The 576,716-nt window shown below is 43.1% G+C and overlaps 10 protein-coding genes across 13 annotated transcripts; 6 read left to right on the top strand and 4 right to left on the bottom strand.

The window, feature by feature from the left end:
* Window positions 1-16,507: 16,507 nt before the first annotated feature.
* AVPR1A (arginine vasopressin receptor 1A) lies at window positions 16,508-19,715 on the bottom strand (the record flags this gene model as incomplete). Its single annotated transcript, XM_084267156.1, has 2 exons — window positions 16,508-16,791; window positions 18,698-19,715. The coding sequence occupies 2 exons, from the start codon at window positions 19,713-19,715 to the stop codon at window positions 16,508-16,510; spliced, it is 1,302 nt and encodes a 433-aa protein (XP_084123282.1).
* Window positions 19,716-119,609: 99,894 nt separating this feature from the next.
* RXYLT1 (ribitol xylosyltransferase 1) lies at window positions 119,610-130,410 on the top strand. Its single transcript, XM_084273395.1, has 6 exons — window positions 119,610-119,768; window positions 120,312-120,482; window positions 121,453-121,555; window positions 127,165-127,479; window positions 128,261-128,431; window positions 129,454-130,410. The coding sequence occupies exons 1-6, from the start codon at window positions 119,624-119,626 to the stop codon at window positions 129,869-129,871; spliced, it is 1,323 nt and encodes a 440-aa protein (XP_084129521.1). The 5' UTR covers window positions 119,610-119,623; the 3' UTR covers window positions 129,872-130,410.
* Window positions 130,411-173,951: 43,541 nt separating this feature from the next.
* SRGAP1 (SLIT-ROBO Rho GTPase activating protein 1) lies at window positions 173,952-321,313 on the top strand. Of its 2 annotated transcripts, none has more exons than XM_084260223.1 (22): window positions 173,952-174,468; window positions 248,644-248,839; window positions 252,283-252,445; window positions 260,205-260,267; window positions 269,096-269,278; window positions 269,668-269,796; window positions 276,970-277,191; window positions 277,969-278,070; window positions 279,763-279,960; window positions 280,080-280,164; window positions 284,415-284,442; window positions 287,593-287,626; window positions 290,814-290,874; window positions 291,023-291,100; window positions 292,638-292,772; window positions 304,456-304,561; window positions 307,510-307,734; window positions 308,359-308,438; window positions 316,820-317,000; window positions 317,585-317,719; window positions 317,837-318,182; window positions 320,700-321,313. In XM_084260223.1, exons 1-22 carry the CDS (start codon window positions 174,402-174,404, stop codon window positions 321,075-321,077), a joined length of 3,195 nt encoding a protein of 1,064 aa, XP_084116349.1. In that variant the 5' UTR covers window positions 173,952-174,401; the 3' UTR covers window positions 321,078-321,313. The 2 variants fall into 2 exon arrangements, with proteins under 2 accessions (XP_084116349.1, XP_084116348.1); XM_084260222.1 differs by lacking the exon at window positions 287,593-287,626 and adding an exon at window positions 287,001-287,103.
* Window positions 321,314-345,506: 24,193 nt separating this feature from the next.
* On the bottom strand, window positions 345,507-354,024 carry KICS2 (KICSTOR subunit 2; the record flags this gene model as incomplete). 2 transcript variants are annotated; one of them, XM_084262216.1, is made up of 3 exons in its annotated part: window positions 345,507-346,323; window positions 351,063-351,351; window positions 353,790-354,024. In XM_084262216.1, the coding sequence occupies 3 exons, from the start codon at window positions 354,022-354,024 to the stop codon at window positions 345,507-345,509; spliced, it is 1,341 nt and encodes a 446-aa protein (XP_084118342.1). The 2 variants fall into 2 exon arrangements, with proteins under 2 accessions (XP_084118342.1, XP_084118343.1); XM_084262217.1 differs by having other exon boundaries at window positions 353,949-354,024.
* Window positions 354,025-355,758: 1,734 nt separating this feature from the next.
* Window positions 355,759-358,902, bottom strand: RPL18A (ribosomal protein L18a). Its single transcript, XM_084261938.1, has 5 exons — window positions 358,832-358,902; window positions 358,210-358,389; window positions 357,562-357,691; window positions 356,295-356,404; window positions 355,759-355,907 (listed from the first exon to the last, which is right to left on the bottom strand). Exons 1-5 carry the CDS (start codon window positions 358,847-358,849, stop codon window positions 355,815-355,817), a joined length of 531 nt encoding a protein of 176 aa, XP_084118064.1. The 5' UTR covers window positions 358,850-358,902; the 3' UTR covers window positions 355,759-355,814.
* Window positions 358,903-360,847: 1,945 nt separating this feature from the next.
* On the top strand, window positions 360,848-389,006 carry XPOT (exportin for tRNA). The gene is made up of 25 exons (XM_084264813.1): window positions 360,848-360,884; window positions 365,125-365,258; window positions 366,992-367,074; window positions 368,219-368,275; window positions 369,801-369,870; window positions 371,046-371,264; window positions 371,842-372,026; window positions 372,406-372,574; window positions 373,856-374,092; window positions 374,416-374,454; window positions 376,869-376,931; window positions 377,874-377,998; window positions 378,844-378,988; window positions 379,145-379,264; window positions 379,430-379,524; window positions 380,162-380,231; window positions 380,666-380,904; window positions 381,356-381,641; window positions 383,274-383,463; window positions 384,374-384,490; window positions 384,575-384,690; window positions 385,201-385,248; window positions 386,738-386,809; window positions 387,882-387,938; window positions 388,432-389,006. Exons 2-25 carry the CDS (start codon window positions 365,199-365,201, stop codon window positions 388,456-388,458), a joined length of 2,889 nt encoding a protein of 962 aa, XP_084120939.1. The 5' UTR covers window positions 360,848-360,884; window positions 365,125-365,198; the 3' UTR covers window positions 388,459-389,006.
* Window positions 389,007-401,377: 12,371 nt separating this feature from the next.
* On the top strand, window positions 401,378-426,432 carry TBK1 (TANK binding kinase 1; the record flags this gene model as incomplete). Of its 2 annotated transcripts, none has more annotated exons than XM_084275208.1 (20): window positions 401,378-401,464; window positions 403,909-404,049; window positions 404,302-404,431; window positions 404,968-405,149; window positions 405,913-406,073; window positions 407,963-408,073; window positions 409,822-410,001; window positions 412,346-412,542; window positions 414,324-414,382; window positions 415,560-415,651; window positions 416,624-416,725; window positions 419,290-419,368; window positions 420,208-420,329; window positions 420,461-420,537; window positions 420,864-420,903; window positions 423,731-423,832; window positions 423,924-424,020; window positions 424,984-425,090; window positions 425,437-425,508; window positions 426,305-426,432. In XM_084275208.1, 20 exons carry the CDS (start codon window positions 401,378-401,380, stop codon window positions 426,354-426,356), a joined length of 2,190 nt encoding a protein of 729 aa, XP_084131334.1. In that variant the 3' UTR covers window positions 426,357-426,432. The 2 variants fall into 2 exon arrangements, with proteins under 2 accessions (XP_084131334.1, XP_084131333.1); XM_084275207.1 differs by having other exon boundaries at window positions 423,731-423,859.
* Window positions 426,433-490,083: 63,651 nt separating this feature from the next.
* RASSF3 (Ras association domain family member 3) lies at window positions 490,084-543,227 on the top strand. Its single transcript, XM_084279890.1, has 5 exons — window positions 490,084-490,302; window positions 537,440-537,547; window positions 538,839-539,106; window positions 540,180-540,295; window positions 540,489-543,227. The coding sequence occupies exons 1-5, from the start codon at window positions 490,174-490,176 to the stop codon at window positions 540,636-540,638; spliced, it is 771 nt and encodes a 256-aa protein (XP_084136016.1). The 5' UTR covers window positions 490,084-490,173; the 3' UTR covers window positions 540,639-543,227.
* Window positions 543,228-543,971: 744 nt separating this feature from the next.
* On the top strand, window positions 543,972-554,671 carry LOC311205063 (adipocyte plasma membrane-associated protein-like; the record flags this gene model as incomplete). Its single annotated transcript, XM_084279356.1, has 8 exons — window positions 543,972-544,088; window positions 548,040-548,094; window positions 549,218-549,316; window positions 550,719-550,868; window positions 551,314-551,431; window positions 552,571-552,774; window positions 553,503-553,698; window positions 554,477-554,671. The coding sequence occupies 8 exons, from the start codon at window positions 543,972-543,974 to the stop codon at window positions 554,669-554,671; spliced, it is 1,134 nt and encodes a 377-aa protein (XP_084135482.1).
* Window positions 554,672-558,898: 4,227 nt separating this feature from the next.
* Window positions 558,899-576,064, bottom strand: GNS (glucosamine (N-acetyl)-6-sulfatase; the record flags this gene model as incomplete). Its single annotated transcript, XM_084266714.1, has 14 exons — window positions 558,899-558,974; window positions 559,584-559,744; window positions 561,555-561,665; window positions 562,336-562,443; window positions 563,690-563,791; window positions 564,174-564,277; window positions 564,823-564,941; window positions 566,181-566,263; window positions 569,644-569,811; window positions 572,172-572,270; window positions 572,691-572,756; window positions 574,357-574,563; window positions 575,218-575,277; window positions 575,924-576,064. The coding sequence occupies 14 exons, from the start codon at window positions 576,062-576,064 to the stop codon at window positions 558,899-558,901; spliced, it is 1,605 nt and encodes a 534-aa protein (XP_084122840.1).
* Window positions 576,065-576,716: the final 652 nt, after the last annotated feature.

Below are 576,716 nucleotides of genomic sequence, written 5' to 3'. Positions count from 1 at the left end.
TATTGTTGTATAACTGGGAGTCATAATTTGGCCCAGAGGTAGCAGGACTGAGAGGTTTTATGGAAACAGCGTTCAAGGCAGTCTTTTCTCTCTAATTTACCCCCACTGAAAAGGGGATTGGTTATTAAGCACACACATCCAGATGAGAACAGCCTCTATGCCTTCCACTGGCAGATCCAGGTTATGGGAGGCGCACACGTCATCACAGAAACTGAAAAACTGATTCGTGGCACGTGGGTGCCTGATGTTTATTACAGTCCATGCCAAGAATACAAAATTTGGTACTACATATACTGCAAGGTTTATAGGCCTCTTCTACTGTCTTTGAAGAAAAAAATGTGTTATTTGGATCGCTCTTCTTGTAAAATGTGCAGGATCAGACATGCAAAACTCTGTGTCTTCACCTAAGGAATACTTCAATAAACAGCAAGCAATCAGCTGTACTCTCTGCCATCAAATTGAAAGAGACATTAACCTCTGAATGTGGAGGAATACCCAAGAGCAAGGGTTTGTATTCCAGCAAAGTTTTAACAGAAGAATTGTTTTTAGTGTACTCTTGAGATGAAATTGTCAAAGCAACCAAGAGCATGGTTATTCCTGGGAAGAGAATAATTGTTCGTATCAGGCTGGGGGATGACCTACTGGAGAAGAGCTCTGTGGAGAAAGACCTGAGGGTCCTGGTTGATGACAGGTTGGCCATGAGCCAGCAGTGTGCCCTGGTGGCTAAGAGAGCCAATGGGATCCTGGGGTGCATCAGGAGGAGTGTGGCCAGCAGGCCAAAGGAGGTGATCGCCCCCCTCTGCTCCGCCCTGGTCAGGCCCCACATGGAGTATTGTGTCCAGTTCTGGGCTCCCTGGTATAAAAAGGACAGGGATCTTCTTGAGAAAGTCCAGAGAAGGGCTACGAAGATGATTAAGGGCCTGGAGCATCTCCCCTATGAGGAAAGGCTGAGTGAGCTGGGACTGTTCAGCCTAGAGAAGACTAAGGGGGGACCTTATTAATGTTTATAAATATCTTAAGTATGGGATACAGGGGGAAATGGCCAGCCCCTTTTCAGTGGTCTGTGGGGATAGGACAAGGGGCAATGGCTGCAAGTTGGAGCACAGGAAGTTCCGCACCAACATGCGCAAGAACTTTTTCACAGTGAGGGTGACAGAGCCCTGGGACAGGCTGCCCAGGGAGGTGGTGGAGTCTCCATCTCTGGAGATATTCAAGACCCGTCTGGACGCCTATCTGTGCAATATGAGCTGGGGAGCTGCTCTGGCAGGGGGGTTGGACCCGATGATCTCTCGAGGTCCCTTCAATCCCCTATGATTCTATGATTCTGTGTAGGAAGTAGGCATCTCCAAATCCACTGTCCCAGGATTTCCCAACAGCCCAAACATTAAATGTGATGAATTTAAAAAGATAATCATAATCATAGTAGTACTACAAAGAAATATTACAATGGGGAAAAAAAAAAATCCCTTTAAAAGTAGTATCACATGCATTCGAAAGGATATTTCTCTGGCCTGGTCCATTCACAAGGGTTACTGAGACAGACTGTGCAGGACTGCATTCACAGCCAAGTAACTACAGCTTTGGTGAGCTAACACTGTTTCTTATCACCTTCTCAGAGACCAACAGAATCCCCAGGGCAACTCAGTACTGGGAGAAGACAAGAATAGCCTGTCAGAGTCCAGTTCTCTCTGACCAGATTCTTTTAGATATTTCACATGTGGGGGGGGAAGAGTTTAATATCAGATTTACTTATATAAAGGTAGTTGATGTTCCGTGGGATTTCTGATTTAGCAGTATGATATAAGACACACTGAAATCACAACGCTAATGTAATTTACACCTAGAAAAATATATCTACCAATTGCAAGAAACAATTTAATAACAGTACATATGTGATTCCCTTTATCAGTCTCCATAATACGCTAGCCATCATGATCCTGAGCATCCCCAGTTGCCAGGAAGGAATACATGCTCTGAAGCCAGCTCAAGCCCATTTCTCTCTTTGCAATACTTTTGCTAATTGTCAGATTATCTGCAACAGCTGTGATCAGTCACATCCAACATTATTCCAGTCACATCCAACATTATTCTCCAAGCTTCATAGGTACATCATCCTTGTTCGTCTCCTCTGAGCCTTCTTTCATTGTGGGCGATTATTGGTCAGACACATGGCCCAAAATTTTCCTGCTCCATCTCTTTCTTGTCCCCAGACTTCTCTTTTATTTCAGTAACTTTAATTCTATAGTTAATTTCATTTAAAAAGCACGTCTGCTAATATGTCCGATTTGATTAGAAATTAAGAGAACCTTAAAATTTGAAGCTGAGGGAACAAAATCATTCCAGGTTTCAGCAAAATTAGAATATAACTAGCCAAAATGAGAATGTGGCCTGTGCCTCGGTTGGATTGAATTAAATTTGACAGAGAACAGTTGCAGGTTACTGGAAAGGTCAATGACAATATGTCTTTGTTATTTCTCAAGTCTAAAAGGGTTTATTGGAAGATCAGGTATGTGCTTTGGTTTAACCGCAGCTGGCAACAAGCATCCCCAGCCACTTGCTCACTCCTCTGCTGTGGGATGGGGGGAGAGAATCAAGAGTAAAAGTGAGAAAATTCATGGGCTGACATAAAGGCAGTTTAATAGGTAAAGTAAAATCCACACACACAAGCAAATTAAGACAAGGAATTCATTCATCAATTCCCATGAGCAGGAAGGTGTTCAGCCATCTCCAGGACAGCAGGGCTTTGTCACATGTGGCAGTGAGTTAGGAAGACAAACGCCATCACTCTGAATGACCCCACTTCCACCTTCTTTGCCTCATCTGTATATGCTGAGCATGATATATGGTAGGGAATATCCCGTTGGTCAGTTGGGGTCACCTGTCCCAGTTGTGTCCCCCACCAACTCCTTGTGCACCCCCATCCTCCTCGCTGGGATGGGGAGCAGAGAAGGCCCTGGTTCTGCGTAAGCACTGCTCAGCAGTAACTAAAACATCCCTGTGTTACCAGCACTGTTTCCAGCCCAAATCCAAACCACAGCCACCTACTAGCTACTGCGAAGAAAATGAACTTTCTCACAGCCAAACCAGCTCAGTGGGGTGTATGTTCCTGTTCTGACATTAGTGTGCTTTCACTACCCTTAATATTCAGCGAGCCAGCACAAAATTCAGATAGTGTCCAAAAGCCTTTTAAACAGATTTTTAAAAATATTTCAGAACACAGATGCCAAACTCTGTGGGTTGTAATGTCCAGACCGTTGAGGTGGCACCTATCAACTACCTTCACCTTCACATACGACGAAGTCCCAGACAGAGATGCTTCTGAAAGCAGTATTACTTCACTGAGTCCTTTTTACTCATGCATCTCAGCAAGGCCAATTTGTAGGAAATTGCTGTCACAAAATTCACTGTGAGATCTTATGGAAGGGCAAGGTGATTTTCATTTACAAAATCTCCAGGCTATTTTTTACCCATTCCCATGTTCACCTGCATATTCTCAGAAGCACTAGGGGACACACATTGGGGTGAGCAATTAGGAACTGATGTGAGTTTGCTGTTGTGCCTTTTAGAAGTGGACGTTGTTTGGCTTCTTTTGCCTCAGTATGTCAACTCACCCCTCATAAGTCTTCTTTTCCTTCCGTGGTTATTTTATGGCTCCAGTCCTGTTCTTCATCTTCTTGTCACCTTATCTTTAGGTCAGTTTGTTCCTCCTCTTCCTTTGAATGAAATCACACACATAGAGCTATTAATCTTACCTATCTTACCTCTTTGCACTATTGTTTCATCTGCAGCTTTCATAAAAACATTTCAATCTATAATTAACTCATATCAATCTTTATATTTCCATTACAAGCCTCCACAAATTCACTTGATTGCAGTATTGCAGTAATGCTGCTGTGTCCTGTCCAGGACTGCAGCCAGCTGCTGCTTGCCGTATGTCACTCCATCAGCTCGTGACAATGTGACCTCATGGACCCTGGCTGATGAAGGAACTGTGCAGTGTAGCTCTGCATGGACACGATTTTCACTCCAGAAGAGAATTTCTCAGTGAACATCCAGACACGCATGACTAGGAAGTGAGGAGCATTTCCATGGTCCTTGAATTTCTGATATTATCTCTTTTCTTTAATCCCCAATTGATTTAATATAGAAGACTGTGGGAGACTCATTTGCCGTTTTCGGAACATGCTTCAGGAAGATGTATAGGATATAGGCCTGACACACAGGATTTAGTCAGGGAAATGACTGCCCCCCCATTAAGTGTAAGGTAAACAAAAGGTCATATAAAGCCACACCTGGATTCAGTGAAAAGCACTAAAATTCAGTGATTAATTCTCAGCTAAAAGCTCAGAAAAACGCACTGTGTTGGAATGAGTAAGCGAAATGCAGCATTTGGCCATATACTCTTACTCAGTTCTGGAGCCAAGACAGGCCAAAAGAATAAATGCCAGAAAAAGTAACATACCAAAGACAGCTCTTTGAAGGATTCCTTAAAACAGCTTTAAAAGATAGCACCGATGCAATCAAACTGGGGATGAAGAAGTCCCTGACAGGAAGGCTGTGCTTTGTACCACTGCCACAGCTTTATCACAAGTATCAGGGGTCAGTGGGTAAGCATGAATTTTCATGCTGTCCTCACAGTAGGTACACAACAGGCTGGAAGGCCCTTTGGCGTGCTGGTTATATATTTACCTACTGCATCACTTCAAATGACACTTGTTTGAGAGCAGCTCTGAGAACAAACACAACCAGCACACGTATCACATCCCTTTAATTCTTTGTCAGGTTGTCACCACAGAAGAAAGGTGATTTTGTCCAAAAAGTACCAGCATTTTATAAAAATTAATAACATTACCAACCTCTGGGGAAAAACGTGCTTATTTGTAGCTTCTTGGGCATTTTGTCCCCAAACAATAGGTTAGGTCTCTGGGGAGGAGCCTGTCTGACAGTTCAAAGCACTGTACTGGGAATCAGATGCTTTGGTTTGATTCCCCACACAGCCATGAAGTCTCTGCACATCTCTGCCAAGGAGATATTTTCCCTCCTAGTGCTGCAGCACTCTTTAACATGCCCCAGCTATTCCCACTCAGCACCCCTTCGCATGGTGGGGGCGAGGGGGAAGCCTGCACGGAGAAACACAGAGCACGGACTTGGTGTTTGTTACTCCTCTCCTTCCTGTTTGCTGGTACCCACACATGCTCCCATCACCACCAGCACCCATAGGTACCCCCAGTCTGGTGGGATTCCAGGAGAGGTTGTTCCTGGGAGCTAGAGCTCATCACCCACCTTCCCCCTTTCCCCCCAGCACATCCCTATCTGCTGTGTGTTTTGAAGTACCATATGCTTGCTTTGTGGCCAAAGAAAAAACTCTTCAGAGGCTGCCCAACACAAAACACCTCTGCTCTTTTCACAGAAGCCATGGGTGAGGAGCAGGGCTACCCAACCACCTCACAGAGAGCAGGGAGTGCCTGTGCTTGGGTATCCCAACAGCTTCCCAGTACACCCTGCCTGCAGGTAAAGAGACTGGTTCGGAGGTCCCATCCCAGTGTCAGTACTGTGGCACAGCCCAGGTGTGTCCAAGGAGGATAGGAGGCAAGCGAGGTACTCAGTGGTGTGAGGAGAGGCTGAGGGAGTGGGTTTGTTTCTCTTGGCAAAGAGGAGCCACAGGGTGCTCCAGTAGCTGCCGGCCATCCCTGAAAGGGCAGCTGCAGAGAGGATTAAACCCATCTCCTCTAAGGTTTGCCATACTCCCAGCAGAGGATCAACAGCCACAAACTGCACTGGGACAGTCTGCCCAGAGATGTGGCAGATGCCCATCCTGGGACCCCAAGGGGCTGCTACATAAAGCCATGGCTTTAGTGGGTTAGTATTGCTCTCCAGAGCCACACAACCTGCCTGAAATCAAAACAGTATTGACTGAGAAGCCAGGAAGACTAGGGCTTGCTCCTTGGACACAGGCTGCTGTAAGGAGGAACTGTGTGATGGCCTTCTCTAGCCCTTGGGATCATGCGGAAGTGTCAGAGATGGTGTTATTTCTGTCTTATGTGTTTCCTCTTCTCCCACTATTAAAGTGACAGAATTGCAGTCATTTCCTTTCGAGACAAGGAGTGTTTGTGATTTCTCATCCCTTTGCTGGCATTGCCTCATCACACATAACATTGAGACACATGGTGAAGGCATCCAAAGTTGCCTACATGATATGGCAGGGACAGGTCTGTCTCATGAGTGAGCGTCCTTCTTTGTGCAAAGGTTTTCACTGAAAAGCACTGGAATGAAGACATGAATCCTTTCTGATGACATAGTGACACAAAAGATCAAAGGTAAATTAATTGAAGGCGTGCTTGTATAGTTCGATTCTTATAATTGCTATCTCCGATAAGCACATTTACAAGACAGATGAGCATAAAAATCATTATATTATGCTTGGAAAACATTTCTATGATATGATGGAAGTACTCTGTCGTGCTTAGTACAGGACTGCAAGACAGAAAAGAACTTCAAGTTAAGAAGATTAATAAAAAGACAAATAATGAACATTTTCAAATGCTCTTCGCTTCAGATTAATTCAATTTTGAAAAATGAGTTCCTTCTTTCGGTCGGATTATACCTATAAATCACAGAGTCAGAAGAAAGTACATTATAAAATATTTGTGGTTTATAACTGATTAATCCGACTGTTTGGCAAATGTTATCTCAGTGTTTCTGCTAATTAGCAATGTGTTGGCTTGCTTCAGCCTTTTCACTTAAGTGAAAGCAGGCATCTGAGCCTGAGGATTTGTACCATTTTATTCTGTAGTCCTGTTAGAGGAACATTTCCAAACCTGCTGGAAATTTTATATATATATATATATACATATATATTTTCCCAGATCAACTTGGAGAGATTAAAATTAGGGAAAAAGCAACCAGACCATTAGGGTGTGGTTAGTCATAAACCACTAACATTAGACGACAATATTATTAAATAAATGGTTTGTATTCTTGTCAAATTATTCTACCATAAAGCTCTATCATCAGAATATGATGCTTTAAAATGTTACATTGAAAGTATTGTGATTAGACCTGGGTAAAAAAAAAAAAAAAAGATGTTTAAAGTCAAAATATGACTAGATACTGAATAGATATATTGACCCAATTTTAGTCAGCTCTTAATGTGAGAAATCGGTGATAGTATCACAGTGCCAGGTCAAGCTCAGCATGACTGAGATGTGTTAGTGCTGTGTTTTGAACCAGAATAATTGTTATTCTCCCGTAAAACACCAGACATCAAGAGACAGGCCTACTGCAGCTGTGTTTCCCAGTCCCTGCCAACAAGCTCACTGAATGGAGTCCCAGCTATCACATATGCTATTAAAAAAAAAAACCACAACGCAACAAACCAGAAAGAAACTCCTGTTAGTTCTCATCTCAAAGACATTTTTCTGCTTTATGCACCTATCTCTCCATGATCTAGATTCTCATTGCTGAGGAAACTCAGCCCCTGGTTTGGGAAATGTTCCCACCCCAGCTAGCAGCTTGTGGAAAGGGATTTTAACCACTTGTCTCAAAAGAGAGACCCAGGCAAACAGGCAAGGGTGGATGGGTACCTACATTGGTGGTCCAGAAGACCTTGCTTGAAGGTATTCCAGCTACTGGCAGGCTGGGGAGACGGCACGCCTGGTTTCCCAGAGCCTGCTAGCCTGGAGCTGGAGGAGCGCAGGAAAGTACAGGGCCTATGCCCTGCTGTCTGCCCAGCAGTTCCTGCAGGTACCCCCTGCTTGTACCTTCATTCTGGCTCCATGGAGAAGGATACCAAGTACCTTGCAAGTGTCCCAGTAGGTCTCAGCGCTCTCTTGTATTCTCGCCTTCAGGGTAGTTTAAAAATTGTAGTGGAAAAATGCACGCAGGAACTCAATTGTGTTGGTATGTGCAGAATTAATTCTGTCAAACCAGAATGTCTTCCCAGACATTCTGAGGGGACTCCTGGGGCATCTGGTTTGTGCTCCCCATTTTCCCTATGCTAGAGAAATGCACCCAGGAAGACAGAGACACCCCTGACCTTCCCACACAGCCCACAGGGTACACGGACTCAGAAGCACACACAGTTTGTTTCTCTATCTCACATGAACCAGACATCTTTGGTGGAAAAAGAACACTTTTTTCATCAAAGGGGTCAAATCTGGTTTTTCCATTAAACCATAACATTGCTTTCACTTAAACACTTGGGAGGGAAAGGGGTTGACCGGAATCCTTGTTTCCTTTTTTCTTGCAGTGCTTCTACTCATGTTGAAGAGACTTGTTGCTGGCATCTGGTGCAAATCATTTTGCACTGATTATATTCACACAGTTCCTATAATTGTGCAGTCTTTTAGGAAAGCCAGACTTCATGTGCTGTACATGGCAGAGGCACCTAACGTGCCACTCTCGCTTTCCTTATTATTGCTTTTTTTCCTCCACACAATATTACTGAGAATTTTAGGTAGCATCCTGACTTTTCTCCAGTCCTAATTCTCTATGTAATAAGATATATCTCTCTGTGTTGTACATTGACCGTTAAGATTGTATTAACTGAGTATCTCGAGAGTTCTGCCTAATTAAGGATTTTCTTGCAAATCCACCTTTAAGCACAGAGGAGATGAAACCTGAAAAGGTTCAGCATGCACAGATGGGACACATGGAGAGATTAGATGTAGAGATCATTCCCTCTTTGTAAGGTCAGAGATATCACCTGGGTGTGAGGAGGTAAATTGATCTCTAGGCTCATTTTGGTTTTGGTCTTCCTTGTGACATGACTAACAAAGGCACCAAGCTGGCAGAACCTCTGCAGTATGAGCCACCCTTTCCCAGCTGTAGCTCCATTCAAATTAATATGATGATATTAGATGGTAACAATTCGCAATTGCCCTGAAATAATGTAAATTGCTGAACTATTGATGTGGAGGTGTCTCCTGAGATCTGCCCATACAACCTATAACACCTGTAGACAGCTATCTGCAGTGGAAGTACACTGATTCGAGTTAGGTGTCTGCCTGCCATTGCAATCAATTAATAAATAGTATTCTGGTCCATATAGAAATGGAGATAAGGACAGTGTTCTTCTGATCATGTGCTGCCATCCTCCAGATGATGATACCCTGAACTCCAAAAACTATCTCCACCTTGGCTACAAAAAAAAATCATCGTTCTTGCTCAGATGGACACGCCGATACTGTGTGTCCTGTACATTGGCCATTCACTCTTTGTATCCTCCAGCTTTGAGTGCCTATATTGAGGCCATTGGATCATAAATTTGGGAAGAAATAAGAAATCATTGCCTAATTACACTGGGCTTCACACCATGATCCCTGTGAGACAGAGGAGCAAGTGTTAATTATAAATCTTATGTTGAAAGAGCGAGTCACAACGGGATTCTTCATAGTTCTTTGGATAATCTCATCTCCAGTATGGCATATTTAAAATACATATTTTCTGGGAAATTGCCTTAATAGATACAAAAACCCCCAAAACCAAACACAAACAAACAAGAAAGACCCAAAAAAGAGAAGAAAGGCAGACCTCCCTTCTCATTTCCCCAGCTCCTATTCAGTTAACTGATAAGCTTTAAACCTATAAATTTAATAAAGAATATCTATAACTATGTATCAGAACTTAGGATTCTTGAGCTTCTGAACATCAGCTTCATGGTAAGGTTGGTTATCAGAGATACATAACAATCCCTGCTCACTTATTTTTAACAACTTGGTTTCGGCAATGTGATTGTGTATAGAAACATAAATGTATCTTTTCCTTTTGTTTATTACTTACTGCATGTAATTCTGTATTGCCCTGACTGCCCTCACAGTGCTTGGAGTACTGGAGATAATGGGACTCCAGAAGGAATGAAATTTTCCACACAGATGTCCAAATGTTTTACTGAACTCAATCCTTAGCACTAGTGTCTCATGGAATACATGGAAGCCCTCTTCTGCTCCCATGGAAACACCAAAATGTCTCATGTTTAGAAATATTATGGTGGCTATTTAATAATATTTTCTCTTTCTCTGGAAGAGAATTATTTAGATGAATTGTGAGGCAAATTAGTCTGATGATTTGATTTCCTCGTTTTTCTAATCTCAGCCAACAATACAGTGAATTGTTACCAGGGGTTTCCTTGGAGGTGACCAGCACTTGCACTGTTTCAGAGGATGCATTTATCCATGCCTACCCCAGCTGGCAGATGTCTCTGCTGCAGAACTCTGCCTGCTTTACAGACAGCCAGGGGAGAGCACTTGCTATCCATTTTTTTGTTAGTTTTGCCACTGTTTTGTACAGTTAGTATTCTTAGAAAAAAAAATGACCAGTGCCTAGGAAAGTTTCTCCTTTTGATAAGAATGTTGCAACATTAAATGCCTCCTAATCCTTTGGGTTCTTTATCTGCGGCTTCTTCTTCCACAGCATCTCCAACCAAAAGCTTTCTAAAATACTAGGGAGCCAGTTGCATTTTGTCTTGAAGATTTAGGCATCGATTGTGACATTTAACCTGACTTTATCACCTCTTTCCAAAAAGGGGATTGGTATTTAGGCTTCTTCCTTTCTCCTCCCTGAAATCTCTGCGGCTGCCCGCGTTTCCCACAGGACATATCTGTAGTCTCGGGGCCAAGACCCTACAAGTCACATGTTGAATGTTTAGCTTGAAGAGATCTTTAGTCTTTTTTCAGACACAGCCTGGTAGCTAGCTGCCTCAGCAGAGATACTTATTAGATTTGTAAGGCGTTTCATCTAGTTACAGTTCCAGGAGAAAAGGGGCTCCTTTACAAAATATATATAACATATCTTACAATTGCAAAATGGAAAGCATCTTGATATTTCCAAATCATCTTTGGGCTGAGACATGCTTTTTTTGCTCTCTGAGTCACCAGCTGATCTCTCCCAATATTCACTTTATCTTCTTGTATTTCAGAGGATCACATTTCTCCTTCCAAAAGGAGCTTAAAATGAACACGTTTTAGTGACAATCACGTCTGCTGCTGCTGCTCCTGGCGTCCCTGTACCAGGGATGTCTTGATGTAGTCACTATTACTAGGGACAGGAGAGACTATGGCAGGAGCAATCACAGCATGAGTGGTGGAAGAGGCCAGGGCAACCACTGTGCCACTCTCTGATTACCTGTTCGTTATCATCCAGAATGGGCTTCATGCCCTAAAGAGCCAAGTAGTCTGCAGTGATGGTTTTGTCATGCTTTGCTTCAAAGGTGTAAAAGCTGATGGGTAACCTACAGCCTGAGTTTCCTGTGCTTTTCTTGAAAAGGAGCATTGAACTCATACTTAGCACTGACTGTCCATGTGTCCTGTAAGAACTTACAGAGGAAGATAAACTTCATTACCCTGAACTACAGATGGATAACTCAGTAAATTAACTTGACCACTACTGGATATGTGGCCACTGTCACTTGGAAGTACAATCCAGACCTTCCAGTGGCCTAGCAGCTCCTGAGCCTTTGCAAGAGGGAACAGACAACAGTGAGGATGGATCATCAGTGGCTCCCTGTGCCAGCCAGTCGGGAAAGAAAGGAATGACACAAGTGTGCACTAAGAGCAACAGCAATGGCAGAATGGCTCCTGCAGTAAACTTTTGTCCATATGAGGTCATTGCCCAGCACATTCATGTCCTGTGGGAATAATCTTTCTCAGCCCAGTTCTAAGACTCATCTGTTAAGGATTTTTTATGAGTTAGACTGAAAACTCCTTGGTTAAAGGGACACAGGCTGAAATGTCAAATGGGACAGCACAGAAGAAATATATCCTAACAGGTCATTCATAAGTCAAAATGGGATCCAAATCACGTGGATTCTTCTTCTTCAGTTCTGGTAAGGCTGGTTATTTTTGGCCAGTAGCATAAATAAAGCTCATAAAACTGGTTAGGCAGATCTCACATTTGAGCAGGAAAAATAAAATGTTATAGTCCTAAGTATATAAAATACTGTCATGGAAAGAAGACAGTGATTTCAACAGCACTTCATCCTGTTGTAGAGTAGGACCACCATCAATTTAACAATAGGCAGGCATGAAATGGTAGTCCTTATTTCTGCAATCAGAGAGCATCAAATCTTAATTCCTGCTTATACAATTGTTAATAGTGTTGGCACCTTACAGAAAACTGTAATGAACCTCATAACTTAAAAACTCTTCTTTGGAATGTCTTAATTTAGGATGAAATGAAGGGGAGGCACACTTGCATTTACTTTATCAGTAAAAGGAAAAAAAAATACCCAACAATATCTTGGCCCACCTGGAACTAGAGAGACTTGCTGGTTTTCTCAGGGTACAGCTGGGAAAAGAGCTGTGCACTCTCGATGCTGTCTCACCACCTTGCTTTTCAGAAATGGAGTAACCCAATGGACTGTGTCAGGAATTCAGCTAAAAATGTCCTTATTGAGACCTGGGGCTAATTTGCATGCAAAGTGTTACTCCGAGCAAGTTTATACTAAGACATGGCAAATTACTGAGCAGTTGTACCAAAACAGCGATACAGTCTTCATACATTAACACAGTAACCAAGCCTGGACTCTCTGCAGGACCAGTCCTGGGACAGGCAGACCCATGCTGGCCAGCTCTAACAGAGCTCAGCAGGGACTAGTCGTGACTGTTGCTTGCTTCCTTTTTGCACACACCATTCTGCGTGACTTAAATTACCTCTAGCAGTTCCCTGCCTATTTCAAGACTAGTCAGACCTACTCTTGTGTGAGGGACTGTTACCTGAACCAGCCAGGACTGCTCTCGGTGGAACAGCTCTGATCTATTCTTGGACCTTGAAACCTGTTCATTTATATGCCTGTAATTCCTTTACCCAAGTAGCAAGCGCTGCATTTTCCAGTAAAGCTCATTCCTCAAGAACAACACATACTACTGTCTTGTAACAGTAACTAAAGCCCCAAACCAGTGGTAACCCATGCTACCTCCTTTCTGCCTCCCCAGTCTTCCATGTACAGCAGGGACTTATGCCCATCCTGTATAGAAGGGACTGTACAACCAAAACTCATGCAGACCCTCTTTAGAAGAGGACATTGTATTTAATTAGTCTTCTGTGTAGGTGAGGAACTCAATCTAGGACAACTCTGTAACAGCTTTCCCTACACAGCAAGTGAATTTGTATTTCAGCAGTAGTTTTACTGTGAAACCTGGGTTCTCTTTCCAAATCTGGGTCACCAGTACATGCCCTGGGATGACACCCAGCTCTGCAGCTCCTTTCCTTCTTCTACCCTGGCTTCCATCTGCACGAATTGGAAAGGAGCACACAGCACTTTAACAAGGTCCTTCAATCTGGGCACTTTGGAACTTGCCACAGGATTTGGTGCAGACAAAACCTTTGTCTTCGCAGGATTTGGTACACATGAATTTGTGTCTTCTTGTAGATTTTGGTCGTGATGTGGCAATACAGAAAATAAGCCCCTTTTTTGTAGGCCAATAATATTTATGCCTAGAAATTGAAAAAAAAAAAAAAAGAAGAAATGGAAACCACCCCCTTTTTGGCAACTTCTATTTCTTATTTGTCTTCTGTATCATCCCATGTGCTCTACTTCTACCATCTAATAATCTTTAAAATGCTGCAATTCTATTAACACGTTCAATCGTGTTTGACATTAGAAGCCAAATATTTTCTTCTCCAAAGTTAAAACAAAGAAAAAAAATCTTAAAGCATGCAGAAGTGCTCTGTTACATGTTTTAACAATACTAGTAGCACAAAGCTGACTACACTTCTTTGCACGTGTCCTTCATGCACTATGAGTAAGAGAAAAACACTTCAGTTTTGTTCACCCCTTAAAGCTTTTCATGGAAACAACTTGTCAAAGTTAATGAAGAAATTTTACATTTTATAAAACATGTGGAGCATCACCAAATGTGTTTCTGGCTCTGCAAAATCTAGTCAAGAGAAAGAAACAAAGTGCCACTTATCAAATGAATATTCGTGTTTATTGGAGTCAGTTTCCTTGTTTTTAATGTCCAGTGGTTTCATGATTTCCTGTTTCTTTCTGTTTTCATTAGTTTGCCCTCGTGATAACACAAAGCAGCTGTTAAAAAAAAAAGAATCTCTGTAGTTGAAAAATTAAAAAATAAGGGCAAATCGCTATTTACAAAAAATGCCTGGAATCCACATACTGCTAAATACTGTTATCAATTTAATTACAGAAACTGTAGAACACTCACAGCATTAATTTCTGCCAAGTGCAAGCCTCGATTTTGTAACATATTTGGAAGAAGCTGAAAATTATGAGTCTTTTTTTTAATACATTGGTCATTATCAAGCTTAGTTTTATAATCAACATTGTTCTACATTTCTTTTTCTTGTTGTCTCCTTCATTTGAACATAAAGTGTAACAGAAAAACAATGCAATTCTGCAAACATGAAAACTCCGTTAGTACAGCTAATGGCTCTTTAATACATACTTTGTGTACAAAGAAAGTAGTAACACAAATAGGAAACTGAATTTGTACTTGAAGCATCTGTAATTTCAGTCACTGTGAATCACCTACTTGTGAAATATATGCAGTACATACAATGTGCACGGATAAACACACACCCAACGCCACTGCATGCACTTTTGGGAACTAAAATACAACTTCAGGTTCACAGCCCTTCACCCAGAACTGGTGAGAGCTGCAGTCACGTCTGTGTGCTAGCGGTGGGGGAAAGGTAGTCTGGTAAATACAAGCTGCTCCACCACGCTGTCCTCCAGCTTCTGGTGTTTTGAACTACAACAACGAAACAGGAGACCAGAATGCTCTACTGAAGCGCAGAAAGTGAGAACAAGGTATGTAGAGAGAAGAGAGAAGGTTTTTCTTTAGTGACAACAGTTTGGTTTTCTTAACCCACCTATAATCTTTCCTATTCTGTGCCCAGAAACTCAGTGGTATGTCAGGGAGCTTCTGGAGTGGCCAAAAGGTTGAAGATGATCGTATCCTGCATCAAGCTCTATCAATTCCTACCACCATTACTGCGACAGGCATGGGACCAGCGCCGTCCTCAGTGAAGGCCACAGTTTCCACCCCAATTTTTTTCTCTCCTGAAGCAATTAGAAAAGCAATCTTGTTTGTCTGGGTTTGGTGGGAAAGACAGAAACCTGCTGCTGAGGTTCCTCCTCACAAACTGCATGTGGCACACATATCCCACTGCTCTAGTGATGCAGCTGGGATTGCATCAGCATAATGCCTGGGTTACAGCACCCAGAGAGCTCAGGAAAATGGAGCGAACAGCTGTTCTGTTCAAAGATCCTCAGGACCTTAAAACACCAGCAAAACTTACCCAAAGAGCTTCAAAACCCAATTTCCAGCTCTATGACAGACTCCATGGGAAGGCGTAACAGAATTACTTACAAGCCATAGGAACTGCATTTGACTCAGCATGCATTGTAGTGAAAACAAACACACCTTGAATGCTTTGTAATTAGTGAATGTGATGACTTTTTATTGTAGCGCCAAAAAACCACAAACCAACAACACTGACAAGTCCTACATGTTCCCAGAAGTCCTGTAGGTTTGATTCTCAGATCTGAGACTTGGAATATATTCTTCAGCTCTTACCAAACAGCCACATTCTCTGGAATTTATGGGGCTGTTTGCTTGCCAATCAAATGTGGCTTGATCTTAGCTGTCTTGGTGAAGAAAAAAAGGAAAGATGCAGTTCTTACCCATAAAGCAAGCAGTTCTGGTAGTCATGATGAGTTTTCCTGGTGCCTCTGTTCGTAACGGTGCTGAGCTAGTCAGAAATTATCACATTTATCAATATATTTTTCTTAACTAGTTTAAGAGAGTCGAAGTAGGTGCAAAAACACACACCAAAAAAATGCTGTGTAAGGTCCACTGACATGAAGGGAAGAGGAAACATCCCCCTAAAAATGAAACCCCACAATACTCATACAGACACTGACAGCACCGAAGGACTTGCCTTCACAAGGGCGGCTAAATTTCATTAAGGGAGAGTTGCTAGGCCTTTACGAGATAAAGCAGTATGGTAATTAAATTCCAAACACCTCAGAGCCTGTCTAGCCACATTCCTTATCTGGAGAGTCAGGTCTTTCTCCCAACTCTTTTCTTTTAGTGTTTAAGACTAAATTGTGATCTTCCTCCTGTCATCTTCTTTCCCTGTGACTTCATAGGACAGCCATGAGAAGTTTTAGGCACTAACACTATAGAGAGAGGAGTTACTCCAACACATGCCAGCTCCACTATATTTACTGCTTTGAACAACAAGCAAATAATGCACTTAGTACTTTAGAAACAAAAACAACAAAAAATGAAAATAATAAATTCTATATAGAAAAATAATTGCTTTATTGTTGCCACGCCTTCCTGATCAGTTGCCAAGGTTCTGCATACCTTTCAGAAAATTGATTTACACGCTGCAGAACAGCTCACTGAGCAATGCAGCACGTTTTGTCCTATGGCCATCGCTGCCACCCTTCCTTTCCACCACCGATGCCTTTGACCAGTGGGATGCCATAACCTTCCCAAGCGCTGCTGTGGGGCTCCAAGCCCTGCCTGCCCTGGAGCCTGTCTCAGGTGGGAATGGGGATGAAGCTGGTCGATTTGGAGTGGGGCGACTCTCTCCAGGTGTTCAAGCTGTGGGTTGGGCTTCTGTTGTTGGTAAAAGAAGTCTGTCGCCTGCTGTTGCTGTTTGAATCTTCTTTACTCAGCGTTTGCTTTATTTTTTGGCAACAAGGGAAGCTCTGTATGCAGTCCTGCAGCAGGTGCCCGCTAAAGAACATGTAGATCCAGGGGTTACAGCAACTGTTCAGACTGGCCAGCAGAGCCGTGACGGTAGTAGCAGTGTTTTCCGAATCTGGCAGGAGAGGGAGGGGAAGAAGGAGGTTTAATCATCAGAAGAACATTTGCACCGTTCAGTCAATTGCTTCATTAACTCTTGGATTTACTTCCCTGAATATTTTCCTGAGCAGTGGCATTTGAAATGAATAATGGGGACATAATCAGCAAAGTTCTTATTTGCGTGAGGCTGCCATTGAAGGCAATGGGAATTTGTCTGGACTGAAGTTATGGGGCAATCCATCCAAAATAACACTTTAGTCCCGTTTTCCACTGATGGTTATCCACATGTTGATAATCTCATGCTTTAAATGCTGATTTTTTTTTTAATTCAGGCTTTTGTTTTACAAATTGGTTACCCTGGGAGGCTACGGCAAAATTCCCACTGATTTCCCACTGCTTCCAGTAACGCTGAATTTTGCTGTATGCATTTGCCTGCTGGAAAGTGTTGAATGCTCAAGGAACTACTGGTTCATGAATTAAATCTGGATTTCAGAGATTGAACAGGCTTTACTTAAAGGAAAAATGGAAGTTAGCACTATGCCATACAGCAGTTACGGTCTTCTACCGTCAATAACCAGTTAAATTATCTAATACTCCAAATATCTATTTAGTCTAATCAATTATTAGTAACCTTTCCTTGTAAATAATGTCAATGAATCTCCAAAGAAGTGCAATTGCTGTGTAACACTGTTCTGTAGATTTAAAGAATCTCTTCAAGCCAACCTACCAAATACCCATCTGTTCAATTAGGTTTGCATTTCTTTTGAAGTAAAAAAATTAAAACAATTACCATTTATTTGTCTACTGCAAGCCTCTATTTCTCTGAGCAGACCTGAGTTTTACACTTTGGTCCCATAATTAGGGGCAATTAATGTTCTTGCTATAGTAAGTGATAAATTGGGGGATATTAAAAAACATAACATTGATTTGGGGAAAAAAAAAAGTGGTCTAGTGTGTGTTTCAACATTGACACTAAAACAATACCTGCTTCTGGGACAGGTTAGTGCTCATGGCCAGAGGTGGGATGAGCTGTGGTTTGGGAAGCAGATGGGGCACCAGTGTGAAAAGCGAGCACTATAATAAAGCAGAGTCCGTTCTCAGCCACCCCCCAGGCTGGTGTGGTGCGGATGCTCCGCAGCCGACCAGGTTCCACACAAACGAGCAAAGGGAAAGTTTAGGGGACACAGGTAAAACTAAAGGTCCTTTGGAGGAGCAGGGCATTGGAGCAGTGTCCTCTTAAGTGCTGCTGGGCTATTTCTTTTGGCATCACCTTCCTTACCAGCCAAACAAGCCCCCAACACGCTTGAAGCTGCCCACAAGCCTAACAAGAAATGATGAATTCCCACATTTTGACTTCCACCTTTTCCATTATGAGGAAACAACTGCGTTGCCTCTCATTACCCAGGTAAAAACTCTTAAACTCAATGATTATTTTCAGCAAGATTTAAGAGAGGGACGGGTGATCTCCAAAATACTAAACTGCCGCTGTTGGGTGAGAACTCAGCTCAGCTCCGCTCCGGCTGCTGCCGGGACAGGTGGACACGAGCTCCGGTTGCCTTCGCGGGGCAGCATCCCGGAGTAGCATCCCGGGGCCGCCCCGTCCGGGAGTACGAGAGGTGCGGGGCGGCCCTGAGGAGCTTTGCTCACCTCCCCGCACGGAGATGCCTGCGGAAAGGGGAGTTTTTAGCCACTCTTTTTCCGCCTTGTTCAGGAAGACGGCACGGGGAGTACGCGCCCCGGTCCGCACTTTCGGCTTCCGCACCCGTTCTCCCCCCCAGCGCTCGGCGGGGGCCCCGGGAAAGCCTGCTGCGCCCCCGGAGCACCCCAGCGGTGTGGCCGGGCAGGGGGAAGTGGCGGCGAGCCCCCCCGGTGCGCGCCGGCCCCCCCTCACCCTCCCACCCCTCCATCTCCCGGTCACCTACCGACCCAGGGGAAGCGCTGGTCCCAGACGGACCACATCTGGATGGTGAAGAAGGGCGCCCAGCAGACAACGTACGCCGAGACGATGACGAAGGTCATCTTGACGGTGCGGATCTTGGCGCGGGAGATGGTCTTGACGCTGCTGACACAAGGGGCGAGCAGCAGCCCCCGCCGCGGACCGCCGCCGCTGCCCGCCCGTCGCCCGCCGGCCGCCGCCGCTGCTGCCGCCGCCTCCCCCGGGCGCGTCTTGCCCCGGACGTTGCGCCAGATGTGGTAGCAGATGAAGCCGTAGCAGGTGACGAGGATGAGGACGGGCGCGACGAAGATGCCGCCGGTGATCCAGGTGATGTAGGCGCGGGGCCCCCAGGGCATGATGAAGTGCGCCCAGCAGTCGTAGACCTGCGAGCCGCGCTCCACCTCGCTGAGGGAGAAGATGAAGTACTGCGGGGTGCTGAGCAGCAGGCTGAGCGCCCAGGCGGCCGCGATCATCCCGTAGGAGCGCTTGGTGGGCTGCTGCAGCGTCTTCAGCGGGTGGCAGACGGCGATGTAGCGGTCGGCCGTCATGGCCACCAGCATGTACGCCGAGGCGAACATGCCGAAGACCTGAAGGTGCTTCACGACCCGGCAGAGCCCGTCGGGGCCGTGGAAGCGGTGGGTCACCTCCCAGCAGAGCTGGGGCAGCACCTGGAAGAAGGCCACCACCAGGTCGGCCAGGCTGAGGTGGCGGATGAAGAGGTGCATGCGGGACGCCTTGCGCGGGGTGCGCCGCAGGGCCAGCAGCACGCTGCCGTTGCCCACCACCGCCACGGCGAAAGTGACGGCCAGAACGGCGATCTCCAGCTTCGCCAGCTCCTCGTCCCGCCCGAAGGGGTCCCAGCCGCCCAGGCTGCCGTTGGGCGACCCCGACCACGCCTCGGGGCTGGGGCTGCTGCCCCCGTCGGACTCCGCCGCCCGCCACCGGCTGTCGTTCCCGGGCGAGAGAGCCTCCCGAGGGGAGCCGGCGCCGCCGGCGAGGCGCATGGAGGGGGCTGCGCGGCGGGGCCCGGCCCGGCCAGACCCCCGCACACCCGCTCGGCCGCCGCCGCCCGCCGCCTGCACGCTCCGGCGGCGCGGAGCGCCGGGCCGGGCGCCTTTATTCCCCGCCGCGGGAGGCGAGGCGAGACGCGGGGGGAGCTCCCGTGCCAGTGGCTGCCCAGCGCCTGACGCCAGCCCCCTCCTTCTCCGGCTGCCGCCACCGCCCCGTCCGCGCCCCGCGCCCGCCCGCCCTCGCCGGCCCGGGAGGCTCGTCCAGCCGCACCCCTGCACGGGAACGCCCCGCCGAGGCACTGGGGCCGCTCCGCCCGGCAAGGACCGCTCTGTGGGGGATCGGGGTCGGACACCCCATTTTCTGCCTTGGCGGAGCCCGGCGGGGCGGGGAAGAGAGGAGGGGTGGCGGGAAGAGCTGCTCGGGCCGCACCGGTGCGCCCGGAGAGCTCCCTCGGGGCCACTTAGGAGTTTAATTGAGACTCGAAATGTCGCCGTAACCGTGCGGAGAGGATGGAGGTCTGTCGGTATGAGCTTGTTGCTTCGACCCAAGGCGGGGGGGCAGTCTGTAAGAAGCGCAGCTTTGGCTCCGAGAGGAGTCCCATCTGGGCTCCTGGCATTTCACAGTCCTGGGGTAAACCCCAGGGAGGCGTTACTAGAAAAGGTGCACGGACTTTGAAAGCAGCTCACTCAATTCAACATTTTTAAAGGTTTCAGGATTTTATCTGGGATGATAAATAGCATCCAGACATTTCTATCCAAATCTCTTCGTTTCCTAGAGAATTCCTGGCTGTGGGTCAGTGAAATCTCTGTTTTAAACATGTTCCACCCGAAGAGTTTCCTGACTCTTGGTAGTGGGGACTCGGTGCAAATAAATTCTGGTCCCACTGCCGTGAGTATGGATTTACACCCTGAATGCTCCAGAACCTGAGTTTGACCCTTCATTTAATACCTCTTTCCTTCAATAACACAAAAATGCCTCAGATTGCAACAAAGGAATAGTACATTAGGTGCTGATCCTATTTTGTTTTTAATAAAACTCTCTGGCGCTGCTCATACATGATTGCAGTTCAATTTAGCTACAGAAAGATGTGAGGGTTTTTCCCACTGGTTTTACAGGAAGAAGGGAAAAGGGTGAAGGATTAAAGATTAATTCATACTTCTTGATTAAAACAATGTTTCCAGAAGTTTTGATTCCAGAAGAGCTTGACATAAAAGATGACATTCTTCTGAACATGCTTGAATTGCACAGGGCTTTATCGCCTTTTTCTGGGCACCCGTGCCAGCCTGCCATGACCCCTCCTTTCCTGGTTGGTCAGTGGCAGTAGTTTAAATAACTAATATAGTATATAGACCATAATATATTAACATAGTTTATATATCATAATATATTTGCATTATAATAGTGCAAATAATTGGCACAAGCTTTCCTATAAAAAGCTGAACACCTCCCCAGCCCCCCAAAAAAACCCCTGGAATATGGACCAAACATGGCTGGGATAAGTTTCCGGTAAACTTCTTTATTGAAAAGGTGCCTTTCTTTGTTCCAAAGCCAAATTTTTATGAACAGTTCAGTGCACTAGTGCCTATTCCACCTTGCACTGCGAACAGTACCACAGGTATTGGTAAGAAACTCCATTAGACCTAGGAACATGTATGAACCACACAGCACATGGTTCACACACACATGTCTGTGTGTGACTATAGGTTTCAGGTCAAATACAGGGGGGGAATTAAAGCCTCGTGGCACAAATCTTACTGTACTGCACAGCTGCCAAGGCTTCTTTCCCATCCGAAGCATCATACCCAGCCATGAGAAGAATTCCTTGCCTGTCTCCCTGACATGCTTTACAGGAGCTGAACACTGCATGAATGAATGGGGTTACTCAGGAAACTCTGCTACAAGGTTTTCTGCTGGGCAAACCATGTTAGGATCATGGAACTGTATTCACCACTGGGTATGTCATTCCATTCATGGAAGAGGTGAAAAACTCAGGTGTAAGAAAGTCACATTTGTAACAGCCAAACAATAAGATAAGGGTGATTGTGCTAGGTTAGAGCACTGAGAGTTTGTCAAGCCCACATCATCTCAGATACATCCTTTTCCAAGCCATACAGAGCAGTGTCTGTAAGGAGTGTTTCCAGAGCAAAGGGTTGCAAACTTGCCTCAGCACCATGGTGCAAGGCTGCACCTGGTGATTATGTGCAATCTTCAGCATGAAATTGGATCTGATTTTTGCTGCATTGTACTCTGTCAGACAGAAGTAGCCTAGAGCTAATCTTTATGCTTCTTTTCCCACCCCCGAATTAGTCACTATCTATGTTTTTATAGATAATGTATCTCACCAGACTGTTTCAAATTTCTTTCTTTCAACAGATCTAGGTAATTCAGCAGTGAATTTTATTTATATCTACTATTTTTTTTTAATATTCTCCTGCTCTAGATATTAAGTAAATTCAGGTCTCTTGAGGTTTCCAGCCTGGTCTTGTTTACTCCATTCTAACAGTATCTGTGTGTAGATAGGAAAAGCCTTAGATAAAATGCTGCTGTTCAAATTAATTCTAACTCAAGTAGAGTTTTCAGTTCTCCAGGTAGGTGTCCTTTATCAAGCAAGACAAGTAATGCTCCCCTATCTGACCAGACATGGACATGGAGAGCGTTTCTCTGTTCACAGAAAGCTGTAATGTGGGGGAGCAACTTGGGGGAAAAGCAGTTAATGGAAAACTTGTAGAATACCCTTCACCCTTCTAAAGAGAAAAATCGTCCCTGGGAAGGCTGCTAGAGAAAATGAACACCTTTGCCCCGTGATTCACCTGGAGCTCAGCTTGGAGCTGAAGTCTCAGTAAAGAAAATTGAAGTTGCTGTTACAAGAAGCTTTTATTTATTCTCACTAGACACGCAGCTTTCTAGAGAGCTATCTAAGGATGGTGAGGGTTTCTGGCATGTTCTCTGCTGGCATACAGGTTTCTGTAAAAGTGCTTAAAGGTTGCCAGGTATCTTTCTGTGTGGTGAATTAATTGATGGCTGTTGAATACTCAAAAAACGAATTGGAATATGACCTGACCTGCAGCCAAACGCAGCTGGTTTACATCCATCCCTTGCTGTTGCAGCGGTGACTTTTGCTGTCTTTGGACAGTCTTAAACTCTTTTTCTATGGCTAAATAAATGCTTTGAGCAAGTCACAGGCTGAGCATTTTAATGCTGGGAAATTGATGATGTTTTGTATTCTGCCATATTCTGCCAGATAACTTGCTACCGAAAAGTAGGGGGCTTTCAGCATAATCTTCTGCAGGAAAACTGACAGTTTTGAGTTGTAGCTACTCATAGCCAAAACAGGATTGCCTGCCAGGGTCTGTAAAGAGTTCCTCTAGTCATTAGAGTTGCAAAAAAGCAATATAAGCAAAAAAAAAAAAAAAAAAAAAAGTAAGTCAAGCATTTTTATCAAATAAATTCCTCATGCAGGATGAGGGCTAAAGCACCACTAAAAAAGTGGAGGCCTGTTTGTTTGCAGAGGATTCAGCTGTCTCATTAAACAGCACATAAACCATCTACATAGATACGAACAGTTGTCTCCTGTGATCTGTTTCCAAGTCTGAAGTATCTGTACTGCTCCCTTCCACACACACTATCTAGTAAGTAAGGCTGACTTTGATAAGCCCTTTCCAGAGCCACAAGACATAGATACTGCAGATCCCAATCTTTAAAATCACAGTGATGGGAACTGAGTGCGGGAGAAAGCCTGTGTGCTGAGTGAGGGACTGCTGAAAGCTGGGGACACCAGGGAGGCAAGCAGATGTCCTGCCCATTTCCCTTCCCCAGGAAGGGAATGTCACCTCTTGAAGGCAGGCAGGAGCGCATCTGGGACTCAAAGCAGCCTTCTGAAAGAAATGCATCATTTAAAACCATATTGGTTTATTTTTTTTAGCTACCAGAGCAAAACTAAGAGGGGAATCACCCCCCAAACCACTCCCAAAACAGATTACAAGTCTGAATTCCTGGTTCTGAAAAAGCTGTAGTACAAGACTGAGAAATGAGTAAGACTGAGGACAAACTCTTGCTCTGGAAAAAATGGAACCAAGACACCCAGAATAGGAGACGGGCCTTCAGGATTCGCCCTCAGGACGCAGTTTGCCAAAGTGCGGTCTGTTGCCTGGAAACGTCTAAAAGTGGCCAGAAAACACACAAACCTTAAGGTCTAAGTTTTCCTTTGCCTATTAACTGAAACCATGTCCAGATCCAGATTTGAGTATTTTTATACATAGGGAATTGGATGAGACCACCTCTCTCTTTTACTGTGTTTCTCTCTTTCCACACCGGGGGTTAAGTACTATACCCAAAGGAGTATCCAGAGCAGCCTGTATGGCTGCACATCACCAGAAGCTGCAGCGTGATGCCCTTCTTCTCCCTTTGCCTCCTTCATTGTAGGCTTGCTGACCTGGCTGATAGCAATCAGGGCCTTTGAGAGTCACAGAGTTCAACCACCCCCTCGCAGAGGTGTTAACACAGCAGCTTCCCAGCCTGTCCGGATATGAAGGCAGTGAAGGAAACGGGCATTTGAAGGGACAATGGGCCTTTGCACATTTATGATGTACCAAAAAACAGAGCAAAAGCTTCAGCCTTTCCCCACTGCATCAGGTTGTTCAGACTTTCAGCACGTCCACGGCACAATAAAATCTCTCTGAGACAGTTTAACCACAGGCCCAGCCAGCAGTCTCACATTTAATCTGAAGGATTAAAATCATCGGGGCGTAAATCCACAGGCTCATTCAGCACTGTCATTGGCAGAAAAGGAAGAATTTAGAACTGAGCTTCCACGTGTTGCATCTACCTTGTGAAAGAGCATAAGCTCAGACTTCCCAGACATGAAAGAGACTTAATGTACATTTTGCGCTTCTAGAGATACCACATCAGTGTTTTCGCTGTAAGCACATAATCAGTAGTTTTATCTCTTGGTTCTCTTATTTCAGAGACATTAAAGGCTCTTGTTTATGACCTTTAGTATGCCTTTAGCCAGCTTTTAAATTACTCCTGTGTAGAGCTTCATTCTGTCTATAACCTACCATTTCTATCCCTGTGTTAACACCTGCCTTGTGCTTTCTTATGCCTTTTACAAGTCTTGATTCATCTAGGGGCAGTTTAATAATGCTGTTTGCGTTGTTTCCTGGTTAAGCCAAATTAAAGGAATATATTTTATAAAGTTTGGTGGCAAGAGTAATGGGCAAAACCAAAGTGAAATGGACACTTACGGTTATTCATGTGATTTCTTAAAATAACACTTGACGTAGTGAGATGCGGCTCTTGCAGAAGTACTTAATGCTAGTAAAACCTATCTTCAGGCATTCAGAGTACTCAGAAGGAATACAGACACTGTATGCATGATATAATTTTTCAGGGGGACTTAACTGCAGCTGACAATGACACTATGAACTGATTCTAGGAAACGCTCCAAAATATTTGTGTAAAAGCCAGCTAGTCATTGTGCAAAATTGCCTTATTTATCCCAGAACCATGCCAAGAACCGAAAACACACTGTATTTGAGAACACGCTGGCAGGGTGCTGCTGCCTCATAATTCTAATTGAAAGACAGGGTCACTTAATATTTATGGAATAAAGGAAAGAATGCTTCTGGTTATGACAAAAATATTTTAGTAGCTATCCTTAGGGAACATGTACTAAAGCATTTTAAAATTAACTGGTTTTCAATCTGCCTGTGTCAGTATTCTCCTGGCAATCATTTTGAGGAGTCTGCCAATATGGAATATTGGGGATTGCTGCAGAATACTGGCGCAACCATTAGTATAAAGATAACACCACCCAAATTGTCTGTACTGGAAATACTGTGGTAGTTGTGTTCTCACTGGCATGGTAGGTCAGGGTGCTAACTCCACAGCCATTTTATCACTGCGTTCCTGAGAAATGGAACAGGCTGGAGGAGGTCCACATGCCAGCTAGGCCTATGGATGCTTATGGGACATCCATTGTTCCTGTTTCTATCCTCTGTGAGACTGTCCTCTCAGCCTAAAGCCTGATCTTCTCTGGAACAGAACTAACTAAAAACGTTTTCATCAAAATGCTTTTTCATTAGAATTCCAGTTTGTCAAAATGCAGGTTTTCATGGGCTTTGGGAAAAACCTTCACCTCATTCCAACATATACTGCTGGTCAAAATTTAGAAGGCGAAGTGACATGGAAAGGGGCACTGATATACCCTAAGGGGAATTTTTTATCATTTCCATATTGTTGGGGCAATCTTCTGGTGCTGCTTTACTGGCACGGCGCTTTCCACGGCTGAGGGAGAAGCAAGGTGGGCAGTCAGTCCAACTGTCTCTGCAGAGCTCACACTCGGTGTTATCCAGCCTTTGCTCATGGTGGTCATTGTGCCTCCTAATGGGTCGCCAAAAGAAGAAGACTCCCATCCACAATTGGCACAGCTCTACTCAAAACTTTTGTAACTATATGGACTGGCACAGGCTTCTTCAAATCCAAATATAATGTGTAATGTGTAAGTTGCTTTGGCCATTGGATGGGTGAGTCCTGGCAATACAGACTATATTTCATCCTTGCCTTAGCACACAGCTTTAGGGCCCCAAAGGCTTCAGATCCATTGCCATCTTTCACCTGAGCTGTGGCTTGCAGCACGTTCAATATGAAGAAGCAGCAAAAAGCACGTCCCCTACCTGCTTCCAGTGTGATCTTCTCTTACCAGATCTGCTGTCCCTATCCCAGCCAGCAACAAGCTGACAATGCAGACAGTACAGACTCTCCTCTGCTCAGGCCTCTCCAGAGATGAAACAAAATAAATAGCAGTATTGATGTGGACAGAGAAGGATCAGATGCTAAAAGTCAGAGAGAAGAAGGCTGAAATACAGGGCAGGGTAGTGACAATGATACTATCAACTGATTCTAGGAAATGTTCCAAAATAATTGTGTAAAAGGTAGTCATTGCACAAAATTGCCTTATTTATCCCAGAACCATGCCAAGAACCAAAACTAGACTGTATTTGAGAACACGCTGGCAGGGTGCTACTGCCTCATAATTCTAATTGAAAGACTAGGTGGATCTTGAGGCTGAGTCTACAGAGTAACTCAAGAGAAGGTCTAAGGAGAATCCAAGGAGGATGATGAGATGCAGCCATGTGTCTCAGCACAGGCACAGCAGAGAAGCCCTGATGCCTCAACCTTGGTTTCTCACACCGATAAGGTAGATATGGGGGTTGGAGAAGACTTAGAAGAAGCATTGGTGTCAGTGGTGTCAGTGCCATCTTTTCAAGTGCCATCTTGTCAGTGGTGCATTGAACAGTTTGGCTGCTGGTTTCCTTGTTTGTTTGGGGGGAGGGGGGGGGTGGGGGTGTTAAAATTAATGGTACTTAGCAGGCCTAGGTCAAATACAGACAGACTTTTGTGCAGGTATGCAAATTTCTGGGAGTGAAATTGTAGCATGGCAACTACTTAGACAGGGAGAACTTTCTGATGTTAATTACTGAAGCTTCAGCCCTTTGAGGTATTTTCACTTTACACATTAAACTAGTACAGTTTGTCATTTTCACTCCAATCAAGTAGTCTGCCTGACAGTTTAAAGCAGTCTCTCTTTGTACTTCCTCATCATCACATTTAGGAGCCCTATATCATATAACATTTTACTTCTTCCTTTTATAACCAGAGGAAAATTTGTGTGCTTCTAGGATAGAGAAGGATAATAAAGCAATAAATTTTAGGAGATAGGAGGTAATAATGAACCAATTAGGATGGCCAGAGAGGGAGAGCACTCCTGTGAGATACAGCCAAGCTATAAGCCAAAGTGTACAATTTTATGCCCAGTGAATAAACATTTTTTAATGGTTTCTTGGTAAGTTTTGCCATGACGTTGCTTATGCTAAATTTGCCAATAGCAGGATCAGTAAACCATGTGAAATGGCTTGTTTGGACTACAGAACAGAGGTTTTACAATTTTCCTTTTCTGCCAGCTGCACAGGGAGGAGTAACAGGTGACGGCAGCAGTGCAGCCAGATCCACACCACACACATATACACGGTGTTGGAGTAAAGAGAATTTGAGACAGATTTCAAGTTAGAAGCCAGCACATGAAGGTTTCCTGAAGTCTTGTTAGGCTTCTAGGAGGACTTACATATGAAGGTTTGCAAAAGGAAAGGAGAAAAACCTTTTGAGTTGCATTTGTCCAAAACTGAAAATGAAATCTTCCTAGAACTGCTCCTTACTGAAGGCTTCCATCAGTGTTTGCTCCCAGGGGCCTCTCACAGGCGCCTCTATCACTGACTGAAGGGTAAATGGCACTAATTCATACCAGTGGTGATTTTTTTCTTCATCTTTGCTAACTGTTGAGGTAATCACTGTGATATGTTTTTCATCTAGGGAAGCACTGGGAGTTAGGAGGGTATGTTTGAGGAAGAGGGTAGTTCAGGTGCAAATACAACAGCAATGTCATCCAGAATAAACCTTCGAACGTCACACTGGTTAATTTCAAAGCATTACAACCACAGGAATGGCAGTAAAATACGTGATGCAAAACCACATCTGTGCTCAAGTTCTCAGAGAGGTCAGAGCTTGAATAAATTGGATATCTAATATGAAAGAAAATTCTTTAACATAATGGATTTTATGTTTAAATCAGCTGCTGTGGCTGCATTTCAGTCCTTCCTGTCTTTGGTCTACAACATTGCAATGAGCCTTGCATTTGATTTTTAACACTGATGCCCCTACTTTTGAGAATCTTGATTTTCTCTTCTTCTTTCACCCTGAATAATATGGGTCACCACTATCTTATTATCTCAAGTGAGATCAAGGAGATGCTTGCTCCTGTTTTGAGCAAGTCAGCATCCTTCATCTTTTTCTGCCGTCGTCATCACCAGCTTTATGAGAGGACATTCAGTTAAGGAGAGGTGATCTATCTTCCCCAGGAGGATGTATCTGTTATTTTGGGAGGCAAGTGTACTCCTACAGCTGGCACAGAACACCACTATTCTCTTGCCTAGTGCTGATAAAATAATTAAATTATTACATTAGTCCTTTCAATTAATATTTAGAATGTATTTCTGGTTAAAATGCATGTGGATTTGTACTAATGTTGCTTACCTCCTAACTTCTAGAATTGAAAAGATGAACAGACTGCCATTTTCAGTTCCTGGACGTGGTATGACGTCTTCAGCCCTTGTAAGAATACAGTTCCTGCTGGAGTGTGATTTAGTGTAGTGCATTTTTAGTAGAGTCTCCCTTTTTGTTGCTTCATTATTACCTTGTGCATAATGAACACTGATGAGTTAGGCACTTTACCAAGAGAACTAACAAGCTCAGATAAGAAGTCTTTTCTGGCTTTCTAAACTTTCAGGGTAGATACAGAAGATAACAATATCAACAACCAGAAAGGAAAAGTTGCTTAAAATGAGTTCTCAAGGAATTTAGAACTGTCAAACTGCTGCCTTACTGACTGAAGCAATACAATAATCATGACCCAAATTAATTTGGGGTTAGTATAACCAAAGAACCTAGGTCAAGAAGCGATTAAGTAAGCAAGTTACCTTAATGATTAGTGAAAGGTCTTTAAAATATTTTTTTGTGAATTATTACAGCTTTCAAGCTCTCAGGAGGAAGCCTTGGATAGCTCTTTGAAATTAGCAGAGCTAAATCTGGCAAATTAAAGAACCAAGAGCTGGTAATTGAAAAGTTACACATTATTTTCCCTGGAATTCTACAAAAAGATTTGATCAGCCAACTCAGAATTAATTTTGTATATGCAGCAATAAAAAAAGCCAGAGGACCATTATTCCAAGTTCAGGAAGACTCCCAAGTTATGAGATAGTATAGTGCTGTCTCAGTCACCAATGAGACTCTAAAAAATACAAACTGGTATCCTTGGGAAATAGGTTTTGACCTCTGCCAGCACTTTTGGAATAGTGTCACAATAGAAGTGTAAAAAAACAGATAAAGGAGTGTGATACAGTTGTGAAAGAACTCTGTGATTTCCTGAAACAGTAGGCTGAAGGATGATTCAGGGAGGTGCTGCTAGTCCCATAAACAAACAATCCTTGTGTTGGCAGTGCTTGAAGTCATGTCTTTAAGTGTGAAGATACTGCTACTCTTTAGGCTCAATGGGTTTGGATAGCATCTATAATATTAAACTAGTCCTGGTTAGAAATTATAGGAATAAACATATGTAGCTGTTAGAGGGGGCTAGAGATGTGACTGGCAACTCAAATGTATGAATGATGTAAAGAAATTCAGTTACTTTTGGTCTTGAGGCATATCTTGCTCTTTTTCTGTTTGTTTGGCTTTTTAAAGATAATGTCAGCTTTTTTATCAAGAAAATGTGATAGGGAATAAAAAGACTTTTTAGGAAAATCTTTAGCTTTTTAAAAACAACAGAAAAAAGTTTTTACCAAACTCACAGATGTGAGAGCCAGAGCCACCTTTTCAAAGGCTTTACAAATTTGGAGCAATTACTCGAGTTTAAAAGTCTGAGACCTTGATTGCTAATGAAAGACTATTCTGAAGTCTCTATCATTTCTGCAGAATCTAGAAGTGTTTGAATTTACTTAAACCAGAATTTTGAGTTTTAATGATTTCCAGCAGAACTGTAAAAGACCTGAATAGGGAAAATGCTAACCTTAAAGCATCCTAAGAATTTAATGTTGCAAGAATAAAGGCAGTATAACCATTAACTTGAGGAAAAATTGCAAGTCTGGTGAATATATAGTGACAGACTGCATATTCATGAACTTCCCTCGGAGGTACTGAACTACTGAAAGGACAAGGACAAAAAAGGGATTTTTTTAAAAATAAGCTTTCATTTCCCAAAGCAATGTGAGAAGAAAAGGTACAGAAACTCCAGAACTAAAGAAGTGATTCCTTATTACATCTTCCCCTCTTTATTCAAACTGTTTCTACAAGGAAGGCAGGAAAAGAAAGGACAACTATGGAATGCCTAAATACCTAAGGCGGCGCTACTTCGGCTCAGAGGTATCCGTAAGATACCTCTCAGTTAGACTGCCACCTCCCAGATGACTTTGCCAAAACACCGTACAGCAATTAGATAAAGAACTCCCTTTAATAATTGTGGCATGATGCAAAAGATGCCACTTCAATTTAAGCATGAATAGCAATGCCCATTAACAACATTCCTTTTTGAAGGCTGACATGAAGTAACCTCAGGAGAAATTCTTAGCAACTCTTAATTTGCTGGATAAGCTCTTTGACCATCTCCTTTGGAACAGCTGCCTTCCAGTTCTGTAGATACTTTGGAGAACATTAGTTACAACCATCAAAGTGACAGACGTGTGCCTGAATAGGCATTCAGAGAGGTCATGAAGATTTGGTCTGCTCTTTCTTGCTTCTCTGGATGCTGCTTCTGCATGTGCTTTGAATAGAATTACTCTGCGCTGTATTAACACATCCTCACCTGCCTGGCAGCCTTAATACTATTCCTATTGAAATCAGCAGAGAAGAACTCCAGGTAGATTAAGAATGTGCAGTAAGGACTGGCTTAGTCTTCATAAATTTTAGCTTCTTTGATTGTACTGTAGATGTTCTTTCAAGACGACAGATAGCCAAATTAGTATTGGCTCGTAGATTAATTAAACAGTAGTCCTTCACAGCAGAATTATACACTTTTCTTTTAAGCAGTTCAGTTCATCAATAGGCAAAAAGTTTGATTTTGAAGTGTGTCATACAAAATCATTGCCTGGTTGCTCTGCACAAAGAGGAAAATTCTCTCTTAGGTTCCAGTTACTCAGGTCCACTGAGGAACAAAAGCCTATTTCTGAAAGGACTCGGTTTACCTGCAGAATGAGACTGTTTCTTCTGTGGTAAGAATAAACACAGATAAAAATTGTGTTGGAGCATACAGAACTCTTTAGACTCTCTGGAACCAAATGATAAGCCAATCCCCAAAGAACTGTTGTGCATGCTGCACACTGCAGTGAAACATGCAGATATGCAGGGCAACAGGAAGAATCAGGTTGGGCTTTAATACACATATAAGCCTTGGTGGGTGGTTTTTTTTGCTTCCTAGAATGCAAATTGATTTTTTGGTAAGTGCATTGGGATCTATAGCTACAAAGCCAGGATCTGTGTAACAGGTAACTGCACAAGACACAAAGACAGAAAAGGGAGTCATCCCACGTGTGTGCTATCTAACATTTGGTAAGGAACATTGCAGATATTCACGTGAACAAATGAGCACATCCACATGTTTTGTATGAGAACACTAGAGGAATTCATTTATTTTCTTGAAGAAAATTAATAAATGTGTACAACCACTAAAAAAATATAAATGCATGCAGTGTTTTCCCTTTGCTTCTCTTGAGCAGATTTCCTGTCTTTCTGGTTTTGTAAAGAACATACAAGGACTTGGAACAATCTGTGTGTGCATTGCAGATGCCACAGAACCAGCCACCTTGTGTCCCTGCATCTTGTGCAAGAATGTGTAGAATAGACCAAGGGGTTTGAGTTGTTACCTGCTGGTTGTCATGTGTGCCCTGATTCAAGAAGGCAGCAGGACAGGTGTCTAAATATTCCTGTAGAACGGAGATGCTCTCCCAAGTTAGGAGCGCCGATAACCAATCCCTGCATAAATGCTGTTTATTTTCCAAACCAACACCATGCCACTGATAAGGAGCACTGTAAAGAAGAAGTGCACTTACAGAGATGTGAACTCTTTGCCAGAATGACACATGGCTAGCATTTTGGGGACTGCACCAAATTTAGAAATATAACGTCCTAATTCCTTTCTTGTGCCTAGTACATTAACTCAAGTGCCACTTACATAAGCCAGTGAAATCTGTCCTGCCTGTAATGCAGCATTTGCAGGATTCAAGCTTTGATTTACAAATAAAAAATTAATAGATTTTGTAGGTATGAGAATATATTCTATTCAGGCATGGGCGTTACCTAATAAACCGAGTCTGGAGACAATGTGTAACAGTGAATTTGAGAGAAGAGAGTTTGTCTTTAAAGTCTCCAAATCTGAAGCCAAATTACGACATTAAGGGGCAATGTGCAAGTATTTCACTGCTGATCATTTTAATAAGGGATAACAAGCTGTTTCTGGTGAAATCCATTTTAGGGAAGGAATGAACAGTGCTGCAGGAAATGCAGAAATGACAGGAGAGGAAACAAGAAACAGGCAAGGGGGAGGCAACAAGAAGAGGGGAAATGAGGGAAGATCAAACACAAATAGAGGACATTGCCCATAATGATGAAATTAATACGTTTTTGTAGCTGTAATGGTCAAAGAAGAGAGGCAAGATTTGTTGGTGATATAATCACTAATGATTTATACCAGTTGGTTTAATAAATTATATTACCTTTGCCTACAAATGTGGCCTCTTGTACTGACCACCACCAGAGGTAGCTGACAGTTTTCCATCAGAAAGTGTCACTGGCTTGGATTCTTGTCTGTTTGCTTTTGTTTATTGAGACTTCAGGTTTCAGGTGGCTTCAACAGTGATCAGGACCATGGGGGATTGTCAGGGCACAAAGTAACTCAGCAAGCTGGTGATGACAGTAGGCCAAGTAAATCATGTCTTGCATAGAAGGGACAGGAAATATTTTGTGAGTTTTCTTTTGCTATGTAGTTCAGAGAGTCATCACAAAAAGTGCAGGAAAAGAGCAAATAGTGTGGGGGAGAAATTGCTGGAAGCAGGTAGGGAGTTAAAAGTGAAGGAGTCTGGTGTGAAAGGAGGGACCATGGTGGGCTGCAAGAAACTGCTTGTCAAAAGTACAGAAGAAACAGGATGCAGCAGGGTGAGAAGAGGTTGAAGTTGCACATGTCAGGAATACAGACCAAGGGAGAGAAAAGAGATCAGTTTTCCGTCTGTTCTTAGGGTAAGGCATAAAGGACGTTGTAGCTTCTGCTGTAGAGTTTGCTAGGGCTGTGATGGCAACAAGTGGCTTCTTTAACTTCTTGGTGGTGTCTGTTGCTGAGACAAGGGAGGAAATTGAGGCCAGGGAAGGTGCATGGGGTCTGGAAGGCATTAGTGATGCCTCTTCTATGAAGTGTTTCCACAGGTTGTTCAGGTGTTTGCAGTGACCATAGCATGTCTGTCTTCCAGTGTCTGTGTCCAGCTGACCAAATTTCTATTCCACTGAGACCCAGCAGGATGCAGGGTCCATTTTCCATGCATGAATGGATGGCCTGAGCTCAGGTGTTGGTAGGATTCTTACCAGGGTCGCTGCTAAGTAGATACACAGTTTGGTTGCATCCACCTCTATTTGGGAGCAGCAATTTTCAGTACACAGGCCTGGGTTAAGCTTCACCTCTTGGCCATATGGTCAGAAATCACTCAGAGTCCGTCTGGTTACCAGTGTGGTTACAGGCATGGTCCACTTGCAGGAAACTGTGTTTATTTGGGAGATAAACACCCTCCACTCCACCACCTGCCTGATTTTATCTCCTCTCAGCAGATCACTGTGTTGTTACACCTGTATGTGGACCACCCAGCTCGTCCTGCTGTCTCACATCTTCAGTCATCACCTATGAAAAAGTGTTGCCTTAAACTTCTCATCACCTTTGTCCCTTCTTCAGGGTTAAAATAGCTTTTGGGTAGTTTAGTGACTGTGACCTCTGTTCTGTATCCCGTTTGTGTCCGTGCAGAGCTTGGAGAGAAGGTGACAGCACCACAGCAGCAGCAATTTCAGCAGAAAGTGTTGTCTTCCTCCAGATCCCCCTTTTAAATCCCATGAAAAGCAAGGAAGAAGAGGGTGGAAAACAAGGAGATAATTTTTAAATAGGAGGTGAAGGTCAAGTACATGTGCACACAACACACCCCCACACACTTGCTTCCAAGTTTTTGTCCTCTTCTGCTTGACACATTGATCATGGAAATCTGTGCAGGACTTGGCTCCCAGGGAGAAACTGCGCTGGATCAGAGACGAAATACGCCAATAATGTGATGTTTCATCTCCTTCCTTTGCTGCTCAAGTAGGATTATGATAGCTTTTCAGCATTAAAATAATACTTCAAGTCAGTGCTATTTAAATTAAAATTAATGTTATCCCCCTGCACTGTGGAATAAAACAAGTACTTGTCAGTGCTCTAGGTAGAAAAGAGCTAAGATCAAATATGCCCTTTGTGTGTAGAAACCCCTTTCAACAGCAATAAATACAGCAAAATCAATGTTTGCCATGTCCCAAATTCTTATGCAGATTTCTCCTTCCAGTCCATTTCAGCAGATTCACCAGAGTGCCTTATAACTGCCACAGTAGTAAGAGGTGGATCCATCCTTTATCTAAATAACTTTTCAGACAAGCACAAAGTAATGCTTTAATTCCCTTGTCAGTATGCCCTTCCAGTTCTGCATAAGCATCCCCAACCCAGGTTCTCGGGGGTTTCAGATGCACCTGTGGTTTCTAGACTGGTAACACTTACATGCAGAGCTTAGGAGACGTGAAGTAAAATTTCATACTAATAACACCAGAAACATAATGGTTTGTTACTGAAAGGCAGATCATTTCACACATGAAAATTCCTACATTTTTGTGTCACTAAAGTTGCAGTCTTCCACATGTCTCCTCCCTCACCAGGAAAGAGGTAACCTTTGGTTTTCTGCTGTTAATACTTACTGGGAAAAAAAAAAATGAGGTCTCCCTCCTTGTATTTCCTTGGCCTACTGCTCCTGGCTAATTCACTCATGCCCTGCTTCTGCCTGGCTTGCTGCTGCCAGGTGATGATAAACATTTTCCTGAGCTGTTTGCTGGGATCCAGAAAATAATGATAAAGAGAAGTTTAAATCCATCACTTGTGTACTTGGAGATAGCATGCACAAGGGCTGGCTCTCATACTTGTCGCAAAGAAAAACAGGGACAGGGCTTAAGCTGTGACTAGCACCACTGCTGGAAGAAAGAATCTCCCAGCTTCGAATTTTAGGCACAAGATGTGTTTAAAACACAGAGCACAGAGAATCTGCTGCAGGTCTCAGTAAACAGCATCTCACAAAACATTAGGACTCCTATGCACCTGAAGATGGAGATTTTTGCACCCCCATGACCCCCTTCAAAGGTGGGAAGTCTCTTTGCGGTGCTGAGGGGGAAGAGCTGGGTGATGCTTCTCCCCGATGGTGTTCAGCACCATGAGATGGCTCAGGAAACTGGCTGGAAGGGCAATAGAGAAAAGTAACAGGAGCAATAAACCCACATGTTCTTTCAAATGCTCCTGACTTCCCTCTTGAAGAAACAGTTGTTCCCTGTATGTGATGACACACCCTCATGTCACCTGGGGCTCTGCCTGTGGCCATTCAAGGGTTCAGCAAATGTGTTACTGGTTTGCCAGCTGGGCTGGCATGGAAGAGATTGCAGAATCAGAGAATTGTAGGGGTTGGAAGGGACCTCCAGAGATCACTGAGTCCAACCCCCCTGCCAAAGCAGGCTCCCTAGGACATATCACTCAGATAGGCGTCTAGACGGGTCTTGAATATCTCCAGAGCAGGAGACTCCACCACCTCCCTGGGCAGCCTGTCCCAGGGCTCTGTCACCCTCACTGTGAAAAAGTTCTGCATATTGGTCTGCATCTTCTCATCTGATTTCATTGGATCCCAGGCTTCAGCTCTTGCTCCTGCCACTCATGCTTTTTTCTCACTTCTTTTCATGAAATCAAGGCTTCCCATGCAGAGTTATCACCTGTAGTTTCAGAACCAAACGTTATCCCCTTCCCCCTTGCACAATTCCTCCTTCTCTGCTTTCGGGGGATCTTGCACTGAAGTTTCTCTGTCTGATCAAAGATGAACAAAGCACATTTCCCAGGCTTTAAAAGAATCTCTAGAAATGTCAGACCATTCCTGTCCTCATTCATCCAGGATTTTGTTAAAATATTCAGTTCACACCATGTCCAGTATTGGTGCCTGTCAGACCTGAAGCTTCTGGGTTTTTTTATCCAGATATCAAAAGAGAAAAGAAGGACACCCTGGGCACTTATACTATACTGCTGCCTTGCAATCTGTCTGGTTTCCTTTCAGTTTTGTAGGAAACCTGTTTGAGTTTTACATAATCTTTTCACTTCCTGACACCACAGACTGGCAAAGGTCTCTCCTACCCTTCAGTAAACCTGCACCATTCTCTCAAACCCGGCAGCAGATAACGACTCATTTTCACATTTGCATCAGAATATCTGAAAACAGGGTATTTGTGGCTTCTGATAAATAAATGAGGCACTAAAGCTACTTTGCTTCCATGTGATCTTGAAACCGAAGGACGAGACATATTATCAATATTTTCTTTGCAGGTGGTAAATCTGATACCACACTCCTGGCATGAAGGACAATTTTTGTGTCAAAAGTAGCTGAGTGCTCTAAATTTTGCCAGTGTAGAATGACTCAAGAAAAAAGAATGTTGTTGTTCCAAGGCTGGTGGTGCTGATGTGGGAGTTCAGAAAGGTGGCTAAGAAAATTATGAGACCTGTTTGCTGGAAGAAGAAACAGTTATACCTTACTTCTGACTTTCTTGCTTGAATTTGACCTGGCATTTCAGAGAAATGGACCTGCCCAAATACCTGCCTGCACTGAGCTGGCAGAAACAAAACCAGAACATCAGAGCTGAATTTCCAAGCCACGCGTGTGTTACAGAGTGGTTTAAAATGCCAAGTTCACAAGCCAGCACTTTTATCAATGCAAGTGTGCACAACAGACCACAAATTACAGCATTCAAGGCAGAGTAGGAAGACTGTTTCCCATGATATGCCATAATGTGACCCTAAGGAATACATTAAGTTATTATGCCAGGTTGTACTGCCTTGACTTTGCTGTAGGTGCAATTATACGTGGCCTTCTGTTATCAAAATGAAGAAGGTAAGAGAGCAGGATAATCATGTATATCACTAGTCACTCCTCATACCATCAGCAGTTCTCTGTGGGTTATTTTTCAGCAGGGAAAGAAACCAAAACCAAGCATGATTTAATAACTTGAAGTATTCAAGTTCTGTACTCAGCTCTGGTGAGGCTGCACCTCGAGTACTGTGTACAGTTTTGGACCCCTGACTGCAGGAAGGATGTTGGGATGCTGGAGCACATCCAGATGAGGGCAACAAAGCTGGTGAAGGGTCTTAACCACAAGTCCTATGAGGAATGGCTGAGGGAGCTGGGACTTTTTAGTCTTTAGAAAAGGAGGCTGAAGGGAGACCTTATCGCTTTCTGCAACTACCTGCAAGGTGGTTGCAGAGATGTCGGGATTGGTCTCTTCTCTTGGGTGACAAGCGATTGGACAAGAGGGAATGGCTTAAAATTGCACCAGGGGAGATTTAGGTTAAATATTAGGAAGAATTTCCTTACTGAAACAGTTGTCAAGCATTGGAACAGGCTGACCAGGGAGGTGGTGGAGTAACCATCCCTGGAGGTATTTAAAAGGTGTGTAGATGAAATGCTTAAGGGCATGATCTAGAGGTGGGCTAGGCAGGGTCAGGCTATGGTTGGACTCAGCCATCTAAAGGGTCTCTTCCAATTCAGGTGATTCTGTGATTTCTGGGGGGAAAAACTTCCTACAAAGAATATCATGTGTGTGTGTGTATATATATATGTATGGAATATATATCTATGGAATATATATATATACACACATAAAAATCTCCATACGAATTAATTAATCAAGCTGTTAGGCTCTCTACCTGGCATAAAAACTTGGAGAGCCTTTTCTCCAGACCACCTGTTCCCTGTGCTGCCTACCAGCAGAGCAGCTACCCACTAACTTATTGCAGGAGAAAACACGCCAAAAGCTAAATATAGCTCAGTCATAAGTGTTTATGTTCCAAACACCTGCACAACTGGATGCAAAACAAATGCACCGCAGCAAAACACACACATAACACAGAGAAACTCGTGACAGGGCACCAGGAGCTGCAATCTGTGGGTGTTCTGGATAAAAGAAAACACTTTTTTACAGTGAATGAGGTCAAACAGCTTGTCCAGAGATTTTGTAAAGTCCCCACCCTTGACGTGGTTCACAACCTGACTGGACACAGTCCTGGGCAATCTGCTTTAAGTGATCATGCTTGACCAGGTGGGTTGGACCAGATGATCTCAAAAGGTCTCTTTCAACTAGATGATCTTCGAGGTTCCTTCCAACCCAAACTTAGATGCTTCTAATTCATTTGTGTAAAAGTACTAATACATGCAGCTTGTTTAGAAGGATGGTAGGTTCACATGTCATAACAAGTCTACCCACATATAACTTCCTCTCTCCTGTGTGAAAGCATACCAGGAATTCATACAGATCAACAGTCTATGTAGCCATATGCACAGATGATAAAGCATATCATGAAAAATAGGCTAAACTAGCTTAGCATTCTGCCTTGGCTTGTCTATATATCTATTTCTTTTTCCCCTCTGCTGCTTGTACTAACCGTAAAAATCCTGAGTATTAATGGCCACAGAGCATTATTTCCTTATTGCAGTTTTGTGGGGGATAGGAAGGGCATGCTTATGGATGCTCTGGGTCAAAAAGGAAGCAGAGATAATGTTCAGCTTGCTAAATTCTTCCGTTTGCTGCTGCTATGTTGGGCAAGCCAGTTGCAATTTTTCTTCACTTACAATGAACATGTCACAAGCTTTCTCACCATCTCTCCCCAGATTAGACACAGAATCAGTACACAGATGAAGGCTGGAAGAAACATTAATTACCATACTTAATGTCAGTCTTTTTTTTTTCCAAAAATCTGGGAGCCCCAGCTCTAATAGAATCATAGAATGGTCTGAGTTGAAAGGGGACCCCAAGGATCATATAGTTCCAACCCCCCTGCCACAGGCAGGGCCACCAACCTCCAGGCCTGGATCTACACGAGGTTGCCCAGGGCCCCATCCAACCTGGCCTTGAACACCTCCAGGGATGGGGCATCCATCACCTCTCTGGTCAGCCTGTTCCAGCACCTCACCATTCTCTCTGTAGAAAACTTCCCCCTAATATCTAATTTAAACCTCCCCTTCTTTAGCTTTAATCCATTCCCCCTTGTGCTGACATTATCTACCCTTTTAAAAAGTTGAATCCCCTCCTGTTTATACTCCCCCTTCAGGTACTGGAAGGCTGCAATGAGGTCCCCCCGCAGCCTTCTCTTCTCCAGGCTGAACAAGCCCAGCTCCCTCAGCCTCTCTTCATAGGGGAGATGTTCCAGACTGACAAGAGATTTTCTGCTAGTGGTTTAGTGACATAGAGACCGACTCTTATCCTTCAGATCACCTTCTTTGCTCCTGTTTTCAGGTTCCCTTCACAAGGCTGGGCAGTGTTTGGCTAGAAGCACATTGTGTAATGATTTTTTTCCCCCATAAGTGTTTATCATTTCCATTGTATGTGATTCAGACCTCGAAGAATTTCAAGCAAAGCTTGCAAGCACCTTAAGCAGAAACTGTATGAAATAACTTCCTGTTGCTCTGCAAATACATGTTTTTCTGGATGTTCATTCAGTCCCCACAATTCTGCTCTTCCTTTTCATGATGTTAAAATTCTTAATGATTTGGGGTTTTTTTAAATTCCTCTTCATGGCACTTATGTCCTCATATTCACAAAACACCTTATCCCCTACATGAACAGCTTATGAAGCAGAGACTTCTATTATACTTTAAAAAAAATAGACTACTGCTAGCACTGAAGTATACAGACTTTTTCATATAAGCTCAGAAAGAGAACAAAAGATCATTCAAGTTGGAGGAGATATTTGTGACAGCTTGATTTTTTTTTTTTTTTTTTTTTTTTTAATGCATGATCATTCTGTGGAAAAATGGAAGATATCTTCCCATCTTTATTCCAGATTATTCTCTCCTACACTTGATGTCTAAGAGTCCTTGTGCTGATTCTTCAAAGCAATCATTTTGCTGAGCCAGATGGACCATTTCCTTTTCTGTGGTTTGTCCCCCACCACAACTGAGCAGGTTCTCTCTGCTCCTCTCAGAACCCTATTTTGCAAAATGCTAATGTCAGGGTGACTTTACTGGTCAGAGCAAGAGGCCATTTGGGTCTTTACCCTATCACTCCTAGTTGCCAACAACAAAAGAGCAAAAGTGTGTAATACTCCCCTGGGCATGGGAAGGGACACCCTCCACTTGAACACTGCCAGGGAGGGGGCATCCACAGCTTCTCTGGGCAGCCTGTTCCTGGGCCTTACCACTCTCACAGGGAAGAATTTCTTCCTAATGTCTAATCTAAATCCACTCTCCTTCAGCTTAAAGCCATTAACTCTTGTCCTGTCAGTGCCCGCCCTTGTAAAGGGCACTTTCCTTCCACCTCCACTCACCAAGCAAAGATTTTTGAGGTACTGATGACATCTATGTGTATAAGTGACATATTCTACTTAAAGCTATTCTTGAGAAAAGGTCTATTTTTTATTATATAAAGAGGGCACTTGTGATGGGAAGTGGTAGAGGTGTGAGCTACAGATGCAGTAAGCTTCCAACTGAAGTACTTCAATTATTTCAATGAGTAAAAAGAAGGTTCATACAGTAAGATCACCCTAAAACATGGAGAAATTGGAGGAGGCAGGGGCAAGGCTTTCAGTGGCTTCTGCTGCAAGGGTACTGAATTTTTAAAAAAGCATACAAAAGGCTCAAAGTAGATTGACAGAAACAGCATTAAAAACTGCTACTTAATTTGGGATAATAAAACTTTGGCTAAAATTTGTCTTTTTTCTTAAATTCTAGTCACCAATTATAACTACAGAAGCTTTTCTAACTTTTATGTAAGGCAGTTGTTAGGTTTTAGGGCTGTAAAGTTCAAAAATGTGTGAACCTTTCCCACAGACCTTATTATCATTGAAGAGCCTAGGAAATAGATGAAACTATAGCGGCCACAGGCAGACACACAAATCTGATTTAGGCATATAAAAATAACTTTAACATTCTGGAAGACTGCCTCCTAGAAAGGGACAAGCCCTCAGCTGCATGTGTATAAGATGGAAAGGGCAGTATTAGCCATGTTGGTTGTAACAGCCTTTCAATAACCTCATGATAATGTCCTGTGTCATGAAGTGATGACCACTTGAACTCCACTGTTGGAGGTGATGGTAGTAGGGTCAACGATGGTAATTAAGCCACTCCCAAATCTATACCTTCCCCCATAAATGTGGATCCCCCTACTCCTCTGCTCTGATAGAAACTTGTTAAAGGGAAAGCTTGAGCCACGACGTATCCCCTGAGCAATTTTTCACATGTTCTGGACAGGTCAGGCATGGTCAGGACATGGAATGCCACAGGTCTGTAAAGGACTGAGCTTTGACATCCCCCTGCATCAGCGACCACTAGTGTGAACAGAAAACAGACCACACTGGAGTTAATATATCCCCTTCCCAGCACACTGTACCCATATGCAAGTCAGTTTTCAGAGCTGTATACTTCCCTTGACAGAAAGTAGAACCATGTCAGATATCTTTAAGAGTCCTCTGCGTAAAGATGGAAAGCACAGTGCACTCATGAGTGGTAAGCACAGAGTCAACAAGCACCTTTCACTTTTAATGATGCCTAATGCCCAGAACGTTTACTCCCCTCTCTACGTTTCCCTTTCACCTGTATGTGGCAACAATGTTCAGCTTCAAAACAGATTTACTGGTGAATTCCATAGCTTCTGACAGGCTGGTGAATGGTTATTGTAAGAAGGTATTTAAATCAAACTTTGCCCCCAAATAAGGCACCAGGAAAAATGGTCAATTCTATGGCCCAGTGTTAAAAACACTGCCAGTGCTCTCCTCAGCCAGAGTTGGAATTGCTGTCTGTCTGCTGACCTTGAACAGCCAGACATATTATTCCACTTTACTCTCTGCCTAGCCAGTCTTTCTTTCCTTTTGCATTTCAGCAGCATTTTGTCATATTGAGCATGCAACAACAGCATGAATGTTGAGATCCAGACAAGCCATAAGGCACCACGGAAGTGCTTTCAGTCCCCCAGTACTATATACAGGTATCATCTGTCACTGGAAAGTTAGTATTACTATCTGGAGTTTTGCTTTCACAAATCAGATTCCCTGTAAGGGCTTTGGTATTGCTCTGCTTGTGTATTCTGGAAAAATCTTGTCTTCAAAGTGGAGCATGTTCTCTCACCAATCAATTTTAGAGTATGTGAAACATCCATAGTGATGACCCAGTGTTCAGGAAACCCAGTCCTGGCTGAATCAACCACTATGTCTTCACCCAGGTGGCATTTACTTGGGTTCAGCTCCAGGATCACATATTTGCCTCCAGAGCAGAGAATCAAATAAATCTTAGTCCCATTGGGTTGCTCCATTGCCTATGTTTGTCAGACTTCAATGTGTTATCAGAAAGGATCATCAAGACTAAGTATATTAATGATAAAATGGCAATTATTTAAAAGAGACCAAATCAACCTGAAAAAGAAGTCAAGTTTACAGGTGTTTTCCTTGCTGTTCAAGTGACATACACAAGATCTTCTTTGGCTTCATCTGTCAATGAAGGTATGTGGACCGCTTTGCCTGGCCATGCATTTCCCAGCCTATTTTGGGGAAAATGTGATGCCAGGAAAGATCAAGTTACTCTGGTATCACCTGCAGACATAGTCTGACTGCTGTAGGAGGATATTCATGAAAAACTCTTGGCTCGTTTATGGAGACAAGAGAAGGCTGGGGCAGTGTGCAAGGGATGCTACACCAGGAGGAAGAGTGCCACAAGGATGAAGCCTATTACAAAAGAGTGCAGGGTTTACAAAGTATTTTCCCTTTCCCGCTTTGCTGGAAGCATCTGGTCAAGTGTGGGTTTGGGTGAACTCAGGATATGCTCAAGGAGAGGGAACTAGGAGGATCCAAAGGGAAATGCCTCACTCTCTGAAGGAAGTTCAGCTAGGACTGCTTCAGCAATCTTTCAAAACTCAAATAGCAGCAGGAGCTGAAAAATACATCAGGGTTACCAACAGCACAGAAGGGAGGTTGCTGGTGTGTTAGGCTTCCTTCTAGGAGCCATTTAAAGAAGTTGCTGTGATGCACTGATTTCAGAAAGGAAAAAGGATATTCCTAGCTCATTCAGGTGCATCGAGGGGTCAGGTTCTGGATTATAGAAAGAAAATTGAATGGTGAGTACAAAGATAGCCCTATTCATGGACAGGCAAAAGCATTATAAGAGACCTCTCCCTCTTGGTGAGACTCTGGGAAGTTATTTTTAAAAAGAAGAAAAACTCATTCTTTCTTGCAACAGTTGGGTCAGAAAGTCTACATAACACACAGGCTACAAATATTACATATCTCAGGGCACCCAGGTTAGGGGTTCTCCACATCATAAGCTATGATTTAATATAGTGGCTGGTAGCCTAGTCATAACAAGCTGGGCAAAGCATGGCCATGAGGAATGGGGTACGTCTGGCGGGTACCTACTGTAGACAGCATGGCCAAAAATCACTGTACAAAGTGATATAATCTAGTAACTGTCTGGGAGACCTTGAATTTAGAGACTTGTCCCTTTTGAGAGGAGAATAACGGGGGTCTTTTCCCTTCTTGATCTAATACATCTCCTAATTAAACCAAACGAAGAATGTTTCATAACACTGCAATTCTATGCTGTGTGAATGCACATACCAGCCATATTACTACAAATACATTACTGTGATTTAAAGCTGAGACCTGTCATTTAATCCAGTGGCTCCAGTGTACACTATCTTTCACTTGGGAATCAACATCAGTATAAAGCTGACTGTATATGGGAAAATATTCTCTCAATCAGCATCTTCCATTCCTAAAAAGGGTCCTTTGCTTGTTCTTCCCACCACTGTTGTATTTTTCCATTAGTATTTATTGATAGTTGCCTACCAGTGAATCATTCGATTCTTTCCCTTGATATTCACTCAGGAAAGGAAAGGGATTTAAGTTAAATCAGGCCTAAATGATCCTTGTTGCACCAGGTACTTTGCAGTCTTTGCAGCACTGAAATTCTGTAATAGTTTGTCAAGAGTGCACATCCTACTGTACCAGGTTGGTAGTGGGCTCAGCTTAAGGGCCCCCTGCTTTGTAAAGCCCAAACTAATATAGATGTCCAACTACAGATCATAATAAAAGAGTGTGTTATGTCATTCTGCATGTTATAAAGGCAGGCACACCATGTACTATACATACATATTTACCAGGTCAGAGAAAGTTAAATTAGCAGGATCTCCATGAAAAAACGTTAATGACAATTAAATATCCTTCCTGCTCCCAAACCAAACTTCCTACCAAAATGGGGGATTTATTTATAATTAGCCTTTGCCCTTATAGCAAGGCTTTACCTGGGTTTGGGACAATGCAGGCCCTGTTTAACACAGAAGGTGTTCCGCAGCGGCATGACGGGATAGCTCCAGATGACCAGTATCACATTTGTTTGCAATACTCTTTCATTCAGTGAGGAGGAAGACTGAAAGCATTCAGTCAGGCTTCACATCAGTCTGGTTAAAAAGCTCCAGGCTGAAAATGAGTCACAAGAAATTTAATCATGCCTTATAAAATATAAAAACTTCAAATCAAGTTTTTGTAATACCCAGCATCTAACTTTGCTCTCCTCTTCTGCTTTAGCTGTGGCTCTTGTCAGTTCGTTCAGAAAAACAGGGGGAAAACAACCCAGTTTGGGGAAAAATAAACAGTATACAAACTCAAAATGCAAAATAAATTTACAGTAATAATTTCTGAAAGTAAGTGAGAAAAGGCAATCATATGAGCCTTCATCTGTAGGGGGTGTAGACAAGCATTAAGTAATTTTGCCTCAGTTAATCCAAAAACAGACATTTGCAAACAGAAAGTTTTGGTTGCAACCTTTTGATGCTCATCTACAGTTCCAGTATTTTAAATTAGAAAGTGTAAAATGGTGATTTTTTTAATACTTATTCATGGAATAAATAAAGAAACAAATAAATATTTATGGAATTATAGAATCATAGAAATGTTTAGGTTGGAAAAGACCTTTAAGATCAATTCCAACCTATCACTGCCAAGACCACCATTAAACCATGCCCCTAACAGATCTTTTAAATACCTCCAGGGATGGTGACTCAACCACATCCCTGGGCAGCCTGTTCCAGGGCTTGACAACCCTTTTGGTGAAGAAATGTTCCCCAATATCCAATCTCAACCTCTCCTGGCACAACTTGATGCCATTTCCTCTTGTCCCATCACTTCTTACTTGGGAGAAGAGACTAATGCCCACCTGGTTACAACCTCCTTTCAGGTAGCTGTAGAGATTGATAAGGTCTCTCCCCTCAGCCTCCTCTTCTCCAAGCTAAACAACCCCAGTTCCCTCAGCAGATCCTCAGGTAACAAAGATCTTTGGTTTGTTACACTGATCAAATGTGACAGACTATATGATCATATAGTCTGTTCCCATCACATAGCCATACCACCTAGCATAGGATTTTTCATGCACAAGATAAAAGTAAAAGCTGCTCTCAGAGGGAAAACAGAGAATGGTTAAAGTCTATTAAGTGACATAACTAGTGCACTTAATTAAACAGGAACTCAGTCATGAGTGGTGAGTTGTAGACAGATAAAGGAATACTTGCATCATGAATAATTTGAGCAGACAAGAACCTTGGGACAGAGCTGAAGGCAGAAAATGATCAAGCTTTTATATCCAACAGGTTGATTATAGTGAAATTAAATTCTACCTGAAATCCTGAAAGAGAAAACAAACAGAAAACAATTTTGCACATCCTTTTTCTGTCTATAGAGCACATTGTCAAAGAAATCCTGCCATGCTTTGACCGTGAATGATGGGATAAATAAAGCCACAGAAAGTAAGCCTGCTCTTCTCATCTGTGCAGTTAAGCTCAGGGAAATCACATGAAGCTGAACAGGGGAGGTTTAGGTTGGGTATTAGGAAGAAGTTCTTTACTGAGAGGGTGGTCGGGCACTGGAACAGGCTCCCCAGGGAAGTGGTCACAGCACCGAGCTTGGCTGAGCTCAAGAAGCATCTGGATGATGCTCTCAGTCCCATGCTGGCTGGCCCTGTGGGGAGCCAGGAGTGGGACTTAATGATACTTCCAACTCTAGATATTCTATGATTCTATGATCTTCAGCCAAGATGTAGGTACACAACAAACAACAGACACTCTATGGGGCACCTGGGAAATCCCTCTGTCCATGGGCATACCAAAGGGAGAAGAAAAATGAGAATAGAGACCACTGGGGGACAAGTGGGCTCCTGAGATTAGAACTCTCTGTATCAAAAAAAATCCCTTGTAAGATACCCAGGGTCACAAAACCAAAACTCTGTTCAAACGGAAGAAAAACTATATTTGCTCCTGTCATCTCCCTTGGCCAGAAAACTCTCAAGTGGCTTTTTGGAGATGGCAGACAAGCAGAACATTGAAATCTGAAATGCTGATGAGGGTTCAAAGGAAACGACAGGGACTATTCAATTGCCCCTCTTCATCTTTTCCCCCATTCCTTTAGCAACATTCATTCCTACTAGCTGCACCACAGCAGTTACCAACTCGTAAAGCAGTGCATAGGGAAGAGCTGGTCCCATGGTCCCATCTCCTCCCAGTCATGCTGCACCTCCAGTAGACCCCTGAGCCAGCCTCAGGCCTCTCCTCACCTGCTGCAGGGCCCCAGGACTATTCAGACTCCAAGACTTCCTCAGTATCCCCCAGGCATCTTTCCCAGAACAGAAAAAAAACAGCTAGTCGCCCAGAACCATAAAAAGTGGAAATTAAATGGTTTATGATAAGTAATAAAAAAATCATGATATTTAGCTTACGAGAAGCTATGAAATAAGCAAATAGGGCTGAGTTATGACAGGCTACAATTAGCTTAAAATTAATACTGTATAAGCATCAGATTCCAGTCATTATATGAGAGAAAGTTAATAACAACATAAAAGTTTGTCTAGACATCATCAGATGTCAGACTACAGAGATATATACCTATTTCCTAGAAGTATCACAGAATATTAAGACTAAATCCAACTTCTTTATTAAACCACAAACCATGTTAAAAGCCAAAAATCTTCATATCATTTTGCAGGTAAAACCTACCTCCCATCTCTAAGGGTCTGTATGTTACAAACTTTAGAAAGGTTTTTAAAAAATCTCTTATATGTAGCAAATGATGTTGTTACAGCTCCTTTCTGAATAAGCACAAGTATCACCACCCTTGCATAATACTGGAGTGCTTCAGGGTGCCACCATGTGCTCCTTTTAAAAAAGCACAAGGACCTCTCCCCTCCCTCCTTTCCCTCCATCTGCATGCCAAAAGTATTTCCCTTCCATTCCTCATTACAGCAAATTTAGGTTGCTGTTATCTTTATAATTAAAGATTAAGATAAGACAGCAACAGTAGTATCTCTGATCATAAGCTGTTGTGGGGAAATGGAAAGAAACAACTTTTATAATTTGTACTGAATTTTACAGAAAATTACAGAGCATAAGAAGAGAGAAGATGTCCTAAAAGCAAGCACAGGGAAGACTGTTTTTATTTACGATGGCACTAACAACAGACAATGCCTTTCCACGCCATTGATTACAACTTCCAAATCTCACACACTTCAGCAAGAGATTTCTTAATGTCTAAAGGCTTGTAAATAACTAGTTAGTTTGAGATAAATAAGTAACTAGTGTAGAAGGAGTTACAATTAAGGCATTAAAGTGTGTAATTTCCTACTGGTGTTGGTACCTAACTTGCTGTGGGTTTCAAGAGCATTTCAATTACCACTAGTAATGTTGCAGCTTTATTTAAAATATTTTTATATATTCAATGGAAGACACTTTTCCCATTCCTAGGAGAAGGTTGTGCTGATGTCTGGGCTATTGAACCTATTTTTATTTCTGTTAACTCCTAAGTCATTGTTTTAGCAATTCATTGGGCAAGACATATGATGTAAGTCAACCCCTTCTTCTGTATTTCAGACAAGAAAGGCAAGTGCCAATGGATGATCTACACCAATTTGTCACTTGTTTGAGTGAAGAATAAGAAATTTTATATATGGCATGGTTGATTTCAGGAAAGACTTTGGATCCCTTTCTAATATAGAGAGGAAAATAATGATTTTGTAAGGTGTGATCTGAATTATAAAAGATTTCAGAATCAGCTATAAATATCCTTCCTCTTTCATGAAGCTTCCTATGCTTGAGATGGTCTTAGCTTGAACTTTCCCGTAGGGTACTGATTGAAAGAATGTGCATTGAGGATATGTCTGTTTCTTAAAGCATTTGTTTTGCTTTGCCTTTGGCAGGACTGTGGATTTGTGGGGTTTTGTTCTTCCTTGCACATGCTCACTGGGTAGATTCCTTAGTATTTCCAGAATTTGGGAAGGACAAACAGGAGATTTGGGTGATAAGAGGGAGAGGAGAGCCAAGAGAAGAGCTCAGAGAAGAAGCTGCAGTCTTGAGATATCATATATGTATGAACAAAACACCTAGATGCACATCACACGTACATTCCCCATCTCATCACAAAACCCAGCAACGCCACCATAAAAGTTAACCTTTGGCCAGGCATTCCCACTATGTCTATCCTCACCCTCTTCTCTTTCTTTCATGCCTATAAGGCAGACCCATGAGTTTCCCATGAAAGTCCTCCCCAAACAGTCACACTTGAACCCAGCAGAGTCTGATCTCTCAGACAGGATCCTCAGCATCAGGCAAGAACATGCATAGATGACACAACCAGGCACCTAGTCCACACAACTGGCACATTGTCCACACAATGCTGGCATCTTATTTAGAAGCAGCACATTTCAAAACTCTTGTGATTAGTACAAAGATACCTACACAAGTACAACATGTCTTCTGATACAGCAATGCAAAATGCCTTCCAGCCAACCAGGTATACATGGAGACAAGGGGAAGCCAAAGTAGGGCCATATTGGCAGCCAGGGCATAATGTCTCCTGAGAGGGGCAGTGCCAAGGGAAGGTGTGGGGTGGGAGGAGTATGCAGCAGGAAGAGGAAGAGCAGAAAAGACCACCCTTAGAGAGACAGCAAGAAATCCAGTGAGAAGTTGTTAAATTCAGACATGTGAGCCACCTTTAACAGGCTCCCAACGCATCTTGGGTAACTTTCCACACTGACCTATTCTAATAGCATCTGCTGAGGACCAATCCCATTTAAAAATCTCTTTGAAAAAAATTGTATTAATTCTTTTTCTTTCCACTCCATTAGGCTTCCCATTCAAAAATCCACTTTTCCTGGACCTACACATTTCTATGGTCAATGGCTACATTTCTTAAGTAAAATTTCTATAATCTGGTATGGTAATTCCAGGGTTTTCAACTAAAGGAGCTATAATCATAACTTTTAACATAGAAGTGCTGTCTGCAGAAAGCATCTACACTGTCAAGGTTATACTAAGCAGTCTTGTCTGTATAATTTAATGATTCACAGCTATGTGAAGGATCCTACACAACAAGGATGAGTGTTTTCCTTCCTTTTCAATAACCAATGATTCACCTCACAATTTTCATTGGAAAATTACGTAGCATATTACAGTTGAATTGAAAACTTACAAATGTAAGACTAAGAATTCTTTACATTGTTTACATCATTGTCCCCAGAGTCTACAGCTGGTTGAAAGGTTTGCAGAGCGAAATGTTAGGCCAGCAAAATACAAGAGCAGGAGCTTGCCAGTGACAACCAAAATGCTAAACAGACATCCACTTCACAGCAGTGTCAAGTGAAGTCTCTAGGGAAAAAACCAGAAAGAAAACAGCAAAAAAGGCTCATGTTGGAACATTTGCCTTTACTCCAAAAAACAGATATGGTTCCCAAAGTGTAACTGAACAAACGTGATTCTTTCATCAGCAAATATAAATTAATCCGGCCTAAAATTGTGAAGGTACTAAACCTACATATTGAGGGAAGGGGACTGAAGTATTTTTAACATATGATGTTTCAGTTCAAGCAGATACAGTTCACAAATTCACAGGCTGAATTTTAAATTGTTTTGAACTTTGTGCATTGAATTTTATGCAGTTCCTTAGTAGAGTCCTCTAGCAAAGTAATTTCTACTGACATGAATCCCAGCACTACTGGGATTTTGGATTTAGTAGCTTTCTGTACATAATTGCAGGAAGCTTGACACTTTGACATGAAACTAATTTATAAACATTTTGAGTGCAGATCTTGTGATTGAAATACATTATTAACATATCAACTTTGCAAGTTGATGGAGAAGCCTTATATTACCAGACTAATTGTTGCAAGCAGCAATTTAAACAAAGTAAGGAAATCAATTGATGTCTCCTTGGCCTACGATTGAGGCATAGGAATATATCTTTTGCTCCTTTTACACTGCATGGATGTTTCATAAGTTCAGCCAAAACTGTAAGATGCTTTGAAGAAACTGTGATCTTCCATTTTTAACTTTCAAAACACATTGCTTTAACTGTACCCTTTTCTATATTATTCTCAAAGGATGCAATTAATCTGTAGAGGCAAAGTTTGAAAACCCTTTTTAAAAAACATAGTAGAGAGTATCCACAACATACTCTTTTATAGTGGCCAAAACAGAGCCTATACATTCTGAGCAGAAACTGATTTTAATCCCAGTAAATCCTATTTTAGGTAGAAGGCCATTAACATTATTAAATCAGTATGCCATTAGGGGAAACGGCAACAGTACAGGAGCAGTGGTGACATTATTCACTATTTGGTCCCCAAATGAAAACACAACCACAATGTCTCTATTCCCTGGTCTCCCATATGGCTTAATGGGGTGCCATCAAGCTCCAGGAATCGATTTCCAAGTAGGAGCCATTCCCCTGTGCAGCCCTGAGACAAACAGCAGTGTTTTCCTCAGCAATGTATTTAGGAAAGAGCCGGACAGGTCCCTGGAAAGTCTACCTCAGACTGGGGAAATGGCTGCATGTGGAATACCATCTAAAAGCAGATGACTCACCTTGCCAGTGAGTCCAGGGCAGCACCCAGCTCTCTGCAGAAGCAAAGAAAAACACCTGGCATGCCCACTCCTCTGAGGACCAGGCTCTCAGCATAACTCAGAAGCTCCCCAGCTGCCCTCTTTCAGGCTGATGTCCTCTCATCTCATGTTCCCATGCCCATCATCTATTAGCAGCTAAGAGTGCTTTATCTGGTTTACCATGATCTAGAAGTCTCCAGACAGACCTTGCACAGTTTATACTACAAAAGAGCTTTCTAAGACGTAGGTAATATCCAAGTCAATGTCTGGAAACCAGAGGATCTTTGCCTTCGCACAAGGCAAGCACTGAACACCTCTGTAATCAAGAGCCAGCTATGTCTTCTATGGACATTTCCACTAAATTTGTATGGTGCATGCATGAACTCTCCCACACAGCACCTGGATATGCTGTGGAGGACAAAACCCCAGTGACCTACAGTGCAGAACTGCTGGTTTAGTCTCAGATTTTGCTTCTTGCCTACTCAGGGCATGTCACCAGTGGCTGTGCACCAAAAGTGGGAGCATGTGGCTCCAGCTGGGTCACTAATGGCAACGCAGCTAGCAGCAGCACATATCCAGAATCACAGAGACCTTCCCACCACTTCAATATGGCCAGGCACTTTTAGTCCAGCCCATAGAGAGCTGGAAACTTGGCCAGCAGTCCCCATCGCCACTGCAGCCAAACCAGAGGTGGCCAAGGGCAGCTTGCCTGCAGCTAGTTACCCTCCATGTAGCCTTCAAAGGACACCTTCTTCTCCCTCACTCCATCTCTACTTCCATGTGCCACTTGCATGGTGGCGGCAGCGCGAGGTGGGCTGTTTGCCTGGAGAGGCTCAGCCTAGCTGGCACAAAGCACCGTGGGGCAAACACCTGTCTGGAGGCCCCACATATGTGCCACCATGTCCTGGCCAAGTATCATGGGCATACTGGGAAGAAACATGGCCTGACAGGCTTTCCCACACAGGAAAAGAGAGAGGTAGCAGGGGTTCAAAAGGCAGTTAGTGATATACCTTAGCCAGGGAACAGCAAATGGCTGCAAGGGCACTAGGAGGAGCACAATGCACCTTAAATGCTTTATTATTGTTATTAACAACTTACCAATTCTCCACTTGGCAATCCCAGCAAGTGCTGCAGCCTTTCACATCAGCATCCCTCCCATACACATACTCAAACCATATAGAGCACACTGCATGCACATGTGGTGCCATGCTGTCAAAACAGTGTGTGCCACTGCTTTGAGGGGTGCAAAGCAGCCCTTCTGTTAGGATTTCAGGGCTATCAAAACCTATCCAAAGGACACTGCAGAAATGTGCAGTGCTCCAAAGAGACAGATGCTTTTTTGAGATATAGAGGACATGACACAGAAACAGGACATTCCTCCTGGATGCCCTCTATGGGAAGATCTTGTTCCAGGCAGCAGATACAGGTCATTCCCCAACCACTGTGCAAGAGCTCATTAAAAAAATTTAAGTGTCCTCTGTTGGAGCTGGGGATGCAAAGCACCGTGCAGGTGCAGCTTCTCATAGTTAGTGTGTGTCTGTTGAGCTGCCCTGAACATCTGACTTATACAACGGTATCAGTGCTTCTCTCCCCATGATCTAGGGGCTGCCATACTGCTGGGTCACCTGTAGAAAACCACCACATACCATTCCAGAAGAGAACTCAAGGAGGGAGTTGCAAAACACTGCTGAGGCCATCTTTCAACCGATCTGTGAGCAGAATGGCTGTGCTGTTCCTATTATCTGTCATCCTCCTCAATCCACTTTGTTTTAAGCTCCCTATGTTGCATTTATCACCAGAGTCCTATAACTATTTTCTCCAGAAAGCATGATCCTAAATAGCCATCAGAGACCAAGGAAGTCAGGTCACACTGATCCAGTTGTACACATAACGTCATGCTGTCTCCGTCTTCTCACAGCAAAGCTCACTTCTCTTTGTGAAGCTTGAGAATGTTTTAGCTGTGTGCTGTCTAACCAGATGGAGTGGCAGAGGAGGCTCAGCAGTATGAGGGCAATCCCTTGAGCAAGAAGTTCCTAAGGGTCTCAGGTCCAGCTGATACCATCTTCTTCCAAGTTGTGTAACAGCTCTAACGTCTTTCCTGCACAGTAAGAATATCTGATCCTATGACACTGATCATCTTCAAAGTGGTTTTAATCACTGGGAATGTGTTACAGACAACACAGAGCCGCCACTGTCTCTTTGAAGAGACCATAAAGATTAGAGCAGATGTATGATCCTAGAGGATTTGCTGGCATATATTGTCCATAATACAGAAACAAAAGCTGATTGAGATCATACATCTTAGCTTCTTATGGGTCTCCTGTTGATAACAGCCCCTAGTAAATTAAGTTTGCCATTTTCCATCATCAACAGAGTCCGTTATAGTATCCTCAAAAGAGAAGTATGGAAGGGATTTTGGCTGTTAATCAAATTGCATGGAGAAGGGTTGATTGGGGAATCAACTTCTATTTGAGGACTAGTTTTAAATTTGTTTGATGTTTGATAATGTGCAGATTGCTAATACATAAATAAGTAAAAGACAGAAAGACTTGACCCTGAATGGGGCATGCTTTGTTAATCTTTGGATGTGCAAGAAGAAGTTTTGTCTCACATAGTGAGACAAACAAACATGAGCAGCATTTGGTCTAGAAAAGCAGCATTGTCACTGACTTAGAAATTACAATTTTTTTTTAATTGCTTTTCCCAATCTTCCATCTCCACAATAATTTAAAAGATCATGCAGAAGCATTGGATCTACTGAGACATCCTGAGGGAGAAATGGGTGCAACCTGAGATTTATCAGCTGGAAAACAAAGTTGGAATCCATAGCAGGATGTGATACCACAGGGTATGTCAGCACCATAAAGCATACTTCAGATGTGATGACAAATGTTTGCTCCTGGGTCCTTTCAAAGCAAACAAAACAGTTGTGTCAGGGATGACAAATTTAGGGATCTTTTGGGAACTGTTCTCTATAAACAACACAGTATAACACCAGTTAGACTTCTTTCATCAAATACAGGCCTCCAAAATGATCCTGAGGGGGTCTGCACATTCACATGCTCCATGCCTTCATGACATGCCTCTTGTCACATTACATATACTTTTGTCTGCGAAGTAGGATGAACACTACACATGGAAATGGTTCAGTCTTGCCTGCGGACATTCATCCTGAATCAGCAATTTCTCTTGTTAATCAAGTCTACAATCTTTCATTATTAACATAGTGTCTGTAACACTCTCCATGAACAGCAGTACAGTCCCAGCAGTGTTGTCAAGTGCAGACCTCCGTCCCATAGTGGCTGCAACTGATGGCCTCTCAGGTCTCCATCTCAGCAAGGCTTCTGTGACAGGGCCCTAGAGGGTATGCCAATTCTCTTTCTCCCTTGGCACAGGCCACAGGAAGGACAATGCTACCATAGGACAGCAGGAACACTTTCCAGCTGAGTGCTCTGTAGTGCTATCTGGGCCCAAAATGCCCATTTGTGGATGTGGAGGTGGCTGTAAATGGTGGCCAGGGCTGTCTCTTGGAAACAGAAAATTGTTGTGAGAAACCAGCGCCTACAGGGTGGTGAGATATATCAACCCTATGGCACCAACCCTGTGACAACACACCTGGCCCTGGCACAGGGGCTCAGCGACAGGTTTGAGAAGTTGGTGACGTTTCCTGGGCAGATCAGCGAACAGATTTTTCTCCGATGCAGGCTTGGGCAATGTACGCTGCTCTCAGTGTGACAGGGAGTGACGCCTGGTCCCCAGAGAAAGCATGTTAAAGCCTTTGTGACAATTCCACAGTGCCAATATTTTTATAGTTTTTCAGCAATATCAAAAAAAGAAAATACCCTGTAATGGTGAAGAAATTATGTCCATCCCACTGACTCAAGTTTTGGAAGCCATCAGAATGCTTTGTATTAATTCCTTCTACTTTGGAGAGGCAGATTCAGTCAGCTCAAGAACTGTGCATTTATATGTGAAAGAATGTGTTTCCAGAGCATTCCATAGTTCAATACAAAACGACCAAACCATGAAAACTGAACACCAAAGAGGGAATTAGTGATGCCTACAGCCAGCATCAGGGCCTGTACCGCAGGCTCTTTGGAGTTCTGCAGGAGACATCAGCCATACTCCACAGCTTCAGTACACTGGGTACTTTACAGGGATAAAAGACTGCTCCTTTCTCAGACATCAAAGACAAAATGTATACAACGAATGCTAGAGGGGTTTTAGCGATGTTAATACACTTTATAAAGCATTAGACCTCATTCCTAAATCCTGGCAGGAGATACATAATAATCTTGCTTTCTAAGTTAGAATTTCTAGCATAATTTGGGAACAAAAAAAGTGAAAGAAGGATGACTTGAAAAAAATTATCACAGATAATTTTTTATCCAACAGGCAGTAAAAGCAGTGAACTTTTCACCTCAACATCTAGAAATGGTTATAAAAGATCTCACCGATTCAGGTATTGAAAATTAGGTTAAAGGTTAGTTCTAGTCTCCTCAGAATAGGAAGATAAATTAAATACATTTCTTTTGCTGTACTTGTGTTATACATTTTTCCTCATTAGAAATTAAATTTTAACAGAAGGGCTCTGTCTAGATATGGAACTCCTCTCTACACTCAGCTCCCTGTGCTACAGTCCCAGCCTACCCATAGAGAAAAAAGATTTCCTTCCTGCAACTTGTCATGTGACAAATTCATGAGATTTATTCAGAACACCTGATGGCTCCTCTCCAACACTTAAAAATATCTGGAAATCATAGTACAGAACTCTTAAGCTTATAATAATTATAATAGTTATGTATCTTTTTCGTATAATCTTCATAATAATTTTTAACTGGCTTTAACTGACTTGATGGGATGGCACTGTAGAGGCTGCACCTCTAGTATTGTGTTCAGTTTTGGACCCCTCACTACAACAAGGTCATTGAGGTGTTGGAGCATGTCCAGAGAAGGGCAGTGAAGCTGGTGAAGAAACTAGAGTGCAAGTCTGATGAGGAGTGGCTGAGGGAGGGAGAGAACCGGGGTTGCTTAGCCTAGAGAAGAGGAAGCTGAGAAGAGACCTGTTAACTCTCTGTAGCTAACTGAAAGGTGGTTGTAGCCAGGTGGGCGCTGGTCTCTTCTCCCAAGTAACAAGTAATAGGGCAAGAGAAATGCCCTCAGGTTGCACCAAGGGAGGTTTAGATTGGATATTGGGAAACATTTCTTCACCAAGAGTTGTTAAGCCCTGGAACAGGCAGCCCAGGGAAGTGGTTGAGTCACCGTCCCTTGAGATATTTAAATGACATGTAAATGTGGCACTTAGGAACATGGTTTAGTGGTGGACCGGTGTTAGGCTAATGGTTGAAGCTGATGATCTTAAAACGTCTTTTCCAACCTAATGATTCTATGACGTAACCCATCATTAAAATTTTCAGCAAAGTTTCTATATAAATCATTTTTTTCTAGTGCCTGGTTTCTCTGGAGCCAAGTCCTTGAACGTTTGAACATGGTTTCAGGTTCATGTCAGGCGTAAGCAAGATATTCTAGGGAAATAATTTTTGTGAACAGAAATCACTATAAACACCAATATCTCCCAAAGCCTTATGACTCCAGAAACTTGAAAATATTATTTCCTTGACTAGCGTTTAAGTGCTTAAAGTAGAGGTCATGATCTATCAGATGATTGTCTTAACTTCAGCTGTATGAAACATCACTTCTTTTCTGTCTGAGTCATTTTTCTCTTCCCCTCACATCCTAGAGCACTGCAGGATGTTTGATGTTTGGATGTAATTATGGTTGCCACATTAGAGGACAGTCTTAAAAGCTATTAAACTGAATGAAAGTGTTTTTCTTACAAGACACTTTCAGAAACTCTCAAATGGGACCAGATGAGAGGAGAATGAGGTTATGGGGGGAGGTTCTTGGTCTATTAAAATATATTTGTGTGTGTTTTGACAAGCACAATATTCCCAGATGATACTAGGGAACAAGCCAGACCTCCAGCTACAGAATGGGTTTTACAATACAGAAACATACAATGAAACCTACTTGCCTAACCGCAGGCAAAATCTCTGGCCATACCCCAAACCTGCCAATTAATTTAGTTGAAAAGCTTGTGGCTAAGACACAACGAACTGACATTTTTGAGACTCCAGGGTATCTTGCTCCTGTGTCCCTGTGCTTGCAATTTCTGAGAAAGAAACTGTTGTTTCCCCCAAAGAAGAAAAGAAAAAATCCTAGCTTCTGAGCTGCAGGACATTTCTTTACCAGCTAAATTACCTCCCAGGTTCTACTTCCACCTGCACAAGCGTTAGACACTCCCAGCTGATCTCTGCTGTTCCTTTCTCCATAAATGCTTTCCTCTTTGCTCTCTCTATGCTAAAAAGTAAATGAAAACTCTTTCCTGAATGCCCCTGCTTTCTCTAACTCTAGCTGAATTTTTTTACATGGGTTGTCAGACCTAAATCCAGAACTCCCCTCCATAAGAAAGTCTTCCACCGTAAGTGAAACATCATTCATCAGGAGCCTTTTACTTCTAGTTGTACAATAAGGTTATTTGAAGTGTCCTAGATGGAAGGATTTAGAATTTGAAAAAGAAAAATCTTTCAGAAAGTGGATTGTGTATTGAGTTGGTCACGTTAGAATGAGTTCTGCAGTACACCCACTGCATTACTTACTCTGCAGCTGCAGCAACAGATTGGGTCAATTTTGGGCTAGAGTTACTGATTTAATCAGTCTTCATTTCTCCAGCAGTTTACAGCATAAAACCCAATGAGTGCTCTTAAATGTGAAGCTTGTGCAAATATATTCTTAAGTTCCTTCTTTCCCATCTTGCCTCCATGTCTCTGGTCACTACATGCCTTGCCAAACTGTGGAGCACAGAGAGGTGCTGGGGGGGAAAAGCCAACTGATGCTTGTGGCAGTGTCTGCAGAAATTAAAAAATCCCAAGAGATATTCCCATTAGCTTGTTTCAGAGGAGCAAGAGATTTTCTGAACTCTGAAAAAAATTCCTACAACAGTCCTTGGACAAACATTCTCATTCTCATCCTACTATTTCTGATCAATGAGAGTCTCCACGAGACGAATGGTTCTTTCCATTTGCTACTGTCTTTTCTACGTCATCTACTCATAGCTCTGCTGTGAAGACACGTAGCTATCCCTAAGAGATCCTTGTTTGCTTTTTGCTTTTATAGAAAAGCCATTTCCACTATGTAAATACAAGGCTGCAATTTCCCACCAAAACAACAGCTTTCAAAATGGGAAAAACAGGGCATACCAGGTCAAGTATCTTTCTGCATCAGCACTGCATCTAAATTAGAGCCTCTGGTCTCCACTCCACACCACTTATACCCTGGTGTAAGCATCATGCAGACCTGACAGGAGGCTGTTATACAAGCCTAGGCCTTCCAAATCAGAGAGAACCCTCAGCTACAACTGAATCCACCCCTTGTCACACCTCAGCAGAAAGTGGTTGTGGTATATAATTGTTTGTAAGCTCTACAGTTTACAAGAACGTGCACAGGTCTCTTGGGATTATTAAGGTAAATCCATAGTACCTCACTACATCATTATATGGTCAGGTTAAAAGGAGTAATTCAAGTATTAATAAATAATGTAATTGGAACTATTAAAAAATTAATAAATGTAACTTGTAGTAACATACTACTCTGTCCAAGAAGCCTGTTTATATCATAAAAAAAAATCACCCCTGAAATGCATCCAGGCCTTGTGATCATGCTGAAAGTTTGTTTATTGGCTATTACCATCCTGCTAAAGTTGTATATTTTCCAGAGGCCCAAGCTAAGCATTCTTTTGCATTTCTATTTTTTCCACAGAGCATCAAAGGCACCCTCTCACCCACCTTTCTGGGCCTCTTCTAGCTTCTCAGTGCTCCATACATTGGATTCAGAGCCCTTGCTTTGGAACCTTGCCATGTAGCAGCATATGCCTATGGCAGTGGACTTGCCTTCTGGCATAAACATATTAGAGTGTCTTCACCTCCAGCTCAAAAGATATACTCATGCTGCCTTACTGTTCTAGAATACCTGCCCTAAACCTGTCCTTGCTGTATGGATCTACAGATGTTCCTAATCTTCTGCTGTTTTCTTAAATGAAATAATTAGGTGGGTTTTAGTGCAATCAAAACCTAATAAAACCTTTGTCATGTAACATGTCACCTTCTCCTCTAGTCCTCCAGACACGTCTAGACACAAATCAAATGAAAAATCTTGCTCTTCTATACTGTAAGGGGACCCTTACAGTTGATCCAAAACTTTTACCCTGACAGTAAGGTATGTAGGGTGAACGGCTGTGGTTTCTTTAATTCTTGAAAAGATATTTTAAGGCTTATCTTGATATACCTTGATTAAAGTGGAAGAAGTATCTGAAAGAACAATATATGTAGACTTTATCAAATAAGGTTGAAGAAGCTATAGATGAGACATAGGCACAGACTGTCAGGTTAGTGAAGTTTGTTTCAGAATTACTAAGAAGCCACAGTGAGCTTCCATTTTCTCAATTGGTGTCTGAATACTCTTTTTTTGCCCAGTAAAAAATGGAGAATAGTGCTGTTCTGGATTTCCATCAAACTGTAGTAGCCACAGTATGAGTAACTCATAACAAAGAATACATAATATAAAAATAAATTGCATGCAATATGCATATTATTGTCCATAAATAATGCATATGCAATAGAAATAATGTTTATGCACATAAATAATATGCAGTGAATTACAACGAAACTAAAAAGCACCCACAGATCTCAATGCAATCATTATGCATTCTGGAAAGGTCAAGAGGCCTCTGAAGCCTGGAAAAGTCTACTTCTGTTGCTTTGTCTGGGATACTCCGATGGCTCAGACCTGAAGCGAGCACAAGCGCAAGTGCCCTGACAATTTCAATGTGCCTTGTGTGAGCCTTCAGGTCTTAGAGCTATTTCCACACAGAAGACCTCAATTCTTTTTGGAGGATCCAGGAGAGGATGCCTCCCACGCCAGCTCTCAATCCAGGGTGGACATGCACCTCAAGTGGGCTGATAGTTCAATATGCCGAGGAGGCTTCCTCCATGGGATTCCAAACAGTGTAGCTGGATGTACAGACAGCTCAGGTAGCACACACTGATCACTCAGACTCACTGAAGGGTCAGCAGCCAGGGTTGTTCTTAGGCAGGAATTTGAGGGGAAAAAGATGTCTCAGATTTCACTTCTGAGAAAAAGAATAAAGATGATTTATTTTTACTAGATGGGATGGCACATTCCTTGGTGCAACTGCTCTCTTTAGCACTGATTGCTAAGGGAATGGGGAGTGGAAGGTCATGCTGCATGTATCCCTCTACCTGTTTATTTCCTAAATTAACCCACAGGCAAATTGTTGCAAGTTTGGCAGTGGAATAGAGACCTCAAAGATACTACCTTCCTCTTCATTTCCTGTAAATAGGAAGCTAGACATTTAATGCAGTCTGCATGATAAATAGCTGAGACCATGTCAGAAACAAGCCATTTAGGATGGAGGGACTCTGACCGACCAGGTGCTGAGGAATATACTTTGGGACTCATTTGCTAAGCACATTGGAGAATATGAATGCAACATACACATCAAAAGAAAGCTAAGCTTCCTGCTGTGTAGCTGCTAAATCAACCAGCTGCATACCAAGCATATGATACAGAGTGATCTCTTCAGAGACCTTACCTGACAAGGATGTAAGCAACAAACAAATATCCAGGCCAGGATAACCTGTTGAATAGAGATGATGATCTAGCCATGACCCCTACTGTTTCAGGCAGTTCTCAGGGATGTTGTAAACAAGCACACTTTATCGTCTAGCTATCAACCTCCAGTAACACGACCTGATTTAAGTCTCTCTCCAGCATCTAACTCACATCTCTATTTCATCCTGCATCATTTGGAGGCTAGAGGATGCCAAGTTAAATGCTGTAGGAAGTCTCTTCTGATAATAAGTATCTTCAGTGTCAGCTGTGTACCTAGGACTTTACCCCTGAACAAGAAACCTTCCATGGCCAGTTTTACGTTTGGATGACAAACCTTCATATCAAAGGAGAACATTTCAAAGTCACATTGACTCAGCAATAACAGTCAAGTCCCAGATTTTGCCCAGTTTCACAGAGCACTGCAGAAATTCCAGAGCCAGCTCAAGAAGCATCACATTTTTATGAACCAAGATGCCTGAAGGGAAGGGCACAGGATGGTGTGCATTTCCCTCCTCAGGCTGAAGCTGAACATGGTTGAGAAGAGCACGTAACTCAAATGGATTGAAGTGTAGTGATTACACCTTTCTATTTTTATTGCTCCTTATAATTCATTCCTTTGTTTCCCTGTCTTGAACAACATTAATTAAGGGTACAAAAGCATACAATTTTTGAAAGATCTCTAATTATCTTGTGCTGTTAGGTTAAATAATTCAGGTGATCTGAGTGATGGCTCTAAGCAAGGGTCTTGAGAAATGAGTCTCTGATGAATATTGAGACAGGTTCCCTCAAGTTAACCCAAGCTGGCACCACAAGAAAAACTTCCTTACTTGGTAAGGGAGGGTGAAACATTCCTTTCCACTTAATAAAGGGGACCAAGGAGTAATATCAGTATTTGAAACAGACCAAAACCTGGCTTGCATATCTTATCTTTTAAAGGTGATAAAGGCCATTTTATTCAATGAGTCAAATACCAGTACACTTACAGGTCCCAGTATTCACCAACATATAACCATCCTGGGTGGCTGTGGTGGTTCAGTCCCAGGCAGTGGCTGAGCACCACACATTGCTCACTTAATCCCGGAGGAGAAACAGAGTGTCCATGGATTGGGATAATGACAGTTTACTGACAGAAGCACCATGAAAGAGGAACAATAACAGCCCACCGCAAATTTCACTTGTACCTGGTGATAACACAGAGTACCTTACCAACCAAATGATAACACCAAGCATGGCACCAACACAAGGACTCACCCAATATCCCAGCCACACTCAGACCACCCTGGAGGCACCCAGGATCACCCCTCCCCAAACAGCCACTTTCATCTTGGAATGATGTCAGCTGGGGCTGTTTTCCCATACCACCTATCTCAGCTCACCTGTGCTGGCTGCTTGGGGAAGTTAACTCTGGTCTGGCCAGAACCAGGACAGTGGCTAACAGGAGAGAAGTTTGCACAGAAAGCAGACAGCCTGGTAAAGTCTAATGCAGTGAGACAGCCAACATGCATTTATTTCTATAAAGATTAAAGGACTACGGTACCCTGTCAGAAAGATAGATAAATTAAAAATAATAACAGTAATAAATAATAGCAAAGATAAATACAGCAGTGTCCCATTACAATAAACCAATTTGCAGGCCACTGATAAAAGATTCTTGAAGATGACACATGTGCAGCCCTTACATCAATCCTCAGGACTGTCAGTAAGAAAGGGGCAAGACTTTCTTTATTTTGTCATTTGCCCTTTCTTTTAAAAGATGAGCTGCTAGATACTGAGAGTAGGTGGGTTTGTGTCAAAGGTACCCTGAAGAGAACATTGACCATGACACCTCTATAGGCACCCATACACAAGGACAACCCTCTTAATATTATTTTTTGGTGGATTATAGTAAATTTTGGAAGTGGAAAGAGAACAGGAAAAGAATTTCAATGAGGCCATAGAGGTGGACTTTGATAGCCAGCCCATCATTAGGACAGAGTCTAAAGGTGGCCAGAGAATGAAGGATATCAAGTAGAAGGGACTCTGTTTGCAAGGATACAACTACATGACTCATATTCCAGGATCAATACACCCCATTTCTCCAGCACCTTACAAGATGACTCAACTGCAATCTCCAGAGAGTGAGGTGATCTAATTAATCATCACTGCATCTGGCATTATTCAGCCAGGAGTTAACCTACACATAGGAACTTCTTAGGCTGCTTAAGATATTTATAGGCTTTTAAAAATGTCCAGGAGAAAATTATAAGGACCCAAGAGATAAGAAAAACTAAGGCAATAGTGTGAAGTATTATTACTAAAGCTTTCCATCTCAGTAAGTGAAACAGAGTGAAAAGGAACAGGGCTCCTCCGGATTTGCAATTAAGCATCAAAATACAGAAACTCCCAAACTTTCTGAGAAAATACTGGAAGTTGAAGGAAACGGGATCTCCCATGAAATTGTGCCAATCTAAAGAGGACAGATAAGAGCTTAGGCAGAAAACATTAAGAAAAAAATCTCATAGGATGAGAAGCCCATAGGGAAAAGGGACAGCTGATAACTAACACAGATGGGGCATAGAACACTCTTGGAAAATTTAATAAAAACCTTGGTATCGCAGAGCAATGCCCAAAACAATAATAGAATAGCAAAGAAAATTACTGCCTCAAAGATTTGTCTTTTCTTTATTTAAAAGCAGAAGACATATAATGCCTGTGTCGCTTGTATTGCAGAAAACAAAAGCAAGGCTTTTACAGGCTTTTTAATGTGAGCATTCATTTATTTATTCAACAAAATCAAACATTGAGAAGTAGCTTAAGTCCTCTTTAATAGCAGCTTGGATAGTTCAGATGCCTAAAGAGGGGAGAAACTGGACTAGCTGCTTTCCACGTGAGCCGATTTTATTAACAACTGTTGACTCAGAGATTCTTACCACTATGTTTGGCAAATAAAGAAAAGTGAATAAACCAGGGTTATGTGCAGCCAGACAAACCAGGATTTGTAGTTTGATGACTTTCTATAGAGTGCAGTAAGAAGACCCTTGAATAATACTTAATTTTCAGGGGAAAAATGTTTTCAGGGAATTTTAGGCTCTGTCTGCATGACTACATAGCTTGTTCTTATGCACTGAGAAGAGCTCTCTTTGCAGTGTTTGATCCCAGACATTCAAAAGCATATTAGTGCCTGCATAGTTAACACAAACTCATTCTTGTCTAAAGCAGAAAAACCCCACTTTTGACCAAGCAGAACAGGCAGTGAAGTACATGAGGATTTTAATTCATGCCTTACTTAAGGACTGCAGAACTTCTCTTTGAAAGTGAAATGATCTTAAATAGATTAAGTAATTAAAATAAATAAAATAGGTTAAGTAAATAAAAAGTACCTGGCAGGGTACTCTGTTCTCCTTTGGGGCATGTATCTGAAACAAAAAGTCTTGCCATAGACATACCCTAGACCCTCCAACATGAAAAATAAAGGTTAGATCAGACCCAAATCTGTTTCATGCAACTACTTGCTACTTTTTTGTACAACCTTCTTGTACCACCTTTCTTCTTGAAAGCAACAACATCCTTGTTATATCTTAGTTCTGGTTCCATTCCTATTTCACTGCACATCACTCAGTCATCCACACTACCCACAGTGTTATTTCACTCACATTTGGGGTCAACCAGGCAGTAACCAGCAAGAGAACTCGGTGTTTGAGAATTAGTCATGTTTCATTCCTCCCAGCTGAGACTGTCATCCAGCAGCATCCCAGGATGTCCACTGACCCATTGTTCTCCTTGGCCAGCGTAAAGTCAGTGTTACAGGATCTTTTGAAAGTGAAATAAGAATTGTAACCAGTTCAATTCTGAAAGCTAAATGTGACTATGCTATCAAAATATTTACACCACAGAACACCAGTAAGATGTTCTCTCATAAGTCACGCTAGGTAGTAATCCAAAGAATGCAAAGCCCGTCTATGTTTCTATATAGTTAATGTGTCTGATATTTTAAGAATGAAGGAGTAATATGATGTTTTGGAAATAAACTATTCCAATAACAAATAAGAATGTTCTTTCTGCCTTAGTCCATGCATGAGAAACAGGCAGAGACACTTTTTTTTTTTGCTTTACTACTCCTGAATAATTCTCTATGCCCCTATCAGCAAGGCAATACAAGTACCATCCATTGACTTACTGAATTGTTAGTCAAACTGAATATTGTTGATTTCACTTTTTGTAATAATTTATTCCATGACTCAGATGCTCATTAGTATCTTCTCTGGCAAGTGATGGATACAAACACAATTATTTAATGATCTGATCTTCCCCTGTGAATATTCCAGCTATTACAATTCTAGTCAGAGCTAGCAAGTACTTTTGACAAATTCAGTGTATCCACAAACAGCTTATTAAATTCTGTTAAAATGACATTTGACATTACCAAAATGTGTTGCTTTCCTTTAAACAATTGTACAGGCCAGGTTCTTTGAGAGCAGCACTCTGTTACTGCATATATCATTCAAACATCACCTTAGATGAGCTTGGAGACTCTCTGCTCCTTACTCAACACACAAGAGCCCCCATTAAGCCAAAGGGTAGGGCATGTCTACCCCACTGGGACAGAGAAAGATCATATGACACATTGGGAGCATGACACCAAGATGCCAGAGCAGTGTCCACATGTAGTGCTTGGCTGTGGAAGCAGTACCTCAGTGCTGACAAGGGTGAGACAGCCAAGAAGCACAGCTTAAAAACAGCACTGCATAAGTGCAGAGGACTTACCACCTCAGGTGAGCACAACCCCATTGCATGGCGTGCATGCAACATGCAGTGCTGCTGATTTGCCAAGTCCACACAGGAGGTCAGGGACAGAGCACAACGCTGGACCAGGTAACCTTTGGAAAAGCTTAACCCACCAGCCTGTACTTTTTGTTTCAAAGAAGAATTCCAGATTTAGGGCTTCATAAACACTTCACCATGAAAGTTACCAGGTAGTGCAGGACCTTATAAAGAAAACAATATTGTCTTTCTGGGGCTGGGTGCTTCAGCCCTGAGCAGCGGCTGAGCACCACACAGCACTCACTCCTGAAGGAGAAACAGAGCCCCCAGGGCTTGAGATAAGATCAGTTTACTGACAAAATCACCACAAAAGGGGAACAATAACAGACCATAGCAAATTACACTCACACCTGGTGATAACATAGAGTACTTTACCAAACCAACAAGAACACAGAGCACTGCACCAACAGGAGGCCTGACCCAACACCCCAGCCACACTCAGACTGCCCTGGAGGCACCCAGGAGCACTTCTCCCCATCCAGCCCATTTTAAGGGGAAGTGATGTCAGGTGGTGTGGAAAACAGCCCTGGATAACTCAGCTCACCTGTGATGACTGCTTGGGGAGAGTAACTCTGGCTTGGCCAGAACCAGGACAACAGGTTGTCCAAAGCTGTTTGGAGGGGTTTCCATTCAGTGGGAGAACTCAGCAACTGCAGGAATAAGATTGGGTCAATGCTGAGCATTTACAGAATATTAAATATCAATTTGTTCACAGTCAGGACTGTTCAGAAAATTACAGCCTTTGCAGAGTGAGGCATTTTCTGAAGCTATTTTGGACTGACCCAACCTTCCTGGACTGAGGTTTTGGTCCCATTTGCACAAAGATGCTGTGGCTGCTGTGCTGTTTCACCAGAAGTTTCTATATGCTTCACCTATACTTTACAGTTAAAGTTTTATGTTAACTGGAAATGAAAAGACAGATCTGACAAACAACTGATTAGGTCACTGTACTAAGTGAAGCCAGTTAAGGTTTCTCTGGAGTCTGCTGTCTGTTATAGGCATAAGCAAAGAAATTTCACCGCCGTGTCTGAAGAACATTTAGTTCTTTTATGAGCTACTGGTCTTCCATTTATTTTACCCAGCTCCTTCTACCCTTTTTTACTGCCTTATTACAAATGCCTGGGAAGATGGGACTAACAAAGGTAGTGTCATCTTTAGCAATAGAATAGCAGGTAAAAGTTTCTGTAATTTTAGCTTTTTTTCAGTGAGTAAATGCGTGTGATCCTTTGCTTCTCAGTGAAGATTTCTTCTCTCTCTCATTTCAGAAACGTTCTGTTTTATTTTAAATCATATTCAGACTGCATAAAATACCGCCCTGAAAGCTGCAGCTGATTGTTGTGCTTATCTGAAGCATTTTCTTTGATCATGACCAACAGCAATAATGAAATTAAGGAAAATTCTTTATCAATGGGCGTTGCTTGTAAAATCATGATTCCTACAGTACTAATGCAGAGTGGCAGATCCCCCTGCTTCCCTCCCCAACCCAACAGTATTACACCTAAGGTGGAAGGTGTGAAGCATATTTTTTGACTATTCTTCCCAGTTACATTAAGAGAAGGTAATAAAAAAATAAATGGCACTTTCATGATCACATTATTCTTGCTTCACATTCCAAGAAAGAAACCTAGAAAATTCCTCAGCCTAGGCTATATATGAATAAGTAATACACATAAGATATATGAGAAACACCAGAAACAAGCCAGAGCTGCTTTGTCTCAGAACATTTTTATTATCATGACGTACAAACGTTGCTCTTTCCCATCATGATCTCACATCATTCCAATATTATAAAGCAGCACATAAAAATGACTATCAGAAAGGAACATTTGGGGGGAATAAAACCTTTTTGGGATGACATCTTACATACTCCACCAACCTCCTTTCTCCAGGTTTGGTGTAGTATGTTTGGCATGTGTGCTACCCTTGGAGGGGTGTCAGGCAGTGATAAATCTGTGCAGGGTCAGAGCCAGGGCCTCACCTCTAGTACCTACCATGGGAGGAGGTCCAGGAGTCACCAGGACCTGTTTGTCCAGCTTCTTCCTCCAGACAGGGCTGCATCTGTGCCCTTGCAGCTTCCACTGCTCAGAGTCGGTCAACAAGGGGAAGCAAGACCTCACCCATTTTTATGATGGTGGCTTTTTCATCAGCCTGCAGGACCACCGTGCTTTCCCCCATGAATGTGTACAGATGGGATGACTGGCACCGTTCAGGTGCTACCCTAGAAACATCCCTGCTGTCTACTGAGGACACCACCCCACTGAGTCTGAAAGGTCTCCAATGGCTGAACATGACAACTGAGAAGTCTCTGTGAAGAATTCCATTACCTGTGTGCAAGATCAAAAGATATTTACATCACCCCTCTGCTACAGCTCAAAGCAAAGTAATCATTTGGACCAGTGATGGTTGAGGCTTAGAAGAAAGTAGCTATGCATTTGACTCATTTCATAATCCATCTAGGTTTGTAGGCAGGTGGAAGAACAGAATTAATTCACCGAACATCATATGGACTGTTTTTACCCAAGGGAATTAGATAGTCATCCTTCATAAAAATGCTACGTTCAAGAACGAGCCCAATCCAGGATTTGCAGTGCTGTTCTGTCTGACTGGGGGCACACTGAAATTTGCTGGTGTTTATTTTGGGTTTAATATCCACAATAATCAAGAAAAAAAATTAAATTAATCCACTGGGGAAGAAACAAAGCAATTACATTTCAAAATATTGCAACCTAAGAATATGCTAACAGCATAGAAGACCTCTTCACTGTCTCACACATTTGTCCTTTATATGGCATAGTGACCTGTTCAGACACTGAATAAATTCCACAGGCTCACTACACAGTTTTGTAGAGAATTTTCTAGAGTGCCAGAAATTATTTAGGAGCTGTTTCTCAAGACCAATTCCAATTGTTTCAACAGTGTAGCTGCTTTACGCTGATATTTTGCTGAAAATGTGATCTACCCATGTAATGAATGGGACTACTTGTGTATGGAGAGTAGGATTTGGTTTCAAAAGTTGTCTTGGGATATGAACAAACTGTTCCAGTTACAGTTTTTGTAACAGCAGCTTTGAAACAGAAAAGGAACAGATTATAAAACTAAAGCAAAATCTATAGTACATGTAACACAATATCAAGTTGTGTGCCTGCAGACAAAACATTTATGAAGTTTTTTCTGTAATATTTTTACTGTGATGGTATTACACTAAGGATTTTAAAAAAACCCTTAAGATTTCACCATAAAAGAGTTTATGGAGTCATCCAATTGAAAAGCTGTGCAAGAGCTAGTAATGATCACCATCTGGGAAACAGATGCAAATAATTAGGGAAAATAATTCCTTGAGGTTTATGTTGCCATTCATTAGAAATTAAGTTTACTTGAGATGATTAAAGCACAAAATATTTTCAGCAGTAGAGCATCCTGTAAATTGTAATGATACAGTGATTGCACCTTGTTCTGGACTAGGTCTGGAAGTTTTCCTTGGGAGAAAAATCCCCAACCCTTTCAACAGAGAATAGAGAGGAGAGGGCTGTTCAGCCAAGCATGGGGAAGAAACGTTAAGAGTAGCTCACTTAATGTGGAAAAGAAGGTGGCACTACTAGGTCAGCAAGAAGATAATATAAGGATCAGACTGTCTTTATGTTGCTCAGCCAGACAGTCACCATAAAAGGAATTGATCTAACAAGTACCTAGTGCAACTCTTTTTTGATTCCAGTTCAGCAAAGCACCCAATTCATTCTTATATTTAACCACATGCTTTAATACTTTGCTGTGTTGTGGCTATTCGTATCCATATTTTATCCTGCAGCTTCTAGCTTTGCAAGTTTAAGCACCTGTATGCTGGCACCTATGCCACCATAGTTCCAGACCAGTTCTCAGCTAAATCTGAAACAACCAGCTTTGTTTATATGTGTAATAACCACAGAGGTCGTTTCATAGCCAGCTCCATGTTTGGATATAAACACCGTGAAGAGGAAAAAAACCCACAAAAAAAAAAAAGGTAAAGATAATGAGGAACCAAAGATGGCATAAAAAAAGGGCAGAAAACCAGTGAGAGAGAATGGCAGTGGGGATACCGGTTCAGAAGAGAATGTAAAGAAGTGCTTAGTTGTGTGTGCTTAAGTGGGGAAATGCAAGTGCTTAAATTTAGGCATACTCTCTAATATATTTCTGCATGTGTCAGAATGGGGACTTTTTCTATAGGAAAGTTAAATTTCAGACACTTATATAAAAATATTATCGCCCATAAGCCGCTAGATATTGCGACTTAATGGGTTTTCTTTCTTTGAAATACAGCTAATGGGTCTGATGTCTAGACGCTCTGTGCAGAATCGAGCTCTTTGATAAGGATCCTGTGCTGTAATTCACATGCTTGGTGCTAGCTCTGCTAGCTGGAGTCTCTGTGCAAAGGCACAGCTAAAAAAACCAGATGTTTATTTCAAAATTAAATTTTACAGCACTGGCATTTTCATTGTGATTTATAGCAAAGTAGTTCTTTTTACAATCAAATCAATAATTCACAAGGTAGTACAGATACCACTTTGTTTTATGCCAGGGCTTTCATTGGATTATTCATGGCACTGTTTCAGGGGTTACTCTGAAAAGCCTTCTGTTGCTGGTCCTGCTTATATGGGAAAATATCACTTAAGACTACTTTGACTACCCACTCTAAGGAGCCTCTTTGTGGAAAAGAACAGTAAGATCTCAGTGTAGTTAACAGCAAGGACTAGAAGGTACACTGTAATAATTAACTGAGCCGTGCAATCCATGGAAAAATGACAACTGGAAAAACAAGCATAATATGCAAAAAGTATATTATCTTCATTCATTTTGGCAGGGGATTTTATTAGTTATAATACAGCAGATTTATCTGATTAATGTGTTAGGTATTGCAGAAATAGGCAGGCGATGCTATAGCAACAAAGGGACATATTTAAGTTTCTGGTTTTATGTATATTTAAAATTGAGTCCCAATTAATATGGTTTGCTTAGGGGATAACAAGCAGCAATAGATTCTACTGGAAATCCCACAGGATTCATGAAAAGACTGTCTCAGCCTGGGCAGCATTTGACAGGCAATTCTCAGGTCTAGCATCCATCCTGCTCACTGCTGGAGATCCCCCAGGAAAGGCAGGGACCAGGACTAAAACGCCCATGTTGCTGAGTACCATCCACCTCTCCCCAGTCACCGCCCACCCCCCCACCCCCACCCCCTCCCCAGAGAGCAGCCAGCACAGAAGAAAGCCATATTGCAAAACCCTCTGTCCTGTGGTACCAGCACAGGGCTCAGAGAAGCCCTGTTTCCTGAGAGCCAGGGAGTTCCCCTGTGTGGGGGCCCTGTTCCTGCCACAGAGGGGACTGTAAAAGGGCATGGGGATCTTTTCTGCCACTCAAAAATGTTGATACTTTCCTAACCAAATGCTGGCTACCACAGACCCTGAGCATTTTCCACTGAGGTGTGTAAAACACACTCCTGAAGTTTGTAGGTTGCCATCAACAGTGATTAATCACTGGTTATCTCTCTACAAACCGTTTATAATCTTAATATCCCCTAATCCTACCCCCAAATTCATGCTGCCAAAGGAGAAGAATCTGCTTGGGCTGTAATGCAGAAGAGGAAAAAAAGTGAAGCCCTACCTAGAAGTTGGTAAATTTGGCCATCATCATCATCATCATCACCATCATCACACTACTTGTGCTGGCGCCAGGCTGTCTTTTATATATTTACAAAGTTAATAGGTATACAAGCTATTACCCATTTTATGGTGTTGCTGCAATGCCACAACTCTAGTACAGCTCTTACTTTGGCAGGAGGTAAAACATATAAAAGATTATTTAGGCAAAGGAGACATCTTTTCATTATAAAAGTCACTGTGGATGACCAGCTCTGTGAGATTCCACAGGCTGTTTCATCAAACCATCCTTGCAACAGAATGGTAATAAATAATATAACTACCAGTTAAAATGTTTGAAGACCTTGAAAGGGAGAATGAAGGCAGTTTGAGAGAGATGTCACTAAGATCAACAGCAGACATTTTTTAGAAGCAGACATTTGTAATTTTACTCAATTCTCTTTCAATCAGCCCTGAAACACAGATTTGTTTTTTAAGATTTGCAGTGTCTAAATACAAACATTTCTTATACTGCCTGATGCTTCACTAAAAATAATGGTAGGAAAGACTTTCAATGCTCAACATGAACCATCTCTCATGATACACCTGGTTGATTCTGTTTGTAATAAATAAGCAACTCTTCAAATTCAAACAACCCTGTTTTGTTTTGCATTATGCCCTGTACATTGAGCAGTTCCCGAAAGTAAGAGTAAAGCCATAAAACCTTCCATCTCTCCTCCTTAACTTCTATATATCACCTGCCTAGTTTTCACAGCATTTCTGTCAGAGTACCTTCTATCTAACCACAAAATTAATCTCCTTATTACTAATTTAAACCTCTGGTTCAGTCTCTTACAAAACATCTCATAGTGTTTTGGTTTCCAGCCATGCACGAATAAACCTCTTGAGGTTTTCTGCAACCACTACTTACATTAAAATACACTAAAAAGAAAAATAACAAACTTTTTGGAACCATCATTTGAACCAGTTGTGCAAAATGATGCCCAAAGGAATCAAAAAATCATTACCTTTAAACAACTTTTAGAAGCTCGGTTCATCCAGAAGTTATAAAAGAAATAAGAGTATTGGAGAAGTTGCTGTATATAAGGGTTGTCGTAACCTTTTTTTTCTGGACTGCTGAATTCTATGTTGTGTGGTGGTCAATAAATTTGTTTACTACATTCTGATTGCTTCCGAGTTTGGACAGAATCAATGAGAAATAGCTGTTAATCTTTTGCCTGTGATGCTCTGAAGTGTTTTTCTGAGGGGAGAAAAAAAATCAACAAACAAAGAAGAACTTGGAGACTGCAGCAGCAGCGAGCAAAAATGTGTATCGTGCTGGATATAATTTTGCTGAAAAAGAATCTGCCCTGGGTCACTGCCAGCATGACCCTGCAGGGGTGAGACGGCAAAGGAACATCTCTGCAGCACTGACATTGTACACAGGGTGCTGCGTCCAGCAGCCAGGCACCCCCATGGCCACCCAGCCTCTGTGGCACAGGGAGCAGAGCCCACCACCCAGCAAAGCTGCACCCCAGGGGTACGCACTGATGGCAACAGCGCAGGGCTTTCTGGAGCAAGCGTGCCAGCCTCTGATAAAAGCACGGGGCAGCTCTGGTGAAAACCCTTGCAAAAGGGAACAATCCAAACGGTGTCACAGCAGTGAGTTTGATTCCTTAATCATCAGAAGGGAGAACTTGGCTCTGCTCTTTCCTCACTTGGTTTGCTTTAATCTCTCTGTCGTCTCAGCTGAGTTGGGGAGTGCACTGCCCAGACACAGCTGAAGCAATGCAGCCACAGCAAGAGTAATTACCTATCAGTCTCTGGCCTGCACACAGGGCTGCAACAAAAGGCTACAAAATGCCTGGCAAAGTGTGAGTCCCAACAGAAGTGAAAATGATTGGGAAAACATTGTGAAAAATTAAAATCCAATTATTTTTCTCAGCCTCTGCAGGCTTTTGTCTGGCAGAGCTATGTCTTGTAGCTCCATAACTCAAGTAAGCAGTACAGGTTGTTCACTCGAAAACCAAAGAGCATCTGCTGACCTGAGACAAGGTATTTGAAGGGCGTTCCTGAGCCACGCACACGAGGACTGACCCTGCTTCATTCTCAGATTGCCACCATGGGTTGCAGCTCCCCCAACAGTCCAAACCAGGTTGACTACAGAAAACCTTGATGACAGAAGTTCTTTAAACTTTGTTACTGCCTTGCTCAATCTGTTGCTTTACTACAAAACGCTGCACTTTTCCTTCCCTGGCACAAATGTTATCTCATTTACTGAATGCAAGTCAAAGTGTGATCATGCTTCTAAAGTCCAGGTCAGAACGGATGACTTGGAGAATTAAAACATGGCATGTGTCTCAGGAAGATGTGGTGATGCAACCCCTCCTCCTCTCATGAGCCACTAGTTACTTGGTGCAATCCCTTCCCCATTTTCTGGGCCACATACTTGAGCAGCAGACCAGAGCATTAAGGCACCTCCCTTGATGTACCTTGTTCTTGCTTCCTTGGTAACGCTAATGGCCTGGTACATCATGCTTGAACCATAACATTCCTGTTCCCTCATTGCTTGGGAACAATAGTGATAATCAGTCACCTCCTGACAACCTGGGACACCTGTGCCCAAGCCATGGCCCAACAGGGAGAAATGTCAGGAAAGTTCTGCGTCTGCACAACTGGTGGGAAGTGCCAGTCATCCGAGCGGCCAAAGTAAAAAGGTACCTAACAAAAGTCAATTATCTCAGATCCTATAAAAAGCAATTCTATGTGAGATCCTTTGGAGCTTTCCTGGATTGCAGTGGGATGTGACCAGTATTCCCTCTGCCCCTTCCCAAGCTCAGACATCTCTGAGGCACAAACTTTGTGAGAATCATCTGCCAGGGCGAAGACAGCCTTCTGCAGACTCAACTGCTGCCCACTGAGGAATGCTGATGCATCCTGAGTATTTGCTCTAAACTTAAAGAGGGAAATTTTCACTGTAAACTCCTTCATCCACCTCTCTACTTACATATGTGTTTAAATATATACATTTGATTTTACTAGTGTGGGTGGCATATGGCACTGGGCCCAAACATTCCTGCTTGTTTGTGTCTGTCTTATGGTTTATGTTTATATACATATATATATATCTATACTCTCTGATTTAAGATACCTTATAGTAAGTTAGTGTGAATCTTGTAATCTCTGAACCTGTAATTAAGTTTGTTTTGATCATAATATATTTTACTGAATTACTAGTAAATCTTTAAAATTAGTTAACCATTAAGCACTGCTAAAATTTAACCCATGATTTACCTGATACTATTAATAAATTCTGAACTGACTATATTATAACCATGTTAAACAATTCCATCTGGTGTAGGTTTCTGTACCTCAGCAGAAATCAGAAGAAATCAGTTGAAAGACAACTATGCCAATACTCTTCCCAATACAAATTTGCCATGATCAAACTATGAAAATTATTTTGAAGTCTGAAGTTGAAACTGGTTTTCTTTGACGAAAGTGTTTTGTGTCAATGTCTATAACTGCGACAGATATGTTAGCTTTTTTCATTAGGGTATGGTGGTGGTTTTTTTTTTTGGTGAGGGGGTTGTAAATGGATCTTTTAGGAAACTAATGATGTCATTATGAAGCTCTTAATCTCACAAGTTGATGGCTGTAATGGCGTCAGCCCTGGCATTAGAAGGAAAACACTTGCAAACTCCTAGCTATAAGCCATTTCTCTTTATGTTCAAATTCTATTAAAGCTAAGAAAAGGTTACCCTGTTTGTTTTGGCACTGTTACACCCAAAGCAGCACTTTAAGCAGCAGGTAGAAAACCACAAGGCTGCAACCTAAACAAAGTTATTCTTCAAAGCAGGTGATATATTACTTTGAGCAAAATGTTATGCAATAGTATTTTGTATTTAGGAGTAACTTCATAGGGCAAAAATATCAATCAGACCATGTGAGTCATGAAGTAAACACTGAGCAAACAGGCAACAGGGACTAAATCTAAACTAACTTGGATAAAGCAGATCTTAGAAACCTTTTGTTAAGTTACCCTCCAGAAAACAACAGTAAAAGTGATGTTAAATAAGTGTTTTCTGTTGTTGGTCCCTGGTCATGTACAGAGGCCCAAAGCAAATATTTTCATCAATATGATATGGTATTCCCTAAAGAGATCAAATGCAAATTAAGTGGTGAGGACATAATTTGGGGTCCATTTTTTCACCCTCAGCATCTCATTCTCTTTCCCACTCTAACACATCATCATGCATGCTGCTTTCCAGACCATGGACAGAGGTAAGGCATTCCCACCATGGCCAAAGAGCCTGATATAGCACTTCAGGGAGCAATTGAAAAAAAACTTTTTAATTCCACAAAGCCGTGGTGAGCACATCAAGACCCTCAGTGGCACAGTCGCACCACAGATTTTGGCGGTGAATCAAGGTTCTTCATCATTTAGTCATTGAGACAGTGATGGCTTAAACTCTATGTAAGTTAGTTACTGAACTGTTATAACATTTTACAGCCTACCTACTGCTACCTCCAATATTATTTTGAGATAAACACGTCTTTCAACTGCCTGTGTAGATTACTGATTTCAATTTATTTTATATACTTTAATATTTTTATATAGCTACTTATTAAGAAGAAAGGGGCTTCTTCATATGAATAATGAAATTGGTCAGAATTAATATTTAGAATGGGCTGATTAAACTGAAATAAATCCTCCTGGGACATTCTGTCTTTACTGGGAATTAAGGTGTATTGCATTAACTTGGCTTTTGCTTCAGAAATGGAATATAGCCATTTCATTTCTGTGAGACATACAGATCATAGTGCAGTTTAACTAATCTACTATAAAATCTTGCTGCTACTCAATACAGGGAAATTTTCCTAGGTTTCTCCTCCAGTGACCAAAGTAGCTATTCCTTGTGTCACCAATCACCTAAAAGCTGCAAAGTACTAAAAAGTCAACACACCAGCAGTCTGTCAATGTATCACCTTTTCTTTTTAAAAAGGCAGCAGGTAGTGCTAAAAAGACTAACAGTTTCTTTTCACTCATTGATTTGTCTGAAAAAAAAAAAATGAGACGGATCACCCTGAGCAGCAAGATTATTGTATCTCTCAGCACCGTGCAGCAGAAGGCATTTTAAAGCATATAGTCTTCTCCCCTCTTAACTACACATCCTGTATTCTGCCCAGTTATCCATCCGAAACAAATGGGAACTAGGTAACACTGTTTGCTAGAGACTGTAACTTCTCAGGGTATCATAGCAGTGCTGGGATGGGTGATCTGTGCAGCACCCTTCGCTCGTGATTCAGCTGAGTTTCAATTACAAGCGTTTCCCCTCTCTTTCTTGGTCGTGGAGATAAAGACAGGTGCTGACAGCTGTATTCAGTGTCCTTTTGCCTTCTGTGGTCAGCAAGGTAACTAATTTTCTTTTGTAGAGCCTGAGGCGCTTTTCCTGAACCTCTGATACTGTGTGCAACTCGTTGAAGTCCTTAGAAACTGCTTTTATTTCTCTAGTAGCTGTAGCTGTAGAGGCCATGATTTTCAGTGACTTTCCAAGTCGCCAAATCCTGACTGCCCACAGTTATTCTATGAGATAACTCAAAATTTAAACCTCGCTGATTTTTATAATCAGTAGCCCATTAACTCCATTCAATCTAATTACTTAGCTGTATAAAATTTAAAAAGACCATATTTCCTAATTACTGTTGCCTGTATTGACATGTCAGCCATTATGAGTGTTTTCTTGCCTCATTATAGAGAGAAAGCCTGCCATTGTGAGTAAATATTAATATTGGAGAAATTGATACTCTATATGCAACTGGCTGGTTTCTTAACCTGGGCCAAGCTATTTATAGTAAACACAAATAATGAGGTAGGCACTTTCCCTTCTTTTATTGATTTAACATATTAGCAGGCCCTTGTGGGAAGATAAGCAACCGCCCTTTGAATGTCAGAAATAAATGCAGCAAATAGCCAAATGACACACTGCCTCTCCTCATCAAAGCTTTGACTCACTTGCGTCCATGCTTCGATCAAACCAAACTGCAATTTGTATTCCAAATTTTGTATCCAGTGGGACTGTGCTGGCAGGACAGCCACTTGACCTTTCCATGAATGTCAGAGTGAAATATATCTCCCAAAGGTAAATATGCCCAAGAGCTCTGATAGACACACCAGGCGGTCATGGTAGTACACATAAACCTAAGGCTGTTTCTGCCTTAGCAACTGGTTTAAAATAGCATGGCAGAAACCAATCACGACAGAAGGCTTTTATGGATGTATAGGACCTTCACTTAAAATATCTTCTCCTTTGAGTAAAGTCCAGTGGTAATTGCAGTTGCTCTGTTTTGCAGCTGGGGAGACTGAACTAAATCAGTTGGACAGCCCAAGAGTGGTCCCTCAAAGGTTGGTCCTTCCAGAGGAGACGAAGCCCACAGACAGGGATGTCCAGAGCTTCACCTTGCCTAGAAATAAAAATATTTAGTGGAAGGGTGCTCATTCTCATGGGGCACAGTTTAACAAGTTCTACGCATCAACAATTCACCTGAAACTTCAGCTGCCAGCCCCCACCTTGTGCTTCTCACCAGAAGTAACCACGCATACAGCACTACGCTTGCTGTGGAGGACAGGCTGTTAGCATTCACTTCATGTTTGTAATTGGAAGCTGCTCTAAACCCACAGTACAGCCCAACTAAAGGTTTTTAAGGCAAAGTTTGGTTGATTTGACGCATCAGTTAACAAGCCTCATCTTGAATATTCAGATACAGTTTACTCCCTTTGTCCTCAGATTTCAATAGCTGGAGAAAGAGTATGGAGCAGGCTGGAAAGTCCCAACAGTAAATGAATCGTAGATGATTTTGCACATATCTTGGACTTTCCTGAAATTTCCAGAGTTCTTTTCTAAAGGTAATTTTTGGCAAGCTCAGAAATGATCAGCGAGCTCTTTGTTCGAAAGTAGAGTTGGTCTTTCTGGTTCTTCTTTGACAGTACCTGGCACCATACATCAAAGGGGTAGCTGGGAGATTTGCTGAGGTCAGAGACAGTGGAGAACAGTTACTGTAGGTATTTTCACTTAGGCATAGTTTCTGTCATCATATTTGCACCCAAAATAAAAATTCTCTGCTTTTTTTTTTTTTTCCCTCTCAAGAAACCACTCAGGTCATGGTTTTTTTGAATGGTAGGAATCAAACTAATATTACCATCTACTCAGATTTATCTCACTTTTGAAAGCATGCAAGAACATTCAGCTTAAAAATACAAAGCTTCCATTTTCTTATGAAGAGCCTCTACAGTGAGGAGACAAGCTCTCCTCCTAGAAGTATCAAGCCGCGAGTACAAGGAAAATGGATACTTCATGATCTCAAGATATGTTCAGCTAACGCACTATGAGAAACCTTTTGCTCTCACAAAATGAGGGCCTAGAGAGGGTCAGAGAAAGAGAAATGATGTACAATATCTCTTACTGACTGTTATTTTATTTATGCCTGGAAGAGTTCCAAAGCTGGGAGCATTAAGTACATAGCAGACAGTTGCAGGAAGTAGCACAATGGCACAAAACTTTCTTAATATCTTGAGAAAATTAAAGACAGAAAACCCCTTTCCTCTAAAGCAATTACTCAACATGGAGGAATATATAGCACAGATTGGTTGCAGTCTCTGAAGTTTTTTGAAGCAGAGTTTCTCAGCTACTGTGCAGGTTTGAAAGAGCATGTTCTGTCTTTACTTCTGTCCTGCTGTTCTTGTTTCATTTATCTTGTTCATCCAATGGTTTGTGTCTCCAATTCTGTTTTTCTGAGCCTTTCCTCATAGGGAGGAAAACAGACTGAACTTTCCCAGAGGTATCATTGCAATATAAAAGTAGGGAAACTCCAGAGACAGCAACATCTGTGGTGCAGCTGGCAGTAGGAGGATGAACCTCAACTTAACACCTTTGTTGTATTTTCTGCCTTGGGAAGGACTTTCCAGGGCTTCATGCTCTCCTTCATTTGACTCTCAGATGTTGAACAACTGTTCAGTAAGATGTGGCCACAGTCCTTGGCCTCAGGCATGATGGTCCCAACCCTCTGTTCTCACTTTACCTCCCCTAGGGAAATAGAGCTGCCTGTCCTCAAGCTTTCTCCTGTTGAGTACATAACCCAGATGAATCCATCCTTGCTTATCAAAACTGGTGTCTGCCAGGTTTTCTGGAGAAGAGACACCTGCATAGACAGTGAGCATCTACAGCAGTTGAACTGCCCTCCTTCCATTTGGGATGGCACTGCAAAGCTTTTCCTCTTTTGTCTTAATCCATCATCAACCTGGCTTTCTCCCCCAGAGTTTTTGTGGTCTTTGCCAACATAAGCCCTTCATGGAAAAAAAGCAAAGAGACATCTTGGGGAACAACTTTTAAAAAAAATGTCTGGCAGTTTCAGTATTTCCTTAGCATTAGACAAAATCTTGAACTCAATATGAATCTAAATTAGTACAAATGTTTGGCATGTTCCTTAGAAAGCCTGTATAGCAGTGAAGGTTGCTGAGGCTGGTAGCCACAGTGGAGGCAGAAGGCAACATTTCAGTTACAAAGACTGGAGAGTTTGTTTTTTATCCCAAGCTTCCTATAGGCAGGAATATCCCAAGGGCCTGTGGACCTTAGCACAAAGCTCAATGATAATCTCTCTCAGTCACTAAAATGTTCTTCTTGCCATTTTAATTATCTAGGCTCAAAAATACTTCAAACATTAATTTTCTTTCTGTTCTATTTATGTTGAGTTTTCTTCAAAATCCCATTTAAATTGGTGGGATTATTATTCTTCTGATTTTATGGCCAAGATGTTAACATTCACTCAGAAACTGACAGTGACTTCAAAGAGCTACAAAATGCTGCCTTAAAACCGCAAATTATTGTCTTTAGACACTGTACTTGAGCTGGCAAGAGAACTGTAATTCATCCAAACAGCAATATTTTGAAGACTTTTTCCCACCTTTCTTTTCCTTTTAAATTGTATTTCATTTCAAAACCAGAACAAGCAAACAGAAGAAAATGGTGCAAAAGAAAGATGCCAGAATGGGGGATGAAGGATCTGTCACTTTGAAGTTCAATGCTTTTGAAGCAGTACTAAATAGCAATAGTTCATGCCAGTAACTAAAAATCACAGTTGCTTTACTGTTTCTGTAGAATTCTACTTTTACTAGCAAAAACAAGAATACAGACTGTTGGGAAACATTCCTGCAAACCTATGTTGCTAAATACTCTTTTCTAATTTTCGTCTCATCTCAATTCTCCTTAGTTTTGCTTTCAAAATTTCAAATCATTCTTCCTTTTCCTTGCAGCAGTAAAGTTTTCATGTGGCAAAAATGAACTTTTTTCTTTTGACTTCAAAAGAAGTACATAAATTCCTACTTTACTTATTTCCTGTCTTGTCCATCAGTATTTTGAAGAAAATGTATTTTTTACAACCAGGATTGTCAAAGTAAACTTGGGCTGAGTGTGAGTTCTGATGAATGTCTCTAAAGACTACCAACAATTCTATACTGAGTGACAGAGCAGACCAAACACTGATCATTGGATTTTTGTGGTAAAATAGCAAATATAATTTTGTGATGCGTTGGACTGTTAATTACTGTTAGCATGAGAATAAAAACTACAATGTAATAGCCTGTAAATTACAGGTTTTTATTCCTAGGACAAAAAAGTATAAACATAGAACTAGGCCATACCAGGCCCCATCCAATAACTGTCATGGGTTTTTTTAATTATTATTTTTAAGGACTCATTGCTGGAGGTAGCATCTTTACCCTTTCAATAATATCATATAATATTCATAAAGCCTCAGTTGTGGAATAAGGAGAATGCCTGAGGATCTCAGCTTTCAGAGTATCCAGAAAAGATTATAAGATCTATTTTGTAACGTTCATAGTATTTGAATGGGGTAGTTTGCAAAAAATTCTATAATGTACCCTATTGTTTCAGAAACCCAAGAAAACAAAATGAATCCATCAGTTTTTTGCTGTTTCAGGCTCTTAATTTTTATGTATAAATCAAGATTTAGGATCTTTGTTTATGATTTTTCAACTTCTAGAGTTATAAAAAACCCCTCTAAAACATGACTCTACACCTCACTGTTTAGTCCAGCTTTAAAATTCCCTTCTGCTATCAGGGAAATAAATTACACTTGTTCCAGAACATGGATCTGTATCTGTGTCTTTTGAGCTTAGTAATATACCCTGTTTATTTAATTCCGCACTAAACTAATGGTGTACAGTTCATTCAGCTTCTTAATTTGATTGAAATAAGCATTTAAGAAAAAAAAGAGCAGGCTATAGTTGAAAAATATTATTTAACATTTCTTTGAACATTAAAATGCCTCATTAGCTCTGAAATGTGTTTCTGAGTAATAGCGATTAAACAATAAATCACTGATTGAAGTTAACTAATTAAATACAATCTGTTTTCCCTTGTGAAGAAATCTGTATATATTTGAACATAAACATTACATTAGAAGTTATCCACATCATCTCAGTAGAGTACATAAGACCTAATCCTAAAACTTCATTAAACTTCATGAGTGCAAGACTGTTTTTAAAACACCCTGTAACATTTGATTTTTCTCTTTTTAGTATTTTTTATGCGTGTGACTGGATTTGCTCCATCAAAATATACAGCATGAAGGAAAAGCCATGTCTCATCCCTGTCTAAGGCTCTGTGAAGCAAGGAAAATGTTAATCAAAATGTCCCAAAGCCTATTTCCTACCTTAGCCACAAACTGGCTGCAACTCAGACTCCACAAGAGTTTGACCTCCATGCCACAGGGACACCTCCTTGGCAGCCACCAGTGACTGCTTCTGCCTACTTGACCTTTGGTCAGCTCTTTCCTCCCAGACAAAAACACCTGGAGATGCCATTAACCTGCCCCCCAGAACAATTTGCCAGTGATTCTCAGTGCCACGGAGCTGTGATGATGTGAATGACAACTCCAAAAATAGGACACTGTCTTCAAGCATCCATATGTTCAGTATTTCTTACAAACAGAAGGAAATATGTGACAGCTGTGCACAGTTGCGGGTTTGGAGGTTGCTTTTTATAGTCTATTGGTGCACTTGTTCAGCTTCTTCACTAAAACCCACTGGAGTTGAGGTTGGGGAGATGGGGAAAGTGATTTTGTTTCTGGAAAGAGAGTCTCTAATTGAGAAACATCTCCTGGAGTAATCAGCCAGAACCGGGGGTACTTCGAGGGAATTCATCAAAACAAAGTTGGAAAAATACGTGTGTTGTTACTGAAGAAAGCCCTGGAGACATGAAGAGCCCCTCCAGCTGCTTACCACACAGAGGAGAGAGCTAGTGATGGGGAAATTTCCAGTGTTGCCCAGCCCTTACAAATCCTTCTGACCACCCATGTTCTCTATCCTGCTTTTCTATCAGCTCTTTCCCTTGCAGGCCATATCCCCAGCAGGCAGCCCAGAATGCCACAGCTTCGTCTCTCTTCTTTCCCTTCTCATTACAGCTATTCAGTTATCAGGGAGCCTCTCTTGGCTCCAGCTGCAGGCTGGAGATGAACTCCAGGTTTACAAAAAACTAAGCAAGTTTAGTAAACAGAAGAGATTATTTATATCAGCTGCACCTTAAATGCCAATTTGAGCGTTTTGGGAACACCACTCCAATACCACCTCCATGTATATTTACATGGAATTTCAGTGCATTTAATCATGGGGTGCATAAAATTGACAACATCCTAAATCCTATGTGCAAGACCTTTTTTCACTGTTCTCTATTAGCACAAGACTTTCAGTATTTTAAAAATCTAATTACTTTTACCACTGGCCTCTAGAGTAAATTCTAACCAGTGGATCCTCGAAGCTAGTGAGCTTCCTTATCAACCTATTGCCAATGTTAGCTTTGAGAAAGTCAGATTGTAACTCCAGGGCAAATCCATATATGCAGTTATGTTCTCTCTGGGAGAAGTCAGTTCCAAGATGGGCTTTAAGAGCAGACAGAGCTTTACTGTAAATATTTTTACTCTTTTAAAATGTTTCTATGCTGTCTTACATATATAGAAACCCCAAAATATTAATGTATGCTTGGTCTTCACACTTTGACCCTGTAAACTGTTTCATACTAACTTTCTAAGAATGTTACAGAAAAATGTACAAATCTGAAGAAAAATACTTCATGCTTCATTGTTCAGGTATATTTTTAGAAGATAAAACATGTGGAATGAGGTATTTTTCGGCATAGCATTTTGTGGGCTAATGCTGAAATACGTATGTGTAATCCCTTCTCCATAAAAAGCATACATATAATATCTGGTCTAGTCTACCACTAACCTATGACACTAGATGAGAAGCACAGTGGGAACCAACAAAAACTGTAGGTTGAAATTTTATTTCTCTATTTTCATGTGTGATCCATGGGGATACTTCTTTTTGTGCAGCCTTATTGATCATAATATGATAAAAAGAGGAATTCAACCACAAGAAGATTAAATAGGGCATTCAAATGGAAATGAGAAGCATCATTTTAATTTGTGAAGGACATCATTAGCATATTTTATCAGGCAATAACATGTTTAATTTGTTTCAACCTTAAGCTATTTGTCTCCTGTCATTTTCTTTCACAGCCCAGCAGAATGATTCCAACTGTTGCACATGCTCCTGTTGGAAATGTTGGTGTCCCTCAACACGTACACTTGCTGGATGACTAAATGATCTTCTGGGACTTTGAAATCAATGCATGTAAACTCATCAGTGCCACCCTAATCACTACTGAGACCTTTACGTCTCACCTTAATATAATAAAAATATTTACACAATATATACAGAAAAATATCACTATAAGAAAGGTTTCAAAGAAATATCCAGCAAGGAATGGAAGAAACAATTCCAAACATGAAATCTCTGATTTAATATCTACTGAGCTGGATAAAAAGTAGGGAAAATAAAATGTGTATGAATGGCAGTATGTGTGTGTGCGTCTGTGTCTCTGTGTGTGCATATATATTTATGTATGTATGTATATGAACCACTCTCATCTGTACATGCAGTATTGTGTCTTTATAATTTGCCTGTAGATTTGTGAAACATGACTGACAGAGTTTATTTACGTGTTGTCCCAAAGTCAGAGAGTTAGCATTGCGGGATATGACAAGCAAAGGAAGTAGAGATTTCTTTCCTCTCCTCCATTTTTTAAAGAAAACTTTGCTAAATTTCAATCCTAGGCACATATCACCACTTTGCACATTTTTCTTCCTACTGCAGTCAGTGCCTGAGCAATGTTAAGAAATCGAATGAAAGAAGGAAGAAAATCAACATAAGTAGAGCCAATATATCAACATAATAACTGATAACAATGACACTATGTATACCACATTGGTTATCACCAAAAAACACTGTTCGGCACCATGTCATCTAGAGCACAGCAGATAAATTGTGCTTTTATTCTTATAATTAGGAAAAAAAAAAAGGAGAAAAAACATTTCCAGTAGTTTTCTATTCCAGTAGTTTTACAAAACAGGGTACATTATTCCTCAATGTACACAAGAAATCTGTAGAGAGAGTTGCTAAATATCCCAGGCCTTGTGCAGTATCAGGCCACTGGATACATGTGCTCTTGGGCTTTTAAGCCTGCATGCAGACAAAAGAGTCTGAATCATCTCCCATACGGAGGGGCCAACTTCATCTTGGATGCTCTCTCACAGTAGCCCACAGAATAAAAAATGGCATCCTAGAAATCAGACAAAAAGGGAGGGAAAAGCTGTGTCATTAACCTTAATGGTGAAGGAGTAACAGCCCTTATTGGCAGTCGTGGTATCAGAGTTCTATCTCAAATACATTCAGGCACAGACATGTTGGCAGAAGAAATCAGTGAGATGGCAACAGCAGCTCCTTCTCAGCTGCTGGGTAAGGCAGTCTTACCAGCTTGGAGAGGGATTTTGGTAATGATTGCTGTTCTCTAGAGCCACCCAGGCAACTTGTCTAACCCTGTCTCAGCCCCGAGAATGATCCCCAGGACAAGGCCCTTGGCACCAGCAGCTGCCCACCCAGGGACCTACAGTGGCACCCAGAAATCAGGTGGCGTGTGGGAGGGAGGTTTTTAAGAACAAAGAAGCTGAAGAAAATTTACTAATTTGTTTGGGTTTGGGGATTTGTGGGGTTTTTTATAAATGTTTTCTGCCTGAATTTGTATCAGAGGAAACTTTAGACTGACTTTTGCTGTGAATGGCATAATAAAGGAAAAAAAAATTAATATATTCATAATTAATTCTTATCAACCCCAATAAATTTCCACCCAGCATCAAATAAATGCACTTGTCCTTCTATGATGGGACGACATATATCAACCCGGGGCAACACCTAGGACCATTCATTCTCGATGGGACCTTTCTTCACCCTTCTTCAGCTCCCAGCAGTGTCTTCCCCTACATAATCAATTTCATTGTGCCAAATTAATATTGGTGAGAATAGGCCTTCTTTATTTTCCCTAAAAAAAAAAAAAGGTAACAAAAATGAGCCCCAAGCTGAAAATCCCATATGGTTCAATATTACCCACTCTCACTGTGAACTCAGCTGGAGGCCTGCATCTTCCTTCAGTGTGAAGTGACAGAGTGCTCTGAGAAGTCAGAGAGCTCTGTTGTAAGCATCACATGGTAGCTGCATTAGTTTTCCTCTTGCTTCCTAGCACAATTCTCTCAGAAATACTAAGTAAAAGTAATTATGCTCACTTTTACTTTCAATAATGGCTGTAAATAAAGGTGTTAGCAATTCAGACAGAGGTATGGAGGAATTCAGCCAAGAAAGTTTGAACTAGTAATAGCATTTAAAATCAGTCTAGTTCTGAAAATGTATCTATATACACTAACATGTGTCCATTTTAAATATCATAAATGGAAAATAATTTCAGGGACTGCCATTTTATGAGACTTTCAGAAAGAGGTGGTTCATTCTGAAGATGAAGTGAAACAGCTGCTAATTGATGTCCAGGGACCACCCAGCAAAAGGAGGAGAGAGATGTCCTCAGTAAAACTGGGATAATCCAAAACACCTTATGGCATGACATTATTCACTGCATACATTTGTTTGAACAGAGTTCATTACACCTAAATATATTAAATCCACAACTTTTAGCCCAAAACCATTCACTTAAGTTTAACATGCTCTTACAACAAATACAGCAAGACAAAGGGAAATTTTTAGTTTGGAAGTTATGGGGATTGCAAGGGGTTTAGCAGCTCTTTCTTTTTATCCTCCCAGATAATGATCAAATGAGGGTTAGAGGCACTTTATAAATAGCAACGGAAAAGCATTTGATCATGGTATCAACTAACTAAAATGTCGGTTTATTTGTCTGGGCTGGTGACAAGATCATCCTTTTCAAAGCACAGGTTTTAATTATTCAGTTGCAGAACAGTCAATTTTAGTGAATTTCTCCTGACACTCTCTGAAGAAATCCATACGCTGTGAAGCTGCATTTATGGACCAATTATTTCCAACAGAAACACCCCAAAGTTGACAAGGTTGCTTTAAATCATATGACACAATTCCAGCAAACCAATGGAGGAAGCACCCCTCACTTTCCATAACACCCACGAAATATGTCCAGCAGTGGAGAATGATGCCATGTTCTTTAAAAACATTACAGTACATATTTCATACAATATACATCAAATTTTTTAAGGTTACTTGTTATTTTTTTCTTCAGACTACATCAAAACTTGGGAACAGCCAAGTGAAAAAAGGCTTGCCTGCCAAAAGTTCATCTTCTTTATCCAGCAGCATCAGATGACTTCATAAAAGATATTACTTTTTCTCACAACCCAAACTCCACTAAACATATGATAAACACACTTTTTGAAAGACCCTCCCAACCTCTACCCACAATAAATCTTTACAGTTCATGTAACAGCATATGTTTGGGCTATTTGTGAGGGTACTTCTTCCAACTGGTCTCTGTAACAGCCAAAATAAACAGGGAAGAGCAGGACAAACTTCTGGTTCCTGACAGTCATCTAGGGAACACTGCAAACACCTTGACATTTCTGGATGTCAGTCTGGCACACGCAGCCAGGAGCTGATTACTGAGTTAATTATTCTACAGCCAGACGGTACAGGTTGGTATGTGAAGGTTGTTGTGCTGATTGCTTTTAACCATTATTTTTTGAGACAATTCCCAAATCCCAAATTAATCTGAAGCATCACTTCAAGTATTTAGGGTGTTCTTGACAGCAAGTCTGCAAGGGAAGTGCCCTTTACAGGCTGTAAAGTTAAACAAAATCATCAAATCCAAATGATATATATATTATTAATGGTGGATTAACAACTTCCTTGACCTTTTCCCCCTGCCACGTTTCTCCACTGGATGCATAAGGGGAAAGCAGGGTATGGAGAAGTGCAGCCACTGTTTACATACCCAGCATGGGCACCAGCATCAAGAACATAACATCTTACTGTATTTTGAGTGTTTTCAGGAAAAAATCTCTGCACACCACATACTAGTTCTGTGCCATGCTGATGAGCCTTGGAGGAGCTGGAAACCCCAGTGTAGTTAGGACAGTGGTGAGAGCACTTCTTACTGTGTTAGAAAAGCTTTAGAACATGCTCGTTGCCATCAGGCTCAGGAGGCCCCTGTTGTGGGTCTTGCTAGCATCACAAAGTCAAGCTTCCAGTTTTTAATTTACTTTTCACTGTTTTCTGTTCATACCACAGTGCAAGTTGTCATTAGTGTGGCTGAGAAATTGATTAAAAGGACACCAGTAGCAGTGTAATCTTGAAAGCCTAACTCTAAACAGCTGTGAATTTGGAGGCCTTGCTCAAATACAAGAAATTGCTGGCTGAAATTTTCCAGTTGGTTTTCAGTCTGACACTGGGGTTGTCCTTTGCCTCCTTTGCCCCCAAAATCACCCGGGCAGAATTAGCTGAGGGTCACTGGCACAGTAAATGCTGCTCTGCACGGTTCTGGCAGCCCTGTGCTTGTTTGAACTGGCAGGAGAGCCAGCTAGCATTCAGCTTTTTTCTGTTGCCAAAACAGAGCAAAATAACTGCAGTGAACGGGTCTCCTTGCTTTATGTTTTTCTGTGTGTATATATACATATAGATATATGTATATATTCCATGAAGTGAACTGTTTTGCAAGGTTTGCACTTCCAATGAAGTTTTCCTTGAAATGCTGTGTGTGTGTGTCTCTGTGTGTATGTATATGTGTATATTTGCTGTGAGAAGTCCCTGCTTGCCCCACTTTTCGGGCAGCAAACAGTGCTGAAGTGGCTCACCTGCACTGAAATCAAGTGGCGTAGGTAACGCATGGGACTTGGACACCTATATTCCAGGAAGATCTCAGCTAAAGCTGCTGAATTAAGTTGCTAAGCACTGTCCTTGTTAATAACTGACTAGCAAAGCGAAAAAGGGAAGCAGCAAGTTTTTGCAGACTTTGTCAAGCTGGGTAGATGGAGTGCTGAGTACACAGAGGGCTTTTAGGCCATGCCAGATGCTCATGGCCAGGTCCTCCTGGCCTGATTGCCTTGCTAATGGATTAAACTGCCACAGCATGGCCAAATACAAACACCATGAGAACGGCAGAACCTTAAACCGACGGTGCCCAGGGTTCAGAGACACTGAACCCTGGGGACACACACACCGGGAAGCCACTGGGCCCATCTGCTCCTCCCCCCACCGAGCGCTGGGTGATGCTTCCTCAGGCATCCTATGCTGGAGCCCCCAGAGAGCAGGAATTGGGGGCAGTGAGCCCAGGGCTCCCGTTGCCCAGGTGCTGGGGGATTGTTCTACTTCCCTCTTGTGCAGCGCAGAGCTTCATCTCAGCCCTTTTAACATCACCCATCTGAAGGCACCTATCTAAAACTGAACAGTGTTTGCTACCTTTGCTCATCCAGGTGCTGGCCGCCTTCTGAGGACAGAAACCCATGAGCCCATTTCCTTACCCAGTAGTCACAAATCTGCTCAGCGACATCAAATCTTATCACGGGGAAGTAGAAGCAATGTATGTTCTTCTGAAACACAATTAAAGCGAAGCATTATCTCTTCTGGGTGTAGAGAAGGCAATCGATGGTAGCCTTTGGCTGCAGAGCTCCATCTCCTGGTTATAGGAAGATGCTGTATGCTGAAAGGAAACGGGTGATTTTCAAAATAGCTAAGAAACGAGAACATTATTGGTATACTGGAGAGATACCAATTCATTGGGTTAAAAACCTGCGCTATTGTTTATTTTTGAAGTACTGCAAATATTACCAAAATTTTATGATAATGTATGCTGCTTCTGTGTAGCTTCAGTCTTGCTTCCTTGAGATGAAATGAAAATCCTTTGACCACATAAGATATTCCCGCTGTCGCTGAAGCAGTGGAAAGGACTGCTCTTCTGCCTTAGCCTTTGACTAGTTGCTGTAGCTCCCTGGCTCTCTCTGTATTCAAATAAAGTATTGTTTTTCTCAGCCCTATCATCCTCAAAGAAAGTAGAGAGAGCAAAACGCACACATCAAACCATTTCAAAGAGGTGCTTTGCTATGTTTTTCCTTTTCTAGGACAAGCTTGCTGGAGCCATCACTTCATACATGGGGAATGGAACAGCTCCTCCAAGACATACAACTTTCCAGACCCTCATCATCCTCCCCTGGAAACACCCAGCTCTGCCCAGACATGCTGGAAATACTGACCTTTAGCACAGTTATGTCCTCATTACCACTCACTCACCAAATAATTTTTAAACACATTCTCTTAGGGGTTTTACCGCAATCAAATGGAAAACAAAAAGGGAGAATCCTTTCACTTGTTTATCCCCCACTTGCTGCTCAGAGGCAGACAAAGAGCGATGTGTTCAGGTAACAGGCCCAAAGCTGGCTACCAGAACAGGGACTGGGCCATCTCCCTGCACTGTCACAGTGCAAAGCCTGAGCAACCAAATAAAAACCGTAATCACAGCAGAGCACAGCTTTTGGGCCAGCCATGGTAATGGCAATCCTTGTACAAGAAGTGACACTTTGTTTTACTCACAAGTACCATAGATCAAAAGCAGTTTTACACATACATAAAACATACCTGACAGCGAGGATGAAGGTCAGACCTTGAAGGGATCCACAAAGGCGATGTCAGCGGAGGAAATACAGCATTTGCAGTGAAATGAGGAAGACAACCCGGTATATAAGAAGAAAGGTAAGTTAGTGAGGATCACCCAATTTGAAATTCCTGTCTATTGTTTTTAATTATTGAAGATAAAGGCTTTTTATTTCAAGCTATGTATTATTAATGATGCCTCACAGTGCACTATCAGAGAAGGAATTGAGAGAAGTCAGCATTCATCACAGTCATTATTTACAGTTAATATTTGATCATTAGTCCAAAAGGCAAAGCATGTCAAGGAAATATCAGATCCCTACCTCACCAGCCCTGTGGTGTGAGTTTCTCTCTTCTTATCTGTCGGTCACACAGCCAGAAAAATCCTTTCCGTTCTTCCTGTACATCATTCTAAGGGGCCTCTCCTTATCTTCCCACTCTCTCTGAAGTCAATGGAAATTTCCTGCTTTGCAGTGCTGATACATCTGGTCCCATGTCTTTAAAAATACCACTACCAGTAGGAATTATTCCTCTTCAAAACAGATAATACTCCACGTGGATCTGACATTTTCAAAGGCTGGGGAGGTAGACACGCGGGACTGAAAGACCTTCGATGCAAGTTTCATTTTGTCCTGTCCTTCTTACGGTCTCCTTGAACATCACACACACATTTTTCATACAACAGTGGCTACAGAAAATTTAAATTTTAATTTTCTGTCATGAGGTACTTTGCCCAGCATCTATTTTCCCCAAAGAATATTTTGCCTGTCAGTGGATGACATAAATATAAGTGATGGTGTGACGTTGAAAGGCAATTTCAATGTAAATGAGCTACATGAGAACAAGATGATTTCAAATACAGCAGCTTTCCTGTGTCTGTAATAAATGACAGGTTTCTCTGCCCCATGATCTACGTATACGTTGGGGAGTATCGTGGCAGCTAATTATGTCCAGATATCAGACATTTTGCAATGCAGTAAAGTCACCATTAACAAATACTTCAACAAACCCTTTTGATCAGGCTCTGGTACCTTTGATCAGGCCATGCAACATTTTCTGATGCATCATTCCCATTGAAACATAAAAAAACCACATGGGAATGAGTCACCATATTGTACTTTAATATCTTTTCTACTTTTTTTGTTTTAGGATAGGACTTATGCGCAAAAAGGTTACAAAATGCTATTTCATATCACCGATATTTGAATAAATAATTTGGCCAAAACCATTATTTTCTTGAAATAACTCAGACATAAGGTCAAATGGATGCAAGAGCTTGATAGTATCTTGAAATCAGACCAGCCTTACATTTGCCTGCATTTAAAATGACAAACAAACCACTGGCAACTCACAACTTTACAAAGGCAAACCTTTCACTACCTTCAGCCCCTGCACAGCTTCCAGATATTGCCCATGAGGGTATTGCACACAGCTGTCATGTTCCTCTAACTTAAACTGTTATTTCTTGCCCAGGGAGGTGGGTGGTGGCTCCATCCTTGCGTGACTCTCTGGAAACTGCATCAGGGCTGACTTCAGGGCATAGGGTAGGGCACTGCACTCCCTTGCATGCTGTACAGGCTGTGCCCTGCACAGGTGACAGTCATGGTAAAGTGAAGGAGAAAGGCTCTGCAGGTGTGGGGTGAAATAAGAAATCTAAAAAGATCTTCCTCCCACCTCTCCCTTCTGCCTGGGCTCAACTTTATCCCTGAATTCTCTCCCCTTCCCCCCACCCCAACCTCTCCCCAGTGCCACAGGGTGACAAAGAATGGGGGTTGTGGGTCAGTTCATCACAAGTTGTCTCTGCTGTTCCACCTCAAGTTGAGGGCTCCTCACACTGTTGCCCTGCTCCAGTGTGGGGGTCCTTCCCACGGGAAATGGCCCTCCACCAACTTCTCTGTGAGTCCTTTCCGCAGGCTGCAGTTCTTCATTAACTGCTGCAGCGTGGGTCCCTTCCATGGGGTGCAGACCTTCAGGAACAGACTGCTCCAGTGTGGGTCCCCCACGGAGTCAAGTCCAGCCAGCAAACCTGCTCTGGCATGGGCTACTCTCTCAATGGGGCCACAGGTCCTGCCAGTAGCTTTCTCTCCACCTTCCTCCAGGGCATGTCCGCCCATTCTGGCATGGGGTCCTTCATGGGCTGCAGGTTCAATCTCTGCTCCACCATTAACCCCCATGGGCTGCAGGGGAACAGCCTTCCTCACCGTGGTCTTCTCCACAGGCTGCGGGGGAATCCCTGCTCCGGCTCCTGAAGTGCCTCCCCCCAGGAGGGTCTTTTTTCACTGATCTTGGTGTCTGCAGGGTTGTTGCTCTTACATCTTCTCACTCCTCTCCCTCACAGCTGCTCAGCACTTTTTACCCTTTCTTATACATGCTACTGCAGAGGTGCTACCAACATTACTGACCACAGCAGTAGGTCTGTCTTGGAGCTGGCTGGTGCTGGCTCTGTCCAATACATGGGCAGCTCTTGGTGTCTTCTCACAGAAGCCATCCCTGTAGCCCCACCACTACCAAAGCTTTGTCAGGTAAACCCAACAGGCAACCCTTTCAGTAGTCCGCCCTCATGATGAGTGTCAGACAAGCATAGCTCTATCATGTTTAAAACCTGCATGTGGCAGTCAGCATCAGCTTTTGGACAGTGTTCCCAGTGAAGGGGAGATGCTGCTGTATGAATGTACAGCTGATGTTATGAACAGCACATCCCTAGATATGGTGAAGAAAATGGGAGTCAGCTGAGCTGGAGACTGAATCCTGAGTCTTAGGAGAGCAGGTAGTCCATGCTTCATTCCAGTGGCAATCAAATCTGTTAAGCACCACAAATTCTCCCACTTCATTCCCTGATTATATTCCTGACTCATTCCGAGCTGAATTCTGAAAATGATTGCAGCCGTGTACGATGCTTAGTGCTTTATGTAGCCTGCAGAAAATGCTTCTTCCAGAGCATTTGTTTCTTTGTTTATTTTTTCCCTTTTTTTTGTACACATTTTGTATGCATCCTTTTTCTGTACAGAGTTTTGAAATGCATAATGAGATGTCAAAGTGCAATGAGGTCACAAAATTAGAGTCTCAATTTTCCTGATTTTATTTACTGTTGAATTTCAGAATACACATTTTCTACTGCCCTGGGAATAATGAAAATCAACAGAACTATTAAAAAAAAAAGATGGGGAAATCTATACAGCGTTGTGGTTTGTTCTAAGGAAAGTTGCATCTGTGATTCAATATATTTCCATCATATCCCCAGGCTATCGTTACTTGCCTTTCCTCTCTACCACTTATTATTCTTTGACTTTTTGGGTGTACCATAAAGATCAGTAATTCTTTCCTGGAGGGAGGCAAGAACTTTTCTATCCTCCCATTGAAAGGGGTGGTTCATGCCTCCATTACCTAAACCGGTGCTTCTCAAAGAAGGGACTGGGGTTGATAAGGGCACGTGTGAGGCTCCAGCACACATAGCAGCCCACGGTAGTTGAAACCTTTGATCACTGAAGGTTTTGAGGGAGACACAAGCCTTCTTTTCCAGGCACAATCCCTAAAATCATCTGTGGGTTTCTCAAATATAAAGGTATGGGTCAAGCTCTTCGTGTTTGCTCCCCATTCCCAGCAGCTGCGTTTCTATTAAGAGGAGCAGGGACATGTTGTGCAAATTACCTCCTATTTGTATCTGGTGTTTGCTAAAGGAACAGCCCCATTGCCTACAAGCAGCTATTTCCACATCTAACATGGACCCATTACGGACCCATCACGAGTTTCCCACAAGAGAATTTTCCTTCATTGTCATTATCATGTAGCTATGGACAGTCCCCACCAGGCAGATCTACTTCACCGGGCAGGCAGGAGAAAAGGGTTGTCTCAGGGAAGTGAGGTGAGATGCTGGTGAGGGGTGATGTTGCAGGTGTATGAAGCAGGTCTGGCTGTGAATCCCTGTGCCTCTTCACAAGTGCTTACCAGCATGGGAGAAGCACCGTGGGGGCGTTGGGGAGAACTCACCAGACAGGACCAGGGAGAGAAAGTCAGACTGAGGAAGTGTGTGGCTTTCCTCTGCTCTTGCTGGCACTGACAAAATTGTTGAGCCTGTTTCTGACACATACCTTTGATACAGGAATTATTTTAGAGGGATTTTGGCTGCATTTCGTTGGATACCACTTCTTGCCCGATGCATTTCTTTGTAATTAATTTGCTTTGCTTCCTAGTAAATAAAATCTGCTTAATCAATGAGGACAAATATTCTCAGGCCTCTTCTTGTGGCCAGATCCATGTAAAGTGGGTTTAGTGTAATCAGGGCTCTGGCTCTGAGGTCTGTTCCCTCCTTCAGTCACAGGGTTTATGTAAAGAGCAGGTAGCTCACAGCCTGAAGCCAGACCTTTTTAACATCATCACCTCCTTAAGGGCTCAGTTTGATAGTGGTGAGTAAACATTTACTTCATAACTTACTTTTGGCATAATGCAGAGTTAAAACAAGCCAGAAGTTACTATTTTACTTTTATGAGACCAAAACCATACTGCTTTAACTACAGCTGATTTGGGCTATTTCATTCTAGCACCATAATTTACATAACACAGGTAAGTTCCCATATCCCTCCCAGCAAAGACAAGCAATCACCCCAGAGTGTGCAGAAGGGTAATTTTGCTCAGTTTACTACCAGACTTGTTGGAGCATTAAGGCACAAAGCTGAAAATTGACAAAACCCTTTTTCCTCTCCTGATTCTGCATGACTCCAGAAGCTTCCAACAACATCAATTGCTTTGCTCAGGTAATTTTGCCTCTGGGAGAAAAGAATGAGACCATTGGGAGTGGCTGGTGCAAGACAGATGGGAATCTCTCTCATAAATGCCTATGTATTTCCAGCCTCCTGAGAAGATCTGATTCCAGTCCTCTCTCTCTGTGTCACTCAAATGCCAGAAATGACAGAGGTTATCAGGAGATGCTGGAGACACCAGAAAGACTTTTATGATGTGTGAAGACATCCTCTAAATGCCACAGTTGCTATTATGAAAGCCAGAACATAGCATACACAAACATAATTGAGTTCCAGTTTTACCATGACATGTTTTATTCATGGGGTATACTACGTATTTTTTTCTAAATTGCTTCTTGTCATTTAAGCAGGTTTTTCAGGGAGAGACATGTTTTCTTAAACCAGTTGATATAGTTGGAAAAAGTGGGCAAGTTTCCTTGTTCTGAGTTCTTTCATCAGCCCTGACAAGTTGCAAGTCCCTGTTACTGCTTGTTCAAATGACATACCTTGGCAGTGAGGGGGAGGAGAGAAGAAAGTGGGGAAGAGAAAGGTGGGTCATGGAAAGGTGGCACACAGAAGTGTACAGTCTGCATTTCTTTTGTGAAACATTCCCATCTCCTTATTATCTATCTACCAGAAACTGTCTTTTCCAATTATATATATATATGTTTATTTCAGAAGCTTCGGTGGAGCATTCTCATTTGATTAGAGCTGCAGCCAGAGGAGTTACACCCAAGTGTTACAGCAGCTATAAAAAGTATAAACAGAATGTTATATGATCTCCTGTCAGTTGCAATGAGTTCACCTGGAGTTTTCAGGAAAATGTAGAAAATGCTCTGTTTGGGTTAAACACGGTACATTTATGGGTGTTCAACCCTTCTCAGACTTCAGAGAAATATACTGACCTGGAGCCCTGTGGTGTTGCTGGCAGCCATCTGAGGACTACAGGGTATGTTTGAGTTCATGCCCTGCCATTGAGCTTTGAGAGCGATTGCTTCAGCTTCCTCACCCTGCCACCGGTCTGCAGAGTTCTGGTTATGCTAAAAGTTTTGTTGAATCACCCAGAAAAAAAAGAAATATTGAACTTCATAGTTTTACCCTAAGATCTCTGCTTCTTCTCCAGTCCTTCATGGTACAAAAAGATAGGCATCATAAAGGAGCCCTCGGGGACCATGGCAGTGCCGTGGCATGAGGCAGTGCTGCGTACTGCTGCAAGCTGAACAGCAGGATAACTTGCAGCAGGACCATGTCCAGCTCCAGATGACATCACAGAAGCTAACGGGCTGTGGGTCAGGGCTGCACAGAAACTCACCCAGAGTATTTCAAAATACTAGTGTCCTCTACATCATCCAAATAAAAGTGTTGTGCAGTATACACACGTACTCACTGGAGCTGTATGTGGTTCTCTGGTTGCAGTAGTGCTAGAAGCATTTGGGGGAAGAGGCAAAACAAGCTCATAGCCTCTGGGTGTATTTCCCAGCAATATCGTTAGGACTGGGAGTAACAATTTAATGGTGATGACCAGAACCCTCAATTTTGGGCAAATTTAAGTAGAGGAGAGAATCTATATTATTGTGAAGCTTACTTCAGTGAGGTTTCTTATTTATGTCCATTGCTTTATGGGAACTTGGAAGTGGGATTAGCCTCCAGTTATGGCATACAAATGTAAAGGTTATCTTATAGATCTTAAAATGTCCCATGTACTCCCCAAGAATAAGGTCAGTGGAGGCCAGACAGTGATGCAGCCCTGCCTGGGACTTGACTGCCATGGAGAACCACCTCATGTTCTTTGGAGGTATCTGAGACACATGACAAAGCCTAGAAAATCTAAGGCACAACGTACACGAGACCTATGCTGCTGTGGAGTGTCTGTCTGTGGTCAGCCAGGTGCCCTCACACCTTCTCCGGGGCACTAGAGGCCCATGAGAGGACACTGGTGGCTTCTTATGCCAGTAGCTCACTACCAGCTGTTGACTGTGTTGTCTGGATCCCACGGATTCTGCTGGGGGCTTCGATACCCTCACACCATCTCTTGTGTCTCACACCAAACGCTGCTTTGGTAGTTCCTATGGAGTGTCTGACTCATCTCCCTTTGCATGACTGCAGCTCTCCTTGAAGCTTTGATTATTTAGTTCCTCTTCATTTTAACTGGCTTAACAAGGGTTTCTGAGGTGGTTCAGGCATCCCTGTAAATAACATCTTTTTATGATGGAACAGCATTATAACATTTTCCTATCATGCATCTATCACATACTTCTACATTTTTCATCCAGTGCTGAATTCAAATTGCAAAATGAAATAAAAATATATTGTTGTAGGCCCATGAGGAAGGTAGAATTTTCAGAACTAATCCAACAGCAGGAAAATACAAATGTAGGATGTGTTTTGTCACATGGCAGGTAGCACGTCAGCTGTATCTCCATAACCCCCAACCACAAACTTATACACTGAGAGCTTTTTCTCCTCTCCCACCATCCTGTTCACAAGCGTGAGTAAACAAGAGGAAGTCTGCTCAGAGCCCTTACTTCTGTGATCTGCTAACAGCTACAATGCAGTGGTGGTGGTCCAAATGTGAGCACAGTCCCATGGAACAGCAGGACAGCAGGCAGTATGAGAAGACTTTGCTCTTCTCATCTGGGTGGCCCACAGGCTTTTTCAGTAGGTAGCCCAGAGAAAGGCTGATGGGTAGGAACCAAGGCTGTCTTCACAGGGTTCTCCCACTCCAGCAGAATATTTATAAGTGTGTTCATGGATAAAAGAGCACCAGAGGAGTGGCAGAAGGTGAGACGAGTGCTTGCAGGAGCACCACCCTTCTCTAACACTGTAAGGGCAGCAAGAACGTTCCACTGTTTGGCAGCTGGTGACATTACAAGATCAAATCCGTGCTTATGTTATAGAAGGCCTTGGTTGGGTAATACTTTAAAATTAAATGAATGTTCATAAAATGGATTCACCTCTATCCTTGTTATCTTTAAAGGTACTAAAAAGGATATTTACCATGGAATTGTGGATACCATACTAATTCACATTGCAATTAACATAGGATGCTGTATTTTTGTTTATAAAATTGAAAACACTATTATAGCAGTTATGACTTGCAGAAACTGAGTAAAATAACTTAATAACATACAATTCCATGCTCAAAATCAGCTAATTGCTGCTATAAAATATTGTTAGTGCTTTCTGTTTCACAGAACCACCAATATTTCACTTACAGATGTTTCAGTCATGTTTTTCTCCCCTGTGTCAGCAGTGGCCAGGCGTCTATTAGTTAAAATGGAAATAACCCTTCCCCACAGGCTGTGTTAACTTCTGTGGACGAACCCTGACAAGACCAATGCATTTCTGCCCTGGAGCATATGCTACACATACACTGCATGGTACAGGTTATGTTGCAACACAAACGTCATCTCTGATGGAACATGAGGAGATCTCAGAATTACTGAGAGGCTGAGGTTTGTATCTGAACTTTTCACTTGTTACGATGTTTGCATCCAGGGTTTCAGCTCATTGAGAGAGGGACGAAAGCCAGGCATGTACTGCAACTGCTTGAGCATTCAGGAGTGATGAGTTCTGGTGTTTTGACCTCAAGCCAAGTTTAATCCACAAGTGGCCACTGGGTCTTTTATACAAGATAGGATTTTAGGAGGAGAGCCTCAGAGGTCACAGAGGAGCTACTCATGCCAGTGAGGGCAGGTTGTCCTTATCACGAAGCAGCCTGCAGAGGTAAAGTTTGGTCACTGGTGAAAGTAATATGCAATTCAATTTACTGGGTTAAATTTAATCTAAACCTTTTTCTGTTTGAGCTCGCTCCTCTGAAGTCTGTCCAGTGAATTTTCAAATAGCAAACTCCCAGGCATCCTGACATCATGTAATCCGTATCACTGTAAGCATCTCAAGAGTTGAAATTGAAACAAATGAGCATGATATCAAAGATTTAATGTAACTCCTCAGCATTTCTTGTTATGGCTTGTATCTTGTGTTCTCTTGTGTTTAGGAACAAGAAGTTTGTTGAAAGCAAGTACCCTCACTCCTACCACCTGACTTAAGAATGGAAAAGTCAGAAATACGTCCACAGACCTTCCCACCTTCCATCACACACATGGTTATCTGTCATTTCTAGACTGTGCATGTGAATAGTTTATTATTTCTAAGAATGTGTAAACTAACAAGAGCTAAATTGATGAGATTTTCAAGTGAAAGAAGAAAAAATCCTTGACATTACAAAAAGTCTAGCAAAGTTCTTTCTCACTTCATCTCTGGTCAAGTTTAACCCAAATCTTGATGTATTAAGTGCTATTAGTGTTAATCTCCAGGCACGTGAGACTGATGAGGCCTCATCAGTTTCTATGCCATATCATCTAGCTTTCACATGCAAATGTGCCCAGATCATTTCATCATGTGAGCTATTGTTCCTTAATCAAGCTACTGAAAACAGTATCCCCACTAAAGAAAGGAAATTATCTCCACAAAGGCGGCAGAGATATTTTCAATTTCAACGTTTTTTTTACCTCTCACCCAAGAATTCTTATGAGTTATTTTAGGAAAGTTAGGAAATCACCTATCCTATGGCTTTCAAATTCTTTTTCCTAACTATTCTTTTAATCTGGTCATTCTTTTCTTTGGCTCCAGTTCCCAAATGGTCAAAGAGCTGGAGCTCTACTGGCACACCTCTGTTTGCTGTGGTTCCTGGGGCTATACAGCGTGCAAGGGAGGTTATTAGAAATATTTTAAATATTAAATGAATGCTGGCTAATTAGCTAATGCAGTTGTTAAAGTAAATAGCTGCAGGATTAACAAATAAAATTGTGTTTAGTAAAGCAAAAGATTCAGAATTCTTTTTTGATTTCCATAAAATTTAATTTGTTTGTAGACTCCATTATCATAATCATGGTGGAAGTCCATGGACTTTGTTTGGGATTCATCTCATCTAACCTTGGCTACCTCGCATCAGCATTTACATCTGAGCTGTTTGTGCAGTCTCTCCCTCTAGTGAGCAGCAAATACATGCATTTAGGGAATGCAGCTCATGCAATCTCTTTTATACATTTGCTTTTGAATGAGTGAGTGATTTTCTGGAAATCCCTGTTTTTCTCAATTAGGTAAAGGGGGAGACTGCATAGCTAGCTCATCTGTAAATATTTAAAGCTGATGATAAGCACCTCTGCCTTTTTTGTGTATATCAAAAAACTCTCTCTCACCTACCACTGCCCCCCTCCCCCCAGAAGCCCTTTATATTAGGAAAAATAGGACCTAAAATGAAGCATCCATAAGATTTAGGTATGATGGGTCTGTAATGTCTTGATTTGCCTGTTTTACCTAAAGGATTGTGATAGAGTCTTTAATTACAGCATCACATCCTTTTTTTCCCATCAGATGCCTCCTTCGCTCCGTGCACAACTAATGAGCTCTCATTCAGTGACTGAGGAAGGAAGAGAGGTTATGAGGGATGGTCAGAATCCTTTAAAACTGGCTCTATACAACATTTTGATAATTAAAACAAAGTAATTTGGTACATGGAAAATGAATTTTAAAAAGCCAATGACAGGTCTCCAAATGCATTTGTGAAGAGAGGGGCCTCATTAAGGGCAGGTACTCCTAAGGCCACGCTGAGGTCAGCTCTTGTCCTTTACATTTTTGTTAATGGCATGGAAGAAGTCAGAGGAATCTTTGCCAATTTAAGTGTACGTGTGACACGTGAAGAGGGTACACTGAAACAAATGGGCTGATAAGCTGCTGCAAGCAAATGCCATGTGAATCAATACAGATAATTGTAATTCAACAATATGCAGGAATTACAGACATAATGAGACACTATCTTGGGAACAGTAAGTGAAGTGATTGGGGCATCATGTCAGTCAGCTGGGGATGAGCTCCTTGTGCTGTATGCAAAGGAAATAACAGCAAAACAAAAAAACAGTCCTGGGATAAATGAGCAAAATCATACCAAAAAGGGTCAGAAAGGTTACACAACTTGTCACTAGCAAGTCTTTTTTCTGAGATGCTGTGCACAGTCCCGGCACCCACAACTCAAGAAGGAATAAATTGAATGTCAGGGGTTCAGAGATGAGACAGGATAAATATTAAAGGATTAGAAAACCTGCCTTAGTGGAAAACTGAAGTTCAGTATGTTTACCTTAACAAAAAGGCTAAAGTGTGCCTTGATCACAGTTTCTAATTGCCTCTAGGGGAAACAGAAATTTGGTAATTGAGGGCTCTTCAGTCTCAAAAGCTCAAACATAACAAGATTGAGTGCCTAGAAGTTGAAAGTTAGAGACATTTATAAATTGCATGCATTAGTATTATGAAAATTAATCACTTCAATAATATAACAAAAATAATGATAGATTTTCCATACTGCAAGTATTTAAATTGAGATTTTCAATCTTCTATAAAGGGATGGCCTAGTTAAACAAAACTAATTCAGGGAGGAATTGGTGGGTGCCACACTGGAGGTCAGAGTAAAGTATCATGTCTGAATTTAGAATCTGGAATTATGTTGCTTCATTTCATTGCCTGGGGGTCTGTTTTAGTTACAGCACATTATTCAAAAACGTATATGGTTATAAAATCTTTCTTTCATGGAATTTCTTTTGCTGTATTATCAGGGTGCGGCATCTGCGTTAATCTGTACAACAGGCCAGTTTGAGATGTAGGAGTGGAATTGCTGCTTATTTAAAGAAAGAGCACCAAAGTGAGATTACATATGAAATTGCCTGCTAATCATGGATGCACAGATTGAACGGCTTGTACCTGATCCTTCAAAACACCTTGCACTTCACAACACAGCTCCTGCTGGCATCAGTCATGTCTCTGAAAACTCAATATTTCCACAAATCAAACCCTAGCAATTCACATGGACACTCAGAAATTGAGACCACACAGTTAATGACCACTTCTGGATGAAAAATTATTTCAAATGATTCCTGCCGTAGAGAACTGCGGGGACTCAGTGTCCAAGCCCAGCTCTACAGAGCAATGTTCAGTCATATAGTTGTGAGATTAAGCTTTCCTCTCCTTGGATCAGTGGAGATCTTTTTGCTTCCGTAGTGTAGGAGGCAGAGATAATAAATAACAATCGCCCTTCACTGCACAGTCCATCCTGAGGATGTATCTTGCCACCAGAGTCAGTCTTGTAAAGGTCCTGTGAGAAAATGATGCACAGTAGGGCAATAAAAGTACAGTATGCACATCTGTGATGCTGTAGAGAATTTTTCTGCAATTCTGGTATTTTCTAGTTATTAAGGGTTAATTTCAATCTTGGCACTTGTTCTAACAGTTTAAATGTGTAAATTCCTTGTGTTCTCCTATTGTCTTTCAAGCACAAAAAAGTATCATTGCTGATTTCCCAGCTGGTTCCTTAGTGGAACAAAACTGGGCATGAAGAAATGTGCTGTATGAGCCAGAGCAGAATGAGCTCACACTGGGCACATGCCATCCTTCTCTGTCCTCACATGCTTTCTTACCAGATTTCCTACATGGTCACTGGAGCTGAGGAAGAGGGGTCTTCTACCACAAATCACTCTGCCTCATACCTCAGCATGGCACAATCCCCCCCAGCACATTGCTGGCCCTGACCTTTCCTGGTTTCACCCACGGCTGCTTATCCAGATCTGTGTCTGCACATAGGTAGAGATCTAACCATGAGGTCTTGCAGGTGCAGAAACTGAGACAGATCTTCTTGGCATGCGTGTGTCTGTGTGCAAGAAAGGTTGGAAAACAAGGAGAGGTACTTAAAAAAGACGGAGGAGCAGAGCAGAGAGAGGAATCTAGAAAGACATCTTCTCTGGACACCTCACCTGGTAGAAAAGCAAGCCTGGGAACAAAACCAGGCATGAGCACCCAGAGCTTTGTATCCCAAAAACTTCCCTTGGTTGCTAAGCACTTATGGACACACTAGGAGCACTGATGAGGCTGAAGGCTGAGCAGAGCTGGCAGCCACCTCATGAGGCTGCTGCAAGCTGGGCTCTGCACGGCATCTGGAGGTGAGAAGCAAATGCTTCCCAAAGCAGTCTGCGGACTTCCCTGCTGTATCAGCACAGACAGTCGAACCATCCATCAGCAGCACTGCGACAGGGCTGGAGATGCCATCCCAGCCTGACTCACCAGATACGTTCTAACTTAACTACTTTGCATGGCATGTAATTTTTTTAATAGTTTGGAGATGCCTGGGGGGAAGAAACTTTCTCTAATATGCAGGGAGTATATCGTGCCTGACTAATTTTATGAGTCCCTATTGACAAAAGGCTTTATCTGTGCTTTCTATCCATCTAACTATAAATCTCTCTATTTGTGAGTTTTTGACTCTTGGGGACTCATATAATTTAGTTTGATGAATGATTCTGTGTTTCATGACAGTACAATGAAATCTTTTGGTAAGATGTAGTAATTCATTTCCTTGGAAGTAACGGGTGACAGACAACACAGAAATAACAGGCTGTTGAATCAACTGGTATATTAAGGTAAGCCAAAGCCTACACAAGCTGCCAGTTAGGAATTAGAAAGTGCCTTTGTAACAGTATAAACTCTAATGCAAAACCAAGATGTGAACATATTTACCAAGCAGTCTCAGCCCCAAATATCTACTGTCTGGGGTATTGCTCTGAAACACCTTTCCCTCCTTCAGTGCCTTGTGTACACTGTGGTGCCACACACTGTATGTACACCATTTACTGTTCCCAGACACAATAACATAATCTTTCCACCATAAAATAGTCCTTTTACATCTCCTGGGTATTTAAATATTATGATATTGCACTAAAACGCCACAAGCCTCACAAAAAGCTTTAATTTCCAAGAGTTAACTTCTGAGATGAAGCTCAATAATTGAAACATCATCAGTCGGTATCCATTTACAGGCATTTAAAGCCTTTAAAAGGTCAAAAGGCCCCTTTTTTTTAAATCAGAATTTCTCCACCATCTATCCCAGGACACTTCCCACCAGAAAAGGCAGAGGCTTGAGAGGAATGCACACCATTTGCAACTACAGCAGTAAGCCTACTGCAAACTGTGAGGGATCTGGAGTTGGCAGTTTGTCCCGGCAAATCCATTTTCAACAAGGAACTGTAACCAGCAGTCAGTGCCTGCACAGTCAAGATTAATTAGGAGGCTCTGCATCAGACATTAGCAAAGGTCCTCCTGCAAGGGCCTTCACTACAAGAAGTGTGATCCTAATATTGCCAACAGCATTGCAAGCGTGGTCCTGCAAGACATCTTGTCTTGGGCTGGTATTTTCTCTTTTTGTCCAACGCTGCTGAACATGTGTGGCAGGTTGGAGGAGACAGGATTTGCAGAAGGTGTGGAGACAGGAAATAGGTTGGAAATTTGGTACAAAATCCTCTGTGCTGACCTTGACAAAAGCAAAGGACATGTACCTCCTTGGCAGTGGGTTTTCTCAGAGGGTAGTTATGGAAATGGCAGGCAGCATTTCTGAGGTTGTTGCACTGTCCATGGTTCACCCCTTGGCAGCAGCACGTGTGGCTTCACCTAAGCAGCCAGAGGAACAGCTGCTGGTTACCAGTAATGCTTCTGCTACATCAACACCCAGCCTCGCAGACTGTGGGCCTGGATTTCCTACAACTGCCTTGTCCTTCATCATCACCTCGCATGCAGACATCCCATCTCTACATCCAGCTTCGTGATTTCCAAGGGCCTTTCAAGTGGACAGTATTGACCAGGGAGTTGAGGGGATGGCTTGCATCTGTGGTGTTCGCAATAGCAAAGCAGGCGGTGTTGTGAGGGCAGATGCTCCATCCCAAAAACATTCCCACAACATTTACCATGTAATTAATGTACGATTTGGTCCTTTTGTGTTCAGCATTTCCAGATACTTGTATTTCAAACACTTAATGACTGTGTCATATATGAGTATTGTGATTTATTATCAAAATATTTGTATTTTCTATATAGAGGCTCTAAGTTTCTTCCCCTTATCTGTGGAAAGGTCAAAATGGTATTCCAGAGGACCCTGGTGGTATTCTTTGTATATTCAATATCTATTTAGAAAAACAAACAGATAACAGGCTAGACAGGATAACAGATGTTGCTACCTGTAAATAAAACAAGCCCTCCATAATTACACCTTAAAGTATTCGACTTTAAAAAACACTGATGTTGCCTGTTTCCCGCCCAGTAGGCTACAGTAGTGTTCCTACAGTTTGTTAACAACACAAGTAAAAATAAGTAGCAATTTAGAAGCTTTTCTTTTCTTTCTGCTGGAATATCTCCACAGAGAGACTCCTCGTGACCAGCATAATGAGTTGGAATTTCTACATAGCTTTCATCAGCATCAGACTTTCCTGCCTTGTCATCTATTAACTGATGCCTCCCACTGCAAGTGTTTGGCCCCTGTGCCCTGTCACCTGGGCCAGCTGCCACTTGTCTTCTGAATATAATGAAAGATGGTTGGTTTAACATTTAAACCAGAGTTTGGTGGAATGCAAAGCTTGCATGCGTGGTGGATGGGAAAAACTAAACTCTACATTGCTAAGTTAGACACTAGTAAATTCCCCTTACCTGCATTTATCCTTGCTGAGATGCTGGGACCACACATCTACGTGCCTCCTTGCAGGACGTGCTGGCAGCTGCAGCCACAACTGCTGTAGCCACTTGCCTCTGGTATAGCAATGATGAAGGTGGCATGTGTACATTTTCTGCTGAAAGGCTAATGGGTTTTGCCACCTTGGGTCATGCAGCTACAACCACTGTGGTGTGCAGCATAGCCAGCCCCACACATGCCCTCAGAGCCAATTAGCCACTGCTGTCTGTTGGCTGTTGCAGGATATGTCGTGACACAGCAACAGTAGAGAGGGATTTTGAGAACATGCTCTACAGCACTTCTACAGTTTCCTTACTTGTCCCATGTATGTATCTGGTGCTCAATGCAGTGGCTACTTGTCCTGGAGGCAGCAACATCAGATAGTCCAGTGACACAGGGTCCTTCCACAAAAGTCCCTGTCCACTCCTGCTGGAAAAGATATAATTTATAGGCAGTCTGGGCTGAGGCTGAATTCAGGAAGAACTTGTGTGGGTTTGCACTCAGGGAGAAGCTAAGCTGCGTACTGATCTTCAGGGTGGTCTGTTGAGCACTGCAGACAGCTTGTTAGGGTCTTGCACAGTATGGGGTTTTACTATGTCTCAGCTGGTGACCTTCATCACTGGCAGATTACTTGACAAGGTGAATCTTTTGTCTGATCTGTATGTAGGCAGTCTTGCCTTTGGACATATTAATCTTTACAATGTACTCCAAGAGGGACCTTCCTAAAATTTTATAAAGGAATGGAGGACTCTGAACTAGGTTGTCAGCAACAAGGAGGGGTTGGTGGAGAATGTGAAGCTCAGGGCAGGCTTGGCTGCAGAGATCACGAAATGGTGGAGTTCAAAATCCTCAGGGCAGCGAGGAGGGCACACGGCAAACTCTTTATCTTGGCCTTCATAAAAGAGAATTTTGGCCTCTTCAGGGATCTGCTTGGTAAAGTACTACAGGAGAAAGCCCTGCAGGCAAGAGGGCCCCAAGGGAGCTGGTTAGTATTCAAGGATCACCTCCTCCAAGCTCAGGATCAATGCATTCCAACGAAGCAAAAGTCAAGCAAAGGCTTGACTGAGGCCCAGAAAGCCAACTGTATCCTGGGCTGCATCAAAAGACCAGCAGATCAAGGAAGGTGATTCTCCCTCTCTATTTCACTCTGAGACCCCACCTGGAGTACTGCATTCAGTTCTGCAGCCCCCAGTACAAGAAAGACATGGAGTTGTTGGAGCAAGTCCAGAGAAGGGCCATTAAGGTGATCAGAGGGCTGAAGCATTTCTCCTATGAAGACAGGCTGAGAGAATTGGGCTTGTTCAGCCTGGAGAAGTCTCTGGGGAGATCTTATAGCAGCCTTCCAGCACCTGGAGGGTCTTACAGGAAAGATGGAGAGGGACTGTTTACAAGGGCATGTAGTGCCAAGAGGAGTAATGGCCTTAAACTGAAGGAGGGGAGATTTAGATTAGACGTAAGGAAGAAACTCTTCACTCTCACATTGGTATGGCACTTACCTGAGGCCCAGAGAAGCTGTGGATTCTGCCTCCCTGGAAGTGTTCAAGTGCAATTGGATGGGGCTTTCTTTGGGCAACCTGATCTAGTGGAGGGTGTCCCTGCCCATGACAGGGGGGTTGGGGCTAGATGACCTTTAAGGTCCCTTCCAACCCAAACCATTCTATGATAAATTTGGAAGTAGAGGTCATATATTACTGTAGATGCCATCAGTGTAAGGGCAGGACATATGGTATAAAAGAGATGTTGGGAAGTCAAGTTTTAAATCCAGTTCACTACATTAAATTTGTTTTTGCAACCTGCTTAGAATAGCAGCCAGTAACAATAAAGACTAATTTTAAGCAGAATAAATAAGTGAGCAGTAAAATAACTATTTTGGGGAATTTGCTATAGGACCATTATAAAAGGGAAATGAATGCCTGTGGTAGGGCTTCAGTATCTGGTTAAGAAACCCATCAATTGTCAGTAAGTCTCTATCTTTCTTCCCAAGACTAGAAGCTCCAGCTGCTGCGGACTCTGTCCTCAGCCCTTCTGGGAAGAAGAAAGTCTGAAAAAATAGGTCACCCCTTAGATAAGAATGCCAGAGGGAAACCCCAATGCTTTGGTCTGATTCTGGGGTGCCTTACAAAACAGACTGCCTTTAGACAGTCTCCCCATTATTTTATTTTTTTGAATGAGAAAATCGGGCAGGTTCCAGTCTCAAAGCTACTCTTGTCACAGACAATATTTCAATCAGCAATTTCCTTTAGTAGAAGCACCAACAAGCAAATCTTTAGCTACAGTCCTGTTGGTCTGGCACCATTAACCACAGAAAAATATTCTGCAGAAGCTTGCTGCAAACAGCCTATCTTGAATACTTATGAGCACTACAAATTAATAACAATGTATTTTTGAAGTTCATAATACATTTCAAAATTTACATTGCAGAAAGACACCAACAGCCAAAACAGACAACTTGCAACTCTGAAATTAGTCAGCCAGGCTCCTGTAGCAGTCAGAGGTCGCCAGCATCTATTTGGCTTCTGTGTCTCGACAGAATGGATTCCCTCTTGTGAAACTGTGGAGCTTCCTGCAGCACTTCAAATGCATGCACATTATCCCTGTTGTAATAAGATTCCTGCTGTCACAGCGGAGGGGTGCCACCAAACCAGAGTCTGAAAATGATATGGATAAAAAGGCTTAGCAGATGCCCAGAGAGGAATCATGGAAGCATCCTAGTCCCGTATTTTTTATCATTAGCAGTTCAATTATACAGATTGATTCCTGTGGATGCAGCATTTATTTATTCAGTGGCATAATGATAATACTGGTTTATTTTCTATTTCTTCCCTAATGATATTGAGTGTGAGGCCTTGTTGACATTCCCTGAGTGTTGCATTGATGCCTTTAGAGCACTAGCTGTGATAACTCCGGGATCTTTTCTCCGTGAATCGTAACAATTTATTCAGATATAATCATTATGTAGCCATAGTTAGAGATTCTTTCTTCTTTCAAGCCAAAAGCATTGACTGCCCTTATCGGCACTGAAATTTATCTGCCATGTTGCTGTGCAGTTGCTCAGATGAGGACTTCTCTACCTTAAATAAAGTGTATGGTAACGCATGTGGTGAGAGAGCCAATACTAAGTAACATCACTGTACAGATACCATGTAAAACACAGCAGAACCAACAGTAAGAATTTCCACTCCCAACACACATTACAGTCATTGATGTCATGATGTAAGCCAAAGAAAAAGATTGAGATGTCTCTTTTGCTCTCTCTTCCTCGCTGTTTCTCTCTTATTACCTGGTGGATTTCTCTCTTTCACAGAGTATTCCAGAAGACGATCTCATACTCAAAAACATCATCAAGTCATTCTCAGTATCACAAATCATTTCAGCTTTAATGAGCTGTATTCCTTCATTTACTTCATATGAACAAATATCAAAAAAACCCACTATTTATTTTACTTTTAGAACATATAGATGTAGCATATATATATAAACATATGCTATTCAGTATTTGTTACTGAGCAACACTACAGAGTTCTCAGAACACTGTATCATACTGAATACTAATAAAGTGTTAATCACAATGGAAATATTCCAAAGTGTATTTTATATGTTGTGTGAGCTTTTGTGAGGAACTGCTACCTTGAAAACAGATGTTGCTGTAATCTTCACTGGGAAATGAAGGAACAAGCATTTGAAAGAATCTGTTCCCAGCAGTGGCTGAAGGACACTCACTGACCCCATGCCCGCCCTTCTTCATCAACTTCAAGCTGAAACTTTTTATGTTTATGAGGCCACACTGCTTTCAATCCTACTGAATGAGTATGTACCATATGACTTCCTGCTGCCATGAAAAATTAAAAGAGAAAAAAAAATAGCCAGATACTACCTTCTAGGAGAAAAAATCCACTGATACTCCTGTTGCAGCGCTGCTTAATGCTGCTGGTATCTCTCACGCAGGTCATGGTCCCCCAGCAGGCAGACCAGATATACAGTCAAGACAGTGACTAAGATATGAATTTTTCCATCTTCTTTTATCAAAAAAAAAAGTTAGAATATAAAGTTAGAATATAAAGAAAACAAGATGTTAAACAGGTTAGAATAAATCCCTGATCACCTTCTACATGATGTGCTAGAAGAATCGGTGCTAATACAATCTCTTTCCCTCTGCTTTCTATCTATCTTGGCTGCCAAGCTTGTATATTTGCTCTCAAATTTTCTTGAGCTTTGATCATTTAGTTTCTTATGACAACACTGAGCAGGTCTTTTACCAAACTGGCAACTATACCATTCTCAGAAATCCTAAGGACTTCCAAATCAGGAAGCACTGGAAAATATCCCTAAATATTGTATCAGGCTCATTGGCTTCTCCTTCTGCAGCAGTGCTGGTCCTGGGTCTACTCTCTGGAGAGGCCACAGACTAGAAGCACTGACATCAGGAAACTGACAGCATGTAATCTAATTCTGCTTAAATATTTACTCAAACAAACAAAGGTTATGGATATTCCCACCAAGAGTGACTGGTTGAAATAATCTCTCAGAAAATGACAATTGCCCTTCCTGGATTAGTGTGAGCATCCCCAATGTCAGCCATTCTGACATGGCAACCTCCATACGCAATTGAAATCGAGCTTTGTAACCAATAATTATAAATCTGTATTAAAATGTGATTATTTCAATATGTATTCGGTGCATTAAGTCAACAGGCAATATCCTTGTGTTAACAATCTACTTCCCTGCACAGCGAGCTGTGGACACATCCATCTGAGGACTTTTTAAAATGGAGCAAATATATACAGGTGAATCAAAAATGTAAAATCAAGACCACAAAATTAGTAGATCAAATATATACTAAAGATTGCCACACTGTTGCATAAGCTGATTTCAGTGGATTAGCACACAAACACTTTCCCTCTCATCTTCTTCCTGTTCTGGAGGACACTATGTGCCAGCTGTGTAACTCGCTGCCTGTAAAAAGTGGAACAGCACTGTGGACTGGTCTGAGCTGTCTTCACCTGAGGATGGTATGATCAAAGACTGCCCTTCCTCAGGTCCAGTGTGCTGGGCTGGATTTTACCTTATCATTAGATTGGATATTAGGAAGAACTTCTTCAATATGAGAGTGGTAGATCACTGGAACAGGTTGCCCAAAGAGGTGGTGGAGGCCCCATCCCTGGAGATATTCAAGGTCAGGCTTGATGGGACTCTGAGCGACCTGATCAAGTTAAAGGTGTCCCTGCTTACTGCAGGGGGGTTGGACTGTATGACCTCTAAAGGTCCTTTCCAACCTTACACATTCTGTGATTCTATGATGCCATGATTCTATGACAGTAGGTGGTGGGTTAGAGTCTCACTCTAGTGCAGACACTTAATATTCACAGAGGAACAGAACTGGACTTGAGATTTAGGAAAGCTAAAAAAATTGATGTGTGGACACATGCCATTTAACTGCTTTCTGGAGTCAGAAAGAAGGGTGTCACAGAGATGTAGCAAAAGCTTCAATTTTGAACTGCTACAAATGTGGTAGATGACTTCATTCCATCAGATTTTCTCCATTTCAGTGAAGCCTGAGTTACAAGCCTCACAGAAACACCCATAAGTTCTTGCAGGGAAGAGATACTAGTACCTCTGGCCAGTACAAAAGATGCAGTGTTAAAAAATCTGTACCTTCATCATGCCAGGATACCTACATAGCTTCAACAGGTGAACAGATTTGGCCTAGTCTTAGAGTGCGATCCACCTGATGAACAGAGAAGACAGGCAGAGCCCCCATATTAAAAGATAAATATTTTGTTCTCATATAAATAGTTTCACTTCCCCCATAAATTACTTAATCATGAGTGAACTGTGAGATTGCATGAATAGATGCCATTCAGAATGTAAACACTGGAGTCACTTTGATTTGTTCCCTCCTGGCAGAGTACATCTGAAAGGATGATAAGCAAAGATAACGTATCTTGAAATTCCATCCTAACAAACAATAAATTACCCTCCTGAAAGCAGACTTTCAAAGTACAATTCTCAGTCCAGCACACAACCAGATGCCTTGAGGCCATGTAAACCACTTTACAAGTGATTGTAGATGGCAGGTCATGTAAAAGGGCAATAATGTGAGAATCACACAAATCTCTGAAAATAGGAGCAAATGAATTTCATTACAGATTCACATTCAAGGTTTCAGAAGAGTATGAGTTCTGGAGCTAAAGAACAGTTTTAATAGTTTCCCATTTACTATCTATCTGAGGACTCTGAAAGAATTTGCCATATAATTAAAACCTTTCAGTGGGATGAAAGTGCTTAACAGAAAAAATAAGATACTCAAAAATAAAAAGGTGGCTTCTAAATATAAAATCCTACTACTTACTACAGCTTTCATAATTAGCTGCTTTTTTAGTTCTTCTAACTCACTTCCTACTGGGATATATTCAGAAAGCCTAGGGCTTCCATTATTTCCATATCTAGTAGGAAAAAAAAATTATGAAGATAAAATCAACACAAAGGATTTGATTTAGGCTGCATACATAAAAAGAAGGGCACAGCTGCATTTCCTTAGGTAATTCTGGTATAAATAACTGAGAGCAATGCTCATAATCACAAAAAAAGATGAGTTAGTGTTTCAAAAAACGATCTGTCTTCCGCTGAAAGTTGCTGTTTGTCAGCTAAGAGGCAGTAACTAACAGATTTTTGGTGTCTTTTTAAGATTTATACAGTGGGAAGTAAACAAGTTTCACTTATACCACCACCCTCAGGCTGATTACTAACGTGAAACCCAAACAGAGCTACGACACTAACTCTTCCTGGTAGCTAGCCCAACGAACTACCGCAAGGAGGAGTAAAGCTGCCATGCTTAAGGAACAAGAGAAGTTTATTTTGATTCATCTCAGAGCATTTTATTCTGTGTTATCAGTACAGATTAAAAAATATTATAAAATCACAAACAACTTTTCTTCAAAATTAATTTTTATTGTGCCCAGAGCGTAGCAGTCTCATTCCAGAAGGTAATTTATTTTATTTCTTTAAACTGTTATTTTTAAATTATAAACTTTTCTCAAAATAAGTACTTTGGGTAACTGTATGTGGGCATTACAACAATGCTGACTTATAATGCAATGTACCAGCTACCTGCCTGCCTAACATTAACTTAGTGAAGGAGCAGCTTCTTCTGGTACCATCCTTTCTACTCAGCTAATGAGATGAGGTGTGGACAGCTACCAGGCTGCACCAGGCTGCACTCCTGCCCAGGGAGAGGTTGTGCAGAGAGTAACCTGCTCCAGAGACCAAGGAAAAAGGTGTTTGATTCGCCTTTTTATTTCCCCTCAACCAGCTGCAGGATGCCACCCTTTTGCAAAATACTCAGTAGTGGCAAGGGCAAGTGCTGTGGTTTTGCATGGCTCTGTTCTGGGCGGGGGGGGGGGGGGGGATGTGAGGGGCGGGAGGGCTGCAGGAATGGCTTCTGCAAGAAGCAGCCAACAGCTCTCTGCAGGCCCCAGAGAGCACACACCAGCCGGATCAAGGCCGGAGTCGTCGCTGACCAAGGCCGAGCCCATCAGAGATGGTCACAGCGCCTCTGGGAATCACATTTAGGCGAAAAAAAAACCCCACTAGCAGCTGTTTTATGCTGCCAGAGAAGGGAGTGAGAAGATGTAAGAAACTGTGCAGACACCAAGACGAAGGGCAGAAGGCATCCCAGGTGCCAGCGAGAAAGATGCCCCTGCAGCCCATGGAGAAACCCATTCTGTACGTGCGCTGGTACCAGAATTTCCCTTAAGCTCTGAAGTGACTGGCTAAACTTGTTGCTGTAAATCACATGGGGCCAAGCTGATGCTTGGATGTCTTTTTCATTCCTTGTTGAAACATGAACCAAATCATCACTTTCCCACCCTTACTGATGAAGGAAGTGAAGCTTGACCTCCGCTGCAGAGCCCAAGGTCTCTAAAATGCTCAGTACTCCCAAAAGCCTTTATTCTAATTGCATCTGTTGAAAGGTTCGTTGCACGGTGAACAGGCACTAGTGAAAACACCACTGTTGGGGAATAATCACACTTCATTCCAAGAAAGTGGTCGCATTCAAACAGTAAGCAAGATTGTAAGAAGCCTAAGGAAGATATGGTTCAGATCAGATCTAGTTCGTAAGATTTTGATTTGATTTTGATAAAGACAGCAACTTAAAGAGAATGTTTAAAATAAGGAGGCAGGGAACCCTTGAACACCTAACTATTTCCACTGCATTTTTTCCAGTCAGAGACCAGGGATAACGAAATTGGGATGAGATAAATTAAATCTCCACAACAGAGCCCTGTGTTCAAGCTTGGGACTAGCAAAAACACAACTTGTGCTAGCCTGTCTTCATGTCCCAATAGACTTTCATTCATTTGGCTTTTGGCAATGAAGCTTTGGGTAAGACACAGTGCCATACATGCAATCTTTGTGTCTGTTTGCATGGGAGTGAAATCAGACTCCAGCAACAAAAGACTCAGACCAATTAGCAACAGCTAATTCTTCCCCTTCCCCAAAATGCAAAACTGTCATCACTGATGTCACTAAAGAAATGGTAAATCAGAAGTCACCACATATGAATACCAGGTACTGAGGGACTAGGGGATGCTATCTAGTATTTAAGACGCACTTAATACTTTATTAAGTATTGATGATGACTCGCTATCTCAGAGCCCTCCTCCAAATATCTGTGTCCTCTATCTAATAAATCTTTAAGCGGCCTGCATTTTAAGATAACAGAAACTGAATCTGGGGCATTCCCCACATAAGAAGAATAATAAAAATCTTGATAGGAGAGTAGCTCTAGAGTTCTCTAGTCCTGTCTCCAGTTTACAGCAGAACTATCATCAACATAAAATCAGTCAGGGCTTTGCCCAGTTGAGTCTTGAAAAGTTCCAAGGATGCGTATTTGCTGCTTCTCTGCGTAACCTGCTGCAGTGCTGCACTACCCTTCTAATGAGGTGATTTATCTTAATGTCCAGCCTGGACCTCATACGCTACAGTTTGTAGCTCTCTCACTTTCTCTGAGTAATCTGACAGTACTGAGAACATTTTTGCTCCACCATCTTTGTAAATGCCCTTCAAGTAGTTGTAGGCTTCTATTAAATCTCTCTTTACCCTCCTTTTTGTGTGGCTTCATCAATGTCAAGAAAATGTATGGCTTCCCAAGATCTGCTGGTCACGCTGCCTCTAGAGCTGCCCGGTATACAGTTCATCTTATTTGTAAGGGAAATACTCTGTTGAGTGATAAAGTAAGTTTGGCATCTGCTCTAACACCAGGTTCTCCTAGAAGGGTTGCAGGCTCCCACCCTGCACTGATACATGGTGTGAAACTTTGCACATCTCTCTGTCAAACTTCACAGATTTGTGTTAGTCCACTTTTCTCATGATCTCTCAAAACGTAAAGTTGAGCCTGCCACCCAGCCTCCTGCCCACATTAGTAGCATCTGCAAATTTGCTATCTCATTGTTTGGGTCATTGATCAAGAAATTGAACAATACAGTCTTTGGTATGGATCCCTGGGCACAGAACCATTGATTACTATTTCTGAAGGCTCCTTCTTTGACTTTTAGTTCATTAAGAATTTACTTTTAAGCAGGAAGGCCCTCATCTGAATTTTAACCTTCCAGCAGAAGAAGAGTTTGTTTCTGAGTGCTTAGTACATTTTCCTTAAAAATCAGCCTGCCATGGTGAGGCAAATTTCACAGTAAGGTAGCTTCCCAGGTGATTCTCTTTTGCAATATCCTACACATACAGAAGTCTGCTCTCCTGAAGATCAGAGTCCAAACTCCACAGCTCACCATTCTAGCCTTCTTCCAGCTTTTAAGCAATTCATGGTTCTATCTAATGTTCAAAAGCCATTTTTTAAAAAGAACTTAAGTTTAAGAACAGGCTCAATTCTTCAGCATTGAAGTCACCAACCAAAGAAGCAACTGGGTCCCAAAATCCAATATCACAAATTCATCTATGTCATGAAATATTTCTCCTCTTAGGGCTAACTGAAATTTCCAAACCTAGACTGAACAAAGCCTACTGCAAATCCATGATACCCTGTCCTAAGCAAGGACAACTTTCACACAGACCTGCCCTGTCTCCTGGTAAGACCCCAGATACAGGCAGTGAATAAATTGGGCCCCATGCTGCCTGCCACTCTTTGCCAAGTGCTTTATGCTCCTTATCACCTGTGCAACTGCCATGCAAATGAGGCCCATCACAGGAGATAGTCTGATCAAGTGCCAGAAGCACAACCAGAACTGTTCAAGTGCCAGAGGGAACCACAAACTGCAGCTCTAGAACTCCTCTGTGAGAGATTACATTGCTTGCTCTCTGGAAATTAATTTTTAAATAAATTGCTGTTTCAAGTGATTCTTAAATGATGCTGCAACCACCTTGGGTAACAGTGTAGACTTTAAACGATCCCTTCTTTCCCATGTAAGTCATGTAATATAGAAACTCCTGCAATTTTTTTTCCCTTGGAATCTGTTAGATGAATGTGATATACAAAAATGTGTCTTTGCACTACTCAAAGCAGGAACAGGGGGTGGGGGAAATTATTATCCCATCTATCTACAAAGCCATCATTTATACTATTGAAAAACCTCAACAATTTATGCAAAAGGCCACTGTAATGGTGTGGGATTTATAAATATACTTAACATGTTTATCTGTCTTAGAATTGTACTTAAGATTATAAAATATTGTGAAAATAGTTTTTTAAGAGGCTGTATTTAGCCTATTGAAACAGCAAATGAGCCAAAAAGCTTTTATCTGGGTAGGAACATCCAAAGAAATCTTAAAGGAGCAAGCAACTGACTTTGTGGACATCCTTTATTTAATATCAACTTAACAAAATGCTGAAGATGCAAGTCATGAGAACAAGGGGGAATATGGCTGAAGATAGACATGGCTAACATCAAATCCAGATTTACAAAAAAAGTACAGGTTTAAAAATGTGTAAGATGTGAAACAGTCTTGGAAAAAGCAGGTATAAATCTTTTTTTGGTGTACAGGAGGAAAGCCAGTGTTTTGAATGGCTTTATGATTTGGTGGGATGAGATGGGACAGGTCAGAACAGAACAGAATAGCTATACAAACAGCCTGGAAATGCTCTAAATGTAACCTAACCCATGCCACATGGGAGGCCACATGGTTGGAGAACATCTAAAAATGCTTGTAGATAGCTGTTTTGTATCTCAGAGAAACAGCAGAGCTGAATACAGCAGTTGTCTCTGTCATTTCATTAGGCTGAAAAAACACTTTATTGGATGCTCCTGTAGTGCATTATTGTCTCAAGAAGAGGTTGCTGTCATTTAAACCAAGAAGCTACCTGTCCACAGGTGAACACCCTGATACTGATCCAGTTGTACAAAAAAAGAAAAGAAGTCACTGCCCTAAATTTTTCACCACTACTGTCAGTCCCTTACCATCACCTCTCTGCCTCAAGGCCTCTGGCAATCACCCCGCTGAGGTCACAGTTCAGGGACCATTATTAGTTTCAGGTAAAAGTGAAGTTAACCTAAGCCCGATCCTGCCTGAACGACAATGTCAGGCTGCATAGACTAGAGCCAGCAGAGCGAAGAAGTATTTGCACTAATCAAACAGGGGCCATCACCTCTCTCATAACATGACACCTATCCAGAGGAGAACCTCTGCCAAAGCCCAGGAAGGGTACTGTGATCTGCCACCAGCAGAGAGACTTTTCTCTGTCTGTTTTTCTTTAACTGCCTCCTGCACACCTCTCCTCCTCATTCAGCCTTGTACCTTGCAGCCCAACTGGAGACTTCGGTTTTCCTAGAAAAAAACTTAATTGTAACAACAGCTTCCCACTACATTCTGTAGGTGGCAGTAGGAAACCTTGCAAACTTCTTAATTAACCTTTTCACAGAGATTTTGGCAACAGCTATCAGGTTTCATTGGAGGGGTGTATAGTCAGTCATGAATAGTGAAAAAAAATGCAAAAATTATTGGTTTTATCACATTCTCTACTGAAAAAAATACTTTTCACAGACAAAAAAGATTGCTTTTGTAGCTCAAATTACTTATGTCTATAACATAATGTATTGTGACTTAGGCTTCCAGTCACACTCATAATTTTTATTTTGAAACTCCAGGTTAATTTCCATTTGTTGTAATGAACTTGTGAACAGAATGGGCATTTTTTAAATGTACTTGACACTTCTGTGCTCTTTTGTGTTCTTTTTCCTAATTCTAAGCACAGTTATCGAGCTTGATACAGCTCTTTTCACTGTATCTCCTAATTTATGATGCCCCATAACATAAAGAATTTGTAATGTTTAACTGTTTACTTCTCAAAAGTCTCTGTTATTAAATAGATTCTCCTTTTTCTTAGTATTATATAGGAGATACGAATTATCTTGATTGCACAGAGGTCTAAGGCATCACTGATGCTCTTGATCTCTCCTCCCTTCTCGGCCGTTGGTCTTCCACAATGTATCTGGAGTTTCCCATTGAGTCCTAGGAAAAAGTACTTGCTAGGCCTTTGTGGGTCCCCACAGATGCCGTGTATGAAGTACAAGCATTTTCTAAATTTGGCGTTTTCTGAGTGATTTTCCATGATTTTGGGGAACTCCTTGTTAAGGTGGTTCCTTACAGTTTTATGTTCCTAGAAGCCTTACCTCTGTCATTCCTAAACAAAGCCCCTACTCTAAGATCCAAATTCCTGCAGCATTCTGTTATGTCCATCCCCTCACACCCCTCTTAGTACCTTCTTAACATTAAATATGGTTTTAAGTCCCAATGGCTTCTAGGTGATTTGAGTTCACATTACAGGAAAAAACATTTACTTGAACCTGCCTTGATCTGGCAGGAGATTTTGAACATGACCCAAAGCCCTTTTTATAAAATGAATGCCCATTTTTACATTATGCACAGCTCTTCTCATCCCCTTTTGCCCATGAAATGAGCCAATGCAACTTGCAAAATGTCCAGTGAATGGTGTGGGAAATATAAGACTAAGATGTTATGCTCAGGAAGTATATGCTCTCTCAACTCACACATTTTCACTACATTTTCCCTGTATTTTAATTTCTTTCCAAATGATCAAGCATTATCATCTACTATGAGGCCATAATTACTAAGGTTGTTCTAAGACCTTGATTGATACTTGATCACTACTCTTCCAAATCACATTTGCTTTCTGCTGGTCAGGACCACCCTTCCTCTCATGCTGAGGCACCAAATGGCTGGGCACAGACCACAGGAGCTTCAAGCCCAGGCTGGGACCACATGCTAAAGGTGACATCAACTTATGGACGTTCAACAGCCTGAAGTTGTTCAACACTCCTGAACCGAACCAAGTCTTTCTTTTGGAAAGCCTCTGGAAGCCCTCAAGAGGAGGTCAGCACGCAGTGGAGCCCACTGCTCCAAGCCACCATGGCAGCAGTAGCAACCACGAAGGCACCAGCACCACCAGGACACCCCACACCAGCACGGGGGGTGGAAGAACGAGGCTCGAAGGACCCAGCTCTCGGCTCCAGGCGCCGAGCTGTGCCAAGTGCATTCACCGCCTCCCTGAAGCCCTAACAGCGACGCTCGGGACAGGCTGCTGGGCCAGAGGCAGGTCACGGTGCGGGAGGCTCTAAGCCTCTTCCCCAGGGGACGAAGCCTGGGGCCGCGGGCGGAGGCCCCTCCCGCCCCAGCGGGCGCGGCTCACGGCGCCGCCGCCTCACGGCGCCCCCCGCCGGGGCCTCCGCCCGCGCCGGGCGGGATGCGGGGCGCTCGCAAGCGGCTGTGCTCCGCCTTGATCGTCGCTTACGGCCTCTTCTCTCTCTACGCGGCCTACACCGTTTTCCTCCGGCCCCGCCGCTCGGCCGCCCGCCGCCCTTCGCACCGGGACCGCCGTGGCCCGCGAGGTGAGAGTGGCAGCGAGGCCGCTCCGCGCCGTCCTGCCGCGGCCGGGCCGGGCCGGGCGCTACCGGCTGTGCAGCCCGCGGGGCCGGGGGGAGGCGAGCTTGATGCGGGGCCGACGCGGATTGTTAGTTCCTGCCTTCGCCAGAGAGGCTTCGGCACCGCCGGCGTGGGGGAGCGGCGGCGCCTCCCACAAAGGTTGTCCCCGGCACGGAAAGCCTGGGCCAGGCCGAGGGCAGCGCTTCGTTACCCAGCGCCTCGCCTCGGGAGTACCGTGCCGGGCAGGGCCCAGAGGCGGCCCCTCGGGGACAGCGGGGCCGAAGCCCCCCGCGCCGGGCCTGCGCTGGCGGCCGCCATTTCCTGGGTGCAGTGTGGAGGCAGCGGGCCGGGCCGCCGGTGTGCCAGGCCCGGGCCGGCGGGGGGGTGGTGGGTGAGGGGGTAGGGGGTGTCAGGTGCTGCCCGAAATTCAGAATTAAAGAAAAACCGTCATTTTTCCTAAACTTGCACATCAGTTCTTTTAATGTAAATTACGCTGTGGGGTTTCTTAGATCATGTTGCCTTGGGAAATGAAGAGTGGAACCCATGGGAAGGGGACGAGAAGAGTGAACTGGTTGCTTCTCAGCAGAGATACGAAGCTAATCTTAAGATGATACAAAATGCAAGATCTCACCTAGAACAAACCAGTCTTAGAGTACAAATCTGGGGCAAAGCAGCGATTGGTAAGCAGATGGAATCATAGTCTATCAATCACTGAACCTTTCTGTTAGAGTTCTCTATGGTTTTTAATGACTGAGATTTATGTATATGGCTAAATAATATCAATAATTACATGAAGAGCGTTAAGGAAGTGGTAGGTGTTACTCAAAGTTATGTTAATACCAGTATAAGAGTAATCAGAGTCCAGTTTCTTTGTATCAGTTCTTTTCAAGAAAATGGTTCAAATGCCAGAGAAACACCATTACTTTTAGAATCCAATATAGCTTCCAGTACCACACAAGGACAGGCTTCTTTGTTGGTTACAATAGAGTATTTCTTTTTGTCCCATTTAAACTTTGTGCAATAAAGCACTTTCTGTACTGCAGTACTACTGCCACCAATGCACTTGGAAATCTTACATTGTAGAGGACACCAAGTCTCTGTAAACTGGGGGCCATGGTCATCTCAAGCTCTTTAACTACTGCTGGAAGGCATAATGTTCTTATTTTGGCTTTTCTGAAAAGGTAAAATTTCCAGCTTCAGTTGAGCTTTCATGTGGCAATGTAGAACAAATTGATCTATTACATGGTGATACATTCTATCACAGAAAATTGATGTCTTTCACAAAAGCTTAAGAGAACTGTGCCTGTAGTTAAAATGCTGATTAATATTTGCTCATTTTTAAGCAGTAGGCCTACCAGAGATAGATGTTAACATATGAGGTACTGTGGTATATCTTCATTTGCTGATACTTTGACAGCCAAAGAATCTTTTTAAATGCCTCGACATGTGTGGGAAATTAACTAATTCCTAGTGATACAGAATTTGGGAGACAATGTCCATATTGTATAGGAAGGTCTGACATGTTTTTTTACCCCCAAGTTCTTAAGTTGTTACGCTTTTTAATCTTCCAGAAATACTTCTGTTTGATTTGCAGGGAGTGTAGAGTAGGCAAGATCTGTGCACCCAAATTCTCCATCTTCATTTACATAGGTCTTTACCTTTGGCAACATATTTTTGGAGGGCATCTTCAGCCAGCTGATGTGACTGCACAGTGGAGAGAAGGAAGCCAAAACGCAGGAAAAACACATTTCAGGTACTAGCTGCATGATGTCAACTTCTGTATTAACTTTAACACATGATGCATTGGAAAATTAGCATGATAAGAGGTACAGGTGCATTATTTTGTCTATCTCAGAGTTGCAGTGATTTTAACATCACTTGCAAATATGTCAATTTTGTTATGTTTTGATAACTGAGGAACATGCATACAACTTCTCATTCAAAATTATCACAAGGAGTGGTTACATTTATTCGTGGAAATACATACTTGATAAAGCCCAGCAAATTCTAGCCCAAACATGTCACTATTAAAACCCAGAAAACTAGGGAGCAATTTCATCTCCTGTTTTGTGAAGATTTGTGTATTGAAATAAATGTGGAGTGATTTAGGAATACTGAGAGGGAGGGCAGCAGAGTGACCACAGAAGGGGTGGAAATGCAACCCCGAGAAACAGCTGAGATCTGGAGTTTGGGGCTGACTGTTGACTTGAAGCTTGAGGTTGTGAGGCAAGATGATGCCTCTTGTTATTTGGTTTCTGTTGTATTCAGGGAAAAGGGACTTCACTCATTCATTCATAAATAGGATTGCATCAAAAGATAATTTGGTTCTATTTATAACAAAAACAATTTGTGAGGCTGAGTTAACTACTTGATTTAACTACAAAGCTTTTATGGTAAGCAGGATGACACTTGAAGCATTTGCTTTGAAAACGGATCTTGATCCGTGATCATGCCTGTTGTAAAACTGCTGTTAAACAGTTCATTTTTCATCTGTTTGGCCAGTTTATCAGTCTGTGGTAGTGGCTCTCCTACAACATGCAGTCACTTGCACTAGGACCCATCTGCTAAAAAAGTTTTCTTTAAAAGCAGAAATAGTACACTTAAGTGAATTTAACTTCTGAAAAATGTGTTGCTTCAGAAAGGTGTTTTTTTCCTCAAACAGCAAGATGGGGTTATAGCTGAAATTTGCAGATTATGTCTGAGATAAATATGCGATTGTGAATTGAAAGGGGTTTTTTAAATGATCATAAAAGTTTTTTATCACTTTAATTTGTTTATAAATGTATCTGACTGTGCACGTGGTACAGGACATACATTTTTTTCAGTGATGACTACATCATATTTGTAAGCGATCAAATAGACATTTTTCTAGAAAGATGTGTAGGTTTGATGTAAACATAGCAATTAAAGAGTCTGTCTTACATCTAGGGAAATAGATGAAATTAAATAGCCTTTAAAAAAAAAAACCCAACAGCTGTTTTACTTGTCTGCAAATATAACCTGATAATACAAGATTAGGGAATCAGCTATGAACGATGCTACTGCATCTGGTTATTCTCCTTGACAAGGGCAATAGAGCTCTCCACTCATGGGTTTGGAGAAAGGATCCAATATTTTATTGGAATAGGGAGCAGTGCCTGTAGTGTTACCTTGCTGGGAAGAGACTTCTTTGTTTTCAGAATGACATACTCAGAAGCTGTAGAAATCAATGACACTCTACCTGATAAATTGTCTTCTTGGTGTGGACATGAGGATTTTTTTTTTCAAGCCATGCTTTTCATGTTTATAATATGAAAATAATTTGCTGCACTTAATGAGTCTGTCAGTTGACTGATTATGGTTATTTTCTCTCTGGTGTGCCTGTTTCACATGAATAATAACCTCACATGGTCCCTTGGGGTATTCGTCTCTCAAAGAAAGACTTCTGTACTAGCATTTAAATATCTTCTTGTTATGTTTAAAGGAACCAGTGATAATAGATTCTTTATTTCAACTAACTTGGATTCTAGATCCTATAAAAATATAAAGTTTAAGTTTGATTCCAGCATAACAGAGGTTAAAATTTGACAGGTTAGTGGGAAATCATAGAAAGCATAGAAAACTTGCAAATGTAGCTGTTATTTTAATGATTAGGATTTTGAAATTAAATAGCTGAAATGCGAATTTTTAGTCAAATTGGAAATGTTACATTGGGTTTTTTTGTGGGGAGGAATTAGTACATGATTTTAGCTGCTTACTGGTTGTAAGATTTTCAGGAATTGTTGAATTCTTTATTGCCTCACTGAGGTAAATTATCTCCATTTGATTACTAGATGAGGCTAGAGAGAACTAGCTGAGGTGGCATATTTGGAGAGTAGATGCTGCTGTGCAGTTTCTTGTGGTAAGTCGAATGATTGTTAAAACTTAGAGCCCTCATGAATGTTTTTAAAGAATATACGACACAAAAACACCGAATAATCACTTAAACACAGTTGTATGAATAATCTCATGTCATATATTTGCAATGAAGAATACACACATTTAATACAGATTTGGATTGTTTCAAGTTTTTACCAAAGAAGTTGCCTAAAGACCACTAAAATTAACAACTCCATGAAATGCAGGGATACTTAGTTAAAAACATGGGCAGAGAAGAAACTGCGTAGCAGTGGATTTTCGTGACATTGGCAGGCTCATACAAGAAGCAAGAGAGCAGAGGTTAGCATTTTCCTTGGCCTGAAGCATCCTTCTCTCTTGTCATCTAGGAGGATGTTGTAGAGCAGGGAGTGCCAAACATTTTATCTCTTACCATTATGTAACAGCACTCCCAAATTTCTGTTCTACTGAGAGTCACACCCTGTGTTTCAACATTTGGTGCTGCCTTTCCCCAGTCCCTGCCAGCCCCAGCCACTGAGCAGTTCTTCCCTCCCGTTCCCCTTTTCGCAGTATGCAGATTGCAGCCACCTTGATTCATGCCAGAATGAAAGCATATCAGTCAACAAAGCTGACAAGCAGTGATTTCGTTACCTGCCAGAGGATCCTGCCAAGCATAGCTTGTGGCAATTTGGTTTCCTTAAGAGCCTTTGGTGAAGCTTTTTGAAAATCCAAATACAGTATCTACAGTATAATCCCCTCTATTCTTATTGAAACACTCTCCATCAGATTAGTGAGACAAGATTACTCATTTCCAGCAGTGTTAATCTCATATGGAAGCAGTGATCATACCTTTTGATAAAATCCAGTGATCTTACTATTTATGAAACTCTTGTAGTAGAAAGGGAAGTCATACTTCTCTGCTCCAGAGTCTTCTCAGTTGTTTTTGTAGACGGGAGTGTCATTGGAAGACCCCTTCTCATCAGGCACAGCATCACTTCATAATGACAGCCGCATGCCTTTGCCAGGGATTCTGAATTTCCATCCCTTGAACTCTCAGGTGAATGCCATCCAGGTCCAATCTCCATCTGATTTGAAGGTGTTTCACCTTGTACATCTTGTTGAAGAGAATGAGTTAGGTGTGGGAATCTGCTATGGCTTTGTCATGCCTTTTTAAACCCTTTCTAAGCTGTTGTCAGCAAGTAGTCTCTCCAGTTCAGTGGTCTTTTTGGTTTATTTTTTGGTTTTCATATATTTGAAAAACCTTTACCTATCGGTCAGAACACTCTTTTACAAGGTGCTTTTCTAATTGCTTTTTAGCCTTAATTTTCTGTTTGCATTTCATCAGCTGTATTTTATGAGCTTTGCTGTCCTTGTTTGGGCAAGGTTTTCATTGTTTTCAGTGCCAACCCTTCCCCTTTGGCAGTTGCCCGAAGTTTTCTGTTAAGCTATATGGGTTGGGGTGTTTTCTGTGAAGGAGGGGGTTGTTACCTTTTTGGGTTGAAGCACACAGTGTTCCTAGGCTTTATGCAGTGTTTTTGAACAGCCTACAAGCTGCTTGAAAGCTTCTTTTTTTCAGGCTACTCCTTTCACAGTTCTTTTTTTTTGTCTCATTTTTAAGTGATGCCTTTATTGCAATCGAGTTTTTGTATGCTGGATGTATTTGGTATGTTCTCTCCTGCTGCAGTGTTAAGCTTACTCATATTGCTATTGCAGAGTTTTTTGTGTCTGACTGACACTTCTGAAATTAGGTATGGAAGACAGTCTGGAGTAGCATCTTTCTGTGGGGGTTTTAAAGACTAGTAAGGAAAAACAGGGACTTTACAGGAAACAATTAATTGATTCCAAAAATGTAATCTCCACATATTATCTTGATGAAGCATTGATCTAGCCTGCATGTGAGTAGTGAAAGTCTGTTAGTACAACTGCCTTAATTTTGCATCTTCTGTAATGTCTCACATTTCCCAATCCCTGCTGTATTCAGACTGGGAGTTAATAGTGCAGCCGGGGTACTGTGGGTTTTGTTACTCAACTATGGGATTCCCACAGTGCTTCTGTTTTTCCCCACTGTAGCATTATGCTGTTAAACTTTGCTTCCCCACCTGCACATCCTGCTATTCCTGTAAAGTCCATAGCCTCACAGCACTGTGTCCATAGGGAAAATCCTTTTTCCCCAGGTCACACAGTGATCATTGAATTGGTGACATACCCTGTTCACAATTTAAGGTGTCCTGATGCTCAAGGTGTTCTCTCTTATGAATCCCAGTGATCTTTTTCCTCATTGTTAAACTTTGGATTTAAGTCTTGACCTGACTGACATTCAATTTATTAAAAGTATTGATTCCTTATCATGAGTTTCTTGAATCTTGGCTCCAAACTATGCCACTCCTACTGGGCCAGGAGCATGTCAGCTTAACTCAGCTTTAGAATATGCATGTCAAAGGTTAGTCTGCTTCAGATATCCTGACTGGAGCACTTTTTACAGCAGAATCTGTAAATTTTCTTTTTTTCAGGAGGTACACTTGAACAGAAACTAGTTGTTGATCTCAGCACTTCATGAGTTAAAATTTATGTTCATTCTAAATTAAATTTAGATGGTAGCTGAAAAAAATCCAGTAATGCAGAAGACCTAGAAAACTGTACATTTCACTGACTCCTGAAAAAAATATTGCTAGTTTTTGAGTTCAGTCAGTAGCCTGCTAACACAGAGCAGGAGTTGGCAAACATTGGTTTGCTTCATTGCAGTTCATAAATGGCTGTCATCAGATACTTGTAAATGATCGGTGATGTAATGATTTTGCTGCATGAATGAAATTCCTCTGTTAAATAACTGCATTATATGAAATCTAGAAAAGCATTTTTCTACCTAAAATGTTTCTGCTGATTAACCTGTATCAAAGCATCAAGTTTGACCTGGGTCACACAGACAACTTAAGTTTGCATTTAGATCTGTAGCTCTTGTGTTGTACATTCTACTCAGTATCAGATGAATCCATCTTTTTTTTTTCCTAACCTTGACATAACCCAAATTACATGGGCAATGTAGTCAGCCAATTGTTCCTCGTACTGACACCTGTTTAGTATACTCTGTGCACCTTTGGGAGGGTGTCTCTCTTGTTCTATATACATTGTTTTTTACTGGAATTAAGAAAAAGTTTGACCTTTACTGAACATCAGAGATCCTTCTTTTAAAGTTGATTGATTTACCCACATTTTTATGTTTGAATAGAGTAGTAGTTCTGATTTATTGACAAAATACCTTATTTTCATTTCAGTCTCCTCCTTTTTCCCGAATAGAGATGAAGGCAGCTTTACTCCAATGGTTAGAGCTGTAAATTTTAGCAACAGAAATGGTTACAGGTGCACAGTTACTTTGCAGCATATTGCATTTACTTTATTGAAGGAAAAAAAAAATCCCTGCAGTGCAGACCGTGTAGTAAGGATGTTTGGAGAAGTAAGGTCAGTAATTTGTCTTAAGGGTGTTTACTCTTTGTATTTTAATTTTCACAGCTTCATCACCGGTCCCTCCGTAGTTCCCGGGTACTTCTCAGTGGAAGCCGAAAACGTTGTGCTGGTTCTGAACGGAAGGGAAAAAGCGAAGATCACTTACGCCACTCAGTGGCTGCACTACGCACAAACCTTAGTTCAGACTCGCAAGATCCAGCGTGTGGCGGTTGTGCTGCTTGGAAACGAGCAGTGCAACAATGACTGGGTTCAGCCGTACCTGAAGAGACACGGAGGATTTGTAAATCTGCTCTTTGTTACGTACGACTATGCACTGGTAAATGAAGAAGATATTTTCCAGTGGCCTTTAGGAGTAGCTACGTAAGTGCTGTAGACACAAATTACAGTTGAGACTTTATTGTGCGTGAAGCAAGGAAAATATGTCTGAATGTTACTGCTAATAATGCAAAAAAATTATAGTATGTTGAGAACATGGTCCAATTAATGATTTTCTAAATCAAACATTGGAATCTTTTGGAATTCCATGTTCCAGATGAATGTTAAAAAAAAAAAAAGCCTGATGTGGTGAAAAGGTGTCTAAAGGGATTGCATACATTTACATTGGATCCCAGGACTTTGCATTGGTTTTGTTGAGTCAAAAAAATAATTAAATAGCTTGTATGGCAAGTTGTTCAGTAGCTAAAAGATTACATTAATAAAGTCCATCCAGATGAAAGTGACATTTTCCTCTGAGAGGTTACCAGCGTTGTTTTCAGTCAATAAACTTGCCCATTGTTACCACTAGCCTGGCCGTTTCGGTCAAAAGCACTGGTTGCATCAAGAACAGCTGCTTCTGAAAAAGCCTATTTCTCAGGGACATTTTGGAACATGAACACATAGTATCTCTGATGTTAAAATAAGACATAAGTATTCTGGAATGTCTCTGAAGAGAGTGGTGGAAGCAAAGGGAGTAACGACCAACTTGTAGGACAGGACTTGCACTGATTTGCTTGTGGGTCTGTAGGTGGAGATAGATGTGGTTTGACAGCCAATAGGTGGTTTTAGTCTTAGAATGTGCTGCAGTAAGAATGAAATTGTACAAAATGTATTTTCTTTGACATAAAACTTTATCTGTTATCTAATGTGTACATTTTTTTCACAGCTACAGAAATTTTCCAGTTGTAGAGCCCAGCTGGTCAATGCTACATGATCCAAGATCGTATCTATGTAATTTCTTAGGAACAGTTTATAAGAACTCTTCTAGGGAAATCCTAATGGAAATTCTGAAGCAGAATGAGCTTGATCAACTTTGCTGGATTGCTGCCAGAGATCAGTAAGACTTTGATTTACTTTGTGAAAATATTCACGTGTTTATTTAGTTCATCACAGCCAATCCTTCTCTGTGTGTTAAAAAATAGTACAAATCAAAGTGACCAGTCATCAGAACATTGCCAAGACACTTTGTATAGGTCTTTGTAACATAATGGCCTTTATATTGCTATATTTTACATAAAGCATATTTTTAAATACATAGAAAAATCTCGTATATGTAGTACGTGTAAAGACCATCTCTTTTTTTCTTGCATACATTTGATTATGATGGAAGAAGAAATGTTTGTCTTACACCTCATGCATATTAACATCTTACTAGAAGATAGACAGCTGTGTTTTGTTGTGTTCTATATAGGAGAGTGAATTTAATCTGTACAGTATTGAAATTGTATTTCAAGTAGGCAGAACAGATCTTTTGAGTAACAGGAATAGGGTTCTTGATTTTGCCAAGCCGTAAATGTTTGGTAGCGGGCACAGCAGCAATGCTTAGGAAAACCTCAGCTACCCTGATAAAGAATCTGAGGAGATGGATTCTATCTGTGACCAGAACTTACATCTCACAGATGTTTGGAGGCACTTCAGGCAGGTGGATTGAGGTTACTGGTTTGCTTTACATCCTAACTTTTGAAGAGCAAAACTTTACTGATTGAAACTTGGGGAGGGGGGAGGAAATGTCCATGGAGTGTGTCTCTGTATATCTATTTCTGAACTTGACTGTGAAGTACATTGGCACATGTGTCATGTAAGCCACGCAGAAGATGTAACTCTTACACTCCTAAGTATTAAGAATGTCCTAAAGGGGGCATGTCTAAAAAGTGTTGCAGTCTACTTTTAACAGCGACATAATCTTTAGAAGGCCCTCTAAGAGTAGTTAAGACTAAAAGTAAAAAGATTGTGTGTGTAATATACAGTTTTTACATTGGCAGCATTTTAGCTTTATAAATAATTGAAATTAGAGTGTATCTATTTTTGTCATTACAGTGCCTGTGGGGATGTTTATTTTGGACCTCTTTTCTTTCCTAGGTGGCAGCCTCAAGAAACAAATGAAAGTTTCAAAAACTATCAAGATGCCTTGCTGCAGAGTGATTTGACACTGTGCCCCGTGGGGATAAACACAGAATGCTATAGAATTTATGAAGCTTGTTCCTATGGATCTCTGCCTGTTATAGAAGATGTAATGACACTGGGTGATTGCGGAAATTCATCAATGTACCACAGTGCTCCGTTACAATTATTAAAAACCATGGGGGCTCCATTTATCTTTATTAAAAACTGGAAGGAGCTTCCTGCTGTTTTAGAAAAAGAAAAAAAAATGAGCTTACAAGAAAAGATTCAAAGGAGAAAAAAGCTTATAGAGTGGTATCGAAACTTCAAAGCGTGGATGAAACAGAAATTCATTAATACTTTGGAAAATTCATTTTTGCCCAATGATAAAGGATGAATTTTCCTTTTGGAAAATCTAGAATAGATTGAAAGCTTATTTTCCATTAACCTTCCAAGGAAGCTTTTATACTAAAGAAATCTGACAGGGCCGAAGCATTCCTTTTGAAGTCAACAGAGTTGTGCTAACTTTGCCAAGAGCTACGTTTGGCCATCAGTCCTTAACACGGGGGTGTTGTTGACTTAGCAGGATGGTAGTCTGCAAGGATGACAACAATTTTATTACTGTTTTTACAGTTGTCATGTCGGTGTGTGACCTGATAATTTTTTTTTAGGAGAATATCTTTGAGCATGTGAACTTGTTAAAATCCAACATGAGTACGACGGTTGTATTTGAAGAAAAGAGAAGATTGAAAGCTGTATGGTACAGAGTAATTTATTATGTAGTCTAAAGAAGAAAAATAGGATGATAACAAAACTGCCAGGTTTAGCACAGTGATTAATATTTATCCTGGTGAGTGCTTGTTTGGAAAATGTGAACTGTTTACTTGATTGACATTTCATTTCCCAGAAAGTGGCCATAAAGCTAATTTAAACACTGTGGAATAAAAACATAACTCAAGGTAAAAACAGAGAACTCTTTCTTAGAAATATTTCATAGCAATATATTTCTTCTTTAATTCCAGGTATCAAAATTGCTTTCTTTAACTTCCGTTTAGTCTTGGGTCATACCTTCTGCTGCAGGACCTTTCATTACCTGCAATTACAGCTGCACATCCTGAACATCAGGCCTTGAACATGCATTTGCATGTAGCCTGTCTGATTTCTTAAAATCTGCTGAAATTCATCAACTCCAAAAGATGGCAGGAGTTTAACATTGAATGTTTATGACGCTACACTTCAGCAGCATTTGTTAAGTGTAGCCGAAGGGGATCTGTTACTGTTCTTGTGCATCAGAAATGGGTGTGTGCTGTTACCTTTGGTGTGTTCCACTGTGCAGTGTTACTGCATCTGCAGCACTGGTGTGTGGAAGGTGGTGTAATAGCCAGTTTTCTGTCTTTAAATACCAGCGTGCCATATGGGTTCATTCTCATGCAGGAATTCAAAAGCCAATGCAACTGCATTGCTCAGTAATAATATTTGTGTGATGATGTTACCAGGTAATGTGTGTCATGCAAGAGCACTGCTGTAGGATTTTTTAAGTTTTCTTGCATTTTTTTTCTGGGGAGAAAAACCAAAACAAAAACCTACCCACAAAACAGTGCAAAGCATTTAAAAGCAGTGGGATTGAATTTGCTAACAGTAAATGATATTCAAGGTGGCTGCTCTAGGTATGGAATAAGGTATGTGGCAGAACACTGGGATTTTCAGGAGCTTGCATTCAATTCTGAAGATAAATAATCTTAAATCCAAATAATCTGGAATTATGTGTCTGATGTGAATTTCCTGTGCCTATCCACGCATTTGAACTGAAACAGTATGCTTGCAATGCAAATGCAGTCCATTCACCTGAGGCTGGAAGTACAGCTATGACAATTTTGCACTAGACTGATGAGCCCTGCTTAGAGTTGGACCTTGTTACTCCAAGTTTACCATAGATTTCCATTCTAGGGATCTGAGGTAGCCATGGGCACAGTACTACACTGCACAGGTTAGATGAAGCTTCAGTATCTGCAGTAGTGGTGTTGCTCTAATGTCCATCAAATAGAGTATTTTTTGTTTTGGTTTGGTTTGTTTTACAGAAGCTGGAAAACTGCAGAGCAGTGATCCAGAGCATCATTTTTCAACGTGTAGTCAGCAGATCAGATCCCTCAGCACTCTGCAGGATTTCAAAGAACTGCAGAAGAACAGTTAGAAGAGAGAATTCTTTACCAGTTAGCCTAGATTCTTATAAAAGAGGCTACAGCTCCTAAAAAATTGTAATGGTGTGGAAGTCGAAGCCTGAAGAACAGATGAGTGTGTTACTTGGTCATTGAGCAGAAGCAGCATGCTATTCACGTGTTCATTTTGAACTAAGTGTGTGTGATTATTTCCTAGCTCCTGTGGCAGTGACATCTTAAAGGAGGCCAAGTCGTACACCACAGTTTTATCAGAACTTCACACTGCAGCTGCTTTCCTGCTCTTGGCGTTCAAAGGGAATTCATTTGTGTTTTATCTATATTTAACCAATTCTTGACACTCCCAATTCACCTGCTTCAATCCAACAGGAATTAGTGCTAGATATTTTTTCTTGTGTTCTGTTTCCAGTGCTAATGGAGCACAGAGAGCAAAGCATCTTGAAACCAGGGGAGGGTTCCTAACACATGAGACAGGTTGCTTCTATTTTAATTATTTCCTTATTCCACTGTCCAATGTGTGGGAGAGATTGCACTTCTTATGGTTTTGCTTCCCGATCTTTTCTTATTTGTAAAAATTGTCAACTTTTGTCAATTTGGTTCCACAGCTAAACAAGGTAACAAAAGGGACCTTGGCAAAAAAGAACGAGACTGAGGGAAGGCAGACAGTGAGGAGTGTAAGAAATCACAGAGGAGGTGGTATCAGTGGTAAACTGCTTTAAAAAAAAAGAAGCACTTAAGCCATTAGCTTATTCTCTGCATGATGTGCAGGCAAGAATAGATCGTATTTACTGCCAGTGTGATGAAAGTCGGGTTAGTTGTGTAATACTGAGGAGAAGGGATGCTCTGTGTTTGCAGTTCGCTTTCTGGTTTGGCGAGTACAGCTTGCCAGAGCATGAAACAAGGGCTCGAGGCCTCACAGAATCACAAGGACTGTCTCCCTCAGAGAGGGAGTTCTGCACAAAACCAAGCTTGTCCTGAGTTAAGGCTGCTAATCGTAACATCAGGTGCTAGATAAATCTGTCTGATACAAATACTGTGATTAACAATCTACGTGAGGAATATATAACTCTACCAGTAATTTCATTATCAGGTATTTCCTGCTAATGAAGACTTCACAAATGAAGCTGGATTGCTTTGCTGTAAGAAGAAACGGATCTAGCGTCTCACAATTCAGTGTAACCCTATCTCTCCTGTGTAATTCTGACCCCATTAAGAGTGGCTGTGAACACACGGTGTAATCTGTTTAAAGGTGGACTTCTAGAGAGCAGGATGTTTCCAAAGAAACCTAAGCGGTCTCTGTAACTGTTGGTAGTTGTGTAGACAAGGAGGAGGCTTGCAAAGGATCTGTCTTCCGATTGCTCACCATTCTTGGACATTTCAGTTACGATAGTGTATTTCAGTGGTGAGGTTTCTTAGCTACTGTTGTTCAATGACTGAAGCTTATCCAGGGAGTGATACAACTCAAGTTTTGTAGAAGCCCTTCCCACAGCAACTAACTATGAATTGGGATCGCTGTGTGCTGGAATCACGAGTTTCTCTCTTGGCTTATTGCCCTCACCAAACCACTTGCAAAACCACAGAAATAAAATCCCATTACTGCTTTGCAAATCTGCATGTTAGTAATAACCCAAGAGCTGGGCAAATTCAGAACCAGCTTCCATGTGGTGAAGACTTAAAATACTTCCAGGAAGTCCTACTACTGGGATGGGAGAAATGAATGACAGTTGAACAGGATTGTGCTTATTTTGGCGTGTTCCTAAAGACTGATGGTGGGAGAGGCAAAAGGATTTCAAATGCAATTCCAATCATGCCCTAAAAAAGCTGCTGCTTCCAAGAAAATTGATACTGTAAGGCATGTTGGGACTCCCCTTTTCCAGTAACTAAGGAGGAGTTTAATGTTTATGTAATGCTGTGACTCCTACACAAAGGGTTTGATGAGTCAGCCCCAAAAACATCTAAAGATGCTGACCTGATGAGAAAGTGCCTGAAAGGATGACATACGGTTCACACTGGATCCCAGGGCTTTGTGCTGGATTTAATTTATTTGTTTTGCTTTCTGAGTCCACAAGGATATGCTAAACAGTTTGTACACTGAGCCCTTCTGGGATAACTCTGAAGTGGTGCTATGAAAACCATGCTGTGCAGCAAAAGTGACAGAGGGTCTAAACTCTTCTCATCTCAGCAGCTTACACAGTTACAAAGAATTGCACAGACTTCTGACTAAACCACCTGTCCGTAAATCATAACTGAGAATCCTCCTGATAGGGAAACAGCTTGCAAAAGGTCATGTTATTTGGAGGTTAAAACGTTCTCACAACCCCAAAGGCTCAGTCATGCCCTTGACCTAGAGAAAAAAGTTAGATTTAAACACAGTATTTGAAATCAGCACATGCTGCCACCAAGTGTAGGCTGGACACAATGCAAGGACATACCTTTCTACAATTAACTGAAGTTCCATAAAATTGCATCACCTGTAAGCACCATCCTGGAGCTGTGTCACCACCCTGGGAAAAGTGAGCCAGGAAAATCGAGGTTTAAGCTCTGCAGCCAGAAAGCAACAGCTCCTTCCAGCAGCTGTGGCCCTGCTAAGCTGAGCCACCACACACCCATGCTTATGTTTGATGATTCCCCTTTGCCATCTGGCTTCTCGAACCCAACTCGGCTGCATCTACATCTCTGCACTTTGCTCTGTAGTTCTAGTTTGTGGCTCATGCTGCTCCAGCACTGGTCCCATCCCATAGCACTTGTCTCCAGCCCCCAGGACTACCATCTGCCCTTACCTCACACTTCTCTCAACACACACAGCACTGTTGCATCCCCCAGATCACATGTTCCACCTGGACCCAGCTCATGCTTCTTGCCTGGCTTCCCAGCCCAGAAATGGTCTTCCCTGGTGCCGGGCTTCAGCTTCACAAAATTTTGTATCTGGCTCACATTTCACATTTACTCCTTTTTGTCTCCAAATATGTGATCTAGAATCACACTCCAAGTGGGAACAACTTTCAGCAATTGGTGTGTGCTTCATCTTGTCAAAGTATCAAATGTGACTCCCGATTAGAGGGTAGTTCTGGTGGATCTGGTATTTCAGCAGAAGATGACAAGGCTCATCTCAAGCAGCAAGGAATCACCCATCATAACGAAATATGTGTTTGCACAGCCATCTGCTTAAAAAGAGAGATTGCTGTCTAACAGCAGGTTCTCTTACTGCATTACCCTGGCTGTCAATTTCGTATTGATTTATGAGAAAAGGATCCATCGCTCCAGAACTAAGGGATTCGTGGAGGCACCGGCTGCAGAAGACATGGCCCCATGTGGGTGACACAATCAGTTGCTTGCTTTGCACGATTTGGAAGAAAAGAAACCAGCTATTTGGAGCAAAGAGGTCAACTTTGCTGCTGGTCTGTTGGCACCAGGCAGAGAGGACTTGGAGTGCCTGTCACCAGTACATTACTGCTGTAATTATAAGGAACCCAGAGAGTTTTTGGTGCCGACTTGGGAAGCGTTTCTCACTCTACCTACACGACCTCAGAAATGGCTCTGAGTGACAAGCTAGTTTCCCCCCAACTCCAAGGCCTCCACCTCAAGCCAGCTGTCTGCAGTGCCCCACGTGACCCCAGAGAGTTGCTTGGCTCACCCTTTACCCAGTTGTCCCTCCGACAGCAACAAAAGGATGACGACATGGATTCTTCCCTTGGAGTAGCCATCCATGCAAATCGGACAGCTCACGGTCCCAGAGGGCCTTGTGGGAGAGAACAAAACAAGGGCACGTTAATTTCCCCATGTGTCGAAGGTTACTGGTACATAGAGGTCATGTAGTCAGCCATCTGCACAGGCTGTGCATGATGCACTCCATCTGAAGAGCCCTGCATCCCTGCACCTCTCTCGGTTTGCTCTCCCTTACCTCAAGGAAAGAGCACCTTGGCTGGCAGTGGGGGAAGATGCAGTCGGTCCCCTTGGATCGACTTGTTAATGGAAGTAGCAGCCACCTGCAGCACTCTGCTGTACATGTGTAGCAGTGCTGATCTTCAGCAGGTCATAAGTAAGAGTTTTCTAACAAAAGCATTTAACTGACCTTTCTAGAAGCGAAAGAGGTACGCAGAAATGAAAACTTTCCCTATTCTAATTTAGCAGCATCTCAGCTCAGGAACATGATCATACCAAGAACTCCTTCCTAATACAATGTGGGATTATACAAAGCATATTTTCAGACTCTTTGCCAGTGTCTTTTGGGCATTGCAAAGCATCTCCATGTCTCTCAAGCCAAGGTGTAAGATCTGTATGTTGAGCAACTAAAAAGAAAACCTTGGTGTTGGGGCTTTTTGAGTGTAGGGTTTGTTTGGTGGTTTTTTAACAAATTCTCTTCTAAAATTGAAATGACATTTTAGGTCTGGAGTTTTTGCACCGTAATCAAACTCAGCCAAAATCTAGGAAAAATCAGTTTCTACTGTCTGTCAGAAATCAGCTAAGGCAGCACCAATCCCTGCATGTGATACAGGCCCTTCTCAACTCGTAGAATCATTAAGATTGGAAAAGACCACCAAGATCATCTAGTCCAACTCGCATCCTACCACCTCTATTACTTACTAAATATCTCATCCAACCTTTCCTTAAACACCCTGAGGGACAGTGACTTCACCACCTCCCTGGGCAACATGAAGAAGGCACTGAGAATCTCCACCTTTTCCTTACCCTCAGTAGTCACATTGCCCACCAGATCCAATAAAAGAGGGAGATTCTCCTTGGCCTTTCTCTTACTGTTAATATCTCTTTTACTACAGTTGCCAGGTTGAGCTCATGTTGGGAGTGAGCCTTTCTGATTAGAATAGGAATTGCATCAGAATAGGCTGCTCAGGGAGGAGTCACCATCCCTGGAGGCATTTAAAAGGTGCGCACATGAAGTGCTTAAGGACCTGATCTGGAGGTGGACTAGGCAGGGTTAGGCTGTGGTTGGACTTGATGATCTTAAGAGTCTCTTCCAACCCAGGCGATTCTATGATTGTTCCCCTGCACGTGCTCACAGCTTCCTTGTACTCTCCCCGAGTTGCCTTCGTCCGCTGGACCTACACTCACTTTTGCTCCTGGAGAGGCAGAGAAAGTTCTCTGTTCAGCCACGCCAGTCTTCTTCCCCACCAGTGTGACTTACAGCACACAGGGACAGACGGCTCCTATGCCTTTAAACTTCCCTCCTGAGAAGCGTCCAACCTTCCTGGACCTCTTTGCCCTTCAGGACTGCCTCCCAAGGGACCCTCCCTACCACTATCCTGAATAGTTTCAAGCATGCCCCCTGGAAGTCCAAGAGAGCAGTTTTACTGACACCCCCCCCCCCATCCTGACTTCACCAAGAATGGAGAACTCTACCAGTATTTTGTGCTCACTCTGCCCAAGACAGCTCCTGATCAGCACATCTCCCACCAGTCTTTGTCTGTATGTGAACTGAAGGGCCAGTGGGGCACCCACCCTGACAGGCTTCCTAAATATAGCAATGCATTTTGAGAGGAATGGGGTTTTTGGCCCATCCAGATTTATTACTGACCCCCATATAATCAGGCCTGGGGAAGGCAGCAGAGACATGTCAGTATGCAGTAACAGGAGAGCAGATGTCTGTGAGAACACGAGCTTGCAAGAAAATCCATGAGATAAGAAACTGCAAGAATGTTAACAACTGCCTTAAAAAGGAATGGTGTGACTGTGTAGCCCCAACCAATTATTAGCAATAGTGAGACACATGTAAGGAGGGTGAATGGAGCATCTAACCAACAGCAATGTAATGTAACTCGTGTACTGATAGACAAACCTATGTAAGCTCTGTGTGTGTTTCAATAAACGAGCTCAGCGCTTGACCACATTGATCCGAGTTGAGTCCACAAAACTTCAGCTCCAGCACCTAACCAGCTGTGTCTGGAAGTTACCTATCTGTCACATGTCCCAGGAACCTCCTAGACTGCTTCCTCTGGCCTGTATTCTATTTCCAGGAAATGTCCCCATGAGAAAAAGTGCTGGTGAGACTCTACTCACACCATGAAGACTGCTGTCCCAAGAAAGGCACAGGATGGGGCTGCTGTCAAGGTGTAGACATGGCTGTATGGCCTCAAAGACAAAAGCAAGTAATGCCTAATGCCAGATTTCTGGGGTTGCTAGTTTCCGGGGACCTGCTCTTCTCTAAATGGGAGTTGCAGGGACTTCAGGTGAGGGAAGGCAAGAGCGCCAAGGGACACACAGAGACATCTTCTAAAAACATGAAATAAATCCCTCAGTACTCTGTCTCCTCCCAAACACACAGATCAGGCTGTATCTGAGCACTGCTGAGTTTCCTCTGGCTCCCACAAACTTCACCCTCTGTCCTGAATTCAGAAACACGGCACTTAGGAAAGCTTAGGAGGACATGCAGGAATGTCAGGTTTCAGCTAGCTGTATATGGCCTAAAATAAAAAGTCATCTTACCAAAACCAGCATGACCTTTGCAACCTCCTGTGGTGGTTTGACCCTGACTGGAGGGCAGGTGTCCACCCAAGTGGCTCTGTCACTCCCCTTTTCAGTTGGACAGGGGAGAAAATATGTATCGAGAGGCTGCAGAGTTGAGAGAAGCACAGTGACAGCTCAGGCAGCAATCAGCATCACAAGCAAAACAGGTTTTTTTTAATTCCATGTTGAGTCTGAGTAATTTATTACACTGCACTGTGCACACAGTGAAACCAGAGTGGGAGAACGAGAGGTAAAACCAGATCTTAAAACACTAGGCGGGGGGAGGGCGGCATTCCACCCCCCAGCGTGGGGTCCCAGCCATGGAAGAGTCCTCCACAAACATCTTCAAAATAAATCCTTTTCCACAGGGCTTCAGCTCTTCACCAACTGCCCCAGCGTGGGTAACCTATATGGGGTGCAGTCATAGAATCACAGAATGTCTCCCAGGTCCCGGCTGCTCCAGCCTGGTCCATCACAGAGTCACAACCCGCCCCCACTAGCAAACCTGCTCTGGGGTGGAATTCTCTCTCTCTCTCTCTCTCTCTCTTTCCACATGCTGCAGGTTCTGTCACGAGCTTGCTCCAGCATGGATCACAGCGTCTTCCATTCCCCCAGGGCTCAGTCCTGGGTCCAGTTTTGTTCAACATCTTTATCAATGACCTCGATGAAGGGATTGAATGCTCCCTCAGTGCCTTTGCAGATGACACTAAACTAGGAGGAAGTGTTGATCTGCCTGAGGGTAGGGAGGCTCTTCAGAGGGATCTGAACAGACTGGACCAATGGGCTGAGACCAACGGGATGAAGTTTAGCATGGCCAAGTGTAGAGTGCTGCACATGGGACATAACAACCCCATGCAACACTACAGGTTTGGGGGAGGTTGGCTGGAGAGCTGTCAGGCAAAGAAGGACCCGGGGGTGTTGGTTGACTGCAGGTTGAATATGAGCCAGCAGTGTGCCCGGGCGGCCAGGAAGGCCAATGGCATTGTGGCTTGTATCAAAAATAAGTGTGTCCAGTAGGTCTAGGGAGGTGATTGTGCCCCTGTACTCGGCATTGGTGAGGCCACACCTCGAGTACTGTGTGCAGTTCTGAGCTCCTCCCCATAAGAAGGACATTGAGGTCCTTGAGCAAGTGCAAGGGTAACTATTTTCGTCTTGTCAATATAAACACTTTTCACATCTTAACTATTAATCTGAGCATGGAGGGCTGCTTGGAGCGTTAAAATCTCTCCATGTGACTAGTTTTAAAGAATGTAAAAGCTGAAAAAGCACTAGAGGTGAGATCCAAGGGCCCCAAGGAATGCTAATCAGAACTAGATTAGTGCCTGTGTACATTTCTGACGTATTTTGTTCGAAGTGTTTGGGAGAAAATGCATCTGAGAACTGAAACTGCACAGCACTGAAACGGTGAAGGAAAGGGTTTCAAACCAGGCTACATGACCTTAGTCCCCTAGTGTCAGGTTTCTGAGCGTGGCTACTATTGTGTCTCTGCTTCAAGATCCACTTCGGAGGAGTCCACTACACGTTTCAAAAATCAATTCAGTCCCCAAAAGCCACTGTCCAGTTCTGAGATTCCTGACCACGCAGCCCAGTGTTTGCGACCCGTAGCCTTGCAGCACAGAGTGGTTTTGTCAAGCACACCACAAAATGACATGACTCATTCTCTCAGCCAGTCTCACACCAACCTAATCATAGAAGGATAGCTTTAGGTAAGTATCCTCAAATTACTCCCTAGTTGATATTCTGCACAGACCCATCTGTCAATGTAAAATTTCCTGGGTTTAGGTGACACCAATCCCCGTTCCTATGGTCTTCATTTTTTTCTCATCTTCAGGAATTCGTGGCTTGGGCTGGATTTTTAAAATAAACAGAACTAAAGTATTATACACAGTTTCCATTAAATGTGTGTTGTCAGAAGATATGAGATGCAAAATAAATGCATCAAACAGAAATGAGTCATTCACTAAGATCCAGATGAGGGGACAACCCACTGAAAAACAACAAGTTGTGCAGGTGGCCACAAATAAAGAAAAATGAGTCTCTGAATGACTGAAATTAGCATGATTTTTTCAGATAAGTTATTCAAACACTGTAAATCTGTCACATGTCGCATTTTGAAGTGTTCTGTATCAATGGAGTTTTGTACAGGGCCCAAAACCCAAGGTTTCTACAGAAGCGATTTCTTTTCATGTTTTGCGTTCTGCTAAGGAGTTCCTTTCTGAAGAATAAGGGCCATGAGCGGAGATCCACTTTAGTAATATTTACACAGGAGATGATGAAACATCTTCCTCTGTGGCTGCTTATGTACTACTGTTTGGTACTTGTGACAGCCCTTGCTAGCAATGGGGCTGCCATGGTGCCAGATGCTAACACAAAAAATACTCTGGGGCATGAGATCATAGAATCAAAGAATGGTTTGGGCTCAAAGGTACCTTAAAGATCATCAAATTCCAGCCCAATGCCATGGGCAAGGACACCTCTCACTAGACCAGGCTGCACAAGGCCACATCCAGCCTGGCCTTTAACACCTCCAGGGAAAGGGCAGCCTCCACTTTCCCAGGGCAACCTGTTCCAGTGCCTCACCACTCTCATAGTGAAGAATTTCTTCCCAGTATCCAATATAAATCTACCCCTTTCCAATTTAAAACCATTCCCCCTCATCCTATTGCTACATGCCCTTCTAAAAAGTCCCTCCCCAGCTTTCTTGTGGGCCCCTTCAGGTACTGGAAGGCTGCTATAAGATCTCCCCTGAGCCTTCTCTTCTCCAGGCTGACCAAGACCAACTCTCAGCCTGTCTTCCTAGGAGAGGTGCTCCAGCCCTATAATCATCTTTGTGGCCTCCTCTGGACCTGTTCCAACAGTTCCATGTTCTTCTTATGTTGGGAACTCCAGAACTGGACACAGTACTCCCAAGTGGGGCCTCACAAAAGCAGAGTAGAGGGGCAGAATCACCTCCCTCAGCCTGCTGGCCACTCTCCTTTTGATGCAGCCCAGGATACAATTGACCTTCTGGGCTGCAAGTACACATTGTCGGCTCATGTCAAGCTTCTCATCCACCATCACCCCGAAGTCCTTCTCTGCAGGGCCGCTCTCTATCACATCATCTCCCAGCCTGTATTGATGACAAGGATTGCCCCAACCCAGGTGAAGGGCCGTGCACTTGGATACCGAGGTTCAAGCCTTTGGTCCAGCTCGGGGAGAGCAGGGACTCTGCCATTGCTGCTGCCTAGCTTAGCAGAGGAAAGGTCTGTGGGGAATCTCTTTGTTCCTACTTTTGATAGGAAAAGAAAGAAAAAGGTTTCCTTTGTCATGGTGGAAAGGTGAGAAAAATAAATCCTGAAATTTTGTATGAGACACAGAAACAGTCCTGTGCTATAGGAGTCAGCATCTGTCTGAAGAAACTCAAAAGACCCAAAGAAGTAATTCCTGATGGGCTTTAGCTCAAAACTTAATTCTTTTTCACTATTTGAACAATAAGATCTGCTGTGTAATGGTGGAGCGTGGCAGCAATGTTGGGACCTTGCTTGCTGCTAAGGGGATTTACAGGGGCAGCGATACCCCAAGATTAATAAGATGTTCCATTTTCAGGACAGGATTATTTTGCTATTCAGCAAACTTTTCTTTATTCAAATGTGTGAAACCATTAATATATTAGGAAAGGTGCCTTTTCACTGAAATTTGGACTCCTAAAGAGAGTCCTGAGCAAATTTAGTAACTAAACTAAACCTCAGGATAAAATACTCTGTGAATTTTGATAGCCTTATTACTTTGTTTGCTAGGAACATAAATTAAGCAATTGCTGCTTCAAGTGTAGGACAAATATTTCTTTATAACATTAGACATAAAGAATTGTGTCAGAAAATATATATTAAAAAAATAACAATATTCTGTTGTCTGCTACCATTGGGTACATGGAAAGTAGGTAGTTTGCTCTCAAGAGGGTTACTCTTAATTTCCACAAACACAGCCCAGTGGACTTCAGCTAATGGATTCTCTTTTTTCATACAGATCTCTCTCTACATTCATTCTTTCTGAATATGGAAGTGGAGAATTAAGGACAGCTCTGTCCCCCTAGGGGGAACCAGAACTTACTGATTAATTGCTGGAGGAGTTTAAACAGAGCTCCCTTCAAAAGCTGGCGTAGATTTTGGCCAGTCAGTGACGCACACTATCTGGTATGCAGCCTGTAATTGCATATTCCTTATTGCTGGAGGGTCCAGTTTATTAATTTAATAGTGATTTACCAATCTGTTGATGCAACCCTTTCCTGATGGTTGTAGAGTATCATGATTGTTTTGCAGTGAATAAGTAGTCTTACTAATTCTAAAACTGGAGTCAACGTACCACCCGATGAGTCTACAAGCAGCAATCTGCAAGTTGGGCCACATTGTACCAATTTGCCTTCCTTCCCCTGCCTAATCAGGCTCTGCTTCTTCTCATGTGTCTCTTCTCTTTGCTTTTTTCTCCTTGTGAAATGATTTTACTCAGCTGACCCTCTTTCCACATAGTTATTTCCAGATTATAGCAAATTGCTGTCTCTCTGGTAGGGATATAATTTCCTTCTTCCCGTGGAGAACTTCTACCAGGTACCCAATCTCAGTGTAGCTGTAATTAGGCTTTTGCTGAGCTCCTGCCTTAGCACAGCCCTTGCTGTTACACAGCCTGCTGCCAAAATGTCTCTCTGTAGCTGCCTCTCGGATAGGTCACCCGAGCGCTTGTTTCTTAAACATTTCTAGTCTGTGGTTTAAGATTTTTGACTGTCTGTATGAAAGTTCAGCGAACAGGATTTTGTTCACAGGGGCAGGAAAGGGGACTGAGTTAAAACGTCTCTTTGCTTCCCATTTTACAGCAAAGAAAGATCTTCATTCCCTGCATGAAACTTCACAGGCAACTGCAAGTACCTGAGCACAGTTTATGGTGTCTGGCACCAGAGTCTTAAACACTGGCTCACGCTTCTGAGATTCGAGTTCAGTTCCTCTCCCCGCAAAGTACCAAGGGCCAAATCCCCCACAGGGTATTGACATCCAGTGTAAAGCCCAGGACGGGTCAATTCTGCTTAGATTAACTGCTCAGATTATTGCCTCCATTAGCAGTATGATGTAAAGTGAAGGCTAAACTCTCCCTCCACCACCACCCCCTCCCCCCTCCCCCCTGCTGTTGTGTGATCCCTTCCTTTGCTTCAAATCTTCTTTCACCAGTGGAAACCCCTGCATAGGAATATGGAGGATAAAGTCTCCCATATCCTTAGGGATATGGTTTAGCATAGGACGGGAACGGTTGGACTTGATGATCTTAAAGGTCTTTTCCAACCTTGTGATTCTGTGGTTCTGTGATTTCTTCTCTTCCACCTGTCCCTGAGTTTCCCAGTCTGGTCAGGGTTGAACAACTCCATGATTACCTCCAGCCAAATGTTGCTCCTCAGATGAGTTGTTCTCCTGTTCCTTTCCCTCCAGGCCCATTACACACGCCCACAGCACGCCTAATGCATGCCCCTTGGGTTAGATACTTCAAAAGAAAAGGCGGGGGGGTTGTTCAGAAGGCAGCACCTCAGAAGGAGGGGATTATGCCTGTTCGTTCATGTCACTGTTCAAGGGTGACAGCATTTCCCCAAGAGGTGTGAAAACTGGGCTTGATTCCCTTCTCCACCTGTGAAAACTTGAACCCACATGTTCCAGCTCTCAGAATGAAAAATGCACTGTCAGCATAGGCTGGTGTTTTGGGCTTGCATGGCAAAGTTTTGGTAGCAGGGTGGGCTGCAGGGGTGGCTTCTGTGAGAAGCTTCTAGAAGTTTCCCCTAGGTCCAACAAAGCCAGTGCCAGCCAGCTCCAAGACAGACCCACCGCTGGCCAAGCCCAAGCCAATGAGTAACAGTGGTAGCACCTTGTGAATAACATATTTAAGAAAAAAAAAAAAACCCACCAAGCAGCATATTTGCAGCCAGAGAGAGGTGAGAATATGTGAGAAACCCTGCAGACACCAAAGTCAGTGAAGAAGGAGGTGGATGAGGCTCTCCAGGTGCCAGAGCAGGGATTCCCCTGCAGCCTGTGGAGAAGACCATGTTGAGGCAGGCTATCCCCCTGCAGCCCATGGAGGATGATGGGGAGCAGAGATTATACATGCAGCCCATGGAATACCCCCAGCCCAAACAGGTGGGGACACCTGAAGGAGGCTCTGACCCCATGGGACGCCTGTGCCATAGCAGGGTCCTGGCAGGTCCTGCAGACTGTGGAAGGAGATGCCCACACTGCAGCAGGTTTGCTGGCAGGACTTGTGATCCTGTGGGGGACCCATGCTGGAGCAGTCTGCTCCTGAAAGTCTGCACCCCATGGAAGAGACCTACGCTGGGGAAGTTCATGAAGAACTTCAGTCCCTGGGAAGAACTCATGTTGGAGAAGTTGGTGGGGGACTGTCTCCCATGAGAGGGACCCCATGCTGGAGCAGGGGAAGAGTGGGAGGAGTACTGAGGAGAAAGGAATGGCAGAGACAACCTGATGATCTGACTGCAACCCTCATTTTCTGTCCTCTTGTGCAGCTGTGGGGGGAGGAGGGAGACAATTTGGGAATAAAGTTGGGCCCAAGAAGAAGGGAGGAGTTGGGGAAGGTGTTTTTAAGATTTGGGATTATTTCTCATTATCCTACTCTGTTTTGCTTGGTAATAAATTACACGAAAAATATCTGGCAACTGCCTCAAGATGGAGATGCTTTCCAAATGCTGCTGCAGGCTTCAGCATAACCAGCAAAAATAACAACAAACAATCCTCTTCTGGAAATGCCTTGGATTGCAGTAAGGAAGGATTCATAAATATCTTACAGCTTTGTGATCAATCCTCACAAATAAGTCTGTACTCATTTATAGTTCTCTATACGTGTTTGCTGCATATGCAGTGTGAAGAACTCTTGGGAGTGGTAACCAAGAAGAGACTGAAGAAATTGTGGCAACTAATCCTTACTGCTTCACTAGCCACAGATGAGAAATTACCTGAAATCCACCTGGATGTAAACCATCATTGCTCAGCAAGTCAAAGAAAGGTATCATCAACAGTCCAGGTGGGAAGAGATTCAGCCTGTCAAATACAGATTGATCTCTGACTGCAGACTGTGACGTGGGCATGGACAGACTGCGGTACAAGATGGACCACTGACCAACAGGGTTCTTTTGATCATCCTTGCAGAGGGTGAACAAGCACTGGAACAGGCTCCCCAGGGAAGTGGTCACAGCACCGAGCTTGGCTGAGTGCAAGAAGTGTCTGGACGATGCGCTCAGTCACATGCTCTGACTTGGCTGGCCCTGTGTGGAGCCAGGAGTTGGAGCTGATGATCCTTATGGGCCCCTTCCAACTCAGGATATTCTGGGATTCTATAATTCTAACCTTCCCTGAGCATCTTTTTTCCCTCAAACGGTCAGTCGCGGCTTTTCATGGCTGACTGCTCTTCATGTTATTTCAAGTAGAAAAGTCAAAGAGCTTCAACACATCTATTGTGAACTTCACCTCTGTCAGATCTGATTTCCAGGAGACTCAGGTGAGAAGTCATGCCAGAATCATTCCAATACTGTCTCTCTTCATCATAACAGAAAAAGACTAGTCTTACCAAATTATCCCTCACAGCTCTCCAGGAACTGAGTGCATTATAGAGGCATTTAGAGAAGGCCAGTGATCCGGACAAGGCATCACTAGCTTATCACAATACCCCATCTGCAACTGCTTTCAGCCCAAGTCATGAAGAAGTGCCTCTGCACCACAGGTCCAGTGGTAAGCCTATTACAGTTTAAATGTCCCTGGCAGCCCCAGGAAGGACAAACAACTCTTGGAACAACAAAGCAGGAGTTACAACAGACGTTAACACAGCATGAGGTCTTTGTGGTCTCTGGTTTAGAGTAATTAGTCCAGATAGTCAGTAGGTGCATTGAACAGAGGGACAGTTTGTCACATGGACAGCACTGTAGACACCACATGCTTCTATGTCCTTCACCGCAAGTAGCTGAGAGAGCAATATGAACTCAAAGAAGATGCCAGCTGTGCTCCTGCATCCGTGCCCTGTTTGTCATCCCAGCTTGCCATTCCTGTTGTACTTCTGGCTCATAATTCTGGTTTGTGCTTCTCCTGCTGAAAGCTGAATCAAGAATGAGGGAAAAATCCTCAGAGGCTTCTTCTTCAAAGTCACATTTAATTCCTTTCACTGGAAGTCGATGAGCTCACTGTTTCCATACCTCCTCCAGACCTTTCACAGGCAGTACTGGTTTGCTGGAGGAACCGAATAAACAGAGATTGCAGAGAGCAGGAGCTGTAGCTAGGTTTCACTTAAGCAATAAAAAAGCAATACTGCAATCCTTAATTGTAGTTTGAGGCAATTATGTGGTTAGATAATCTGGTAGAACCTTTTATATTCCAAGGAAAGCTACATTTGTCAAGGAAGGAACAACCAGTTTATCTCACAACAGACCCAGTACCAGCTCCTGAAAACAGCAAGCAGTTCTCAATTCTAGGGAGTACATTTAGAGTCAGCCACCCACTCCCCTCATCGTGCCCCTGAGTAAAGGCCTGTGGGGTCATTTATACAGGGCAGCCCTCAGAGGACATGGAGCTGGCATCACCTGTGTGGTAGCATCTATCCTCCTTCATCACCTCATCCCACTACTTCAACCATGCCAGATCAATCTCAGCCATTGCAATGTTGGCAATTCTGTTCTGCCAGTCTCTGTAGGTACAGAACTCTTGCTCAAACCCTCTTTTGCTTGGCTTCTTCAGCTCCTAATCTCCCAGGTCATACATGTACCATCTGCGCAGCAAGGTGTCTTCTTTCTCCACATTGGTAGCATACTCCCTATCTCAGATCCATGATCTTTCATCAACAGCAACTTGGCTGTGAGGGGGAATGGGAGGGGACAGATTTTCCCCTAGGATGCCCAGAGCAGCTATGACTAGCCAGAGCAGTATTAGGCTCCGTTAAGATCACACACGAACGCGTGGTAACTGTAGCAACAGCTTGTGTTCTCAAAGGTTGTTTTTCCCCAAAAGAGGATTGAATTTGCACCTTACTTTTTGATAAGCATGATGCTTTCCTCAAAGCAGCAGGTGCCTAGACCCATTTCGTCATGTTCCAGTAATTTTCCTCTAGTGATTGCACTTAGTAATGTTTAACTCCTGCAAAGTTAACAAGACCCATGCCCATTTTCCAGTGGTTACAGACTGGTATCAATTAAGAATATTGAAGTGCAGTTTCTTTGGGTTTCTTTGTACCCCCAAATTTGCAAGTAAAGCATTTCCTTTATGACTATTTGGGAAAAATAATAAATTCAAGCTGTTTATTTCCAAAAGCTCTTGCAGATGACGACTCATCTATACAGTAGAATAAAAAGACCTGAGCGGACCAGATGGAGCAGATCTGATAGATGTCCAAGATCAACCTTCACATCTGAAAACCAGTTAGCTCAAACCAGACAACAGTGAAGCTGAATGCTGGCCATAACCTTCACCAGGTAAGATCATGAGATTTAGCACAACCAGCTGTGGTGAGAGGTGGGCAGAGGATCCATATGGAAATACACACAGGATGGCCAGCATGGAAATTGCAGGTAGTAACTTTGGAGATGGGCACCCTGTGTGGTATAACCAAGGGGTATAACCAAGAGCAGCTGCCAGTCAAGCAGGAGAGCTCTCCTAGGGGATGTGTTCTGCTAGAAAGAGAAAAGAAAATCATCCCGTAGTGATGAGCAGGTAGCAGGAGGGTGCTGAGGGGTTCCTGTGGCCAGCTGAGGCAGGGTAAATGCTTTTTGGGCTGAATAAGTGAAGCTGTGCTGGTGGTCATGTGCCATGGCCCCTCTGCACAGCCTGTGCTCTCGGTGGAGCGTGGAAAGCAAAGGAATATTGAGATCACATTGAAGTTTCTTCTGTGCCTCTGTAATCAGAGGAGGATCAAATTCTTCCTTGGTCAGACTCCATGGGATGGAAAGTGTTGGTGCAGATGCTGCCAGTGCGGGGTGACTACCCTGCCCCAGCCCTCATAGAACCCTGGCAAAAGGAGGAAAAAAATGATCACTCATTTAACCTGAAATCAGAATGTCAAGAACAAGAACTGATCTCGATGCCAAGGGTTATAAAGGACAGAAAGGAACTAATAGTCTGCGCACCAATGCTAAGATGCTGGGTAACCAGCAAGAGGAATTAAGTTGTTCCCTTAGGATATAAAATCTGCCAACTTGGTGTTTCTCAAACCTGTGGGATGATTCAGACCATCAGACTATTAAAACCACAGCTCACAGCCTGATGAAGAAATACAGAGAGGGCAAAAAGGAAAAGGGAGTAGGTCTTTGTGTCAAACGTCATCATTTTTCCCTGAGTCACTAACAGCTTGAAAATAAATTGCCATGGTTACATGTGGATCGGTGCTCTGCAAAGGCAGAAAGGGCCTCACAAGCTGGTATTTGCCACAGACCGTCACACCACTTCGGTGCACGCAACCGCCGGCACGTTAACAGCTGTCGGTGACACGCAGGGAGAACAGACAGCCTTCCTGTGAGGGATTTCAGCACACATGATTTAAACACTCCTAAGGCAAAACTGAAATACCCTTGAAGCTCTTTGGAACTCTGAATGATGATTTGGTAACTAGCAGAATACTGCACCCCCATACCAGGGGCTTCTAGGCTTGCAGAAACCTCATCTCGCAAAGGAGAGGGGGAAGGACGGTGCAACCAAAAAGCAAGAGTTGTTTAGGTTACACTGAGTGTTTTGGCCATAAATAGCCTGTTTGCTATGGAGCAGGACCTCAGCCAGCACTGCAGGCTCTGGTCATTGCCCCAGAACCAACTCCATCCGTGTTTGTGGGGGGTTCCAGTGCTGGAAGGGTTTAAACCAGCATTGGGCCTTTTTCTGAAAAACATGTTGTTTCAGTCTGAGCTACTGGGCTTGAAGCAGCCATTAATTCCTGAAATCTCATCCCCTGTGTAATGCAGCAGATCAGCCTAGGAGATCAATGTGTTTTTTTCTTAATATCTTAGCCTTAATAACTCTTAATAACTATGAACATTTGTGTAGGCTAGTGTTATAATTTACTGGCGATGCCATATGCCCAAGCACTTGGTATTCTCAGTGTAAACACTGTAAGATAAACTTCAGAAATTAATGAATCACAATGTTTGAGTTTCTTTACACACTTTTGCCTTCAGTAGGAGACACTTGGGTTACATTTTGCTGTGTATGCTGTATGTTACTTGGAGATTCGTAGTTTTTTCTAAAATCCAGATGATGTGGAATATCATGGCAAATATAATGAGAATTGTTTTCGTGTAAGACTGAAGAAGGTAATTAGCACCCAGAAAGTCAATACTCTATTGACAAGTAACCCCCAGGGATCAGGAGCTGGCCTGTTTACAAAAACAAAGGAGGAGCTGGCACGTTATCAAGCCACTCTGGAACCTCCACTCGTCCCTCACGTGCTTTTGATTGTCGTATTTCACCAACTTTATTTTTTTATTCCTGGTCAAGACAGAATGTCAGGTCCCCAGAGCTGTAGCCAAATATTTAGAAACTATGCACCCTGTTATCATAGTGGAATAATAAGATGTTATTATTAAAAATAATTATGGTTATTAAAATAATAACATCCATTGCACTAAAATAAGACATTGGAAATTACATCTTTATTTTTCCCTAAAAAAAAAGGAAATTATAGCTTGATGTTTTCGATTCAGCATTGTGATAATTAACTAGTTATTGTCCTGGTTTGCTGTGACTCCTAGATTTTATAGACTATCACCAAATCAACAGCATGTGAGCTTTACTGTTACAGATGTATATCAAAAGGAATTCAAAAGGTTAATAGAGTTGTCAGGTTTATTCTGCTGGTAAAACAGGTTCCTGTGTCTATCAGTCCACCTGGTCAAAACCACAACCGTTCTTTTATTTGGCTGTAATTTTCAAAACATTCCTTGATAAGATACTATTACACTAGTCACTTCATCCCTCAGTCTATTTGCCATGAGAAATACTGCCTTGAGTCTCATAAAAATACCATACCCTTTATTTCTCATCAACTGAACCTCCAGAGGTATTTCTGTTTTAATCCAGTCAGAGGAAAAACCCAAAGATTTCTGTAAAACACCCAGGTTGAGCCAGTTTGAAATAACCAGGAGCACATTGATGACAGTATAAAGAAAACGAGCTTTAAGCTAGCACTGAAGTGCATTCAGACTCAATTCTTGCTCAGCAGGGTCTCCTAAATGACATTTGTGGGTGGAAAAGTCAAGTCACCCTGAAGTGGAAGAAAAAGGATTATGTCCTTTCTGTTAGAAACACCGTTCAGAAGCTTTTGTTGTGTCTCAGTGACAGTATAGGTAACAATGCACTGATTTTATTTCATTTTACTTTTTAACCTTGTTTTCTAACCGGTCACTACAGGTCTCTGCTGCTTGCAGCTCCTGTTCTCAATCAGCTAATGAGCCTGGTCCTACCTGTGTGCACCGAAGCCGCTGCCTTAGTGTGCAAATTAAACGTTTTTCTTTCCAACAGCAGAATTCACCCTTTTCCCCCATGAAAGGTTTGTTATTTCAGTAGCAGGGATGAAAAGCAAGCCCTCCTGTGGGTGGATGTAGTGGATGATGGCAGGCTGTGCATAGGCAGCTGGAGGAAGGGGATGCTTCCCTCAGCATCTCTGGCCTGGCAGCAGTGCTTACATCGCTCCTGGCCGCTGAGGAGCCGCTGCAGTACCTCACTGTTCGTCTCTAGAGAGAAGGGCTGGCTGGACCTCAACAGTGAGACAGTTTATCATTACTGTTTGTCAGCTGTATGGAGCTTTTTTTTTTTTTTAATAGTGTATTTACCCGATTTAAACAAACAAACAAAAAAAGAATTCAGCCGATTTCATCGTCTCAGCAACGTTTCCCATGTTACATATTCCTTAGAGATTAATGCCCTAAGCCCACTGCAAAACTATGACAGGGTGTATGTAACCTAACAGCCTTGGGCATACCAAATATGGAGCACAGTGCTCTTAGATAATCCTGTTCCCTCCCTCACAGTTTAGTGCTTGAGGATCCAAACCTGTTCCCACTCAAGCAGGTTTTTTGGCAGAAGTTTAAGCCTTTTGCTGTGGAGGCATTCTCGTTTCACAAGCACAGGGTTAAATTAAACACAAGGAAGAGTCCTTGGTAGCTGTTTGCCAAGGAGAGGAAAGCTGCAATGGTGGAGAGAGCCTCAGCTCAGAAACTGGGAGACCTGGGAGCGGTGTGTGGTTCTGCCACAGGCTTTCCACAACTCAGACTCATCCAGTATGGTTACAGTGCTCATCCGAGCCAGGGCTGCTTTGCTGTAGCTGTTCAGCTTTGCCAGTGCTCTCGCTCTCTCAGCTTCTATTTTCAAGACAGCTAAATTTTCATTCACGCTGTAGACGTTGTTTCACAGCACAACTTTCCACATGGCAGGTGGTTTTCTAGTTAGATGACATTTTGTTCTAGTGAGATGACATTTCGTTCCTAATTAACGTCTGCGGTTCTTTGCTCAGGGTAGGTGATCAAAACAAGCCCTGCCAAGAAGAAAGGAACAAAGCATCCGCAGCTTGAACACTGGGCCAGCTCTCTTAACTGTTTCAGATAATTAGTTCTGAAGACAACGTAAAATGTTTCCCTCTTCCTCCTCTTACTTCTTATTATGATTATGATTATATTGCCTTCTGCAAGATCGTGGACAAGGTGAGACTATTGGAGAGCAAGATGCTCTGGGTGATCTGAAAGGCCATGTCTCTTCCTAAATCAGTTTGTATTGTTGTATAATGAAAATGAATGCTGAGCTGCCTTGCATGATGAGAAAGTTTACAAGTCCATCCATGGAAAGAGGATCTTGGAAGAGGATCAGCTTTGCAAGTTCATGATCCCTTCTGAAGAATGGAAACCAGAAGACAGTAAGTGGTAGTAGATGTGATCTGAATCATCAGAGCTCTGGAAAACCACTGAAACAAGGTTGGGAGTCTGTATCATTTATGGGAAAGAAGAACTGATGGACTAGTCTGTTCAACAAATCCTGGCTTCCAACCCTGGCTTTTAGATGACCACTGCATGGTTAGGAGATGCTCCTACTCGGCACTTGATTCACACCCCCACAGCCCAGTGGAAGCTCCTCATCACGAGCAATATTTTAATTTACTTGCCAGGAGGTGACTTTCCAAAAAAGAAACTAGAAATGGCTGCGTGCAGGCACGAGACGTGTTATGGCATATTTGGAAACGGAAGTGCAGGTTAGCCAAAGCCATGCGTGGAGACAAGGCCACCATTCACATGTCAGCGTACAAGGCTGATACCGCCTGTCTCCGAGTTCTTCCTGAAGGGAAAGCCAACCACAGGCACAGAGCCAAGGCATCCTTCAGCAGTGTGAATGCAGCAGTGCAGGCCAATAAATCAACGGCCCCACACTCAGCTTTTCTTAAGTGTGGCAAAGACAGTACAGCCAGGCTGCCAGGCCCTTGGTCCAAGCAGAAAGCACACAGTGATGGCTTGGTCTCCTCCCAAGGCAAAAGCACTAACCTAAACTGGAGACATGACTTCTGTGCCTCTGAGTGCTGCTCCCAAATGGGGCACCGCGGAACTCGTCTCTCGTCACCAGGCCTCAGTGAGGACTGCCATGCAGAAGGAGCTTTGGACGTTCAGGAGGTGCCGTGGTAGGGGCTGTGTAAGTGCCACAGATATAAAGTACCTGCCTTGCTCCTTGTGTTCAGAGGTTTGTTGCTTACCCTGAACTGTCCCTCAAACGCGGAGTTTGCTTTTGTCACCTGGCTAGTGCCATCTTCTCTTGGTAAATAGAGCTGGCCATGGGCTCCCTGCCCTCCCACAGATTGCACAAAAGGCCACAGGTCTGATGAGCAAAGCCTGTGCCACTGTGCCCTGAGTCTTGTGGTTTGTAGCTAGACACTTAGAGGGCACTTTGGATACATCTGCATGGCCGTGTCAGCTCAGAGAACCATCTTGCAACCAGCCACAGCTGTTCAGTGCTTCATCCCTTGCTTCACATCCCTCTGTGCCCTAGTCTGGAGTGACCAAACTGCTGCAACCCTCCGTGCAACTCGGGTAGCCCAGCAGAAAGTGGCACCAGCCCATGGGTATGTTCAGCTCCCCTGGCAGGATGGATGCACCTGGTTCTGCAGGTTTGTACCCGCTGGGCCCAGCTTAGCCTCTGCCCACTGGACCAGCCAGACCAGTAAAGCAACACAGGGACATTGCCCTGCTCATCACTTGCACCAGCGAGGCAGGAAGGGTGGCTGCTGCAGTGATGTATGCAGCTTGCAGTGCAAGTAGCAGGAGAGCTCATTTGTCCCCAGAAAGTGGAGCATGCCACCTCCCCTCTCAGTGGAGGCCAGTCCTTTGTAATGCCCCGTAAGTGAAGAGGACAGGCTAGAGGTGTGGTGGGACAGATATGAGCCAGAAGGGGTCAGAAGAGGGATTGAACTGACTTTACAGACCTGGAGTGAACCCTTGGTGCCTTGGACTTACCACATACCAGAGTGTGAACAGCAGGTGTGGTCCCACAGAGGTGCAAATGCTCATCACACGGGAAGACACACAGTGGGGAGGGCAGCACAGGAGGAATGTGAAGCCTGCTCTTGGGACAGAGGAACTGCTCTTCATCTCCTCAAAGGGTTTTTTTTCTTTATTCCTCCCACTACAGGAAGTTATTAAAATATGAAAAGATGCTGGGATAAAGTACATACATCACTGTGTGCTCAGTAAAAAAAATCTACACTGCTATCCTAATGAACTGCTCGCCAAGGCACAGCAGTCTCTTCCTCTTACCTGGTACTGTGAGGAAAAATACCTTATTTGTCCTCATGGTATGAGTCATCTACAAAAAAGGAGCTTATTGCCCTGTTTGCCGCAATTAATGACACCCACATTAAATGAGACTTTTGCCCCCTCTGTGAGCTGCAGCTTAACTTGCAGAAGGATCCTTTTGAACACAGTAGCGCTACACTTATCGGCGGCTTGGCACAAAGCGTTTTCATCTTGCTTTGAAGCCGCTTAGGAGGGACTTGTAGCAGCAGAGAATAAAGTTACCTTTCTCCCCTACATGCTCCTTCATTACACGTTCCCCAAGGATCATGGTGAGGGAAGGAAAATAATAAAGATTTGTTTTGGAAAGTTTAGTTAACGCTCGTGCATGAAGATTTTCAGTGGGTTTATGCAAAAGCACTTTGGAAACTTTGCTGTGTTTCTGTACATAGACCCCAGAATGTCACCCACTCAGATACAGTCATAGTTGACTCTTTGAATTGTACTGCAAGACTTTATCCCTCCTCTACTTTGTCTTTTTATGATCAGACAGCTTTAAATAACCATTCATCTTGAGAAAATTACAGCGTACAGTGGACTCAGTATGACGTGCAGTAATCCTTAACAACTTTGTCATAGGACTGTGGGTAAAGCTGCCTATTTTTAATTATTTTTATACCTTGAGGAGTCCCTTCTTTAGAGCATATGTGTTCTTTTCTTCATTATAGTTAGTAACCATGCTGAATCATGTGTCTTGTTCCATTATATATTATGCAAAATAGATTTTTTTAAAATGTGACCTTACCTCCCATTTGATGCCTCATCTGCCTGGGTTCGTACTGCCTGAGCAGTACAACCATCTACTTATTCTTTGCTTTCCCTTCTGGCTTCCTCCTTTTGAGGACCAAAAAAATGTAAAAAAATTATAGGTTCTAGTGCTTTTAGCTTTTTCTTATTCCTTTCAGTCATAAAGGACTTCCAATTTCATCTTCCAAGCCACTTTCCATGGCACTGTAAAAGAGAAAACAGAGCAGTATCTTTACCTGGGCCTGCATGTCATGCCCACCTACCCCACCATCATGACCCCATCCTAACCCATGAGGCAGCTGCTCAGGCAAAACACAGCCTCCTGATGTCCCCAGCTGGAATCCAGCCGTTTGGCACCCAGTGCCAGTGCCAGGAGCGGTGGAAATCCCACTTGTGCCCTCTGCTCCTGAACACAGTGGTGCCAGGGGAAAGACAGGAAATGGATTTGAGCTGGCTCCTGCCTTCTCCTGCTGGTCACCCTGGGAGCTGCAGAGCTTTACCCCCACAGAGCAGTGACCAAGTGTGGTGCTGGTAAGCCAGGATCTTGTGTGGCACTTCCCATGTGGTCTCATCTCACTCACCAGGAATCCCTCTTGAAAAGCAAGAATTAAAAAGGCTCATTTCTTAGTCTGGTATGGAGAAGACACATTTTTGGCCCATGTTTAAGAGTTGTACTTTGAAAACCTTTGAACAATTCCAAAAAGCAACATGAAAATCATAGTGTTGTAGCAGAATACAACAACTGAGAAGGAGATGAAATCTCAGGTAAATGACCCAAAGCTAAAAGGAACAAGAGCCCTGAAACAGCAGAACCACCTCACATGGGCACTGAAACCCCCATGTTCCACTATGACAGATTTAGCTGGAGTGTTGTGGTTACCATTTAAACTCTAGTTTAATATCTTAGTGAACAAGCTACTGACAGAGTAGCTGAAGGAGGGAAATACATTTTTCCCAGCAAAGAGAATGCAGAATATCGACAGGAAGAGAACTGTTCCCACCAGAACATAATTTCCCTTTACCTTTGAGCTTGCTTTCTGTAAAAGGTGTTGGCTTCGTACTCCATTGACAGAGTCCACTGCAACAAACATCCACAGTTTGAGCTGTGCAGTACATGAACTTTGTAATGTTCATTTTCAGAATAATTATTCCACCATGGGTTAAAATTTCAGTTGCCATGCTAAAAAAAAAGAGAGGGAAAAAGCAGCTTAATGAGATTTCTGACAGTGTTTGCCCTTTTTTCCCAGTTCAAGGTAAGTTGTAGCCACTCTTTCAGAGTATTTCTGGGTTGACTCATCTCAAGTTAAGACACAAGCTGTTAAAAAGAAAAGTGACAGAGGGTATTTTCACCCTCTCTGGCTTTTTTTAAGAGCTGGCTGAAATTCTGTTTGCCTGAGGCAACAAGTTTTTTTGATGTGTGAGTAAGGTATTAGGGTTTTTTTCATCATAGTAAACCTAGGACAAGTAGGACTGTGTGCCTAGGCTTGTAAATTTTCATGACAGCTTTGCACACTAGAATGATTCATAGAATGAAATAATGCTGGAAGTTAATAAAAGAAGCGCAGCTTCTCACATCATCCAGATACCCACCAAGATACAGAACCCTACAGCTTCTTAAAGTCAGTAAACTGATGCCAGGTGATTTCATCAGCTTTGGAACATGCACGTAAAGACCAATTCCAATTTTTCTTCCACGTTGGTACCTGCTTTGTGTGGTGATTTATTCAGGGCGTTGTTCTAGCAGAAGGTAAGCCAAGTACTTAACACAAAAGACAGAGGAATCAGTCCAGCTTTTCATTAGCAAAGTAGTGAAAATCAGGGAAAAGAGACGATGTAGCTCTAAATACCAATCTGGACACAGTCCTGTCCTAGAAGAGGACTCGAGCAGACCTCAGATGCCTTTCCCCATAAGTGTGATACAAAGATCAACTAAACAGTTGGCCAGACACCTAATCTTGCTGCATGCACGCTTGTTTGCTCAACCTAACCACCCCTCCATTCCTGCATTTGGGCATGCAGAGGACCACACTCATCAAAGCAGAAAAAATGGCTGTTCTGGACCTGTAATTAAACAGATCCAGAAAACTTAGCCAGGGAAATAAGAAAAGGAAACAAAAATGGTTAAAATTGATACCATGAGATCAAACTTAGGCACTGTGGGGATCAGTGTTGGATGTTGTCCTGGTTTCAGGAGGAACAGAGTGAAGTTTCTTCCCAGAAGCTGGTACAGTGCTGTGGTTTTGATTTAGGATGAGAATAATATTGATAACACACTGATATTTTAGCTGCTGCCAAGCAGTCATGGTCTTTTGAGCTTCTCATGCTGCCTTGCCAATGTGAAGCTTGGGGCTGCCCAAGAAGCTGGGTGGGAACGCAGCCAGGACAGCTGACCCAAACTGTCCAAATGGATATTCTATACTGTATGATGTCATGCTGCATATATAACTGGGGGACTTGGCTGGGAGGCATAGCAGCTCTGGAACTAGATGGGCATTGGTTCTGGGTAATGATCAATTGTGCTGGGCATTACTTGGTTTTTTTTTTTTAAATAATAATAATAATCAGCATCATCATCTTCCTTTTCTGTCATATTAAACCTTCTTTATCTCAACACACAAATTTTACCTTTTTCTTTTCATCCTACTGCAGGTGGCAGAGGGAGCATACAGCTGTGGGGTGGTTCTAACTGCCTGTCAGGTTAAACCACAACAGATGTCTGGCCCCCAAAACAATGTCCAGGACCCTGTGCTACAGCTTCATATTGAAAGTGCAGAGGTAGCCGGGCATCTCAGCTGGGCAGCCAAAAGCGTATGAATCAGCAGGAAGAGCTGAGCATGAACGTGCCTGTGAAAAGCTGTTCCTCTCAGCACCGAGATGCCACCTTGTAGGCAGGACCCAGCTGCTCCCAAGGGCAAGGTGCTGGCACTCAGCTGGGGACTTACAACTGCCCTCAGCGAGAGGGTGGCAGTGGATTCAGATCCCACTGCCATTTTCAGCTTTTAGAATAAGTAGTCACTAGATTACTGAAGGGAAAAACAGACTTTGAAGCTGGGAGCAGTATGCAGGTTTCTGTGGCTCCCACTGACTACCCTGAGCATCAGGATACAGAATTACACTCCTCATGGTCCCTCGCTCCTTCCCTGAACCAGCGAACATTTCATACTTTGCTGGACAGCCGTGCAACCCTGCCAGGAGGAAAACATCTTGCTCTTCCACCACCAAGTTAACCATGGCATCCCTTCTTCCTTCAGCCCAGTTTTAAAACAAATGTGTATGCCGTGGTTAGCCTTTGGGAAGAAGTGATGTAGGAAGAAGAGGGGATTTCACCTTGGATCCTGAACCAACTGATATTGGCACCAGAATTTTGGTGGTAGCAGCTCACCCATCCTCCATATTTCCTACTGGCTACTAGTATGGTGGCCTGATTACGTACTGGTTTTCTAGTACTCTGCCCTGATATAGTTCATTCTCCCCATGTACACAGCTTCATACCTGACTTTGTATAAACTTGGGAGACACCTGACACAAGACACGGGACTCTCTTTTGCTTGCCAAATACCTGAGGGCCACCGCATCATGTGACTCACCAGCACTGGAGTTCTCCGTTGAAGTCAGCCAAAGGAAGTAGCAGTTTCAATCCATCAAACAGAAAATTGGGCCTGGGAAGAAAAGGAAAAGTTTAACTGCATGGATAAAGGTCAATATGCTGTGGGGTGTTTTGGGAAGGTGCAGCTGCAGTTGCTTGTGTTCTTGAGGAGTCAGCAAAAGCTGCAGCCTGCAAAATGAACCTGATTTGACTTGTTCCCCATGACTCCCAGAATTGAGTCATACTGCTTGGTATGTCCAACTTTGGTACGGAATCTGTTCATTACATCACCTCCAGATCAACTATGCAAGTAAAATGGATCTGGCACATGTTTGTAACTTGCACTGACTGTCTTTGCCAACTTTTCCTAATTAGTCCAGATACTCTCCATGACCTATTTTCAGGAACTGAGCAGTTCAGTCAGGCCTGGCTGATAGGAGCCCACTCTTACACTTCCACAAAATAACAAAAAAAACCTCTTCTGCAACTTCAAGTTTCCCTTTAGCTGCTGCAAAAACGTTATAGGTACAAACCGGGTCACTTATTTTCATGGTTAAACTTCTCAAGTCCTTTAAGCCCCAAAAGTCCTTTAAGTCCTCAGCACTGAAGATGTTTTTAATCAGAGAATCTCTTCGCTACTTCATCCCCACATTATCCTGTATCTATGTAGAGCAGATACGACACCCCCCACCATAATTCCTCACCAGACTGCAGAGTAAGATTTGCTCATTTTCTTTCTCTTGTGGTCCTGCCTATTTGTTCTTCTGTGAACCTTACTATTCTATCTGAACAGCCATGCAGGTTAACAGGTGGAGCAGAGACTACTTCCCTGGACATCATTGCCTCAAGTCTAATGGGCAGGACACTTTCCTGGGGAGTACAAGATGCAGCTGTGAATCCCCTGGCTATGGCAGGTGTCCTTTCTAAGGGAGTACTCTAACCCATAGGCAGCAACACAGTGGAAAAGATGGGGCTGTGCCCCATTCTTTAAAAGAGTAACTGTAGGTATCAAGAGCTATCTATCTGCCCATAGGGCCAAGACACCCACTCCCACGAGGCAGAGCTGAGGATGGACTCCAGGCTTTCCCCCAAAGCCCATGTCTCCTGGCTGGCACAACGCAGCTCCCACGCAGCACACGGGATTTTCTGGGCAGTCACTCCTCCTTACACACCGTAAAGGGGAAGTGAGCAGCTAAGATTGCACTTGACATTGGGCACTGCAGTGCTTGATTTGTAGGGACCAAAATCTTGCACTGGGCCAATTTGATGTATCTAACCAACAACAGAATCACAGAATCGCAGAATTGTAGGGGTTGGAAGGGACCTTGAGAGATCATCGGGTCCAACCCCCCTGCCAAAGCAGCTCCCTAGGACATATCACTCAGATAGGTGTCCAGACGGGTCTTGAATATCTCCAGAGAAGGAGACTCCACCACCTCCCTGGGCAGCCTGTCCCAGGGCTCTGTCACCCTCACTGTGTAAAAGTTCTTCTGCACGTTGGTGCGGAACTTCCTGTGCTCCAACTTGCAGCCATTGCCCCTTGTCCTGTCCCCACAGACCACTGAAAAGGGGCTGGCCAATTCCCCCTGCATCCCATATTTAAGATATTTATAAACATTAATTAGGTCCCCCCTCAGTCTTCTCCAGGCTGAACAGTCCCAGCTCACTCAGCCTTTCCTCATAGGGCAGATGTTCCAGGCCCTTAATCATCTTCGTAGCCCTTCTCTGGACTCTCTCAAGGAGGTCCCCTCTGGAGTGTGCTGGTAGCCCTGTACCAATCCTCCACAGTTCTCTTTATGAAAAGAGATAGCAAGTCCTCCCAACCGAAGCAAAAAACTCACCAACAAAAAACAATCTTGTGCTACATGGTTCTGTCCTGCCCTGACCTGACTGCTCAGATGGGACGCAGCAGCTCAAAGTCAAAACAGTTAAACAGGACTTTCCTTTAGTGAACCCACGTTAACTGTGCCTGATGACTGTATTATTCTTTAAATGCTTCTCAACAGTACCCAGTATAATCTTCTCCATATTTTTTTTTCAGGTACTGAAGTTAAATTAACATGTTTGTAGTCCCCTGGGTCTTTGCTCATGCCCCTTTTGTAGACTGGAATAACATTGGCTGGCAGGGCCCTCCCCAGACTCCCAAGACCTTTGTCACATGATTGAGAGGGGTCTTGCCATAACATCCAGTAGCTCCTTCAATAGTCTGGAATGAATCCTATCTACCCCCAAGGACTTGTGAACATTCAGCTGATACAGCTGGTCCCTCACAATTTCAGTGTTCACAAGGGGAAAGACAATGTTCCTACACTCACAGTTTTCCGACTCAGGGGAGCAGTCAGCCCAAGTCTATGTCTATTATTAAAGACTGGGGCAAAAAAAGCATTGAATGGCTCCACTTTTATTCAGCCATTTAAGTCAGATGACCATCTACAACAAGTATCATTCCAATGTTTTCTTTACACCTCCTCTTACTACTAACATACTTTAAAAAGCCCTTCTTGTTATCTGAAACAACACCGGCCGGTTTCAATTCTAACTGAGCTTTGTCCTTTTTTGCCTTCCCCCTGCATATACAAAACATGGCTCTGTACTCTTCCTTTGAAGCCTGACCTTGCTTCTAGAGATCATGCAATTTCTTTTGACTCTTAAGCCTGCTCAGGGCAGCAGGATTGCCTGCTTCTGTGCTTCTGAGAGGCAGCTCTTAAAGACAGACCAGCACTCATGGGCTCCTAAGTTCTCAAATGCAGATTCTCAGGGTACTCTGTTAAATAACTCCCCGGATAGTGTAAAGTTTGTTCTTACAGAGTCACAGAATCATAGGGGTTGGAAGGGACCTCCAGAGATCATCGAGTCCAACCCCCCTGCCAAAGCAGGTTCCCTAGGACAGGTCACACAGGTAGGCATCCAAATGGGTCTCGAATATCTCCAGAGAAGGAGTCTCCACACCCCCCCTGGGCAGCCTGTCCCAGGGCTCTGCATATTGGCACAAAGCTTCCTGTGCTTCAACTTGAGGCCATTGCCCCTTGTCCTGTCCCCACAGACAACTGTGAAGAGGCTGGCCATTTCACTTTGTCTCCCACACTTTAGATATCAGGTCTTCTCTGAGTCTTCTCAAGGCTGAACAGCTGAACAGCCCCAGCTGAAGTCCAGGATAGCAACTCTGCTATTCTTTCATTATGCTGAAAACTCTAAACTTGACCATTTCATCATCACTGTGGCCAAGACAGCCACGTACCATCACATTCCCCCATGAGTCCTTCTCTATTCACAATTAGCAAGTCTAGGAGGGCATCCTTCCTACTTGGGTCACCGAGTACATGTGACAAGAAGTTATTTCCTACAAACTTCAAGAATTTCCAAGACCTTTCTATCACAGCAGTATGATGTTTGGGAAGTTAGAATCTCCCATAAGGTCAAGAGTTATCAATCCAGAAATTTCTCCTAATTGTCTATAGAATAACTCATCAGTGTTTACATCCTGGCTGGGTGATCAGTAGTAGACACTCACTACAACATCTCCTTTGTTTTTCATCCCCCTAATCCTCACTCAGAGGCTTTCAACCACAGCCTCACTAACAGTAAGGATTGTACAGTCAAAATTCTCCCTTACATATAATCTTGACAGCTCCACCTCACGTGCCTCCTGAACAGCCAGTAGCCCTCCATCCCAGCACTCCAACCATGGGACTCATTTCACCATGTCTTACTAATATCAATGATATCTTAGCTCTGGGAGCTGACCAATGCTTCCACTTCATCCTGTTTGTTTTTCATATGGCACGCACTGGTGTGCAAGCATTTTTTATGTGTTCCTGAGTCCTCCGTGCTCCCAAGAACAGTATAAATGTTCCCACTACCATTGCCACCCTCAGGTAATGCCATGACAACCCTTGGCTTGGCTACTGCAATTCTGTTGGTATACCCTTCCCACATGAATTCTAGTCTAAAATTCTCTTGATCAGCCTTGCCAGTTTATGCCCAAATACTTTTTTTCCCCATCAGGACAGGTGGATCCTTCCAGGCCACAGCATACATTGTCTTTCAAAGGGTCTTCTGTGGTTTAAAACCCAAAAGTTTTGGTGCAGGCATCAATCCTGGAGCCAGGCATTGTTATCCTGGCTTGCCAGTTTCTTCCAAAGTCTCCACCTATTACTGACAGAATTGATGTGCCCCCAGAGCTCTGAAGTCTCTTTTGATTGATCTCAGATTTTATTTTGGAAAAACAATGGGAATTCTTAGGTCTCTTAAGAGATCCAGACAAAGAGGTGATCTCAGAGTTTACTTAAGGCACTCAAACAGGCTGGAGTCCATAAAATCAAGAGGTGGTGAAATCATGGCAGCCTTTCTGTCACACGTCTTCTGGTTAGAGTATCTGCTCCGAAAATAGGAGAGCTGTTTCTAACTCGCTCCATCAGAGTGTGCTTGCATAGAGGGCTGAGCCCCACATCGCAGCATGTGCTGGCCACTGTACTGTGGGCAAACGTTGGCTCTGCAGGGTGTTTGTTATATTAACAATTTCCTCTCTCTGTATGTTCTTCACAGAGGCCAGTGCACTGAGGACCATGGATTATAGCCTGCATCAGAGCTGTGATTTTTGAAAGCGTTTTACTGAGCTCTTCCACTCTCAGTCTTTTAAAGATACAGTGCAGTAGTTGCAGTTTCAGAAGAATGGGAAAATCATTTATGTCTGATCTAATTTTTGAGGTGTCCTACACCTTGATAAAGCATAATCAATAACTACTGTTAGTCGCCATAATAGCAACTTTCCTTACACAGGGTAGAGGTCCAAGCCATAGGAGAGCAAAACAGTCGCAGTTTCTAGTCTATGTGGGTACAGAAATGTAAGTACAAATTGACAGAGAAAAAAGAAGGATCAGAATCCTCTGACTATGTGAAGGATGCTTTGTAAATCCTACGAATCCTGGAATATTCAAGGAATATGCAAAGAAGTATTCAAAGAAAAGAGTGTCCATATAATTGTCCTTGAACTGCAATACTGTACTGTGTAATGTGCTTAGTAACAACCTCGGAAGCACAGGGTGCTTGATTAAGATAAGCCATATTGATGATTGGGAGAAGAAGCTTTATTTTTTAATAAATGTCATTTTTAAAGCAATCAGGCGGAGTCGGTGTTCTTAATTCTGTGGTCATGCAGTATAATAAGGACATAATTAAAAACACTTACTTTGCAGAGCTGGGAGACATGCAGTTGCCAGGCAACATCTTATGTACCTTGAGAACATATAACAATACACATGATTTATGTAGTGCTGCTGTTGTGTCTCCAGAAGCAGATACCATTGTGTCTAATGGAGATTCTCATAGGCTGAGCCACCACCTAGCTATACCCAGCACACTGAGCCTATTACTTGGTTTGCCAGCACCATCCATCAGCTGCAAGCCCATTTTTAACCCTATAGCTTGAAGTACTACTTAACAGAGTCAGTAATATTGGTTGGGAGGAAAAATGAACTGCATTAAACTCCATTAATTACTTTTCTTCTAATATCAGTTTATAAATCTAATAATATTAAATTATCAATCTGAAATTATTAATACAGGTGGTGATTTTTGCTGTAGTTGGGAAAATTAAGGTATTTATAAAATGGATGTGTCACAAGGCATCATATTCCCAGAAGCCACAAACATTTCTGGGATATAAAAATCACACAAACCATTACAAACAGAATTAAAAACATTGGAGATCTCCTGAAAATAAATTTCTGTGTTTTCAGGTTCTTTTAAAGGAAGAACCCATTCCTATTCTGAATCTGTTACTTAGTCTGGGCTAGATTTGGTCATTCATAAGGATGTGGCTTCATCCACACTTGAAAACCCACAAAAGGTAGCATCAGGTCCTGCAGAGGTTCAAACCCACCAGTAATCTGTGTTAGGAAAGAAAAACTACATCAATTCACATATGTTCAAATGAATAATATTTAATTTGTGTTGTATTGTAGTTATTTCATGTCAGAGAATGATACCTGCAGGATGTTAATACAGTAGAACTCAGACATCGTGGTTTCATGAGCCAAGCCACCCTACTCAACACGAATAAACATCTGTACACGGTAGTCAACGGGAAATAACTGGCTTGAGGCTGTATTAAAATATCACAGAATCACAGAACATTAGGAGTTGGAAGGGACCTTGAAAGATCATCTTGTCCAACCCCCGTGCCAGAGCAGGATCACCTAGACTCAGTCACACAGGAACGCATCCAGGCGGGTTTTGAATGTCTCCAGAGCAGGAGACTCCACAGCCTCTCTGGGCAGCCTGTTCCAGGGCTCTGTCACCCTCACAGTGAAAAACTTTCTCCTTCTATTCACATGGAACTTCGTATGTTCCAGCTTGCAGCCATTGCCCCTTGTCCTGTCACTGGCCATCACTGAGAAGAGCCTGGCTCCATCCTCCTGACTCTCACCCTTTAAATATTTATAAACATTAATAAGGTCACCCCTCAGTTTCCTCCAAGTTAAAGAGGCCCAGGTCCCTCAGCCTCTCCTCATAAGGAAAGTGTTCCACTCCCTTCATCATCTTGGTGGCCCTGCGCTGGACCCTTTCAAAGAGTTTCATGTCCTTCCTGAACTGAAGGGCCCGAAACTGGATGCAATATTCCAGGTGAAGTTTCACCAGGGTAGAGTAAAGGGGGAGAAGGACCTCTCTTGACCAGGCACCCCAGGATGCCATTGGCCTTCTTAGCCACAAGGGCACATTGCTGGCTTGCGGTCATCCTGCTGTCCGCCTTGACCCCCAGGTCCCTCTCACCTACACTGCTTTCCAACAGGCCAGTCCCCAACCTATACTGGTACCTGGGGTCGTTCTTCCCTAGATGCAAGACCCTACACTTGCTCTTGTTAAATCTCATTGAACTTCTCCCCACCCAGCTCTCCAGCCTGTCTAAGTCCTGCTGAATGGCAGCACAGCCCCTGGTGTGCCAGCCACCCCTCCCAGTTTTGTGTCATCAGCAAACCTGCTGACTCTACACTCTATCCCCTCATCCAGGTCATCAGTGAATACATTGAACAGTACCAATCCCCAGGGACTCCACTAGATACAGGCCTCCAGCTCGACTGTGTCCCATTGATCAGAACTTACTGGCTTCAACCAGCTCTCAATCCACTTCCAGCCATGAGGATGCTGTGGGAGATGGTGTAAAATGCTTTACTGAGGTCAAGGTCCACGCAGGTTAATTTTCTCAGACCTTATACAAATCTATATTCTGAGAAGGGAGAATCAGGTACTGTGTTCAGACACACACCAAAAAATGTGGAATGTTTTCTTACTGAGGTTTGGAAGCTTTGGGTTGGTGCCTGCAGAAATTTCCTCCTGGCAGTAGTCTGCTGACAGCATCTTCCCACTGGAGGGAGCTGTGACATTTGAAATACAAATTGAAATACGACAGCCTGGGCTAGAAACTGCCCCGGAGACCCCCAGGAAGGATTACCTACACATCTTTTGTCTTCTACACGTCTGAAAACTAAGGATCATCTTAAACTAATATTGTCAGTCACATGAAGTCTTCGGTCAAAATCGATTTTTGAAGCAGCTGGTGTTAACAGAAAGCTTTCAGTTACATGTGTGAGTATGAGAAACGGAGATGACTCTACAAAAGCATTGTGCATAGTCCACAGTATTTGCACACCCAGTTATCGTGACATTGAGCTGCTGAACCTAAATAACGAAAGGAATCTAAGACTAAGAAAAATGCAAACAAATGACAAAAATTAAAGGAAAAATTGCTCTTAAACTCCTTACCATTGTTTTCCATGTGGGACACATATTCTCAGACACCAGAACAAAAGCTTAAAAGCTTTAAAGTCACACTTGTGAGGGTCAGATCATTATATTTTACCTTTGAAGTACTGCGTGTCTCCCGTTGATGTGAGCCAGCAGCCCAACAGTGCAGAGAAGGTCAGCTGCAACCTGAGGACATGACAGAGAGCCAGGTCCAATAAAGGACACGGGTACCTACAGCATCTCCTGCCTCCGGGCTCCCACTGAGTCCACTCCTCTACAGCAGGCACTTGGGCACTGCCTAGGGAATCACAGGCACCTCAAAATTCACCCCAAACCCTGCAGGTTATAGGAAGAGACTCTCACAGCCAAGCAATAAAAGGAGGCAAGGACAGAGAAATGTCTGAAGTCTCCCCGCTGCCCCAGGAGAGGTGTTTAACGCAGAGCTTTGACAGGGAGACTGCAGCAAGGAGCGCTTATTTCCCCTTTAGAGAAACATGCACGTATCAAGTCATTAAAAGAACACTGTTTAGGTAAACCCTCGTTTTTTAAAACCCAAAGGCAGCAAAGGACATTGTGATGTCTTTTAAGACAGGAGAGAAGCAGCCCAAGAAGTGGGAGGTCTGGATTCAATTCTTTCTGCAGCCTGAAACCATTCCAGCTGCCACCACCCAGCTCACCCTGCAGAGCTTTGGAGCCACACTAGCAGCTGGATGTTTCAGTCATGCTAAACTGGAATTAAACAAAATGTAGAAACACTGTGTCTCTCCAGGCCCGGCTTGGTGCCCGTATCCTTTTCTACCTCCATTTGCCCAGATGCCCCCACCTTTAGCCATCTGACACCCTTCCCACATGATTCTGTTCATCTCTTTGCAACAGTGAGGCAAAAGTAGCCGAGGGAAAAAAGAACTTGGGGAAAGAGCACGCTGCTGCTATCAATAATCAAAAGAAAAAGTGCTACAGAAATAGCTTTTCTCTGTCTGCTCTTGCATCCCTCCACATATGGCTTGCTTTGGGCAAGGGCTGAGCCAGAGGGTGGGCCAAGGGACTGAATCAGAGCAATGGCAATGTGCTGGGTAGACCATTAATAGCAAGGTACTTTTTTAACCAGATAGGCTGCAGCTATTCCCACCCCTCTAGCCCACACTAATGAATAAGCAGACTAGCTAGATGTTTCTGTAAAAATGAACAAGGCTGACATTTGAAGTGTTATTGCTGGGCCTCAAAATTAATGCCCTTTTGAGATAAATGGGGGTGGTTTGCAACCTTTAAATTACTGGCACGGACTGAAGCAGCCCAGAAAGCTGAGTTTCTTTAAAGTCTGGGTGGCCTGTGAAGGCCATATAAGGATAGAACGACCAGGAGTTGTGTTCCTGTCTCTACGTTCTGAGGGTGCAATCCAGCTGCCTTATTAAAGTCAGATAACAGCAGTATGATGAAGTACCTAGGACAGGTTTTTAAAAATGCAATGTTCTTCATTCCCTGATGCTGCCTCAAGCAGTTTCTTCTCCTGATAGACTTAATCCAACTTTCACTGCTCTCCACTCAAAAACATTAGCATGATAGAGTCGGAAGTAATGAAGTAGCAGAGGTGTTTCGGTTTTAGCTGAGAACTGATGGAACAAACATAAACAAAGCAAAAGGAAGATTTAAAACCAAAAGCTAATTATCAGAGTTGCAGTTATCTGCTCATCAAAGACTTGAATTACCACTAACATGGCCCCTTAGGTTCTCTTGGAAGAGGTCTCTCAAACACACCACCCACCAAGCTTGGAAGGAAAAGCTAAACCAAAAACCACCTTGTAGCTTCTCTGGACAACATAGCTGTTAAATTTAAGAAGATAAAGATCCAGAATAATACCGGCGCATGTAAGCTGGCAGGTGTAGGGCACATGTAGTTACCTAAATGTAGGTGTGTGAAGCTTACAGATTGGATGTTCAGCTCATTATGTTGAGGAGTGGAATACCAGAGTCTCAAAGGCTACCAACAGAACAAAAGTAGCCCCACAGAGAACAGAAACCCTGCAGTGAGAATGCAATTACTTCTATATTTCTTCTCCTTCAAAATAGCAAGGCTGCCTCAGTCTCTTCTCATTAAGTGTGAAAGTTATTACTCAGAATTCATTCCTCCTTGTAATTACTAATTGGGAAGTGAATAGCAACACCATATAAAAAGAAAGGATAATATTCTTAACAACAGTAAAAGGCATGAAGTAGTCTCATCACTTGCTTTATATTAGTTATGTCATTAGTCCTATTCGCACTGCTCAAAATGAACAAGTTAACAAGGAAACATTAAATTGCACTTCATGACTGTAAAGCCCCAGACTGAATATTGGCATGCCAATTCCTGCTTTAAATCTCATTAATTTCTTCAAACAAAACAGCAACAAAACTGATGTGGTGAGGTTTGGGTTTGGTGCTTTGCTTTTTTGCTTGAGAAGAAATGCAGTGCTTGTTCATGTCCCAGACTGTCTCAATCCTCCAGAGTTGAAATCTGACCTTATTGAGACAGAAGGATCTCTTTCATTTCAAGTCAGTGATTTCACCTGGAAGATTTTTTTTTTTTCTGTGATGTGAACAATTCTCCACCGGATTCAGTTGCATCTTGTGCTGAGAGAGCTATTGTATGCACGTGAACGTGGCAAACTGGCTGTCTACACACACACACACACACACACACACACACACACACACGTAGAAGGTTACCTAATGGTATTTTTCCCAAATCCTCCTTCAGACAAGCTGACAGAATTACTTTCCGACGTGACTGCAAATAGTAAATGAGCAACCGCAGTCTGCATACGCTCAGCTGTGCATTTTATTCAGGAGGCAGGAACTATAAATAATAACCATATCCCTAATAGGCTGTTGGTCACATTCAGCGTATTACATTCAGGTTTTATGAAGAGGATGTCATTCCTGTCTTATATGACCCTTGGTTACAACAGTAAGGGAAACTGGAACAAAATCCACACTAAAAAATATGTCTAAAATAAGTTAAGTGTAGGGATCACCACCAAGGACATGCCTACCTCTCTTGATTGACTTTTGAAGGAGGTTAAATGCCTTGGTTAAATTACTCGTTTAGATTGCCTGAATTAACTTTAGCTGCCTAACTTTAGGTGTGTGAAGCTTACAAAATGGACACCTAGATCATTATGTCCAAAGGAAACCCAGCAATTGCTCCACAGACAAAAACAGTTGTCTGAAGAAGTACAGAGTAAATGCCCGGGGCTTGAAAATGGTCATGGACCCAGGAATAGTACGAATTTAAAGCACATCAACAATTCTACATAATCCACTCTAGGCTCCCTTACTGTGAAATAAGAATGTCTTTTCTTCATTGACTGCTTCTGGAAGAGATTGTGCCCACAGGCCCTGACAACCAATACACCTGTGCCAGGGGTCAGAGTACTGTTCCTGGCAATGAAAGGTTAGTGACAGTTTAGGCTCACCTAGAAATTAGGTGAGGGAAACATCTTCCCTGAATTACTGAAGTTTGGGCAGTTTGTGATCCTCATTTCACTGTTCTGAAGGTCCAGGTGAATGCTTTAGAGCCACTCTCAGGTCAGCCAGGGTGAAGTCGTGGCTCTTCTGCAGCCTGGGACAAACCCCGTAAGCCCAGATTGCATCTCCACATCTCAGGAGTTTATAAGCATGGCTGCATTAAGTGCTGCACTAGTTGGGGGCAGGGGAGAGGAAAAAAAAAAAAACCCTTGCTGGTTTTATATCTTAGATAAGCAAATGTATTTACTAAAATAATCTCATTCCCAAGCAAATAGATTTGATTCTATAGAAATGTGCATCTTATCAGTGACAAACATTTGAACAAGCTCTTTGAATGGTGCCTCTTACTGGTTTTTCAATAACAATCAAACGTTTCATTGTTTCAATTAAAGCTTGGTCTTTCATCCAGAGACTTACTGTCCAACTGTAAAATGACTGACTGTAATTATAAAGCAAGATGAATTATTTCTGCCTTCTTTTCAGCCTAAGGAAAATTAGTGTAGGGTTTTGTTGTTTAACGGGGTCGAAGCGTTTCATTATGTGCTCACAGAGAACAGCTCGGTGATATTCCAGCAATCAGTTATATGGTCTATTTTTATTAGCAGCACAAGAAAGCAAATACTGCACAGCTCATCAGGCTGTGTAAATGAAATGCAATAATGAAGTTCTCAAGCAAGCAGAATCCAGCCTGCCCGTGTTATTCCCTTTTTGCACTGAGCGCATGAAGTATTGCAGGAACTGCTCTCTGTACAAACACATCTCTGTTTTATCATACATAATTCAGGATTTCCAATTCCCTGATGGAATAGATTATCTAACTCCATACACTGAGGTACAGTCCGCACACCCTGCACCAGTATTGTACCACTGCAGTGCCCTATTACACTGCATTATTGATACAACTCTGCCCCAACAACATATGTGCTCTCAATCAGCTTTATCCTAATACTTTTTATATGTCCACAGTGGCCTCCTTGCCAAGACCCAAATATGCTCTACATGCAATGATTCAGAGTTCACAGAACACTGTGGATAAACAAGCAATTTCAAGCATCATCCACGGGTGCGCAGGGGTTCATACAACTAGACTGCTCACAGCTCCAACACTTGCTGCTCTTGAAACTGCTGGGAAGTCTGTGGGGACCTCTTTGGGAACAGGTCTCAAAAGACAGGGATTTCTGTACTAATCTTCTGTGTCCAGCAAGTTACCTCAAACCTGGCATTGCAGAGCCCAGGCTGAGTCTCTTCCTGTGCAGTTGCCATCCTTGCAACGGGATTGCAGGCTGTGTAAATCAGTGTGGAATTGAGTCCGGAGACTTGAGCTGCCACGAACATCTTAAAAGAAGATTACACCCATGTAATAATGCACAATCCTTTGCCAATCCCTAAAGAAGGGCGGGGGATGAAATCAGATTTCTCAGGCAGCTCAATCCCAGTTGTCCTGGAGGCCAGCCCTAACTCAGGGATCCAGAATCTGTGCAGCTCTGAGCCTAGGATGTTCAAACCTGCTGTGACACAGGTCTGTCTTTGGTCAGTGGTCCTGCTATGGACATGCACCCCTGAGTTGAGCAACTGAATGTAGGGAGATCAAACTCCAGAGCCAGCAGATGATTTCTGCATCTTCACAGGCAATTTCCTTTGCAGAGAAACAGAAATGTCCCTCTTCAGCCTCCATTTTGGCTCTGTGGAGCCAGGCCTATCTGGCTGCAGTATCTAGCCCAGGGAGAAAGGATGGTGCAGACATCGTTGTTCTGCACCCTTCTCCTGGGGAAAAAGGTCTGGGCTGTATTTCCCAGTGTGGGCTTAGTGGCAAAAGGGGCTGTGTCCTTCTGCCCCTGGGAAAGGAGGAGGCAGGTAACTTCATGTCTACACCTCCAATCACATCCCAGGCATGGTTCTCATGCCCAGCTCCTGGGCAATGGAGATGGGGACTGGACTGGCTGGAGATGCCAAACTGCGCACCCTCACCCAGGACAGGAGGGGACTTGACCACCATTCTTTCTTCTTCCCAGTTGTGAAAACACTCCGCTCTGCATGACCAGGCAAGACCCACAGCTAACCTCCAGCTAGCGCCCTCCATCCCCTGGGAACACAGTCCACTGTCTTGTAAATCAGTCTGTCCCCAGCCTAACAGATGGACTGGAACAGCCAGGAGGCAAGATGTGAGCATCAAAGGCTGAGATGAAAATCAGAGTTGGGTGGGATTACCAATATGACTGCTCTTTTGAGGCAGAGCTTCTTATTCAAGGGCTGTAATTTGACCGTTCGGCTTGGAGCTAAATTGGCTTCAGACAATAACCTCCATTACCAAGGATGCTTTAGCTGGTCTGAATTGGGACCAGCACTGGAAAGAGATTGTCCTGGGAAGGCAAAAGGAAGAGACAAAATAATTTTATAGAGATCAACACATGAAGAGGGAAAGGGGAACAGAAACCTTCTTATCCTGATCCTGTAGCAGGGATATAGGATCACAGTATGCTTATGAGCACAGTACCCAACAAAACTGAAAGATGAACCGTGAAGGACAGATGTACACTGAATGCTGAAATGCAGAGGTGTGAAAGTGAGTGACTGCAATGCCAGGGCAATGTGTTTGTAAGAATTAAACATAAACACAACCAAAAATGTCAGCATGAGTACAGTAATTGTGTCATTTCGCTCCAAGGGTCAGGTCCCCTTAGCACTAAAACTCAAATCCAGCCAAATTACTGAGTAACCAGATTGAACTTTCCCAGAAGCAGAAGATTGCACAGTTCAATCCTGTTTGTCTTCAACTGTCAAGTCTTGGTCCGGGACAGGATCTCCAGGCATTTTCACCACACTAAATCATACAGCAGTCACCTTTGGAAAATCCTTGTGAATTGTTTGCTGCTTTGCCTACTTCTTGACAGACCTGATGCCAGCAGAGCCCTCTGTGCTTCCAGAAAGTCACCTGCCTGTCTTTAATCTTCTCAGAACTGACCTCCCTGCAGCCCAAACTCTGCAGCTGTGGCCTTGAGGTTTGGCTTTTGGCTTTGACCCATGAATGTCAGCTACATTCTTTGCCCATCACAAGGCAGCAGCGTCTGTCACTGTTTTTTAGCAAGCTCTTCTTTGGCAAAGGCTGAGTTTCAGGACAGCCAGGGAAAAGGGCTTGTGCAACCTGAGTCACATCTGACTCCTTTTGCGGGTAACTCTCAAGCTTAGAGCCAAGGACCTGGGAGAGATGTGGCTACTGGGTCTATGAACCGTCGTGCTTGGCTCCTGGCACACACAACCTCATCTCCACCTGCAGAGCTGGCAACCAGCTCATCCTACGCAGCCCTGAAGGGCTGTGCCAGGTGCCAGCTCTGCAGGCAGGAAAGGAAACTGTCCCCATTGCTACTGGAGGAAGCCAGGAGCAAGGGTACACCTGGTCAACTCTCCCCTTGGTGACTTCCCTATGCTCCCAACTCCAGCTCTTCCTGCCTTTCTGGACCACCTTCTTCCCCTCCTCACATTCCCAACTTCATAGGGAGAGCTGTACACTATAACTTGCCAGGCCAGAGCCCATCCTTCTGGCAATGGCATTGAATGTGACTGCATGGCAGGGCCAACTCTCACATGTCCCACCCACAGCACTTCAAGGGAGCAGCGTTTTGGAGGGCCTCCCCCATTTTGTTTCTGCAGGGAGTGGAGGAAGTGCCCCACACAAGGGTGCTGACAGTCTTGTCCTGGGGAACAAGCTGCATCCGAAGGGGAGCACCACAGGGGCAAGGACAGAGGAATCAAGACCTGCAGTGCTGGAGGACACGGCTGCCCCTCAGTGCCACCCTGCCCCTGGCCCCGCTCAGCACAGCCGTGTCCAGCCCCCACAAATACGGGGGAGGGAAACGGCGTCCTCATAGGACAAGTCTCCCCTCCCTGAGCGGCTAGTGGGTGGCAGTAGGTGCCGGGGGTTAACTTTCCCCGCCGGATCAACGGCTTTATGTCGCCATATCGCCGCCCCACACCCTGGTCCCCTGAGGGCACCCGGCCACCATATGCTCGCCGCGGGCCGCAGCCCCTTCCCTCCCACCCCCGCCCGGGCCCGCCGGGCCTGCTAGGCCTCCCAGCGCGGGGCAGCCGGGGGGAGGCGGGCGGCGGGGCCTGCGGGCGGTGGGCGGCGGCCGCCGTCCTACCCCGGCTGCCGGCAGGGGGGAGGCGCAGCGGGCGCCACCGGGGCCGAGGCGAGCGCGGAGCGGAGGCGGGCAGGGTAGGCAGGCAGGAAGGGAGGAGAAAGCGGCGGGAGGGCGGGGAGAAGTTTATTCCCGGAGACACCTCTCCAGGGCGCGGCGGGGGTGTCGCCCCGCGACGGCCGCTGTTCGGGCTGCGGGGCTGGGACATGCGCCTCCGCACTGCTGCCCGGGGTTAGTCACGGCGGGGCGCCGGCCCCGAGTCCCCACCCAGGCGAGCGCGGCGACAGGAGTAACTAGTGCCTCTGGCGTACGGACCGAGCGCGGTCGCCTGCCTCCCGCCCACCGCCCGCACCCTCTCCCTCCTTCCCCTTTCCCGGGTGCGTGAGGAGAGATAACAATGGTGGGGCGCAGCCGCCGGGCCCCCGCCCTCGCCTAGTGGAACCGAGTGCCCCGCGGCCAGCGGCGGATCCTCCGCCGCCCCGCCCTACGGCGGCCCCGGGCCGCGGACCGCGTTGCTGCCGGCGGCGGTGCCTGGAGGCGATGGTGCCCGCGCCGGGGTTAGTCTGATCGCAGCCTCCCCGCTTCGCAGCCTCTGGTGCCGGCGGCGCTCCCGCGGGGCCAGCCGCCCGCCGCCGCCCCGCTCGCTTGGGCTTGTGGCCATCTGATACAACTTGGGAGCCCCTCCAGAAAAATAATAGTAATCGATAATAATCATTTAAAACAAGGAGAAGAAGGGGAGAAGCGGAAGAAGCAAGTGGATAATGTCAACCCCCAGCAGATTCAAAAAGGACAAAGAGATTATAGCGGAGTATGAAAGTCAAGTGAAAGGTAAGCGCGGGGCGCGGGAGGCGCCTCCCCGGCCTCAGGGGCGCCGGGCGGCGGCAGCGAGAGCCCCGCGGCGGGCCACCCGCCCTGCCGGCCCCTTCCCCCGGGCTGCGGGCCGAGGCCGGCCCCGCCGCCGTGTGGGCGGTCGGTCCCTGTTGCCCGAACTTCGGGGCGGCGGTGAGTGGGCGGTGGGCGCTGTCCCCCCTCCCCCCCCAGCCCGCAACACTCCGAGCGGCGCCGGTTTGTGTGAGGGTCTGGCGGGGGCAGGGGCCAGGCGGCAGCTGCGACGGTTGTGCCCTGCCCGGCCCCGGCGGAGCACCTTCCCTTCCTCCACCGAGTTCGGTAACAGTGGGGAAGGTAAATAAAAAGAAAAACAAACAAACAAACAAAAAAAAAGGCAAAAAAAAAAGGGGGGGGGGCGCGCAAAAACCCTCAAGGCTTTGCAGTTAAAGTGAAGTGAGAGACAATAGTGAGCCATACCCCATTCTTAAGGCACATGGCTGGTGTCCCCCACCCTTCCCTCAGGGTTGTAGGTTCTGTGTTGAGCTGTGGAACATGGCTAATAAAGACTTCTCCTTGACTATTGAATGAGCCCTTTCAGCCATCCCAGGAAGTATTTCAGCCTCGCATCGCCCGGCTGTATCGTATCCAACTATTGTGCCAAGGACAGCGCCGGCAGACCCTGGGTTGAGCCACCCACAATTCCAGACACTCGGCTTTCCTCTCCTCGTGTAGTGTTTTCCCCTCTGCCAGTGTCTTGGGTGGAACAGAGGATAGGAAAGTATGGTATGGGCGGTGGGGTGTGGGTCTCTTGGTGCACGTCCTTTTCTTCCTGGTGCTGTCAGGAAATATATTGCATTACACACAAATTGCAATAAATTCAAGCTTTGAGGATGGATGCAAACCTGAAATGCAGCATTTAAAAAGCTGCGTGATACCTGAAGTCTGTTTATTTAAATGATGTGGGTGTGCTCTTTATGTACCTGGGACCTTCTTTGATGCTACCTGCAGTCTGTGATGTGCAGAGATGGAGCCTGTCCCCATGCAGCTCCATGGGGTTTGGGAGCCCTCCTGCCTACACAGGCAAAGGCTGTGGACCTTCAGACCAAAGTGTCTGTAATGGGGTGGGAGGAACCGCTCCTCAGCTGTTCAAAGATTTGTTGACTTTTGTGATTCTACAGTATCATTTCTTCTCACTTGAGCCTGGGAGATCAAATTTTCAAACAATTCTTGGGGTTTCATTGTGTTTTTTTCACTGAAAAAGAGGTGGGTTTTGAGTTTTCTTCTAACTAAGCTTAACTTTTTGTAAAAAATACCTGTCAGCAGTGAATGTCTTTTTGAGTCCGGGAAGGCATTTGGGCTTAAAATAAGAGACCTGCCAGATAGGTGGTCAGTGAGGGGTCTTCTCCAAGCTGGTAGGTAGGCCATGCTTCAAGTGTTTGTTTGAAATGGGCAGGGCTGAGACAGCTCTCATATATCTGGTGGATTCACTGTCATTGAGCCCTCGGAGGATTGGTGCTTCTGCCTCTCTGTGGAGATGTGTCTTGATCGCTGAGCAGAAAAAATGTTCAGGATCTTAAGCTCTTTGCAGAGTGTGCAGGCTGTTCTTTACCTCCTCCTAACGCGATTGTTACGGCTTCAGCCTTTATTAACTACAGCCAGTTGCTATATAAGCTGCTCTTTTATTTTGAATAGTGAAGAAAAAAAATACCATGCCCTTCAGCTACATATATCGGATCGTTTCATAAACAACAAAGATTAAGGTGTCAAGCATCTCCAATAACCTGGCTCCTCAGTGTCATGCCCCCTCCATCACAATTACATAGGGAGGTGGCGTTTGTAAACATAGCTTAGTAGGAATTTTCACTTTCTTTAGCTCCTTTGTGGTGGTCTGTGGTGTGTGTCTAGTCCTGCCTGCCTCGCTTGAATTGTTGATTAGCAGCTGGTTGAAAAAGTGTGCTGGGCTAGAAATCATAGCCAGAGCTGCTTTTTCTGTACCCAGCATCACTGCAATTGTCTTTCAGGTGGCAATAACTGTGTGCTCAGAGACAATTCTGCTCCATGCTAACTCAGTGATGCTATGACAAAGTAGTGATAGCATTGTCTGATGCCTTGAAAATAATTTTGCTATTGGGGGGGTTAAGGGGCTAAGGAATCAGCCCCACTTAGCCAGCAGGGTAACTTTAAGTGAATATAACTGCAGGAAATGCAGGTCTCTCTTTGCTACCTGGAATTTAACGCATTAGGGTAGGAGAAAGGGTGTGGCCAAACCACTTTGCTCTATGTGATTTCTGGTGTTTGCAACCTCTGATTTCTCACTGCTGATGTGTTTAGTTGGGTGAAGGATCCAGATGATTTGGCAACAAACAGAGGTCCTCTGGCCAGGTGTGTGCAAAGGAGCGTAACACCACACCTACCCTGTGCTTGGTGGTGAGATTGCTCTGGGCCCGGCACACTGAACACCGGTGTCAGCGATCCACGAACCACACCCCTGGTGCGTGCACTTGCAAATCCTGTCCTGAGATGTCTGGATATTGATACCAGAGATAGAGGGGCCTCTAATGTACGTGGCCTGTAGGGTATGTATGTGGTGCCATATTTGGAAATGAGGATTTAACAGTGCCATTCTTCACATAGCTTTTCTGCTCTTAACTACTCAAATAGGAAACAGGAACAGATGTTAATTGTTCTGTCTGGTTCCTGGGTGGTGTAAACTGACATCTTCTCCTTGGACTTGTAGCAGTATTGGTAGATTGGCTGTTGCTCTAGTGGAGGGCGTACAGGAACAGTAGAAAGCCTATAAATGTTACCTGCTTGTCAAGCTGAAGTGGGTAAGGTACTTCTGACTTGTTGGGTAGAGCATCTTATTGCACATTTTTGTAACGTCCCTGTTCTTTAGGCTACATTCTGTCAAGAGCTACCTGAATTGTTGCCGTAAAGAAATTGTGTTCACTTTCCAGCACATCATACATGAAAGAAGGAGGATATTCCTTAAGGATATCTTACCACCAAAGTTAGATCTGCCCAGATGGATACCTATACCCATTGTTTGGGGGATGTGAGGATATTATGATGACATTGGTGCCTTAATTTGTAGACATGAAGATGTGTAGGAAATATTGCTTGGTTCTGTAGCTCTTACTTGTTGGAAGTGATACACTTCAGTTCCAGTGTGACCTTGTTACTTGATGATTTTGCTGAAGCACCTACTTCTGAGCAATGTTACACTTTCCAATTCAAAAGCCTTAGGAAAGGCATCAAGAGCTTGTTTATTCAAGGACATTTTGCCAGTTCTGAGGAGCAATTTATATTATTGTTAACATGCTTTGGACAGTGTGCCTTGTAGAATTTCTGTAGACAGTGTTGGATTAATGAGTAAAATCACATACTAAAATACCCCATATCATCCAGACTATCAATTGTATGTGTTTTTATTGAAGTATGTAATAATTTTATAGGCCCTCTGAAGTCATTGGAGGTAGGTTTCCCACCAACCCTGCATCTGGGGTGAGGGATACAACTAGAGCTAGAAAGTGGAGGGAATCCAGTTTAAATGAGCAACAGGCTGGTGGTGTAGTTAGAAGCTGAGTATTAACTTTCTGATACATGACCCTACTTAGATTTATACACAGCATTCCTTAACTCAAAGCTCAGTTGACTGTATCAGTCTATTATTATCCTACCTTTTGTGTTCTGAGGACCAGCTGCTCCTTGATACTGCTGATAATCTAAAGTAGTGTCCGTTGATACAGTCACAGAGCAGTCACAGTAGTGAAGAAATACTGGATGTCCATTTGGGTATCTCAGGTGAGCTAGTGAGACCTGGACTCACTTTAGAAATTTATCCCCCTGGAGAAGAAATGTTTAGTTGTAGCTGAGGGTTGGGGGTGCTGCTCAGGAGCTTGCAGATGAAGCACCGTGCTGTCCCATTATCTAAGCTTGTCTATTCAATGTGATCCTCCATATGGTTTGAACTGTTGAGGATCTTTGGAGTTTAAGTCTATTGGCCTTTCTATGCAACTGTATCTCCAACAAAAAAGGACTGAGGGAAGAGCTACTTAAATGCTTCCTTTTTCCACCTTGATTTTCCAGTTGGAGATGACTGAGTGGAAATATGTTAATTTTAAGGTATAAGTGACTCTGTGAAGAGAGCCGCTTCCCTGAGATCAATATTTGGGTGAACTTTTTCAGAATAAAATACTACTATTTTCTACCACAGACAACTTGTTGGCACTCTGTATTACATTGCCTGATTAATTTTTATGGAACATGAAAACTCTTAATTTGTGAAACTGAATTTACTCCAGATTAAACCAACCAAGAATTAAAACAACAGTACAAGGCCCTCTAAGGAAAAGTTGAGTTCTGAAATACAAATTAGGTTGATGTTTAAGTTATCAGATAACTATTTTGGGAAAATCTTCATAATGAAAAATTTGGTTGGATGATGCCAGAATTCTCAAGTTTTATTTTGCCAAATTCTGATGAAGCTGATGCCAATTTCCAAAGTTCAAGTTTATCAAGTGTGGTTCAGTAGAAATTTTTCTGCTAAAAGAACTTGACCATAATTAATGTTGTCTTGTACAGAAAGGGTATTGTTCTCTGTGCTGTTTTTCAATTGGAGTTGCATGCTGTTTGAGAAACAGGCTAATGAAGGATAGTTCCTTACATGTTCCCCCACTGCTTTCCTCCTGGCTACTGACCCTTCCTTTCAGAGTGCAAACTACAGCTGTCCAGGTAATGCTGACAAGTTCGTAGTTGGCTGTGGAGCTACAAAGTGGCATGTGCAGGTTTAGATAGTTCAGTCATAAACCAAACAACTCTTTCTTTCATTTTTTTATTTCTTGTTTGAGCACACACTGCATCTCCCAGCACTGCAGCTAACTTACATATATTATTTTACTTTAATTTAAAGGTGAATAAAGTCCTAATTGCTATAGCACCCATGAAATGGCAAGTAATAAATGGACTGTCTGATCAGTGGGGTTTTTTTCTGTCAATAAAGCAATCATAATGCATACTTAACGTGCATGTTTTGTGGGTACCTGCACTTTTTTGTTAGTCTTTAAGAAAGCTTCATTTGCTTCTGACTGTGAAACAGCTTAGATCACTTTATGCTTACTTCTTTGGGGCTTTTTTCCTTTCAAAATGCACTTTCTGTGCAGTTTTGGTGTTGCAGAGGAAGGCTCTAAATCATGCTGAGGTTCATTTAATTTCCTGCCATTACCTTTTATTGGTCACTTTTTTATGAACTGAAGTCCTAGTTGCTAATAAAATTAAACGTATAGCCTTTGAAATGGCTGCAGTAAGACAGAATAGCATCCAAATTTCTTCACATTTTCTAGTCAAACTTCACTTGGGATAGGTTTTGCCTTTTGTGAAAATCAGCCTCCTTGTCAGTCAGAAGTGATGGATGGTAGCCCTGGAAAAAAGTGGGTCAGTATTGTTGAGACTGGATAAGAAATCCCCTGCTGACCATTACACAGCCTCCTAGAAATCACTGACCATGACCTGACAGTGCAGCACACCTGATCTCTGTTTTGGACAGGGTTGGATGCAGAGAGCACAAAGGGAGCCAGGCAGGTGTCACTGGTGCTTCTTCTCCCCTTTACCTTTCTTTTTCCAAGCCCCCTGCTACGTCTAGCTGTCGTGCTATCCGACATCTAACCTTTCTGGTCTCCCTAGTGGAAATTAGTGCTGCCTTAACTTGTATTAATCCCTATTAGAGTCTAATCTACTCTTACTGCTCAGCTTTCACAGAGCAAAATAAGCTTTGGAGTGTGAGGGTTTGTTTTCTTGTGATTAGTCTAAATGTGTACCAGGGCTCCTTGTGCCTTGTGTGCTGCCCCCTCTGCTTCCTGCACGTTTTTGTTTTGTCTGATGACAATGTTTCCTCTGTGACTGGCTTCTCCTAACTTGGCAGTTACTGACCTGACTTTCCTTGCACCCCTCACCCCCCCCTTTCTCTGAGCTATCTGAGCTGATCCAATCAAGCGCTGGCCATCTCCAAGGTAAGGCTGGCTGACCTTGTTCTGTGCTGGTCAGTCTGGGAGCTGCACATCATGGATAGCCTGCTCTGCCTGGAGTTATTTTATGTCTTTTCCTTCCCCACTTCTTGTCTCTTGAGCACCATGCCAAACACCTTGAGGTTCAAGAGACTGTGAGTGGTGGTGGTGTACGTCTGTGTGTATATATATGTGTGTGTGTGTGTGTGTGTGCATGCATACTGAGGAAGAGCTAAAAACTGGAAGTACTAATGGAAGGTGCAATGCCTGGCAAGTCACTGCTTGTGTACCACTATCAGGGATGAGGCTGGTGGGCTGTGCAGCAGTAGATACTTGGGATGAAGCACAGAGGGCCATTGCTGAGGCAGTGGGACCATCTCCTGGGTAAGAGGCAGAGCTGTCTGCACAGGAAGACTGCTTGCTGCGTGTGTTTTATGTTACCAAGACTTTATCTGGCACCACAACTGAAGGAGCTGGTTATCACTGCTCTTTTCCCTTTGTTTCCAAGACTTAAACAACTGCAGGCTGTTCAGGCAGTCTGTATGGTGCCTTGGTCCTGTGGGAGTGCTCTAAGACAAACAATTCACTTTGATCTGTTGGAATGGGAGCCGTAATCCTGAGGCACCACTTCCTCAGGAATCCACTGTTTGTCGCAGCTTGTGAAAGTTACCTTTTGGCAGACACAGAAGTGTGTCACAAGTCAGTTGTAGCCACCTGGTAGGCTAAATGTGATGTATTAAGTTTTACCTATGCCTTGCCCACTAACCCATCTTGTCCAGGCAAAATGCTGGTATTGTCAACCCATCTTCTCTTAGCGACACTTTGTAACTGAACAAGGAAAATGTCTTCAGTAGCCCCTTCCCTCTTCTCTATTCACATCACTATTCCTCAGGCATATATACCTGTATGCATTTCAAGGTGCAGTATTCAGTCTTGCCTCATACAACCCACTGGAAACCTGGATTTTTCCCTCAAGGTGACTGGTAAATTCTGAGATTGAGATTCAGTCCTTTTATGGAAAAATGAAGAGTCTTTTGAAAAAAAACCAAGGTAAATCTAATGTTCTGGTTCCAAGAACTGGCTTGTATATGGGAATGGCCATGGCTGCATCTGACTCTTTGCTAGTCAGTGAGTGCAAACATTATAATGAACACTTTGTCTCCTCTGGAAGGAGAAAACACTTGCTTTACTTCATGGTTGGCACAATAAAATAATCCCAGCTCTAGGTGCATGCTAATGAGGCAGGTGTTACAGGTAGGAAGAGAAGGTGCTTTTTGTGGTGTTTCACTTGAAACGTTTGGGCAAGAAGAGGGCCTAGCCTCCTGTGTCACAAAAATCTCTAGGAAACAAACACCAACAAAACCACTCAGCAAATGCTGTGGAGAAGGTGCATGCCTTATGATTTGACTCTGTAATAATCATATCTGTGGAATGAGTTAAGGATAGCATTTGTCAAGAACTTCTAACTCCATTCAGTGAAGGACAGTGCAGTTGCTCTGGTTTTAATGAAGTCCTCTGGAAGCTGTGTGGGTACTTAATCTGCATTTACCTTGATTGCAGCATCTGGGGTGTTGCTTTTAATTACAGAGTGGTAAGAAGGGGAAAAAAACCCAGCTTTTCTTTGCCTATCATTTTTCTAGAAAAAGTTTCATTAAAACTGGCTTTGAAATTTAATCATGGATTCATCAGTTAGAATATCCATATTAACTTTGTTATGTTACTGGTTATTGACTGATAAAAACGGTTTGAGTTGTTGTTGCAACCTCCTGAGACTTCCCATTGCAGATGTAGGAGTGCTGACAAGGAGGCAAGAGAGCTGTATTTCCATATTAACCAACACATTCACAAACTATACCAGACTTCTCTTTTTTTTTTTTTTTTAATTGTGAAATAGAAGTTAAAAAAAAACCCAAAAAACCACTAGAACTACTGGTGTAGTAATTCTTGTTAACTATATTAGGAATAAAAAGCAAATGCAGCTGGCTTAGCAGGCAGTGGCTTCCGGGAAGTAATGATTGTAACTCTTGGCATAATTAGCTGCTGTGGGAAATGTGACTACTGTGGGTTCATGTAAATGGACTGTCCAGAGTCCCTGACTGACTCAGCGCTTACTCATCTGAGTTGCTTGGCGGGCAGGATCTGCTAGTGGTTTGTTGGTGCTGTCTTGTGTCAGGAATCTTCAAGACGCTGCTTTGACTTGTTTCTTCCAAGGTATCAGAAGTGGAGTGGTGCACACTTCTGGCTTTGCTCTGTCTGTATGTTAAACTGAATCAGGAGATGTGCTGATCCCCTTTCATTTTCCAGTGTACATTCTTTCATGTGGTAAAAAACCCCAGTCTTTGCTGTTCTAGCTGGTTTCAGAGTATCTGCTTCCTGAAAATCAGAGGAATCTGCTCATGTTTACGAAGGCCAGAGTACAGCAGAAGTCTAATAAGATGCAGTGATAGCTCTTGTATAGCTCTGTTCTTTCAGCAACCTGTCGTCTTTCAAGCTTTGCTGTTCTCTGCTTTCCCCCTCTTACTCTTGTTTTTTTTTTTTAAGAGAAGAGAGGATAAACAACCTATAGTGTTAGGTCAGAGGCAAGATAAAAGAAAGGTGAACAGGCATCTGAACCAAAACTTTTAAACTCAATAATTAGTTACGCTTTGGAAAGTAATAGAGACATTGAAAGGATTACAAGTAACTTTATTTATATATATGTATATGTTATATATATATATATATAAACAGAACAAGAGGAGATATAATCTTGCTTTTTCTGCTAGGAAAAAAACAACAAACAACTTTAGCCTTTTGCCATTAACTTTTTTTTTCTTTTTTTTTTCTTTTTTGGAAGATGCCAATTGTCCAGTAAATAATCTTTCAAGAAAGATTATAAGATATTATTAGCAAAGATTATAAGATAGGATTGCCTATCGAGCAGTCTGGATTTGATGATCCACACAATCCCTTTCCTTAAAGTTTTATATTGCTGGTATAGTTCAGGGCACAGTGTCAGGCAACTGTCTTGTGCCTCTAGTCATTGTCCTCCTTACTTGCCAGGTTCACTGCCATAGAAGCCTCTGTACCAAACCATGCTGTAACTAAGCTGACAGGCATAAAATTACCCTTACTCCTCTGAGAGTGTTTGTGCAGGCATTCAAAAGGTAGCCTAAAATGAAAAAAGTTCTCATATATATTACAAGATACTTAACACACAGTGTTGTTGTAAGTGTTTAGATGGCACAGTGTGCTCTTCTTGCAAATCACTCATTTGATGATTAGTAGAAATGAAAGTCTGTAAACTCTTGTTCATAGGTGCCTTGTGAATGTGGCAAGTTGGTGTCTCTGCATTCTTGGCATAAATAAAATCAGCTCCATGAAGAACCAGGTAATGAAAAGCTAGCAACGTAGTAGGGTTGTGTGCATTATGTGCCTCTTTTAAGGCTGCCTTTGTGTATTTGTGCCTTCCTGATTTCCAAGTAACAGTGCATAAAGTTAGTGAGATTCTTACTGTCATGACAGAAAATAGAACAAAAGTGTTAATCTCCTCAGATACCCTTCCATGCACAACCAGGTGCAGAGTGGGAGAAGGTCCCCTGTGCAGAAGAGATGAGGGAGCCCGGTGCAGGTAGCAGGTCTGCACTTGCTAGTGCCTCCTTTCCTCCTGGTGTGCAGCAGAGGAGTCTGGTGGCAGCGGGTGTTGTCGAGTACACCCAGCATCGCTTCTTCCCCAGCAGCCTGCTAGGAGCAGCCGGTGTGCGCATCTGCAGCTCAGATCATCGGATTATCGTCAACTGTACTGTAATCTGTTAATTGCCAGCCACTTCTGATGCCATGATGTTGTAGTTGTGGGTGAAATCCTGTGCTGCTTAAGCAGTACTCACGCTGCTGTCTTTGACTTCACCTGTGGGAAGGTAGAATACACAACCCCCCACTAACTGTACTGTATGGTCTTACTGAGAAATAAGCAGCCAGGAGCATCTCAAACCATCCTTTTCCCTGTACCTGACTGAAGTTACTGACCTTCACTGGAGTCTAGACAGACAGCTGTCTGTCAACAGACTTATTTAATCTGGAACCTGTAAATAAAGAATATGGAATAAAATGTTACTTTTTGAGGTTTCTGTTGGGCTTTAGAGGTTATGGTGTTTGAGAGTTTGGGGGTTTATTGTTTTTCCTCCAACACTCCTTTGAGGCTTCCTGCATCAGGTGGTTTCTGCCAAGGCTTTAATGCATTATCATGATAATCATTCAGTATAAAGGCACCTTAGGGAGGTCTTGTGGAGATGTCTGTGGTACTTTAAGTAAAGAAAAATAGGAAAATGTTAATGGCAAAACTGTGGACAAGAAAAATAGCCTGTATTTGAGCAGGGCTCCAGCACTGCTGCTACTTGCTAATATAGGAGAACAGCAGAATCAAATACTGAGTTAGCATAAAATCACAGACTAGTTTGGGTTGGAAGGGACCTTAAAGGTCATCTAGTTCCAACCCCACTGCCATGAGGAGGGACACCCTCCACTAGACCAGGTTGCCCAAAGCCCCATCCGGCCTCACCCTGAACACTGCCAGGGATGAGGTATCCACAGCTTCTCTGGGCAACCTGTGTCAGTGTCTCACCACCTTCATAGTAAAGAATTTCTTCCTAATGTCTAATCTAAATCTCCCCCTCCTTCAGTTTAAGGCCATTACCCCTTCTCCTATCACTACACACCCTTGTAAACAGCGCCTCTCCAGTTTTCTTGTAGGCCACACTCAGGTACTAGAAGGCTGTAGTAAGGTCTCCCTGGAGCTTTCTCTTCTCCAGACTGAACAAACCCAAGTCTCTTAGCCTGCCGTCCCAGGAGAGGTACTCCAGCCCACTTTGTGGCCCTACTCTGGACTCACTCCAACAGATCCACTTTCTTCTTGTACTGCGGATCCCAGAGCTGGACACAGTACTCCAGGTAGAGTCTCATGAGGTGAAGTAGAGGGGGAGAATAACCTGCCTTGACCTACAGGTCATGCTTCTTTTGATGCAACCCAAGATACAGTTTGCCTTCTGGGCTGCAAGTGTGCGTGTCAAGCTTAACATGAGCTGGCAATCAATCAACTGACACTTTCAAGTCCTCTTCCTCAGGGCTGCTCTCAATCTATTCTCTGGCCAGCCTGTGGTTGTGTTTGGGATTGCCCCAGCCCTTGTGCAGGACCTTGCACTTGGCCTCATTGAGCTTCGTGAGGTTTGCATGGGTCCACCAGCATTGTCAACTGTACCTCCACTTGGACATTGAAGTGCAGTCACCTGAGAGATATGGGTGACTGCTCTAACTGCCAGGCAATGGATTCATAATCACCCTGTAAGTAATTGAATTATGTGTGGTTTTGGCTGGCTTAAGCTACATGCAGAAATTGGGCCATCTCTTCCCTATAAGACTATTTTCATGTCTAAAAAGCAATCTGGTGAATTATTATGTTTGTTGCACTGGGCTGCAATGATGGGGTGCTGAGCTACTGATGACAGAGAAAGGGTAACTGACCACCAAAGACCAAAGGTAGCTAGTGTGAATAAAATTTGCTTAGCAGTTTTTGTCTGTCTTTTAGAAAATCTCTGCAAAACCTTCCTGGACAGTCCCTGAGAGCTGGTTTGATAATGATGAGCAAGAATCCCCCTTTTTTTTAGTATCAAAAAGACAAAATCAAGGAAAATAAGAGCCATAGTGTAATTCATTTTAGTATATACCACCCTGACTAGCAAAGTAGTGGGTTACTGGTGAGAGGGGATAGGTTGGCAGGGGGACTGTTCAAGTGTGTGTCTTGCTGATGGTCTGCCAGCTCGATGTCATTCCCTGGTAGATGCAGGATAGCCTCTATGTGAGGGGGGAGGTCTCTCCTCAGGCCGGAGAGAACAGACTTTCAGGCTACAGCAGCAGTTTTCACACGTTTCCACATGGGCTCGAAGAGGCTTAGGGTGGAAAAATATCCCTTGGGATTAAATCCATAAAAGAGCTCCAGCTCCTGTGTTTGCCTTTCAGATGCCATGTTTAGTTCCCCTTTGGCTGCTGTCTTGCTTCAGAGGTGTCTGTGGGGATGTTCGTGCGATGTATATGCTGGCCTTCCTGTTTATTCTGCAGACTGTTTGCAGGAGTTATAATCTGAAACACAGCATCTCACTAATATAGTTCCCTTATTTATAGACCAGAGACTGCCTTGCCTCCAGCTGGCAGAGGCAAGAGATAAGTGCTGGCCCTATCCAGGCTGATGTCATGTGAGGAGACCTAAAAATGTTAGCTTCTCTTGCTGAGCCATGTGGAAATACGTATGAAATGGCAGCGTTAGGAATCTGGTCAGCACGTGCTTCCTAGTGATCAGAGTGCTTGCATGAGAAGTCTGGTTTCACACCTTACTACTTTTATCTTACTCAAAATTCAATCTTGAATCCAGCTCTCCCACCTTGCAAGTGATTGCTCTGAGAACCTGGGAACAGAGTGTTCTGGGACAGGTCTCCCCGTTTTCTTGTTTGTTGAAGCTCTCCTGCTTTTTCCCAGACTTAATGAATATTTAATTATTTACAGGATGATTATGACTCCAGTGCCTGGTAGTTAGAGCAATTACCTGAGAGAGATGGGTCTCCTTATGTATTCCAGCAAGCGTGCCTCCCTGGTTGACTACTTTTTTGAAGAAATTAAAAAAAGGGAGGGCTGTAGAATTGGGGTATTTGTGTGACCATTCTAAATTAAGATTACTTTATTAATCTGGAGGGGGAAGTGCCCAGAGGATGCTTTATTTATTCATTGCTTGTGGTCATACTGTATACAGAGAAAACCCTAACCTCTTCCTTTATATTGATTTTTAATCTTAACACCCTGCCAGCATTTAAGGCGATTTTTGGAAGATTGTCTCAGGTTTTTGCAGACAATACCAAAAAAAAATGTTTGCTCAGAGTTATTTGAAAGGTTCAAGAATGAATGTTTGCTTGCACGAACCTTTGCTCCGATGCCTCTTCCTGCAGCTCTCCCTTCGTACAGCACGTTCAGTCTTCTGTCCCATGGCGATTCTGCTCCCCCGTTGCCTGAGTTGCAGATTCACAAACAATTTCCATTGCAGCAACCAGAAACTTACTCTGCAAATATTCCTGACTTATTTCATATCTGAGAAGAGTAGGGAGCTTTATTTGAGTGTGGAAGAATTACCTCAGTTGATGTTTAAGGAGGAAAGAACAGGAGTGGGTCAGCAAATATTACTGAGGTGAGCCTGCAGTTGTTAGTCAAATAACAGGGAATGCTTTGGGGTTTAGTGACTAGGGGTGAATGATTACAGTGCATGGATAGAGCTGTGAGAAGGAAACATGAAGAACTCTTCATCAGTCATGGCAGTTGATCAGGTTATTTCCTTTGCAGAACTGTTTTGGAGGGCAGCAGACAGTATGTCAAAAAGCCAGTGTACTTACAGATACTGGGCTTTGCTTGGGTGTATTAGCAAGCCTGTTCCTTACTTGTACTACTTCAGCTGCATGTGGTGAAGTCAGGTTGTTTGAACAGCTGTATGCAAAATACCGTAGATCAAAATCGGACAAGAAAATGGAAATGATGGAAATGTCCAAATTCTTTGCAACTTAATTTAAAAAGGGGATTTAAGAAGACCCTTCAGGTATGTTTCTGAATTTGTGTACTGGCATATTTTGTGTTGGAAAGAACAATTTGTTCTTAGCTCTGTCCTGCACTCCGCAGTTACCTGGTAATTTATCTAGCTATTCATTTGACTACTTTTTTTTTCTTAAATTGCAATTAATGGGTTTGTTAACTGAATAGCTAGTATGTCCTGAATTGGTAGCAGTTTCCTCCTGGATAAGAGGATGCTTATAAGCTTATTGAAGACACTGTAAATATGGAGATAGAATATATGTGAAGACTTAGTAGAAACTTCAGTTCTCTAGGTATGTATATGTAATCTGTTGTTTTCTTAGCTGTGACATCTGACTTGCAGAGCACATACTGTTTACCTCTTGTGGCTTTTTTTTTCCCCTTAGCATTCCTTGTGTTAGAATATTTGAAAGTAGAATTAATTCCAAATACTTATTTGTTTAAATATCATCTCTGCTCTTACCTTTTCTACCTTCATAAAATATCATTAGTACGTGAGATCATGGGATTAGCTATGCTAACTACCTCTACTTGAGGAACCTCAACCTTGCTTGTAGGTCTATTTGCAAGATGCTCTGAGAGAGGGATTTTTAAGTTGCCACTTGCACATTGTATATAGTGCTGTGGGGATTCAGACCAGTTATTAGGATCATATGGGTCATTATTCCTATTACAGTGTGTTTACCCCTTGGAATCTCATCTCAAGAGTTTGATTTTGGGAAGACGTACCTTCTCTGTAGCTGTTGTGCAAATAGAACTGACTTCATGGGAAAAAAAACACTTTCTGTCTCTCCCTCTCCAGGTTTGGGACAAGACTCTGCTCTAACTTGTGCAAGAGCACTTAATTTAAAGTGAAGAGAGATCTTAATTTCAGGTGATTGAATGCACTGCCAAGAATCCACCGAAGTGACTGAAGGTAGCCTTTACTCACAGGAAACCCCAAGCACAGAGTTCCTTGTAATTTGATGCAGACTTCACAAAGCCAAATGAGTATTGATGAGCGTGATGTTTCCCTTTGAGAATTTCATTTTTCCTGTAACAGATAAGATTTTTACCAACGTCTGGTAATTTGTCAGGTCTCCTTTACTTTAACTTGTGGCTTCCCGGGCGGTGGTGAGGTAGGCCTTGCAGAAGGCCCCACATGGATGGGGTGGAGTTGGAGCTGGGAAGTGCTGCTGAAACTCCTCAGTTGTGTGCTGACATGAGGGTTCTCTCTAATGAGCCTTGGCTGCAGGAGAAGTTTGAGACCCACTCAGGTAAAATTTCAGACAGTTAAGCACTAAGCTTTGTAATGTATTCAGTGCTCTGAATAGCTAACAAATGCGGGGTGGAGGGATGAATGAAGCGGTACCGCTTTTACAAGCGGTGTAGTAGCTGCCGTGTGTGTTCTGTTATGTACAGCCTTGTTTACTTTACACACATGAATTTGTTGACCTCACCAGAGCTCTTAACCTTCCTAGGGCTACTAATCTCCATAAATGTCTGCAGGATTTGGCTTAATTTTGGCACAGCAAAACGAGTGAATCAAACTGTGAGTCATCGTTTTTTACAGTAAAACATTCTGACCTAGTCCCACAGTCCACGTGCCTGGCTGATGCTTGCCTGAGAGCATATAGGATCTGACCCATGCTTTGGGAATCCTGACTTCTTAAGTATAGCAGAGACTGGTCTGAAAGAAAGAAATGTAATGCACAATATACAGAAGCAAAGGAAAAACTGTCGCCAGATTCAGATGCAACTCTCAAGATAAAATTAATGTAGGTTGCAGAAAGGATTATGCATATGTTACAGAATGTTTCAGTGGTGCTTAAGATGCCTTGTGAAAACTGTAGTGGAGATGTTTCCAATTTACTGAATAATTTTCTCCTTTTTTTTGCATATAGCTTAACTAAAGTATGGTACAATAAAATTAACTGGAGGCACCGAATTGTGGAACTAATTCAGATACATGATGTGAATGTCACTTCCATGTCTGCACTATAAAATGCAAACGCTACAAACGTAGTAACCACAAGGTTCTTTTTGATATTTTAATCTTTTAAACCTTTGAAATGTCGGTATGCTTGAAAGGGCTTCTAAATCCATTGGTTAGTCTGTGCTGTCTCGTATTGTGTTCAAAATCACAGCAGATAAAGGAAGAGTGATCAGAAAGCTTAATGCAGTCAGAGCATCACGACCTGTTATGTAAAGCAACATTTGGCCAGGCCTTCCCAGCTGCTGTAAATGAATGTTAACAGCATTTTATCAGTTGCTTTCACTGTCTTTATTACATAATCTGAATATTTATGACCCTATTAATATGTTTAGCTGTGAAATTGCAATATTGGTGGAAGGACGGTTCTATAGAAGAGTGAACAAGGGGAAAGATTTTTGCCTCATGAACAAAAGTTGTGTTAATATTAAAAAGCTTTGAGTTCATATTTCAAAGAGGTTTGGTGAATTGCTTTACAGATGTGGCATGCTATTTCTCTAAATATTGTCATAGAAAAAGTACATTGGTGACAGGGTAGTGTTGCTGAACATGGTGTATGTCTGTGTGTATAAAATACAGAGCACTTACCTGGAAGAGGTGACTTCTTTTTTTTTACTTTTAATGCAAGTCCCTGAATCCATAATGAGGATACTCTGTTGCCTTGAAAAAATATAGCCAACCTGTGGACCACAGACCAGACCCAATTTATCAGAATTACTTCCATCCAGGGAAGTACTCCAGGTAGGATTTCAGGGCAAACTGTGCACCAATTTACTATTGGAGTGATTTTTTTTTTTTTTTTTTTTTTTTTTTGGTGACCAAGACCTTGCTTTTTGCCCTGCTGCCTCGAGACCCCACATGCCTTCTTTCTGTTCTGGCTAGGTATACTGTTGTCTTGTGACCTAAAACGCGTGTCACATGATTAGGGTGTGTGTGTACCATGTTACCTGACTAGGGACAGTTAGCAGATGCTGTCCTGTTACTGAATGCACATGTGCTCTGACTCAGCCGGTCCTGCATGGAGCCAGGAGTTGGAGTTGATGTTCCATATGGGTCCCTTCCAACTCAGTGTATTCTATGATTCAATGGTTGTGCTTGGAATGTGTGGGAAGGTAATATGCTTGATCGAGAGATGAATGAGGAGCTGTAAGGTATTTCCCTTGGGAGCCTCTTAGATTATATTATATCATATCCTTAAACAGAACCAAACACCACCCCTTCAACACCTGCAAATTTCTAAGGAGATGATGATGTTCAGAGGCTTGACACTGCCATGGAATTTACAAGCAACATTGATGTCATACTCTATCATTCAGTTAGCTGCAGGCTACTTGTCTGCAGGTTGCCTACAAAAAGCTGACCTGGAAAAGTTTTGCTTTCATTATGAGTGGGATGACATTGTTGGTCAGTTTTATCTTTGAGTACAAAATCTATAGCCTGTGTGAAAGCTGCCATCCTACATGTTTTGCCACTGATTACAAGGGTAAGAGTTTCTGAGAAATGTAGCTGTTTGTGGAGGTTCTTTTTGTTTGCAGGTCTCATGGGTGGTAGTGCAAATCCTGTGGTGTGTTCTGACACTATATCTAATTCTTAGTAACTCTGTCTTTTAATGGTCTCTACTTCCACCCTCTCCACAGTCCAGACCTGATGGGCTGGTACAGGAGGCAGCTGCACATGACTGAAAATATGTTAGAAATGTAAAGATAAGTGGGTACAGGGTGTGCAGTGTTAGTCAGGAAGAACATTTAGATGAATACATATTTTTTAATAGTACTTTGTCCTCAAGCCAGTTAGTTATGGTTACTGCAGAGCTCCAAATGGACTCTCTTCCCTTGAGGGGATTAGAGATTTAAATATGTATTGTTCTTCTGGGCAGTAGTATTGAGCAGTCAAGTAAGGTTCACAGTAGAACAAAGAAACCTTTAATTAGGACAGGGGTTTCAATTGCATTCTTTTTTTGCTTTGTGTAAAAGAAACTTGTATTGAATCAGATAAATAAGACAATGGATGGGGTGGAGGAAGTTTGGAAGAAGCACATCTGTTTACAAAGTTAAGTGCTGAGCCTACAATAAACCAGTAATTTTCACTTGAGAAGCTCTTAAAAAGTATTCTTCTTTGCATCTCTGAGCATCTGAGTCAAGATATTTTAAAGAAATATTTTGTATCTTATTCAGTGGTTTGGTTTTGATTTGTCTTGCTCATTTTAATTTTCATCACAGGAAATACCTTTATTGCAATGTGAAATTAATAGCAATATTTATACTATTATCGTGTTGTGGTTTTAGTTCTGGCCATGCATTGTAATTGCATTTGTCCCTTATTCATCTTTATACTTAGTTTGTGTGATCTAAATACAATGAAGTATTCCCTTTAAACATGAAGAATGACAATAAATCTCTTCTGGTCTGTTCTGGGGTGTACCTGGCTCTGTGTTGCTCAGGTCTTGAAGTCGGTAACATTCTGCGCAGTCTCAGCAAATTGCCAGTGTGCAATAAATTATAAACCTGAGACCTTTAAGGAATAATAGGTAGTAGCTTCAAGGGTTTCTTAATTTGTGACTGAAATTACCTTTGGCAGAAATACAAACTATAGTCTTCTCTCCCCAACAGACACTGCTAAAAGGGAACCTAGCAGAATTGAAGCTGGTTCTCTCTTGCCCTGGGTTGTCTAATGTTTACTGTGTATTACGTGTGATGAGACAATGGAATAATCTGCTGTCTTGCATGAGTTTTTTTAAAGAACACTGTAAAAGATGTTTGTAATGAAGCTTTGGCCATCTGTCTTATGCCTGTCCTTTGCCGTTTAGGTGCCAAATCCAATGACAAAAGACCACTGTTGTCTGGGAAACGATTGATTCTACTCCTTGTTTGGGTAGAAGAGCTCTCGACATGGCTCAAGATAGTCCATTTCCCTAATTGCCTATCTCTCTGGATATTTTACAGCCTCCTGTTCTTTCCTACCAAGAAAGTGCTTTCCAGAGCAAAATCCATAATGCTTCTCTGAAGGACCTAATCAAAACTTGCTAAGTTCAGAAGAAAGGTACTATTTACTTCAGTGGACTTCTGATCATGCTTTTGGAGAAGAAGAGCATAGCCCTTTGCATTAAATAACTGATGGGATCTTCATTGGTCAGAATTTTGTTTTATGGGCTAGAAATACAAGTTTCCAGTTTTATTGGGTGAAGAGTAAACTCCATTTCAAGTACAGAAAACAGTGCATCTTATTTGTGGAGGTGCAAAGGATACCTGGCAGTAACAATATACTTGGAACTGTACTTGGCCCCTGTACTCGGCATTGGTGAGGCCGCACATCAAATACTGTGCCCAGTTCTGGGCCCCTCACTACAAGAAGGACATTGAGGTCCTCGAGCGAGTCCAGAGCAATGAGGCTGGTGAAAGGGCTGGTGGGCAAATCCTATGAGGAGCAGTTGAGGGAGCTGGGGATGTTTAGCCTGAAGAAGAGGAGGCTGAGGGGAGACCTTATCACCACCTACAACTACCAGAAGGGAGGTTGTAGAGAGGTGGGTGATGGTCTCTTCAGCCAGGTGACAGGAGATAGGACAAAGGAAATGGCACAAAGCTGCACCAGGGCAGGTTCAGAGTAGATGTTAGGAAAAAATTTTCACTGAAAGAGTTGTCTGGGCCTGGAACAGGGTGCCTAGGGAAGGGGTTGAGTCACCGTCCCTGGATGTGTTTCAAAAGAGGGTAGATGAGGTACTTAGGGATATGGTTTAGCATAGGACAGGAACGGTTGGACTCGATGATCTTAAAGGTCTTTTCCAACCTTTTCCAACCCTGTAATTCTGTGATTCTGTAAAGTTGTTTAAATCTCCTGCCCTGACCAACATCTCACATCCCCTTTATTGCATCCCATATGAGTAATTAATTTGCAGAATAAAGCTATTGTCCTCCCTCTCCTTGGAACAACCTCAGCTGGCATGTGGGATCCTTTGCCAGGAAGAAGAGGCAGGGTCATTGTGTTGCATTTATAGAATGTGCTACTAAGTGAGTTTTCCTGTTGCCTGATTTGATCATGGCTGGTTCTTGTTTGCCACAAGGATCAGTACAGTAACCTCGTTTAAGGAACATATTAGTAATCTGACAGTGGAAACTTCTTTTTCAGGTGTTTTTTTTCCTGAATATCAATTAGTGCAAATTGCCTCTCATCCTTTCCCTGGGCATCACTCAGGTCCGTCTTCTCTCTTCCTCTCCCCTGTCCCCCATCAGGTATTTTTACGCCTTGTTAAGATCCTCAGTGAGCCCTCTCTTCTTCAGAATGAACCATCCCAGCTCTCTCAGCTTCACCCTGTATGTCAGATGTTCCAGTGCTTTGATCATCTTTGTGGCCCTTTGCTGGGCTCACTCTAGTATGCCCATTGTACTGGGGAGTCCAGAACTGGACACGGCGCTGCAGATAAGATCTCACCAGTGCTGAGTAGAGACCAAAAATATCACATCCCTTGACCTGCTGCCAATGCCTTCCTAGTGCAAGCCAGGAGGCTGTTGGCCTCCTTTGCCACTCAGGTGCATTGCAAACTTATGTTCCTCTTGCTGTTTGTCAAGACTTTTTGTTCCGAGCTGCTTCTCAGCCACTACTTTGTAGTGGTGCCTGGGGTTACTCCCTTGTAGGTATAGGACTTTGCATTTCCCTTTGGTAAACTTCATGATGTTCCCATCTGTCCGTTTCACCAAACTGCTGAGGTTCCTTTGAATGGAAGCACAACCGTATGGTGTATCAACTGCTCTGCCTGGTTTTGTATTATCCATAGACTTGCTGAGGATGCACTCTTACCTGCATATACAGGTTATTAATGAAGATGTGAAATACTGCTGGCCCCAGTATCAGCCCCTGGGTACACCACTAGTGACTGGCTTCCAGTTGGACTTCAGACTAGTGATCACAGGCCTTTGAAATTGACAGTTCAACCAGTTTTCAGTCCACTTCAGTGCTCGTTCATCTAGCCCACGCTTCTATCAGTTTTTCCATGAGGATACTGTATGGGACAGTCCTGAAAGCCTTACTAAAGTCAAGATGGATAACATCCTTCCCTCAATCTGCCAAGTGAATCATCTCATTTTAGAAGGCTATTAGTCAAACCTTAGTTGTCCTTCATTAATGCATACTGAATATTTGAATTCACCTTCTTGTCCTTCATAAGTTTGGAAATTATTTTCAGAATTGCTTACTCCTTCCCCTTCCCTGGGATCCAGGTGAAATTGGTGAACTGTTCCTGGACTTTCATCCTTTTTTTTTCTTCTTGAGGAAGGGTGTTCAGATTAGATGTTAGAAAAAAAGTTTTCACTGAAAGAGTTGTCGGGTCCTGGAACAGGCTGCCCAGGGAGGGGATTGAGTCGGCAACCCTGGATGTGTTTAAAAAAAAGGGTAGATGAGGTACTTAGGGATTTGGTTTAGCATAGGACAGGAATGGTTGGACATGATGATTCAGTGTTTGCATTTGGTTGGTTGGTTGGGTTTTTGGGTTTTTGTCCTCAGGAATATCTCCCAATACCTATGACCTTTTGAAGCTAACCAATAGTGGCCTTACAATGGCATTAAGCAGCTCTCAGCATTTCTAAATGCATCCCATGAGGTCTAGTGGATGTCCGGTATGCCCAGTTGCATAAATGTTCCCTAGACTAATCCTCTTGTATCAAGAGTAAGTTTTGCTTGTTCCTGACTTTCCCACTGGTCTTGGGAACCTGAGATTGCTGAAGGCAAGTCTTGCCACTGAAGGCCAAAGTGAAGATGGCACTGAGTACACTGGACCCTTTGCTTGTCATCCTGTTCAAGTACTTCCTCACTAGACTAGTTGTCTTCTTTCCCCCATCATTCCAATTTGAAAGCTCTCCTCAACATGTTGTCCAGAGATCCTTTTGCCACTGGTTTACATGGGGTTTGGATTATGTTATGGTGGCATTATGTGCTTAATGAGGTGCAAATACATTTTAGGAACACATTCAAGGGCTCTACTGTAAAATTACTTGGTATATACTTTAACCTTAGTTACTAAAACTTTCCTAGCCATCTCATAGAGATTTCTACTTCCTCCACCCCCATGCTTTCTGGAAAGCAGTGGGAAAAAAAAAAAAAAAAAGAAGGATAGCTTTTTCTTGAAAGTGTGTTTTTGTTTTTAAGAAGTATTTTCTTTGGATATGAAATGCAAATACGTTTCCATGACCTCAACCAGTTAAAGACTGCCTGAGTCTTCTAACAGCTGTCTTGAAGCTTGCCTTCAGCCTGGAAGAGCGTTCCATGCAAAACAGCACTGCTTACTCTACCTACAGGAGAAAGAGGAAGACCCAGGAAGGTTTCCTGATGTCCTTCTGTATCTATTTTAAGGTCTGCCAACTTTTCCCCTGCTCACTTAGACACACAAGGGAGTACAGAGAAAAGGTGTGGCCTACAAATTCAGGGGAACTTAGGAACTGACTGCTGTCATGTCTTGATGGCTGGCTTTGTTGCTCTTCTGGAGGCATTATGTCATACGAAGGCTGCTCTAACACAAGCTGGCTTTGCTGCCTTTGGGTAATTCCCAAATCTGCTCTGTCTAGGAAGAAAAGAGAAAAATGTGCTGCTTTTATGACTCCCTGTGATTGCTCTTCAAGTCATCTGTGTAGATTAGGAGATTTTGTTTGTTTGTTTGTTTGTTTGTTTTTCCCTTGCTCAAATTTAAAATCAATTCCTCAACTTGATCCAAATAGGACAGAACACGTGGTGAGGATGTACCGGCAGCGAACATGTGCTTATGATGGATGGATTTATGGAGCTAATTAACTAAATACAACTTAGATTACATAATTAGAGCAATCAGGAAAATAACTAGTATGTAGCTACTAAAGTCTGGACTGATGCTAAAGATTTTGTGAGTTAACCTCTCTGGTTAAGCTGCGCTGTTCCTCTGTAAATTTTTTAAACCTGTCTTGTACTGAATAATTCTAGAATCAGTTCTGCAGGGCGGATTTAGGACAAGAATGTCCCCAGGTCAGTGACACATGCTGACTATAGTCTTTGCAAGAATTTTCTCTGTGAACAACAACAACAAAGTGCATCTTCCATCTTAATTGAGTCCTTGAAATTCGTGCCCACAAACCAAACGCAAATGGAAACTGTATACGTCTTGTCAGCAAATTGCAAGCTATCAGTCACAGCTACAGATGAAAGCTAGCACGACCTACATCTGTCGTGCTGCTACAATGGTGCTGGCATTACAGTTCCATTGTTTAGGTTTAGGGTCAAGCCTGTTGAGACCTCTTTTTATTCAGCTTTGAATGTATCCATTTTCATTAAGTTTTTCAAAGCCATATGAAAGACTCAGCAGGGCAAGATGTGGCGATGTTGAACCTAAGTTAGTCTTGCAGTTATCGAACTGTCTTGTAGTCACAGATGGTCGCTGCGATTGTCCACACCAGTCTACCACCGGAGCTGCTATTGAAAGGGCACAAAACTGATGGTACAAAGGGAAGCCTTTTTTCCCACCAATAAATGAGGCTACTGTTGCTTTGAGCTGGCATTGTCGGAGGTTTTGTGCAGGCAAAGAATGGCTGTTGACAAACCAGTTTCCATGCCGAAAAATGCTACTCTTATTCCTAAACTTAGAGATCTTTCCTTGGGTGAATAACATTGTCTGACTAATATCAGAGTGGCATTTTGCAAACTATTTTCATTGATTATGTGGATGACGGCTGTGCTGGGAGGTCTATTGCTGACAGCAGTAAATGCAAGCTTGTTAATGTGCTAAACAAGGCATGCTTCTGTTTCGTAATTCCATTAGAGGAAAATCTCTTTGGCTGTACACTGTTAAAAACATCGGGGGCATTGATTGCCATGTTTCTGTGTTTAATCCTCAAATTTTAAATTGTCCTTACATAGACAGAAGGAGCTCAGTCAGTTGTCTCCCTGAGTTATGTAACTTGGTTAACCAAGTGCCAAATATCTTAGTCTTCACACTATAAAAATGTAAGGTTTTAGAGCTAGGCATCTTCCAAATCCTCCTTACTGACAATGCAAACGTGTGTTTTGTTTGGTCTTTAAACACAACTGCTTCTTCCAAGATTAACTACCATTTTCCTCCTTTTCTGGGACAGTGGGGTGAAAGCCTCCCCACAAACCTGCTGGTTTGTTAGCAGCTTGGCGAAGGTTCTGGTGAGATTAAATAGTTCTTGCCTGAAAGAACAATAAAAAGCAATAAAGCTGATTCCTGTTGTACAGGATCCTTTATGGCCTCTGACAGATCACTTTACCGCTGGCGAGGGAACCCTTAAAGTTCAAGTGACCACAGTGATGAAATGGATGCTTGTTCCTAGGCAGGAAATATCAAGCCTCTACGGAGACCAGTTGAATGATTCACCTCATAACATTTAGAATTCATAAGGTAATAAGAAGGGGGAAGGTGTGTGTGTGTGTTTTGTTTTGGTTGGGGTTTTTTGCCACCCCTATCCCACTGCAGCTGGCTGTTGGTTAGCCTCCTGTGCTGGAATTCCTCAGCCCCCTGAGGCCCACCATAATTTCTGAGTGGCCTGTTGCCCCAGGAATGTCATAGCTCTCCAAGTATGTGAATATTATGTTGTTTATTTTGTCCCTTCCTCTGGCCGGGAGTCTCTTGCTACATGAAATGTCTTATCCAGGCAGGTATAAGTTACAGAAAGTATATTTCTACATGTGGGAGGTAATGAACCTGGTAATGTACTTCAGCTTGCAGTCACTAGAATTGAATACTTTTGTGCTGGAGGTGGGACTGAAAAATCGTTTGCAGAGGGATGGATCTGACTGTTCCAGAGAGAAACTTCCAAATTTCTTCTGCCTGGATTATTCTGTTAACAACGGAATCTAAAGAATGAGACTTCTTGCCAGGAAAGAGATGAATATTGATGATTTTCATGATTCTGAAAGTACTGAAAGGAATCTGACACTGACCTAAAGCCGGGTCGCTTGAGCGACTAGTCCTTCTTAATGACTCCAATCAATGTTCCCTTGCTTTTATGATCATGCTTTCTGCTGCTGCCTTGCTTGGGCTCAGTTCTAGTATTGTTTCTCTCCTCTCTGCTTTACAGTATACTACATGCAAACAATCCCTAAACAAACGTATTGTAAATTACTAGAATGTTTCAATAGTGACTTTCTGAAAGTTGTGTCCTGCTTGGTGGGCAGTTTTTAGGCTGGTGTCTATTCTCAAAGCCTGCTTTTATGGTGATGTCAGCATAGCTCAGGCTGTATATGATATGTATATGAAGCTTTTCCCTATGGTTTCTGATGTAACAAATGCTGGTGGTCTAAGAAATAAATGTACTTGAGCCAAGCAGTACAAATTTCACAAATTCAAAGCCTTGTGTAGAACCCATGAGCTTCTGCAGGCTGTGGACTGCAGCGCTCTGAGGTCTGAGAGCAGGGAGAACCTGGGATGACACTTGGGTAACATTACCCAGAGCCTGGTCTGTCCTCAGTGAAGTGGAGAAGCAGCCATAAACTGCTTCTGCAGTCTCTGTGCCAGACAGTCCTGGCACCTCCTGCACCTACCTACCTTATATGTGGAAGTACTCTTCTGATTCCTTCAGTTCTGTGTTCTGGGACCCTACCACCCACAGATAAACAACCCATCACTGAACCGGTCAAGTTTAATTACTAGGTTGAGTAATACTGATAAAGAACTCCTTCAGATTTTTCATAGTCCCTGTCAGATCATAAATACCACTTCATCCCCCTTTTCAGCTTCAGTTTAACTTCATGTCCAGAAAGAAATTAAGGTCTTGCCCTGTCAAATGTACAAGAGTCAAACAGAGGATCTTACTGGCATGTCCACGAGTTGTACTAACACAAGCACTTCCTGAGTTTCATTTTGGATGAAAGAGGATGTTTTCTGGCTTTGCACATGGACTCAAAATTCTAAGGATAAATAAATCTAATGGAAAAAACTTTGGGGTACACAGTGTGCTCTGCTGAGGGAGTAATTCCTGGTACATTTTGACTGGTTGTACCTCCTTTGTCTGGTTCCAGATATGACTGTAAGTTGGATGGAACAGCAAATCAAAAAACAGTTAAAAGACCTTAGGGGAGGTGAGGTTTGTGTGGTGGTGCTTTGCTTTCCGTCTGTTTAGCTTTACATCACCATTAAAGGAAAATCTATCAGTTGTATTAAATAAAATGTGCTGGCTGCATAAATTGTACTGAGGTTTAAGTAACAGCAGCATCCTGAAAAAAAGGGGCAGGCTTATCCTATGGATGCTTGAAGACCTTCCTCTTTTGTGAGAACTTACTACTCTGCACATTAGGGTAAAGCCAATGTATTTGTGTTCACACTGCAAAATTAACCTCATTTACGTTGCCTCAGTAGTGTCAGGGAATATTCCTGCCAATCACCTACTCAAATGTCCAAAGTGATTCTGTGTGCCTTTATTATATTGTTTTAAAATGTTGCTTACTTATCCTGTGCCACTTCTTTAGATGATACTTGGGAAATCAAGTTTGCAGTTACACACACTGCAGACTCTATTGTAGATTGTAAAATGGCCTTTTGGATGGTCTCAAAACTCAGAAGAGTATAGGATTATTTTTACCTTACCTCCATCACCTTTAGAGAGGCATCACGTTCTATGACGGAATTGAAACGTGTGGGAAGTGTTCTGCTTGCTGATTATTGTCATTTCCTTCAAGACACCTATTTCCAATGACTATGCTGTGCTATGGCTTTTCTTCAGGAGAAAAGGAGACATTCTACCCCAGGTAGCTGCATTCACCCAGACCATTTTCATACTGTCTGGGAGGCTGAGGGATGTTTTAGCACTCCAGCCTGGCAGGAGAATACAAAATGCTAGAATGCATCAGCTTGGGGCTGAGGGTGTTTTCAGTGTGAGGACACCTGGAAGCTTGTGAACTCCTTCCAAGGGGGTCTGCAGCCATAAAACTAGGAAGACAAACCTGTTGGTAATAGGCTTATATTTGCTGTGTATATACCTCTTCCTGAAAATGCTTGTGCCCAACTCAAATGGGATTGAAATGCAGTGCAGCCAGGGTGCTGGATATCGCTGTATGCCTCAGCCTACAGTTCATTTTAAATTCTAGGTCCATTTTTCAGTGCTCTTTGATGCTTCCCTCCTTTTGTGTTCACTCCTTCTGCATCCGAAGTCTCAAAGGTGGCTGCTGTTACCCTTTTGCCTGAGGAACACTGGCAGTCTCACCTCTGAGCTCTTCCATCTAAATCCTTAATCAGTCTGTGCCGTGAGAGCAAACGTGCTGCCTCCACGTCTTACTGCCAAGAGCACTGAGCTGATGTGTTTGTTTTTCTGGGGTGGATGGACCTTGCCCACTCCGTGTCAGTCTGGCCATGGGAGTGGGGTGGTTAAGCATCTTAGTTTTAAAGGGTTTCCTGTGTTTTTGGGTAGTTTGCTATTGGTTACCAGTTAGATATTTCTGCGTGACAAACTGCTGCTCCCTTTAAAGCTCCTTTCCCGCCATCCCTTGACTTCCTTTCAGAAGTCTGCAAAAAGTAAATGCAAATATTTCAGGTACTGCTGCTATTATCAAAGCAAACCTTTCAAGGCATTTTCCTGAGGGAAATTAGCAACACCTTATTTATCAGTGTACTTGACAGCAGTCTCACTGGGTTGGGTTGCTGTCATTGTTAGTCTACTTTGCATTCTAGTACAAAGCATGGAGAAAACTGTTTGCATGATTTATGAGTGGTTTATATCAGGAAGAACTGGAATTTGCTTTCACTCTTTAAGCTTATAATTCTATCATAAGTTGCTTATTAAATTAAAGATTAATTAACAGCTGGAGCTTTACATAAAACTGAGGAGTGGCAGAGAGTAAGAAACCTCCAGTAGTACCTTGAAAGCGGTACGTTGCAGCAGGGACTGGAATTGGGCCCCATGCTTCCCAAAGAAGTGGTGAAACCTCCGTGCTTTAAGTTCGGCTTTCGTCACTGTGACTCAAGAAAGAACTCATTTCTCATTTCTTTCTCCACCTTTCTGTGTGGTGCTGTCTGTTTGAAAGCAGCTGAAGTTTGATTTTTAAATTTATTCTTATTTTTTTTTAGATGGAGTTCAACTAAAGCTTCTCAGTACATTTTTAAAGAAACATTTTTGGAAAGCGTGTGATATAAAAATCTCAAAATAAAATAGCACAAAGGAACTTCTAACTGCTTGAGCTGCATATGCTTAAAGTTTATGAAAAGAGGTATTCAGGGGCAGGGTGCAATGTTGTGTCTTGCATCCTCAACACAGCTGCTTAGCAGCGATAAGGAAGCAATGCTCTATTCATGCTGACCTTGTTTCCAAAGAAGCCTTGTCCTATGAACTACTGAAAATAAGGAAGAATTTCCTGTGACACGCTGCTTGTGTTGGCTTTTAAAGGGGGGTAGAATGAAATCTCTGAGCATGACACATACTGTATCTAACCACACAGGATTTCCTGTGCTGGAATCGAAGCTTAGTGGAAGCCACGTTTTTCTCTTCCTCTTAATTCATTCAGAAAAATAGAGGTCAGCATCATGAATTGATATGGCTGTAGTTGCTCTTAAAAGCTAAAATCAGCAATTGCTAATGGATACATTGTAATGCCAACAGGACTGCAAGGCAAAATTTTTTCACTTTAGCACAATAAAGCCTACACATGCTCCTGATTAGACTTCTAAACTCTCATAAGAAGACTTGTGCAATTACAAAAATTTCACTGAAGGTGAGAAAAATAATATATATATTGCATTAGACTTCATTCTTTTGGTAGTACGCTTTTTTCCTCTAACCAGAATGAATGAAGCTATTGATGAACTTGTGAAAGACATATAAAACCACTTGAATTTTGACTCTAAAACATTGATGAAGCTGAAGAGCATTAAAAAACATTTTTTCTTAAATTAAACTTAATTTTATAATCTTTTAGTTAAATAAAGTTGCCAGTGTTTCTTCTGTCTGCTGTTGAATTGCAGCATTAGCTTCCTAGTAATGTATTTCATTGGGTTTGACTAGTAAAAACAAACCTTTCTGCCATAAGTTTGGAGTTAAGCAACTGATTTTGATAGGATAAAACCCATATATTTTTAATCCTGCTTAAAAAATAATCACCCTGTCTCCAGCAGATCTTTAGAGAGTGAGCTCAGAACCCATGCCTTTCCCTCACATCCTACCTGCGCTTAATGGCAAGTGATCAAGAGATGCTCACACTGTCTAGTGGGACCCTGCAAGCTCGCTTGACTCCAGAGCCAAGCTGGGCAAACAGCCTCCTGACTGTGCTGTCTTGATAGTGAGCCCAGAGCCTCCTTGGTCATTCTTGACTTGTGTTCAGTGCTCTTAAGTAGTTAATACTTTTTTTTATTCTTCGTTAGTCCAAATGGTTGTCTGGTGTCATTTTTTATTCTTCATTAGTCCAAATGGTTGTCTGGTGGCATCCTTGAGTATTCTAAGAGTGTGTTTACTGACACCAGTTTCTCGTGTGTGTTCTGTGCAAATTATCTCCCCATTTATGGCATTCACAATGGAGAGTGATTTATTTGTCTGTAGTTTTCACTTTTACTCAAGTGATGTGTTGTGTCTACTTAAATATCATTTGGATTTGCTTGGGCTCTTGCCAAAGCAGATTTTTTTTGTCTAAGTAGTAGAAGTTTTCCTACATCTGGAATAGTTCTGCTTCTCTAGCAATTCTGAGATCTCTCTCTTAAAGAGCTTCTTTTCACACGGGGGAAAAACTCACCTGTCTTACAGCACACCAACAGTGTTTCTGCTAGGTAGAGTCTATTTTGCTTTCTTCCAAAACATGCATAGCCTGGGCCTTCAGTCCCTTGGTGTCATGGCAGCCAGCAAATGTATATGCAGAAGGCCTGTATGGATGGACTCAGCCTCCTTTCAGCACAGTCAGGCTCGCTGTGTTTTCATGTTACACACACGAGCCCAGCACACCGGCTGTTTCTATACAGTGTCTCCGCAGTTCAGTTTTTCACTGAAGTCAGGATTTCCATTTGTGTGATATTGAGGGGATACTTGGATCCTGTAGGTCTCATGTAATTGATTACATATTTTAAACTCAAAGCAAAATCACAACAGGAATTTGTGTGTGTGTTTTACATGAGGACTTCCTTCTGTGCCTCTTTACATATATTTTTGGTTGTGTATTTATCTTGAAAGAATGGAACAGTACCCTGGAGCCACTACAAACAGATGGGTATGTAAACAGTTTGCAGAAGCAAATAGAACTTGTAGATCCGAACGTTTCCACTCAATTGGATGATCTGTTAAATTAAGGCAGAATTTAAAGGCACTTCTAAACAAAATGCAGTGGGGTTTTTCCTTGCTCTCTCTTCCCACAACTCCCAGCTCCTCCTTTGCTAATTGCTTGAACAAGCGTTCTACTTATTACTGGCATTAGATGGTGAAAGAAGGAATTTAATCTTTTTTATTTTGAGTTCACTATCAAGCATTTTGACTTGCACAGAAAAAAAGTAGTGTAGCCTGTAAAAATATATTTTACTCAAAACACAAGGAATCACAAGTTTTTAAAATGACAGAAATTTAAAGATATTGTATATCTTGCAGCACATTTGAATACTGAGGTAATAATTTCTTTTATCTTTTTACCCAAAAGGAAGAATTGTTTATCTTTCATTTTTGTATCATACTGCATGTGGTACTCTGGGTGAGTATAGTAGAATATGCTGTTCAGTCCAAGCAAGACTGTGTGCTGGCCTAGCAGGAATAGTTTGGCAACTCAAGAGTAAGTTCTAGAAGTACTTCATTGAGAGGAATAAAGTTTTCTCAGTTCTTCCAAGGACCTTACTAATTTTGGCACCATTTCCATGTTTCCTGTTTCACTGGTCTGCAGAGGAACCACAGTTCTATTCATCAGGTGAATTTCTTCTTCTGAACAATGTTTGTGGAATTTGCACAGCACAACCAACACTGAAGTCCACTACCCATGGATCTGCAGCACGCTGCTTGTCAGCCTGCAATTTCTTTTACTTGCCCATCACCTGTTATAACACAGTTGAATTCCAGTGACAGGTTTTACCTGGTCTGTAGGAAAACACCTAGTGCATTTATGCTGCTTTCTGAACCTTTCCATTTAACTAAAACTTAGCTGTGCTTAAAGGACAGAAGCAGCCTGTGTTTAAACTTATGGCTCCTGGGCTTCTGTCTGACAATTCTTTTGAGTTTCTGCAAGCAATGGCAGGCAGAGCTCTTACCTGAATTACAATTCAACTTTCATGTAAGGTTTTGTAGCTGTGTACTAAGATAGTGTGATAATTATGCTCTGTACCTGTCTTTAAGGAGGTAAAAGCTGTTTTAAAGTGACAGTTTGCCATTAGCAACAACTGGGTAAGACCCAGGAGTTGATAAAGCCAAAAGGAGGGTATCTGAAACTACACAGCATGCACAAGCCTGTGTGTCCTGCTAGCTTAGAAAGAAGCTCTGCTATGTATTGCTTATCTGAGAGAAATTCAGTGCATAAGACAGACATCAGTGCTTGTTATGCTGGTCATTGACCTTCCTTTCCATGCTGCCTAATGAATGACTTGCAGAGAATGGCTGTGCATCTGCAGGTTGTAAATGAAACACTGGATTGCATATTAAGTTGATGGCCTCCTGTATGGAATTCTAGTTGCTGAGAGACACTAACCATACTTCCTTATGATACCTAATTTAAATAGGTATATACTAGTTTGTGTGAGACATAAAGTATGAGGATGACATTTTAATTGCATATGGTCTTTTACTATGTTTGCAGTAACCCAGAAATTCAGTTAAAAAAAAAAACCCAAACCTACTCAAGTATACTAGAGAATCATAGTGTGACCCCACTGGATCAGCACTTTCCTGACACTGTTTGTGTGGGTGCCTGCTGAAGGCTGCGTGCCCGAAGGCTGTGAAGGGGAAGGTGGGATGTGTGCTGACCTGTCTGGCTATCAGACTGGTACTGGGCGATGATGTTTAATGCTTGCTGCAAAGATGCTGAAGGGCAGATGATGAAGATTATTTCAACTCATCATCCTTTGTATTTTTTCACTCACTTGTTTGAAGACAAAAGAAATTTTGGAGGAAACCCGAGAAGCCAGTCTGACAGTGACTTGTCTGCTTCCTTGTTAAAGGGTTTATCACTCGTGCCCATCTGGAATGGTGCAGCAGCACAGTCCTCTGGAAAGGAAAGAAACACTTGTCAATAGAATAGACACAGAGGAAAGGAGACACTAAATACTTTAAACTTCATTTTAAGCATTTTTAATTTAAAAATATGAAGGTATTGCTTTTACTTTGTAGTGGCAGTGATTGTTTCATGTTGCCTGTAAACAGGAAGATTCATCAATAAACATGAATTGGTCTACTAGCAACTGTATTTCTGTTTTGTGCAGGTTCTTATACATGATAAATGGAAAATAAGAACATATCCCTGAACTGGTGTATAGGGATTAGTGAGCACACATTGTCAGAATTAAAACTGGAGAATATTTTGTAGAATAATAGATGAAGTAAAGGAAAGAGGAATCTTTTTGTGTGTCTGCCACAATGCGTGTTGTGCACATGCAGAATAGGAAAAATTGTATTACTAAACTGGAAATCTTACGTGGAAGCACCTGATAAGAATTTCAGGATGACTTGGTATTAATGTTGTATTTTTGTATAATTTGTATGTTATTTGCAATTCACAGAATCACTAGATTGGAAAAGATCTTTGAGATGGAGTCCAACCATACCTGTCGTCTACTACCATATCCCTATTTCTACTGAGTCTTTATTGCTGCTGTCCGTGAAAACAATTGTTAATCTGGCTAGAGAGTCAATAGTTTTGGTTTGTTTTAGTAGACCAGGATCATCTCCTTAGACCAATTTCCAATGTTACCGTTGGGTGCCCCAGTAAATTCTGTAAGGTCCTCTGTACATGCATGCTTCAATAAAGAGCAAACAGCAGGTGCAGCTGGTCACAGATGTTATCACATTTGGCTGTCTGGTCAGATTGAGTATGATATTTTGAAGCATGACACTGAGTGAGGTGTTTTCTGTGCCTCTTCTGGGAGCTGATGCCTGTCAGGTGCCAAAACTTCACTGGCGAGCTGGAGTCACAAAATACATGTGGGCTCCCTGGAGAAGATAAAGCACATTCAGGGATGACTGTAGCTTCTGCTAGATTGCTTATGTAAAAGAGATGCAAAACTTTATTCTATAAATGCTCTGGCTTAGTAGACTTTTTACCAAAGTAATTTCCAAATTCAACAGCCTGCGTCTTTCCAGGAGGTTGGTAGGCTGCAAAACTTTATTCTATAAATGCTCTGGCTTAGTAGACTTTTTACCAAAGTAATTTCCAAATTCAACAGCCTGCGTCTTTCCAGGAGGTTGGTAGGCTGCAGACCACAATTAGTTTTCACAGATCACGCTGTGGTCCCCTCTGTCCCAGGAGACCCGTTTTCCTTCTGCTGCCACCAATGCTAAGGCTCTCCCATTGTGTGTTAGGCACACATCTTATCACAGGACTAGATATACCTGCAAGACGACTGCATTAGGGCATGTGGCAACTGCAAGCAGCTCACAGTTGTACGCCCGACTGCACCACATGCCATGGCCGCTGTGTAGCTCTGTACAGCAACACAGGCAAGCTAGAGAACTTTCTTTCGTTAACCATCATTTGGTGCTACATCAATTAAATGGCTACAGCAGCTTTTAAGAAACTTTGAAGAACTGAAGTCACAGGAGCTATTTCAGTATCACATTGAATGACTTTTCATATATTGACCTATAGCAGGCTATTAATGTCTTCTGGCCATGAATTCTTTTCATGTGGCCTTCAGACTCTTGTTTAGTTTCTCGTCTTTAAATCAATAAGGGTACCTATTGCAGTTTCAGTGACAAACAGGATCAGGTTTAAGGAGAGGGGGAGGAACCCTAAATGAAACAGAAACAAGCTTGTGGTAGGAACTTGAATAGATCAGAGGGTGAAGGGGACGTACCAAACTTTGAATTTTACCTGAACTATTGATATTTAAATACCATTGCATGCTATTTTTTTTAAATGTGAAAGATAGGGTGGAAAGTGTATTCCTAATTTTTGATGAGGACTAAGAAACCATAATGCCATTCTTCAAAAATATCTGACTTTGTGAACCAAATCACAGGAGATACATACATGTTCTCAGCATTTGAGAAGGATCTGTTTTTTGGTAAACTCCTGTATTAATTCTGTACATTAAAAGAGTTCAAGAAAGTTCTCCAAGGTTTCTGTTTTTTTTTTAGTTCAGAAGTGCAATTACTGCAATGGTTATTGTTGCCTACAATTGAAGAAACTTGGTCTAATAGTTCCCTTCCCTGATGAGAATGCCCTCATCATCAGACAAAAGCCTGTTTGGGGCTGAAAGCCTCCTCCTCTCACCTTCCCTTTGGCAGCATTTAGCTTTCTATGGAGTCCTGTATGGTGGTTACAGAGTCTACGCAAAAGGGAGGAAAAATGACAACTTTTGAAGCTCTCACTTTTCAGTGGGAATTTTCTTAGCAGCCTCTTACTGATAAAGAGGGATCTTACCTTTTTGTTGTTGTTGGGTTTTTTTGTTTCCCATAGACTAGATGTGAGGACCAGACACTGGCCATAGTTGGGGTTTTTTCTCCTGATCTCTTAAGACAGTGAATGTCTGAACTCACGCAGCATCAAGCGAGGCTTCTCTGTATAGTCCACATCTCAGTCTTTGGGACAGCCTGGCTCTCGTTTCTTCCAGAGGGAAGTTCAGCCCAGGCCATGTCATACTTAGTGACCACACTTCCCAACAGGCTTTTGAGTATCATCAACTTTTGTCTGTCTTTCAAGGAAGAATTAGAAGTTTAAATCCTCTCTCAAGGTGAGTGCCTAAGGTGTGCCAATGCAGAGAGTTGTTTCTGAGGCTCAGATATAGCCTGCCAGGTCCCTTCTGTATCGCAGCAGAAGGCAGGAATCTTCATCTGGGATCTGGAAGCAGCAGAACTTCATTTGCATGATACTGTCTTGGAGCAAGATACTCCTTCTCTACCCAGTCCTCTCCCAGCTATGGAAAAATAAATGAATGCAAATGAACGTGCAGTTTGGGATGATGTCTCTTGAATGGTAGAAAGTATAAAAAATTCCCTGTGAGGAACAGGTGGAAGTGCTATCAGATTGCATCAAGAAACAAACTGCATAGATTCCTTCTAACTGACATTCTCATTTAAACACAGAACATAAAAACAGGTAATCAATCCAAAACCCAGCTTGCAAGTGCTTCTATACACATGTCAAACCCTTACAAGCTAATACAGATAGATTGGAGTGTCTGGGTTTCAGTTAGGATTCTGTCACAGTGAATATACCAGGAGTTGTAATTTTGGGTTATATGTCAGAATTAGAGCAGGCTACAGCATTGGGATAATGACTTTGTGCTTTAAGGAAAGTGAAACTGGATAGCATTAATAAGCCAAATGCATCAACAAGTGACTTCAGTGAATATATAGAAATGATCCTGGAAATACACTGGCAGTTATATAACAGAGTGGTATAAATGATGCAGAATCCAGAGGAAGATGAGGGTTGCTGTGGTGTTAGAAAACAATAATGACTAGACTTTGGTTACTTCTGCATACAGGAGAGAAGTCACAAAAGATTTGATGTGGAAATAATAGTCAAGTATAAATTACTCTCTTGGACAACCCACAAGAAAAATTCTGATTTTGTCCCAGGGCTTCATTCACAATTTATGTGCCCAAGAGTTGTAGTAGACAATGTAATCTATTTTAATTCAGTATTCTCATTAAAAATTAAAAGGCCTCCAAAAAAAACCCTGCTTCCCACTATGTTTCAGAAAGGAAGTAGATAAAAGTGAGGAAACAATCAAAAGCATATTAAAAGGAGTGGCTGAAAGGGTGAAATACATAATAGACTATGGATTAAACCATGGCTTAAGCTATTAAACCATGGCTATGGTTTAATATATTGTCTTTAAGTGCTTCAAGTTAATAGCATCCTACATATCAGAAAGAGTCTGCTATATAAATCCATGGTGTAGAATCTCTTGAATGCTGTATATGATTGGAGTTGCTCTATCTCAGAGAGAAGGTAGCATAACTAAAAATGTACAGGAGACAATCAGAATTTTGGTGCAAAGGAAATTCCAGATAGTCTGGGAAGAAATGGCTGGGGAAGGAAAGGGGAGGTTGTGTGTAACTGAAGTCAGCAAAACAATAAAGGTGATGGAGAAGATGAGTAAGAGTGACTGAAGTGGTGATGGTCCAGAGCACAGTCTCAGGATTCTGAGTACAGACCATGAATAGGATTGGGAAGGAATTGTAGCCCTGTTAGAAGTCTCCACTGTGAAAGATGGTGATGGGAAGCAGCTGCCACTTCAGCCACCAGTGGCTGGAGATTGGAGTCACATGTAGGAGCCAGTTTGCATCTGCTGTTTCTTTGCTTACCCCAGCTTTTGTTAGAGATAATGTACAGGGACACATGGACTTTTGGGCTGAGTTGCTATTGCTGTTCTTCTATTATGCAGTGTTCATAACATTGAGTTTCTACACGGATAACCTTGGTTCCCGTAGGCTATGGATGGGGAGCATTGCAATTCACAGGTAAAATTGACTGCCTGATAGACATTTCTTTCTCCAAAACTCTTAGTTCAGTGTTATGTAGGTGGAAATATCTCCTGACTGACAATTGAAAAAAAATGCTTCTGTACCTTATGAAAAGAATATAGTTCTGTCTTGCTGTATTTAATTTCTTACTAAGAAGAGAATATTCAGTTCAAGGATAAAAACAAGTATTTGGGACGCTGGAAAACCTTGTGCTATGGCAAATGTCTCAAATTCAAAGGCTAAATTTATTTCTTTTTCTTTCTTTTCAAGAGAGCAGGTTTTCTCAGTCTTTCTATACTGTGGGAAAGTAATTTGCTTGATATGTTGTTTAGACTAACTATTCTTTGATAGTTTTTCACCAAATTGTCTGAAAAGATTGCTTTATAATATAAATGTGAAGGAACTGGTTGTGGACTTCTTAGGATAGATTTTCAAGGAGTGGTTGGGCTTTCTTTTTAACTTTTTCTTAGAACTTGACCTCCATAAAGTAATTTTGCTGGTATTTCCAGTATGTTGTTTACATACTGCTGTAGTAAAACTTAAAATACATGTCACTTAAACATGAATACCTGACATTTTTATTCATGAAGAATTTTCTTTCTATATCCTGAAATTGTCCCACATTCCTGTGCAGACATTAAGTGACATGAAGAGAGGCAATTTTTTTTCCTGAATTTTGTTAGGTTGATCAGATCTTCCAAAAGGTAATGCATATATCAGCATGATTCAGTGGCTATTGACCTTGTCATATTAAAAAAAATGTTTGAAATATTCTTTTGTCTACTCTGGTGCATATCAACTAAGTGTAGCTAAGAGTCACTGCCGTTACAGAACTCGTTGTGTTCTCTCAGGGAGATCCAGATGTCTTCCTGATCCGGGCAAATTGTGTGCACAACAATACCATTTCTATTTTGAGAATTATTTTTCTTGTTTCCAAGTAAGTTTAGCATATGATTTTGTCCATTTGACAAAAATTCTGCCTTGTTTAGGGGATTGTCTACAATGCAAGGAAGAGTTCGCTCCAGTTCAGTTTTCTTTAACCATGACTGCATAGCAAAATTTATTTACTGAGAAGTAGGTGTATGTGAAGAAGAATATTGCCCTGGTTTTGCCTGAGATAGAGATAATTTTCTTCATAACAGCCAATTATTGCTAACAGATTAATGTGGATAACACACTGATGTTTCAGTTATTGCTGAGCAGTCAAGGACTTCTCAGCTTCTCATACTGCCCCACCAGTGAGGATGGGGGTGCACGAGAAGCTGGGAGGGGGCACAGCCAGGACAGCTGACTCCAACTGCCCAAAGATATTCCATACCGTATGATGTCATGCTCGGTATATAACTTGGGGGTAGTCGGCCAGGGAGTGCCATAGCATCACTTGTTTTGTATATTCATCATCCTCATCATTATTATTTATTATTATAACCATCATCTTCTTCCTTTTTTGTTCTAATAAACTGGTTTTTTTCTCAAACCATGAGTTTTACTATGGTTTTTATTTCCTCACTCCCCCATGCAACTGGGAGGAGAGTGAGTGAATGGCTGTGTGGTTGTTTTAGTTGCCTGCTGGGTTAAACCACAACAAATATGTACATTGACTTTGCTGGTGAACATGAGGATTATCTTTTCAATGCCTGCATAGAATCATGGTATAATTTGTTTGGGAGTTACATCTGGAAGCCATCTAGTCCAGCTTGCTCTAACCAGTGCCTTAGATCAGGTTGCACAGGGCCATTTCGACTTGAGCTTTGCATATGTCCAAGGACAGAGTTTTCACAACCTCTCTAGACAACCCCTTTCCTTGTTTGACCACCATCACAGAGAAAACGTTTTTCTTACAGCTAATCAGAATTTCCTGTCAGGCAGCTTGTGTCTACTCCCTCTTTCTCTCTCACACTCACCTCTGAGAACAGCTTGGTCTGTCTTCCGTAGGCCTTCCTGTAAGGTAGTTGAGGACAGCACTAATATCTTTCCTTGTATTTTAGTAATGATTAAAAGTGGAAAAACATTCAGGTTGGCATTTAGTTTTCCTGTGTGAATTGTAATATCAAAGTCTTTTCACTCAAAACTCCGCTTTTGGCTGAATTTTCCAATTACAAGATTTTTTTCCCTTCCTTTTTGAGGTACTGTAGTCCAGGAGAACTTGTCCATTAGATGGTAGTGGAAAGTATAAAGCATTTGAATTACATCTCTCTGAGAGCTACGATTCCATTTTGAATCCAAATTTTTTCAGCTTGAAGTATTTTGTTCTTTCAGGCTCTCTTCCAATAAAGTATCAAAATCTTGTGTGGGTAAAGTAATCTTTTATAGGAAAAACTTGAGCTTTGCCATTCAATATAAAATTTGGTTTTGACTTAATTTTGCCAGAAAGCTTTTAAGCAGATGTGTAATAGATCTGGATGCATTTCTGCTACTGCCAGAGGAATTGTACCATGGTGTGTTCTGAAAATGATGGCCTTCATCTTGATTTCCAAGCCCTGTGAAAGTTCCTCTTTGGTGTATGCTAAGTTGTGGCAGTTTCTGATGTTACAACCAATTTTTATTTGGTTGGAATCGTTACCTCTTTTTAATGACCTTTTCTTTCCTACTCGATGCCAAGAAGCAGAAAATGAGTGTACATTCTGTGGGCTTTTCCAGTATTAAATGTGAACTTCCTTTGGAATAGCCAGAAAACAAACCAAAAAGGGGGGAGGAGTTGCTGTATGGAACTGGGGTGTTTGGTCCTGGCGTATGGATTCAAATAGGTTTAACTGCTCAGAACATACCATGAGCAGGCATACTGCAGGACTTTGACAACAGTTCCTTACTGCCCCTCAATGATGGAACAAGTATGAAATGTGGCAGTTTTATCTTCTGAGGTTTATAAAAAAGGCATTTTGTTGGTTGGAGGCTTTCATGATTTAAAACATTCAAAATCCCTGCGCTTTCAAATTAGAAAAAAAGGAAAGAGAATCAAGTATGATTTACTATGGCCTCTCAAACAACGTTCAGTTGCATAAAATGCAAGATTTTTGGGCCCCGACGTTTGATCAGCATAGCCCCATGGCTCTAATTTAGTTTGCATCACACCTTGATGTGTGTGACTTGGTTTGAGCCTTTTAAAAGGATAAGACACCTTCAGCTTTTCAAGCTCGTTCCTTGGAGGACAAGTTTTGAAAAAGTCTTTTCATCTTGGAAGGTTTTAAAATGGCTTGTTGTGGCAGGCAGAGGCAAACCTCATTCATTGCCTGGGCTTGGATTCCCAAGGGAATGAAAAGAAAAATTAGAAGAATTTTACAACTTCTTTTTCAGAGGCAACAACACCGATAAAAGTTAATACAGCTACAGCTAGAAACACTCTGTGAAAGCACTGAAAATTTGTTTTTTCAATATTTCTCATGACACACGCTGAAAAGTGCTCGTGGCAACTATCACCAGGGAGACCAGTGAAATCCTGAAAAATCCTGAGGTCGTATGTGAGTACCGGGAGACATTCCATCTTGATTAACTGGGCTTTGGACTGAGCAATCCCTTCCCCCCCATCACCACCATTTCAACATTTTTGAAATGGCTGAAGAACCCCATGCTTTAGAAGAAAGTAATTCTTCATTGCTTGGAAAAGGTTACAGAGACACAGTGTTACGTAAGGCTAGCACGGGCCTGGCATCGTAATGATCTCAAACCTCAGAGTAAGCTGTCAGAGTACCAAATGGCTGTGAGAATCAGTTATGATGGACACACTTAATGCGTATCGGGCATGAGTCCACAGTCTAACAACAGCTCACAGCTGCTTTACTTTTTTAATGTACAAATGACCACCTCCTACAAGCACTGCTTTCTCTCTCTCTTTTTTTTTTTTTTTTAACTTAATGTGAAAGTTTAGGTACCATATTGACGAATTTTTGGGTTGGGGACCGTGAAGCAGCTGTTAGATGCAAAGCTTGGAGGCATGCTGAAGAATGTATTGCTTGTGCTTGTTTTATTCTTAGCTTGTAAATTGGGAGGAAGTATTTCACAATGCTCTTACAAACATTAAGTAAAAAAAAGGATATTGGGCATTCAGATGTGTAATTGGCAAATTCTGGGACAATTTTTCCATGATTTGTCTGATTCCTGGATCCCTAAATGACCCATTTAGAAACACTTAAATAGTGGGTATGACATCCCTGGTGGGACAAGAGGTTTTCTGTTTGTTTTCCTTTTCATACAGTGCTTTCTTGAAAGAGAGTACCTTTGCATCTATTTCTTGCCTCTCAGTTGCCTCCTTTTCTTTTGCTGTGTCCAGGGCTTCCCTCTGTGGCACTGTAATACGTCTTCACGTACATCACTGCACTGAGGTTTACTTGTAACCGCTGCCAGTTTTACACTTGGGTTCTGGGAAAGGCACACCATGGACGTCACGTCCTGGCTCGTTCTCCAGCCAGTCGCCGTCCCCCACTCATCTGATAAATCCTCTGTTTTGTGGCCTTTTCATTGTTGCTTTCAAAATTGAGAGCAATAAATAGGCCATCCAGCATAAGAAGTCGGGATAGCTGTTTGCTGCTATTGATTAACTTACGCATGACCACACTTTTTAATTTGGGTGGGTAAACAAAAACGAACCAGCCGGGCCAGCAGCTCATCTCTTACGTAAGGTTTTCAAATGAGTCTCTTTGGGCAGCAGCCTGGATCGGTCAGTCTGGCTTGTATTGATGAAACGTAGCAGTAGTGGAAAGAAGCAGCAGCTGTTGGTGTTGTAACTGGCCTCACTGGCCTGTGACCTGATAAGCTCTTCGTAAAACAAATGAGTAGAAAAGTGACTGGGGTGTGTTCTGGGCTGGGAGCATCATTTAAATTCTGCAGTCTCACTGTAGTGACTGCTATATTTAAGTTCCTGCTAAGAGGGTCTTCGAGGGGACAAAATTTGCTGCTGTTAGCAAATGGTGTAAGATTGCAGACCTCGCTATTTGAATGCTGACACACTTCTGCTGCAGCCTCCCTGATCCCCCCATATACACCCTGATGAGCTGACAGGGTTTTGCAGTCTCTGGGGAGCAGTCACCGAGCAGCTTCATTGGCTGCAGCCCAGCTGAACCCATGGCTGTAGTGAGAGAGGGTGGCTCCAGTGGAGACACGGTGCTTTGTGACAGGGTGACCTGTCCAGGTGAGGCCAGCCCATGTAGGAACAGCGGGGAGGTTGCAAAGAGGATGGCAAAGGAGAGGAAGTCTGTGTAGGAACAGGTGACTGCCTGTGCTCTGTTCCTAGAAGGCTGGAATAGATCTACTTTCTTTGGGCTGGCGACTGTAAGAAGAAAGCAGCAAAGGAAAGCAGAATGCTTTCTTAATAGAACAGACCAGATTAAATGTCTTAGAGTGTTGTATCACTTGCTCAGTGCAGGGGTAAGATGTAACACTAGAGAGAAAGAAGTACCTGTTTTAAGAACTGTGCCTGGCAATGTCTACAGTTGCAAGAAAATACCAACTGATTAAGTATTTATGGCATTTTCTACTGGAGCACATACTGATACTGCTAAAGTATTCATGTTACTTTGGTATAAAAATTAATCAGAATAGTTCAGAGCTGTCATTGTTTACAAGGGTTGTTTTCATTTTGAGTTAGCAAACTGTCCCTAACATTTTCAGTTTTGCTCATAAATCTCTGGCCTCCGGATGCTGATCACAGCACCCTAGTTGTGGTACACAATATCCATAGCTGCCTCGATGCTGATCTTGGTTTCAGCTTAGAACCAGGCTCAAACTTCTTTGAAGCTGAATTAAACGATTCTCTTACAGATACATCACCTTAATTAAAGTTTAATAAAGGATTGGAAAGTTTTCAGGAAAAGAATTGATTTTGTTCTGGAAATGGAAATGTTTTTAATACTGAACTTTCATACTATATGAAAGAACAAATTTATTTGACCTTAAAATTTGATTTATGTAAAACAGAAACACACACCACCACCACCACCCCAGATTTTCAATACCTTTTATGTAATTTGCAGAGCTTGGGGTTTGGATAAGAGGGTTGTTTGGTTTGGCTTGGGTATTCATAGTAGAGTTGCAAAACATAAGAGTAGGAAATATCTTTTTATGAGACTTCTATATGCCTGTAATGCACCTTGAATGATTATATTCCTGCCTATTCTAAGTATAATAAATACCATGGCCTTTGCTGAGAAATACGTCCTGTGCCATTTAATATTTTAGCTTCATAACAAAATGCTCTGAAAAGAATGCAGAATTGCATCAGAATATGCTGTTTGCTCTCAATAATACGAGGAAATGCTTGTGACTTATGAGACATTTTTTGTTTTCACTGACATTTTTTGTTCTGTGAGATGACAGTCCTCTCGTAGAACTTAGGAAAATAAATCTTTCATTTCACTAATTTGCTCATAAGCCATCAGTTTGTTTGTCAGGGTTATGAGACTCAGGGAATCTCAAGATGGAAAGAATTGGGTTGGTTCATTAACTTTGCCTTTTAAGCATTTGATTCTTTACTGTCTTGATTCATAATGGGGAGAAGATGGTAATTCTGAACTTAAGAAGGACTGGACTAGCAGTATCATTTTATTGGATCATTTATAAACATTATGAATTACTTAACTGTACTAATTACATAAATAATTTATATGTAGTTGTATCTCAAGCACTTTTTTTTTCCATGTAGGCTTACACTGAAATCTTGCTAGTCAGTTTAACCGCACACACATTTACAGCAGACTTTAGATTGTATGTAACTTTGTTTGCCTTGGATGATACTGTAGGATGCAGTGTCTGGCACAGTATGGCACAGTATACAAACCCCAAAACCCCCTGCTGTAGCCAGTGCCATGATTTCTGGGTGTGCAGCAGCCTGCCTGTGCCTCTCTGGTGTCGTGGTTTTGCCCCAGCTGGCAACTGAGCACCCCCCAACCGCTCGCTCACTCTTCCTCACTGAAATGGGAGAGAGAATCGGAAGAGTGAAAGTGAGAAAACCTGTGGGCTGAGATAAAGACAATTCAATAGGTAAAGCAGAAGCCATCACACACAAGCAAAACAAAACAAGGAATTCATACACCACTTCCCATGGGCAGGCAGGTGTTCAGCCATCCCCAGGACAGCAGGGCTCTGTCACATGTAATGGTGACTTGGGAAGACAAATGCTGTAACTTCCACCTTTCTCCCCCAGCTGTACATGCTGGGCATGACATCATATGCTATGGAATATCCCTTTGGTCAGTTGGGGTCAGCTGGCCCGGCTGTGTCCCCTCCCAAATCCTTGTGTACCCCCAGCCTTGTCGCTGGTGGGGTGGGCTGAGGAGCAGAGAAGGCATTGGCTCTGTGTAAGCACTGCTCAGCAGTAACTAAAGCATCCCTGTGTTATCAGCACTGTTTCCAGCTCAAATCCAAACCACAGTCCCCTCCTAGCTACAATAAAGAAAATTAACTCTACCCCAACCAAAATCAGCACACGTCGCATCTCCAGTTTCACCCGGTCTGCGTAGGAGACCTTGAGCCCTCCTGTCTTGGGGAGGAAGCATGTAACTCTCCCACTCTTAGGCGGTACCCTGTGTTTCAGTCCTCCAAATATAGGCTGTGGTTTCCTCACCAGGCCTAAATTATTCCCTAGACTGTGTAATTTTGTTCTTTTTGGAGCAAGGACATGCTGGTTTTAGAACAAAACACATATAAAATAAGCTTTAGCTTTGAAAACATTGAAGTGGTTTAAATACAGTGCATGTTTATTGAATGTTTTGCAAATATTGCATGAGCTCAGATCCTTCTTTGGAGCTTCCCTCTTTGCTACCTTGCTTCTGGGAGCACTGACTCTTTGGGGAATCCCTGGCAACTCCTCCAGCCTTTGCAGCAAAGGTGATGTTTATCCTGTCTGGTAAGTCTCTGGTCTGGTGGTGCCAGCTCTTGCAAAGCAAGATATACACCTAACTGGAGACACAGGAAATCAATTCCTTGAAGCTACAGCTCAGCCTGTTGTTTTTCAAGAGCACACTTCAGGGTTCTTATCTGGGAACCCATTGTGGTGTCGTAACTTTTGTGCTTCCCACAGCCCTACTGAATTTCAGCATTAAGACGTACAGTAACTGCCCTATTACGCAACGCGAAGTTATGGAGGCTCAACAACTGGCTTATTCTGCAGTGCCTGAAGTATTTTGTTGCATAGCAGCTTTCTTAGTATTAATAGCTTTCTTGTTTACCACTTCTGTTTCACAGCTTACACTGACCATCTTTTGTATCATGGCTGATACATTGAGAAGTTCATTACTCCAGACGCAGAATAGGTCCCATCATGGCATTTCTAAGAAGTGTGCTGTAGCACTCAGACAACACAATACATGTGTTGTAATTTCTAATGTTTTTCTTTATAGCTACTTTGCAAAATATGTGATACTTCTGTCACTGAAAAAGCAAAGAGCAACCTATGTGCCTCTACTGGGGGTTTTTTAAGACATACATCTAAGGGTAAAAATGCTTCCATCATCTCCAATGAAACAGACATTAGTAACCATAAAAATAAGCCACTCAGAACAAAAGCTTAAAGTCTTGTGGCTAGAACAGAATATGACAAAGCCCCAGTGAAATGTATGATATGTTAATGGTAAGTAGGGGAGAATTTAAATGAGGCAATTGAACTATTGGTGACTTCAAAATGACAAATGATGAGTGGGCTACAATTAAGGGGGGGGGGGGGAAGTAAAGTGGGCAGGCAATCCAAATGGAAAAGGGGGGAAGGAGATCATACGTTGTGAGAGTTGCTAGAGCATGAGAGAAGACCTCCGCTTGATCTGAATACAGCTGGAGGTAGACATCGTGTTGCAGATAAGTCAGTTTTATCAGTTCTCTGCAGATCTGGATTCCTTTCTCAGCTTTTCCTGCATGTCTTGAAGAAGACTGTTTCTTTTAAGGAATGGTACTTACTTTGTCATCCTGCTGATGGTAAACTTTGGGACAGTGTATGTGGCATCCTTTTTTGCACATCATTTAGCAACAGTGGGGTTCTTTCTAAGCTGGGGTTTCTGGGAGCTTTTATGCTTAAGGAATAAAATATTTTTATCTACTTTTATTATTAAACAGTTCACAACTTAAAAAAATTAAGATGACAGCTAACTTTCTTTTGTGCCATGGAAATAAATGATGCACTTAGCTTTCATACTCAAAGTACACACTTGGTACTGAAAAACATTAACCTTGAACAGAAATATCCTGCCATGTCTTTTACCCTCAAAACCTGCTTTGAAGGAAAAGGAGTTTGTAGTCCTTTAATGTGGAAAGAGTTAGCTTATTAATTCATGTTCACAAATCTCATTAAAAAAACAATTCCAGATACTGTCAGTATCAATGCACCCCCTGAGTGCTCCCATTATAGATGTTCTCTGCAAGGGGCACTGACAGTTCAGGTGAGCTATTGTTTTTTCCAATTGACAGAACTAGGCAAAAACTTCTAATTACAAAACTCAGTAGAAATCTTCCAGGGGATTCCAGTGAAATCAAGCTTCTCGTGTAAGTATTAACATCCTCTGGAAAAGTGTCTTGCTGATTTACATGAAGAAACCCCAGTTCTACTTGTCTGTAATTTAATAAATGAGATATCAGGCCGGTGTGTTGTACAGTACAACAGAAGTCTCTACCTTCTTCATGAGGTCACTGTGATATATTATCTTCTACCCACTTTCTCAGAGTCAAGCCAGGAGCACAGTGCAGTTTGGATTAGCTGTTCTGATAAAAACACCCAGTTCTGCCTCCATCACATAACAGAACTGAAGATGTCTTCATGTATCATTGCCATTTTTAGACTCACAGCATATCCTGAGTTGGAACAGATCCACAAGGATCTCTGACTCCATACTAGGTGTACCCTCCAGTGCTCAGAGAGGATGACCTGCAGCACGGATGAAGGTGACATATGCTGCAGACACGTGAATGACTGAGCTTGCCATAAGGTGGAAACCATCACATTTCACCATTTTTCCCTGTTAAAGGCTGTGTGGCCCACCACAACAGAACTGAAACTACTATGCTGCTACCTATCACTGTACATAAAGCTTCTGTGATGGACTTCATGATTCGATATGGAGAATATGTTAGGCATTTCCTGTGCAGTATCAGCTCTTACCTAGTAAAAATCATAGTGACACCTATAAGCTATTTGAGCTTGTTTCCTTTTCCAGTTTTAATACCTCTGATTGTATTCAGCAGTTGTCCCTAAGGTGGCTGTGGCTGTGCTGCTTCCTCATGTGGTAACCACAGGAAAAGGGCTGTTGTTTACGTGACTATTTTTTTCCAGTTGCTGATAACAGATGACAAATTTAAACAGTTCAACCTACAGTTATTAGTGGGAGAATGTTCAAGTGTATTCTGTCTTTTAGCAAGTTTCAAAGAGCATACTGTTGGCTGATATTAACTGTTGCATTCATAGCTATGATCCTGAATCTCCTTTCTTGTCACATTTTGTCAAGGAAAAAGCAAGCTAATGTGAATTGTGGTGTGGATGCCCAGAGGCAAGAGCTAGTTCTGGGTGTTACCTATGAAGTTAAAGCTGTGTTAAACTTGAAGGTGAGCAACCACAAGTGAGGACCTGGTGCCTCCTACAACAAGGTCAGCAGTAGAACTGCCTGTGGTTTCATTGATGCAAAACTGGTTCTTAAGTGTTTGTCTTGCCTTTAGTTTTCATTGTTCTGTGAACTTTAATGATAATTCATAGCACTATTAAAAAAAACCCAACAAACAATGTAAAAACACAGCAAGATCTGTACTAAAACACACTGGATCTGTACTAAACTGTCAGGGGTGCCTTCAACAATACTATTGTGTCTCTTATTTGCTGGTCTTGGATTGTATGGGTGTTTCTGCGTACATGAAAACTGGGAGGTTTGGGTGATCTATCTGAGATTAAGTAAATCCCAATGCATGGATAGGTTTCCTCTTCCTAAAGGTAAACTCTCAAGGAAAGAAAACATTGCTATTTTAATTATTCTTGATTTAGTTACTTGACTTTTTATATAAAAAATGTAAACATAGTGCTGACCGGAGCACTTGTGTGTCTGGCCCTTTCTATTCTCATAGCATCATATTGACACCTGGTTCTGTTAAAACCTAAATATTCCTGTTTGCCACCTGGAGCACCCCCTCTTTGTGCTGGACTTGAGGAGCATGGTCTTCTGATTTTTTGCAGGAGTCAGACTTTTCTGAGTCACTGGCTGAGGAGCGAGCTTATGTTTCACTGTAAGTGCCTGTAGTGCTGCTGGTGCCAATATGACTGTTTGGGTTATTCATGCTGGAAATGTATGACTCTTCACAGGGTCATGGCTCTGTAAGAAATTTTTATATTATGCATGAAACTTATTTGTTGTGGTAACTGCCAGAGGGTTTTGGTGACACTACTCTGCAAGCATCAGAAATAAATTATGGTTTAGAAAATGTGCATCACTTCAGAGTTTAAGTTCACGCTTGCTTTTCTGACTTCCTCAATATATTGGGATTTTACTGACATAGTTGTGCTGACATTTTGAGAAGCTGTCTTAAAACGTTGAGTTCTTAAATACGCACAGCAACCCATCAGCATTTCAGTTCACCTCTTTTCCAGCTGGTTCCCTTTTCCCTCTTAAAAGCCTCAGAAAATAATTTGTTTTCCCTCAGTATAAGATGAACATGTTTGTGTATTCCTTTATCCTTGGGATTTCTAACCTCTTTTCCCCAGGAAACATGTACCACAAGACCCTGCTGTGTCCGTCTGCCTGGCTGCCTGCCCTCCTCTCTCCAGCACCTTTAGACCTGGGGGCAGATCTCAGCCACATGGGTCAGGGGGTCAGCAGCCTGAAAGCTAGGATGCTCCTGCAAGCCTTCACAGTCTGCATAGCTGTCTGTGGGAGGGAGGCTTTATTCCCGTTCCAGCTGAGGGATGTGCTAATTAGCCCGTCTTTCATTAGCTATCAGGGGACAGAGGCAAATGGGTTTCATCACTTCCGCTTTTATTTTTTCCTTTCCTCTGCCCTTGCCTATACTTTCTGCCATTCGCTTCCCCTCTGCGAACAATGCCGCTCTCTTGGGAGATCCTGTTGTTTCTCATCCTGTTATTTTGACCGATACTCTTGTCTTTGCTCCACAGCTGCTTATCTTTTGAACTTTGCTTGCCTAATACTTATTGGAGATGCTGCAGGGAGGCCAGCTGGGAGTCACAAACACAGTTGGAGCTGTGAGGTCTGTCAGGAAACAGGAAACCCGAGTTGTAGGGGGGGTGGGGGTGTCTCTACTTGCAAGGCTGTGACCAGCAGAAAGTCTAATCCTTCCATCCTTTGCTCAAGTCGCTAATCCTAGTTTGTGTGCTCAGAGTCTGGGAAGTCAGCAGAGGCTATCTGTGTGTAAAGAGTTGCTGGACCAATTCCTTATTTTGAGAGCAAGCTAAATTGTTTCTTGCCTTTGAAATTGGTGCCAGCAGCAGCCTGCGTGCGCTGAAAAAGCGATGTACTTTGGTGAGTTAATCACTTGAATGTTCAACAAATGGCTAAGTGGTAAACTTTAAGCAGATTAGTTTCACTGAATTGTTTTCCCCATTTGTTTTTAAAATGTCAAATATATCACAACGTAATTTATGAAGACATGCCTTCAAGTAGAACCACAAACACTTATAGGGACACTTGCTTCAGACAACATATGGCACATCCTATGAATTATGCACAGCCGACATATGGAGAATGGAGACAGCCTAAGGAAATGATTAGACCTGTTATCGTAGCAGTGACTGTACATTATTTTCACTTGACTGGAAAAAATGCAATTTTACTCTAGATTGGGGCTGAGATTGTTGCTTCCAGGTGCAGTATATTAAGAAGGTGTATGAATATTTAATGGTTGCTAGGAAATGTGGTGGTTTGGTTTTGGCTACAACGTTAGTTCATTGAAAGGCTAGTTCTGTTCTGAACCCTGTGTTTCTGATGTAGCTGTTAGTGTCTCACTGAAAGAGTAGTGACATAAAAATAGATCTCAATTTTCATAAGTGTATTATTGTAAAATGTAAGTTACACACCAGCAAATACCATACTCCAGATGGGTGGCTTTCAGCAAGTTTGCATTTACTAATTCCTCCTCTTCTTGATCTGAAAAGTAGCTTCTATGTTTTTACACTCAGGTTAATTGCGTGGTTCCACCAACTGGATTTGCTCATCCTCCAGTAAAATGCTTTAATTAAGATCCTGCATCTGAGGGTTGTCAGATATCTTCCATAGCATTTACTTCCTGGAAACACACCTAAAACTGGCGTGTTCCGCTGCAGCCCAGACCACGGTGCTTCCCTGCAACCATACAAGTGGCCACGGGTGACTGGGCACCCAGGACATCTGGGCTGGCTGCAGCAGTCAGTCAGTGTTGGGTGCTCCCAAACTTTCTGCTTTAATTACAAAGGATACCCGGAGGTGACATTTCAAGTTTAGATGGCTCCAGTTTGCGTCACAGAATTGAAAATGTTCTGGAACTTCATTTGTGTGATTGGAGTATTGCAAAACCAAAGAAATAGACGTGGTGGAAAACAACGAGCTGCTTCTGCACCTTGGGGTTTCCAGCCAGACCTGCTGTACACTGGGAACCTGACAGAAGCTTAAGCACCAGACCGCTGCTCTCAAGCCTATCTGAAAAGCACTTGTACTGTCTATTATCTCCTCTTTCCTGACAGGGTTAGCCATTTAATTCTTCCCAGCTGACTGATAGTTAAATAGGTGTTCTTCAGCCTCTTAATTAGATATGTTTGCTGTCACACTTTCTCCAGCCTCCTAGGAAGTGCTGTGGGCTGATAATGAGCTAAATCAGAATCCTTACTCCATGCTAACAGTCTTACTTGCGCCACTTTTGCTTTCAGCACCCTATACATTTGGTACGTTAAAGTATGTTGGCTGAAGATATTAAAGCATCTAGTTTGTACGCTGTAAATCCATAAAACTATTATGTTTCTGAACTGCTGATAATGCTTTCTGGCTTTACCTTTCCTGAAGACACTGTCAGAGCAATATGTAATAGCTTTCACCACAGAGAATTCACAGATGCTTCACATTTAAATGCAAAAAAAAAAATATGGAAAAGCTTTTATCTTTTCTTTGGAGGGAGAAGAGGGGAAGGCAGGAGGTTTCTCAGTCAAGTGATGAACAACATTATTAGTTTTGGAAGGAGAAATTTATAGGTAAATCTTCATGCCCTTGTATCTAGGCTATATGGTGTAAGCTGTTTATCTCATTGATTCTCCTGGAAGTCCAGTGCACCTTTCTTTCAGAGAAGCTGGAGTGAACAAGACTCTTCTCTTTTTGAAATTATCAAGATTTGGAGCAGTGCTGCATTCCTCTGCATAGGTACAGAGTAAAGCAAGTGTGTCCATAGTGATGTGCAAGACAGATTTGGGGGTCACATATGCAGTTGTAGATGATGTAACTCGTAAAGACGTTGAATATATTCAGCTTGATGCCTTTGAAAATTGAGATCAGGGCTTGATCCTAGTTTCACTACAAAGGAGTCCAGAATCCTGGATGTTGTCTCTTTCTTGTTTGTCATCTGTAGAAATTAATATCCAGAGTGCAAGAAGATCAGGCAGTTCTGCCTTGTCCTGTATAGAACATGATCCTTGTACGGTCGGTCAAAATATAACATAAAATTTGAAAGATTTAAAATCAGAAGAGATTATTTCGATAATGTCTTTCAAATAGCTCTGACTGAATCAGCCTTCTCCTATGTTATGTTTAGTGAAGTCAAGATTTTCTAAGACAAAATGTATTCCTATGTCTTTTTGCTACCTTGGCTTTTGTCTGTTGCTCTGACCCTCCAGCTGAGCTCTGACCAGCCTTAAGTTGTGGATCTCTTGGGAAAAAAAAAAATCTAAAATGGGGTGTGTTTGCATGGTAATATATCTAATTAAATATTCAGAGCATTGAAAAAATAGTCAAGCTCTAGGATGAAACACGGACTTGGAAGTAAGTGATCAGGAAGCTTATTTGTCCTGGGGCACTCTTATAAAGAGGCACAATGACCTAGGAGCTATCACTGCAGCTCTTCTGCCTGCTGCAGCCAAGTCACCAGGCAGGCTTGTAATCAGAAAAATGCCCCTTTACTTTTGAAGCAAATATGGTTTTCCTTTTTAGGAGGCAGTGAGAGTGCCGCCCTACATTTCAGAGACACTTTTTAAATCAAGAGTCACAAAAGGCTTGAGCTCTTTGAGTCTGAGGATTTGAACTCTATCTTAGGGGTTTTTGACAAGACTTTCTCCGCTCTGTAAAATGCAGTCGCTCTGCTGAGTTTCTTTAAACAAGTTGAAAAGTTTCAGAAGGACAGTTTAGTAATAAATTTTATTTGTAAACAAGAATTGGCTTGAACTGCTGCTTTTCATCTCGCTAACATATGCATCAACTACTTTCTGGATCAGAGAGCATTTTTCAGACAGGAAGCAGAAAATGATAAAGCAACTTCTTACTATTCAGCAGCACCATTTAAATTTGTAGAGTGAGAATTTTAGATTTGCAGCCAAGATAATACAAAATAGCTACAATTTCATTTTGCAGCCTTCAAAGATGAGTAAAGTTACAAATTATGAGCAAATCACACTATAAATATAGATTGGTTGAAATGTTGCCAGACAATTTACACCAGCTTTTCATACTTGAGATATTTTTACCTTACTATGATCTAGTTCTGTCATTCCTTTTTGGGTTTTTTTTTCCCCTTTCTCTCTTATTTTTCGGCATTTTGCCTTCTCTAATGGAACCTCTTGCACTTCTCCTCAACGGTAGCACTTATTTCCTCTTGTAGCCTCAGCTGCTGGAAGTAGATGTAGACAGCTGTAGGGCTCTCCTGCTTTTGAACTTGGACAATTAACTGCTTGTGACTGCGCAGATGTTTGCTTTGCACGCTGAAGGCAGCATTGCACACAATTTCCTCTCTTCATCCTACAGATGTCTGCATATTTGAGTTGTAGAAATGGGTTTCTTGACACCTAGAACAAAATGTTTTCCTTAGGAAGCAGGAGGAAGTGATTAGTATGCAAACCTACAGCAGAGCTTTCAAACGAGCTATTTCAGCAGTACTGGTACGCAAGTAAATGTGCCTTGTATTCCCTCTGTACCCAAATTGTTCACTCCTCATGGATTTCCTTTACCATCAATGCCAGGCATTGTGTCTGCAGTGTGATATGGGATCAAGTCTATAGCTGGCAGGAGGAGGTGGGTTTGGCGTCCTGAACCTGCCCTCACAGCTCCTTGTCCTGCTGCTCTGCTTTCTCTTCAGTGCTGTGCCCCTGTTTCATCCAGTGGAACCTCAGGCAAGGCCTCCTGCCCATGCCTGCCCGAGCTCCCCAGGCACCACACTGTCATACCAAGAGCTGCCTGGCTCTGTACAGTGCTTTGGTGAGGCAGTGTGGAAGCTCACTGTGCTATTAATTGTGTGTTGTTTTAATAAGGGCTGCCTCTGTGAGTCATGACAGATGAGCACCTGTAGCTTGGAGGTTCGTGTTAACTCCAGGAGACGAGAACAGCGTGGTGATTGGGGGAGCAGTGGAGGAAGGAGAACTGATTGTGAACTCTGACAATGAGATGTATGATAATCTCTAGCTTGTAGGTCGTTTGTGCTTGATTTCACAAAGGTCAGAAGAAGGAAAGAAAATGCTCTGATCATCTCAACACCTTTCCTCCCCTACTGCAGTGCATATGGAGTGGCAAAACCACCCTTTCCTCCTCAGCGTATGATGGCAGCAAGAGGAAAGAGACCCTATCATCTCTTCTTTACTCCCTGGTAGCAGGCAAGTGGGCAGGAAGAGATGTATAAGCCCTCTCACACACTCTCTCCATCCCCTGTAGCCTGAGAAAGCAGAATAAGAAAAAATGAGGAGAAAGGAGGCATAAAGGGCTGAAAATTAGCTGCTCTGAGATGGGGTGCCGTGAAACGCTCTGCTTTGAGGATCAGCAGACATGGTCATGGCAGACACCCTGAAAAAGACATGGAGAATCCTTGAGGGAAACATGTAGCTCAGAAGGTTAGAGGGGGAAATGCTGTTCATATTTCTTGGATTTGATCCCTGTGCATTTTGCACCTAGTTTTCCTCCTTTCTCCGATAGCATTGATTCCCCCGGAGCTTTTACATTTTTTGTTGGAGAGGATGTTTTTAACATGTCAGCAGAAAAAGTACCCAACAAAACCCCATGAACCCACAGATCTTTGCCTGAGTGACTCCTTGTGATGGCCTGGAAAGTGTCTGAGTTTAAATTTGTGGTATGCCTTTAAGATAGAAAATGGTAAAGGAAATCAAGCCAGGCCAGCTGAGCTCTGTGGAGAGGCAATTCTGGGAAGATTATTGTCCCATTAGAGCTTCTCATTCTGCCATAGTTATGGGCTTGTCATTACCATGGTTTTTCTAGCTATCATCTTACACCTGGAAAGTATTAACACAGGATTCAGTTCCTTGTAGAATTCCTTCAAATGCCTTTGTTTGTGGAAGTTATCCGTTGCATTTGATGTGACATTTATAATAATTATAATTCCTTCCTCCTGAGACAAATCCTTGTTTTGTTCTTGTGAATGTTTGGTTTTTGGGGTTTTTTTTGCCATAACATTTCCTTTCTGATATATTTGCTTTATAGTTTTATGTCCCTTTGAACAAAAGATTTTTGGGTTTGTTCCGTGTTTAATTGCCGTAACTACACTCGTTCCTGACTAATGTGTTTGTAGGCATTCATAACTTCTTTTGTGTTAGCTTTCCAACATCTGGACTTCGAGGTCCTTGATAAGTGCTTCTGATCCATAATACACACTGGATTTCATCTTCCCCAGAGCTCTTACGTCAGCAGTTGCCTTGGGACATCAAATATATTGCATCCTATCTTACTAACAGAAAAACATGAGTTGGAAAGATCAGTAGCAATACAGGAAGTGCTGCAGTAGTTACAAAAGGCATCCCACTGGTGCAGGAGAGGTTGACTCAAGTCAGTCTGCTGTGGTGCACAGCGAGGAGGCATGTTTCTACTCTTTCAGAAAAGAGCAGCGTGTGTCCCTGTCTAGCATATGTGCATTAGCCAGCTGGTGACCTGGCCAAGCTCCTGCTTGGTAAATCTGTCCCTTTCAGGCATTGATGTAGAGGCTAATGATGTATCCAACCCCTCAAAAAATGGAGAAGTCCTGAGCAGTGCCATAGATCGATGTCCTACCTCCCTGGGACAGGCCATTTTAGAGAGCAGACACCTGTTACAGGAGTCTTTTTTCCCTTCCCAATAAAAATAACCAGTCCTACAGGATAAGGTATTTCCTTTTCCTTACAAGTGAGTAACATCCTGACATCTCTATGCTTCAGCCTTAATGCACACATGAAGAAGCAATTATATGACAGACTGTTTCCTCTCCAGCTTCCTCCATGATTCAACTGCTTCATATTCCCATGTACTCCCAGCACTGGTTGACCCCATCACAGGTGTCCAGGACTCTCAGGACTGGCAGCATGCACAAAGGTGGTGGAGGCGGGTCTTCACGGTGGGCATTGTGTCTGCTCCGAATTCCCTTCAAGAGGACTCCTTTCATAGCTGTCTAAATGAGGAATAATTGGTTACCACTATACCTGTGTTAGATACCCAACTCAGGTGCTTGCCCTCCTGAGGCACAGCATCCTGTGGATTGCTGCTCTGTACCACTCCAAACCTGGCAGTGAGGTGTTAAACGACAGCCTGATCCGCAAAGCCAAAAGTAAATTCTTCCACCAGAAATGAGGTGAAATATGTGGCTATGTCTGCTGCAGGCTTTAGGCAAGAGAATCATTTATCAAGGAGGAAGCTGTATCATCCTTCTTGTTAATGCTTTACACATGCATTTTTACTCAAGTGCTTGACAATATCCATTGTACTTTATGGCTGACAGCAATAGAAATCGCCCCCGTGCTGTAGGATTTTGGACAGGAAGACAGTGAGCCCTTGGTATTAGTGCCATTACTCTTGCTGAGGCATCAAAGCATCACTTTTGAGGAAATGTATCCTTGCAAGTACTTCACCAGGGTACCTGGTGCACAGCTGACAGATAAGACAGGGCCTGTGCCAGGCACTGCAGGAGGCAGTGAAGCACGCCATCAGCTGACAGTGTATCACGCAGGGCAGGGAGGGCTTTTCTCGACCCGTTTTTTCTGACACATCTGACTGCACATCTGAATAATTTAGGTGATTTTTTTTATCCCTGTGCCACCACACATGTGAGCAGTTGTACTTTCTGCCTCTCCCAGACTCACAGCCTGGCAGCCTGACGCTTGACATTTCAGCTGCTACAGATCTGTTAGCCCATGCAAGAGCAGATTATATGGAGACCAGTGGCTTATAGTTATCGAATCTTTTTGGAAAGGGGATGTTTCTCTGCTTTCCCTCTGTCAGCAATTGACAGTGGAGCAGCTCTCCCAGAGAGCAGACCAGATCACGTGGTACTTGGCTGCTGTTGTGAATCAGTGGCTGAAAAAGAAGCAGGGTGAAAGACTCCTAGGCCAGAGTACGAATGCAGCCCTATTGCAAGGGGAACTGGTGTGGATGGGAAACAAACGTTAGTCTCATGTCCCTCACCCTCTTTTTTTTCCCCTGCAGGGATTCAGGCTTTGGTCTGCCAGATCATGTGGCCACATACATCTTATCTCTGGAGGAACTAGAAGGAAAGAGGTGGGATGAGAGACCAGGGAAAGGAGGGAACGTGGGGCCATATATTTCCTCAGAGATCTGCACATAGGTTCCTTGATCAGTCTGGTCTGCAATAGCCTCCTTAACTATATGTTCTTGCCTTCTCCTTTATCTCACACTGGCAGCGGTGTGGTTGCAATGGGAGCTGATATGAAGGATAATCTCATTTACCTTGTTAATTTTTAGCAAGATCAACACCCTGAGCAGGCATAACACATGTTAGCACAGATGCGCTGCTGTAGATCCAGCTTAGGTCAGCTTAAGCTGCGCCTCTGCAGTGTGCAGTGGGGAAAGTCAGATGGAGATGGTCGTTTAAGAAGTGCAAAGGTAGGCAATAGGGTTTCCCCATCTCACAATAAATTTGCTATAATGTTACTAACAGTTCTGCTTTTGATAGTGCCTGTGGTACATAAGGTGGCTGCTGGGGTTTTGTTCTGCTGGATTTCCTTTTTCCTCAAAGAATCGCTTAGGTCTTGCTTTCAGAACATAGAAGCAGACTCATCCTCCCACTCCGTCGCTTTGTCTGAATGTGAGAGCTTGGGTTTGTCTCCCTGCTGTTGCCTGAGGTCAGCTAGATTTTAGGGAGTGATAAGTGGCCCATGGTAGAAAATGCATGATCAAATACAGTCCTGTCAAAATGAAATTGCTTTTATTCACAGTGACCGCTCCTAGACAGCTTCATCTTGAGATAATACTCCTTCATTTAAAAGTGCTTTTTCAAAAACAAAAACACAGCATGAAAGTAGGTGGTTGCCTGCTTTAGGTGCTTTGTAGCAATCCAAGTTTGTACTGAAATGGCCTTCCCTTTATTAAAATAAAAACACCAAACAACACACTTCTTTCTCTTTTCTTTTTTTAAGGACTTAAAAATCAAGGGTGCAAAAAATTATTGAAAAGGTTTAGTAAGTTGCAGGACCACTGAGTTCAGTCACAGAAGAAGGTAAAACACCTACCTCCTCCTTAGTTCACAAGAGAACTTAGTGAAAGCTGAGAAGAAAATCCCTGTTTCCCAGGTGTTGTGTTTGTCCCATGGTCACCCTCAGCCAGGCAGCTCCTGTCTTGCCTGGTGGGTTCTGGCATGGGATACTAAATGCTGCAGGAAAAACACATTGTTTCTCTATGAGCATCATTTGTCAAACAGTGGTTTGGAATTTAGATGGACATGGGTGATAGAAAGGTCACCATTATGTACCACACAAGAATAAGGATAACTGGGCATCCATTCATTTGGGCAATACAGCTGCTGTTGGGAGCTGTAAATGGTTTCCTTGACCAGATCTTAACAAAAGATGTCTCGTATTGAAGAGGTGCAATATTCTGTCTTGTTACACAGGGAAGATGCAGCTCTCTGAGCTGACCTGACCTTTACTATATTTTATCTTAAGTGGCTCAGCCATATTAAGATGTTTATGTCCACAGGCTTTAAAAAGGAATGTCCTTAAATGTTGCAGAAGCTTGTTTTGTGTTTTTTCAGGAGAGTTTCTGAATGGAAAGATTAAAAATCTTCTGATCAAACGGATTTTTTTGTTTCTCTCTTTTGCTCTTCCAAATGTTTCTCATATAAGCTGCCTGCAATGGAGCAAATTATTCTGCTCCTCCAAATTTATTTTTAAAATACCTCAAAACATATGGGGAATACAGAGGGAGCATATGCTTGCTAAGTAAAACATCTTGGTAAATAGAGAGGAGCATCCTGGAAATCAGTGTGTTTTACATCTCTGTCTAGTGCCTATGTAAGAAGACAATTAAAGGATTTCCTTTTGCCCCCAGGCACTTAAAGTTCTTGCTATCCCTCCCTCCCTGCATTCAGAGAGCATCAGCAGGGGCTCTTGACTGATGGCAGAAGGTGTGACATCCGTCTAGGACAGGAGTGACACAGGGAAGGCATCTAAAAAAACCCATTTCAGAAAGGAGACCTGAAACTGATACCGAGGTAACTTTGGATTCATTTGCTTGGGAGCACCATGCTGAAGTAACCCGTGCACAGAGGAGCTCGGGGGAAGGACGTGGGTGGTGGTGAAGCCAGCCCACGGCAGAGGCAGATGGATTTGGCATTACAGGAGCAGCGGCCAGCCAGACAGGGTGTTCTCTTGCATAACTAAAATGTGAACGAGTGCAGGTTTCTAATGAGACCCAGCGTCTGAGACGAGCCACAGCGCTGAGCTGACAGAGTATGTGCCGAGTGATGGCACAAGGATGGCACTTTTACCTAATATATTTCAGTGAACAAATGCGTAGATCTGAAGGTGCAAATTGGGAAAGGTGTGGGACTTGTGAGAATGCTGACAGGTTCATCAGGTATCCCCTTGCCAGATGCAGCCTCTGCAAGGTTGCTGCTTCTCTTGGATCCACCATTATGTCATGGAAGGCTTTTCTTTCTTCCCTTAAATCCTTTGGCAGCAGTTGTTTAGGTCTTTTTACTTGGAGATTTAAATTTTAGCATTTCTATCTAAATCATACCGAATAGCCTATTTTTTAAAAAATAATCAGAATTTCCCTCCTGCAGGAAATGGGAATGGTTTGGATTTTTCATTTGCATCTTTGTTACAAGCTTTTAATAAATCAAAAGACTGAAACTTTGCAGAGGAAGGAAGTTTTAATTAAAATCATTAAGCGCTTTAAGAACTGGAACATATTTTTTGTTCTTTGTTGAACAAGAATCACAGAACCACAGAATTGTAGGGGTTGGAAGGGACCTCCATAGATCATCAAGTCCAACCCCAATGCCTAAGGGATTTCATGATTTGTTTAGATTTTGGTGGTTTTTTTACATCACCTCTGCTGACACTGTCCATGCAGCCTCATGGGTTGAGATAGGCCTTGAAGGAGTCTTTCCTTTTCTCCCACAAACCTGGTGGCTGTGCAGCTCAGGCAATGGTACTGTCAGCAGGAGCGAGCCCGGTGCAGGCAGGCTGTCCAGCTCAGCGTTCCCAGCAAGACACCCGATGGACGGAGGCAGGTCAGGCTGAGCGGACAGACTTAATGATGATTCAAGAAACAAATAATTATTCAGAAGAGCTAAATATTTGCAGATGTGTTTCTCACTCAAAGGACATGAGAGAGGTCTCCAGTGGTCGTCTCCTCACACTGCTTCAGCCAGAGACTACCCTAATTCTGGGTGGCTTTTCCGCCCACTCTGAGGAGCTCCAGCAGCTTGTTTGGCTTGAGTGTGAACTGCTTGTAGGTCTGCTGGAAAACTTTTTTCCTAGCAAGCTGGCTTACAAACAGCTTTCTCTATTTGAGCTACTGGCTTTTCTCACTGAAATCTCTCCTTCAAGAGTGCCATATACTTGTGTAGTTAGAGGACTCTATGTGGAAAGTGGGAAAAACTCGCTCATCTTGGTGTTGCAGGGGAGGAGCCTGAGCTCAGCAGCCTGGATGGGTGCCATGTGCAATGATCTCCCAGACCAAGGGAGGCCTTTGCCAGCTCCTGTCTCTCAAGTAATTATATAAATCTGCTCTAGGATTAAAAAAAAAAACCAACCCCCCCCAAAAAGTGTTGTAACTTCTCAGTAGATTTCAGTTATATTTGAAAGCAGTTTCAGGGTGATTGACACAGTTTTTGGCAGGGTTGTTTCTTCTCTAAGCAAACTTCCTGTTGTTTGGAGGGAGAAGATGGTCCTGGTGATACTAGCTGGGCTCATCTGCGGCAGGATCTGGGTGTGACGGTTCTGTTGAGTTTTCTGACCACCCTGTCTTTGTGCATAAAGTTCATTTTTATCTCAAAATGGGTCAATATCAATGTTCATTTGGGATGAAAATGGGTTTTACAGAAAAGGAAAGAGCTAGTACCTGAAATAGCATATCAGAAAGGCTTGACTTGCAGGATGCTTAAATACTATCTGAGCATTTACTGGTTTTGCTCTGCATTCTAGATTAAAAGTTCTTGGGGTTTTTCCCCTTCTATCAGCAGTTTGTTCCTTTGAAGTAAATAAAAGCAAGTTATATTCAAAGCTCTTCTCAGCATCTCCTGGCCATTTTACTCGTGTTTCTCATAACCTGAAAGTCTGTGTAAAGAAACAAAAATATATTTCCAAACTTTATTTATGAGCCTACTCACTTTAGCATTTATAACTTGCCTTTGGACTTCAGACATTTGGACCTTGCTATTTGTAGTACGGTGGTGTTTAGCAATACAGTGGGAAACACCAGGATCATACAGTTTCCAGCCCTGTGCAAAGGTTGAAGAAAATTTGCAGTAATAGTCTTGCACCTTTCTGAATGGTATTTGTGTACATGCTCACAAACAGGTCATGCCACTTGTATAGTGGTGAATCAAGTAAAGACCTCCATGGCTTCACCACTGATGTGTGTTGTGCTTACAGTCATAGCTGAGCTTGGCACTTTGTTCAGCACTGCACAGGCATACAGTAAGTTGGAAGTAGAAGCTGTATTGTAGATGACTATCCTGAAGAGAATACAAGGAATTGTGAGAGGGTGGTTAGAGAGACTGCAGAGAAGGTCTTCTGGATATGCATGGTTCGGATATGACTAATCTATGGATTTAGACTTGTCAGGTGTTTGTGTTCCTTCTATGGACTCAACAAGGGTGACTTGAATTTCTTTCAAATGCATTGTTCATTTTGGGGGGGATTTTTAAGTGGCTGGATTCTGGATTCTGACAAACTATGAGGGTGCCAAAGAGGTAAAGCAGTAGATTAACACTAGCGTGAAAATGTATATCCAGGTAGAGAGGACTGGATACTTCAGTAAATACTCTGTACTTTGACAGACTAGGTGTTGTCAAGGAAGCTGCAGCCAAAATGCAGGTTTTGTGGAAATTGGAAAGGTGAAATCCTTCTTAACCCTGTTATCTTTGGAGCTTGTGCCCTTTAAATTAAATGGAAGGAGAATAGAATAATTTGAGGCTAAGCACTGTAGGTAACTTGAAACTGAAGGTCAGATGGGTTTCAGTTATCCACTATCTGTTGATAAGCTTGAGTAACTCTAATAGCTTGCCACTGTATAGTTTTCTTTCCCAGGAGCTGCTCTGGTTTATCTGTATCTCCCTATCTATTTTTGTTTTAAAAGTATTTCTGATGAGAGCCTCAGTAACTTACTTGATGCAGAAGTAGTGATTCACTTGCTTAGAACAGGCTGGCATCTCTCCCTGCACCCCATTCCTATCCAGGAGATGCTCTCAGCCCTTTGGTCACAGCAGCCTCTTTCAGGGAGGGGGGGATACATTCTTGTCAGTGGTTTGGCCACTGCACCCCTGGGTTCATCCAGACCTGCTGAGTATGTACTGTCCACGCCTCATGGCATTTTCCTCCTGAGTTTATCCTTTAATTTCAGCTCTTTTCCCAATACTCCTGACTGACTCTAACTCATCTTTTTTTTTTCCCCCCAGCAAAAAAGAACAGGCCTGAGGTAAACATTTGGAAGTTTAGCACTGTTGTAAAACCATATTGGGAGTATTTAGAGTGTTCTTGTCATCTTTAACTGAGAATAAAACCTCCTTTGGCAAATTGTCAGAAGTCAATGGGACTTGTATCACTTGCTGGCTTGTCTGGTTTGTCCTTCTGAGTACCCTTGCTTTTCTTCCCCAGTTGGTATCCACGTTTACTGCATTTGTTCTTTCCAGAGGTTTCCCTGGGTTCTTTGCTTGTGTCTGGAGGATGGGCTCCTTACAGAACAGAGATTTCTCTGATTTCTTCACTAAGTTGTGCACAACTTCCTGTAAATTGCCAAACTACTATATTTTTTACCAGAATAATAACTATTTCTGCAGGTTACCACTTTGCCATCCAGCTCCTTTGGCTGCTGATGTGCTTCTCAGGGCTGGCACTTTATACATACCAAAATTTAGTGCCTCAGGTTCAATTTCAGGTGAGCCCCAGAAAGGGCCTGGGAGATTTTTTAATTTCTAACAGACTGAAGATCATTTCAAGGGGAGCTGGAAAAATGTAAATTATTTTAGCCCAAAGTTCACTCACTAACAGAGTTTGGGGACAACTTTCTTTTCCTACTGTAACACCTGAAACTAAATTTAATTAAATGTTGTCCACAATCCAATTTATACTTCCCTGTAGCAGGAAGATGGAAAAAAAATCTGCTCTGTGACACTGATGAATCTGTTTTTTTCCCCTGCTGCTCTTAGTAGAATTTGGGCCTCTGAGTAATTGGGTTCAAACTTGTCAGAAAACTTTCCTTTGAGGCAGACATTTTATTTTCTCACTTAGAAATTATATATTTTACCAAATCAGAGCAGTACATAGACAAATGTATTTGAGGCTTGGCAGAATTTTTATCTATTTATTCAGTGACATATAAAAATACCTGGTTGTTATTACTAGTAGTTTGATAGTTATAATCAACCAAGATGGTGATTATTTTACGTTTTTTAGGATTCCCACAGACAGAAGTTGTTCTTCCATTATGCTAAGGCTTATGGTTTTGTTAAATTAGTAAAAATACTAACTTTATCTGCTCAACATTTAGCATACAAAAGTGGTGGGGTTTTTCATTCCTAGAATGCAATGTTGTCATGTTTCTTAAATCATCTATTGAGTCAAATTCAGTAGTTCTTGCTATGTGAGATTGAGACAAGACACTGAGATGTATTTTTGGGTAATATAGTCGTGCACAGAGGACCAGTAATCGCACAGTGAGCTTTGCCTTTCGCAGACTCACCTCACATCTCCACTGGAAAACGATGCAGGCCGAGGTGCATCTGGTCTGACAGACACGTTCCCAGCAAGGCTTGCATTTGTGCAGATGAATCTGTGCAAGGAGCATGAAGAGTGGAGGTGTGATTAACTCAAAGATCTACTGGGTGATAGACATTACCCTTCATGCAGCGCTGAGTGGGTGTTGGGGGAGCTCCAGGCCCCCCACTGCCACCGGGACGCCTCACCAGTGCCATGATGTGGACAGGCCCCAGACCACGCTGTCCTCTGAGCCCTGCACAGCAGGTGCTGGTGAGGAGGGTGCTGGTGGGTAGGGGCCAGAGCTGTGCCTGGAAGTGAGCCACCAGCTTAACCAGACTGGGAAGCTCTGGTGTGTTACCCGAGACTGCGTCTTTGTCCCACCTGGATGACTACAGTAGACAAGAGAGTTATTAACATGTGTTTTGCACAGAAAAATTTAAAACTGACATCAAAGGCATCACAGTGGCATATCTGTTTGTCTCAGTGAAGAAGAGGAGCGTCATGGATCTGTCACAGCAAAAAAATGCAGATACTGTTTTAGAAGAAAACCTTTGGTGTGCTCAATATGTTACACTGGGTGCTCAATATGTTAAATTTGCATTTCCTAGGAGTTAGATGTGTAAGACAAATGAGCAATGGTGAAAGTATTTTGCTGCATGTGGCAGGTTGGGCTGAAGGGGGATATAGGTGAAATCTTGGCAGACAGAGCACAAACTGTGGTTTCCTTTTTGTCCTTAACTGGACCGTGACTTCACCCTGAGACTTAAAAAGCTGTCACTGAAAGTCATAGCTGGGTCAAATGCATGCTCTTATTTATGGCATGCAGTAGGGTCGGTGTCATACTAAAAATGTTTTACTGACCTCTTAAAGATGTGCCATGCATGGAGAATCATTTTCACAGGATGTAGGGAGGGCATTATCCCTAGTTATTAATTCCTGAGTCTTATTGCAGTGATAGTCATCAATGTGCATGAGAGGCTGTATCTGATTGATGTGCAGATTCCATGGGTTTCCTGCTCATCCTACTGCTCAGGAGTTCCCACCCAGCTCTGCTACCAGCATAGCTCTCATCTTAACAGCTATGGCACCTGCCGGAGGCTCAGAATAATTTATTTTTTGTCAAGAAAAGACACATCTCTCAACATTTAATTTCTAGAAGAAGCCTTCAGACGTTTTTACTTGTCAGCTGTCCACCTGAGGTATTAAGAAGGAAGGGGTCTATTGGTGGCAGAGCGGTAACAGGATGAAATGCTGTTCACGACTGAGTGGTAGGGAGGTTTCTGCTTCTCTGGAGAAGGATGTGTAAGGGATGTGTGCCAGTATCAAGCCTGGGGTCATTGCAGGCAGGCGTCAGCGATGTGTGATGCAGTGCCTGTCACAGAGCAGACACTGCTGCACTGCCCAGTCAGCTCCATCCTCAGCCTTGTGGCACCCGGGACAGGAACCTGATGTGGCTTCACCTAGTAATGTAGCTGATTAGGGTGGTTAGGTTTTCATTACTGTTTGGATGGTGACAAACTCATTGTTCTCTTCTTGCATACTTGCCTTTGTAGCATGATCTACACTTTGAAGAAACTTTAGAAAGAAGGTGTTGCAGCTACCAAGTATCTTGTGCTTACTGCACAGGCTCAACAGCGAGGACATACATACACTGCTTGGTGAAGTAACTGGTGCAGCACCTAGCAGTTGACTTCTTGTTTCTACTTAATCTCAGCTAGGGCAGAACGATACGAAATGTTCTTTGAATTGTCGTGTTACATCTTTCAAGAAAATAAATTCTTGGAGTTTGGGGAAACAGGGAGCAGAAAGAGCATCTAAAATAGGATGCTGAAGGACTGCAGTTGTCTTGAATTATTTCCAGAGTAACTGGGAACTTGCTTTCTCAACAGATCTTATTTTCTAACCAGCACTGGGATGTTGTTCCAAAAATCATAGCGCTTACGGAAGTCTGAAGTCAGTTTTCAGTATTATTTATGGTTGTGGTTTAGCCCCATCTAAATTTACTTAGAGGAGTCATGAGTTAATAAAAACACTACAATAATTTCTGAGTGCTAGAAAGGAGTGAAAAAAAGTGAACCTAAATCTGCCACATTGAGATAATTAAGTAGTGTCAGGCAGGACACGAGGTTCCCCAGTGCTTCAGCAGCCCCTGCATGCTCAGAACACCATCTCCAAAGTGCAAATTAATCTGGGACTGGAAAGGACTACTGCAGCTTCTATCTGCCTGACAATTTACTCCTTGCTGCTGATGCTTAATGGGGAAATGGTGAAAACAGATACAGCAGTGACCAAATACGGTTGGACATGGGAAACAAAATGTTACCCAGAAGTCCACCATAGCCAGAATGGGTTCATTTAACGACCTTGCCTGCATTTTAGTACAAAGTCAATGATTGTGATCTCAGGGTCTGTAAACCTGCATACATCCACCATTGCTTTTACATTTTGCTGTCACCTTTAAGACTAAAAGCTGCTGCTCCTTTTCTTCTCCATTTGTTGCTGTAGTCTGACGGGAACGTCACTCATCTCAGAGGAGCCCTTTGGAGGGCAGCAGGCCACACCACGTCCTAAGAGAGACTCTATGGCCAGTTGGCTACCACACCTAGCAGCTAAAAAGCATGGGGCTGTGGGCCCAAAGATACTCAGGGAGATGGGCAGTGGGCCTCGAAGTTTAATTGCTGTTGGACTTTGCTGGAGAATGCGTGTTTAGATACATTTCTTGATGTCTTTGCACTCCCATGGTCACTTTCCATTGACAGAGTCTGGGTGGTGGTTATTTCATTGTGTGGGTAGGAGCTCTATAAACAGCAACTATTTTGTAACTATGTCCTGGAGTCTGTTCTGGTTTTAAAAGAAAGTAACAAAACACAAACTAAGGAGAAATTATTTTATTATTATATTAATAATATTTGCTATTTTTAAAAGCAAATATTATTATTCTTTCATTGAAGTAGTGAATTCACAGGTAGAGAGTTTCTACAAAAAATAAGATTTTCTTTGAAACCTTCAGGTGACATTAAATAAAAGCACAAAAAAGGTAAAAGTTATACAGACAGAAAGATAAAACCTGGCAGCAGTTTGTCTATGAAGAGCAAGAGAACTGGCCATCACCAAGAAAAATGATACCTTGTAGTTTCATTTGATCTGCAGAACAGATACAGCATTTCAGGAGCAGTAGAACCACCCTACCTGTCCAACAGTGCTGTTTTCACTTCAGCACAGCTTTTCTGCTGGTCCCTAAAGACGCTCCAGTTCATAAGGCTGAGTTTCTCTAGCAGTCCTGGTCTTGTGGCTCTGGCATGTGTGTGCCAAGCGCTGCTGCTCCCCAGCTCCCCAGCCTGGCCGCTTCCACCCTGCCCACCCACACGATGCTATCAGTGGAAAACGGGCAGCCGCTTCAAAGCGTTTCTGCACGCTCCTGCCAAGCCTGCTAAGAATGTAGTATTTCACTCACCAGCATAAACTGCTGCTGGGAAGTGAGCTTCACTATAGCTACCAACTTTTGGGAAGGTTTCAAGACAGATTGAGGCTGATCTGTGATGGAATGGACATGAGTGGTGTGAGCTACGCCAGCCGTTCTCTTCCCTGCTCTGGCAATGCCTGTGGAGTGTGACTGACAGGAAACACATCTTTTCCCTCTATGGGTTTGTCCTGTCTGTAAGAAGTTCTGGTACTGAGACGCGGTGACATGGAGGAGTTGTGTAGTTGGATGTAAGAGGGAAGAAGACTTCCTGCTTTGATAGCAGTATGTCTGTCAGATGAGCATAAGCTTCTTGTAAGTTTAAGTAAAGACCATAATCCCAGCATGAGCAAAGTTAGTGACACATCTCTATTTTGAGGAGGTCAGAATTCAGCTTACAAGCCTTGATCTTTTCTGACATGAATTTTCTGGGAGTTGTGAGCCTGACCATCAGTTGATGCTAAAACTGCTTTTATTGCTGTAGAAATGAAGGGGTTCTTTTGTTCCAATCTACCCAGTACTGTAGCTGAAATAACATTTCCTTAGGGGCTAGTTAAAATGTAGAGTTTACAATCTAAACACAGAAGAGCAAGTATGTTACAAGAATATAGCACAGGACACGTACTGGGTGAATTCTGTTGAATAGATAAGAGACAGTCTGTGTTCTGTACAGAAAGAATTTTCTATACAGCAGAAATAACCAGAAGGAAGGATACATTTCATCTGCCAATGAGAGCAATCACAGCAGTCTGTAATAACCACATTAAATAATAGATTTGTAGAAATCTGTGGCCAGGAAGGTGTATGTTTTCGGGTTTGGGTTTTGGGGTTTTTTTTCCTTGTAGAGTGCTCATGTCAATCTGGCATTCCAGACATTGCTACAAAGAATTATTCAGAGGAGAGCCAGGAGTCATTTTTCTGCTCCACTGGCAGATACCTCACTGGTGAGGAGAAAGATTTGACCATACTGAGTTTCCTTTTCATTTTCTCATGTGCCTGAAATTTCAGTCTGCCAGGAGAAGCTCATGGTATCTTTAACAAGCATAAAAAAACCTGGATGGTCAAAGCCCTTTAGAAGCTTCAGAATAAGCTGTCACATAGATCTTGACAGTCTAGATGGCCTAAATAGGTTTTTAGACGCCTACTGCATGATGGCCTGTCTGCTTAGCAGACAAAGATGTGCACAGACTCCTTGTCTGTCCCTTTTTTTTTTTTCCTTTTCTTTCCTCTCTCCAGTTACAGACCTTTGTCAGGAACACCATGGTTGGGCCAGTTTCTGCTTTGTTTGTTCTAAAATGTGTTTTGGGGCTTAATTGACATAGATCCTGTGCTGTTTTGCCTGGTGTGGTTTGCAGAGCTGATTTGCTTGTCTGGAGGTGGGGCAGTCAGACTGCAGAAGAGCATCTGCTCCCACAGCAGGAGGTGAGGGCTGCGTCAGGCTGGTGAAAGACCTTTGCATCAGGCTGTTGAGGAGACATCTTGCACTTTGCAGTCTTCTCTTCTGGTCAGCAGTGTTTTGGGATGAGCTGGGATTTTACTGTTGAGCAAAAAAAAAAAAAAAAGTTCTCTCCCCTCTGAGACATGGAAGGACAGAATATGCCATGCTCAAGGTTCGGTACGACGTAGTGCCAGGGCTCAGTTATGGGTGCAAAGGAGCCGTTGCCGCAGAAGCGGTGGCACTCAAAATGCGGTGCCGGCAGACTGCCTGCTTAAATCCAGGATCGCTTGGCAGTAGCGCTGTGGCAAGAAGTGTCCTGCCAAGTCATGAGCTGGCACGCTGCCTTCCATTCAGGCTCGGACTGTAGGCAGCCAAGTGACCAGCAGCTGTGGCTGTGAATAGCAGGAGGGCGTTAGTCCAAGAACAACAAGAAGAAAATCTTCTCCAGCTATGTTTTCTTCTGAGGTTTTCTTGGCTTTTTCAGACATGTCTTCCCATTTCAAGAGGTACTGAAAGGTGTCCTAATGCAGCCACCCCTTTTGGATCCCATCTGCTGGGAACCCCCAGTTACACAGTTCTTGTTGGAAGCATGTTGTTGCTCAGACTGCGGCTGCAGTCAGTACAAGTGTGTTTGCTTGACTGTGTAGAGCGAAGTTTTCAGCTGCAAGGAGAGAGTTCCTTCTTCCTCTGCTCTCTTTGTTTCAGCAGGACAACTGAAGCAACCTGTAAATTTTTGTCTTCATCCTGCAAAAGGCTTCTGCAATGGCTTTCCTGCTAATGGCTGCATGAGGACTGTTTTTATCTTAAAGCATGCCCAAGTGCTAGAATGAACAATGTTTACAGTTTTTAAAGGGGTTGACATATGTCAACAGGGGCTTCAGATTCCTGACCCTTTGTACAGCCCTTCAGATACCAGATGTGATTCTCACACACAACCACATCCCCAAAACCCCCCAAGTAAACAAGTCTTATATGAATTCTTTGGGAAATGACAAAAAGCCAAACAGTAAGTTTAGAGCTGGGGACTGCATTGCAGAGCTCTCACTTTAAGTGGGAAAACACATATAGCTGTATGTTCAATGTCCCCAGTGAAATTGGCTGGGAGGTAGAAGCAAGTCCACAAAAATCCTGCCATCAGAAGCTCCAGGGCATCGCTGTCTATGCAGCCACACTTCTTACTTGCATGTTGAACACAGGGAAGTGATTTCCACTAGTCTGTCACAGAAGGTTAATGTTGTGGGACAGGCTCATGATCTATTTAAAGGCATGTCTGCAGCAGCCCGCGAGATCCTCACCCCAGCATCACTCATCAGCTGGCTTTTGAAGTGGAATTTCCTGCTTGTGGTCCAGGAAAATGGCAGCGAGGACCTGGAAGAGAGTGTGAGCCAGACTCCCTGCCGACCACAGAGCTTCCCTTGCCATTTGTCACAGAAACACTTAAATAGCTTTCTAGCCATGGCTCTGAGAAGTAAAAGCTTGTCCAGCACTAGTACCTTTAGGCTGTGTACTATCAGCAGCTGGGCCAGAGCACCCACCACACAGCTGGTACCTCTCATCATCTTTATCTTCTTGTCTATTGGGAGGCAAGTTAACATCCCTGGGAGGTGTGGGAGCATTGATCCTAGGGGTGACTTGGCATTAAGGACTACTAAGTGTGCACAGGGGCAGCTCCAGGCCCCTCTCAGTAATTCCTGCTGCCATTTCTTTGCTGGCAGCATCCTTGGTGGGCTGCAGCTAAGTGCTTTCCTGAAACAAAGCTGTGTTCGGCTGGACCGAAGCTCTGCCCATCTTGACAGAGAGGCCAAAAGCAGGTCCTCAGAAAAGGACAAGGCTGGGATGAAACTGAAAAGATCAGTCCCTTGATACAGCACCCCAGCTTCTCACAGCAGGCTCGGGCATGAGCCATTCTTACGCCACATAACTGCGGCACAGTGTAGGACTCATGTAAGACTCAAGTGTCTTCAAGAAGGAACTGCAACGTGATTAATGCTCCACTATCTGCTTAATTACAAGTGCATGTAGGTCACCAGAAGATACTTAGGATAAATTTAATGTCTGAATCTTTTCTTATGAAATATGGCCTGGATATCATAAATGTGAGAATGAGGGATATGTGTGGTGATGCCTTGCTGGGTAAAAACTAAGTTGTAATGGTTTGGAAATACAAAGTCTAAGATACCATGCATTGTCTGTAGTGTGTTTGATGAGACATTTCTGAGTCTTTTAAAAGTAAAATTTTAATTTTTTTGTGAAGAGAGGTGGTACACAGCTTTGTCTAAAGTTACCAGAGCAGGTAAAACCTGCAAGGATAACTACGCCTGGTGAGAGCCTGGTTGTACTCTCAGATGGTTCTGATGAGCTACTTGCTTTTGTAATCATGTGCAGGTTGGAGCCCTGAGGCTGTTTGCATTATTATCCAGTAATACTACTGGATTAATGTGTCTGCATAGCTTGTGCATTGTAATCATGACTTAAATATAGCTCAGCGCCAGGCAGGGTGAGGCAGCAGGTGTGGGGCTTGCAGTGCAGCTGAGGGGGTGACTGAGGAGAAGTGTCTAGTTCTGTGGCACCTTCCAGAGCTTTCAGCAAACACCACAAACGACAGTGGGGCTGCTCTGCTAGCACAGAAGTCAATTCCATGGGGTGGGAGGCTGCAACAGCTCTTGGGGTCACTTGGGTGGGAAGCAGCTCACAGCAGGCTACACAGCGTTCGTTAGACTTGCTTTGGTCAAGAGTTGGTAACAAGGGTTGATGGTGGCCTGGGAAGTCTCTGGGGGCTGAGGATTAGGCACAGCCTGGTGTGGCATGACAGGAGCACCGCAGTGTTACAGGGCAGGGATGTGCTCATTGCATTAGGGAGCACTGTGGCGAGGCAGCAGTCTGCAGGCAAAGTGGTGGTCTGGCAGTGGGTTCATTTGGTTAATACTGTGTATTTAGGAGGTATCCAGCTTCAGAGGTCAGGAGTGTATCTTCAGATGTCAGGTCCTGTGGCTTTCTGAGATGTTTGATGGAGCCTGATGCTTTGGGGTATGTAGAAGCAAAAGTGACGAGTTTTGTACCTTGGTGGTGTGTGGCCAGCGTCATCGTATCATATCTCACCAGGAGTGACATCAGGTGGGTCACTGGCCTATAACTGGTTACACAATTCTTCTCCAGGGTAATATGGCATATTACTGCAGTGCTATACAAGTCAGTATTTGTAATACCGTACTGTATGCAAAGAGGTAACCTTGGAGAGTTTATTTCTGATTATTTTTGGGTGATGTCAGTAGTTCAGCTTCATCCACTCCGTACTTAATTCTCAAAACAGCTGTAATCTTGTCTCTTTGTTTTTCATAATGCACTGATTTAACCTCTTGTCAGGAGAAAATCAAGATTTGTTGAAAGGTCAGAGTTATATATCAAAGGCTGCCACAAACAAACCTAATTTTATACTTAAAGCAGTAATCCTAGAGGCTAGTGTCAATGAGGGCATAATCGAAATAATTTTTAACATGAAAATCTTCAGAAATAAAACTTACCTCAGAGGTTATTGATTTAATTATGGTCACATTAGCTGCTTCCTTGGTTTGGTCGTGCGTACAAATCTTGGACAAAGCATGAGGTTGGGGGCGTTTGTACTTGACGTGAATTCAGTCTGTTCAAGCTGCAGTGTAAATGGATGGGATTCCTCTTAAACCAGCCCTTGGCCAGATAACCAGTATGACTGAAGGCTGCTCTACAGAGAAGGAGAAGGTGTTAATTCATCCCGGGTTTAAACATGTCTGTTCCTGGCACAAAATAGCCTGACAATCATTTGACATCAGCCACCCTACAGAGCAGAATAGGGCAATGTCATTGTCCATTACAGCTGGTGTCAGCTCAACTTCGAATTTAAATGTGCCAGCAAAAGAAAGACAGGGACCCTTCTGTTGCCTGCTGCACCTGTCTCTGTATCTATGGAGTTTCGGGTCTGCTAGTTTTTAACTTGGCATCTTCTTGGTGTAATAGATATTTATTTCTTCAAGTACAGTGCAGCAATTTTCCATGATGCTCTTTGTGGCCCTAGGGGAACTGCACATGTGGATTGGTTAAAGAAGATAGTGTGCCTTGGTGCATTTCTGCATAGCAGTAGGTAATGGGTAGTCTCTGTTAGTTAAAAGAGCTCAGACAGTTGTGAATTTGTGATGCACAGCCGCTCAGGCTGGCTGACTGTTATGCCTCTGTGTGCTGGGGCTTTTGTTAGGGTTTGGTTTTGGAAGGTTTTTTTCAATCCACGTCTTTCTCTTACCAGAAAGTGAAAACCACAACATTTACTGGTCTGATTTCTTACTCATTTCCATCTCTTCAGCCTGCCAGTATGACATTACACATGGTATTAGTAAAAGAAGAATTAAAAAGTGGAGGGGCAGAAGGACAAGAAAAAGTGGAAGGAGAACTGCTATGCTGAATTTCCTTCTGGGCAGACTGGTCATCTGGAATGTGTGGGATGTGCATCTCCTCCAGCGGAAGGAAGGCTCTCAGAGGCTCAGCCTTTGGGAGCAAGCATGTTCTCTTGCCTTGCCAAGATTCAAATAGCCAGAAACTGTGGAACTTCACAAGGTCACAGTCCCTCTATACCCCCAATTTACCACTTTATTCAGAGCTTAGACACCTCCAGCCACCATCAGCTTTCAGAGATCGTGCTCCAATTTTGTTTTCTAATATATAAATTTGAGGAAAGCTACTACAGTCCATTGGAAGTCCAGACAGTGTCAGAAAACTAACACAGTTTCTCATATTGTATGTGTCGTTCCTTGTTCATTGTTTCCTGTATCTCAGTTCATATACTCCTGCTCCTAAAATCTTTCTCCTTCCTGTTGCTATGGTAAAAGCCCGCTTAAAAAGGAAGAATTATAGCAGCAAGATCCACTGACCTACAAAAGAATCAGAAATAGTTGCTCCATACAGAGCTCTGCTTTTAAAGTAACTGGTAGAAAATCTGTAGTGGGAAAGGGAGATGGCCAAAGTGCAGGTCCTCTGTGCATTGGTTTGGATTTAGTCAGAACTCCAGCTAATTACTGATTCTGATCAGTGGATCTGTACAACTGGTTTCCTATGTGCAGGAATTTTCCATTATTGCAATTGTAAAAGCAGCAGACACCAAAAAAACCCCAGTTTTGGGTTTTTGTTTGTGTTAGTAACCTTCCAGCTCCACTGTGGTTTTCTCCTCCATGTACGCGAATGTCATTGATACAGTGCTGTATTACAGTGGCTCATCCTTGCTGGAGGCATGGTCCTTTTCCAGTGAACTGATTTGAAATGAAATGAAAACCAAACCATGAATTTTTTTGGTTCACCTCCCAGACTATAAAAATGGATGGTCTCATTAATGATTAACACAGCAGCTGGTAGCTCAAAGGAGATCTGGAAGAAAACACTGCAGTGTCTCCCTCCTCCAGTAAATATATTGGCTTAACATCCTACCTTATTTTAATATACACATTGGAATCCCAGCAGAGTGTATTTCTGCCTTCATACCTAGTTTAAGATCAGTAAGGATGCACGAGTTCCTAGTTATATCAGGTAATTTTTTGTGATGTTATTACTCCCTACTGGCTTGCAGTTCTGTGTGATGTTAGCAGTGGTTTTTAGAATGCTTTTCTGCTTCAAACCAGTGAGGCATCAAAGATTTCCAACATCTTATCCACAGCGTGGTTACATCATTAGGAATGAAGTAAAAGTTCACAACAGTTGCATGGACATCTCTTCTGGCATATTATCGTGCTATTGTTAGGGCCTCGTTGTTAAAACAGCATTTTTAACAGCTGTTTACAGCTGTTTTAAAACAGAGTTTAACTGCTTTAAAAATACATACCTATATTATGGTTGCAAAATGTTTACTCCTGTGTTTACTCCACAGTATTGGATTACAGCGTGCCTGGGCAGCTGACAGAGTTCTGATGAACTGGTCTCTCAAAAGAACCACAGGGATGTTTTTAGACTAAGTGTTCCCAGAATGTGATTAACTGCTTAGCACACAAGAAATAAAAGTGCTACAGAAAAAAAACCCCAAACCAAACCTGAAAGAAAAACCCTACCACGTAGCAGTTGTGCATATGGCAAACAGCATATGATACAGTGGAACGAAACCTGGAGGCTTTTGTCCATGGCTCTAGACAATCACTGTGAACATATCGTCTCTTCTAATTTGAATGATTTTAGTTTATGTTAATAACACACCTCTCTGGAACCTTGCACAAATTCTCAAACAGCTGTCTCTAAATATAGGTACACTTTTCCCTCTGTATTCACTGTAAAATATTGATAAATGCATATGTAGTGTGCCAGTCCCCTCCCTGGCAGAGATGGGACACGTGTAGAAGCTCATCTGTGCACAGTTACAGTGGATAATGCTTCCAGAGTTTATCACACAGTGCTTTCTATGGTGCACATGATGACACCAACCAGCATGGTCCATCTGGCATTCAGCAGGCTGATCCTGGCCCACAGGCTCTGTGTTTAGCCTGACGTTTTTCAGGGCAGCAGAAGGAGCTGCTGCTCAAATGGTTGCACAGCACCTCCTGCAAGGGGGATCACACCGAGCCAGATGTTGTGCTCATGCCAGAAAGAGGATGGGAGAGGAAGGGAGAGGCAGGTCTTGGGCTCACATGAGCCCAGCAGAGTCCAGAGCCTTTGCTGTAGCTGTGAGACAGACAGCAGATGGGAGGGTGCTGTGGTCTGGGGCGTAAGTGTGTGGTGGCAGAAGTGATGCTGCCACTGCAGCGTCCCACACCAGGACCTGAAATACAGATCCAGCTGGTGTAGCTCCAGAGGCTGAAGCACGCTGGAGTGTTTGTAGTTTTGGTTGGTAGCACTCAATTCTCACTTGCTTTCACTGACCCATGTGGATATTTGCTTCTTTCACTAGAGATCCGAGCTCAACTCATCGAGCAGCAGAAATGCCTGGAACAGCAGACTGAAATGAGAGTGCAGCTTCTTCAGGATCTGCAGGATTTCTTCCGCAAGAAGTCAGAAATAGAGATGGAATATTCCCGAAACTTGGAAAAATTGGCAGAGAGGTTCATGGCAAAAACAAGAAGTACAAAGGACCATCAGCAGTACAAGTAAGAGAGATTTCATTCCCCCTCAACCTCATGTTAGCCATTGCTGGTAGCGCTGCTCGCTACCTCTGCCAGTTTTGAGTACTGCTAGGTCGAGCCCAGATTCATAGTCACGTTTAAAATCCCCACTGGTGTTGAGCAGCATGGCAGTTCTCATTGCAGTAGAAGGTAGCCAGGTGCCTAAATACCCTTTTGTTGACTTGGGCCTTGGCACTTATTCATGTAAACTTCTGACAAGTGGTTTCGGTTTCTTCAAAGGTAGGCTGCGCACATATTATCCCTAAGCTACCACACGGAATTTAAACCATCCCAAATACAGCCAGTATCTCAAAGAGATGCAGATCCCCTAAAGGGCTTGAAAGCTTTGTGCTGGTCTGTTGAAGTGAGTAAGACAGGAATTCGGGCAAAAAAGGCATTAAGAAAAAAACCCTATTTTCATTTGTTGTTGCATGTGAGCTTGTGCTGCCTCTTGACACCTCTTAGTCCTAAAAGTAGAAATGATACATATTTAATGCCTTCCTTACAATTTAATGTATCCCTTTCATGGCATAGTAACTCATGGACAAAAGTGATCAGATAGTTTCTGGCAAAATGTGTGTACAGCATGTTTTCTGAAGAGTTTCAAACTCTTTACTTGTTGGCATAGATTGTCTGGTTCTTCTTCTGAATTGAGCTCAATAGAATAATTTTCATTGGAAAAGATCACCAAGTTAACCCAGCACTGCCAAGTCCACTACTAAACCATGTCCCTAAGCATTGCATCTGCACATCTTTTAAATACCTCCAGGGATGGTGAGCCAACCACTTCCCTGGTCAGCCTGTTCCAGGACTTGACAACACTTTTAGTGAAGAAATGTTTCCTAATATCCAATCTAAACCTCCCATGCTGCAACTTGAGGCCATTTCCTCTTGTCCTGTCACTTTTTACTTGCCAGAAGGAACCAGCACCCACCTGGCTACAGCCTCCTTTAAGGTAACTGTAGAGAGTGATAAGGTCTCTCCTCAGCCTCCTTTTCTCCAAGCTAACTAACCTCAGTTCCCTCAGTAGCTCCTCGTCAGTCTTGCACTCCAGACTCTTCACCAGCTTCACTGCCCTTCACTGGACACGCTGCAGCACCTCAATGTCCTTCTTGTAGTGAAGGGCCCAAAATTGAACACAGTCCTCGAAGTACAGCCTCACTAGTGCCAAGTACACAGGGACGCTCACTGCCCTAGTCCTGCTAGACACACTGTTTGTGATATAAGCCAGGATGCCATTGACCTTCTTGGCCACCTGGGCACACTGCTGGCTCAGATTCAGCCAGCTGTCAACCAGCACCCCCAGGTCTTTTTCCACTGGGCAGCTTTCCAGCCACACTTCCCCAAGCCTGTAGCGCTGCACAGGGCTCTTGTGACCCAAGTGCAGAACCTGGCACAAAACACTTGTTTATCCCCCTCAGCATAGCAGGGCCAGGCAAACACATCTCTGTCCTTTACTGGATGGAGGGGGAAAGATGGCGACAAAGGATGAGTAAAAGGCTGAGGTATTTAACAACCCAGTCTTCAGGAGTAAGAACAGTTGCTCTCTGGGTACAGGGACAGGAAGCAGAATGAAGCTGCCATAGTCCAAGGGGAAATGGCTAGTGACCTGCTACGCCACATAGACACACACAAGTCTAGGGGCACAGATGATTTGTGTTCGTAAAACTGAAAAATAAGTCTCTTTTTCCACTGAACCGTTGGTGCTGTGCTAGAGATAGGCAGAGCTTTTGATTCAGAACAGTCTGTTCCAAACACATCTGGCAAACAAAAGGTTAATCCAAATACAGCTCGCACAGTTCAAAGAGCAATAACATATATTTCTTAAAATTCAGTTAAGTGACTCAGTGATTCCCTGAAATAACCAACATGTGCATATGTCACCACTTCAGAGGGAGCCCTGGCTTCTGTTCATCTTGTGGGAAAATCTTTTTGCCTTGTGCATACAAACATCTTTCCTCGTTCTTAAACACGTGTTGAATCCAGGCTGGCAGATGTGCACAGGGGTTGGGACGGGAGTCCTGCCTTCAGACTTGTTCTGCATTTCTTTGATTGTTTTGAGAAGAACTTGCAGAAAGTAACGTTAATGGGTGGTCCACCATGCTGTTCCCACCATTTGTCCCAGAACAAGCAGGAAGATCTGTAGGTTTGGCCTTGGTACGTGCAGACGCGGTAAGGACCAAGTGATACCAGCATGGCTCTTCAGGGGTGCTTGTGTTGGCTGATCTGGCTAATAAAAGCCTGAAACTGTGAGCAGCACTGCTAAATGTCCAGCTCAGACCAAATGGGGAAGTTTCCTTAGCTCACTTCTGATTCATAGCAAAGCAAAGCACTGATGAGTAAGAAAAGGCTTTTGTCTGTTAATCATTGGTTGTTGCTTTGATTCTGGGAGTGAAAACTAAAGGTAGACAGTGAGGTGAGGAATTAAAGGGCCTATTTCTAACACTGGAAGTAGTTAATTATTAAAGCAATTTACAAAGAGTTGAATGAGTTTCTCCCTCAGTTCATCACTCCTGTCTTTTTTTATCTTCACCTGCTTGATCCTTTTGACTATAGGAGAATCCCTGCACAAGAGAGGGGAAAAAAAAAAGAACAGCAAGTTTCTGGAGCACTTAGTTACAAGGCAAACTTGAAATTAAAATGTCAACAAAATCATAAGGCAAATATTCTAAATAGGTCCTTATTGTCTGTGAAACAGTTGTTGAGTTACATGTGTGTTTCTTTTGCTTTGTGTAAAAGAAGAAAGAAATCATCCGGGATTTCACTTTTCACAATATCAAAAACTTGGAGTGGGCCCACAGTGCCAAAAGGCTGTCAGGGAGATTCAGAACTGGACTGCTGCAGAGAAAGTCCAGTCCTGCTGTTTGTCTTGTAATTGAACCGCCTGGGAATGGCAGTAGCAGCGTATTCATGAGGGCTGTGAATTTATGAATGCTGATCACAGAATATGTATGCCTGTGACATTTCCTTCTGCTCCCATAGCAGTTCCACAAATCCACTGCAGTGAAACAGCTACACCTGCAATTTTGCTCATGAAGGATTTGGGATGCACTTGCAGTGCTTGTTTATTTCTGTTGCCAGAAATGAATTACTGTTAGCCTTTCAGCAGTGACCTTTATTGGTTTTGAATATTTACATGTGCTCCATCTGTTAGTGACAATAAGATCTGTGGCAAGATTTTCTTTTTATACTCTCCAGTATTCTGAATTGTTACATTTTTTCTGTAATTTTGTATTCATGCCTCATGGGATTTGTGATCTGAAACTTGACAGCCCTGAGTTATTCCAAGAATGGACTGAATGACTGTTAAGAAGTGGTCACTTTTGCATAACAAGTTAATTAAGATTGTAAATTTCTGGGAGATGTTTGTATTAATAATGTAACTTTTTCATTTCTATACATAATACGTGTATGTTTCTCCTCCTTAGGAAAGACCAGAACCTCTTGTCACCAGTGAATTGCTGGTACTTACTCCTGAACCAAGTGAGAAGAGAAAGCAAAGACCATGCAACGCTGAGCGATATCTACCTGAACAACGTGATCATGCGGTTCATGCAGATAAGCGAAGACTCCACCAGAATGTTCAAGAAGGTAATGCCTCTCCTTCAGTCTACCCACTCTGCTTGCAAGGGGCATGAAGGAGGTGAAAGTGTCCTAATAGGTGGCATTTGAGGAGAAGATTCAGCACACGTAGCATAAAATCTGTTTTAGCACACACATAAATTCTTCATGAGTGTTTCTCTTAGAGCAGATCCTTAGTGCTGAAACACCAGGAACCTGCTGTACGTGCTGGTCACCTTAATTGCAGATATTCAAACAGCAGGGAAAAAAGCCTGTTCTTCTCTCAAAAGCACACTTGTCTACCCATGCAGAAAGGAAACAGGTTTTGCTCAGGAATCCCAAAATAGTAAGGCTGTATTAATGAATTCTTTGGAAAAACAGTATTTCATTGTAACTCTGTCATGAGAGAAACAGATTCAAACCGAAGTAGGGGTATGCCCTATAGTGCCTTGGCATAAGCATGGTAACACATGCTGCTGTTCTCCTAAAAGTCTTTCCTTTCCTTCCCAATACTGAATATGAGCATGCACTTTTGGTAACATAACTATTTATACTAGATCATTTCAGCATTGTCTCTGTACATCTCTTTGTACGTGCCCGTTATGTGTTTTCATAGCACATACAATGTATAAATCCCTCCTGTGCTAAGCAAGCACTCTGGGCAGCCTTAGTTTGAGATCTCTGTAGTGTGTTTGCAGTCACTGTTGTTACAATGTTCAGAAATAAAAATAGATTACAAATGCATATCTATCTGTCAGTCACAGTGGGATGCTGGTAGGCAAGTGACATCTAAAATGAGTTCAAAAAAAGAATAAATGTAAAGAATGTAAAGGGTGTGGCTAAATGAATGCAAGGTGCCAGATTAATATTTTCTTGGAACTGATTGCACATACACCTGACGACAATCCTAGATAGATAGCAGTGGGGTGGGGAGAAAATCATTTAGGGAATGCACAGGTTGTACTCTGAGGATAAAAAGTAAAAGTATGAATCAAATTTATTGGTGTGTATTAAAACCTGTAGCAGTAATAGAGTTGAAATTTGTAGTTTCTCAATCAGTAAAGGTCTGTTCATATAATATGTTGACGCATAAAACTGTAACTCACAAGCCACTAAACTTTCTAATATGGAAGATTGTTACAGAAGTTGAAAAGATAATGGGAAAAACAATTTGAGCATGATGGAGTGCTGTTTATGTGGAAATGTCTCAGACTTGTTTGGACCAGTAGAAATTTTTCAGTATTGAATCTGTAATAATCTTTCAGTTGTTTATGTCTTATCTCAGAAATCTCTCCACTAGGTGTGTGCTATTAGACACTATCCTGTTTGCTTTCAGCATAGTTCTGTTCCTTAGCACTGGAAATCTTGCTTTTTCCTTCCCCTCTCTCCAGATGGACTGTCCAAAAATATCTGGATAAAGTTTTCTGTGGAGGAGTGTGCGTCCATCTTTATTCACTCATAATTTACTAAGGGAGATTGCTGCAGCTTACCTCTCAGGAGGAGGAAAATATGTGGACATTTTCAGTGCAATAGCAGGAGACATATTGTCACATCTTCCTGACACACTTACCTCCTTCCTCTGTATTGTGTCCAGGAATGTGTAACATTTCAAATTTTCTTTCTACCATGGCTTCTTGAAGAACAGCAAGCAGCTGCTTTTGCTTTTATATTTCTAGCTTGGATCTTCTACAGGGGAAAGAAGTGAAAGGAAGATGGGGAGAGTCCCTGCTGTGCATAACCTGGAGCTCACATTAGTGAGGACCAGATCCTCAGCAGCTCTATCCTACCTGTCACCAGTGCCAGCTGACACTCTGCTTGAAAGAGGTCACAAGAGCAAAGAGGAGGCACACTTAGAACAAGAAAGGTGACATCCAACACCCTCCTCCATCAAAACTGTATTCACCCTAAAGAAAATGGTGTGGAGTTTGTTGGAGATACATAAACATCAAATAGAATATTTAACCAGTAGAATATTTAACAAATTTTTGTCACTTTGTGGAAGTTATTTTTGAAAAAGACTGGATTTGGAATTAAATTCCATCAGAGAACAAGTATAACTAATCTCACTGGGTGTCATCCCTATGAAAGTGTATGTGATTTGTTCACTGCTCACGGATTTCAGATCGAAGTAGAGACAAACCATATCCTGAAGATACTCCCACACTGGAGTCTAATCATACTGTTCTATGGAATATGTTCTCTCTCTCTTATGAGTAATAAATGTAAATAATAACAGTAGTAATATGAAGATTTCAGAAATAAAGACTAACAGGTGCATGCTTAATATCTTACTGCAGTCCATGGTCAAGAGCGGGAAATACACCCGTCTAATGTATCTCTACTACATTGTCTCTCACAGCATTGCACATAGGAACACTTAACCTCTTTCTAAGTAATTTCCAAATACCAGCTAATCAAGCTTCCCTATATTCAATAATTAGATAATTTAATTATATGTCTTCCAGTTTGTTACCCTAATAGTGTTATGCATAGCTATTATCATCTCGTTTATTTCTCCCTTGGTCTTGCAGCAGTGGCTTCTGCATCTTTGGAGATGCTTTAGCTCCGCTTTCAAGTCTGGAGAGTAACTACACCAAGAACATGATCAGAGCAAACCTCCCTCATTCTGCTCCAAACAGTCTGCCTGTTGCAGGAAGTGCTTCAGAGTGGATTGCCCTGTTGCTCATAAGCAAGATATGGGGAGACAACAGCAAAGTCTCTCTGAGCTTCTTGGCTCCCTCTGTACCCTCTTTCTTCTCCCTCTGTCCTCCTGAGAATATGAGGCTGCCTATTGTTTCTCAGTGGTAGCCCTTACTGGCTTTTTCCACCTTGCTGGTGGGCACGTAGGTTCTCAAAGAAACTTTGCCATAAAGTGAGCCCAACATTTTCTAGAGGGATACTCATTGTAGATTGGCTTCAGCTTGAATAGTAGCAATGAAAAGGCTGAACAATTTCCTCCTTTCCTGGCTATGCTTACCAGGGTAGGGTATTGTTCTGTTCTCTCTCCTGCTTATGTCTCCTATGTGGGATGCAGCACAAAGTTATGAGTCTGTAGCAACCCCTTTCTTTAGTCCTGTAAAAGGTACATGCAGTACCCAGTCTATATGAAACGTAGTGATGAGGGGTGTCTGTGTCCCTTGGTCTTTGTACCTGGCCCTTGTCTCACTGTCTGTTCTGAACTCATTCTGGTTCTTCCTTTTGTTTGCATCTCTACATCTGTCTCAACATTTGGATTGCTGTGGTGAAATGATCCCTACTGGTTCCACCTTACACATTCTGATGGGCCAGGACATATTGTGTTCAGGTACTTGATTGTACATGGCCCTCCTGTCTAGGCTGGCCCACTTAACATGTAGATATTCATTATTTTTCTTCTCCTGGGAGCTCTTTGTCATTCTTTTTCCCAGGTGTCAGGATCCAGCATCTGTTTAAATGTACTAAATGCTTGACAAAGATAGGATCTAGTTCAGAGATTTTGTGGCATTTATCTGATGATATTATGTCAGCCCTCATACTTCCAGATAGGCACTGAAGCTCTTCTTCTTTTTAGTTGCTGGCATATAAAAGCAGTACAGATTGCTGTTCATGCCTGGCCTTCATGCTGCACATAAAATTACAAACATAAAGTAGCAGAGTTCAAACCTTGCATACTTGCGTGTTTCTTCAGGCAGATGGGTAGATGGCCTCATGGGGACAATTAAAGAATAAAGTAATAAGGAAAAATGTCAAGCAGAAGGGAAAAGTATTATGCAGAACATTTCATGCAGTGATTCTGGTTACCCCAGCATTAATAATCGACTGTATAAACACATACCCACAAAATCCTTAAGCAGATTTGTATATTTATAATTTATAAGCATGTATTTTCTTTGGACAGAAACCATAATGAGCCAAGATGAACATATCTCCCAGTGTTTACAGTAAAAGATGCTGGAGAAGCCAAGCACAATAAATATTTTAGTTCCATAATCTGGCTATTAACAAGGAATATGACTACCTGCCAAATCTACTTGACTTTTTAAAGATTGTGGCATATATAGAGATTTTTTTGCATCATTTTCTTAAACATTTAAAGGTTTAAAAGGGTAACAAAGCTATTTGTCACTAAAGACTGGGAAATCTGGGACAAAATTTTACTAAGAGTTGGTTATGTCAGTGTCACAGCTCACGAAAGCTCATTAAAAGAAGGGTTTGTACATCAGTTCCCCCAGGGACCAGCAGCAGGCTCATTTAAAAGCAATAGTCACAGAATATTTTCCCTAAATGATGTAACTGAGAGTAACATTGTGTGTGCTAAATGCAGACACTAAAGAGTTCCAGAAAGAACTGAACCAACTCTTAAACTTCAATTAAAAAACCCAAAAGAATAAAGTTTGGGTACCCAATTGTGCTCTAACTTAAATGGATGGAAAACTTCTTACAGACTTCAATGAAAGGGTGTTAGTGTGAAATAAAATTTTAAGTTTCTTAGACATTAATCCACAAATGTGGATCTTGATAAGATCAGTAGGAGCACTGATGGGTTGAAAGTTGAGCACATACCAAAAGGCCAGTTTAGGTACATTTATTTGTCTGTTCTGTGGGTGTGAACTATCCTATTGTCAAGTGAAAAAAAATATGATACTGTCCCTTAATGCTTTGAAACAGATTAGTAATGTATATAACATTTTTAGAAAGAGTTTACATGTGCCCTAACATTTTTATTATGTTCTTTGTTCTATTGTTTAATGGATGCTAATACATTTCTCTAGTACATAGTGAATAAAGGTGCACCTCAGCGACTTTTTGTCAGGTTTTAATGGCCTGAGTAGATCTATCACCTCAGCTCCAGGAAAGTGTGTGCTGTATCTTACAATCTGCTGTTTGGCTGCCCTGAGGACAGGCTCCTAGAGGAGCACAGCATTCAAACACATTGAATTGTTGCAGGGAATAGGTAGTATAAAAGAGAAATAGGAAAGGCATTAACCACTGGAAATAAATGTATTTTTTATCTGGTGCTCTAACATGCTATAACACATTAAAAGCTGTATCACTTGCTGCTCAAGTCAGTATTTCTTCATCTTAAATGCTAATGTAAAATGTGTTGGTTTTCGAAAATAACCCCCTTTTATACTGCTAAGGTTAACCCAACTTCCTGACTTTTATTGGAGAATTCCTACAAAATCTTTCATCAGAAAGAGGCAGCATCTGACATCCATCACTACCAGCACGCTCTGCAGGTTGGAGTCCCCTGGTGGAAGGCTGACTCATCTGTACTCATGTGGCGTCGATAGGCCGTCTCCTCCTAATTTTTACCCTTCTTGCTGATCACCTTCCTCCCTCTCTTTTTGCTTCCCATTTTAAACCTATTGTCCTTCCCTAGAAGTATCTCCATCTTCCCTCTATTGTCAACTCTTCCGTTCACCTTCAAATTTACCACTGATCAATGTATTGCTTGGAAAAGATCACGTACTTATGGTGTCCAGTGCATCCTGAGGGCTGGACCACTTGTGCTTCAGTGCTGGACAAGGCTTTACAGGAGCAAAGAGAAAAAATGAGTCCTAGTAAATAGTGTTCATTCCCCAAATCTTCAATTTATCCCATGCCTATTTGCATTAAGGTGTAACTGAAGGTGCATCTTTCAGTGAACTGCTGTCTGCTTTACTCACAACAAAATCTGCAGAGCGGAAAGAGAAAATTAGGTTGGGCTTTTCCATCTCACCTTCCCAAACCAACTTCTGTGCTGCCAGGTTAAGGCATGCTGCCTTAGAGTCAGCATTGCTGTATTTAGTGCTTGAGCTGTCATCAGCTTTGAGATGGTAGTGACCAAACGTTGAAAGGGATAAATTGCTGGAAGCTGGAGTTCATCAACAGTTTCTTCCCACACATGTGCACTTTCATCTTCCAGTCTTAATGTCAACCATCTTATTTGTATGTTTTGCCTTTCTTTCTCCTAAAGTAATTTAGAAAACAGACCGCTCATATTCAGCACTATAGAAGCAGCTATCCAACAGAAAGCAGGTGGCCTCCGCTTCTTGGAGCTCTGAGGAGATGTGTAAGCTGTGTCAGAGCTGTGCTGCTGACTTTTAAAGGCAGGGTGCCAATGTAAAGCAATGAAAAGCAACTCAGAATTTTTGCTAAAGCTTTTACTGTGTTTCCCTACAGCAGCTTGCAAATCTGCAATCCTTTTCCAATTCCTCACAAGCACCCTGTGTGCTGCTATGCATATGCATTTTTCTCCTTTGTATTACATGAAAATAATTTGATACTTGCAAATAAATTGAAGGAGGAAGCCTTATGTTCTGGATACTTCAGTAGTGAAGCACACCTCATGAGAAATACCAGATTTTGAAAAGTATAAGCAGTGAGGGAAGTTTCATAGTAGGTCTATGTAACTTGGCTTCAGAGCATGTGTTGCACTGTGCTCTACTACAGCTAATGCCCTTGGGAATATGAGAATTTCACTGAAGTGTTTTTTAATTTATATTTCTAATTCTTGGTGGTTAAAAATCATCTTGCATATAAGGATTGGAGTGAATGCTGATAAGGGATACAACAGGTTGCTCAAAATACTGCCCAGAGTGAGAAGTATGGCAGTAGGAATAGGGGAAAAAAAATCAAAATGTTCAGTTCCAGCTACTGTATGTTTCATCCTCCTGGAAGATGCGGTGGGTGGGACGTGGATGTGTGGTGTGGCTCCTCCTCACACGTGGATGTTGCACTGGAAATTCTCATTTAGAAACCATTATTCCTGCAGGTGTTCTAGTGATGGCCAAGTATGTGTTAGTGGCTTTGGAGATGAGCTGTCCCCAAGGATCTTCCTTTGGCTTCTATACAAACACAAAGTACCTCTCAAAGCTAAGGCCATTATCTATCATGAAGTTGGAGTTTTTAGAAGCCAGGCTAATTATCAATTTATTCACAGAAAGAGAAGAAAAAAAAAAAATAAAGCAAGCTGACATTTCCAGCATGGCTGTTCCAGTGCTGAGCATTGCAGACGAAACGTAGCCAGGCTGCTGGCCAAGTCCCGTAGCTCTTTTCTATTGCTGTTTTCCAAAGCCTGTGGTACAAACGCCTTCAACTCTTGCACAGTTGCCACAATTTTCCTCCAATTGAACTGCTGTGGACAACTAACAAAGGAATATATTTGAATGACACTCCAATTAAATACTCTTATTTTGAGTATTTACTTGCTTTCTTTAGTAACTACTGCTAAGCATTTCTTTTTTCTGGGTCAGAATGAAAGTAAAGACACAGTCCAGAAAAGCTAAACAAAGCTGTTTCAGCAGACCACTCTGTGGAATATTAGGCAGTTGGGTATCTCTTTCAAAGAGGAGCCACAATTATTTGTTGCATAAATATTTAGATAATTGCATGTGCTGAGAAACAAAGGCTGTTCTAAATGTTAAATTGGGTGGGATGTCCCTCTAGAATATCCCATTCCACGTGGTTTAGTTTTTGTATATATCGTAGCAGTTGTAAAACAGTACATGGGTTTGTTCCATTAAAAAGGCTCATAACGTTGATCCTGAACTTCACTCTTTCTTTCTGTTGGCACCTAATTTCCTGATGCTTCATGGGAAAATCTTTCCAGTTACTTCTGGGTTTCCTTTTAGAAGTCTTCTGTCCAGATGTTGCCTGTCTACCTCTGCAGCCCTGAATCTGGTGCACTGTAGTGCTGTCAGACTAGTGTCTTTGCAGGAAATATTGCATTCCCTCTCTAGGATGAAAAAGGTGTACAAATAACAAGAAGAAAATGTATGTTGCCATTTTTGCATGCCTTTTTCTAATGGTTTCTTTTTAATTACAGAGCAAAGAGATTGCATTTCAGCTTCATGAAGACTTAATGAAAGTTCTTAACGAGCTTTACACAGTAAGTACAGATACTTACTCAGCTTATCTTATACAAATTCCATATCTGACTTATTCTATAAACTTTAAGCATCCTTTTATCTTGCAAGTTACCCCCAGTGGAGATGCTCATTTTTGTCTTTTTACACAAGTCTAAATTATCTCTTTTGGAAAGACTACTCACTTGTTTACAATACATATGCTAATACTTTCAGGATTACTCTTTATTTTCAACCCTTGTTCCCCCCAGACTATGCTAAGCCAGTGTAGTATAAGTTTTATTAATTATTAATGAGGCATTTCTACTCAGAGCTTACCAGAGCAAAGCTGCTTCTTTTTCTGCCTTGTTTTCATCCATGCTGCCATCAGCTAGGTTTAACTCATGGACTACACTCAGTAAAAATCAGTAAATGTTACTTATGTTCCCTCCCCTCTCCCTGTCTGGGATTAGTAAATACTGAAAAGAAAAATAGAAATATGGAGAGTTGTGTAGGGTTTCTGTGCTATTCAGAGGGGTCAAGAAATAAACACACTTAATATTCTGGCAAAGCTGCTGACTGGTTAGAAAATCTGAGAGAAGGTAAGTCTGAACTTCTTTTCCTCTTTGAAACTCATCTACACAACTTGTTACTAGAGGATAAAGTCTTGTCTACCTAAAAAACACTTCCCAAAATATTTTTGAGGGGATATGTTCTGAAAAATAACAAACAAGAATTACTCTTGTTTTAAATATAGCTATAAAACAAAAAGGAGCTAATGATATTCCCCTCTTATAAAAGCCTATTGATTCCTGATGGTCAAGGAAGTTGTACATCTAAATTCTCCCTAATGTCTAGAAGAACTGAGACATCTGTGCTGCAGTACCCTGCATAACCGTCTCTAGACTGTTCCTTTCCCTGTCCTCAAGATTTGAGGGATAAGGAAAAGACCCCACAATACATATATTAAGAAATAATCTGTGATTTTAAGGAAGTTTAGAAAGACATCAGAGACCAGCTTTCCTCCAGGTGAGATCGGTCAAACATTACTGTGCATTTTGTCATTTGTTCTTTTGACTTAAGGAAAGTGGGTTAAAGAACAATTTAGGTGGCCAAAAGAAGATCCAAAGAAATTTAGGCCTGTCTTACTGTCCTGGGTTCTTTTGGACTGCAGTTATGGGAACAGGTTCCTAAACCTGCCTAAACATTATTTATTTTCTTTTGAGGGCTTTTCTTTGAGGATTTCTTTTTCCTGAAATCACCACTGATTTTGTAGGGTGCGATTCTGCAAAACCTTGTTGGCTTAGACCTGTAGTTTGTGAAGTGTGCTGTTACCAGCTTCTGCAAAGCAGTGGTAGCTACAGACAATTCGCACAGCTGCAGGGGGTCATGAACTGCAGGAGCCATTCCACTACTGGGGCTTCAGTGGTGAGTAAGCCCTGAAGATACACTCTAATTTCAGTTCCACACTTGCGTAACTCCGGTGCTTGGTGAGGCAGGGCGTTAGTGTCTGTGCACTCAGGGTTAGGAAAACAACAAAGGATGTGTGGAAACACTTTGCTGAATCATGGCTGAAAATCTGCAGAGCTGGATTTTGGTATTTTCAGTCTTCCTTCCTACTAGTGCTGTATCTTCCTACTAAAGGCTACAGAGCTATCCAGATATTAACCTCCATGTTATGGCTTCCCATGAACGTCAATTCCTCTCTCAGAATGTAATTTTTTTGTAAAACTGGAAGCTTTCTGCAGTTCATAGAACACAGAGCATGTGCATAATTTGAATTAGGTTTCTGCTGAAGGATGTTTTTTGGGGATGGAATTTTCTTCACCTGATTTTCAAGCATCTGCAGCATAGGTACAGATATCTTAGCTTGCCATTTGGGTTCCAGTTATAGTCAATGGGAATGTAATATGGGGAGGTCAGACCCCTTTGTCTGATCAGACACAGGCATCTGCTTCAGATGAAATGATCTATACCGTTAACTCCGTTGTCTGGCTTTCCATTGATTGCAAAGGAATTGGTCAGCTGTAGACGCCCACATTTACGCAGATAAAACCCACACAGTGCAGAGTAGCATCTGTTCCACTGCTTGCATCTTTGAGGTCATCATCAGCATGTTCTAGATATCTAGACAGATGGAAACTTCATGCATAGGTTTTTAACACTGTGACACTTATGGTTTACAGAATAAGATCATACTGGCCTTCCAGACAATTATCTACAGTTTTTATCTCTGGGGGTGGTATGTTTCTCAGTCCCTTACAAAAGAAGAAGTCAACTTCCTGTTCACCCCATGATTTATTGGGGAGGGAAATAAAATAATAATTAAAAGAAATTCAGCCTTACTACTGTGAGATAGATCTTTGTGTCCAGAAGAAAGCAAATTAATGTCAAGTCAGGGAATAATATGCTAATATTAAAGTCTACTTGGTTCTGGGATTTTTTAAAGGAATGGTACCTTCATGAAGTATAATTTAAAATGCAAAGCCTTATTGGAGTTTAAGTATCTCTAAAGCCTTTGAGTGAGGGGAAAGTAACAGAGCTTTTAATGAACTGAGGGTGTGTATGAAGAAGGGCTTAATAATCTGTTTACTTCTTAAGAATTCTGGCTGCTTATTTGATGAACCAAAACTCAGAACTGTAATGAAATGTAAAAAAAAAGTCAGACACTGTGGAGTGTTATATAACTAATGTTCTTTAAAAGTGCACCCTAATAGGAGACCTTTCTCCTTGCTTACACTTTATGTAATTAATTCCTTTTTCTGTTTTCATTACTAGGAATTATCATGGAAATAGAAGATTTGTGCCATAGGTCTTCATTTACTCCCTGGGAGTAGCTTAGCTTGTGTTGACTTTGGCTTGTGCCATCCTCATTAAAATTAAACATCATGTACAGGATTGTTGAAAAATTAAGAACAGAAGCAGGTGAACTGAGGCTTCAGAAGAGGTTCTAAGAACCTGGGACCAAAGCAAGCTTGTTTTGCTGGAATAATCAGAATTTTGTAAGGGAAACTACTTTTCCCATCTCTTTTACATAGAGAAAGTTTCCCTTTATGTTATACATGTGTATGTTTTCTACATGTTATTCACATGACTAGTGAAAACACATGTTAAAACTCTGTATTTTCAATTCTTGGTACTTTATGCACTGTTTCTTAACTTATGACTCTCAAGATATTGTGCTAAAAACAGTTGAGTAGCTAAGATTCAGACTGTATCTTTGCAAATTTAGTAAATTCTGAGTGGTGAGTACTTTTAATTATGCATGGCTCTCCCTGGCTGTGCCAGCCAGTCAGTATTTCAAGGTCTGCAGCACCCCAGCTGCTGCATTTCTCTCTTTCTCCTCTCCATATTACACTTTCAGCCAATGTAGACTAGTAGTTAGCCCCATGTTTTACATAAGGATATAAGCTCTTGAAATTAGAGCAGGGCATATGTACCCTTTGTGTGAGTGGGGATGGGGAAAGAGGAGCCCAGTTAGTTTTGTGGGGTCACAGAGCAGAGCTTATATCCTGACAACTACAGGGAAAAAAGTGAGACAAACTGAGGACTCCAGGTCTGGGTTGGTATTTTTTGTGAACTGAGAGATTTAGAAACCCTCTTACATGTTGATTTAAAGAGGCAACGGATTATTGACTTTACAGTAGGTCATTGCAATAGGCAGAGCTCCCCAGTCAAAGTCATCTTCCATTTCTCTGGGGAGATAAAATATCTTCTGTTATCAGATCAAATATTGGAATATGACAGTAACATCTGAGTGATGGGAATGGTAGGAAAACACAAGGTAGTCAATATTTTTCTTGCAATGGAGGGAGGTCTCCACTAGATTTATGTAGGAGTGAGGGCGCATTCATAAATGACCTCTAAAGGAGCTGGGAAGGGGGGGTGAATGAGGTGACAAGTTTGCTAAAGAATACAGAGCTGTTCTGGTAATAAGGATGAGAGCAAATGATGGAGAAAAGTGAAGCCTATCATAAAATGACATCTTCCTATCTCCCACGTGGATTTCCGGATTACTCCTACTGGCATCACACTTCTCACAAGTAAAACAAATGTAAGGCTTTCAGAAAAATTAAAAAGCAAGGGCAGTCCAAAGCAAACAATTTCATACTGGATAAGACAGGGCTGCTGTGCTGCTTGTATTTTCCATTGCTTTATCTTACTCTTTAAAAATCTTGGCTGTTTAATTTCTCAAGGTAGTTTCTGCCAGATTGCCTTTTTTTCTTTGCTGAAATAACACAGAATCTGGATTCTCTATTGAAAAGTGAAGTCCAATTTACTGTAGCACAGCAGAGATCTGAGAAGATGAAACCAGTAATTATGTTATTGGTAGTAATATATCAGTGACAATTCCTGGAACCACATCAGGGGTTGGTTTGGAATAGAGCAAGATGCTGAAAACAGCTAACACCAAGCCTGCTGAACAGGTAGAGGCCACTAATGTAGTCAAATTGGCACAAGACTACTTTTTTTTTTACTTTTCTTGGGAAAAGTACTAGCTGACCTGATTTAATGAATCCTTTGCAACTCCATCTTCTGATAAGAGCTCACAGCTTAGCAGAGACAATTCTGAAACAATTCAAACACGGTAATTGCAACAGGGATGAACCACTCTTCCAGTAAATGCCTATTTCCTGAGAAACACTATGAAAAAGCTCTTAATTATGCATTTTTATTATAAAAATAAAGCATGTGGTAACACATGGTAATTCCATTATATTTTGATTTTTCAGCCTTTGGTCTTAGTGCACTGGATTAAGAAACTTTCTAGAAAAGAAGTATGCATGTAGAAAAGCACCTTGCTATGGGGAACATCCCTCTCTTGTAGCCCACAGATGTACAGCACTAATTACCATCTCATTGATGGATTTGCCCAGATAACAACTGTGTGTTTGATTAAAATAATTATCTAAGGGTTTACTCTAATGTGCCTTTCCCTGTGATAAGCGCTATCTTCTGCCCTAAGCCTCTTTGCTGAGCTCTTATGAATGATGCTGAAAACTTGGCACACAGAACGAGACGTTTATATCACTAAGTGAACAGTCTGTCACCTAGAAGTGGGGGAGTACATAGTTTGGGTAGTGTAATCTTTTTCATCTGCTTGTAGTCTGACTTGGGTATCTGTCAGAAAGCTGTATTTAACATCTCTGGATCTGCAGAATAAACCTGCTAAATTAATGGGAGGTAAAATCTCCATTTACTTTTACAAAGGGACTAGTATGCACTTAACAGTGCCTGTTCACTACAGCAGAGAAGGGCAGCATATGTCATGATGACAGTTCAGCATCTGCAAAATTACGACCTTGCTCTCTCTTTTCAGTGCCTACTTGATGGCTGATCAATAAGCACTTTGGGGACTAATTAAAGTCATTTCAGTGATAGATACTCTCACAGGATAGTCTATAATTCAACAGTTTGGTGGACACTTGAGGAGCAGCATTGCTTATTTCATCAGATTATTCATGGTTTGAATAACAGATCTATGGATCTGATGGATCTTTCACCTATTCATAGATTGGAGATCTCTGGATCTCAGAACTCCTCATGTAGTAAGTCTATTTACAAGAATTAGGCAGGCCTGTTACAGTATTTAACAGTCTTGTAAAAACTCCAGGGAGACAAGATGGTATACTGTTAAGGGAGAGTCATATGTGCAACTTAGAATGCAAATTCTAAGCTAATTTGTTGAGGAAGTGTGCACTGAAATACTCAGAAGCCAGCTCGCTAGCTTGTTCCCCTTTATTTTCCATATTCATCTGTCTAATGCTCTCTCAAGTTCAGCTGCTGCCATATCATCTCTTAAAAAACATTGACAAATCATGAAAAGGGCTGGAGCTGTCAGCTTTCCCCAGAGGCTTGTAAAATAATGATATCACTGGTGCATGAGATAAGCCATGCTGTCAACATAACAAACTGGACAGGAGTCGAATGCATAGGCTGATCACTGCTCTGTACATAGTCTGTATTGATTTCTAAAGCAGCGTGGCTCGGGTAGGACAGACTCTGCTTGTTTTCCAGTCCTTTTTCAATGTTAGTTATCATCTTAGGAATTATTTCTACCAAAAACTTGTGCAGAGCTGTTGGGAGAATGTGGATTTCAAGGAGACTTCTTGGTTCTCCGTAGAGACTGTGAGGTCGGTGCCACACACAAAACTTGACCTTCAATCCATGTGTAGTGAGACACTCTGGATTTCATAGCGTGTGCTGCAAGCAGGCGATGAGAGGAAGGAGCCTTCTTCAGTGATGTGAGGTTAGCAGAGTCAGTGTGGAGGCACCTGAGCCTCTTGGTGATAGCCAGCAGAGATACACTTGTACTCCTTGACAGAACAAGGAGGCAATGTCACAGCCACTGCGGAAGGGCATTTGTTGCCTAGCCCACTGAGCTACATGGCACTTGGAAAAATTACTTCAAAACCTAAAGTGCTTTCTGTTTTTGTCAAGCAGAACAAATCCTTGCTTCACCACTTCAGTCAGGTGCTTTGCATTGTGCTGTTAGGAAACTCTGAGATATTACTGTTGTTCCCCCTTTGCCAGCAGAAAAACTGAGACAGTACAAAATAAAATTACTTTCCAAAGTGGTGAGACACAAGATTTAGCCTTGTCCTATGGACTGAAAGGTCTCTGGAGCTGGCACAGAACAAAAGTTAAAATATAAAAGCAAATAGGCCAAAAGAGAAGGGCTCAACCTTGCTTTAATTTCCTATTCCCATCATTTTTAATAGAGCCATCTCACTTTCTGTGCTTTTCAGGTTTGTTTTATAAATACTTTTTTTACAAAGTGCTTTCCTTCTCTTCAGTAAGTCCTTCTCTTCAGTAAGTCCTTCTCTTCAGTAAGTCCTTCCAAGTGGCTATATGATTTAGACTCCCCAGGTACAGATTCCCAACCACTTTAGGAATGCCTTCAGTAACTGTGTGGGATATGGAGAGTGGAGCGTGCCGTTCAGTCAAGCTGAGCACTGTGCAGGTCTTGCCTTCTCCCAGCTCCACTTCTTCTGTCTTTGGGGTTTTTGCCTCATCGGTGCAGACAGTGAGCTGCTGAGGCAGGGAGCTCTGTGCTCTGGTTGGGCCTTGGAGCATGACTGTGCTATAAAACAGCAGCAGCAGTGATGAGAACACTGAGCCCTGCTCCAGGCAGTTTGGGGCTTTTCAACAGAGCGCTGTAAACACATGTTTTTTAAAATAAAAACAAGCCCACTCTTTTTGATGTGTGTCTCCAACCGTTGTACCTTACTACAGGAAGTTAGTGAAGAGTGGTCTGTTTTATTTTTTACATCAATCCTATTTCAGTTGTATCAGCAGCATGGCATCAGCGCTGAATGGTGGCATACGTGGTTCGGGTGTATAACGTATGCATAACGAGCATGCAACTCCCTAAAAGCTGGAAGCTGGCTTTCTTTCTGTTGCACAAGACTTCAGATATGCAACTGTTCAGGCATCACCTGGCATGGCATGCAGTTGGTTTGTGTCAATCCACACTAAGCCATGCTGCAGTGAATTTGTCTAGCTTTACTGTCCCCAGTGCAGCCCTTAGGCTGGCCTAACCAGTTACAAAAACTACTCATCTCCCCGGCAAATATTTCATGGCAGCTCCCCAAACTAGTCTGTTTCTTCCATGGGTCACACAAAGCTCAGCTGAAGGAGGAACAGCCCTTTTGATTCCTTCCTTGCTGTGCTCTTCGGAAATGTGAATGGCTTGCATGGCCCCAACCCAAAGATAACATCTGCTGGGTAAGAGCACTCTGGCACCCTGTGAAGAAGAGAGGAGGCTGCTAGCTGCCCGAGGATGCTTTCATGCTTTGTTCCTTGCTTGAAACTTAGGACAACAACAACAAAAAACAAACAAAGGGATTAAAATAAAGGGCTGGGGAAGGTAGAAAGAGGCATTCTGTGCTGGAGGTGGGCAGAGATAGCCCATCCCATTGGAGGCGGGTGGTTTGTGGTTACTTACTGCCCACTGAAGCTTTTCTTGCTTGAAGAAAAGGAGGATGGAGCTGAACCAGTTCCCCCCCACTCTGGTCTGTGCAAACATGTATTTGCCACCTGGCAGTCCAAGCTGTCTTGGCTGCAGAGCCAGCGTGTGTGTAAGGGGAAGATAACGGTATTAACTGTGGGGAAAGCATCTTCACAACTTACTTATCAGGTGGCTCCTCCTCCAGCACTCATATTGTTTTAGGTTGCACCCAGTCTGGTGGCTGAGCACTTCTTACCAGGCTGTGGGCAACTGCCCAGCTGGCCAAGGATGTGCTCCCAGACAGAAGCTTCTCCGTGCCTCTGCTTCCTTCCCCTTTCCTCACCGCTGAAGAGATCCTTCCGCTTTCAGTCACTCAGTGACCACAGCCGAGCTGTTAACTTAGCACTGAAGAAGTCAGGTAGATACTGCACTGTCATAGTTTTATGGCTCGTTATTTCATCCTTTCATTCAAAGACAGGAATCCTGAAGTTTCACAAAAAGGATTTTACTCTTTTCTATCAGAGCAATGAAAAAAAAACCCAACAAAATTTCTACAAAGTTTTTGACTGAAATATTAGGTTGCTGCCCTATTGCCTGTCAAAGGGTTTCAGTAATGCAAGGCCCTTCTGAGCAGAAAAAAGGCAGGATGAGAAACAGTCTCACACGCTTAACTTACATCTAGTTCTCCATCGCCTTTCTCTTTGTTCATAGTGTTTGGTAAAGCACTCTGAACCTTTACAGTTTGATATATCAAAATAAAATAAGAATGCACCTAGAAGTCCTCGGTCTCTGTTGGCAAAGAAACTTGTCCAAGCTCCTTGTTTATAAGAGAATGTTTTACTCAAAGACCTTGTGATTTTCTTGTAAATACATTCATGTTTTCATTTTGTCCTAACTCTCTTTTGACTCTGTCTTCCGCAGGTCATGAAAACATACCACATGTATCACGCAGAGAGCATCAGTGCAGAAAGCAAACTGAAGGAGGCAGAGAAGCAAGAGGAAAAACAGATCGGGAGGTCAGGAGACCCTGTTTTTCATATTCGACTGGAAGAAAGGCACCAGAGACGGAGCTCTGTGAAAAAGATTGAAAAAATGAAGGAAAAAGTAAATAGTCCTTTTATTTAGCTTCATTTGAAGTAAATTCAGTGCATTTTTTACATTCTTTAGCATGATATTAGACAGTGGTCCAGCTGGGAAATAAAATTAAACAAGGTACACATAATAAACTAGCAGTGGGTTATAGATAACTTGACTTAATTGCAGTTCAGAGACGGGAATACTTTATTCCCAGTGTCTTTCTTGCAACGTGGTTTGTCACATTTGAAACAAAATATCAAGTTATCACTTTGGATTACATTTGTTATATGCATAACAGGCGGGCAGCTAAGCATCATTCTTGTTAATTCCAATGTGTGTGCTTGAACTGTTACCATTTCTGCTTCATACCAGAAGTGAAGTAATTCAAATACATTAATATGCAACCTTTTTCCTAGCGTCAAGCAAAATATTCTGAAAACAAGCTGAAATCTATTAAGGCCCGTAATGAATACCTGCTCACCCTTGAAGCAACCAATGCTTCCGTTTTCAAGTATTATATTCATGACCTTTCGGATTTAATTGATGTAAGTATTGGCATATTTGTTTTGATGTTTATTCTGTTCAGGAATAATACTGTAGCCATATGAGTTGCATGCCATATGCTTGTAGTTTAAAATATAGTGTGGTGTAATCAGCAGAATTTCCTTTCAGCTTTACATTTCACAAAATGAAGTGCCAGTAAGATGCTGGACTCATTCTTTTTAAGTTAGAACATTGTGTTTTCTCCCCATGTGGCAAGAGAAAATATGACAGGAATAACACAAAAAAGGTAGACATTTCCATTTTGTACTGTAAAAGCATTTCTGGGCTACAAATAGTTTTTACAAGATGAGCTTCTTAAGGGGCACCTAATAATGGTATTTTAACTCAAAAGAAGACATTTCCTCCATTTCTTCAAAATCATTTAGTTCATTCATTTAGTCACTGAATCAATTATACACTGCTTTTTTCCTTATTTCATGTACTTTGCAGAACAGACACGATCAATCCTGTGCTCTGTACTGTCAACAGAATTCTTGCTGATTTTCATTAAGTTATTCCTGTGGGAACATCCTAGGAAAAATTTGGTTGCACACTGATGTTGACTTGTACTAGCGTTTGGTCTCCAGAACCTGTATTATTGGCATTTTTAGATGATATGGAGGGAGAACCCCACACTCTATCATGCCCCACTCTCTTCGTAAGCTGACCACAAATTTGATAGAGAAAATTTGGTGGCAGCAAACACAAGCTCAAGGATATTCATTCACTAGCAATGTAGCATTAAGTAAGTCAGTGGGTACACTTCTGTGGCCCATATGAAACACTGGATACTCGAGTATGCTTCCTACTGCAACAATAGCATTTGCTATGTACAGTAGTAAATGGCATTCTCATGCCGTCATTTCTGGTGGGATGGTCATCACAAGGATACGCTAGCTGGTTTGCAGTATAGCATAAATTTATGCAGCATGGGACAAGAGGTTTCTCATTTCCACTCTCTGGACAAGCAAAGCTTGGTAGAGAAGGGGAAAATGCTTTCTTGAGATGAGTGGGCTAAAGCAGTGCTTTATCATTTACTTTCTAAATACTGAGAGTCGGTGTTCTTTGATGTGTCTGTTTTCCTGGGATTTATAAAATATTGCCTGATTTTGTTACAACTTTTTCCTTTTCCCTTTCAACCTTTTTCTCTCCAAATGGTTTTGCTCTTTTTTTCTCTTGTTTCTTTCTTACCAGAGATGGTGATGTATATTTTTTCTGTTTTCAGTATTTCTTTCTGTCTCTATCTCCACATCTCTTTTCTTCCTCTCTGTTGCATGTCTTCTCTACTTGATTTCTTCTGGCTTATTCTGCTTTATATCGTCCCCATCAAATCTACACCCCAGATACCTGCACATCCCACTCCACCCACCTGGCCTGGCCAGGAAATGAAAATGTTTATCAGGATCCCAACAGACAGATGATCAGGGCAGAAAACTAAGGACAAGCAGCAAGCTAAGGTGCCACCCAATGAGAAGCTGTCCCTACCTGATCGATGAATTTTCATTTTACTGCTTAAAGAATGATGGATTTCTAACTTCTGATTAGGGCTTGTCTGATAAATATGTATGTTTTGAGTTCTTCCTGGCTGCTGGAAGGAAGGAAGGAAAGGTCCCTTTCCCTCTGTTCCCTGCACTCATGCCGCTTCAGAGGTTGGAAAGATACTGACTTTGTCTTCTCTCCTGCCTTCTCTTTTGGAGTTCACATTTCCCAGTGAATGGCTCCAGTGCATGTTTCTACTTGGTCAAAACTTCCTTAGGTTAGAAAATGTCCCTGACTTTTACCCATTTCACCAGTGCCCACAGAGGCTGCTGTAGCAATGAAAGCTGAGGGCAGGAACCATGGGCCCAGAACTTCACAAACAATTGCCAGGAGAAGCAAAGTGAAGTGCTCTCTGTATACAACACTCTTTTTGAGTGACTATTTGAGAAAATATTTACACAAATATGAAGACTATAGCTCCCTAACTGCTAGTTTTTAATAGAAATATACGTTCTATTTAGTAATTCAAGAAAACAATACCTGCTTTGAGTGGCTTTTTCCAAGCCAGAGACCAATGCAGACAATAACACTCTTTTGGCAAAGTGGCTTTAGAAATGACTCTTTCCTAAGGAATTTAAATGCAAAATCTAGTTGCCCTTTGCATCACTGTTTTGTAAGAGCAGGCTGTAAACATGTGCAACCAGAATTTGCTTCGGAGCCAATTCAATCCAGTCATGAGCTTGTTTAAATGAAGTGTCTTTCAGACGTTTGTAGTTAATGCTGTGAAAGCATTGGTATCTAGACAGACTGTTTACTACTTGACAAAGGAAACGCTTTTTGTAAAGGCAAGACTCTTGGCAAGATTTGGGGGTTATATCATTGGAATGTGAGACATGCCTCTCGCGGGCCATATGTCGCAACAGTCCAGACGATCTCATTCTGCGACTCTGTTAATGTAAACGGCACGATTCGGAGTGCTCAGAGCAGTGGTGGTGATGCCCTTCCTTGCCCCCTCTACTCTGTCCCCATCTGCCTGCCTGCCTTTCCGTGCGTGCCCGAGCTCTCTTGTTGCCTGTACAGAAGGGGATTACTTCTCCTCTGTATCTGAATTCCAGTTAACATGGAAGGGATTTAGACCTCCCTGAGCTGTTGGTGTTGCCCATAAATGAAACTGAGTGTTTTCCTACATTACTGAAAAATATGGCTGGTAAAAATGGGATAAATATATGAAGGAATGCAGTGAACTGTTCAATATATTTTGTGTAACAAGATTGGAAAGGGTTGTCGGAAATTTTGTTTAAGCAAAAAAAAATCATAGGGTTTTTTTTTATTTGGATTCCACTGCAACTTGATTTGTGAGGCTCAGATGGAAAATCCTAAATTGCAGTTCCTCAGCTGAACTCAGTCTGAACTGTTCAACTCCTTCATTTCATTAACACAGCTCAGAGATTCTGACTTAAAATGATGATGTGGTGTTCATCTTAAGCTCTTGTGATAAAAGCAAGATAAAAATATTGCTGGAGTCTTAGCTGGATGTTTTAATGCATTTAGTGAGCTGAGGGTTGGAACCAGCATTTGCAAAGAAGTAGAGGGATAAACAGGATTTGATATGCACAGTATATTTGTCCTCTGCGTATCGTGCTGGAGGAATTTGAATTTTCTGTTGAGTTATTTCTTCTCTGCTGACTACATTGTAGGATCTAATTCAGGCAGAAGACATGATTAGGTTTTTTCCTTTATTTGCATTATATAAAAAGTAGCAAAGATTACTTTTTTAGCTGAATTAAGTAAGCTTTATCTAGTAAGCAGAAATATTTTTTTTTAAGATTGTGGTTTCAGAGGAGCAAGAGTACACACCCCTGCTAATCTGACCGTTAATACCAACATCTGTCCATATGGCACATACTATTTATTGCTCATTTACTCAAAGGTTTCCATGTAATTGAGTTTATTACATTTATCTGGGTATGAGAGGAAGGTAGGGACCTTTTGTCAGACTTATCACACACTCATGATCTGAAGGTAAATGCTCAGAAACAGTGACCAAAACAATTTGACTGCAGTTCTGCTGCTAGAATACATAAAATATTCATGTGTTTGTCTTTTTTACAGTGGAGTTTCTGAATCCCTAATTGCAGTCTGCATGCTTTGGATGGTTATGAAGTTAGGGAACATTTAGCTATTATGAACTTCATTTATTCTGTAAAGGTTCTTTGTTAATCATTCATAGAACCAAGTTTAAAACTAGGCTAGAGTGTGTGCAGCTCGCAATCTTTATTACATAAGTACTGATAAACGTGATATGTTCAGCCAGATGCCTTTGATTTGAATGTTGATGTGTACGTAACAGAATGATTAGAGAGTGACTTATTCAGAGGTTCAGGCATTTTTTTAATGAATTTCTCTCTCTGTTGCCATTAGAATTTTATTATTATTCCTGAAATGAAATGAAGAGCAGCTTGGTTGTTTGGTGGAAGCTCTGTGCTGAGCACTGCAATGTGTTTTGTGCATGCCTAAGTATACTCAAGGGAGCAATAAAGACAGTAAATGCTCTTGAGACTGTTTCAGATTTAATTCTAAATAAGAATAAAATGCAAATTACAAAATTAATTTTTCACACATATCCCAATTGCATCACTCATCTCCCTCCACTTTGCCCAATCAGAAGTCTTTATGAATCCAGAAATGCAATAAAACTCATAGTCTGTGACTTCATTCATTTCTCATCCTCACGTCTTGCTGCACCAACTGACATCTCCGGCCCATAGATTGGTAGCAGATCTCATTAGCCATCCAGGCTGGAGCCTTGGTGTGCTGACTAGTGAAGCTCAAAGATCCATGTTTATTTTCACTGACAGTGTGGTTGCTCACTTGAACTTTCCAAAGCTTACTACCAAACTACAGATTTTTCCTGAAAACCGTGTGTATGTACGTGCCCCTGGGCGTGTACCTGCAATTCGTATGTACTGCTTTTGCAACACAGACACATTGGTGATTTTTTTTTCCCAGCATGGTCAGACAGGATGTGGTGGGGGCAGCAGTTTAGTGGCAGTACCGTAAATTTTTAGTCTTGATAATGAACAAATACCCCATGTGCTATCTCCATTATAGACAACTCTTTGAACCTTTGCGAGTACTAGCAGCTTAAAACAGAACTCTTCTTTCTGAGTAGCCATGAGATGATACTGTGACAGAACCATTCCCCAGTTAAAATTATCTCTGTCTCCAGATTTCAGACAAAGTGAACCATAGTCTGACAGAACTAAAACTCATGATGCCTGACTGTTTGTTTTTGCCTTTGAAAAATAACTTTACTCGTACAAATTCTATTTTTACTTAAATCCTTGAAGCAAAATTCTAAATTCAGGCACTTTATATTCCATTCAGTGAGCCATTTGGGATAAGGCATTAGTTCAGGTTCTGGATTTAGTTCTTGTTTGTTCTGCTGGCATTGGCATTGCAAAAAATGCCTTAGTCTGGCAGGATATTCTGGTTTGTTTAAAGAATCCTTCTTTTGTTACCTTGTTCAGCTGCCATCACCTTCAAGGGATGACCACCATGATAGTTGCCAAGTAGATTAAGGGCTAAACAATGAAGTTCTTGGTACTGTCACATCCCAGTCTGCAGTCTTACATTGCAACTTGCAAAAAATCTGCATCAGAAAACCACACAACTCAAATTGTAAATCAATAAGATTTCCATTAATACTCAGATTAATCCTCTAGAGTAAAAAATTCAGGCTATAGGTGCCTGTAGTTTTATAATACATGGATAGTTGCCCTCTATTTCTCATTTCCTCTCAGTTTAATCTTCCATGAGGTCTCTCTGAAGCTAATGCACATGAAATAAAACAGCTGTCCTGATCCACTTTCTTATCAGCACTTTTAGTCTGTCTTTTTCATCCAAGATAGTGAATTAAATATGAGATCTGATTTGACACGGAACAAGAGAAAAACACCAAGAGGCTTTTCCTTTTAGAAACAATATTTTTTAGGCTGGAGGTCTTTGAAATATGGATGTGCTTTAGTATCAAAGTTGAGTGCTGTTTTAGTAAGTGTAACACAAATTCCTATTCTATAAATGCAAAAGAGAGAGGTTAACCTATGTGTGTTTGATTGAACATGACATCTTTCTTCCGTTATCTTTAAATGGTTCAACAACTGTTTTTTGGAGAGCCACTGTCCCACCTGCAGTAACTACCTGGAGTACTCACAGGACTGAAAGTTTAGTCTTTCTGGAGGTTTTGCTGTGAGTAAAACAGCCTGTCAGATTTCAGACAGCAGTTTGGTCACTAGTCAGTTGTGCTGCTAAGGCAACAGATGAGCGTTTCTTTCTCTTCTACACACAGGTTTAGGTATGGCAAATGGGTTGAAAACTCTTTCCATGCAGTGTGTGCATCTGTATGTCTGTCTGTTTCTCTCTTTTTCTCTCCTTTTTCAAATAAGTAAGATGGAAGGGAGGGGAACATGATTCCATGGGTTTGTAATAGCTGGAGGGATGCATATAAACAGTCTACAGCAGACTGAGATTAAATTGCTTCTTTACCCAACAGCATCTCTTGAGTCCTGCAGAAAAGGATAATTTTAAACTGCAGGTAGGCACCCAGGATGGGTGGCTGGGGCTGACGCTGAGGGGTGCCCCAAAGCAGCCAGCTCCCCAGCTGCCCAAGCCAGGCCTTGGCCTTTGGATGAAATCTCTCGTGTTCAAAGAGAGAACACTGCTTTGTATGCAACTGCTAGCAGATTGATGTGCCACTAGTGGGGTGACAGAGAGGTCTGCTATGCATCTGCCGTTACCTGGAAGCTCACTGAGCAGAAGCTGAGGATATTGTTTACTCTGTGATGGGGTGGGGGATGAAGGAGACAATCACTTGATACCTACTGCTGTGACATTTTAAAATATATTCAGCTGTTCCTCTAAAATATTAACCAGTCATGAATAATGCAAAACAAGGATGCTTAAAATTCAAGAACAAACACAACTTTATGTTCTACCAATTAGGTTTCAATTACATTCCAGTGTTAGTCTCATGCTTAGAAAAAAAGACATAAATTATGACTTTCTGCATTTAGTAACATGATGTATATTGCTGGCTCTGTCTGAGCATGGGAAAATAAGGTGTTGACAGTAATACATTTTCACTATCAAGGGAAAGGGTGTTAAATCGTTCATGTTGCATCAAAAAGCATCTTAGATGGGTCACTAATGCTAGAGACAGTTGTGGCAGTTTTTGTCTAGGCACAGACATGGTGAGCTGGAACTGCTTCATTTTCAGTTTGGTGCTAGCATTGACTTAAATGGTAGAGTTATGTCAGGGTGGGTTTAAATAGATGATCCAAGGCTTACATGTAACAATAATACTGAAAAGCCCATTTGTGTGTGGAGTCCCAGACCTTTTTTGTGTAAATACAGCAACTGCACATCTGTATCTGATAAACAGATGCAAAGATATTGCCATACTTGTACACTTGATCTCTTTACTAAAACTGTCCTTTAATCTTTGCAGTGCAAAGAGGTACTAAATGCTTACTGTCTGGACCCCAGTATTGTATTTTAATTTAGAAAATATTTTGTAAAATACTTCAAAGACAGAAGAATTTCAGGACAGAAATTGTAGTGATAATGTGTGGCTTGGGATATTGGAGTGGTGTACCTACTTTTTAATTTGTTTTCTTTTCCCTTTACGGTGTTTTTAGTGTTGTGATCTTGGATACCATGCTAGTCTGAACAGAGCCCTGAGAACATACCTTTCTGCAGAGTATAACCTTGAAACTTCCAGGCACGAGGGCTTAGACATCATTGAGAATGCAGTCGACAGCTTGGAACCACGAAGCGACAAGCAGAGATTCATGGAAATGTACCCCACCGCCTTTTGTCCACCAATGAAATTTGAGTTCCAGTCTCATATGGGTGATGAGGTCTGTTTACTGACAGGGATCCCCGCTGTTTCTGTTTACCAAGACAGAATTTATCTCCCTTTACAAAGAGCCTGGTAAAAGCTGTTACTGCTGCCCAAAGCCAAGTGGATCTGCAATAACATTTTGCACAACTGGCAGCGCTGTTGTGAGCTTCTTCAGAGTTCTCAAGTAAAACTTGTTATGTATTATTATGTTCTGTATTGCTTGTAATGACCTGGCTGTGAATTTGCTGGCCAACCTGTGCTGAGCCCAGCACCATTATAAGTAGTGGCTTTATGTCTTTGCTACCTGCCTCGCCCAAAACAGAGCTTGTGGGTGCTGTTTGAGAGCAGCTGCAGAGCTGCTTCAAATTACACATGCTGAACAGCAGCCTTTTCCTCTTCTTCCTCCCCAATTTTATCATCTGGAAATTTCAGGCATGCAGGGTATCCCAGCTGTGCCCTGTTCTGCTACACCGAAGACTGGTAGCAAACCAGAATGCAGAATCACCCATGTACATCATTTATCTGAAGATAACTCCAGGGATTGCATTTCTTTGTGATAGAGAAGCAGGTAAAACAGCCATACAACAAGGCTGTGCTCTGTAGTCATAAGATGTGGTGTGCAGTCCTACACTTTGTAACACTTTATGTTTAGATGGACAGACACATTTTATTGTCTGTTTTATTGAGTTTCAATAGCTCTGACAGGAATTCACCTAGTTTTAGGGAGAGCAACCAAAGACTATTGACTTTTTTAATTCCTTGCATCTTACAGCTCTTCCTGATTCTCTGTTAGGTTTGTCAGGTCACTGCCCAGCAACCTGTGCAAGCAGAACTTATGCTTAGGTACCAGCAACTACAGTCACGTTTGGCCACACTCAAAATTGAAAATGAGGAGGTAAGATCTCTGTCTACATGGGCTATGCATTGAACATGATTTTTTGAATGATGCAGTGTTTTTTATCTTGTCAAAAGCATGTAAATGACCCTGAAATGGCTTCAGCCTGTATGAGATGTTTTAATTTTTTAAATCAAGTACTGGCAAATATGCTAAGGCAGATTGTCTGACTTACAGAAGCTTGGAAACCTCATCTTTCACCTGTCCATATCTTCACATTACTGAGTTCTGTGTTTTGCAGAGCACATACTTTGAAAGTTTTGTGGCAGAAAACCACTAAGCACAGTTATTGTCTTCCGTGACCACCCTCTGTCCAGTCTCTAAATTGCTCCTTCTGTAGTACGAAGGAATTTAGACTGTCTTTTGTGATAGCTGAGTCAAAACCTCTTATGCTCTCAGCTACAGCTATTTATAAACACAAGTTCTGAATGCCTGCAATGGGAATAGCTCACCTAGTAAAATAAAATGGTTTTTTTTTAAAAAAAAAAAAAAACAGAAAAGCTATGCTGTTCTCTTTCCCCTGCTCTGGCAGCAGAGAGATCTCCCAGTGGATATAAATTGTACTTTTATCCAATTTAAGGCAGTGTTAAAGGCCGTCAGTTTAAATGAGAGTCTGTTCCTAAATTAAAACATAGGGATAATATGATTTTTTAGTGTCCTTTCCTGACAAGTTTTCAGGATTCCAGTTTTTCTTGCTGTGTTATGCACTAAATGCCTAGAACAAAGCCTTAATGTCGACAAGAACAAAGCATTAATGTCCATGAGACATGTCTTTAAGAAAAAAATCCACTTGAATTCAGAAAGTATATTAAGGTAACAAAGACAAAAGGAAGAAGAAATATTATTTCTTTCAATGAACTGAACCACAAGAGCATAGGGGGATAAATCATGTTGGCAGGCACGGAAAGGGTATTTACCTGCACTGAACATGTGTGTAGAAGTGTGCAAGATTTGGGCTGTAAGTAGATTAACTGTAGTAGAGACTCTGCTGAAGCAGAACTGGAGGTAAATCACATCCTTGTGAATCTTGCCAGTTACTTTACTGCATTGTAGAAACATTGCATCCCCTGTTCCATGGCCTCTGTGCCCTCGTTCCCACTATGAGCTGCGGTGCACCACAGCTCGTAGGAAGTGCTTCCAGGCTGATGTAAATTGTTCTTTCTCCAGCCCACTCCTCCAGCTGGGTATTCCACTCCTGCAGTCTAAACATCACTGTGCTCCTCACCATAGCACTCTGCAGAACAGTGTCACAGATCTTTGTCTTGGAAGAACATGTTATTCTGTCAGCCAGATCCTTGGACAGGCATACTCAATCTAACATGTTGACCACACTTAGGAGAATTGACCCTTCAGAGCAATGTATCATCTCTATTGCCTCCCAGATATCAAATCATGTCATGGTTTGATTATTATTTCAGGAAACAAATGCTTGAGAGCACTATACAGTCATCACAAGAGTACATCCGTGTTTATGGACTGCACCGTGGTCAAGCAGAGAGCTAGATAGGAAACCTAATTGTGTCATTCTTCTGCTTCATAGATACCTGTTAGAGCACAGCTAATTTTTCACATTCACAGACCAGTGTGCTTGGGGGAGTGTGCCAGGGATTTATTTGGATTAACAAGCTTCCCTTCTAAGCAGCGTGATGGGTATTTCTGCTGCATTTGGCCAACTGTGCGTTTTAATACCAGGTTAAGAAAACCACAGAGGCAACCCTGCAGACAATACAAGACATGGTCACCATTGAGGACTACGACGTGTCGGAGTGTTTCCAGCACAGTCGCTCCACGGAGTCTGTGAAGTCAACGGTCTCTGAGACATACCTGAGTAAGCCCAGCATTGCAAAAAGAAGAGCTAACCAGCAGGAAACGGAGCAATTCTATTTCATGGTATGTTGGCTGCTCCCTCATTCGCGTGATACAGACCAAACACCTGAAGTAAATGTTATGCAGAAGCTCCTGGGATTTTTGTGCCATACGTAGTAATAGATTGATCTGCATCTCTACAGAAATTCAGAGAGTATCTGGAAGGCAGTAATCTCATCACAAAACTTCAAGCAAAACACGACTTGCTGCAGAGGACACTCGGAGAAGGTAAATATCACAATATAAACCAAAAAGTGATTCTAGACTGTACAATAAACCCACTGAAATGCCAAAGGTATACTGGGGAAAAAAATTACAAAAGTTAAAGCTTGATTGTCCAGTAGGCATGGGTGTAATATATAGTCACAGTTTCAGTGCAGAGATAAAAGTGCACACTATAAATTGATTTTATTTCTTCAACAGATATTTATTTCCACCATGCAGACATTTAGACAAGTGACTATATTTGGAAATGGAACTGTTGAATGAAAAATCTCGTGTCTGAAAGGAGAGCTGACACAGTCAGCACGGGATGATTTAAGACCAGTGACAAATGCACTGTTTCTACTTCCTAATGATTTCTGTTGACTAGAGGGTTTTTTAAGAGTTGGGAGAGAGTGACTTTTTTTGAGCATACAAAATTATCCAGGATGCATTTATTATAACAGACTCAGTAGTGCAATGCCTCTCACACATGGACATGAATGTCCTTCCAGCCAAACAACTCAGTGGAGCGTTTATGAAATATAAAAGGTGAAATGCTGACCTTACTGATGTCAGTAGTGAGATTCTGGTAGACTGAATTTAATGTTGGTCTTCCAGAGACTGGAATGAATGAAAACCTCATGAACAGTTTAATACCTGTTGATTATCGTTACTGCATATAAAATTGTTGCATTACAAATCATGATAGCAGAGAATTATCTATTGTCCTGAACATTCTCCACAATTTTTAAAAATACATCTTAAAATGTAAACCAAGTCAACAGCTGTCTGTGATCAAATGAAGTAAAGCTGAATTAGGGCAGTAATGAGTCAGGCACTATGCACATTTCCAGCCCACCTCTTCCCAGTCCTCCCAACCAGCACTTCCTCATGGCCCAAAGGGAAAAGGAGAATCACACTGCAAGCTTTGAGGACTGGGCACAGAGTGTTAGAGACTGGAGAGGAAGTGAATTACACTACAATGAGTAAAAATCCTCTCCTGAAGGTTAAATACTATAATTCAAAGTTCAGACAAAAAAAAAAGGAAACTTGCTCTCAAAAGAGTGTTTCTAAAGGATGTGTCAATTTATTTTCATTTCACTGCCAAAAATCTGTTGTTAATCAGATATCTTCTAAGGTGCCTAACAAGCTATTAACATGTCTATGGCTAGGACCCAAACAAAACCCCTGTCCGGGGAGGGACTGGGGCTAGGAAATAAACAGCATTTTCTTGCAAGGCTGGGTGGTAGAAGATGGTGGCTGGTTTTAGACAACTGACTACATTGTGTTCTTTCTCACGGAAGTTTTCATTTAATAGGGGTTTTTTTTTGAATGCATGTGTTGAGCAGTTCATTCACACAAAACAATATGCAGCTGATGTTAGTCAAAAAAAGAGGAAAATCTTCCTTCAAAAGCTCACAGAAAATGTGTTTGGGAAAATAAAGTGAATGTTTGTTATTTGAAAGCTGGGTAAAATGCATGATCATCTGCTGAAGGGACAAAGATAAAAGGCAGCCAGCAGAATCTGATGCCTAATGCATGCTGGAAAGAAAGAAAGGATGGACTGTATGAAGGGAAATACAAAGCAAAACTTCTCAGCAGGGTGACCTAAGGAATAAATGACCGTCAGGCTCTGGGCTGTGCTGCCATGCTCAGGCGTGTTCAGACCACTCTGTTTGAAGAGTTCTCTTTGACCTCCCAGCAGTAACCCCAAGTAGTTAATCTGTGTTGCCCACAGAGTTTTTGCACATACTTGTTGCATCATCATAGCTTAACGTGTACAAATAGCAACTCAAATGTATGCATCCACCTTCAGAGCTGATACTTGGAGAAAGAAACATCATTCTTAAAGGTTAAAAAGTTTAGGTACCACCTTCTGTTGAGGCATGGTCTGCATTACAGTGCACATGCCTGGGAAGGAGGACCTGGATTCTCTACATTTCTTGAAGGGGGATGGTTGAAAGCGTGGAATTATGGCAGATAAAGAACGTTATTACTGTAGCTGGTATCAAAATGAATTTGTAGGAAGTGAACTACTCCCCTGCTCCACTCGAGCTGCCTTTTCTGGCAGCTTTAATGTCAACAGCACAGCAGACAAATAACACAGGGCGCTTTATTAAGTAATGCAGAGGAGAATGGGGAAAGAAGGAGAGGATCCTCTCAACTGCAAGTTTTGCTTTGGCACCCTCTCTTGCTTTTATTCAGGCCTGTGTGGTGTAAGGAGGTAGGCTGAATAAGTCCAGATTCTAGTCTGGTGTCCACAACGTTGACAGCATTTGGCTTCTGTTCGAGTTCAGTGACTACCTACTACAATCTCTTACTGTTTATGGAAACAGGAGGAGCATATTCAGGATCTGCACAAGGGAGATAGATGATGTGCTCTGTGCTGAGTCAGCATCTACAAATTTGGAAACGTAAATGAGACCTACTGAAATGAAATTGATACTAAACATGGGAAGCACACTGATGCTCATATTAATTCTGACTCAAGGCTCAGCCTTTGAATGAACAAACGAACAAAGCAAATGGAAATACAAGGAGAATGAGCAGTTGTAAGAGAAAATACTCCTCTGTCCTGGATAATTTTTGCCCTAATCTGTTAAATATCATAGATGTCTGTCCCTCAGACTCAGGATTTGTAGCATCTTTTGTTTTACTAGCATTTATTATTGGGATTCTTAGTCTCAATGAACTTCCCCTGTTTACATGAGTAGGGAGAAGTCCCTGCCTTACCCTTTTTCTGTCATGGGTTATTTTACATACTCTTCTTTCATCTCTCTGTTTCATCTCTAAACAAATGCCAACAATTTTTTCATGTCATATTAATGCCAGATATTTTTCCCAGAGCTTATTCTTTGTGTCAGCTTCTGTGAATCCCCACTTTTCTGGTACTGCAAAACATAGTTTCAGATTAGGATTTCAATACTGTGCAGTATTTCAGGTCCACCTGGACATTGCCAGATATTACTATGTTTTGCATATCACTGTTTCTCATTCCTTCTGCAGTCTGGCAAGCTTTTTTGGTGTCCCTTTTGAATTGAACAGTGCACTTAGACCTAGCCCAAGTAATGTACAGCATGATTTTCAGAGTCAATATATTGGTCTCTTCGCTGCATAGGTGTTTAGCTCTTTCTTCCCTAGTATCTCACTTGAACCTGTCAATAATGAATTTCACCTGCCATTCTGTGTCTTGTTCCTTAACATGGTTAAACCCCTCTGAAAGGCTTCACAGTTTTGTGAGGACCTGATACAAAACTATTTCACTCATCTGCACAATATTCTGCTTCCTTAGCTTCTGTGATCTCCCCAAGACATTAATAAATGTATTCTATATTACATAAATGGCCCTAGTGGGAAGGGTTGAGTAAATGACTGTTACACTTTTGCCATGATGAAAAAGGACCATTTAATCCCCCTCGGTTTCCCTTTTCTTCATTAGTTTTTGATCAATGAGAATATTTTGCCAGTCAGTCCATGGCTGTTCAGTTGTTTTAGTCACCTCTTGTGGAGAAACTTACCAGGGGCCTTTGAAAGCCTTGGTAAATTAATTCAACCAATTCTCCTTTATACAGTATTGTACTGACACATTCAAAGGATTCTAATAAATTAATAAGACACAATCTCCCTTTGGGAAGGACTGATTGGAATTTATCACACTGTGACCTTCCTACTGTTTCGTCGGTTTGCTTTTTGCTATCATGTGTTGACTTACCAGTGTGTTGCTCTGCAAAGGATCTCCAGGAACCTCTCTGGAATACGATATTTGCTTCTTTACAGTTCTTTGGAGTTCTCTGTGGTGTTTCCCAGTCGCAGCATTGTCATTTTTTTCCCCTGCAATGCACAGACAAAAGAGATGGAGTCCTTCAATATCAAGCCATTGGTGTCTAGAGCTCTGTATCCTCAGCACCAAACAGGCACAAGGGGACATGGAGTCTAATTTTGGTGCAACTCTATTTCCTTACTGATTTAGCCACTAAAACACACGAGCACTAACAATAGATGTTGTTTAGAGTTTTACTTCAAATTATTTAGTTTCAAGTGACTCTTTAACCTATGGGCAGGCTGCTTACAAGTTGTTCCATAACATGGGTTGTGTTTGTATTTTCAGTGTTACTGTGGAGATGGTAGATAACTGCCTGGTTTGTTGTATAACTTTTGCTGGTGACATGAATGTTAGTGGGAAAAGTAATTTGCCAAGCGTAATTGAGATTTTATTTTTTTTAATCTTCCTAAAACCTACAAGTGACTGTTTCCTGTTTATTGACATTTTCTAGGTCACAGGGCTGAATACATGACAACAAGGTAAGATATTTTTATTTTACTTGATTTAGCATTACAAATGTAATAAAGTTGTAGACATTACAAATTTAAGACCAAGTTTGTAAGAGCATATAATGTTGTTGTTGCTGTTGTTCCATAAATTGTGTACAGACCCTGCCTGCTTTAGCATTCAGCATTTCCTTTTCTGCATGCTGGTGGGTAAAGGACCAGACTCCTCATTTTTCTCATTCTTGTGAGCTGCTTAGGCCAGTGTCAAGGGACGAGCTGGGAGATCCTTAAAAATTGTGAATCACAGATCAAATATGGAAGTTGCAGGGGGCTTTTTGGTGCTAGAAAATAATATTTTTCAGTTGCTAGACACACTTGGCTTCTCATGGTTTGTAATTCCCTTGGTCAGGATACAGAGCTTAGAAGAACCTGACACAGAGCTGTATTTGGACTATAGGTTCCATCTTTGATAACCTAGGTCTGGACAGGAATACCGACCTCCCCCAGCACCCATGTGTTTGATACTCAGTGAGTGTGTACATACACAGAAGACAAGGGGTGCAGTGTTAGGTCTCCCTGCTTTGTGCAGCGCATACTTTTTCAGGTGTCTGTGGCCACACTTGCTCCAGACTTAAACACAGAGGAGCACTGTAGCCCCCAGGGTATCAAACTGTGGGGGTCACTGGCAACTGTTTGGATTAGCAGCTGCCACTTGTGTGTATCACTGCTACAGGAACTGTGCTTTGCATCCTGGTGCCAGCAGGAACATCCAGCTGGTCTGGATCCACCTGGTCTCGCTCTTCCCTTCCCTTTCCATGCAATACATCCTTGCTCAATGCCTGCTCTTTCTGCTTGTTGCTTCCTGGACAGGAGTGGTCTTGTCACCACCCCTTACCTTAGAATTTAAAAAAAAAAAATCAAAATCTTGCGCTCTAAGCTAAGAAGTTTGGATCTGGCTTTGCCTTTGCTGGACCCCTTGGTTTTGTATAATTTCTTCTGCCTGGCTCCCATACTCCAGGGGACATCTCTACACAGTTCAAAGCAGCCTTTCTCCCACCATTCCATGGTCCATTTTAGCTCTGTAAAATTGGACTTGTTCACCTTCTTTTCTTGCATAACCCCAGCTGAAAAGCAGTAACAAATCAGAGTATTCTTCCCAATCACTGACATCAATTGTGAGACCTGCACCTTTAACTTTAACTGTGCCCACAAATGCTACCAGAAATGCATAGAAGTCAGCAAGCTTATTGCTGTTCCAGAAGTATGTCTAATGAGAAAAATGTTCTTTCTTGACTCCAAAGCAGGTGACTCATCAGCCTCATATCATCCAAAATTCCCTGCTGTGTAAGCATTTGAAAAGATGATGGATTTAGGCAATGATTTTATATTAGTAAAGTGGGGGAGCAGCTTGAAGTCATCTTACATCCTATCTTCTCACAGCTGGTCACTTAGAGAAGGAGCCTCTAAGGTAGAAGGGCCTGCCCATCCATTCCTCAGCACCAGTTCCCCCATTCTGACTGGGACCTGCCTGTTGCCCTGAGGTGCAGTTAAGTTTCCAGACTATAAGACATGTAAATAGAAATAGCCTTCAAGCTCAAAGTTAAGTTGCAGAAGGGAAGAGGATATCGTCAAAGATAAGTTTAAAATATCAGGTAGTACCCAAACACACCCAAGTCCCACCATTTAATGTTCTGTGCATTATTGTTCCTCACTGTTTCCCCAAAAAACTTTGAATTTTTGCTAATTCCTGAAAAATCTGTAGAAACACTGGACTACCAGTGCAAAGGAGCTAGGGAAGCTGTTGGCATGTAGCGTGCCCTGACATCCACAAAACAAATTGTGATCTAGAGAACAATATTTATTTCCTGTAACCTCTTTCAGTTGTGGTCATCACATGTGTGACACACTAGGTAAACGTTGTGCAGAGCAAAGCTTTGTGTGTTCTTCCTTTCCTTTTCTTTGTCTTATGCTGCTTTTGTTTGTTTGTTTCAAGTTGATGATATTCTTTTATATAGATAATTTTCAAAGTGTTTCTTTTCTTGCGTGAAGATATTGATGGTTGGATGTGGAAGGCAAAGGCTGTTTAACCTTCCTGGCTCCAGTTGAAAATGCAGATGGTTTGGTTTTGACGCATCTTAGGAGTGTGCTGAGCAGCTTTAATTTGCATTTGAAGCTTCTGCAGCATGAAAGAACTTTTCTGCTTGATAAGAGGTGCTTCAAGTGGCCTGTGTTCTGCCATGGCTGGCAGGATGAATTCCAGTGGGTGCTGCACATTTTATGCATGACCGCAACAAAAAAAAGACCATTCCAATTGTGCAGTGTCTGGAATAAATGTATATGGTAAAACTGCAAAGCAGGGATTCATAAAGAGTGTCAATATTTATCCATAAGTGACATGTTTTTAATGGGGGAAGTTCTCCACTCTTTAATCACTGTTACACTGAAATCAGATGGAAAGTCTTTATTTGATAAGTGCTGTGTTTATTGCTCCCTTTACAATGTCATGTTGTTTTGCCATGAGCTTACAGACTTTTCATTTTATTGTGTGACTTCATTCTACCTTGCTCAGTAATCATATTCCCTTCCCTTAGGCCTCCAAATCTTCCCCCTAAGCCCCAGAAACACAGGAAGCCCAGACCCCGATCACAGTATAGTGCTAAGTTGTTTAATGGTGATTTGGAGTCATTCATCAAGGTACTGACACCAGCCACCCCAGTGGCTGATCTCAACACTTCTTACTATAATGGTCACCACCTCACGTGAGCTGAGGCAGATCATTATGTTTAAGTCTGTCCTGGGGCTCTTTCCTTTCCCGGTTGATCAATATAATACTTCCTGAAGTCAGAGGGGAAGAGGGGGATTAATTTCTCACATTAGCCTCCCTACGATTTTGTTAACCAAGTAGGGATAGTAGGCAGCCATGGCTTAGCAGCATGTAGAAAATAGGATGTGGTGGTGCATCCCATGACTTGGCACGATTTTCTACTTGCTATTTTCGTTACAATCAAAGTCTGTGGAGGAGCAGCACTTCCCTGGGCTCGATATCCAGCTTTTGGCTTCCTGTGACTTTAGGAATTTATTATATTGTGTGAAGTTGTGATCACCGCTGTTCTGGACCTTGTGTCTTTGCTGTATTTACTCTCTTCTTCTTTCCCACACTTTTATTTCTAATACTGCTTCTAGCCGAGGCCGAAGGAACTCTCACACGCGACATCAGGTATAGTTCTGGTGACAGGAGAACCATCTCCGCCTCGCGCTCGGGTTGTGTTCATGCCTGGCTCAGAAGTAGTTCTTTCAAAGACCTGGAGGGAGAGGTTTGCATTAAGAAATGAGTGCACGAGTACAGCAGGCAAACCTGAACCACAGCACAACTTTGGAGTGGTTGTAGTCTGAAATGACGGCGGCTTCCTTCTTCATCAACAAGTACCTGCCCATTACAGACAATTAGTGCCTCTGGACATGAGATGACAGAGCTAAAGGAAAGAAATCTTTGAAAAAGATGTAACAGTACATGTGTAAATGTGGTGAATTGAATTCCTGACTGCGAGCTCTGAACTGGGTTTGAATCACAGAATCACAGAATCATAGGGGTTGGAAGGGACCTCAAGAGATCGTCAGGTCCAACCCCTTACAGGGATTTTTGGTTTTTTCCTGTGCAACATAACTGGAGGCAGATACTTTGCAGAACAATTTCTGTGCTCAGTGAGGCTGTACCAGTTCAGCTGTCTGCACCAACCTTTCAGCCACCCTCAGTACAACTATAGGGAAAACTTTGATGATGATGATGCACATGGTACTGTGAGGGGCGAAGACTTTCAGGAATTCATCAGGATGCAAGAGATGAGTATCACGAACAGTTTCTTGCTCAAGGATGAAAGTAAGCAAAGAAGCAGAAACTCCCATGACAAAAAGTGTCTGGATTAGAGAAGCACAGAGCAAATCAGGAGAAATGGTACCCTGTCATTTTCCCTCACAGAGAAGACAGTTATGCTGCATGACAGTGTGGGGAACAGGGCTTTCTTGCAAGTGGATAGTCCTACATAGTTAGTCTTTCAAATGGAAATAGGAGAAGAAAGCTTGTAGCCTCATTGCACATTTTCCAGGGTGGGAGCTAACGTAGGAAAGCATCCCTGCCCCAAAAAGCCATGTTATTCCTGACTGGGATACATCACTTTGACAGGCATAAAAGGATTACATGGAAACAGTATCACACCAAATTGTTTTTAGGGTTTTTTTTATCTTTCTGCATCCTAAGAAATAATTAGTCCCAAGCATGCATTCACTGGCCACACACAGCAGATGACATTCACAGGAGTAGTGGAGGTCACTGACCTTGATATTTCACCAACCATACTTCAAACCATTTTCCTGTCACTAGATTCAAAATCAAAAGTTGTTCATTTAGATTATTTTCAAGGAATTCCTTAACTACAAACTTGTGCGTGGTTCTGAATAGATTCTCCAAAACCAGGTGTGAAAGTAAAATGTGTTTTTCTTTGTAATTTCTTAATGCAAACACTCTTTTCGAGGCTTTACCCTCTTTGCATGAACGGGTGTACTAGCAGGAGGTACGGGTGCATGCGGTGCATGTCTGCTAATACTCTGCTTATTTGGAGAGCCAAGCTGCTCAGTGTTGGTGAAGATGACAGTATTCCTGGTTTTAACCTGGAAAAACACCTGTTCCACGGGAGTTTTTTACTCAGCTGCTACTGAATCATGACACATGTCAAACAGCGAATGCTCATCCAAACACTACTGATTCGTGACTAGCCAGTCTTTGCTAGGTTTTCAGTTAAAAACCAAACAAGGCACTAGTTAAATAGTGTAATTTGCAGTACAGTCTTTTTTAAGCCCCACTAAAACAACATGGAGCACACAGAAGATCAGGGGTTAGGTTAGCTCAGGAAGTGCATTGTTTCACCGCCTCCCTGTGTGTTATTTTCCAGCTTTTTTTTTTAGTAACTGGTTTTTCTTCTACTTGGGCCTAATTCATGGACTTCCCATTAGTGTAATTTAGCATGAAAGCGAAGGACTAGTTTGTAAGAGGAAATACATAGTCTGGGTTACAGGGTGCTTTTGAATTCATGGTTTTGCAATACAGACTGGTTTTATATTAAACTTTCAAATGAATTAGTCGATTCTCTGAGCACTTACATATTTGAAATTCATTCGGAAAGAAAAATTATAGCTTCCAAGACAAGAATTTCAAAGGTACCTATTATTTATGAAACATTAATTTTTCCAGCATAAGCACCAACATTTCTAAATAATTTTTAATCATAAGATTGGTGTCTTAATAGATATTTGATGACTTGTAGTCATGAATGTGCTTGGGGTAAAACATCCATTTTTTTAAAGTGCCAAAACACACAGATGAAAGACTGTGACAATCCTTTTGGAAAATCAGCGTTTTAAAAGAAAAAGACAAATAATTCACTGAAAATTAGAGTATAGTCATCTTCTCCATGTACCATCACAAGCAGTGTTTTTCCTTTATTAAAACACCTCTACTTAACTGAAGATGTAGCAGTAGACCTGCTGCCATATCATGGCTGAGAGCACGAGCTTTGATTCCTGAGCCCTGGCAGTAGCAGGTGGGGAGGTGTAGGCTGCGATCTCCCTTTCCCAATGCCTTGTGCCTACAGAAGGGACAGCTGAATTGTGTGCACAGTGGCTGCAGTTCACCACCCAGTGCCAGAAACAGTGTGCCAGGCCATCATCTGCCCTGCATTAGGAGACACAAATCAGCAGAGCACATAGGAATGCTCTGAGATCAGGTGGGAGACAGCTGGTACCCCACGCAATGTCATTCGGTGGCTCTTCTGCAAGAACTTTTCTGATAGTCCAGCAGGTCCCAAAGAGGTCCTGTCGACTGATCAGCATTTTTAACAAAACAAAACAAAAGACCCTAAAACACAAAAAAAGAAGCACCTGAAGGAATTAGGTCCTGTGTAATTAGGTCCTTGTAGGATTTTTCTCCACCAGGAAAAGAAAGGTAAGTTAAATAGATGCAGAGAAATCATCTTCATATGAATTATTATTATTAATAATAAGCTCTTTAAAAGGCAAATTCACTGCTTTAACTCATTTTGCTTCAAAAATCTAAACCACATGCATGAGCTTAGATGTCACATACAGTGTTAGCCAGATACAGTGGCAGAGGTAGAAGACTCTCTATTATTTTGATGAAGAATCATAATTATGTCTCCTCACTTGTTCCTTTCCCTCTGTCCCTAAACGGAAAGAGAACTCTGATAGGAATTACATGGGGTCTTAAGTATTTTTTGCCAGCACTGTATGTCCATCTGGATTGACCAAGAAAATGCCTTTTAACATTCAGTCCAGAGTAGGAAGGCTTCCTCTTTCTGGTCTGCGTTTCACTCTTTCTGCTCTTGTTTTTCCAGGATTCAGGACAAGTCATTCCTCTTATCGTGGAAAGCTGTATCAGATTTATCAATTTATACGGTAAGCTCTGAAGCATACTATGTTATTTCATTGTTGTCCTGACTTTTTGTGTACCTTCTGCTTTTGTCACCACAGCTTTTCTTTTAAAATGAAGAAGTGTTTTTAAAAATAGATTCATTTCTTACACTGTCTCCCATCTTTGCTGCAGGTCTTCAGCATCAGGGAATTTTTAGAGTGTCTGGTTCCCAGGTGGAAGTCAATGATATTAAAAATTCATTTGAGAGAGGTAATTGCATTTTCATTTATTCAAGCACCTTAATATCTGACATTTACAAATCATTTAGATTCTAATTACTTTCTTGGCTGTTTAAGCAGTTTGCATGCACTTTGTGTTCTGCACCTAAAAGTTTGCACCATCAAGATGAAGTATAGTAACAACATGTACATGTTTTTCCCCTGTTATGTCCTAGGAGCTTGGGCTGGTTTTTAACTTTGTTCAGACAAGGCATCTGACTCTTGAATAAACTCAACTTTTGTCATTTGTTAATGATAAACTGCAAATAATAGTTTGCCTATATTTTACTTTAAAGAGCCTCAGAAAGGAAAGATTTATGCTTTTTAATTATATTCAAGAGACTACTCAATGCAACTTGAGAATCCTGTTACTTGATCTCCTGGAACCCAAGTGCTCACCTTTCTGGTCCCTCTGCCAAAGTGGCATCACAATCAATGAGAACATCGATGAGAACACGGGCTGTGAAAGGGTCATTCCATTTTCAACCACTGTTTCCAGTCCCAAAGGAAACTTCAGCCCCAGAGGTGGAATTATGGAAAAGATACTAGGCAGCAGAAACAGCTTTTTAAACTTGAGTGACTTGCAAGGCCTGGCCTAGGGTTGCTCTGCTAGGAGCACCAGGATCCAGAAATCCCATAATAGTGTTAAAACAATACTAGTTACACATTGTTTTTAAAATATCTCATTCTCTTTTCTTGGATTTTTGAGGCTGTTTGTGGGGGTTTTTTTAATTTTCAGGAAAACTTTTTGCAGAACATCTGTTAATGAGAAAGCCCTCAGAGCATTAGGTCCTGTGACTAAAAGCGTGAAAAAATATGCACAGTGTTTTTCTCCCCGGGATTAGTTCTGTGTCTTGTTAAACCTGATCCTGTCTTTGACAAGATAGGGGAAGCAGCTGTTTTTACATGCTCAGTGAAGCCACATCCTCCTACTCTCCACCTTTTACATCCCTCTTATTGCTAACTGCTTCTCCTGGGTAGTGTTATCCTGGAAGATACACACCTCTGAAATAAAGATTAAGTCTTCAGAATTCCACACAGTCCAGTCATAGCCTTTAGGGTCTCAGTTCTCATACAGTGTTTTCACAAAATGGTTGCATTTATTCCTGAATGGTTTTGGTTTTTAGAAAGAAGACAGATTTCCAAATCAAAGAGTTATCTAATGAGATTTGCTTTATGTAAGCTTCCAAAGAATAGTCTGAGAAACTCTATTCAATTAAAATCATTTGGCTTTTTTATTTTACTCACTGTGAATCATAACGTGTCCATAAATCCTTAGTTGGAAGCTCAGGACCTAAGAGATCACTAGGTTATGTAATTCAAAGGAAGCTTTATTTAGGCTGCTGTTTTTAGTTTAATCATAGCCTGGGATTTCTAAATCAGTGTTTATTATCTTACTTAAATGCTTGCATTGCCACCTCCCACACACTAAAAACAAAAACCCCCAAAAATGTCACTCACTTGACTAAAATGTTGCATGAACAAATGCTCCTGCATGTGTGTTTCATTCACTTTATTTACTTTTTAAGGTGAAAATCCTTTGGCAGATGACCAAAGTAACCATGACATTAACTCAGTTGCTGGAGTACTGAAGCTCTATTTCCGAGGGCTGGAAAATCCTGTCTTTCCTAAGGAAAGATTTAATGATCTTATTTCTTGTATCAGTAAGTAGAAATCTCTATTTCTTTCTCAATATGATTTTACTTTCATATATACAGTAGCAGCCTGAAAAAAGAGCTAACTTCACAGATTTTTCTGAGACAGTTTGTTTGCCATCTCCAACAGTCTGGGTCAGTTATTAGTCATACTTGCAGCTGTGGTGGTTCCCTTTTTCCAGTGGGATTAACGTACAGTACAACTCTTTGTTTAATAGGGCAGGAAGACTATCTTTTGGTATACAAGAGAGAGTTAAATTTAAATGCATTATTATTTTCCTCTGTGCACTGGGGCAGACAGAAGGGGATGAAGTCATGACTGTGCAAACAGAGTATGTTACTTTTCACAAAGGTTTTCATGCCCTGCAGCTTGGAGTAAGTGCTGGTGAATAAGTAACCAACTGCTCGATATCGTGGGGTTCTGGACCTTTGTTGTGCTCAGCTTAAAACCCCCAGTCCAGTTGGCAGGAAAGCCATTCAGTGTAGGAACAGAGGAGAGCAGCTGAGAAGAGCTGCTGTCTGCAGAAGAGCAGAGTCTTGCCTTCCAACACACAAGCATGACCAAGCTGTAATGGGATGCCTTGGAAGAGCGTTGCATGGGTCTGTGCACTGCTGGTGTTTGCAGCCGGACGCGGAGGGGTTGTAATTTAGGAAGTTCTCAGCAAATGAGTGGATTGCTCTGGCATGCACAAAACCTCTTCCAGTTCACAGATTCCTGCAGATGTTGAGGAGGTATGAGGCCAAGCCAACCATCAGTAGGCTTACTGTTCCCTGTGGGTACATTAGAAGTGGTCAGAGGTGCTAGCTTTGAGGAAGAATTTCCTCCTGTCAACCCATCCTTTGTAACTCGACTGCTTCAGCCAAATGGAGAAAGAGGCAATTTCACAGGTAATGAGGACCAGCCCTTTGGGATATTAATTAGGACAGGCTCTCCCCAAATGGTGTTATTTTGGCTAAGGGGTCTCAGCCCAGCAGGCAGGACCACAGATCCATGTGGACATGTTGTCCAGGGCTGGCCATCAGATGGGCTTTTTTGCTCCCAGCCAAGGGGAACCCAGAGTGTGTGGTTTCCTTCTCAGGTAGGGAGGACAGCAGTAATTCATCCATAAGGTTACAAATATGTGGGTCACTGTGACCAGGTCTATGCACAATATCTTGTGATTCATTTTCTGCAGCTGTTGGTATTTACAGGGTCAGTAGTAGTGAGGAGTCCTGAAGGACCTCAAAACCACAGTTTGATCCCTGAGGGGACGTTGTCTCTTTAGGAAGCATATTCTTTGTTCTGCCTGAGTTCAGCTTTAGCTGACTCTGGTGCCACAGCCCAGAAAATGTCTGCGAGTCATAGAAATTGAAATCTAAAAAAGGGTCGTTTTGACTGAGTGATTTTCTGCATGACAGGGATGATGGAACTTTACCTAATAATCCTGCACTGATTTCCATAACTTCTGGATGAATTAAAACATGTCTGCTGGAAAAAATTATTGATTTAATGGCTTCAGTTGACAGAAAATCTACCACATTCTTGGATAAGCTGTTCAAATGATTAATCACTTTTGTTAAACATTTGTACCAGATTTCCTTTTCAAAATTTCTACTGTCAGATTCAGCCCATTGGATCTTTTTATGACTTTATTACGTTGACTAAGCATTAAGAAAAATAGGAATAGTGGTTCTTATATGTGGAGATGATATTGCACTCTGCTGTGTTGAAGAACTTCAAATAGAACGGTAAAATATTCCAACAATGAGAATTCATCTTACGGAGATTATACAAGTGAGCACTTAGGAAATGCAAAAATATTTGCCCAAAACAACCTTTTAAATGTGTTCCAGGAAGAGGAACCTGGGTGATTTCATAGTGTTTCATTCACCGTTGAAGCTTCTGAAGACAGGATGGGGTATTTGGAAAGAGGAATAGAAGTTAATGGACTGAGTATGTGTACATGGCACATGTAGAGTTGGGGGAGGTTCACCAACCTCTCAGAGTGTCACTGTCTGAAAGGGATCCAGTTTAGTTATCCCAAAATGGTCTTTTTTATTGAGTACTTCAAGAAAAATCACAATGATTCCCTAGTGTTAGGTCTTGGTTTCCTTAGAGGACGTCCAACTATTGCATGTTCAAGGTAGGCAGTGGATTATTTTCTTGAGAAAGAATTGGCAACTGATTTTTAAATAATACTATCAAGCAGCTGGGCTGAAATCAGTAACACCCAATAGCCTGGAATAAAGTCACTGTTTTTTGCAGCCATGTTAGAGCACATTAGAGCTTCAGGATGGTGACAATAGGATTGAGTGTTTGTGGGTAAGAATCAGGGAGAAGGCCAAAAAGGCACATATCATGGAGAGTGTCTGCTATTGACCACCCAACCAGGATGAAAAGGCAGATGAAATATTCTATAAGCAGCTGGGAGAAGTCTCACTGTCACTAATCCTTGTTCTTGGGGAGACCTTCAACTTAACCAGATGTCTGCTGGAAATACAATACAGCAGAGAGGAAACAGTCCAGGACATCCCTGGAATGTGTGGAAGATAACTTCCTGACACAGCTGGTGAGTGAGCCAACTGGGGAAGGCGCCCGTGTTTTTGTGAACAGAGGACTTGTGGGTGATGTGGTGGTTGGAGACCGTCTTGGACATAGTCATCATGAAATTATAGTGGTTTTGATTCTCAGAAAAGTAAGGTGGGGGCCCAGCAGAACTGCTACCATGGATTTCTGGAGGGCAGGCTTTGGAGCCTGTTTGACAGTCCTTTGGGAGGCAGTCATGAAGGGCAAAGGAGCCCAGGAAAGCTGGACACACCAAGTAAATCTTAGAGGCATAGGAGCAGGTCGCCCCCATGTGCCAAAGACCAGTCAGGCTGAAGAGAGAACTTTGGCTGGAATAAAAGGGGAGTGTTTGTGGTCTTTGGAAGAAGGGGCAGGCAACTCTGGGAGACTAGAAGGTTGTCATGAGGTTATACAGGGAGAAAATTGAAAGTGCCAAAGCCCAACTAGAACTTAGTCTGGCTACCGCCATAAAAGACAATAAAAAATGTTTCTATGAATACCTTTATATTGTTGAGGCACCATACCTGGAGGCATTTAAAAGATGTGTAGATCTGGTGCTTAGGGGCATGGATTATTGGTTATCTTGGCAGTGTTAGGTTGGTGGTTGGACTTGATGATCTTAAAGGTCTTTTCCAACCTAAATGACTCTGATTCTGTGATTTTAAAATGGGGCCATTATTGGGAAAGAGGAGTTGCCATCTGATCCTGGTTTAGACGGGCTGTTCTCTGAGGCTGTCATGGGTCTGGATTATCATCTCCACAACAGCTTGTCAAAATGAGGTGTAATGACTAAGTGGTTCTGCTAGGCTTGATTTCTACTGTCGCTGTTACAGAAGAAAGCGGAGGATTTTCTTCCTGATAATGTGTTGTAAGGGTCCCAGATCTGTTCCTGGCAGGTTTTGGAGGAAGCCAGAGAAGGATGGTTTTGTTGTGTGGTTTGCTTTTCACAAGGTTATAGTTAGGAGCACTCTGACATGGCATGTCAACGCCTTCCTTCAGCAGAGTGAGCCGAGGTAAGTTTGGAACGTGGCAGGACAAAAGAGGTTTTCTCTGTGAGCACATTGGGGTAGATTTACTTTGTGTTGTCACAGTGGGGGAGAGAAACAGCTCCTGTACCTTACACGCACAGCCAGCTCCACAGCCGCACGCTGGGAACAGCAGGCAGCGTGTCTACATCTTCTGATTATCTGAGAAGCCTGAGGTAGAGTGTTTTTACAGCTGTGCACCTGTCTCTGTGCTTTGTTAAGTCAGCCACAACTTCCAGGAAGTAAGATGCCTTAAAGAAAAAAGCTACAACAAACAAAAAAGAACCACACACACAAAAAGCCTTTCAGTATATGCTACCTGTCACAGACTACTTTAAATAGCACCTGTGTGGCAAGTACGATGAAAAACTGTCTGTCTCAAAGACCCTTTCCATTGCTACCTCTTAACCTCAACATTTTGCCCATTTTGCCAAAAGGAAGACAGTCCAAGCAAGGTCTTTCTCCCACTTAAGGCTTTGAACCTGTCACAGTTGCATTGTTTTCTTTTCCTGTGCTCATGTGGCCTCATATATTGTGTGTTGGTCTTCACGCTAATGGGAGCATAACCAAACTCCCTGTCCTCTGTGAGAAGAGGTTATTGTAACTTCTTTAGATCACAGCTGATATGTAAAGTCCAGAAAGCTCTCACATTTTTAATTAAGAGGGTTGAAACAGTCTTAATTCATATTGCATTTGCTGCCTGATAAACAGTGAGGAAAGGAATAAATATTATTTTGCAAATAGTTTTTCAAGATAAATGTCAGTATGGGTTTTTTTTTAATCATTGGCAGAATTTGTTGTAAAAAGGAGGAGGCATAAAGCAAATTCATAAAGTTCATGTTCACATCAAACTGTAAAAGGGCAGAATGTCACACATTCTATATGGAAATGTAATGTTACCAGTGAAAAACCCCTTGAAACTAAAGTACTTAGTTATGGATGTCAAGCATAATTGAAGCTACAGCTGCAAAATGAGCCTTTCCTCAGTAGAGCCACTGAGGAATTCCTTTGCATTTATGCATATATTTCCAAATGAAATAGAGTATTGTGATTTAATGCTTTCCATTTTGCAAATACAGTGGAAACAGTGCAAAACGACTGTGACTTTTAGGGCAATTTGTATTAATTAGACTCGTGAGAACAACGTTATTCTGTTTGGGCTTGTGAATTGGTTTAGATATGCGTTGGGCCAAATTATGACTTCTCCAAATCAGGCGTGGAAGGTGGGACGGAACGTAAAGAATCCATCTGATTATGGGCCAGAATTCGGCATTCTCAGCAAAATGAACGGCTACTGTTGCTCCCGGCAGCGCTCGGCAATCCACAGGGCGAAATAAGGTCGGGGGAGAGGGAAGGAGAGTCCCACTGCACCTCTTTTCTTCCCCCTTGTAGAAACAGGTTGTGCCAAACACAAGTAAAGCGTTTGTAAGCGGAGTTACGTGGAGGCAGAGGGTGCTGGAGCTGTGCTTAGGGCTGGCTGCAATTCACCGCCACCGCGCAGGGGCCGCGGCTCCTCTCCTGACGCGAGTTCTGACACGCATGAATTCCAGTTCACTTCTACACCCACAGCTGCACCACGCAGCAGCAGACACACTGCGGCGGTGCAGGCAGCGTAGCTTCTGCTCAGGTCATCGTAATTCTTCTTGGTTTCATCTCCCTTGCCTTAAATTTGATGTACTAAGAAAGATGCCAGGGTGGATGAAAACTTACGTCTTGTTTTCCTTCCCATTTTCATCATTTCAGTCCCTTGCTGCCAGCAGTGCCCATTTACCTGAAGGTGTAAATGTTATGAAAGGAAATAACTATTGCTTGCTTTCCAGTATTGCCCATTACTTAGAAAGTAAAAAGCTATATTCTGGATTGTCAACTCTTCCTGGAAAAGTTTCAACAAAAGGACAATTGTTTACTTCCCTAAGAGGCAGTGGAGACAGTTAATTGCGTTTGTCCTCCTGCAATTCCTTCTTAAATAGATCTGAAAGAGCTGTAAGTGGCATGGCTGGGTTCATATATACATATCTTTGAGCTGGATTGGACTCATCTACCACAGTGGAGAGAGGCACAAATTGTTAACTTCAGCACTAATACATATCCATGTAGATTCCTTGTCAGCTGCAAATTGACCATAAAAATTACATCTGCAAGTGTAACTCAATCCCATTTGACGTTCAGTGGGTGTGTAAAATACACATTAGGCACTCACTCTGTTACTAGTAAGTGCCACACCAAGTGGAAGTAGCAAGTGACTACCACATTGGATTTTATCCTTCAAAACAGTGGTCCCAAAGGAGAGAGAGACCTTACATTACCATTGGTAGCTTCCTTCTTCTTCCTTTGTGCTACCCTTGCCTGTGAAATGCAATTAGCTTGCACGGCACTGACAGTGCAGCACTGTTCATTCCTTGCTGACACCAGGTTTCTCCTTCCACATGTTCTGATCAATAAAATCATGCCTTTGACAATTTTTTGCAATTCTTTTGTTATTTCTGAACTGCAGTTCTTACGTTACTACAGCCCATGGAGGCTGCTTGTTACAGCGTGTTGGAATATACACAATCCAGAACGGAGCTCTCACTGTTCTCAGGCTGTCACTGAGTCTTCTCCTTGCTGGGTAACCATGTCTTACCACCAGTGCAGGAGAAGCAGTATCTAGGACCAAGACCAGGAAAAGTGCAGTGCTTTTGTAGCATTTTTAAGTACAGCAGCTTGAGAAAGGCATGTAGGTGTCCAGTTGGCCCAAAATAGTTCAGAGCCACCATCAATTGCTCTCTTGCAGAAGTCTTTTGCTCTCCATCAGCAAAACACTGCATGTGTGTACTTGAATATTTATTGCCCTTTACACACTCCACTACTTCAGGATTATTGCTTAATTAAACTTCAATTTGCATTTCCTTAATGTTATTTAGGGAGAATGTATCCCTGTCTTCATCGATAATTTCATTTTGGTTTATTCAGTATTTGGGGGCTTGTACTAGTAATTGTGTTTTCTCACTCCCTCAGGTTTCCTTTACTCTTCTGAGGCAGATTGTTGGGTTTTGAGCTGTTTCACTTCAGAGCCTGCCATTGCCAAAGCCTCATTGTCAGTCACCGGGTTGTTAAAATGTGTTATTTCTCATGGAAAAGTGGGTATTTGTTGCTTCTCTGGGTGTCTGCAGTAAAGAAAGGTGACACCACCTCTCCAGAACAGGTTCCAGTGTTCTTGGAGACTGAAGATTACACCTTTTAAGGGTTGAATTGCTAGGATTTATGCCTATTGCATGGTATTGAGAACTGGCTGACAGAGGCAGCTGGCTGCTAAGTAATTCTGCCATTTATGCAATGACATTAGTCTCAGCTGGATTCATTCATTCAGTTCAAGGACAAGGTGTGTTTGCAGAGGAAGTCCGTGGGAGATCAATAAATAAATCTGTTCCAAGAACAATGCAAGACTGCACCTGAACAGGTTTTCCTGTGGAGGTTGTGATCTGCCTCTTTCCTGAATTTTATGAACACATTGGATGGATGTCTCTCAGAGGTGATTAGGCTGAAGTCAAAGGGTGAGACTGTAGACTTGAATGACCTCTGAAAAGTTCTCTCTTTAATTTTTTGAGGTACCTGGTGGAGGCTCCTTAGATCTCAGACACCTTTGATACTTAGATAATTTTTAGGGTTACACAGAAAACTAAGGTCCCTATATTATTGCTATGGTATTTTGCTCCATTATTGTCTGATAAAAATATATTAATAATTCTGGGCACAGGTGCCCAGCTCTTCCACAGAATGCTATAGACATGAAGAAGCTGGCCCCTTCCCCCTCTCTTGTTTCACCCCACAAGTGTGCCCTGTGCTCTGGGCTACACTGTAGCTCCACTTTGACAGAAGCACAGTGTTCCCATGCCAAACACCTTCTTGTCTGGCTGGCAGGAAACTCTCCTGCTCCTGGGTTTGACCCCCATGGCTGAGGTAGGTGTGGAAGCCAGCTGTGTCAGCCCCCAGCTCCGAAAGCTTTGCTCTGCTCTGAGAACTGGGAACTAGAAAATGATGACTATTTCTAGCTGTGATATTTACCTGATGGCAAGCTTGATTTGTGGCTTATACTCGTGTGTCCTTCACACAAATCTCCTCCCTGACTCCACAGGCAGAAAAAACACGTTAGTTCTTGGTGTGCTTGGCCTTGCCAGAGGCTTGTCCTGTTGCTTGTCTTTGGGAATGTGAGTCTCGTTGTATCATTAGAGTAATGAACCAGTTTTCAAATCCCCTGATTTCTACTTCTGCTTGGCAGCTAATTGCATTATTAGGACAAGTCATGTAATACCAGCACTTGGGTTTTCTTAGCTGAGAAATGGGTGTTACCCCACCAGGCACTGAGGTAGGGCTAACTGCAGTTCTTGAAAGTCAGAATAATGAGAAGAGGGCTGTAGTGCTGTAAGAGGGGACACACAACCGGCTTTCCACAGTGTTGGGACTGACAGTGGTTCCTCCCAGCAGCCAGCTTACAGCCTGGATGGCCGTTCTGCCCTCAGGCTCTCTTCAGCAAATCCACTGGAGGCAAAGCAATGCTGTCTCTTCTCTCTGCATGGCAAGCAGCAGAGCTGCAAATTCTTTCTGCCTGGATGCAGAAAGATCACTCTGTATTCATTCCTTCTTTCCTACATACTCAAGCACTCACACACTGCATACACACAAGCAGCTATGAAATTTGGCTCCTCATTTCAAAGCAGCACACAAATACATAACATTATTCCCTATCTCCTTTAAACCCAACGAGTGCCCAGAAAGGAAACCAAGCCTTTTGAAATACTGGGGAAAGCACACTAATTTGCCACTTGGCAGGAGTTTGGATTTTCAATAAAGGGGCTTTCATGGAAACTGGGACTGAGTTACCAGGAAGGTACTGGAAATAGCACGCACCTCATTCCAGCATGTATAGCGTGTAACTGCTTTATGTAGGGGTGACCAGCTATTACTCAGTATTGATCATGATCCTAGTAGAGCAGCTAGGGTAGCTGAAGACATGGCCACACAGCCAAACCCTCTGTACATATTCTGCCATGTCCATGCTGCTCACTGGGGTCAGTTCCTGTCTCGTGCATCCTGTGAACCATGTGAGGAAACTCCTTAGAAGAGCTGCAGCTGGCACAGGCCACAAGCACATTGGAGAATGTGATACCTACTGTGTGGTAGCCACCTGCCAGTGTTGAAGACTGTGCCCCATCCTGGTTTGGCTCACTAGTTCAGACAGAGATTTGCATCTGGGTAGGCAGCACACTGCTGGAAGGAGCCACTGGATCCACCTGGGAGCCTGACCAGCACATTTCTCAGGTTTGATTTGAGTTCAGCAATGACTAAACCTGGTCCAGGGCTGGTGTCCAGAACTGGCGTCCAGAACTGGTGTCCAGAACTGACTGGACAGGCAGGTCTGCAGCACAAGGCATTAGCCAGGAGAGGCATCAATGCAGAAGACAGGTCCTGGTGCTGTGTCACAACTTCCCTCCAGCTTCCTACATCCAGCACGTAGGGTGGAAAGGCTGGAGAGGAGCTGTGCCACAGCACTGCACAGCAGTGCTGCTGAAGCAGGAGTGTTGAAACCAAAGCACCTTCGTACCTTCCTCCCCCACCCCTACCCCATAGAAAATCCACCTGTGCACCCAGAAAATACACATGGGCACCCAGACCTGCAACTCTGTGCAGAGACTTGGAGATGGGCTTGTTGGGGGAAGGTTGGCTGAGCTGGAGTCTCACAAGGCACCACTAGCTGTAACAGCAGCTGCTTTTGTTGGAGGATCGGGAACTGAAGATACAGTCAGGGTCCTTCCACTGACTTTTGGAGCCTTGCTTCATGGGCCGTGCAGGCAGCAGTGTGACACTACAGTGCAGAAGTGAGGGTACATCACATTGGTGTCTCCAAGACATGGTATGCACTGGAAAAGGAGAGGAAAATTGTGGTCACTCTTGAAATCCTTGCTGTGGAAGCAGCTCCCAGGTCGCACATCCCTGCCATGGAGTCCAGTTCTTAACCAGCAACCACAAATACTTCTTGTTTCACAGAGTCCAGGTTTCACAGAAACAACAAATTTCAAGTCCCTTACTCCACTAGAGAAAGTGTAATGACTCGAACTGATCTTCAGCTCAGGTTTGGGTTCCATGTGACTTATTAGGTTATAAATTGTACAAGTTGTCAGCAGCCCTTTTCCCCACCAGCTCCACAGCAGCCAGTGGCATCTCACTGGGACACCCTTCCAGCCTCCAGCTGCTCTGCTGGGGAATAGGGTTTTACCTCCCATGGGGCTGTCACTTCACTGTTCTCACAGCAGACACCACAGTGCAAATGGCCTGCCTTCAAGCAGGCAGTGATGGGCTGTTCTCCTCCTGCAGAATCTTCCAAGGAGCCAAGTTTCACCCCATCCCGAAATCTTCTGTTCCCCAGCATGCTAGCAGTGCTGAGCCAGTGGGTTCTGCCATAACTGCAGGTGTGGGAACAGGCTTTCCCCTGGAGTGTACTGCACTGCCATTTCCTAGTGAAGCACAGCACTTCTGTGGGGTAGCAGAAGTCTCACTGCCCACACACTCTGCTTAAGCTTAGTTATCAGCACCGAAATCCTGATGACCAGACACCGGTTGTTCTTCCCAGAAAAGTCAGCACACCTTTTGAATCTGCAAAGAAATGCTGACTGGGAGAAACAGCCATCCCAAAGAGCACAAATAAACACCAGGAACCCTGTTTTCAGTTAACATGTTTCTGTGTAAGTAATTACTTCAAATGTGTGTCGCTAAATATCACTTTTTATGGTACAAATAGCTTTTCAGCTGCTGGAATCAGCTCCTGTTTCTTACTTCCAAATTTTTGACTCTCCCCCTCCGTGCCACTAGGCAGTATTTTTCACAGAGTCTGCTAAGGTTTCCCATAGATGATGTTTATTGTGGCATTCTTTCTTGGCTGGCACAAAAAGCATTACTGACATTTCAGGTCGTTTCTAACAGTGTCATTTACACAGAAAACACACCGAGTAAAAAATGGAGGTATTACTTATTTTGAAAAACAATTTATCCTTTTATCCCATCACTACCCCACTTGGAGCCACATAATCTTTCTGACCAACATAGAAGATAATGCACTCTTGTTATAAGACATTAGGAACTGGTGCTTTTATCAAGCTGACCTTGTTTTGCCCATTTCAGAAGAATTTTGGTGGAGTGCTATAAAATCATTTGGGACAATACATGTGTTTGTTGCTTACACACTGTAAAGCATAAGGCCTTTCTCCTACTTTGCCACTGAGATTGTTACAGCTGGACATTTGATTAAGACTCAGTTTGTATTAAGGAACTGGTCGTAGATTGTTATTAGAAGGATGGAATAATCCACCTTGTATTGACTTTGTGTTCCTTCCCATGGGCATCTTTTGCTTTCCAAGCATATTTGTTGAGGGGCTCAGCCAGTACAAGGGGAATGGTCCCAATGTTTGGCATTTCTACCAAGACTGGCAGACCAGGAGAGCAAATGGCTTTTCTGGGGTGTGTGGCGTTTGGGGATTAAAGCTGGGGTTTGGGACAAAAGGCATTTAGACAGGACATCCATTTATTCCCCAGCAATCATTGACTTGGGGAACTGCATCCCAGAGACGTTCTGTCCAGTGTGGCTCATGAGGTTTTAAAAATCCTTTCAAAAGCCCATTAGTTCTCCCCACTATCCCATTAGCTTAGGGGTAATACAGGGTGTGAAATACCCACCTTGGAGAAGGTGGTATTAGAGAAGCTTGGTGATTGGAATATTATATCTGATCTGACCATTCGAGTAAAGGGAACGAATCTGTATTTGAAACTGATGGCAAACATCTCTCCTTGCTTCCTTGAATTTATGTACTGATATTGTGGGTTTGTAAGCTGTCTAGCTCAGCAAGTGGCACAGGGTTTGACCTAGGCAGATCTGTGGTTTCCTGTATTTAAAGATGTTACTTTTAAACTGTGTCATTTGAAGGAGAGGGAGAAGGACTTCTGTATCTTATTTTTCTAATAGGCCAAAACGAGAAGATACTGGCTAGGGATGTGTGCTGGTAAAGAGTCAAAGCAAACTGAGTAAACTGACTGGATGCTGGTTTAGACCATCCTATGAATGGGAACTTAAAATCCTTTCTTCTCTTCTCAGGAATAGACAATCTCTATGAGAGGGCTCTTCACATCCGCAAACTCCTCCTCACTCTGCCCAGGTCGGTCCTTATAGTGATGAGATACCTCTTCGCCTTCCTCAACCAGTAAGTGCTTTACCATTCCCCAGGGTACTGTGTGTTTATCTGCCTTCCTTCCTCTGCTGGTATGGGAGTTCTTTGGGTTTGCTCATACTCTTAGGTAGAGTTTACGTTTAAGCTCCATTTAACACAAAAGATGTTCTTCTAATTGGCAATGAAAATAGAAGGAAAACACCAGTTTTCATTCAAATTAAAATTCCATTTGCCCAAAACCAAGCAAGGTTGCAGTAAAAGAGATTGAAGTGTTGTCTGAAATGGGGAGTGCAGGCCACATCACTAAAGCTGATAACAAAATAAGCTGATAAGAAAAATAACGAAAACAAACTGTAACTACATTAAAAATAATTTAAATCAGGTAGAATTCTTTTTCCTTACCTCAAGCTGATTTTAATCTCCTGTTGGAAAAAATAAACAGTATCTTCAAGCAGCACAAGCATTACGAGCTACCTGTTTGATGTGAGGCACTGTCAGGATGAGGCTTTGTGTTGGTGCCTCTGCTTTCTGGTGGCAGGGCTGCCAGTATAGAGAACATCCATCCCCTGTGTAGGGATGAAGTAGCTGGGTCCTCACATTGCAAAACACAGGCAGCCGCTGCGAGGAGGGTTGTGTGAGAAAGGGAAAGTGGTCTTTGTGTCTCCATCATCCCAGAGAAACTTCTTCATTCTCAAAATAAAGGACAGGTTGGACAATTGCACTGCATGTCTCCCTCCAGCCCTTCACAGCCCTCTCTGGTTTTGCTGACCCCAGGATTTTCACTGCAATTTTGCTTCTTGTGCACTTTGCCCTGATTCTAGCTTTTCTCTTTCTGGTGCCATGTTATCTGTTTCCTGTTATATCTGTTTTCCTATTGTCTTTTTCCTGCTTTTTTTTTTCTAAATTTGCCCTCTGCTGATTCATTCTGTCTTTGTGACCTTCCCCATTCCATCCGTCCTGTCGGTTCCTATAGAAACAGGGGCTTTGCAGGCAGGTTACGTGTGTGTGCTCAGCTGTACTCACAGCTGTTCCCATTTCCTTTCTTCTAGTAATTTCTGAACCACTTTCAAGTAATATTTAAAAGAGGGGCAGAGATCTAAAGTCTTATGAAAATAACCGTTCATGGAAAACATGAATTCATCCCTCTGTAGTGACACTGTGTCACTCATAGGCTTGTATCACAGCAGTTCAGCCTGTTTGGCCACATGAAGTCATCAGACCTCACAATTTTACCTCATCCAGTCTCTCATTCTGCTCAAAACCTCTGAAGTTAGATCAGGTTGCTCGAGTCTTAGTCTTGACTTCATGAGGACCAAGTGAAAGGCTAATAATTATTCCTTTGACATCCTGGCTTTGTTCTTCCAAATACAGACATGTATATAACTAGCCTTCATCACTGGAAGGCACACTGGTGAACCATATCCTGGGCTGCATCAAAAACAGTGTGACCTCAAGGGAGGTGATTCTCCCCCTTTTCTCCAGGAGACCCCACCTGGAGTGCTGTGTCCAGCTCTGGGGTCCCCAGCACAGGAAAGACAGAGAGCTGTTGGAGTGAGTCCAGAGGAGGGACACAAAGATGATCAGAGGGCTGGGGAACCTCTTCTTTGAAGACAGGCTGAGAGTTGGGCTTGTTCAGCCTGGAGAAGAGAAGACTTATACTAACCTTCCAGTGACCTGAAAAGGCCTGCAGGAAAGATGGAGAGGGACTCTCTATCAAGGAGTGTAGTGATAGGGAAAGGGGTAATGAGTTTAAAATAAAAGAGGGCAGATTTAGATTAGACATCAGGAAAAACTGTGAGAGTAGTGAGGCACAGGGACAGGCTGCCCAGAGGAATAGTGGATGCCCCCTCCCTGGAAGTGTTCAAGGTCAGGTTGGAGGCTTTGGCCAACCTGGGTGGAACTAGATGACCTTTGAGGTCCATTCCAACCCAAACCATTCAGTGATTTTGTGTTACCAGCCACCAGCAGAACTTCCCATGCTTCACAATAATAATCTTTTTTACACATTCTTGCACACATCTAAAGGCTCCACCACCTTATAAAACAATAGAACAAGATGTCTCAAATTAACACACAGGATATGATAACAAATCATAGCATAAGAAAGAGGAGTACATAATTAATTTTACAAGCTAATTATGAAGGGAGTAATTTAGAAGATTTGCCTCTTCAGTTTGTATTGTTTGTGCACTACACTCTATAAATTTCCCTTTCTAAAGGGAATATGATGCTGCATTTAAACACAACCAGGCATGCTAATTCATATTTTGCCTCAGGCTACAGAACAACACCAAGGTAAAGGGTGTCCCAGTGCTTCAGGTTCTGTTTGATTTGCCCTGCACAGAACCACTCAAAAGCCAACATTTCCACTAGAAATGCCAATGCTTTTAAGCAAAGTTCAATCAAAATTGAAAACTAGTAATGTTGAATTTTCTGGAGAAAAGGAGACCTTGCAGAAGTTGGTGGTTTGTTTGGTTGCTTCCAAGATGAAATCTCTGTGAATGTTTGTGGGCAGAAGGCAGGGTGTTCAGGGATTTTAGGTTGTATGGTAAAAACAGAAAACAGAGTCACGAGGTACCTCCAGAAAACAATTAAGTCTGCCTAAGTTATATTGCCAGCTGATGGGAGAAGGTCCAGTGAGAAATGATAAGCATGATCCACTTTGGATCCAGTCCACTTTGGCCTCCAAGGATAAACACTGATGAGACAGAAGCAGCAGAAGTTGATGCATTTTAGCCCATTAGCCCATTAAGTCAGTATATGCCAAACACAATTGTGCAGGAATACATAAAGCTGCATACTTTATAAAGTATGTAGCCTATTAAGAAACCCCCCTTTGTATTTGTTGCATTATGTGAGATTGAGTGTCAAGGAAAACAAGAACTCTTAGGTTGTGATGGAAAATAACGTTTCTCCCGTTTTCAAGATAAGGTTAGTTGCAGTGGAAAAGTCAATTTGTCTTGATTTTTCTGTTATAACAGCCTTTCACAGTACAGTGATGAAAACATGATGGATCCCTACAACCTGGCTATTTGTTTTGGGCCAACCCTGATGCCTGTTCCAGACATACAAGACCAGGTGTCTTGTCAGGCACACGTGAATGAGATAATCAAAACTATCATCATCCATCATGAGGCTATTTTTCCAGATGTTAAAGAACTTGATGGCCCAGTGTATGAAAAATGCATGGCTGGAGATGACTACTGGTAAGTCAGAATGTTACTCTTCTTTCTCCTTAACAAAATCATTCGACTGGTTGTCTGGATAACTGTGGTGACACAGGATGACTTTCACACACAGTGGAAGTATGAAGATAGATGTGAAGAGTATTTAGGTTCACATAGGAAAGTGTTAACTGTAAGAACATGAAGCAAAGGCAGTTGTGATGAGGTTCCCTGTGATATTTTGTGGAGGAAGCTGCCCTTGTGTTCAGGCAGGTGCAGCCAGAATTCCAGGTGCACTGTGCAGAGCACCCAGCCAGAAGCTGACTTTCTGACCTTGAACCATCTCAACCACTTTCAGCTTGTGATGCCTTCCCCCTGCTCCTTTCCTCTCTTAGCAACACACGTGCTGGTTGAAGGAGAGACGTGGAGACTTCTTCAGTACCTGAGTATTCATAGCATGGCCTGAGAATTACGTTGCACATAACTTTGTGACATTATAAGGGTAACTCCAAACCATCTCACGGGGCTGGCGTACTTTTGAGATGTGTGGAAAACACCAGTTACCCTCCAGCGGACTGGGGAAGGAAGGGGCTGGGGTTTAATGCCCACTGAAGCACCCTTCTCATGCTGTGCTCTCTTTCTGCTCAACTTCTTGTTTCCCTTCAGTGACAGCCCTTACAGCGAACATGGTACCTTAGAGGAAGTGGACCAGGATGCCAGTACAGAGCCCCATACCAGTGAGGACGGTATGTCTGCCACGTTACCATGCCTTTGACAGAAGTGTTTTACAGGTGTCTCATGTGGGAGACTTTCTTCCTTCCCTGAATGTGCCTTGTTTGAAAGAAGAGGATTTCAGTCCTGGTGGTCTGTAGCAAAGCTGGCTTCTTTCATCTCTGTTTGTGTGCTTTTTCCCTCCGATCCCTGTGTGTTTGACCAGCTGTTTCCCCTTGTTCTCTCCTGATTTGTCCAGTAACAGGAAGGACAAGAGAAAAACTATTTCAGTCAGCACATATTATTTTCTGATATAAGGTTACATTTTTAGTGACTTTTTTATCTTGTGCCTGCAATAGCTAGACTTATCAAAAGTGTGTCTTTCAGTGTTTTGACTAAAGGATATTTGCTGTTCAGTGGACTCTGTTTTGGTATGAATATAAAAGCTGTTCCATCTAAGGATTTATAACTACTGAAAAACATGTGTGTACCCCCCACAGTGAACCTTCTGAACAATAGTAATTTGCTGTAAATATTAATCTCCTGTATTCTGACAGTTCTGGGCATGATAGATATCCATAGAAAAAAAAAAAATCCATGCATTTCTGTTATATCAATTCTTTTTATCCAGGTTTCCTAAAGGTGTATTTGGCTGTGCCATATTTCACTTGGACCATCCTTCTGATGTCCTTCCCAGTAACTTCCACCCAGTTTCAAGCAGAAGGAAGGGGGGTATCAAACCTTTAAATAACTACCATTTTCCTGACAATTCATAGCTAGTTGGAGGTGAGGGATTAAGAATAACGGTCCCTGTAGAGAAGAGCGGCGGTGCGAGCTCACTGTGTATCTGGCCAGTGGGCAAACCAGACACAGCAACCAACACACGTGCACTCAGTACCAGCAGAAACAAAAACTGCCCCTTATCCATCTCAGAGGATGTGTGAAGGGAGGAAGAGGAAGAAGTGGAGACGGGGAAAGGGGAGGGAAAGAGCCACAACAGAGAAGGAAATTCAGTAGAGGGTTTTTTTCAGAAAAGGATGTCATAAGGGATACTGGTTAGGAGCTGGGATGATTGCCATAGGGAAGAGGAACAGGAAGGTGTATCTATAGGAAACCTGGCTTCACTGGTCCCAATGCACAAAGAACAATGTAAACAATAGTGCTAGTCTAGCTGTACCCATCTGCTTTGTCACGTAGACAAGCTGTCAGAGCCAGACTGCCTGTCTCTTCCCCTCGCTGCAGTATGGAGAGGCAGGCAGAGTCTACCAGCACAGCTGCTTGGAGAAGAGGGGAAGCTGGGTGGGGAGGCATCACAGAAGTGGCAGAAAAATGAGGACAGGATGGGAGAGAAGCTGATGTTAAGCTTCTGCCGGGGGTGCATACCCATGCCTGCCCCACAGAAGGGAATACCCACAGTTCCACAAGACGGCCTGTACGTGGGTTCCTCTTGAGGAGCTCTGTAGTGCTAAACCCACAGTCTGTGTATAACATAGCTCTGCTAAATGCTGTGAACAAACTCATAATTGCACTTTATTTCTCCAAGGCAGTATAGCTATACTTCATAAGAGCTCCTTCTTCCATTGGAGGTGTGAAGCAATAGTTCAGGCTACTGAGTCTGTCTGTCTCTCATTTAGAGCATAACCAAAGCAGTGAAATGCAGGTGACACACCAGTTCCACATATTGGGGCCAACTTTGGGGTCCCATGACCAAACTGAGAGATAAAGGCCTGAGTGGGCATGGAAAAGAAGTGCAGCTTTTCAGTGGCAATCAAAAGCAATTACATCAAAACCATGTCTGGGGAAGATTAGAACATCAGCAGGATCCAGAGGAGCAGGACTACGATATCACACAGTACAGCTCCTGTGCCTCAGTGATCACGGGCTCTTCCCCATCACTGTGTTGTTATAACAGCAGCTTTACATTCCCATTGTGGTGCTACCTGTGTTATGTCTGAGTCACTGGTGGAGACAAACCCTGAAGAGAATAGCTGTCGACAGGACAAGAGTTCTGTTACAAGTTTTAGCAGCTCAAGACATGGCTTTTTGTCCACCAGCTTGGCCAGCAATTTAATTCCAGTTGCCCCACTGCACCTTTTTAATTAATTGAGCACTGAAAGGAAGCAGACATTTGTGTTTACAGCTAAACAATTGTTAGCACAGAAATATTTGTAATCCAGGGAAATACTGATGCAAAGATAAAGATTAGCAAGACTGGATCATGTACAAAATGGTGCTGGCCTTCAGTTCTCAGCCTGCAAGCTCAAACCCAGCTGGGTTTTTTTCACAGATACAGCTTTCTGTTATAATAGCACGTTTTTCTAACGTAGGTTACAGACTTTAAGTGCATTCATCATCTCTTTGCACATACATTCATAGTATCATAGAATCTTTTTGGCTGGAAAAGACCTTTAAGACCATCAAGCTCAACCACTAACCCAGCACGGCCAAGTCCACCCTGTGCTTGTCCTTTCTACAATTCCTTTTATAAAATGTCCTTGGTACCAAACATGAGAGTAGGTGAGAATTTTTCAGTTTGTGTATTGAACTTCAAGAAAGTCACTGACTGACCTGTGGTGAACAAAAAAAGTGTTTCCATTAAAGAGTCTGGGAAGATTTGGGGATTTTGATGTGATTGACTGATTGATTGTTTAATTGATTGATTATAAGCTGGATGCATCACTGCCAGCTGTATGCAGAGAGAGAGGGAGAAAGGGAGGCACAGCATTGCTGCTGTATTGCTTGTGGTGCTTATATATTTCCCTGTCAGGGGACTGAAGAAGCAGATTCTGTAAATATAATTTATTTTGTTTTAATGTTGAAAATCTGATTAGATTTATGTTAAAATGTTGTGTACATACACAAGACCAAGCAGCTAACCCCATAGGAATTCCAGAGCTATTGAAACATAATCCAGAGCCTATGATCAAAAGCAAAAGGATTTATTTTTCTACTTTAGTTATTGTTGTTGTAAGAATTACTTGCCTCATAAAGTTAAACTATGACTGAATCTGCGCCTACTAGAATAAACCCATCTGTAGTGGCTGGCTCAGTGGCACTAGGACTGTTTAATTAGAATTTAGAAAACAAGAAGAGGTTAAAAATTAAAAAAATAAATTATGTCTGCAAAGATAAGATCTGGTAACTTGGGCAAAAGGAGGATGGAACTTATAATTGACCATATCAATAACTCATAACTGCTTCACTTTCAGTATACAAATTACCATTTTTTCCTAAGGTTACTGGTGTTCATGTATTTCTCTTGATCTCTGGAAAGGGAAGGTGGAAGGAGATGCATTGTACTGTAGCATTTCCAGTCCTTTTTAAATGTGCAGAAAGTATCCCTACTAAGGAAAAACCCATAAGTTTCTGCTTTCTCCGAAGTCTGGAAATGAAATTTAATTTGTGAAGATTTGTACATGAATCTGAGGCAGCAAAAAATCTATCTGCAATTTTGCTGCAGAAAAGCCTTTACCTGGAAGTGCCCCTGCAGTAAAGATTCAAAGGATATTGTTTGTGCTTTGCTGAAGCGGGTTGAGCCTGTTTCCTTTACCTTCTGTTTGCTGGCAATTTTTTATTCTTATTGTGGACACATATGGAAAAGGGTGGCTGGGTTTGTTTTCAAAGGAAGTAAGAGAGAATTTCCTGAGGAAGTTAAACAGATGGGTTTCTCCTGGGAAAACATACATACAATTAATATCATACAGTTGGTAGATATCTCATAAACATAGGGTAGAAACCAAGATGGTAGTGCTGCTGGAAACAAAGACACCAGGGGCACGTGAGGCTGTGTAAGGTGTTGCCATGTCCCCAGCACAAAGCGGTTCTGCTTTTCATTAGACCATGCTTTGATGGACAGTTTGCCAAATTCTGGTCTGTCAACACCTCACAAGGCTGCTCTGCTCCTGCCATTCCCCCCTCAGGGAGCTGCAGTCCTGAGGACAGCACTGGCACTGCAGAGCTGCTCTTCTCTGAGGGGGTGCTGAGGAGGATAAGCACCACGGCAGGTAGCGACTTCCTGGGGAGTTCAAGGGTGTACTCCATTCCCGACACCCAGGGTGCATCTGGGAGAACTGAGGAAGAGCAGAGCAACAGCAAGCCCCCCCCAAGAGAAAATGCAGGGATGGTCTCCCCTCTTTTCCTTAGCTTCTTGTGCTGTGAGGCTCAGAGGGCAGCACAGAGCAGCTTCGGTGCCATCGCATCTGTAGGGAGGTTAGTCCTGCATCTGCCACTCCAGTCCCAAATTTAAATTAGCACTTATGTTTCCTCTGCCCTTTCTGCATTCCCAAGCTGCTGGATCTGGACAGCTCTACTTGGCACCAAACCTTGATTTTTCAGCAGACTGCAACATCGTGTGTCATTCAATGGTGGTAGTAATCATACCAAACTTTGGGGGTCATAAGTAAAATGTAAGAATGAAGCTGGCTGGTTAACAGAGTCCCTAAAGCCTTTCCCACCTTCAGCTTGTCCTAGTTTTTCACTTGCATACCATTGCCTGAGTCACAAGAGGTGGTGGCTGGTGAGATCCTGCATGTCATCAAATACTTTTTGCTGTTGCAGGCGAATGCCCCCAGGTATGGACAGAGAAGTGCAATTACATTTCCCTCTGAGCTGTCAATTTTACTCTTAGGCATTCAGTACCACACAGCATTTGAGTTACAGATCCCAAATTTAGCTTTCATCACCTTTGCTTTTCTGGAAATGCTTGTCTGTCATACAGTAACCTTGGTATTAAAGGGCTTAGCTTTTCAAAATGCATTTATTTCTAGGAGTAACTGTCATGGTACTTTGGTTTTAACTATTAAGGCTTGACCTGCAACAAGGTGAATTGCTATTTGAGTGCAGTCCAAATACTAGGAATGTTCCCTCCATGTAAAAGCAACATTCAAGCAAAAAAAAATGCCCCTTTCACAATAGTCAACCCTGTCTGAACTTACTTGGGTTCCATTAAGAAAACTGTGCGAGATCTACTGGGCACTCGTCCTCCCTGAGGAGACGGGACTTGTTACCCAGGCAATCTAACGAACACATCTCAAAAGTCACATCCATTATGGGGCCATTACCAATTCATACAGCTGGTTCCAGTGGGGAAATTTCCATCAGACCTCTGGGAACGTGTGTGACTCTTTCAGGCAATGGGGGAGCGGTACAAAAAACAGATTCCCACTATGCACCACACTTAGATTAGTGTCATTCCACCGAGGGGGATAGAAGGATTTCTAAGCCAGACAATTTGTAAATAAGAAGACCCTTATACCCCAGTGTGGGGTACTGTATGGTCTGTTGAAATTAGCTGAGAAACAGGGAATCCCATAGCTGATCAGTGTAGGGGTTTGTCAATCAGTCCAGGAGCCATGACCATTATCAAATTAACTTCAGAGAACATCAAAGGAAAATATGTACAGGGAATTGGGGATTTTCTTGTAACAGTAAGAGTAAAGTTTTTCCTTTTTGGTTGGGTTGGGGTTAGAGGGGTTTCTGCATTTTAAACTATTGCCCAATAGTGAGTGACTGGCTCACAGAAACCTGGGAGCTTTTGCTTCTGAATTCTTGACCCACCTGGAGTACTGTATCCAGCTCTGGGATTCCCATCACAAAAAAGACAGAGATCTTGTGGAGAGAGTCCAGCAAAGGGCTACAAAGATGATTAAGGCCCTGGAGCATCTCCCCTATGAGGAAAGGCTGAGTGAGCTGGGACTGTTCAGCCTTGAGAAAAGAAGACTGAGAAGGGATCTTATTAATGTTTATAAATATCTCAAGTGTGGGAGACAGAGGGAAACAGCCAGCCCCTTTTCAGTGGTCTGTGGGGACAGAATAAGGGGCAATGGCTTCAAGTTGGAGCACAGGAAGTTCCGCACCAACATGTGGAAGAACTTTTTCACAGTGAGGGTGACAGAGCCCTGGGACAGGCTGCCCAGGGAGGTGGTGGAGTCTCCATCTCTGGAGATATTCAAGACCCATCTGGACACCTACCTGTGCGACCTGTCCTAGGGAACCTGCTCTGCTAGGGGAGTTGGACCCAATGATCTCTTGAGGTCCTTTCCAAACCCTATGATTCTGTGAATCTGTGACTCATAACCCATAACTTACCTGCAATCCAAGAACAGAGTGTTTGTACAAACATCTGCTCCTCCTCAATCCTACCTGATGCCAGTCGTGCCTCCTTGTAACGAATCCCATGAGCAACACGTGTGATATGTGTGAAAACAGCGTTCTGTTGTCAGAGTTGCCTTATTGTCCTTTTGAGCATGATGCAAGACAAACAGGCATGGTTAGATTTGTTTCTTTTCCTTTGGCACTGGTGGCTTTCCATGCCTGTAGTCGCTTTGTCACGTCCCTACTTTCAGTTAGAGAAAATGCTGTAAACAATCTAGAAATGAAAACAAGATTGTGTATGAGAATATATCACTGATATACACACCAGCATTGAAGTTTATCTGGTTTTCCAGAATGGATGATTGTATATATCAGTCATCTACATCATCTTCACATTTTCTTTGCTTAAAAAGATAGAACCAAGAAACCTATCACCCCCCACCCACCCACCAAGGATTCCCCTGCCAGAGAACCACCCAACAGCGATGCATTTTGGGGAAATAACATGCTTATTGTTAGATTTTTATATAACCAGGGTCATTTTTGCCAGCGTGTATTACTTTTGCATTTATAACAGTGAATTCCCCACACCCTGTGCCACCTCCCTCACGTTTCTGGGTTTGTAACTCCTAAAGCCCCCCAGTTCCTCCCTGGACCAGAGCTCTTAGCCTGACCATGGAAGCAACAAGCCATGAGACAGCTTTCTGCAGGCTGTGTAGCTGCAAACTGTAACCTCAATAAAGGTGCTGTCGTTGTGTTTCCATGCTGCAGGGTGAAGTTAATTTTGAAAAGATATTCCTGAGCAAAACGTTGTCATAAAGGGACAGTGGCTTTTATTACCAGCCTGGTTCTTTGGGGAGTTACAACCTCAGCGATTTTAATTTGCACCAGACAGAAAGTTGCTATGCTAGTCATTAGCCCAGATGTTAATTTCCATCTAAATGTTGCTTTAATTATGTAGGGAAAATTGACATTTTGGGGATTCTGAGTTATTGGAGTCAACAAGGTGTGTGGTTTTCCAGCCTGTATTGTGCAGGGTTTTTGTTATGTTCTGAGGCTGCGGTGATGAATTTCAGTCTGTTTCAGCTCAGGTGCTTTTGGTTTTGTACAGGAGGAACCAGAGGTGGTTGAAAATCACAGCCATTTCACTGGTGTCCCCACACAGCGCTGAAGATACCTGCAGGCAGGCAGCAGGGGCCATTCGCCGACATCACTAGGTTTCTGACCCACACATAGGTTATGGGCTGGAGTAGTACCAGGGTAGGGCTGAATTTACCAGCATACTGATGGAAGATTAGCCAGGACTGGTGTAGCCAATGTTTGACTTCAGAAAATACCAGCCTGCCCTGCAGAAACCAGAGGAAACTGTGGGGGGAGGGTCGGAGCAGGCAGAGCTGCCATCAGCAACAGACCACACAGGGACTACCTCACCAGAGAACTCTTCCTTAGGTGGTCTGGAGCTGACTGCCTCACTCCAAAAGGGTGCTAAAGAAGCAGATTAAAGCACAAGGCTTCAATGTTGTGTGAAACACAAGGGTTTTACTAGGTCCTCATGCTTGTCACGAAGAAGACAGAAGCCCCACAGCCCAGTTAGGCAGAGCATCCCTACCCATGGACAAGGGGGAATGGATTAAAACTAAAGGAAGGAAGGTTAAAATTAGATATTAGGGGGAAGTTTTTTACAGAGAGAGTGGTGAGGTGCTGGAACAGGCTGCCCAGAGAGGTGGTGGATGCCCCGTCCCTGGAGGTGTTCAAGGCCAGGTTGGATGGGGCCCTGGGCAACCTTGTGTAGATCCAGGCCTGGGGTTGGTGTCCCTGCCTGTGGCAGGGGGGTTGGAGCTCTATGATCGTTGGGGTCCCTTCCAACCCAGACCATTCCATGATTCTATGATTCCATACATGGGAAAACCCACCACTGCAGATGCTAAAGGCACTCTGGTTTCCTTCTCCTTTATCATGCTGCTCCCTCAGACCTCTGATTATCCATCTGGGTTCGTTCATCTTATTTTCAGAGGTCTTCATTGCCCGGCCTCCATCTCACTCCCTGGCTGGGAAGGACCCCTAGCAGCAGCTATCACAACATTTGAGTACACTGTTGTTTTCTGCAGCTCATGAAGCAGCTCAGATGTTTCACACTTGGGGCACAGACTGATGATGGTGTTTTTGTACTGCCTGAAGTCTGCCTTAGCTGACCTGATTTCTGTCAGCTCTGCTCAGTAAGAATGAGCAATGAGAAAATGCAATAAAGGGGCTTTATGAAACCAAGATGAGCAGATAAGCTGGTGTGGAGTCTGATATCCGTGCTTCTTGTCTCCCGGCGCAGAGTGCGAGCCCATAGAAGCGATAGCCAAGTTCGACTACGTGGGAAGATCTGCACGAGAACTCTCTTTCAAGAAAGGAGCTTCCCTTCTGCTCTACCACCGAGCATCTGAAGACTGGTGGGAAGGAAGGCACAATGGAATTGATGGCCTTGTCCCTCACCAGTACATAGTGGTGCAGGATATGTAAGCAGTATCTGCTGTGACTAGGTTCTTGGTGGGGTGTGAAAACATGTTGAAGCGGCTGATGAAGTGATTTCCAAACAGGGCAGTGGTTTGAAGGCTCAGATAGATTGATTGAACATTAGCCTTCTATGCAGGATGCCTCTGTCTTCATTGCCCCAAATTGACAGCTCTTAATCAAAAGCTTCTACTAGGCTAGGCTAATTTGTTTATGGATATGTGCCTGGTACATTAAGAGCTGGATGCTGCTGCACCTATTTTGTTTTGACTGTCTCTTCATAGGAATTGCTGACATTTAACTTCAGACTAGCAAGGGCTGGAGAAATGCAGCCCTGAACTCTTCTTCCACAGTATTAAGAGTGTACTTTGCCAAGACAGACAAAGTTCTTGTTTGCAGAAAGGTTACAGTCAAAATGGAAAGAGCTCAATAAACAGAAGGGTTATAAGCAGTTTTTGGAGACATGGAGGGGCTGTAGTGCATTGTAACATGTCTGCTTTTCTTAAGGGGATTAAAATGTGGGAGTGGCCAAGATGCTTTCTGTCACACCTAACTCACTGACTCATCTCACCCTGTGTGTTTTGTTCAGGGATGATACTTTCTCAGATACACTGAGCCAAAAAGCAGACAGTGAGGCCAGCAGTGGACCCATAACCGAGGACAAGTCATCATCAAAGGACATGAACTCTCCCACTGACCGTCACTCTGACGGGTATTTAGGAAGGTAAGCTCTGCATACCGTGTTGTCAGCTCAGAGCTCAGGTGACACAACAATTGTGTCTCCACGTGCTGATGGTGGGTCACTACAGCTTCTCCCATAACCACTTCTTCGTTGGTGCAGGCAAAGAAAGAGATCAGAACCTCCACCTCCTCTGAGGCGCCCCGGCAGGAGCAGTGACGGTCACTGCCCAGTACACCCACCTCACCCTCTCTCCAATTCGTCCCTGGAGCTAGGTTCCCCCAACCTGGCACCTCACTGCAGCCCCAGGGCCCTCCTTCAAAACCGCAACCTCAATGCCGACAGCCCCGAGAGGAGGCGCAGGCCCGGGCACGGCAGCCTCACCAACATCAGCAGGCACGACTCCCTCAAGAAGATTGATAGCCCCCCGATTAGAAGATCCACATCGTCTGGTCAGTACACGGGCTTCAATGACCATAAACCACTGGACCCAGAGTCGATAGCTCAGGTTTGTGTCTTTTTTTTACTCTTTGGCACTCACTGATGTTCTGAGGTGCGCGTCTCGGGGAGCAGTGCGGCGCAGAGCACCCACGCTGGCAGGACGATACCCTACTTAGCTTTTATAGCAGAGTGCGTGGGAAAGAAGGTGCCTTAAGGGATCCTGGAAGCACCAGAGGGAACAGATATTGTAGTAGCAGCACAAAGAAACTATTTCCTGTTACACCATGACGAAGCTGCCTCTGCCCCCCAGAACAGGAGGCCAGTGTATCATTATGGCAGCTGTGTAATTCCGTGTGCCCTGATGAAGGGTGGCCTCTTTGAACTTGCATGTGTCTGCTGTTTGGTTGTTTCTCAGTATTGTGCAGGAGAGTGTTCTGACTGGCTGGTAGCAACCATTGCCATCCAAAGTGCAGATTTACATGCCAGGATCTCGTGGATTTTACACAGTTTGCATATGGCTCATACCATATATTCAGCCTGGAGAAGAGAAGGCTCCAGGGAGACCTTACAGCAGCCTTCCAGTACCTGAAGGGGCCTACTGGAACGCTGGGGAGGGACATTTTTTAGAAGGGCATGTAGTGACAGGATGAGGGGGAATGGTTTTAAATTGGAAGGGGGTAGATTTAGATGGAATATTAGGAAGAAATTCTTCACTATGAGAGTGGAGCAGCCCTGGAACAGGTTGCCCAGGGAGGTGGTGGCTGCCCCCTCCCTGGAAGCGTTCAAGGCCAGGTTGGATGGGGCCTTGAGCAGCCTGGTCTAGTGGAGGGTGTCCCTGCCCATGGCAGGGGGTTGGAACTAGATGATCTTTAAGGTCCCTTCCAACCCAAACCATTCTTTGATTCTGATTTGATGCTTGTAGTTGTGCCTAAGAACTTGATGTGCAAGACATAAATAAATCATGGGCTGCCTTGTCCCTGTGTGAGCCCTCGCCAGTCTCATTCCTGGCAGTGAAGAGGTGAGGACAGAACAGAGAGCACCCAGGTCATCAGATTGGTCTGTTGTACAGAGCTGTGAGAGCTCTTGAGCAAATAGATGCCACTGTCTTCAGAACTCGCCTGTTGTCTCGGTAGTACAACGTGATTGCGAGGGGCACCCTGGGGGTACGATGTGATTGCAGAAGTATCTTGCAGTCACACTGGCACTCATGTTTTACAATTTAATGTGCTGGTGATGCTTGCTTTCAAAGTCTGCTTCCAGCGAGGGGTGGAAGGCACTGTCATGCTTGGGTCAGAAGGCTGAACCGTGTATTAGAGGGTTGGAAAGTGTAAGTGTTGTCACTGTGTTACCTTACTGTGAGCTATTTATTCCCTTTCCTACAACTGCACACGCTGCTGTTCAGTTGAAGCTGTTATTTAGTTGATGTGTAGATCAGTGATTGTTTATCAGTGAGAGAACCTGGTCTTTGATTAAACTGCATGGAAGTTGATGTGAGCAAGCAGGGAACACCAGAGGTTTAACCTCAGCTGTAGCTCAGTACCACTGAAGAACAGAAAACTGGGGTCTCGGTGCATTCTTCTAGCGTTTGTGCCAGAAACCCTGATGAAAACCAGTAGTTTCATAGGTAAGCTCACAGAACAACGTCTTGCAGGGTTTTTCTGCTTACAATTGAACTCAGAGAAACAGGAAGAGAGAAGAGCTGGTAGATACACAAGCTTTATTTCCTTAAAAAACCTGTTTTGTAGTCCCTGTGAGGGAACACTGATCCTGAATCCCTGGGCAGTAGATGTGGGAGGCAGTCAGCTAAGAGGTGGCAAATGGACTGAAATCTTCTTGGTGACCTTGTTAACGTTTATAAATATGTAAAGGGCAAGAGTCAGGAGGACGGAGCCAGGCTCTTCTTAGTGATGGACAGTGATAGGACAAGGGGCAATGGCTGCAAGCTGGAGCACAGGACGTTCCATGTGAATATAATAAGGAGGAGCTTTTTCACTGTGAGGGTGACAGAGCACTGGAACAGGCTGCCCAGAGAGGCTGTGGAGTCTCTTTCTCTGGAGACATTCAAAACCTGCCTGGATGTGTTCCTGTGTGACTGAGTCTAGGTGATCCTGCTCTGGCAGGGGGGTTGGACTAGATGGCCTTTTGATGTTCCTTCCAACTCCTAATGTTCTGTGATTCTGTGATTCACAGCCATCAGTACCCAAGAGATGACAGAGCTCTGCACAGCTAAAAATGCTGCTTAGCAATATGCAGTGTCCTGACAATCACTTAACAAAATGGCTTGCAGGATATAGTTTGATTGATTTTTTTAAATGGTTTTAGCTGAATTTTGTCTTTCTCATGTGAAGAGTTAAATATTTGTCCTGTCTGGCCAAAGCTGCCCTCTCTGCCGTACCACGGTAACTGTAGCGTCTTTCAAATCATCGGGTGGAAATTGGCCCTAGCACTGTAATAGTCACTGAAAAGAGGATGGTTGGCAAATAAACTTGTGCCTTATTCACCCCCCTACACCTCCTGCTCCTCCAGCACTTTGCGTTCAGTAGCAATTGGAATGACGTGCCGCTCTCTCTGTGCTCTGACCCAGGACATCGAGGAGACGATGAACACGGCGCTGAACGAGCTCCGTGAGCTGGAGCGGCAGAGCTCGGCGAAGCACGCTCCCGATGTTGTGCTGGACACCCTGGAACAAATGAAAAACACCCCCACTCCTGCCACCTCCACGGAGTCCCTCAGCCCTCTCCACAGCGTCGTTCTAAGGAGCTCTGAGCCTCAGATCCGCCGTAGCACTAGTTCTTCCAGTGACACCATGAGTACTTTCAAGCCCATGGTGGCTCCTAGAATGGGAGTGCAGCTGAAACCTCCTGCTCTTAGGCCAAAACCTATTGTTCTTCCAAAAACAAATCCTAGCATAGGGCCTTCCCCGCCTTCCCAGGGTCCAGCTGACAAATCTTGCACAATGTAGACAGCTCAGCCACCCACAGTGCCCGGCTGGGGTATGCTAGGGAAAGGGATGGATTAACGATAGAAGTCAGGGCTCCATAACAACGTTATTTCATGTTTGTAACTGGAGAGGCTTTGTTTTTCGGTGGTTTTGAATGTATTGTCTGAAACTAGCTACATTAACATGGGCATTTGTACTTTGTATGGTTTCAATTAAAAGAAAAACTGGACAGTTGTGCATCGTTTTAAAAAACAAACGTAGACTTACTTGAAAACTTGATGCTGCACCATTTACAATAAAACCAACACGGATCACGAACAGCTTGCCACGTTGTACCATACTTCACAGTCTTACTGTAGCTATACAATAACAGATCCTGCACAAAACTAAGTGGGTGGGAGGGGGGTGTCAGGGGAGGTGGGACCTCTCACTTCTGGGTCACCAAACCAAATCTCAAGGAGTTTAATAAGAGCTGAATTCTAGCATGTGAGGATGAAGTGTCTGTGTGGAATATCTAAGTCATCTCAGGCCACATTTTGTATTTAAGACACACCAAAAAAAAAAAACCCCAAAACCCCACCAAACCCTCACAGCTCTCACAGCCAGCACCGAGTTTGAGCTTTCTCGTTGGCAGTCTCACAAGTGACAAGCGCTGGGTGGATCTGGAGGTCACACTGCTCTCACCCATAAAAAGCAGCTTTGCGAGTCACAGCCAAAGCGCATCTCCAGGAACTCCTTTTGCTCTCCTCTCTAGCAGTGTACCTTTCCCTGTGAAGCAAGACCTGCATTCCCCCACCACCACCTGTATCACAAAATTCATTTGAAGTCCGTAGTTGAGCGAGCCGGGCTCCGGGGAGTGCGTGAGCCTCTCGGTCCGTTAGGCTGCCTGATAGTCCATTAGGAGGATCAACCCCGCAGTAATTCGGCCGAGTGTCCCATTGACCTTACTGCTGAGTGTCCCGTTGATGGCACCATTTGAGCTGTAGCGGTCGGGGGTTCGAGCTGACCCAGCTCCGCTGGCTGCCTCGCGCAGCGCAAACGCTCTGCGCGCACCCCCCGTTACGCTGACCACAGCGAGACGGGGACGCTGTGACGAGGGCCTACCTCCTGCCAGCCACGCAGGGGTCACTCACAGGACAGGCAGCTGAGTTTCTACCACCTAGATTCCAGCCAACTAAAGTTTTCCATAACCACTTTTTCCCCGTCCCCTCTGTTCTTCATGACAGAAATCAGTACCTTCCTTATGTCGGTGTGAGTGACGAGTGTCGACTTTCTGCTTCGCGCTCTGTGGTTGAAGTTTGTCAGGCGTAAGCTAAGTGTACAGCTGTTTTGCACATCGCAGCAGTAAGCCATAGTATTATTTCTGTGAACTTCTTTTCCCACATCCAACCCCTGAACTAAGTTTCAGTGAAAAAAAAGACCTGGTGTGGTCCACCTCCAGTACAACTGGCCATAGGGAAGAGCTGTCTTCCCAAATTGTTATTTAAGATCTCACCACTGGAAAGGTCGAAGTTGTACCACTCCCTATACGTAACCAATTGAGTTTGGGAGGAGAAGAGCAGTGATGAAATGTGATAGGCATGATTACCGAGGTGACAGGAGTCGTTTCCTGTCGTTATTTAGGAGCAACTTACTTCAGCTCTGATGCACACCTTGTAGATAGGCAAATGTGAAGCCCCAGGTGTGAAAAGTACCCTAAGAACCACCTCGGAGAGCCCAACTGCTCCTGGTATTTGCAAAACCATCTCCATCCAACCACAGATTTCAGGTGCGCCCAGGTTAGAGGCAAAGTCTTAATCCCACCTTGGCAGGCTGTGCGGTGCTGGTCGGTGACCCTCCGGCCCCCTCAACCGTACCACCTAGTCCTAAGGCTGGAGCAGGAGCCCACAGCAGGCCGGCCCCAGCTGCAGACCAGAGCTGGTCTACAGGGTCTGTTCGCTTGGTTGGGACCAGAGATAATTTTGAGTAGTTTCCCCAATTTACTAGAATCAGTGGAACAAACTGGAATTTCGGCTTTCATTCACATGCAGTTTTAGTCTAGCATCATATATTTTTGTTGTTTTGGTTGTTTTTTATTTTAAATTAACCCACCTGGCATAATTGAGATGGATACCTGTATCTTTAAATTGCATAGGGAATTTTGTATGTTTAAATAACTGTACTGGACTCCATAATGCTTATATTAGAAATTGTTTAGCAAAAGAAAATATTAGAAACAGTGCATTTAGTGAATGCATCCACTTAGAGCATTCACGCAGTTAAATGTGTAGTTTGATGGTTATTATAGATACTTAAAAGTATAGTAAGTGGATATGTAACAGGAGAGACTGCTACAACTACAGGCGTACTCAAGGGTAACTCCTGCACACCTAATCCGATCAGTATCGTCCTTTACTGTCAAGTTTGATGAACTGCAGTACTGGTAGCTTCCTGCTTGTTGACTGTTACCTAATTGTGTCAATGTACATCTGTAGTATGTACATGTGAAAGTGCCTTTAAATTTTAGAGGAGCTTTAGCCTTGCTCTTGTACTGTTGCATTTCCATCGCATCCTTCCCTGTTCGTGTCTGGCTGCATTCCCATCGCATTCCTTCCACTCTCGAAGAACAAATGAAAACATGGAAATTTCACGGTTCTGGAAGAGAAATGTACTGTTAATCTGTTGTGACAATGCACTTTTATGTATAGTACTGTACATTTTTTGGCATGTACCATTACGAGCTTCAGTATACATTCAGGTTTGTTCCTCATAGTGTATCTTTATAATAAAGCAGATGATAGTTCTGTCTCTGCCTGTGGTTTTGCTGGGTAAGACGCCGTGTCTTCGGGCGTGGGTTGCAAACCCACCTTTACCTTCCATAGAAAGAGGAAACAATCAGCATCCCCCCAGCCACCCACATCCCACCCCGCACCAGGTCCCATCACCGGCTTGGCCCAATGAAGTGTTTGCTCCAGGCAGGCTCCCACCCAACTTAAAGAGCCCCATTGCTCTAAGCTCACCCAGGCTCCTCCATGCATGAAGAGTCCCACAAAGAGCCACCCACCACACACGGCCAGTTGCCCCCCCCAGCCCCACTCCTGCTGCCTGTGGGAACCCACCACCCACTCAGCACCCTGTCACAACCCTCCTGCTCCCCACAAGAAAAATGGGGAGGTGGGGAAGGCACCCCAGCTTCCACATTTTAAAAACATGGTCCCAGAGGGAAAGGAAGGAGAATCATCTCCCAGGGAGGTATTTCTTGCAGCAGAAGAAGGGACACCATTGAGCTGGGCCGGGCGGGGGGAGTGCCACAGGCAGTGACCTTATGTCCAAGCAATGCTGGGAATACACGTGCCTCCATGGCTGGCTCCAGAGCCAGGGCAGCCAGCAGTGCAGGCTGACGGCTGCAAGAGACGTTCAGCCACAGCTTGGATGCTGTCGAGGACCATTCCTGGGCTCAGGCTGCATCTGCCCGAACATCCCTGCCATGCTGCCCAGCCGACATGGGTTTAGGGGGAGAGGAGCCACTTCAAAACCCATTTCTAACCCTTGCTTAAAAAATAATCAAGGGCAGGAGCTGCAGCTGAAAGGTCCAGTTTCAAAGTCATCTGCACCGCCTGACATCTGTCCGGAGAGGAAGGGGACAGATGTCAGGCAGTGCAGGTGGTACAGAGGGACGGACATGCTGGCCACCCCAGCTCAGAGCAGGGCTTTTGTTCTTCGTGCTGGGAAAGCCACACAACTGTTCATTAGCGGGCTCATCGATCAGCCCGTGGTGGCAGCCTTTGTACCGCAGCGTCCAGTGACCTACTTTGGGTACTTCTTGTCCCCTGCCGCACAAAAGCCGACTAGGACATGCAGGAGGGGACAGCAAAGGTCATTCCTCATTCAAGGTCCTGCACAGCCCAGAGGATGGGTAACCCAGTTTCCACAGCCAGCCTGGACGCTGCCGAGGCGAGAGGCTCCTGTGGCGGCTTCGAACCTGTTTTAAAATAAACAAGAGAACAGGAGGAGAGGGATCTCCTCCTGTGGTAGAGAGGAGAGGGATCTCCTCCTGTGGGGCAACGTGAAGTTTCGGTGCTGTGCTGCGCTGGCTTCTTCACTTGCTTCCAGGTTGTGCAGTGAAAAAAAGCCTGGCTCTCATGGAGACAGCCAAAGGTTTTGGCAGGTGCCTGGGGAACCGCTGACTTTACTGGCACTTGCTAAAGCAAAGGGGACACCAGTTGTTTTCTCAGGAAAAGTGTGTTAACTGGACAGAAAGTTGAGCGGCAGCGGATATCCAGCTCCCAGGACACCGCTGAAAATTGCTTTCCCAAGCCACGTGCGGCTCCAGGACACAGCACTGCCCTGGCCTGCACAAACCCCTCCTCACCATGGAGACCTCAGCCCAGGTTTTAAGTTCTCCTTGGCGGAGGCGTGTGATTTACAACATACTCTGAGGCTCACGGACACCCAACCTGCCCAGAAGCATCCACAATCACTCTGTTCAATCGCTGCTACCCCATGGGAAAAGACTTCATGTTGGTCTGGGCAGTGCTGGTACGTGGGGAGCCAAAACCAGCCTAGGTATTAACTGGCAGTGGTGCAAGATGAAAGTACCATTCTTGTAGGTAGTAGTGCTTCTTCCATGAGCTTGGCTCTTGGGGTGGAGGCGGAACAAACCTTGTATGAAAGGCCAACTAGATTAGCAATTTAGCGCCTTAAAATCCAGTTAGACAACACAGCCCAAATACCATTAAATAATAAAAAATAAAATAAAATAAAATCAACCACTAGTTTCACCATGCTGCGGTAACTGCAGCTACTCCCTTGCTGGTTTATGCCAGGGCATTTTCCGCTCCTGCAGCTGACAGCAGTGGTCCCTGCCAGCACTACGGCTCTGGCAAACCGGGCATAAGCCAGTTTCCCTGCTGGAGGGGCCACAACACTGGCAACCTCATGACTTGGAGGTACCACTCACTCTCTCCACCACAGTGCCACAGCCTGCCCAGACTGCAGCAGGCTCAGCCCCAACCTGGCTCATGCTGCCCCTCCAGCCCCCTCCACGCGCACAGCCCCGCTGTATCCCCCACCAGCCCTCACACCCCAGCCCCAGCAGGACTGTAACCCTAACACAGCTCTTCAGGTCCTCCCATCCAGCCGTCCTACTGATCAACCAGGTCAGAACTGGTGAGGAAAGGAAGCAGAAAATGGCTGGTTAAGGACAAGGGTGCCTGATGCACTGTCCCACTGAGCTGGTTTGGCTGGGAGACAGTTAATTTTCTTCGTGGTAGCTAGTAGGGAGCTGTGGTTTGGATTTGAGCTGGAAATAGCACTGGTAACACAGGGATGCTTTAGTGGGGAGGCTGGGGGAGCACAAGGGGTTGGGAGGGGACACAGCTGGGACAGCTGACCCCAAATGACCAAACAGTTATTCTGTCAGCATGTACAGCCTGCAACGGGGAGTGGGGAATGAATTCCTTGTCTTGCTTTGCTTTTGCTTTACGTATTAAACTGTCTTTCTATGAAGCTGCTTTCACTCTTTCAATTCTCTCCCCTGTCCCTCCAGGGGCAGAGTGAGTGAGTGGCTGCATGGGGCCCAGCTGTGGGCTGGGGTTAAGCCACGACACCCATCCAGACGGGAGGACAAAACTTGTGTGGTGGCACTATGCCCAGGGGAGAGAGGAGCCACGTCTTCCCTTCGCTTCTCACGTGACAGTTAAGGTGCAAGCCGGCCAGGCCACGCGCTGGACGGTGACAGGCAGAGTTCAGTGCTGGCTGAGGGAATAAAGAGCATTAAATAACATAAACTGGGCCCAGCTGAATTGGACAAGTCAGTGGGTTTTCTCCCATCTTTCTCAATCCCTACACACAAACCAAAACCATCAGGAACATGGTTGTTACGCCCTACTTGGTGGTGAGCTGAGCCCGTGCCCCACAGCACCACAAGGACGGTGCATCTGCAGTTGTGCCACTGCCACGTGCCAGCAAGGTCAGGGTCAGGGCACACTGGTCACCGCAGACACCCAAGAGCAGCTTATTGGTCCAGGGCTGGAGGTTAGGGGACAATCATGTGGTTTTTCTTAATTAACAAGCTGCATTGATTAATCTCTTTTTCAGGTAGCATAGTAATGGAAGGAGAGTGCGAAGGACAAGGCGAAACAAATCCAGCTGTAAAATATGAAGACAGACAAGTTGTGCTGTACAAAGGAGGTCAGACGCTCGCGGGGTTGAAATCAATAGTAGCTGCACTCTGTATGGCAGGAAGGATAAACCAGACCCAACCCCTGCCTGTGCTTACCTCCGTGGAGCACATCGATGTAGTATCCACTGCGGGCGCCTTCAGCAGCGTACGCTGACACCTATAAACACTGACCAAGCAACATAAAAGAGCGGTTTGCATTTATTTTAATGAATTACCCTCTGGGAGAGACAAACCACGGGGACCGGCGGGGCTTTAGCAGGGAATTAGGCACTCACTGAAACAGCCATTTTTCCAGCAGTGACTTCTTGATTGTCATGAAATAGCATTAACGTGGAGATTATTCCCGGAGTCCTAAGCAGTGAACTTCAGTGTGCTGAAGGTGGAAAATACCTAAAATCCTTCACAGCTCTGACTGCAAACTACCAGGTACTGTTGTGGTAGTTTTGCATGGCTGAGTTCAGGTGGAGGAGGGGGGCTGGAGGGGTGGCTTCTCTGGGACGTGGCTAGAGGCTCTCTGCAGGCCCCACAGAGCACACACCAGCCGGCTCAAGGCCGGAGTTGTTGCTGACCAAGGCCGAGCCCATCAGCGATGGTCACAGCGCCTCTGGGAATCACATTTAGGCGAAAAAAAACCCTCTAAAAAAACCCTCCAGCAACTGCTTTTTGCCACCAGAGAAGGGAGAGAGATGTAAAGAGCTGTGCAGGCACCAAGGCCAGGGAAGAAGGGAGAAGAGGTGCCCCAGGTGCTGGAGAGAAAGATGCCCCAGCAGCCCATGGAGAAACCCAGTATTTTAATTCGTTTTTTTTCCTGCCTCCAATGTTTTCAGAGATAGCCATCACAGGAGTACGCCAGCAGCCCTGGTAACCAGCACTGAGCTGAACACAACCAGTGTATCCACCAGTACTTGGGGATCTGAGCTGAATTTTGTTTGAATGGTTTTCTCAGCTGTTTAAATGCAGGTTGTATTTTTTTTTTCCCAAACACTATTCCAAGAACATGTCAAACTCTGATTTCAGATCTAGTGTCAAGACCTTTTTTTCATTTGTCACACACACATCACAAGGCTTACTTTATTGGTAGATCAAAGTTAGTCTGAATAAAATTGGTTTATATACAAGATTGCAACCAGGGATTGAAACATAGCTAATCTGGGGTTGTCAAATACCATAGTTAAATCTGAACTCTCCTCCAGTGCCCTTCCAAAATTGAAAACTACAGATATATATATATTTTATATATATCTCATATATATGCACATATCATTTCTCAAAAGCAAGGAACAAGGCACATTGCAAAATTCCTGTTTCACGTTTTATTTCTAGTTAAGAAAATACAGCAATGCAGTTTGTCGGGGGGACATCCCTCCCTCCTCCATGGCCCCAATAGCAGGTGAGAGGGGAATCATAGAGTGCTTTGGGTTGGAAGAGACCTCAAAGACTGTCTAGTTCCAACCTCTGCCATGGGCAGGGACACCCTCCACTAGAGCAGGTTGCCCAAAGCCCCATCCAACCTGACCTTGAACACTGCCAGGGAGGGGGCAGCCATAGCTTCTCTGGGTAGCCTGTGCCGGGGGCCTCACTGCCCTCATAGTAAAGAACTTCTTCCCAATATCTAACCTAAACCTACCCTCTTTCAGCTTAAAGCCATTGCCCCTTGCCCTATCATTACAGAGGAGCATAGAGGTGGGCAGCAGCGTGGGGAAACACAGCACATCCTCATCGAAGGGACCCCCATTTTCACACACCAGCCGCACCAGACCTCTCCTGTAGCCCCAGGTTGGGGTTTGAGGAAGCTGCAGTGAGTGATCCAGAGGGCAGGGGAAACAAAACCCCACCAACAATGAGGCTTTTCTTTCTTTGTTCCCCAAAAATAAGACAATGTCTTTTTTGGGAGAGACAGAACAGAAGCGCTTCCGTGAAAGACCCCAACACAGCTTGAGCAACTGGCCTGAGCAATCTTTGCACCTCAGTCCTTCAAAATGTTCCCAGTGTTAAAAATGAACTTGCTTTGTCAAATACTAGAAGTTTAGAAATAATTTAAGGTCTGTAGGCCTAAATGCCACTCATACCTGCTTACATTCATGACATGAAAATGCACGTGTGCAGTGAAACAGCAGCTGATTTACAAGCTTTTCTGTAGAAACCAAAGTTTCTTCCATGCCTGCGTTGTAATACCAGGTTGCTGGTTTGACCCCTACAGAAATAACATGATTTTTCTGTTCACAAGTCATTCTGATCACTCACTGGTCACAGGTTTTGGTGTCTGCTGCTTCATTGGTTTTGCTTTTCCCTGCTTTGGAGGCATCCCAGCAGGCTCAGGTACTTACTGGCAAAGTTTGTGCGCACCACGGTTCCGGCCCCAACGTTGGGTACGGTTGCTGTTGCTCTAAGGTCAACTCAGTTTTTCCAGAGGTCTGTCAGCAATGCCTATTGTAGAATAATTCCACTCACTATGCTCAACGTGGGTTTCATTCTTAGTTAAAGGCAATTGATGAGAAGCCAATTCCTGCAGATAATATAACTTTTTCACAGTATTTCCTTCTTTGGGTGAAAAAATAAGGAGCACTGCTCGGGCCTTACAAATTCCCCAGCAGCCACCAGCCACCCCAGGTGTCAGCCCATGGAGGAGACCTGTTGGAGGGTGCCTGAGCTGGACAGCAGCACTATCCCGGTCCCTGCACCGCCACCTCCAGTGCTCGCCCCAGCAGCACTTTTTTGAGTGCCCATCACCTTGTTCTTGAAGACATGAGTGACAGCTCAAGCTGCAGCAGGCCTCCAAGTGCTACATGAGAAGTCTTGACCAGGCAAGAGGTGAGAGGCCAGGCACAGACAGGCAACAAAAGGTACTGCCAGATCATTTCTGGGGCCCACAATACAAGAAAGATGTGGAACTGTTGGAGAGGGTTCAGAGGAGCCACAAAGATGATTAGAGGGCTGGAGCACCTCCCCTATGAAGAGAGGCTGAGGGAGCTGGGCTTGTTCAGCCTGGAGAAGAGAAGGCTGCAGGGGGACCTCATTGCAGCCTTCCAGTACCTGAAGGGAGAGTATAAACAGAAGGGGAATCAACTTTTTTAAAAGGGTAGACAATGGCAGGACAAGGGGGAATGGATTAAAACTAAAGGAGGGAAGGTTTAGATTAGATATTAGGGGGAAGTTTTTTACAGAAAGAGTGGTGAGGTGCTGGAACAGGCTGACCAGAGAGGTGGTGGATGCCTCATCCCTGGAGGTGTTCAAGGCCAGGTTGGATGGGGCCCTGGGCAACCTTGTGTAGATCCAGGTTGGAGGTTGGTGTCCCTGCCTGTGGCAGGGGGGTTGGAGCTCTATGATCCTTGGGGTCCCTTCCAACCCATGGCATTCTATGATTCCATGATTTCCCCCAGGTGCAGACCTGGTACAAACCTGTCTGCAGGATATTTGTAAAACTGTCCTGATTAAACAAAAGCAAGTGTGCTTTGGAAATGTCCCTTCTCCTCGTGTGCTACTCAGAGTACAAAATGTAACTTATTTTAAGGTTTGTACCTCAGGGTATCCAAATATTAAAAATTCATGGTTCTATTAGTAACAGTTGTTCCCAGTGTGGATGGGTTTTCTGCAGGACTTACCTTTGAAGGAGAGCTGAACTCATGTTTCATGGAGGGAGCATTGGTGTTGGGCCTAAACCAAAGTGTCCAACAGTTCCTGACTGGCTTCTGTTTAGACCTGACTAATTTTTTTACAAGTGACACCTTCTCTTCCAAACTTAAATAACAACCCAATGGAAAGGAAAAATGCATTTCACTGTAAGGATATCAAACAATTCTGCTATAAAATAAGCAAAATACTTTTCTCTTTCTAGAATGAAATATTGCTCCAAAATATGTCTTCAGGAAATATGCCAGGTTTCACAAAGCAGCTTTTCTTGATGGGACAACAGTTTACAGGGAAATTACTGGTCAGTTCTAGCAAATGGCTTTGGGATGTCTGGGCCCCCTCATGCACAGAACCCCCCCCACAGGGCACCCAGAGAAACACCAAATTCCAATCCAGGGTGGGGGTGAGCAAGTGTTGCTATTAAAATAGCGATACTGAAGAATGCAAAGGAGAAGTTGTCAGACTAAGAGCTTTGATTTGAGAGAGGCAGATGAAAATTTTAACAGCCGCATGTTTTATTTAAGGAGTTCAGCTCAGTGATCTGAGGACACTGCAACATGACTTCTCTCCCTTCCTCTGGCAGCACACACCACCCTCTGCTCAGCAGGACCCTGAGGAGAAGGTCACCCAGTGAAATACAGCCATACAAATTGAGGTTTTCATAACAGCCTTGTTAGCAGCAGCACTTAGGTCAGGCTCAGGAGTCTCAGCTCTTACCTACCTAAAGCTCCTTCCCCTACCCGTTTCCTTTGGCCCACAAACACCACAGGAAGAGATGGAAATTTGTGGTCTTTTAAACTCCAGCTGTTAATCACTCATGGTTTGCAAATGTCCTGCAGCCACCGACTTTTCACAAACGTTACTTTTTTTTCTTTGACACTGCTTTTCTTTTCAATGAACCTGCTAACATCAAGCACCCCTTGGTGAGCTCTTAGAGTGCTTTATGGAGAAATAACCCCTGTGTGTTTTTTTTTCTTAGCAGCCGCTTGATTAAAGTGCTACAACATCATTTTTCACTTCTCCCGTTTATTGTGCATCCAGCTGCTTTTGGATCCCTGCAAAGATAAGATCAATAGCTCTTGGTTTCTCTTTCAAGTCTCCAGTTCACCTACCCACACATGGACACACACAGAGACTGGTTCCACATCCCTACCCCAAACTTGGAAGAGGGGAGGTTTCCTACTCCCAAAGCTTTGTGAAAGTTCCCTAACATCTTTCCTCAGCCAACAGACCCATGAAGTAGGAATAATGACTCCCCAGGTTTTTATGTACATACACATATTTGCATATTTACAAAGGTTGAAGGTGATCATGTCACAAGTTGAAATCCTCTTTGATGCAGGACACCATCAAAACCAGCTCACCAGTTACCATCATGGAGATTGCCAACTTCAATTCCCTCCTCAAATTCCTTTGGATTTTAGCATGCAGTGTTCAGCAGTACGTTCATGGCACAGCATCAAGAACTCACAGAAGGAAAAAGATTGGGCCAGTTTCTTTTGGTAGTTCTTTGTAGCATGCTGCAACATCCCATTGACACTCCTTGCCATGCAATGAAGCAGCGACATACATATCAGAGGAGTTTTACTGCTGTTTAAAATTGCTCCCACTCATCTTCTTTAGAAAGAAATTCTTCACAATGAGGGTGGTGAGACACTAGAACAGGTTGCCCAGAGAGGTGGTGGAGGCCCCATCCCTGGAGACAATCCAAGTCAGGCTTGATGAAGCTCTGAGCAATCTGATGTAAAGGTGTCCCTGCTTACTAGATGATCCTTAAAGGTCCCTTCCAACCTAACCCATTCTATGACTCTATGATCCATTAACCATAATAGTTTGTTGAACACCTTAGGAAAATCTCTAGGATGAGCATCAGAGCTTCCTATGAAAATACTTGGAGCAATTTCAGAAACCTTCCTTCTAGCACGAGAACAAGTTTCTGGACCAGTGCTGTCCCTGTAAGTAAACACTTTCCCAGAAGAAGAGGGGTTTGGCTGTATCTATGAGCATCAGCTTAACACCACTGAAAAGTTCTCTCAGTGCTTATAAACCCCCAATTTACTCATTAGTGGGCTTGCAGCAAGCAGCCTCCCCTGGAAGAAACTACAAAGGTGACTTCAAACAGTATCCTCCATCTCAGCAAGCAGCTGGACACAGCGAAACCCACCTCTCCTGAAGTGTGGTGGCAGACACCGTGCCTTCCTTTTGGGAGGGAGGGCGGAGGGACCCCTCAACAAATCTGGGCCTAAATCTTCTGATCTGTACCGGTGTAATGCCAGAGCTATTAACAATTTCAAAAGCCAGTTTTCCTTTATCATCAGAAAGACTGATAAGGAGGAAGAAAATCAGTGTGGTATGAGATTTCTTGGGGCCACTTGCCAGAGAGCCGTGCACAGTAACATACCTGCAGAGCAATCACACAGGCTACAAATCTCATTTTACAATTCCATTCACTGGCGTCACCCAACCTGGGACCCAGCTGGATTCACATCACAGTTTATGCCTGAATAAATATCCAAATAAAGATCCTACAAAGTCTTTCATACTTCATTTATTTGCAATTGCTCCATGACCGCGGACTCACATTAACCCAAACAAAAGTAGATTGAGCATATCCTAGTGGAGAGTGGGCACTGTCTGGGGAGGTTTTGAATGGCTTCCAGGGCTGATGCAACACCTGAAGAGCAGGATGGGCACTGCACAGGCCTCCCACCTTGCAGTTATTTTTTGTGTCACTGGGACAACCCTATAGAACTCTGGATTTAGGTCCAGCACTTGAAAGATTCCAGCAAGTCAAAGCGCTGAATATTTTGTATGAAAAGCAACAAACGGTGAGAAGATGAGATAATACAGCAGAGGTGTTACATCTGCAAGATCTTTAATGAGATGGAGCAACAATTTCCCAGTATCTTACAGTTTCTTGTAAAACTAACGGCTCTGAGGAGTCTGTGTTAAGAAGCCAACCAAGAAAGGCTGCCAGGTCTGACTACGGGTTCCACCTAGCTCCATATCTCACCTCTAACAGGGTCATCTGGATACATCCAGGAAACTCTGAGAAAACAGGACCAGCACAAGGTAGTATCTCGCTGCTTCCCAGCAACTTGCAGCTGAGAATGTACCTCACCCAGAGGCTGCTTTTTTTCTTATTTTCTTAGTACCTGGGAACCACACAGCTCAGGGAACTCCTGAAAGCTGAGTTTCTTAGGCCAATGAGTTTAACATTATTTATGAGAGTAATTATAAAGCTGTGATCAAGGAAAAAAACATAAAAGACACTGTCTTTTGTAGATGTCAGTAGTGATGCTGTGAGAGCTGGACTCTGTTTAGAGGAACTAGAACAAGCACTTCAGCATGTGAAGCCAATGGGAGCTCCTCGCATTAGTCAAATGCTGAAACACAGAGCAATCAGAGCTTTTTAAAAAGCAAAAGGGACTTAAAACATATCACCATGATTACTTTCCTAAATCTAAAGCTCCTCAGCCTCAAGCATAACCCAGTTTCTAACCCAGCTCTCTACAAGTCCAAGTCCCAAGACATCTCTGAGCCAATACTGCTCCTGTGCTCCCTGGCAATAAATAGAGATCCACTGGCACGCCCAAAACTTAGCTGCTAAAATGCACAGGACGAAATACAATATTGAAGACACTCATGAAACAACACTGCTAACAAGTTGTAACCCCCAAACTCAGATTTTCCATTTCCCAGACTCCCTGGTGCCTGCAAACAACAGCGTATGTAAGCAGCACGTATGCCTTGTTATGAAACACCACTGCTGCCATTTTCCAGGCTTCATTTGGAGGTTTAGCACAGAAACTTACATGTAATGAAGAGGTTTGGGGATATATTTATTTTTTTATAAAGTAGATTACGAGTAGAATGTTCAGGTTTTGTAAAAACTGCCATTGTCTTGAGTCAAGCAGGATGTGGGATTTTTATCCTTACCAAACCAAGTCATCGAGCACGCTCCACAATCTGGGAGTTTACTTTCTTCCACAACTGAAGGAAAACATAGCTCCTGGTTTCCAGAGGGGGAAAACAGGAGTTAGCCTAGGTGTCCTGAGGAAAGAACCATCAAAAGTCATGCCATTTACAAACAGTGTACTTGTCCTGGTGATGACATACATGAAAAAAATACCTGACGGAGAAGAACTGACGTATAGCTCATGAGTAAGGAAAAATGATTGTGCATGGCTCCTAAAGCCTGAGAAGGAAGAGAAAGCACAGGAAATTTCAATAAAACTTCAAAACAGAGATGCATTCCCAAGGCAGAGCATACATCATTCTGCTCTATTTTTCAAACAGACACCTAATATCCTATTGAATTGCATTATGGACAGATACAGAGGTGAAGAGTGCGCACAAGATTAAGGTAGTGTCTGGGAGCAGCCTCGCTGGCAGAAGTATGTTTTATTAACACACCTTGTATAACAGTGCACATAATTAGGTTAGGCTTAATGACTTAGGGCTTACCAGAGGTGTCCTTAACTCTCTAAATGTAAAAGGAAAATTTAGCATGGGGACACAGAAAGCCAGGTACCGGTTCTGGAAAGACAGGTACATTCACCCACTGCGGCAGCTGTGTTTCTACCAAGGAAGAAGATACGAGGCAAATGGTCAAGTTTAGAGCCCCCAAAATGGCATCCATCACCCTCCAGCAGGGAGGTGACGAAAAAAATCTGCTCTGTCACCATGACAACTCGTGCTACATCATTGCCATAGTAACAGGCTGAACATCTTTAGTTTTTAACCACATGCACGGGAGGCCAACAAGCCAGTGAGGAGGAGCCGCCTCTGCGTCCAGGTACTCAGCTCTGCCCTGCAGCCAGTCCTACCCATCACTGCAGTTCAATCCAACAACCTTCCACTTTTCCCAGCCCCAAGCTGCTGGCCAAGCTCCCCACCACTGCTGGCTCTGCAAACCCAAGTCCACCTCATCACTGGACCATTAATTCCAAGCATTTTACCGTTACTTTTTTCTTCTTCCCACCAAGTGATTTATCAGGCTGAGATTAAATGGGAGCAGAGAATCTTCGTCTTCCCAATGAGTCACTGAAAATCTGTTCCATTAAACCAGTGCACCACGGGGTGGCTTTACATGCTGCATTTGCATCCCACGCACGCAGTCGCAATATCAGTTCAAAGGCACCGTCCTGTCCCCTGAAGAGCCACGGCTTCTCCATCGTCATGGCGAGGGAATGTGTTTGCTGCGCAGCACCACAACCCGGGCGAGCGTCATTCCCATACGCCAGCTCAGGCCGGGCCCCTGCTCTCCCTGGCAGAGCTGTCGTCATGTGTGGTGATGTAAAACAGCAGCAGGGAAAACACACACTAATGCTTTTCAGAGCACATCAAAGCCCAGAAGTCTTGCAGGGCGATAATGCCTTTCATCCGTCTATCTCCCAACATGGAAGAAGGAAAAATAAATTCAATTATTACTGGGTTTCAAGCCAGCCTGGGGGGAGAGGATGAAGAACGGGGGATGTGACAGCTTGACCATCAGCACAGAAGGATATAGGAGGTTTGGAGCAGTTTGTGGTGGGGGCGTGGGGGCAGCCCCACAGCCCAGGGACACCATCCCCACCTGGGTCCTGGGCACAGCAAGCCCATGCTGTAGGTCCACCCTGAGTATATCAATCATGCTGAAAGTGCCACAAAATTAGCTTGTTCTCCTCTTGGAAGACAGGTTGGAGAGGGTGAGCTCCCAGCCGCTGCTTTGGCCCTCATGTTCCCCTCCACTTTCCCTCCATCTCTCACACCCCTCCTTTTCGTCCCACAGCTCCTCCTTGGGGTTGATGCAGATCTCAGCACTGAAGGGCAGCAGTGGGGTGGCACAGGTACGTGCCTGCAACCCTCACTCCCAAGCACAATCAGCAGCATCACGTAGGGCTTGTGATGGCCCAAAGCGATCAGCCCTGACGCCTGGACCAGAGAGCCCAAGACTGGTGATCCAGCCCCTGCACAGCCCCATACCTGTATCTCGGCCTCCGCTGCTCAGGGTTGGTATAACAAACCCATACTTTGACTGGCTATACCATACATACATATATACACACGCTGTTATTCCACGTACCATATATATATATTCCATATACCATATATATATAGCTATATTATCCCAGTAGCTCTGCCCACATGAGACTATCAAAACCCCCTTATTTTGCATTTAATCCCTATCCTGGTGCTCCCTAAACAGACTTTAAAAGGCAGGGGATCCTACTGTGCTGCCTCGATAAAAAATAATTTAGTTCTCTCACTGTTAAAGAAAGGAAGAAAAAAAAAAGGAAGGAGGAGAAAAAGGAGCCCTCCTCACCCCATCTTTTCTAAAAGGGAATGCAATTTTAAGTGGGTAGTTTTCAACAGAAAAAAAAAATCATAAAAGCTTTTTATAGGGTTGGGTTTTTTTGCAATTTAATAAAAAAGTCCCTGGCAAAGAAGATGAAATAACATTTTTTCAGTATTCATGTATACATTAAATTATGAAACTAGATACCTGCGATTGCTGTTTACAGCTGAAACAGAGCTGCAGAAATCACTCGACAGGGGAAAAAAAAAAAGCCAACACGATCCAAACAAGTCTGTAAAAACCTATCCCATGTTTATAAACATGTAGGAGAGTATAAATAATTTTATCCTGGAAAAAGACTGGATTCCAACATGACTTTTTTTCTTGCCGTATTACCACTACCCTCTAGTGGCAGTCTTTCTGCTTTGCTGAAGCAAAGATGTACTGGAACATGTCAAGAAGTGGCACAAAAATTACAAAGGGCAATTCACCCACCTGTGCTGCATTCAGCACCCACACTCTGCAGTGCCCGAGTCGCTGCAGCTTTGGGAAAGGGCCTTTCTGGCTCGTTTGAAAAGTCACTTATAAAAAGAAACATCTAAGAAAATGCTACCATGAAATGCATGAAGTGGTAAGGTCCCCACAATGGACAGTTGCAGAATAACCTTCCAGATGAATGATTTCCTCAGTGCTGGGTGAGAAAATTATACTCTGAAGCATGATCCTTAAGCTCTTATTGTATTATTATCTTATCAACCCCTAAAGGTATTTTGGTTGATAGCTTTAATGATAGATATGGCAAGAACTTGTGACAGTTCAATTTCTGGACTTGCACCTCCTTCTTGGCCATAATACAAGCTTATCAGTAAAGTGAGAATTTTTTTTTTTTACTGTTCTCTTATAATTTCAGTCAAAAACATCTAGAAGAAGCATTCCTAATCTAGCAGCCATCATTTTACTAAATCATTCCTAGCTGGAGATGGGTCTGAGGCACCTAGAGCATATTTAGATGTTGAAACCCTTACAGTGGATCTGGGGTATTATTTCACTCTGCAGGGATAACCAAAAAAAAAAGGAGGTAGTGTCACAAATTGAACTAGGCTGGCCCAAGATTTAGGCCTATCTGTGTTTATATCTTCTAGAGAAGGAGTAATGCACAACTTCTTCAGAAATTTGCCTCCCGCTTTTTCTCACTGTAAGGTACAGTCAGCAGGTCAGCCAGCTTGAGGCAACCGCTGGCTTAGGAAAACTCAACTCATGAAATTGTGGAGTTCCCCAAGCAAAGGCAGCCTGTATGCAGCACGTAACTTCAGCGTGGAAGTGGCAGATCAGCTACACCTAAGCATGTTGAATTTGCAGGCTTGCTTAGGAGCTTGGGGTGGGGACTTGATTTATTGCACTAATTCCCTGCTTCTGCAACAATAAATGATGAACAGGCTTTTCCCAAAAATCTATTACCCAGTGACAGGTAAAAGTAATTTTCTCTTGCTCTCCCTGGACAGGGATGCATGAAGAGAAGGTAGCTTTTACTTGGCTTATACATCTTGCCCTTATCAGAGCTCCAGGCGCTTTACTCAGAGGTGAGCTCTACAAAAAGGCTTCCACACCTAGAGTGGGACTTAATCGGACAACGTTTTTAAATAGTTTGGACAGATTTGCAGCATCAGATTAAAAGCAGAAGGTTAAACCTGTTAGTGCTCCCAACCCCTCACCCATCCCTCTGACAAAGTGCTGGCATCTCTCAGGATGAGGACATCGAATTTACTTAGGGAGAGGGACACTTCTTAAATGGGCTTGCTGTACTGCTGGGGCCAAAAGCAGCCTCAGCTGCCCCACTGCATGTCTAACCAAGCCCTCAGAGGAAAGGCATGGTCTCATAGCCCAAGTTTTCACCATTTAAGCATTGCGTGTTCCTGGGGTTTTACCTCTGGGTGATACGCAGAGTGTCACACAGTCCCGGGCAGTCCTTGGAGAGGCATCACTGCCAGGCCCTGCAGATCGAGACCCAGCAAGTGCCCTGGAAGGACACAAAACCCCAGGCTGCAGCAGCCCCCTGAGCCTGCAGAAGATGACAGACCTTTCACTACTGTCCGCTGTGCACACAGTAGCCCAGTGACAACTGCACACACCCAAGGAAATAAATGAGTTTCTCCTTCTCAGGCATTTAATCTCTCATCCCCCATTGACCAAGAGAATGACCCTATATGTGTCCTGATGTTTGATGCAAACCCCTACTGTGCAGCTGAGGCTGTGGCACCCTCCAGTAAAACTTGGAAGTCACAGGCCCATGGAGAGGAAAGGGTGGACCTCACCTGAGAGAGAAAGGGAACACCTGGGCTGAACACTCTGCTGAACATCTGCATAAACATGCAGAGGAGGAAGATGTCATCCTGGATTCCCCTGGTTGAAGACAACATTGAACCTGGGTATGGTGTTTTAGTAATTAATAATGCCTAAGACACCATCAGGCTGCTCCGTACTGCGGGAAGACATGTTCACTCCACCTATGCTGCCAGAGAGGATTAACTCCAAGACAAAATGCAGGACTGGGAATTCAGTTTGATAAGAGAAGCCCCAGTCTCTCTTAGGATCTCCCTCTGGCCCTTATTTTCCCTCTGACCACTGAGTGATATGAACCATCCACCCCATAGGAAACTTCAAGTCTTGGTTCAAGGTTGCACATCCCAGCAGGGGATCGTGGCAATGCTGGTTCTTTATGACTCTCACCTGAGGAATATGACTTACAGATACAAAAAAACCTCCCAGTAATTTTGTAGCAAATGCTGCATACACCACAGAGCCAAAAATTTAGTGCTACTAAATATTTTATCTGATCAGTGAGCTGCACAAATAAAGCATGACATAGCACCGCTCAGGTGCTAGCTCGTAACTTCATAGCAGCACTTCCCAGTTAATACAGTGAAGCCTGTCTTAATCTTCTGTCCAAAACCAGCTGCTGTGCCAGGTTTGTTGGTACCTGAAGACAGAATAGTGTGGTTATTTTTAAGTAACCACATAAAACAAGCAGCTGCAACTACAGGTGGGGTCACAGTTTTTGCAGGATATAAAATTTGTATTGATTCCTGCAAAATTAGGCCAGCACCGCAGAGGGGCCAGCAAAAGCCTTCTGCTCACAGTCTGTCTGCATTGCAGTCCTTTTGCTTCCTCCCAGCTGTCGTATGGCCCAGCTCATCTTGCAGTGACTTTCCTGCTCTTCGCATCCACTTTGCTATTCTTACGCCTGCCATGGACAGCTAGGGCATGATCAGATCCCAGCTGCAAGGTGGAGAGCTCTGTTACTCTACCATAAACCCAGCAGCTGCAAGACTAGGTTGTAAGTTAGAAGAGCACTGAGCTCCAACAGGTGAACTCTCCCAGAAAAGCTCCACAGCAATTATAAAAATAAGCCAGGCGAGGTGTTGAAAGCACACGTGCACAAGAGGGAAAGAGGCACTTCCTGAAGGAAGATTATCAAGTACTTAATTTCATGGCAAAAGAATCCCTTACCTTTATTCTCTGAAGAAGACTCCAAATCACTGATTGGAAAAGGAAATTGAAGAGAAATTCCAACTTGTCTTTGACTTCATTTCGCGTCTGCTTTGTGAAGCGTTGCTGCTGCCCTCTGTCAGCATTCATTGCCAGAGGCCTCTCCTTGCTTTTCCCAAAATTGCCTCCTACTTTAACACGATCACTGCCCAAAGGCCATCCTGAACAAGCAGCACAGTGGTTGTCCCCAGCACGCAGGACACTGACTTACTGCTCTTGAGGCACAGGAGGAGCCTGAGCAGTAAGCAGGACTTGGCCTTAGCTGCATCCAGCTGGTCAGGGCTGGCTTGCATCTACAGGTGCCTGCAAGCAGGACTGCTGGGAAAAACGGCAGAAACACCAATGTTTCAGCCAAGCTAGTTAGCCTAGTGCCAGCACTTCTGGTGCAGTCACACAGGGAAGCACAGCCCCCGGGCCAGCCACGCTGTGCGACACTCATCTTACAGCAAGGCAAGTGCTTTGGAGACTCGGAGAAGAAGAGGGCTTGAGGAATGAAGGGTATAGTACGCTGCTGATTTTCTTAAGCAAAGCTTGGTTGTGAGAAGATTGGGGTGACCTGCTGTTGGAACGAGTCCAGACAAGGGCCACAAAGATGATCAGAGGGCCAATAGCTCCCCTGGGATGGCAGGCTGGGAGAGTTGGGCTTGTTCAGCCTGGACAAGGCCCCAGGGAGACCTTACTAGCATTCCAGGCCTGAAGGGGCCTACAAGAAACCTGGAGAGGGACTCGTTACAAGGGCATGTAGCGATAGGTCGAGGGTTGATTGCTTTAAACTAAAAGAGAGACTTAGATTACATATTAGGAAGAAATTTTTTTTATGATGAGGGTGGTGAGGCCCTGGCACAGGCTGCCAAGAGGAGCTGTGGCTGCCCCAGCAGCGTTCAGGGCCAGGCTGGATGGGGCTTTGGGCAGCCTGGGCTAGTGGAGGGTGTCCCTGTCTGTGGCAGGGGGGTGGGACTAAATGATCTTTGAGGTCCTTTCCAACCCAAACCACCCTATGACTGCATGGCCTGCAGTAGCAGGCACCATAGACATGTGCACAGGGAAGCTTCAGATAACTGGTATCAAAGAACAACCACTGAAGTGATCACAAGTGTCTCAGAAGGCTCATGTATGAAGAACTGTGGACCAGAGCAATAAGTAACTGGCAGAGTGCCATAAAATTATTTCCACTTACAGCACAGACCCTTCTTTTAAAGTTAATTAGTTGAACATTGAGTGTGACTATTCAAATAGATACCAGGAATTTATGTTACTTTTCAGTCATTAAAACCTGAATATTACATGCATTGTGCATGTACTGACTTCTTTTGCAGCACAATACGAAATACATTAATAGTTTCCATTCCCTGCATTGCAGTCATGCAAGGGGGAGAGGGGAGGAAGGAAAGATGTTTTATTTGAGGAAAACCCTGAGCACCATGTATAAAAGAAAATAGCTTATGAGACATAAATATAAAACATGTACAAGATCTGAGAATACATTTGCAGCCAACTTGACATTCCAAGCAAAGGATACTAAATTAAATGTTCTGTCAAAATCCTTGTGGACTCGAGTAAGTGATGAGGTATATGACACTTGCTATAAGGTATGCTTCCACCTTGCTCTTCAAAGCAATCTGAGTGGGTATGAAATCTCAGCACCTGTTTTAGAACATTTCAAATATGCCTGGAAGTGTTGGCTTTCATTATGTCATCATAAACATCTTTACATCTTGTATTTAAAACAGGCACTTATACAAGTCTTTTAAAGCACATCTGCTACATTCGATCTTGCTTAAATCGGTGGGGAGGAAAAGCTGCAGATGGGGCAGCATCAAGCTTGATAAAAGCGCATTTGTACTCCACTTCTTACAGTAAAGAGACTGATCAATCCTTCCAGTACTGCAGTTAGTAATTAATTTATTATTTTTCCCCCCATTACTGAGGGAAATGCTGTGGTCCCCCCCCCCTTAATTATACAGGTTTTCATTTCTGGCCTCATCAGTTTTACATCATCGGTAACTGAGTGTCCCAGTTACTCATTTATCATTTAAAATATAAACTCTTCAAAGCATCAAATAAAAAACTACAGTGTAAGTCTGCATGGGACTAACCTACCTATATATATTCATTCAACACACATACTCACACCCCACACACACTTGTTTCTTGGTCATTGTACACATCAACTCTGCCAAAATATTTGGTATTGATTCTAGTGTAACCTCCCCTCAGCTTCACTCCTGCAGATTTTATCTAAGCCCCTTCCTACAGGGTGGATTTTCTGCTCCCCACCTTGTCCCACATTAAGGCTGAGATCTGACAAGAGCCGCCTTGAGGACAGGGCTCTGAAACCCAGAGACAGCTCCACAAAAGCTGCTCTTTCCAGCACCCAACTCACTCCCACCATTCCTCTGCACATCTCTCCTACTCCCTCCTTTCTAACTCCATCAGAGCAATGGCAATGGTTCCCCTTGGTTCTTCATCCACCTAAATAGTCAGAAATTCTTAACCACAGGTTGGATAGCTTTTCTGGCTGCTTCCCCAAGACCCTCTGAAGAAAACTGCAGCAAACCACCCCAGCACTGCTTGCAGTGTGAAGCAAGTCTCACCTCTTCCTGCCTGGAAACATCACTTAGCATCTCTTTCCCGTTTTCAGAAACAGTGGCAGGAGGGTGAAGCGAACCATGGGGTCCTGGTGGTCAGTCATCTCCTTTTCCTTTCCCCTTACAAACTACTGGGAACAACCTCCAGCCATTTCAGCAACTGGTAAAAGCCATTGGTTTGCTCCAAAGGGCAGCTGAATTCCCTTTCACCTCTTCCAATGTCCCCTGCAACTCAGAAATGAGCAGGAAGCTGTCTGTCCCACATGCCCTCTCTCCCCCCAGTCCCCTCTCCCCTTTCCCACAGCTAGTAAGTATGACAGGGAAATACTGCAGAGGCAGGCAGGATTTGTACAACACTTTATTATGCTGCTGAAGACTGGGAATCAGTTCTGGTGACAGCCTCTTCTCTGATACTCAGGCTAAGGAAGTCAATGGTACAGTGTTATTACCAGGCCGCTGTCCCACAGAGGGAAGCACACAAACTCTTTCCTACTATCATTCCAACTTTGAACTTAGAAGGGCAATTCAAGCTGCGAAGTGTAATGCTGTTACAACCAGGTGCCCTCCAGGTGCTGGTATATCTGCAACTCCTGTTATTTTCTTATGTCAAAGAGCAGACTCTTAAACTTCTGAGAGCGATCCTGCAGTCAGGTAAAGACTTCAGGTGAAAGGCAGTAGCACGGATCTTCACAACAGGCTAATTACAGCAAAGCATGGAGGGCTCTATTCAGCACAAAGCAGACAGCCAGAGTTCACACTTTGAGAACAGAACATGCTTACACGACTGTAAAGAAATCAGTACTTGCAGCAAGAGGCAAGGCAAGTTACCATGTTTGTGGGAGAGACAGGGAACTGGTAAAAGCCACATCTGCAGTGGTATCTATTTCAGTCTTAACAGAAACCAACATTATTACTTGAACTCCCTTTCCAAACAAACCTGATGGTGTTAGACCTTACAGAGTGTCAACTAAGGATCTAATCTTACTACGCTTACCTACACCATACAGCAGACCCATACCAGCCCTCCTGAATTCTCATGGAAGTGCTTGCACAGCTGCATAGCCAAGAGTCAGAAGTATCATGCAAAACAAGGCTACAGATACAGCCAAACTGCCCCTTTTATTGTATTTGGAAACACCGATTTCCAAAATAAAGCACTTCCAGGGTAACTGGAAAACATACTTGTTCCAACCTGCAGCCAAAAGTAAGTGGTAAAAGAGACATTTTAGAATGAGGTAAACATACTGCATAGGCTATATTCTTAAATCCAAATTTGAAAAGTGATTTAATTGTGAAATTATTTCAAACTGAACAGCAAGAAAAAACTGTATCCTTATAAAAATAACTCACAAAGGGCATTTCCTACCACTTTGCAGGGGGAGGTCAGCCAGATAAATGCCCAATTTGAAAAGAGCTTTGCTGTTTTTTCTGTGGAGCTGCTCCTTCTAGAATACCTTCTCAACCTCAGCCTGTCTCCTTCAGTTAATGGGAACCCAGGCTGGCACCAGACACACAAGCTTACAACACTCCAGTGACTACTGACCTTCCAGTCCATGCTGCAGCTTTTCTTGCCCCAGCCTGTGATCTGCAGCAATGAAAAACAACCCTGTGACACAGATCATTCAGAAGAGACCAGTGCTTAACAGGGAGTGTCAGAGACCTCAATTATCATTTTAAACCATCTGAAAACTAAGTTACAATTAAGAAGAGTGCCTTTTCTGATATTTTTATTTAAAATGTGAACCTTGCAGGTTCACTTGTTTGTTTGATGGGTTGCTGTTGGTTTTTTAAATATTCCCTTGTGTCAGTGTTTAGTTCCCAGAAATCATTCCTGCCAGGCAATGCAGTTTTCTGATAGTATCTTTCCTTCTCACCCCATTTTCAATAAACTCTGTAGAAGACAGTCAATGATCAGACCAAGATAAAGTGCATATTTCCTTTCTGATATAGGCAACAAAGTTGTGGACTGAAAAAATAGATCATACTGAAAATTGAAAACCACACCAAAAATATACCCCTACCGTGACCATTTATCACCCCACAATTAAGTTGCCCCACTGAGTACTGCCCAAAAATACTTTTCTTCAAGTGTCTGTTAGCTTAAAAAGAAGAAATTTATAACATTAAAAATAATGGTTCCTTTTTAATTAGACTCTGAGAATCATGAATTTATGTAATCCTTGAAAGCTACAGCTCCCCCAAGGCTGGCATACTGTCTTGACAACTTGTAGGCAGTTTGTATTTTACCCTTTGGATCCAGGCTTCAAGCTTGCAAAGGCTTTGGAGTTCTTAAGGGAATGTGAAATTTCATTGAGAAAAGAAATAAAATGATTGTCCCTTTCTGACTTTTTGGACTCAAAAATAACTACAATGGTAAAATGAGGTTCAGGACGAGTCAGAAAGTACGTGCTTTGGACTTTGTCATCGTAGAAGTGAACAACCTTCTCTAAACTGTTGAGGTCAGAGGTTCTATCAGTCATAATCATGATTACATTGGGCCAGTGCATCACAGGCCTGTCGCTGGGCAGAGACACCACTGCAGGGTACTGATCCACTCCTTTGGGGGCTTCCCTGTAAGAATGGGGATGATGATAACCATGTCCCTGAAAACTCTCTGATCCACGATTGTCAAAAATTAAGGACACATTGATAGCATCGTACTTCCGGATGAAGCTGGAGATCTTCCCAAAGTAATCGGGATTGGTTTTAGCAGTCAGAGTCTTCATTTCCGACGCTGTTGTCTGCCGACTAAGGGCCTCATGAAAGTAGAAGCTAAACTTGGCAAGGAGAATGTTCTTGAGCTTCATCAGCCAGAGGAAGAGGTGAGGGGGTTGCACAGCCTTCTGAGACTGCCCTCCAAACAGATGCTTCTTGGTCTCTCTCTGCTTCTCAAAAATTTGGCCCCAAGTCTGTAGTTTGGTGTGAGCACTATGCAAGTTGACCAGGGATGGAAGGAACTTCCACTCTGAGATCTGAGCCTGAGCTTTTAAGAGGTGTGCAAGCACATCTACTTCCAGCTGGAAACTGCTTTCAAGAGGACTGAGGATCGGGTGATGAAATCTAGAAAACATAACGTTTGTTAAGACATGAGAACCACTGTACACAACGGTGAAATACTCAGACAGTATTTGTCAGCTCACAGATAGATGATCAAGTATCAAAGCAGATTAAAGCCTAAACCAAAAACTTATCTTGTTAATTAAAAAAACTGGGGGTTTTAACATAATTAGGGCAATTATGTTAATGAACATACCGCACTTTGCATTTGACAAAAACACCTGTCAGACATTTCTCTATCAAAGCAAGGGAGTTGTATCTGATCAGTTCAAGAACAATCACTATTTGTCTTAACCCATGAACAATTTTTCTTTAAATTCAGGTGGATTTGTTCCAATTTAGAATCCCTTCTGGTGGTAAAATGTCTCCATATTTCTAGAATAGCAGTAGGACATTAAGTAAACCAAAAGAATTATGATATGAATTTGCTGTTTGTATAAAGAAGCTATGAGGAGCTAAGCAAACTGTTTGGGTTTTTTTTTAATTCACAATAAAATTGTGACAGAAAATGAGTCAATAGATTCATGATTAACTATAATTACCAATGAACCAGGACTCAAACTTCAAACTTTGGCGTATTAAAAGCAATGAAGGGGAAAAACAATTGGCAGGATTTCATCATATGAAGATGCTGTAACCAATTTCTCTCATTAAAATTCAGATGAAGATCAGTTCTCAATTTAACAGATGTTTAAAAAAAAAAAAACCCAACCCCAAACACATTTAATCTACCACACACAAGTGCCACTGTACATCTTATTCACAAGAGTGATCCTACTACTAGAACAAATCTTGATTGAAAGGAATTTTATAGATCCATTCTACAACTTTCCCTTATCAATTTTTTTTCTAAACCTCAGGAAACAAAAAGATCCAGCCTACCTCCCTTCCCTTAATGCTCAAATTACTTGTACATTTGTATCATCATCAATAAATACATACTTGATTTAAACTGTGAAAAATTGTGTCAGTTACAGAAGCTAAATACTTAACTTTAAACAGAATGAGTCTTCAGCAAAGACAGAAGTGACCTTTTTGGTAAATGTGTTCCCTAACAGGCATTTAGGGCTCTTAAAATGGTCTCCAGGAAAGAACAACCAATATTTCAAAGACAAGACTTGGTAAGGTTTCCATTTAAATAAAGACTGATTTATCCCCTTGCTTCATAAAAATATCCTGGGTCTTGTTAATGCTTTAAAGCAAAGAAGGTTTTACTGTATTCTTCAACCATTAATAGCTCAACCTCATTATTCCCCTGCCAGGGCACAACACATATAATTCATTTTGGAAACACTTTTGTGGTGGACCAGAAGAGATACTTTTAGGCTTTTCACCCCTCTCCCTTCACTATTTTCCCTTTGAGTTTCCATCAAGCTCTCACCAAAACATTACTTCTTAGGCTTGTGAAAATTGTCTGACAATTTTATTACTATATTAAGCTGCCTTTTTTTTTTTTCTGACAGCCACAATACATGTATTGAAAGGACTTGGTATTTGAATGCAAGTCCAAATTTATCAGAAGAAAATGAAATTATGGGTATCACAAATCAGTTGATGCACCACACTGCAAACAGGCTAGGCTGGGTGACCAGCCACCTTCAGGACACAGCATGTGTCAGCAACCATCATAGCTACCCACTATAGGGGAGATCCAGCAAGCACTGGCTACTTTGGTGGGCTGAGAAGTCCAGAGCATATTTACATTTCTTTGAACAAGAGACAATTAAAAATAATATTCTGCTAACAATCAACATTATATATTTCCAGTGGTTTTAGCATTCAGCAGAACAGTTTTGTTGCTGTGCATTAGAAGGGGGGGAAGAAGCACTATGCAACATCATTTGTTCCAGATAGTCCCATCAAGTGCACACTTAGCACTGTGGTTTCAACACACTTGCAGTCAGACCATAAAGGTTATTCTACAATCTTAAAAGCAATTAAAAAATTCATAGTAATGCAGCACTGCCAAGTGTCCTGGATTAACATTATGATGCACAGCTTCCACTTGCACTTCGTCTCATGGCTATTTTTTCAAGTTTCACTGCACTTCAGGGTTTGCAGAACTATTTTAATCCAAAAATACACACCTCAGACACAGCTGAGAAGCTTGATATGCTTGCAGAGTGAACTAACATGTTGGTTATGTACTCAGTACACCGGCTATAATAAAGTTTCATAACACAAGCATCTGACTGAGCTCACTATCACACAGAACAGACAGGGTTTTACAATATTTCAGTAAGCCAGAGTGTTATGAAGTTAAACATATTAGAAAATTTATTTTCTTTCCCCTTAACATTCTCAAAAGCAGAGGAATGCTAGAGTTTTGCCATTTTTCTATAACTTTTTATTTCCTTCCATAGATCATACATGCACCTATGTATTTACCACATACTGACTAGATAAAAACATTAACATGTAAAACTAATTACATCAAAATAGGTTTACTACTTACTTATTCATTTTATACTCAGCTTTTAAAGGATCCTGCTTCTGATGCTATTTTAATTATTTCAGCTATATATTATTCAATTATTTCATCCAAACCAACAGTTAAAAATTTCAGGAAAAGTTATTTCACGTGTTCCCTCTAGAAAAACAGAGAAAAACACCTAGTATTGGTTGTGTGCTGGTCAGCAATTAGTACTAATGAGACAGCTTTAAACTGTTTAAGAGTTAATGGTTTCAGATACAATCTGACTTGATTGTTGACAGTCAATTAATTCTGTCATCCCTTTACCAGCAAGCAGTTGTTTGCTCCATGTTATCTGAACAGATATTTTTAGACAAAAAAAAAGAAAGAAACTAAGGCCAGAACCTATCTACAGAATGGATGGATGGATGGATGCCTTGTCTGGCCTTAGCACAGTTGGCTGAAACAACTGCACACATCCTCAACTACAAGCGAGGAATGTACTGACAGAAGGAAGAGACTGGGTATGGATGAGTTCGATCGACCTTTAACTGGAGCAGGGTCAACAGCCTGTAAACCAGCAATGACTCCTGGCCCCCACACACCAACACAGCCCCCAGAAACTGGTCTGAGATATGAAGAACCTAAAGGAGGGACTAAAGGAAGGTATCGTTAACCCCGCTTTTTTCAGAAAAGTTCTGTATGTGACTGGGGAGGCAGCTACTGAATGAGCTCTAAGAGCATCTTAGAATGTCTCCATCTTAGACATCGCTCATTAACCCAAAGCAAGACCATAGAATGGTCTGAGTTGGAAGGGACCCCAAGGATCACAGAGCTCCAACCACCCTGCCACAGACAGGGCCACCAACCTCCAGGCCTGGATTTACACAAGGTTGCCCAGGACCCCATCCAACCTGGCCTTGAACATTTCCAGGGATGGAGCATCCACCACCTCTCTGGGCAGCCTGTTCCAGCACCTCAATCAGATTACCCATCAGTATTTTTCTCATGGAGACACTGGTTATTTTTTAAGAGGTTTTAACACCACCTCAGAAGTACAGACATGTACTGACATCACTGAAATGTACTGGGTTTGGTTTTCAGATTTTCAAGTGCTGTTGACTCAGCACATGTTCAGACCAGATGGTGATGATTAGTGTACAACATGAATCAAATCTAAAAGATAAAAATGTTACCTCCCCCTTTAGTCTTTAAAGGTTATTCCACCAGGGAAATCTAAGTTTCTCTTTTTTATCTATATTTTTTTTTAATTGGACTAACAGCCCTGGTATTTTAAGGGTTCACAAACCAAGAATCACCAGTAAGGTCGTGCAGACTAGTTTTGATTTTCAGACAGCAAAAAGTCATGTAGCAAACTGCCTAAATCATTACCAAAAAATAAGGGAGTTAGATATAGGGCTTTAATTTGGAATGTCAGAAAGCAGCACTGAATTATATTTATTTTCCCTTTTTAACACCTCAGAATACTCTCTACAAATGCCATCTTAAACACTATTTCACTAACAAAGATTCTTTAAAAAAAAATCAACTACATTTGAAAGTTAACTTCCTATGATGGCTACCTTGTTTTGCTTCAAAATAAAGGGCTAGAATTTGAGTCTGTTGACAAGCATTCAAAAATTCTTTTGTAAATTACTGTCACTTTCAAGGCTCTCACATGTTAGATGTGAAGCACCCAAGCCAGAGTCATTCAGAAACACCTGGGAGTTCTTATAACAGGAATTATTTGATCTTAACTTCAGGAAACCATAAGAGCAGGGACTCAAGAGGTGTTCCTTCTCCAACGCCTCTCAAGAGAATCAGTAACAGCGTACCATAAAGCCCTACTAGGTAGGCCACATAGCTCTGGTGTAGCTTTTAGAATTAAGCAGACATATGTTCTAGCCTAAAAAGAAAACTGTCACACAAATTATCTGTTTTATTTATGTATTAGTTTTACTGAAGTCCATATGGAATTGTCTGGCTTCCTCTCCACTCCCTATGAAAAAGCACAAGACGACGTACATCTTTTATAAAGAAAATGACTCTTCCTCTGCTGACTACGAGCATGCAGAGTGCTAATTAGAGAATGGGGAGGATGACTCCTAAGACATGATGAGCAGAAACATTTTTCTCCCTCAGAGGAGTCACATTTTGAGACTTTCATGCATTTGATGCTGCTGACCAACATTCACTTCATGCATGATTTCATGCAAGGGGATATGCTGCTCAGCAGTCAAAGGACAGCAAAGTCTTTGGGCTTGCTTTGAACCTCAACGTAATTTATTGCATATGCCTGAGTACTTACTGCCACCAGATAAGCACTGACCTTGAGCTGTATTTCTTTAAGATGGCTTCCAAAATGTTTACCAGTTCCTCAGAGTTAATGAACTTTTGGGTGCTGAGCGTGTACATTTTTTCATAGAAGTCAGCAATTTCCATCCGAGCCTGAACAAAAAAACAGAGCTGTTCAGACAGGTGAGAAAGCAGCTCTTCCAAGTGAGGAGCTGTTCCTCCTAGTGCATTGCGACCCGTCGCCACCACCTTCTTCAGCTCATTATGCAGAGATGTGTAGATGGTTCGGATGGAGTCCTTTCGGCTGAAGAATGACTGACCACCTGTTCAGATAAATATGGAGGTATTACCAAAATCAAGGGAGAGCAAAGACAGACAGCAATACTGGAAAACTGTACATAGCTGTGCTTGTTTTCCCCTAGGTGTTCCTAAGTCTTGTTTGATTACAGTTTGTTTGTTTTTAAATCAAGAAACAGATTTCAGTGTATTGTTTTGCAAGTAACTGAATTACACACAGCATATGCTCAGGAGCACTTTATGTCATTTCATGCAAGTTACACTTGTCCTGATTCATACTTCAGCTCCAACAACTGCTGCAAAACTTCAACTCCCCCCCACATCTGCCTTAGTTGCTGCGTGACCTTCCAAAACCAGGTTCATTTAACTTTGCTATTACAATATATGACCTGAAAATACTGTTATCTGTGGAAGACAGAAGAATCAACTCAGCATGAAATTTTAATAGTCTCCACTGCTATTAATAACTGTGTATCTCTTCAAGAGAATTCCCCTAACAATACTCCTTCAAGCAAAAAGCACTTATATTTGCAAAGCAGCCTTTAAATGGGAACCATGTAACATTCATGTGTACACACCAAATGTTTCAAGTCCCTACACAGTCTTAATATACACCAGAATTCAAGGGGAAACCAATCACCGTTTAGCCCAGTGAGACCATAGTGCAGGTTAATCCCTAACTAAAATTGCAGGGCAGGGGGTGGTGTGTGTGTAAGTCAGTGTTTCTCTCTACCTGCTTGACACTAACAAGGCAAAAGACAAAAAGACAAAAGCAGAGGGTCAAAGTAGAAGATATTCAAATTTGATGCTATCAAAAGACAAAGATACTACCCTTATTTCATAATTCCTATTTAAAGATGGACTTGAGTGCCACAGTGGCACATAAGAGCTGCAGCAGGGCAAGGATAACAAAGACTGAACCTGCAGAACTTTTAAAGGTTTTTAGGTTCCCCTTTGGAACCGTTTATAAATTTTGTAATGGTGGAGAGGCTTTTTCACATCCACTTGACACATCTAATGTTCAAAAGTGGCATTCACATTTTGAGGCAAAAAAAAGCACAGAATTGGTTATCACAGGGAAACAGCCTCCCTTCCTAAGTCAGGAGTTGCCCCCAGGTCATGGGCAGGATGAAGAATCATCTGTTCCTGTTGTTCATTAAGGATATAAACAAACAAAACTTTGTCCATTCTGTTATCAATTGTGCCCTTTCTGCAAGCATGAAATTCACGTTTTAAGTCAGCCTTTTAGATAGCTTTGTCTGTAAAGATCTTTCTATAAAACAGTTTCAAGTCACCATCTAAACACCAAAGCAGAATTTTCTTGATGCTTTACTGCATTACACATCAGACTCCTATCCCTTGATCCATTTCCCATGCCAGTCTGCAGTTCAAAGACAAAATAAGCAGCTTTGCCTAGAGGGCAACATGATGACAGCTCATCCTGTGCCAGCTTGAGATTCCTTTCTTCACACACAGAGAGTGAGAAGGAGCAAGGATCGTGGCCAAAACTTCCTGAAATCCTGCAGCATCTACAGAATCACAGAATTACAAGGTTGGAAAAGACCTTTAAGATCATAAAGTCCAACCGTTCCCTTCCTATGCTAAACTATATCCCTAAGTACCTCATCTACCCTTTTTTTAAACACATCCAGGGACAGTGACTCAACCACCTCCTTGGGCAGCCTGTTCCAGGCCCTGACAACTCTTTCAGTGAAAGATTTTTTCCTAACATCTAATCTGAACCTTCCCTGGCACAGCTTAGTGGCATTTCCCCTTGTCCTATCTCCTGTCACCTGTTATGTGCATGGATAATAGTTTTCAGAAGGCTATCTCCCACTCCAAGTACTTAGACATGTACTCACGCACATGCAGCTCTAATAATAGGCCCTGGATCTGTAATTCTTTGGTCATCCCATTGAGCTCACCTTTACCAGAATCTCAGCCAGAGCACCCCAGCACAGAAACAGCCCTGGCTAAATCTGAGGAACGACTGGTAGGTAACCTAGCAGCCCATAAAGAGACGCAGCTGTCTGCACAACCACTGCACCACCTGAACTTATTACCTGAATTTATTACCCAGGGGTAGCCCAAAAGGCACAGCCGGTCTCTCGCTGGGCCCAGGGACACTTCCTGGCCCAGCACTTGTGTTTCGGATGCGCGGACAGGCACCTCGCCGAGGCCAGCGTCACCTCGCCGACCCCCAGCGCTGCGCAGCTGCCCACTAACAGATCACCGGCCACGGCGGCCGCCCGCTTCCCGCGGCGCTGCTGCCGTCACCCGCCGAGCTAAACCCGGGGCAGGCCGTGAGCAGGCACGGGTCGCTGCACCCCACAGCGAGGGGCGGCCCGGGGTGGGGCAAGGGACAGGGCACGACGGAGCGGCGGGGGACACCCCCCCCCCCCCCCACACACACACACACCCCACACACACAGCCCCGGGGCGCGGTGCGGCGGCCGGGCGGTACCTAGCTTCTGGCCCAGGAAGGTCATGCTGTGGTAGGCCTTCTCGGCGGCGGCCAGGTGCGCCAGCCCAGCCAGCAGGGCCAGCCAGCTGGCCCCCGCGCTCTTGTTGGCCTCCCGCTCCTTCTCCACATTGTCCTTGGCCTTGTCGTAGGAGAAGATGCCCAGGTGGGAGAAGAAGGTCTCCAGCACGGCCTGCTCCACCGGCACCGGCGCGCCCAGCGGAATCGACTCCCCCATCCCGCCCGCCGGTGGTGGTGCCGCCTCCGCGCCCGCCACTGCTTCCGGGTCCGGCGCCGCGGCCGCGTGAGAGGAGAAGAAGCTCGCGCCGCCTGTCCCCACGCGCCTGCCCTTCTCACGTGACGAGGGAGCCGGAGAGGCGGGGCGGGGGGGGAGCCGGCTCGGGGTCACGTGTCGGGGCTGGGATTCGCGCTCCCCGTTGGACGGCAGGGCGGGTGCCGCGCGCGGAGCCGCTGGGGCTCGTCACGGAGGCGCTCTCGAGCAACGGCGCGAGCTGTGCGGCGTTCTAACGGCCTCCTCCCGTGAGAGACCCGGGAGCCCCGAGCCCCAGCGCGGAGACTGAGGCGTTTATGGACTCCCTGCTGCCCCCCGGCGCTCTCGGACCGGCCGCGCTGGTTCCTCTGGCGAGCCCTCCTGCACCTCGCTGGTTTGGGTGGAGGGACCTTGAATCCAGAGCCCGTTTTCATGCCATAATAAACCAACTTCTCCGTTAAAAAGTCACGAAACACCGCGGTGACTGTCTCACTCCACACTGTCCTGGTGCGGCCTCACCTCGAGTTCTGTGTGTGGTTTTGGGTGCCACCGTACAAGAGGGGCACAGAACTATTGGGTAATGTCCAGAGGAGGCAATGAGGATGGTGAAGGGTCTGGAGGGGAAATCTTATGAGGAACAGCTGAAGTTCCTTGGTTTGTTCAGCCTGGAGGAAGCTGAGGGGAGACCTTATTGCAGTCTGCGGCTTCCTGACAAGGGGGAGCGAAGGGACAGGCACTGATCTTTGTTGGGCAGCCATAGAACCTGAGGGAACAGTACAGAGCTGATGCAGAGGAGGTGTAGGTTGGATGTTAGGCAGAGGTTCTTTGCTCTAGGCTGGTCAGGCACTGGAACAGGCTCCCCAGGGAAGCCATCACAGCACCAAGCTTGGCTGAGCTCAAGAAGCATCTGGATGATGCACTCAGTCATGTGCTCCAACTTGGCTGGCCCTGTGAAGCCCAGAGCTGGACTTGATGATCCTTGTGGGTCACGTCAAACTCTGTGTATTCTGATTCCATTGTTCTTGGTAACCTTATTTCTGACCCTCCAGCATTACACTGGTGGGACTCCAGCTTATGTTCAGCATTTCCCTCCCCGACACCTAACTGGCACAGCTGCAGAGCCACCAAGCCTCAAATTTGCTCAAATTAATCCATTTTTTTTTTTACAGAATACATTTGGGCAAATCAGCTCCCTGAACTGATTCACCACAGAAGCAAATATGAGCATGCAGCCAAGCCCTAGAGTAGGACATGGAAAGGTGTGGCACCGCTGACTGGTCTGACTCCTACAGAACAGCCACCCCCTCATCCCAAGCATGGGTCTAGAAATCAGCAGGCAGATCCTCTCCTGGCTGAGTTGAGTGGCTGGAGGGCTGCAAGAACCAAAATATTCCCAGTTTCATCTCAGGGCAGCATCTCCCTGCGCTCTACTCCCATCAGTTCTCTAACTCTTCATCCTGATTAAACTAGCTGCACAGGGAGATCATGCTCCCCATAAAAGGGCACAGTGGGTCAAAAGACTTACTTTGTCCTGGAAAGCTGGTTATTAACATATCAGCTTATTGATGGGATATGTAGGTGATTTGCATCATCCCCTGAAAGACAGTTTTAAGTGGCAGCCTACCAGTACTTTACACAAAATGCAGAGTAGGAAGGGAGATGCTTAGGTAGCCAGGATGTTTCCAAAAGACAACTGGGAGGCAAAGGTTCCAATAAGACCTTTATTACAACACAGAGTTGAAAGCCTGTTTCCATATTTAAAAGAAAGTATTTGGTCTCTTGGTGGTGAAACGTGGCTTGTGCTGGCGACGCAGAACTCTGTGTGGCAGAGGGAACTTGATTTTAGAATCCTGCAAGAGAAGTGTTTCTGTGTTAGTTAACAGAAAATAGTTTGCAATAAATATATAAGTTATATTCAACTGCTGACTTATGTACAGAGAAGTAATGTGTCCACAGATCAGATATACTTCATAAGAGCTAACAGATGCCTTAGTTTTGCAGGTGTTTTTGAAAGAAATGCTTGTTCAAGGCAAGTTTTCTGCAGCATAACACCTACTTGGTTTAGCTTGACTGTATTTCAATCAGTTCTAGCATTAAAAGTCTTGATCATAAGGTAATGTAACTGTAAACCTAGCCATGCAAGCTTGGTTCCCTCCCTACTTCTGCCTAGCATGGGTCTGCTGTGCAAGCAACAGACCTCCCCCCCCTTCTAGCCACTGAGGTGATATTTCACTTACATGGAACTGCTTAACTGCTGGCCTTCGGCACTTGCTAGCAGCGATCTCCTCCACTTTCATGATCTGAATAGAGTGAGCCCGGGCACGATGGCGGGCTCCCATATCACGGTCTGGAACAAGAGAGCTCATTAAAACATAGTGTAAGGCAAACACCTTACTGTCATTTTTTCAGAAGTGTTTGCAGTACCATCCGCAACTTTCTACAACAGGTTGGATCAGAGGTGATCTTTTTTTTTTCTTAAAGCTGACAAGTGATAGAAACACTAATTGCTATTTAGCCCACCTAATTAGACTTTCAGAACAAGAGGAAGCCGTCTGTAGACAGGGTCCCTGAAAACTTCTCCCTGAAACAGTGAATGCCCACAGCTAGTTCCACAAGATATCCATGTTGAAATACTCCGGCACTTACGATGCTTCCCATAAAGATCTAATATACCTATTACAAAGTTCACTTTAAAAGTATTCTTGAACATAAAGGTATCAAAGTCACTGTATCATAGCAAGTTCTCAGGTCTCTCAAGCAGTTCTTTAGTATGTTACTTAACATGTGAGGAGTTAATGTAGAACCTTAAATTTCACTTTCAACAGCACTTCAGCTTTTGAAAGGCGACAAGATACATTTGATTTCTGCACACATGACAAGAATATCATTATTAAGAACAATATTCTTTGGGTTTTTATGTGCATTCTGTAGTGTTTATAACATTTCTGGATTCAGGTGTCAAAGCATCAGCTATACAAATGGTCTAATCCTCAAACATGTCACATAACAGACTGAAATGAGGACCAGCTTTAATTCTCCCTGAACCAAGGCAGTAAGAGTTATTTCCCTCGCCCCAGTGATTTTTTCTTTACTTAATCTCCAAAGGACAGATACTAGCATGCTCCACATGATAACTGAAATATTCTCTCCACAAGACTTGGGAATATATACTTATCTTAAAACAGTAAATATTATGCAATAACACCTAAGAGGTCATGAAAATCAATCTGTATAGCAGAGCTCATTACTAGAATTGTAGAAAGCAACACCAAGTTCAAGTGAGAATATTTCTGTTAAGAGAAACCGTACAGAGTGGTAACAAATGCCTACAGCCCATATAAAAACCTATGGGCTTCTCTAGGAACTCCCCCCACCCCTTCGTTTTGCCAGTGTTACAGTTACCTTATCACAGATCAAGTCAGCACACTTTATGCCCATTTTCAGACTTAATCTTGTCATTATATACTGGTCCTACTATCCCGTATCTTGGTTATATGTACTTACAGCACTGAGTGACAGCACCAGCAGTAGTCAAATCCCTGTACTCCCTGTACATGTTGTGAGTTCCGCTACGAGAATCATAGCGCAACCAAATGCCAAAGTTTTTTACCCGCAGAGGGGACTTCTCATACACCTGCAATTACACAAGGGCACGAAAATAGTTAAGACACAGTACATCACCAGCATTCTGTAAGTTTAAGAGCAAATATCTTAAAGCTCTAGTGAAACCACTGTGGCAGGTTTTATTGTAAAAACAACTATTTGCTCTCTTTTCCCCACACTAACATAGCTACATTCAGGCCTTGGTAATTCAATTTAATCTCTACAGAGTATCTTTTAAGCATCAAGGTAGTTGAGTGAGCATACAATTATCTATTTTCCAATGATTATGAATGATCATATGACACTTTGATGTAATATTCCACAATGAAGCAAGTGTAAGAACCAGAGAACTGAACTGCCTAGTGGCATAGTTCATAACTCTTAAGTGCTGGGAACTAAGTTTCTTTTAGCTTACTGGGCTGCCTGCAATTAAGGATAAATGAAATTCAACCTTACCCCTAATAACAGCAATTCAATACAAATTCCTTCCCATATACCATCAGGAAACCCTTACAGATCTTCAACTTTTTTACATTTTTAATCCCACACCTGGCCACAGTACACAATCTCTCCAGAAGACTTCTTCATCTTCTTCAGCTGAGACACAAAGTACCAAAACCGGGATTTGGCCACAACATGGTTTGGAGCGAAGATCCGCATGCGGTACAGAGGAGGGGTTGTGCATTTTGGTGTGGGCAGGCACCGCCCGACCACCTTGTACTCACGTAGCTGGAAAAAGACAAAGAGAGAGGCCGCCCGCAGCGTGAGTTCTCCCGTTCAGTCGGCCCAGCCGCCTTACTGCCACCCCCGCACTAACCTGGCCCCATCCCGCCACGGGCCAGCCAAGGGAAGGCACCGCGACTCCCTTACGAACGGCGCGGCGAGAGCAGAGCAGCCCAGGAAGAGCTAAAGAGAGCCACCGGCGGCACGGGTGGATCACCCCGCGGGGCCAGATGGGCCGCTCGCTTCCTGACGGAGCACTGCGAGAGCCGCGCCGCCGCCATATTGGCCGCTCACCTCCCCGACCGAGGGCCCCGGCAGAGCCGCTTAGGCGCGCCGAAGCCGCTCTCCAGTGCTACAAGCACCACACCGCCACCCTCCCAACAGCCCTCTCAGCCTCGGGCCTCGATCCCCATCCCGACCATGCCCCCGCGCCCCAGCCTTCACTCACGGTGCCTGACGCCTTCATGGCGCTGCCTCCTCCGCGGCCAGCAGAAAAGGAAAGGCCGCGTGCGCCGCCGCCGCCCGTCACCCGCCCTCCGGAAGCCCCGCCCCTCGCCGCCCTCGCCGTCCATTGGCTGCGCGGAGAGCGCGATTGGAGGATACAGCCGCCACTCTTGGTTCGCGGCGGCTGGGGCTGGCTTCTAGGGAGGTGGGGATAGTGCGGCCGGACTGGGTCCGGTGGGGTGGCGTGGAGGTTGGTTGTGGGGGTTCGCCCTCCCGCGCGCACCGGAGCCGGTGGTACGGCGGACCCTCCCCCTCGTCGCGGCGGACCTGTATGGTCCTGGTATCGATAGGAAGAGGTCCCGGTTGTGCGTCATTCCATCTCCCCCCGGAGACGTGGCAGGGAGGCCCCAGCGAAGGCAGCCAGCGCCGTGCCCCCTTCGGGGTGATAGTCAGGCCTAGAGGGCTGCTAGGGGAGCCTTTCTCGCCCGGGGGAGGCCGGGGTTGCTGCCTGCCATGAGGTTGCCCCTGGGGATCCCGTCACCTCCCACACACTCTGTTTGATGGGATCCAGTTCTTCACGGCTGGTCCCGTGGACTCCTGCTCTGGTGCACCATGAACTGAAGCTGGGTCTGCGGTAACGGCAAGTTGAGGTGTCACAAGTGCTGTGTGCCTCATGGGTTTGTAAGCTGCTGCGGTGACACAGACATGAGACTGGAATGGGTTTTGCCTGGGCAGATACTGTGGCAAAGACACTGCTGTAGGAATTTTGTAAATCCCTGGAGTTAGTTGGTTATTTACGTTTAGTCTGATTCTACAGACTGTAGAGTCCATAGGAGGGCTAGGAGAATGGTGAGGGGACTGGAGCACCTCTCAAATGAGGAAAGCCTGAGAGCTGCGGCTGTTTAGCCTGGAGAAGAGAAGGCTGAGAGGGGTTCTCATTAATGTATGTAAATATCTAAAGGACAGGTGAGTAGAGGATGGGGCCAGACTCTTGTCAGTGGTGCCCAGTGACAGGACAAGGGGCAATGGGCACCAGCTGGAACACAGGAAGTTCCATCTCAACATGAGGAAAAACCTTCACTCTGACTGTGACAGAGCCCTGGGACAGGCTGCTCAGAGAGGCTGTGGAGTCTCTGGAGATACTCAAATCCCACCTGGACACAATCCTGTGCAGCCTGTTGTAGGTGATCCTGCTTTAGCAGGGAGTTGGACTATATAGTCTGCAGAGGTCCCTTCCCACCCCTGCCAGTCCGTGACGCTGCGCGGACACCCGCAGGTCTAATCCCGCGACCCCCCTTGCCTCTGATGCCGTCGCTGCAGGACGTGTCACGGAAGAGGCATCAGTGGGGTCACCCCTCCTCGCAGACGGGCCCACGCTGGCGCTTGTGCAGCACGTGAGCTCGGGCCCCGCCGCGTGCGAACCACCGAGCAGGTCACACGGCGGCACCGAGCGTGCAGCGGCACGGCCGGCCCCGCCCCGCCTCCCCCGCCTCGCCCGTGCTGGCAGAGCACGGTTTCCGGACCCCGGAGGGAGTTTGGAGGAGGAACGGGCCGGTTTACTGAACCGTCGCGATCGATTTTACGGCTCCGCGGGGTGCTGGCAGTAACGGGCGCAGCACCGGCGAGAGGTTTACGGCCGGCACGGCGACCCCGAGTTCCGCGGCCGCAGGGGGCGGGACTACCGCTCCCAGGGTGCCGCTGGGCTGGGGAGGTGGCACGTCCCGGTGTGCTTCGCGGCCGGCCGCCTCGTCGGGGAGGGGAGGTGAGTGTGGCCGGCTGGCCGGGCGGGTGGCGGCGGCGCCGCGCGGCACGCTGGGAGCCGTAGTTCTGCGGCGGGCGGGCGGGCTGTGGGGCGGGGGCAGCTTTCCTTTCCTTCCCGGAGGCGCGGAGGCCGTTCCGCACGCGCGAGCGCCGCGGCACCGCCCCTGGGCGTTCTCCTCCCGCCGTCAGCCGAGGCGGCGCGGCCTGGCCCGGCCCGCTCCCTATGCTCGTGGCGGCCGCGGAGCTGTGGGGGTGGGAGCCGGCAGCGCCCCCGCGATGGAGGAGTGACCGGGAAGGTAACAGTGGCGGGGACGGAGCGCGACACGCGGAGCGGGGTGACTCAGCCCGGCGGGGACGGGGCGGGAGGGATGTACTGGGCCTCCCTCAGCTGTTGGCGGGGGCAGCGGTGCCTCGGCGGCGAGGGAAGGGGCGGTGTGGGCGCCGGCGGGCGTCGCCGCTGAGCTGGCGGCGGCGGGCTCCCTCGAGTCACCCGGCCGGTTTCAGTTAGCCCGGCGCCGCCGCCGCCTCCGCGAGCTGCGAGGCTCTGGGCAAAGAGGGGGGACGGACACGCCGCAGCCTCCCCGCCCGCCTGGCCCCGGGGCTGGGGGGGGGGGAGGGGGAAGAGGGGTGCTGCAGTTGGCCGATCACCGCCGGTCCTCCGTGAGCCGGTGGGCGCTGGGGGTGCGTGCGTGCCGTCGCCAAAAAATAGAGGGTTTGGTGGGGCTTTTTTCTCCTCTTCTAAGGCACGTTGTTAGCTTGCGGTGCGGTTGTGTTCGCCGGCTGCCGGAGCTGTCTCCGTAGCGGTCCTCCCTTATGGCTCCGGTGGGGGAAGGAAGTAACCGTAAGCTCTAAGGCTGCAGCGTGAGGGGAGGGACCTCCCCCGCACCTCCATATTCCGCTGCTTTTGGCGTGCTTCAGCACGGTGGTTCCCCGCCGTCCTGCCGTGGAGAGCCGCCGGCGGGGCCCGCGGCGGCCGCACGCCGCAGGAGAAGCCCTTTGTCACCCCGCAGCGGTCTCGGGAAGGGGCTGAGGTGCAGCCACCGTGTCCTCGCCGCGGATCTGAGCGCGGTGGGGTGCGAGTGCCCGACCGCCCTCCTCGGCTGAGCTGCTGAGCCACGCAGTGGTGTTGGCTCTTCAGCGGGAGGAGGCAGGGCGCTCCGGCCAAGTCTGGGAGCGGGGCGGGGGGGAAAGGGGGGATGTGCGTGCGAGAAAGCCTTACCCTTCCCAGGGAATTCCTGGCTACTAAGAATATCCCTGAAACGAAGACCTAGTATGTCACGTCCAGAAAGAAAAACTTTCTAGTCCGTTTGAAAAGTTCTGGAAGTACCTATAAGCACACAGCTATTGATTTTAACCGTATTTAGGTCAGCGCAAAGGCTCTGCAGCCAAAGAATCTGTAAATATGCTCAAGATTTGAAGTACCTAAAACTGAGATGGAAAAAGTATGTGAAAGATGATCTCTTGCTGCCTCTGTTTTCTTAGAGAGAAAACCTGAGGGAATTAAAATGAAGCATGTCACTGGCTCCCCTGTGTGCTAACACAATCTTGTAAATACCTAAAATGAAATGAAGCGTTCTTAAATTACTAATTGTCCCTATGGTTAGCATCAATAGTTAAAATGCTCTGTGTGTCTTCATTATTTGGGCATATCTAGACCCAAGTCACACACCTTTGACCATCTTGATATTGTTAAACTGGGCAATCTTCCCCACTTGTGTGTATGTGATTTTTTTTTTCCACAGCTTTCCTGTATGAAACCAGTCTCTGCTATCAAATGCACTTATAAGTATTTAATACATGCAAGGGAATAAACTATCCTGATGTGAGACTCATACCTGTATGACTTCACGGCTAAGGAACTGCACCCTCCTAATTATAGTAAGACCAGTCTGCCACTCAAGAGTATGCTGCTTAACAACAAAAGTGTCTCTACCTAGATAAGGCAATATTTCTACACAGCTGCATATTAACTATTCATGTTATTGATTATTTTTATAAATAAAAATTGCTTTAATGGCATACTTGATGTGACAGCTGAGTATATATTGCAATGGATTTTTTCTGAACGATAAGTACTATTAAATGGCAGCTCAATTTCACTTTTGAAGCATAAATGTCTGGTGAAATACATTTGTGGTGGGAAAGCTACCTGCTTAACTAAAACCATAGAGCACGAGAAGCTATTTTGTTATGCTTCTCAAAAGGCTCCTTCAAGTAGTCCATCTCATTAATTGTCTTCTACAGTTGGCCAGTCAAGTTGAAACTCACATAAAAGGTGTGTGGTAGAAGATAAAATTTTAAGTATGCTTATGTAGCATATACAAAATCAGTAGAACTGGTTGGCATTGCAGTTAGCCAAACAAGTGAAGACAATACATGTTGGAGCCACATTATAATTAATAGGAAAACTTGTCATCCAGGTGTAGAAGATAACTACCTTTTCAGCAGATAATGTAGGGATACCAGTAGGAAAATGTGTGCTGGTTTTGGCTGGGATAGAGTTCACTTTCTTCACAGCAGCTGGCAGGGGGCTGTGGTTTGGATTTGAGCCAGAAACAGTGCTGGTAACACAGGGATGTTGTAGTTACTGCTGAGCAGTGGCTACACAGAGCCAAGGCCTTCTCTGCTCCTCAGCCCACCCCACCAGTGAGGAGGCTGGGGGAGCACAAGGAGTTGGGAGGGGACACAGCTGGGATAGCTGACCCCAGCTGATTAAATATCATGTCACATCATGCTCAGCATGTACAGCTGGGGGAAGGAGGGAGAGGGCACATTTGGAATGATGGCATTTCTTTTCCCAAGTCACTGTTATGTGTGATGGAGCCCTGGTTTCCTGGGGATAGCTGAACGCCTGCCAATGGGAAGCGGTGAATAAATCCTTCACTCTTTCTTGCATATGTGGCTTTTGCTTTACCTGTTAAACTGTCTATATCAACCCACAAATTTTATTAATTTTACTCTTCTGAATTCTCTCCCCTGTCCCACTGGACTGAGCAAGTGGCTGGGTAGTGCTTAGTTGCTGTTTGGGGTTAAACCACAACAGTATGCCAAAAATTATGTTTCTGTATATTAAATAGTTGAGTAGCTCTGGACCAGACCCTAATTGAAAGATGTTGTGTTGAAAAAAAATAAGTAACTTCCCCTGCAGCATTTTACCTTTAAGTTAAACTGTCTGGTTTGGATGTTGATTATGGGGAAAACAAGCTGGGGGCTGGGAACGCAGAGGGAGAATACTCAGCAGAGCAACTTTAATCCCTAAAGGTTTTGACCCTGAGCGGGTTTGCTCTGTGTCGTAAGGCAGTGTGTGAAGCTTGTTTTGCTACGAGTCATCGCTTTGTTCCAGATTTTCTGGTTCCTATACTGCTGCAACCTGCAATTTTTTTTTGGTACGAACTCAATTTTACTGAAGTTGCCTTTCACGATGCATTTTGTTAGCGTATTATGTACCGAGTTCTGTAGAAATGTCTGTCTGTTCCCATGTTAAATTTTGGACACTCCTTTTCAGGCGTGCTTGCTGTCACTTGTCACTGGGCCACCTTTCTTCCTATGGGGGAGGGTGAACAGTAGAAATACAATACAATGAAATCAAAAGTTCTACCTGTAGGCAGCTTCAAACCACAGTTGCTTTGTACTTCATCTCTTCCTCTTGTTTATCTTTCCCCTACCACCTACAGACTTACAGAACGAGGCCTTATTTCGGGCCTAATTATCTATGTTATGGGGGAGTGGCTCTGAAGCATAGATGGATTTTTGTCCCCTTCTTGTATTTGTCAAAGATTTTTTTTTTTTTTAAGCCACTGTGTTTTCCCAGAGCGTTGCAGAACAGTCTGTAGAGACACATCATCTTTATAACACTTACACAGCTTGCTTGTTAATTTTCTAAATAAAAATCATTGCTAGTAAATTGTCACCCTCTAGTAGAAGCAGAACTTCTAACAACTCAATAGAATATATTTTGTGGATAGTTTCTAAGACAGTTCTCTTGTGTGTGCTTGCTTTTGAAGAAAGGCCTCTTCGTGGCTTTACACCCCTAGGGGGGGAAGTACTTCATAACTGGGTTTCTGAAGCACCTTAGCAGTATTAGAGAGGAGCCCATGTTTCCTTTTTTTTTTTTTTTGCAGTTGTGAAGTTTAGGGGGTGGGGGGGAGGGAAATACAGCGATCTATCATTTAAATAGCAGATTTCTGCTTATCACACATTTTGCTGAAGCCGCTGCGTGCTTGAAATTTGAGTTCAGGCCTTTCAATTGAATAGTCTGCATCATGCCATTTCTCAATTAATATGATATGGCTACTTCCAACAGAACTGAAATATATCAACATTTCAATTTTTTCTTATTCAGTAAGAAGATTAGTACTATTGAAAGTTGATTAAATGACTTAACATTTGGCTATCTATGTCAGAAGTATGTGCATTCATGTTTTGATGGAGTGCATATTATGTGTTTGGGGTTTGTGGGCAAACTTCTGTGGCTGTTGCTGTCCTGCTTTTAACTTTTGTTGTTCTGCTGAGCAAATAAAATTTCTCTATTTGCAGATGATCGTAGTTTCTCCGCTAGAAGAAGTGGGCAAACCAGTTAGGAGTAGGAAACAAAGAGCATAGCAACAGCGATGGATGAACAAGCCCTTTTAGGCCTAAACCCAAATGCTGATGCAGACTTCAGACAAAGAGTAAGTAATTAATGTGCTTATCTCTTCAGTAATTGGGAGTGATGCTTCAGTGCAAAAGTCTCACGTTTTCTTGGGGGGCTAACCAGTGCATAAGGTTTGCGGTGGCAAGTACGAAACAAAGTCATGTTGCAGGCATGCCAGCTGGAGGTCCTGTGTCACTGGTTCTGTGAAATTTTACTTAATGTGCATAGAATTTACTTTTCTGGGCTCTGACTTTTTCAGTCCTTTCAATTCTTTGTACTTGTTACTCTGCTTCTTACAGAGGTTCCCACAGAATGAAAAGCGGCCACTGAAAACAATGAGTTGTTTGCAGTTGCCCTTTTAATTCTTGTGGGGGAGGGGTTATTTGAATTGATTACCTACCTTTAGTGTATTTTAAAGAAAGGTGTGTGTTTAACTGTAGACAATCTTGTATTAGCAGAGAGTAGGTTAAGACAGTATGGTAAGTGGGTAACAGTTACTTCATGGAAGAGATGCTCCTATGAAAAGGCATTCCAATTTATAAAATTACTTAATTAGTAAATATTTTGCTTAATGATTGATTCTCAAGTTGATTCAATTGTCTACAAGATAATATCCAGTAAAATCTTTCAGAAATGAGCATGTTAATACCTTGCATTTGTGTTGATAAACAAATCCTGAAAAGTATTAGAAAGTTAAATGTAGTTCATAGCATAGTATTGCTAATCAAATGTCTTGGGTTTAGGTATTTGGGTTTTTTGAAAGGATGGATATAGCTAATCTTTAGTGTTCTGTTAAGAGAATATCACTGACTGAAAAATGTGAAGCTTGTAAATCTATTGACCTTTTAACCATGCAGTCTGCCTAATATTGAAGTATTTTACGGTAAAAGGTGACATACATTTTCACTAATTAGGTAGGATGTAACCTATAAAGGAAGTATCAAACCATTTCTAGTAAAACTCTCAGGAGGAAAGGAAAATTATCAGTTCTGTGTACAGGCCGTGTATTCTTGTTTTAAGAACTTAGTTCAACTCACTCCATAGTTACTTTGGGAAACTACTTTGAGTGGAAACATTTACCAACTAATGAAAAAAAGGCAAAAAAAAAACAACCAACCCAAAGGCCCTTGAAATTCACTTGCTCATAGAATTGAAATAATACTGTTACTCTAATCTCTGTTTCAAAAGTTACTTTAAGGTCTTGCGTAACAAGTCATACTAACTCTTAAAGCAGTTAGAACAAGTTATATGTTGTCAAAAGCTTATGAAGCTTTCAGAAGCATCTTGATTTTGGTAGGAGTGATTTCCAGTCTGGAAGAAATTCATAAACTGATGGTTTTCAGGTGATCAGTGGTTGAATATTTCTTGAGCTTGAGGTGTCAAATATACACAAAGAAGCGCAACAAGTAGTGAGTTGTTTTAACTTGGATGTGAACTTCCACCTGAACGGATTGACCACAAGCAACTTCCTCCATTCAACCCTATCTCCAGAGCTCACTTCTAACCTCAGCATTTCTGTCTCTGTGACTGTTCTATTCAACTAACAGAAATCTTAGTACTGACTGTGAAGGGGAAATGGGTGCCTACATCACTAGCATTTGAAGAAACACTTGTGTTATGGTGATTAGGGAGCCATATAAATACCTGGATGTATACAAGTACTGTTGGGTGTTCTTTGAAGGGCAGCTCTTTTAAATGTGAGTCAAAGTGTGCATGAGATGTCTTTCTGTGCGTTTGTCCTCTTTTTAAATGACACTTGGGTGTTTGCAGGCACTGGCCTACTTTGAGCAGCTGAAGATCTCTCAGGATGCTTGGCAAGTCTGCGCAGAAGCGTTAGCTCAAAGTATATACAGGTAATGCAGATAAGAATCACTGCTTGTTTCCATTAGCTGTATGCTTGGGTCTGGCTTTAGCTCTACACCATTATAGGCGAACTGTAAATTGCTGAAAGTTATATTGTCTTCATACTATTTTTAGTATCATAGTTGATCTGTGGCTTTTGTATAATGCCTTTTAAGGAAAAGCAATGTATAAATAAAACTCCATATTAATTTAGTAGCCTAAAGACTGCTGGCTTATGAAATCCAGAGAAAAAGAGTGAGTTCTAGTGCTATCTTTTGGGGAGGAGAGGAGGGCTGAAATTTTTCCGTTGTGAGACAAGGCTTTATGTGCAGTAATCTTAGAAGTAGTTCCTTGACCCTGTCTTATGGAGTAAGCAGTCACATTTTTCAAGATGGAAAGAGTGTTTAGTCACCACTGTTTCTGCCCAAATTTGTGTATTTAAATCTGAAATACTAGATTGTTGCTGTATCATGGAGTAATTCAGGTTGAAGGAAACTGAGATTTGTGTCTCCTGAATAACAGCAGTGATTTATAGTGAATGCTTTTTTTGTAAATGATTTATCAAAACTTCTGCCTCCAACAGAGCATGCAGTAACTAACAAAACCACATAAGCTTTGAAAAAAGCATTTTATGTTTTTTACCAAAACCCATTGTGATACAATTTTTAGATACAAGATAAAACCCCCATGTAGGTGTTATAGCATGTGGAAAATCCCTTCCTAATCTATACCTCAGTTTGTTTTTAGCTATCTTTGCTCCTTAAGACGCAACACACAACTTGCCCTTAGTGTACTAATGGACCTTGAACGTGTGCTATTGATGCCTGACAGATTTTTGTAAAGGCAGGATACAATAGGTACTGTAATTTTGTGTGTTCAAAGTGAAATCAAAGCATAACAAATTGGTGGCTCTAGAAGAAAGATAATAATATCAAACATAAATATTAGTTTAACAGTTGCTCATTTTTACCAAATTAACTTCTTGACTATTGGTCATTTTTGCTTTGAAGTAACGGCAGTAGCATTTTTCTCTGGTGCACAGTAATTCTTGATTTGCCAAAGGGACAACCTGGTTGTAATATTTGAGGAATGTTTTTCTTCCCAGAGCTGTGTACCATACTGCCACCAGTAACAGAATTTTCTTTTGTTTTATAGCGATGATCACATCAAGTTCTTTTGCTTTCAAGTTCTGGAACATCAAATTAAGTTCAAGTGAGTAATCTTTCATGACACCAGCCATATATGCATCCATTTAAGTTTCTTTGCAAGCAGAATAAAAAGGAAAAAAAATTAAACTTGTATCTGTCATCTCAGCATGGGTGATGAGGTGGCTTCAGTCCAGTTCAGAGGACTTTCTTGTATTTCTCCATCTTTTCGTGGGAGATCAGTAGTTGGGGTTTAAGCAGCTGCTGGCTTTTGAGCAGCATGTGCTAGCTTAGCTAGTCTGACACCTATGTATGGCCCAACACAGACCCAGAAACCAAGGATTGCTTGAAACTTGCTCAGCCATTCTGCTACAGAGATTCAAGCCTTGCTTTGTATGCTCGCTGATTTCTGCAGAAAACAGTCCTGCAAGCAGCAGCCTTGCTCCTCAGTGCAGAGTCCTGGACTTCAGACAAAGCCCCATTCATTCAATAACCACGGCAGAGATGTAAAAGAAAGTAGTCTATTCACTGACACATGTTTTCATAGAATCATAATTTTAGGAAAAAGTACATTTAAATGAAGTGTAGTTTCATACAATTAAAGTTATTTTTCACACTTTGTGCTGCTTTGGTCTGGACTCGAACATCATGTCAGAGGTGTCTGCCTCTTGGAGTGTCATCATGGCTGGTTGCAGTACACTGAACATGTGGGTCAGGAAAAAGATGTATTTTGCAGCTGACTTTCACAATTACATATCAGAGCAAAAGACTTTCTGTTATTTCTATTTACCTTATTTATACCTTGTTGCCCATCTTCCCCTGCTTGTTCTCTTGTCACTTGCTTCCTGCAATATATTTTTCTCTGTATTTTCCTACTGCTTATTTTCTTCGAGCATTTTTAGTGAGGTTGATTTTTTTCTTCTCCTTGGTGAATAGTTACTTGTGACAGAAATGATGGAGTCACATTCAGCAGCCCTTCCTGTTAAGGACTGTACCAAACCTATAGCTAGCTCTATTGCAAGGAGAGTTCTCAGCTGTGAAGGAACATGTGTGGGTAGTATTTGAGGTGGGCTGACTATAATGTCAGACTTTTCCAAGGCTATATGTATGACGTAAAGCAGAGTTACTTGTTTGCTTTTTTGGTTTGGCATATGCCTGTTAATAAAAGTACAGGTAGGTCAGATCAGTGAAGGACTTTCTTGTGCTCACTATTGACCATCTTCAATGTGTAGTAAACAAGCTTGAGCATATACAGATGCCTCTTCCTTCTCCCTGTGGCGTATGGCCAGATGTGTGGTTTTATCAAGGTTGTAAGTCCTGTCCCTGATGAAGCAGTCTTCCTGCAAAATTTCAAGCTCCTGTTCCAGTACAGCAGGCAGTAGAGCCTCAAAATGTAATCCATTAATATGGGCAAAGTATTTTTTTCTTATCTTTGTGTCTTAGATTCAAATTTTTAATGTGGAAATAGCTGTGTAAGTTCCTTTCCTGGGAACCTTTCATTTACATCTATGTGCAGTATTAAAAGTTTTTCATTTACTGAACGTTGCAGTTGTGAAGCAGTTTTATTTTGATCTCATTATGCTTTATTTCAGATACTCTGAACTTACTGAAGTCCAGCAGCAGCTAATTAGGGAAACACTCATAACATGGCTGCAAGCACAGGTAAGTATGGCCCTTCATAGCACTCTTAGGTAGTAGGCTTGTTAGTAAGGTAACATAAGGCGTTGAGCACGTGCTAAATGCTTAATCTCTAATTTTGAGTTTAAAGATGGCTTCCTGAAGAGATATGGTGTCTGACAGTTAAAAGCTTTTAACACACTAATCTTTATCAGCAGTTCTTTAAATCAGATGCTGTAAAGAAGTCTGTGCCTGAACTTTTTACTAAATATGAAATTCTTATGTCAGATAATGATTGTGGTTTAATCAGTTGTGTGTGAAATAAGAAGTATTAAAAGTTTCTCTTCAGAGAGATAAAATCCAGATTCCTGATGTTCCTGAGTGGCTGGAGGAGGAGCAGTGATTATGTTTTTAAGACACTCCTGGCTACTTAGAATACTGCCAGATGTTTGTGAATGAACAGCATCACTCCTCTGTTACACAATAGCAGAGTATCGGCTACTCTTTCTTGTGGGATTAGTTACTGTAGCTGAACGTGTAGTATCAGTTGGATCCGAAAGTTTGCAGTCAGCAGAACCATCAAGTGGGCTGACGCAGGTCTTTGCCTATACCTGCCAGTACCTCATTATCATTCCACTTCTGCACTGGAAATTAACATAGTTGCTTTGTTTGTGGAAAACTTAACAGTAGGAAATGGAACAACTTGAAAAAGAACAAATCCCTGTGAAATGGATTAAACTGCTTTTTATTTCTCTGTGGCAAGCTGTTCCATTTAGGACAAATTTATAGAATAGGGGAAGGAGAGAGAAGGGGAGATGGGTAGTGGAGGATTTTATTGTTCCTACCCTTATGAACTGAAATATAGAAACTTCTGTTACTATTCTCTAAGCTAACAACTCACGTAGGCACAAACTAGCTACAAGAGCACTGTAGCTTGTTCTCTGGAAACTCCTGATTATGTCTTTCCCCAAACAGGCAAATAAGCTCTTAGTTTTTGAATAGTACACTTAATGTCTTAGTACTGAATGAGGGGCTTGGGACCATGTCACCCGGAGAGAATGTTCTCCCTGCTTCCTAAGATTTAGCTAAATTTTCTTAAAATCATTGGGAAAGTAAGAGTTTTTATTGATCTCAACAAGGAAGAGAGGTATACAAAGATCAACAAGCATATATGATTCTTCTAGTAAAAATATACAAATAATACATCTTGTTTCTGCCAGATGCTGAATCCCCAGCCGGAGAAGACCTTTATTCGCAACAAAGCAGCACAAGTCTTTGCACTGCTTTTTGTTACTGAATATCTCACAAAATGGCCCAAGTTTTTTTTTGATATCCTGTCAGTGGTTGACCTTAATCCACGAGGTGTGGATATGTACCTCAGAATCCTGATGGCTGTTGATGCCGAGCTGGTAGACCGAGATGTTGTTCATACATCAGAGGCAAGTTATTTTGCATTAATGTTTGTTTTCAGTTTCAAAAAAAAAATGCCTTACTGTAGAGCATAAGACTTGCAGATATGTTGTGGGTTATTTTTTCTATGGCAACTCTGCCTTAGAGACATTAGGTGGTTTAGATCCAAAAGCCATATGTTGTTCAATGCTTTTTATGGTTTTATACATTTCAGTTAGTGTATGTTTTGCTTGAAGAGCTAACAAACAAAAAGCAATGGACTCAGTCAATTTCGTGTTAAATCAACTCATTTTAAAACATTAGTTTCTTCCAGTACCTATTTTAAGGAGTCATAACATCGATAATCTATTCAATTTAGTGATCTAGAAGACTTTCATTCCTTCGTCTTCCTTTCTTCAGTGTTGGGCACTGTGATGGAATAAAAGAGCATAAACTAGGGTATTTGGATTTACTTTTTAAAAGAAAAAATGTGCTCTATTTGGGTTTCTAATTTGACTTATCTTCCTCTAGGACAAGTGATGTCTGGTAGTGAATAAAAAAGTGCTACTAATTTGACAAGATGCTTATCTGTGTCGAGATTGATTTACCCTTTTTCTGTATTGATAGGAGGCTCGTAGGAACACCTTATTAAAAGATACTATGAGGGAACAGTGCATTCCAAGTTTGGTGGAGTCATGGTACCAAATCTTACAAAACTATCAATACAATAACTCAGAGTTGACATGCCAGTGCCTTGAAGTAGTTGGAGCTTATGTATCGTGGATAGATTTGAGCCTGATAGCCAATGAAAGGTAAGGGGGTTTTGATGACACACATTTGCAAAAATAACCTTGATATCATGCTGACTGTATTTCTATGAAAGAGTTTAAACTCATCTTTGAAAAAGTACTTTTTTTATATATATATATAGTCTTTGGAGGTTTGTTTGGGAGTGTAGCACAGTGAGTGTCATTGCAAGCCAAGCAATATAATAGCCAAAATAGACACTACAGAATTTGCTGAGGTCTCCTTAAAATGTATGGAATGCTAGGTTTAGTCAGTGCCATAGACTTTTAAACTGTCTTATAGAAAGAAACCATTGTAAATATACACACAAATAATACAAAGCTGCTGTACAATGTTACTGTCTACATATAAACGTGTTTTTGTTCGGGTTTTTTTTGTCTGAAGGTTTATAAATATGCTGCTAGGTCACATGTCTGTGGAAGTTCTCCGGGAAGAAGCCTGTGATTGTTTGTTTGAAATTGTAAATAAAGGAATGGACCCAATTGATAAAACAAAATTGGTTGAATCTTTATGTCAAGTATTGCAGTCTGCTGGCCTCTTCAGTATTGATCAGGTTTGTATATTGGTTTTTACAATAGGAATGACCTATAGGTTTCTAGCAGTTTTTAAATAAGCAAACGAATGGAAAACTATGAAACTAAGTCCAAAGATTAGGGAAAATTAGTTGTGCCTCTGTACCAAAGCTAAATACTTGTTACATGCTTTTTCTACTTAAATTAGCAGCTTTTTATTGATTTTCTTTATTCATTCCAAACAGACTGTGTTTTGTTCTCAGCATGTTTTTTATTTTAGAAGCAAAGTATTATGTAACTGCTGTTTTCCTCTCCTAAAACATGTTGTGCTTACTGTTAAAGCTGCTTCTGTGTTTTGTTGCCTTGAATCTTCTCTTCTGAACGGTTCTGTAGTAGGCATTGTAGCCAAGGTAGAGGGTTGTTTTAGGGTGAGACAATAGATCTGCTTTGCATAATTAGGGAGGGGAAAGGGCTTTCTTAAGGACACGTATGCAGTTCTGCGTGTCTACGCCATCAGACATGAGGCTTGAAAATCTTATCTATGAGCTGCAAATGTATACCTACTAGCCAAACACACATTCCCTGGCAGTTGCAGCGTTTAAGGAACAGCTGTTTGCTACCTGCCATGGAGGAGGAACAACCAGTCCTTATGAAGCTGTAGTCCTTAGATTTACAAGGCAATTCTCTTCAATTTGAAGCCTTTTGTAAAATTTGTATTTCTACTAAAATGCAGAAAGTGTGCATATGTTAATTCAGGAGGTGTTCCTCTAAAAATCTTACTTCAGTCTTTCTGAGGAAGATTTATTCTTGGGCTTTTGTACAGTTATGGCAGGGACCAAAGCATCTCTTCGGGCTGACTGATGTAGGAGCATTTAATGTTTAATATGAGCTCACTCTTACAGGCAGTATTTGGAGTTGCTTTTATCAGTATTTCTGAAGCGAGCTGCAACTGTTAGTTCTTTCAAGCTTTCCTATAAAAAGACTTTTTTTTATTCTTGAGAAGCCTAAAGTTTATGGTAGGTATGTGCTTCTGCTTTAATTTTGGAACCTGCTTCTTGCAGTAAAGAGAGATAGAAACTAATCTGAAGAGACTAAACAAGGTACTGTTGTATAAAGGAGGACATCCAAATGAGGCATTGGTTTATTTTTTTTTTCTCCACGTACCCCAGGGAACATGAACCAGGCAATTGTACTTTCTGTCTGGGAGATAAGTGTTGTTTTTACTACTTCTGTGTACTGGACATGGATAGTACAGGCTGTAAGGTCATGCCATTTCAAGATCAGCTCTGCTAGTAATTTTAATCGGATGTCTTTTCTTGCAGGAAGATGATGTGGATTTTCTGGCCAGATTTTCTAAGCTGGTCAATGGGATGGGGCAAGCTTTAATAGCTAGTTGGACTAAACTGATCAAAAATGGTGATATGAAGAGTGCTCAAGACACTCTGCAAGCTATTGAAGCAAAAGTGGCCCTAATGTTACAGCTGCTTATTCATGAAGATGATGACATCTCATCCAACATCATTGGCTTTTGTTACGACTACCTTCACATCTTGAAACAAGTAAATATGTCTGGCTTCAAGTTAACATCACTTTTTGACATGTTATTTAGTTTGATTTTTGTGGGAATATATGAATCTCATGCTATGTGCAAGCTGATTTACAAAATAAGTTGACTAATTAGCATTCAGTATCTTTAATGGCTGTGCTCATGCTATTTCTATGGTGTTACTTAGAAATCTGAAGGAATTGGGTTAAATCTTGTGTTTAAGTAGAAAGAAGTTTGTAGATAACATGGCTGTTAAAAAGGCAAACCTGTCTTTTTCTATTATACAGTAATAAAGGAGTTAATAAAGAAAAATAACACTTGAAATTTATTTCACAGCTTTCTGCACTTTCAGAACAACAGAAAGCTAACGTAGAGGTAAGCATTTTCTTTTACCAGTTTATTTCTTTCAAGAAAAACATTGGGTCAGAATCTCTCATTTTGCTGAAACAAATCCTGGGGTTTTTATTTGCCTTAAAACATGCATGTGACAGTAATTAAAAGGGAAAACTTAAAAGTGGGGCCAGTATGTTCACAGCTGTTTCTTTAAATAGTAAACCTATATTGAATTGTGTATGAAATTGAAAGGTATTTTAGACCTGAACTTCCCAAACCACCCGTAAACTGTTGGTAAGTGCCTGTACAGCAGCCTGTACAGTTGATGAAATGTTTCAAAATCAAGGTAGAGGAAAAATGGTTGGTTTGGGTTTTTTTTTTTCTCTGAAGCATTTTATTTCTTTTGTCTGTGGAGACAGGACAAGGGGCAATAGCTGCAAGTTGGAGCACAGGAAGTTCCGCACCAACATGCGGAAGAACTTTTTCACAGTGAGGGTGACAGAGCCCTGGGACAGGCTGCCCAGGGGGTTGTGGAGTCTCCTCCTCTGGAGATATTCAAGACCCGTCTGGACGCCTATCTGTGCAACCTGTCCTAGGGAGCTGCTTTGGCAGGGGGACTGGACCCGATCATCTCTTGAGGTCCCTTCCAACCCCTACAATTCTGTGATCCTGTGATTTTAATGAAAACCTGCCCTGATTCCAGAGGATTGGAAGAAATGTGAGAGGGGTTGTCATAAATTTCAGCTCTTGATAGTATAGTAAGTTAAACTTATAAAAGAAGCTGCAATTCAGATACAATGGTTGCACTTCTAATGATCAGTTATGTGTTAAGCATTACATCAAACTACAGATTAGACATAAGTTTAAGCTTAAATTTATATGTTTGAGCGTATGTGTAAGGTTAAGTTTAAATGTAATGCCTCTATATATACTAAATAAGGTTTATGTCCAGTTTTGGAGGTAGCAAATTTGTTTGGCTTTTTTCAGCACTGTTCTTTTTAAATTTTGTTTCCATATGACCCTTCTGTGCCAATGTGCAGGTGCTAATTTAGATGTTGAACCAGTTAGATCAGTGCAGGTATTTGGTATGTTCATAAAGTTGGCAGCTGTGATTCCTTTTACTTTGCAAAGCAAGCTGAATTCAATACCTCTTCTACCATGGAAAGTTGAATTTGGATAACTGTGGTCTAGATTATCTTGATCTGGTTTTGTCTAATGTCTGTTTAAATTGGATGAGATATAACAAGATTCAATGATTCTTCTTGTGTTAATGTCTATGTCCTTAGAATTGGATCAAACCAAATTATTACTGCAGTACACTTAAGACACTTAAAATTTGACTACATTACTGTCCAGAAACCTGTGGTTTTGTTAAACTTGCTTTCATGCTGAAGAACTTTTTAAGAAATAATTGTAGCACAATTTTGCTGAGCGTTTCTTGAGGATTTATGTTGATCATACCAATCTTTCTTCTTTCATCAAACTCAGAGTATTTGGAAATAATCTAAATCTTGCTCTTGTCTGTCTTAAGATTTAAATTGTGTGCTCAGTAGCTTTCCTTTAAAGTTTTGCACCTTTTCAGTCCATCTGGAATATTTCAATTTAATATATTTTTGCAGGTTCTCCAGAACAAACTTAAACTCAATTGAAAAATAAAACGTTTTTAAATGTGTGTTTTAGTTAACTGCGTGTCAGTCTGGATTCTGTCTGTCCTAGAAAGCATGAATGGAATTGAGTCCATGTGTTTTAAACATGAGTTCTAAACACCTGAACTAGTAAATACTTAGAGCAAAGTGGTATGTTTAGAGTTTGAGCTTTCAGTAGCGACAAGATTGAGTCTTTATTGCTCTTTTAGGACTTTGCAGCAGTCCCTACTAAGGTGAAATTGCACATCAGTGCTTTAACTGATCTAACAGCTTGCTGTTGCTGAAAGGATGAGGTTTTGCTTTTCTTACTTTGTTTTACTGCTCTGGCTCTCAGTCTTGGATCCTTGCTGAACCAATTCAGCTTGTTAACTCATTCCCAAGAAAACCCTCCTAGGATGTTGAGCTATTAGAGAAGTTAATGTTACGGCTAAGCTGCTCTGCCCCTTTAAAATAGATCTTGGACAACCTGTTTAGCTTCCTTTACCTAGCTCACTCATCTTAATTGTTGTTTTCAATGTGAACTGAACAACACAGATGATGAGCAGAAAACAAAGCCAGGTAATAATGTCAGAGACTGAGAGCTCCTAGTCATCTATGCTGTCTATCTGGAAGGGCATCTGTGCACTGTTTGGATATAATCCATTTGTTTTAATTTGGACTGTTACTTCTGCTAGACCTCTGAAAATAACTCAAATGGGATTTGAAATATTTGTAAACATTTAACACTTGCTTTAATTCTTACTGTAGGACTTTAACTGTTGCTTCTTACCACTTCTCTGTTTTATGCTTACAGTTCTGTTTTTATCTTAGGCAATCATGCTGGCTGTTATGAAGAAGTTGACATATGATGAAGAATATAATTTTGAAAATGAGGTATCGTGTTACATGAATAAATAGAGGAATAAATTACATGCAGTAAAACTTGCTCACACTTTTAAAATCCCTGTTTTTCATAGACTAAAGGTTTGAAAGTAGGAAGTAAAGGTCTGTAGGCTGAATTTTTTTCCTATGTGGAAAACTTTTCCTTAACATCTGGGCACATCTGCATAGGACAAAACATAGTAAAGGGATATCTAAGCCCGTTCAGTTAACAGAACTATTCCTAGGCAAATACAGCTGTGCTGTTAACTAAACATAGCTGTTGAGCTGGCTTGTTCAGTGTGAATTTGCATGTTTCTGCATTTCTGTCCTGTAAAAAGATTTGAGAAACTTTGTTTAATGAAACACTTCTAAGAGATCCTGCTTGACCTACTTCAGATGGCCAAACTTCCACAAAAATAAGCAAAAGGAGATAGAAGGTCTTTGACTTTACTTTCCTCCCATGCTTACATCTCTGTCAGCAATAATGATTGTTAGACTTAGTTTTTGCTCCAGGCTGTTCAGAAAGCTATAGTCTTAAAAAGGTTACTTAAACTGTATGCAGTCCATCATAAATGTTTCTGGCAGATTAATTTTAAAACTAAGCTAGATGCTGAGATAGAACATCTTTGAGGAGTGAGTCAATTTTTAAGAACTGGGTCAGTAAGGCTTTGCCAAGAGCATTTTATTTCTTGTGCTTTTGGCTAGATTTCTGTTTGGAAAGCCTTTTTAATATGTTTCTGGGCTGAATGCAGTGGTTCTCAACGTATTACAACTAGTCAAAACCCAGAGCCTGCTGGCATGTTGCAAGAGCATAGGGCAAGCATTATTGAACTCTGAGCATGGCATGCTGTTCTTGTATGTACATGTTTTGGGTTTGGGCATAATTGTCTAAAACGGTTGTGGATGAATTTAAACATGAAAATACCGACTTCCCTGATGTGTTTTTTTTGGTAGGGTGAAGATGAAGCAATGTTTGTGGAGTACAGAAAGCAGTTGAAACTGCTGCTGGACAGACTTGCTCAGGTCTCACCAGAGCTACTATTGGCATCTGTCCGCAGAGTTTTTAACACTACACTTCAGTAAGTTGGAGTTTTTAACTTCCTTACATGATACCCGTAGGTTTTTTTGCCTTTTGTTACAGAGTTTGTAATGAACATGTGGTATAGCAAGGTGAAGCCTGTTGATAGAATGAGCTTGTTACAACTTCATGATAGCTATGACTTTGTATAATCCCTTTATTCAGCTGCTTAGGAAGAGCTTTCTCTCTGTAACCTTGAGGCAGCTGTTTTTCTTCCCAGACAGGTTTGATCTTTGTCATTTACTTGCACAGCAACAGCCGTTTGGGCAGGTGTTCACCATACACCTCAAGGAAATGCTTGTGAGGTGTGGCAAATAATTGTATGCATTGTTGCTACCAGAAAGCCAAGGTTAGAAGTATTTGTTACAAAAAGAGCAGAACCAATCCTGGAAAGTATGTGTGGAAATAAAGAAACATTATTACTAGTCACACTACTAGGAGGACAGTAGTGTTTGTACAAATAGGAATTCAGTATTGCTGGTGGCTTCTTTGTACCTTGCTCTTCAGTGAGCCATCTTTTTAAGTGAAGCTGAATGGTTTGTATGCATGTCATAATATGTGGGTTGGTACATAAAAATAAGCACTTGGAGAAATCTGTAGCTTTCCTGTTGTAACTGTTAAAAGAAAAATGGTAGCACTCTGATGGGAGGTGCTGTGTTTGTGGATAACGTATTCCAGAAGCATCCTGCAATACTGTCTAGGTCCTACAGTGTTGTTCTTCATTTGAATTTGCTGTTTCCATGCTGTGCATTTGAAGAATGCTCAAAAGGTAATGCTAACATGGTAGAACTGTGATTATTTCATAAGCTACCACAGACTAAAATGATCTTTGTATTCTTTCTCTAGGAATTGGCAGACTACACGATTTATGGAAGTAGAAGTAGCAATAAGGCTGCTGTATATGTTGGCAGAGGCTCTTCCTGTATCACATGGTGCTCACTTCTCTGGTGATGTTACAAAAGCTACGGCTTTACAAGACATGATGAGAACAGTAAGTATGTGTGTTGTGGAAGCTACTTAAAAATGCTAATGAAGACTGGGCTATTCCAGCTCAAATGGCTCATCTAAACCACCAGCATGTCAATTCCAATGTAGTTTGGTATTATAAATGGCTGAAGTACTAACTTGCTAATGTTTTTATTTGTAGCTGGTGACTTCTGGTGTTAGTGCCTATCAACATACATCAGTGACACTGGAATTCTTTGAAACAGTGGTTAGATATGAAAAATTCTTTGCTGTTGAACCTCAGCACATTCCAACTGTTCTAGTAAGTTTCCTCACATTTACTTTTTCTTACTAGAGAAGTTTTACAGACTTATCCTCTTATTTCCTGAATGTCGCTATAGAAGGTGGGCTTTTAAATTGTCAAATCATTAGCTTCCCCCCCTCCTTGTTTAGGGGTTCTAAGACTGAGATATTTTCTTGGTTGCAGATGGCATTTTTAGATCACCGTGGTCTTCGCCATACAAGTCCCAAAGTACGGAGTCGAACAGCTTACCTCTTTTCCAGATTTGTCAAGTCTCTTAAGTGAGTAAAGCTGTACAAATTTATCTAAATTGCTCAGAACTGACCATACATACAGCACTTCTCTACATAACAGTTGAAACAGGCTGGGTTTCAAATGGACTGCAATGAAAACAGTGCTTTTGGAGGGTTGTACTACTCTAATACTAAGGTAGCAGTACAGAAAATTGACACAGAACAAAGAAGTTAAAACTGACTGGCGGTGTAAATGTCTGTCCTGATTTATACTGATGTTTACTCAGTGTATTAAAGCCCTTCAAACTAGTCCTGTCCTGTCCACCTTATTATATAAGGCAGGAGAAGCTCCAAGATGGTTCTATTCAGAAGGATCCTATTTTTTAACTGTTAATGAAAATATTTCATTCATATGAGTGAAGCTATTTATGCATGTTAAAAAAAAAAGCAGGGAGGGGAGATGTGGAGAGAAAGAAATTTTATTTCCCCCTGTGCCATATATATTTTGGCCTAGCACGAGCTCCATAAGCCAGAACTTTCCACAACAGTGCTCTGATATTTAAAGGGGAGTTTTATACTGAGAAGGTAGTTTAGAGTCTAGTTTTATAGCTTAAAAATAATTCTAGGAAACCTGAAAAAATGCACATGCTTCTAAACAGTGTTATGTACTTGTGTTTTACTTCAGTAAGCAAATGAATCCCTTTATTGAAGATGTTCTGAATAGAATACAAGACCTGCTGGAACTTTCTCCTCCTGTGAGTATTTATAGCAGGGTTTTGTAATAAATAAGACTTGTGCTTACTCATCAGTGTGCCTGAGTACTTACTGAGTTGTAAGCTTAGCACACAAACATTTAAACACACATAATTATCCTGCTTTTTGGTGTGAGATCACTTGCATGCTTACGTTTGTACCTTACTTTAATAATCTTGCTTTTGTGTGTTTCTGGGAGTGTAGGCTAGAAATGGGTATATGTAGAAATCTGTCTAAATTGTGTAAAAGTAGTTCCATCAACTATGTCTTCACCTGTACTTGATGCTTCTGCTTAAGTAGGAAGAAAATACAACTAGTGCAAATGTATTCTAGAGATTACTTAGACACAATTAAAGAAAGTATCATCTTTAAACTTTGAGAAGCCAACTTTGACAAAGGACATCTAGTGAATTATGCCTGTTATCTTCTGTTTTAGGAAAATGGTTACCAGGCTCTGTTAAGCAGCGATGATCAACTTTTCATTTATGAAACAGCTGGAGTATTAATAGTTAACAGTGAATACTCTGCAGAAAGAAAACAGGTTCTGATGAGGAATTTGTTGACTCCGCTGATGGAGAAGTTCAAAGTATTATTAGAAAAACTGATGATGGCGCAAGATGAGGACAGACAGATGGCACTGGCTGACTGCCTCAACCATGCTGTTGGGTTTGCTAGGTAGGTACAGCACAGTGAGTGTGTTTCTGCTTTGAGTAAAAGAGAAACATAAAGGATTTACTGGGAGGAGGGGATGAGTTTCTACCTGTGCTTTATTGACCTAGAAAGTCATCAATGGTTTTAGAGTTTCTTACGGGAGCACAGAAAATGAGTTACCTCCCCTTCTGACAGGCTGTTGTGGATGTAGATACAGAGGTTCCCTTCCTCAAAGAGTTGTGTGGAGCTATTCTGATGATACGTTGCTTGTATTTTGTCAAAAATTGCCAAAATGTAGCTACTTCATAGCAAATAATTCTGCTAATTACTTCCAGTATCTGGCTCCTATTTCATGAAATGTAGTATTCTAATTTAGTGCATGGAGTTTTAAAGACAGTGCTGTTCTGGGTGTTACCTCTTCCTCGTTGTATTTGGGATGTGAGCTTGTATAAAACTTGGTGTATTCCTGTTACAGCCGAACCAGCAAGGCTTTCAGCAATAAGCAAACTGTAAAACAATGTGGCTGCTCAGAGGTTTATCTGGACTGCTTACAAACGTTCCTGCCAGCTCTCAGTTGCCCACTGCAAAAGGAAGTTCTGAGAAGTGGTGTCCGTACTTTCCTTCACCGCATGATTATTTGCCTAGAGGAAGAAGTTCTTCCATTCATTCCTTCTGCCTCAGAGCACATGCTTAAAGACTGTGAAGCAAAAGATCTTCAAGAATTCATTCCTCTTATAAACCAAATAACAGCTAAGTTTAAGGTATGATATTACATAAGCTGCTCAGGTCAAAGTGGTGCTGGTAGATATTTTTCAGGAACTGGAAAAGAGGAGCTGTGTGTCAGAATCTTCTCACACAGTATATACTGGGAAACACATTCTTCAGCAACAGTTATACGTTGCTGGACCTGCAGTGATTTAAATGAGTGTTTCCCTTTGATTAGTCTCAGATTTTTCTGTTTCTCAAATCGTTTTTGTTTGGTACTTGTTTGATACTTAAGATGAAATGCTACTTTCAGCATAGTTGTTATTGACACTCCATGCCCCCATTGAAGTGTTAAACTAATATTACAAACTATAAGTGAGGAAATTAACTTTACAGTTTGGGTAATGAGATTTTCAGGGGATACAGAAATATCAGATGCATTTATGGGGGAAAATACTGATTTACAAGATCTCGATACAGTGTTGTTGCATAAAAATGTGTGCTGAGGCTTGATTTGGTTTTATTCTAAATACGTTGACAAATAGGGAAGTTTTGAAATGGAGAAACAAGTTTTGCATTAAGTGGGAGTAAGATTGTCAACTGATTATCTACCAAAGGTTCTTGAAGTTTAGCCTTTGAGAGCTGCTGAGTTTCAAACAGTTCAGATGTAAAGTCAGTGCATGTTGTGAGCAGCAGCCAATATACCTGTGTGAATCTGCCGTGTGGACCTTGAGTATCCCATCTGCAGAGCAGAGAGAGAATTTTGAAAAATCAAGTGTTTCAGGGATTAGAGAGGAAGATCCTTCCTACTATAGTCCTTCTTGCAAGTTATGCTAAAAGTGATTCAAGATAACAGTAGATAATTAGAAATAGTCTGTGTAAGGTGAGGAAGGTAAAAAAAAAAGTTACAGGAGCAAGACTGGACAAAAACCATGTTCAGGTGTAATGCTTTAACTTCATGTGGTACTGTAACATTTGTATTGTAACCTGCTAAATAAAGAACCTAGCTTCAGTAGTCTCACCTTGAATACTTTCAAGGTACAGTAAAGAGCAGATTAAAGATAATACCTTGCTTAAGCGTTAAGAAATGAACATCTGAGTTGCCTCTTTATGGATCTTCAGAGTGTGGCTGAATAGCACACGCCTGCAGCTTTTTAATTGACCAGTGTTCAGTTAATTTGGTGCCCTTGCATACATTTCTCACTGCAAGTAAGACATAAATGTAAAGCTCATTCTGTGATACCAGTAGTACTCCAGGAAAACTCCTATTTAAGCAAAAAACTGGCTACAAAAGGTTGCCAGTTTTAACATCTGAGATGTATTTTCTGTAACTACAGTGACTTTAAAATACCCTCCCCCTTGATATTTCAGAGAATTTGAAATAGTGCCTGTCTGTCTGAACAGAAGGATGAGAAATGCTGAAAAAGCTTCTGTTCCCACTCCGAATGAGCCTAGATACCTAGAGACTAGGTATTCTTGTGCAAAAGACTTGAATTTGGTAGTGTGTGAGTCAAGAAGCAGTAAGGTTGGTGGTGACTCTGATGTGACTCACTTAATTGAAGTAGTTGGTAAATGAAACTTTAAATGTGAATCAAAGATGAGAATTGTAACAAGCCCTCAATTTTGAATTTTTAAATGTCCTGTTTCTGTACCTGATTTGAGTTGATCCCATCTTCTGATCTCCACAGACGCAGGTTTCACCTTTTCTGCAGCAGATGTTTATGCCACTGCTTCATGCCATTTTTGAGGTCTTGCTCCTTCCTGCAGAAGAGAATGACCAGTCTGCTGCTTTAGAGAAACAAATGTTACGGAGGAGTTACTTTGCTTTTCTGCAGACAGTAACTGGCAGTGGGATGAGTGAAGTCATAGCTAATCAAGGTAAGCAGTTCAATTTCTCAGAGGATAGCACTATGGTTATTCTCATCAAAGTTTTGTCTACTAAATTATTAGCCAGGTTTCTGTCAAGTATTATTAACTGTGTTAAGGTAGAATGGACTAATATAAATACAGTACTAAACTTACACGTTACTCAAGAATTTGGGTTTGCGAATCCAGCTATAATCAGCATATTCTTTCTATTGATCTCTTCAGCCTATATGTGATTGCTGTGTCTATAAGGATAAGAATGGTATGAAGTATGTCCTTGTGCATCGTTGTAGTCAGTGAATTGGAGATCATACGATGTATAACAGTGTTCAGTCTGTTGGACAAGACCACTCATAGCTGGCAGTATTCATTGTAGTGTTCATTTGCTGAAGGTCACATTAGTAATGTCTATAACTTTTATTACTATCACCTGATTTTGTTATTTATGATAAAAGGCATCATATGACTTAATATGGACTTAATAGGACTTCCGCACCTCGAGTACTGTGTCCAGTTCTGGGCCTCTCACCATAAGAAGGACATCGAGGTTCTTGGGCGAGTGCAGAGAAGGGCAACCAGGCTGGTGAAGAGGCTGGAGGACAAATCATGTGAGGAGCAGCTGAGGGAGCTGGGGATGTTTACCCTGGAGAAGAGGAGGCTGAGGGGAGACCTTATCACCACCTACAACTACCTGAAGGGAGGTTGTAGAGAGGTGGGCGATGGTCTCTTCAGCCAGGTGACAGGAGATAGGACAAGGGGAAATGGCACGAAGCTGTGTCAGGGCAGGTTTGAGATTTTGTGTGCAAAAACTTGCTATTTTGAAGTTGAAGCACATCTTCCAGGTCGATATTTGTATGCAGTAGTGTAAGAGTACAGAGACATTGGCTAAAGTGGAAATGACAAGCTCATTTTTGTGTTTAAGGTGCAGAGAACGTGGAGCGTGTGTTGTTCACTGTCATTCAAGGAGCAGTGGATTACCCAGATCCTATTGCACAGAAGACTTGTTTTATTATTCTTTCTAAGTTGGTGGAGCTTTGGGGTAAGACTGTCTTTCCATAACTCCTTTGCAGCTGCTACCAGCCACGAAGCAGTAATCGAACGCGGTATCTTGTTTCTCTTTCAGGAGGTAAAGATGGACCAGTTGGCTTTGCAGACTTTGTCTACAAGCACATTGTTCCTGCATGTTTCTTAGCACCTTTGAAGCAAACGTTTGACTTAGCAGATGCCCAGACAGTGCTGGTGTGTATTATGGACTTCTTTGTTTGTTTGTTTGATTTCTTGTACGGCACATTCAAGTTAAGAAATGTACAATGGCCATGTGGTATCAAAGATAATTGCCTCACAAATAAAATCCCTTGTTTTCTATTGAGGTACCTAGATGATTAATTATTGAACATTGTGGTACTGTATTCTGTAGTTCACCTATGCTCAAAATCAAGCTAGAGAATTGCAGATCTGAGTGTTTAACACTGACCTATATTACTTATTAACTAATGTTTGGTGAATGTGAACATGTGCAGGTGGCTGTTCTTCAATTCATTTGGGGTTCAGCTGTGCCTAATGTTTCTGGTTAGAGTGGAAGAATTCTGGTTAGAGTGGAAAGGTTGAGGCTCAGTTAGTATTGTGTGAGGGGAAAAAATTGGGAGTAACGGTGTGAGCTATAGCCCTTGTTTTGGGCCTCATTAGGTTCTTTGGCTTTAAATAGTCAACCAGTAGGCTAATCAAACAGTGTTATCTATTACCTTGCAGGCTTTATCAGAATGTGCAGTGACATTAAAAACGATTCATCTCAAAAGGGTAAGTTTCATAATTCTTCGTAGGGAATAACTCAGGGATTTCTTTCTAGTGCTTTTATCAATTTCTAAACATTAGGTACTAGTGAAAGCTACTACCCTTAGATGAGATAATAGGATGACCATAATACTGTGTATGGATACAGGATCCAGTAGCTCTACTACTTGAGCAATTACTGCAAAATATTGACTCTTCATTAAGGGACAAAACTGCTCACCTGATGATTGTTGCCATATTTAATTGATCAGTTGGCATTCTCTGACTTTTCAGTGTAGTACTTAAACAGATGTAAAAGAGCAATTAGAGATTTCCTTGAGAGTACCACTGTGAAAGGGAAGGTGCCTTTCAATGTGTGGGGGACTAGATTGAAAAAACATTGACAGAAAAGCTTGATTTTGTATTGTCTAGTTATTAAAACACTGTAGCTTATTTCCATTTTGATTGGGAACTGAAACAGTTTCTGTGTTGATGTTACTATTTCCTGCCACACCCTTTAACTTGCTAACTCCTGTCAAATGCAAGTAGAAGTTACAGCTACACAGGAATTAGCAGAAATCATAAACTGGCAGAGAAGATACTGTATTTTAATTGAGGAGAGGTGCTGAGTTTGTTCCTTTCTCCCAAAAAACAATGAAGAGAGAAATCTATATGAAGTCAAGCTTGGGCCAATGAAGTAACTGCCTGTTACAAATACTGTTTGCTGCAACAGTACAAACATACTGATACAAATACAGGAAAATGATCTGAAATCTTTTCCCCTCCCATGAACAAGGCACCTTGTTCACTAGGGCAACTTATGTGTGAATTAGTAAAGTTGATTCACTTTCTGTTTGTAGATGAGTTGGGTCACGCTTGTATACTGCCAGTGTATGGCAATCCCTCTTGTGATGAGAGGGACCTGAGAAATCTGTTAGAGAAAACAAATTATGTTAACCAAAACAGACCTGCCTGTCTGCTTCTCTCAAAGGTTTGGAAGTTCTATTTTATTGGCATTCAGTCCACCACAAATTACATAGTGTTTCAAGAAGAGAAACACCACATTCAGGGGACTTGGCTACTAAATTTCATAATGGCAGCAGTATGCTAAAGCAGTTGGCAGATACTAATTGCTGATTTTTAACTTTTTTGCTTTCATCTGTCAGTGAAATTAGGGCCACCTTCTTCATTAACTGAGTTCTACAGTTGACATATCACAAACTGACTGGCTGTATTGTAAATCATATTCCAGTGCAGTTTTCAGTGTATTCTTCTGTTATGTAACAAGGTACTGTGTTGCAGTAGAATCCTTAATGCCAAGGTTGAGAGAAATATTTTTATTTGTCAACAGCTGAAAATAACATGAGCATTTAGTATCTGATATGCATGACTTCTCCATGAAATTCTCTTGTTAGACCACCTGTTTCCAAACTCTTCTGTACCACACAGCATAGGATTGTGACTCTTCACATGTATGAAAATATACTTGAACAAGTTGTGTACTGCTTTTCTTTAGGGTCCTGAGTGCATTCAGTATCTTCAGCAAGAGTATTTGCCTTCTTTGCAAGTAGCTCCAGAGATAATTCAGGTAGGAATTCATAAAAGAATGTTTTGAAAACTCTGATGGCTAAATGGGAACAAAATTGCTACTGACAAATTTAACCTCCTACCATCCCTCAGTAAAACTGAGTCTGATATTGTGTATCAGTGAGATGAATGTAGTGGAAGGAGTGAAGTTAGTGCAACAGTACCTGACAAAAAAGAGTCTACTGCATGTGACTGACTGCTGTGTCTGCTTCAATTCAAATTTTAACTTGAGGAAAAAGAATCAGAATACTTAAGAGTAATAACTCAAAAGCAGAATGAAGAATGTTGAATGTATAGAAGGTGTGATGATAAAGGCTGTGTTCAGCACTACAGAAATTAAGGCTGGGGCACTGGTTCTGCTGTCAAAAATTATGTTGGGCATTGAGTGTTGGGATTTTGTGTACTTAGTTTGGAGTAGTGTAAGGTGGTTCTCAAAGGTGAAACTTTACACCTCACCACCGTCTCAACATTAGGCATTGCTAGCCACATGGTAAGCACTGCCAGGAAGAAATTGTTAGATGAATGCTGGTGCATGCAATTACTTTGGATACAATACTAATTGGGTTTGCTGCATTAGGAGACAATTATAGTCATAAAACTTAAGCGTTGCTAAATATATGTAAGGATCCAGCATTCTCTCTTGCTGGGGCCTTAGTGTTTCCTGATGTAAGATAATAACTGACAGACATGTTCTGCTGGAATCTAGAGGCACTAAGTGTGTGTATATAATACTGCTTTGGTGTAATATTTGTCTGAAGTATTTGTTTCAAAGCCACCAGAAGTCTCTGGAAAAGTTAAAGGTTTAGAATCTCCTTGATTGCAGTCCTCATTGATAGTCCTGCTACTGTCCATTCAGCTAAAAGTGAATGTGATATCTTGTATTTGAAAGCGCAGGTTTTTCACCCCAGAAAGCACCTGGCCTGTTGTAGGCTATTGCCATCTTTTATTTTGGTTTGTACAGGCAAATGCAAACTGCTATTGATTGCTTTTACATACAATGTATTCTGTATGCTCCTATCATATCTCAGGTTGTCTTGTTGCTTAATTTAGTGTTTCCTTATTCTTTCTTACAGGAATTCTGTCAAGCACTTCAGCAGCCTGATGCTAAAGTTTTTAAAAATTACTTAAAGGTAAAGATTTTTTCCCTTTAAATCGCTTCTAATCTGATTTGAACTTTGTCACACAATTCAGTTATGGTAGTTAACCAAAGTAAATACTGAGATATTGAATTACATAATAATTTTTAGCTATAGGAAATCTCCAAGTAGAAAAGCAGCTTTGGAAAGCAGGAGAAAGCAACAAGAAAAAACCCCTACATCTGTAGAGTTTTCACTTGGGCTCAGCACCTTGCCATCTCCTCAACAGCTTGATATTCTAGTGGCTTATGTTTAATAGTTGAAATAACAAAAAAGTGATGCTATAGTTGTAAAGAATGTGTCAGAATACTTAATTTTTGAGGGTGTAAGTGTAATTGAACAGCACAAGTTGCATACCTGAACCTAGTGTGCTACCCAGTATGTTAAACAAGAAAATTATTTCTCTCAACTAATTATTTTACATGTCAACCATCCCATGTCCTAATTTCCTTTGTATCAGTTATTATTTTTACAATATTTTTAACAGGTATTCTTCCAGAGAGCAAAGCCCTGAGGAAAGTACTGGAATCTTACATACCCGTTTCCATAACCCAGAACTCTTGGTTGTTAATTTATAAAAACGCTAACTCTTGTGCCATTCAGACTGGTTTTGTTTTTAAGAAACGTTGCTTTGTGCTCACCTCAGTACATATTTTAGCCTTTTGCAAAAGAGAGAAATGCAAGCCCCCCACTTGTGTCTAAAATGTGAAGGTATGTGACAACATGGAAAATAGCTGTATACCTAAACAAACTTTTATTATGTATAGGATAATTTACGCTTCTGCTGTAACACGTACAGCAATGAAATTACACTTATTTTTGGACTTAAATGTATAAATCCCTTCAGACCATAGCAATGGTTATTAAAATGTGTACATTTTTATACTGAGTAAAATGTTTTCATAAGACATAATTCATTCATTCATGTATGGTGACATGAAAATAAAACAATCAAGGTCATTCTTGTAGATAGTAATTTCATTGAAGTTTGTCTTAATGATAAAATATATATATACCTCCTATAAAACAGATTGGTTTAATAAATGATTTCATTTAAAAGTAGCATCTGGTTCTATCTTTTTTATATTAAAAATAAATAAAACTTTATCCAGTGAAATGTTAAGTGTCTTTGAGTCATTTTGGTTGAGGCGATCAGGCCCTGTCAGGATGGGTGAATGCAAGGCAGGTCCTGCTTGTCTTCCTGCTCACTGGGTGAGGGAAGGGCTGTGGATGTTGTCTTTAGCAAAGCCTTTGAGAGCTCTTCCCACAGCATGACCACGGAGAAACTGGCTACTCATGGCATGGATGGGTGTACACTTCACTGGGTAAAAATCTGGCTGGATGGCTGGGCCCAAAGAGTTGTGGTGAATGGAGTTACATCTGGTTAGTGGCTGGTCACAAGGGCTGTTATACCCTCGGGGCTGAGCTCTGGGGACAGCTCTTTAGTTTCTTTATCAATGATCTGGATGAGGGGATGGAGTGCACCCTTAGTAAATCTGCAGACAATAACACCAAGGTGTGTGGGAGTCCTGATGTGCTCGAGTGCAGGGGGGTTCTACAGAGGGGCCTGGGCATACAACTGTATGAGCTTCAAGGCTCAGGGCCAGGTCCTGCACTTGGGTCACAACAACCCCGCACAGTGCTGCACGCTCAGGGCAGAGTGGCTGGAAAGCTGTCCTGTGCAAAAAGACCCAGAGGTGTTGTTCAACAGTCGGCTTGTATCACAAACAGTGTGGCCAGCAGGGCCAGGGGAGTGATTGTATCCTCGTACACAGTGTTGATGAGGCTGCATCTCAAGTACTGTGTCCAGTTTTGGGCACTGAGGTGCGTGTCCAAGGAAGGACAAGGAAGCCAGTGAAGAGTCTAGAGTACAAGTCTGATGAGAAGTGAGTGAAGGAACTGGGGCTGTTTAGCCTGGAGAAAAAGCATCTTAGTGGTTACCTTACCACTCTACAACTACCTGAAAGGAGGTTGGAGCCAGGTGGGAATTGGTTTCTTCTCCCAAGTAACAAGTGCTAGGAGAAGAGGAAATGGCCAGGGGAGGTTGTATTTGGGTATCAGGAAACTTCACCAAAAGTGTTCTCAAGCCCTGGAACAGGCTGCACAGGGAATTGGTTGAGTCATGGTCCCTGGAGGTATTTAAAAGATCTGTAACTGTGACACTTAAGGATCTGGTTTAATGGTGGACTTGGCAGTGCTAGATTAATGGTTGGTCTTAAAGGTCTTTTCCAACCAAAATGATTCTGTGATCTTTAGAAGCTACAGCATTCTTTAACCTTCTGGCTGTTAGGTTTCAGTAGAACCTGGCAATTTTTCTGATGCTTGGATAATAAATTGTATTGTGGTCCTGCATGTGGAAGACACATAAAGAATTAAATACATTCACTGCAACATTCCAGCAGGGTTAATGGCTGATACAGAGATTGCAGGAGTGGTGTTGTTACCTCTGACCCAAATATATCCATTGGTCAGTTTGTTTCTTTTGCTGCTTTTTTTTTGGGGGGGTGGGAGTTTCGGTTGGGTTTTTTTTGTAGTTCTAGGACATAACACTAGTCATTGCTATTTCATAGGGTCAGGGGGAAACTAGAAGTCTTCCCATGCATGAAATACAGTTGGTCCTCCTGGCTGCCTGGACACATTGCTGGCTTGTGTTTAAGCTGCTGTCAACTGAGACTCCCAAATCCCTCTCAGCATAGCTGGCCTCCAGCATCTCATCCTCCAGTCTGGAGGTATAGCCAGGATTTCTCCTTCCCAGGTACAGAATCCAGAACTTAATTAACATACTTATTTCAAAGAGACGGGTTTCTGCTTTGAATTTCCCTCCCTTCCCCCCCCCCCCCCCCCCCCCAAAAAAAAATCTGGACTGGGAAAGAAGTTAATATTACTTGGTATCTCCAAAGAGAAATCTGGTGATGCAACATATATTCAGAGTGTGAACTAGACTCACCAGGCAGCATTCAGTTGCTTTGAACACATTACAAAAACTACTTCTTGTGGAGTAAAAGGAATGAGACAGAGGTGGGTGAGAGCACTTGTTGGGGGCTTGTGTGCCAAGCCTGGGGGGGGATGAGCAGGTAAGGGGGCTGCAGGGGTGGGCTCTGGAAGAAATCGCTAGAAGCTTCCCCAAGGTCCAGCAGGGCCAATACCAGCTGGCTCAAGGCCAGACCCACTGCTGACCAAGGCCAAGCCAACCAGTGATGGTGGTGGCACCTCTGTGATAATGTATTTAAGAAGGAAAAAAAAATTCAAGCAGCCACTTCTTGTCACCAGAGGAGGACTGAGAAGATGAAAGAAACTTTGCAGACACCAAGGTCAGTGAATAAGCTGCAGGAGGAGGTGCTCCCGGCACTGGAGAAACAGATTCCCCTGCAGCCCCTGGAGAAGACCATGGTGGAGTGGGTTGTCCCCCTGCAGCCCATGGATGATGATGGGGAACAGAGATCCCACCTGCAGCCTGTGGAGAGGCCCCATATTAGAGCAGGGGGAGACATATGGAAGATGCTGTGACCCATGTTGGAGCAAGCTCCTGGTAAAGCCTACAGCCCGTGGGGAGGGGTTCATGAGAGTTCATGAAGAACCGAAATCCCTGTGGGAAAGGATTCACGTTAGAGAAGTCTGTGGAGGACTGTCTCCCATGGGTGGGACCCCACACTGGAGCAGGGGAAGAGTGTGAGGAATCCTCCCCCTAAGAAGGAAGAACCAGCAGAGACAACTCATGATGAACTGACCAAAACCCCCATCTCTGTCTCCCCCTGTGACACCTGGAGGGGGGAAGGGACAGAAATCATGAATAAAGTTGAGCCTGGGAGGGGTGGGGGAAGGTGTTTTAAGATTTGGTTTTGTTGCTTATTATCCTACTCCGGTTTCATTGTGGGGAGGGGATGTAGAGTGGGGAGTGGGGAAGTGTGTGTGTGTGGTAGAGGGGTTGTGGGTGCGTTTTAAATTAAATAATGATCTCTCCCTATCCTTATCTCAACTCCTAAGCCTCTCAAAATATATTCTCTCCCCTGTCCAGCTGAAGAGGGGAGTGATAGAGCAATTTTGGTGGGCACCTGGCCTCCAGCCTGAGTTAAACCAGCACAACACTTCAGTGAGATGAGGAGAAAGCAGGCTTCAGAACATTTTTTAAATCAAATAATGTGGTTTTTGAAAATCAACACTAGCCACTATTCCACTGAACTCTCCTAGATTGCTTCATTCCTACAGGACCAGTGGAAGAATATAGTTTGTGGGCTACATAGCATAAATACTTCTGGACTAAGATTTGTTTGGAAGCATTAATCTGTACGTTATAAACAGCTTTGGAATGAATCCTCTGGTGGCAAGCTGGAAAAAGGCAAAGCTAGTAAGAGCTGTCTTACATCCAAGAATCACTTCCCTTCCCTGTCTGCAAAGCTACAGGAGAGATGAGGGTTTCAATGTGGAATTATAAAAAGCAGTTCCAGCTGAAGTTGGATGTGTAACAGATTTGCTTGTTCTGGTTCAGCTGCGATGTCTCCTCAGTCTTTAAACCAAATGTGGAAAACAATCTGATTATCAGAGCAAACGGCTCAAGTGCTTCAGCTTTCCTTAGAAAACTCTTGAACGATCGAGGGAAAGCAATGTCTAACTTGTTCAGGATGTCTAGAGTTACTTTTCTCACATGGCTTACTGGCAAAATTAGTGGTTCTGTTTTTGGTAAGGTTGGCAAGGTGCAATTTTTCACTCAAATCTTTTAAAAGTCAGATAGTCTGATCACATGGGGTTTTTTCTTGGCAAGTATCTACTGTGGTTGATCTCCACTCTCCCCTGTTCTTACCTCATTGTTGCTAAGTTGTCCAGAAGGTCCCAAGACTAAGGTTAGAAGATACAGTATTTTGCCTGCTTTGATGCTCTCAGCTCTGGCTGAAAAAAAGGCTTTTAGTGCTTCCATGTTTGGAAATAGGGCCTTGGGAATTTGGAAGGTGAGATCACACTTACGACTATTGTATTTTCCATGAGATTCTTCAATCAAATGTGGTTACTCATAACCATCCCTCAGGGTTTTACTCTGTGTGTCTGCAATAAGAACTCGATTAAAAACTCCATTACAGTGTCCAGCAGCTAAACACCCCGAAGATACATGTCAGCATCCCAGAAATCACCTACCACAACTTTCCTTCTCAGTGGAAGTCATGGTTGAGCTGTCAATATACATTCTCTAACAAATGCAGCTGCTTTGCTGTCTCCCTGTTCATCTGTTTTCTCTGACCACACAAGTGCTGGAACGGTGTCGTTTGATAATGCCTCCACGGAGTGGTACCCACCTGTCTTCCAGGTGTTTCAGAAGCTGTGCTACAACTTCACTCTCTGCAGCACTACTTCAGGATGTGGTAATTATTCAATATTCTTTAAGAGCAAAGCCCTGTAACTGTAATCACTTTGACTTACTTTTTTCCCCAGGACCTTTATTCCCCCCCCCGAATTCTGGCTTCCACAGCCACAGGCGTGAGGAGGCTGTATGCAGCACACCAGCCTGGGCCACAAGCCCTGCAGCAGCATCGTTAGGATGAAGGGAAATAGCATACAGCTACAGACTGCTGAATCTGTGATCAGGAACCTGAATCCAGACACCAGAGAGGTGAGGAACACACAAAGTTTTGCGAAGTGGAAAGAAACAAAATGACAATTTCTAGAGGGACTTTATAACATTTCCTTTTCTGGTGGTTTCCTGTGCTTCCCACCCTGAAACGTTTAAAGGCCAAAGAAGATTCTCCTTGCACAAGGATTGCTGATTATGTTACAAATATACCTGCTGTGGTTTCATCTGGCTGGCAGGTAAAATGACCCCCCAGCTTTCACTCGCTCCTCAGCCACAGTGGGATGGGTGAAAAGTATCAGAGAAAAGTAAAACTCCTGGGCTGAGATAAAAACAGTTCAATAGGATGGAAAAGGAAGAGAATAAAAATAATAATGATGGTAAAAGAATATGCAAAACAAAACAAGCCACGCGCAGCACAACTGCTCGCTGACCATTCCCACCTAGTTTCAAGCCATACCCCTCCCCAGCCAACTTCCCCCCAGGTTATATGCTGAGCATGACATCATATGGTATGGAATATCCCTTTGGCCATTTGGGGTCAGCTGTCCTGGCTGTGCCCCCTCCCAGCTTCTTGTGCCCCCTCCTTCCTGTGAAAGGCTCGTGCCTCCTCACTGGCAGGGCCTGGGAAGCTGGAAAGGCTTAATGGTAAGCACTGCTTAGCAACAACTAAACACCAGTGTGATATCAACATTATTCTCGCCCTAAATCCAAACCCCAGAACTACACCAGCTACTAGGAAGAAAATTAACCATCCCAGACAAAAACAGGGCAATACCCTAAAAAGAACCCAGATGATCTGAATCATGCAAACCGACTTCATTGATTTTAGACCTGGGCTGGTAACTGCAGTGTGGGCAGTTGTTGGCCAGACCCAGGGCCAGGGTGTCACTGAAGCTGAGATAGTCTAGGTCTTCTTGGGAAACCTGGTCTGAAGTCAGTGCTGAGCCTGGTTTGAGCAGGAAGTTGGACCAGAGACTCCCCAAAGTCTTGTCCAGCCTGAATGAATCTATGGTTTAAAATGGCCGGTTCCAAAAAGCATCAACTTACTGAACAGTTTGGTCTAATTGAGAAGTGGAAACAAGTACACATTCAAGATACAAAGCAACGTTTGCTAGTGGTTTTCTGATTTTGAGAGGGCTGATGCTAAAATCCATATGAATGATCTGGTGAGTATTTCTGAAGAAGACAAAGCTGACTCATGGGTAGGCTTGTAAAGCTGTGTACAGAGGAGGGGTGGCAGAAATAAATCATGTAACTTCTGAAGAGCACTGCAACTTTCTGAAGCATCCAAGGACATAATGCAAACATGTTGGGGAACTGTCCCTTCTATAATGCAGAATCACTATGAAAGAAATCTCAGCTGCCAGAAAATGGAGAGTATCAATTAAGCATTTGTATTAATGGCATAAAAATATATCAAAGTAAATTTATTGTTTTCACTTGACAGAATTTTGGAACAAGCTTACTGCCCATAACAAGTGAACCACCAAACCCTGGACTTTTGATGAAGCCCAAGACTGCTGAGACAGTACCAATAAACAAAACCTGTAAGCAAAAGGTTGCTGTCATTTATTTGCCAGTTCCTCAAGAAAGTAAGCTTCTAAAAATTCAGAAAATGGTAATCTCAAATAGAAAATGCAGAGGATCAAAAAAAGGATCATAGAAGGGGTCACAGAATCACAGAATGCATTAGGTTGGAAGGGACCTTTAAAGGTCATCTAGTCCAGCCCCCCCTGCAGTAAGCAGGGTCACTTTTAACTAGACCAGGTTGCTCAGAGCTTCATCAGGCCTGACCTTGAATATCTCCAGGGATGAGACCTCCACCACCTCTCTGGGTAACCTGTTCCAGTGTCTCACCATTCTCATAGTGAAGAACTTCCTCATGTCTGATCTAAACCTACCCTGCTCTGGTTTAAAACCATTGCCCCTTGTCCTATAGCTACATGGCCTTACAAACAGTCCTTCCCCAGCTCTTCTGTAGGCCCCTTCAGGTACTGGAAGGCTGCTGTAAGGTCTCCCCAGAGCCTTCTCTTCTCCAGGCTGAACAAGCCCAACTCTCTCAGCCTGTCTTCGTAGGAGAGGTGAGGTCGCAATTAGTGAGATCATCCTCCTGGCCCTCCTCTGGACACTCTTCAATAGGTCCATGTCCTTCCTGTGTTGAGGGCTCCAGAGCTGGACTCAGAGTTCCAGGTGGGGTCTCACCAGAGCAGAGCAGAAGGGGAGAATCACCTCTCTCGATCTGCTGGCCACACTTCTGATGGAGCCCGCGGTGTGATTGCTATTCTGGGCTGCGAGGACACATCGTTGGCTCATGTCCAGCTTTTCATCCATGATGATTTTATTACTTTCCAACCATAATTATGTTTAAATTAAATTATGCACAAATGATACATTTCTCAGCATTTTTCCTTATAAAAGCTGTGCAGACCATTTAGTGGAACAGCAGCATTACTGGATAGTAAAGAAGAAAAGAAGGGAAAAAGGCCAATCAGCAAGGGACCTTGCTTCGACACAGTTAAGCAAATATTAAGAGGAGGAATGTATGATTTCCTGAGGTTTAAAAAGCGTGACCCTGAGAGAAATTACACGGGCAGGGAATGATTTCTCTTGGCTTTCCCTTGTAAAGCCAGCGAGGGGTGTGAGGGCAGAGCACGGGTAAGCCTGGACGGGCAGGGCACTGCACGGGTGAGCCTGACCGAGCAGGGCACTGCACGGGTGAGCCTGACCGGGCAGGGCACTGCACGGGTAAGCCTGTCCGGGCAGGGCACTGAATGGGTAAGCCTGACCGGGCAGGGCACTGCACGGGTGAGCCTGACCGGGCAGGGCACGGCACGGGTAAGCCTGTCCGGGCAGGGCACTGAATGGGTAAGCCTGACCGAGCAGGGCACTGCACGGGTGAGCCTGACCGGGCAGGGCACTGCACGGGTGAGCCTGATCGAGCAGGGCACTGCACGGGTGAGCCTGACCGGGCAGGGCACTGCACCGGTAAGCCTGACTGGGCAGGGCACTGCACGGGTGAGCCTGACCGGGCAGGGCACGGCACGGGTGAGCCTGACGGAGCAGGGCACGGCACGGGTAAGCCTGACCGGGCAGGGCACGGCACGGGTGAGCCTGACCGAGGAGGGCACTGCACGGGTGAGCCTGATCGAGCAGGGCACGGCAGCCCTGCGCCAGGACGGGAGCCAAAAAACCAACCCACCCCCGGAGCTGTCACACAGCAAAAAAAAACCCAAACCCAAAATGCCACCGAAATCTCACTGGAACCGGTCTCGGCTCGTTTCGAACATCGCACCAGCGAAAATACCCCCAGAGCCCCTTTTTAAGCAACATTTTATTTCCACTCGTCGACGCTTGCCAGGTCTTTCCCGGTTTCGCCGTCCCTTTGCTTGAGGGGCTGCCGCCGCCGCTCCCTCATCCCCCTACGGAGGCGGCGGCTCCCGTCCCTGTCAGCCAAACCCCGCCAACTCCCTCCCGCGCTTCCCCGAGCCGCCAGCCGCGTCCGGGCGACAAAGGGCTGAGGGTAACCGGGAGGTGCCGGCAGCCGAGGCGGCGCTTTTGCCGCTCCGCCTCCCCAGCGCCGCTGCAGGAAGCCGGAAGCGGTCGGGGCGCTGGGCAGGCAGGGCGAGAGAGGCGGCTCGGTGCGTGGGGTCGTGGGGCTGGTGGGCAGGACAGGGGCGAGGGGAGGCCGCGTCGTGTCGAGGTGAAGCGGCAGCGGGTAGGGTACCGCTTGTCCTCGCTTGTCCGCGGCGGGGGCGAGGGCAAGCGGTTCTCTACGCGCCGCCGCCAGGGCGAGGTGGTTTCGGTTTCCAGGGGTGGCGGTGGGGCCTTCCCGGGAGATACCGAGACCCCGAGGAGGGTCTCGGGCGGCTTCGGCGGCCCCCTGAGGCGGCAGCAGCGGTGGTGGGGCCGGCTGTGCAGGCCGCCCCGCGGAGCGGTCCCCGCCCGGTGTGGGGGGCGAGGCGGTGGCCGGCCTGCGGGCCTCGGCGGCGTGCGTGGGGCTCGCCCCTCGCCCCGATCTCGACGGCTTTTGGCCTCACGAATGTCGGTAGCTCGCAGTTGGTGCGACCCATCAGAATCAGTTTTGTCACTGGAAGGGGGCGGGGGTGGGGTGTGGGGAGGGGAACCACGCCAAGAGCGTGTTTGGCAGGGGTTTCCTGAGGTAGGGGTGTCTACCTGAGCTTTCCTCGGGTAGAGCTGTCGCCTTTGGGGTTGATGCAAGTTGTTAAACTTTCACTTCGGGAGGGATGTCCCGTTGCGCAGCTGGGCTCTGGTGCTGTGCTCTCCATATCCCGCCTTTCTGAGTTTGGGGCGGTGTCTCCCCATAGCTTTCCAGACGGGGGCTTAGCCCCTTTCCCTCACTATGGAGGGGAACTGCCGAGAGGGTCAGTGATGAGCAGCACTGGAGCCAGGCTCGCCGTTTGTTTCATGGGGCCTTTGGGAGCGCGCGCTGCTTCCTGTGGGTTCGAGCAGCACTTGGTGTGGCCCAGGGCAGGGGATTTCTGTCACTCAGATACCGGATTTTGGACTGGAAACTCCTGGAAGGAGGTTAGGTGAAGAAAGTAGGGATAGGAACCAGGAATTTCAGGGGGAGAAACTTCTTTTCTAGGCGTTAGGAGGGGGGCATACAGAGAAGTATAAAACCTTCATATTTCTCAGATTCTGTAATGCTACCATAACATCTATTTGGAACCACAGCACTGTTCCTGTTGGCTTTGGTGGCCTTGCCTGTAGGCAGAAACAGCCTTCGCTTTAACTTCGTCATCTGTCCCTACTTGCCTGGTGAACTTGTGCATTGCAGCTGTTAACGGGGGAAGTACCAGCTTCATGTCCTTATCCTGCGTGCCTGAGGTAACAGCTCGCTTCTTCATATTAATTAGAAACAGTCGGTATTCCTGCCTCAGAGCACGGAGAGCATTTGCAATACAGTCTGTGTCTGCTATAATTCCTCCTGCTGACAAAGAAGTGGCAGCATCACCAGAAACAAAAATATTTGAAAAAAAACCAAACCCAAAAGCAGTCCCCAAACCCTTGAAGTGCTAATATGTCATGGGGGACAATAAATCACGGTGCTGGTAGGAGAGACACTTCTAGATGTATGTAAGGAACTTCTGACTCATCTAGATCAAACTTAATGACTCTGAGATGTGAAGAATTGCACAGTTCAGCATTAAAGCTAGATGTCAGTACCAGCCATACATTTAGAGATATTTCTATTTTTTGAAAAATACAAAACTTAGTGAATTGATTTAGGAAGATAATGGAAGATATGAAAAGAAAACTCAGCCTGCTGAGTGTTTAGCAAAGATCAGTTCTGAGGTATGGAATCAAAGAAGATGTAGCATGTAATATAAGTTAACGAATCAAATATAGTAATTTGAAGATTAAAATTGAAGCTGAATGAGACTTTATGCTTTAAAAATGAAGAGTCTGCCGAAAAAGTCTAGACTTCGTTATTTTTAGAAAAATACTGTTTTGACCAAAAAAAGCATAATAGTGCAACACTGACTTTGTTTTGGCACTGGATATGTACCCTGGGATTAATTCTGGCATAATTATACCTCTGGTTTTACAAGTGAAAAAACTCAGACCTCAAAAACCCACTATGGACTTGCTGGTTTGTTTTTTTTTTAAATCCATTGAATGATATTCAAGCTCATCTTCCAGAGTTGTCCTTTTTATTTTGTTTTCATTGATTGACCTTCATGCAAATTTAATTATAAAGTACGAAAGTAAAGGAAGAGAGCTGATCTCATACACAAACTACCTCATCTTTATCACTTAGGGGAACATAATAATTTAGTCTCTAATAGATTGCTAAAATTTTTAGTATTTGAATAGAGATTGGTGAAGGAACTCGGTGTTTGCTTGATCCCTCCACGTCCTTCTTGTCTGCTTAGAAAGGATTCGTGTTTCTGTGTTTTGGTAGGAGTCTAATGAACGTTGCTTTGAAGTAAATGACAAAATAAATGTTTACTGGTAATGAGCCAACTGGCTTGTTACAAGCAGGGTCTTAATGATGAGGATTTTTTTAATTTGGAGATTTATAAAGCGGGCTATGCATTATTTCCTTGCAGACCTCTTCCTTACCTTCTGTGTCTGCATCATAGAGATCTCTTTGGCATCTACAGTCATTGACAGCTGGGAGAAGTTATCTTACTCCACTATTGCAAGTTGCCAGAGTTAACTGGAAGTTGTAAGGGTTTGGGCTGTGGTGTTGATTTTTTTTTTTGGTTGTTGTTCAAATTTGAGATAAAGCCTTTCTTCCCTTCTCTAGGCATTAAGAACTTTATCTAGACTTTAAAGGTGGGGTTGCTGCATGGCTGTGAATTTAGTTCAGAGTAATGTCAGGTCTTCACGTTCCGTCATCGCATTTTGTATGCTCCGTGTCCTTGCCTGGATGTTTTGGGACAGCTTGGCAAGAGACTCCACATCTTACCTGAGAGAGTAGCTAAATGGAAGAATGAAATCCGCAGTCGCTAAGCGTAGAGAAGTGTGTTGGAAGGCACGAGGAAGTTGCTGTCTCTTTGTGGCACGGCTTGGGTACGACACAAACCGTGCGAAGGTGGGTGCTTCAGCTGGCTGCTGGAGCCGGGCGGGCGAACAGCGCTGCGGGGGCTGGAGCGTGGCTTCCTCTGCTCTCCTGAGGTGCACGCTGTGGGGTTTCTGGTAGCGTCATCTTGTGCACAAGGGAGATCTCTACAAGTGTCAAGCACCTTCTAATAAATATGCACAGGAAATTCCGTCACACCTCTTCTTTCAGTGGATACAGGAAAGGCTTTTCTTTTGTTTTAGTATCTGTTACCTCCTTCTTGTCAGTGAACGCAGGTGGATGCAGAGCCTCCTCCCAGGCTGTGAGGACAAGCTGTTGGTCTAGGACCTTCCCCTGCTTGGGTTGCTGTTTCGCTGTTGAGATTCTTTTGACACGGGAAGCTCTGTCTTTGATCTTGAGCTTTTTGCTAGCTTTAATGACAAAATCAGTGCTTTAATTAAACCAAAAATGTAAAGGTCTTCACCTGCAGCTGCTGCTGTTTTCGCTAGGGGGGAAATCTGTCAGTTCTAATGGGTTTTAAAATTGTTTTAATGTAATGAAACCTTTTTTCCTCTTTTGGATCTGTGAAGACCTGAGTATCTGCCAGTTGACATTTCAGAAAGGGTGAGGAAACCAGGCTCTCTCTTTAGAAATAATGAGATGTATCAAACCTCAACTTTGATAAATAAGAGCTATGCCCTTCAATTTCTTCCAATAGTAATTGGTGGTTATAGGAAATAGCTGAAAATACTTGTGTTATTTGTGACTCTTCCCTTAGCTTATGTAAAAACAGCTTTTTGTAAGTGGTTAGTCCAGTTCCTTTATAGCTGTTATGAAGTGCAACTTCCGGAGTCATCTGAAAAGATCTGTATATGTACCTACTTGCCATCATATCTACTGTCTGTTCTTTGGCATATATACCAAATGATGGAATTCTTTGACAGGTCTTACTTTCAAAATACCTTCTGCACATGTGCTTGATTCTTTCCTATAGTTTTTCTTGCTACATTATTAAACCACTTGTGTACAACAGGAAAGGGACTATAAAGCTTTCCCTTTTCTTGTTGATTTTTCAAACAAAGTTTGAAGAGTAAAGATGCAGAGAGGTGTTGGGTCTATGGCATTAGTTTTCATTGTTGAGCTTGGTTTTGTTTCTTTGTTTCCCCTCTCCTCCTTTACTTGGTTGTTCTTAATTAATTCTGTATGTCTTTGGAGATAGGGTTGGGCGTTTTTTCCTTCAGATTAATATAACCCCCTCTGATGTATTTTACTAATTTATAATTCAATATACTTAACCTTTTGTTTTTAAGGTGAAAAAGAAAACTGTCTAATCGAAGAGCAAAGATGCAGAGCACTTCAAATTACCTCTGGCAGATGTCTGACATTCTGGGACAGGGAGCCACTGCAAATGTGTTCCGGGGACGACATAAGGTTTGTGAGGAATTACTGATCTGAGTAACATGTAAAACTGAAATTTTTTCTTATGTGAGTAATGTCATGAAATAAAAAAAAAATCAAGATTTAGGCTTAGAGCAAATATATCTTTGTAACTATTCATGCTTTGTTTTAAATTTTTAATATTTATGCATTGAATTAGAGTTCTATACAGTTATTTCAGAAGATTTGGTTTTTTGTATTATATATTATATGAGGATTTTTTTTTTTAATATTATATTTTATGCTTTTTCTGCAAGGCCTTTGACACAGTCCCCCACAACATCCTTTAAGTTGGAGAGATATGGATTTGATGGGCGGACTGTTAAGTGGATAAGGAATTGGCTGGATGGTCATATCCAGAGGGTGATGGTCAATGACTCGATTTAATGATGGTCTGTGTGACATCAGTATGAAGTTACATATAAGCCATGCTGTTTTCTGCGTTCCACATTTATCTGTGAAGCAACACTAAGCATTAATTTAGCAGTTAATGTGCTTTTTTTGCATGAGTGCATTTCAACACAGAGTGATTCCTCTATAAAGTTTACGGTTTCATGGTTGCATCCCTCAACACCCTCACTGATCTGAGCACATCACCTGCAGCTTATTGTCAGTGGGAGAGAACTTTAACCTGGGTAGTGCATGTAAGTTGTGTGCTGTACAACACGCCCAGTCTGAGTGCAGGAAGTCTAGCGGTGTTCCCCAGGGCTCGGTGTTGGGTCCAGACCTGTTTAATATCTTCATTGACGACCTTGATGAGGGAATAGCATCCACCCTCAGCAAGTACACCGATGATGCAAAGCTGGGAGGAGTGGCTGACACGCAGGAACACTGCGCTGCCATCCAGAGAGACCTGGACAGACTGGAGAGCTGGGCAGAGGGAAACCAGATGAGATTCAACAAAAGCAAGTGTAGAGTCTTGCAGCTGGGAAGGAACAACCATTTGTATCAGTACAGGCTGGAGGATGACCTGCTGGAGAAGAGCTCAGTGGAGAAGGACCTGGGGGTCCTGGTAGATGACAGGTTGGCCATGAGCCAGCAGTGTGCCCTGGTGGCTAAGAGAGCCAATGGGATCCTGGGGTGCATCCGGAGGAGTATAGCCAGCAGGTCAAAGGAGGTGATCCTCCCCCTCTACTCTGCCCTGGTCAGGCTCCACCTGGAGTATTGGGTCCAGTTCTGGGCTTCTTGGTTTAAAAAGGACAGGGATCTCCTGGAGAGAGTCCAAAGAAGGGCCACAAAGATGATTAGGGGCCTGGAACATCTCCCCTATGAGGATAGGCTGAGTAAGCTGGGACTCTTCAGCCTTGAGAAGAGAAGACTAAGGGGGGACCTAATTAAAGTTTATAATTATCTGAAGCAGGGGATGCAGGGGGAATCAGCCAGCCCCTTTTCAGTGGTCTGTGGGGACAGGACAAGGGGCAATGGCTGCAAGTTGGAGCACAGGAAGTTCCGCACCAACATGCGGAAGAACTTTTTCACAGTGAGGGTGACAGAGCCCTGGGACAGGCTGCCCAGGGAGGTGGTGGAGTCTCCTGCTCTGGAGAGATTCAAGACCCGTCTGGACGCCTATCTGAGTGATATGTCCTAGGGAACCTGCTTTGGCAGGGGGGTTGGACCCGATAATCTCTTGAGGTCCCTTCCAACCCCTACAATTCTATGATTCTATGATTGTCCTTAGGAGGAGTCTGTTGCACACAAGACCACTAGAATAAGCTTATTCTTAGAGTGAGTGCAGGGAGGTACTTTGCCCTAAAAGGGACAGGAGTTGCACTCTCAGCTGGTGCTGTGGATGCCTGAGGATGCTGGTACTTAGTCCCAATTGAGAATTTAAGTCTCTTATTAAGCTCATGACTGTGCTCCTGTTGCTTTTGATGTGGGTTTGAAATGCTTCCAAGATTTTAGGTGAGTGGTATGTAGTGCTCAACGCTGCCTTTGGAAAAGCAAAATCCTGCTGTATCAATACAAACAGAACAGTAAAGACAGAGAGCAACGTTTGGCTTCTGAATGTTGTCTCTTAAGCAAGCAAAGATTCACAGCTGTGCCAAGATTCTCAACACATGCATGTCTCCTATGCACTGGTGCAAGTGGCTTACCTCTTGCTGAAAAATTATTTTTCAGCTAAGTTTATAGGTTATTCTTAAACCTGTAGCCTTTCTTATGCTGACTGTTCTTTTTTTGAAAGCACTAATATTTTGTGGGCTGATGTTAGATTTCCATTCTGCGAGTCTGTTTATAGATAGTCTATATTAAACTAAACCAATTTGTACATATTTCTCTTTTTTTAGTAGAATCTTAATGTCCACATTAACACAAAATGCTGTTTTGATCTGTTTCTAATTTGGGTATGCTTATATGCACAACAGAAGGTCTCAGAGGACTTGAATAATGGGTATGTGTACATTTACAATCTTAGTAATTTGTCTGCTTCTTTTAAACAGAAAACTGGGGATTTATATGCTGCCAAAGTATTTAACAGTATAAGTTTCCTCCGTCCTGTGGATGTTCAGATGCGAGAGTTTGAAGTATTGAAGAAACTAAACCATAAGAACATTGTCAAATTGTTTGCCATTGAAGAAGAGGTAATGAATTCTTGTAATTGTGACCTGAGATGCATAGTAGTAACCACAGTAACCGTTATTTTGCTTTATCCTTAACTATAGAGGATAAAATTACATGTTTAAAGAATCTGACCCAACCACCACTGTTTTTACTTTCTCTTCCATTGTTATCATTGTAAGAATATGCTTGCTTCTAGTGTTTAGGCTGTGGTTATATGCAGTTTCTGACATGGTTTTCACAATAGTCATGGACTTACAATTTTTTTTTTCCAGACAACGACGAGACACAAAGTACTAGTGATGGAATTTTGTCCATGTGGGAGTTTATATACAGTCTTAGAGGAGCCGTCTAATGCCTTTGGTTTGCCAGAATCCGAGTTCTTAATTGTTTTGAGAGATGTGGGTATGTAGACTTTGCTCTTTGGTCTGATTTGTTGATTGAAATGAACTCATACTTGCGATATCTTGAAACAACAAGAGACAAGGAATTCGAATGACTGTTAACTGATTGAAGAAATTATTATGGTCATATGGAGTCACATCTTTTGTTTGTGCGTTAAGAAGCCATTTCCGTTTAAGCACTGCTGTAATTCTTTTTGGTGCATTACAAGGTTACTAGTGAGAATTAAATTCAGAAGAGTAAATTAAAAAAATAATGAGGTTTACCTGTGTCTGCCTGTTACAAAATTTTCCTCTGTTATTTTATAAGAAAGATGTTGCATGAGAACAAGAAATACTTTAGCTGTTTGAAAGTGTGAAAATGCTCAGAATATCCTCTGGTCCTGGTCTTTTTGTTGAATGTCCCTTCTTGTTCCCATTTCCCAAGAAAAAAGTAAATGAGTGTGTCTTCCCAGCCCAAGTTACCGTTCAGCCCTTGTGCAATCCCTGTTAAGATGTGTAACATGAGTTCTTGATGTTTGTTTTTTGTTTCTGTTGAAGTGGCTGGGATGAATCATCTCAGAGAGAATGGCATAGTGCACCGTGACATCAAGCCTGGCAATATCATGCGGGTTATAGGCGAAGATGGTCAGTCTGTTTACAAACTTACAGACTTTGGTGCTGCAAGGGAACTTGAAGATGATGAACAATTTGTTTCTCTCTATGGCACGGAAGAGTATTTGGTAAGCCCGTATGATTTCACTTTCTCTTGAAGAAGTGTTTGAAGCCAGGGGCCCTTCGTGATGCGAGTTGAATAGGTGAAGGTCAGGCTGTTGGGAGGTAGCATTTAAGCTTTTGTATTGTAATTGTTTTTATAACTTTTCACCTTTTTCACCTTGGGTCATGCTAGTTCTACTGCAGATCTGAGCACAGTAGTCTATAAATAATTTCCAGGTGTAACTTGTACTGTTTTGTGTGAAAGGAAGAACAATAGTATTTTAGTTATTAATGTCTTTGTGCTTATGTCTCAAGATACTTTTCAGTTTGTATATAAACTGTATATGAGATTCAGTTGACATCTTTGTTAACCAGAGAGAGGCGGGCAGAGAAGCATCAGTACAAGCATCATTTTCTTCCTGTTTTGTTTTTCCACATGTAGTGTCATAAGTGATATTATTCTTTATGGAACTTTTTCCAGTTTGGTTTCTGTTTCAAAATCATCTGGAGAAATACTGGTTTTCTTCTCTTCTTTAGTGGTGTTTTATTCTAGAAGTCAATCTAGCTAAATTTTTAAATTTTTTTTGCAAACCTTCAATAAAAGTGGCTATCATACCTAGGAACACTTTTATGAATGTCAGAGTAACTAAAGCAAATTCTGTGAACACAAGCTAACTTTGCTTTTTGATTAAAGAGCTGAAAATTTAGAATGATAAATTATCTTTCTGTGAAAGATTTTTTCTTTATATTGTTTGTAAAGCAATTCTAACTTTTTTTTTTTCTCTTTAGCATCCTGATATGTATGAGCGAGCAGTTTTGAGGAAAGAGCATCAGAAAAAGTATGGAGCCACAGTTGATCTGTGGAGCATAGGGGTGACCTTTTACCATGCTGCAACAGGGAGTTTGCCTTTCCGACCTTTTGAAGGACCTCGTAGAAACAAGGAAGTAATGTAGGTAATTTAGAAGGAGAATTTTATCTGTTGTGAATTACTATTTATGTGTTTGTCAGGAATGCTTTTTTTACCAAGAAATCCTACACACATATAGTAAACATTAAAATGGTGAAAATATTTAAGGAAAAATGCTCTTTAGCTTTGTTGTGGTTTAACCCTAGTAGGCAGGTAAACACCACAGAGCTGTTCACTTACTCCCTTGCAGTGGGGTGGGAAAGATATTTGGAAGGGTAAGAGTGTGAAAACTTGTTGGTTGAGGTAAAGATGGTTTAATAAGTAAAAAATACCCAAAAAACAGCCAACAAAAATCCCCCACCCCTAAACACAAAGGAAAACAAAACCAAGAAAAACAAGTGATGCAAAAAAACCCCCAGTTGCTCACCACCAACCTAGTCAGTCTCTGAGCAGCTGCCACCCTGGCAAACTTCCGCCCCTCAGCCTGTGTTGCGGAGCATGATGCCATATGGTATGGAATATCTACAGCTGTGCTGGATGCGTTCCCTTCCAGTTTCTTGCCTGCCCCAGCCTCCTCACTGGCAGGGCAGTGTGAGAAGTATAAAAGGCCTTGATATTGTGTCTGCAATGGCTAAAACATCCCAGGGTTATCCACACATTTTTGGTCACAGATCCAGAACACAGCACCATACGAATTGCTTTGAATGAAATTAGCTCTTATCCCAGCCAAAACCAGTATGAACATTCTACTTCAGCAAGGATTTTACTGAGTGGCACCTTAACATCTGAATTAAGCATCAGCGCTCCCCCCAGATACTCATGTTTTCCACATATCTTTGCTTTGCCATGGCACTAGGCTGTTTGTTACAGTGTGATGTATATAAATGGGATGTTCAGGCAAAATTATGGTATTCTGAAATGGGATTTCAGTGTTGCAAATTTTTGTTGTCCTTTAAATGGTCATCTTTCCAGGCAGTCTTAGAATGCATGCATTGCCCATGAGACTGACATTTTTTGAGTAGCAGAGTTGTGGACTGTGACTGAATATAAGAGGGGCTGCTCCTGAATGGGAAACAGAAGTTTCTCTGATGTGCCAGTTGGAATTGATTCCTGCGTCATCTTAGTGTAGTTCTACTTTGTTGTTGTTCTGTGTGTTGCATTTAAGAAATAAAGGGGTTACTTGGGAAGTCTAATGGGCCAGTAATATCTCTGTTCTGGAAATCCTTGCAAAGCTGACTCCAATTTTCTTAGTCCATCCTGTGATTATCTCACAAACATTCTTGTTCTTTCCGCCTGCAAGATAAGCAAGGAACATGTTTTATATGTACCTCATCCTACAACTGAGATTTTCTGTTGCAATAAAAGTGTATTGCTCCTGATTAATTTCAGGAGAATTTTGAGAAATACTAGCTGTGCTAGTAAGTAATTCAGTACAAAATTAGGCAATGACAAATTGTATCCAAATTGCTAGATGTATCAAAGATAAAATAATTTCTCAAAGCCCACTTCCCAAATTTGTGGTGACTAAATGTCGTCATGTCTTGCCATGGAACACGCTGGAAGTTGGTCATATAAGTGCCTACATTGAACTGCCTTGGAAATCTGACTTTGATCAATTAACACTTGTGAAGAAACTCCAGCTCCCTTTAGTGATGCCTGAAATATCTCCTAAATTTTTCCCAAATCTGAGGTAGACAAAGTTGCTCTTCCAACATGGCTTGAAGTGTTTCCTTCTTCGTTGTTACTATTTTAGCACTACTTTCTGTCAGCTTGTAAATGAAAGTTCCTAATTGCTGCACCACCTACAAATTTACACCAACCCGTGGTTTAGAATTGTATTATCGATACCCCTTTGAGGATCAGTTACTAGACCTGCATACACACAAGAGGTAGTAGTTAAAGTCTCTCTTATTTTTTATAAAATATCCCAGGTATAAAATAATCACTGGAAAGCCTTCTGGTGCTATTTCTGGAATACAGAAAGTAGAAAACGGACCAATTGAATGGAGTGGGGAGATGCCTGTTTCTTGCAGTCTTTCAAAGTAAGTTTCAACTTCTCACAAGGTGTTTTGATGTTGCTTAATTGGGCTTTTTCACTTAGTCTTTCAGGATCAGGTCTTTGGAACAGAGATCTGACTGTTGCAGTTGTTTTCTTTGAAGTCTTCATTAGATCCATGCAGCCTACTATTACTTTATCAAGGGTTTTTAATTCCCATCTGTCCAAATAATTTTAGGACTGCTAATTTACAAGTGAGCACCTGAGAATCTGAAGTGGTATGAGTAGAAGAAATATTTTTTCTGCATTTTCTCCACTGCCAGGGAAGAGTAGGAAGATTTAATAAATACTGAATTGACAAGCCCCCCTTTCTTGCAAGGATGTGACTTCAGACAGGATGAAGATTAGGCATTAGGAAGGAAATTACAAGAAAGCACAGTTCAGACTTGCGTTTTTGACAGAAAACAATTCACATCAGCACACTTAATATATTCTCATAGTATCTTTTATATTTTTTTAATCATATTTTTTCTTCATAGGTTATATAATGCTCAGTTGGAAGACCCATGGAAGATCTGATCTCAATATGATTTTAAAAAGATCTTCCATAACCCGTTTACCTTTTTATATTCCTAAGACTTATTCAGTATCTTAAAATTATTACTCTTTCATGGTAAAGGGAGAAAGAAATTGTTCTGTGAACATACTCTAGAAACAATTTTTTCTGAAAGCCAAATACATAGATCCATAAGGAGTGTAGAATGCAAGTCTGGTTTATATCAATTCATTAGTTTATAGTGGGCAGAACTTGCAATTTATATAATTGTTTTTGTGATACTGTTCAGTTGTTTCCTCTGCTTATTCCATGTAATTGAAGTGCTTTAAATAATAAGGCAAGAAGATTTTTACATTAAACATCAGTTTACAGTAATATTTTCAAGTAGCATTTAAACAGTGTTTACTGTTACAAAGTTAGTACTAAAGGGAGCACAGCATCCAGTGACCTCTGATGCTGCTGTCACTGTGCTTGTAAGTCGCTGGAGCCTGCTTCAAAACGTGACCAGTTTTCCTGCTGGATTCATGTTTGATGTGTACACATTGCTAAAGCTTTGAAGAAGTCGTTTGTGGTAACACAGTGGTAGGATGCATAAATTCTCTTGCAATTCAAGTTCTCGAAGTAGAAGTACAAGAAATTCAAGCTGGCCTTTCTCCTAGAATAATGACTGTGAGGCAAGAGTTGCACGTTTCTCTTTGCAGCAGTTGAGCTGGATGTGTGGAATGCTTATTTAGTCCCATCTCAATCAGGATGAATTCTGTTAGTGTTGATGATTTAAATAATGAGTCTTTGCAAACCCAGCTGATTTTGACTGAAAGCAGCATGGTGTGCTCACACAAGCAGCTCAGCCAGCAAACCATAAATAGTAGTAGCTTCCTTCACCGCTGTGGTAAGTATGTGGGGCAAGCTGGGTAAAATGCTGCTGTCCAGCAGTGACTTTAGCTCTAAAATGTAGGCTTCTTTAATTGCATGCCATTTTTCCAATGCCCGTGAAATTTGTCAAATACAAAGGAAAAAATATTTGATAGTTGAGCCTGAAAAGGAAAGAGAGAAAGCATGTGTATTAAATAAAACCATAATGTTATTATTAAGCATTTTGTTGGTCAGTAGAGGAAAACCTCTGGATATTTTTCAAGGGATAATAGATTTGCATTCATGAACCAAATCCAATGAAGCATTGCAATCGGTTACAAGGTGGGTATATCTAAGTTGTCTTGTCTCCTTCTGGTATCCTGTAGAGGTCTGCAAGTACTGCTCACACCTGTCCTTGCGAATATTCTTGAAGTAGACCAAGAGAAATGCTGGGGATTTGACCAGTTCTTTGCAGAGACGAGTGACATACTGCACCGAATGATAATTCATGTCTTTTCGCTACAGCAGATGACCTTGCACAAAGTTTACATTCACAGCTACAATACGTAAGTGTGTGCTCTCTCTGTTTTCCTTTCTCTGCTCTTATTCAGGCAAACCTTACTACCACAGGCGTTCCCCACTGTTACACATTCAGTAGCCTTTCCTTGGTAGGCTGTGTGAGAAAGTGAAAGCTTGTCATTCTTCTGTGTATTCAGAGTACATGGAATCAGGTTGATCGTAAAATATTTCCAATAACATAATTGAAAGTCAAACCAACTGATCTTAAACTTGGTCTTAATCAGTGGCAGAACACAGACTTTCTCTTTGACATGGTACAAAGCACCTGTGTTCTTAATGGATCCCAACTCATCCTGCATTTGTTTATGTTACTTATTTACAAAGTAGTTTCCCAGAGACAGTGTTCAACTCTTGCCTTTCTTACCTTGTCCTCGAGAATACAAAATGTGTGCATCATCTGTCTGACATAAGAATCTCACAGGGGTTCTGAAGTTGTAATTGGTATGATTTAGGATCCAGAGTTATATGGAGTTCACTTTATGGTTATCAAGGGCTGATGTTAAAAGCTGTAAAGATTGGTTCACAGTTCAATCCAAAAATAAGTGCCTTTTCTCTGCCTTATGACAGCTAAAACAAGGCACATCTTGTTCTCTTAATATGAGAACAGACACAGTTATTTCATTAACTGTATAAATACAGTGCTAGCCTCTTCCAATTCTTGTGTCATTTGCAATTTGAAAAAGCCAAGTACTATTTTTTCACAGAGAAATCTTGCTTGTAGCTCAAATTGTTATTTGTCCTTTATTTTTGATGATTTGCCATTATTTATTTTTATGATTATTTGAATACTAGCTGTAGCATTAAGAAGTAGCAGGGTATTACTGTTGCACAGGAGGCATATTGGTCCTTCATAGAATAGCATGGGTTGGAAGAGACACCAAGGATCATAGAGTTCCAACCCCCTGCCACAAGCAGGGCCACCAACCTCCAGGAATATCTAGACAAGGTTGCCCAGGACCCCATCCAACCTGGCCTTGAATCCCTCCGGGGACGGGACGTCTACCGCTTCTCTGGGCAGCCTGTTCCAGCACTTTACCACTCTCTCTGTAAAAAAATCCACCCAATATCTAATCTAAACCTTCCCTCCTTTAGCTTTAATCCATTCCCCCTTGTCCTGCCATTGTCTACCCTTTTAAAAAATTGATTCCCCTCCTGTTTATACTCCCCCTTCAGGTACTGGAAGGCTGCAATGAGTTTCCCCTGCAGCCTTCTCTTCTCCAGGCTGAACAAGCCCAGCTCCCTCAGCCTTTCTTCATAGGGGAGGTGCTCCAGCCCTCTAATCATCTTTGTGGCTCCTCTGAACCCTCTCCAACAGTTCCACATCTTTCTTGTATTGGGGGCCCCAGTCCTGGACACAGTACTCCAGATGGGGCCTCACGAGGGCAGAGTAGAGAGGGACAATCCCCTCCCTGTCCCTGCTGGCCACCCCTCTTCTGATGAAGCCCAGGATACGATTGGCCTCCCGAGCTGCAAGAAGACACTGCTGGCTCATGTTAAGTTTCTCATCCACCAGAACCCCTAGGTCCTTCTCAGCAGGGCTACTCTCAAGGAGCTCTTCTCCCAGTCTGTATCTGTGTCTGGGATTCCTCTGGCCCAAGTGCCAAACCTTACATTTTGCAGCATTGAACCTCATTAGGTTCACCCAGGCCCACCTTTCAAACCTGTCACTACCTTCCAGGTAGTATGCTTAAGTTGTTTTTTCTTTGAAGTTTTGTTTGTTGATTTCCCCCCCCCTCTTTTTTTTTTTTTGGGGGGGGGGGAGGAGGATGGGGTTAGTGTGGAGGCTTATTATAAATTCTTATGCCTTATATCCAATGATTGCTGGAAATACAATACCAGAGTGTCTTTGGTCTTCCTTATAACTTGGAGATAATCTGACTGATAACTTACTGGCTGAATTTGAGTGTTTTTTGATATGTAAAATACCAGACTTTTCTTTTGGAGAGACCAGGCATCTCCTTTGAAGAAATGGGCGTTCCTGAGCACACTAAAGTATGCATCCTTCCTCTCCTCAGTGTTGCCTGTTTTTACTGACCCTCAGCTTCAGGCCACAGCAAGTTTGTTTACACAGTTGTGCTTTGGTGGAAAATCAGAGGTAGAAAGGGAAGTGTGATATTTTTCAGGAAATAGCATTTATTTTTGTAACAGAGCAACCTGGAGCCTTGGGCAGTGTGCTGGTTTTTGTTCTGCTTGGAAGTCAAATGCTTTATGTATAAATTCAGTTTTTAATTAATAAGCAGTAAAAGGCATTTTTATTTAAGTAATAGAAAAATCTGAATTGTTGAATTGTTGTCATGAGTCTTAAGTACTACTGTGTTGTTTGTATTATAGAGCTGCTATATTTCATGACTTGGTCTACAAGCAGACAAAAATAGCATCTCAGAATCAAGAGCTGATATATGAAGGTCGGCGTTTAATACTAGAGCCTGGCAGATTGGCACAGCACTTCCCCAGAACTACTGAAGAGAATCCTATCTTTATATTCAGCAGAGAGGCTGTCAACATTTTTGGATTAATCTATGAAGAAGGTACATGAAAGTAATTTCCCCTCTCTTACAGATATCCTTTGTAAACAGTTTGGGTTATTTATTTATCATTTTATGTTTGTTATGTCAAAGAGACAGTGTTTGAAACCAAGTTCCCCTCAGAACCTAAAGTACTGTGTGTGCAGTCCAGGTCTGTCTGTCTCTGTTTGTTTGTCTGTTTGTTTTTTAAAAAGCATATTTTCACAGAAACAGTAGCTGCCTGTAATGTTCCTAGTGCTGTGAACCTGAGCAGTTGTGTGTTAAGATGTAGTGGTACATATGGAGTTCTGAATTTTTTTGAAGCATGACACTTTTAACAAGTAGAAAGGAACATTATGGAATGAATTCAAGGCTGGTTCTTTTGTTCCATTACTCAGTAAGTGGAAATTCCAGTTTTGTCTTTTTTTTTTCCCCCTTCCTATTTGTCATGTATGTGGTTAGCATTTCAGTTAACAGAAGATCATAGAATCATTGAATGGTCAGGTTTAGAAGGAACCTTAAAGATCATCAAGTTCCAAGCCCCAAGCCATGGGCAGGGACACCTCTCACTAGACCAGGCTGCTCAAGGCCCCATCCAGCCAGGCCTTGAACACCCTTGAACCACCACCTTCCTGGGCAACCTGTGCCAGTGCCTCGTCAGCCTCAAAGTGAAGAATTTTTTCCTAATATCCAATCTAACTCTATCCCCTTCCAATTTAAAACCATTCCCCCTCATCCTGTCACTACATACCCTTCTATAAAGTCCCTCCCCAGCTTTCTTGTAGGCCCCTTCAGATAGCGGAAGGCTGCTATAAGATCTCCCTGGAGCCTTCTCCAGGCTGAACAAGCCCAAGTCTGTCAGCCTGTCTTCCTAGGAGAGGTGCTCCAGCCCTCTAATCATTTTGTGGCCCTCCTCTGGACCTGTTCCAACAGTTCCATGTCCTTCTTGTGCTGGGGACTCCAGAACTGGACACAGTACTCGAGGTGGGGGCTGGCGAGGGCAGAATATAGGTGCAGAATCACCTGCCTTGAAGATAAGGCAATGCCATAACAGAAAAAAAAGACTTTTTTCTTGCATTTCCATTTGCCACTGAGAGGCTTATAGAGGGCCCTGTGCCAGTGCCCTTTTTTATAAGAGATGAGCTAGAGGATGTGCTTCCAGTTGAGAGACGAGCATTGCTTTTCTTAGTGCGTGCTGCAGGCTGACTGCTTGGGCCAGCTGGCACTCACACTGAGGTGCTGAAGAGTGTGGGTAGGTGAGCTGTTTGTGGAAGGATCAACACGGCCTTTATGTTGTGTCAGAGCTTTCTGAAGGAGTCAGTGAGCATGAGAATTACAGAGATTCAGCAGATTGAGGCTATCTTAGGTTTTAAAAGACTTATTTAGTCAAGTTCTGCCTTTAAGAGTCTCAGTGAAACTAAGCAACCATGATATAAAAGGGAATGGTCTCCTGTGCAGGCAAACATAGGCACAAAGAACAGCTTTGGTTGGCTTTCTCAGTGGAGAGAGGTCACTAGTGGAGACCTGTATGAAATCTGTGCTGTGCAGCATGTTCAAAAGTGACTGAAAAAGGAAGTGATGGACAGTTTGCTGTTGTTAACTTATTTAAGGTATTTGAGACAGATGCTAGTTTTGAAGGTGTGCATGAGACCCACACAGTATTAAAAGACTTGGCCATAATAGAATAGATCAAAATCCCTGTAGATACATGAGGTAAGAGTGTACAGCATGGGGAGGGGAAACAGTCTGAACTTTTGAAATCTCTTACGAAAAATGAGAAAATACTGGTTTGTTTTATGTTTCAGTTTTGCTTCCTAAAGTACATCAACGTTATGATTTGGATGGGGATGCCAGTATGGCTAAGGTGAGTAATTATGATTTTAATTTTTAGACCTGTCTCAGATAATGGTGCCGAAATTAAATTTACTTGATTTTCAGATTAATAATGTTAATCCAACTATTTTTTAATGTGCTAATGTGGATTCTGACAGACAGAAAGGGATTTGTTAACAAGGACTCCAAAAGTATTCTAAGGCCTTAAATATTATATGAAATATGTTTGTATATTTTCTTTTTAAAGAGACAAATCCAAAAACCAGCTTTCTAAAGTCCAGGTGCTTTGTTACTGCATAATTCAGTGATGGCAGGGAAAGCAGCCTGCCACTGTGGAGTCCTGAAGTTAGCTAGAAGATTCATACCATCCCCTGTGATGGGGCAAAATTTAACGTAAGAAAATGAACTTCCATCTTTCTCTCAGTAATAAGGAGTCTCTTAAGACTCTGAAGGAGAGTGGAATTTCTGTTGCCTCTCCTGCAAGTTTTCAGAATCTGTGGGAGACAAGAAGAGGATAATACTTTGGCCTTTTCTAACGATAATCTTTGGTCTGTACTAAAACCCACTGAACATGTGCATTGTCATGCTTTGACTTTGTGACCACCATTCATACTAAGCCTGCAAAATACTGGCTACTGAGGAGCCTTGTATTCAGACATGGTAGTCCTGAAAGCATATGTCTCTCTGAATGCCAGAAGCTTTTAGCATTAATAAACATATAATAATTAATTGATACTAATTTGGTAAAATTTTGTAAATTATAATTTCTGAAACTTTGTTCATGGTTCTAAATACTACAACAAACTTGTAAATGGAATGGGGTGAATGAGGAGAGTCCCTCGCCCAAACATTTTAAAATGTGTAATTTTTTACAAGTTTCTTTCAATGTATGTGTTTAATTCCTAAACCCCTGAAGAAACACACTTGTGACTTGCCAGAAATTAAAGTAAAACCTGAGAGTAAGTGGTGTCATATTTGTGTATAAGAGACTGACTTTCATCCCTAACACATATTTCAGCATAACTGGAAAAACTCACTCCTGTGTGTAGGTCTGCCTCTGTAATGAGTGTGTGATTATTTCCTGACTGAAGTGCGGGCAGTTAGGCATTTTAAACCACCACCTTCACGTTGCCCTTTCTTCTATTAATCTGTGTCCCTTTCAACGTCAATGACAGATTAGTACTAACGTTGTTTGTTTCTTCCACCAGGCTGTAACAGGTATTGTATGCTATGCCTGCAGAGTTGCCAGCTCCTTGCTGCTTTACCAGGAGCTGATGCGAAAAGGAATACGATGGCTAATGTAAGCAATAGATTGACTTTTCTTGCACTTTTTTTTTAAATTGAGATACACCTTGATTATTAATACATAATTCTGTGATCTCCCAGTACCCTGGGAAGTTTTCTTTACTTCTGGAATACACTAGTCTTTTTGATTAATGTTTTCCCCCCTTTCTGTCATTAAAGAAATAAAAATAATTTCTTCTGACAATAAGTTTTAGGTATTTCTGGTTTTACTTTGTGGCAAATGTAGGTCTAGCCTCTGGTAACATGCAGGTACAATTGAGCAGCTTGCACAAAATAGTTTTATATGAGGATCTCTAATTGAAAGTAGTTCTTACAGTGTTACAGCAGAATCAAATGCAACGTGCAGTTTAAACCAAGACTATTGCTGCTAAAGATGTCCATTGTATAGGCCTATGCCTGTGTTCATTAATGTTTAGCCACATAATGTACTAATTAAGATGTGATTGTCAAAAAATAGAAGTGTAACTGATAGACTGTTAGTTTACCAACAAACCTTGAAGAGTTGCTGAGGGTTGTAAAGAAGGAGGAAATTAGGGGCAAGGTAATTCCAACAGGGGGAGTCCATGACCAGTGACATGTGGACCACCTATCCTAATTACACCCCTGACTCAAAAGAACTGCTAGGCATGTGCACTAATTTACATAGGCAAATGCTTAGCGATCATATGATGATAAATAATGCATGTGTGGTAGAAACATGAATGTGTTAATATTAAGTGTATAAATAACCAACGATTTGGAGCTTTGGTGTGCTGCTGTCCTGGGACAGGCAACCATACCTGTGCAAATATGCAATAAAATACCTCTGCTCTGTGTGCATATGGGCATGTTGCACACCAAGTAAACGAACCCCCAGTTTTGAGACAGCAGTAGCAGTTATTACTGTGGATATATTACTGTATTACTGATTGCTGGTAAGATGGCAGTTGAATACTTTTTGTTATAGACTAATGCTTCACTTTTTTAGTGAAATAATCAAGGATGATTATAACGAACTGGTTCATAAGAAGACAGAAGTTGTTATCAGGCTGGAGTTCTGCAGCAGAAACATTGAGAAAGCTGAGAAGATGTGAGTAGAAGCACTACACTGAATGCATTGATTTTTCATTATCCTCTTTAATGGCAGCAGTATTTTATGTTTATTTACGAGGGTTTTGCATATAAAAATTTAATTTGAATAGGTATGGATGTGCTGATGGCAGTGACTTAAGCAGATTTAGTAATATGCTTTACTCAAATTAGAGTGTTCCATTTTTCTTGTTAACATAGGGGGAATAAGTAGTTGCTATTGAATAGCAGTTTTTTGGAGTCCTTTCTTTAAAACTGACTCTCCTTTCTTCTCTGACTCAGCTCATTTGCTGTTGTTGACTTTAAAAGCTATAGTAAAGCCTGGACAAAGAATCAAGTGGCTTTCCTTTCATTAGTGCTTTAGTGCTTTTGTCCCTGAGTTTGCTCATGTGTGTTTGGTAAGGATGACTTCAAATACTGCCCTTTTCACAGCTTTAAGACCGTAGCATTTTCTGCATGGAAGGAATTCTATAGAGCAGCTGCGAAAAACAAACACACGCCAACCCAAAACCAAAGCAGCACTAGGATATCACTAGATCACAGTGCATGCACATAAGGATGCCAAAAGTCAACTGCACAGGAAATTCTGCTTCTGTCGTTTTTTCAAGTGCCTGCCTGTTACGTTATTTTTATCTGCTTTGGTTACTTCAAATGGTAGGCGAATGTTGCTCATATGGACCCACTTAGATCTATATAGTAGAAAGTTTTTTAGAGTCCTTTCTTTAAAACTGACAAAATTTATAATAAAAAGCACTTAAAGAATGGTTATCTTTTAGCACTGGATACTTCCAAGTTTCAAAGACCTCAGAAGATAGTTGTTTCTCTTGTCTTTCTTTTGATGCCTCAGAAAGCCGGAATCAAAACTCACTAGCCTTGGTGACTGTTAAGCAGGTATCCTCTATTGCAGCACTGGGCACACAAGGGATCGCTCCTCTGAATGTGTGCGCCCATTAAAGAAAGGAAAAGGCAGAGTTATACAAATTATTTCTAAGAAGTCATTTATATTAATTCCCCACAGATGGAGCATGCTCAGTGACACCCAGGGGATCCCTCGGTGCTCCCCAGGGATGAAGGCTGAATGCTCTCCTCACTCTCAGTGCACGCTCCCCACATCTCCTCTCCATGCTTATCTGGGCTCCCAACACCTGCACCAACTAGTTAGTTTTTTGCTGAAAACAAGATATACTCTGTCTTTTAATTGGACGTTAGTCTCATTATTTATGACTCTCCTATCTTCTACTTCCTCTAGTTTTGAGGCTGTTACACTACTGTGGTTAAGTTTTGTAGCCGCTCTCATGAAACAGCTTATGTGATTACAGCCAAATTCTGCTAAAATCCAAAACTAATCTATTGCTAAAAACACAAAAATTCTTACTTCTTTATCTTAAAGGCTGTTACTATTAAGCTGCTTACACAGTTAGAGCTTTCTCTTAAACTAATCTGTTCTTAAAACCGTGAAAATTCTTACATTAAAGTTATATTAATTGTCTCTTAAGCTACACCTTTATCAATCTATTCAGCATGATTACATTTCATTGAATCACTTTCCAAGGAAGTAAATGTTTTTCCAGTGCTTGGGCTCTTCTGCCCCACTGCTGCCTGTAGGAGGTAGGATTGCACCATTGAATTCTCCCTCCAAGTTTCATTTTTTTCTCTATCCTGATCTTTGTTTCATCTCTGAACACGCAATGTCCAATCTCAGTCATATTCCTTTTCACTTTTTAAGTGTGCCTTCAGTGTTCTGTTCAGTCTTTTCACAAGCTAGCTTTAGCTCGGTCTTTCAGGTGTGTTTTTCTTAGCTATTCTGATGCAGACCTTAAACCCTGGATCTTTACAGGATTCTCCTATGAGTAGTTGTTTCCTGTTCAGTCTACTGCCAGTGTTCCCTAAATGCCACCTTGGTCACTGGATTCTGTAAACTTGCTTCCAGGCTGCCCACAAAGCCATGGGGTTTGCAGAGTAGACTTAAGAATAGTCTTAGGGAGCTGCTGTGCATGGATGAATCGATCAGCTTGTATATAGTAATTATGGATACACAAGGGTTTGTCAGAGTAGCTGTGTGCATGTCAAACACAGAAACTGACACACCTGAACTTTAAGGTACTTGCTTTAAAAAAAATCCCAAAACAATCAAAAATGAAACTAGTGAAGTTGATAAGTAGCAAGATGACAGGATAACTGTGTAGCCTAGTTACAAATCATTGGCTCTGTATTCCAAACTCTTCTTCAAGCCAGTTTGCACTAGTTCACAAGACTGGTTCTTGTTCACTCTGTATTTGGTCCAGATGATGAGAAGAAATATTTTGCCACTGCCTTTTGAGTACAAGTAATGAGAATAAAGTTGTCAAGAATGAAAGTTTCAAGCTTCTTTTTAATTGTTCAAACAAAAATGTTGCTGTTATTAATAGCCACTTAAGATTTCAGTGTTTCATGGCTGCTGCTTGACAGATAGCATATTTCATATAAAAGAAAAGGTAATTATTGTTACACTTCAAATTCAAGGAATATTTTGAGTGTATTCACTGTTTGTTTATTTTCTTTAACTGTGCTTTCTGTTGTGGTCAGATATGAAAATTTGATGCAGATGAACTTGGAAGCATCAGAAGTGGATGAAATTTCAGAGATACACACAAAACTCTTGCGTGTAAGTATCTTACAAGGCCTCTGTCATTCTCAAAATGGTGTTTCTAAAGAAAAAAGCCAAATGCACAAACCCACAGATTTTTCTGTGAATAACAACTCTGAATTTTGAAAGTCATTTCTAAACTGCCAAGTGCCCATACTGAGATATGGATATCTTTCTGAAAACAGAATAAATCCTTTTATTAGGCCAGTGAAAATAATGAGAAGTTCCTAAAAACACACCCTCATTTTCTAAAATAATCCAGGAAAAAAAAATTAAGCACAAAATATATTTTACTTGCAAGTTTCTTTCCTTTTCTTAAATGACTTTAAACTACTTTATTGGCTTTCTAACATGATCCATACACAAACATGTGTCAGAGTGTTCTGCTTTGAAATTTGCACCATGTTTCCAGACAAGTAGGGAAGAAATTAAAAGTAACTTTACACACTGGTATGCTGGGAGCAGGTATACAATACTCCATTCTCAAACCAAAATGTGATTCGTGCATTTTTATTTTGAAGGTTATATGAACTGTGGAGAAAGGAAGGTATTCATTACATGGGTGGTCATTTTATGAATTCTTAAACCAAAAGAGTAAGTGTAGAAGTAAATAGGGAATATATGAAACATAGAAACTTACTGTTGAAAGAAAATAAGTATTAACTAACTGAAATGCCAGTATCAAAGATTATTCTTTCTTTAATAATAACATGTTTTATTTGATTTGGACATATTTCTTTAATGAATGTCAGAGAAACAAATGGATCTATAGTATTAATATGCTCAGTCTGTTTTCAGCTTTGAGCAATTTTTTACTTTACTTAGTGGTAAGTTTGAACTTTCTTGCTTTTATGTAGCTTTCCAGCTCTCAGGGCACAATAGAAACTAGTCTTCAAGACATCAAAACCAAACTCTCTCCTGGTGGCTTACTCTCTGACACCTGGGCAAATCAGGAAGGCATGCATGTGAAAGACAGAAAGTGAGTAGCTGTATTCATTGTTTTAATATGTTTTGAATTCTAGATTGAGTTGTAGTTCACAAAACTCATTAGTAGGTACTAAAGTGTTATATATATATAAAATATCTCATTTTTTCCTTTTATCATTCTAGTCCGGAAAGGCTGCAGACACTGCTAAGTTCCATCACAGATATTTATTATCAGTTCAAAAAAGATAAAGCAGAACGAAGTAAGTAACCTATTTGATTCGCTTTTAGCAGATCAGTCCTTGTTCCACTAGGATATGTGTGGTAGCAATGGAGTTAGTCAACAACAGAGATTATGTCGGTAGGTTTGTCTTAGTGAGATACCACCTTAAAGCCCATATGAATGAAACACCACTATTGATCTCATAAATTTGAGTTGCAATACTGAAGAGAAAAATAAAAAAGTAAATGACCACTTTTACCTAATAAAATAAGAGGAAACCATATAGGAAATGGGTACATTTAGTGGAGTTTTACATAACTATAACAGAATTAAACTGGTAATGTCTGTCATCTGCTCTGATCCTAGGGCTTCCTTATAATGAAGAACAAATTCACAAGTTTGACAAGTAAGTTTTGAAGTTACCTTTGGGAAATACCACGATTGCTTTCAGGTCCTTCAGGTGCTCTTGCCAATAACCTCTTCTGTTGATCTTTGTTGTCAATTACAACCTCTTTAGGAATGCTTTCTTAAAAGTTTCCTTTTGGTATCTTGCTTACATAGGGATGCCAGCATATGATAATGAGGTGCTTTCTGGCAGTGGAGTTCCTTCACTGATAGACATTCTAAACTCAGCTGTGAAATAACCATTTGTTATTTGGGCATAAGTGTCTTAGAAGAAAGACATTTTTTCTTGTGTTTTAGGGAGGAAAGAGCCCTCAGTAAGAGCAAAGAGACTTTGTAACTAGGGTGGAGATAATTTTTAACACGTGAATAAAATACAGGCTAGCTGAAGGACATTCTGGAGTTATTTAATCTGCCCGGTAATACAGCAAGCAAAATAAATTTTGATGCAGTTCTCCATGTCTATTTAAAATTATCACTGATGAGAGGTGGCCACATTAAGTGTCTGTGTGTAACCTGTGGGTCTAGACTCCCATTAGGCTCCACTGACACTACTAGTCAGTGTAGCCTAATGCTTGAGCAGCAGAAAACATCTGCTCTGCTCCTGCTGCTGTACTTGACTCAGGATCAGGTCAGTGCCTTGTATGCAGGTGCCTAATGCTATTTGAGTTGCCCTAAGGTGTGTGAGATGCTCTGAGGCTGGGAGGTGGGACACAAGACAAATGGGAAACCTACACCTCTCTTGGATGGACCATGAGAAGCGTCAGGGTATCCTTGCGCTTCTTGGATAATGCTAGGTGCTTATGTTGAAGTAAATAAAGTTACTCTCCTAGTGTCTGGTCAGTAGAGTGGTTCCCTAAACTCTACTGAGTGCTACGTGAATTTAGACCCCACTTGTGTGACGTGAAAATCTGTGCAAATGCTGCCACTAGTGAAGCTTCACTGGCAGTTACAGATAGAAAGCCAACATGCAGAAGGCACCAGTGGTCTTGCAACCACACCGCTTGATTTTCCCATAGTGAAAGCTAAATGGGCTGACTGCCAAGTGGAGGGAGGTTGGCTTCCTTCAAATAAAGGACAGTGGGTGAAGGAAACCTGTAAGGAAGATCTTGATTACACTGAGAGTGGGACACATCATTGCTCTGCAACAGCAAGGGACTGAATTTAACGTGAGCAGTAATTTCCAGTCATATGTTCTTAAGGATATGGTGGGAAAACAGGCAAATGTTGGGACATTTTCCATAGCTCATTTGAAAACTGCATCTCTCAAGCAGATTAAGGAAGTTTTAGAGCTTTTTCTACAACTCAAACAGTGTCCTTGCATTAATATGTGAACAAATAATAGGCTTCATCTTCATGGTTTTGGATACTGGTATATGTTCTACCACAAATTTCTCCTTGGGATTGTTCCAGCATCTCTGACATCCTAACTACATCTTATTGTACTTGACTCACCTCAGAGAGAAATGGTTTTTGTTAAGAACTGTATGCCATTAGCAGGAGAGGCTGGCCTTTATAATATTTATCAGTAGATAGACAAGGGACCTGCACTCAGTTCAGGTTTTTTCTGGCTGAATGACAGGTATGCATGCCTGATGACACTCCAGCTGCACGCTAGCCAGCATTCAATTAACCAACAGCTACCATACAAAGTCTTAATAAAGTACCAGAAGCAGGTGTTAGACTGTAGTGTATTCCTCAGTTTCACTTACCATGCTATGCATTGCACCAGTAAGGCAGTTACACTGGGATTACTGTCTGCAAGGCCAATCAGAATTGGATTTGTTTTGTTTTCCTGTCCTTATCTCTGTATCCACTTGCTCTTGCCATAAATTTAAGCTACCACAAAAATGTGCAGTTTTTCTTGCATGTATATTACTCAGCACGAAGGATTATTTATACATGCTGGAAGTTCAAAATGTTTGCAGAAGGCAAATAAGAAATAATAAGAATTTCTGTCCTTTGCATTTAGAATCCTTTTCTTTAAATATAGCTGCTCAAATAAATACTTACTTGGAGAAGACATTTGACCTTGTGTTCATATACAAATAGATGCAAATAAATGCTGCAAATGTGGGGCTTTTTTCTCTCTCCCTGCCAAGAAATATTGAAGCATAAACTGTTAGTTCATGCAGTGTGTTGAATTCTTATACGCTACTGTCATGGTTTTGCCCCAGCTGGCAGCTAAGCACCACGCTGCCACTTGCTCAGTGGGATGAGGAGGAGAATGGAAAAAAAATCAAAACAAACTAGTGGGATAAGATAAAGATAATTTAATAGGATAAACAAGGAAGAAAATAATGACAATAATAATGGTAATAAAACAAGTGATACACAAATGCACTTGCTTACCACATGTGGAAGTTAAAAAAAAATAACAACCAACCCGATGCCCAGCCTGTTTCTGAGCAGGGATCCTGCATCCCAGCTCACTGCCCCAGTTACATCCAGACCATGACGTGCTGTGGTCAGGAACATCCCTCTGGCCAGTCTGGGTCAGCTGTCCCGGCTGTGCTCTCCCAGCTTCTTGGGCACATGGCAGGGTGTGGGAAGCTCAAAAGTCTTTGACTTGGTGTAGGCACTACAAATACCTAGTGACAATTAAACATCAATATCAGCATTATTCTCATCCCAAATCCAACACACAGAACTACACCTGCTACTAGAAGGAAAATTATCTCAGCCAAAACCAAGCCAATTACAGTAGCCTGAATAAAGTTGGCTGAAGGGATTTTAAGTCCACATACCTTTTCTCCAAGATTCAGAAAATAAATTAGAAGAACGGTGTTTTCAAAGCAGTATAACAGTGTTTGTTCTTTCCTGTGGTGCAGGCAGAAGCTGTATTTGCATGCTACAAAAGCCATAGCTCTATTCAAAGATGAATGTGTCAGCAAGTATGATATATTTTTGGACAAGGCTGAGGACTGGACAAGGCAAGCTATTTCTTTCTTTAATATTTGGTAATGCTCACTGCACCACTTTGATAAAAGGAAACTCTCAAAAGAGAAAACTTTTTTCTTTTAGGAAGATGCTTCATGTCAGGAAGCAGTTACTGGCTCTCACAAACCAGTGTTTTGATATTGAAGAAGAGGTGTCCAAATACCAGGATTATATAAATGAGGTAGAATGCTTCAATATTATGTAAAGTGTCTGCATGCTTAAAAGACATTGTGTAATATCAGTGGTTTTGCCTTGCATTAATGCAGCTGTAAGAATATAGAGGGTCTATATTAGCTGCATTGCTGATGTCAGTGGCATGTATTTTTGAATAATAACTTGATTTTGGGGCTGGGTGGGTGTTTTTTGATGGGTTTGGTGATTTTTGGTGAGGTTTGGTTATTTGTTGTTGAATTTGTTACTAATTTTTTAGCTGTAGAATTCCCCTCCAAAAAATATGTGCAAATGGATGTGTGTTCATTGATGAATGTTCTGTGTAACTGTTACCATAATGGTATCTGAGCACTTACAGAGTTATCTTAATACTCTAACAAAGCATTAAAACACTGCTCCTGTATTCAAGATTAGGGGATACATGCTTAAAGATACATGCTAAACTAATGATGCTGGTCACTCAAGTGTTTTCTTAAAATTTGGACAGTGACTCTGCAAGATATCAGAATTGCCTCAAAACTGATCTAATAAGAGCATTTTCATTTGGGAAAATGATTTTTTTTTTTTAAATAAAAGAAATATAAATGAAAGAGAACCACCCCGAGGACTGGTGGAGAGCAGCATTTTACTTGTTAATTGTTTGTATTTTAGTAGCACTACCAAAGTCAGTTACTGATTAGGATCCTATTGCCTTAGGATATTTATAACCATAATAAATAAATAATAATTTGAGAGTTTATTATTAAAGTATAAGACAGTTAAGAAGATGGAACAAACCAGGGAACTATAGGCTGTGTCAATGCAATACTTGCTGTGATGATCTCAACTTGGAGACTATCAGCTCCCTTACTACTGTAATGATTTTACAAGGCATCATAGCAGCGGAGGATTTAAAGAAGGGCTTTTAAGGTGGGCATCAGGACACATATGGCAACTTAAATCAAAACTTCCATTTCCTTTTTGTCTACTGCAGTTACAAGATGCTCTGCCACAGAAAATGTTTGCAGCTTCCAGTGGGATGAAGCACTCCATGAACACAGTCTATCCGAGCTCAAACACACTCGTGGAAATGACTCTTGGGTGAGATTTTATTTAAATTGGATTGATGTAATGTCCTATGCCTGTTAGACACCTAAATTGAAAAAAAAAATTGTCCAGCTGACTTAGTGGCTGCTGTATCCAGAACCATGACTTTTACATTGCAGAGAAAACTTTATATTGCCAAAGTGGTGGTACAGATTCGGGGGGAAGTAGGGGACAACCCTAATGTGTCACCCATCATGTTTAGTAAATAACCAACCTGTTATGTGTCCCTTATTTTGTGTGTAATGACAAGTTGCTGAAAGCTCTGTGGTAGTGAGTGATCATAGCAGACAACTGTCCCTATAAAAGGTGTAATCTTTCTTTTGCTTCTTGTTAACTACAGCATGAAGAAACTCAAGGAAGAAATGAAAGGGGTTGTTAAAGAGCTGGCTGAGAACAATCACATTTTGGAAAGGCAAGCAATTGTTTTCCCCTTTTGGAATGATACTAGGAACAGGATTAATTTGGTACATTTTGTAAATCCAGAATTTAAACTAAGGGATGATTCTATGACCTCTTTAACTGTAAATGGTTTTTGGACTGTTGCTCTGAGGTGTAACCAAAAAACCCAGTATTCAAAACCTTGAAACATTACTGTAAGATCATTCTGATACAGCAATTGTGGCATTTTTGTTTCATGTTACTTATGTTTAGCTAATAAAAATATCTGTTGCACAGACAGATTAATTCTGAACTTAAACACAATACTTTCATGGCAATCCAGAGGAGTCTTTTAACTCCTCACTTTTAGACATTTTTACTATCTGTGGAATTATACCAATGTGGATGATTTTTGAGTTTTCAGATTGCCTAAATAAAGTGAAGAGAAAGAGGCCAACATCTTTCTTACAGTCCTGAGAAGGGTATTGTCATTACCACATACAGACTGATTTTGCTTTTTTTTTTCCTATGATGATGATAAAATATATAAAAATAATGATCTCCTGAAAGCTTCAGGGTGAGTTGGTGGTAGAAAGGAGCTTAGCTTCAAGCTGAATTGGTTTTGTTTTGTTTTATTCCCCACCCCAAGTCCCATGCTTAGACAGTGCATCCTTCCTTTGATCTTCCTTCCACACACAAAAGTTACATACGAATGTTTGTCTCTGCATGTGGCAAGAGAAAGAAAAAAACCATAAATAAATCCCAATGAATTTAAAATTGATTCTAGAATCTATTCAATCACCTAAGAACACACTGCTTTTTCATTTTAGATTTGGTGCTTTGACTATGGATGGTGGCCTGCGGAACGTGGACTGTATCTAGCTTTCAGAGGACCTGAAGAGGACTTGTAAATTTTTTTCAAAGGGGAAAAAAATACTGTTGGGACATTTAAAGGCAGACAATAAACCTGTATCCATTTTTTTTCCCTCTGCAATTGTAATATTACAAATGTAAATATGTACAATATGTAAATAGGAAAGAAATATATATCTTTTTTTTGGTCAATGTTAGGATAGAAATACTGAATCACTCCTGGCAGGGAATTCAGCCCCTTGGAGGATCTCTGATGAGGTCCTGCAGGCAGAAGTGGTGTTGATGAAATCGCCATTTGTTTGCCTTGAATGTTGCCCTTTATTCAGAATGCAGTGAGTCCTCATTGCAAGAGGACATATTTGAAACATTATGAATAGTCTAATGAGATCTTTTTTAACTAGTGTGAGTAGGGACTAAAACGCGGGTAGGACAGAATGGAAATGCCTTTCTCTTTCTTTTCTCCACAGCCAAACTGCTAGTTCACTTGTACTTGAGAAAACAAATGTACACTATTTTTTTTAATTTCCACTCCATATTTGGTGCCATGTTGTCTGTAATCATTTGACTGCTCTGTACATTGGACTCCAGGTTGTCAGACAATGTAAAAATTCCTTTTTTAGAGCACAGCATTTTCAGAATTTCTCTGAAATCTTGTTGCTCACCACAAGAGAAGCAGGTTTTTAAAATAGCTCTTTCAGAATCCTGTTTGCAGGCATACCTACCTTTTGAAAAAACTTAATCAGTATTAGGAGGATTTGTGGGCTGACTAGGCAGCATCATGCTGCAGTGGTAACTGAATATTGGAAAAGTTACTGGTCTAGATCTTAAAAAAAAAGGGACCACATCCACTGCTGACTTACAGCTGAGATTAAATTTAGGTGGAAAATTTAGCAAGACTGTATTTGTTTTCCAGTATCACTAGTTACTGCTTTCAGTACTACATGACTAGGTTGCAGAGGTGAAGTATGATTAGTCTTTTGTCCTGGTTTCAGTCAGGATGGAGTTAACTTTGTTTGTAGCAGCGGATGGGATGCTGTGTTTGAGAGTTAAAATGAAAGCAGTGCTGATAACACCCTGATGGTTTTAGTTGCTGTCAGACAGTCAAGGACTTTCTCAACTCTTCATATTCATGAGAAAGGAGGGGTGAAGCCAGGACAGGTGACCCAAACTGGCCAAAGAGAGTATTCCATGCCAATTACGTCCTGCTCAGTATAAAGGGGGGCTGATGGGAGGAGGAGTGGGCAGCTCCAGAACACGCGGTTTTTGGGGGGACGGTCGGGTTCCGGGACGGCTCTGGGTAGCATGGCCTGAGTTGTGGGTTCGGTGAGAAACTGCATTGTGTATCAACAGCTTCATGTATTTTTGCTCTAAAGTCCTGTTAGCATTGTTATATTTTCTCTCTTTGCTATTTGAGTAAACTATCCTTATCCCAACCCACGGGCTTTTGGTTTCTTGGTTTTGGGGTTGTTATTTGCCCCTTCCTTTTCCCTTCCCTTGCCTCACCCTCACGTCCACCCCCCCGCCCTTCTCCCCCTGCTCTTTTCCTTTAAAGAGCAGGCAGCTGCGTGGATCTTGGCTCTCAGCTGGGGTAAAACCACGACATCTTTAAAGAGTATTTTGGGCTTCCTTTATCCACCATTATTTTGGAGTGTAGCTGAATCACAGAAAATTACACCTGTTTTAAATGAAACAGTCTGTTCCGATGTATGTTGGAAAGGAGAAAGAGAAAACAAGCTCAAAACAAAACAAAAACCAAACAACTCCTTATCCCTTCCTTTGTTTGGATACTACAGGTGTATTTAATTTCTTATAGACAAAGAGCATGCACATATTGCAGAACTCATTCTTTCCTTGTGGAAACCTGGCCAGGGATGTTCAGTGGCCTCCAACAGCACTGCTAATTGCTATATTACCTCTGTAAGAAGAGCTGGACCCACTGTGTTTCAGAGTTTCCATACTGAATGATAAAACGTTTTAGTACAAATTGAACAGCAGTAACATGTGATAGCATATAATAGTTTTGTGATCCTTGTTCCCTGCTTCTCTGTCCAGGTTCGAACACAAAACATTTCCATTGCATTGTGGAATTGTTTTGGGGTTTTTTGAATATTTTATTAGAAACTTAAGAAATTTATAATTGATTCTTTCATTGTAAAATGAAGAGGAAAGTCACTACCTTGATGTCTGAGACCTGCTTTCCAGTGTTCTTCGTGAGAATCAAATATTAAAATGGACTTCACATATTTTTACACCCACACAAGCAGCTACAAGCAGCTTCTTTTCAAGAATTGCCCCCTGAACAATAGCTATGCAAAAGTAGTGTGACAGTTTGTTATGTGTTTTTCCTTGGTTAGCTGTGGCATTCTTAACTCTTTCATGTTTTAAGATACCAGAATCATGTTTAACTGGAATGTTTTAATGCCTGTTCGTACCTTTGTTCATTCACATCTGCACTCTCACTGGGTGTCAGTAAAACACACACATAAGTGTTAAAAGAATTGGGCTCTCAAACAGCATAAATTCTGTTTTCCCCCAATATTACGTCTGTAACACTTTGTTGTTTCAAAGGTTCTGAATTTTGAAAGAAATGAAGCATTAGTTGGAATATAGAATTTCCAACTTCTTTGTACTGAAGCAGTCTGAAAGAGGAAGTTAATTGTAGTAACAGTATAGACTCTATATTGAAGTATGTGCGGCATTCTTTTACATGGTTGAGAATGTTTTGTGTTCATTTTAAACATTGCTGGTTTTAGTGTTGCTAAATGCATCAGTAATCTTGTTAAAATTTCTTTTTTCTAAAGCAATTTTAACTAAGCAGTAGCTAAGGAACTTGGCAGTAATCAGTTACACTCTACTGATTATGTTCTTATGAAGCAAATGTATTTTTCATGTCAACATGTACTGTGTTGTGCCACCAATTCTTGGCTCAAACTAAGTGTCCTGATGCTATCAGCCACGCTACTGACTTGCCACAAGAAGTAATAGAAAGTTCCTCCTCCTGAAGCTGGTTTACTGGTTTGGGCAGTTTAGCTTGGTATATTAATTATCTGTTTCTTGAACAAATCTGTCTTCATATCAACTGTGAAAATGCATGAGTGAATGGCTTAATGACATAAATACATCATCAACCACTTACTGTATGGTGTGTGCTTACTTCAGTGTCCTTCCATAATTTCACTTTCTGTTAATTCTAGTATTACTTTATAATTTTTATTTTCTTCTAGGTACAGTAGAAAGCCCAGAATCTGAAGTAGCAAATTAGTCAGCTGTCTGGCACAAGAAAACCTGTCTGGCACAACGGAATCACTCACATAGGTGATAAGGTTGAGCCACTGCTCCTTTTTATTAATGCTTTTAACCACTCTGTTGATGTGTGTTCTGAACAGTGTGAGTTGTAACAGTGGCAAAATCCCTAGTTCTTTGCTCAGTGTGAAACAGTGTGAACAGGTGGAGCTCAGTCAGTTCTAATTTAGTTAATTACTGTAGAAGCAGTAATCATAGAATAATTTTGGATATAATACTAAGACAAGGATTAAAAAGGCTGAATGGAAAAGATACTTTTTGGGTGTTTTAAGCTTGAACCCTAGAAAGGGGAGATGTTTATGAAACAGCATTTTAGCCCACTTGTTTGGGTAAAATTAAAGGCAAACTACTAGTAAGCAGTTGCACAGCCTGCAGTTTCCTGTGCAATCCGTTGCAGGAGGGGCACAGTCATTGATTTGGCTAGCTGTGAGTGGTTGAAGGTAGGCTTTAGGCACAGTTAAACTGCTGGGAGTTCCTGTAGCCGTTCTGCCATTGGTGAGGCTGCATGACCTTTTCGTTTTCTGTGCTCTGAAGAGCTTTTCTTTGTTCCACCGATCACGAAACATGTGGTAGGGGTAGTACCCCTCAGTGGAGTTTGCTGTTTTGACACTGGTACAAGCCCAACCAGCAGTAGTTGTAGATGTGAGTCTTCTGGAGAACTTTGCTTTCTGTTGACAAGACTGACAGCAACAGGTAAGTCTGCTGGCGCGCTGTGAATTTGGGCATACTGCAGTATTCTGCTCCTGAAAACCTCCACAGCCTTCCCATCAAAGCACCGTTTGTGCCACTGCTGCCAAGCCATGGGAAGCATTGCCTGGAGCAGCTACTTTAATCATTTTAATCAGAACCTACTTAAGTGCATCACCAGCTCTTGCCAGCTGCCCCTGTGCCAGCACAGGGGTTGTTTCAGCGTCCTCCAGGACACTGATGCTGTTAGCGATGGCAGAGCCGGCTGTGAGCAAGCGCACCTGGCCTGGTCGCTCTGCACTGTGCTGGGAAGGGCAGAGCTTGGCACCTGGCTGTGCGAGCTGACAGCCTGGTTTCACAGTCAGCAAGTCTTCCAACTCCTGGTGAAAGATGACGGCTGGGGCAGAGTTGTGCTGCTGTTCCTGTGGTGTCGGCCAGCGGTTTCGGGTTTAAGGGGACAGAGGCACTTCACAATCTTCAATGAAAGCAGGTGACAAGACTTCACTTTTATTTTTTCCCCTCTCTGCCCACTTTTATTCCTTGGAACCTTCTGTGTGCCTGTGCAGATGAAGTGTTCATAAACCCTGTATCTCCACACCCCAAAACCTCTGTATGCCACTTAAAATCTGTGCAAGGCCGCATTAAAACACAGGGTGATTCTAATGCCTGGGGTATGCGACAGGAAAACGTACTCGGTAGCTCACCGACACTGAGCTGCGGCCTTTGTAGACCGAGGGGTTACTTTGCTGAACGGTGCTGTGAAATGCTGAGGGATGCTACAAAAAACCCGGGGCGGGGCTGGGAGGGCGCGATCGGAGAGGCCGGGGCCCGCTCTGCCCCCGCCTCACCCTCCCCGCACTCCCCTCCCTCCCTCCCGGCCGCGGCCGCCGCCCGCTCGTTGCCGGCAGGACGGTGGCGTCCGCGGGTCTGACCCGCTGCGAAAGGCAACGACTCTCTCCCTTTTCCGTGGAGACTTCAGCTTGGGAAACAAATTGTTGGATATTAATTGTTTCGTCTCCGGTAGTAAAACGTGCCTCCTGCAAGCGCTCTGCATCTTCTGCTTGTAACATGCGCTGCTGGAGAGCGCCTGGGAAAGGGCAGGTGGAAGCGCTGGTTACAGCACCTACTCTCTGCGGCGGCGGGACAGGGGAGCGGGGCCGGCAGCGTTCCAGAGCCCGCGCCTGGGGCGGTTCCCCCCCGAGACACTTCACGGGGACAGGACTCGGGAGGCGAGGCGGCGGCACAGCGGCGCCGAGGGCGGACTGCGGCGGCCACGTCGCTTCCCCGGCGTGGCGCTGAGCCGGGTCGGGGGAGGACGCGGGTGCGGAGCGGTGCGTGTGTTCCCCCCCTCTTCCCCCCACGCCGCCTCCTCCCCGCTCCTCTCACCCGCGGGTGTCATGTGCGTGAGGCGTCAACCGCCGCTCGCCCCGGCCGCTCCGCGGGCAGAGGCAGGCGGCGGCCGCCGATGCTCGCCGCTTCGCATGGCGGCGGCCCCAGGTGACAGACGGGGGAGGCCGGCGCCGGGCCGGGCGGCGCGGGAGACGTTCCCGCAGCCGGACGCGCCCGCCGGCGTCCCGGGCTCGGCGTACGGCGGCCGCCGCCGCCCGGCGCCGCCGCGACCCCGACACGTCCGCACCATCTTCGAGGCGCCGCCGCCGGAGCCGCCGCACCGCTTCGAGCCGGCGGCGGCGGGAACGTGGTGCGACCTCTGCTGCCGCTTCGTCCTCTCGCAGGGCCTGCGCTGCGCGGGTGAGCGCCCCGGCGGGCCCGCCCGCGGCCTCTGGCGGGACACGGGCCTCGCGGGTGGGGAGCAGCGGGGCCGCGCTCCCTCGCTGGCGGCGGGTGCGGGGAGCTGGGAGGTCCCGGGTTTCACAGGCTTGGGGGTGAGGCGGCTTGGGGCGCTAGCGGGTGTCTGCCCGCCCGTACCACTGGCGCTGGAAGCATGCTCCGTGCCCGGCTTGGTGGGAGCCTGGGTTTCACCACGGGAAGTGTTGGAGCGTGAGGGTGCTGTGAGCCCAGCTCTTCGCGTGGCACAGCCGGGGCAATGGCCAAGAGTGGGCTGGCAGCACAGCGCGGGGTGATGGCGTAGCCAGGGTGCACCATGATCCGGGTAAAAGAGCTGTATCTCCACCCCATGGGAAGGAAATACACGGGACAGGGGACCAAAGGGTTCTTGTGGACTCCCAGGCCTGGAGGAAGCCATGCAGTCCTGTCCCCTGCCCGCCTCTTCGGGTCTCTGGCTTGGAGTGTCACACATCCCACGAGCACGCCCCAAACTGGTCCTTTTGGTCTCTGGGCTCAGATTTTTAGCGGGCAACGGTGGCGTTTCCTTTCCCTGTGTGTAGATCAGCTCTTCTGCTTTCAAGCCCTGTCATTACCACTGCTGTTCTCTAAAACACAGAGATTTCACTCGTCTGCTAGCGCCCGTTTTTACGGTAGGAGAATGTACATACATCGTCTGGTGCTGGCGAAAAGTCCCCACTTGCCATCCCCCGGTTTGAAAAGCATGTGGCTGTGTTGTTTGGTTTCACGGTGATCCCCAGAGAAGTCCCAGCACGGTACCCTCAGCACAGCCGCTCCTCACCCGCGGCTGCCGTGCTGCTGCACTTTCTTCAGACGATCCCTAGAGGAGTGACACACTAAGGTGTGTGGTTTGCTTCTGATTTGAATCTCTCAGCCATTAACAGATGATCTTTGAAACCTGAGGTGGGACAGAAAGGTTGGGGTTTTTTTCCTATTGTTTTGTTCTGGCTTAAGGAGATGTAGTAACCTGGTACTGTCCTCTGCTGGGGTATAAAATTTATGTCACGATATAATGTCCTCAGAGTTGTGCTCACTTCCAGTAGCTCTATTTTTACAGTTACTCTTGGAATGGAAATACTTTGGCTGCGAAAATAAATTATTTTTTGCTTGGCATTTAAGTTAGTGCACTGTTTGTTCTGACAGGATGTACAGTGCACTGATGTGAAAATAGGCCTTCAAAATCATATTTTTGCCTTTATGATCAAGTGCTCCGTGGCAAGAACTTCAAACGTCATGTTGGATTACACATCTTCCAGCAACATTTTCTCAGAGTGGTTACAGCTTACGATGTTTTCCTTCTCCTCCATGACAAGCTCCATTTTTATGAGCCGTAGTACTTCAAGCTGCACTCTTAAATTGCTGTTTAAGTAGCAGAGGAGGCATTCAACATTTATGACTTAGCATGAATATAATATTTAAAAGCTGTAGAGTGGTATGGAGATGAAAGGAAACAATAGCTCAAGCACACAGGGACTGCTGCAAGAACCTCCCTTCTTTCCCAGTTTGCAGGCACACCAGCCAGTCAGGCTGATGAACAGATCTAGCTGAAAAACTGGCCGAGGGCAATGAAAGCAGTGGCTGCGACAGGACAGCTCAGAGGCGTAAAGGAATGTGCAGCCGGCTGCCCTGGCAGCTCCGAGCTGCTGAATCCACTCTGTGGCCAGACGTGGGTCTGCAGCCGTAGCCGTGGGCTCTTCTGTGCTTAAGGGAATATGGAGGAAAAAGGTGTCCCCCTCTTTGGAAAGCCAGAAGACACAGCTGCGCTCAACATCCTGAGTGTGCTTAAAATGGCTTTGAAAGCTGCAGCAGATACATCCAGCTGAATTTGTGGCCACTGTGGTAGCACCATGGTTTTCTTGGGGTATCCCATATGAAGCAGAGATTGCAGCTGAGCTTGAAATTGCAAGTGCCTTTCAAAGATTTTAATCTGCCTGGCAAGGTGCAGTGGTGCTGAAAGATTCTCGAGTAACTACCTCTTTTCCAGGGGCAACAAGTGGCAGGGACTTCCATCTTATGTCATCGAAAAAGCAAAATGCAACAGCATCTTCTGGATGGGCTGCTGCTGATAAAGAGGGACCTATGTACTAAATTGTCATGATCTGGGTCACCGAGATGTAGATATGTTATTCGTTTGGATTACCCTGTTTGAGTATTAGTTGAAGTCAGTTCTCACTAGATTGTTGCCCTCAGACAAAATCAGAGTCAGGTTCTGAATTTGGTGATAAGAATTAAAAGGCATGAGAAATTCCCCCTGGGATAGGGAAGAAGTCAAAAGGCACATCAAAGGAGTCATTTTAAAGCATTTAGGTGCAGACTTTTTTTTCTAAGATAAAAGATCTGTGACGTCTTTAGGGGAGCGGGATTTCCTTTCAGTGCCTGTCCTGCCTTCCCCACAGGGACAGGGAAGATACCTGAGCTGAGCTTCAGCAGAGGCTAGACTTTTCTCTCACCGTGGAATTCTGTGCACTCCTTGGGACGCATCAAAAAGTGAGGTGGGTTCCCTGGAGTGAACAAAGAGCTACTGAGAAAAGGTCTTTCGGCGTTTGGTGAGATTTCTGTTTGCAATTCACAGGTTTGTTTTCAGGCTTCTGCTAAAAACTGATCAAATACTTTCATATGAAGGAGTTGAATGATCATCTGTTTCGGTGCAGGGCACAAGGTGCATGTTATTCAAGCAACTTATTTCTTGGGGAAAAAAAAAAAACCTAAGGCAGTGCTGATATTCCTGGACCTCAGCCCAGGAAGAAAGCCAAGTGTAATGAAATACCTCTGAAAAGGATGCTTTGTCGTATCTGAGCTCTTGCTGTTGCTTTGGGTTCCTTTTCAAGAGAGACTTAATTGGTTTAGCAGTTCAGACTTGCTCCGCTATTCACCTTTTCACCTCTATTATTTGGGGTGGAAACCTGGTGATACTGTGCAGATACAGAATGCCATCGCCTGGCCCTGCTTCTCTGCACGAAGTCCTTTGAAAGAAGCAGTGGGGATTACTCCAGTCTCTGCCAATGAAATGACATACAGTAAAGAGCATTTTTTCCCTTTCAATCTGAGAGTGCTGTGGAGAGATAACTTACCTGTTTCTTACACCGCATGGATTACTTCATGGCACGTAGTGGTCTGTAGTGCAGGAGCCCTAGAGTTGTTGCATTATTTCACTGTGTCATTTGGCATTTGAAAAATGCAGCATTTCTCATGGTTTTAGGTTAGTCTCTGCTGCCAGGCTTTGGAATACAGCTTTTGAGCAGTTTTCTACTTCCCCCATAGTCTGGTGTACACAGGTGGTGGGGGCATGGAAGGAGGTATTTCGTGGACTGCTTGTTCTGGACTTCCTAGTTCATTTCTGTAACCTTTCCCTTGCATTTTGACACTTATATTTCTGATGCACTTTCTCATTGAAATAAATGGAAACGTTGCCAGGCCTTTTCAGAAGTTTTATTCTTCGTTTCAGAGCATATAGACAATTTACAGGTCATTACATGAGTCCTGAAGTTTCTCAGGATACTTGAGAAGGTGGTACTTAGAGGTACTGTGAAAAAAAGGTTGTTCCCTTCACAGTATTTAGTGATGGGACACGACTGGGAATTAATGGATGCTTTTGTTAAAAGCATGGCCTTGATGAACTGGTATTTATTACTCTTAGTAATGGTACGTTGGCTGTGCAGCAGTGAATGTGTAGGTGTATATATGTGGTTTATGTGGCAAGGGTGGTGGGGCTCTGGGAGAAGACTGGTGCATCGTACTACTAAAAGGACCATGAGAGGCAAACAGAGGCTCACAAGTGTTTCAGTTGCCTGTAAAAAGTTGCTTGCTGATGTATAAAACTAGGGTATTTCAGTCAGATTTCTGGTGGTTGGGGTCCTTTATAAAGGGGCAATCGATGAGCATCAGGTGGGTGGGTATCCTTTCAATACTGGCTGGAAATCATGTCCCTCCCCCTGTTTCCTCCTCGCCTATAGTGTTACATTTTATAGCTGCAGCATTACACCTGTAACGTTATCTGGGTGTAGTGTGAGCTACGTACACCCCTGTCCCAGCACAGAAGCCTCTCCAGTTGCAAGGTGCTCTGCAGAGGTGCAGAAGCCCGCGGAGATGGGTAACACTGCAAGTATCCTCTTCCTCTCAAATCTGCATTTCACCTTTGTCCACTGAAGCATCACTATTTTTTTTACCCATTTTCAGACTTGATTCTTTGAGAGACCTTCCCATGTAAAGCACAGAGCACGGTTCAAGGGCCTGTGCAAGGGGTATTTTGGAAGTGCAGGCAGGCCTTTGGTGGGTTGCCTTGTTCCATTTTTAATGTCTCTTTTGGGCACTGACTCTGATAGTAGCTGGTTCCTGTTTTGGTGCAGTTGAAGTCCAGAAGCATCACATTTTAATATGCAATATAGCTCTTACTGCAGGGCATTTTAAGTATCTGTAAAACCAAAAAAAGCCCAAAACAAAACCCCAAGCTCTTATCCCCTTAGAACAAATCAGGGTGTATTATCTAAATGCCTCCTTATTAGTAGTAATGATAAGGAAATAGATCCCCCCCTTACAGAAATGAAGGTGAAATGTGGAGGGAAGGAGCAAAGGCAGGGATTAGTGATTTTTTTTCCTTCAAAAGAATATTTTCTTTTACTAACAAATTTGTGTAACATACTTTTTCATGCTTTTAAAGAAGAGTATAGATGTTGTCCTCTATCTCCACAGTAGTAGTGTGCTCGTATGTAATCATATGTAATGAGGGGGATAAGGTGATAATGTTACTTCAAGAATTATGCCTTGAATTACCAAAACCATTCAGGAGCCTCTGAAAGTTTTATCAAAAGAGAAGTTTGGGTGGATTAGAAATAGCAACGGTGGGAAGCTGCTTCCTTCTCCAGTTCTTTCTGTGGAGAGTTGTTGAACAATGCTCAGTTAGCAAATTTGTCTTTATTTTGGTTTAAATCCAAAATTACCGAAGTTTCTCAGAGTGCATAGGGACTGGAGCAGCAGGAGGTGGCAGGGTCTGGAGCTGAGCTCAGAGATAGCCCTGTGTTCCCTGTTGGGTTTGAAGGAGCGTAGGTGAGTTACTGCCCCAATGGGGCATTTGCTGAAGCTGCCAGGGCTGGTGGAGCTGGAGGTTGCTGTGCCTGGTGCAGGGAGGAATGAAGAGGTGTGGAAATGGAGCCCAAAAAGCAGCTTTGATGAGTTTGTTCTTTACTGGTAACGCTTGCTGACTTCCTCAGTTTCTCTGCACCTCCTGGGGCATTTCTGTGGTCTCTGCTGCTGCAGTGAGGCTCCTGCTGCTGCAAAGCTGAGCCCTTCCCCCAATTTGCAATGAACAATAGCTCCTCACCGAGTTCCTTGGTTATTGTGGGTCCTGTTTTCTTGGTGACTGACATTTCCTGTGTGAGGACCATCTTCCACCCTAAGCCATACACAGCATACATAGAAGCTTTAACTTCTTCTCTGAGCATCTCTCCTCATTTTCACCATCTCATGAACAGTTATGGTTTCCTTCAGAGCTTGGGTGTCTCAGATACAACTCTAAGGGACTACAGAGAATACAAGTGGTTGTTATTCAGGGTGCATAGCAGTGAAGAGAAAAATTTTAAAAACCACCCCATAACACTTGGCACTGAAAATGCTGTGTGGTTTTCTCCCTTGTCTTCCTCACATGCTTTGGAGCTGCTCTGTCCAGGGCTCCTTCAGAGGCAGTTGTGAGTGGGCAGGAGTTGTTGCTGCCCAGAGCATCGTGACATGGATATGCTCTGTTTTATTTCCCATGCAGGGTGGAAGGCCAGATGCCATAAGGCTTGGTTACAAACTGGTATTTGAGAGCTGGTACAGGAGTAGAAAGGAGTCTGCTAATGAAAAAGTGGTAAGACAGGTATTTCTGCAGGCAACCTTCATAACCTAGGATGTCCTCAAGATGTGTAATAAAATATCAAAGCAGTGATCTGTTTACAAAAGCCAAGAAGCTCTGTGTAATAAAACTGTTGCTGTTGCCAGCATGATACCTCCTGATGGTCTGCCTGCTGAGAAAGTCTTGGGGAGCCAAGGAGAAACTTGACCTTGCACCTGAAAGCCTTGGGGAGCTCACTGCATCTTGATGCTCATCTTATGCAGTCGTTCCTTTGTGTTTGCCTTGCATTTGCTGTTAGCAGTAGGAGCTGCTGGCCACACTGAGTCCGTAATAGAACTGGCTGCACAGGAAGAAGCAGCCACTGGTCTGATGTGCTATGAGCAAAACAGACACAGATGAAGGTCTGTGGGAGCTGAAAGTCACTGAGACTTGGGAAGACTTTTTCAGGGGTATCCAGGAGGTGACTGGCCAAGCCAGCGTTAGAGCTCAGCTCTTGTCCAGTGGCAGCGGTCAGCTCTTCCTTCTGTTGCTAAGTAGCGTTAACCAGAGGCCTCCAGCACCAATAGGATGGATTTCTTTATCCAGACAGTTAAATGCAGGTCAGCAGCGTGCACAACAGAAAGAAAATAACGATGCTGGTTTTGGCTGGGTGGCTTTATGAGCTGCTGGGCATGTCTGTTTTCTCCTCACTGTACTGAGTACTGATGAAAGCCGCTTTGATTTTGCTCGGTGAAGGAGGAGCAGGTCATGTACAGTAGCTTGAGTACAATAGCCTGACAGTGAGTGTAGGACCTTTTCTTTTGAAAGAAAGCGTGAAGGGCTACAATGAATGTTAACAGCTCTGCAGTCTCCCTTCTGTGTATTTTTCTCTTATACACCAGTTTGAAATATCACTCTATTGTCTAATAAATGCCATGGCTAAAATAAGAAACATGCTGCTCATCTAAGAGAGAATAAAAGTACAAGGTGCACCCCTGTTAATCTTCAAGTGCAAATGGCATGTAATCAAACGTACAGAAATTGAAAGGATGCTCACAGCTTTCTTGTACCCTAAAAAATAATGAGGCTACTTTTGTCTCAAGCAGACAGATTAGGATGAATAAACTTACTCTTTTAGCAATGTTTAACACATTTTTGTTGTTATGCCCTGATCTGATTTCCCTTAGTGATGGTTCCGTGCAAACTCTCACTGAGAAGTCTACTAATTTTGGCACAAAGTCACTCAAAGCCCACAGGCAAGTTGGTCTGTCATCCGTTGAGTCAAATCCTACATGTCAAACCCGTGTCACAAGGCAACTCAGATGCGTCTCTCCACTTTCAGCTGGGAGTTGTATTTTCCTGTGCTCTGAAGCATAGCTGTGTGCATACAAAAGTGGTTTTCCTAAAGACTGCTCCATCATTTTCCTGAGTTCACTGCTGCTAGTGAAATATCTATGGCCCAGCTAAAATTAACACTAATCTGACATTTTCACATTGCAGTCTCAGAGAAGTAGTGCGTTACCTTCCCAACGCTCAGCTGGACCAGCACAGCAGGGCCCTCCATCACACCTCACTTCCATCACGTGCCCATCCTGTCTGCCTCTGCACATTGCCAGCATTGGAAAAGAACATAAAGCAAATCACAACAGATTTTACAGGTTTAAGTATCCAAAATGAAACAGGGAACAACTGTACAGTACAATGGATGATACTGAAAAGAATCAAACAGAAATATTGCTGAAATGCCCTAAGAGGTACTCTTCTTCGTGTAACAGTATATGAAAATATTTCATGAGAGTGTAATACATTGTAAAGTGAAGTAAGAGCTGAACAGATATGAACAAATGTGCTTTGTCATTGTGATTTTCTTCCTCAGAATCCAGGATGTGCTTCATTGGAGCTATTGCTCAGAAGAAACCTTTCCACTCCTTACTTCTTACGGGGAGAAATCCAGTTACTCCCCAACAGATTCACCTCGGGGGACCTTGAGATGTGTTTGATGGGCTGAACATGAGTTTTGTATTTTGTTTTGAATGAAGAGTGCTTAGGGCCTAAAGAAAATGAACCGAAATCACACTGTATTTGCAAAGTGCTGCTGTGTGAAATGAAGCCTCGGGTTGTTGGTTGTCTGCTCTGGGTTCAGTCATTCTGGGTCCTGTCCTCCATCCCTGACAGAGATGAAATACCTGAAAAACCTCAGGGATTTCCATTTAAGATGTGCTCGGTGTGCCATAGAAGAGCCAGGACACTGCTTCTTGTCCCTGCTGCTGCTCAGAGCCAGCCTCCAATCTGCTTTCCATGGTGTCATCCAGGCTGCTCCAGAAACTGCTCAGGGCACGGTTCATCTCATGGATTTTACGGCTTTACTGCAAGATGGGAATAAGTGTGCCCAGGAGGCACTGGTCTTTCTCCACTGACTGCAGAGGGAACCATGACAACCAGCTCTGCTGCAGACATCTGGATTCAATTAGATGAAGCCCAAAATCCTCCTGGTATGAAGAGACTTCCTTAGGCCCGTGAAAAAAGGTTGAACCTACTCGTGCTCATTTAATGCTCATTTGCTCTCTCTGCAAATTGGAAGAGTTTCATCCAATTTTCATGCTGTTTTGCTTAGAAAGCCATTCTAGTGATAGGAATGTGGCTGGATTAGAAGCATTTTTGCTTTAAGCAAACGTAGGATGGGAATTTCTGGTGATGCGGCAGTGGCTCGGTTTGGTGTGCAGCAGGGTATAGGTTGCATGATCTTTTTTATGGTATTTTTCATCTCTTAGCATAACTCTTACTCCTAGTGCACTCTGTAAAGTTTTTAACATTTCCCCCCTTCTTGTTTGACTGCTTTCTTTACTTTCATATCACATTTGTTATCTTATCAGTGTATAAATCATTGTGAGCCTTGACAACAGAGGATTGAACATACTTTCATACATTTGTAGCAGCTAGAAAGGTGCTGCATCAAAATACCCTTCTATTTTAACCTTATTTACTTATCTGCAAAGTAATCATAAAATCTGATAACAAATGTGTTTCACATCAGTTTGAGAACTACAGTTCTTCAGTTTCCATCTTTCAGATGGGGGCAAGGTTTTGGAAGCTGCAGGTTGCCAATCACTGGTTAATTTTTCATCCCTTCTTTTTGTGTGCCTGCAGCTGCTGAGAATCACAAGTTTTTTTAGAAAGCTCACAAATAAAGCTACTTATTTAGATAAGGGAGGGATGAACAGCTGAGCTGGAAATCAGAAGTATTATGCTAATTTTGCTGAACTAAGCTCAAATGTAGCAGGTTTTTTGTTTCGTTACTTTTAGTAGTTGTGGGTTTTTATAAGCTTCCTAGCAACTGCATGTGATGATGTTATAAATTCTGGTTTAGTATGACATCTGTCATACTGTGTCTTGACAGTGTCATGCAAATGCAGTAGTGCTGAACCCCAGGGACTAGTTAGGCAAGACCCCTCTCTTGCTACTTGGATAACATTCACATTCTCTGACACACAGAACAGGGTTTAAGGAAGGTCACAGCTTCTCCTTACAATTTCTAGATAAAGAGGTTTCACATATTCAGGTCTGTGGGGTGCAGAGATACATTGTTTCTCTGCATAACCCAGTTCTGGATTGCTAAAATCTTTTAGTCCATTTCAGATCTCTGTTAGGTAGAAAGTGAAGGGAAACAGTCCTTGGAGGTCTGTAAGTCTCTTTCTCCTTCTTGGAAGTCCAAGCACCATCGATATGGAAAAAAGACTGGCTTGTAAGTACCTCTCTGTCCTGGACTCTGCCTGTTGGTGTGGCACATAGCACAGTGTCACATACCCACACTGTGACAGGTTGGGAAAACACCACCTTGTTTTCCGAGTACATTATTGTCTACAAACAAGTCAAAACCCCATTTTGAGCCCAGCTAATAGGAACATTTGCTAATGCAGGCAAGTGTATAGTCCTTAATATGTTTAGCTTTTCCTACACACAGTTCCCACTGTGAAAAGGCCTGTGGGGATCTTTGTTCCTGAAACCAGACTAAATAGAGAAGTTCCAGTTAAGTCACAGCAAATGAAATCCTTTGCTCATCCCAGTCATTTGCTACCTAAGAGCTGGGAGGAGTGGAAAAGGCAGCAACTCCTCACTGAGGAAAAACGCTCTTCTGCCTCAGAGCAGAGAAAATTCAGTGTCTGTCCCCCACTCTGGTACCACTGCAAATGCTTATCAGCAAAGAATTTCCTTTAGAAATACATAGACTCAGCACACTCCAAGAGAATATTCCCAGTCAGACACCGCTGGCTGTTTGCAGCTCATGGTTTAAGGTGTTCTGTGTTACAGCAAGGATTTGTTTGAGTGGGATTTTAAGTTTTCTCAGCTCCATCAGTGGGCTTAGGAGGGCTACAGAAAGGCAGCCACTGGGTCCTTGTGTAGCTCCGTGGGTTGGGGAAGACAGTGACATGTCCAATCTGCTGGATGTTTCCTGAGCACCCCTTTGCTCTCCTGCTGGTGCACATGGGTTTCCATGTGGAGAGCTGGTGGTGGGGCAGATGCTGAGAGAAGTGCGGTGTGCCTGGCTCTCCTGCCAAGGTGGTGACTTGCCACATGTCCCAGTCCATGGCTGGAGAGGACGTGGGATGGGCAGCACACACGTGGAGTCTGCACATGTCATCTCTGCCCTTTGCAGGAGGCCTGCTGAGATCTGACCTCTGCACTGCTGAGGGGAGGTAGGTCAGAGGCTGCCCGCAGAGCAGAGCGGACAGCTGCTCACCTCCCTTCCCAGGCAGGTGGGACAGCAGCACGGGCAGCAATCGCTCCTTCCCCCCTTCCAGCACACTGCTTAGATGAGCAGAGAATGACCCGGGGGTTGAAATCTGCTGTAGCAAAAAGCCTTACATGGCTTTTTCCTTAAAGGGAGACGGGGATCAAGAGTGTGACTCTGCTCACATTTCAGGTCCTTCTGTCCTTGGAAAGCATCTCTGTGCTCTGTCTCTTTGTCAGAGTAGATTGAAAGGTACATGTGTAGCCCCGTGTAGTACCTTTCTGATACAGTGAATTCTTAACTTTAGTAAAGCTTCAGTGTAATGTAAGCAGTCAGAGTTGTCTTAGGGGGGTATGTGAACTCTCCCTAGCCCAGCTGATGCAGCTGATGCAGGCTGACAGCAGTTCGTTGCTGTGCAGAGCACAGTGGCACATATTCTCAAGCTAACAGCTCAGGTCGAGAGGAAGCCCTGGTCATCATCACAGACCCCTGATCCCTGAGCTGTGGGACACAGGCTGTCGTCCATTAGCTCTACGTTTGGGCCTAACCAGGGCCTGGAAATGTAAAGCGATGGAGGAGTCCTGGAATTATTGCAAAGGCTAACTACTGCTGCTGTACAGTTCTGCTTGAATTCAGGTCTGTCTGCTCATCTCTATTAGCTGGTCTGTTGCGTAGCGTAATTGTCAGATTCATCCTAATGACTTTATTTTGTATACAATGAGGTCTGTGTGCCTTAAAGTAATATGCAATCTTTTATGCTCTTGCCTATATCTTGTTCCAGTAAGGCACTAAACACTGTAAGGTGTAAGCCTCTGCACATTCTTATTCTCATCAGCAAAGTCAGTTTACCCCTTGATACAGTTTTATTCTGATGTGTTTTATGGAATGATTTTTTAAGCCTCATGAAATAGCACTGTGACAAAAATACTGCATCAGCGTTTTCTGTCTGTGCTCTTCATATCCTGCTGAACATCATACACATCTATACGGATGTTTTATAAAACTAGGCATCTTAACATGTATTTACTTAGGGTCTGAAACAGTATGGAGGTTTCTTATGCCACTTTGATTTTCTTTAGATTTTTATTTGTATAGATGTCAGAGAAAAAAAAAGTCATTGTTTGATTCTGTATTTGGCAGATGCTCTTAAGCATTCAAAATCATGCTATTTCCTTAAAGAAGCAAGTTAGTTGCTGGGCCTTTAACTCTGCTCCTTGCCTGTGCTGAATGGGGTGGCAGACCTCCTGCTTGTGCTAAAACCGTCACTTTGCTACTAAATTCCTGCTGGTGTGATGGGGTGGAGCTCAAACAGAGGCAAATCTGGCAGCCTGAGTCCTGCCTTCTGCTCCTCCATTGACACTGCTGAGGAATTGTGGCAAATACCCTATAAATGGAAATGTTTATTTGTTTTCAGAGATGTATTGACCAGAGGAAATACAGTCAATCTATCTAGCTTGGTCCTGAGAAGCAGCAACGTGTTAAACATACCAGATGTATAAAATGGGGTTAAATGCTTCACATATTTTAGCGTAGAAAAATACATTATGAATTCTAAAAGAGTTATTAACCACATGCTGTGAACGTAGCTGGTGCAACAAAGCCCTTGCTTTCTGTAGTTTAAAGGTTGGTATAAAAGGATCTTTGTTTTATCATGACATTCGTCTTGATTTTCACTGCTTTCTACCATTCAGATCTAGAAAAAAAAAAATCAAATAAAATATGAGAAGCTGAAGAGAAACTTGTGACATAGTTGGGGAAATCATACTAAGCTGGGGAAATGGTTAGAGAGTCTTGCTGTTAAATGTGTGCTGGAATTTGTGATAAATATTGCGGGGGCATATATTAATTCATAGCGTCTCTGGACTTACAATTCAGTATGTATCACACTGGAAGCATGTGTAGTTTAAGTACTGAGATGCTCTTACTTTCTTTGGATAGCTATATGTTGATAGATGCCCAGTTCTTAAGTAAACTGTGCAAGTGAATGATTTGACTCTTAGGTTTGCCTTAAAATCCGGTAAGAATAAAGTCACATTTTTAAAACACTGACTATCTGTAGAAATTGCTGTTAAATTTACTGCCAAAAAGATTCACAAAAAGGTCTTTGAGAAACACCCTCTCTAGAGAAAATCATGTTGATTTAAATCAAGAGCTTTTGAAAGGGGACTTGTCCCTATCAGTTTTGGTCTTTGTTTCTTTACAGCCTAGAAAATGTAGCTGGAGATGCACAAACGAGCCCTCCAAAGCCTTTCTGTGGAAAACATGTCTTGTTTTAACATCACTGGAAACACAGTACCAGGTTAAGACTCTGAAGCGTTGGTCTTTCTTTAGCTGAAGCATCTATTAATATAGCTGCTTCTTGTAATGAAGAGGGAGGTCTGGAGGGCTCGGAGCGGAGTGACGGAGAGGGAGGGGATTTAGGACGAACAGGTGGTCCCGAGACGTGCTGGCTGACGCTGAGCTCAGAGTGAGCACACTCTGCGTGGGTATTCATGGGCTTTCCTCTGTCTGTCTGGATACGTGTGCCTGTTGTTCCTGGTGTAGCTGTGGAGACCTTTCAGCTATGGCAATAAGAAAAGATTTGAGGAAAACCATCAGGAGGATAGCACGGTTTTTTTACTGGTTTCCTAAATCATTGAGCAGTTCAAGGAGGAGAACAGTAAAACTTCTCTGGAAGACTACTGGTAAGTCTGCTGCTATGTTCCTTAAGACTTTTTCCTGCTAAGAAGAAATTCAAAGGGAAGAATAATTTACTTCTGTTGAGCTGGTTCACTTTTCCAGGTCAGCATTATTTGCATTTCTCCATTCTCTGAGACTCATTAAACAAAAATGTAAAAATATTTTGGAAATGCAATAGCAGGTTTGTTAGGCTTGCTCAGATGGAGAATTCTCTTGCAGCCGTATCACTTATGCATCTTAATATTCATGTCAGTGATGTTTAATGTCTGTTTTTTGTAGACCTTGTTTCTCCCTTAGGTGTGTACATAGGAACTCTAATGTGACTCAAACACATGCCAGAAAATTATTTGGAATTGCCTTTACCTGTTAATTGATGCAAAAGGCTGTGTGAAGACAGAATTGACCAAAGAGCTTAACTCTTTGTACTGGTGTTCACAGAGAGCGATGAGCAGCTTGGAGAGGGACATGTTCAGCGTGATGCCCCATCCTTCATTTCCATTTTGTCAGTCCAAACGCAGTACCGCTCAGCTCACCAGTCAGTAGACAGCCTTGCTCCCAGCTACAACTCAGTGCTTTGATCCTCCTCCAGTCCTCACGGTGAAGCTGGTACATCTCTCAGAGTTCTCATAAACAACCTTAGAGCCCAAAGACTGTTTTGTCCCTTTGGCGTGGTCTGTTACAGCTGAGGCTGAGACACATCCTCAGGGGTTTGAAGGAACATGCACTGCCATCGCTTAGGAAGACGAGTTCTTGCTGTTCTTCTAAAGGGAATAATTGTACAAGATCAGTTTTCTTTTGATAAGAACTCTTTTGACCAAGATGGTGAACTCCTCAATTCTGCAAGTATTACAATATTAATACCAAATTTCCATTTGTATGGGGAGGGGTTTAGGTCAGGTTTGTAGTCAAGCGACTTGGTGTTGTGCTTGAAGTAACATATTTGTAACACTGAGAGGAAAAGGACAAGTTGTACCATCTGAAATCTGTCACAGGAACATTGCTGGGCCACATGCCTAAACGGCGTGTGACTTCTTCCCATGTGAAGGAGTCCACAAATATCCAGATTTCAGAATTTCAGAGGGACATCCCAACTCTCTGAAGTCTGCAGCAAAACTTTCCTTGACTAAAGCTAGAGCTTTGATTAGCCTGTTTGAATATTAATCTCCAGTCCTCCTAATACATCAAATCATCCCAAGTCCTCATAACACTTCAGATCATTCCTGCATCTCTTTTGTTACTGCAAAAGCCTAGGTGGCTAAAAAGTGTCAATAAAAAGGTTATTTAGAGCTTTAACTACTACTTGAGTTGCACACATGTAAAAATATATATGTGCCAGTTATTGTTTCCCTCAGTACCAGAAAAGAATTGTGTCCATGGCTTGTAGCAAGAAGCAATGTGAACAGCCAGTGCTTTTAATATTTTTTAGAGTTTTTCTCCCATCTCCCTCTGCATCTAGTGGTCTGAATAAGATTTGCCTTTCTGCCCTCATTTTAATCCATGTGTTAAAATCTCTTCTGTACTGAAATTGTGAATAGTGGCAGAAGTGCTCTACATTTCCTTTTCTACCTGTGCAGTGAGATGATTATCACAAACTTGTGGTTTTGGTGGAAATGTGACATTTTAGAAGAAGGTTTCATCCATGCAGAAAAAAACTCAGTGTGAAAATTCAATTCAAACTTCTCCTAACTTCCCAGAAGCCAGTCCCATCGAGTGTGTCTATACTGAACTGGAAGCTGAAGCCCTGGTGCTCCTCTTGCAGGGGAGGGGATACAGCTCCTGTTTGCAGTGATGACTGCTGTCTAGTCTTTACAAAGACAGCAAGTAGCATGAAACCTTAGCTACACTGAAGTCCATGAATGTTTCTGCCTTTTTCCTGAGTGGCCAGAATGTTCCTTGGGCTTTTGAGGAATTACCTGGTTACTGACTTGCTTCCTGGGCTCTCAAACACCACGCTTAACCAAGTTGTCCTGAGAGAGTTCTCCAACACATAAGCCAGGTCTGAACAGTACTGACCATCTAGTTGCCTTGGTACACAAGGAGATTTACCCTTTTTTCCACCACACTGGAGTTTTCAGCTGCTGTACCCCTGCCTCCGCCTTTCTGCCGGGTTTGGCTCCTGTGTTGGCACTAAGGCAGTTTTCCAGATGGGTCAGCCAGGATGAGCCAGGAGAAATTCTGCCTTGCCAGACTTGTTGCACAGATTAACATTAAAGCTTCCAATAATACTGATAGTTTTTAGCTACTTAATGCTGTAACAGTGTTTTAGCAAGAACAAAGCTGAAACTCTCCTAATATGGGTGTGGTAGGAAGAGTAGAGATTACGTTAGTAGAGATTACGTTCACTAATATGCTTTGTCATAGATTTTATGATCTCATGGATTATTTGAACAAACCAGATGGGCACTGTGCCTCTGCACAGTACCCTCAGACTTGTTGAGGGTACTTACACCCTCGCTCTGCTTCTGTCACTCCACGTCTCAGGATGCCTTGTCCTCTTCTGCCTGACCCAGAAACAAAATCTGCAGAAGCACAAAATTAGGGTTTTTTTGAGTGTGACAATGAACTGAAGTACTGTTGTAGGCCACTGTGTTCAGAAAGTTGCATTTGATGCAATTTTAGAGAGAGCTATCAAAGTATAATTAGGTCGCTGTTCCTAAAGATAAGGGTTTTCAGCCTGTCCTTGGAATTGTTGTCCATGTACTATTGCCTACAACTAGCATGCTCCTTTCTAAGCTTTAAAAGAAGGAAGAAAATTCAAGGGTGCTCTTTAGCAATTGATTTTGATTACATTACTTACTAAAGGGCTAAAATGTCTTAGATATGGTTCTGAATATACCCAGTGTAGCTGACAATACTTTAAGTGCCTTTACTTTTATCACGGGTATGTAACAGTCTATAAGAGACTTAAACTGAGGACTGTAATACTTGGGGGTTTGTAGCCTTTTTTTCTTTGAAATGTGTTTGGATTTTTTCCTACATCTTCATTGAATTTGTGTTGACACATCATGTGGTTAGGAGCTTTATGATGATAAAGTACACAATCAGAAGTTGGGGAGGGGGAAGTACTGAAACACAAAGGAATTAGAAAAATATTGTGGAGGGCCATGGTAAGACTATTAGAAAACAATGATCAAAAAACCCAAAATAGGCAAGTAGCCCCTATTTTCTTTGTCTTAGAGCAGAGGAATAAGGTGAGGGGGGACAAATGTAAAGCAGATGAAAGGAATTTTTTTTTTTTTAAATTCAGCATGTAATTAAATTGTGGAGCTCATTACCAGAGGATGTTGCTGAGGTCAGGAATGTAACAAGATTTAAAGAGGATCTGGAAGAATAAGAACATTCAATATTATGACAATTAAAGCTATAAGAAAAGCTTTGAAAGAGACATAAATCTTCTTGCTTCAGGGTTTAAGCTAATTTTTAACAACTAGGGATTAGTTTGAGATAACTTTGTGGCTCAGATCCCACAATTGTTATTGTTTCTTGCAGTTTCTTCTGAAGCAACTCATCCCTGGCAGGATGACCTTATGATCTGCACTGATTTAAACCTTTATGACATTTTTCAGGCTTGTATAGGAGCAAACCAGGGTTTATACCTGTCCAGAAAAGCATCCCATAATATCCTGTGGAAAACATGAGAAGCACAGTGCTGGTTTGCCATATTTTTTTCCTACTTCAACAATCCTGCCCCAGTGGCAAACCCTGGGATTTAGGGTGATTTAGGATTTAGCCTGTCGCTCGCTCCCCTCCCTCAGTGGGATGGGGGAGAGAACTGAAAAAGACAAACCCAGCAAACGTACACCCGTGGGTCATGATGGTTTGACAGGACAGAAAAGGGAGATGATGATGATGATGATGTTGATGATGATGATATAATCTACAAAATGAGTGTTGGCATGGCACAGTTGCTCACCACCCAGAGCTCAGGCTCAGCTAGCTCCTGAGCTGCCCCACCTCCCACCCAACCCCCAGTTATATACTGAGCATGATGTCGTACAGTAGAGAATATCCCTTTGTTTTGTTTGGGTCACCTGTCCTGGCTGTGTCCCCTCCCAAATTCTTGGTCACCACCTTCCTTCTCGTTGGCAGGGCAGTATGAGAAGCTGAAAAGTCCTTGACTGCTTGGCACAACTCAAACATCAGTGTGTTACCAACATTGCTGTCATCCTAACTCCCAAACACAGCACTGTACCTGCTGCTAGGAGGAAAATTAACTCTATACCTGCTGAAACCAGGGCACCCTGCTTGCTTTGAAGCCATTATAAAAAATAAATCATTAAATACAGCACATTAAGTCAGTCTGAGGTGGGTGATTTTGTGTAGTCGTGTTTCTTGACAAATCCTGCTGGCTCATGAAGAGCTTTATACCTAAATACCTCTCAGCTGGGGAGGGTTCTTTTTTGAGCTACTGTCCTACTGGGTACGTAGGAAGATTCTTTCAGAGGGCAGAAAGCAAGAATTTATTGACAAAATCTTAACCTAACTGTACATCCCACAACCTGAAGTTGGTTTTTACTTTTTGTGGTTGGTTGGGGTTTTTTTTGTTACTTTTCTGCTCTAGTGTGATACCCATTAGTCCTTCTTTAACATTAGAGTATTTTTATTGTTTCTGAAGGATTTTTGGTCTGGATGGTCAAGCATCCACTATAAAATCACATTCATGTAAGATTAGGTGTTGTGTAAAATAAATGGAAACCAGTACAGAGGTATGGTGATAAATTTACTGCCTCATATAAGAATTCACATGTGAAGGTTTAACTGATCAGAAAAAGAGACAAGTCAGCCTTTAAGTTCTCTCTTCAAAGTATATCCAACTGACAAACCTGTAACATATATTTGAAGGGAGAACATCATTGTAGTGTGATATATCAATGTAAATGGTTTAATTTAAAACATTTTTGAATGAATTTCTTATTTTCATATTTGTCCAGCTAACATTTCCTGAATGGCTATGATTTATAGTGCTGGTGATGGGTAGGATACTGCAACAGGCTGGAAGCAGGTAGGAGATGATGGCCTTTTACTGTCAGACCATACATACAGGTTTCCTGCCTGCATTGGGACTGGGTGCAGCCTCTCCATTCATACTTGTTCTTTATCTTTGGACATTTCAGCCCATTTGATCTGAATGTTCTTAATCATTGTTTAATAGCCTGTGCCCAGTGTTCATTTAAGAATACATAGGTGCTATTTAATGATCATTTGTGTAGTGAAAACATGATTTTAATTTCTAGTCTCCTTTTTAAAAACATCTCTATACGTGCTTTTCCTATCTCTTTTCATTTTAAGTATATATATTTTTTTTTTTTTTTCTTTTTCTTGTATGATTTGCATAAATGTGCCTGCACCTAGTTCTAGAGGGAGCTGTGCTGGCATCTGGAATAAAAAAGAATTGATTAACAAAATGAACAAGAAGGTGGTTGAGGGAGCGGTGATGGTATTAGTACAGGTCATCAGGGTAGTTGAAAGTTAAGTGTAGAAGCATGTGGAAGAAACAGATCATACTGAGTGACTGGGCAGTGAAACATAATTCAGTGTTGATAAATATCAACTAAAGCACTTGGGGAAAGCACGTGTAGAGCAGCAGCTTCTAACTGAGCTTTTATTGTTTGGAAAACAGAACTAATTGTGTGGGCTGTTCTCTGAAGAGACTCTTCCCAATGTTCAGGGTAAAAGGGAACTGAATAAATGGAAGTATTAGGAAAGAAAGAAAGAAAGAAAGTAAAAACTCAGAAAGCCATGCTGTGCCCACACATCATATGAAGCAGTTTGGTCACCCTGCCCTTCTGAAGAGGGTAATAGTAGTATTTGAAGATACAGGAGAAGGCTTTGGGTTATCAAAGAGATTAGTTAACTCCTACAGACCAGGGTTTTTCTTCTGCTTGGTAAGAAAAGGCAGCCACAAGAGAATATGCTTCTGTACCCATAGGTCCAGTGTGGAGGATGGAAAACAGCACAGTTATTTACCTTTCTCATGGCACAGAAGTCAGGGCCATACCATGAAATGGCCAATGATGAGGCTTAAAACAAACCACTGTCTCACACACGTATGAATGCATGTAACTCAGTTGTGGACCTGACCGACATAAGATGCTTAGGAGACTAGGAACATAAATGTATTTGAGAGGAGATTAGATAAATTCATGGAGGAAAGATACATCAAGGGATATTAAATAAAAAGATGCAGATACAGCCTCTGGCTCATTTGCTTTAAGATGCAGAGTAGAAGGACATTAGGGGGAAATATCACTCAAAACTCTCCTCATGCATGTTGCCTTTGCCTCTCTCTGCTGGTGGGCTCTTCCCAAGACAGACTCCCAGCCTGGACAGATCCTTAGTCTAACTAACAGTTCATCTGCTAGTGTGTTTTTCAAGTGCAGTGCTGGTAAAGGCTAGGGAATATGTAAACCTCTCTCACTATTATTAATTTCTGCACAATTCCCCATCCATTAAACACCTGTTTAGTTTTTCCCTTATTTGCGAGTCTGTATTTTCCCAAGGGAGATGCATTCTCCTGGTGTTTAGATAATCCATGGTATGTTTGTCTCCATAGTGGTTATCATTCACAGCTCTCATTGGTCATGTGGCTTTTGCAAATTGCATCATGTGTTCTTTTATTCCATTTCTCAGACAATTATATGAGACAGATGAGGCATTCCGCTAAATTCCTTTTTCCTTGGCTCTACCAGTTTTAAACAAGACAAGATGAATCTGCCTACTCTTCCCCCTCCCAAAGGAAAATCCAGATTTGTACCCTGAGAGTTACTAATATTTTCATAAGCCTGTAATAAATGTAAGGAAAAAAAAACCTGTTCAGAGACTGAACTTCCTCTTACAGGTCCCATTGCTGCTTGGATCAGGACTAGCAACGTGTATGTCCACAACACATGAGAGATGTCAGCATCACCAGGGATTGCTACTACTATGTTTGTTGTGGGCTTGTTCTTCTGAACTACTCTGGAAGAATTAATTTTGCTTTCCATTCTTCTGCTGCCATGTTTTTCCTTTCCTTTGTCAGTGTCAGACAGTAGATGCTGGAAGATGCTGTTTCTCTCCACTGCATCTCCTTGCTACCCTGGGAGCTCACAGAAAGATAGGGCAAAAAAAAGCAGAATCACAGAATTATAAGGTTAGAAAAGACCTTTAAGATCATCAAGTCCAACCGTTCCCATCCTAAGCTAAACCATATCCCTAAGTACCTCATCTACCCCTTTTTTAAACACATCCAGCGACAGTGACACAACCACCTCCCTGGGCAGCCTGTTCCAGGCCCTGACAACTCTTTCAGTGAAAAATTTTTTTCTAATTTCTGATCTGACCCTGCCCTGCACAGCTTTGTGCCATTTCCCCTTGTCCTATCTCCTCTCACCTGACTGAAGAGACCATCGCCCACCTCTCTACAACCTCCTTTCAGGTAGTTGTAGGTGGTGACAAGGCCTCCCCTCAGCCTCCTCTTCTCCAAGCTAAACATCCCCAGCTCCCTCAGCTGCTCCTCATATGATTTGCCCTCCAGCCTCTTCACCAGCCTGGTTGCCCTTCTCTGCACTCGCCCAAGAACCTCAATGTCCTTCTTATGGTGAGAGGCCCAGAACTGGACACAGTACTCGAGGTGCGGCCTCACCAATGCCGAGTACAGGGGCACAATCACAATCACAAGCAGACCAACTGTGTGCATTAAACTAAGCACCTCCCCAATGTATCTGCTTCAGGGTCCACTGTCAGGGTGGGAATGATGACCTATGACATCTGAAATAAAAACTGTGGATTCGCTATTTATGAGGAGGAACATTAATAAATCAGTAGCATGGAATTACCTGGTTTAAAGAGGTAACATAATATCAGAGCTTGACCTGTAAACATAGACAGAGCCTGGATGCAGTACACAAAAAAGCAACCTCAGACCTGAGCTCTATGCAGCCTTAATGGTGATCGATACCGATGCAGAGTACTCTGTACAAGCACAACGATCTCTGTATTAAGCTTCATTTATCTTGATAGGTTTGATGCAACGTTTTTTCTCATCTCACATTTAAACATAACAGACTGCAGGTTTTGTTTGGCAGAAAGTTCAAGTTTTCAAGTTTCATGTGATCTGTCAGTTAAAGGTCTGACTTCTGTCCTGCTGGCTGGTTTTCTCTCCTCTCCTAGAGCGATCATCAATCCTTCAGCAGCGATTCAGAATGAACTCCCAGGTAAAGCAGGTAAAGCAAGTCTCTTCTGAGCTGTTGGGACTGCTTTCCTGTAATCCATCTTCTCCATGAACTGAAAGCAGTGCCTCTTGTCTGCTCTTAATTCCATCAAGAAAAGGGAGTTTATTAACTCAGGTCTGGTCAGTCACTCACAGCAACTCGGCAATGTGGGCAGTTGGTCCAGAGCCATGCTCTTCTTTCCAGTTCTTGAGAAGTAGAAGACCTGAAGAAAGCCCTGACTTGTGAGTTAACTTAACGCTGGCAGTTGTGGGGGTTCAGCAATAGAGGGCACTAGAGTAAATGCTTTCAAAAAGCAGCATTTGTATTGGCTTTACATACAGAAGAGAGCCCTCACTTTTTTTTTTTTTGTTAAATTTTAAGTGGAAGGTTTTTCCCCCCCATTGGTTTGGGTTTTTAACGTTGGAAAGAGGCTAGCAGAGCAAGTGGAAATCCCAGAATTCCAGCATGACACACAGTGGAACTGCATAAATACTTTGCACCAGTTTTTTACTTTATAGACAGAAATACTTCTGTTACTCTCCATCACATTTACAGTGTAGAGGTGTATGTAGCAATGTGTTCCTGAGCCAGGTGTGTATTGAATGTAAAATTTGATGCCTTTAATTCTGCAAAGATGGATTTCAAATGCATTTTTGAAGCTGCTGCAAAGGGAGCTGGTGCACCCACCTCCCCATCCTTGCTCAGGCTCTGCTCCCTCTGACATCTGGAATCCAGCACTGCTCTGGGCTGCTGCATTTTGTGGTTTCCATATGAAAAGTTAATTTAATTTAAAGACAACCTGGCTGGTGTTACCAATTTGTAGAAGGTACTGGGTCTGGTGGATTAGGTTGGTAATTGGGGTCCAAATGCCAAGAGGCAGATTTGTCAGAAGAAAGGGGCTGTAGCTCCTATTTTACCACCGTAGCCACTCTGCTGCCACATCACTGCTGCAGGCATACCTCACACTGCTCCTCCTGGGCTGTTTGGCCTCACGGAGCAGGTGGGAAAAACCTGAGGGAACAGCTGGCACTGGCTGGGCTGCCGCTGGGCTCTGTCCCTCTGCCCACATCCAGCCCAGCTGTGGGGGCTGTGTGTGGCACAGCACTGAGCTGGGAGCCGGCTGCCAGCCTGGGGCTCAGCCTTGTGCTCCTCGATTTGTAGAGGTACCTGACCAGTGCTGCAGTCTTACACAAATAAGCATAAAAGGAAGAGTTACTAGTTCTATGGGAAATCTAATGTCAATAAACCATTGTTGCTTTCCAGGGCAGGTGGAATCTAGCATTTTATCTATGGGCACCTTTTATTTTCCTGGCGTAGGATGTTAACATCAGGAACAGAGCATTTTCCATTCCAGAAATGTAATCCTTCTGCTTTTGCACTGAAGAAGAAATACAGCTGCTTTGTGGTACCTTGGTTTTGTTGCTGCCACACATGGTCAGTGAAGCCTGTCACTCTCCAGGTCCATCAGATTTTAATGGGTGTTTTCTCCTGTGAGCCTGTGTGTGATGGGTGCATGGTTTGCTCTGTCAGCAGTATAAAAGCACTCTCTGAAGTCTGTCAGGACAGACAAGATGATGCATCATGGTATCTGTTGAGTTTTGTCTCTAATCCTTTGTTTGAAGTTACTACACAGAGGAATTTGGCCTCCCCAGCCCTGTCTGCTGTGAAGAAGGGGCTGTGGGCCCTGCTGGCTGGAGCAACAAGTTACATCTTTGAGATCCCATCTCTGAAAAGGTGCTAGCAGGAGCTGACTGCTTACCATTCCCTTCATGTTTGCTGCAAAGCATGGATATGAGTTGCCAGTCTTTCATTTATTAACAGGTTGAGTCTGATCAGGTCTTGTCATTTTCATCTGTGGAGCTTTGGAAGACAGTAGGAATTGCAGTGGTGCAGGACATTTAAAAACATCTACTGAATTGGAAGGTTTTTCTCAAGGTTTTTGGTAGAGTCTGATGGTGTCCCTAGAAGGGGACCTCAGAAAACTAGCCAGGTACATGGGGAGGAGAAGCCTGCTTGATTGAAACCCCCTTTCCTAGTTTCCTCTTCTCATGTTTGGTCTCAAAGCTCAGGGCTGGAGGAATGTTGTCAGCCTGAGGAGCTTCTTTCTCAAGGGGCACATTGCAGTTCAGACCATTTTTTTGGAAGGCTGTACAAGCAAAGTCATTGTAAAGCTGCAGCCTGGAAGTTTAACTAAATTGCATGTGTGTATCAAGAGGACCTTAGGAGGAAGGCGAAATGAGATATCTCCTCTCCTTTACACGCTGGCATTACTGTCTGGTGTTCCTGTACCCAGCTACCTCCTTCAGGGAGCAGACAATTCAGGCTGGGGAAGGAGAGCCCTGTACCCCTCAGTCTGCCTCCCTGAAACAGGCAAATCTAAGAGCTTCCAAAAGCAAGACAGCCATGGGCTAGCCTCAGGAGGGGACATAGCTGAGCTCTCCAGCAGGCTGTGATGCTGAAACAAATAAATGAGATAGATTGGGAGAAGTAAATATAATCTAAACTTGTATCTTCTTGTCTTGTGCTTTTGTTTATAAGCAGTTTCCACTGCTGCAAATTTATGTTTTAACTCTTACCTCAGTTGAACAAAGTACATGGTTTCAGCCTCATCTGCAAACAGATTTTGGGATTATTTCAGGGTGGTCTGGCAAACAGTGGGTGTTCTGTTTCTGTGGGAGTGGTGTCTGTAAACAGGACTGCACGCAGAGCGGTATCTGCCCAAAAGAGGTGTAGGAGTTTTCCACCTGTTTACAGGCTGGCTGTATGGGATCCCAGGTTTGTGCAAGAGCCTCCTGTGGCAAGTCTTAGCTGGAGCCTGTTGGCAAGCTCTGGAAGGAGGGAGCAGACCAGAGACTGTTGTCATGTCGATAAAGATACAAACAAGCTTTACAGATTAAATTTACTTTAATTCTATAATAGCTCCAGAGTAAACCAATGTGATTTATGTTCCTGTATCGCATAGGGTCAGGTGCTCAGAGATATTTAAGCATCTGAGAACCGGGGTAGATTTTAGTAGCTGGAGACAGGCATTAACCCTTCCTCACGCACGGTTTGTACAGCCACCGGCACGCAGGGTGGACAGTCCCCCCTCAGCGGTCAGGGACCTTCTCTGTGGCAGATGCCAGCAAGCTCTCCTGGCTGACAGCCGTCACGGCAAGATGCTCCATCCATGCAAACTCCTACATCCCGGTTCTTCAGCGTGCAGCTAGATGGCAATGTCTCCTTCCACTCTGCGGGTAGGCTGGTGACCTTCCCTAGCCTGTCAGCTCTGGTGAGCCTGTCTCCCTACCTCCAGCTAAGGATGACCGGTGTCCACAGCATGTCCTGGAGTTTACCAGCTAACTAGCACATCCTCTGGCACAAACCAGGTTAAGTTAAGCTCGTACAAAAATACGTGTTTAAAAGCTCCAAGACTGACTGCAGGGTTGTGGAGGTTTATAAAGGTACCCGTGGCAGAAATGGAAAAAAAATCTGGTTTAGGCTGTCTAATCTAAAATGCCTGCCCTTCCATTCCTGTCAGTTTTGCAGTTGGGAAGCTGAATTTATTTATTTACCATTTATTTATTGTCCAGTGCCGGTGGCCAGAGATGCAGTCCCTGTGTTCCCAGGCAGCAGGGACATTAAGACAGTCTCAGGGTCTTGGGAGGTCACTCATTTGTCATCTTTTTTGGGCTTTCCTGGAGTTCTCAGGGATTCACTCAAGAAAGAGTTTTCTCAACAAAAGACGGATCTCCCCCTCCTGCTTTGCAAGTGTAATGTCCTCTGGATGTGCCTCAGTCAGGTTGTTGCCTGCCCAGATGACAGATAAACTGTTATCTAGAAACTCTGAATCTTAAACTGGTGAGTCAGAGCTTCTTTTTGTTTTCTTTTCTTTTTGTTTTCAGCCCTGGACTGCTGTGTTAGAGTTAAAGCATCTGCCTTCTGCTGAGGTCCAAATACATGCAAATACCTGATTTTGCAGGTCTGTGCCATAGGCAGTCTTGTAAATTTTCTCTCAGTCACCACGAGTAGTTCCTAATGGAGCCTGTTACAGGAGTTTATCCTGTTCCCAGGCCAGGGTTGCTGACCCTGAGCGGGGCTTTGGCAGTTCCAGGTGGGGTTGCAAGCCTAGCAGAGATTTGGTTTTATCTGGTGTCTATGTAGATGTTTGGGGTTGTGCAATGCTAGGGTGCAGAGCTGAGAACAGCAGCAGGCAGAAAGAAACAACTGCTAGTGTAGAGATCTCTGAAAAGTGTAAACGCATGCCAACAACTTCTTGTGATTCAAGAGCACAAATATTTCCAGAGATGCCCTTTTTGGCTTGGTGGGACTGCAGGATGGGAGCCAAACCTTGAACAGTTTCCTGCTCTTCTGAAGAGGAGCCTTGAAACTCTGATTCAGAGTCATTCTTATTTCTGTTGCTCTGAAGTCAGAAAGATATGGCAAACAATAGTCTCAGCTATGAATTTGCAGAAATACCATTATTTCCAACTAGTCATTTAAACTTTGAAGTAACTTCTGTGTCTGTTCTCATTTAACCCCAGCTGATAGCTAAGCACCCCCCAGCTGCTCACTCACTCCCCAGCAGGATGAGGGAGAGAATTGGAAGGTAAAAGTGAGAAAACTTGTGGGTTGAGATAAAGACAGTTTAATAGGTAAATAGATAAAGCCAAAGCTGTGCAAGCAAAACAAGACAAGGAATTCATTCCCCACTTCCCATCGCAGGCAGGTGTTCAGCCATCCCCAGGACAGCAGGGCTCTGTCACCTGTAGTGGTGACTTGGGAGGACAAACACCATCACTGAGAACGTCCCCCTGTTCTTTTTTTCTCCTCCAGCTGTACATGCTGGGCATGACATCATATGCTATGGAATATCTATTTGGTCAGTTGGGGTCAGCTGTCTTGGCTGTGTCCCCTCCCAACCCCTTGTGCTCCCCCAGCCTCCTCACTGGTGGGGTGGGCTGAGTAGCAGAGAGGCCTTGGCTCTGTGTAGCCACTGCTCAGCAGTAACTAAAACATCCCTGTGTTACCAGTGCTATTTCCAGCTCAAATCCAAACCACAGCCCCACATCAGCTGCTGTGAAGAAAATTAACTCTATCCCAGCCCAAACCAGCACAAAGTCCTACACAGACATGTAACTTTTTCTCCTCATAGAAACCACTTGAACTGAGCACGTTTTAAAGTGCTGTGCCTGCATTTCATTCATACTGTAACATAAAGCCTGCTTCTGTACCCATTACATCCTCTTTCACCAAGGGCAACGTTGTGCAGCCAGTAACTTGCCTCATTTCAATGTTTCAGTATGACTCTCTTTGAAATCACTCTGCTCACTAACTCGGGGTTAAACATAAAGAGTAGTGTACAGTTTCCTGGCGTTTCATGACTAGTGTTATCAGAGCTGTAAAATCGCTGATAGCTCATGGTTTAATCTTCTTGATAAATCACCTATCTGCAATGATACTCCTTTGATTTTTAGCTTCAGTTTGAGGGTTTGGTCAGAAGTAACATTTTACAGACTATTGTTTAATTAGTACAATGTGTGAATATATTAGATGTGGTGAGGGATGAGTGTTTGGGAGGATATTTTTTGGTTGGTTTGGTTTGGGGTTTTTTTACTAGTTGAAGATTGGAATCCAAATTATATTTGCCCATGATGTGAAAATAGATGATGAGGATTTTAGTAAATCTGAAGAAAAAAATCTATTTATATGGAAACATTTATTCTATCAGCTGACCTCCTTTTACTTTCACTTGCTTCTTTTGCATTCCTTTTCAAAGCATCACGGATTTCAGCTACCATCCTTGTGACACTAAAATGCTACAAATGTTAATGATCTTTGAAGTCTGGTGTGGTACTTACTTAAGAGTGAACATCATTTACAGCGCTTAAGAGCAGTATGTCAGAGATCCTGTTCTTTGTTGCTCTTCTGCAAAGAAAGGATGAATTAGGCATACTTGCCTTTTGTGCCTTATCTGTGGCAGGTCAGATATTTGCAGAAGGAAGGAGACTGAGGTTGATTTTGTAGCTTCCCATGCTCTGCAGGGCAGGATGGGATCAGGCAACAGAAAATTTGACACAATGGCTGCAACTTTCCAACCACAATACTTGCATAATAATGGTTCACTTGCCCAGGATATTAGCACCCAAAATTTCTTCTTGAGTCCTCTGACAGCAGTGTGTCCGTGCCTCTGATGATGACTCTATTCTTTGTAGGTGTTTAGAAGTTTTGAAGCTTAGTTTTGGCACCAGCACTTTGATAGTGTTCACCCTTTGCTGTCTTTGTCTGTGCTTGCCTGCTAATATTTTCCAGTAGGTTATGGCAGCTGTAGGAAGCAGGAATTGGATGAGAGGGACCACCCGCTTTCCAGCCGACAGTACCCACCTGCTCGAAGGAGAAGGCACATCTGCTTACATCTTCTGGTCTAACTCAGTGGCACTCCAGAAACAAGATGCTTTTGCTGTCTTTTTAGGGATACTTGTAGCAGGCTTCTTGGAGTATTTCCCAGAAAGCAAGTGCAGCCAGTTCTGTGGTCTTTCTGTGCTTGGGAAAGTGGTAGAGGATCCTCTCTATAGGAAGTGTATATCCCATATAGGACTTCATAGCCATGGCCACAGCAATGGCCAGTGTTCCAGGTGAAAGCAGAGGCTATAGAGAAACAGCAGATTAGAAAACCTTAACTGGCCAAGCAGTAGTTGTGGATAGGCACAGCTTTACAGGGTTTGGGAGATGTGGGCTTTGCTGGGCTGCAATCTGATCTAAGCCTTGCCTGGTTCCACATTGAGGAAAGGGCACAAAATGTGTACAGAGATCCCTCGGGGAAAAGGATGTCCATAAGGAGCTTGGAAAGTCTGTCTCATCTGTGATAATTGTGATCCCTTAAAAATCTCCCATGACTCACTAATTGGTAAATATGGTTACAGTGAACTTTATTTTAATCTGAGGCTGATGTTAAGTGAGACTAATACATAAAATCAGAAATAAGGGCAATTGCATAGACATACAACTGACATTACAGCAGACCTTCACCCCCTAGTAGCTGTGCTTAACACTTTCTGAAGGCTGCTTGTCCAAAGAGGTTCCTCATTCCATTACACCTTCTAGTGAAACTGCTAAAAAAGACCTAAGTAGCCATCTTAGCATCGAACTAGAACGTAGGCATTTGGCCATCAGCAAAAAGGAGAAATAAAGTACAGACTAGAATATGAGATGTGGGTATCGATGGTGTAGTAGAAATGCAGTTCCATCTTGCAGGAGAAATCCTGCTGAACTTCATTCTCCTTCCTTTTGTGACCTGCTGGCTGAAAGTGAAAATCACAAATGAAAGCATTAAGCGCCTTACATAGTCTGAATGTTTTCCCAAGCAGTTTACAACCATGCAGAGCAAGGCCAGCAGTAATCTCTCTCCTGATGGCTGGGAACCAAGCCACTGGCTCTCAAGTAAAGATGCTTTTACTTGCTGACTGCCTAAAACACGGTAGCAGGACCGAGTTGTACACCTGCCTCACACTTTCTGATGACGACATCCTTCTACCTTACTGTGACCGATGAACAAGGCAGACATAAATGCAAATGTAGCTTTGACCTTTCCACATGCTTCGGCTCCTCAGGCACAACATGCATTTTGCATATCCATTTGGAAGTTAAATTTGCCACAAAAAGGAATACACACACATTTCCTAGTCAGGGAACACCACAGCAGGATAGAGACTTGGCTGCTGAGCCTCTGCTTGTCGCTGCCTGACTCAGTAACGCTCAATTAGCAGGGTCTGATGTTGGAGCATCTGTTGGGTTGCTTGCGTGCTGTGCTCCCTTGCTGTGCTGCCCTGGAGCAAAGCAGTTATGGGAAGGGCTGTTTACTGGGAACGGCTGCTTACAGGCTCGCATGCAAAATCAAGTTTGGGGTATGAAAACCCAAACATCAGGTAGGGACTGTTTGTGTGGAAGCCTTCCAGTTCACCCCTGTGAAGGCAGGGAAGGAGCAGTCTTGATCTCATGTCATTTCTCAATTTGGTAAGTTAGATGCCCTACGACTCCAGTCAAGCCATTGTGGCAATAGAATAACAAAGTATAAGGCATTGCATTATGTCTCAGTAGTTGGCAATGCAACTTTTAAAGCATAATATTTGTATGTTTAATCAATACCTATTTACTTTGCATTTCCTAACGACGCAGGACAATTATGCATGTGCAATGTACATCGATGCATCACTTTCATAAACAATTTCAGTGCACAGGACAGCCTGAGCATTAGTAAAATGAACCTGTTAGCTTTTCTAGATGTCAGGGAGTGTTTTGTCAACTGTGCCCTGTTAAAGCCCCCCAGATCTTGGAATTCAAAGGACAGTGTTCGCTTCAGAGCATGTCAGGAAGGAGCAGCTAGTTCTGATGGCTTTCCAAGCAGACATAATATGGCAATCCACAACCTGATGACCAAAAAAGTCTTTCCAGAAAAACAGCTAGTTTTTGAACTCATGACAATTTTGGGAGTTCTTCAGTAAAGGATTACCGGAAAAAAAAATATACTCTTTTTAATTTGATGCCACCTGGACCTATGTGAAAGCATTAATGGAGTAAAATAATGTATCTAAAGCTAAAATACATAGGAAAGAAGTTTTAACTATTACTGTGCTAGGAAAAAATCTTGCTTGTCTTATCAAACTGATAATCAGTATTTTAAAATCTAGCTTATGATTGAAAACGTTTCAGAGATGAAGCTTTTACATTTTTCACAATTATGCCTATAATAGCCAGGCAGAAGTTATGGGCTTGTCTTACAAATGACATTACGGTCTCACAGATTAAAATGAATATAAATGACAAAAAAAATAGCATCAAGAGGTAATGTTTCCTAACTTAATTAGTAATCCTGTTTCAGAACACTGTTCACCTAACCGATTTTTTTCCTAATATTATTTGTGAAAATACATCTTTAGAAGGGGTGCATGCTGAGTATATATGTTTGCATAATCACAGAAGGTTGGGGAATTAGTGAAGCCTGGTTTCCTACAGATTTGTGCCCTGTAACCTGCTCACCACAGAGGTGATGGCTGTCCAGACATCGCCAGACAATGGTGTAATGGCTGAGTTTTGCCCTGAGTGTGGGTATTAGTTTGGATCTCCCTCCTTCAGCCAGGAGATAATTTTCATATAAGTCATATGAACTTAATTAGCTTTTGGACCATTTGTGGGTTACATCAGTCAGATGTCTTGGAAGGAGAAGAATAGAAAGGTAGACACTCAGTGCGATCTCATAAGCATTTTTTCTTAAGAAGAAAAGTCAACTTGCAAAGTAGAGAACTCCGAAATTAAGTAAAATTAAGTATTTATGAAGTATTACTTCTGTTTGACCTTCTTTCTGCATGCATTACAATGCCATCATTAATTAACTGCTGCTAGCCTGGTTTTCCCATGGAGCTGCTCTGCTCCCTCACCTGATGAACTCCAAATTTCATTTAATTCCATTGGGAATGGGTGAGGCTTTTCAACTGGGTCCCTTCCCAAATACAAACTTATTCTCAAGGGGTCCACAGTGCCCTTTCTTCTCCAGAACTCCTCCATGAGGGGCGTGAGTCACCTGGAGGATAATCCTGGCAGCATGAGCATAAAACTCAGCCCCGGAAAAACTCCTTTGGGTTAAAAGCACAATTCTCCCTGGCTTCCGTTGCAGATGTGACTGCTCCATGTTTCCTGCAAATCACAGCAGCTCAAACATGGCACTCGAGGATACTGGCCAGCAACTGGGAAAAGTCTTGCTAGCATCACACGAAGGTGCAGGGACAGCTATCGTTTCTCCTGGGCACCACGCAGCTGCCTTAAGCATCCTTACCCCCTGTAGACTGTTTTGCTTCATGTTTTCAAAATTCTGCATTAAATACAGCAATACTTTTAGAGAGTTAGAGCCTTTTTAAAGTGTTTTGATCTATACTGCAACAGGGCCTTTCTTGCTCCATAATTAGCTGGAAGCTATTTACTGATGTCCCAAGAACAGTGTGGCTTGAAACATACTATTGTGATATAGTCTGTCTGATTTAAGATCAGAAACATCCTAGCTATCTGATCCAGAGTGCTGATCCAGGATGGATTCACTCTGCTGGGTGACTGGCGTTGGAAAAATTTCAAGTGGTTGACTTTGATTTGGCAGACTGTGCCAAATGAAATAGATTTCATCTTGCCTTGATGCAAATGCTACATAAATTATGTATATTAGATATATATTTTTAAATATGTAAAAGTCTAACAAGTTAATAAGTTAATATTAAGTTAATAATCAGTTAATATTTTAAGTTTAGTTAGGGAAAAAGAAAGTGTTTCCTCCTGTCCTGGTTTCGGCTGGGATAGAGTTAATTTTCTTCCTAGTAGCTGGTGTAGTGCTGGGTTTGGATTTAGGGTGAGAATAACGTTGGTATCACACTGATATTTAGTTGTTGCTAAGCAGTGCTTACAATTAAGCCAAGGACTTTCCAGCTTCCCAGGCCCTGCCAGCGAGGAGGCACAAGCCTTCCCCGGGGGGGCATGAGAAACTGGGAGGGGGCACAGCCAGGACAGCTGACCCCAAATGGCCAAAGGGATATTCCATACCATGTGGGGTCATGCTCAGCATGTAACCTGGGGGGAATTGGCCAGGGGACAGCAGTCACTGCTCAGGGACAGGCTGGGCATCGGTCAGTGGGTGGTGAGCAACTGTGCTGGGCATCACTTGGTTTGTATATTCCATTATTATATTTTCTCCTCCTTTGCTGTCCTATTGAACTGTCTTTATCTCATCCCACAAGTTTTACTTCGTATTTTCCATTCTCCTCCCCATCCCACGGGGCGTCGGGGAGAGCGAGCGAGTGGCTGCGGGGTGCTTAGCTGCCAGCTGGGGTTAAACCGTGACACCTCCAGAAGTCATTCTTGGAAATGGCTGAATTGTGTTAGCTGTAGTGTTCTAAAACAAACAGCATGATGTTCCCCAGCATGGAAACGTGAAGTACAAGTGGTTGCTCTTTGGCAAAATTATAAACAATTTAAAACCTAAAAATAGAAAGTGACATTCAGTGCTAGGCAGAGGTGGTACCCTGAGCTCTGCCCAACTTACACAGAAAACCAGCAGATGCAGCAAGGATTCAGAGCAAATACAAGTTGTTTTTTTGCAAATAGCATTAAAGTGCTATTTTTTGAGATTAGAGTTCATATGAATCATCTGATTTCTTACTAGAGATGGGGCCATCTGCCTCTGTTGCCATGAATTTATATTTCTAATAGCCATCTTAGTTGACTTTGCTAGCCAGCAAGTGAATTTTCTGAATTGTTCCTGAAGGCTGCTTTCTGACTTACCAGATTAGTTACGGCTTCAGAGAAGTTTCTTGTTCTCTTCATCGACTCACAGACTTTAGTTTGGAAGGAACTTCAAAGGCCACCTAGTCCCAATCCCCTTGCCATGTGCACTAGACCAGGTTGCCCAAAGCCCTACCCAACCTGGCCTCGAACACTGCCAGGGGAGGAGGCGACATCATGTTTGTATTTCAGTATCACGTGCATATTCTTAGGAGAACCTAGAGCTTAAAACACATAAAACACATAAAAACATGTAGCAGTGGTTGTAGGTGGGTAGAGTTTTTAATCTGCACATCATAAATGTCTGCCTGTTCTGAGAACGGCCCCTTTGTGCTGACACCGTGGCAGCTACTACAGAGTTTGTGGCACAGACCTTTGGCAAAACCTTCTCACTGAGGCAACCCCAATCCAACTAGCAAACGGTATCCCTGCAGCCCTGTCAGTGTGACACTGGGAGATGTGCTGCCCTGTCAGCTTTGCTCCAGTGCATTTACATCTCCAATAGTGTGTAACTGTTACTATCCTTATGTGTAGACGGGGGAGGTTGAGTCGAGAGGTGGTAGTCACATAGGAAGCGAGGATGTGTCTCACTCAGTTTTGCCTGCAGCAACTTCATTTCTAAACATCTTTTTTGTTCCTTTTCCTGGTGTGTGTGTGCGTGTGTCAGACTGCAGGTACACCTGCCATGCTCACTGCCGAGATCTGGTGCACCTGGGCTGCCGGCGGAATGGAAAATTAATGGACTGCCTTGCTCCGCAGGACACCTTAGATCCATCTTGCATCCAGGTAATAGGTCGTGTCGGTGTGCATGTCATTGCTGCTTTCTCTTGTCGGCTCCGTAGGGAAGCGTGGCCTGCCTGCCCCACCCAGCTGCCTGGGAAGAACATCACGCGTCAGCGCGGCCAGCAGCGCGGAACCTCCCACCCAGTGCCAGGATTTTGCAGTACGGCTGGGCCGGGCCGCAGCTGGCTGCTGCCGGCTGGGCTGCTCCTGCTCCGGGTAGTTTTCGGCTAAACTGGCCGGAAAGTAGTTCCATGGGAAGGTGCTTTTCCTGTTGGTTTGAGTCTCTGTGGGGTTAGAACAGGCATGTGTGGCAGGGGATGAGAACGTGAGGACAGAGCTCCTCTTCAGACTCTAACATACCATGAAGAAACTCATCAGATGAGCTTGATGACCCAGGTACGCTGTGCTACAGGGTGCAGTGCCACGGGGAGGCAAACAAAACTGAGGGCTTGGCTATTTGTGACCATTAAAGATTGTGCTGGGTTTGGTGTTAACTCCCCAGTTCTCATCAGGTCTCTGGTAGAGTAATTTCTAATTTCCTCTCCTGGGTTCCCCACAGTGTGCCTCCTCAATTCCTTGCTTAAATCACCACACAGCACCACTCCTTCTCTTTCACCCTCCACTTCAGGGCTTTTCTCTTTGTTCAGGGAACACATCAAAGCAGCACGTTTCTGCAGACAGAGTGGGGGTGTGTTCCTTTGGGAAGGAGGTTCCTACATTGATAACGAGCCCCATAGACCTTCAGTGCTGTGGTAGAGGTTGCATTGTGCTAACTAGCTCATGCTTCTGCATTTTCAAATACATTTAGATTCCCCACAAAGATCCACCTAAACTTAATCAGATGTTAAGCCTTTGAACTTTTATGCCTAACCAGTAGTGGCTTCTGTGAGGGCACCAGATTTTTCAGTGCACTTCCCTGAGCTTGCTGCTTGTGCTCCAGGTCAGCACTGAAGCTTCTCTGCAAGTGCAGCATTTCCTTGGTAGGGGATGTGCTGTCTCCAGCCACTAAACCTGCAACTGAGGACACAGTGTCTCTTGTGAGCTCCTTGTGACTTGCTATTGTGAAGAGGGAAGGACTAGTAACTCAGATGCTGGAATGAAGAGTTAGCAGAGGTATGGAGGAAGAAGGACATGGCAACACAGGTCTTGAAAGTGGGTGACTATTGGAAAGAAAATACCATGGGAGTGGAAAGAGAAGGTCATTAAAGGCCATTTATACTCAAAAAGGCATGTACAGCTTGGCCGTGAGAGATCTGAGAGCGAGCTGATGCTGCCTTGGGTAAGGTGGCTGTGAGTACTGAGCAAGGAAACTGTTCCTTGTGATTGAGCCTTACAGTACTCAGGAGAGACCAATTTCAGGTGTGCTTGTTTCTGAGCAACAAGTTTTCATCAAAGAAGTGCTGTTTGTTTCCAACTGGTTCCTTCCTCATGGAAGTCACGATTTGGCTGGTTGCTGCAAGTCTCCGTTTCCCAGCGTCTGACAACTGGTGCACATAAGAGGAGGATTCAAGTGCTATTTGCAGCATCCATCATCTATTGGGAATGAAGCAAAGGTAATTTATGTGCACAAAACCTGGAAGGTTTCCTACCAGGTGAAGGAATTTTCTTTGTGCATGGCTGTGCCTCGTGCACAGTGCAGACACAGCTACCGCTGGAGGCTGCAAGGTTTGAGATCACTCCTTCCCCCGCTCACCCCCTTTTGTCTTTGTAGGACCCAGCTACTTTTCTTGTAGGTAAAAAAGGAACTAGGTTTATTTTTATTTTAGATGTTTAAAGGTTACTATTTAACGGCCTGAAGTTGCATCAGGGGAAGTTTAGGTTGGATATTAGGAAAAATTTCTGTACTGAAAGGGTTGTCAGATACTGGAACAGGCTGCCCAGGGAGGTGGTTGTGTCACCATCCCTGGATGTGTCTAAACGAAGAGTAGATGACAGGGTCTAGTGACACGGTCTGGTGACACGGTCTAGTGTTGGGCCTACTAGGGCTGGATAGATGGTTGGACTTGATGATCTTGAAGGTCTCTTCCAACTGAAACCATTCTGTGATTCTATGAAATACAACTCCCAGCTCAGCTGCCTTTTCAAAATTACTTTTCCCTTCCACATTAACACTTTCTGGACTTTCTGACCCTCTCAGCCCTAAGGTGATTCTTCCTTTCTGTTTAAAATTAGAACCTCTATCTCACATATACAACTGAGTATCTGTTTAAAACAAGATAGTGAAGGAGTCAGAGGATGGGAAAAAGAGGGAATCTCTCTGCTTTACAAAACGATTCTCACATTCTTATTCAGTGGATGGTGTCTTGTCTGCAGGATTTTTGGTTAGATGCAGGGGTGTGCTTCTGAAACAAATCTTCCAGTTCTCCTCACTTCCCTTGTTTTGGTTGACATCAGCAAGGAACTTATTTCCCTTTTAGATGAAAATTAAGTTGTTTCCTGAAACCTGAGAGAAGAGGCACTCCAGAAGCCAACCCAGTGAACTCTGACCACTCCCGGGCATTCAGTCCACTGGATCAAAACAGAGATTGTCTGGAGTAAATCCTTTATATTAAGGACTTTGGGTTCTCAGCACCACTTGGTTTGCTTTACAGAGCTTCTCAGTGTTGCACTGCAGCATTTGTTGATGTAGGCGTCAGGTACTTGGCACAGAACACCGATAAGTATTCCAGTGATGCTGCTTTTGCTCTACCTACCTCATGACTTTGAAAATGACACGGTATGCAAAACCAGTTAATTCTGCATGAGCTATGCTAGTCAGATGCATAGCTGCAAAGACCATGCATGTATTTGGGGATGTCACTTAATGCTGACTTAAACTGTGAAATGATTTTGCAGAACTACTCGAACTTCACAGTATTTATGAAGAGGAATGGCTTGCTAACAAACCTTAATCCCAAGCTTTGTGCATTTTCTCCCTACTGGAATAATAATTTTTACTTGAAGTGTAATTTTATTTAAAAAAAATCCCCAAAATAATGTTATGTGGGCAAAAGACTAGTTTGAAATTGTTATATTGGTATCTGTATGCTGGTACAGCTTAGATCTTTTCTTGAAGAGGAACATGGAACCTTTATACTCAGACAATTTCCTCCAAGCAGGGAGGTGATTTCTCTGAGTATGATGGTACACAAATGCTTTCAGACCTAACTCCATATGGCCTAATACAATTCGAGACTGAGATATATCTTCTACTTGGTCTGGGTGATGTAGACTGCACTGCGCCTTGCTGCAGTGACCTTGTGGTGCCCTGAGGGCAGCAGAGCTTGTGGCCTGGCTGCTCATTCATGCCCATACACTGTTGCACTGTCCCCCCTGCCCTTCCACTGCCAGTGGTGCCAGTACTGCTGCTTTTCACAGAATCATGGAATGTTAGGGTTGGAAGGGACCTTGAAAGATCATCTACTTGAACCCCCCTGTAGGGACACCTTTAACTAAATCAGGTTGCTGAGAGCTTCACCAAGCCTGACCTTGAATGTCTCCAGGGACGGGGCCTCCACCACCTCTCTGGGCAACCTGTCCCAGTGTCTCACCACCCTCATAGTGCACAGTGCTGGCAGCACAAGAGGGACTAAGTGCCATGGTGTGGCTGACCACCTTAAACTCCAAATAACCCTCAACAAACATCTTTCAAACTACAGTTTGAGAATTTGGGCTTAGGATTTCCCATATGGGAAAGAGGAATTTCTTACAGGCTCTTAGCTGCTAATTTTGCAAAAGAAGGCAATAGATTTCTGAGGGATTTTCATCCTCTGTAACTTGGCTGGTGTGTGAAGCACTTTGGTCACCAGTCATGAACGGTCAGTCTCCGAATCTGGAATATGGACACACTGTTGGACTTTGTTAACAAGTCATTGGAGCTCAAAAGGCCTAAACTTTGAGCTCCTTCCTGCGTGTGTGTGTGTGTGTATATATATACATATATGCACAGACACTTTGATATTTCATTATTAACAGCTCTAGGAAATCCCATTATGTAGCTATTTTGAGGGTTCACTAAGGCTGTGGGGTTAAATACTTTTAAACAAGCCTCACAATTTCAAACATACTGCAAGCACCTGACGGCAGAACTGTATAGCTCAGGTGAAAAGGGGACCTTTTTTTTTCACCCCAGATGGATCAAGACATCATACCTTTCCAAAGAGTTCTCACTGCACTCAAATTTTCCCAAAGAGCAAGGGTGGTCAGAGGTGAGGTTTGTGCAAGACCTGAGGCACTTGTAAGACTTGAGGCACAGAAGGGGATATAGGCTGTCCCAGATGGCTTGGATAATGGCACCCCCCAGATCGCTTCAAAATGTATGAATCTGCTGTGGAGAAGACAGAGAGGATCTCACAGTACAAATACAGGGATTTCTGAACCTGGATGGGCACTGAGGTTATCATCCAGGTAGACCTGCTGTAGTTTCAGTTCTTCCCACTCAGAGGTGAGGTAGTTTGACATCTCTTCAAAAATAGCCTCTTTGGGGAAAAAATTACCATACAGAGCAAAACATTGTGATGGAGAAGTGCACAGCTCTTGATCAGTAATGAAGGCTACTGTTGAGTTATTCATTGCTCTCCTCTACCAACTCTTGGTAGTGGTGGGTACTCTGTACAATGGCCATGACTTCTATGACTTGTATATTTCAAATCTGTTAAACCTTGTTATGCTTCGTAGTAGTTGAAAGGAAAAGAGGAAAGCATCCTGGCTGCATCATGTTTGCTCTGGCAGGACGATTTCACTTTTGCCAGTGACTGGGAAAATTTTTAAACCAAACCTGAAGCGGATTTCAGTTCTAATGGTGTATATTGCTCGGGCCACCTTCAGGGAAATCCATTTGGCAAAAGAGAAAAGCCTTGATAGGTTATATAAACTATTAGTCCCAAGGCTTACAAAAACAATTTGAGAGCATCTACAATGGTTCTTGGGGCACTACCATCTGCTGCTCTTCTTTACAGGGGTATTATTAAAATGCACAATACTGACTTAAAATCTTTCAATTATAAATTAATTGCAAGATTTTTATGAAGTCTAATTTACTGTATCAGATAGTTGAACTTTAGTGTTCTCTGGTGTAGGCATCATGGAATAGTCTGTCGGGTTTGCTAGAAAAGACCGAATAAACGCCGGGGCCGATGGTGGCTGAGACAGTGGATGAATATTGCAAGTAGGATGAATCCAGAACATGCATTTAAACAAGGAAGGATGAAAAGTGGATCTTAAGGCCCAAAAAGTAAAGACTGATTGTGTCATGTGGTGGGGAGACCTGCACCATCAGACCACCAAATAATGTAATCCTAGAATTAATACTCTCCAGCTTCTTGGCACCTGGCAGGAATTTTCAGCCCACAGAAGTCATCAGAGTCATGTTGTTTTAAATGTGGCTTTTAAATGTTATTTACAATTCACACAATTTGATCAGTAAGTCCATCTTTAAACTTTTTTTCTTAAGTTGGGATCATTGGTGGGGGGGGTTTCCATTTAAAGTACTTGGGTAAAACAGAGGCCTGACCTTCCAGACAGAAGGGTACCGAGCTCACTGCTTGAAGGACGCATCGCTGAAACCCTGAGAAGATAAATTATCCGTTGTTTAGCAACCGGATCAACTCCGGGCAAACAGCTCTGATTTTCTAGTTAGGAAGGAGAAGCAGACAAGGTTTCAAATTAGAGGAAAATATTAGGGGGGGGGGGGGGGGAACATTTCAAATGCAGTTTTGATTTTTGCTCAGTTACATGTTTTTCTTTTCAAGAGGCTCCTATCATCTGCCTAGCAAACGGTGCACATTTCCCTAGCAAAGTGGCCAGCTTCAACCTGCCATTCTGACAGCTGTCAGATTAAGATCAATGTTCTTCTTCCACAATTTATTTCTAATACAGACTATTCTTGCCACACACATTTTTCCCATCTTTTCCATTTCCTGCTGTCAGTTCTGTGCCGGGTGTAGGAGGTAAAATGCTTTTTTTTTTTTAGTTGTAGCAGTTTTCTTCCTAATTTAAAGTGATTAATATCTTCCCAGGATCTCAGCAGGCTCAGTAGGGCACAGACGGTCACATTATAAATTGAATACAAATAATACAGGCTTGTATGTCCCGTGTGTTCCAGGTGCTTCTCTGATATTCAAACAGTGTTGCCCAACTGCCTGGGAGAAAAAGTTCAAGGAGAACCAACTTTGTAAAACGTTCAGTTTGGTGTGTTGTGAAGGTTGTAGAAGGTGACAGAGCTGGATGCTGATGTGAGGGAGTGGCCAGGGTCTGCCTGAGCAAGCAGAGGGCAGGCTGACAACAAGGCGGGATCCTGAGGGTTCGTTGGGGCTTGGGATAGTTTGCAGTGAGGAGATCAGAGCAGCGTTTCTTACTTACCTTTAGGGTGGGTTTTCAACATGCAAATCAGGACAGCAATCGCTAGGACGATTGGTTTTGATGGGGTGTGTGTAGGCAAATGGATGTTGGCTGCCTGCATCAGACCGCGCGTGCTTGAGGAGGGGTAGTTTGCTGTTAGCTGGTGTAGATTCTGCTTGTACAGGGAGGTTGCCCGGTTACTGGGTGATGAATCACTATCATAGCATCTCGAGGGCCTTAACTCTCAAAACATGTAAAGGAAATGAGGGCTGGCAGGGAAACTGGTAAGTGGGGGGTGAACACCAGCTCCTGCCAGGTTCTGTCCTGGTGCAGTCCTAACACTGACCTTTCTCAAAAGTCCATGTGTTGTAGGCAACAGACGGGCAGCTAAACATCACCTTTCTGTTAGAGATAGGCTGGTAAACAGGGTGACAGTGGCTTTCATCCCCCCCTCCTTCACAGGCTCCCTGATTATTTACTTTATAGCCATAAACCAGTTCGATCTATATAGAACTACCAGCAGCCATGTTGGGTCTGTCCTAATCTGTTCACAGGGGCGACTGGTTTCCACGCAGAACGAGAGTCCAAAGAAATATTTAATATCACACACTTCCTAGCGAGCTCATTCACGTGGCTGATTTTTAGTTTGCATGTGAGCGTTCAGGAAGGTGGCTGGGCTGGTGACATGACTGCAGACTACATAATCCACCCCATGTAGACCTGCCTCAAGCAAATAACAAGAGGGCAGTGAAGGCTGATTAGAAGAGAAAGTGAGAACTGTTGCGAAACTCGGATCCCATTTTCTTACCCAGGTTGTCCAAAATGCTCTTGGACCTTCACACTATCTCTTTCTCCTTTTTTGCTTTTGTTGCCTTATGGTGTCAGCAGCTGTTGGAAATACACAGGGAAGAGATTGCTGCTGCCTTTTGACTCAGTGCAGGAAGGGCCTGATGCAAAACCTTCCCTGGTGGGGAAGGAAGGTGGGGAGTGGTTTTTGATTATTTTTAATGATAACATTGCTGGGTGAAGATATGAAAATATTTGTTCCCAGTCTTTGATCCAAGTAGCTTGCCAACCAGCAGCTCCACAGACAGCTGTTAGGAAAACAGGTAGAGAACAGAGCCCTGTGGTGTTCTGATGCAGTCCTGTTTATCTTACAGGAATGTCTAGCCTTGTTTCCCAGAGAGTAGGAATCAAATGACAGGAGGTAGCGTTTTTCCTTACTGATTCATGGCTTCCTCTAACTGGGGACGCTGCCTAGAAGCTGCCCTCCGGACTCCACCTCGGTGCAGAGGAGCCCACCTCTCTGCGTGAACCCAGTTTCTCCCAGCTCTGCCTGTACAGTTGCGTCGTGGTTCCCCTTCTGCCAAGGATCTCATTCTACAGCAAAGCTCCATCCTTGCATGTGTTGTCTCACATCACTCCACTGCTCCATGGGAAAAGCATGGATAAGAACTTAACATACTCCCCGTTTACTCTGCAAATAGTGTGCATAAGCGTGTAAAAATTCAGTGACGTAGTAAGTGTTAATCCTTCGGTGTACTTACTAGGAAGGACAAAACTGTCACCAGTTGCTCAGTCACTGAAAAGCAATGGCAGTGAAGTCACACTAGTTGAAACTTCTGGGCAATAGTCCTCTTGTTTCTACCCAAAGTGTAAGGACCTAACTGGCTTTCCCAGGTTCAAAACATACTGGGTTCTTGGAGTCCTCAGGGGAGATGTTGAGTAACAGTCACTTTGTCATGTTTCCTTCTCCCTTTTTATTTAAGCTGTTTAGATCTGGTTTGTTCTACAAAGAATACGCTGGTGATCAGTTGTTGGTTTTGGGGTTTTTTTGTGGTGCTTTTTTTAATCTCTCTGAATCTTTATTTCACAAATGCTGTAACTGCTTTTAATAACCCTTTCCAAAATGAGATAAAAGTCCCTTCATCACTTCATTCAAGATAAACACCTTACGTTATTGTTGTGATGTTCCAGATAAGATTTTTGATCCATAGGTAGTTTTGCATCTTGCTCACCTTTTGTATCTGACTTCTGGATTTCTTACAACTAATCAAGGCCTCTGTGAAGGCTGAGTTTTGGATCAGGTCCTGGCCCATGCTGCTTGGAAGCTGGACAGCATCCCGAAAAGGTCAACCTAGCTGGTCCTGCCCTGCGTGGATAATCCCCAGAGAAAAATGGAAAAAATCATCTCCCCTTTATGTCTGAGAAGAAAACTAATCATGGGATCCCAAGAGATCTTCAGCCACATACGTTACAAGTAGTCTTGTGACCCAGTGGAGAGCAGCAGACACCCCTTTCTGGTATTTTGCCAGCTGGTGTGCTGCAGTCAGCTGAGTAACTGGATACGGTTATTTGCTCTGCCTGAATCATACCTTGTGCTTCTCTATCTCCTCTGCCACTACTTGAAGGTGTGTTATGTAGCCATGGTCAATCCCTTTCTAAGGCTTTGTCTTCTCTGACAGAGTGTTTGTTTACAGCAAGATTAATACCATCATTGATTATTTTGCTTTACAACTCTAAGTGAGAAGAAAGCCCTGGTGATACTTACCATGAGGCAACAGGATGAGGTCAGCACCATGCATCCTACCCCAGGCTGACCTCACCTAGATGACTTCAGGATAAAATTATGTTGTCTTGATTTCAATAAGCTTTTCTATCACAACGACCTGAGCAGACAATTCTGCAGCATTATTCTCTGATGAAGGAAGACCAGTGTACAGCAAGGCTGAATACCCCCTGTACATTTCCCAATGCTCCTATGCTTGTGTTTGGAGGAACATTGCTCCACTCTGAGTTTTCCATTTGCGCTGTCCTCTCCCCTTGACCTTCCTCCTGTCATCCTGACTAATCTTTTCTTTTACAGTAACCTTGGAGAGGGATTTCTTTATCTGCATATATGACTAATCAGTAAGGTCTTATGATTACTGTAAAGCAATTTGTTGGAGGTAGGAATTAGAGTGCGAAACTGGGAGCGAGGAAGCCAGATTTGCAGTCCTTGTTGTACTAATGACTGATTAGATATGGCCTTCAGCAAGTCAATTTGGCCTTCATTTTCAGATGTGCTGATTTAATTTTTCATCTTTCACCTCCAGGTTTCTTTTCTTCCTTCTTCTGGGAGATGGGGAACGGGAAGGGGGAAGGTGCCCACAGAATGCAAACCTGCTATTTCATTTTACTTCAAATATGTGTCAGTCAAGGAAGAGTCAGAATTTGGAAATGGTGACATCATTGTGAATAATGTTCCTTGCCTATCTGCTGCTCGTAGTTGCTCTGAGGATGAGCTCGCTCTTGCAAAGCTGTACGGGCAGATAAATGTGCTGTGTGGCACAGAGTTCCATCCTGAGATTGTTCCTTCTTTATGCTTTACCTGTAACTTCTCTGAATATTACTGGATTTCTTATTTCAGGAAGGAAAGCAAGGGCGAATTCTTAAAATTGAGGACTGCAAATAGGGTAACTCAGCATAGAAAGTCTCTGACAGCCACTTTTGGGATTTTACTGAGTTCTCTATATTCTTTTCTCCACAATTAAGATACAGCTAGAGACACAAACTATGTATTGAAGTGAATGAATACAAGAAGTGGTTTGGAAATACCTAGAGCCCCTTTTTCCAGTTGTAATTAGGCAGCTGCTGGCTGTCTGAGAAGTGTCCTTAATGTCACTCTGGGGGTAGATCAGGGGTCCTCTCCTTTGGCTGAACCATCTTTTGGAGATCCTGTGCTCTGTCTCCCAGCAGGAACTTCCTGAGCTGTGCAGCTCCCACAGCTTCCCCTGCATCAGCCCACACCCCCCAAAGCCACTGAGCTTCACCCCCATGCTGCCAGGTCCTTCTGCCCTATGCAAGAATAGCTCTCCCCACGTGCACATAGCCCGTGGTGGGAGAGAAGAGACCTTCACTGGTAGAGAAAGAAGAGAGAAACAGAAAAGGGACAAGGGGGGTGGCTGACATGAGCCATCTGGATTTTTTCTTCTTGTCTCCCTCTGTCTCTTGTCACACAGCTGGGACCTCCCAGGGCAGGCCCACTCTTGGGTATGAGAGTCACTGCATTAGGGTAGACTGTTAAAAAGGAGGCCTAGGGTCCGGCAGAGTCAGTGAGAGCAGAGTTGTGCAGCAACAGATCCAGTTTCACTAGCAGTTTGTAAACATCCATTAACCACCATCTTTTTTTTTCTTTGAAGTGTCCTCGACTCACAGTTTTGAGCCTTCTTTGGACTGAGATTGCCTGCTGGGCAGTCAGCACAGCTTGTCCCAGTGGTGGGGGCAGGAACAACTCTGCATCCCAAGCCAGAAAGAGGGGTTAGCGACGTGGGCCTCCAAGGCGAGGGCAGTGTGCCTGCCTCCATCCCCACCCATCCCCAGCCTACCCAGATTTTCAGATGGGTTGGCCATGGTCCAGAGGTTGGCAGTCCTCCAGATTGCACTAAAGCACCATGTGTAAAAGCAGGTCATTCCACACTCTTCCCCATGCTTTCTTTTAAGTCACCTGTGGCTTTTGGCTGCAATTAAGAAAGAAAACATTTCTGGCAGTTCTGCTGTAGTTGGATTTGGCAGTTTCATCGGTTACTTCCAGTAATTATCTCCATGTCACAGATATACCCCTGGTGCCAGCTTTAGGAAAACCTTCCACCTTTCTGGTGTTTGAGTAAGGAAATGGGTGCTTTAGGAACCCACTTCCCCCCAAGAACAGCCCCTTCTTTACAAATGCTCTTCAGAATGGTCTTTCAGAAAAGGCTGCGTTTGAAATTTAAAATATGCTGATGTGCAAATCATTTCAATAGCTGACCTGCAGAATCTCTTGGCAGGGCTGATGGAGGCAGTTTGCTCTCAGCTTCCATCTGCCTGCTTCATTTTGGCAGTCGCGTGCCTTCTGGCCCAGATGCCTGCAGCCTCTTGTCCAAGTTAGGAGCTAGACAAACTTTGCATGCTGTCCTGTAAGTGCACCTCCACTTATTATCTATGTCAAGCATTGGATCTAAAGCTCAGGCTGCATCCTGCCTCCCAAAGTTATCTTAAATGGATCCAGTAAGGCTGGATTCTGGATTTACAGTTGTGGATGTGCCTACCCGAGTCCCACCGAGGAGGGGGGGGGAGGAATCGTTGCATTTCCTTGTAAGGGTATCTGCCTGACCGCAGAGCGGTGGTGAGCACTGCCAGCCAGCCTGAGCAATAGCAGGCAGGCCTTTGAAAGCAGCAAAGCACAGAGAGGCACATCTTCCCAAAAGAGCAGATGCTGAGGCAGATGTTAAGGCCGCATCGAGGACCGCTGGGCACGACATAGCGGGGCTGTGGCAGGAGATTGCTTTCAGGACATGGGTGTGAAATTCTTGAGTACAGCTCACAGCGTTGGTGTGCCTCTCTGTTTCAAATCCTCAAGCCACAGCCTCTTTTAAAAAGTCTTGCAGAGTTTCCCTAAGTTAATTTAAAAGTGGGTCGTTGAAGCAGGCATTTCTCAGACCCAAATGCCTAATGCATGCAGTAGAGAGCATGAGCTCTCTAACACCGTTCCGCTCTGATGTTGCATTCAGTGACGTCTGACATATTTCAAGGTCTGCAAGTAGACTGCATGTTCACTGATTACCTTTTGTCCTTCAGGACAACCCATCTTTCCATTATCCTGTGACTCTGCTAATTTGATCATGTCAGGAGAGGGGAGGAGCACCCACAGTGTTAAATTGCCTGCACATATGGACGTACGGACACATCTATACATCTGTTGAGTCACACACACATAATCTGTCTTTGGCAGTGCATTGCTGTGTTTTCTCTCCAGGTCTGGCTCTCCAGGCAGTGTGTGCAGGCAGGAACACACTGTGCTGCCCCACAATTATGTGTGGCTCTGGCACTGCCCCTGTAGGACAAGAGGTAGAGAGAGGGTACATGATGGAGGGAGCGTACAACTGGTGGGAATAAGCACTGATCAGCGTAACTCAGATGCAAAGTGTGAGGAACAAAGACTATCCCTTTTAAAACAAAAATAACGCAATTTTTTTGCCAAATGCAGCTTTTTAAGTGGTGGTGGTGGTGGGGTTGCCTTTGTAATGGCAACCACCCAGACGGATCTGGGACCCACTTGATGTAAGGCAGCAGAGAGTGCTTGTGGCTCACACGGGCTGGTGCGCTGTGCCCCAGAGTATGTTGTGTTCCTCTCCTACATGGAGGTTTCCAACCTCTGACTAGCAACATCTTACCTTGGTATCTTTCCAGTAGACCCTCTACCCACCCTGGTACCCAGCCTGTTTTCCTCTTGGGAAGCTCCATTTCGCCTGGAGGGGCGGCTCAGCTAATGAAGCAGCTGCCGTAGCGTGGCAGATTTCAGCCTGGTGCTATTAAAATAAATAAATAAATAAGTGAAATAATCAAAATTGGTTCCAGTTTATCCTAACAATCTAAGCCCTAAATGATGGCAGTTCAGCAGCTGCTTCACAGACAGCTGAGCCGCCTGCGCAGAGGGACGGGGAACCTCTGGGAGAGGGGCAGCTCAGGCTGATAGCTCAGGGCAGGAGTAACGACTTGTGTCAGACCTCAGCCTCCAGGTGCAGCGGGTCTGTGGCAAATCTCAACACCCCAAAGGAAATCAGAGTTGTGGGGAAAACATCTCCAGGAGCCCGTGGAGGGGCTTTTTATGTCAGTGGCAGAAAAGAGAACATGCTGAAACTGAGTGTTTGCATGTTGTAGGAAAACAGCTATATTTAGCTGCTCTAAAAATTGCTTAGTACCAGACATGAGGGCCATGGCTGCGGCAGCCTCCGCGCCTCCACTTTCACCTGTTGCGGTGTTTCTTAAGCCTCCAAATATCTATAAAATATGTGCCAAAGCAGGTAAACCTTCCCCAGAAGAGGGGTAAACAAACTAAATTCACTTGCTGAAGCAGCTATTGCTGAACTGTGAATTGACCTTGAGCTGTGTCGATTCGCTGTAATGCAAACCATCTGCACGCTGAAACAATTAAAGCCTTCAGATCTCCTAGGAGTTTCCTTCCTCTGATTATAACTTATGTGCTGTGGTAGAAGCTTGGAGGTAAACAGCTAGTTAGTGTAGACCTCTGTGTCTGTATAATTTTATGGTGCAGTGCATACAAAACCATTTCCATTTGAAGTGGCAGGCGGCTTTCAAGTAGAAAATACAGCATATGCTTGGTACCGAATGCTGGAGTCATAGCCTGTAACACAGCCTCACTTGGACACATCTGCTTCACCTCCTCTGCTGCCCTTCCCCCAGCTTCTCCTTCGGATGGACCATTTTCTGAGACTTCTAACCAAGTTTCCCTAAAGCACAGGTCATGCTGGAGACATTCAAAACCCACCTGGATGCATTCCTGTGTGACTGAGTCTAGGTGATCCTGCTCTGGCAGGGGGGGTTGGACTAGATGATCTTTTGAGGTCCCTTCCAGCTCCCAAGGTTCTGTGATTCTGTGAGGGGCAGCGCTCAAACACGGACACTTTGGGTGTAATGCTCCAGCACACATGCCTTAAACCCCGCCTGGCTCTCTCAAGCAGCGGCGTGTAAATACTACTTCATGTGGTGAGTGTGTGGCCATGGCTGAAGAAAAAGGATAGGGTAACAATTACAAGCGATTTTACAAGTATCTTGCTTACTTTACAACTAGTTTGGTTTCCAGAACCTCAGAGTTTACACCTCTTGAAAGCCTTGAAAAATCAATCTACAGCCATGGCATCAGGGTTTGGACATTGCTGCAGTGGGAAAATACCAGAGACATTGCTTCTCTAGGACCTCGCTACAGTTTGCAACTGGCAAAATGTCATATTAAAAGCTCTGCAGTGTAAAACCTCTTTTTACACAGTGTAGTGTTTCTCTCCACCCCAGTGATAACAGCATTCTAGTTTCAGATCATCCCTTTCCAAATCACAGTGAAGATTAATTTCCCAAGCTTAGTAAAATAAGAAAATAACTTTTTTCCACCAAGAGTGGTGGGTTTTTTCTTATTGTAGAAAATGACTGTAGCACTATAAACAATGTAAACACAAATGACTCTATAATTAAATTAATTATATTTTGCTTTTAAAGTTAAGTCTGAAAAATAATGAGTAGAAGCAGCAGAGTTTCTGAGCCAGCCGTGATGCTTCCCAGTGCAGCCAAAGGTTTCTATCCCAGGGGCCAGCAAGTTCTGATCAATGGGACAGAGTCCAGCTGGAGGCTTGTGGAGTCCCTCAGGGGTCAGTACTGGGACCTGTACAGTATATTCATTGATGATCTGGATGAGGGAATAGAGTGTACAGTCAGCAAGTTTGCTGACAACACAAAACTGGGAGGAGTGGCTGGCACACCAGGGGTTGTGCTGCCATTCAGCAGGACTTAGGCTGGAGAGCTGGGCAGGGAGAAGTTCAATGAGATTTAACAAGAGCAAGTGTAGGGAAGTGATGGTGGCTGGGATAACATGAGAGAATGGCGATGAGCAGAGGAAGGCTGAGGGTTTCTTGTAGCTGAGACGGCATGGTTGCCCCTGGAGGCACTTCTGGGGTTTGTTTTGAAGTAAATGGACTGATTTGCTGTGAAAGAGGGAACACAAATGAACTCACATGTAAAATAAGACTATTGCAGCTCCAGACCCTGGCACCGATGAAGCTGGATTATTAGGCAGTGTAGGTTCATGTCCTATAAATTGTAGGTCACATTATGCATGTTGTGTATAAAAGGCTATCTCTAACAGGCATAAGTATATCAAATGCCAGATTTACAGTTTCCTTTGTGACCTGAATACTGGCCTGTGTCTGACCTATGCTGGAGGCTAGATAAGTAAGAAGGGTCTTGGTCACGTCCTGTGTTGCAGGGTTGGGGAGTACGTGTTAAACTCAGGGCAGTTGGTCACGAAGGAGGCATTTCCCAGCTGACAAGTACTGGCCTTTGAGACCCAAATATATCTTGTCCGTGGTTTATTTTTTATAATATGGGTGGGGTTTCTGTTAGTGAAACAGATAAGGCATGTCAACGTGCCCTGCATCAGCCCAGGGCTCAGGGTCTGACCTCTTCACCCATGGCAGGACCAGACATGGCAGCAGGCAGAGGCATAAATAGCTTCTTACCCTCAGGGCGGGACAGTTCTCCTGCTGCATCTAAGTGCAAATGTTGCTTATTTCCCTTCTGCTCATCTCTTTTCCCCACCCCCAAAGTGCTGTTGCTTCATCAGAGTGATAAAAGGTAGGTGTAGGAGAGTAAGAACCTCACAGAAGCGGGAAACCGCTGTCAGGGCTACGTCCCGGTGCGGCCTGCTGCTCTGCCAGCCTTCGCATTGATGTAAGGCCTCCACTCCCTCCCTTCCTTCTCCCTCCAGCTGTGGAGCCAGGAGGTTGACTTTAAATCTATTCTACAGTTTTGAAAGAAAAAAAGAAGCACCCTATTTTTTTTTTTCCTTTTCCCTTTTCTGTTTCTCCATTATCTTGTCATCCCTGATACAGGCTTTCTTTAGATGCCCTTCTATATATAGTGTACTTTTCCTATAATTATCCTTTTTATTTCTTCTGTCTATTTCTTTCTCTAAATTAGAAGCATACACCTCACCTTTCATAGACATTTTCCACCAGAAATCTGTCTCAGCATTTGTTCTTGGATTTTCAGGAATTCTGGATAGAAAAATCTGATTCTTCTTTTATAGTATTACCTTTTCCATTTCTTTTTTACTTTGTCCAATTTGCCTGTTTCTCGCGTTTCCCCCTGCTCCTTCCAGTCCCTGCACTCCTGTCAATCCTTCTTCCCCCTGTGCCAGTGGTCTCGCAGAGGAAGAGCATGACAGCAGAGGTGGGAATGGGAAGCCTTAGGCTGGTGAATGGGACAAGGACAAGACATGAAAGGAGTTAGTGAGAGTTAGCGACAGGAAGGGCTGATTCAGGGCAGCATTTTCCAAAGTGGCCACTTCCTACCGAAAATGTGAAAAATGTTAATCTTGTGCAGCACTGCAGAGGTACAGGGTAAAACCAGAACAGAATTCATTACCTTGCACCAAGACCTGGCAGCTCCTCCATTGCCTGCTGGGTTTGCAAGCTGGGGAGCAAGTAGGCAGGCAGGAGCACACAAGCACACAAGCAGGGTGGCTCTGCTGCAACCCCCAGCATGTCAGCGGGCAGGGCTGGCTCCACAGGCGTGCTCTGAGGGTAAGTTAGGGGTGGGTTTTTTTCAGATTTTTCCAGCTAAGGTTGTACTGGCTGGATTAGACAAGCATTTCGGCAATAAGTTGGCAGATCTGTTGTCCTGTCAAAGAGCACTGCCTTTCTGGGATGCTTGTCTTCATGGGCTGTTGTCAAGACCACAGGATCACAGAATCACAGAACATTAGGAGTTGGAAGGGACCTCAAAAGACCATTTAGTCCAACCCCCCTGCCAGAGCAGGATCACCTAGACTCAATCACACAGGAACACATCCAGGCGGGTTTTGAATGTCTCCAGAGAAGGAGACTCCACAGCCTCTCTGGACAGCCTGTTCCAGTGCTCTGTCACCCTCACAGTGAAAAAGTTCCTCCTTACATTCACATGGAACTTCCTGTGCTCCAGCTTGCACCAGTTGCCCCTTGTCCTATCACTGTCCATCACTGAGAAGAGCCTGGCTCCGTCCTCCTGACTCTCACCCTTTATGTATTTATAAACACTAATAAGGTCACCCCTCAGTCTCCTCTTCTCCAAGCTAAAGAGGCCCAGCTCCCTCAGCCTGTCCTCAAAGGTCTGAAGATTAATATGATTGACTAGAAAGTCCTAAACTTACGGGGCAGTTTTTAGACATATCTGTCACAATCAGCCTTATTAAACTGAGCAAAATGTCATCTTGTACACAGAACAATGGGACAATTTCTTGTTCTTTGTCTAGCAACTGACAGTGCAGACGTGATTCCCTGACCAGAAGGCCCCTTCCCCCACCAATTCACTCATTTGAGGACAGATGCTGGGAATCAGATTGCAGCTACAGCATATTAGGGCTCGCATTTTCGTGGTATCCACAAAGCACGCAGAGCTTCCACAGTTGTGGTTTCTATACTTAAAACAGAAGGTCCTGGTTAATTTTACTGCCCCGAGTATTTGTACATACTGTTAGCAATTAGGAAGAGAATTAAAAGTAGGAGAATGTCTGTTTTCTGTATGTTTTATTATAGAATGTTTCCTTAAGATTGTAAGTCCTCATATAGTATCTCTGCTGCTTACCCTTGCTTGGCAAGTGTGCTTGCAGAGAATTCGATGACAGAGCTCCCAGGCCTCTGAGCTTCCCTCATTCCAACTTGAGCTTATACTTACGTCTGACTATTCACATGGATGGGACTGTGCGAGTAAGGACGAATTCTTCACCTGTTTATTGAGTTGGGGCTTTGGGGATACATCTGGGTGCTGACAGCCCCGTGACCTGACATTGTCAGGGCTGGCTACAGCATAAGCCAGCAGGGCCATTGCTGCAGGAAGCGGGTTGCCAGATGTGACTCTTACTACTGCTGGCACATCCACTGATCTGTCCATGCCACGGAAATCCAGCTTTTGAACCAAGAGCAAAGGGCAGGGCAGGAATTGGGTCGGTGCATTTGCACAGCTCTTTGAAACTCTCTGACTAAACACGTGACAGACATACAAAACATTTGTTCATCATTTGTACTGTAATATCTACATTTTCCTATCTGTGACAAGAAAGTACCTGTTTAATAATGCAGTTTGTAATCAACTAGCAAAGGTCTCTGTTTTGGAGGGCACTGCTGCCTAATTGGGATGCAAATAGTCTGGGGGGAAAATGCATATGAGTAGAGTAGAGTAGCTTTATGAGCTTTATGAGCTTTATCCAAATCCTTTCAAAGGCAATGGGAGTCTCTCAGTTCATCCACATGGGTGTGGGGCCAGGGTAGGGTGTGAGGAGTTTGGCACTCGCACCGCAGGATGTGGCCAGACTCCATGGCAGTGTCTCCAACCTGCAGAAATACTCCTTGGCAAAGGCTGTACTTGTGGTCTTAGACTGGCCAGTCCTGAGTCACCTTGCCAAGCTGGATGGGTGACACTCACATCTTTCTGAGATAAAATTGCTTGAATTTTGCTGGAATATTCTGGGAAACTGGCAAACTGTAACCTGTGGATGATGGTATTTCCAAAACGGTCAGGAAGGACAGATTTATCTCTGTAGCTTTCGATAGGAACCAAAATAAAGTCCCCAGTCCTTCAAACTTTGTGCATGTTTAAAATAATGAGAAGGTCTGTTCATTTCAGAAAGGCTCTGCATGTGGGTAGGTGGCCACACATCTGCAGCATCATATAAGAGGAAACAAGCACAATCTCCTTGTTCCTTCCCCTTTCTATACCCCTTCAAAAAAATGTCAGTCTGACTGCTCTGAACAAAATGGGTTTGGGGAGATGAACTTGCTCTGGGTTCTGTTATCTTCTGACCAGTCCAAGCCTGGCTGATAAAGACCGTGGATCTGGTGTGTGTGACCACAAGTGTGTGACCGTGTAAGAAAGCAATTACATGGGTTGTTTTTAATTTCCCAGTATCCCTTTTGTTTTGAGGATTTTGGATTAAAGAGTTGCACCAAGGGGCTTTAAGCGTGGGGCAGAACGAAGAGTTTTAGGAAGAGGATCACTGACAGTGCCAATTAAGGTTGTTATCTGCCAGAGCAAGTACATGTCTCCATGGTGTTTCTTCCCCAGGAGATGGAGAGAGGTGGTTTCGCTGGCTCCTGTTTGTTTTCAGTCTGCACTCATGTGCCCGTGTGGCTGGAATGACCTCGTTTGAATTACCAAGTTACTGAGTATGAATCAAAGGGTAATTGTCATTGCTGCCAGTGGTACTAAGCAGACCTGAGCTATTAAATTCAAGATGAATGGGAGAAATGAGTAAACAGAAAGTTTACTGGTGGTGTAAGGAAACTACAGGCCTGAGAGGACGTTCTGTGTCGTATTTCAACTTTATTGCTTTACTTTGATCATTTGAAATTACCACTCTTTTCAGCTAGAATGTAGGAAAAACCTAAAGCCACACAACTTCTGAATTATTTTTTTCTGAGTTTAAGGGGACCGTATGCTACTAACTGCCTTTTCTTCCTCTACAACTTGTTTTTGGGTAATCCTGGCTCTACAGCCATAATAAGTATAACAAACCTCATGGAATAGTTCTGTTTCCCTGTAAATATGGTACAAATGAGCCAAATCCAATGTGCTGTTAGGTATGAACCCTTCTGGATTGCCGGCCCAAGCGTACCTTAAGATTTTGTGTGTCCCATAGGGACTATGCATGGATAGAACTATGTCCATGGTTGAGCCTTTACAGGATCAGGGCTGGTGTTTGCAAAGGCACATGAAGGCAGAAAATAAGAGGGAGAGTGTGAACTGCAGGGCTCCAGAAGTGACCAGAAGGGTTCTTGAAGCAGACAGGGGCTGGGACCATTTTGCAAATCCATAGCATTTATAATCATAAACACTGCTAGGGTCATTAATGAAACTCTTCTTGCAGAACTCTGGTGACAACAGGGTATTCTAATGCAGGTTTAGAGGGAGGCAAGGAAGTTTAGCCCCTACACTGGTCCTTTCCCTCCCACAGCCCACATCCTGCTTCCCCGACTCCTCTGACCGCTCCATAGGCTGCTGCCCACTGCTGTGGGGCTGAGACAGGTCCTGTCTGCCAGAGCATGTGAGCACCCTTGCAGGGTTTCAACCAGGGGAAACTGAAGTCAGGGGAGGCAGGAAAAGAGGAGTCTGTAGACTCTTCCCTTGACATCTCCACTTCACTACTTTTATTTTAACAGAGACATAGTCTTAAACGCTGCAGGACTCTCCAAGCCCACTCCCTATCTTGCTTTTAGCTTTCCTGCTCCTTTGCCCCAGTACCTCTTGATGGAGTCTGGCAAAAGTCTGGAGAAGAGACCAAAGCTCGTGTGTAGACCTGAGCATCTTGGTGCTGGGGCTCAAAGCAGCATTACTGTCCAAGTGAATGTTTAGTGGGTTTTCCCATTTTAATGAGTGGTCCCAGTTTTGATGTCAGAGGGCTGAGGGGATGTTTTAGAAACATGTAAACATCATGCAGTTGCTGTTGGAGTTAATGTAAACTCTATAGGATGTTTTATCAGTTGTCCTTTTGTTTAGTCTGGGAAGCAGAAGAATGGGGAGAACAGAAAGAGTCCTCAAATACTCAAAACTGTTATGAAAACCATCCATGTACTGGCTTCCCTCTCTTTCTTTTGCTAAGAAGCAAATGGGCAAATTTAAAGATTTACAATGGGATGTTAAGAAAAATGTTCTAACCCAATAAATACCTTAAACACTGGAAGGGATGACCTGTGGTTTAGCTAAAGCTTCATTAAGGATGGTGTAAAGTCCTTGGTTCTTCTTCAGGGCAGGGGATAAATTTACTAATTACCCCTTATGATCCTGTTCAACCATACTTCCTGGTGGTGCTGCCATCACTTCCACAAAGGGGTATTTTAACACAAATAAACAAATGAAGCTGCAGGACCTTGTGAAGAAATCCACCTCCATGAAATTCGATGTCTGGTTCTCAGGGTTATTTCAGGTACAGTTGTTGAAAGTCCCAATCCTTGCTGGATTTATAAAATTACTCACACCTGTTATGTCATTTAGGAAGTTCAGCCTTAATTTCCACTTTTCTGGACATGGCACCTGATGTTTCATTTCTCTGACCTGACTCCCCAAAACCATAAAGTGATCTAAAGCTGAATTTTATCCTTGAGTGTAACAGTGACTTAAATAGTTTTTCCTTCTACACAGCAAAAAGCTGTGCCTGGCACAGGTTATCTTTGCCTGTGATTGCTTTTTATTAGTTTTTTTATTCAAGAGACTCTTGATGTGGAACACAGAGTGCCCATTACTATTTTTGGCTGTGCTAATTGAGTCACCACTTTTAGCTGGCTTGAATGGGCTACAGTTCAAAAATATTCTGAAATTCCACCTGTGTCGTCAAGGTTTAATAAAACCAAAAAAAGTTTCTTCTGCTTTTCTTCACAGGTGCACATGTAGCACTACCTGTTACTTGAACTTAATTGTTCTTTTGAAAAGAAAGCGTCTCCTTCTTGCCAGTTGCCTGTGTGATCCTATGAAGACTGATTGCCTGCTTAATTTCTCACTGGGTTGAATTTTTTCTTGGAATTACTGATTCAGATGTTGATGTTTTAACGCTATCTCCGTTCTTTTAATGTCATTATTCATATAATGTCATTGCTTTTAATGTCATTATTTTAACCTAATGCTTCAATAATTCTACTTAAGGACAAGTATGCTTTCAGAAAGCTTATTAATAACTCTATCTCAAGACATGACTATCTTTTTTTTCATTATGGAGTGTTGCTTCAGGTTTCTGTTGACTGTTTAAGAGGCCTGTCAGAGTGAACCAAAAATAATGCAAGTCTGGTTTCAGTACAGCACCTAATAAAGAGCCTTGGATGAATCTTACCGAGGTAAGATCAAGAAGTCAATTTGAGAAGTTTGAAGAATATTTGTTTGGAAATATAGACCTTAAAATATGAACAGCGAGTAGCCTTGGAACAGTGAAGTCCACAGAGGTACTGATGAAATATCAGCCTTGTAAAATACTTAATAGGATTTGGATATGTTATTTGCAGGAACCAAGCAAATCAAAACTGAAAGGCATCACATCTGTTTGTACCTTCATGTGAATCGCTCGATTCAGTGTCACGTCTGAAAAATTACAGGAAAATAATCACCATCAAATTAAAGTTAAAAATAGTTAAAGAAAAAAAAATCACTGTCAAAACAAGTAGGCTTAAACCCAGAACTATAGTTGAGGAGAGAACTCGTATTGGAAGATTTCTGACAAGAACTGAGACATATTTTCTCCATCCTTCTTTGTTGCAGTAAGACAAAGCAATGCTGTAAATCTTCTGGTGTTACCAGTGTAAATCATGCTTGCTAGGCAAGGTGAATGCCATGCCTTGCCGCCAGAGAACATTCAGACTTGAGCCCAGGACTTGCAACTGATCTTGCACAGATGGACTCCAGCTCCCATGCAGCAGCTTATTGCCTAAATGATCCTCTTTGCCAGCTTGACGGTACACCCACGCGCTATCAGGTTTGAGGCTGCGGCCAAGCAAACAAGCTATGCACACAGTGCCTTTTGTTGCTGGCAGCCCATCAAGTGAACCAGTGGATTGCATTAAAGAACACCTTTGTAGTTTGAAAATGCAAATTCCTGTTGCTGTTTTTTTAAGTACACCCGAGTCACTTAAAAACTTTCACCTTAATTGTGATCATGGTCAGGGTTGTTATATCCAAAGGCTTTGTAAACTGAGGTTGTTAGGTCTTGGACAGGTTTAGAAGCAAATCCAGCAGATCTCTGGTGGGACTTCCTTTTGGCATGGGGCTGGTCTTGCTGAGCCAGGTAACAGAAAGTTCGTTTGTCTAAAGCAAGCATTTTTATATGCTTTAGTCACATTCAAGTAACCTGGCATTCAGCTTAAAGTTATCTTGTATATCATGGGGCTTTACAGTGCCAACAAGTAGACCCCAGATCTGACACATTCGCATCTACACTGTTAGACTCCATTATTTGTTTTTAAAAGCTGTGCTGCTTTCTAATCTGACAGATGCCCAAACTCCATACAAAAATCCAGGAGGATCAAAGTTGGTGGGAAAGTCAGGATTTAATGCCTCCCGAACTGGTTTTAATTCTCATTGTGAGTTGTTTTGCTGGTGTTGAGGTGACTTTACCGATGTGTACAGCAACGTGTACTGGTGTGGGAAGAGCACCTAACAGGCAGAAAGAGACACAGACCCTGCTTGGGTGGGCGGGTAAGAACGGCCACACATAGCAGAGGGGGAGCTTGCGAGAGGACAGCGAGATGGAGATGGGGAAGAAGCAAGAGACATCAGCTAATGGTGTCCCACATACACGTACATAGTGGCCGTGTACTGAGACCATGGGAACTGAAGTCTTGTCTTAGACTGTGGCTTGATAAAGAAAAATCTGTTCAACCTAAGGTTGTGCTGTGCTGAAAGGTGTTGCCTGCCCTTCTTCCTGGTCCCCACAGCCCCGTCTCCCGGGGTTTGCTCTGGCGCGAGTGGCTGACGTGACTCACTTCCCCCCATGGGACCACTGCCGCAGCATGGGGGGACAACAGGAATGGCGGGCTGAGGGCGTGCAGGAAAGGCAAGTCTGCTTTTTTGGGCAGCTACGTAGCCTTAGGAAGCTGTACCTTAAACCCAGTATCCTGTCTGTGACAGTGACCAACTCTAGATTAAATTAAGGGAAGACATGAGAAACTCCCAAGCAGGTAATTACAGAGTGACTCGGCCTTCAGGCATTGTCTGCGATTTCCCCCATTAGTAACAACTCCAACGCACGCCCTGCACCTTATCAGAACGTTTCTAAGTATGCTTCCCAGTTGCAGCCCTGGATATTCTTTCTATCTGTACACATATCTAATCTCTGCTGAGTCTTCACAAGTCTCCCTGCTCTGTATGTCCTGGGGCGACGAATTCCACTGACTTCATAGTCTGTGGGCCTGATCAGAGAGGGAGGCGAGGCCAGGGCCAGCCACCCACGGCAGCCGCGGGAGTTCGTGGCTCTTGCTGCTCAGCGCGACTGGGTTTGCTACCAGTTGCAAAGCCGAAATTCGGATGCTACTGGAAGAACAGGGCAGGAGAGGCTTACAGTGATTGTACCTTCCCCCCTACCCCCCCCCCCCCCCCCCCCCACACTTCTTAATAACTTTGTTCTCACAAGCATCTAGGGGCGTGAAATCAGGTAGTTATTACGGAAAAGTCTGGGAACTTCTTTCTATAGCAAGGTCCCCCTCAACAGCTTCGTTGCCTGTAATTAATGAGGGGGAGGAGGGTCAGTAATTCCAGCCCGCGCCCGTGCTTTGATCTTCCGCCTCCCCCCTCCCTGCCGCGGTAGTCGGGTCCAGCACCCAGCTGCTGGGTTCGCCGCGCCGGCGGGACGTCCCCCGCTCACTCTACGCTCGGCGTTTGGGGGCCCGGGGGTGGGAGGCTGGGCTGGGCAGGGCTGGTGGTCGGTAGGCCCCCGCCTCCTCACCTGCTGCCCGGGGCGGGCGGAGGCGTCGCCGCCTGGCGGGGCTCGGAGCGGCGCTGCCCGCGTAAACTTGTGCGGCAGGAAGGGAACGGGAGGGCGGGAGCGGAGCCGCCAGAGCAGCGGCTCCTCCTCCTCCTGCGCCCCGGCCCGCCGGCGCTGGGAGAGGAGCGGCAGCGGCGGGGCCTCATGCGGCGGCCGGGACGGCGCTCTCCGCCGCCCGGCCCCAGCAGCACTAGAAGCCGCTGCCGTCGCCGATGACCTGGACCAGCAGCATGAGCAGCGGCTACAGCAGCCTGGAGGAGGAGGAGTCCGAGGAGTTCTTCTTCACAGCCCGCACCTCCTTTTTCAGGAGGCCGCCGGGCAAGACCCGAGCCGCCCCGCAAGTAAGTGCCGTGCGCCGGGCTGAGGGGCGGCCTCGTCCTTGCCGGGCCGAGCCGCCTCCCTCCCTCCCTCCGACTTCGGCCTCCACGTGTCCGCTTCCCTCACAGGGAAGGGCCGGCGGGAGCCGCCCGCCCGAAGGGGCCCCGGGACGGAGCGGGGAGGAGGCGGCGGCGGGGAAGGGCTTTCCCTCCCCGGGCTTCGAGGGGGACCCCGGCGCGGGCTCCGGGAACCCCCCGCTGGGGTGCTCCGCTCGGGAGCCGGCCTGTGGGAGCCGGTCTGCAAGCGGACACCCCCCTGCCCTCCCCCCGAGTCTGGCGGGCTGGGGATGTGATCAGAATCACATGTTTCTGTGGTGAGTAACCCCGGTATCAGCCCCGCTGCCGGGTGTGCGGGGAGGTCTCCGCAGGGGTGCGGCAGGGTCTGCCTCTTCATCCCTCTCGGAGCTCCTTTGGAGATGAATGGTAGCCTCTTCAGCTGTTTTCTTGGCGGAGAAGGGCCCTCAGGAGTGTTTAAGTATCTTAGTTTTTTAAGTATTAGAGCTCAGGAAGTCGACTGCAAGTGGGCTTTGAAGTGAAGAGCTGATGAAAAACAAAGCAGAAACCTCAATCCAACCCCTTTTGTAGTCAGCAATGAAATCTCAGAGGAGGAACCCCTAGGGCTGCAGGCAGTGTGAGAAGTGTTGGTGTGTTAAGTAAACCCTTGCCATAGCAAAACCAGCCCCTCTCTCCTAGGATCAAGACTTGCATCAGGGATACAGAATGGAACAGTTCTGACTGATCCAGAGCGGTCGTTAAACCATATAGGGTAAACGTCATGTTTCTCTAGCTGAGCTGTCCTGCCCTTCTCGCTCTTCCCTTCCCAAAGCGCGGGATCGCTTTCTGGAGGTGGCTCATATCTTTGGAAACGATAAGCCAGTGAGCCTGTCTTGTTTAACCTGGCTCTTCATGCCCCGCTCCCACCAGCGGCTGTGGCTTCCCTCTGCTCCGTGTACACTTCTTTTTAAGAACTTTGAGGTGTTTTTTCTCTACTGGACATGGGTGTCTGTCTTAGTAGTGCTGTGGAGACCTAGTGATAACCTTGTCTCAAAGCCTGGATACCTCAGGTGCCCTCCAGTCCATCGTGGAGCTGGAGAAGTACCCTGGTGAAGCAGCCGCGACCTGATAAGAAGCTGATCCCAGCCTATTGACATAAGGTGCCTGAGCTGGGTTGTGGGGAGAAGGTGTGCCCAGGCTCATTGCCAAACTTTGCAGGGGAAGCTGAAGCTCAAGGAAACTCTGTGCACTTCCTCAAATAGGAGCAGGAGTTTCCTGAGGGGCAGTTGGAGGGCTTAAGTTTTAAGTGTATGGCAAATGGGGTGTGACAGTTGGACAACCTTGAAGAAACAGGAGCCAAGGTTGGCTTTCTGCAGCACAGTGTGGCCTAGAGGAACGGCTGTGGGCAGTGAATGATGGGACTTTGAACTTCACCTTCTGGCTTACTTGGCTGGTGTTGGCTGCCACCTGGCTTGCATGGAGGAGGGCCGTGGCGTGATGGTGCTGTGTGAACAGACCCCTCGCTGCTGTCAGGCTGTGCATAGCTGTTGTACTGTGACATGTCGTGATACAGAGCCTAAAAACATACGTGTGCCTTCATTATGCTGTTGTATGAGTTGTGTAACTGAGTACTAGCTGCGTAAGTACTAAATTGTCCTAGTATGTAAATAGCTGTATGGGATGTTAATGCAGATTGGGAGGGGGAAGCCCACCTAAAATTTGCTATTACACTCTAGTAGTGTTTCCCAAAAGAATACTGCAGTGAGGTGCTGCAGGGCACATGCTTAAGTATGTATTTAGTAGCCTGGAACAAATTCATCTGTATTGCTGACTCTGCAGGATCAGAAATGCTCGGCTAATATTTCCAGTCACAAAGTTATTACCAGTTGCTCTGAGCTGTTGAGTTACAGAGGGAAGAAAAAAAACTATCCCCAAACAATGCTGAATGTCGATTTCAACAGTCATGTGGCCAGTAAGAGTTAGTTTCCCCTTCCAGCAATAACAATCATAATGAGCCTCTTTGTAGGGATGAGGATGTTACTTTTGGTTTGTGTTTGAGGTTTAGTCAAAAAATGCATACTATGTCCCCTTGAGCGAAGGGAAAAGAGAGGAGCCGTTAGTTATTGTTTCTGTGTCTTTCTCAACAGTACAGATACTAAGTTCTGCTGGCAGATTAATTTTCTTTTGTCGTAAAAGACTTACGTGCTGGCAATGACTTTTATCCCTCAGTCTTAGCTCCTTCTGTCCCTTTTCTGGCAGGGAAGAAGTAGGTTGGAGTGTTTGGCTTGCAGCTGTGCCCCCAGAGGAATCCAGGGCTAGCAATTTTTTATGGATTTTTCAAAGAAAAGAGGGGGGAAAGAGGGAAATTGAATGGCTTCCATTTAATGGGGCAGGGATGGGCTTACTTATGCACCTAAGTTTCTGTGGCTCAGGCAGGAATAGTGAATAGATGCGAATTTTGATGTAAAAATCTTGCAATGGTACCTTTGGGTTTTTCCTGTTCTGCAGAGTGGTTAAAGTTTGTCTCTTCCTCTTTCTATACTGCTTTAAAAAAAATAATTGAAGCATAAACCCCATTAACAGCATATGACAGGCAGTGTTTTGGGGTTGAGCAATGGCCCCAGTGTGATTTTTGTAAGGAAGATATACTTAAATCTGAGGTCAATGGGCATAAAATGCAGGTTGCCTAGTGCTGTGGTGTTGCTCATGAAAGTTTACCTTTAAGGTTTCTTAGCTTCTCTGGCTGTTACAGAATTCAAGTATCAGAGGCTAGATTAAGCTCAGCATGGCCCTGTTTTGTGTTTGCAATTACTTATTTAATAAATGAAAAAGGAGGAACTGTAAATATTTTTGTCCTGCCAGTGTGACTACTCATGTGAAGTGAAGCTATTCATGTGCATAGGCTTCTGCAAGATAAGGCCTGTGCTTCTGATCAAGCTTTTGGAAACTGTCCATTCCCTGTAGAGAGAAATACCAAACTAAGATATTTTGCCAACTTTTGGAAGCTGACCCCCTTTCTCTCCCACTTTCTGCCCACCCACCCCCATCCTTCCAGGAAAAGTGAAAACAGTCATACCTGCTCCTGCAAGCCCTGCCATGTGTAGGAGGCATGTGCACCTTCCTGCATGTGTCTTCTGCGCTGCCCTTCCACGTGTCAGAGACCTGTTCTGTCTCTCTCCCTCCGTACACAGAGGGACCTCTGAGAGGGGACACCTTGCTGCAGAAGCCAGTGGTGCTGTGGGGATCATGGATCCCAGCTGTGAGAGGGCGGCAAAAACCCTACAGCTTGTATTCATCTGAATTGGGAATGGCTTGCTCCACAAAATGTGAGAGGGCTCTGCGTGATGTCTGGCGTGTAAGAGCTTGGAGGTGGGGAGGTTGACACGCAGATGTTGCTCTTCTCCATGAAGAAAAAAGCAGCTGTGTGTTTACATTCTGTTTTTCAGCATTTCATATAGGGCCCTGTCAAAGTGCTCGCAGGAAAAATGCATTTGCTTCCGTTGGCAGCTTCCAGAAATGCACACTTTTCTCCTGCACCCAGGGACCTGCTCACTGCCTGTCAACACTGGTCCTTCCCCATCTGACGCCTGGTTTCTCTCTCTCTTCCTCTTACTGGTCTCGGTCTTTTAGAGCTGCTGTCTTAGTTCCTTTTCCTGTGCCCGGTGCCCCCTGCCATGACATCTTTGTGTCTCTCTTTTCTGCGTGTCAGTGGAATTTGCAGGTGTGGTAACGGGGGTGGGAAAGGAAATGCATGAACAAGCTGGAAATGTGAAGCGGATGGATGTAAGAGAGCAGAGGAGGTATGAAGGGGAGAGGCAGAAGGCAGGGGGTGAAAGTCTCATCCATTACTAGTCCTGGCAAGGTAACCAGCCGTGGTTCATTCCACTGCAGGAGGGGAGGTTGGCAGGGAAAGGTGTAGCTTGATTTTTCTTTTTAAATAAAGGAACTGGCAGAAGCGTGTGTGTAGGGGGGAAAAAAAGGTAGATAATATTCTGCGTGCAGAAGCCCTTTTTTATGTCTGTTCCACGTTAATTTGCACTGGATTGGGGCATTTCATTGAGAGGAAGAGAAACAAAAAAAAAAAAGCACTTTTTGGGGAGCAAAATGTTTCTGGGGCTAAAATACAATTTGTAACTACTCAAGTCTAGTTAGGATGGCTTTGTGTTACTAGTGTCCGTTATTAATAAGTTCCACGTTGTTTGGCCATTACATCTCTTCCTGGGTTTCCTTTCAGTAACGTTCCCTAGGGAAAATGGCTCTCCTGACTTCCAGAACAAATGAGTTTTCTAATTATAGGCTTGCTCTGGAGCCAAAAAGTTTAGGTTTGTGTTTGACGTGTAGTCATGAAACTTATTTAAAAAAAAAAAAAGCTAAAAATATCCAGTAGTGTTTCATTCTTTTTTTTAAAATCCATTTGGCAGTTGGTGAATATTATGGGATAAACATTGTCACAACTAAAATACTTGAAAGTTAAGAGTAGAAGGAATGAGTGGAGTAGAGATTGTGTCTATTTTAAGCTCACATCATTGTTGGAGTAAACTAGTGGTCCTTATTTTGTGTTTCTGCCTTGCTTTTCTCTTGGGGTGCTTGACATGGCATGTGTGCATCAGTGGCTTGCAGGAAAGAGCATGGTGGCTGATTTTGGGGTGAACCGAGTCCCCTTCTGGTGTCTGACAGGCTCTGGGGGTGAGATGGGATTTATGCTCTGTGCAGAGGATGCTGGTTGCTGTGGCTTTATCACCACACTTAATTCTTAGAATCAATTTAAATTTTCCCTGTTAGTGTAAACTTCTGGAGTACCAGCAGTGTGTTGCTAGCTTTGTTAGTGACACTTGTTTGAATATCACTAGATAAACGCTGGGGTGGTTTTCTTTTTTTTTATTTTTTTTTGGGGGGAAAAACCCAACTTTCATTTGCCTGAGTGGAGTAGAATAGTTAGACTTTTCTCTGGTAAGATCAGGAGTACCTAGTACGTATGGGTGTTTTGTAGTTCAGGTAAGGTAATTGAGTTGGGATAACCCTGTGGCTTTAAGTGCAGAGGCAGATGGGCAGAACTGTTGGAGCTTTGGACTTGTGCTGAAATTGGAAAGTACTGGGCACCTATAGCCTTCTGATCCAGAACATTCAAACTTAGGCTTCTTTAGGCATGTGTGAGTAGATATGCAGACACAAGGAGTTTTGTTTTAGCTGAAGTCTGGTGAATTCAGGGAAGTGGTCTGTGGAGCAGCTGAGTTCGGGGTTGTCTGAATACACTAAATAAATTTAAAAGAACTTATACACAGTTCCTTAAGGAAGGAGAAAATTTGGTACCCTGTTTTCAGATCTCTTATTTCAACTGTAGAACAGTAAGTGTGTAAGAACAGTATTGGAATAACCATTTTGGAAGAGGCTCTTGCTCACATTTAGCCACCACAAGAGCAAAATCAAGAAGAAAAACCTAAAGTAAGTACAGATACTACAGTTCATCCCCCCGCCCCTTTTCTTTTCTTTGAAAAGCCACCGGCACCAGTGTTGGATTAACAGTTGCAAATAAACCGATTAACAGAGGATTTCAGATGAAGTGGCAGATCTGTAATGCAGCGTTTGCCTGTGACTCTGTATTAGTGAGCCAAGCCAAGCAACGTGTCAGGAAGAGTGAAGTGGGAATGACAGGTCTCCATCGTTCAGCTCCCCTCACGGCCAGGGCAGCTAAGGCCATGGGGACTTCTGCAGGCTGCATGCCAGGCCCAGCTGTTCAGTCTGTGCAGCACTTTCCTCACAGGTAGAAATGGTGGGGGGCTTCAGTAGGTATTTATATACACACAGTTAAAAAAAGAAATTTGTACGTATATACACACATACATTGGAAGATTTGTAGCTTTTGGTGCCAACATTCAGGAATGCTTTTTGAACCAGTATGTCCCACAGACCTCAGGGCCATGACGTGGTGGGACTGAAGCTAGCAGAGTGTGCTGTCATCACCCCTGGTTTCAGTGCAGCGCTTACCTGACTGCATGATCATCAAGCTTTTGTGTGTGTGGGTTTAGGTGCCTGTAACAAAGCCTGCACGTTTCTGCAGACAGGTATGAATTGACTTGGGATGAGTAACTGCTGCTTTCGTTTTGGTTTTGGCATGCTGGCTCATCTGGGAGGTTGATGAAGTACTGCAGACAGCTTTGAGGAGAGTGCTTCCTATGCATTTGGCTGTGTGAAGTAGCCACATGTGATTTATGTAGCAATTAAGATCACTTTCCAGTTACTCATCTCTCTGTGTGCTGGGGAGGAATTTGTGTTCCTCTGTACAGAGGAATCTCTGCTGTGCTCAAAATAATAGTAAAAGCAGCCGTGGTCTGTCTGCCTCTTAGAGGGAGCATCAGGTGTTGGTGTTGGGTGCGTCGGAGTACTCGGTGTGCTGGTTGTCATCTTCTCAGTCTCGTTCTCTACCCACAAAGTAATTGTGGAAAACACAGGTTGCAAGTGTGTTTCTTTTTTGGAAATCACGTGCAGTAATACAGTAGGGGCAAATTACAAAGGCAGTTTCCTGTCATCTTTTGTAGCTATCTCTGTTGTCCATAATTAGGACTGCCCATCTTGTGTTCTGTCTTCTAATTGATCCGATGTGTGATCATGGGCGTGGATGTGCAATCTAACAATGCTGTACTTCGCGTAGCACATAGTCCCTGTATCTTGTGTTTGCAGTCCTCAGCTGATATGGTTGATCTCTTTAAAGCCTACTCAGTAATAATAAAAACTGAAGGTCAAATTCTGCTCTAACTGAGGATGATGGCTTGCTTAATAACAGAGTGCTTAATCTCCTTTCCACTGGAGCAGGGGATCCTGTGATTTGGCTCCTCCCTCTTGAGGAGACATTTGGGACATTGAATTTTGAATACTTCAAAAGTATCTTAGTGACTTTAACCCATCAGGAACCTAACTCATAACTCTTACACTATAGGGGACTTGCTCTCAGTCACTTATACATAGTTTGCCCTAGGATCCCAATAGCCTGTAAACTTGAGAGTTTAGAAGTTTTATTTAGAACGTTATTTTTCTTTTTGCTTTTTTCTGAAGAATTCTGCTTCTCAGGAGCAAACCTGCTCATCTTGCTGTTCGTCTACCAGCAGCTTGATTTAGCGTGTTCATTTATAGGTACAAAAGCTGAGATTATGGAAGTAATTTTGTTCAGAACTAGTAATTTCATTGCAAAATATCTTCACGGTTCATCTGAGAATCATCTGGTAAAGCTGTATAAACTCTAGCTGCTGCACCAGGGATTTCAGCATGACCCACAGTGCTTATGTGTGCAGAAATGGGCATATTCTTTGGCACTGCTCAAAAGACTAAGAGTGTGGTGGTTGTGTGTTGTGTAATGGGAGAATTGTCCTGCTTTGTTTGTCCTGATGTCTGACCTGAGTAAGTTCAAGGCTTAATGCTGTTTTTGAGATCAGTGTAAGAGCCAGTGCAGTTTTTTCATGATAAATGTAAATTGAACTGCTATATTATGATTTTTAGTTTGTTATTGATGTGTGCAGTGATACTGTGGAGTAGATGTAGACGTGTGTCGTGTGTTGCCCTTTATGAAGTGAAGGGGGAAAAAAACCCACCCAAACCTTTTTTCATCTCTGTTTGTCTTGCCGGTAGTAACAAAGCTGATGTGTGACAAGTGACCAAAAAGCCGTGCCTAAAGATGACAGCAAAGTCCATAGTCCAGGCTGGAGGCTCAGTGTAGTCAGTGTTGGTTGTCCTGTCCCATCGCATTTCTCCCCTCCACCCCCTTTTTGTTGATGTGTGTGTAGCTCTGGAAGGCAGTGAGGTGAGAGAGCTTCTGCAGAAGTATTCTGGATCCATCAGGCTAGGTTAGTGTTGAAGACGAAGGAACAGAAACATAAGCAGGAGAAAAGTTAATTTTAATCCACTGTGAAACATGTAAGCTTCCCATTTCCATCAGCAGGAGTGCCTATGATCCAAAAGCTACATGGGTGTGATGGCTCCTGCTTCATGATCAGGAGTTGATGATCAGAGCAGCTGCTGCCCTGGGTACCCGCGTACAATCACTGCTGCTGCTGGACGAATACCAGGCAGAGTCAGAGGAACATCGCTTGTGCAGACAACCTGATGTGAACAGTAATTGGACTCCCATGGAATCAGAACAAGTGAAGCCCACTTCATTAAGGAGAGCTTAATCTTTCATTAAAGAAATCTTTCTCTGGTCATGATGCTCCCAGTTTGTGTGGAGCCCAACTTAGAACAGCGTTACTTTTCTTAGGCAGTGCCCACATAAACTGTAGTTTTGTAACTCCAGAATCCTGGTTTCTGTATTTAACCTTCTAAATCTTTGTAAGCTAATTTTGATGTAAAATATAAAGGACAGCTTATAATTTTGCGTGAGTTATCAGGTCAGGTTAAAAAAAAGAAAAACAAATCCTGGGTGTATTTTAACTTGATATTCAGAGATCCTTAAATTGTTGAATTAAAGGTGCACCTTTCTCCTCCAAACAATATGTCATGTGGGTTGATGACTAATGACAGGACTCTTAATCATCTCTTGCTGTAATGAAAAGCATTTAGCTGCTGTTAGCCCAGTAAGTGGATCTCAGGATCTAAGTGAATGGATTCTCAGTAGCTAGATAGAATATTCTTAGGAAGTGGGACTACTGTGGAGTTCAAAGACTGGGCTATCACTTTCTAATAGCTAATACAGTGTAGTTTTTTCACTGGAGAAGTGGCTTAAAATGTCATTGAATTGTTCTACCAATCTTTTCGGTTGGCCTAGCAGTAAGAGCCTAGTGCTTCTAGATCTTGCAGTCTGAGGAGACAGCCAGTGCTTCTGGACATCACTCAGATAACCCTCTGAATTAGATCATCATGTTGTTTTCAACTGCATCTTTCTGTTCTCGTTGAATATAAAGTTGTATTAACTCCATAGAGTTGCCTTTCTTAAGTTTGCTGCTTTGGGCTTTGTGACTGACAGCATGTAAAGAATTATTCATGTATAGAATGATGCATTTTTTTCCTCCTTTTTAATTCAAGGTCCTGTCCACATGAGAACCTGTTTTATTTGTTTGGTACAAACTACTCTTCCTTCTCCCCTTAGGCTGAGACTGACTTGCACTGCTGGGGTTTATAGCAGAATCGCTGACAAATCTAAATACCTTCTCAACATTCTCTCTCTCCGCTGCAGAGTATTGCTTTGGGGTCTGGTTTGGTCTTTGTGGGAACAAGTTTGTTTTCATAGAACTTGAAAAACGGTATTAGTGGATCCACATGGTCAGCTGAACACTTCTCTGAACTTTAGGTCCCTTGCTTTATATCTTTACTGTGTTCTTTTCTTTTTTTAAATACAAAGTTGGCAAAATAAAATTCAAGTTGCCTACACACACTGCATTTTAATTAAAATGTGCTAAAGAAAATATTTTCTACAAGAGTTTTAATCCTGTGCTGGAAGTTACAGGGTTTTTACCTTGAGAAAAGACAGCAGACTTACCAAAGAGTAGGGAGAACGCCTGTATCCCTAGCTCAGGGCTGCGTGAAAGGGGACTGTGAGGTGGATTTGGCTATAGGGTCTCTGGCTTTTTGTTACTCTGGCCTGAATTCTTAATCTGCTGTAAAATGAAGCAGACAGCTCGTGTACTCACAGTGAGACTTTGACATTCTGAGTTAGGCTGGGTGCCAGTTAGCCAGCATACAGTGCAGACAGTTCCCTCCACTCCGACCTGATCACATAACGCTATCCCAAATAATTGCCTGGTATTTAGGTGAGGATGGAAACCAGTGATGGTTCTTAAATTGATTGTTGCCAAATGCAAAGTGGCTGTCTTGCTAGTCGAGGATATTCCCTTGGGATTTCTTCTTTGGTTTATTAAACCAAGTAGGGCAGTTCTGGTTACCTCGGTGCTGTGACAGCAGGTTTGTGTTAAAGCACAATGGAAATAATTCCTGATACGCACCTTTCTCGGGTTCTGAGTAAGAACGAACCTGCTGTTTGTAAAACAATAACCCTATAGAAATGCTCAGATGTCAGAAAATCCTGGTAAGTGGCTGGAAACACCGAAGGTGGTGTCATGCAGATTGGCTTGATTGTCTTTGATTGCTGAATTACAGTGAAGTTCCTGTTAGGATAATCCTGTGTTTTGTCACCAACACTTCCAGGTCCCTGTCATCCTCATGTGTCCTGTCCCGTGTCCCCCGTCCTCCCGCAGCTTTGTGTTCACGTGTCTGAGATGAACCGGTGAAGCGTGTTTTCACTTGGTGAAGTTACTGATGGCACCCTCTTGTTTTGGCTTGTTCCTGTTGGGTGTCCTTGGTTCCAGTGGGCATGGAAGCTTTTGGGTGGAGTGTGTTGCACCTGCTGAGCTGAATCCCAGTAAATACGTAGGGGGTTTTCTCTTAACATGGTACTCTGGAAAAGGTGGTCCTGCTTGCAGGGACTTCAGGGACTCTTCTAGTGAAGACCTCTGCTATGATGGTTATAGAAAGACTTTTGATGTTTCAGATATCCAGACTGTTATTTTGTTGTTTCTCCCAGGACTGAAGTGTTAAGATATCCCCTAATACAAATGTCAAGGGATTTAAACAGAAGAACAGAAGTTACAGAATGCCTTTATCTTTCTAAATGTCTTCTGCTTACACCATGTGTTTGCACAGTCATGGGCAAAAATGGTTAAGTTACATCACAGGTTATTTTGTTTTACAGAGTTGATGGATTTGTCTAAGTTGACAGCTGCTTTTGATTCAGTTACATGTTTGCATCATGTGAAGCTTATCTCAAGATGGGGGAACATGATTGTTTATACTGTGCTAGAAGGTTGATATTCTGTGAAGTGAAACATCAAAGCAGTTTCTAATACTCTGAACTTTAAAACTCACAGCTGATTTAATTAAAAATAATTACAAGGCACATCTCTCCCCACCCCTAAATACAGACCCCCAAATATTCTTCAAAGCATGTTTTATTTTAATGATTTGGTGACTTCCTCCCTGGGGCGGTTTTGAAGTTACCACTGGAATACGAAGATGTGGTTTTGAGTTGTGATGATAACAGACCATTAGTGCAGTAAGTGTTTGCCTCATAAGACAATAACATGTCATGTTCTATGAAAATAGTCGCTTAGCATCTTCTCTTTTTAAAAGCCAAATCTGATGGCAGATTTCTTTTAGTGAGTTATAGCTTAAAACAGCTCCAGAAGCAGCTTGTTGAAGCACATAGTTAGTATTCCACCCTTGTTTTTTTCTCCCCCCCCTCCCCCCCCCCCCCGAATTTTAATGAAGGGTCCTGCATTAAGATAAATTTGGTTGTAGCTAGACCTGTATAGCCAAAGCTGGGAGGATCTTGTAAAAAGTAATAAAACCTTTTACTACACTATCTAGTTGTGAAAACACTGTGGAGAATTCAAGATGAGATCTTCATGCTGTGTGTCAGGATTTAACCTCAGACAAGTAATAACCTGTATGTTTTCATCTTCCAGGTAGAGCTGGAAGATTCAGGGAAAACATTTCAAAAGGACTTTCACATTCAGTAGTGATCACACTGGAAACAAAGTAGTAGAGAAGTATTGTAATATATTTATTGTAAGGAGTATTTATTTATAAGGATTATAGAAGCATTGTGGTTAGTGCTGGCATTGGTATTTCATTATCTTGTAGATATGAAGCATTACACTGTGCTAAGAAACGTTAGAAATGTGAAATTAGAAATTGTCATTAGAAATGTGGTGCCATTCCCAGGGTGTGGGAAGGAATTATTTCCAGAGATCCTTTTTGATTCTTGCCTGTCCCTTCAGTAGATGCTGCCAAATGAACCTCAGTGCTATTCTCTGAGAAATCCAAACTGTTCCCAACAAGGGCACATGAAAAAGCTTCAGATGTGACAGGGATGTCCTGCTGAAGCTTTGCTGGAGTTGGATCCCATTCTCTTTCAGCTGTGTATCAGGAGGAGGGGATGCTGTCCAGAGAGACCTTGACAGGCTTGAGAGGTGAACCCGTGTGAAGCTCCCAAGCACAACTATAGGCTGGGCGAAAAATGGATTGAGAGCAGCCCTGAGGAGGCCTTGGGGTGTTGGTGGATGAGGAGCTCAACATCAGCCAGCAAAGTAAGCTGGCAGCACAGAAAGCCAACCATGTCCTGGTTGAGTCGAGTGTGACCAGCTCGAGGGAGGTGACTCTGCGCCCTCTGTTCTCACTAGACCATACCTATGTCCAAGTCTGGGGGTTCCAGTACAAGACAGACATGGACCTGCTGGAGCAGCTCCAAAGGAGGGTCATGAAGATGATCCAAGGGCTGAAGCACCTCTCCTATGAAGGCAGGCTGAGAAAAGTTGCCTTGTTTAGCCTGGGGAAGAGAAGGCTTAAGGGAGACCTTTATTGCAGCCTTATAGTACTGGAAGGGGGCCTGACGGAGCGGCTGTTTACAAGGGCAGGTAGTGATAGCATGAGAGGCAACAGCTTTATGCTGAATGAGGGGAGATTTGGATTATATATTAGGAAGAAACGTTTCCTGTGAGGGTGGTGAGGCCCTGGCACAGGCTGCCCAGAGGAGCTGTGGCTGCCCCCTCCCTGACAGTGTTCAAGGCCAGGCTGGATGGAGCTTTGGGCAGCCTGGGCTAGTGGAGGGTGTCCCTGCCTGTGGCAGAGGGTTGGAACTAGGTGGGCCTTTCAGTTCCCTTCCAACCCAAACCATTCTGTGATTCTGACGTACTTCCTCGGGCTGTGCTTGCTCTGTTCCTTCTTTGTGTTTGTGGTTTCATGACTGCACAGTCACAAAGAAGTCTTCTAACTCTGGTATAAGTTATCTGTGTTAGTTATTGGATTGCTGATCCACACTGGTTACCTGCAAATAGGTAGGTGGTGTTTTCATTTGGGTTCATAACTTCACCATATTCAACTTCTGTTGAAGCATGTATACAGAACATTTTGGTGAAAGCATGGTAACCTAAACATTAAACACAGGTTGGTTCACTGGATGTAACTTGTATCAAAGGATAAGTCTGACATGGTCTGGACATTCTGTAGAGGGTGCCAAGCACAGCCAGGTTTCCAGTCTCCTAGACTAATTTTATGAACCACAAGGGAAAAGTGACATCTCACAAGGTAGAATACAAAAAGGTTATCATGGAGCAGGTCATCCTACCTCTATTAGTTGTGCCCTGTAACAGCCACACATCTCCAAGGTGGATGCTGCAGGTCTAAGGCTGATACAGAGCATGGCTGTTGTTCCTTGGGCAGAGGGTGTGGTTCCACTGGAGCTTCAGTTTAATTAAGTTGGTTTTTTTGGCAGATGCCTTTCTTGAAGCAGATCTTCTGTGTCATTGCAAGAGGAGTTCTGGTGCTAGGGTGGATGGAGGAATATGCAAGGTGGGGAGGCTGACAGGGAGGGTGGGACCTCAAGAAGCTCAGTCTGGGCTTGGTTTACCTTGTGGAGTTCTGCTTCCCGAAGAAGAGTCTCAGTAGATGGTGCAGTGAAGATGTGCCTTAACACTTGGGTAGAGATGCTAAAGGTAAGCGGAAGGTGGGAAAGTCTGGTGCTTTTGTTTGTGCTGTTATGATTTGTCCTTTTTTAATGAGTAAGCCAAGGAGAAAGCAGTATAGCTTGCTGAAGGGAAAAAATGTTTTGTGCTTTAGTACCTGACGAAGTAGTGCAGGAAACAGGATTGCAATGCAAACCTTGGATTTACTCACAGATCCCTGATTTTAAAAGCACATACATTTATGTATTTCTAGTCTTCGTATTTTCTGTGGCTGTAGAACCCTCCCTTAATTGTTCCCTGTAACAGGTTTAACAGGCCAGTTGATCCATTTAGAGAATGAAGTTGAAGTTGCTATTTTAAACATTTAAATTTTATGCCACACCAAAAGGTAACTGCACTCTTTCCTGTTCCTTGACCATCTTGAGTCTCAAGCAGTTAGGAGAGCTTCTCACTGCAAGTGTGAGCGTGTGAATGGAGATGGAGTCATAGTCCTTTGCTTTTTAAAGCTGCAGGTAAGGTCCCTTAATTGCCTGTTTTAAGAGAAGGTTGGAAGGGATTTATTAATCTGTGTGACAAACATATCATCAGCATTTTTTTGTGCCACTTCTGATGAAGTTTCCCAGATGAAACTGTGCCTGTGGTAATTGTTGCTGTAATCAACCTTGTCCATGGTTGTACTTCAGTGTCTTTTTGTGCTTATTGGTTATGGCATGACAATTACAAGTGTAAGTATAAATGGCTTTTTGGATACTGGGACTGCTTGAGAAGAAAGTGTCTTTCACTGAATGGAAGATGGAGAATGCAGGTGAAGGAGACGGTACAGCAAGAGAAAAGGTAGCTTCTCTTTGCAGGAGGTCTTGCTCTGCCTTTGGACCACTGGAATGAGACAAGACTGGCTGTGCAGTCCTCCTGCCTTTCCCTGATCATGGAATGGGAACACTTGAGCATCTTGACACCTGACTGTTCAAATGACTGACTTTGCTCATTGCAAAGAGGGAGAGCATCACTTTATAAGCATCTGGACAATCACTGCTCTTCCACCCCCACCCTCCCCCCAGTGATGAAAAGCAGACTAGCATGCAAACAAGTAAGGTACTAATACAGTCATAACCATGGTAAATAGCAGAGCTGTGCATGCTATTAATATAAGAAAAATATCAAGTGTAAAAAAAAAAAAAAGAAACCTAAACCCAACAAACTCAACGCAAACAAAACCACAAAAGGTGTACCTCATTATTTGGCAGATTGGATCTAGTGCCTTACCTTGACTGGTTTTATTGTACAAGATGATGTATCCTCCCTTCCGTGTTCTCTTAGATCTTTCTCTTCAAAAGGTGTGAATCTGCTTTGGGTACTCTGTTAAACAGGGAACAAGCATGGATGGCTGGTAGCAGCAGGCTGAGTAGCACCAGCAGGAGCTGAAGGACCAAAGCCCTGATGTTGCTGAGGCCTGGAAAGCATTTGGCAGTTTGAAGGCACTCCCTTTTTATCAGAGTCTCTGAACTCAACCCTTAAATAAATGCAGTGCAGTGGGGTGCTGAGAAATTAGTGTAAATGTTTAGGTTTAGGTACAATGAATTTTGGTTTTGCCAGTTAGTAATCATAGAATGCGTGAAGTTGGAAGGGACCTTTAAAGGTCATCTAGTCCAACTTCCCAACATGCCCTTACAAACAGTCCTTCCCCAGCTTTCCTGTAGGCCCCTTCAGATACTGGAAGGCTGCTATAAGGCCTCCCCTGAGCCTTCTCTTTTCCAGGCTGAACAAGCCCAATTCTCTCAGCCTGTCTTCCTAGGAGAGGTGCTCCAGCCCTCTCATCATGGTCCTTCTCTGGACCCGCTCCAATATTCCTTTGAAATTAATTCCTAAGTCCCTTGTCTTGTTGAGAGCTGAAAAGTGGAGCCATGGCCATCAGCAGCCATCAGAATGTGTGAGTGCACACATCCCTCTGGGGACACTCGGCATGGCCTTGTCAGGGAGAGGAGACATGGAGAAATTACTTGGCCTCTCTTTCAACTTGCCTGTCTTGGCTCAGAGCTTCTCTTTGTGCAGCAACCATGTGAAGAGGTAAAACATTGACCCTGAGAAACAGGGGTGATGTGAGCAGAGTTAAGAGCCTGGTGTGTGCCCCGAGCCTGCTTGTGTGGCTATGCAGCTGAGCCTCTGCTGGCAGTGGGCTCTTCCCCAGTGCTGTGTGCCAGCACTAACAAGGGAGAGGCTGGGACATGGGGGTGCTACCAGTGCCTTGGGGGGGAAAGGCTGCTCTCCTTGCTCTCCAGAGAGCTCCATGATGAACCAGGTGGGTGATGAGGCATCTGTGTGACCAAGCCGCCTGGAAAGAAGGAATGAGCCCTGGGTAGACTTAGGTGTGGGCAAGGGTTGCTGTGGCTCAGAAGAGGTTATGAACCCTGTAGTTGATGGGAAGCCTGGCAGGTGGTGTGCTGGGCCCCATCTCCTGTGTGAGAGGAATTCAGAGAGCTGAAGAGCAAGGAGAAGGGTGGCTGAGGCAGGTCCCACTGGGAGCTGGAGCAGAAGCGGGATGCTGTGGGTAGTTAACCTCGGGGGGCTGGTGTCCCGGCGCAGTGAAGGTGGTGGTGTATGTTGTGGCACTGCACCTGGTGTGTCGGTGGAAGCTCTGAAGATGAGTGGTGTGACCTGATCTGGAAGGAACTGTTGGTGTCATGCAAACAGTGCTGCTTATGAGAGCAGCTTGTGCTGATCTCATAAGGTGTGTGGGAAAGGTGCGAGGGGTGTTTTTGTCAACTTTTCCTCCACTGCCTGTGTTGTTTTCTTTGTCAGGGCTGGCTGGACTGGCTTTGAGCTGATACCATCAATTCAACCTTCGGTATTTTCTGTGTTCTTGTAAACCTCTGGCTTCCTGGCTGTGATGCCTGAAGAGGTCACAGAACAATACCTGGCTGCATGCAAATGCTTTTCAAATCGTGTTTATCAATACTGCTTATCAGACAGCCATTAAGCAACTCGACTTCTAAAGACGGGTATGTTGGGTAATTATTAACTGTAAATCACTCCTTTTGGGCTGCTGTTCTCTTGGAGGATGGCTGCTGATACTTGACAGACTGTTAAAAGTTTGTCCAGGCTGAAGTCTAGCGACCACAGCCCAATGCTAGTCCCTTGACTTCCTTCTCAGTTTGAAGGGAATATACTTTAGGTGTAGTTTCTGAGTCTCATTTTTGAGCTCATTTTATCAGTGCTGGAAATCCAGCTGACACTCTCCAGGAGGCTTCTGGATGCTTTAGCTCTTCTCTAGAGAACTTATTTGAAAATAAATGTAGGAAACGTTTTTAGCACATCAGAGTAGATGAAGTATTTAACAGTATTTAAAACTTGGGTGTTGACATACAGTGATACTGTGTGAAAGTGGGTGAGAGACTGAAAATTCTAATGCTGCTGTAGTTTCATGCTGCATGTTTGCCAATGAAAAGGAAAAGTGCATCATTTAATTTTTGGCTAGACAGGCAAACACAGACCAGTTGCATGAAGTGTTTGCTCTGGCACCCCTCATTGCTTACGAGAGTCTTTGCTTATGACCTGAATTCTGGGAAGGTGTCCAAGCCCTGTGCAGTCTGAAGTGCTTATCTCTTGATTTTTTTTTTTTTCTTCTGCACAACAGAATACACAGACCTACTTAGCAAATGCCCGGGCGATTATAGCTCTGTGTCCCACTTCAGATTCTTTCTTCCTCCCCTCCACCTTTGCTGTGCTGCAGAGGATATGTAATCAAAGCTCTCCTTCCAAGGAGGTCCTGTTCTTCAGTGCTAGACTGTTCTTTTGCCTTGAACCTTGATGGTGTCTCTTTACTTTTTAATTTGAAAATGTTCTGTGCTAATGACGTGGCTTATTTTCAAGGTGACCTGTCACCTTACATTTCTCTCTGGAGGAAAAATTAATTCTCTGGGCAAAATAAGATGTCTTCTGGTTTTATTTGAATACTTGTGCCATTCACAGAAGTGCAGGAGGATTTTTTGCTGTGTGCTTTTATGTCCACCTTGCTAATGTAGGTACTTCAAAGGTGCTGCTACTGTTACCAGAGTGAAACTTCTGAAACTTTTAAACTCCCTTTTCATTGCCCTGAGTCATGTGGCATAAGAGATGTGTAGTATTTCTGCAGACCCCTGGGCTGGTGCCTGGGGAAGCTCTTGCAGTCTCCCTATTCCTTCTCCCCAGCTTAGGTGATAGGTTGGCTGGTTCTCTCAAAGGGATGGAGACGTGCAGGCACTGGAGCTTTTATGGGCCTCTAGTTAAGCTGTGAGCGGGTTTTGCAGAGGGGCCCTGCCAGTGCTCTGGCCAAACGGAAGAAAGCAGTGGGAGAAGATGCCTTTTGGGGCATCAGGGCATCCACTCAAAACCTGTAATCCATACAGGGGACAAGAACTTCAATCACAACTTGCCCCTTGGTCACCATCCATGGGAAAGTCTTGTGCAGTTTCGTTTATAAGGGGACTGTACGTAAGACCACAGCAAACCAGGCTCAACTAGTTCCTCTGCATGCAAACCACTCAGGGGTTTTTGTTGCTCTTTCAGAGGCTACTGTAAAAATTTCCAGTATTAAATGGAACTGATGCTGTCCCTGACCTTGGGTCACTTGAGTCAGAAAATGTTTTTAAAACAGCCTTGCACTTTTTTTTTTTTTTTTTTTAAACAAAGGAGGACCTGGAAGTTTTGAAAAGTTGGGTAAATAGGGCTGTGTTTGTATGGCCTGCAGCAACTTGGCCTCTCTTACAGCAGGGACTACAGCAGAGGCATTGTTCTACGTTTCTGTTCTGGCCTGCACCTCCAGCCCCCCTTCCTCTGCTTTCCCTCTGTTGTGGTGGCACCCCGTGAGTGCTGAGCATGGGGAAGGGAAATGGTTTGTGTCCATCCCTGCAGACTGAGGCTGTGCTGTTGTCAGCTCTGTGTTTATCTAGAGAAGAGTAAGCATCCTATGTGTGTTTACTCTAATACGAAGTGGCTTGGCGTAGGTCAGGTCTTGCCTTAAACAGTCTGGGGTCTGCCCAGTTAGAGAAGGCAGTCTGCTTTTAACTCAGGACAGGATTGGTCTGTGGCTGCTCCCCATGAAGGAGACTTGGCATTACCTTTTCCCTGGGCTTTTGTGTATTTATTGCAGTACAGAGGTTTTTATCCCTTTACCCCCTTCCCCTTTGGAGTGGTAGAAACTCCAGCTTCCTTCCCATCCCCCAGTTGTGCCTCCCAGTGCTTGCTCTGCTGGGATGAAGTGCTGCAGGACTTCTTTCAAAGGGCTTTTTTGGCTGGGAAACCCCTGGGCTAGTTGTCCTTAGCAGCGGGCCTGTTGGGGAATCTGGCAGGAGTATGAATGCCTGCTTTCCACTAACCATTCTATCACAAGACTCAGATAAAAACGGACAGTTACATCTTTAATGAATTTCTAAACCTCAAAGGATTCGGCATTCTTTTAAAGCAGACATCTGGCTTTCCACTCTGGGCATTGGCTTCCCTTGGTTCCTCCAGAATCACCGTGTGCTCCTTCCCTCAACTCTTGCAGCACAAACCTTTTGCATGGTACTAGTGATTAACTTCCAAAGACAAGTGGGATTTTTAGGAATGATTTTTAGAAGCGAGGTGGCTTGTTCCAAAAACTTAGTTGTGCAGAAACAAACTTAATCTGTTCCTCATCAGCACTCTGAACAACCCACTATGCCCCTTGTGAAAAGTCTGTGAGTAGATCCCTTTCACAGTGTAGGGCAAAGACTGAAAGGCTCTTGACCAGACTAGTTACCTCCAGGTGAAGCAAACCGTGGAAAATGCTTTGTTAGGAAGAACAGATCAAATCTGTCTCCAATCTAATCACCTCAATTTTTTCTAGAATAAAGCAAAGGGAACAGCATGTCTTGATCTGTGCAATTAGCTGACCCAAATAAGCTTTAACTTTTTTTTTTTAAACCCAGCAATTGATGTAAGAGGGACAAGGTTGAGGATGTTGTGGTTTCTAAGCAAATATACAAAATGTCCTTTCATTTGATGCAATCACTTGAAATTCAGAAGGGGAAAAAAATTTTCATGTTGAAGTGCATGAAACCCCACATGTATGCTGTAGGGTTTAGTCCTGTCTGATAGATACATTAGACCAAAGGATGTTATTTTTTTCCACTCTTTGCTGCTTTTACTACTTCCACCTTCAGAAAAAAAGGGATTCCTTCTGAGTTCTTTGTTATTGTAGGTGGCTGATTACATGCCTTAGCTGGATCATGCAAATGACTCATGTTTATCCTTAGCAAGTTGATAGGAAGCATGTTAAATTCTTTCTTTATTTTTACTCCAGGGTTTCAGTAAACTGAGAGGCAGCTGAAGAAAGCTGGAGTATTTGTAGTTTCAGTAAAAATTACTGAAAGCAGGAAAGTAATTTTGAATAAAATAATAGAATATTTAAGTTTGCTGTCAGACTGAATTTAAGTATCTTCTACATGCCTGCCTTTTATAGCCATGTCTCCTTTCCCATCTGTCAACTGCCTAAGATGACTTCGATGCTTTAAAGGAAGCTGGTTCATTCTGTGGGATGCATTATAAACAAACAATTCGTAGGGAAATATGTGAAGCACAGTAGGAAACTTCCTAATCAGACTTAATGTTTAAGAAGTTTAATAAAGGAAATACTACTTCTGAGCGTGGAGGGACAGTGTGATATTTGCAGTTGTATAGTTTTAACATACTCTCTGGATAAGCATTTCCCATGATTTGTTTCCAGCAGCAGTTGTTTTTAATGTTAATTAGTCAACTCCTAGACATGTGTGATTATGCTTAAACTCTTTAAGTGTATAGCTGAGTGTGTGAAAAACTTGGAACACATGAAACAGTGACCCTGAAGGATCATAAAGGGCACATGGTGATTTGTGTCATCTCAAGTAGTGTTTTCCCATACCAGTTCTCTTCACTGCAGGCCCCAAGTCAAAATTTGAATGGTGCTTATCTACCAGACATCACAGCTGGCCCTTGCTGGAGAGATGACAGTTCCTTTTGGTTGCAGAGGAAATGTGTCCTCAGGCTACACAAATACTATGGATGAGAGTGGGCAAACCTCACAGACTTTGCTGAGGTGCAGAAGTAACTTGGGAGGTTGTCCATTAGGCCCTGCTGAAAAAAATCCGACTGGGCTGGATGTTTCCAAGTTTGAAGGTGCTTGCTGGATTTCGAAGGCTGTCGGTTGTCTGCTTAGCCATGCCTAACAGCTCTGGTGTCACTAGTTAACAAGTTCTCCTGCTGTTTGGGGCTTGCAAGTCTGGAGGAGGATTGTCCATGCACAGAGGCTTCTGCAGCTGGTGTCGCCTTCCACATCATTAAGCCCTTGAGTTGCCTCCTGTTGATGAGACAGGCAGCTCTAGTTCTGATGTCTGTTGTACTCTTCTACTAGAGCTACGCTTAGAGTCCTTCAGGCTCTCTGAAGTTGAGAAGAATTGAATAAAACCTGGAAGGAAAAAATTCTGCATCTCTACTCAGTGTGATGTACTATCAGAATGGCTTCACTGGTGGTTATCAAAACTTCTTTCAAAACCCACACCAGTATGGCTGGAGTCTGAATTCCTTTCTCGATCTGATGGGTCCAGAGCCTGAGATTTCAACTTGAACATACTGAGTTTTTACCTCACTGATTTGCTTAGATAATAGTCTTCAAAGGGAAATGTGAAGGCTTCCAGTGAAAAGTAGGGTGTGTATCCAGTTTTGCATGGAAGTGCCTTTAATTTCTTTTAAGAAGCAACCAACCCACATCCCAGACACCTTGTTACAGGACATGTGGGTTGCATGGTGTGAATGGGTCAGGAAGTTGCCAACCAGGTAAAGCCACTTAACTGCTGAAAAATCTTACATGCTCTGTTCATGCACTGTCTCCTGTACTGCTTGGACCTTGTTTTGGTAGCTGAGCTTAGTTTTCTGTCAGGTTAGTGAACTGAGTTGCCCTCACCAAGGGACTGAATAGAATCTGAGAGCCAGGGAGAAGGCTAGACCTCACAACTGTAGGGAAGAGGAGTGAAATGCCCCATTTGTCCTTCAGGGCAGCAAGTTGCTGGGTTGTGTCACACCACCTAGGAAAACCTAAGGCTCATGTTTGACCAAGTCTAAGTGATAATGCTTCAGTGTTTGCTCTAGGGAGCAAACAAAAACCTTTAAAGGCATGGTGTGATATGAATTGGTGGCTGTGTGGCCCGTTGTAATGCTAGTTCATTCTATCCCTCACTTCTGCCAATACAGCTTTTGGTGGGGCTGCAATATGTAATATCAGGGAACTCCAGTAAGATGACTCATTTAGGGGGAAGAAAAAAAAAAAAGGGAGTGGGGCCACTTGAGTTTGCCAGCAGAAAAGAGTATGTCTGCACGTGGGGCTGCAGCCTTGCCAGGCAAGATGCCTGGGATGTGAGAAGGCCCATTGGGGTGTGGAGAGTTTTGCAATGCGTGAGCTAAATCCTACACTGTAGTTCTTTGCAGTGACATATGCTGAAGGGATGCTTTGGTGTCTGGAGGAGCTGATTTAGGCTCAGCAGAGCTTACTGACAGTTGCTTGGTACCAGCTGTGTCAGAACATGGAGTTGACTTCTGTTGGTCTCTGTTTCATTTGTTGACTGTTCACGCCCTGCCTCTGCCCACATTCTCCTCCCAGCTCCCCATGGTAGGGAATTAACTATATAACTTCAAAAAAGTCAAATTTCTTTCTTAAAGGTGGTTTGAAGCGATGTGCTGCACTGTGTAGTGCTACCTACTGCTTGTAAGTCTTGAGCATTAAGAAAATAAATGATAGGTGCAATTTTGAATTACTTGCTCTTGGGAAATCTTAAATTGGATGCACAGCTTCAAGTGTCTTTTTTTCCAGAAGTAACTTCCACTGCAAGTCTGAATTGATACTCTGATACATACCTAGTAGGTCCTTCGAAGCATTTGTCGTCTTCTAAACAATTCCTCTAAGTGCTCTCCATCTTCTCTCTTTGCTAGTCAGAGCTTTTTATTTTAAAGCATGAAAACCCAAAGCAAAACTACCCTGTAGTCTGTTTCCATATATCTGTAGTTCATTTTTGCCGCTGCAAATGACAGCAAATCACAAAGAAACCTTATTTCATTGTTGAAATCTAACTATTCATTGCTCAGTACTTAAGATACCTGTCAGCAGGTCATTTACACTATGCAGAAGTCATTAGTACACACACTGAGTCTGTCTTCCAAAGCTAGTTTAAATACATTTTGGGAAATATGAAGTATGCACAGACATCAGGCTGACAGCAAGTGATGAGAGAGGTGTTTTCAGTGTTATTGCAGATATGCACTGGTATTAATCCTTAGCCTTGTCTTTAAGCTTAACTTCAAATTCATAGCCCTTTTGGACTTCACTGTGTTTTGTTGTTACTGGTTTGCCTTATGGAAAGGTTTAAAGGATTTTTCCTTATTGGGACTGATGGCTCTCCTCCTATGCCTTCAGAAGAAGTTGATGACCACTCCGAGCACTTGACAGGTGAGAGAAATCAGGTTTCAAGCTGTTGGAAGTTCAGGAAAGCCTTTCCAGATTCTGACCTGTTGAATGCGGCATTGAAACGAAGGGTAATTTGGAAAAAGCCCTTGAGTTCTGTAAGCCTCGAATTCAGCACAGTATTTAGCTTATATTTTGTAAACACTTCCTCAAATGGCCTAGCTGTTGCCACAGGTACTATTAAACAAAATGGACTTGTCAGCAGTGCTTTTAGAAGCCTGCTTCACGTGTAGCAACAGGAACAACTTTGGTTTTGACTTGTCAAGCTTTAATTTGATGCTAGTTGGTGTCACCCTGAAGTTTCCCCTGAGACATTTAGTATCACTGAATTGCAAGGCTGGAAAAGACCTTTAAAATAGAGTCCAACCGTTCTGGTCCTGTGCTAAACCATATCCCTAGACACAGTGTGCACGTGCTAGAAGTGATGCCTGCTTCCAGGTATTTAGGACACTGTGTGAATTAAAGTGCATCTCTGTAGGGGAGGAATCAGCTTTCCATTCCCTTTCACAGGCACTTTAAATCCCTTTGACTCTTTCCTTGTCAAAGTGAAGTGCTACTTTTTACCTTGGCTTTCAGAGCAAGGAGTGACAGGCTCACCTCTGTCAGTGAGCAGCAGACAACTTTGCTGTTCTTTCTGGTAACTTGGTCACCAAGCTGTACTTGCTTCCAGTTTTCCTTTTATTTTTGTTTTGGGTTTGTGTGGCAATGTTTTGGTAGCGGGGCTGGGGGACACCAAGGTTGGTGAAGGAGGGGTGGGAGGTGAAGTGCTCAAGGTACCAGAGCAGAGATTCCCCTGCAGCCCCTGGAGAAGACCATGGTGAAGTAGGCTTGTCCCCCTGCAGCCCATGGAAGATGATGGGGAGTAGAGATCCCACCTCTGCAGTCTATGGATACCCCCATGCTGAAGCAGGTGGAGGCAGCCAAAGGAGGCTGTGACCCCATGGGAAGCCCATGCTGGAGCAAGCTCTTGGCAGGATCTGCAGCCTATGGAGAGAGGGGCTCGTGCTGGAGCAGGTTTGTTGGCAAGACTTGTGACCCTATGGGGGACTGCACTGGAGCAGTCTGTTCCTCAGGGTCTGTACCCCGTGGAAGCCATGCTGGAGCAGTTCATGAAGAACTGAAGCCCCTGTGGGAAGGGCTCACGTTGGAGGAGTTAATGGAGGACTATCCTGGGTGGGAGGGATCCCATGCTGGAGCAGGGGAAGAGTGTGAGGAGTCCTCCACCTGAGGAGGAAGGAGCAGCAGGGACAACTTGTGATGAACTGACCCCAGCCCCCAATTCCCTGCCCCCCTGTGCTGCCTGGGGGTAGGAGGGAGAGAAATTGGGAATAAAGTTGAGGCTGGGAAGAAGGAGGGATTGGGGTAGGTGATTTTAAGATTTGGGTTTGTTTCTTAGTATCCTAATCTGTTTTGATTGGGTAATAAATTAGATGTATTTTATTCTGTGTTGGGTCTGTTTTGCCTGTGATGGTAATTGCTGAATGATCTCTCCCTGTCTTTCTCTACGCAAAAGCCTTTCATTGTATCTCCTCTCCCCTGTGAGGAGGGGGGGGGATAGAGTGGTTTGAGTGAGCACATGGCCTCCAGTGAGGGTTAACCCACCACAGTTTACACAGTTAACTTTATACAAAGCTACTTGACTTGTCAGTCTGCTGTGCAGTTGCAGTCAGCTCTTCTTTATTTCCATTTCTGTGCAGTGTGAATAGCAACTTTTAAAGAAGGGAGGATTGAAGTGATGTTTTTACAGGCCAGGCTACTATAGCATACCTTCTTCTGTGCCCTCTGAGGCTGGCCCAGGTAGGGCAGGAAGACAGCAGCAGCTGCTTCAGGGAGATCAAAGCACATTTGTTACGCTAAACCAGACAGCAGGGTAAGCTGGAAACCAAGCCAGAGTCCTCCTTGTGATGGGGTTGGATTCCAGAAAGCTGGAAGCCAGAGGTGTAGCTCTCAGTTTCCTGGCCTTCCATAGCAAATCCTTAACCTGAGTTGAAGAGAAGTATCCTGGGATGGGATACAATATAAATGGCTTCCTGACTGCTGCTTTGGAGTGTTCCCTCCCCTGTGCATAGAGGCACTTTGCTAGAAGGTGGTTTTGTTTGATACGGTGGACCTTTGCCGTGTCCAAAGAGTACCCTGATGCTGATGCTGCCCAGCACCATGAGTGTGCTTGTGATGTTGGAGCAGTGGCTGTTTGCCTTCCATTCACACCAGTCACTTTATCTCTTACTGGTTGCTCTTCCCCAGTCCTACCTCAGCTGGTTCTTTGTTCATGTTTGTGTGGGTGTAGCAGGACTCCCTCTTACACCAGGCCTCCAGCTCTCCCTGGTCTCTCCCATGCCGTTGTACTGACTCAGCCTGGGTTGAGTGGGTGTTTCCATCTCAGCCCTTTAATCTCCTCCCTGCTCTTTGATCCTCAGTACCTCCTACAGCAGATAACAGCTACTTGCCTGCCCTCCGTGCTGGTACTTGCTGCCCTGACTATTTACTTTCAGTAGCTGCTTCTTTTCCCAAAATGCCAATGTTTCTGTCTTAATCCCTGTGAGATATATGAGATTATGATTTGTGCTTTCTTTCTAACCCCTCCTCTTCTGAGACAAACAGCTAATTTAGATTTGTGGAGTCTATCTTTCAGAAGATCTGTGTAGGACACCACTGTTTTATTTTCAGCCAGATGAATTTGCAGGAGCTTTGGCTTCTCTACTGCATCAGTGCAGCCCCATCACCTGTTGAGCCACCTGCACTTGGGCTTTCTGGCTTCTCCAGATCTGCTCTGAGGAGATGGGCAAAGAGCTGATTGCTCTGCAAGTCACTACAAGATGTCCTTCAGAGCTATGCTGGTAGAAACAAGATGCAGCTGGAGAAGCCTTTCCTGCAGGGAAGCTGCTGAAGAGACTTCCACTCCCCTTCCTGCTGTGGGAGAGGCTTTGGGCATTGTCTGTCTGTCTTGCTGTAGCTGCCATCATGAGGGTGGTTTTTCAGTTCACTCTGTGTGCTGTACATTGCCCTTCTGACCTGCTGGCAGCTGCTTGGAGAGCACTGTCCTGATACATGGCTGCTTTCTTCACCAGAGTTCAGGAAAAGTTAATGCTCCTTCATATCCCCCCTGCATGCCTCAAGCCCAGGGGGAAACAGCAACATCGGGGCAGTAGCAGAGCTTGCAAAATGCTGACTTGCTCTCTGACTTTAGCAGATATGGGAAGATATGTATCTTCCATTTTGTTTAAGCCCCTGGGACGTAGCTCTGTGTTCCTGCTACTCAAGGCAGAATTCTCTGAATTGTAGGAGAGGGGCCTGTGAGAGCAGCAGCATAGAGAAGCAGCGTGCCTCGGGGGATCGTGTGGTTTAAAATACATCTCTGCTGTAAATCGCAACAGATGGTGGTGGGATTCTGAGGTGAATTTTTGTTTGAGTAGTAGTTCCAAACAGCTTCCCCTCCCCCCAGCTTCTTTATCAATGCAAGTTTTTGGTAAAAGTGTGAAAATGAACAATTTGGCTCTGTTTTGCAGCTTCAAAGGAAAGACTATAGGACCTTCAGTACCTTCTTCTGTGGTGCTGGATATAGCACTTTGCGCCTACCAGTACCCTTCTGCTGCATTATCCAGGTTAGGGATGTGTAAACAAGTGTGCAAGTGAGTTTTTATGCAGCCTCTGTGTATTTTAACATGTGCAATGTATGTTGTAGGATCTGCATTCACTTCTCTCATTAGTGTTCCTTTCAGTTAGGAAAAGGTCTGTCTTGCTCCAAGAGGATTATTTCTGTTGATGATTTGCAGTCTGTGTTTGAGAAATTGACTGAGGGTTACCTTGCAACCCAGGGTTTTGGTCCTCTCGATATTCAGGAACACACAAGTTGTCCTGTTAGTTTCCAGCTGATAATTTTTCATTTGCTCAGGAAGAGCATCCTGTTATGTTGGCTTCCATGCAGTATCCAATTACCCCATGAAACATGAATGTGGTCTTGAACTCTAGACCAGATAGTCTATATGCTCATACTTTTCTTTATTATTCTCTGAAGTGGGTTTTTTTTAATATCCTTTGCAGCAAGATGGATGGTAGTTCAAGTGATTTTTCTTTCAGGTCACTCTCTGTTTGATATTGCTACTTAAGTAAGGTCACGGGCTTAACTTCCCACATTTCTCCTTGTTTCTCTGCTTGTATTGAGGCAGAAATGTTGCAGTTTTGCAGGGCTTTATTTGTTGTTTATAGAAAGCTGTTAATGCTTACTGCAACTGAAAGGTAGATTCTAGGGAATCTGAGTCTCTGTCCTCCTTGAAGGTTGTAAATGGACAGGGTAATTCTTGCTTTTGACTTTGCTCTGGTCAGATGGATTCTCATGTGCCCGAAGTGTAGGACTTGCAGATTTGAATCTGTCAAAATGAAAGCCAGCTGTAATGGTTTCCTATCTGCCTCTTGGGCTGAAACAAGAGCTGGCTTCTCTGAGGCTTGTCCTGTTATTTGGAGTGCCAGGCTTTCTTTGGACAGTGAATGTCTCTGGCAGATTATTTTCCTCAACAGAGCCCTCTGCTGAGATCTTCTGTATGAGTGGTGGATTGCATTTTCTCCAGACAGGGCAACAAAAAACTTGTGCTAATGCTTTCTTTGTGGTCTTCAAACAGAGCTCTGAAATAGGTTGAGGGTCTTTTTAATAGTGAAACACTGACTTCAGTTTCAAGACTTAGGCTTGAAAACTGTTTGTGCAGCTAGAACAGAAGAGGGAAGATCTCCGAGTCCTGCTAAACTTCAGGTAGCTCCCATGTCTGGTGGCTGGGCAGTGCACTCAGGCAGTGCTGGGAGGGAACAGGATCGAGCATTAGTAACAAGAAAGCAGTTACTCTTAACAGTGCTTCATCAGAAGCAACAAGGTAATTAATAACTAAATAAAACATCTCTAGTAAAGTAAGAAAATGTTTTAATTAAGACAGCTTGTGCAAAAAGCTGAAACTCATCCTCCATGAGAGAACCTCTTGAAAAACCGTATGCTGCAGTCTGCTGAGGAGGCAAGTGAGAAAGCATGGTCACTTTTTGCAGTTTCATCTGTTCTTGTCATATTTCCATTCAAGCTCAACTCCCGTGTCTTTCAGTTTATCATAAATCTTTAAAATAGTTGTTTAGTAGACTACTTGTTGAGATATGGGGAAAATATGTTTCTGTACATGCATATGCATACCAGCTCTTAGGCATGTAAAAGTTAAGTGTAACTGCTCTCATCTGAAAACATCCCGTTGTTCTCTAAGTGTAAAGTCTCATCATAGCTTTCATAGTTGCTTGACGAATCCGAGCTCTGTAGTACTCTAATTTTGGATTGTGCTTTCTAAGTAATAAAACAATTCTTTTATAAATGACCACATTAAAGTGTGTGTGTGTTTATTTTTAAAACCGCTGGATAACCAAGTCAAGTTGTCTCTAGTTTGGAAAAGCCAGTGTTGTTTCTTCTCCTTGTCTCCCTGGGTTAGGTTACCAGTTTTAATTACGCTGTTGCTTGCCAGCATCCCTCCCCCTGACTCTGCCTCATCGAGCGCACGATATATGGTGCTAATCTTGATGAGCCTTTCCCCTTCTCCTTATTGTGGAATACGTGGCATAAGGCCATAAATTTCCTGCACGGTACTCAGAGCTTGCTTTCAAAGAATAATTAATCATTTCAACATGGATTCCCCCCACCCCCTTCCCCCGTGATATTTCACACATGCTTGTGAACATGCCTTCCAATAATAACATATTAACAACAGCTTCTTCCCATCTGCAAGTGCACCACTACTCGTGCTTCAGGCTTTAAGAAGTCCTTTTTGTGTTTGTGAATTGGGTGACCTCTAGTTGTTCACCCTGGGCTCTGTGCAGGTCTCGTCTGGGAGTCACCTAGGTTATTTGGGCCTCTGTTTGGGACCCACTGTTTGTCTTGCACAGTGGTGATATGCCCATTCCATAGTGAATGCTGAAGCATAAGAAAGGTATGAACACCTGTCTGGAGTCAAAAGCAAGATCTGTTCAGTATCTTGTCTATAAGTGCCAGGGAACAAGTAGAGAAATGGGGCAAATAGACAGTGGTGTCGTGTCAGAACACTTGTCTAGCTGCTCTGGCTTGCAGGCTAAGTTGGCTTTCTTCTGTGAGTCACCTAGTTGCTTTTGCACCCATGTAAACTTGTAGTGTGCCTAGAGCCCTGTGACATGGGTTTCCACAGATTAACTCATACCTGGAAAGACCACCCCATCTTTCTGTGTTTTTTGAGTGTGCCTCTTGCTGGTGACCTTGGGGTAGGATCCAACTCTGGACTAAAACACTTACATGCAGGTGTCTCACTGGCACTGCTGGGAAGCAATTCACTACCAAGTCAACATGTAGGTTGGGATTCAGTTGCTTAACCAGCAGCATCTGGTGTCATTTTGGGCACTGAGAGATGTGTATCCTGCCTGGTTTCCTGTTGCCACGGGATGGGTTGCAGGCATCCAGCTAAAGCTCTGCGATATCTGCCAGCCCTGTGCAGGTGTCCTGGATGTGCTAGGATTTCTCAAATGTGGCACTTGGCTGTATCTGGTGGAATTGGCTCCTCCGGTCTTGCTGCATCACTTGGCATGGGAATGAAACTGTTGAGCTCAGTGTCTCCTGCCCCATCCTGTCTCACTCTCTGCTCCCTCAAATGTCATCATCTTCTGATCTGGGTAGTGTGTGTACCTCATGTTGCAGAGAATGCACAGATCCTGCATGTGCTTGCTTTGCTTGCAGAAGTGAATGTTCATGACCTAGCAAATCCTAATTACAGTCAGGTCTCAAGTCAGCTCCCCTAAAAAGAGAGAACCTACCATGAACCATCATCTGTGGATATTTTGTACTTAAAACTCCTATTTGGGGCAGGGTTGGAAGTTCTTCCTGCCAAAACAAATTCACTGGAGAGGTTCCTCCTGCTGTTCCTGGCTCCTTTGCTGGGCTCCTTCCAGTTTCTGCAGCAAGGGATCTTGCAGACCCAGCCTCACAAAATATTGCCACAGAACACCTAAGAATGCTTGTCTCTGCACGTGTATGAAGAAAATAGCACTGTGAGGAAGAATAAACTGATAATAAACCATAAATTAATTAGCTTGTTTTAAGGTTTTATTTTGTTGTGGATGAGAATGAGTATAATGAGGCTGCTCAAAAAGATAGGTGCTTTTAATTAAACAGTAGCTGGTCCTTGGATTGAGCAACAGTTGTGAAACACAGCACACGGTCCTGACTTGCTGTGCCTGCACTACCTTTTCCTGCTGCTTCCTTGTCATCTTCCTGGGCTTTGTAGCTCTCCCTTGGCAGTGGCAGCAGCTCCAGAGAATTTCTGTGGAGGACAAATCCACTTTTCCCTCTAGCTTCTTTCTCTGCTGCAGTGGAGGAGCAGTTTTGTCTGGAGAAGGGGTGGTGGTGGTGAAATGTTGTCACGATACGTGATACTGTGAACCTTGGCTCAGGCTTTTTAACATTTGTCAAAGCTGTGATCAACTAAAAAATGGCTGTTGCTATCTGCTGTGATTTCAGTCAATGCATATACTTGTGTGTCATAGAAGTACTGGTCTGTGTTCTTTTAAAATAATCTCTGCAAGTTGTTCTTGCAAGCTTGATGCTTGGATGCATGCTGTATTTGTCTCCTGAAAGCATTTTTAATGCCTTTCCCATAGCCTTACTTCCAGTGGGATGAGCTTAAACCCGTTACTTAGTGGTTGTGTTCAAGTTCATTGTAAGGCTTATAACCTACACTCACTCATCACTTCCAATGCATGGGCAATTAAAGACTCCTAGATTAAACCTCATCTCCTTAAAACTATGTGTATCCATGGCAAATCTGAACTGGCCCTTCATTCCTGGTTTGAGTGCAGGACTGGCTTTCTGTCATCCAGCTGGAGAGAAAGCAAAATGAGAGGCCTCTTAAGGGGCCAGGTGTCCCTTGGCAGCGTTTTGATGGCTCTTGTTTCTAATAAGCAATCTGGATGTTGGGATTTTCTCAGTCTGGGTGTGGGGGGAGTTGTGGTGTCGTTTACAAATCTAAATGAGGATTGCTGTGCTCTTTTGGCTCCTCTTCCTTATGTTAATGTTCAGTTTTTAATCTTACTATACTGGGTTGATTCAGTGCTTTTTCTACTCCAGAGCTACCAAATGGCTTGGATCAAGACAGCAAATTTCAGTGAGGTTTTGGATGCAGACAGAGATTGCATCTTGCAAGCAGCTGTCGCAGTGGAAGGTGGTGGTAGCTCTTTCAGTGGGAGTGCTCTTTCCAAACTGAAGCAGTCAAATCTGGAAGATCTTGTAACGTTAGAAAAGTTGATGTGAAAATCTCGTATCCTGTTGCCAGCTTTCCTGCTGGCTTGGTGTTTCAAAATGCCCTGTTAAACAGACATAGGGGACTTTCTGTAAACTGAGATGCGAGAATGCTGAGGTTATGGGTGCAGAGATAATGCTTCCTTGTGATGTGCAATGTTTAGAAAAGGTTCACTAAGCCTACTGTTTACAGCTGATTTGCAAAATATTCCCAGGAATCTCGAGTTGTGCTGGCAAACTTTTCTGTTAGCCAGTAGCAGTTTGCAGAGAGATCCCCGAGGGAGGAGGAGCACAGGCTCTAATGAGCAGTTCTGATACGCAGGAGCAGTGTGTTTGATGCCCCTGCTTCATGGGGAAGAAACTGCGAAGGGCTGGTGCTCCTTTCCACCCACCAGCTCGAGTGTATCACCGATGACAGCAGTCTGGTTGCCATCTACCTATCACGTGTTAATTATCTAAGGAAGTCTTCTTCTGTGGTGGAAATTACTCTGCTACTATCCATTTTACTGGCAACATGTGAACTAACTAAAACGAGAGCCTGGCTGCTTGACACCTGCCTGTTTGCAGGCACATGCACTCCCTTCAAAGTGTTTTGAAATCAGTTTGGGTGCAGGTGTCCTGCGTGGGCAGGAAGGCAAACAGTGGTGACTGGTGGACTCCTGAGATGTGCTGAGTGGGAAAGGAGCGTGGCTCTGCAGCTGGCACTCAAATAGAGTAAAATCTGTTGGAAAATGTAAATGTTTCTTACTTAGCTTCATCCTTTGTGGCTTGTGACATGGAGCTGGGACTCCAGTGGTAGGAAGAGGAACCACAGTGCAGTGCCTGTCCCTCCATGGGGTGCAAAGAGTGTTTAGGGAAGCCATGTCCTGCAGCAGGCTCCTTGACTGTTGTGTGTATGGGCTGTACAGCCCACACTGCTCTGTGTGTGTCTGTGTGGGAGGGTGGCTGGAAGCAGGTGTGCTTCATTTCTAGTGTAATGATGTGGCTATGTAAAACTGCCTCGGTGTACAAAGGGAGGAGAGCATGCTCTCCTTATGTTACCAGTAACAGCAAGATGTTGCTGGTTTTAATCAGTGCCTTTCCTTAGGGTCGCACTGAGCTCTTTATGGCAGCCTGAAAACATGGTGTTTCCTAGCCTGGTGATGCCTGTGGGATGTTTGGGGCTCTTGTTCATTTGCCAGCAATGTAAATAGGTAACGTGTACTGGGATGAGAAGTTACAGACAAAATGTGTCTTACTGAAGCAAAGCTGGGAGGTGTGGTGGCATCTCCAGCATTATCTTTCCTTAGGATCACTTGCATATTTTGTAGCTTGCTTGTTTAGATTGCCTCTGCTCTTTTTCTGAAATGCTGATTTTATAATACTACAGCCAGCTGTGGCTGGCTTCTTCCCACTTTGCATCATAAAAACTGTTTGATTAAAAGCACATAGTAAGCTCCATTTAAGTAGCTGTTTCCACACTCTGGTGTTGCTATGTTATTTTTTCTAAAAACAGATCTTTTCTGCCTGTGTGTACACATAGGCATCAATGTGAGTCACCTTGGTATGTTTCTAGAGCTCATGTAACTGCACTGGTTTTCATTAATATTTACTAGCTAATTGCTCTAATAAATGACTGCACGAATAACTCTACTGATTTCCTTAGGACTTACTAATGAATGATGCTGATAATCAAGGGTCAGGCTCTGCCAGCTCGAGGAACTTCCCTAGGCTCAGGGATGCCCTGCAGTTCATGTGCAAAGGTGGCAGTTTGTACCACGCTACTGTGGCTTTCAGCATCTCTAACACAAGGCGGTGAGATGAAGCATTTGTGTGGCTGATAAACGAACGCCTCTTAAAGAACCAGAAAACCGAACACCCTCTCGGCACCGCTCCGCTGTCTGTGGCTTGCAGGGCAGCTCCTTGTCTTGTGTATCGCCTGGCCAGGATGCTGCGCAGGAGACAACCTGTGTTCCCCTCCCTCCTTCCCTACCCCATGCACTTGGGCATTGCAGAAGAGATTTTTACATGAACCTGTGACGTTTGTTACTTTGGAAAGCTACTGATACGCTACTGAGATATGCTTGAATTTCAGTGTTCTGGTTGAATTTGCCTGTACAGTTTAGAACAGGAAAAAAAACCACTTTTGAATTTGCTACAGGTTTGGTGTGGAAAGCTGAGACCTTTCCCACGTGGCAGGTCAGCAGTCACAGAGGTCTTGGTAGTGGACTGATGTTTTATGTATGCTCAGCAGAGGAGCGGGTGTGAACTGACCAGTCTGTTTACAGGACTAAAGCCTTTGTTTCTGTCAGAAGCTCCAGATATGATCTTATTTTTTCCAGCTTTTAAAGCATTTCCCCTTGACCATATAGTTTTAGGCATGCATGTGTATATTTGTAAGCTAAGAATGGCTCCTGAGATTAATAAGATATTTAGTGGTATCATTTAGGCATAGGTAAATACTGTGTGTCCAGTTGGAAGACAATTTGGATCTTCTTTAAAAACTTCTAATTTTGCTTCCCTGTCAAAATGGTGTTTATATTAGGTTGCTTGCTTTATTTTGCCCCCTAAAAATGTGAATTAAACATCAAGATTCCTAGGTTAGGATAGCATTTTCTGTTACTTTAATTTTCTTGTACTGTATTTCTAGAAATTTTATTAAAAGTTAATTAATGTGTCATTTTGCTTAGCAGATTTATTGTGCGTTTGAGAAAACTTCAATTCTGTTTTTAGCCTATCCCACCCTTGTCCATAGGGTGACCAGTCTTTCTTAATGTGTCCTGTCTTCTGAGAGTGTTGTATATTTTTTCAGGGTGTGGTGGGTACTGATTCTCTCTGTTTTCTCTATAATATTAGCAAGGGTGAGTTTTTTTTTTTTAATGAAAAATTCTAGTAGGCCTTCTTATCCCTCCACCTGGAATGCTTATCAGCACTAAGAGATCACATGCCTCCACGAGCTTCGTGATTACATTTCCTGGAGCAGAAGCTGGGCATAAGGAAAGGTGGAGTAGCAGCAGTGTTTCCTTGTGCCTGTAACATCCTGCCTATAAAAGCAGGGAAATAGCTGTTTGGAAAGAAAAAAGAACAACTTTTGAACTTTTTGTTGTAAAATCAACACATTCTTCCATTCCCTGCCTAAGAACAAAGCATGTAATTTTTACCCCCCTTCTCTGGTTTCCTGGTGGCCATTCTCCAGCGTGGCAAAATAACTTGTGTTTGGAGTTGGGCCATAGCATCAGGTTGTAAGCAAGCAAGCCCTTTTCTCCAGTGCAGCCTAATTGCTGTTCTCCTGACCTTTCCTCAGAAGAAAAGTTTGTTTATCCAGCTTTTCCAGTGGGATATTCATTAGCCATGTTCTAAAGTCTTCTGTTCGCACCTCCCCCAAGGCTACCTGTTATGACTTCCTACTCCAGTCTCCTCTCTCCACTGTGTCCTTCCAGTGTTAATCTAAATAGCACCAGTGTCAACCCCTCTCTTATTGATGTAATTAAAAAAAGTGATTCTAACGACCGCACTGTAATTCAGAAGTGGCTCATTACTCCAGAACTGTCTGCCCTGAGACAGAAACTGTGAGTTGGTTGTTGGGGAGCAGCATGCTCATGTTATCACCAGAGATGTCAGTGGTATAAACTGTCTGCTGATACATGGCACCAGGCTAGCCCAGTGTTTGGGTAAGTTGGGACCTGTGTGGTAAAGTGTTTATTGCACTGTACTTCTCTTATAGTTGTTTAAGGGTTGTTTATTAATCTCTGGCCTTTTTTTAACCTGTAAAAAAATAAAACCAAAACCCCACTTCCCTTTGCCAGTTCTTCTGGTTTTGATTTATCCTGTTCTTTTTTCACCTGTAAAAGAAAAAAAAATCCACCAGAATTACAGAATCATCTGTCCTGATTAAGAAAGGAGCCTCATGGATCTGTAGAAATTGTCTGCAGCTTGATAGTAGATTTGTTCCTGGATGAGGACTGTGGCAGCTGATGTAGCATCTAGCAGAGCAGCAGGCATCTAGCTAAAAAGCAGCAATCCTTTAAATTGTCCCAGCATATGGATATCTACAACTTGAGGCATCTGGATTCATTTGTGAGAAATAAGTATGTGTGTGTGTATTCTGGAAAACAAATTAATACTGAAACTAGGCAGCAAGTGTATTTCTGAAAAAAAGGTTGAGTCAAGTTGGTGGCAGCTTTCCATTTTCGTAATGGCAGTAGTGTGTTTTGTCTGTCTTCTTAGAGAACATATGGGTCTCAAAAAAACTTGTCGTTTAGCCAGTCCCACTCTGCTTGGTTGCAGCTGAAGTGCTGGGTAACCTGTTTAAATGCATATGTGAGTAATAAATACAGGGTGTAGGAAATCAAGGGATTAAACCCCTCCGGGAAGCAGGCTGTCCTTACGGTGCGCATGAGCTGATTCATGTTGGTCAGTCGCCACAGTGCAGTGATCTGAGGATGGAGTACCACTGTGCCAACCTCAGCTCAGGTCACTAGGATGTGAACTTTTGTGGGGGGTGGCATGAGGCTGGATGGCTAAGGCCTGGTTGCCCACTGCCTTCACCAGTTTCTTCTCAGCTGCCTTCATCAGCTGCAAAGTGAGAAGGACAACTGAAACCAGGGAGCTGCAGCAAAGCTGGATCCAAGAACGGTTCAGTCTTTGTATTTCTTCTTACTGGAACAACAGTCAAATCTGAGCTCTGAAGCTTTAGTAAATTCAAACCGGAACTCCAGTAAAATTGAGTGAAGGTAGGGAAAGAAAGAAAGAAACAAAAAATTTCTTCTTGCTGCAGTCTTGAGATAATTGACTAAAAGGTTCTGGCATTTATTTTTCAGCACTTGACCTCTTAAGGCTGGGTATAAGAGAGAAAATCCTGTCACTAAGGTCACTGGAAGCTCAGGCTGTAGTAGTACATCGTGGTGGTGCTGAGGTGCTCCCCTAGTTTGCCCCCTCTCTCCTTTTTTGTTTCCTGAAATACTGAACTGATTTTTTTGCCAGATCAGATCTGGCAATAGTAGTTAAAGCTAATTATTGTAGTGTGCTGCTTCAGACATGTCTTTTGGATGCTAGTGTTAGCTCTTAATGAAATGTGCTGGGTGATAGAAATTTTCTGGAGTGTATAAAGAGGGAGAAATCCTTCATGTAGGCTAAACCACAGGGTGCTTCCTGTTGCCTGTGCTATGCGAAATACTAGTTCAGAGATGCCTTTTCGAAGAGACTGGCTACTTTAAAAAATATTTCTGTGGAAGCTGGGTAGGGTTTTAATTATATCAAGTGCGGTGAGAGAGGTAGTGTTGGCATAAAAATATGGGCTGATTTTGTGAAACCTAAGTTGCTCTGTTAAAGGAGAGCTGCAGTCAGTGCAAACTTTATTAGGGTTTAGATGGAACTATTTTTTTTAGCTCATACGTTAGATGTGTATGTATATAAAGCAGGAGTCACGTAAGTTGACTGTACATAGAATCATAGGGGTTGGAAGGGACCTCAAGAAATCATCGGGTCCAACCCCCCTGCCAAACCAGGTTCCCTAGGACAGGTTGCACAGGTAGGTGTCCAGACAGGTCTTGAACATCTCCAGAGAAGAAGACTCCACAACCCGCTTGGGCAGCCTATTCCAGGGCTCTCTCTCCCTCACTGTGTAAAAGTTCTTCTGCATGGTTTTGCAGAACTTCCTATGCTCTAACTTGCAGCCATTGCCCCTTGTCCTGTCCCCACAGACCACTGAAAAGGGGCTGGCCATTTCCCCCTGCATCCCATACTTAAGATATTTATAAACATTAATCAGGTCCCCCCTTAGTCTTCTTTTCTCTAGGCTGAACAGTCCCAGCTCACTCAGTCTTTCCTCATAGGGGAGATGCTCCAGGCCGTTAATCATCTTTGTAGCCCTCCTCTGGACTCTTTCCAGGAGATGCCTGTCTTTTATTATACCAGGGAGCCCAGGACTGGACGCAATACTCCAGGTGGGGCCTGATCAGGGCAGAGTAGATGCATGTGATGGTTTTATCATGATCATATTCAACATACAAAGAAGATAATTTGGTATCTTTGGCCTAGTGGCTATGTACTTAAGGATACCAGTGATTGCTTACAACGTTTCCTGGTGTCCCTACCTCTCCATGGTTACTGTTAGGGGGTTTTGAGGCCTTTAAAATACGGATTTTATTGAAAAATATAGATAATTATAGTTCCTACACTTTGTGAGGGTTTGTGACGCATGTGTGGTAGAAGAGGGATTTTTCCTTTCAGGAAAGTTTCAAATATGAGATCAGTGTCAGGTTGACAGAGGCAATGACAGTAACTTCTTGAATTGTTTAGGGAACTGTGTGTTCCTCAAACAAGGAGCTCCTCCTCCCCACCCTCCCCCACCACCATCAGTATCCGCTTGAGGAAACGGTGTATCTGTTTGAACAGCATTGTTTTTGTTGTGGTGCCCATGACCAGGGGAAAAACTATCACTCAGGTTTGTGCTATATCCAAAGAGCCAACCTGTTACCTGATGTTTCCTAGATGGTAATTGTTCCTGTGCAACTTTCAGGAGCCTTGTTTTTTCTTTCAAGGGGAATAAATCGAAATTGAAGTGACTTGGTCGACGAGACTGCGACTCTGTGCAGGGTCGCCATTTCTGTCTGTCACCAGCCGTGAAGCTGGGCCTAGTTACCAAGTTGTTGCCTTTTCTTGATAACGGGCAGGTTTTGTCAGAAGGCTTAAAAAACATAATAATCTGACACAATCTTTGAGCTACCCAGCCAAACCCCGGAAGGGAATGTTTGATGCAGATGGAAAAGCCGGCGCATTACCCAGCGTCTGCTGAGACAAGGCCCATGACTGAGCTTGCCTCAGAGTTGGGAAGTGCCGGTGGTTACCACGCAGAGAAGACTGCACGCCTCGGCCTGGCACAGGGCTTCCTCTGCCTGCGCTGTGCTTCCTCAGGAATGGTGAGCTGGCTTCTGACACCAATGTTAGTGCAAGGTGTCAATAACTGCATTTGAAGACCTGGGAGGCTGTGGGTGCGACCAACCTCTGCCTGCCTTCTGTTAGATGGAGTCTGTTGGATTCTTGTATTGCAGGGTCACATGCAAATACTGTGGTGTAATGACCTGGGGTCCTAATATTACTTAATTGCTTGATTGCTAATGGTATCAACAGCTCAGGTTCCAGACCATACTTCACTTTCTTTTCAAGATACACTAATTAGTTTTCTATGTGATATCATGTACAAGCTTGTTTCCTAACTGTCTGCTTAAAGCTAGATTTTGTTATATGGGTCACAAAGAGGCTGGTAATCCATCTTACTTCATTAAAACCCTTATCTGCTTAAAATAGCCAGCAGTCAAAACTCATACACTTACTGTAGAGGAGACCTGATAGGGTTCTTTTTTTACTGTTTATGATGTTTCTTACCAATTGTGGTAAAACTACATATAAAATTGAAACAGCTGTGAAATGTTACTTAAATCATGTAATGTATTGCTTTAGCAATATGTGGTAATATGGATGGGGAAAAAAGTACAAATCTGCATAAAACCTGCTGTGCCTTTGGGGACAGAATCTAATGCCAAGCCTCAGATACTATACTTCATACAGTCGGTTTCCACTTTAAACAGATGACTGGCTTTTTTAACTACTGGCGTGCAAATCAGTTTTAAGTACAACCATATAGGGTATGACAGGATTTGTAACTAGGGGTTTTCAGAGGTGAGGTCATGATAAATGAAACTTAAGCAGCAACCTTATAGTCACCAACAAATAGATTTCTTTTTTCTAGCCTTCCTTTCAGAATGCATGAACATTAACGGTGTTAATATTGCCTCTGTTTGAAGGAAAATAATTTGCAGAAAGGAATAAAAGGAAGTTAAGTGTGCTTGGGTTGTTTCTCTGCTGCTTAAAAATATTCACTGTATAAACACCTGAGTGTTTACATCAAAGAAGTCAGACAGGAGCCATAATAATTTATCCCTTGTTACTCAGTGCTTTCCTTAGCATGCCAAGCCACATGGTGAGGGTACTTGGGGAAAAATTGAAAATAGTCTGAAAGTAACAAGTATTTAACTTAGCTGGAACGTCTGTAGCTTGTAAAAATTGTGCTTAAAATTATAAGCTGTGGTAGTTGCATGGGGATTTCTTGAACTGCTATGGAAATGCCCAGGAATAGAGACCATGTTGCATCACGTGTATCTTAGGTAGACCTTTTTCACAGACCTGTAGTGTAAAAGTTAATAAACAAAGGTGTGCATCAAGGCCCAGACAGAGTTCTGCATGCAGCTCTGGTTGCCACATCTCAGGAAGTGCTTACTGCAGTTAGTTGCCCTTCTCTAAAATGCTTCAGAGGATGGAAGATACTCAGGAAAGACTAAAGAGTCCAGAGCTCCTCACTTTGAGAAAAAAGGATTATGTGTGTTCATGGTTTACAAAGTCTCAGAGGTGATGGATAAGCTGAATGTGAAACTGGTTCACCAGGTCCTGACACGTTATAATTAAGGGGCACTCTATTTCACAGAATCAATTAGGTTGGAAAAGACTTAAAATCGTGGAGTCTGACCATAGACCTTAAGACTGGCAACTCCACCTCTAAACCATGTTCTTAATCAACACGTTTTTTCAATGCCCTTGGGGATGGTGACTCAGCTGCTTCCCTGGACAGCCTCTTCCAATGCTTGACCACATTCAGTAAAGAAATTTTTCCAAATATCCAATCTAAACCTTCCTTGGCACAACTTGAGACCATTTCCTCCTGCCCTATTGCTTGTTATTTGGGAGAAGAGACCAGTTCCCACCTCACTACAACCTCCTTTCGGGTAGTTGTATAGAGCGATAAGGTCTCCTCTCAGGCTTCTCTTCTCCAGACTAAACAACCCCAGTGCCCATAACCACTCCTCACAAGACTTGTTCTCTAGACCCTGCCTTGTTGAAGTTCAGTTGGCTTCAGCCCATTGATCCAGCCTGTTCGTATCCCTCTGTAGTCTTCCTGCCCAACTTGGTATCTTCTGCAAATGGCAGGCGTCATAGTTAACACAAGTTAATTCCATTTTAATAGATCAGCTTAAAGCAGATGGCAGTACTTCTTCACACTGCAGCCATGAATTCCGGTAACTTGCTGCCACCAGAGGTGTAGAGATGGGCAGTATCAGCAGGATCAGAAAGGGTTTCTGTGTGTATCAACACCAGGTCCATAAATGGACACTAAACAGACCCAGAAGGGAGGTGCCCTCTAAATTCCTTGCACAACATTTGTGGATGCCAGCCGAGAGGCTGCAGAAAAAAGGCTTACATGCTCACCCAAAATAGCCTTTATTTCTGCTGCTGTAGGAGGGAGAATACAGCATGCACCATATACCTGACCTGGGAAGGCACTGCTTCTCTTGCTGCCTCTATAGGGCATGGTGCAGGCCATTCTTGAACTCACTCTGGTGGTCAGCATCATTATTTAAGACTTGGTATGACCAAAAAAAAAAAGAGAGAGACTGTCTTCTTGGCCTGTGTGCCAGGGGATCACACTGAGCACAGAAAGCTAAAAAGGATGCAGAGGTTTTTCAGCCCTTATCCATTCTGTCAGAAAACTCCGCTTTCCCTGACCCAAAGAGCAGCCTCACTGCATTCAGGAGGACATAAGCTGTGTGAGAAGTTGCAGTGCTTGGAGTTGCTTGGATGTAATATGCTTCCCTGTCCCAATTTGCTCTTCTCTCTACCTTTCTGGCTGGTGGTGTCTCTGACCGTTTGTGGGTGGACATGACTGGCGTAGCTCTCCCTGGTGATACTTAGGCTTTGAAATGAAGGAGAATCTTTTGAGTGTGGGCTTGCCTCTGGATGGAAGGTGAAATTGCTGCTGTTGGCAAAGCTGCTCGAATGAGGATGCAGCAAGATGTTTGTTTCAATTTAATTGCAAGGTTTCATTTTCTTTCTTTCCTGTGGGGGTGTTGGCAGGCTGAAGGAAAGAGTGTTCTTGCTTGTAGGAGTAGCAACAACTGAGATCGGAAGTCTCTTCCTCTCTTTTCCTCCACGTATTCTCTGCTGGGCTTTTTTGTTGTATGATAGCACCGTTGAATCCTTTCTTACTGCAAACATGATGTAAGTGGGATGCATTAGCTGCGATTTTTATGACTAAACAGGACGATTTAAAAAAAACCCTTAGGTTAGGCTGCATTTCTAATTGGTCTAGTGAAAGGTGTCCCCACCCATAGGACAAGGTCCCTTCCAACACAAACCATGCTGTGATTTGTGAAAGCTTCAGTACTTTACTTCAGAAGAAGTGATTAATGACTGCAATTTACAGCAAGATCAGGGCATCTTTCACCAGACTGAATCAAAGGACACACACACACACATATATATATAGTGGGATTAATATGAAATGGGAGGGCAGGAAGTAGGGACTGACATGACTTAAAAGTTGGCTTGAGCTCCCACAGGTTATTTAGATTTCCTACAGAAATACTTCAGTGTGTTCCTGGGATAGGTTAACAATTTGTCCATTATCTTTTCCTTTGTCGAGCTGAAATGTTAAAAGGAGCTTGGGTCCCCATTCCTCAAAAGATGCTAATATCTCTAAATTTTAGAGGGAAGAGAGGGATTCACTTGTATTCCTCTATAAATAAAAGCCTAAAGTAGTATGTTGGGAAGCCATGCATCTGTCTCAAGGCAAGGATGCTGAGGAAACAGGCTTCAAGGCTTTGGGTTTTTTTGGTGGAACTTTTTCCAGCCTCATCCCATAGCAGTTGCTAGCTGTTAAGCTTAGTGCTTGCTTACTGTGTGCAGCACTGGGGTTTGGCAGTAACTGTGGGACTTGGACTTCATTAATGAAGCCCCAAGTGCAATGTGATTCTTCTTTTTGGGGACCACAACTTGCTTAGCAGTTCATGCTAATTGTAATCTGCTCACTTTCAGTTGTGTCCCTTGAGGGCTCATAGTCTCTTGGGGGCTTTGCACTGGTCCCAAGTGTTAAAAAGAGACCGCTGCCTCTCTCAACATCTGTGCTGCAATAAGGGGGGTGACAGGCATGGGGGGTGGGGAGGTGATTCAAGAAAAAAAAAAACCACCTTTTTTGCTTTTTTTTGTTTTGTTGAGAGGAAGCTCAGCTTGGAAGAGGCACTGCGTCATGAGCTCTAATGAAAGACGAAGTATTCCCCTTGGGGAAATGAAAGCACTTGCCTCATTTCCCTCTCACTGGCAGCTGTTGCTTAGGAATTTCATTTCAGAATGAAACTGCTTTGGTTGACCTGAGGAATGGCTTTAGTACAAACAGCCGCCAGTGGTATGCCTGGTAAGTGTTGGGAAGGGCAGCGTGATCTTCACTGAAATTACCACCTCAGACTAGAAGTGATGTCCTGGGCCCAGAGACAGAATATATATGGATTCTGATGTATTCAGCTCTCTCCCTGAGATTAGTTTTTTTTTATCTTTCACATCTCTGCTGGGCTGAGGAAGTAGCAGATGACGTAAGAAGCAGAGGATGGTAGAAGAGCAGGAGTTCTGATGAGGAAAACACACTTGACTGAGAGGAGGGAAGGGGAGATGACACAGCAGCTGTGACTGAGAATGTAATTTAGTTGAAGTGGTGGAGGAGTCACACCAAACTCAGGAGTGGTTTTGTTTTGTTTTTGACAGACAAAATGTTGACATGCTTGTGCATTGTTGCATAGAGAAAATTCCTATTTTGAACACCTAGTGGCATCTAGGTCCTGGATGACAAAAGAAGACACTGTGAACTGCTCTAACTGTGTTTCTACTTCACTCTGCTCCTGTGACACATGCAAAGATGTGTGGTTAGGAAACTCATCACCAGGCCTAACTTTTGGAGAAAGGCAGTTTCACAATCCCCAGCATACACATTCTGTGAGGCGTGCACGCTGGGCCTTTTGTCAGGAGCTGGAGGTGAATCAGCTGTGCTGGGATCTGCCTGGGGATGAGCTGGCTGGCTGGAGCACGCAGCCCCCTGTGCCTCAGCAGTGCGCTGGCCACCCAGGAGCTGGGGGGGGGGTAGGGGTGGGTGGGCAGGTGTTTCAGAGCATGACTTGGGGAACATCAGTGCCACATTAGAAAAAGCTGGTTTTGCCTTGAGCTGGGTGGGCCACCAGCTCACAGACAGGCTTCTCTGCCAGACCCAGAACCGATGCTAGGCATGGTGGGCTGTAACACCTGAATGTCACCTCTGAAACAGCCTTGCTCCTGTGTTTAAAGCAACTGGGGTTGGTGTGATTGCTTTCCTGGTAGTCCCACCCTGAGCAGGTGTGGCTTGAGCCACTTGGCCGTTTCAGAGCACTGTGGTTCAAACATATTGTAAAGTTTAGTAGTGTGCAGTTAATTACTGCTGTTACTCTGTGGTTGTATCGGTGTACCTGTCTTCTATAGGTAATAAATTTACCTGCTGAGATAACAAAGTGGAATTTGATCTGCTGGACCTAAGCAGGGTTAGCAGAGGGCTCTTCTTTTATTGTGTTGCGCTAGGAGGTGAAAAGTACAGAAGGAAATAAGGGAATGGTGGGAAATGAATTTGTGAAGTTTTCCTCCACCCACTGGCCAAAGACAACTTACTTTAACCTAAAGCAGGGCTAGACAAAGCTGTGTGGCAAAAATTCAGTGCCATGGTATACTGGGAGCAATTCCTCTCCAAGAATCCTGGGGAAAAAAACTGTACACCATCCTGTCAGCGTCTCGTTACATGTTGCTAATCGTAATTAGGAAAACTAAAATGCACTAGTGCCTCAAATCTGTGTGTTGCTTAATGGTACTCACTGAGAGCAGCTGCCCCAGTGAATCATAGTGGGCTGAGGCTTTCTTCTTCATAATAAAGTTGGTGAGGTATATTTGGCCTTGCCAGAATTGCCTGGCTTCTAGTACTGATGCAAGAAGGCAAAAATGCCAGTGGTACATTCAAGTAGTGAATCATGTCTAACTCTGTGAGGGAATGAGGACTCCCCTGGTGATGCCTGGCAATTCACAGGTCTTTGGCAGAGAGAGAAGATGGGCTGAGAACATCAGCTGATTCCCTGTCCCTCAACCACCTGCCTGATGGAGCTACTACCTCTAGCTTATCACCAGCATGTGTAGTTGCCTCTTTCTCTCCCCACGTTCCCATCAGTTCCAGCACTATCAAACCTGCTCTTGCAAACACATTTGGCTCTATCAAGAGCCTTTTTAGCATTTGACACTGTAGTCTCCAGTATACATTAGACCTGAGTCCAAGGCATGACTAGAGCAAGCCCATCAGAAATTAGCTTGCTTAGATACTATGCTTGGGTTTTGCTTGCCGTGCCTAGTTCCATGGCAGGCCACAGGACTAGAGTCATCAAATGGGCCTGTGTCTTTTCTAACCTAACAAAATACTTATTACTTTGCTAGAAAAAATGTGACTTCTTAGGAGAACAGGAATGTATATGAAAACTCTCATGTGAAAATAGAAGAAAGCAATTTCTTGCTGTCTGTTCATACTTACTAATTTGTTTACTTAATTTTTTTCTCTTTAAAAATTAATCTCATGTAGAGAGGTGTTTTTGTCAGCCTGTGAAGTTACATTTGCAATTAAAAGCAATAGACTCTTTGTCATCTACAGTTATTAGAAGTCATTTTCGCAAAATTAAATCTTGATGTGCACAGAAGTTAATATAAAGGGTTGTAAGTTTTTTTGGGTGGTGTTTATGGGTTAGTTTTTTGGGGTTTCTTTGTTTGGGTTTTTTTAACAGCGGTTTAAAGTTGAACATAAAAAAGGTTATGTTTTTCTCTTTTTCTGGTTAGTGTTTTCTGGTAGTAATGGATGTTGAGTACGACTTCAGTAATAATGATGATAATCAGCTCCAGCAGAGTACATGAGGTACCTGCTTGAAGCAATAGAACAATGATAAATATTGGTGTCCATTGTTGGAAGTTCAGTATCAGTAGCATTAGCAGGTTGGGGAGGTGTGAACTCCAGCATGCTTGTCTCTTGAGACATGAGTCTCGCGAGGTATCTACGCGAAGGGGCTTGTCAGCAGCTACACGGAATAGGAGTGTTCCAGGGTAAAGCTTGGGATCTCGAAATCAGCCAGACAAACGGCATCTGCTCTGCCAGACTGTTATGGTCAGAAGACTGCAGATGGCTCCCTGTCCCTTCAGGATCTACTGCTAAGGTTGTCTTAGCCCACTCCCACCCACTTTATTCGAAGTCAATATTTAGACTTCATATTTGCAGACCCTGGCTATGGGTCGTTGCTTTTGGTGCTGTTTTCATGCTTAAAATAAGTAATAACATTTATTCTTATTTCCGAGAAAAAGTTAGTACTTACATGCTTTGAGTTTTTTAATGTGCCTGCTTTGTTTTCATAACTATTCATTTGCCCCCAAATAGAACACAACGAAGCTGTCAGGGCCTCTGGGAGACAAGGTGAGAAGTTTAGATGAAGCTGTATCTATCATTATTATGGCAGTTTAGGGCAAGGAACTTTAATTGCTCCAGTGAGAATGGAGAATTGGACTCTGAAAACATTTAATAATTTGGTGTTTTGTAATAGTGTAGGTGGGGTCTGGCAACTGTGGAAGATGCTACACAATCTTAGAGCAGTGTAGGAGAGCTGTGTTTGGCTGGTGTTCCTTTCTCCCTCAGTTTCCTGATCTGTGAAGTAAAGGTATGTTCTCTGTGTTATGCGGGAAATCAGTATCGGAATCAGAATTCCAGGTTTCTGGCTCCCAGTTCTCCATTCAGACCACACCTTTCTTTTTATAGCTATGGGAAAAAAAGTCCACTCCAGCATGTCATTTAGTAAAATACCACGTAGGAAAAAGCAAGCTAAGCCCAGAAGAACTAAAACTAGCTGGTTTTAAATTAGGAGGCAGAAAAAGCTCTGCAGATTCTTTCTGGCAAGTGGAAACTTAGTTCCACGCCAGATGGGTTCATCTTTGGGGTCATTTCTGGCAAACTGAAGTGCCTACAAAGGTGAGTGCAGAGTGTTGTCCCAAAGACTGTGATAGAGGGCTGGCAGCTGAAGTTGGGAGGGAAATCCTTCCTTAGGGTAAGCTCTGTCGGGACGCACTTGCAAGCGCAGACTGGAACACTGGTTCCAGTTTGATGGTTTGTCGGTGCAGTGGCTGTGTATTTCTGTGTTTGGGTGTACCCCGAAAGCTTCAGGTTTCCTCAGAGCTTCTCTCTTTATAAGTGAAGCCTTAAATCTTTAAAGCTGAGGGCTGAAGCTCTCATACTATATATGGCATTTGCGCCAGTGATAGAAACTGGAGTGTATTTATAACACTAGTTTGCTGCAGGAATACGGATTGGGAGCAAATGTTTGTTTGGACAAAATCCAACTCCAGGGATTGGTTTTATTGCTGCACGTAAAATCTGTAGCAAGCTTGTAAAAGCAGCAGTTGAAAAATCTAATAGGGCCTTCCCCATGGAAAAACTGTGAGCTTGGTGTAACATTATCTGTATCTATCTGGAGAGGCACTAGCGGCGGTTCACATAGTAGCAACCTTGTGCATAACATGCTGCCTGTCACGTTGCAAGGCAGGGATGCTCTTATGTTGCTGCCACACACAGGCATTGTTGGTGTTACTTGTTAGTATGTGGTGCCATTTTCATATGCATTCCTAATTTGTTTAGAAATGCCCATTTGTGCCCCAGGTAATACTTCATGAAAGTTGCAACTGCAGCCTTAGCAGAACTGCATAGCATTGACACGAGCAAATCGAGCCACGAAATGAGCTGAGCTGTTCAGCTGATAAATATTTGAATGAAAACAGTTGGCAAAGAAAAGGACACATGTGTCTTTGGGTGTGTTGATTTAACTGTCTCCACTCAGTCCAAGTGTTCTGTTTGATTTGCCCAACGTGTTAATCCTTTCTGTTGCTGTACAGCTAATTTATTTTCGGCCTCTGTGGAATAATTACCATTTGGACTAAGAATGCTCATATCCAAAGTCAATAACGAGTTGGGGTTTATTTTGTTTTCTGAAACTGCTGTCTCTGTTGTTGAAGGATGTTCAGAAGGAGACAGAACCTCATCTTTATCTCAGTAAAGAAGAAGTTAAAGAGAAGATACAAAGCTATAATTCATCTGTCACCGACAAATTAAAGATGACCTTGGTAAGTTTTGCACAGGATTCCTGTAATTTTCAATAGGAGCAGTTGAACTGTAACTTTGTAGTGCATTGTGAAATGCTTTAGTTTCAGCATCTTGCGTATGAAACTATCTGTATTAAATTAGGTAAGGGGCTTTTTCTTAGATCTGGAAATTAAATCTCATGTCTGAAATGGTTTTATCCACTTAGCTCTCTTTATATGGAAAGAAACAAACAGTAGAAAAAGGAAATGTTGTGTTGTTTGAAATGTGTTTAAGACAAGTTCTTGGTTGACACTAAGATGTATGTTTGTCAGATGAAAACCCTCATCTGGCAAACATGAAGATGTATTTATACTGTTTGTGTAGATACCCCTCTGATAAAGATGCTCCACCAGTAAGAAAAGTTAAGACATGCAGTATTTATTATAGGAGACTTCATTTTCAGAGTATTCCTACAGGTTTTCCGCATGAGGAGACTTTTTCCGCTGCCCCTGTGACACAGACAGTGAATTGCATACAGACTCTCCATTTCCAGTGATTGTGGACCAGGTCTAAGACTCAGTCTGGTCTACTGCAGACCATACTAGTAAAATTCATGTCTGTCTGCCTAGCAAGCTGCTACTCAATCATTGCATTGCCCAGATTTTCAGATACATTATGTATTCCTGTGGGTGGATAATATATGGAAAATTTGAAATTCCATTATATCCTAAACCGTGTAAATGCAACTATGTAATAAAAAGACTTTTGTTATGTGTTTGCCTGTGTGCCAGGATTTGCTCTGCCTGAAACCAGATTGCCCTAAGTTTTCTAGCTCAGCAAAGTTTGATAAATGTTACTGTTTTGCCTTTCAGAAGTAACTGGAATAAATAATTTGAAATGGTAATTAAATCAGCGTTTATTCTGGTTCTTTTTGAATTGCAACAGAATTTGAACATCTAAATGCTGTAGCCTAGTTTGACAAGCACAGCTAATATGTGGGAGATAATTTCTGTATTTGTGCATAAAATGTGGTGTTGAAGATGTGTGTTAGTGGTCTGTTTCACTTCATAGTTCTTTCCAATGTGAAAACTTAGCACCAGCTTGTAATATCTTTTGCTTGATGAGTTCCTCTTAGAATTCAGTTGTTATAATTAAGAAAAAATACCAGAAAGAATGCATGAATTATTGAAACAACATCTTTCCTATAACCTGTCACCTATTAGTGGCATTTAAACAGTGTTCATTGTGAGCACTTTAGTCTGCCTAGGCCGCCAACACGTCACAACTGGCCACTGCTGATTTTAACAGCTCGATCCTTTCCTCCTGTTGCAGAACGCGAACGGGATTTACACTGGCTTCATCAAGGTCCAGTTGGAACTATGCAGACCGATCACTGTGCAGTCTTCCCAGAGCCAGGGGAGGTGCGCTCACAGCAATAACGAAACTGCTTTCTACCTGCCGGACGGCTGCGTCAATACCCTTCACATCAGCAGCACCAACACCGTCCGTGAAGTTATCGAGGCCTTGCTCAAGAAGTTCTTCGTGGCTGACAACCCTGCGAAGTTTGCACTTTACAAACGCTGTCATAAGGAAGACCAAGGTATGAGTTCAGATTGTGCCATTTTGGCGGCTGCAGGGGGTTGAGTTGGGGGTGGTGCTACAGGAATGCTTGAAATAAACAGGGTGGAAGAAACCGGATAAATGAGGGGGCACAATCTTGCTCTTTTGTCTCTGTGAAAAGCAGCATGTGTAAGAGTAAGCAATTTGGGGATATTTTAGGATAACTCACAAAAGACAAGAGAACCCACTAAACTGCGCAGATGTGTGCCTTGCAGTCCCTTACATTTTATTTAAGATGCCAGCTTCTCAGGCTGCAAACGTCAGACAGCCTGAGACACCGTGGATTTATGAGATTTAATCACATGAAAGGCTTTTAAAAAGGCAAACCGTGGTGTCTGCGATTCCTGAAGTCCCTGCGTTGGCAGAGACCTGCTGAGGTGATGAGCATCACGGCCACATGCACTGTGTTCGTGTGTGTGGGTGCACGTGTCTCTCCCCAGGCACTGACTGCTGTTGGAAGTTTGTTCTAAGTTGTGTTTGGAAGCACCAGGAGGAGCAAAAAGGTGGGTTTTTAAAATGAAGAGCGCATTTTGCCAACACTGTGTTCTCGCACTTAGAACCCTCCTTCTATGGGCGTTGAGAACAGTTTCAAGAGTTCAGATGTTTCTGGCTGCCAGCCACACCAGCTGTGTCAGGCAGGCGCAGTCATCCTTTAAGACCCTGTGTATGATACTTTAAGTGTAAAAAGGTATTGGAATGGTGATACCACAGCTCTGATGCCTTAAGTACTTGGTTAGAGCAACAGACCTGTGTTGTCCCTTTCTCTCTTGTGTTTTTTCCCTGCATGTACTCCCATGATGCACTGTGGTGACTAGAGGCCATCTCGTTCTTGTGGGAGTGTAGCGCTGTGGTTACCTTCAGTCATCTGCTCAGCTTCTTCCTAAAACTCATTTGCCCAAAACCAGGCTCATATGTAGGCAGCATGTAGAACGTGTAAATTTTGTGGCTACGTGTGTGTACCTCTGAAATTTTCTAACATTAGCTAGTGTTAATTATTCAAAGCACTTGAAACATCATTAGCAAAGATAATTACTGTGATTTCTTCTCCTGCAGTTTATACATGCAAGCTGTCAGACAGAGAATGTCCCCTCTACCTGCGTTTGGTGGCAGGCCCCAGAACAGAAATGCTCAGCTTTGTTCTACGTGAGCATGAAACTGGAGAGGTTATGGTAAGTTATGCTTGTGCTGGTTTTGTGGGTGCACTTGTTTAGCTTCCAGGATAAGTGGGCTCCTGTTTGATCGGTGTTGATGAGACAACCCATTTTTTGGAAGCAGACTGTTATATATAAATTGTTGTTGTTATTAATGTTATTTGTGTAGTTTCTGGTCAGCTCATCTATCCTTTTTTGCTTTTCTTTCCAGTGGGAAGCTTTTACTATTCCTGAACTGCAAAACTTCTTGCGTATACTGGACAAAGAGGAAAATGAGCAACTGCAGATACTAAAGAAACGTTATGCAGCTTACAGAGACAAACTTGAAGAAGCCCTTGGTGGGGTGTGGAAACCTGGTTAAAAGGGAGGGCCAAAGGACACTCAGGAAAAAATGCACGCTACCAAATGTCAGTATAGCATGCCAAACCCAACGTACAAGAGCAGCAGAGAGTAGTTTTCTTTATTCAGAAGACTGTTTTGTGATGCCAGGGTACCTGAATTTTGCTATAGACTTAGTTCCGTAAGCCAGGTCACTTAGCATCTTGCACCCACAAGTAAGGGATTCTGCATGTTTGTGCATCAGTCTGCAACCCTCTGTGTGCCTAGAGTTTTCCAAGTTACCTTGGTGCAAGCTGTGAAACTGTAATCAATTTTCTAGGATGCTATGAAATAAGATTTTATATTTTTTTTTCTTCTTTGCTTTAATGGTAGCTTTACAAGTAAAGGATGTGCAAATTGATGGGTTACCAAAAGACAAATGAATTAAACTGTTGGGACAAGAATTAGTTGGAGCACTATATTTGAGATGAAATTGATTTGCACTACCTTTCTGTTTTCAGATAGTTACTGTATAATTTGTGAGAGAATTGTTATAGATGGAAGGCATGTGAGATCTTGTGGCTTGCTCTGTGAGATGTGCAGAAGGCTTTAAAGTGGTCTTTCTGGAGAGGGTAAAGAGAAAGTTGAAAAGAAGGTAAGAGTTGAGGAAGGAGAACTAACAGCTGGTAGAGAAGGACTGGTTTTAAATTGAAATAGTATTTATACAGAGGAAAGTTGAAATACTAATTCTACAAGATTAAAGTTTTAGGATGTTATAATATTGTGAATAAGTTTTATGGTTTTTTAACTGCATAAATCCACACTGGAAAAGAAATAAAGATAATAGAAATAGTGGGAAAGGATGAGAGGCAAAAGCTAAATAAGAATGGAAATGGAGCTGCACACGCAAATCCTTGGAGAAGCTGGTTCCGTAAATGTGTAGGGGGGGTTGAAAAGTGTGTGCAGCAAAGCTAAAAGGTGGCTGCTTACTTGAATTCTGGAAAGTGAACAGCACCTCGGATAACTCTGAGGAAAGCCCATCTAGCAAGTACTTAGACATAAGCTGTAACTACAGATGCATTTGGACCTCACTGTAAGTCAGATCTTTCCTCTGGCTCAGTGTGATTCATTTTTAGGCTGGATAATTTTGAATTATCATAGCTGAAAGACAAAAATAGCTTCCTCTGCTTCTTTGTTAAAGGCTCAGTCAGGCAAAGAAAGTAGAACTTCTTCCTCCTGTTTCCATCATAGCAGAAAATTAATGTTGGTGACTGAGCTTAGTAACTCCTGCTTTTAGTAATTCAGAAGGGTTATTTTTCTCTTATAGTTTTTAAATTCTTAATCGAAAAACTGATTACCAAATTCTTCAGACTGCTGATTTACTTGATTTAAAAGTAGGGAAAATGTAGCAAGAAAACCTTTTACTGTAAATAAAATTGTTGTTCTTTCAGAGTTATTTATCTAAAGAAGCACATTCAAAAGAAACCAAAGAAGTGGGTGTGCAATGGAAGCATGAGGCAGATTTGAATACCTGATACTTTAGTCGTCATCATGCCAGAGAGGAAATGAGTTATATTGGGGGGAAGTGGAAGAGTGCTAACGATTTAAGAGCAGCAGGGGTGGGGGTTGTCCTGCCACTCTTAGGGTGGAATCGTTAAAACTTTGGTGACATCTAATGGATACTGTGCGAAACTCCAAGATGCTTCTGTTCTTCCCCTTAATTTGATGTAATTGTGCCTTTGTTTCCTTTCCTTAGTAAGACTTTAAAAAATCCCAAACAACCAACAACTCTTCACCGGTCTTTTTTTTTTTCTGTTAAAAAGAATTTGCAAGCTTAATGAGACAATCATAATGTTTTAAAGTGTTAAGAGAAATTAAAGTGTAGGACTAACTATAAAGTATATATAAGGCATATCTTGTTTTTTTTTAATTTCACATGTAACATTGTAGTGCATGTGTGAGTTAGTGACATTATCCTCAAGTGAGACACTTTATAATGGTTCAGGGAATGCTTTCATGTTTTGTTACAACTTGTTTCTCTATGAATGCAGCAGCATGTTGGTGGGTATTCTGTTAACATCTACTTAATTTATGTATCTGCCCATAACTATGTATGTAATCAGTACATAATCGCTGTCAATATTGAACCATTTGTTGCTCAGATTTAAACACTGTTTGAGTTTAAAAGTGGCGTATAGAAATATGTGAATTTTGGTTTTACTTGAACTTAAACTATCGGTCTAAGTAGGCACATCTGCATTTACTTTAGCCAAAAACCTCAATCAGTGTTGTATGCACTATGAGTCTTGATTTGGGGTGAAGGGGGTGGGGGACCAAAATAAACTTATATTTTAATTTTGTCTTAGTCCACGGTTAATTATTGTTAGATGTCATGCGTGGGGTTATTTTTTCCTTTTTTTTTTTTTTACACACTGGCAACTACAACAGCTTTAATTTAAAAGAAGTCAGTTATTTTTTAATTTTAGCATCAAATTGAACTGTCAAAGCTTTTGTTGCAAAACTGTTTTTGTTTTATTATAATATGATGGTACCAGAATGACGAAATGATATGGGAGGGAGGGGGAATGCAGGGAAACATTAAGATATATGTCTTTTAAAAAAAAACAAGCAATTTAACTATTTATAATTTTGACAAGCCTAGTTTTATTTTTGTAGGGAAGTTTTTATTCCCCTTAAAGTTATTACTGAAATAGCAAAAAAGTGATCGTTCCATTATTAAAGTTGAAGTTGGCAATACTTAGTTACCTGGTGTGTGGTGTGTTTTATGTTACCTGAGGCTCCTGTTGGGATCACTTCCATGCGGAATGGAACTTCCTCTCAGCAAAATGAACTGTGTGGAGTTGCAGTGTAGGCACACGTCAAGGTTTGCCTGGAACAACGGAGGCTTTTCAGTGTATGTGTCCCAGTTTTATACTTGGGGGTGCATGTGTGTATATAGATATATATAAAAAAACCCAAACCTCAAATACAAGCAGAAAAAGGAAATTTATACACGTAATTTGAAATTCTCCATTTTCTTCCTCACGCTTAACCCATGCTCACCCCGCCGCCTACGGAGGGCCAGCAGCTGCCACCTCCCGCTTCCCGCCCGAGCGGCGCTGAGGCGAACCATTCCCTCCGCCGGAGCTGCCTCCTCCCTGAGGCGGGCGGGCAGCCCCTGGGCCCCGTCCCGCCCACTACCGAGCCGTGTTCCGAGGCGGCGGTCGTCCGCCGTGTCGCCATGTAAGCTCCAAGCTCCGCGGGAGGGAGGGTGGTGACGTCTTCCCGCCCCGGTGAAAGCTGGCGGGGGTGCGTGAGGAGAGGTCTCGCGCGGATGGTGGGGGAAGCCTGGAGAGCGGAGGGCTGCGGCCCCGCCATGTTTTACCTCATGAAGGCGGCTGGCGGAACGGGAGTGGGGTTTTGTGTCATAGGGGCGCCTCCGCCATGCAGCGGCGCCTCGGGCTCGCCGTGGGTTCTGTCCCGCCGTAGTGGGGTAGGAAAGCTCACGGGCGAGTGGTTTCTTCTAAAACCCCCAAAACTTCTTGCTGAAACCTGAGGTGTGAATAGAGTAAGGGAGTGTTCTGGGCTGGAGGTGATCTCCCTCCTCTGGAAATGCCTTTCACCCCTTTAATTTCATATCTCTTAAAGGCTTTTTAGCTGTTTTCTCCAGAAATGTGTATGTTTAATTTTCTGGTTATTTTCTTTTGGTTTTTTATGGTGTAATCCTCCTTAATTGAATTCAGTAGAGCAGAGCTGTTTTGCTGTTCCATTGGTCTCTGTGGGGCTCCTCCTTGGGCATTACGACCCTTCAGCAGAGGAGATGATAAAGGTTTGACCCGTTTCCTGGAGGTGGATTCATGTGAGTCCCCATAGCTTCACACATGCCAAACTTCCCCACTAAGTCCAAAAAAACCCCATACAAAAAGGGTTAAAACCTGTTAATAGCAAATACTTCCAATACTTAGCTGGGATGAGGTTGCTAAAAGACTTTAAAGATACTAGAGTCAGCAAGGTTGCTCACCATGCAAGGAACTGGACTTGTTTCTCTGCCTGCGGCAGTGATGTACTACTAGAAATACAACTTGGCAAAAGCAGCCTTGAGGTTTTCAGCTCCCATCTGGAGACAGGAGGAGCTCCAGGAACAGAGCAGGACAGCAGCACGGTCCTGGGGCAGCCAGACTGCTCCTCCTGCTGCTGGGACTGCCAGGTTGTTCCAGTCTGCTTTGTCCTTTTTCAGGTTTTTAGCCCTGAAACTGTAACTTCTGAAAACCACTCTTAGTCCCCTCCCACCCTCTTCCTTTATGTGTATGAGTATACATCTGTTTTCTTTTCCTCCCAGGTTCCCAACATGGGGGTTTCCAGCAGCAGTCCTCGCTACAGTTGCTAGCATTTACTTTTTACCATCTCCCATTGATCCAGAACCATTCGTGTATGTTCCCCTACTTAACTTTGAAGTTTAGTTAGCATATGTGTGTTTGTCAAGAAATACCTGTGGCTTTCAAAACTTTCCCTGTACTCATTCTGCAGGAGCAAATAAACCCTTCTCTTTAAGTTTGCATGCAAGAGAAACTGTTCCTGGAAAATAAAAGCTTTTTTAAGTGAGTGTAAAGCAAAACAATGCTGACCAATGTAGTATTCCTGTGTACATATAGAGAGGTTGGTAGTAGATCTCAGACTAACAGTAAGAAATAAAACTCTTGGGATTATGGCAATTTTCTGTTTGTATTGATTTGGGGGGGAGGGGAGTCTGCTAAAAGGTCTGTATTATTCTGAGCCTGGGTGTGCAAGCTCCACAAAGTTGTTAATTTAGTTTGAAGTAATAGTTTTAAAAAACAATCATAGTTTTAATAAATTATTTTAAAATTAGAATACTACTATCTCTGGAATACAGTCTTACTGTTTTCCCTTCAAATAATTTTACAGTCCAATGTCACCTTGTTTCTTACATCTTATTTATCATTTATTTGGTGCAGTTTCGAAAAGTCACCTCCAGCCTTAGTTGGATCATTGCAAGTGAATAAAAAGCTTCAGAACGGCCAAAGAATCTTCACAGGGCAACTGAAAGGTCCCGAGTCTTTTACTGTTGATAATGAAGGCAAGTAGATAACTTCCAAATGGGTAAAGTAATACATCTGCTTGGTCAAGTAAGTTACTTAAGAAGTTAAAGCCAAAGAATGAAAAATAGGAATGTTTGCTAAATGATTGCTCAAAGAATATTGAGGTAATTGTGTGTTCTTCCATATCTTCACATTCATAAGCATTGGAAATACTCCAGAACGTTTTGTAATCTGCTGGTCTCCAAAGACACAGCAAATGTCACAGAATCACTGAACCTTCAGAGTTGGAAGGGACCTCGAAAGATCATCTTGTCCAACCCCCCTGCCAGAGCAGGATCACCTAGACTCAGTCACACAGGAACACATCCAGGCGGGTTTTGAATGTGCCCAGAGGAGGAGACTCCACAGCCTCTCTGGGCAGCCTGTTCCAGTGCTCTGTCACCCTCACAGTGAAAAAGTTCCTCCTTCTATTCACATGGAACTTCCTGTGCTTCAGCTTGCACCCACTGCCCCTTGTCCTATCACTGTCCATCACTGAGAAGAGCCTGGCTCCATCCTCCTGACTCTCACCCTTTATGTCACCCCTCAGTCACCCCTCAGTCTCCTCCAAGCTAAACAGTCCCAGCTCCCTCAGCCTTTCCTCATGAGGAAGGTGTTTAGCTCCCTTAATCATCTTGATGGCCCTGGGCTGGACTCCTTCCAGGAGTTCTATGTCCTTCTGGAACTGAGGGGCCCAGAACTGGACATTATTCCAGGTGCAGTGTCACCAGGGCACAGTAGCGGGGGAGAAGAACCTCTCTTGACCTACTAACCACACCCCTTCTAATACACCCCAGGATGTCCTCCTGCTGTAATAAAAACCCCAGACCTGCAAATTTGTGATATGTAGAAGTTGTATTAAAATATCATTTTTTAAAGGTATTAGAAGTCATGTTCATTGAAAGCAGCATGCAAAAACAGCTAAGGATTTTTTTTTGTCAGAATTCTTCCAAATGTGAGCTTGGACTTCTGACATAGAACTAGTGATATGCTTGCCTTGGGGTTTTTTCCTGTTTAAGGTTTCTGGAAGCGGTGTTGATTTGCTGCTTAGGCTGTTACTGAGGTCAACATGCTCTTTAAAGCCATTATTGGATATAGAGCCAAACAGGGAAGGGGAATGAAGTTGATTTAAACTCTGTATAGTTCTCAAAAATATTTTTAGAGCAGCTTGGAGTATAAAAGAGCTTTTCACTGGAATATAGAACATCCTCTTACCTATTCATGTAATTCATCTTGGTTTTCTGGCAGCTGTGAGGTGGCAAAATGGTAGGTGCAGGAACTTTACAGGTACCAGGGGACTGAAGCTGTGTCCAGTACCATGTTCTGTATCTTTACAACAACTCCTTTACCCAGAGTGTGTCCAAAGCTGGGACTGTGATGAAAGTTCAAGCCAAATAGAGGAGAGGGAACTGTGATCTTCTCTTCAGAACATAGGTTTAGTGCTGTGGACTCAGGACTTACCTGGTCTGGAGGAAAGATTTTCCACTTGATGTGTAAGTGGGTAAAAGAGATGCCTGCAGTAGCCAGTCCAGAGAAGTAGGCAGCTCCCAGTCCAGAGCAGTTTGAGCCAGGCAGTTCAGACACTACTGGCTGGTGCTGGTTTTACTTTTTTTTTCTAGCTTGTCTGAAGGACTGTGTTTTGTGTCAGGTGCTACAGAGGTGAGAGGTAACCACCTGGAGTGTTCTTGTTTGCCATTGGGCAAGCTGAAACCAGAAGCATTTTCAGTGGAACAGACCTAGCTGAACACCTTGCATTGAGGCAATGGCATTTCTTGCCAGTGTCTTCTCAAAGCTGTTTGCTTCCTGCTTTCCTCAAAAGTGGTACTTCAAACTGTCTTCTTACCGCAGTTTTATTCTCTCCACCCCTTATTCTACAGCTTTCAGAAAGGGTGGTGTTCACATCTTAGTTTTGTAGAGCTTATTTTAAATATGAAGATTAATCCTGGAAATGATCTGTGTTGCCAAATCTCACCTCTAGTGCAAAACCCAGGTTGCACTAGCTATATAAATCTAAATATAGCATCATAGCCTAGTGCATAGCACGATAGAAAATAGCACTGCAAGCCTAAGATTTCTCACTTTAAATACAGAATCTGGTATGTGATCAGAAATTTCAGCTGTTTCCAGCATGCCTCGGGAGCTATTAGGATGCCAGTGTATTTCATGACAGCAAGGTTCAGCCTCTGCTTTTTCCCAGGCAAAGTTGTATTGAACAGCGGCTCTGAGCTCTCCCTTTGGATAAACAGGTGCTTTCTGTGTACCAGTAATCCTAGACAACTCTTTTAATCTGGATTTGACAGCTGATACTTTGAGAATCTGTCCTGTTTGCTGGTAACATTTTTCCATAGATAGATGTGAGCGAGCAGATGCGAGACAGTTTTATATCTGCTCATCTCTTCCGGTGTAAGTGCTGGTTGGACAGCCAGAACCTGTGGGTTTCTGTAGTAACAGTGGCTGGGAAAGGTAGCCTAGCATCAATGGAGTATCTTTTCACTCCTTTTACCAACTGACAGTGCACTTTTTTGGATGCAAACAAGGCCAGGGTGAAAATGCAGGTTACAGGTAAAGAAAGTCATGTCTGCTTTAGTTTAACCCATGCAAATAAAAGACAGGTCAGAGGAGTGTTTCCAGACAGTCAGCAGACTTCACAGTAAAAGTGTCTTGGAACGTGCATTGTGCAATTTCAGAGCCTGACTACTCAAAAGGTGGGAGGAAGCTATTTTTAAAGGTGGGGCTTAATCACTGCCCAGCATTTTTCCTTTGATACTCTACACAGGAGTTGGAGTTACGATACAATGTCAAAAGACATCAAGGCTTTCTGTGAGGTTTTTGCCTTGTTAATTTGAACGCTTCCAGAGCAGAGGGGAATGTAAGTGGTGAGCAGGTATCCAACAAAAAACGTGCTTAGTCCTGTAATGAGAACTCAAGACGTTTTTGGTATAATTCTGGTGGTTCAAAACCAAAGCAAAACATTAAAAAAAAAATCCCAACACATTGAAAACACACTTTTTTCCTTAGGATTTTAATGTCCTAGGAGAAGGGTTACTGCGTTGGTTTGGATTGATCATTGTAATGTTTTCCTTTTGTCTTCTGAACTTTTTAGCTGGCTGATGAGGTGGCAGAACCCTCAGGACTAAACGGTAGCTCGTGGGAGCTCTGCTGATGCTGTCACTGATTTTCATTGACAGTGTGAGAATGAATCTTCAGTCCTGTCCCTGACGCCTCTGTTTGCTGCCAACCCAGAGGAGTCTTAAAACAGCTTTTAATGCCTTATGTTCCTTTAAAACAAATATATGAACAATTCCTATTTTTCCTAATCTTCAATTTATTATTGCTTTCTGCTTTACATAAATATACTTAAATGAAGCTGTGTGGTTTCCTTTCTGTTTTGTTGCTTTGTGTGTGCCCAGAATACATAAATTAAGAGCGAGAAGGGCTCACGGTAACGAGGACTGTCCTTTGTTTACAGTAAATGTTATTTGCCTCGGTCCCTTCAAAAATGGTTTTCTAATATACTTATTTTAAGGTAATATCTACACTGGTACTGTTGATGGGAAGCTGTGGATGATCAGTGGCGACCAGCTGCATTTCATTACTCAAATGGGGCAGGATGTGCCTGAATGTGGTGAGCAACTTCTTCTGATGCGAAAATGATAACAAACTTGTTCATTTAATGTCACTGAGGAAGCAAAGTGCTGTTTTAGCTGCCATTAATGTTTTCTGGCTCTTTTATGCAAATTTGTGAGAGTAGCCTACTGCTGTGGTGTAGATTTTCCTAAGGGAGGTAGGATTAAGGCATAATGGCTTGCCACCCTAGTTCTTGAGACTGACTTGCCATGGATTGGCATTTAAATATTTTATAGAAGTCATTCTATAGCAAGTTTTTTGAAGGTGGTCTAAAGACAACTTATGTAATTATTTTCTTGCCATGAGGTCAAAATGTACTTCAGAAAGAGTTCAAACCTTACAATGGAATCAGAGACTGAGAATAGTGTGTCATGGTTCCATCACCAGTAACTGGACTGCAAGGTGCATCTTCTTTCCTTACTTGTAAATGAGAAAGACAAAGCACTGAACGATTTTTATCCTGTTCCTTTTTGATGAACCGGGGGAGCCTGAGAGGCTGAAAAGGCTGGTTGACTTTAGCCTGGTTTCCTAAAACCATGTTTGTGTAGGTGCTTTCCCTATCCCTGATGTCCCTGTACCATGGACCAGTCTCAACTAGTAATCTCAAAGGTTAATGAACTTTTTGGAGTCTTGCATAAATAAATGACTATGTGGAAGTTAAGGAACCAAAAACGAAACCAAAATGTTTGATACATTCAGAGTGAGACCAGAACTCAGCTGTTAACTCTTCTGGCAGCTGTCAGTCAGCTTATGTTACCGGTGTGTTACAGTGCCAGTGAGCTGGAATGGATGTTGTCCCTTGCTTACCGGGGAACTGGTGAAAATGATGGGGTTTGGAGTAGATGGCATTAGGTCACAAACTGTAGGGTGTCGAGCTTTACTAATTCACTGCTCTCAGGAAAATCACTCGCTATAAAAATACTAAAGGTGGTAGATCTGGTTTTTGTAGTTTTACTTGAGGATTGCTTATAGGACTGTCATGTGACCTGTGGAACTTGGGCTCCTCAGCTGACGGGAAGTATTTAGCTAATTCTTTCCTAAAAGCAGTCTTCTCCTTTTTCTTGGGTATATAAAATAAACAGCTAATCCATTTAGGATTACTAAATCAGTAAAACAAATAGTTCTTCAGTCATCTCTGAAGTTGTCTGGGAAAATAGTAGACCTAATTTTCTCTGAAGGTTGGGAGCAATGCTTTTTCTTAAGTAATAAGGCACAGAGATGACTGGATTGATGTTCTACTGCCACTTCCTTCTCAAGTTACTTCCTTCTCAAGTTAAGGAAGCTTTTAAGGATCTTATTTATTCAAGGAACATATATCTTATTACTATGCAGCCTTTGCATTTCAGGATCTTCATTTTGTCAGCCTCCTGGTCTCACACATCCTCCTGTTTGTCTCACAGGAACTCCAGACTATGAACCAATATGTGGACGGCCCCATGGAGTCCGAATGGATCAGGATGGTGACTTGATTGTGGCGGATTCTTATTTAGGCCTGTACAAGGTCAATCCAAGGACAGGAGACAAAACCCTCCTGCTGTCGAGTGAAAAAGGTGATGCTCCAGTTAGTGTGGAAGTAGATTGATCTTGGGTGTGGTCCTCATGCTTATGTCTATATTGGAAGATCAAGGCACGTGAAGCAGTTGAGATCAGTACCAGTGAGTATGGGGAACGGGGCTGACTGAAAGCCCATTTGCTTCATATTTTTAAGGTTTGTTTAAAAAATAGAAGAAAACAAAAGCAGTTATATTTGTCAGAGGCTTTTGGCTTGCTATGTGTTATGTTGAGCTTCAACCTGAATGTATTTCCCTGCAGATGAAAGAAAATTGGAGTTTGGCCTTCAGTTTGGGATACATTGATGATAGTGACAGCACCAGTTATGAGATTTGGAATTGCAGTGTCTGAAATCTTAAGCTTGGGTGGATTGTGGATGTGAATAATTTTCAACATTGGGTGGTTTTGTACTCATTTTAACCAATAGTCATTTTTATTAACCAGGTGTGGACGGGCTGCCTTTTAAATTCCTAAATGGATTGGAAATATCAAAGAAAAATTTGATTTATTTTACGGATTCAAGTAGCAAGTGGGAAAGACGACATCACAAATACGAGGTGAGGTGAGGTAATCTTTGCAGCCAGTTGTTGAGGCAGCTTAAGTGTTAATGTGTGTGCCAGCAGCCCTGTGCTAGGCTGCAGAAGAGATGGAGTTTTTCTATTGTGCTTGTGTGCTTTAGCCAAGCATGCCATGAATGCTGCCTGTTTGAGCCCCGAGGCAGGGGATGGGCTGTGCTTTTTTTCCTGTAGCTGCTTTTTGGGGAAACTCGAGTGTGACTATCCAAAGCAGCTGTCATGTGACACACCACAGTCTGGATTTTTACAGCATGTTATTTCCTCCTTGGTATTTGTCCATACATGCTGCTATTTTACTGCAGTAAATGCAAGGTGGCAAATTGTTGGTGTACTTGAAGGAATCCTGTCTGTGTAGTAATAGCCTCAGAGATAAACTTAATCTAGAACAAACTGTTTGGGAAGCTGAAATAAAGTTTGCACTGAGTCTCATCTTTACTGCTGGAACTGTGGATAAAATTAAGCAAGGAGAAAAAACACATGAAGGAAAATAGATTTAAAAGGTGGGGAATTGAGATCGAGGTGAAAAAAATAGTTGAAATCTCTAACATGTAACTTGCTGTTTCTTAAAGCTATCAGAATTTCTTTTTGGGTAATACATCAGCTTTGCCATTTAGTATTTCAGACTTGACAAGGGGTTGCCAGTACAACTGACAAACATAAAGATGGTTTCCTCTTCCCAGGGCTTATTTAATATTAATATATATTGTTTATGTAATTCAACGCTGCCCCGCAGACTTTTTTGCAGAAGACACTCAAATTCTTTCATACCACAAGTAAAAGTGTCTGCTGTTTACTTGCTTTAGCAGAACATTGGTGAATGCTTTCAGGTTTGGTCTGAAGATGTTTCAGTTGTTCACAGAAGCCTGATCAGCCTCCATACTTTGCTAGAGCAGGAGCTGCAGAATAACATATTTTGAACTCTGGGGTTTGTAACCCCCACGTTCTTTTGCTTTTTTCCAGTCTGCTGTGATCAGCCTGGGAAATGGGGTGAGCAGGAGCCTTTGCTCCTTTAGTGGTGTGAGCTTACTGGATTTATACAGATGCTTTCTGCCCTTCTGAAAAGTCTGGCCTTGGGTAATTCATGTGAATGTGTTTTCTGAATTGTTTCTGTTCCAACTGAAACCAGGTATTTTGATAGTCTAGTTTTTTCATTAGATGTATTGATTAAGGTAATCGAAACAAATCGCCTTGGTCGCCTCCTGGCCTATGACCCTGTCAGAAGAACAGGAAGAACGGTGCTCGGTGGCTTGTACATGGCAAATGGGATTGCGCTGTCTCCCAGTGAAGATTACATCCTGATAGCAGAAACCAGCATATGCCGGATCATACGGTATGCTTAACATCCCTCTCCTCCTGCATGTCAAATATTACATGCTAATTTACATGTTTTAAACCAATTTGGAGATGTGATTTCCTTGTTAGTTTTCTAGTTTTCCAAAAATGTAAACATAAGATGTGCAGTTAACAGGGTTGCTACTGGAAACTTGAAATACTTTCTTCTGTTAATTCTAGGCAGAGATTATCAGTTGCTCTTTCCACTGCCAAGTCAATGTCTTTTATACCAATTTATTGCTATATTGGGCCCTAATTCCCTGACACTCAATTACAATTATGCTGATGATTACAGTTACAGTTAGTACAGTTACAACAGACCTCAGAGGACAAATGTCACTGACTGATTATAATGATTGGCATAACACCCCATTTTAAAGGGAGTCAGTGTTTTAATAGTTGGGGTTTTTTTATTTCATGGAAGTTCTAAAATAAAGTTTAATACTAATTTTCATTTAACAGGCACATTTTGTATGAGCATTTATTTTTAATAGGACAGGGGGTACTGTTTATGCTGCATGTAGAAAGATGAGGTTTTCAGACTGATCACCATGACTCACGTTTAGCTCTTCTTTGCATTTACTACTTCCTGCAGCATCCTTTTCTGTACTGTGAAAAACCCCTTGCACAAACCAAAGCAGTAGATTCTCCGTGCTGTTAAGCTTGTTGTATTTTGCAGCAGCAGCAGCACCACTCTAATTCATCTGCAAAATTCCCCTTCTGCAGCTATTGGGTGAGTGGAACTAATGCAGGAAAGAGAGAAGTTTTTGTGGACAACCTGCCTGGATACCCAGACAATATCCGGTTATCAGACACAGGCTTGTACAAGGTTGGAATATCTACTACTCGCTTCCCCAGTTTCTTTGCTCCTTTTCTGGATGCTTTAGGACCATATCCATTCCTGAAGAGATTTATAGCAAAGGTAACTGACACTGTGTGGTATTAATTGTTGGTGTTGCAAAAATGTTGATTTTTTTTTCTCCAAGTGTGAAAGAACTTGTTATTCCTCATTAGGAAATAGCAGAGACAACTGCTTTATCTTTACCAGCCAGCACCCCAACACATACTAACTTTGGCTTCTGTGGAACGTTTGAGGATTAGTTTCCTTTTTACATACTAAACCACAGCAGTTTTAATGTTGTAATCACTGTGGTAATACTGAGAACGCCTTTATAAAAGTAGGAAAATCAATATTGACAAAAGTAGTCCATACTTGCAAGCTGTCAACCCTTTGTTTACAGCAGCACAGTATTGTAAAGGCAGGTGAAGGACCCTTTACACAAAATATGAGGACTCTGCTATAGGAATCAAACTCTGGCAAGTAATCCTTGCCCCACCAGAGTCACAGGGCTGGTTACAATTAACCATGCTGCCTTTTCCCTACAACTTGAACAGGAAAATCACTGAAGCAGGTGATTCAGTTGTGTTCCATCATGTCCCTCTTACTCCTGCTCTTAGAAAATGGGTGCTTTTAGTAGCTGGAATAAATTCAACGTGCACCCACGCCTTCTTGAGCAAACAGGCACTGCCTGTACTTTAAGACTGGTGAGCAATTACTGGACTGCCAGCTTTAGACACAACCCAGTGGATATTATCAAAAGAGTGACAGCTGAACCAGACTAGAATAACATCTGGAAAGCAATAGGGGAGCATTGCCATTTCACCTGTGTCCCCCTTGTGTATTTCTTTTTCTAAACCAGGTGGCTCCCTTATCCTTCTACAGCATTTTTCTTCGCAAACACGGCTTGTTCTTGGAAATCAATGATAAAGGAGACATTGTGGGAAGCTTCCATGACCCTGATGGCAGTGTGACTTGGGCTGTCAGTGATGTCTTTGAGCATGAGGGGAAGGTGTATCTTGGTAATACAGAGCTTCCTTTTCTTGTTGTGCTGTAGTAAGCTTCACAGTTTGCAGAAGTTAGACAATAAAAAGAAAAACCAGAGCTTTGTTTCCAGCAGACATGAAATATTTTTCTCTACTTAATGGAAGACTGCTACATCACTAAAGGAGATACAGTGATTGCACTTGGATAAGCAGAAGTGAAAATACAATGCAGAAGTACTTGGTGTAAAAGCTTGTGGAAGCCTCACCCTTAGTAGGCTAAAGGTAACAAATCATCTTGCTTTGTAGTTGAGAAAATAGTTATATATGTATTTTTAAACAGTTGCACAGAATCATCCAAGGAATCCAATTCTGTAACAGGGAGGAAGATGAGCAGCACTTATTTTACTGTTGCTCACAGTTTCAATTTTGGGAAAAAAACCCCACCAACTTACATAGGGTTTTATTCTTCCTCTTTCCAAGGCAGAACATAACTGCTTTTAAGAACAGCAGTTTCTCTGCTGTCTCTTCTGTTAAAGTTTTCCATCTATTCATCTACACCAGTTTCCAAGGGTGGGTGTAAGCAAGTACAAGCACTCTCACTTCAGCATGTCTTCCTAGGGGGTAGGAGTGGGGTGCTGCCTCGCAAGATACTGTAGAGGGGACTCCCTGGGACCATATGTACAAGTTCACTAGGGGCCAGCATTAGTAGCAGAGCAGTAGACAGCCTTTAGAAGCATGACACAGTGTGATCCCTGGAAAGGTTTGACACAGTCCAGTAACAAAAAGGTAAGAAGTTTGATAGGCAGTTTATTTTTTTTTTTCTTTCCCCAAAAGTGCAGCAGTGAACAGGGTCCTCTGGAAGGGCACTTTCTAAACAAACGTTCAAGACAGCAGAAGTATGCTCACAACATGCTACAGCAAAGTATGCTCACATACAGAGAGTGTAATACAACTGAAATTCATTAGTTGAACCACAATAAGTGACAGCTGTTTCACTATGCTGAAATATTGTATTTACCTTGTAGAATCAGTCTTCAGTGAAACTTGATTGAGAAGGTATTACACCTGCTTTGGCTGCATGTAATGTGTCCCTGCTACAGCTTTACTCCTCAAAACAAAGCAGCCTGATTTACTGGGCAAGCAGCTGTATTCCTTAATGCTGAAGTGCTGACACTGACTGTTTTTTTGTTTAGGATAATGTTATGAACTGTATTTCTCCCTGTACAGTATCTACTTTACCAGATGAGATCATTAAAATTCACAGCTCTGCTTTTGTTAATAATGATTAAAAAAATAATATTAATAATTAAAAAAAAAAATCACATTTTACCTAAACCCAACTCCATACTGGTAAGGCCCTTTCATGTAACACAAATGCCTTTAGTAACAAGGTACAGATACAGCCATGGTCAAACAGCAGATGAAATGGAAAATCCAGGAAGACCACTGAGTTTTAAAATCATTCAGTTGGGAAATAGATCTGGGAAAGAATCAGAGGTTCCTTCATAATGCTTTTTTAATCATCACAGGTAAGAATTAACACTGTTCATTCAAGGCTGTAAAAATACTCAGAATTAACTGCTCAAGTAAGACACCAGATGATGAGTGACAAACCCCTCTAAAAGCCATGGCAAAGAGGCAGCTGTTGGTTCTTGTTCTTCCTTCAACCACATGTGTTTGCTGAACAGTTCTCAAGTCTATCAAAAGTGGGAGCAAAGCAGATGTGTCCCCAGAGCCCTGTTCTCCTTGTGGTTACGTAAAGACTGACTGATTTCATTCCACTCCACATTTCAATTTCATACACCTACTGCCTGTGGCAGATCTCAGGTATCACGTGGTTCTCTGACAGCAAGTGCGTGAAGTTGAGCCCAGCTACAGGCAAAATGCTGTGTGCACAGATAGCAAGAGCGTCAATTTGGGCGAAACTTGTGAGATTTGAGTAATCTGTGTAAGTTCTATCAACTTTCATGTTAGTTATGAGGCAAAAAGTAAACTATTCAAAAGAAGACTTCCTTGTTACGGCTTAAGATCACTTTAAGAGAAGAAGATGGCACCCTTACCATCTCTTTTTTCCCACTAAGCAGCAACAGAACACGCACTACTTGCACTGACACCTGACACAGGACCTAGATTTGACAGAGCTGTTGAGGGTTTAACACGCAGCAATCCATGTATTTCACACTAACCTCCACACAGCTACCAAGCCAAAGTTCAAACAAAGAACAAGTCTAGGTTGCTAGAATTATCTGAGCAAGACATTAAGTTAAGTGAACTTTAGGTTTAGCTCAGCATGCAAGAAAACGCTTGGGAGCATGAAAACAACTTTGGTTTTGTTTTTAAGGATAAATCAGAGTCTGAAGGGTATTGATGGGCAATACCCAGGCTTGAGAAACAACAAACAGGGTAAAGCTACAGTTTTAGTGGAGGAAAGAGTCCTGAGTACTTGAAAGTGTATCCAAACCCCTCTGCATTTATACACATGCTCTTGGTGAAGTTACCTTGCAAGCCATTCTTACTGCCTCCAAACATTTGGTCACACTAGAAATTTGAAACAGTGAGTTAGATTTGAGACAGAAGCTCTAAAAAAAAAAAAAAAAAGAAAAAGAAAAAAATCTAGCTTGTAGACCTTGACAGAAGTTTGCAACTCCAAGTTACCTGAAGGACAACTTCTGTGCTGTAGGATTAGGGTTCTACTCCTCTTACTGTAGCACTATTGTCCGGTTTGTGAATCTGCACAGCAGGGTATGCATCTTCACAGTTTTCAGAGCATCATGCTTTTGTTGCCTACGTTAGGATTACTAGCAGAAGGTTTTGTGTAACAGAAGTTGGAATCATCATGCTCTCTATATGGGTAAAGGGATCTGAAATAACTAACAACCCAACAGTTGTGCCACAGTTTGTGTTTGACTACAGAACTGTTACCATGCCTGATACCACAGCTGATTTGCCCATAAGCGACACAAACTTGTCTTGCACTGTTCCTAGGTGGTGTTTAGCAGTGAATCCCTACAGAAGTTACATGCTAACACAGGTCAGGGTGTTTTTCAAGTTGTAGACATGATACTCAAGTTTGGGTACAAGTGCTGCTGCATTTCAGATAAGCCTAATCAGAAGGTTGAAAAAAGACATCACCCTTCCAAAGGGAAATCAAGTGATAACGCACTGCAGCCAGACATCTGACGTCAGTCCTTTGGTGTGAAGGCCACTTACTGCAGGTTCTGAGCAGTTATGTCTCAACCAAAAAGCAACACTCTATGAAGCACTTAAACTGCCTAAAATAGCCCCCTCAGCCTAACTTCTAGTGAGCAACGATTTATTCATTTTTAGCTAGTTTGCTCTCTAAATAATTTACCTTTGGGAATCAACGTAAGGTGTTAGATAATTCAAGACATTTGGAGGTTAGAGACAGATCAGCTCTACTGCAGTGCCCTGGGCTGGGTTTTGTGTGGATCTTTTCATTTTAGTATTGCTTCTGTTTGTGTATTAACAGACTTAAGAGTTAGCTCAAAACACAGGCACCCTTATTTGAATACTCATTAGTCTCATCACTCCTGTTCAGCTCACTAGGAAGCCTGTTTAGACCCGAAGAGTTCTCTCAGTAGTACGCACTAACCTGCTCCAGCATTTCAAACCAGAAGCAGGGCTGAAGTTCCATTCTTGCCTGCAAGCTACCCAAGCTGTCCCATGAAACCCACTGGTCTCCTTTGAAGTGGTCTCCTTGAAAGAGACTATTTAGCATACAGATCTTAATTCTGCACAGGACACTTGCTAGTCACATCCTACAGTTTTGACTAATGCCTTCCCACACTATTGTGGGCTAGTTTGCTGTTGTCATCAACAGCTTTGAGCTGAATACAGGAAACCTATAATTAAACATAGCCTTTAAAGTCTATGACTCTGAATATGGATGAGCATTACTGTGCAATAGCACCTGCCTATCTAACCCAACTGAAATACGCATTTACTGATTTTTAGAACAAAATAAACTGTTCAGATTCGTAGGCATAGGTTCACCTCCCTGCCTGTGATATGAAAAGGTACTTGAAAGACAAAGGTGGTAATCGACTATCCGAGCAAGACAGATTAGCTGCATCTAACCACTGGAGTTAGACTTCAGCTGTAAAGGATACATACTGCACAAGGCAGCCAGCTAAAGACAAGGGTTTTGCTTCCAAACAGGGTTTGAAGAACCCATTAAACGTCTTCCGGCTGCGATCAAGAGAGTTACAGAGACAGACCTGCTGCAGTCACTGGAGAAACTGGTCAGTGGGAGCTGATGGCCAGAGGCTCTAAGCACCTCATAAGGACTGTGCAGAAAACCTCCGAGCCCGAACACCGTGGTTGCTGAACATGAGCCGTGGGTCAAACCTGTACCTACAGGAAGGAAGGGAGCCTGTGAGAGCTACAGTTCACCTGCAGCGATCAACACTTCTGGAAACAGCTTCTTTCTAGCATTCTAACAAAGCTTTGCTGCATCAAATGACAAACTTACATAGCACAGCTGTAAGGACATTTTAAACAGTGCTTAAAAGCAGCTTCAATCCAAATGATTACTGACTGAATTTTGAGGCAAGAAGTGCTATCTGCTTCCAACAGCTGGCCAACACATACACCCCATGGCCTGCAGGAAGTGTTATTTGCTAACAACATCTCCAGGAGCAATCAGAGCAAGTATCTGTGAGATTCCTGCCTACAGCAGCCTGCAGCTTCCTTGTCTGCAGGCAAACCAGAGGTCACTTGTCTCTGACTATTCAGCACAGCTGTAAGCTTCAATTATTCTAAGTCAACAGTGGCTGACAAGATTAAAGGAGCAGTATTAATACCATCAAGTTATATTTGGTAGGTGAAATTAAAATAGTGATTAAAAAATAAAAGCATCAGGAAAGCATCTGTAGTGTTATATTCATCATAAACACCCTCTATAAAAGCTTGATTTTAAACAAATATAGTTAAAATTATCATCATAATTGAACTAGTATTTACCCGGGATCAAAGACACCTGGTGTACGGCAAGTTGCTCCTGAGCAGGACTGCAGCATCATTAATCGATAGTTCATCTTCTCTAGAATTTCTTGATCAATTGTTTTAGCGATGTTATTGATCTGGTGGGGATCTGCAGTCAAGTTATAGACTTCCACAAACACCTGCAGAAGAGAGTTCCTGCACTGTATTAAGTCCCAAACAGTAATTAACATTTAACCCCATCATTTGGGAAGAGCACTATGAGAGCATAGAGTCTCAAGTGTTATTTTCAACTACACTGCAGCATCCCCACCCATAGGCAGATTTAGCCACGTGGCAAAGCAAAGACAGGACAGCACGTAGGAGAAGGCTGAGTTCTGTAACAGTTCAGTACTGGGTGGAAGTAAAAGCTTTGCCAATGAAGTGCTCATCTGCTGCACCGCAGTTTTTTTTCTAACACATACACATAACCTGTCTTTATGACTGTAAGGCAAGGGGCCATGGCTAAGCTGGCTGTCATGTCATTAATAGATCTTAAAATCCACAGCTTCACAACTGTCACATCACCAATAGTGCTCATCAGTTACTTCCAGCTCTCAAAGTCAGACAGTTGAACTGACCACGCATACAAAATCTGCTGAATCCAAGGATGCTAAAACCCTAATACAAGGAAGCTCTTCTGGGGCGCCCACACTTCAAGGAGCTTTGTGTGTGCTCTGAGAAGGCTCTGGAGGATTTTAGAGAACAGTTGGGTTTTGGTACATTAAATCTAAACCACTCTGTGGAACAAACACCAGTCAAACATATCGCAAAGAATTCAGCTGAGGTTTTGTCTGTGCCTCAGTGGGAAGCCCAACTGCAGATGATACTGATTAAAACTGGCTGGGTTGTATCTAACTTAGATAAAGATGCATCTGGACAGCTTGCTCTGGCTGCAAGCTTTCTTCTAAGGTTTACTGCAAGGTTTTAAAAGCCACATTGCTACATCTTCCCAATGCTGCTAGTCTGAATTTAGCTGACCCAGGTAAGCTGAGTGACCCAAAAATGCCACAGCCATACCTTCTTACTGGGGGAAAAAAAAAAAAAAAATGGACATCAAATGTATTGAACCAACTTTGGAGTCTGCTTTTAAGACAAAAGCTCCAATGCTCATGTAACTTCATCAATTGTCAGAAAGTGGAAAAATGAAGGGCAAAAAACATCTTGTATGATGTGCTCTCCTGTGGTCTAAGCTGCTCGTACGTCACTGGAAAATGCCCTGTGTGGTGGCATGGTAACTGGGGACAGCTGCTGCTGACGCAGGCATTGCCCCTCTGCTGACAGTGCAGTCTATTAGATTTGTGACCCGGCCACCTCAAACCTGACCTGCTCTCTGGAGCAGGTGTTGTGCCAGTGGGCACAAGGGCAGATCAGCCCTGTATACACCAACCAGGGAGACTGAAGCAGTTCCTGAAGGGGGGGCATTATGTACCTCACACCCAAGCAACTTAAGGTTAGAGGCTTTTCTCACAGTTGTAACTTAAACACTCGTTTTGCCCCACAAACAAGTGAGCAGTAGGAGAAATGCTTAGCCTGGGAGCTCAGTTCTTCCCGAAAAGATAAATACAAGAACAGCAGAGGTACAGTATGACAGAAAATCTCTGTCATACAGAGGAGTGGGACATGGAATTAGGGTAGGACAGAGAACAGAATCCAGCCCCAGCACAGCCCCCCTAAGGCTGCTGTTAGTTGATAGCAGAAGGTGATAATCATAGTTTAGGCTACTGTCCCTTCCTTGCTCCCCTCCCACCCCAACTTTTTTTTCCTTCTCAGAACCCCACCAGTGTTTTGGTCAAACATTCTCACCAGCAGATAAACACTTCACTGTTTCTCTTACAAGCAGTGCCAGGCTGCTTTTCAGGGTGCGTTATGGAAACCTTGAGACCAGATAAGAGTGCAGACAGTCGCTCACACAGTTGTGAACAGTTGACATCTGCTAGTCAAGAGACTTACCTCCCGGTCATCAAATTCACAGTACTGCAGATCCCAGGATGTTGACAGGGTCCTTACACAGGCGTATGTGTTGTTGTAGGAATCTTCACAGACACAGTCTGGGAAGCAGTGCTGTGGAGTGAGCAGCAAACATGAACTTCAGAGCAGGAAAAGATGAACCAACGATCATTTTCCTAGAGTCTGTACTAGCTCAAGCCAACTGCAGTTACCAGACAAACACCAGCATCTCAATTTAACAGATGCACTGGGGGCTTTAAGCAAAAACTCTGTTCTTTTAAATTTGAGAAAGTGTTGTTGTTAAACTCACCATGATCTAGCGGTCCTGGGAGCTACGACACACATGCTGAAAAGAACAGCACAATGCCCAGGACTAAAGACAACAGCAGTAGGATGCTTTACTTATGGCAAACCTTATTTCATTCAGGAATTACCCAGTGCCTTTAATAGTCACAAATAAGAATCAGGTGATGAGGTCACTGGAAGTTTAGGAAGAACATGTCCTTGCCACCCACTTTACCAAGCCCACACCTTCCTGCATATTTCTCCAGCCCTGAGGCCCTGTAAATCCCCACTGAATGGGTGACACTGTTCTGTATGGTCACATGGACCCACCAGTTCCACATGGCTGGATGTCTCCCTCCAATTCTTATGCTGCACAGAACCTACAGAGCAATCCCCTCCTCAGCAGGACACTGGGAGCTTACTTATAGAACCACACAGCACAACAGATTTAATTCTATAGCTGCTACTTTCTAACGTTACCAGATCATGTCTTGCTTACCGTGACTCCGGGTCCTAGGCCAGGACAGGTAGGATCACTGCCATTGTATCCTTCTCCTTGGTACTCCACCAAGAAGTCCGACCTCCATGTCACGTTTTTGTCTCCTCTCTAGGTTAAGAGTTTAACATGACTTAGTACCCACCGTGCTGCGAAACACAAGGGGTTCTCCTTGCCCAGCACAACACATGCTGCCCACTGCTTACAGGGCAGCTTGACCCTGAGTTTGAGTGGTCTTAAAACAGCACGTAGCCTTGGGTTAGAACATCCGTGTAGCTGTCAGACAAGGATGCAACTCCAGCAATACTAATACTTTAAACCCTCACAAGAAGGTGTGCTATCTTCAATTACTAAAGAATCATGCAGTAATACCAAATAGAAGCCGCACAGCCTGATATCACCACATCACAGACCCGATGCCTGTAATGAGGCTGTTTTTATCAGGGTACCACAACAGCTGGAAAAAGACACCCTCGGTGTAAGGGTAAGATAAACAGCTTTAAGAAGCAAGTAAATTTTAAGCTGCTCTATTTGTAGCTGCATTTTAAAAGACAGAGGGGGGGAGGTTTAAAGTTAACATACACCATCTCAGGCACATAGAGCAAAACAATGAGTTCCAGAGTTTTGATTCCATCCAAGTTCAAAACTAGACACCTTTTACCTGCTTCTGTCTAAAGAACAGCTTAAGGTTTGGATACAAGGTTTTAAAAGCAAAGCACTGTTTTAAGTCCGGATGATCTCCCACGTTTCCAAGTAAGCTGCCTTCAATTTATAGACTAAATTTAATTAAAACTAAAAGGATCAACTGCAAGCTGCTTTATTTAAATAGGCTTCAGCTCACCTCATTGCACAGGTCAGGTTTACTTTATAAAATGACATGCATTTTATAAGTGTTTTCCCCCTAAACTCTGGACATGCATTTTATAATGCATGTCCAGAGTTTAGGGGGAAAACACTAATTCTACCGAAAACTGAGGCAAACCAAAGATTCGGGAGGAAAACAAACTGTTCTTACTTACATCTACACTGAGAAATCCAAAGGAAAAGGGGAGGGAGGACACAAGGTAGAAAACACACAGCCTTCAAAACAGGGATTATGACAAATGGCAGGATTAGCCAAAGGATGACACAGCTTTCTTTTACAAAATGACCACAGAGTTGTAGGGCTTCTGAAAATACACCTGCATTTAAACAAGATATCTACTTTTTCACTGAGCTGTGAGTGTCCCATGTGAAAATGGCATCAAGGGAAGAATCTGGGTTACGAATTGACCCAGCCTATCAAACGATGCAGTATTTGCTTTTAAGATGAACCCCTGCAAGAAGTACTGGTTACTATCCCTGTCTGTCTGCTTACCAGTAGTGGCAACAGTGACATCCCATCCATCTGGGTCTTGTTCAAGTCGTATCCTGCGATATCCAGAATAGTGGGACCCAGATCAATATTTGCAACGAGCATCTGCAGGACAAGGAAAACTTACTTCAGAAGACCAGAACCTAACAGATGTAGTAACAAGACTTTGATCTTTTAAGTACTTGTAATTCTAGGTACACCCCTAAACACTATTTAATTTCATCTTTCGAGGTCTAACGGACCCTGTAACATTCAAAGGCAACAGCTGGGCCTTTGGAAAGTGAGCCTCACACTTCAGTTTAATTTTGTAGCCTGCAATTATTTAAATTTACTGATTCAAGCAAGAGCACACAGCTTCTCAGAATGAGGTCTTCATGCTCTCTATCACTCCACTGATAAATACATATGTGGGAAGATAAATTCTTAAAGCTGATAATCATGAAACTATTAAAAACAAACCCATGCTCTGGTTTAACTTCTTCCTTACCTTGTTTGTCTGATTTGGTTTTATCCCTGGTCCTCGAACTAGCAATGGAACTTTGATATCAAACTCATAGAGCTGCCGTTTGTCTATCGGCAAAGAGAACTGGCCTGTACAACAGAAAACGGAAAAAGTTACACAGCATCTTGTTTTTAGTGTCCTGTTGCATAATTTCCAGCAGCTGATTTTTTAAGAAGTCAGAAGAGGTTCTTTACCTGAACTACATTAACAAAGTGGAAGATAGGAACAGACAACGCATCTTACAAAGCTTAACAGCTTAGACCCGGTAGAACCAGAAGTGCAGTATGACACAGAGAGGTCTTTGGCAGATTTTTACTGGTTAACTCTTTCATGGCAACTCTTCCTGGAGAGCATAGAGATCCTTCCTCCATTTCTGTCCTTATTTTTTGTATGCCAGCACACAGAGGCAGAGATTAATGCTAAAAACTGCAACCAAACAAAAAACCCAACCAAACAATAAAATCCTCAAACACCCCACACCAATTCCAAATTGTTGTACGACTCAGATCAGCACTCCTCATGTCTATTGTTTCCCATAGATGCTGTTCTCATTTTCTGGAGTGGTCCTGAGGGTGAAATGTTACCACAGTTCCTGGATCTTCTACGTATGTTTGGTAAGAAGTGGAAGTTTTACCCGTGTGGAAGCCGTTGTCTGATGTGTAAAAGATGTATGTGTTGTCTAATTCTCCATTCAGTTCCAGTTTCTTTATTAGTTTCTCTATCAGGTCATCCACTGACAGCAGAGTTTGCCACCTGTGCAGAAACAAAGTAATTCATGTCCCGGTATGAAAGACTCAGAAGAATTCTAATTGCTGGTGGGGCACTCCTGCTTCAAGTCAGTAGCAGATACACTGGAAGCAGATTATTTTGCTTGCAAGTTTTAAAAGCAAAAGCAGTAGATTGCTACACTGTACTGTTTGAGGCTACAATTTAAGATAGAAACAGACTGTTTGTCTTCAAGTTCTTGTTGATTTTATTCTGTAGTGTCTGAGAAAGACATCAAAACATTGATTACTTCTTATCTGGAGACAGTCAAGACCAACTCTGAAGCAACACAGTGGCAACAAGTCAGAGTTATCTCCTGCAAGGTCACTACTTATTCTTTCTCTCTAGTTGTTAAGATTAAAACACAAAGCTGCCACAAATTTAATTGTCTATATGGGATCTCTTCTGCTTGAAGACTACATCAGCTATTTTGTATTACTCCTGTAATATCAAGTTCCATTACTGCAGTGTTCTTAAAGCCTTGAATGGCTACAAGTTGTTCTTTTCTTTGTCATGGGGTTTGCTGTGGAGACAAATGACTGCCACTGGTACGTCAGTAACAAGCCTCCACAGCCCAGCAGTGTGCTGAGGTAACTACAGCAATTCAATTCTGGAACCCTGTCATCTCCAGGCTTCCTTTAAGATTTTGTTGCAGGATTTTACCCTTATGTTTTAAAAAACAAGCCTGAAAAAACCTTGGTTTTCCACCTCCAAAGTGACAAGTTAATGCTCAATAACCACCAGTCAGAGTTTAACACTTTAAACAAGCCAAGTACCTGCCTTGGCCAGTCAGGTATTGCCATGTAAAGAGACTGCTGACTGAGGGCCAAGGTTAATAAATCAGATTAGCTGGCCAATCGGTCAGTCACATTTGATACACATCCCTTCAATTCCAGATTCTTACATGAATTAGAAGGTAAAGGGCATTTGTTATGAAAACCTACTGTGCACTGAAAGAGCAGCAGTAGAGACACCAAACATGATTGGTCTTTTTTATGATAAAAGATGGCAATATTTGGGAGAAAAATGTTTCTGGAGCCAAGGACAAGTTTCTTGGCAAAAGTAAACAGGAAGTCAGGCCTGCTGAGACAGATGCCAGAGAACTATTATAAGCAATCTGACGTGTACTAGACTTAGTACAATCCTTTAAAGAATACTTTTTCTTTAAAAAAAACCCAAACCAATACAAATTATGAGTAGAAATCTTGAGCAACAAAAGTTCCCTACCGCTTTCTATAGGCGTCATCAAGAAACTGTATTGAAGAGTTAGTCATTGGAGTCTTCGCTTGTCGAATCAACCAATGCTTGTTCTAAAGGAAAAGAACACACATCAGTGTAGGATCCTTTCTTAAAACCAATTACAACAGAAATGCTGTTTAGGGTAAAACACCCACATGATTCCTGTGAAAGAGCCAGGTAATGCTATCAAACTGACCTGACTCCAGTTTTCCCTTGTGGTTCATGTAAAATCTAAGTTGCAAGAGTAGAATACAGCACAGCTCCATTATGCTCAGCCCTCAGTGAGAAAATAGCTAGGGAACTTTTCAAAGCAGTTCAGGAAGCAGAGTTGGGGAAGGAGTCTCAGGGAAGGCTCTCCCAGAGATAAGGTCTGATGAAAAAAAATCTGAAGGACTGAGCAGCACTGTAAGGCTGTACTTGATTGTCAGAGTGGGGTTCTTTTGGGACTAAGATTGGTGAGCATCCTAGCACAGGTGAAGAAGTGGTGAGAAACTCCTGCATCAAAACCAAGTAGGGCTACCCTACTTCACAGGCATGCAAGGACAAAGATCTGTAATGGTGCCACTATGAGATTCTTGATAGCCTGTGAACTCAGGGCTAGAGACCACTGAGGGGAGCAGAAACATTACCATTTTATTTGGATTTTTGACTCCAGATCAAAAGCATTTCTTTAGCTGAAGCACTGTTGATTGTTCTAGCTGCATCTGCACCACTCAGAAACAGCTCCTCCTTTCCCCCCCCCTCACCCATTCCCCCAAAGTAACAGAAATAACCTAACTTGTGTGAAGGGTGATACTCCCACATCCTGAAGTACCAGTCTGAACTGGGGCAGCTGCTACACACATACACGGAAAGGAAGGTCTGTTGTGAGCAACCTGAAGGTTACTATTAGTGAGGAGCAGAGTAAAGGAGAAAGCCACCTCAGTGCAGCTTTATACTTTTTCATTTAGTAGGTCAGAGATGACCCACTCATCACCCTCAGCTCAAGCCTGTATTTAGCTGGCCACTCCTCTCTGCAGACGTTACGCAGTCACAAGCAAATGACTCTGAACGAGCCCAGGCTTTAGGGACTCACAATGAAGCGACTCTTATCTCCTCAATTACTCAGTTCCCCTGTTGATGCCAATTAAGGAAAGATTTTTGGCATGGAGACTTAGTATCATGTCCAGTTTAATTCAGTTGTATTCACATCTCTTTCCTAGTAGTTGTAAAAGTATTCTCTGGAGATTCACTAAGTCCATCTCAGCAAGACAACACAGCATAACCAAGACCAATCATCTAGGACTCATGTTGGTTGAGAGGGGAAAAAGTAAGGGAAGACATCACAAACCCCATCAAAATTCTTCAGAGTACAAAGGAGCTGGCAATGTCACCTGTGCACCAGCCACCTTTCACAGGGGGTGGGCCTAGGAGAGGCCCTGCATGAGATACAACCGTGCTGAGTAACTCAGGCAGATTAAGTCACCTAGTGCAGTAGACTCTTCCTCTTTTCTGGACTATTTTTTTTCTTCCTTTCTCTGAAGTGTCAAAAACTTAACAGAGCACCTAAAAGCCTTCATGCATTTCAGTAAACTCAACTCAGTCTTCAAACCTGCCCCCTCATCAGCCCATCAAGTCTTTCACTAGTGACATACAAAACTGTCTACCAATCCTGCTGTTTCCCTATGTCCCTTTCTTAAATTTTGGGAGATCTTAAGGCAGCATACCACGTCTCACCAGCAGAATCAGCTGTGCTCCAATGTTGCAGGAAAACCAATGCATGCAAAAGGAATACTCAACATTTATCTAAATCAGCTTCTTTCTTGGAACAGCTTAGAAAAACCCACTCATCTGTGGCTCTGCTTGGGAAACCAGACAGACAGCTACCCATCATTGACCAGAGTTCACAGCTGAGGATCAAGACCATACAATGTAAGACTGCCCAGCAAGCACTGCAGCAGGAAGGGCTTGAGGGCCTGACCCCACATACGTGTTTACTGCTGGGATTGTGCTTGCCCTGGCAGACAGTCAAGCTGGAAGAAGAGTTGGGCTTGGAGACCACAACGCTGCCAAGTACAGAAATGCACATTTAAGGACCACAGCTAAGGTGTCTAGGAAGGGTGATGCTGGTCTGCTCCTCCTGCAAAACCTGCTAAAGTTGCTGAACCCACTGGTGTGAGCTACCACCCCTTAGGCAAGTCTGTCCTCTTGCCTTGTGCTGCATGGCACGTGCAGAGCTTTTGCTCCACATTCAGCACAGGAGTTCCCTTATTTTTGGCTAGCTGCTGACTTTGCTGGTCAAATTGTTTCTGGCTCACTCTTTTAAAAAGCATTCAGTTATTACAGTGACAGAGCCTAACACAAAGTTAGGGATCCTTTTACAGAGCAAACCAACAGTCTGATTTCCACTGCCTAGTCTGAAACTTAACAGACATGGGGTAAGGTTTTTGTTACTGCCTGCAGCCCTTTCTTCCTCTTTTCATTCATGTTTTTCCATCACACTGATACGCACATGGTCATTTTGCAAGCTGCAGACCTCAGGTACAGACAAGTTTCACCCTGTACTACATGAGTCATAGTGACTTTAGGAGAAGTATCACCAGACCCCAGACAGGCATTTCGGCAGTGTGATCTCAGTCTCAGCATTAGGAGCAAATCTTCAAGTGAATCAGTTGAAGACTGAACAGTCACGAGTCCATCTGTATTTTAAACTAATTGAATCAAAAATGCAAAACCTCCCCAAAGTAAATGTCTCAGCAGATTAACTGTTTGTGACTTTCGCTTTCACTTCCTGGCAGAGTAAGCAGCAGGGGATTAGTCTGAGCTCGCCCATATTTGGCCAAGTTTGCTGGCAGGGGAAGGTCACACGGATGCCCACAAGTCTGTAAGACTCTGCAATTCTGGTTGCAGGTTATTTCAAGAAGTGAAAGGCAAGTTCTCAAAGCCTTAGTGACCCTCCCCCTCTGCTTCACCCAGTCCACTGGTGAGCCCAATACACTTGTCACCCAGGGGCTGCTCTGCCACGAGCTCGAGTCCTGGCCCCTCCAAACACAGGAGCAGACGTGTGCAGCAGGACAGGGCTCTCCTCTTTATTCACCCGAGCCTTTGTCTAGCACACTATCTATGTGTTCTCCTGGGAGACACGAAAGAACACTTCCAGAGCTTCAGGACAGCCTGGAACTCAGACAAGGAATTAGTTGTTTCCATTTATCAATCATAATTCCACTGTACTGCCTTATTGTTGACACTATTTTTTTTAATTTACAAGACACTGTCATGCAAATATCATCTCACAGTCATAACAAACTTATCTTACCCTGAAAGGCTGATTAACAGAACTAAACAACCAGCACTCATCATGAGCCTGTTCTTCTCACTGTTTAAGCTTAACACACAAGTCAGGGTCATCGCCTCCCACCCTCACAAGCTAGTAGAATAAATAACCTACCCAGACTCTGGTGAGTTAGCTTACCTTTCCATGGATATTAAAATTGCTGTTTCTTGGTGCACTGACATTCTGAAAGCTGTTTGTATACTGTGGAGCAGCTGTCCAAGGCGAGTGCGGTGCTGGGGTTGAGATCATCATAAAGAAGGGTTCGAAATTAGATTTATACTCCAAGAAGTCCAATGACATGTTGGCCTGTAAACATTTTTGTTGGAGAAGAAAAAAGTCATACCTCCAAAAGGGAAGCAGCAAATATTTGAAAAAGCCAAACTAACATTTAAACTATTTCAGAAACTTATTGTTTGCTGGTGTACAAAGGTCCAAAACAGCAGCTCATGATAAAAGAGATTCCAAGTGTTCATATTAAAATTCATTCACCCCGCATCTCTGAACAGCTTTCTATTTCAGACATTTGCATTATTTAGACCTATTAAGCTCATCAAAAGTTTGTGCCTACTCCAAGTATCAAGAAAATCCACATAAACTTGATTTACATCAAGTAAAATTGGACCTTTCTTTACCAGTCTGAGTCACTCAGATGACATCCCCAGCCCAACAGATCCCAGTTTAACAGTTTCTATTGCCTTCAGAAACAGCAATAGTTCTGAAAAAAACTCAGCCCCACTGTTTATAGCATACACTTTCTGTAGCAAGCTCCTAGTTTATAAGGGGTGCCACATATCTGCAGGTGAAGCCAGAAGCTGTAGCAGAGGGAAGTGTCAAACTCCACTCACTCACACCACCTCACTGCACTTCCCTTTTCGTTTCAGCCCGTACACGATTTCAAATAGCAAGTTGAAAGAGACTGTGAGGCCCATTTTGGCCTTCCCGTGGTCAGCCTTTGAAATTAAATCTTTAAAGATATTACTCACAGATGAGTTCTTCACTACTCAAATCTTGCAACATTTTCCTTTCCTGTCTGATTAGCATACTTCATTTTTGATATACTGTCCTTTCTCTAGATGAAAGAATTCTGAATTCCCTCCTCCTCCTTCCTCCTAACTTGTGTATCTAAGCAAACAGGGCTGGACTTCAGTTATATGCCAACAAAGTTAAGGGAAGATAAGAACTGTGTGAAGTTTGAAAGTCTTGTTCATAAACCAGTGTAGAATCATAAAGTTTAGAAAAGACCTCTAATATCATCCAGTCTAACTGTCCTCGACCACTTATATTACTAACTAAACCATGTCCCTAAGTACCTCATCCAGCCTTTCCTTGAACACCCTGAGGGACAGTATGATGCAAGTAAACTCATAAAAGAAATCAACTTGGATTTCTTCAGGGTTTATCTGCAGTGCAGGTCCAGGTATTCAGATTCTGAATACCAGACTGAAGTACACAGATGTCCTAAGTCTGGATGAGAAAGCTTGTATGTCACATCTAGCAACACAGGAACTTTGCAGAAGCCATTTACTACAGTGCACTGCCTGCTGAGTGAATTAAACTCAAACACTAGCTCTGAAGTGCTGAATACGTATTTGGTAACTGCAGGCAGAAGGTAAAACACAACACACTGAAAATCCTAATACACTGCTGCACCAACAGGCAATGCACAGCAAGGAGGAGGTTTATACAGCAGTGCCTTGTGGGACAAAATGCTTATAAGCTGCTGAGGGATCAAAAAAAGCAGTACAATGCCAGGAACAGGATAGTCTCACTTCTGGCTCATCTATGCCAACATAGGTTTAGACAGGTTAAATCTAAATTTCATCAGACAGCTGTTCAGTACCTGAAGAAACATCCCTTAGTTCTGCTCCCACTAACCAGCTGCCTATGTGCAATAACCTGCTGGAATGAAACTCACTGAGGTCTCAGTGAAAGACTACAAATCCACTACACAAGGAGACTTCTCAGAGTTTTCCTCTAGTGCTGCATTCGAGCTCCCAGCACTACCAACTCATGTGCTGTAACAGTGTATCAAATTGAGTCTCTCTCTCCCTGTTAACACTACATGCTAAACAGGGCCTCAAGAGAGCTAAAGTAACTCTTCCAACTTTCCTTTAAGCATTTGATACCTTAAGAGAGCAAAGAGGCTAAAAACTCCTCTGGTTAGCTATACCTTTTGCACAGTCCATATATTACCTTCTCACACCGAGATTGATTAGCCTTTGGCATTTCCAAGTTATCAGTTTGATGTATTTGGAGATTACAAGATAATAGCACTTCATAGTACCTAACAAGACAGAGTGTAAAGTTTCCTTACATGCTTAACTTCCCACTGAAGTCTTGGCCCAGTGAATCTGTTAGAGAGTTGTGTAATGTAACACATGCTATGAAGTAATTTAAGTCATTGCCTACATGCAGTATTAACCTCTCAGTGAGGCTACTGGCCAGCAATTGGGCAGTTGGAACCCCTTCCCTCTCTGCAGCTCACACAAACTTGTCATTTCTAAACACACCCAGGATCCTGCTTTGCTGATTAATGCCCACCCAGCATCACGACAGCACCATCACCTATTTACAGACTAACACAGCCTAACAAGTTATCATCCCAGCATGAGGCATTATCTGGTCATAAGCAGCTTCTGTAACACAGGTGTTGCAAAATTTCTCACCAGCACGTCTGTCAGATAATCCACACTGTAGTTCTCACCGTGCCTTCGTGCTTTGCCATTTACTGAAAGAGTATAGTTGTAGTACTTGGAATTTTTCTCCTGTGAAAAAGCAAAGCCACATACAGATTTATACAAAGCAACATCTACATCAATTACCCAGAATAATCAAAACGAGCTGCCAACAAGCATTTGTCAAACAGATTGATAAGCACTTGTCATGAGGACACCACAGCAACAAAACCAGGCTCCGGCCACAAAACTTACTTTAGTGCTACCTAACACTACTTTGGCTTTACAAGTTGGGTTATCCCCCCCGCCCCAGCCCTGCCCTGTGCCTTAGCAAGAACAGCGTTTGTGAAAGCCAAGGATCTGATAAGCAACGTAAGAAAATAGTGAAGAAAAACTTTAAGTCATTAGATGCTCTTTGGCTGCTCTTTCATGACCCAAGTTAGAACTTTGGTCCAAGTAGTTGGATTGCAACTGAAATTAAGTGTTTTAAAAAACAAAAGGGTCACATACCAAAGCATACCAAAAACTCCATCCAGGAGGGACATGGCCTACGCCCCCTGCATCTTCTGCTCCGTACTGAAAGAGAGACAGACCATGACTCACCATTTCAATTATGATGAATAAAAGCTAGAAATCATGCTTCCTATTAATGTACTTTATTCAACACTAGTCAGAAACCACATTAAGCCAAATTCAATTTTAAAACAGACAAAACCACAATATATTGGCAGGGGGGTTGGACCCGATGATCTCTCGAGGTCCCTTCCAACCCCTAAGACTCCATGGTTCTATGACATTTGCATATAAAACCACATGCATAGCCTGTTAAAGAAACTAGGATTAAGTAACTAGAAAGACAATAACTAAAAGCTTGCAATTCACTGATAAAATTTTAAATTTTCTTCCTGGAGAACACAGGATAAACCACCAGGTAAGGAGCGGTGATCAAAACACCCACAGGCCACTTTCAGGCTTTGTGGTAACAGTTCACAAGACACTAAAGGAAATCTCACATAGACCAACAGCTTCTATCATCCTCCACAAAAGAGGGTATGAACTTTAAGCAATGCTAGCTAGCCTCTTGTCACCCCAGTACCAAGTGATCTGCAACAAGTAGCCTTTAAGCCAGAAAAAAAAGGCAAAAAAAAAATTAAAGTTGCTGTTGCACCAGAGCCAAACTCCAAACAGAGTGTGCCTCAGAGCAACACAATGGGTTTTCTCAGGATCACCCCCTCCCATCTACATGGCTTGCCTAACGGCAGGGACGGGAGGCTGTGCTGAGTCAAGGGATGCTCAGAAGAATCCAGATGAGTTTCCCTTCCCTGAGCTGCCTCAGTAACATCAGTAGAAACACATTTATGCCTGGCTGTGGCAATTCCATTATACCACCACCATTTTCCACCAAGAGATGCAAGGAAAATGACGCTGTTAAGAACTCGCGTGGCTCCAAATGCAATTCCATCACATGAGGAACACCTGATCTTAGAGCTCTCAATGCTGAATTTTACATCTTGCCATAAACTACTACAAACCCCAGATTAGTTAAAAACAGGAAAAAAGAAACAGCCCCAAAGAACATATGCAAAAGTGATTCAATAATTAAGCGTTGGATAACCTCTGCAGAGAGCTCCAATAATGTTTGTTCTCCCAATGAATTTGTCTCAGTAGCAATTTAATATTTAGAATACCTTATTAACTGCAAAAAAGAAAATAGTCCTCTGATTCAAGGGGATATATCAGTGAGGGATATTGAAGCGAACTGATTTTTTTCTTCAGTATTCTTTTAACATTTTACCTGGTCTGGCACTAGCATGATGGTGCTCTTCAGTGCTGTAAGCCAATCACTTATCCATTTCCCCCAACCATTAAAATCATCACTGCTAAAAGTTAATGTAGCCAAATAGACTAAAAAAGCCTTTGGATTCCATTATACTTTCAAAAACATTTGAACACCTACAGAACCTGATTTTAACCAAGCTACAGATTTGAATTTTGCATCACGTTTATCCCATCTTAGCGAAGAGACCTGTTCATGTGACCAACAACATTTTGGGGATCCACCATTAGTACAAATAGTAATTAAAAAAAATAAATAAATCACTGAATGCTTTGGAAAGGCAGACATCACAATGAACTGTGTCACAGTAAAAAAAACCAAACCCAAACAACAAAATACCTCGTTCAAATACTTTCCAGCAAAGAATGTTTGATATCCACACATAGCTTTGAGCAGTGCTGGGAAGGTGTACGGTTCTTGAATCTTCTGCCATAACTTGCTGCTGCAGTTTCCTTCCAGGGTGTTATTGACAACATGATGATTATGTGGATATTTCCCTGTTAAAATGCTAGCTCGACTGGGACAGCAAAGTGCACTGGGAACATACTGGAAAGAGAGGAAAGCGAGATGCAATATTGATATTCTAGAATAATTTCTCCCCAAAATGTATAGCTTTGAAATATCGGCTAATAGACTGATTAACATGTTCACCAGCATCAAAACATATTTACCTCTGGACACACAGAATTACACCTCAAGCATTTTAGCTTGTGAAAAGCTGCACACGAAACTGGGTTTAGGTTTCTGCAGCATATGCCCTTCAACCCCCTCCCAGATTAGATACGGTTCTTATACAGTGGCCAGTATACAGTTACAATCCGGTTTGCCAGCGGATTCACTCCATTATTTTAGCCGTGGCAATAGACAGTAAAATAGGGAGAGTGAAGTGGGCTTTCAGCACGCACAAAGCTGAAGGTTTGAGGCAGCTTCTGCTGACGCTTCTCAGCTTGCAATAAAAGCATTCAGATCAATCACTCGGTTTTACTTTACTGCTTAAGGAAGCTGGCACAAGTACTTTTAGGAAGTAAAACTTTCCCACAGAGTCTGAGCACGAGCTGCAGCTTTAATTCTATCAAGAACTAAGACTAGTCAGATTGAATTTAAGAAACCAGTACAGGCTTCACAAAACGACTACCCGTTCTGAGACCTTTTGACCTAAGATACAAGCAACACGCTCCAACCATTAGTGTAAACGCTTACTGCATTTATGAAGGTGATTCCCATCTGCGCAATGAGAGCATTAGTCTTCTTTAGGGGAGTCTGGAAGGAAAATACCGAAAGGAAGTCAGCGGCAAGGCAAAGGAGCAGGGCCGCGGCAGTCGCACAGCTTGAAAGGAGGGCCCACCGCCACGGCTGTCAGGCACTGCCCGCTCGCACTGCCTTTCACCAGGGCCTCATATGACCACAGCGGTTTCGCAAGCCAGCCCAAGAGAGCAGAAGCCCGGGGAGCTTTCAGGGGCGAGCTGCCGAGGCCGCACTGGACAAGCGCCAGCCTCGACCCACTCGAGCCTCTCCGCGGCTTCCCAGAGAAGCGTCGCGCCCCACCGCGACTCTCCCTTGGCGAAGCAGCTCGGCCTGAGGCCGCTAAGACAGAACCTGTCCCCGGCTGCGCCGCTCGTCACCCCGGGCCCAGGCCGCCGCTCCTCCGCCGCCGGAGCGACCCTCACCTCACGCCATGACCTCCCCACCCTCCCCCGGTCACCCCAGCCCGTAGCCGGCGGTCGAGCGGCGAGCACCGCCTCAGCGAGCGAGGCCTCTCGCAACATTCCCTCCCGGCCCAGACACACAACCCCGCTCCTCCCGTCCCACTCGCGGGCGGGCCCACGGCGGCGCCGCAGCCCCGGCCGGCGGCGGGGTGCGCGGGAAGCCGAGGGCGGGGGGCAGGCCGGAGGAGCCGCGGGGTTACCATGCCGCCCAGGCAGACGTCCTGGTCATCGGTGAGGATGAGCACCACGTTGGGTCTCCGCGCCTGCCGGGTTGCCCCGGCCAGGCTCAGCACCAGCAGCGCAGCCAGCGCCAGACCCCGGACCACCGCGGCGGGGAACATGGCGCAGCCAGCGGAAACGGGCGAGCCGCCAGACGGAGGGAGACGATGCCGCTCGAACCCGCGGCGAGACCCGGTGCGGCTGAGCGCGGAGCCCCGAGGAACAGCGCACGGACCCGCCCCGCCCCCGGCATATGACCCGGGAGAGCGGCGGGAGGGGCTGGGGGGTGGGGGGCGTGTCACGTGGCCGGGGCGGCCGCCACGGCAGGGGGCAACCCCGCCCCTCGGCCCCGCCTGTTCCCCGCCCCCTCGGGCAGGCCCCGCCCACCCGCCGGGGATGCCGTTGCCATGGGGGCGGGCGCGGGGCGCTTACGGGGGGGCGGTCCCTCGCATCGCGGCCGTGCTGCCCGTGCGAGCTGGCCGAACTCCTCGCGTTAACTAGCCGAAGCTAGCTCATCGGTCCGGCAGCGTACGCCTGGTCCGCAGCCCCATCGCCTCCTTGCGCTCCAGGCCACTGGCTCTCGGCGCAAAGGGAAATGTTTTACCGAGGCTGGGGTAAAGCAGGAGACAGAGACGCGCGGGAAGCGCGGCGGAGGCACCGCACACACCCGCCGCCGCAGCCCGGGAGCCGGAGCAGGCGCGGTGTCCGCGGCTGGCCGGTGCGCAGGGCTGTGCCGCTGCAGGCGGGTCCCGGGGAGGAGGCAGCGGCGTTGCT

Source organism: Gallinula chloropus, assembly GCF_964237585.1.
Source record: "Gallinula chloropus genome assembly, chromosome: 1".
NCBI classification, from domain to species: Eukaryota; Metazoa; Chordata; class Aves; order Gruiformes; family Rallidae; genus Gallinula; species Gallinula chloropus.
Note: the sequence above shows the minus strand (reverse complement) of the source record. Positions and strands in the feature narration are given on the sequence as shown.

Excerpts from the sequence above, each read along its gene's own strand:
- RXYLT1 (XM_084273395.1), top strand. The coding sequence starts at position 119,624 with ATGCGGGGCGCTCGCAAGCGGCTGTGCTCCGCCTTGATCGTCGCTTAC. Across the intron at positions 120,483-121,452 it reads CTGGGGCAAAGCAGCGATTG|GTCTTTACCTTTGGCAACAT; the intron begins GTAAGCAGATGG and ends TCATTTACATAG. Across the intron at positions 128,432-129,453 it reads TGGATTGCTGCCAGAGATCA|GTGGCAGCCTCAAGAAACAA; the intron begins GTAAGACTTTGA and ends TTTCTTTCCTAG.
- SRGAP1 (XM_084260222.1), top strand. The coding sequence starts at position 174,402 with ATGTCAACCCCCAGCAGATTCAAAAAGGACAAAGAGATTATAGCGGAG. Across the intron at positions 269,797-276,969 it reads ACCTTTCGGATTTAATTGAT|TGTTGTGATCTTGGATACCA; the intron begins GTAAGTATTGGC and ends CGGTGTTTTTAG. Across the intron at positions 292,773-304,455 it reads TGATCTTATTTCTTGTATCA|GAATAGACAATCTCTATGAG; the intron begins GTAAGTAGAAAT and ends TTCTCTTCTCAG.
- RPL18A (XM_084261938.1), bottom strand. Across the intron at positions 357,692-358,209 it reads AGATTGTGTACTGTGGCCAG|GTGTATGAGAAGTCCCCTCT; the intron begins GTGTGGGATTAA and ends GTGTAATTGCAG. Across the intron at positions 355,908-356,294 it reads CAGCAGTTAAGCAGTTCCAT|GATTCTAAAATCAAGTTCCC; the intron begins GTAAGTGAAATA and ends CTTCTCTTGCAG.
- XPOT (XM_084264813.1), top strand. The coding sequence starts at position 365,199 with ATGGATGAACAAGCCCTTTTAGGCCTAAACCCAAATGCTGATGCAGAC. Across the intron at positions 376,932-377,873 it reads AATATAATTTTGAAAATGAG|GGTGAAGATGAAGCAATGTT; the intron begins GTATCGTGTTAC and ends TTTTTTTGGTAG. Across the intron at positions 380,232-380,665 it reads TGCTGGAACTTTCTCCTCCT|GAAAATGGTTACCAGGCTCT; the intron begins GTGAGTATTTAT and ends CTTCTGTTTTAG.
- RASSF3 (XM_084279890.1), top strand. The coding sequence starts at position 490,174 with ATGACCTGGACCAGCAGCATGAGCAGCGGCTACAGCAGCCTGGAGGAG. Across the intron at positions 490,303-537,439 it reads AGACCCGAGCCGCCCCGCAA|GATGTTCAGAAGGAGACAGA; the intron begins GTAAGTGCCGTG and ends CTGTTGTTGAAG. Across the intron at positions 540,296-540,488 it reads ATGAAACTGGAGAGGTTATG|TGGGAAGCTTTTACTATTCC; the intron begins GTAAGTTATGCT and ends TTTTCTTTCCAG.